Here is a 576716-nt window from a genome sequence, read left to right as displayed (position 1 = left end):
TTTTTCTTTCTAAACTAGAAGCTCTTTGCCGTTGTTATTTCTGTATAAGTATAGCCCAGGTACTTTAATTACATCCTATTTAAAATTCCAAAGGATTTGGCTGGGCATCTGGGGCAGTGTAACCTCTTGCCAGTGACAACCCTCAGTTGTTCCAATACACTCATCAAGTTATTGGGGACTCCACATGTTCCAGGACAGGAACCTTTCAGAGGTCCAAGAGAGAGCCAGCAAAGAGGGATGAACCTCACAGCCCTGAAAGATCTAATTTACCAAATGTGGATGGGTCTCTGTTCACAACAGGCCAGGAAACTTCTGCCAAAGGGCAATATTTCCTGTTTCCAGATGTGCATCCGATCTGTTTCCCTCTGGACTCACAGCTGCCTCCATTACTGCTGCTACAGGACACTGTACCAATAAATTAGTATTTTGGAGCTCGGATGAATTCTTCCACTTATTATTATGTGCAGAGTTAATGCTTCACTGGTTTTGACTGGCTGCTAATAAATAATTTTGTTCCTGATCAGAATAGTTTCCAGCAATACAATTACCTGTGAGAGCCAATAAAGGCCATCACTACAGGGCAAAAATGAATTTGTAAATTAAAGTTTGCTTTGCCCTTGAGTCAGAGCAATTAGCATCACACAACCCTCTCACAGAGCAGCAATGTGAGCTTTCTCAGAAGCTGCTTATTGTTGCTGCAGTCAATAGCTTGCTCTGGGGAGTGCACTGTGCACCACAAACAGCAGTTCAGATAAACTCCAGCCAGGCTCAGTAGAAGAAGCCTCAGGTTAACTTGGTTGCCAGTTCTGACAGAAGCATCAATTCACACCTTCCAGGACCCAGGAGCAAGGACAGGATGGGAAGTGCTGTAGGGCAGAGCTGTGAGCAAGGACAGTCGGCAGGGGCAGGGCAGAGCAGCCCCAGTTCAGCACCCCTGCACACTCCAGGCTCCTCTTCCCACATCTATCTCAGCCAAACTGGCCCAAGTGCCACCGTCACCTCCAGCTCTGAATGTGCACATACTTCACCATTAGCACTAGAAGTGACAAGACGAGTTATACCCAGGCATCCTAATTCATGGGTTTATAGAGAGATCTGACAACATCCTCCTCCTGTGCTCATCAACAGCTGGCAACAACGGCGCCCTAATCGACTCCCACCCAATCTGTTTCCTTTCATTTCTTTCACAGTTTATTTATTTTTTTTTTAATGTCACAAACACAGGACCTTGTTCTGGGAAATTTATTGTGCTGTGATACATCCAGTTTTCCTGGGCAAACTGAGGACAAACACATATTCTCTTAACCCAAAGAGGACTTACTGCATCAATAAAAAATAGCAAACAACAGAAAACGTTACAGGTATAGATGTACTGCACCCTGCCTGAGGCCATAGAGACAGATCTGGGAATAGAGAAGATAAAGCCTCAGCTGAACAAAGAAGGAAGAAGTTGTAATGAAATCAAGTGCTTTAAGGCTAGAAATACAATTCCTCCTTATTTTTTCTTTGCTGATAAACTTCATTAGGTTGTTTTGACACATTGTTTGGTAAGACCACCACCCTAAAAACCAGGAAGAAAAGATTAGTTGTTTCAGATTTGATGTGAAAGAAAGCCTCAAAGTCAAAACCTTCCCATTGCAACACGATCCAGAACACACCTCCAACATCCACCATAATTTCCCAGTCTCAGCATGACAAAAACAATTAATGTAATGGCTCCACTGATGCTCACAAGCTTCACACAGTTATTTTACAGTGAAAAGGGACTGCAGTGAGAATATTTTACCTCTTAAGGTCAGCAGGACACGTGAACAGGGACTTTTCCTGCAAGACCATATTGTGGGGACACACAAGCTTCGAGGACTTGCTGGAGTCTGTCCAAGGTGAAAATTGTACAGTCCTGAAAATGAGTAAACTCTGGGAGATGAACAAAGAAGGAAAGAAGGAGAAGAAAATACAACTCCTGAGAGTGGAGTGGAGGGTCATTGGAGCATTGAAGCTTTAATTAATGGTCTTTTCCTGGCAGAGCTGCAGAGAGAAAACAAATTGGTGCAGCACAGCAGTGGCACAGTCGTTTGCAAGTCTGCACTTCTGATTACCATACAATAGCCAGGAATAATGACAAAGTTCCCACCTTTATTATAACCTTGGGACACACTCACCTTACTGTGCTACTTTAAAGCACACTGCTTAGAGTACTCTCCTTTGTCAGCACTACCAGCAGGCTTTAAAAGCTAATTTTATCTTTTGAGTTTGGCCTTCTTCTTCATGGTTAAACATGATTTGATGTCATGGTAAGAGGCAAGAGCTCCCCTGAAATTCTAGAAAAATCAGCACTGTTGGAGAATTCATAACTGGTGATGACAAAGCACAGCTTTGAGTGTGGGGGTTTTCTCTTGAATGGACAATGGCCACAGTACACATGGACAGCATGGACTCAGCAGGCAGCACATGGGGGAAAAAGCTCCCAGAATCATTTCCAGGCCTTTTATTGGACAGGTGGTGCCTGATTGAAGTTGATGCAGACTAGGACTCAGCAACCTTTCAAGCCTCAGCATGAAATAGTCACCAAGAAATGTATTTATAATGACACCCAGCAGCTGCAATCTATGTCCAAAAGGATCCTTATCTCCCTTTGAATTTGAAATGACAACAATGAGAACTATGGTAGAATAGTAATTGGTTTAGAGCTTACTCTATTTGATTCTCCTTCATCTCACACCCAAATTATTATAAAAACTCATCAGGATGTCCCCAAAGGGTATCAGATCAAGTGATAGTTCAAATAGGAGTCACCTGTGCAAGAGTCCTAAGGCTGTAGGAATAAAGCTAAGCTGAAAAGGGAGATATGAATTAAATAAAAAAATTCTCCCCTCAGCTTGCATCAGCTTTATTCTATCTAAGACCAGGACACAGCATAGATGTGAAAAGACTTATTAAATCACCTCATGGTCCCTGCAGGTTAATGAAATATTTCTACAACATAGAGAATCTCTAACAAGTTTTTTAAATATTATCTTTTATTTTGGTTTGCTTTCGCCCTTTCCAAGCAATAAGTGCCACTCAGGGTTTATGAATAATTAATGCAACTATCCCATTTGATCCTTTGGAGCAAAGCATTTCCTGAAATCTACCTGTCAAAAATTTTGCCCATCAGATATGTTTTGTAACATCAGAAACCAGAAGGAAAAAAAAAACAAAACAAAAAGCAAGCAAACAAAAACACAAAAAAACAAACAAACAAAGCAAAAAAAAAAACCCACAGAAATGTTTTGACTGCTTTGCTTTGACTTTTGAAATAAGGACATTAGCTGAGTTTTCAAAATGTCCATGTTTTTGCCATCGCAGCAGCCTTTATGAGGAAGCTTCTTTTGTCTCTCCATGGCACTAGCTCTTTTTCAATCTCTTCTAGTCTAAACCAAAAGAAACCAGCTTTCATCTGCTTTTTTATGCTTTTGATTGCTGATAAATGTGGGCTACAACACTTAGAGATGATTTCACAACCTGTGTTACAAAAACAGAGCACTCAAAGAAAGTCTATCAAATATGTTCAGGGAAAGAAAAAACAAAACACAAAAAAAAACTCTGAGCAAGTTTTCCCACTGAGTAATTGGGAACCATTTCCAACCTCTTGAAATCAAACTGAAATGCTCTATTTTTAAGAAGGGATGCTTTTGAGCAGGAGACTTGTGAAAACTTCCCTACAACAGAGACAACAGGAACCCCAAGGAGCTGGAACTCCATTTTTAGGGTGAGAGTAACACACCACAGACTTTGAATTGTTTTAATTCTGATGGAGTCAGAGGAGAAGGAAGAAGAAAGGTACATTTAAAGAAATTTTCTAAGGTCATTTGAGGTCGGTCATCAGTGGAATGATGTTTGCTCACTAAGCACCCAAGAAAACTTCCAAAACTAATAAAGCCAGAGCTATGTGAGAACATCCACAGAATGAGGATGTTTGTGCTCCCAAATCCAGCTCCATTTCAGCTGGGCTTTTCAGGACAGCTGAAGGAATCCCAGAGCCTAAATCCCACAGGAGACAACATTCATTAGCTTGTGCTCTTAGAAATGGTCTGTGCTTCTCACATGGCTCCATTCTAGGCTCATGTGTTTCCAAGGAAAATTCAATCTTTGTGCCCCCATTCAGAAAGATTCTTGAAACGCTGAACAGGGAGATCAGTTCTACTTTTTCAGAATAAAACCAAGCACCAAACCAGGCTCTGTTTGGCCTGAGTGTGGCATGGCAGGAGGACCTTGTGATGTTCAGTGATCTCAGAGCTGAAAGCAGATTCCTCTCTCTAAAACCCAAGTTTAGCAACAAGTGTATAAATATATATATATATATTCAGGTACCAGGGGCTTTTTCCTCACACCACTTTTCACCTACACAAGAATCCCCACGTAAGCTGTGTAATTGCTGCCCAAAATGGCAACACATGCTCTGCAATTATCATTAGAGTTAATTAAAGCCTCTGAGCAATAGGCAACTTGAACTGCTGTTTACTCTCAAGTCTCTGAAAATGCTGCAGGTAATTGAAAGAGAAGCATCAATCCAATATTGTTGATTTTCTTATTGGCAAGGCTCCAATAATTTGATTTTGGTCATCGCATAGTTCTAAAAATAAAAAATTAATTTTCTCTGAAGGCCTGAATCTCCCCTGCAGCACACTCCACTAAGGTATTTTCACACTTCTGGGGTCTTTGCTGTACTGAATCTTGGAAGTTCTAGGAGAATCATGTAGAAAAGGAGATTATATAGAAAAAAAAATCTCATGTGTACAGGAAGGAAAAGTTTCTTCTGCATTTCAGAGCACTAGGCCAGGCATATGTACCCCAGGATGTCAGCCAGAACGGGAGGGAGGCACAGGGTTTAAAAAGTCACTTTGGATAATCAACTGGAGGCAATCAATTTTTACAAGACCTGCATATCCTCAGTATCCATTTGAGTAGAGAAGAAAAAACAAGTGCTCATCAACTCTATCCACCAGGGCAAAATATTTATTAAATGAACACTTAAAGAAGCAAGGCGTGCCTAGCAGTAGAATCTCCATCCCACAACAAGGATGATGGCTCTGGTTTCTGGTCCAGACCCACATCTCCACTCTGCTTCCCAGGCCCCTGCTCAGGACTCTGCTCCATGAAAATTTGGGCTCTGAGCATAGAGCAACCCAGGCTGGAGGAAGAAGACCCAAGTAATTTAGATTCTGCTCCACTCTGTGAATTAACCCTTCCCCTAAGTCATGCTGGTAACTCTACACAGATGCCACCCTGCCCAGATTAGATATTTTATGCCTCCCTTTCTCCAGGAAATGCTATCCTCTTTCTTGTCTCCTGGTAAAGCAGCAGAAAGGTTGTGATTACACCAATATTTTGTTACCAGGGCTGGAAACATGAGCAGGTTCTACAAAACTACCCAAGGTCAGCTGCTGGCAATGAACCTCTGTTGGCTCCTGTATGTTTTAAAACACTTTGAAGGCTGCTGATGCCAATGTGCTACTGAGCATGGAGCTATTTTTGGGCTGAAAGGGGCTCTGCCAAAGGAGAACAGTGGTCACTTAAACACAGACTCCCTCCCCCATCTCCATTAAAACTCATCTCTTCGTGACCTAACCTCCTCAAAATTCAAGCAGAGAAGTTCACACAAAATTCACCCAGCTTTTTAAACTTGAGATAAAAGGGGGGGAAATTCTGCCTTAACGCTGCCTCAGCCATTACGAAAAAATGTTCTCTGTGTCTCTATTAATTTACTCCTCAGCCACAAAGCTGATTTTCCAACAAGAAGGTACAAGGAGTGACATAAAAATAAATTGGTTTATAAAAAGCACAGATGAAACATTACCTGGACACAGGAAAGCACTCCTCCAGGAAGATCAAACCCCAAATGCTGCTGAAAAAATGGGTTTTAATGAATGGCAGATCTTAGGTCAGCAATAGACAGAAAGATTAGTGGAAACCTGATTAGATCAAAGTCTCTGAACATGACTTAGAGACCACCACATCTGGTCACTGAAACTTGAAGGCTGAATTCTGTGTTAAGAGGAATCTTTTTTGTGTGTGCCTTTAATCAGAGGAAGAAGAAAAGCTGTTTGAAAAGTGCTTTGACAGGTGTGAGGAAGATAAGCTGGAAGCAGATCAGAAAGACAACAGTGTTTGATGAAGAGAAGGCTGGGGATTATCACCACAAATATGCATAAGAGCATGGAGCATAAGCTCCATTCCGTATGGTAAAGCATGTCATTATTAATAATACTACTTATCCCCCTTAAAGCATTTTAAGCTTTCAAGTGCTATACAAACACTAATCACTAAGGAAAGGTGCCAAAGAATCCTTCCCATATCCTGCTGATTGCACAGACTGAAAGCACAATAAGTACAACGTGTACAATGGCAAACGCAGGCCTGAACAATCACCGTAGTTCATAATATCACAGAAGAGATTGTGCTCCAAAGGGAAAGACAATAGTGTGCATCCATTAGGAAACTGCTCCTACCTGCTGCTGGGGGGTGGGAACAGCAGATTTGCTGCTGATGCACACAGGGGAAATGGAAACCTTCCATCTACATCATCTATAGATGAGGACAAAACCCTCCTCAGAGGAGGAAACCTGGGAAAACTTTGCAGCTGTACTGGACAGCAAAAGGCAAAGCTGGGGAAAAGATTCAAGAGCAAAAGTAAAGTCATTAAATCAGCCAAGAAGGAAGGTGCTGGACCTTGGCAGTTTCACTTGATCAGGAAGGGAGGGAAATCAAATAAGGGATTGGCAATCAGAAGGGGTGATCAATCCATTCCCTGGCAATGGGAACGAGGAACAAATTATATTAATTTTAGGTAATGATGGGAAACTGTTGCCAATTTTGGTGAATACTGGTTAGAAAGCTCACATGAATGAATCCTCTCTAGTCCTTGAGTCCTCAGGCTGCCCAGCAGCACATTCTGCAGGAGTGCTCAAACAGAATGCACAAAAAGCCAGAGTCTGTCATCAGAGTCATCCTTCTCACAGCAACACAGAATAACCAGAATTCCCACTGCTCAAATGTTAATCACTGCAGCTGCTGACCCTCCCAGGAAGGGCTGCAGGATCCCAGGGGCACAATGTGGTTTTTGGTGGTCTGCACCAAGGTGGGCTCTGTCCTAAGCACCCATCTGCAACCACTGCTAGTAAAAACGCTTTTTTTGACTCAAACCATCTCTCCTACTAAGTGGGCACCATAAACCTGAGCTTTTTGGCCTCAGCTTTTAGTCAAACACGAACAGAAAACTCAGTTATTGGCAAACATGTCCTTATTTATGATGTGGGAAGAACATAGAGAGCCCCTGCTCTGTTCCTAAAGCAGAAGCTGCACGAGCTGCTGGAAAGGTGCAGAACAAACTCAAGTACACTTTTCAGGCAAATCCCATTCACATCCCTCCAGAAAAGGGCTGTGTTGTCTCCAAGGCAACAGAGAGACAGACCTCAGGCCTGGATTAAATGAAATTATCTCATTAACATTTGTTCCCTTATCCGGTGTTTTATCATTTAGTACAGAAGGTGTTACAGGTACCACAAAAAGACCCTGCCATGCAGAATGGGGAAACACACAAGCAGTGGAGAGTTCCCTGAAGTTCTGGCAAAGCATCTTGGCCTTCAAGGAGAAAAGATTAATGCTTTCTGCATTAAAAATTATACAGAACAATTAATGATAAGGCATCGAGCCTTTTTGTACCTATTTAGTGATTCCCAGTGCTTTTACTTGTAAATATTCACTTGGTTGATTTAATTAGTTTGACTTGTAAAAACACCCTGGGGTTAAGGGTCTTCAATGTTTCCCATCTCAGGCACACCCAAGTCAGTAAAGCATAATGACATTTGTACCTATGGCTCCTTCTGAAAATTTTGACTCTTTGCCCCCCCCCCCCCCCATTTTGCTGAACAAATTAAGGATCTTAACAAGAGGGAGAAGAAAAGAACTGGTGGATGACAGAGCAACAACTCTTGGGAGATGCTGAAGCTTCACCCCTTGTTTTCTGCCTGCTGTCAGGAATTTAGCCCCATCCCATGAATGCACAGGGTTAAAACACCGATATCTCCAAAATACCACATTTGAATTTGGGTTGTCAAAAAATCAAGCTTCATTTAGTGCATCTCCATCTGACAAGTTCCTCATTCATGTTGCTGTTTTGATGTTAAAGATTTGCTCAGGGGTCTAAGTCCAGCAGGCATCAATGTCACTGGGAACAGCTGTGTGATCACCCACAGGGTCTGGTTATACTTCAGCTCCTTTTCCCACATCACACTGGAAATGGCCAGTGCATGGCAGGACCAGCTCATCCTGTGAAGGAAAGTCAAAGTATCCTTATTTTTCTGTTTTATCTCCTCTGCTCCTAGCTGTTCTTTCTGGTAATTCACTGCTTGTAGTTTTCATTCTTAAATCTGATAATATTTCCCAAATCTGATAATATTTCCCAAATCCCTTCTCATCAGAGAGCTGCTATCTATGTGCTAGGGAATGTCTTCCCTGGGATTGCAGAAATCCTTTCCCCTTCCAAAAATGCTCAACACTTCTCAGCAACAGACAGCAATACCACTGAATTCCTCCAGTGCCCTTGGATGTGTTTTGGATGTTTAAAATTCAAGGGAACAGCTGTCAAGTGAGATGATAATTGTGCTGTCAGCATACCGAAGGAGAATTAGTGAAATTACCCTCCAATGAATGTACACTACATAATCTTGTAAGCAAAAAAAATAGGTTTCCTTATCACATAGAAAGGGAGAGGCCTGAAATAAGAAACACTTCTCTGAAATCGATGCTATCTGAAAGATGAAGTGAACCATATGCATTGCTGGAAGCTATGATAAAAGAGACACAGGAGAGGCCAGCTGAGGCCACCAGGGACCATGGCAGCACAGGAACATCACTGCCAGGCTCCAGGGCATTTGAGGAAGACTCAAGGCAGTAACTGCATTGTTGTGACCCTTGGAAGAGCTTGTGGCACTGAAAATCCCTACATGTCACATTAATGCCCCTTACTTCAGTAAGTCATTGCAGAAACATCTAAAGAACCTCCACATCTGCTAAGCTGAGAACTGAGTGCTGTTAGGCTCTCATTCCCTTATTTTCTGGTCCAAAAGACTTGGTACAAAGTCATCCCAGCCCGAAGAGGTGATAGCAAGCTCGGGAGAGACCATAACACAAAAGGAATTAAGACCCCCTCTGTTACCATTGAAAGTTCCAGGACTGATCTCTCCAGCAACATTTCAAAGGAGGCTCCCACCTTTAGGAAAATCCCAAAGAGCTGTAGCAGATACAGAGAGGGAATTCCTAAATTCCCACAAGGTGGATAATGCACTGAGCCAGGGTTGTTTAAGTAAGATAAGGATCACAGCAACTCATTAAAAGACAATCTGTTCAAATAGACAAGCAAGACAGTCCAGCTTCAAATAAGTGATCTACCATCTCCAGCTGGAAAAATCAACAGCAATTTTCACATTTTGGAAAAAAACTTAATCAGGCAGAAATGAGAAAAATATGAAAATTGGGTAATGACTTGTGAAATAGCTCCATTTGTCCTGTGGGTTTTCCAACAGCGTTTGTACAGAGCCAAATGTTCCCATTGCCCCCCTAGGACCAAAGACTCCCAGGCTCCAAGGCAGTTTTCATATTGAAATATTGCTCAGTATTTCTCATAATGCAGAGGCAGAAATCAAGCCCTCCCTTTCTGTTATTAAAGAATCATTAATTGTGATTTCTGCTGCATTTGTATTGCTCCTACTCCTATTGAAACCACTGACATGAAGAGAGGTTTTGTGTCTCCATCACATCTCCTCTGTGATGGGACAAGATCCAGAGAGGCTTCACATGCTCAAAGGTTTCCACAGTTCCCCAAGATTCACAAGGATTCTGGAATGAATATAAAAAAGGTCTCATGCATGCTAGACATAGGGACTTGAAAGTGGAGAGAAACATAACTTTCCATGGATAGGCACAGCCTGGCCTTTGGGACAAGTGCACATATTGAAAAATGAGAAAACAGAGCCAGGATGAGAAGCAGCAGAACTAGACAGAATTGTTCATTCTGGTTAAAGCTACCTATGAACAAAACGCACCTAAATCAGTGACAAAGTGAGAGGTGGCAGCTGTCTTCATTTTCGGGGGAGAAAAAGGAAATTCTTCATCTGAAAGATTCCAGCAGGTGACAGACAATGTCAGAGCACGCTTTGAAAAGCAGAGTCAGAGCAAGGAGCCTCACAGAGCCCACATGTCACTGTCCTTGCTCAGTCAAAATTTCCATCACATTCAGAGATCTTTGTCCAGAATTAGATACCAGGCTTTAGCTCAACATAAGAGCCTTCATTTCTCACTATGAATATAAAGTTATTCCCATTTTTCAGCAAAACTACCTTCTGTGAGGAAGCTGGACTTCAATCTGCTCCATTTTTCTCTCCGCACAAAAAATGTTGCACTTGGTTGAAAAAACTGTGGTTTCTGCTTGTGATTTCTGGAAGTCAATACTTTATGCTGGAAAAGGCTGAGGAGGAGAGAAGGATGTAAGAAATGATGCCTTTCTAACCTGAAGTTTCTAGTTAGGTCAGAGTCTGCATTCAAGGAGCACAGGAAAAAAGGGGCAGACACCAGAGAATCATCCCTGGAGACAGCTCTACCAAAAACTTCTCCAGCTTCTTCTCTGCTTTATCTCCCTTTGGAGATGGAACTTGCTTCACCTCACCCCCCTGCACACAGTGTGATGCTCCACCATAAATGAGTTCTTATATCAGCTCTGTTGTCTGTTGCCAGTATCTTCTGCTGCCTTATGATTTTTTTTTTTCCCCAACAGGGCTTTTCATTCAGTAGAGATCTTTTTGCAAGAGTTTCACAGTAATACTTTGCACTTTCAGATTTTGAAGAATGGACATTACTTCACCTTTGCAAGACTTATCTCTTACCAAAAAGCATCTTGCAGACAAAAGACAGAAAACAGACAGACAGATGAATAAAATACAAAGGACAAGGAAAATGTGCATGCTGGTGTACCCTGTCCTAAAGTAAAAAATCCTTTACAACTCAGCCAGGTTAATTATCCATTGTATTCATCAATGTCTTTCCATTCATTTTTACAAGCTTCGTGTAGAAGACAGCTCTTATAAAAACCTGTGGAAAAAAAAAAAAAAACACCCACAGTTATAAGCTTCCCCTTTTATTGCCATTTCCATGGAAGAGGAGAAAGGAGAACAGAGAGGTCAGGCACAGACCACAAGAATGCTGTGGTAAAGCAGTTGCTGAAAAGCCATTCCAGGAAGCCAAATAACCAAATGAGCTGACATATTCAGGCAAATGGGAGCCCAGAAGATTTGTTGGAATGCCTACACAGACTGAACATTTCTAACCTCCAAAAGGGTTTTTCTCTCCACCTTTGGTGGTGCCTCACACCCCCCATCTCCATCAGAGCCAGGTGCTGGGAAAAGGCTGCACAGCAGCACAAGGCATCATCCGGACCCTCAGCAGAAAAGGAATAATAAAACCAAATCAGTTTCCAAATGTGTTTGGAGCAGCAGGTGCTGATGGGTCCACACCAGCAAGGGGAAACCAGTCTCTGGGTCTGGATTCTCTCTCAGCCAGAGTTATGTAGCTTGTGAAACTCATACTACTAAAAGGAACATGTTGCTCTAATTTAGCTGACTCCCTCTGCAGAATCATCATTCAGCTCCAGTTTTCCTCTTCCTTATTGAAGCTCACTCTTCTCAGCCAGCGGCATTACAGATCAAGCTTTCAGCCTCTCACCTACACGACTTCCTGTGCAGGGAAAAGCAATCTTGGAGGGATTTATTATTCCTGTCCCTTATCAGTGGAAAGCAGGTGCAAGGGAAGAATCCATAATCTCAGAGGGACTTTCCACTTGGTAAACCTCCCCTGATCTCACAGCATAATTGACAACCTTTTTGTCTTAGTTTTGGTTTCTGAAACTACTCAAATGCATTTAGGGCATTTCAGCCCCACAAAAACAGGAAATGTGTATGTGTGTGTCCATATGCACATCTGTGGATGGTCATATGATATACACATTTCCTCTGGAAATTTCTAGGCTGAGATCCGTGCATATAATTGAGATTTTCATTTGCTGTAATCAGCCCATAATGTCAATAAATGTATTTATGACTGTCCAAAGTACATGTGGAAGACAACAAGCCCTGCAATAGCTGCTGGAACTGTTGAACTACTTTTACCAGGAAAAGCCCCCCCTTAAAGCCATCAGAGACCTCCCACCCCAAAACTTGCTGAGAAGAGGCAGGATGAAATATCAGAGGGAGATAAGAAAGCTGGCTCTCACAGGGACCTTTTCCCAGTGCCTGAAACACCTCAGACAGTCCTGTAGTTTTTACAAGATGCTGCCATAGGGTTCTTCCCAACCTCAAAGCCACACACATTTTCTTCCCAATGTCTTTTTTTTAAATTATTCCCATTTGCAACTGTTCTTTGCCATTTCATCCAGTAGGAAATACTGACAGCAAAAAGTTCCCTATTATGCAGGAGAAGCTGTTGATATTAAAAACTACATTGCAGTCTTAAACCGTCACAAGCCCTCACTATCAGAGGAATCTTGGTTTCCTATACATAAATGTAAAGCAGTGCCTCGTCAAATCAATCTTTTTCCTCACTTTCTCTCCTTCCCTATGCAAATTTGGAGAGGAAACCACAGGCTGCATCTGGCACCAGTCCTTAGCAAGGAAAAGAGATACTTCTGTAAAGTAAACAAAACATTATCAACGTCTTTCTCAATATGTCCTGAAGGTCCTCACTCTGCCAGACACCCTCAAAAACACACCCAGTCCTTCCCCAGGAGCTGGAGTCCCAATTTAATTGAACACAGCTCCACAATCAGAATAATCTTTCATCATCCTCTCATGCCCAATTCTTTTTCTGTGTGATTTGCATTTTCTGTGTTTTGCCCCATTAGCATTTTATCACTGAGCACAGAGAGCTGTGTTTGGGCAGCTGAAGCCAGACAAAAAAAAACCAAAAAACCCTGGTGCATTCCAGCCAGAGGAGATGGATTACACTTCAGCACAAGGAACTGTGTAACCACAATATGATTACATTTAAATACCCATCACATTATTTGAAATGGTCTTTGATTGGCCAACAGAGGTTCTCCAGCTCTGGCTGGGAGCACATCACAGGCAGGAGCAGAGGAACCACCTGGCACCTGAAACAGCTGCTCTTGTAGAGCTGCAGAACAAAGGGGGGAAGAAACACCCACCACCTTTGTTGTTATTCCCTGGTAGCCATACTATAACCCTCTTCTCTAATGAGTAGAAAATTCAACCTCAGTAAAGCTCAACCTAACTCTTCAAATAGCTGCCTCTTGTTCTCCCAGCAGGGAGTCTCCAGGAATTGTGCATTAAAGACATATTTGAAGATAAAGGGAGGAAAATTATGTAGAAGATACAGAAAACTGAAGGAAGAGAGACTAAAGACATAACTTGACAGAAAAAAAAAATATATGGCAGGGATAAGGAAGAGGTTTGAAAAGGAAAGTGAAGTGTTTAGATGGCAGAGGAGTTTAGAAAATAGATATTCCTTTTAGGAACATGAGCTTTACCCTGATAGATAACACACCTTATCTGCAGCTCCATTAAAACCAGAACTGAGCCTTAAAGGAATAAAGGAAATCAAAATATTTGGCAGGAAAGCAACAAACTACAATAAAATCTTATTTGTTTTTCAGTCCCTGCTGAATTTCTTTCCAGAGCATCTCCAAAGGAAACTCCACATCCCATTTGAGTCAACCAGACAATTTCAATACACATCACAAAGGCCCTCTGGGTACTCAGCTTTGGTGACCCAGGTAATCTCCAAGATAAAGGCCACAGCCACTTGATGTATCTATAAATTGCTGTCATTAGGGAAATAAGGACATTTGGTTCCAGGAGTAAGCAGGATCAATTTTGCAGTGGTGAACCCCAGCTGGAAGAAAGTAGTAGAGGGTTGTTTTTTTCTAATGAAATCTGCAGAAGAGAGTCACTCTACAGAACATTATCACAGGAATGAAAAGTGAAAACAAAAAGTTTCCTCCACACCCTAGTGTTAATTTAATGGTGAAAGGTTTAGGAAAATATTACAATATATATGGAAGAAAGGACTCTGTATAAAACTCCACTGCAGATTAAGCACCAATGCACAAGAAGAAATACACTGACAGTGCTAGAAATGCAGTATTATCCAGTGTGGTAAAAACTCTGCCAGGATTAACGAGCTATTCCATTCTTGGAAGACCCCAAATTCAAAGCAGTTTGCAGACCACATGAAATCCAAGCAACACAAAGTCACCTGAAGTCACCCCCAGAGCTCCTTTTCAGTATGTTCAGATGGCTCCCATCCCATTCCAACATCTGGTAGCAGATGAAGTATTGTAGAAGAATATTTCTGTGCCACTAGAAATACATATTTATTAAACAAATTTATGACAGAGTGACTTAATCAGCATCATATTATAAACCTCATAGGAAATATCACCCAAATTCCACAGATTTACCATTCTCCCTGCAGAATATGGCAAAAATAGGAACTTCTAAGCCTATCTTGAATACTGACACCCCAGAATTGATATAGACCACAGCCAAAGACACAATTTACAGCCCCTATCCTCACTGTGACCTTCACAGTATATTTTGTTGCCCAAGGATTGAAACCACAGACTCAGAAAGAGGAGCAGTGCCTGGGAGAGGCTTCCAGAGGACCTGAAGGACCAGTGAAGGGAGGAGCAGAGCCCTGGGATAAATAACAGCTGTATCAATTGAGTTGAGCTTTTCCTTCTTCATCCTCCCCCTTAAAATCAGTCAGGTGAGGGGATCCAGCCCCTGCCCATCTGTGGGGCACAGGGAGGTGGTGGTGCTTGCTGGCAAAAGTAACAACTCTATTTTTATTCCAGATCCTCTTACCAGTGAGGGATGTGTGTCATCCTGGTAGTCTCAACGCCGTGCTGTTCAGGTTATTTACTGCACGAAATTGCTCCCAGGATTTGGGCTTCATTGTTCTGTTCATTATTGCTGGGCTCCTCAGAAACACCAGGCTGCTGGCAGCACTTTGTTTTGTTGTTAAGAGAAAGAACCACATCATTTATTTTGGAAGAACAAAACATTGCCACAGAGACTTTTTTTTTTTTATTTTGGCAACAATAGCTGCCCAGAAAGCTGTCAGAAGAAACCTTTTGTCTCCTAGTTAATCTGCACCGGGAAATGATGAAGTGATAAACTTGCTGCTAATAAATAGATGAGCATCTGCCTCTCTGCAGCTGAGAAATCCTTCCCACCACCATGTGCAGCCCAGGGCAGCGTGCTGGGCCTGATTAACACCATCCCAGTGCTGCAGGTGCCTCACACTGGGATTAATCAGGCAAACACAGGCTGAACTTCTGGTGTACAGTGGAGAGGGCATTAGCTGACATCAGCTGTGATGCTCTCAGTTGGGTCCCTGTCTCCTAATAGAGCCTTTTCTCCTCTTAGCAGCCCAGCTATTAGCAATCAGAAGATGCAGTAATTGTTTAGGGTCCAATCAGCAGGAAATTTCATTAGCTGCATAGATGCAGCCTGTGCTTTTTACAGAGGCCAAAAGGGGAAAAAAAAAAATACCCAGCTTTATTTAAGGAATATCTAAATGTTCCTCAGACACCTCTCTGAGTGTCCTTTCTAACCATGCTCTGTGATTCACAGACATTAAGATCATTAATTCCTTCCCAAAAAGGCTTCCCATAAATAGATACCGCAGGAACTTTACGTCATTAATTAAAGTTTGTTCCTAAGAAGCTGCAAGAGGAGCCTTTGGGCTCCTGACTGCTTCTGCACAGGAGCAGGGGGGAGGAAAAGAAGGGTTTTAGGTGATGAATGCCTCCCCAGGGACATGGCCAGTGGGTAAAGCCACGAGCTGCTTGCAGGTGAGCAGAGATGCAGCCACAAGACCTCGAGTCCTGCAGCTCCCAGGACCTTGGGTGCAGAGCCTCAGGTTGAAGTTTCTGTGCCTCAGTTCCCTTAATTTCTAAAACAGAACTAAATATAGTTTCCTGCATTCAGAAATTTTGCTGATGCTCATAAGAGGTTTTAAACTTAAGAGGATATACCCTCTCCTGAAGTTTTTGTCTTGTATTTTTGGTAGAGTATTTGGAAATATTTCCATCTCCTACAAAAACTGACTCTCTTTAATTTGGTAAGACACCTTCTAACAAGGGACTAACAAACTCTTCTGCTCTGCCACATCTGTTATTTTTCTATGCATTAAAATAAGATTCTCTGTGTTTCATCTGCCTATTCCTGCTCCCTGACCAAGGAAAAGGACTTCAGCAATTCTTTTGGATTTATTGGTTTCATTTAGCTCTCCTACTCTGCTTAAAGGTTGGTGGGGTCACTTGGAGCTTTTAACCTCTCCTTCCTTGCTCTAACCTGGCATTGACAGGTGCCATTCCCAAACTTGCCTTTTCTTCTCCTCAGACTCACCCAGCAGCTCCATTAAACTGCTTTTACTGCAGTTATAAGTGAGAGGTCCACAAGTTTATTTGCTCTGTGCCCAAAAGCTGCAGCTGGATCCATTTTTTACATGGAGATGCTCAGCATGGAGTGAGACCCCTCGTGGGAGCTCCAGCTGCTTCAAAGCTGCACAGCGAAACACTGCTGGGAGGGAGCAGCCCAAATTTGGAAGATTTCTTGCCCTTTACCATTCTAACTGCTTGTCACTGGTAGGTTCATTAGAAGAATTTCGCAAAGCTTTTTAAAAGTACAAGGCACTTTATGAGGAGATATGTCATTTTGGACTCTTAAGCTTTTAAGAGTTTTATTGCCTATAAGCTGCTGAAGTAATGAAGTCACACTAGTACCTTAAAGCAGTTTAAATCATGAAAATTTAACAAGAGAAAAAAGCAAGCCAACTTAAATTATTAGAATTTCTTTTTCCTTTTGCTTTGTTATTCACAGACCAGTTGGAGGCCCCAGCATGTGAAGTCATGCTCAGACTGATTTCAGACCTGGAATTCAGCACAACTAACCAACGAGACTGTCTGGAGGCATCCAGACCTCGGGAGTGGATTGTATTTCCAAAAAAAATTTAAATAGTAACAAATTAAGTATGGCAAGGCAAATTCTCTGTGCAGAACAGCTCATTTGAAGGCAAAGTCAATTTATAGGAAACAAAAATATGGCTCATTGTGTTCTCCAATTCATGCTTTCATCCTTTACTCTCCCCATACTTAGACTAATTATTCTTTCCAAGAGGTTGTCAAAACCCTTCCCATTTCCTGTAGCAGTTACTGTTGTATGCTTTAATACCTATTCCTCTTGTATGTTTTAATAATTCTCTCTCTGGGAAAATTGGAGGCCCCGGGCTACTTGTGCCCTGCCACTTCACAAGTCCCACCTGGGAACAGGATCTCTAACTCAAAGTCCTCACACCAAAGTTTGGGATTGTACAAGCACGTCCCTCAATTTGTGTGGCAGGGCAATTGTAAATGTCTCCTGGGAAATGAATTTAACTCTCCTCTGATGGTACAGAGAAGCCACGTGGGCCAAGGCCTCTGGTCCCACTGTGATTTCATGTCAGGACAGGTGTCATTAACAACATCCATCAGCAGCTCAGCTCCTCAAGGACAGGTTGAACCAACAGGATGAATTCCCTCCCAAAGCACCAGCAGCTTTCCAGCAAACACTGGGTTTGGGCCATGCAAAAATTGCCTCTCCATGCCCTGTGGGCTTTACAGTTCTGCACCGGAGAAGTTGTGACTAAGGAAGGGGACTGCTGAGAAGAATTCCTCTTTTCAGCAGGTTATTAAGTTACTCAGGCACTCAGCATGATTGCAGCACACTGGAATTTTTAGCTCTCCTGCAAAGTTCAGCCCTGGCTGGGTTTTGTGTTACTCTTGAGTTCAAGAGCAGAGTCTTGCTCAGAGGAAGGGTCTGACTTACTCAAAAACTCCCCAGCTGATCAGAGGCAAAGGGGAGACTACAGGACAGCTCAAAGTCATGATGGTGAAAGCCCTTCGGTGGAAAGGACAAATAGTCAGACAATTACAAAAAACCCAAATGCCACTACATCACAGTCTTCTTCAACTTCTCTTCATTTTTGCTCATTAAAGAAACTCCCTCTGCCAACGGGAAGTCCTCACAGTTCCTGCAGTGGCTGAGCCAGAGGGACATGAGCATCCCTGTCCCAAGCTTGGCTGGAACATCCCTCTCGAACAGCATGGGACATCCCACACAAGCCCTTCAATTAACAGCCTGCTTCCTTGTCACCACAGCTCACAAAAAAGTTTCACCAGCAGAGGATCTTTGAGTAAAAACAGGGAGTGCTTGAGCTCTGCATTAGAACTAAAGATGCTTTTAACTCACAAAAAAATAAGCAATTTGACTACAGTATAAGCACAGATGGCAGGGCTGGGAACTGCCAGCACAGACAAATATTTTTTCCCCAAGTTGTTTCACCTGCTCCAAAATTAAGACAGGAAAGCAGCCAGTGGACCTGGTGTATCCATTCCCTTCTCTGCCTTTCCCACAGTAACTGTGGGTGACTCTCTGATTGCATAGTTTGCCTATTTTGGGTCTGCTGCAGCCCCAGCCAGAGCAGTGTGTGCTGGTGTAAAGCTGATGAGCATAACTGGAACCAAGGAATAAGCAAGGGAGAGCACCCTGCACCCTCCAAAACACCTCAGCACCCAGATATCCTGGAGGTTCCAGTGGGATAAAGGGAGCTGCAGCCTTCAGTCCTGTCCTGCTAAATAAAACAAGGTCAAGAATCAAACCCTAACACCAAATTAGCACCTCCTGCCTGGGACTATCCCCTCCTAAGGGAGATTTGTTTCAGAGAGACCCACATGAAAATTCCCAAACCAGCTGGGAAATAAGAAGTGATCTGCAGCCAGATGTTTGTGCAAAAATGAACACACAGAAGAGAGTGTGAGCTCACCAGTGGCTGCTGGAGATGGGCGATGCTCCAGGGGAAAAGCAGGGGCCAGGAACACAGACATGATTTTGGGGACAGAGACGTGGTTTTGGGGACACAGACATGGTTTTGGGGACAGAGATGTGGTTTTGGTACCTGCAGCAGTGACACCTGCTCAGGCTTTGGCCAAATCACTTCAGCACTTTGCTCTCCAAAGGTAAAATTGAGAAAAAACAAAACACTTCCTTCTCATGCAGGGAAGCCATCAGGAAAAATGCAACTATTATTATGAAGCTGAATACTACCAAGTTTGAAAGCATGTCATTATTTTAAAGACTAATTTCTTGAAGCTAAAATGGATTTCAGAAATATTGGTCTGTAAAGGAGAAGAGCCTCTGTTATGCCATTATTTTTGTGCATTTCCCAGATTGGGGTGATGCCAACTGGACCTCCCAAAAGCAGTTCCATGTCACCACAAACTCTGCAGCACTCAGGGAGCTCACCCCATCAGCTGCTGCTCGCTGCAGACATCCACACAAATTGAAATTTTGGCTTGCAAAAGCTGTAAATAAATGCAAATAGGCATTGCCATGTGGAACTTCATGGAAGTGTGAACCCCTCTTAGGGTTTTAGAAACCAGCAGAGAAAAATCAGGAGGTGCAGTCCAAGGGAACACAATGCTCAGGTGGGTCACTCACAGCCCACAAATCATCATCAGCACAGTCCAAGGAGAGCAGGCTCCAAAAGCAGCTTCTCCTCAGGTCTCTGGTGGAATTCTGGGCAAAAAGTTTGGCAGAATAGATCCTTGCCTTGCCAGGCCTCAGCCTCTGCTGTGAGCCCCCTTCATCCTCAGGAATACAAAGGTCACCCAAACACTATTTTATAAAGAAAGAACCAAGTGCCAAGTCCTAAACTGTGACATGTTTCATTTCATTAGGTGGAATGGATTTACTTCAGTGTTTTGTGGGTTTTCTTGTGAGCCGTGATGGAAATTCATCCAAATAAAAATAGACAAAATACAACAAGCGCTGTTTTAAAGTTAATTGACTAATGTGTTCACCTCAAAATGTTATACATCGACTTAAAAGAGGACCTTCCTATAGAATGAGTCATTTTAATTAAGGATATTCATTCCAGTACTCTCATTGAATGATTTTTTTTTCTTTTTTACCACCAAGAAATGCACTTGTTTTAGCAGTAACAGCTGGATGACAGCCTTTGTCCAACATTTCCCATCCAGGACATTGGAGACTATTGGTGAACAGCAGCTGCTCAGGAGGCCCATGAGGAAATGGCAAATTTGGTCTTATCCACCACAAATCACTTTTTACATCTGGCCCACAAACACCTTTCCTAGAGTTAAACAAGGCTGATTTCAGTGGCTGCAAAAATAATCCCTGATTTTTTTATTGTTTCTATTATGAGTCTGGTCCTGCCCATAAACATCTGATAAAGAATGAAAGATTCCGTGGAAAACTTCCCTGATCATTCCTGGGGCAGGGAGTAAAGCAGTGGACCAAGCAGTTGTCCCTGAAAACCAGATAAAGCAATATCTTTGGAGCATTTGGGGAAGAAAATGAGAAAAGGTAAAGATTAGGGACAGGTCACAAGTAGGAATGATCCAACAGTGAATGACAAGGAAGCCTTTTAAGAGTAAACAAAACCATCATCCTCATCACCACCTCCAAAATTCAGGGAGAGCACAAAGGACCAAAGAACATTTGATTCTTTGAAAGCACTCCACTACCCAGTTGCTGTAGGACAAGGATATTGTTTTCCAAACCAGGAATTTCTAGGAAAGATGAACATCAAATGACATTTTAGAATTGTTTTAATAGAAAACAAGATATTCAGAGTTAGGAGTGATGATGATTTGGGTTTGGGTGATGTACTTTTATGCCACTTAAGAGTGGTCTTTCCAAATAGCTCTATTTAATTTCCTTTTAATTTTTTTTCTGAGAGCAAGTCAGCTCTCAGGTCAGCAGGCACAAGCAGCATGGCATCAAGAGCTGGTGTTGACAGGGACAAAGGGAGCAATTAAAGACTTTAATTTGTTATGAATAAAAATTAAAACAAATACATTGTTTTAAATATTTTTTTCAGTGCTATCTTCCTTTCCTGTGCTAATGCCCGTGGCACTCAGCCTCCATGTGGGCTTTCTCAGGCTCTGTCATCCTGGTGTGATGCTAATGCTGCCCCTTGCCTGGAAAAGGGAAAGGTCTCTCTGCAGCTTGTATTGATTGAATCTTCTCAAGAGACTGGAGTGAAGCAGTTCTCAACCCAGTGGGCAGGGAACCATTCCCAGAGTGGAGCAATAATATGCCTGAACTCCCAGAGAGCTCTGAGTAGTCACAAATCAAAGCAAGGCTGAATTACATCTTCAGCCACAGCAGATAGGAGATTTTGAGCTAAAGCAAAACAAACAACCCCCCACACCTATAGCAAAACCATTTGGGCAGAAAATTTGTTCCTCTAGCACTTGAGAGCACTTAAAATTCTGCCCGAACACACCAGAGAACCCAGAAATCCCTCTCCAGCCTGAGCTGCCCAGTTGAAGTAGGTTTGAGGCCAAAAAGGTGGTGTTTTCATGGCAACATAACTACTGGGCAATAGCAATCTTGCTGTTAAATCCTAGTGGAGGGAAGGCAGCTGGAGAAGGTTTTCTCTCCTGCTTTGTCAGTAGAACACCAGTATGGTATTTCAAATAATAGGGGGGTTTAAGACAGATTTTGCCATTCTGCAAAGAAAGAATCTGGTTTTATCAGAGTTGAAGGCAACCCTGCAGAGCAGCTGCTTGTTAAGGTGTAGCACAAAGATGGAAGAATAAGATGATTTTAAGAAGAATTAAAGTAACACTGCTCACTTAGAAAGTTGAGCACCAAATACCTTCTTACCTGTGAGTTTCCTTCTCCCAGCCCAATTCCCATTCCTCCTTTGTTTTTGTTATCATTGAAGGCAATATTATTATTAATGTGAAGGCAGGATGCAGTTTGGGCAAAAATTCCAAAAAAGAGTCCCAGAACTGGTAAGGATGACAAAGGTGAGTTTAGCCTACACAGTCCATAGTAGGGACTATTAGAAAATTAGAATTAATTTAGAAAATTAGGAATAAAAATTTCAAGGCTTCAACTCTTTGGACAATATAGGAAATGTATTAATTTGTAAGTTAACATACAAGGAAATTGCACTCTGCTCACGTAACACTCATGGCCACAAAGGAAAGTGGCAATACTTACAGGTAATAAAACTCACTATTTGAAAACAGCAGCACAAAGCACTATTTGAACTATTTCTCTCAAAGTATTTTTTTCCTTCTATGGAAATAATTTTGCCTCAGATGGCAATGACTTCTACCAGACAATTGCATTTTAAGGTTTTGGGAGCTGAGAGAGGCACCAGCCCTTCTCCCACACCCAGTGCACCAGCCAGGGCAGGCAGGGCTCTGAGAGCAGGGTGGAAAAGGGCTGGGTTTCACCCCACAGGACACAGCATGGGGGCACGAGCCCCAAGAAGAAGGCCCAGAGAAACATCAGAAGTGCCATCAGGTTTGGGGAGGACTCAGAGGAGTCCTGGGCTGGGTGGGAGACGAGCAGAGACAACACAGAGCAACCTCGGACACCCAGCTGAGAGGGTCCCAGGAATTCACAGCATCAATCCCAAGGCAGCCAAGGGATCCCTGTTCCCACAGAAACATGGCAGCACATTTTGTCTGTGCCATTCCCAGCCTCCAGCATGCTGGTGAGCACACAGCACTTCTGATGGAAAATAACCTTGACATTCAGCAAACCATTTCAGAGATGACAATGCCCTCCCAGACTCCCCACACAGATCCATCTCCCCATCTTCCCCAGATAAAAATTTTTTTCTCATCACCCCATTTCTCCTGAGTTAACAATGACACTCAGTGGTCAGGAGGATTCCCTGCAGTCTACACATACGTTCCAGCATCCAACAGTTAATATTCACTATATATTGTCCACAGCAAATGGCTTCTGTGAGCTTCAGGATCCTAAGACAGGGTGAAAGTGATACAGAAAGATCATGGAAGGAAAGGCTTAAGAAAAAGGTGGAACCCAACCATAATCTCTTTTCCAATTTGTGCATTGACCTGGGAAAAATTTTCCATCAATCCACATCCAGGCTATTAAAAAAAGCAGACCAGAGGAGGCAAAGGCAGCTCTAGATCAAATTATTAAACAGAGAACATGCAGGCAGAGTGAGTCCCACTGCTACCACAGAGATCCAAACCACAAGTGAAGTTAGTTACTTATAATGTCAAACTTGTGCCTTGTGCTCCTCTTCCACCCCCAAGGATGGATGAAAAACAACTGCACAGCTCCAGGCTCTGCCTCTGGAGCTTGGTTCTGTTGCTTTCTTGCCACAACAGAATTTCTACCTGTGCTCACCATGCAGTAAAATCACAGTGTGATGTAAAACCAGAGGAGGATTAAAAGAAAATTCTGTTGTTTCTGGGCAAATACATGGTGAATAATTCACATCCATTTGCAAACAGCATTTAATAAGCAGCTGGAAGGATTTCTCCATGTCTCCAGCAGTACAAATCACACTGAGATGATGCCTTGCATTTTTGACCTAGACACAACAGAGCTTTGCAATGAATTAAGAGTTTGATTTACAATGTTCCTGTGCTAAAAGGAAAAACAAGCAATTAAATATCACACTTCAGCGCTGGAAATTATGTATATCCCAGATTCTGTTTCTCAAAATAATTCTCCACCTCTCTAAAGTGCTGGGCTTATTATTTTTCAGGAAACAGTTTGACACCTTTTTCTTTTTTTTCCCCCCAGTATAGCTGGGCTATATCTTAGGAAAATGGCAAATGCACAAAAAGCAGGAATTATTATTTTAAATTATTTTGCAATGTACAGCCCACAGAATTTTAACTGTATTCATACATTGACAGAATATTAAACCATGTATTTTACTTCTTCTAACAATAATAATTCTGATTGTTTCCCTTTGGACTAGAATAGTAACATGCCAGAAAGAAAAAGAGTTTCCAACCTATTTATTTGCAAAGAGAATTCATTACAATCTTACCCAGGGTTCTGTTTTCTCTCTTACCATTGTGGCATAACTGTGTTTTCTATCAATCCAGTGAGAGCATCACTAAGATACACCTTATTGTTAAATATTATCACAGCTGCCAAGTCGAGCATTTAAAAGACAGGAAATGCAAGAATTCACATTTGGCTCCCATCATGTTCACATGCAGTAGGAATTAATTTTATCATAAGATCTGCCCCCTAGTTCTCAATATTTTATGCTCAGAACTGCACCCACTGAGCACAGTTTAAGCTCCCTGAAGGTACCCTGGCAATGCCCACACCTCTCCAGTGCCCACAGGTGTGTTCAGGGTCTCACCCAGCTGCAGGGAGTATTTGGGAATGTCCACCATGGACTATGGCTGCAGGAACATCAGCTAATAGACACCAGAATATCAAACAGAGAGAGTATTTAAAATAAGGAACTGAAAACCATTTGAGAGCCATCATTTAAGCAGCTTTCCAGCATCAGCTCAGAAGTGAGTACAATTTGGAGGGGAACTGGACTGGCACAGGAGTGCCAGTGATGGAGCACCCTCAGGTCACCAGGCAGGGACAGCCCCTGGGCCATCCAGCTCTGGTAAGAGCTGCAGGACACTCAAATACACTTAAAAACAGAATTTTTGGAGCATTCAAGGTTGAGGTTGAAGAAGTCTCCTGTGGGTTGCACATACCCAGAATAAATGAACACAGTTCAGCACTGATGAGCAAATTGCACTGGGCCTTTCTAGTGCTAAAAGGCATTTCATAATTAACTCCATCTCTTTAAGATGAGTAGCAGCCTAGAAAATAACATCCTTAAGCCATGCCCTTCCTCCTTGTTTACATTCCAATGATGGAAGGGTAAATTAAAATGCTCCAGCATAAAGAAGCATGAGAGAGACTGAAGATTCTATCTCCCATAAAACTTTCATCAGATTCACTAGTTAAAAAAAAAAAAATACTGATTATTAAACTGATATTTAAATTACAGTTCAGAAGGACTCCAGCTACCAAAAAGAAGAGAGGTCTGTCTTGCAAAGCCCTGACATATTAACATAAATCCCTGCCAGATTAATCAGCTTGGAAAACAAGCAAAGCAACCCAAAATGTGACTTTTGCCCAGAGAACTCAGCTCCCCTTGTAAGACTCCTGCAGGATTGACACCAGTCAGGAACTGAGCTTATGCCAAAGATTCCGGGTTGGAATGCACTGCACATGAGCCCCCTGCCCCAGAGACACACGAAACATCAGCCAGGAAGGTCACTTTATTTACAGAGCAAGTGCTGAGCATTTAATTTCACACCAAGAGCACCCTAAGCAGGTAATTACAGGCCACCTGCCAACTCATTATTTCTTCCTTTCCCCATTCTCAAGCCTGCAGCTGCTGCATAACAGTGATCACACTCTGACTTTATTCAAACCTTCAATAAACATGCAGTTAACCAAGAAGTCTATTTAGTAAATAATAGCTGTTGTTAATATTAATGGCAACTCCATTTGCATGTTGCTGGGGAAATTATTTACTTACTAAGGCCTGGGGGGGCTGTTGGAAAGCAAGTGAAGGTCAGTCAGAGATTGAACTTGCTCCAGGACCTGCTTAGCTTATGTAACCCAACAAATGCCTGGCTCTAGTGCAGGTATTCTCCAATGAGCCTGCACCTCAGCCAGGTGGTTACAACCAAAAAAAACTTGCAGAACAAGAGAAGCAGCAATTCTCCTGAATGTACTGATCTCCTTCCCCACCAATCCTGATGCATGACAGAGCTTTTATCCATAGTCCAGGCACTCCATGGAGATATAAACCAGGGTGTGGGGGGAAATCCTCTCCTTTCCAGAAGCATCTTTCAAAGACCACATTCATGCTCTGTATCAATGTAATCCTCTCCTTACTGAATTCTTTTTGAAAAGTGGACCTTGGGATTTTGCATAACATCTGCATGAAAATAAAGGAGAAGTAGAAAATAGAGATCGTCAAAATAGGATCTCCAGGTGCTGCAGAGGTAAGGAAGGCAAATTGTGTAGCAGGATAATAAAAAGAATTTATTCCTGGCTTTTTAACTGCAGAAAGCATTTCACAATGGTGATAAACATAATCCATGAAAATCTGTTTACAGCAGAGGCACAGCAAAGAATTTATTCAAAACCCCACAAACAAATAACAGCATCAAGAATTGCACCAAGATCTCAGCAGCAGCTTCAGTGCTCCATGTCCAGCCCTGCACCATCCAAGGACATCAAAGAGCTGCCAGGTGACTGGGAAGTGTGAAACACAGCAACGAGGAGCCACAAAAGGGAGATTCATATTGTTCAGTTACTCTGTATGACTTTCACTTCTACAGGATTTAAATAACTGCAGAACACATGTCTTCATCAGACTTACTCAGAACGGCATGAATCAAGTTCCAAAAGTGGCTTTTTTCCTGCCCTCATTTTCAGTGCAAGCTACCTGAGCACCCACACTGATGCAGACTCTGACACTGCAAGTGTTGGAACTTCTCTGGCAGAGTTCGGTGCCAAAACTCTGTGGTTTTCTCTCTGTAATGATTACACCCACACAACGACTACACCTCTATTGAGACAGAGAACTGGGCAGCTGTTTGTCCAAACTTTAACTCTTAGATCCAACATGCATCTTTTTCACGTGAGATTTCATCCCTATAGAAGGAAAAAAAAGAAATCTAATTTTTCTGCTTCCTATCAACCAAGGTCACTTTTTAAAAATAAAGCATTGAAAAAAGACACTTTTCAGCCAAACCTCACAAAAATTCATACACAGCTGAGAACACCCTGTCTGTTTGCTGACAAGTTAAAGGGGTTTGGGGATAATAGATTGCTTTTAAAAATAAAAACATCAACAGCCCAAATTCAGGTGAGTCTGTACCACGTGCAATGTACTGGAAGGAGAGAGGGACAAAGATGGGCTGGAGGAGTCCCTTGCTGCAGGTCACCACAGGTAGGACATCAGGAGGCCAGAGAACATCCTCAGCTGCAAAGAAACTTCCCCAGCTCCTTCTCCATAGGCAACAATCTGCCCTTCAGTCTCTCTTTTCAGTACAGCAACAGGGATATTTAAACAACAAAACAAAAAAAAACCTCAAAAAATATATTCACGAGGCCCTCTAACGATTAAAGTCTCTTTGTTTCGTCGTGCAAACACGGAGTTCTGTGGAGCACTGCAGGATTCCACCTCCCCATAGTCCCAGTCACCCTGGGGCAGGTCGGGGGTGTCGTGCCAGCCCGTGTCACCAGGAGCCAGGGACAATGCCACCCTCACAAACACACATCTCCTGGGCATCGCTGAGCTTCAGCTGCTCCAGCAGCAGCACAGAGCGTGCCAGAACATGTGAACTGGCTTGGTGCAAAGATGATTTCGAGACATTTCTGAACTGACCAAGGCTGCTTGCACCCCTAGGAACACAGAGGGAGCTCCATAAAGAATCACTTCACTTTTTCCTGGGGATCTGTTGATTAGGCTGTTTAAGGCCACTGAAGGGAAAAGCTGTTCACACACATGGCTGCAGCTGTAGCAACTGCCCGGGTGATTGTTTCACTGGGGCAGGGAGGCCATGTGGAGCCAGGCTGACCCAAATTCAGCAGCACAGCCAGCTGCCACAAACCTTTCCCAGCTCAGCTTCCTCAAGACACTGGCAGCACCCCCATGATTTAGCCAGGGTCAGATCTCTGCTGAGCATTCCAGGACACCCTTTCCCCATCCCTTTATGCCAAATTTCTTTACGGTTTGCAGAAAAATCCTTAGTGGAATTGCAGGAATTCGAGTCTACAAATATAATTTGAGTTAAAGTTCAATGGGAAGCTAACCTGGATTCAGCTTTATGGCCAAAACAGAAACTTTTGCTGTGGAGCAACCACTGAGCCCAGAAAGACTTAAATACAGCTAAGCTTCCTCACTCCTCCAAACCTGTAAAGTAAATAAATAACAGATTTTCTAGGCTGAGGCATCTCCTGTTATCAGCCTGGGGGGATTTTATATCCAGGAGTTAAGCCATAAGAAGACATGCTTGTGTAACAGAACAGTTTACAGGTCACCAAAGAGCTCCAGGCACTGCTTTAATGCCTCATAAACTTCCAGGCTTTGGGGCATCAGTATTTACACTCCCCCCTTCGTTACCTCCAAGATTTCCTGGGATTTTAACATAACACCATTGCATTTTATTTTTTAAAAAATCAGAATCTAATTTCCTGCTATGTTGGCAAGTGACTTCATTGCCCTATCCAAATTAAAAAGAAATCAAGTGTCATGCTCCTGTTCACTGCCTCTGCCATCTCTATGAAGCTTCTTTTGTTAAATAAAGGCTGAAAACAACAGCAACCCAGCACCTGCTACAGGGCGAGCCAGGGGATGTGCCCTCACCAGCCTGTGCTGTTCTATCATGTCGTTGATGCAGACAAGCAGAAAGCACAAGGCAGAGCTGGTGCAGCACCTCGGGCAGGCAGAACCTGCAGCTCCTCCTGGGCAAACTGCTCCTGGCTCCCAGGGCATCTCCCAAAACATCTCACAAAGCCTTTTTGTTCTTAGGATGGGCTGAATTTGGAAGCAATGTGCTTTCAAATGAGGTTTTGGTTATGAAACGTACCCTGGTAAAACTAAATTATGTAATAAGGGCTTCTGTAGCTGCATAACTGGCCAGGAACCACAGTTGAATTGAACCTTTAGGGTGTTTGGTCTCTGCAAGGTTCATTCTTTGACCTCTCCCCAGCCACTTTTCTCTTTACATCCCCCAGCTCTCATGCTCTACAGAGATTACACCAAAATAATGAGTTTTAACTCAGAGATCCAGAGCCTTTTTTTGACCATCATCCATCCAGGGATGAGCCAGGGGTGCCTGCTGTGCCTCTCACGTCCCCCTGCCCTCTGCTGTCCAGGGACCAGACTCAGCAGTGTCCCGTGGCACCAAGCCCAGCCCAGCTCTGGGTTTGCAAACCCACATCACTCATTTGGGGAAGGATCTCCAAGGGCTAAATGTCACCATGAAAAATGATTTGGTATTCATTCAAAACCAAAACAAATCAGTCTCGCTCCAGCCAGGACACCTCATCCTTAAATTCCCTCCAGGCAAGATCAGCAGCAGATAAAACAGTGTCAGGCTTTATAAATGTCACAGAGCAGGCCCAGAGCTGCTTCTGCCTTCAGAGATTAGAGGGTAGGAAAGGCTGCTGTGCTCATCTGCCTTGGCCTCCCATGTTACACAAGCCCAGCGAGCTCACCGGGATTTATTCCAGGTAGAAACTGTCAGGAATCAATCCTTTGTGACTCCAAAAGGCACATTTTTCTAAGCTGCTTTCCTTTGGAAAAGATTGTTTTATTCATACCAGTTCAGCATTCTTTTTGTATCTCCCTGGAGAGTTTCAAGATCCAGCATTTAACACTGATGGGAGAGAGGAGAAAAAGTCAGGATTTCTAATCATGTCTTGGCTAAAGAGCACAAAAGGTGAGCCACTGAAACACCTGTGGCTTTGGGATATTCCCTGCAGCTGGATGTTAGAGGGTTGTAATTGCAGTGATACAGCTGATAAGGAGACCTGCAGTATGTCTGGGAAAGCAGAAATAGATCTGGAACAAGTCAGGGTGAATCTCCATGATCAGATGGGATAACCCACAGCCAGACACTGGAGAAGAACCCAGGAAGGAAAAAAAACCAAACAAGAGAACAAAACAAATGAAAAAAAAAACAAAAAACCCAAACCCCAAACAGGTTCTTCTCCTTAGTGCTGAGCAAAGAGGGATGGGCAGGAACTGATGCCCAGGGAGTTGCACCTGGGCATGAGGCAGAACTTTCCTGTGCAGGGACCAAGCCCTGAACAGATTGTGCAGAGAGGGCGTGGGGAGGTGGTACCAGATGACCTCAGTGGTCCCTTCCACCCTTGCCCACCCTGTGAAACCCTTCCAGCTGCTCTTCAGGTTTTCTCTGCTGACCTTCAACTCCTCTCCAGGTTTCTCTTGCTGTCACTGGCATCAAACTAGTAGGAGTGGGATGGATTAAGGTTCCCCTTCCCCAGAATCTTTAGAGTAAAGCCCTCTCATTAAGTTAAAAATAAAAGTATTTGTGTGTTTTTAAATTAAAACCACAACGAAATTGTGCAGGGTATTTTTTTTTTTTAGAGTCAGAAACCAACCAAAATTACCTTTCTTATAAATGAACATGACTCATCCAGGCATCTTTGTTGGAGTGGCGGATTTCTTTCCAGTAATTTAATAGCTGAAAGAGTTTATCATCAAAACAACAAGCCACCATCATTAATATGCACACAGAGAAACCAGAGAGGTTTTACAAAATCTTCTCGCATTTGACATTTCTCCCGGCTCCAAACAGCGAGTACACATTCCATGGGACTGTTTGTTCCTGGAAAATGCAGCCCCAGCTCAACTCCATATATCAGTTTGTCTAGAACAAACATTCTGTACTTACAAACAGTGTCTTAATTGACTAAATGAAAAAAGCAGAACATTTGCTCTCCACATAACTAATGGGGACATATTTCCTTTGTCTCCTGCCACATTGCTAAGCATATACATTAGGATAAGAAAAAATACTTGAGGATATCAGTAAATCCCATGTACCAGAACTCGTGGTTACAGTTTTCATGCCTGGATCTCTGTGCAGGTCCCGATGAAAATTGAAATTTTTCTGGGGTGAAGAGCAGAATCCATGTCCAGACAGACACATCCTGGGAAGGAGAACTCTGTCACCTGGCTCGTGGGACCCTCCAAACTGAGGGATGATTTTATGCATATCTTTGGCTTTCTGCATATTCCTTAACCCCTTAACATGTTTGTCATGCAAACCACAGCGTGAAGCTTATTTCTGTATTAATGCTCCAAATCTCTTTAATGCCCTAGGCGAGTCTATGAAAATTTGCTTTAATTCAAAAATTTTCAAAGACTGTGAATGAGTTCGAATGATGAGGGAGAAATAATTTCTTTTCTCACCATACCAGAATCCATAAGTAGCTGCTCTTTACTCGCATCTCCCAGCAGAAGTCAAGGATGTTTGAATTAGGTTTTTTGAGGAATTAACAGAAGATATGAAGCATCGTTACTGAGCAGCAAAATTTAATTAAAGTTCAACAGCCTGGAAATTAATTTTAGATTTCCCAAACAAATATGTTCTTTGCTAAAGATGCCATCCTCAGGCCTGACCTAGCTTCTTTACACCAAAATGATCAAGGGTGGAAGCATTTACACTGGGCACTTTAAAAGTGAAAACCAGTGCTGAAGGGAAGTCCCAGGCAGTCAGAAACATGAACCAAATGGTCCTGCTCCAAACAGGTCTGACAATGGGAGACACCTCATCCTGCAGGATAACCACACAGCTGAGCCCCACAGGAACAACTCCTGCGACAGAGAGTCCCTCCATTTTCGTTTAAAAGTATTCAGTGGAAAAACAAAGAGCTTTCCCACGGTCCAAGTTACATAATTGTTTTGTTCTCAAAAAAAAAAAAAAAAGAACTACACTAAAATTGGGTTCCCCTGCATGGGCATGTGTCTGTCCTTTGCCTGGCATTTCCAGACCCTGAGAGGCTCCAGTGGACAAGGACTGCTCAAGAAGAGTTCCCCAGCACAGCCCTGCAGGTTTTCTCCATGCCCCCCTGAGCTATGCAGGACACCAGCTGAGACAGGAAGATATTCCCAGAGCTCTCGGTGCCCAGGACCAGCACCACTGAGGGAAGTGTCCTCAGGACACCCTCTGACAGAGCAACTGGAGATGGTTTAACAGAACCAGACAGGGACCAGGCTGGACAGAAGCTTTTCTCTTCTTCCTGACACCTTGCACCTTGTTTTTGTCCCTGCCACACCTCCAGTTCCCAGATTAATTGTGTCAGACTGACACAGAACTCTCTTTTTCTGGACCCTCTCATCTCACTTTTTTATACATGTACATGAAGCGCTCTCCAGCCACTTTCTCCCCCTCTCTGCTATGTCAAACGTTCACATAATTTATTAATCCATTCAAAGTACATCCTCTGAGAGCCTATTCCTGTGTTTATGTTGAAGCACCAGAGCTGCCAAATCCACAGAGGACCACAGTGTCCAAACTAGCAGTTCTTTTGGCAGTGATGTATCCAGCACCACAGCAAAAGCTCCAGCAGCTTTTTCTGATCTTTTTGGAGTGGAACAGGAGGTGTTTTTCTTAAGTGCAAAGCATTTAATGTTGCAGCAGCCGCTAAACTCATTAAGCCAGCCCAGACAATGATCACATCATTACCATAATTCCATTTAAAGCACTTGCCTCTTTTAAGAGGACCCACACAACACAATCATTACAATGTTTTTCTGGCAGTTAGCATCCTTGTTTGTTGAGGGAGTGAGAAGTGAATTGAAACATCCTCATTTTTCTTTGATTAAGAGCTCAATTAGGAAATAAAGATGTATTGATGTCACCAAAATATTCCAATTTCCCGATTTTTCCACTGAAGACCACAGAAACACTACTGGACTTCAAAAGATGAGCAAATGGAGCTCCTTGCTTGTGTGCCAGCACCAATATGAGCTTTTTTAATCACTTCCGTCCTGTTTAGAATAAAATTCGCATTTCTTAGGACCAAAGGGTGTTTTGCAAAGGCAATAAGAGAATACTCAAATGGTTTTTATAGGAGCAGCACCTGGTTTTTAAGCAGCACCTGAGAATTCCTCGGCATATCTCACAAGCCTGCATGCCTGCAGGAAGGCACAATGTTGCCACAGGAGCAGCATAGAGAGGAAATGAATTGTGAAAATCCCATTATAGAGCCCTGAACAGAAGGGGCAGGAAGCCACCCCTGACTGCTGCTGCCCACCCAGCACCTGCAAGGAAGAAACTGCTGTGCAGGTGATGAGAGACAGATCTTTGTGACAGTCTGACAGCAGGGTAAAGCCACCCAGATGGGAAAATGTCCTCAGAGAACAAGCTGCTGCTCAGATATCCAGCATCAGCTGGAATGAACCTCACATTCATTTGTGAACTAAAAAGACACTAAGAAGCTCTTTTTTTCCAGGAAGAACTGTGTGCTCTCACATTTCAAAGCTGCCAGATGAAGGATATAGATGGATAACTCCATGTCAGGAGGAAAAGTGGGTTTCCACAAAACCCTACCTTGCCCAGCCATTCCCTATAGCTCATCAAGTGAAACCACCAGGCAGCAGGTTTTAAACAAAGAAAGTGGAAATATTTTCTGCCCACACTTGTGGAATTAAACTGGGGAAGGGTCTGCCCTGTTGTGAGGAGCCAGCACTGCCTAAGCCCATGTTTGCCCCTCTCTGAGCTTCAAGAGCAAGCTGACACAGGAGATCCAAAAAATGGCACAGGAAGAAATGCCATTACTGTGCTGGGCAGGCAGTGGGAGCAGCACGAGTGAAGGGCTAAGGAAGAAATGCAGTGTCCTAAATTCGAGAGAAAGCAAAACATTTAAAACTATCTTTACTGTTCAAATGTTGTCAAAAGTTACAAACCATGGAATCACAGAATGGTTGGGTTGGAAGGGACACCTTTCACTAGACCAGCTTGTTCCAAGCCCCATCCAAAAACTGTACTTGAGCACTTCCAGGGATGGGGTTTTTCTTTTGCACTGGACCTGCAGCTCCTGGGTCAGAGTTCTCCTTACTCCACACCAGAGCATGCCAAGGTGAAAGAGTCTCAACCTTTTGTGCCTTCTGCTGCACTGAACTCCTCCTGAAGTTTTCCTACAGCTGGGGAAACTCATAACACCCCCAGCCTTTGTAGATACCTGCAAGACTTCTGGAATCCTGGACTCACAGCCTTTTCCTCTCCACAGATCCTATAATTGGGTTTTCCTCAACTGCTCTTTGTATTCACAGACCTCGAATTTCTGAAATCTTTGTTTGCTTTAGCTGAATTTGGCCAAGGCAATCAAAATTAACCACGGGAACTGTCAGAAAGACTGATATGCGCAGAGCAAATGACCATAAGGAGTTAATTTTCTTATGAAAAAAGACTAAGATGTACCATTTTTCTGGCCATTGTGAGAACCTTCTTATTTCAAGAAGGAGATTCACAATTCACAGTCAGAACACTTTGATATTGTACATTCTGGTTCTTTTTCTTCTGGGCTGCAAGCCTGGATAGTTTCAGACAGAGAAAGTGAAAATTGTGGCAACAAGTCATCTGTCCTGGGTGTGCTGCTTCCTGCCTGTGCCAGCAGCTGGGAGCATCTGCTGCCAGAGGAAATTCTTCTATAATTTCTTATTTATTTATTTTAAATTTTTAAATGAATCAGAATCTCTGAGCTCCTTCCAGAGCACACAAATTTCTATTTCGCAACGCCTCTCACTGGAAAGTCTTTCCCCCTCCTCCTCCCCCATCCCTCCATTCCAGCTGTAAATTTAAGTTTGTATTTAGTCATAGTGGGACTGTCAGCAACAGTAAAACACAGCCTGTGCTGGATCATCTTCAAACCTAAAAGAACCAAAAAAATAAAAAATAAAAATTGTTGATTCCTCTCCATAACTCTCCTCTAGTAAGGTATTTTTATACTAAAACATCACAAGTACAAAAATTACACTGAAAGCAGCTCAGGCACCAGGGAAACGTGGGAATTTGCTGCCTCATTATGATTAAATGAACATTTATACAGCAACCATGATATGCATCAGTGTCAGTAGCAGCAGGAGAGAGGAGAGTTAAGAGGAATCACGACTTGCTTAAAAAAAAGTAAAAAATGTTGTGTTGGATGAGGAATTAGCAAAGGGAATTCAGGGCACTTTGCAGGTGCATGCCCACACCTCAGTGCTCCTGCTTGGGTCTGTCCTACCCTAAACCCGGCTCCTTGGTCTTCATCCCCAGCCTGAACTGAAGTTTTCCAGGAGAAAAGCACCACAACAGCACACAGAGAATCGAGGGTCTGTGCACAGAGGGATGGAGAGTTTCTCCTCCAGTTCTGGGGTGAATTTTAATACAGGAGCAAAGTGCTGAGCCAGGTAACTCCTGCAAGATCCTGCCAGGATGGATTAATTTTTAAGAGATGTTTTGCTCCCTGAACAGTTGTCCAAAACCAGAAGAGGAGAGAAAAGCAGCTGAATTTAAAGCAAAAGAACTCGGTCTCTGCAGGAACAAAAGGAGGAGGGAGCAGAGCTCTGCAGTGAGTGAAGGCCACCACGGTGTCCTCAGGGTGAAAAGCAAAATTCCCAATGGCAAATTCCATGGGCTCTGCACACAGACCTCAAAGCACTCAGAAAAGCAGAATTTCAGCTAAAAATGTGCTTATTTCCTTTGGTATTTATAATTCCTTTCTCTGGCCAGACAGAGGATCTTGTCTTGATGGTATCTCGTGAAAACACAGCACAGACATTCACTAATATTTGATGTATATTAATATTGACTACAATGTAAAGATGCAGCAAAGGCAAACATTAGATATTAGATATTGCTGTCAATCCTCAGGATTTGCCTTCAATTTCTGATGACTAATCTGAAATGACTGTTTTAAAAAGGAAATTGTAAATGTCACTGCTGCACATTTTTCTGGTGAAATTTCCACTTTAAATTTGGACTGACCAAAAATACAGACTTTCAGACTTAGTCAACATCTGCTGGTTCTCCTGGATGGGCAGCAGATTAAAATATCAGATTTTTTCTTTAATTTTTCCTAAGGAAAGTCTGCTTTTGAAATATTGGTCTCAATATCATTGCTCTTTGATAGTGATAAAGAAATTTCACCAGATGAAAATAATGTTGTCCTAATTAATTCCTCAGAAGAATTCCCATTGAAAGCTCAGGTAGAAATCTATGTCCCTGCAAAAATACTTTTAATTTCCTGAGGAAATGTTTCTCCACAGAAAACAGACTTGGTGAATTTTTAAAGTGATTTTCAGAAGCTTTCAAATTTGCCATCGAGAAACAAGAAGGCAAAAATCTCCAGACAGCTTTTTGTTTTGTTTTTTTTTTTTACTTTTGGGCATTGATGCACACAGGCAAGCTGTGGCATATACCAAATTTCCTTCCCTTATTGATCCTGTCACTGTGATAAAAGCTGCTACACAGCAAAAAGGCCAATCCAGGCAAGTCTGAAGTGTGAATTGAAAATAAACTAAATAAGATTTCTCATGAGAACCAAACTGTTAAATCTGCTCTTCCACTTAATAAAAATCTGATTAAAAACAACGTCGTTGCAGTATAAGTTCTGTTTTCAGTCACACTTTTTCTGATCAGTACAGAGACAATTTATCCCATTTCCCAGGAATTTCACTGCTTGGCACAATAACACAAGGAGTCATTTTGACTCTTTCAGCTTTCAAAAAAGAACATGTTCATAAAAAATACTCCATGAGGTCAGAGAGAGAATGGGATTTAAGAGATTATCAGAGAGCTGTGTATTATGCTTGTTATGCTTGTAGTATTCCCACTACAAGCAGCAAGGATTCCATGTGTCACCTCAGTTATTCCTACAGGGAATCCCCTTGCTGCAGCACATCCAAATAAAACCCCTCAGGCTCACAAAATTACTTTTGCCCCTTCAGGCACGGGCACAAGGGAGAGTTTTTCACTTTTGGCTGGTCCTGACACCCTCTGCTCTTGCAGCTCCCAGACAAACTCACACCCACACACTTCACTCCTGGCACAGCCTGTGAGCTCCTGGCACGACTTCTTTATCCCCCTGGAGGGTTCCTGCTGGGAAAGATGAAACAGGAAAACGTTACAAATATGATTGCTTGGCAAAAGATTTTGGGAATATGGAAACTATAAGTGAGATTGAAGTGAAAGCCATTTTTGAGATACTAAACTTTAGTTACTGAACAATTAGAAAACAATAGTATGGCCAGCTGAAAGTAATCCCTTCTTGACTGAACAATTCCCTCTGCTTGCAGAGAGCTCCAAGGGTCAAAGAAGACCTTACTAGCTTAGCAGAAGGGGTGCAAAGAGTAGTTTTTAGGGCTTAAAATGTAACACACTATGGTAATGTAATGATTTTTATAGGCTGTATGTAAATGCTGTAGGATCAGTATTTTGTATTGGATTGGTTAGTAAAAATTAGAATATTTAACATAGAAGAAGATTTATTGTATTGTAATGGGAGCTTTGCTCTCTTACTTCTTACCCTCTTACCTTTCCTTTTACTCTTAACTTTTAGTTTTTACACTTCCTTTTATTTTTGCTCTTACTTTTTACCTTTACTTTCTTACTTTCTTATCCTTCTTTTTACTATTGCCCTTACTCTTACTTTTGCTTTTTTGCTTTTTCAGGCCTGCTCCAAGCTGCAGCTGGCAGCTCCAAGCAGAGCCCTCGTATCCACGCCCTTTACAATAAACCACAAGTTCCAAGACCTGGCTTCAAAAATCTCTTATCTCTGTCCATCCCAACCATCCTACCCCGCTGTCACTCCTACAGGTTTCCCAGCACAGCAACCCCTCTAAACCTCAGCACATCCATCCTGCACCCCACTCTCTCTGTCATGTGCTGGTGATGGGGACTTGGCTCTGATTCTCTCATTACATCAATGATAAAAGATGGGAAAATGAGAAATTGAGCAAATCTTTGTTGTTTTCACTGATTCCTGTGATAGCTCCTTGAGGTGAAAGATTAAAAATAAACATTCCTGTTCCATCACAACACAGCCTCCTCCCTTTAAAAAACTCCACTTTGATGGTCATGTAATATTTCTTGACCCTGTTGCCCAGAAACATAACACCAACCATCCAGTTCCAAAACACCTGTTCAAATTTCCAGCACAGCAAACACACAGTTGCACACAGATGGAAAGATCATGGAATTAAAAAAAAAAAAAATACATTTAAGCAAATTTAAGATCATGACACTGTCAGCTGCATCAGTGGTGGTAATCAGGTAGGGTGGTACCAGCTCTTCTGTCCGTGTGCAACAACAGTGGAGAGCTCTCTGCAGACCTTCAAAATAATTAGCATGGGCTTCTATCCACAAAAATTGCATTGTGTTTCTCAAAAAAAAAAAAAAAAATCCTAAGAACCTATAACTTTAATGGATCACATTTCTCAGCAACTGCCACACTCTTTTGCTGACAGGGGAAATCATAACCAGTGCTAATATTTTGTTTCTGAAGCACAGCTTCAATTGTCATCACAGTTTGAGTCACCAGCACAGAGTATCAGCATGTAGTTGGCAATTTTAATTTCCTGCTGGTGCAAACACATGGCCCTGTTCCAAGCCCACAACTTGTCTACCAATATGTGAAGTGGCATAAACTTACATTTCAATTAAATAAATTGTTCAGATTCTCTGCTTTCAAGAGCAATGTGATAACCCTGAGTGAAGTTCTTTGTTTTGAAAGGTAAAGTCCCAAATGGTGATGTTACAAATTGCATTTTATTGCTCTTTTTTACACTATATGAAAAATAGAGCATCTGGCTTGAGATCTACCTTCAGTTTTGGCAGAATCCTCATGGGCTGCAACTACAAATGGGTTTGCATGAAGCTTTTTGCACCACCCAGAAGTTTGTAGCCAGCCCCTCAGGAAAGCTGTATCTAAAGGAGATATTTCCCTGATGGTGCTGCTGGAAGGCTTTCCTTGCTTTTACATTTCAGGATGGAAACAAGATGTGTACAAAAGAGGCTCTTAGGTCCTGGTTCTGTGCATCACACAACACCTGGCAGTCCTTCATTGTGGTAACAAAAATTGCACAGTAAGGCAGGAACAGCAAGGTAAAGACAGGCTCCAGTCTGGTCTTTGGTGACATGGCCCCAGAGAAAAACCTGTTTTCTCTAAGTATTGGTTTCTGCAAAATGGAGGAGAATGAAGGGAAAGGGGAAAAGGGGGAAAAGGGGGAAAAGGGGGAAAAGGGGGAAAAGGGGGAAAAGGGGGAAAAGGGGGAAAAGGGGGAAAAGGGGGAAAAGGGGGAAAAGGGGGAAAAGGGGGAAAAGGGGGAAAAGGGGGAAAAGGGGGAAAAGGGGGAAAAGGGGGAAAAGGGGAAAAGGGGACTCGTGCTCATGTATCACAAGGCAGCACACTGAGATGAGGCTCTTCTCACACTGCCATGAATCCTTCTATGCCTACAGCTGCTTGCAAATATCACTCCAGCAACCCATGAAGTATTAAAAAAGCATCAGTTAATGTTCTTTCTAATGATCTGTACAAATCTGGAAAGATCTGGAAGGCTGAGCTTTTTAATCAGAATATACTCTGGAGAGCCAAGAGCAAAGGAGGTAGAATAGGAATAACCTTCAAACACCAAGAAAATGAAGCTGTTCATCCCCCTTTCTGCTGTCCCCTGGAGGTCTCTCCTTAAGAGTTTGAGTAGTTCAAGAGGTAAATATTTTGTCCTCAAAGGAGGTTCAAGTGATATTTAATCAGTAAAAGACTACTGTAGATTGATTCTACCAATTGATTTTCAAAAGTTTAAATCCATTTCACTGAAGACCTGTCTGCAGACTAATTAGAACGACTTTCTCCCTCAGTTAAGGCTGCCAGACACCAGCAGTCGTGCCTGAGGAGCACCAGGGGCAATGCTTTTTTAGCTGTATTGAACAATGCAGTTGTTCTGTAATCTGCTGCACTGGGGTGGTTTATTCACCTGTTCTGCTGATTGAAAATGCAACAGACACAGCATTTGGCAAATGGCATTTCGTGTAATGCCACCACATCAGCTTCAGAACCGTCTCCCATCTTCTGGAAGATCCCACCAGCTCTGCCACCATGGCCATGGTGGGGTTGGACACAGATCAGAGCACTACTGCACTGCTGTAGGGACACCCTGGAGCCCAAACCCTGTGTCACAAAAAATACAAACCCTGGGAAGGTTCCCCTCCACTGGCAAGAGCAGCCAGGAGGAAACAGGACAGCAAAGGGCTGAGACAAAAAGGGGTTGTGTTAGTCCAGGACAGCTCCACATCAAAACCTGTAACCACAGACTGTCTCAATGGCCTCACACACATCCCCCAGCTGTAAGCACCCCTCACCCGTGCAAGCTGGGAGAATAATTGCAAGGTGGTTTCAAACCCCAAAATGAAAAGTCAGGGGACTTTTGCACTGGCACCACCTCTGGTTTACATGGACTCCCCAGTGCTCAGAGGGAGCAGTACACTCAATATTCATGCTTGGGCTGCAATTTCTCCTTCCCAGTTCTCTGAGGGCTCATTTATGCTGGATGTCCCTTGGTTAACGAGGAGCCAAGGCTGTGGCTCCACTCTGGGCTGCATTGCTGAGATTGTTGAAGGGAGCAGTTTGCTTCCAGCTATAAGGTACCTTGAAAAGCACCAGAACACACAACATCTCCACGAGCTGCTGCTGTTCATCACCTCTCGTGGGCTCCAGAATGTGCTGGCTCAGTCAGCCAGAGAGGCTGGTACAAGAACAACCTTTCCCTTTCAGCTCTGATACCTTTGTGGCATCTGCAGCCCAAGCTCAGCCCTCCCTCATTCCTAGAGCAAGACTGTAAGAAGGACAAGACAGATATGTTCTTAAATACACCCTAAATAATATTAAAATTCAACCATGTGAGGCCAGAATTACTCCCAGTGATTCTGGGAGAGAAAATCAGTGAGAGAAAATCAGCCATAGTTCCTTAATTTGCCAGCCAGGCAATCAAGCACAGTTCTTGTTTGTGCACAGCAAATCAATAGATGCAGTTGAGCACAACCATTGAGCTATGGTCACTCTTTCCAAGGCAACACCACACCACTTTCTACATTATGATAATTCTGCCATTCACTTATCCCACCTAGCAGTGCTGAGAGCAGCTGTAACTCTTGATAACTCTCCCAGAAATGGCTACACTCACAAAAGTGTATGCTGAAGGGAAAGGCTATCGTATTTTTCCTCTTTTTTTCAGGTTTGCTTTCTGGCTTATCCCTTCCAGGACCAAGTTTCAACAAATCCAAGAATTTCTGATGATGCAAGAGCTCATTTTCTAACCCTGATCTCGGGTTCTTGATGAAGGTTTCATTACAGGCTCTGTCCTCCTGGTTTTCTCAACTTCAAAGAATTTGAATGGAGGTGTTTGAATGCCCAGCTTTTGGAAGGGAGTGGAGGGGAAGAAAACAAAACAAAGAGCTATCTGCTCTACCAATTCATTTCATTCAGAGATTCTTTGCAGCGGATAATGGATTTTGAGTATCAGTAACACTGCATAATCCAGCCACCCACCATCAGGCTGCTTAGCACAAATTTGGCTATAATTTTTTCCCCTTGCCAAATTGTTCCTGCAGCAGGCCCCTCAGTTGGCAGAAAGGCTGCTGCTATCCTGGCTGTAGAACACATTTCTGGGGAACACTTTGTTCCACTGCATCAAATTTATTCTGGGCAAACTCATCCTCCCTTACTGCAGAAAAAGCCAGCGACCCCAGAGCAGCCCCAGCCTTGCTCCTGGCCCACCCATCACCCAACTCCACAGCTCCAGCACCACCTTTTTTGGGAGACTTGAAAGAGCATCAGAGTCCTGCTGGTGGAACCAGCTCTCCTGAAATAACTCATCCCAAAGGGCAGCATGAGACATGCTCAGCACAGGACTCGTGTCACATGGAGTGACAAGAGCCACATTTGGAGGCTGATCTTCAGCTCAGGCCTGGCTTTGTTTACAGCTGAGTCTTTCTTCCCTCAATGCAAACTGTACATGATAAAAATCCCTATGAGTGAGGCTGCTGGGCAGAATTAATGCAGAGTTTTCTCTAATTTTCTTCTTCCCTCAGCTCATCAGGCGTGGAGGCTGCTGTAACAATCTTGTCTCCTTATCACAGGATCACAGAATTGTCTACATTAGAAGGAACCTTAAAGTCCATCTCATTTCACCCCCTGCCATGGCAGGGACACCTTCCACTGCCCCAGGCTGCTCCAGCCCCAGTGTTCAACCTGGCCTTGGGCACTGCCAGGGATCCAGGGGCAGCCACAGCTGCTCTGGGCACCCTGTGTCAAGGAAGAATTTCTTCCTTATATCTGATATTAGGAGTAGGTTTGCTTCTTATCCAAGTTGTCATCATCTTCATTGAGACACAGCAACTTAAAAAGCAGTGGGAGGTGTTTTGAACCCAGACTTCTGCAAAGAGCAGAATCAGGATTGTTTGGGGTTTTTTTAAATGTTTGAGAAGTACCCATTAACTCAATTGATGCTCATTATTCCTTAAGGCTGGGAGGTAAATCCTAAATGCCTCAGTCTGAGTACCAGGCTGCAGGTCTTTGAAATGCCCAGCACAAAAGCAGAGTCAAGTGCCCTGCTCCCAGACTCAGAGCTCTTCTATGAGACCAAAACCTGCACTGAAATGAAAGAAACAGATGTGCCCTGCCACAGAAAAATGGAATAACACAAGTTGTAACATTATCACTGCTTATATGTAATTTTGGCTTAAAATCATTAACCTTTTTATAGCTTGCTGAGCACTTTCTATTCCACATAATTTTCTTCTGAATACAAAAGCACTCCTGAGTGAGTTTAGCCTAATGAGAGAAGCCTGTGATGACACTTAACATCATCCATTTACCTTTCAAAAAGAAACAGCATAATTACAGTCCCCATATTCAGAAATTTGCTTCAGCATTGTTTTCTGTTTCTCTATCCCAGGCCAGCTCCATTGGCTTTGACTTTGATGTTTTAGACTGGGCTCTGCTGTTCTTTGGGGCTGGTTTGACATTCAATGCCCTGCTGGGACAGGAATTAGCTTAGGGTTAAGGTCACCTGGGCTCCCAAACCAGCAAGGGATTCAAAGGATAAAGGCTCCACATCAATTCTCCCAAAGCACCCACACAGAGGCTGCCCTAAAGTGACCAGCAGGGATTGATTTGTGTCAGCAGCTGGCACATGCCAGGTTTGTCCCTGCCTCACCCACTGCTGCTGTCAGGGACACACCTGCCTGCTGGACACCTGTAAATATCTACTGCAGATAGAAAGAGATATTTACAAAGAAATATCTATGTTTAAATAAATATCTATATCTATTTTCATCACCACCCCTTTTCTGCCTGGCAGAGTGCAAACAGACAAAGCTCTTTAAAACAAAATCCTACTGGGGATGCAGAATTATGTTTGGCACCTACTGCAGTCAGTGATTTTAACACCCCCATCATTTTTACACGTGTATTACTTAGGTGAAGAGCACACCTGTTTCTGCTCCTGATTCTACCACCCAGACTGAGTTTTGTCCAGAGCTATCTAAATTGAGCCATTAGTAAAATGGCATTTTTTCTTGTCAATATACAGGAAACAAAACCTTGCTCTTAGGTATAGCAAATTTGTATTTCTCTGTTGAGAAACAACATGATCAAGAGAGCAAATGACATCAAACAATATCTGCCCTTCCCATATGTAGTTATTAAGAAAAAAAGAAAAGAAAAAAGAGAGATACAGTGACTTTAAAGAAGCACTGAGCCATTCTGCCAAACATTGAAAAATTAGAATAATTACTAGTGCTCTCTTACCTTGCTGATGAAGTCTCAAGTAAGCTTCAGACCTAAATTGTCCTGCAAATGCAGCACAGCTTGAGCTCACAGAAGCGCCTCAGGAAAACACTTCGAGAGAAGTGCTTGAACTTAGTTTCATTACATAGCACTGAAGATAATTTGGGCTGGTTGGTTTCTAAATGAAACCCAATGAGCTGATAAAATCCATTTAAGGTGTCACCAGCTCCAGAAGTTAAAGGTAAAGAACCTAAAAATCAATGAGCTCAATTCTTAAAATTGAGGAGGAACAAACTAAGAAGAAGAGCAGGAAGGAAAAATCCAACTATCTTGATGCTGGAACCCCTAAGTGATGCAATAAGTAACCGAAAGAAGTAACAGGTACTTTTAAAATGTAGCAAATAACAATAAAAAAATGTATTCTTCATGAATTCAGCTCAGTTCTGGGCTGTATGGAGTCAGGAGACATTTCTAGCGACAGCAAATACATCAGAGCTTAGAAATTACTTGAACTACACAAAAGCAGTACTGAAGAAATGTTCATCCACATAACAGAGGCTGCACAAAAAGCCCTAATTTTTTCACTGCCAAACTTTTGACCTGGAAACCCATAGAATTTGAGTAAAACAGCTTTTCACTACTGGAGGTGAGCTTGCCTCGGGAGCCACAGACTTTTTTTGGGATTTGTTGGGGTAGGCATTAATGCTACCCCAGACTTTGGTACCCCACTCCTAACTGCACAGCATTCCAGCTCTTAAATATCTCCTCAGCCCTGCTGCTCTTCCTCCTTGTGCCCTGGTCCCTTAGCTGGCTTTGCCCCCCTTTCCCTGGGGACACCAGAGCAGCACCCAGAGGCAGCACTGCAGATGCTCCTGGACAGTGGGGTGGGGTCAAATGGGGAAATTCCCGGGTGGGTGCCCAGCCCTAGTCCTGGCCTGGCCCCAGTGCAGGGCAAAGCCTCCCTGGAGGGTGTGACAGAGGTGACTGATGTGCTGGAGCCCAGCAGGAGTGGGGAGAGTGCAGGAACAGGGATGCACCTCCCACACCACCAGGTATCCTGCCCAGATTCTGCCTGGCCACAGCAACTCTTTAATCACCCTGGGGTTTTTCTTCCATGAAGGAAATGTCTTCCAAGGCAAAACATAATCAAAAAGTCAAGCACCCAGCATAGTGAAAGTCTGGGAAACACCCCTGCAAGCCAAAACCCTCAGGTCTCAGGGAAGTGTTGAGTGTCCTCAGTCCTCAGCTGCACAGCCAGGGTGCCCAGGGACTCTTTGCTTTCAGTGCCCTGCTTGGCTGCACCCTGCCAGCCTTTCCCTTGGCTCATTCCCAGGTTACAGCAGGAAGCAGACATCACGTTCAGCTAATTTAACTTGGGCTTATCCCCCCAGGGTCTATAACGCAACTCTAAACTTGCAGCAGAAACTTATACCAGAGACTGAGTTCACAAAAGCCTGCTTCCCTCTGGCAGCAGAATCTCTCAATGTTTCTTACATCAGAAGCATCTCAGCTTGGTGGGGACTTCAATTCTCTTCCACAGAGTTTCTGAAGCCTGCAGATAAAGAGATGGAAGATATCCTGCCAGAGCCAAACAGCCTCAAACTATACAAAGACAGACAATTTTTTTCATCAGCCTACCTGGATTGCCTAGCTGGATTAAGGATGAGGAAACCTCTCTACCTTGCAGGGTAGAACTTATTAAATTTGGGCAGTTTTTTATGGTTGGAACACAGCTCATCCCAATGTGAACAGCTGGAAGCATTAATGTGTACTAAAATAGAAGTAGTCAAACACATTACAGTGACTGTCACTCAGTCAGCAGTAGCTGTGCTATATTAATAAAAAGCACATTCAATATGTTCCAAATAATTGGCACAATGTGTTTATATAGGACTAGGGCTGCATATTAAAACACATCTGATTAGTTCTTCATAAGCAGTGAGTATTTACTACATCTGTGATAGCTGTATAGATTCAGATCTCATTTTTTAAAATGATTAATTGGTATTTAATTAACATGTATTACCATACTAGTTATACACAGCCTAGTTGGGAATGCAAATATAATTCTAATAATTACATAACTAGCTATGCTTTCAAGAGCCTACTACATAATGCAGTGCAGCCAGCTTCCCTTGGAAGAGAAAACAGCCCATAACACAGACATAGCAACATTTTAAAAATTCCTAAATCCTCTTTTCAAAGTGGACTTTGATCCAAAACAAGAATTCTGAGGTTTTCTAGTGTTCCAATGCAGAATTTATATGCTGCTGCCATTCTCCAGCCCTGTTACATGAAGCAGCTCGGACAGACCTTTGGCATCTTTCTAGGAGTAATGGAACTGCCTCTCTGAGCACTGTCACAGGACTTGGAAGAGGGTTTTTTTCCTTCACCATGAAATGCCTCTGTCACACTACTTGCTTCTTTCAAATGCAGAATTGATATGTGAGGTTCTGGAGGTGTGTTTGGATCTCAGCTGAGCAGCAGAGGTGTGATACCTCAAGGACTGAACAGATGTGACACCTTCAACTCAAGTGCCACCCCAACTGCCAGACGTGAGTAAACATCTCTGGGAGACAAATATTCCTGCAGTCTCCTTCCCTGCAGTGCTGAGTTAATTCAAAGTGTCAGTGCAGAGAACAACCCCAGAGCCACTGGAACATGAAGATTGGGAGAATCAAGTGGTAACAGTAAGTGCTAATGTTTTACCGATATCTAAGAAAAGTCCTGGAAGCCCACTCTGAATCCCAGCAGGTCTTTCAGATACTCTCCCACGTTTTTCAACTCCGTGCTCCCAATGGGGAGATGTTTCTGAGCAGGTTAGGAAGGGGTGGGGAGAAGACAGAGCTCTTTGGAAAGTGAAAAACAACATACTTTCTGCTATTTCTCCCATGTAGGAAAGATGCTTCATCCTACAGCTCACTGGCCTGAGCCCTGGAAGAGAAAAGCTGATTACAACCTGCAGCAGAGAACCTCTCTTTTAGCTGTCTCCCATCCACACTCTTTGGGGTACAATGTAGGGCCCTTTCTCAGCAGTCAAATCCCCATGAGGCTGACAGGTACAACTGCTAGTTGGAAGTTGTGTCTCCACACATCCACCCTCTCTGCTCTGAAGAAGGCACAGGAATCCCAGCCTCTTTTCTGCACTCCAGCAGAAAAATCCACCCCCTATTTGGTGGCTGTGATGAAAACCTGTCAGGTTTCCATCTCTTTACTCCAACGCCACCTCCCATCTTTTCTTTCCAAGGTCCTACACCTCACAGTGTAAGACCCTCTCCTGGTCCTGTTTTTTGCAAACTTAGAGCTATTTCTCTTTCTAACTGTAGCTCAAGGTATGGGAACTCTCCAGCATCACTTGACAGGACTAAGCAACAGTTCTGCTAGGTGTATCTCTCACAAAGATGAACGCACTCACTGTGTCACTGCCCAGAAGCTACAAACACAGATTTCTGTACCTCAAGCCAAAGATGCACAACCTGCTCTCACCTCCCCACTGTGGGGTGGGAGTTTGCAGCTCACTGGTAGGAGGAGGGTACAGGAGCCACTGGCCTCAGCCCTGCCGAGAGCCTCCTGCAGCTGCAGTCAATGGGGGCAAAGAGTCATTAGTCAGCCTGACAGAAACAGCCCTGAGATGTGGCATTTTCTTGTTTTCAATGAATCCCCACGCAGAGTTTCCTCTCTCCAAGCCCTGCATCCAGATCCCTCTGCTCCCCTCCAACAGGGACAAAAAGCCTGCAGCTCTTCAGCTGCACTGACCAGACTCCCCTCCCTGGACTCTGCCTGGCAGAGTGATGTTTCTCTTTCATTTCTCCTCTTGAGTCCAGTGCAGGAAAATCCTGCTGAATATAAATCCCCTCTTTTAATAATGTTGAGTCTTGATGGAAGCAGTTTTTAGTCGAAGATTTGCTCATCGCTCCCGGCAAATAATAAAACCTTTGGTTTATAAACAACTGCGTATCATCTGGCCCCTCTTTTTGTCATGCCTTGCTCTTGATCTTGTGGAGGTGACTGAAGTGGCTGGTGCCAGTTATTGCTCCAAAGAACCATTTGATTGTATCTGCACCCCCCGTGTCACCAGAGCCAGAGTGGCACTGACAGTCATTACTGACTCAATGCTGACCAGCACAGGCAGCAGCAAATCTGCTGATGGGAGGATGAGAGAAACTTGGACAGCTCTTTACAGAACCCACACCGGCACCGTACCCCTCACCCAAATGGGAAAAAGGGATTCACATCTTTTGGCATAGCTGTGTTCAGTGCTCACTGGACTCTGCAAATCCCACCTCACCCTCAGGGTTGTGTTCCTTACACCAAACCCGCCTCCTGGAGAAGGGTGCATCAGCCAAGTGCTCTCCTGGACCTGTCTCAACAACAGCAGTGCCCAGCACCACCAACCCCCTCTTCCCAATCCCAGATATATTTCAGATTTAAATGAAGCATTAACATTGCATGCTTTGGGAGGAAATACTTGTGACTTACTGCAGACAGTTAAAGCAAAGGCACAAATTCCCATCAGGAAGCAGGGAATAGTGCAATGGTTGTGAAGCTTTGTGGAGCCAGGAACATGCCCACTGCAATGTGAGCTGATCATATGGCACAGCAGATTTTGGCGTTCTCTTTGTCGTATGTCACATACTTCAGAGCTTTTGTGCCGACTGCCAGGAGACAAGAAAAACATACAATTAGTGGGGAAGGATCAAATATTCCATTTTCTAGGCAAACTGTAGGGGCCTAAGCTCTGAGCTGTCTTCAGTAATAGAAGTATTAGTGGTTTTACATATATATGCTGATCTAGTCCAAGCTTATTAACAAAGAATTGCAAATGTACCTGGCTCTCTGCAGCCTGCAGGGAAAAAGCTGCACTCCTAATGCTTAGTTCTCAAGGCTTCAAGTTTATGAACAGTGATTTTCTGATTGTCTACAAGTAGCCATGAACTTTAAAAATTAGTCCAAAACCCCCTCCAATAAACAAACAAATCTCCGTGTTTCCTTTATCACTGCTCCTCTTCAGTGCTTCTGTTTATCTTCATCATTCATGGAGAGGATATGGGACGGTGACCTGCAGGAGGGAAACCCTGGGGACAGCTGGCAGCAGGTGACACAGAGCTATGGCACCGTCTGGCTTCTCCAGACAAAGAAAATGTCCCAGCAAACCCTTGTGCCCAGGGAGCCTGGCCAGCAGTTCAGCACAGCCCTGCAGAGAGCCCTGGGTGAGAAAGGAATTGGGACAAAGCTCTTCTGAAGGAAATTCCAGGGCTGGAAGTCGAGCACATGGAGCAAACCCTCTGCTCCATCTCAAGGCTTTTATAACCAAGTTTAATACAGATCTGGAGAGGCAAAGTCTGATCCAAAGGCAATGGAAAACCACCGAGAGGACTTCACTGCTCTCACTAAAGCTGTCATAGGTACCCACACAGCTGGAGTTCCACTGCCTGAAATCCCCTTTCAGCAGCAACATCTGACACTGATGGACTCTGACACATACCCTCACATAATTAAGCCAGAGAAACATTAAAATGAAAATATAAGAAATGGTTCTCAGCTTCCTGGAGGCACTATAATGTGGAGACAAGAGTCAGCTTACAGATAAAAGTGGGAGCAGTGAGATCCCCTGCCCTGTGCTGCTGGCTTGCAGCACAATCTCCTTTTCTGCCCAGCACACACACCTGTACCAGGAGCCTCTCTGAGGTGTTCAGGAGCAAGAAACCTGTAAGAGAATGGAGATTTGAGAAGTGACTAAGCAGAGGCTTTGAGGCACACACAGAGCTATTACCCTCAGCCCAAGAGCTGTGCCAGGAGTCAAAGCAATCCTGGGGAGCTCCCAGCCCTGCTTTGCAATGCCCTGAGCATGGCTGCTGCTGGAGGAGTTTAAATAATCTGCCTTTAACAGGATGTTGTCTTGCCAGTCTCCAAGTCAGAACCACCACTCAGATCAAACATCCCCAAAGCCAGACCCAGCTCTGCTCCAGCTTTGCTTTTAATCAACAGCTTTCTCCAAAGCCTACTGAAATCCAGGAAAAATCTCACACTGACTCAAGTGAGTTCTGACCCAGACACCAAGCATGAGGCTTAACCAGGAATTGTTTCTTTGGCAAAAGGAGATTCCTTGGGTTTCCTTCCATCTCTCACATCTGTCAAGAGATTTTCTATAATTCTTATAAACCAATATGAAAAAACATCCATTCTATTAACTGCTCCTCCAAAACAGTGCAGGAGTTTCCCTCTCCACCATGCTGGACGCACTATCCTTGCAGATCTCTCATCAGTCCTTCTCACAGGTCCTGTGAAATACAGACTGCTCACCTGCAAGCAATTGCTCAGTGTGGACTAAGAAATATCACAGAAGTCAGGGAATAAGAGACAGTTTTCATCATCTGAAGCTCTTTACTAACAACAGGCTGAGTTTTGGGGATGAGAGCCTGCCATAGCTTTTGCACACTCCAAGTGCAGTTCAGCCTGTGGGAAGAGCCAAACCCTCTCTGAGGGAGAAATCTGCACATAAAAAGTCTATTTTTTCCATTAGTAGAAAAGGCCATCTAATAGGAATAAAAGCCTTCCCATCTTGAACAAAAACAAATCAAGCACCAAAAGCAACACTGCACTGAGCATGCAACTCCCGGAGCTCCTTCAGCAAGACAAAAGGTAATTCAGGTTGCCAAATCAAACCTGCTGCTCCCCCAGCCCTACCCTGTGCTCTCCAGGCCAGATCTCTGCCAGCTGTTTGACACCATCACTGCAATGCCCAGCCTTTACAGATGCTGTACTGTGTAACAGTAAAAACCTCCCTGGAGCCAAGACAGTCTCCTTTGCTCTCACATGCATGGTAAAGGAAGAGGATTTTCTTTTTTTTTTTTTTTTTCCAGTGTACAACTCTGTCTTACAGAGGAGGAGAAAGAATTCACATCTAAGTGTAATGGTAGCGGTTTGAGTTTCCTCAGGAAATGACTTGGGGTTATTAATATGTATTTTTTTCCATTGTAAAATGATCTCAAATGCTTTAACACAAGGAGAAGATCCTAAAAATCCAGAGCAGCTGAAAGTCACTGTAATAGCACACAATTTACACCCTTTATCTTCTGCAAAAAGCAAGGACAAAACCTTGGATCTCCTCACCTTTTCCTGTGGCCACTTTGTTCTCTGCCAGGTGTAATCTCCAGTACTGAAGGTCTCGGGCTTATTGCAGCACCCCAAAGGTGTTTGATGGTTTTGGACACACAAGAGGTGAGGAGCAGATTTTCTGGGCTCGTATCTGTCACACAGGTGCTTGAAATTACATAAAATTGGACCCAGTGACCCTGGGAGTGCCTTCTTATACCTGGGCTGAAGCTGCCTCCAAAGGGAGCAGCCACCACCAGTCAGATCCCCTGCAAGAACAAATCCATGTGGCACCTCAGACCTCACCCTGCCAGGGACTCTGCTGTCCTCACAGGGCATCAGGAGCTGCAGAGCACTTGCTCAGGAGTGCTGTCATTGAAAATACCAGAAAACGCCCTTCTTCTGTTCTTTTTATCTGGGAGCGTTTTTAAAACCCTTTCAACTACATGCCTGAAATAATGCTGACTGAAACCTGTTACGTGGTCCTCTTTAGAGGTCTTACAGAGGGTTCTCCCCAGTGGCTCCTCCAGAGCTAGGTCACTTCCACCTCAAACCTCTGAGTGAGGGGAGAAAGCTCTAACTTTGAAATAAAGTATACCTGTAAATTTAAATTTAAGGGCATATTCAACTTTATAGAACAGATGTAAACATAGAAGTTAACAACACATCCAGAAGTTTGGGATCAGATTTGCTTTTCCTTATATCTGTGCAGCTGAGGAGTGACCCTGCTGCAACCAGTGTGCACATTCCATGCTTTCAGATAATCCCCTGCCCCTGAGTGATGACTGGCTCAGAAACAATTTCACAGAGCGACAAAGCTCTGTGCATATTGCAGAGCACAAACATTGCTGGGTGAGATTCGATGGCCAGGCTGCAGGGACTACACACCCCTGGTGGTAACCTTAGAAAAGGATCTGCTGTTCAGTCAGCAATGCAGCCAAATCAGTGTCTGGCTGTCTGGTGGGACACTGAGCTGCAGTTGCTTTCAGTACCTCTTTGTCATCCACTTCCCCTGCAACGTTACATTCCACTGAAGGCTCTGCACTAACAGATGATAACTGAGCCTCTGAGTTTAGGATTAAGAAATGAATGTATGGATCTCATCTGACAGCACAGGCTTGGGATCTAACAAACCTCACCCCTGGGCTGCTCCAGAGATATCCCACTCTCTGTCCTCCTCACTCGGATACTCTGTCAAAACCCCTCCGAACCTGCCCAAAGCAAAATATTTTCCTGATACTTTGGCAAGTGATCAGTTAAGTCTTTTCACTTCCTGCACTTCTAATGGGAAGAGGATGACCCATGTGGTGACTGGGCACAGGAGTATCACGAGAAACATCAGTGCCCACCTGACCAGGCAGAACTTGTACAACAAAAAACAAACTCGGCCAAAGGCTGGACCCGTCCTCCACAGCACCTCTACCCAAAGCTCACATCAAGGACACATCATTTCACATGCTCCCTACCCTGAAGTCAGAATTTACGCTCAACAATAAAACTCCACCCAGAAGGCACTTCAGGAGGACAACATGTACAAAGATGGTGCCTAACAGAGAGCCTCTGCTCCCAAACACTCATTTGCTCAGATAACGCTTAGTTTGGATCCTGTCACAGCTGAATGGGGCAATCAGAGCTGCCTTTCAGTTTGCCAAGGCAACAGCCTTCAGCTGCCCACCATATATACTGTGACCTTCACAGTCAAAGGAGCACCAGTTATTCGCAGAGAAAATCAAGAGCTTTGTAAGAAAAAAATTGGACATGGCTGCTCAAACAGCCCTCATCACATAGACTGCTACTGTCCGCTTCCTAACAAGGAGAAAAATTTGTTAGGAAGTTCTAAAAATAGGTGCTGAGCACCTGAAAAACGTTCTGTGCAAAGCAGAGCATGAAGTGCCACACAGAGCTATTTTTTAATATGGCTGGGTATGCTCAGCATGAGCCACAGGTGGCTCCTGAGGGGAAGTTTTGCACCTGAAGTACATGTGCAAGGTATTGTCCAGAGCAGCTGTGGCTGCCCCTGGGTCCCTGGAAGCATCCACGGCCAGGTTGGATGGGACTTGGAGCAACCTGGGACAGTGGAAGGTGTCCCTGCCCATGGCAGGGGGTGGGACTGGATGAGCTTTGAGGTCTCTTCCAACCTGAACCATTCTGTGATTCCATGAGTCTATGATTCTATGTTATTTATCACTTTTATACCAATACTTTTTAGAATATTACAAGAAAACCACATAGGGAATAACAGATCTTGAGGTTCATAAGACAATTTGATCCTTGATGACTTGTCTTTTGTGTGCAAGTCCCTGAGGATTTACTCTGACAGAAATTATACACTGAGCTCCCTATTCCCATTTGATTAAAATTCATCTTCCAAAAAAGCACTTGCAGTCCTTACTTAGACAGCTGGAGAAATGGAAAATTCACAACTTCTTCTGGTAACTTGTCACCCACACTGCTGAAAGATGTGTTCCTTGTGTACACAGACAAATGGGAAACATCAGTATTCCAGACTCCTGCATCATCCCCCTTTTAATTCTGATTGATCACTGTTCTCACACACTCCAGGCCCAATTCCACCCGGTATGAAATGCTCTCTTAATGCCTGTGGGTGTGCAGAAGAGGCTCAGTGCATGGTGAGAGCAGAAGTGCCTTTTGTTCAGAGAACAGCTTTTGCTGTTCTGAAGAACAATTTCAGGCAACAAACTATTTTTGAAGAGTTTAACAGGACTAAGTTTCCATGGATATATTTGTGGATCCTACATGTTCAAGAAAACAAGTGTCTCTCAGGCTCACTGATGCCTAGTGTTGCTTAATTAAACATTCTTGTGCTGGAAGGAAAGCCCGGAAGTTGAAATTAGGCATTTGCTAAACTGATGAAATAATTCTCTGTTTAGAAGAACACATTACTCTGCTTACCTCTAACATCTTGTGTGACCACCCAAAGCAAATCAAGTAACACAGCAGAAAACAAAATATCTGTTCTCTCTCTTTCCCCTCTGTCCTGGCCACTAGATGAAGACAGATAAAAATAAAAAAAAAAACAGAGAAAGAACAAGTTCAAAAACGAAAGGCAAAAGGACTGCAAAAGTTGCACGCAACTTAATTCTCAGAGATGATCTGTTTGTGCCAAATCTGGATATCACTTGAAGTCTGTGGCAGTCAATCCCCTTGACTGCCATGCAGGCAGGCTTTGGCCCCGGTGAAGCATCCGCCTGCATTCCCAGCTGCTCTGTCCAGCTGCCGCACAGGAATGCGGGGCTGCCGAGGGCGCTGGCACGGGGAGGAGCCCAAACTCCAGCGGAAAAGCAAATTCCACCTCAGGATCTGATCTGAACTTTGTCGGTGCGATGGCTGAATCTGATAAAGTAACCCCCTGCCTGGAAATAATTCAATTTAGTTTCTTCTCCCTCACCAGCATGCAAACCGTGTTTGAGCCAGCCCTTTATTGAATATAGCTTTGAGCGTTTGGAGCGTGTTGGAGAGGGACACGAACGCTGATGAGCAGGACCAGGAAGGAAAGCAGGGTTGTACTTGTGCGTGTACTCACCTCACAGCAGATTACAATCAAGTACTCAAGGCAATATTTTTATAGCGCTGAATCCTGCTCCTACAAGCCAACAAGACTTTCACCGCTTCATAGCCTGGCACGGAGAATAGTTGACAGTTTGCACAAAAGCACTTTCAGGAGGGATTAAAACAAGCAGACGAACATACATCAGTCGTTTTAGCGCTCTGGTTTAAACAGAAATGTTTGAAGGCACAAAACCCAGTTAATTGCTATTGGAAATCAATGGTAGCTGAGGGAATACAGCATTCTGGGTACCCTTGGAAAGTTGTCCTTTGACTCTGGACTGCCCTATCTCTGCTTTCTCTAAAATAAGGTGGAAATGTAAAGAGCTTATTGATTTTGCAGCTGTCCCCAGACTTCTTGCCTGAGGGGAAAAGTTGTCTCTGTGAACCTCATACTCATCCCACTCTGTGCCTCCCCCTCTTCAGAAGAACCAGCCACCACTAAAGCTCGAATATTAAATCTTATGACAGCATTGTCGTGTTTTTCAGGGTAAAATTCAAAATACGAGCTATTTCCAGGCAGAAGAGAGGCTGTTTCAGCCCGGGTTCGCCATCTACCTCCACCTCAGCCTCTCCGAGCGCTCCTGGAGCGCTTGGCTCGGAGCACCTGCGGAGCGCGGCTGCCTCTGGCTCTCCCTGTCGGCCACTGGCACAGCTTTGCCTGATGACCTGAAGCACAGCGCCGAGCCCCATCGCCAGCGGTGCCACCGCGGGAGGGAAGCGCCAAATTCCAGCGGAGTGGCCAGGAAAACTTTTCAGGCAGCTCCCGCGGGCTGTCGCTGCCCGGCGGGGCTCGTTCCGCAGGGGGCGCGGGGCGCTCCGGACGCGCTCCTGGCTGGGGGAACCACGGTCCCAGGGAGGAGAGCCCCGTTCCCGGCGGGGAGAGCCCCATCCTTGGGAGGGAGAGCCCCGTTCCCGGCTCGGGGAGCCCCGTTCTCAGTTCGGGGAGCCTCATTCACGGCTCGGGGAGCCCCGTTCCCGGAGGGCAGAGCCCCGTTCCCGGCTCGGGGAGCCGCTCCCCGCAGGGTCCCCGCCCGGGCGGAGCGCTGCCGGCGGCTCCCGGCCCCGGACGGCACCGCCGGGCCCGCACGGGCAGGGCTCGGGGGGGGGGGTCCCCGCGGTCGCTGCGGGTGCGGAGCGGGGCAGCCCCGGCGGGGCGGGGGCGGCTCTTCCTTCCCCCGAGGGCAGCCCCGGTACCGCCCTGCCTCCCGCGGGGGGCGGAGCGGCCGCCGCCGGGGCCGGGAGCTCCGGGGCCGGTGCGACCGCGTCGGGGCCGCCGCCGCCGCCCATGGAGCCCAACGGGACGGCGGCGGCGGGGGACAACGGGACGGCGGCGGCGAGCGGCGGGGGTGCCCCCGGGGGCGGCCCACTGCTCATCCCCTCGGCCTTCGGGACGGTGCTGTCGGTGATGTACGTGGCCGGGGTGGCCGGCAATATCTACACGCTGGTGGTGATGTGCCACTCGGCGCGCTGCGCCGCCCCCATGTACAGCTCCATCGTCAGCCTGGCCCTGGCCGACCTGCTCTACCTCTCCACCATCCCCTTCATCGTCTGCACCTACCTGGCTCAGGACTGGTACTTCGGGGACCTGGGGTGCCGCATCCTGCTCAGCCTGGACCTGCTCACCATGCACGCCAGCATCTTCACCCTCACCCTCATGTGCACCGAGCGCTACCTGGCCGTCACCCGGCCCCTGGACACCCTGAAGCGCTCGCGGGGCTATAGGAAGGTCACTGCGGGGGCTGTCTGGTCGGTGTCGCTGCTGCTCACGCTGCCCATGATGCTGATGGTCACGCTGACCGAGGGGGGAAAGGCGGAGGGCAAGGTGAAGAGGATGTGTGCGCCCACCTGGAGCGTGGATGCCTACCGGACCTACCTGACCGTGCTCTTCAGCACCAGCATCATGGCCCCGGGCATCATCATCGGCTTCCTCTACACGCGCCTGGCCAGGACCTACCTGGAGTCGCAGAGGAACCCCCCCCACAAGGAGAAGGGCAAGAGATCCCCCCGGCAGAAGGTCCTCATCATGATTTTCAGCATCGTGCTGGTCTTCTGGGCCTGTTTCTTGCCCTTTTGGATCTGGCAGCTGGTGCGCCTCTACAGCAGCTCCCTGCAGCTCACCACCCAAACCCAGAAGTGCATTAACTACCTGGTGACCTGCCTGACCTACAGCAACAGCTGCATCAACCCCTTCCTCTACACCCTGCTCACCAAAAACTACCGGGAGTACCTGCGCAACAGGCACCGCAACTTCTACAGGTTCACGTCGTCCTTCCGCAAGAGGGGCTCCAACCTGCAGTGCTCCTGGGGCCGCTCCATGTCCTCCAGCAACCAGTACGACTACAGCTCAGAGGCACTGGGCATGGCCACGCTGAAGGACAAGTGAGGAAGAGGAGGCGCTCCCCTCACACAGGACCAGCAGAGCGTCCGGCCAAGGTAGGGCTTTGGGACCCCCTAGCCCTGAAGGGTTCCAAAAACTCATTTCTGGTGCTCTCTCTAGAGAGGTGCAAGAAGCCGTGTGAACCCAAATGCTGCGAGACGAGTCTGAATTTCCATCTGGCTGAGGGCTGTTGGGAGGGTCCTGCCAGGAGCCAGCAGCTGTTCAGGACAACTCCTGCAGGGTTTGGGGTGCGGAAGATGAGGTGGATGCTCTGTTCAGTTCTGCCACAAACTGGTTTCATGCTTGGCTGAGTTTCGGCTCCAGCTCCGCACACCGTTTCTGTCGTGTGGTTTCTCAGTGCTGCCTTGGGGCTGCAGCTGGGTCAGAGCTGCAGAAATCTGAAATTGGCCCGGTATCCATTAAGTGAGCTGCCAGCCTTGGGTTTGCCCTGTGTCTTACCGTTGTCTGTTTCTGGAGTGTGTAAAGAGACTTTTAAGCCCCTTCTCCTATTTCCTGTTACATTACGGTGCACTACTGTTCTATCAAGCTTAAAGTCTCTACTTTAAAATTCATTGCAGCAGCACTTTGAACTCCAAGCATTCAAAAACCACCAGGTAAGCTGTCAGAAACCACAGGATTACCAAAAAAAAAAAACCAACCAAAACCTTATAATTTTTTAAGGTTTCTACCTGAGGTGGTTTGAATTTGCCACTGATTTTTTTTTTAAAGTTGGTCCTTTTCTTAAAAGTCAACAGAGCTTGACAGACCTGAAAATTTACTTTGGAAGAAATGAAAAATTATTTATAATGTTATCACTCAAAGACCTGAGGCTCTAAGAAAAATGACTGAATCCTGTATCATGAAACTCATTATAAAAGACACAGTTTTTTTCATGGCATTTGATCAAAAACATTTTGCCTCAATGTATTCTGCTCATTTGCTCCCTGCTTGGCATCTCACAGTAAACCTTCAGCACAGATCCTGGAGATGCCTGTAAGCACTTAAACAATTGTACAGTGTCAGTTTATAAATAAATGCTTATTGAAAATGGACCCTCCTCAGGTTTCCCCTCGCCTGGTCTCTTCACCCAGCTCGGGGGGGGTGGGGGTGGATTTATCAGGGCAGATCCTACAGTTTCTAGCTCTGGGGATGAAGTCGGGGTCAATATTATTTTTTCTTGTTCTGGGACAGACTCTGGGGATAAGAAAAGCTCAGCTGGAGTTTCACAAACTCTCGTCAGCAGCTGGTGATGCCCAGGAGTTCAGAAGCAGCAGCAGCAGTGTAAGGAACTGTCACTTCCACTTTTTTATTACTTATTCCAGTCCCCATCTGCCTGAGCAGAGTCCCACTCCAGCCCAGCCCTGCTGCATTCCCGTGTCCTTGGGTGATCCTCTGGTGTCCCACACCAAACTTCAAGGTGTGCTTGTGCTCCAGCAGAGACACCAAGTGCCACCACCACAGGCTGGGGTTGAGAGCAGAGAGCGGGCACAGAGACACGCTGGGTTTTGTGCACTCAGCTGACTGAAGAATTCATGAGTTGGACGAAGGTGTTTCTGTGCTGGAGCCAGCATTCTCTTGGGATGATTTCTGGGGAACAGGGGAATGATTAACTCACCTTGCCCATATTACTTTTAACCATAGGACAGTCTTTGAAACACCAGTGATCACTTTGTCACATTCCAGTGTTGCCAGACTCCAAGCTGGGCATCATAAATAGTTCTAATGTTGTCCATTCCTTCTGGAATAAGGGGACTAACACACAATTCATGTTGAAAATTGGCAGGGAGAGCAGGATTCAGCAGATTTTCACAACAATTTTTCAGAAATCAATTTATTTTTAACTTATTAATTCTAAACTTGTTACTTTTCCTTTCATTCCCATTTCCAAGGCTGGAAGCCACTGCCATATCAGAATTAAAAAGATAATACTGAACTCAGAAGGCATTTTGGGAAGGACAGAGTATGAATGTCATGTGCAAAGTGTGTCTGGACAGAAGTCCTGGTAGAGCCAGGCATGGCTGCATCCCATGAGCTGGACAGGGATCAAAAAGAGTTTTAGGGGCTTTGCTTTGTATTTCAAAAAAGAAAACAATTAAAAAGCTGAACAGCCTAAAGCCACGGTTATTAATAAGAGGAGGAAGCTGGAAAGGAGCTCTGCATAGAAGAAAAAGGGTGAAAATGCAGAGCAGATGGGCTCTTCAGTTGTAAGCTAATGTGGGGATAAGCAAACGGAAGGGTCTCATTTGGGAAACACTTCCCATGACACCTCTCAGCCCCATGAAGGATTCTGTTACTCTGCTCAGTGTCAGGAGCAGTGTGTAGTGCCTGTGCCTGCTGTGCCACATGGTGGGAACATTCAGCATCAAAGGGGCATGGAGGGGCATCCAGATGAAAGGCAAAAAAAAGGATATTTCAAAAACATTGTGCCCAGCTGGTCAAGGAAGGTGATTCTCTCCCTCTGTCCACTCTGATGAACCCAGCCTGAAGTGCTGCTTCCAAATGTGGGGTCTCCAACATCAGAGGGATGTGGAGCTGCTGGAGAGTCCGGAGGAGGCCATGGAGATGCTCCAAGGGCTGGAGCCCCTCTGCTCTGGAGCCAGGCTGGCAGAGCTGGGGGTGCTCACCTGGAGAGGAGAAGGCTCCAGGGAGAGCTCAGAGCCCTTCCAGAGCCTAAAGGGGCTCCAGGAGAGCTGGAGAGGGACTGGGGACAAGGGATGGGGGGACAGGACGAGGGGGAATGGCTTCCCACTGCCAGAGGGCAGGGATGGATGGGTTATGGGGATTAAATTGTTCCCTGTGAGGTTACTGAGGCACTGGCACCAGGTGCCTGGAGCAGCTGTGGCTGCCCCATCTCTGGACATGTTCCAGACCAGGTTGGAGACTGGGGCTTGGAGCACCCTTGGGGTAGTGGAAGGTGTCCCTGCCCATGGCAGGGGTGGCACTGGATGAACTTCAAGGCCCCTTCCAACCCAACCCTTTCTGTGACTCTGCTCCTTTTGGCACTGCTGAAGTTTTTCAGCCAGGCTGGGCTCCATCCCAGCCCCATGCCAGCACTGCTCCTCTCTCCCCAGGCTCTGGTAATCCCATCCAAGGTTACTCCAAGCAGAGGTCCTGTGAACTGGATGGTGCCCACACAGCAGGTCCCTGGGCCCAGGAGAGGCTGTTTCACAGCCAGAAGAGCCCAGCAGGCAGAAGCTGCTGCTGTGTGTGATCGGTGGCAGCCTTCACAGCTTTGTGCAAACCTGCACAAGCACCGCTCCCAGGGGCAGAGCTCCATTTAAAAGATGCATTACATAAACAGCATCCCTCTTGCTGTTCCCTCAGACCAGCTAAACTGCCAAAAGTCAGTAGGTTTGAACCACTTCATAAATATCCTGCTGGAACAGAGGTTTTAGCTGAGTTCCTGCTGTCTGAACTGGGCAAGCCTTGACTCCTCTTGAGGTGCTCGTGGTTTGGGAATGAGGGGACCGTCCTCAGGGGTTTTCCTTCCACAACAAAACCAGATTACTCTGGTAGCTCACCTGGGATGGGAATTGCTGCTGCCTGTCTAGAGCACAGAGCTCTGGCTGGGGCTGGCATAACCTTTGGGTTACCTGTGAGGGGTGGCTTTACCTGCTGCTCACCCAGAGGATTTTAGGGAGGTTGTTGGTTTGGGATCTCAGCATTCCCAAGAACACCTCCCTGTGTGCAGGCTGTGCACACCTGCTGAAAGGCAGCTCAGGCTATTTCCTACATGAGGGACAGTTGTAACCTGTCCTCAGCACTGAAAAGGAAGATTTGGGATTCCCAAAGGCATGAGATTAAAAACATCTCGTGTCCCCAGACACAGAGGTTACAGAAGTGTGTGAAAATTGACATAACCAGAATCTGGATGATGGGACTTTGCAAATTCTGTGATTGGTGTCACTTCAGGTAAATCTGAAGCATCTCAGGCCAGGGCTGAGTAACAACAGGGAAGCCGGTGGGGCTGTTACTGAAAAACAACATGTGGAGAGTTCCTTAAAAACTATTTTACTTATGGCTATTTTGCATTCCAGGAAATAAAGTTCTGTGTACCCTGGGGTCACTTGTCATACATAAATCATTGTAATCCTGTGGTTCTTAATGCTTTGGGTGTTTTTTACTGCAAATGAAATGCCGCTGCAGATCCAGTTACACAGTTATTTCTTCAGAAACATGGAAAATGGGAATTTTAGGAAAGGCAGCATCCTTTTCCTTGTTAGGCCAGAGGCTGTCACTGCAAAACTCCATATATGCTGTACAAGAAAGAAAATAATTAAATCACTAGATATTATTTTCTTCGTTAGGATTTAGGGGTTTATGTCAAAAAACCCAACCCATACTGGGAAAGAAAAGCAGTTTCATCCCGAGTGCTCTCTCCTTCCTTTATGGTGGGATCTCCTCAGACAGGAGCTGCTGCAGCAATGGCAATTTTTCCACTTTTACTTGAAAAGACAAAGACCTCTCTTTGTCACTCTTTTTACCCTTTGTGAGGCAAATGAGAGTTGTTTTTATCAGACACAGGAGAATCCATCTGAACCTTACAGAATTTTTGCAGCCTTTACCTTCTGTCACTTTTTTTTTTAATCATCTTTCTCTCCACTTTCTAAAAACAAATTTGCAATAAATGCTCAAAATCCCCACATTACAATTCCCTCATGAGTGCAAGCAAATTGTTTTAACTCCTATTTCAGCAGTCAGGTTTGGTGCTTGGTGAGTGACTGAACACCAGGGGAGCCACCAAAAGAGAGGGAAATTTATAAGAATTTTGCACCTTGAGCTGCAAGATGCACAGTGGGATTAACTGTGGGGTACAGGTGAGATGACAGAGCTCATAATCTATTATAATCTATTATAATCTATTAATAAATCTACTCACAATCTATTCAGAATCTATTCAGAATCTATTCAGAATCACCAGGATGAGAGAAGAAAACACATAAAGCTCATATCAGAGCCCAGCCCTCAAGCCCTGGGCATAGAAAATGCAGAGAAATCCTCAGAGCAGCCCCAGAAAGTCAGGAAGTTTTGCCAGAAGTTTGTCTGGTTTGAGGACACTCAGCTTTTCTGTCGCATTTCAGAGTCCCTCTGGTGGCAGCAGCAAGCTCCCGTCCCCAGGTCTCAGGAAGAAAATTTGCATTTTTATTTCTAGGCTTTAAACAGGGAGGTTTCCCCAAATCATAGCACCATGTAACTACATAAAAGCATTTTATCCCTTTAAAGTAGAACATTATTCCGGAGAGGAGAGGAGAGGAGAGGAGAGGAGAGGAGAGGAGAGGAGAGGAGAGGAGAGGAGAGGAGAGGAGAGGAGAGGAGAGGAGAGGAGAGGAGAGGAGAGGAGAGGAGAGGAGAGGAGAGGAGAGGAGAGGAGAGGAGAGGAGAGGAGAGGAGAGGAGAGGAGAGGAGAGGAGAGGAGAGGAGAGGAGAGGAGAGGAGAGGAGAGGAGAGGAGAGGAGAGGAGAGGAGAGGAGAAGAGAAGAGAAGAGAAGAGAAGAGAAGAGAAGAGAAGAGAAGAGAAGAGAAGAGAAGAGAAGAGAAGAGAAGAGGAGAAGCCACTTCCAAGAGTTTACTTTCCTCTCCCGTGTTCCTTCCTATGCCAAACCCAGACTAACTTCATTCCTGTCATATTGGGGTTTGCTGTTACTTTCTAGTTTTTCTGGGGAATAGAGAGACACTGAGTTAATTACTGTGGTTTACGAGTAATAAATTGCTTAGTTTTCCAAACAGTAGCCACAGCTTCTCAGGGTGAAAGCAGCCTGTAAAATTATTGTTATTACCATTTACAAGGTTTCTGCCCTTGTTTGGGAATGTGTCTAAAGCACAGCAGGGAGAAAGGATGTGTCAGTTGGTGGCAAAGTGTTGGGAGGGGTTGGATGGCTCAGGCTGAGCTTTGTGAAGGCAGATGGAGGAACTCCTCCCAGCCAAATCTCTGGGATGCAACAAGCTTCTGCCAGACACTCAACACTGAAAAAAAAAAAAAAGATATATTAATATTATATTATGTATAGGTATATTAAAATCTTAAATGGGACATATATCAAAATGGGTTTTTTTAATCATAAATATTTCTGCCCACCCTCAGTTTCTGGTGTGGTATGTATCACCTTTGGGGGAGAAGTAATTTCAGTTTAACAAATATGAATGGTCCAAATTGAGCTCTGTGATCTGTGGTCACAACTGGAGCCATCTCACCCCTAAAGAAAATGCTCCCAATGGAATTTACCAAAGAAAACTGCTGCATCGTTTTACTTTGGTCACCCACCCAAGAAAGGGAGAATTAAAAGATGAAAGGGAGAAATTAATCCTGTAGAAGTTTTCTGGCATTTGTGCTCTGCTTTTCTGGTTCTCTCCATTTATAATACAAATTTTAATTTAAATGAAACATTTTGGTGAGCACTAGAAATGCTTCTACAGTGAGAGACGGGGTGAAGAGTTTAAAAGCATTCATTAAAGCATTTCTTTAAACAGGCTGAACTTCAGTACTGTGCAAGATCCTACCCAGACTCCACCATCAAGATATCTGGAAGGAAAGTAGTAAATAAGTTTGTGCACAATCAAACCACCAGCAGTATCAGCCATGCTTGGCAGAGGGAACAATTCTAAAACCAAAGCCATGCTAGTGCTGGAGAAGTAAAATCTGCCAAGTTTGTTCCAGCTTGTTTTGGCCAATCTCTCTCTGAGATGCTGTTAGTCTTTCTTGAGCATTCCTGTTAGGATCCTGAATTCAGCTTCTGACTTCTTAACTAGAACCAAACATGATTCCGTCCAAACAAAGCAAGGGAGATTCCTGAAGCTAAATGTGGTGTGTCCATAAACACAGCCTGTTAGAAACAGTTCATCTGTGTGCTCCTGCAAGCCAGGAACGTCCATCAAACTCACAGCCTTCTACCTCTGTTATTCTTTTAAATATCAGCTTGACATTTGAGAAGCACACGGCTGCCTCTTGCAAGGAGCCTCTCAGGGAAAGGCACTACAGAGCAATTATTCTTGGGTACATTGAGCCTATCTTTCAAAAATCTGCAAGAAGGGAGCAGGTAAATTAACGTAGTGATGCTAAAAGGGGAGAGTCAGCAGCACCCCAACATGTGCAGAGAGAACACCTCAACCTCCTGGGAGATGCAGGTCCCAGCAGGCAAGCTGGGCATGGCAGGAGGCAGCACCAGCTCCTGTGCCAGGCTCGCCCAGCCTCGTCCCTTTGGGGAGCACAGGCTGGCAGCCAGCCCCCAGCATTGCACTGCTCAAAATCCCACTCACCCCACACGTTTCAATCGAGCTGCTCCTTTTTCTTTGTAACAGACTTTTTTTCCCCTTCGTTTAACACTGTAGAAGGCAATATTTTACAGAAATGGCAGTATTGTAAAATCAGCTGGAGCCCCACATTTTGAAAGCAGCTCCTTGCCCCTGGGCAGTGTCCAGGTTAAGGGTTGGTAGCAGGAATACTCGAGGGGTCTGCAGCCCCTGCCTGCCCCGTGCCCTGCATCCAAGTGCACTTATCTTCCTTCATTTATCTTATCTTCCTTCCTTCCTTCCTTCCTTCCTTCCTTCCTTCCTTCCTTCCTTCCTTCCTTCCTTCCTTCCTTCCTTCCTTCCTTCCTTCCTTCCTTCCTTCCTTCCTTCCTTCCTTCCTTCCTTCCTTCCTTCCTTCCTTCCTTCCTTCCTTCCTTCCTTCCTTCCTTCCTCCCTCTTCCCCTCCTCTGCTGCTGGGGACTCAGAAGCTTGTTCCCCAAAAGCAGGTGTGGTGTTGGTAACTCAGAACAAGACAGTGAATGAAAGCCAGGAGAGATTTTCCAGGGTTGCATTTCCAGTTGGAGCTGCCTGTGAAGGCAGCACTCCACAGTGCTGGAGCTGAGCAGAGGGATTCACTGGAACAGGGCAGCTCAGAAGTCCTGGATCCTCCTAGAAATTACCTCGGGGGGGGTCACTTGGTCTTGTGCTGCTGTTCGTTTCCTAGAAAAGAGCAATGCAATTTCCAGTGTCTGTGCAGGAGTTTTAAAGTGTCACTGTTGTGTGTGATGGGTTTGGGGTCGCTGCATGAGAGATGCTCTGTATGAAGGGGAAAAGGGGTAGGGGTAACTTAGGGTTCAGGGTAGTTATTCATGGTCAGACAGAGGAAATGTGTGTGGATCAGAACCTCTCTGCTTTTGATTTACGGCAGCTGGGCAGTGAGGATGCTCCTTCACCCCCAGCCTTGGCAGCCGTGCCTGGCTGGGATCACGACTGAAATGAGCCTCCTGAAAAAACACTTCAGTGCATCAGTACCCTCTCTAAAGCCCTTCCTCGGTGAGAAACAATAGGAGGAGGTGGGTAGGAAAGCAAAATCTCTTCTTTACCTCCTGGGAGCCTCGTGCCCACCTTATGGGCTGGGATCAGTGGAGGTAAGGGCAGAGCCTGTGCTTCAGCCTGCTTGAAGAGCACCTTACCCATGCAGAGGAGGCTGGGCAGCAAGAATTACCCCAACACTCATTACTGACTGCTAAACACAACAGAACCTCCCTGTCATTTTGCTGTTGGCATCCTTTTAGAATGATTAAATCTGTCGAGGAACTTCTGCCTGCCTGAGGCACAGCACAATTAATTCCCAACAACAGAAGCAGAGGAAATAACAACCAGCTAACTTTGCTTGGCTACTTCCATGTGTTGGGTTTTCTAATACAAAGGGGAGTTTATGATGGAAAACAGCCCTCAAACTTTAAAGCATTGCTTCAATCCCTGCAGAAGCTGCCAGATGAGAAAGTGAAGCCTCACATCCTATGGTGCTCACTGTTAAAGCTCCTTGTAGATCTCGTTTAAGTGGGGAGGGACCACAATGGAGGGATGGGGACAGGGCTGGAGCATCACTTGGGCTTTTCCCTCCATCCATATAAGAGAATATTTTCTCTCCTGAGCACTGTGTGCTCTGAGGTATTTGGTATCTATCTCTGTTATTCAGGAAAAGGAAACAAAACAAGTTTGGGGTTTAGTCCAGTGAAAGACAAGAAAAATCTTTAAATCTATAATTTCATGGTGTGGGGAAGATGTTTGTGTCCCCTGATTCCATTTCTTGTGTTCCCAGTCCCAGAGGAGCCCATGGAAGCAGCACGAAAAGGACCTCAGGTGTGGGGAGAAGGGCTTTGACAGCCACACTCCCTGCAAAACACAGGTGTGGAATCCTTGATTGTCACCCTGAATTACTCATTAATGAGAGCACAGAGAAATGGCTTTAGGCTGACAGGAGCCTGAGGAAGGCAATGCTGCATCATCTGCAGGCTGCCTCTGGAAATCAGGCTTTACCCCTGGTGTGGGAATGCAGGGGGAGGAGATGGGCACCCGAGGGGCTGCAGGCACATCTCCCCTCCTGCCAGCACCTCTGTGCAGAACCAGCCCTTGCTCTGACAGCCACGTCCCAGCCACAGCTCCCGCAAGCCCTCCTCCCTTCCTGCCCTGTTTGCTGTGCTCACAAGCAAACCTGCTCTCCAAAGGAGCCTCCAACTCCACTCCAAACCCTCACAGAGCAGGGTGAGGAGTCACTGAAGGGGATGTCCCTGCCCCTCTGGGGTGTCAAGGCACAGAAAGAAACAGAGAAGCTCGCTGGCACGAGCACGTTAGCTTGGAGCTCAAAAAAAGGCAGCATCTCAATAGACATTTTTGCCTTCTGTCTCATTCTTTAGTAAATGTTTCTGTTGGGAGAGCTCCGAGGTGTGTGTGTGAGACTCAGCCTGTGTATAATTACAGACCCCATCTCAGGGCCTGCCTTTGCCATGGGCATCCCCAGTGCTCTCCAAAGGTGGAATCCCCTGCCTGTGTTGAGAAGAGCCTGAGAAGGAAGATCACGCATCAAACGTGATCTTTAGGCTACATGTTCAATGGAAACACGTTTGGTTTTACCATGTTGCTGTCTTTGCTGTTCTTATTTAACCTTATGGGGCCTGTTTTTCTGTTTGGTCCCTTTCTTTGTGTCACATTTCCTCCTCAGCAATAAGGAGAGACTCTGCTTCCCCCCTGCTTGGCTCCACAGCTAAAACCACCACATTCTGTGATACCCCAGTGGGAGTTTCAAGGCTTTGGGGGTATTTCTCACCTCTTGAATTTCAGAGCTGTTTCAGGTTGCCCACAGAGAAGGCAGAAGCCTCTACTGATTTCCACAACCTAACCAGAAAGAGGGTGTGTTCCTGCAAGTGTGACTCTCTAAGGAAATCCTTCAGCTCCATTTCAGAAGTTATGTCTGCACAGACAGGAGGATGATTTAAGCAGCTTTTCCTTTGCTGGTGTTTCACCTTCCACCTCCTCTGTCCCCTTACTGAGGCTGGTACATCCATATTTGCAGTTTTGTAATTTTAAAAGATTAAGGCATTTTACTTCATAGGGTTGAGGATTGTTTTGTTTTTTTTTTTCCCAGTCAAGACAAAAGTAATTATTTCTTGTCCTGATCAAGTTGCCCACCCACCCTCAGGTAGCTGAACTGATAAACCTGATGGGCCTGGAAAGGAGTGCATGTGAAGCATCTTAAAATCTTTTTTAAAAACCATTTAACAATTATTCGGTGCACTTGAGCTTGTTCTTGTTTAACATCTCAGTTAAACTCAGGCCAGTAAATGACAAATCCACAATCCCAGCAACTTTTACTCTGCTGAAACTGGGAAAAATCTTGTGTTCTCAGAGGATTTGGGCTTTACTTCTGCCTTCTCCTTTCTGGTCAGTGAGTCAGGCAGTGGCTTCTCCCTCTAGAGATGCCCATTAGCCCCCAGGGAGGCTCTGTAAAGCCTTATGAGGCAGAATAACCACGAGGAACATTTCTATCCTGCCAGAGCACCCAGGAAAACAGAGCACTGCAGCTCCAACCCATGCTCATCATCTTCCTGATGGATCTTCATGGAAGGGACACTCAGGGACTCAGCACAGGGTGACAGCTTTCCTGACAGTGCCTGGGAACCTGTGGGGGCTTTTTCCTGATCCCTTTTCAATTACTTGACTCACACTTGATGGACTTCATTTCCCAGCACATTAACAGCTGGTGGGTTCCAAGGCTGCAGTTGGGAGCAATGGAGAGTAATTACTTGCTGAGCTCGTTGTCATTGTTCAGTTATTGAATAACTTGGGAAGGCAAGCAGGAGGAATATTTGGTTAATTAAGAGCTCGTTTAATCACTGCTAAATTTAGCCTTCCAAAACAGTGCTCACCTTCCCCAAATTTGGAAACCTTTGCCATAGTTTTGGTCCTTGCTCCCTCCCAGCTCAGACCCTCCCCACATTTGGCTCCACTTGAATTAAGATCTCTCTGAAGCTTCTGTCATTCTTCAGCAAGATATTTAATTAAAAATAACTCACCTGTAACTGCTCAGGTACTTTTGAGACCGAAGTCTCATCCAGTGTTAAGAACAGACATTACAGACAGAACAGCAAAGACTGAGTGCTTCACAGAGCCTGGGCAGGGTGAGCAGCAGAAAAATCTGTTGAGCCCTTGATGATTTTTCAGTTGCTGCTGGTTCAACACATTTGCTGGGTATGTGCTTCTTCTTTTTGAGGGGTTTGATAATTTAAGGTTTAGAAAGTAGGTTTAGCATCCAGAGGATCCTTTCTGGAGCCTGGACTGACTTCCAGAAGCTGTGGGAAGTTTTCAAGGCAGTGCTTGAGACAAAAAGGTGTTTCCAGCTTATTTTCACGTCTTCACTGTTTTCCAAAGAATGTCAAGTATCTGTGTGTGAATTCGGGCAGGCTTGTAACCAAAAAGTTGTGTTTGAGGACTTTTGGGAAGAGTTTTGAAGGATGGACTTAAATAGGAAGCAGCATTTCACCCACAATGAGTACAACTTCATTTTAAACAACAAGTTAGTAGATTTTAAATAATTATTTTGCTCTTGGTTTGTTCTTTAAGTGTTTCCATAGCTTGTTCTAGATTATTTTAATACATTGTATTCTTAATGCACAGTCGGTTGGATGTAACTACTGCTGCCCATGGGATGTGGCACATCCTAATGAAAAGGGGACCTTCCTCCCAGCATGGAAGTCAGTGGCAGATGTTCATAAAGGCGAGAAAAGAAAAAGCAAAGCCCTGAAACCCTTGCAGACCACGGGCCACTTCCAAAGTGACAAAGGTTCAAAGCCTCTGAGAGGTTGCAGCTCCTCTGATCCTGTAGGAAGGAAGGAAGAGTCTGCTCTGAACCTCATCCTTCCCAACACACCTCAGAATGAAATAAATTTATTTCTTCTGCAAGGGAGAAGACATTAGAACAAGCTAGATCTTGTATCTCTGGCAACACACCAGTCTTTTGCAATGGCATCCTTGAACTTCTTCTGTCTTGCTTTCAGTTCAACTGCTGCTGCTGCAAAAAAAAAGGAAAATAAATTTTTAAATGGATTTTTTTCAGGGCAACCTCCGTAAGATAAATGATGCAGAACAGAAGAGTCATCAAAGCAGGTTGATTTTAAAACCTGACAACCTTGACAGCCTCCTTGCAGCAGTGCAGAGCCACGTCAGTTCTGCTGTTACCCATGGTTACAAAATTGGTGAATGAAATGAAATGAAATGGAATCCAAACCTGTTGAGAGTTGTAACTCTCACACAGGCAGGACAAATGACCTGAATGATAACTCCTGGAGTACTCCACTGGGTCCTCAACTGAATATTTTGTCTAAGTGCTCTAAATTAACAAAGCCTGCCCAATTCTGAGTATGGGCTGCTGAGAAGATGAAACTCCTGGGGGCTTCTAGGTGATTTTAAGTATCTTCTCTTTTTTTTTTTTAACAAGAGGACAAGGCATAAGGCAGATCTCCAAGAGATCCTGTGATTTCAAGTAGAGAAGTGTTAGGGGATAGTCTCTCATTGCCCCAAAGGAAAAAGAATCAATGTAAAGTACAAGCTAGAATTAGTCTTTTCTCTTCAGTCAGTAATGTCTTCTAAATTAATAAGGCAGAGGCAGCTGCTTTAGCAAAATAATTAAACAGCACCTCAATAAAGCAGCTGCTACCTTACACCAGGCAGTGACTTCCCACTGGGCATCTCCCAGGTTTCTGTGGATGGAGGCCATGGAGGCAGCCACACACTGCCTCTGGCCCCCTAGGTTTTCTGCTGGATTTTGGAGGTCCTGTGCTGGGTAGAGGATGACAGCAGTGCTATCAGGATCCTTTCTTCCTGCCAAAGCATCTTTCCATAGCACACCAGGGCACTGCTTTCCCACCAACCTCCTTTCTTTACCCAAGGAGCTACAAAAGGTCAGCAGCTCCAGAGTCCTGGCAGCAGAGGATGGCTGGAGAAGTGCTGCAGACTGATCTCAACCCTCAGTACCAGGTGAAATGTCTCAAACAGCCATTTCAGTCTCTGCTTGCAAAGGAATCCCCCCTCTGCTGAAGCTCCTGGGACAGCAATGCCTTTTGCCTTTCTCCATCCTGTGTGTCCATGTGATTTCAATCCCCACCATTTGGGATGTCAGCCCTTGCCATCCAGCACTCGGTGTCACCCAGATTTAGCATTTGCTCCTTCCCAGCACCTCTTCAGCAGCAGGAAGTTTCCTTCCCAGCTGCTATGTGTTGCTCAGTCCCACAAGGAGCCCAAATATCATCTCCCAATCCCCCCACGGGCACTTTTCTTCTACCACCACCTCCTTGGAGTGTCCAGATGTATCCTCCCCATCCCAGCTGCTCACTGCCTTTTGGACTGAGAGCCAGAGCAAACCCTCCAGCCCCCCCCCCCCCCCCACAAACCCCAAACCTCCTCCTGGGGTGGTCCCCACCACCCACCTTGTGCAGGGCTGGGGGACACCAGGGGCTCCTTGTCTGGAGCGGGTGCAGTCACAATTCTTGTAAGCACCAGTTTTACTGTCTCTTCCCAACATAAACTGGACAAATTGATGGAGCCCTGGCCCCGAGGATAAACACCATCCCCAGTGTTTAGAGTAGCTGTCTCCAGAGAGGAGACAGGGCTGACACCCTGGGAGCTGCTGTGGGACACGGGGGAGTCTGGTGGCATCTCCCTGGCAGGAACCTTCCCCTGCTCTCAGATGTGCACAGGCACAGTCCACAGGGAGGAGAAACACCAGAAAAACCTCAAGGATCATAATAACAATCCAAAAGTTATTCTGCAGAAATACAGAGGATTTGTGGCACCTGAGGCTTTTGCACAAATTCTTGCCAAGGACTGGCTCCAGCCTGTGCTCAGCCCAGAGGGAGCTCCCAGTTCCAACGCACCAATGTTGCAAAATATTCAGCTCTATGGAGTTTTCATATTTCTGATTAATTTCAGCTTTTTAGCTATTTAGGAATGGTAAATCCTCCTGTGGTTAGGAAGCATTCTTAGCTATTATCTCTGAAAAGAACTTCAGTATTTACAGTCAGGCTAGTGCTTATGAAGGAGACTGAGATTAGATAAACTCATTAAGCCAAGCATTCCTTCCACACCTGTGTTCTTCCCAACAAAATAACATTTTTTTCAGTTTCAAGGCTGTTAATTTAGAGACAGATTTTACTTGTCACACTGATGATGCAAACCTGAACCCCTGGCATGTTCCATGACTAAAGCTGGCTCAGATGTGCACAGGGCTGTCCTCCCCTTCCAGGGCCATGGACACTACTGGAAAATCCATGTCTCCTAAGTGATACAGTCTGGTGCAGCTGGACTACTCAGAATGCATTCAGCAAGCAGGTGTTGCTATTAGACAACTAAAATCCTATTAATAGAAAAGATCTGGAACATCCTTTGTCTCCTCTGTAGCACAAACAAGCCCTCAGCAGCTCGTAGGAGGAAGCTGTGGATGTCTAGAGCAGGCAGTGACTGAACCTTCTCCCAGCTCCACATCCATCCACAGCCAGAGGAAATCAAAGCAAGGGTCACTAACCCTGTTCAGGGGACAGGCAGGGGACAGGCAGACACTGATATCTGATTCTCAGGTTGATTGATCCACTGACTCATTTACTCAGTTTCATTCATTATAAACAAGGCTTTAAGGTTCCAAGATTTCTGGTTTTTCCTTCTGCTATGCAGTCTAACAAGAGGCCGTGCCTGTTCCTAATGACCCTGTCATGTTTGTCAATTTAACATAAAAACCCTTATCAGTGAACCACAATTACAGAATTATTACACCTCCCACTCCAGGGGAGCAGGGCCATCAAACACCTTCACTTCTGCCTTGCCCAGATCCTGCAAATCACAAACCTGGCCTGACCACAGGACAGAATCATTAATTTAGATCTGAACATCTCAGAAATATCCTATCCCCCTGTACAACTCAACTATGGAAAGGTTTTTGATTACGGCCCTTTTGTGCATGCTTTATGGCTGAAGTATTTCATTTAAGGACAATGATTAGGAAGAGGACAAGTTTCAGCAGTCTGCTCCAAAGCCTGAAGTAAAAAATTAGCAATAGTGTCAAAACGTGTTAAACTTGTAGTGAACATGATAATTTTTGCAGCACGCTGGAATTCACTGACTCATGGCCATCTGGAGGTGCTAAAGACATTTAGAAAACAAAGTCAAGAGGTCTCAAGCTGCAGTTGTGAGAGAAAAAGGCTCAGAGGCAGCAGGGAGGCAGGTGAGAGGAGAAGGCTTCAAGGCACTGCTGAATGTGACCTGAGCACTGCAGAGCTGTGCTGGCAGCTGCAGCTGGGACCAGCCCTGACAGACCCACAGGGACTCACCTTGTGCAGCTGCTGGGACAAGGAATAGATTTGTCCTGGTCTGAAGGGATCAAGATCTCCATCAGAATGGGTACCTAGAAAGGGAAAATGGGCAGGATTTCCAGATACTGTGTGAAAGCAAAGCACAGCCTCAGTGGGGACTACTGAGGAGCAGGTTCCCTACAGCCCCAATAAAGGATTAATAATTTTTTTCCCTGTTTCTTCTTACAGTTACAAAACCCAGAAATATTTCAAACCCTCCCCCCCCTTTTTTTTTCCCCCAAGGGAAAACTTTCTGTACACTTTTATATATTTACTAATTCAGTTTTAATTTCTTCTTGGATTATTTCTCATTTACAGGTCTAAATTCTATCCAGTTCCAGAAAAGGTGCAACAGACACAAGTTATGTGTGGAGGATACCATCACTTTAAGAATGCCCATTTGATACACAAGATAAATGCACAGGAAAGTGTAATTAATGATTCTGGATGCAGCATCACTTGACTTATTTTAGCATATTCACTGTTCATTATTAATTCAAACAGAGGATGGACAGGATAAATAGCTGAAGCAAATGGTTGTCAAGAAGTCCTGTTGAAATTTTTATAAAAGATTTGAACAGGAAGAACTTTGCTGCCTGAAAGCTCTCAGTTTCCAGTTGTCTGATCTAATGAAACAATAAAGCAGAGTGAGGAGGAGGAGAAAATGTCAGTTCAAACTGACATGGACACGTCAGTGTGGGAGAAATCTGTAGCTGCTCTCTGCCTAACACCATCTTAAATTTCACTTCCCCCTCTGCTTGGCTGACTTCTGTAGTATTGCTTTTTTCCTGCTAGGCAAGGTTTATTTTGATCATATTCATCCCTGTGGAAAGGAATGACTCTCCAATTAATCCCTGTTTTCCTTTAAAATAAAGAAACCAAGAAAACACTCATTTATGGCCTGTAGCAAAGTAGAAATAATCCAAGTGCAAGATCACTTCTCTAATTTCTTTTGTGTTGAGAAGTGCAGGGACTAAATGGGCTCTGAGCTTGCCTTATTTTACAGCAGCCTTTTAAGTTTTGAATCACCTGGTAAAACGTGGCCTTCTTTTTATGAGGTTATTCAGTGAACCACAATTAAAGCCCCATTATACAGGGAGGACACCCAGAACACATCTGCTTTTCAGTGACATAAATCAGAAATAAACACAATTCCCTGCTAGAAGGAATGGAAGAAACCACCACCCAGAGCCAAGACATGCAGAATGACTCCATTAGGACGTGCCTTTGTTTATTCCCAGGAGATTTAATGGTCTGGCTGGCAAGTTAATATGCTGAGGAGGTCACCTCCAAGGTAGGAAACCACCCAAACACCTTCCCCTGGCAGGGAAAAGCTCTCTCAAAGGAAAAACAGCAAGATTTTTTTTTTTCTGTGGAGTTAGCAGCAAAGTGTCCAGGCATCTACATAAACAGCTTAAAATAATTGTATAAACCCAGGAACAAGAAAGAGACAAATCCTTAAGGTGTCTGAACAGAAAAATCGTGGCTCAGGAACCTAGCTGGTGCTTTTTTGGGGGGGGTGGAGGGTGTGCTCTGGTTTGTTAATAAAAGAATAGGAAGGGTATCCATGTCTAAAATGAGCTTTTTTTGGACACTGGAGGACTATTCCAAGAAATTGCCAGAAACATGGAACATGAACACTCCTGAAATCTCAGCTTCTCCCTATAAACCAAATATTTCCTTCAAGAAGGGGCAGGTTTTAGTGCAGTTAATTATGCAATTTAGTGCAATCAATCTGACCTGGCAGCTCGTGGATTCACCCAGACCAGGTTCCTTGGACAGCCTCAGGATTCTCCAGCAGTAAACCAAGATGTTTTTATTTAGATGCATTTAAATGCTACAAAAATAAAGGAGATGGTACTTCCAGGCTGTTTGATTGATTTTAGAGTAAGAACTATTCAAACCAGGAATTTCTTGTTGTGTTTCCAAGGTCTGTATCAGTTTCAAAATTCCCTACTCCTTGTTCTGGAGGTATCAGGAAAGACAAGAATGTCAATAGCATACCTTGTCATTATCTCAGCTTTACAGGAAAACAGGCAAGATGGAAATAAATATTTCTGAAATAATTGGTCTAAACATGGGCAATGCCTCTGCTAGAAGAAAAATAAGATGATTTTTTTTTGGGGGGTGGGGGGGGAAGAATGCCAAGGAATCAAAAATATCAAAAATTGAGCTAGAAATCCTTCCTAGAGATGAATATCCCATGTGGGCTAAAAGGATCAGAGTAAAAAAAAGCCAGCTGCTCTGCAGTGCTAGCAAGCCAGACAATGAATAAATAAAGCACTGAGCTCTGTCCCTGGTCAGCACTTGCTACAGGTCAAGGCTGAGGTGTGCTGGGACAGAAGTGAGAGGTGAAATGAGTGATTTGAGGGGAGATGATGGACACACTCAAAGATGTGTACTTGGGAAACTGGGCAGTTATTTATTGCCTTTGCACAGTCCACCCTGAAAAACTTTAGTCCAAAGCCACCAAGACTCACAAAAGATAAAAAACGGGCACACAGAGACTTTGGACATAAATTAACAATCAGGAAGACAGAGCTGAAAGCAGAGCTCAGGCCAGGATGTAAAAGGAGCTTTCAGCTTCCTAAGAGTGCTCCCAAGACCCAGAGCAAGGCAGAGCTCCAGCTCTTCAGGGTGTTGCACAGGCAGCAGTGCAGGATTCCCACCCCTCCAGGACTCTGCCTTAGGTGGATTTTCCCAGGCTCAGACAATCCATGTGTGCCAGAGCCACCTGCGGTTCACAAAGGAAATAACTCCTCTGCTGCTCCTGGAATGTCTGCTTGGGTTTCCACAAGAGACTCAAAAAAGGAAAGACAGGAGTTGGCTTTTTTTTTTCCCCCACTTTTTTTTTTTGTGCTTGGAGAAGGTAGATCAGTTGTATTTATTTATTTATTTATTTATTCTTCCCCACTCAAAGAGCCCTAAACTCCAGCAGAATTTCCTGGGTTTACCCCTAGAATTTAGACGAGACAAAAATATTGCAAAGACCTCCCCATGAGCAGGTTACAGAGAACCAAATCTCCTGCAAACACTCTGTAAGGATATCTGGATGGAGAAAGAACACCAGGAAGTCTTACATTAAAAACAGTATCATCTTCATTTACTGGGGAAAGGAAAGCTGTGAAGGAGCAATTCAATACTAAGAAATGCAACTGAAGAAACAAAACCAGATTTTCTTGGCAGCACAGTCATCGTTAATGCCTTTTCAGCTACATTTATTTTAATGTGCACTTTATAAGGTGCTACAGCCTCCTAAAGCTCTCTCCTGTTTACCTTAAAAATAAGTAAGACACAAAGCTGAATTTCTGCTATAAATCCAAATTTAAATCATTGTGTAAATAGAGTATCCTTGTAAATGTTTCTGGGTTTGAAATTCAATAGGATAGACCACAGAACATTTCAGGTGGAAGATACGTATTCAGGAAAACCTCAACATAAATGTACCTTCCTAAATCTTCAGTTGACTTGTAAGGAATCAAAAGCCATGATTATTCCACAGCTGCTTTCACAATGAAAATGTTATACATGACAAGTGCCAAGAAGTCCACCCAGAGTTCCTAGAACCACAGGTGTTAAAAAAATTAAAATTTAATGTATGCTACAGGACTGAAAGGTAGGTGTACATTAAAAACCTAATCTGACCACAGAACCTGTCAATTTTTCAGAAGTTCCTGATATTCCACAAAACATTTGAACAGAAATATAGTTTTTAAAGTAGCACAACTTCACAGAAATCCTTGGGAGGCTTCACTCAATCTCATGGTAGGGAGTCAAATCTGGCTTGCTCTCCTGCTGCATTTTCTTTTTTACTCTGGGACTTTTCACACCAGCAGCCTTTCCCTTTCCTTACCAGTGATTTCCTTTCAAAACACAATCGAGCATTCCCAGATACTTGTAACAAGTCTGCTTTCAGGTGCAAAGCTGTAATTTTAACATCAGGACTCAACCCCAATTCATGCTGCACAAGCTCTGACATTTCTTTACTTTGTTCTAAGTACAAGGGCTCTTTACAAAGGTCCCCACACAACTGGGACATGTCCAGCCATGTTCTGTCCTCACCTCTGCTCAATTAAGAGCACTTCTCTGCAGCAGCTTGGCATCACAGTCCTGCTACTTAAAGAAATCCTGCCCTTGGAGTAGTCAAGAGTTCTAGGAATCAGAGCCCTGCAGTTCCCAGCAGCAAGAGGCAGCTGAGCCTCAAAAAGGACAGAAATTAATGTATTTCAAAATCAGAGTTATATGTCATTATCTGAGAGACCCTTAATAAAAAGTTATTCAGGCAATTTAGGTGGCCTAAAATAAATTAAACCAAGTTTGTTCTTAATAAGCAGTGAATTCAACTCCCACTGTGCCCCAGGAGCATTCTGCAATTACTGCTTCCTGCTGGAGGCTACTTTCAGAAACTTAGATTGCACTTTACTTCCTCATTTGCCATTTAAATTCTCCCCAGATCTAGGCATGGCTTTTAATAGTCTGGATATTGAAATTCTAAATAGAAGAATCTCAGTGGCACTAGAATATACAAAACATTTGTCTTTTTTCCAAAGAGCTCTCCTACCATGTACAGTGCACAATTTCCCAACAACTGAAATACAGGTGACAGGTTTGGTCATTCTATTGACCAGATTATTGAGGATTAAAGACTCCAAAAGACAAACAGCAGCTTGGTTTTATTTCTGAATCTCAATCAGTTCCCAGCAGAAGATGCACCATGGGCAGCAAACACAGGTCCATTCATGTTCAGATTCCTATCAGGCATTTTGGGGGAAAAAGCCCTACATTTAAATCTCAGGGTAATGGCAGGAATCAAGTTCCATCCAGTAAAGCTGCTGGTGATCTTGGTCTGCCTTCACGTGGACTTAAAACATGGTGTAATGCAAATTCCTGGAATAAACAGGCTTTGAGACAAGTATTTCAATATGGGACCCAATATGGACTTTATTTATTATTTCCTTGCATCCAGCCATTTTAACAATTCTCCCTTGTTAGTACAGACAAGGGAGACTTTTTCAGGTTTCAGAAGAAAGAAATGAAATTACAGAGAACTAATCTTCCTGGTGTGCGCAGTGAGAGCCCTCAGAAGTCCAAGTGTCCTCTTATCATTCCTCTTTATATTGATCTTCAGTGTAATTCCCCCCAGCACTTATTATTTCCATAAAAGGGAACATTATAAAGTCCAAATTGTACGCATAAAATTAAAAAAAAAAAAAAAAAGAAAATCAAAGCACATTCCCAGATTTTCACTTTCACAGAAATTATACGTCCAGGTAATAAACCAGATCAACATGGCTACTTCAGAATTTGATTGAGAAAAAAAAGAAAGGTTTTCCTTCTGTTTATTTATCAACCTCCTGACCCACAGAAATCTTTGACTGCAGTAAAAAACCCAAAGTATTTGGCGAGATTATGCTTGTGGTTTTACAGTGCACACAGCTCCTCTTGGAAGTCCCTGCAATTTAATGTTCAGGGAACACCAGTGGTCCTCATTAACAGAAAGTCTCATACTAAACTGGAAAAGAGAAGTCCAAAAAAAGCTATTAAGAGACTTCCTGAATATTGAATCAGTAGTAATTAAATTTTAAAGAAGTTCAAGTCCCAATAGCCAAACCCAGGTATATTCCCCACAGGTCCCACACTCAGGAAAATCCATCCCTCTCAGCAGCTGCTCTGGAGAATAACACTCACCTGGCCCAATTAACTTAGGTCAGACTTTGTACATCCCATTTACTAACTGAAAAACTGAACAGGTAATAGCAACCTGGGGAGTCACATCAAGGCATGGCCCAGAAGACTGTATCTTTCAAACTGAAGAATTTTTTAAAAAATATTTTAAAAATGAAGAGCTCACTTGCTCTTCTTTGTGGAGCCCATTCTCTTTTCTTTGTAGCTTGTCTCCTCGGCATATGAGGACAAACCATTTTCAAAATGCATCAAATTTAAGATGGTCCTTAAGCAACCATTTTTGCAATGGAAAAGGAGATGTGAAAACAAAGCATGTGACAGTGTCCCCACAGCTGGGCAGTTCTAATTACATGTGAGGTTACAAGAGATGGTATCTCCCTTTCTGCTCTCCTCTTGCAGGGCTCCTCTCCTCCCACCTGAGCCCCCATCCCATCGAACCCATCCCATCCCATCAATCCTATCCCACTGATCCCAACCCATCCCATCTGATCCCATCCCATCCCAGCTGATCCAATCCCATTGATCCCATCTGATCCCATCCCATCTGATCTCATCTGATCCCATTATCCCATCCCATTATCCCATCCCATCCCATTATCCCATCCCATCATCCCATCCCATCATCCCATCATCCCATCATCCCATCCCAGCAGTCAGCCCAGGAGCGGGTCCCCGATGCCGTGCTCGGGGTCGCAGCTGAAGGAGATGGTGATGGCAAAGCGAGTGCCCCACTGAACCTTCTCCACCCGGTGCAGGTTCTCTGATCCAGAGGTGAAAAACGACACCCGGCCTGTGAAGACAAAGGTTTGAAGCCGTGGATGGATCAGCACTCAGGTGCAGCTCTCCCTGCACAGCTCAGCTGGTGTCTTGCTCCAGCTGCTCCTGGTGACCTGGAGCCCACAGGTGATCACAGACAAACTGCTACGAGCTTACACTGCACTCTGACAGCTTTTAACTGGTTAAAACATACAGTAATCCTTTGTGCCACGAAGCTGGAGATGGAATTCCACCAAAGCTAGTTTATAAAAAGGCAGGAGGAAGCCAAGAACATAGAAGCCAGTTCTTAGTTGCCTCAATTAAAAACACAAAAGCCCAACTCTAGTGACTGTCAGCAAAGTGTATTGATTTCCTCCCTGCTCCCCTTCTAGTCCTGGCTCTGAATTTAGACCAAAGAAGAAGGAAGCCTCACAGAGACTGCAAAAAGCCTTCAGTGACAAAACCTCAGCAGGTTTACAAGCAGCCATGGCAGCTTCTCAGCATTACACCAAGTGTTTGCTATTGCTTTCTGTGCCTGGTCTGATCACTCACTGCTCAGGCAGTCACAGAGTCACATATCAGCCATGTACAAATTCACCTTCCCTAGAAAGAGCCACTCTGTCCATGCACTGGCTTGGCAGTTGTTTTACAGATGCAAGTGCTCACTGCTGTGCTTGCTCCTGCCCAAGCCTTGACCATCACTGTCCTGCCTGGGGACACTCTGGGTCTCAGGTGAAATGGAGATGCAGTGACTGATGCTGACAGCAGAGGTACACTGCCATCCCCTCGGTGGGACATCAGAATGGAGCCCTCTGCACTCCCATGTTATTAAGCTGTTCTGAGAATGCACAAGTTGGATGTCCAGCAGGTAACTCCAAACTGATGCAGCTCTCTCCTCCAGTTCTCCCAAGGAAACCAAGACTTCTCACCTGCAGAGCTCCCTCACCCCAACAGCATGTGGTTTTCCTACTGAGGCTTTTCCCCCACTTTTCAAATTAGAATTTGTTTAAAAGCTGATGCCTACCTAATGTCTGTACAACAACTTGACCTATTCCAACCCTTACCCATTCCTCCAAAATGGGCACTAGGCACATCACTGGGTTTCTCTTCTAAAGGGGAACCCAAAGATCCAGAAGCTCCTTTGCTTGCATCCCCCTAAGCAGCACACATGGGGGATTTGGACAAAACTAGACTGGCTTTATGGGGCTGGGTTTACCCACTAATCCCTGAGTCCCTTTCATGCTCAGTTGCAGCTCATATGTAATCCTCAGACTGCAGTTCAGAGTCTTTCATAACAATTTCATCCCCTTCTGCTGCACCTCAGTAATGGCTGAAGTTACACACATGTAAAGAAGAGATCCATTTGTATGCACAGCTCATTCCCACCTCGCTGTCCTGCTTTTCTGGATTAAAGGCTGAATGAAGGCAACATGCTCCTGTCCTACCAGTGTTGCAATGAACAGTGCTGCCCTCAAGGATTCCACACAAAATCCCTGTGTCATGACTTTTTTCCCTTTTAAACCATATTTCAACTTCATTAAAGTACATTATTATGGGTCCCTCACCTGCTCACACAAAGCTTTGCCTTAAAGTGACTTTCAAGCTGCTTTGTTTGATCTCTGACTAGGAATAATAGTAATTCAGAGCTAGACAAGGTCCATTGTGTTGTTTAAGCCAGTTAAATTGATTTTTTTGGCTATACTGAATGTCTTTTAAATTCTTTCTTTAATAAATATGTCTATATATATACATATATATGTATATATGTGGTATCAATCTGCTCTCACATGCGTCAGCTGGGGTCTCTGGGTAACTGAACAAGGCTATAGTCAGTTTTCAAAGATGCTTTTTCCTCACTTGGGAAGAATTTCTTTTAAACTTATTTCCTTTACAAAAGTTTTGAAGCAAAAGCACACTCTTTCCATGGTACATTATTTTTATCAGTATAAATGTTCAAAAAGAGGGTAGAGAATGTTAATTCCCATCCCATCTGACAAAACCCTCAAGGGATACATGGCAATATCCTTACTCAGATGATGGTCACTGGCAGTGACCAAAGCCAGGGAACTCCTAACAACCTCTTACAGGAAGCAAGATCTTATTTGTATTAGAGGTAACCACTTCTTCTCCTGACTTTTTGAGAATCTATTTCTGCACTGATCCACAGGAATCATTATTTAAAAAGACATGCAGGTGCCAGTCACAAGATCCACTGCTATAAAATTTATGTGAATCCAATTTAGATGAAGCACCACTGCCATTTTAAGGAATAATATTTAACAAGCAGCAAAAGCAGAAGACATTTCACTATGCAGCAATTATGTAGCATTTAATTACTCAAAGACACTGGAGGAGTAAATGTATTAAATACAATCCTTTGCTTTTCCCTACTTTTGCTTTCCCAGGTTTAATTCAGAACCACCCCTTAGCAGTGAATTCTTTTTAGATGTACTCAGAGCTATGTCACAGAAAAAGTCACTATTCCCAAAAGGCTTGCTTTCAGGAAATGTTATCCCTGCTGCATCTTCAGCTGCACTTCCATAAACAAGCTGCCTTTAATTTACTACCTAACCTCTGGCCTGAGAGGCAATACAGATTAGAGGGAAATACAAAGGAAACAATTTTCAGTGACATCCACACCCCTGACATGGAACTGTGACCTCAACAAAACCACTTTCTCTATAACTGTTTTCCTTGTCTAAAGGAAATGGAAGTAGTACTGACCTATTCTAATAAGGTTTCTGTGAAAATAAATTAGCAAGCATAATTATAATACTCTGCAGTTCACACATGCTCTGATTTACAAGTATTATAAAATATGTACCTTCTCTTGCTCTGACTCTGGCAAGAGGAAAATCAGTAGGGCACACCAGATAAAATTATAACAAGATGTAGGGAATATATAACATGATTTTGAGAACTATAATAAAATTAACAAACCACAGTGTTCATAAGAAAAAATATTACATGATGATTATATCTCTAGTATTACACATTAATTGCGAAACGGGTTGGAGGAGCCCTTGAGACATTATCTGGTCCAATTCCCTTTCTCAAATCAAGGCAAACTCCTAAACTACATCCAACTCCTGAGTCCTACCAGGCTCTCAGGGCCACACCTCAGGCACACACTCTGTCCCACCAGGATCACACCTCAGGCACACACTCTGTCCCACCAGGATCACACCTCAGGTACACACTCTGTCCCACCAGGATCACACCACAGGCACACACTCTGTCCCACCAGGATCACACCACAGGCACACACTCTGTCCCACCAGGGCCACACCACAGGCACACACTCTGTCCCACCAGGATCACACCACAGGCACACACTCTGTCCCACCAGGATCACACCTCAGGTACACACTCTGTCCCACCAGGATCACACCACAGGCACACACTCTGTCCCACCAGGATCACACCACAGGCACACACTCTGTCCCACCAGGGCCACACCACAGGCACACACTCTGTCCCACCAGGATCACACCACAGGCACACACTCTGTCCCACCAGGATCACACCTCAGGCACACACTCTGTCCCACCAGGATCACACCACAGGCACACACTCTGTCCCACCAGGATCACACCTCAGGTACACACTCTGTCCCACCAGGATCACACCTCAGGTACACACTCTGTCCCACCAGGACCACACCACAGGCACACACTCTGTCCCACCAGGATCACACCTCAGGCACACACTCTGTCCCACCAGGATCACACCACAGGCACACACTCTGTCCCACCAGGATCACACCTCAGGTACACACTCTGTCCCACCAGGATCACACCACAGGCACAAACTCTGTCCCACCAGGATCACACCACAGGCACACACTCTATCCCACCAGGACCACACCACAGGCACACACTCTGTCCCACCAGGGCCATACCACAGGCACACACTCTATCCCACCAGGGCCATACCACAGGCACAAATGAATGCAGAACTCAGATGTTTCCCAGGGATGTCTCAGACATGATTTTTCTACCCCTGTGTCTCCTGTGCTTGATTTTTGAACAAGGGGGCATGGAGAAGATGATGTCCAGAGGTCCTTTCCAACCCCAGTTTTTCTGATTACACATGAAACTGGCCACCCACATCAATATCAGCTTCAGCAATCACTTGTATTTGCAGTTTGCCTGTTTTGCCACTGGACTCTAAGCCCCTTCATGCTCCCATCCTTCACATGGTATTTCCCTTTCTGCTTTCTTTGCAGCTTCCTTCTGGCTCTTCTAGTTTAATTCACTGACAAATTTCCTTGTGAACTCCTTGGGTCATGAGAACTTCAAGGAGAAAAAGTAAATTATGTGTTAGATTGTCTCAACCATCTCTCAACCAAGTGAGGGAATGGTACCTGTGCCCTCCCTGGACACCAGGGAAGGGATGCAAAGCAGGGCTGGGGGAATGGAAAGGGCCTCACCACCATCCACTGTCCATGGCAACTGGCTGGGAGCACTGGGAAGACTGAGCTGCTGCTCAGAAGGAAAGGAAGGAACTCCTCTGTCTGGTTAAAGGGAAGCAGGAACAGTTTATTTGGCACCACAGATATATTCAGCATCTTTTATCTCATGCACTGACAGCTTCCACTGTCTGCCTAACATTTATCAGCTCTAAATGTTCCTCAGGAAAGAAGGAAAAACTGCATCTCCTCTGCTGAATGACAGCCAGACAGAAGCACTGCCAGGGAAAATGCACAACAGTTGTGTTCTCATCTTCATCATCTGTTTAGGATTAATCACTAATTCATTCTCAAGTACAGTGTCCAAGAAAATCCATCATACCATTAGGCAAATAAATTGGCAATAATGTTTTCTACAAGCACACAATAAAACTTATTTAACTAATTCAATTATTTATTTAAAAATGTTGAATTGGGAGAATTTAAACAAGTGCTTTGAGTAAATCCCACAAAAGGAATCTGGACTGACAATGTCTGCTAGTGCCCTGATTTAGGGTGAAGAGAGCACCCCAGAAGAGAGGGCACAAGCTCCTCTGAACCATTTTGCTACATTTATGTCAAGCACAGAAGAATGAAAAATGGCCCAAAAATAAAACCCCAAACAAAAAACTATCTGCAAGGGGTATCAATCCTAGTTACAAACTTGTCCCATATTTAGTTGCTAGACAGAAATTTCCTGCTGTTATAAATAAAATCTCTGGTTCACATAGTGAAGTCTCCCACAGACAGTTTGTAATTTGTGGTATTAACAATACTCTCAAAAAACTAATTGCTTCTACTTTAAATTCAGAAGGGCCTGGAAATCTTCCATATTACAGTTTTAAAAGAAAATTAATTATTTCCTGCTAAAATACATGAACATTTTTAGATCTCAACTGCTAGGTTTTCACAATCCCTGCCTGCCTCTCTCCTACCAGCACAGCTGGTTGCTCAAAATCACAGCAGCTTCCACTCTGTCTGAAGGTGTGACAACCCTGGGGAATATTAAGTGAAAAATGCTTATTTGTTCTATCCAAACCAATTATGAGTCTCCCCAAAGCCTTTTGGCTCCATCTCTTCTCCCTAGAGCCAAGAGAAGGATGGGGACAGCACAGTGGAAATCACCCCTGCCCTGCTTTGCAGTTCTGCCCTTCAGGGCTGAGCCTCACCCAGCCACTGAGCCAGCTCTGCTCAGGCTCAGAATCTGACTCCTACAAAAAGTTCTCACTGAGAACCAAGTGTTGCAACTCCAGCCACATTCAACAGCATCAGGATCACCTATTTGACTTTTCCTGACCTTGCCAAACATGGTACATCCAGTAGAGCTGTGGTCAAATTACATGGATGCCCAAGTTCTGGGTTTCAGACTTCTCGTAAGGAATTCATCCTTACATTTAGTAAACCACTGCACAAAGGTAATCTCTCCTGCTCAGTTATTCCAAAAATGGCCCTTAAAGAGGCTTCATCAGAGCATCTGTGGCTGTGACATTTACACACAGCTTAGCAACCAAGAAATGAACTCTCCCTACTGAACCACACAGTCTAACACAGCTGAACCTGCAGTTACTTTGGTATTTTGTTTTATTTCACCTGTTACACTACCTGAATTTCATGGAGTAACTCTTTGAAGCTGATTTTCCACTGCTTTCTGCCTTCATCTTTGCTGCATATTTTCTTGACCGGTATCAACTCAAATTCATGGAATATTGGTCTGCACATGCATTACATAGAGGCAAAAACAGGACATGCTACATGAGGTCATTTATAACCAAGTTTTCATGGCAGGGGAAAAGCCTCAGAGGCCAATTCTGAATGCTGGCAGTGCTTCACAATGCTCTGTGCAACACCAACACAGCACAACTCTTCCCCCAGCACTCCTCCAATCCTTCCAGTGCCCCAGGCAGTGTGGGGTGACCACTGCTACCCCCAGTAACTGCTGCCTCAAAAGGCAGTGGATTTATCAGAAGTCACTCTCTGAAACACCACGTTAGGGGCAGGTCTGACCTGCACTCCCAGGTACCTGTTGCTTTATGGGGCCAGTTAAAATGGTGTTTCATTTAATGCCATCATTAACCTGGCATCAAAGACCATCAGAATGCAAAACCTGCCTGGAACACAGTTGTTCTTCCACAGATAACAAAACCAAAACCAAGTTCTACTGAGAAATAAGGAGCTATTTTCTGTTTTTTTGACATGACTGCAACAGATCCTCCTTTTCCTGCCACTCCTCTTTGCAATGACCTCACCAGTCCCTGGCACAATTTGTGATGAGTTTTGCAAATCAGTAAGAATTGCTGTCCTTTGCATGGCTGCTGCTTACTGCAGCTGCTAATGGTGGCTCCATTTGTTCCTCACCACAACTGACAAGTTACTTCTGTGGATCCTTTAATAAAAATTATTCTCAGTTTTCAGCCGATACTGATTTAACTTCAAGATGTGCTCCAGTTTTTCACTGATTTGAGTAAAAGTAAAGCTAGGATTGGCAGGAGATTATCATAATCTAGACTGAATCTGGATGATGTGGGTTGCATACAGAGGCAGATGAGACTGTATGGGGGGAAGCTCCCAAAGACCTCATACCTTCAAATAAAATATTTTACACTTCCAGAAACACACGCTTCTGACAGCTGTGACAATACACTAAGTTTGATATTAAAGAGTTACATTTCACTCTCCAATGTACAGAATTCATTTTGTCCCACAGAGTAGTTTCTTCCAGAAACACACAGAAGTGACTGCAAACTTTTATTCTGCCTTTGTATAATAATACATTACTTCTATGAAAAACAAATTCCCTTGTAAGTTGAAAGCAAATGCAGCAAAGCTGACCTTCAAACCAAGAAATGCACACACAAGGAACACAGAACCCTTACTGGGACTTCATTCCAACAGCAGTTTCATCTACACTTTATGATCAAGTGAAGTCTGTGACCTAACATTGCCAGATCCCAAATTCATGTAAGATTCTGCAATATTATGAAATTTTAAAATACAAAACCTTATACACTGACAAGTTTAGCAGCAGCAGGAAGTATATCAATTTTGTGACTGAAAAAGGAAAGCCTTGATGTTTGCCATTTATTCTTATTCCTCCTGTGTGTGTTGTAGACTACTAAAACATGTCTCAGACCAGCAAAAAGAGTTAATATTGAAAAGGATTAGTTTTGAAGGACCTTACTCAAAATGTTGTTCTGCTTCTTACAATCTTTCCAACAGAGCAAACCCTGGCATAAAGGGTGGAAAAAAAATCCCATTATGACAATTTTTGAAACAGGATTTCCATATATATTTAAAACAAACAGATACTACTTTAGGTCTGTTTCTTTGTCACCAAAAATAATGTTTTCTTTTCAAAGTCTTATTTCCCTTAGCACTAAGAATTTTCTTCCTCATGGTACAGTGAGTTTCTTGTGGCAGAGAGAGGTCCTGACTGAAGTCAAAAGACACATATTCACTTCTGAAGCCCATCAGAGCACAAGAAAGATGTGTTCCTTCATGCCACGTCTGGTTATGAATTAGCCAAAGGTCTGTACACTTGAACTGGTGCTGACTTCCTCATTTCTGTTTAAAAAAAAAAAAAATCTCAACAGCCTCCACGTTAATAAATCATAACTCCTTCTTAAAGCTAATGTTTGCTAACAACCAAACCAGGGGATGTTAAAGATCATCCTACAAATTAGAGTCATTCAGTCAACTATGTGAGAGTCAGGACACAGAGAATTCTTAGGTAATCTGCAAGTGATATACACTGAGAGAAGTGAAAAGCATTTTAATTTAGGCTGCACTCCTAGCAGAACAGTTGTCCCTGTCCCCAGCTGCCTGGCTGACACTGATCCTCACCAATAAAGTGCTGTAAATGCCTCTGCAGCAGCAGTGGGACTTGTCCAGGCAGCACTTTCAAACACAGGACATCCCACAATGGTTTAATTGCTTTTTCTTGTATTTCCAATTACTGCTTTTCTGCTCTGCTGCATCACTAACAATGCCTTTCTGCTCCCCACTGACACTTCAACAAATTGCTGCTCACAGGAAAAGAAACCTGCTCATTTTAGCACACAGAATCAGGTTCCCAAAAGTGCAGGCTAAGTGTGAGACAAGTACCAGGTTTTAGGAACTGCAGTGGCATTAGCAATACTGGTTGTCAAGCATGAAAACTGAACCAGTGGTTATGAGAGTCATCTCTAAAAAAGCCTGGAGCTCCTAAATGAGAAACATGAAAGCTCATCAACATGTGGTTTTAGAAGTTGAGTTGGAGTGACAAGAGAAGCACAAAGGATCAAAAGAAGCGTAAAACAAAGCAAACAAACAAAAGCCAAGAAGACAGGAGGAGAGAAAAAAACATTGCAGAGGAACATTAGGAACATGAAAAATACATCAACTGGTACCAGCAACAGAAAACAGCCCAGGGTCATTTCTTCACAAAACATTTTATCAGCAAGAGGAAAAATAAGTGCAAATGCCTTCATATTGTGTTTCACCTCTAAAGCTTTTCTCCTTTGCTCACAGGATGCCCGTGGTGATTGTGCACCAGAGGTTGTGACACAATCACAGGGTCCCTGACAACTGTGGTAACACAAAGATGTGTTAGAAAAGTGCAATTAATTCTCTCCTGTGTCCATGAAGGACATTTGTGCTACTCCACAGGAGCTGTGCATTGCTTTGTTTCAGAAGGGGTGTCCTGGGGCACACACTACCCATACAATCCCCTGGCAATGGGAACAGCCAAAAAGAAAAGCCTGTATTTCATCAGCTTCCCCTTCTTCCCCCAAAAAGGCATCAAGAGCAGAAACCCTTCAGCAGAAAACCTGAAAATGAATAGTTGGGGCTGAATGGAAGCAATTTCACAGTTACAGAATTTTGGAAATTAAGTCAGGGGCACGTTGCACACTTCAGCCAGGCAGAGTGCCCCTGCACTGAGGAGACAGCTCTCCCCACATATCTGGAATTAAATAAACAGCTGCTAATCTTAAGAGTTGCATCTAGAAACTAAATAGTTTAATGTGTCTCCTTTCAAAATATTGGAAGCAGCATTTTGCAAAATATGAAGCTTTCAGTTTAGGGTTTACTTCCAATCTTAAAAGACAAAATAATCAAACATACAATTCTTGACAGCAAACCCAAAATGCAGATAATCTCAGTTATCTAAACCAGCATCACTGCAGGTGAGTGGATCACTGTGATCCATAAGTCAAAAAACACCCATCCCAATTTTCAAGCAGCAATAGTCTGAAGTCAGTTCTGCCTGGGGTAACAACTGTCAGTAGACAATTACTGAGGCTCTTTAAATGAGTAAATTTCCATCTTTTCTGTCTTGGAAAAAAAGTACAGAACACAGCAAGAATATAAAGTTGTGATTTTTTTTTTCCCCTGCAGCAGTGTGGCTGATCCTGCACTGTGAAAGGTAACACTGCTGGCAGCTCAGCACTCACCTGCAGACAGATGAGTTGAGGCTGAGCTCCTCTCTAGGAAGCCCCAGAGTAACTCTACTTTCAAATTATCCCCATATTAGAAAAAACTGAAACCAGCCCTAAAGGTTTTTTATTTATTTATAACTGACAGCCATCAGAAGGTTCATCCCTGTCAGACCTCCTGGAAGCAGGGATGGATTTATACCCAAGCAATCATGGTTCATCATGCTCCAGCAGCTCAGCAGAGCCATGGCAATCAATCACCTTCACACCCAGCCCTCAGCCTTTACAGGGTATTAGGCCCCACCTTAAGCAGCAAAGGAATTTCAGGCAAGTCTAAAATAAATTGCTTTAATTTGGATTTGCTGCAATGACAAGCAGCTCTGCTCTTGCTGCACAGTGACCTGCTAAGCTGTCAGGACTGGCCACCTCTGAGTCCTACAGCTTTCAAGGAAGTCACTTATTGTGACTTAACACCAGATATTACAAATTTCAACCTGTTTTAATCTTTACTTTGGATGTCATCAATCTGAACACAGAATGCTACATTACCCACATTATTCCTGCTGACACAAAGCACAGTCCCACACCACCTGCCAGCCCAGCAAGTCAGTAAATGGCACACCCTGCAGCCAAGCTGGGCTCATACCTGCTCGAGGCTCCACTGTCTTGTTGGAATCTGCATCCATGAACACGAACCGTCCACCCCCGAAGTCTTTGGAGTAGTCAGAGAGATAGAGCAGAGAAGTGTAGTCAAAAGAGCCATAAGTCACCTGTGGGAGAAGCCAAAATTACCAAATTCTTTATCTTATCTCTGCAGAGCACAGCTAATTGAGCAGATGGATCTGGTGGTTTTTTTCAATTTTAAAGTTTTCATGTATTTCATACAGGGGTCTTTGAAAACCAATGTAATTTTCAAGAAATTATTCATGTTCATTAGTCTACTCTCGTGTGTTTACACACACACTACAAGACTAGCATGTCATGTTTATTATTTTTGTTACGGTTTCCATAATTACAGAAGTGCTGCTATAGATTGCTATTATCCAAGAGCAAAGAACAACTTATTGTCAGAAGAGCACTGTATCAAAAAGACAGGATTTATACTATCCCAAGATAAAATTTCACCAGGAGGTTAATAAGCAAAACAGCCTTTGAGTAATGATTTCCACACATTATCTCATCTTGGTTATAAGTTTTATGGATACCTTACATCTATTTTTCACCAGCTACAACACAGGAGGTTCATGGTAACAGTAAATCAGAATTTCCAAGTAAATACACATTTGTTGGAGGAGCTTCTACTCTTTCCCACAGAGGTTTTGTTTAAAGCCCTTCAAACTGAACTTTGGAAATCTCTGCTTCTTCTCAGCCTACAGACCAAACACCCTACTTTTAAGTATAACAATGCATATCCTTCCTTTTAAAGCATTATTTTTGGTCAATATTTACTGAAGTTGGAGAAAATAAATACTACATACTAATGCTCAGAGTGAAGCCATCTAAATATTTTACACTGAGTTTAACTGTTTCTGGAAATATTTCCTTTCATATCTGCATGTCACCAGCAATTAAAAAAATACCTGAAATCAATGTCTGTGTTCTCCAATTTCTTTGTGTATCACAACTCAAAAGTTCAGCATTACACTGTCAAACAGTGAAATGTGCAGCACAGTAGTACTGTATAAATACACAGAATTTGCAGTGTTTTTACTGACCTGGTGACTGTTAGACAGAGGTGCTACTTCCAAACTTAGAAGTTTTCTAAATATTTTCAGTCATGTTTCAAGTTATACTCATTACTGCCAGTTAAATTTTGGCTCAGGAGCAGTTGTACACATTTTCTGTAAGGGCAGGACCAGAGAGAATTCCATCTAACAGCAGATGGAATAGGAAGACATTTCCATTCATATTCATGTTGTTATTATTCTGACCATGAGGTATTAAAGGAAAAAAAGCCAAATTTGGTGATATACTGCCCTACACGGTGTGAATCACAAAAAGTAAGAGAAAAATCACAGTGATCCCCTTCTCCCCATATTTTCCCTAGCCTTGGTAAGAACACAAGGCAATAAATGAGAATGAGCAAGAGTTGGTGCAGGACCTCAAACCAGCCACTCTACAGCCCTTCTCATGCAAATCAGCTTTGCAAAGCTATTTTCCACTTCACTGACTTGGTGATAAAAACTTCCAGTCAATTTAAGGAAGTCTCCAGCCAGTGGAGAAGCTCATCCAACTCATACTTGCACATTTAATGCATTGGAATTGTTTTTATCAACTCTTTAGTGGAGCAGCAATCTTTGCTCCCTCAGTGCACTCCCAAGGTTGCTTTACCAATTCTAAACTTCTAAGAGCTGACTACCAACCATTTTAACCTAACCAAACATCCCTAATCTCTGGAGATTACTAGTTTGGGGAATGAAATGTGCAAGGGAAAATGGCTTTTCTCGTCCTGTCCTTATTCATTACTCACTCTCAGAAGCAGCCAGGCCTGAGAAATGCAACACTATGGAAAGTAGGCACTAAATTACACTCAGTTATTTAAAATGCTAGAAGTCCCCCTATGTATATCAAATATATTTGTTACCCAGGTAATGATTTCCAGTACCAGACAGATTAATAATTGAACCAAAAGATCAAACTACCTGAGAAAAGCTGTCATGAAAATCCAGAGCTGCAAATCAAATTTCTACAGCTCCTTGCAAACAACTCAAGAGAAAAAATGCGCAGATATTTCAATTCAGCCTGCTCTGTCATATTGTTAGTGTGCTCTTTTTAAACACCCCTTATCCAAAAAGTCAAATACAAATAATACTTAATGGCAGATGCTCATAATGACATTTATATGACACTTCTTTAAAGGCCATTATTATAAATAGAACAAATTGCCAGAATTAGCTAGCCCCATTTTGCAGTGGGCTTTTTTGAGGGATACATTTCTATACAACTAAACAGTTGTAGGACCATGCAAGAGGACTGCAGTTACTAAGGATATTTAGGACATCCTCTGCTTTCCAGTGCGGAAGAAAATTCATTGTGCAATCAGCATTGATCTACCAGGCAGAAAAAGAGTCAAAACTTCTCTTTTCCTGTAAGCCTTCATCTAATTCTGTGTAGATAACCACCAGAATAGCCTTGATATTTACTTCCAGTGTCCTGCTTATTGCAGTGTCTATTTGGCAGACAATGCAAGAGCAAAGAGCACATCTCTGTATTACAAGGGACTGTAAGTGAGCTGAGGCGATGGCTTTGAGCAGAAATGAGAATCAACCTCCTCAATTTTCAGATGATGCTGTAGGGGAAGAAAAGAAGAATGAGAATTCTGCTAGAAGAGACAGCAGCTGCTCTCAGTGACAGACTCAGCAGCCAGAGAGGGCTGCAGGTACAGGGAAGGGCTGGAGAGATGGAGAGCACATTGCAGTGAGGAGACTTCAAGGTGTGCCTTGTTCTGCTCAAGGAAATAAAGGCTGGAGAGGGATATGATTCCTACCTATAAATACATGGGGGTGGGAGGATGTAGAACTGGGAGGAAGAACACAAAGAGCTATAAACTGATCATGGACATGTTTAGGCTAAAAAAAAAAATCCAGCCAATTTTGGGCAAATGTGCACTGAAGTGCTGGAGTAGCTCTGACAGAAGAAATTCAAGGAAAACAAACCCAAAACCATCTTATGGCAGAGCCTGACAAATGTGTGAAGGATGATAGGATCTGTGCCCAGGCACTGCACAAATCTACAAGTCCAACACTGCTTCTACCAGAGAATATTGTAAGACTGCAGTGCTGACAGTGTGAAGTGTGCAACACCAAATCCATTATAAATCAGATATTTGACATCTGGAAGCCTCAGTTCCAAACAAATTTCATCCAAGATGAAACTCCAGATCTTAAAACAATGCTTGCTTCATTTGATTTAAATGCTTATAAATTGAACAAGATTAAATGAGTCATTTGGGTGATTTCAGGGTTTCCATTCCTATGTAATTACAAACCAAATAAATTTTAGGGGAAAAAACAAAGCCTCAGATAGACACAATAAATCTGTACTACTCCATTATGCTGTTAAGTCTTCAGGGAGATTTAGATTGAGAAATATAATTGCAGTAGACTCAGTAACTTCAGGAAAAAGGCAAGAGGGGTTTTCATAAATTCCAAGAAGCCAGATCTTTTTAACAACAATGTCACTCTGAAACAGAAAATGTAGTGAACTGCTTTTGCTAAGGCTTCATTTTATCTTTCTTCTGAAGAGAAATGGAAAAAATCATGATGTCTTCTAGGAGTAACCTTCACTGCTAAATTATGCAGAAATACCTGAAGTGACTTTCTCTGTTCCAAAGGGGAAAGCATAAATAATTATCCACCACAAAAGCATCCAACAAACTGGCAAGTTTTATTGATCTTTCTTCAACTTCCCAGTATTCACACTTGCTTTGGAGGCCACGTAAGAACTCTACTGCTCTTTTCTGGGAAGATCTTCTTGCCTCAGATCAACAGAAATGTTTTGTCTTTTTTTTCCTTGTTTTCAACTGCAGTCTGGAAGTGGAAAAGTTTGCTGGAGAAAGTGAAATATAAGCCAGGCTGACTGCACTGGAGGCAACCTGGGAAGCTGCACATCTTCATCCTATTTAGCTCTGCTCAGGCTATTCATGATTCTGAACAAGGTGTTTGGTAACTGCCCCAACTGGGATAATTCTCTTCACAGTCTCAGAATTATTTAGGTTGCCTGAAAGATCTCCAAGATCACTGACTCCAACCACTGTAATAAATCAGACAACCCAGTTACTCAGTATAGACACTACTAAGGTCTAGATTGTGCATTCCCTAAGAGAGCACTTTTCCTGCTTGTTTTGGGCTTTTTTGAAGCTGGAGATAGGTCAGAAAAAGCCTGGGCAAATGAAGTGATGTATCTTTTCCCTGAAGAGACATCCCACAAGATAAATAAAACATGGACAAAAGAGAAGGATAAAAACAGGGAAACATTCACAGCCTGCTGTCCATCACATTTAGGCACTCTCAGAATGACAGGATAGAAAAGTAGCTTCCACAAATTCTCTTCATGTAAACTTATTTGCATGTAAATGACAAAATAACTTGTACATTATAGGAGATATTTAGGTGGAAACACTTAATTGAGAGGTTATCCAGCCACCTTATTCATTTCCCAATGCAAAACACATGCAGAGAAGAATAAAGAGAATACTGGCAAGCAGGGCTTGTGCAGACACAAATCTCATTATAGTAATAAATCAGAGTCTGAAATTCTAAAATAGGCTTTATTTGGGCTGAAATAAAAATGGAGAAAGTAGGAATCAGCTGTTGAAATACAATGCTTTTCCCATCCTTGTGGCAGTCAAATCTGATTCTCTGAAACTGTGGAAAAACTGTAAGGAACTGATGAATTCACTGCACTTCACACAGAATCATCAGTTTCTTTCTTCCCAAGGGTCTCTTGGAATTGAGCATAACATGATGGAATTTCTGGAAACCAATATGATCTGCTCCCTACAGCTATTTCCTACCAACACAAAACAAAACATTCTGGACCTCAAAACCATCCCTACCACCTCATTCCTATTCACTGGTTACATCACAGCTTTTCAAACCAGAGGAATCCAAAACCTCACAGATTCCACCCTACAGGACTTTCTGCTTCCAAACATAAGCTGTGACATCCACCACATTTTCTAAATTCAAGATGCTTCTGCCCACATGAAAAAAGGACACAGGAACTCACACCAATGTTGTGACCAACAGAAGACACTTCCCTCAGACAGGCTTTTTCCAGGAAATACTTCAAGGCAAGAATATTTCTGTTTGATTTTTTTCATGTCTCAGGTCACAGACTTCAAGGTACACTGCCCACTTACAGACTTGAGCCCTGAGGAATAACTTGGATTTTGCTGGGATTATTTTATTTGGTTCCATCGTGGGTAATCCACGACTCCAGAGTGACTCACTTGTAAGTTCTGAAGGCATGAAAGGTGGGTATTGTGGAGTGGAGGGGTTTTTTTGCTTGTTTAGGTTGGGGTTTTTTGTGTTGTGGGTTCTTTTCTCTTTGATTCTTCCACTGTTTGTACTCTGCTGTTCTGCACAGAATGCTTGAACTCAGTGAAATTCAGAAATAAACTCAATACCAAATCATTTAAGTCCACTGAGAAATGCCAAGTATTAAGATATAAGACTAGAGATAAAACTGTGCAGTTAAAAGGATCAAAACACCAAAGTTCTTGAAAGAGGGTACCAGGTACCACATCCCCACTGAAACACAAAAAAAGCTTCAATTCACTTACAGCTGAAATACAAATATTAAGCCTTTTTCAAGAGCCTTAGGTCAGTAACAACAGTGACCAACTGACCACTGTGAAATTGCTCCTGCTAGATCTGGCTAAAAGAGCAACTCAGGTAATTCTAATGATTCCTGAGTAGTCATTCTCACCGTTTACGAATTCTAGCAAAACTAAATTAGAGAAAATAAAATTGAATGGAATGTAACAGCCCATGTTTCTAAAACTCATTGATCTCCCATTAGGTTCATTCCCTGAAGCACCAGTTTTCAAACCTGCCTGATGGACTGTTTAATGCAAAATTATTTTAAGGTGATGTAATAATAATAACAGGAGATCTTTGCATCCCATCTCAGCCTCCTCCTCACCTTGTCCACGTGTGGGTGCCAGTACTCATCGTGTGTTGTCTTGGCTCCTGTGCTGTTCATCCTGGAGAAGAACGTTGGCTTGGTAAGGTACATGGCAGAAGAGCTGATACCAAACACCTGAGCAATCCTTTGCTGAATCCTCTGCCTCACATCCCTGCAAAGATGACACAGAGCACACAGTGTTCAGTCAGTGACACCTCTCTCCTGCTGCTTGTGTTCTTCAGGCAGTTACTGCTTTTTCCTCATCTGAGAAACCATGGGGAACATACCCATATCTTATTTTGCCTTGAGAAGTAAAGAGAGGGAGAGAAAGGAAAGGCTTCCAGAAAGCATTAAATGCCATTACTCATTTTGTGAATTGAGAGTTTTGAACAAGCCAGCTCAAGAATTCATAGCCACAAACACCACAGCAGCTGATTCCCTGGCCCCTGCACCAGCCAGGAATAAATCCACTCCCAAGCAGTCAGGCCACAGTCTTGACATAACTAAATCTCCAGCAGTTGTCCTGCTCTGCAAGGAGTCCTCCCTCTTCTTTCATTTCCCTGAATGAAAGGGGTTCATTTCCCACTTTTAAAAGCTTTCTATTAAGGTTTGCTGTCTGCTGTTTTTAAGGCTCTGTTAAAGCTTCACTCCTCTTGGAGACTGATGTACTTTGGGCAGAATGTGTGTTTTACAAACCAAACAAGATGCAAAGCCACACTCAATATGCCAAATACAGCACGCAGCTGGTTTGAAAAGTAGAATAAGGTCACTTTTTAACCTAGAAAAAAATCTCTTCTGTACAGTCTGTTTTCTGCTGGCCAGGCCATTTCAGCATTTATCAATATCATGACTGCAGGTTTTTCATTCCATTCCCTGCTGTTCCAAACACAGTCTACTGGCAAAATACTTAAGGACAAAAACACTGTCCTTCATGTGTAAACCAAGCAACAAGAGAAGCCCATTCTCAGCTCAGAAGGTGCAATCAAGAAAGGAATGAAGGAGCCCAAAACTAGGAGAGCTACACTGTTCCCTCAGCCTCTGTCACCCAGAAGCAGCAGGAGCCTCCCTTCCCTCACTGCTCCTGGACCACTGGCTCTTCAAAACTGTTGGGAGAGTACTGATGGACTGTGGCTACAAGGAAATTACTTCTTCATGCTTGGAGAATACAAGCATTTGCTTCCATAAGCATAGCAACTCTTGTCTCATTCAGACTGCTGAGGCATAGCCTGGGTCTGAGCAGATGCAGTAACAGAGCTCTGCAGGGGCAATACATGCCCAGGAACAGCATCAGTACCAAATTAGTGCTCTCCCCACATCTGTCAGCAGCAGGCCTTGTCCATTTGCACTGAGTCACTGGAAAATATTAAAATGCTCACACCAGACTCAGGGAAAGGCAGATCAGAACTCCCTGAAAGAAGCACATTCTGCAAACACATCAGATTCTGTAAAAACAGTTACTGTTTTGGAGTTAGGGTGATGAGGAAGAAATTTTTAAAAAGTCAATTAAGTAGCTGGAAATCCAAGTAACACACAACTTGAGAGAAAGGAAGTTCACTAGCTTGCAAAGCTGCCAGCTTAATGTAGCAGCAGCAGCACAGAGAGCTAAAAGTGCCACTGAGAAGTTTCTGTGAGACAGGCTCTGCCAGACCAACACCAAAAACTGCAGTTAGGAGCCACTGCAAAGTGTGATTCAGTCATGGTGACAGGAACACTCAAAGCTCAGTCCCACACTACTTCCTGATTATCCCACTTGTCAGCACTGTCTCAGGGAGCTGAAAAAGCAAAGGCCAGCTGCAGCCAGGGAGCTTTAACACCAATCACACACAGAACAGACACAGGCAGAAAGCAAACCCACAGCTCCTCCTCTGCTCCTCCTCTGTCCCTGCCTTCAGCAGCTCTAAGGTTTAGGGAATAAATCTTTGATTGTGCTTTTTTCTGCTCAACTCACCCCTTCCACCAAGCATCCTGATTAAAGGTCTCCCTTCTGAAGACACATTTCATTTATTATGTGGAACAAGAGGGATTGCTGTAATGTGCTTGGCAGATGGTGGTTAAAGTATCAGCCTAGAAACCATAATGGAGTCAGAAGCAACATAATTTTGACAGAGACAGTTTAGAAATCAGCCCCCTGGCTCAGGATGCCTTCTCAGATTCATTACTGTTGCATTCAGTAATACTTAGACATGAATTACATTCAGTTATTTCTCTCAAAAGAGTATTTTTAAAGTGACGTTGGTACATAAAGGAAAGTAACGAAGATAGATGCTCCCAAAAATAGCATAAAATCATTAATTAAGGCCATAAAGTACTACAGTACACATTAAAGCACTGCCATTAATAGGAACAGAAGCATTTAATAATATATTTTGCATTAGCTTTATATCCAGCAGACTGAAACATCCCCTATACTGGCATGAAATCCCAATAAAATATTGATATTCCCTAGCAGCTGTCTCATCTCACAGCATAAAATTATAAAATTATTGAAGAATTGAATGCTTCTGTTCACATGAAACAGAAATTATAGATTTTCTTTATGCAAATTTCAATAATAATCAAGGAATCATCCAATTTTGCAATATTGGGATCAGAAGTAAAAATATTTTTAAGTTCATCTATAAAGACAATGACAACTAAAACCAGCCAACAAATAGAATTAAGCCTAAAATGATTAATATTTTAGGATTATATTAATTAATTACTATTTTAATAAAACTAATAAACCCATCTGGCTACTTAACATCCCTTCCACCACTAGAGGGAGGTCAGATTCCTTCACACAGGCAAGGAAAAAAAGACCAAAAAAAAAAAGAGTTAAAATGTCCAAATCAGGAACATTTTGAATTATGAGAAACCAACTGAAATGCCAAAAGAATTACTGTGTCTAGTCAACAAAGAATGCTTGTTCCTAAACTTTGGCCACACACCTTCCCAGCCACATGGAACTCGTTAGGTTTGTTGTGTTTGTTAAGTGAATGAGCAGGGCTGCAGAAAAGCTGAGAGCATCAATGCCAGAGCTGCTCCATTATAGAGTTATTTCATCCTCTGGCTGCTTCTCCAGCCACAACATGAGTCATCTGAAGTCCTTCCATTTCCTGCTTGACCATTTTTAATGTTTTGCTACACTCTGCCTCAAAAAAACCCAAGTTCCTGATGTAAGAATAGCCCAGGATTGTGTCCATCATCTCACACAACCCCCTGGATAACGTGTGAAAGAGAAGGCAATGAGGAAGGATTTTCCCTCCCAGCTCTCATGTTCCAGCAGATCCCCAGAGAGCTCAGAGGAGCAGCTCTCCTTGCTAGGAGGGAGGGAAATGTGTGGTGCTGCCATAAATGCCACCCTAAATACATTCACACCATAAAACTGTACTGATGTGGCTGATGCAGCTCAAATGTTGTTTATCAGTCACCAAAAAGTCCTTTTACTTCTCTTCCTCAAGCCATCTTAATTCCTAGATATTACTATTTTGAGCTGCAAAATCCAGTGCATGAATGTAAAGGGCAATGCCCTCCCAGCCTGCACACTATAAAATACTCAAAACAAAGTTCTGCTTTGTGGCTCATTCAGCAGTTACTGAAAATCTTTACCGGTATAATGCAAAATCCTCTTCTGTGAAGATGTCCTGAATTTTGTCCCCAAAGTACCTGAAAAATTGAACAACAGTCTAAAAGAGGAGTTGCTGAATCAGACTGAGCAATAACAAGACACCTTCTCACCCCCACCTGTGCTTTACCCACAATCAAAAAGTGAGAACACAGCACAAAAAAAAATCTTACAAATTATTTGAGCATGATGTCCAAAAGCAATGCCAAAAGATCAAATGTTAAAAGACTAAAGGATTGAAATGCTGCAACTGGTAATGGCACTCCTCAGGCATTAAAAAAGATCCCTCTCACATCATGAAATAAGCACATGGATTCACGTTTTTAAGGGTCCAGGCTATTTGATTTCTTCCACTGCTGAAAAAATAAACTATAACTGTGAAAAAATACTATTATTAACTGGTGCAAGAACATAAAAATAAAGATAATGGCAGCTTTCAAAGTGCCCAGTTCAACAAAAGATCCATTTTCATGCCAGGAAAGCTCTTTAATTGGTCATGGAAACTGTGGTGAATCCAGCCAAGTTCCATAATTTCCCATCACTGATCCTGGGGGTTTGAGACACTGGAAGAGGCAGTGGGCAGGGAAGGGGTGGGATGACAGGAGGCAGAAAGCCACAGCCCCATATTACCTGTACAGATTAACAAAATGCTTCCCCAGGGAAAGAGCTCCGGAGTGCAAGTCCAAAATTGATGCCTGGAAAAGGAAACAAAGAAGGAAAAATGAGCACCAAAAGGTTTTAGCATTATTTAACTATGACCTTTAATAACTGTCCCAAGTTGCCTCTCACTTTCCACAGCCTCCCAAGTTTAAGTAGTTTCCAGCCTTTAGGTTCACAATATAAGACTTATTTTACAACTGCAAACCTCCCTCAGATGCCTGCAGAGATTATTAAGGTACTATAAAAAAAAAAACCATAGGACTGCTATTTCTGAGTCAGTCCTGACAGGGAATTGCCAGAGTCTCCCCCCATGGGCTGGGGGAGTGTGCTCCAGCATCCCTTCTTGAAGACATTTCCCTTCCACACAAAGATGACTCATTTTCCAGTATTTGTGAAGTGCTCAAGTAACAGCACTAATATTTATCTTGCCCTGCATTTGTTATTAAAATTTCTCCTTCATCATGAGATCCTGTATACTTCTCATATTTAACACAGACATTAAAAAGTCTGTTTAAAAACACAGTTAGAATTCCAAGGGTTACTAGGGCCAAATTTTCTTTTCCTCAGTTTCTAAGCTGCTATAAAAGAAAACCACAAAGCAAAAAGTTTTTTCACATAGGAAAATTCAATCTATTTCTTCATCCAATTCAAGCCAAACTCTTCTGCTGAGCTCCCTGCAAAGATTAGTATTCAGATTTGCCAGAAGAGAGAGCTACCTCTCAGGATTCTAAAATGTTTCTCTAAATTAAATAAAGTACATCTTTGTATGTCCCTTGCTGTCCACAAAATACAAGTTTGTTCTGCATCAGTTCAAAAGTATTTAAAAATATAACTGTCTAATAAAAGTCTTTTTGTCCTTCACATTGGAAATGTCAAAGAGCAATAGCTAGTTAATCTGACTGGCACTGAAGTAATGGCTTCTCTGATGTACAATATCTGGGCACTCATCTTGGAATTTGGCATTGTCTTGCTGTACCACAGATCATTCACATTATTCTAACAAAATCCCAGCAGTAATAACACTGGTGACAGAGGAACACACTCATAAAAAAGAAAATCTCTGCAGCCTCAATTGCTCTGAGCTCCAGAGCTGAATCAGGGGAACCCCACTAACAACTCTTATTACAAGAGATAGTAACAACTTTTTTTTTTTTTAATAAACCTATACAAATAACCTTATTTACACCTTGAAAAAGACATAAAGTAACAAGTAACTGGAGTGAACACAGCATGAGCTTTTCAGATCCGCCCTTCCTACTGTTCTCCAAAAGCTTCAGAGGACTGTTAAGGAAGAAGTAAATCTCACACTCATTCAAAAGCAGCTCTTGTATCAAGCTTTACTCAAGCTTCAGAAAGAAAATACTTTCATCTATTGCTTTCTGGTTCTGTACAAAAATCTAAGCCACAGCTGAAAGAACTAAAACTGCTCCTGTGTTGCTTCAAAAATACGTTTGTGACCATATTAAAGTAGATTATAAGAAGTAGCAAACACAGCTGAGAAGATTAATTTAACTTAAAAACAAATTTTCTAACTCTTTTCACATGCTTTTCAAACTTACACATTTCTTCTCACTCCCCAAGCTCCAGATGATTACAGTTAGGAAGATTCAAAATAACAGAATTAATGTAAGACACCCCTAAGAACTGCAGCTGTTCACAGCTGAGAAGGCAATAGCTACAACATAAAGCATAGAAAAGCCAGATAAAGGCTGAAGAGGGAACCTGATGAAGAAAGAATATTCTTCAGGGTTGTTTCAGACAGGGAGAAACAACTGAATGTCAAGAAAGGGACTTTCTTACACATGAGCACAGAGCTCTTTGCTTAATAGCTACCTAGAAAAGAAACAGGAACACATTTATTTTGGCCTCTGTCATTTCAGCATATGAACCATTTTCAGCATCATTTCTGACAATGAGAATAAAATCTTGATTACTTCAAGTCCTGCTCTCTGATCAAGGACAAGCCTGCAGTTCAGGACAAGGTTCCCAGGCGGAAAAGCCTACAAAGTCTGTCTAAAAATGGCAAACACAGCCCCACACCCCTATTTGTGAGAGACTGTTTGACAGAGCTACCCCCATATCCTGGTTTACAGAACTCTCTATAGAAGTGAAACAGAGCTGTCCTTAAAAAATTAAAAGTACAAACATGTTCTTCTGAACCTTCACTACTGTAGTCCCATATTCTCCACCCTCTTACTGGTAAAAGAATATTCAAGTACCCAGCACTTCTCATCTTATGGCAAAAAGGATCAATATTCCCATCCTGGAAAGCCTGACAGGCCCCGCCTTTGATCCTCACTAAAAGGGACTGATTGCCAACCATTAAATACCTCTTCACATCCACACCAGCTCCTCCAGCCTTTGAAAGGTTTTAGGTGACACTTTGAAAGCAAGCAGCAGCCACACAACCCAAAGGAGGAAGATGAGAAAACCTTAATGCTCCTCATCTTCGGAGGAGCTGACGGCTTCCAAGCCCTCCCCAGTGCTCTTGTGGGAATGCTCCCCCTCTCCAGCTGAGAGGGACGAGAATGGGGCTCCTACCGAACGTGTCACTGCAGGCAGCCCTGCACACACCCTTCAGAACGATCCCACCCTCCAACAGCCTTCCCTCCTCGAAGCACACAGACAAGGGCTCTGATCTAGAGCAGTGCCCCTTCCAATGACACCGATCACACACGAGGGTGACCAGCCCGAGTTCCAGCTCAGCCAGCCTGGGGCAGCTTCAGGTTACTGCTGGGGAGGTTAAATGCAGCATTTACACACAGTCCAGCACAAATTTACACCAGTCACAGACTGGACACAACCAGCTCCTCTCCTGCTTCCTGGAGCTCAGCCAAGATAATCTCCCCAACCCAGAGCTGGGAGGAAGGTGGAAGATGCTGCCGAGTTCATCTTTCACTCCTGAGGATGTGATTCCCATGCACTACCAGGAGGTTCATCAGGAAGGAAGGAAGAGAACTCTGCAGCCTGCAGCAGAGATTTGATAGGACAAGAATTCCGCACACACAAAGGCAGAGCTGGCAGCATTTTGAGGACTTCAGATTTTGGCTGGGAAGGCTGAAAGCAGAACAAGGGGTAAGTCTGCAGAACCACTGGGCTGGAGGGCCCACAGCAGAACCCCTTGTTCTGCATCACATGGTTTGTTTGCTTCTCCCAGTAACCAAACAATTTCATTTTCCCCTGCACAGGGAGGTCTGGGTGCCTACTCTTGCCAGCTCTGCTGGAAGGCAGAACACAGAGTGCAGCTGACTGGCTCACCAAGGGATTTCTCTCCTGGAGCTTTGAAATAAATACAGATAGGTGTGATAATGAATGAGTTGTCTCATTTACACCAGAGGGTTGCACCTACAAGACCTGAGTGAATGAGTCAGGACTGAAGTGTTCACACAAGCAGTGGTGATGTGCAGAAAAATATCAGGGAGGGAAGAATTACAAAATAATAGAAGATTGAAAAGGGAAATATCATTATCTATACGAAGAAGAAAAAAGCTGAGGCAAACATCAAGACAACAAATGTAATTCCCATTCTGTGAATAAGGAAGAGAGTATAAAACAACTTTACAGAGACAGCTGTACAAGAGAAAGCGGCTTGCTGGTGGAGAAAATATTCCTATTTGGATACTGCTGGAAGTCAGACCTTAAGATTATCATGGCCCCTTGTGCTTGTTGTGCATTGAAGACACCTGAGGGGAGAATATACACTGAAGTTTTTCCTCCTGGGAACTTCTTCTCTAAGTTGATGGGACCAACTAAAGGCTGGTTTGGTTGCTGACAGCTTGAGAAACTAATTGGAGAAGTTTGTTTGCTTTTGTGAATTCACATTTTGAAGCAGGAAAAGCCCTGGGAAAGCTTCTTTTCATTTTTGGTCTCTCACAAGGTAACACTGACCAGCCCAGGGTCCCTCCCATGCAGGCTGGGCTGGGCAGGGGTGGGCTCAGGAGGCTGCTGGCCAGTTTTCAACCAGGGCAAGGAGAGGTCCCTTGCTAAGATCCCAGCCCTGCCTCCTCCCTTGGCAGAACCCTGCCCTGTCACCACTGGGAGCAGCTGGAGCCCACCCAGTCTAGGGAGCAGAGACAGCTGAGCCCATTCTGGCAGAGCCCTTCCACACTCCTGCTTGCTGGGCAAGGTGAAGACAAACACCAAGGACAGCCCTCACCCAGCTCCTCAGCATCCTGAGATCCCAACAGAGCTGCAGCATGGCCTGGCTCAGCCCTGCATCCTCCATGGGAGATTTGAACGCTTCCAGTGCTCAGGTAAGACTTGCAGAGCTTCAATCCTCCCTTGAGTGAGAGGAGAAGGACACACCGAAGGCAGTAAAGCAGAAGTCAGGTTCTAGATGGAAGGAGAACGAGGAGACGTCATGAATTTAGGCTAAAAAATCCTTTTATAAGCTATAGGGACAAACTGTACTACACTGAAAATTCCTATAAACAGTGGAAGAAGACACAAGGGTCGAAGTGTTCAGAAGATCCTTTGGCCCAAGAGAAAAAAGGGGATCTGTCTTCCTGGGAATTAAGTATGAGCAGAGAGATGAAGAGAACTTTTGCTTTTGAACAGTTCATTCTTACAAGTGAACACCCCATGAGTTGAACATAGCCCATAAACACATTTTGGGAGAGCTGTGAACATAGAGGAGATAATAGAAAATAAAGCCACGAGAGAACTGGCTTTTTTTCCTTCTTGTGGAAAAAATCCCTATAGCCGAACAAGAAGAAACTCCTCTCCCAAAAGTAAACTGAAAAAGATTATTTAAGTTAGCAAATGACTAAAGTGTTTCTGTATGTTGTTGTTAAAAAGGAAAAGAAGGTGTGGGAGGGGGGAGGAGGGGGTGGTCTGAAGGTTTTAGTCTGAATTTATTTTCTTGGTGCTGTTCATAAAGTTTTTCTTTACACTCTTTTAAGTTTTAGGCCTTCCTTGCTTTTGCTCCTAATTCTGTCTCACAACAAAAAAATGAGTATATTAAAATTAGCAAATCTTAAACTACCACATTTTATTAGTGCACTAGCCAAGAAACAAACTAAAACCAAGACACCCCTCTAGCTTCACTCTGTGTGTGTCTGCATAAATAAATATAAACCCAGGAAAAGTTACAAAGGAAGACAAGAAAGCTCAGCATGACAACTGGGGCATGACCCCTGGGAGGCTTCAATAATTCAGATGCTTATCAAGACTTTCTCAACATAAAAAGATGGAATGGGAAATAAGTTGTGGTGCTATGCTGCAGTACTCCAGGGAAGGTCAGCAAACTAAGGGAGGAGAGAACTGACAAAGTCACAACCTACAAGTTTAGTCCTTTAAATTAATAAATTATATCTGGACACATAGACACAAATCCACTTCTGAGAATTCAAAATATAACAATATGACAGGCAAAAAAACCCAAAAACCCAGACATGTTGCTTACAAAGGGATTAAGAGGAAACCCCAGGCAATGAAAATGCACTCTGAATCCCAACAGAAATCTATAGAAGTTTGAATTTGAAGATCAAAGAGAACAAAGTGGCTAAAGTCAGAATTAAAAATAATTTAACATGGTAATTTTCAGGTATTTTAAAGGGAAAAATCAGTTTAACAGTACACATAATTGTATTATCAAAATACTCTAAAGCCAAAGAAATTTAAAGCAACAAGCCAGACCTACTCCAAGTGGCTGGAAGCTTGGGAGCACACAGACATAGCTGGATGGAGTAAGGCTTGAAATATTCCTTATGCTCTGTGGGTAAGAGACTGGAAAAGATGAAAGGCTCAAAGGAAGACACACAGTTTCATCTAAAGCCCATCAGAATCCAATGGTATCTGAGAGATCCAGGATAGCACTGCCAGGAAAAGATTTGCACCATGACACTGGGAATATGGGCTGGCACATGGGAAAAGTAAGAGGAAAAAGGCAGGATAGGAGAATGAGCTGTAAAAGAAACTGGGTAAGGAGAGTGCATTTAAAGGGTTCTCCTGAACACGATTCTTCCCTGTGAGAGCAGTGAGGCCCTGGCACAGGGTGCCCAGAGGGAGCTGGGGCTGCCCCTGGATCCCTGGAAGTGCCCAAGGCCAGGCTGGAGCATCCTGGGACAGTGGAAGGGGTCCCTGCCCATGGCAGGGGCTGGAACCCAAACATTCTGTGACTCTTACAATTTCCCAGAAACACTGCTCAGCTCTTGTTTCTAACATCTTTCAGTTTTTATCCATTATTTTGGTTAAGTGCTCAATACAACATTACACTTTCTTCTTGAACTTCCTCACGTTTGCAGATGATGAGACCTGAGAAGGCTTGGCTCAGAGCCCAGACCTCTCCACAGGCATCAGATTTTTAACAGGTTTATTTTACTGCAGTGAGAGAGCAATTTTGCACCTCCCTCTCATTTTCTCATTTGAGAATGAGAAATGAGAGTACCTCCCTCTCATTTTCTCATTTACCTCCCCTTAAAATAAATAAATAAATACATAAATAAAATTACACTTCCAAAATAACAGAGATGATGGATTTATATTTGTCTGTCACTCTGGCTTGTTGTCCAACTAAGCCAGCTCAACACCCCTGCCCAGCTCTGGACTTTGGGCAGCAAGTTTACCTCCCCCTCTCGTCTCTTCCCAGCTTTCTCTGCCTCAGTTTCCCCAGTTCCTGACCCCCAGCTGGACAACAGCTTTCTGTGGATCTCCAGATGCAAGCTCTGTGTGTTCCACCTTGCTATTCTAATCCCTCTCTGCAGGAGTGTAATGAAAAATCCCATGGAGGTCCCAAAAGCAGAAGGGAGCAAACCCCTCCAGGTGACAGCCCCAGAAGCCACACAGGGGGCCCTACAGGCAGAGAAATCCAGGGAAAGTGGCAAATTATACAACCACAAAACTGAAAACAAATCCAGGGGATCCCAACAGAACTGAACACAGAATGTTAAATCTTTTAAACACATTACCTGAGGTGGGCAGCACTGCTTATATTTCTCGGTTAATTTTTTTTTGCAGATCTTTCTCAGCAATCACAAGGACAATAAATTCTTTTTCTTCCCACTGAAACCCTTCTTTTTTGCTAATATATGCCCTAATTCAGCAGAGGCCTAAAGATAAGGCTGTGTTTACAAATACTCAAGAAACAACTCCTGTTTACACACAAAAACATTCTGAGAACAAAGATGGGGAAAAGAAATTAAAATAAATGTGCTAGTTAAAGAGAAGTGGAAGAATTCAAAGAATATTACTCCACGGGCTACTTAAGACATCACATGGTTTTTTTTGTCACTACACAAACCTAATCCTTACTACTATGAACCACTGTAATTTACTTTCAGAAGACAAACTTTGACAATTCTGCTATAGCAACTGTTTCCAGATGAAGTCAAAATCAGTTCAAGAAAGGTGCTAGAAACAATTAAACACAAGGGAATGGCAACTGTATTGCAGAAGTCAGGAGTTATACTGCTAGCAGAAGTATTAATGTGAAAGACCTTTCCAAATATTTTTTTTTTCCAAGTCTGAACGGAAGGAAAAAAATCTCCATCTTCTCACCTCAGCCCCCAAAAAATGTATTTATAATCTTGCCTTGGCAGTAAAAGAATGTAGAAAATAACAGGACACTGCTCACCCCTCCATCAGATCCTCCCAAGGACAGTCCCCTCTCTGCTATTCTGCAGGCAAAACAATAATCTCAGATGAGAACTGAAGTCTGATTACTTTGTCCTTTAATATCCATGTAACTCCTCAGAGAGTGGTATTTGATGCATCAGGTATAACCCAACTGAGTTAACAGCAGCTCCCAGTTCAGCTTTATTTGAAGCTGAACCTTCCAGCTTTTATTTATGAAAATAAAGTATTTGTGTTGCAGAACATTTCTAAGTTTGCAGCTCCCATCCACAAATCCCAAAAAGATCCTAAAGACAGTCCCTTCACAGAAGACTACAGGGTCAGCAGCAGCTGCTGATTACCAGACAGAGACACAGCTACAATCAGGTTTACATTGTTTTGTTCTGCTTTTAAAGGCCAAATGGAGGCCAAGTGAAAATCCATTAAAACTTAATTTAATTCATTCTCCTTCCTTTCTGTGAAGGGCTCATGCCCCTCAAAGCCAGGCAGATTCTGCGTGAAAGAACTGCCCTCACTGCAGTAAAAATGGAAAATGGCTTTAATAACAAAAATTTCGTGTCTTAATCAGTCTAACCCATCCTGCTCACCCATCCTACACCTCAGGTTGGCACAATGTCATTAAAGTCAGTGCTTATAAAAGTCACAGATAAAAGAAAAATTACCTACGAATTCTTTCAGCTTCTTCCCTTGTGATTATAGCATCTGTCACACCTCTTCCACACTTCCTAGGAGTGCAACCTGCAACACAAAGAGGAAAAGAACCCAATGAAACCACTTCAACCAACCAAAGGGCAGGTTTTTAAATGCAACTTTGCAAAAAAAGTCTCTCTTGAAGTACACATCTTGGATATGTAAGATTAAAAAACTCTGCTAAAATTCATTGCTAAGAAATCTAACATTAAATTTTAAAAGCTTCTGGGAATAACAAGTCAGCAGCAAGAGTTCCAGGTGAAGAATATATGAAAGCTCTTAGAAGTGTGGTTGACAACAATCATCAGGCAAGAAGAAATAAAATCAGTTCTGAGCCACCAGAGACCTTGGGATGTTACATTTGGCACTTTTCTGAGGAAGATCCATTCACAGATGTAAAGCCCCAGGAGAGATGGGCTGAGTGTGTTTTCTGACACCTGCCAACACACTCAGTGCTCCTGAACTGAGTGTCATTTTATGTATTCATCAGAACACAGAATTCCTGGAAAGAAATCAATCAATTCACCCATGGAGGACAGAAGCATCACTCTGCTCTGATCAAAAGCAACTCACAACAATGACCAGGCTGACAGGAGAAGTTTTGCCAGGAATTCTGTACAAATTTCCATTTCCTATTACTGGATATATCCCAGCTTTGTCTCAGGTGGGCTGCAAGGGAAAGCTGGTGTTCAAGTAGAGAGCTAGGAAGGAGTAAACTGAAGGGAGAAATTTAATACTCCAGGACAAACCTGGCTATTGAACATTCTGCAAAGATTTCTGATTTCAGATGAGATTTGTTCCTTTTCCAGTTGCAAATATCAGCATAGCTCTTACCCTTTTAGAAAGGCCAGTGCTGGAGAGGCCAAGCTTGGCAGAACTACAGGGTTACCTCAGACAATTGTCACACGTCTGGGGTCTCTGACAGAGAACTGGCAAAGAGTACTGGAAGCAGGAGGTGCTCTGAAAGCAATAGCATAAGCTTTCCCAAATGGAGAAAAAACTCCAACTAACAGAAAAATGTAGTCCAGCATACAGTCAGTGAGGTACCAACAGTATAGCACAAACACTGGGTGAATGCTAAGGAAAAATCAAAACAGTCTGTTTTAAAATTATTTCAGCACTAAGAAAAGTGTCTTCTCTGTCTTAGGGACTGTGGCATATGTGAGCAAGGAAGTGCCAAAAGCATACCTGGAGAATCTCAGGAGAAATTCAGATTAGTACTGCAAGTACCTGGTAGCTTCCACAAATTTGTACCCAGCAGACACAAAACCATCCCTTTACCTGATTAAGGCACTATCAGATTTGGCCATCAGGTAAATCAAGGTAAAGGAGGAACATACCAAAACATGTAAAAACACAAGCACTGCCACTGGCCCCTGCTCCATTCAGCACAAAACCCATAATGTAACACAAAGGACCAAGTGCCCAAACTGCAGCTGTGTCTTCTACTTGGTGATATTTAGCCAAGAACCACTCACTACTGAGACACAGAATTCACAGGGAAAAAAAAAGAAGGCTCTGTTAAGATTCTCCCCTGAGGCACAGGATCATAGAACACTTTGGTTGGAAGGGACATTGGAGATATCTCATTCCACCCCCTGACCTGGAGAGGGGAATCTTCTCCAAGCCAGACAAGAGCAAAGATTTACAGCTGCCACCCCCAGAGCAGTCTGAGTCAGACCTTTCCAGGCATCTCTGCTTTCCACATCCCCTGACCTTGTCTCTGGAAAAGCACCTTAACTGTCTCCTGGGCAGTGACCACAGATCCTTTGTGCACTGACACAAACTGTCAACACACAGCAGTAATAAGATTTCATCACTCACAGTGGGCACAGCAGGTTTAAGTAGTTAACAGGTTTTCAGGAGAGCAGAAATGGCCAAGATCTGCTCATAGAGTTTAGAATGCAGGTGAGACTGTGCTCACATAACACCCTACCTTCTGCAAATAAAAGTTAAGCACTTGGCCTCTGAAAAAGAGCAAATTTTATTTGGTATGAAGCATGTTTACAGGCAGGAAGTGTTATGGAAATAAATCCTGCTCTGACACCAGCTACCAAATCACTTGAAGCGAACTGGAAGCTCAGTTGCACGAAGTTCAGCTGGAAGCAGGAACAGGTGCATAAGTAAAAAGCTCATTTTAGCTGTGGAAACTTCACAGCTGAGCATCAGACACTGAGTGGTGACAGGAATGTACCTCCTTCTGACACAGCCTGCAGCTGTGGGTGCCAAACCGGGCTAAAGACTGAGAATGAAGAGCTACTGAGTGACAGAAACCTATTTCCAAAGTGCCTAAAGCTGCCCAGCTGATCCATAATCCACATTTTCTGCCTCACTGGGCCATGGGGAATAGGACACGCACAAAACTCCTCCACCACAGCTCATCACCACCCTCACTTGGGGAAAAGCCTAGGCAGAGCTCCTTATCACAGCTCGGCTTTAATCAACCAGTTAACAGCTGCTCACCCACTGGGTCACAACATCTGCTAAAATCCCAAATCAATCACAGAACTTAAGCAGCAGCACAAAGCAAACACCTAATTAGGAAGGTGAATTAATCATCCCCATCCAAGCCAAGAGGTTAGATTTCACCCTGCAGTCAGCACTTGCTGCTGCTCCCCATGACACCCCCAAAAATAAAGAACACATTCATTCCTGGAGAGATGTGCTTCAACTTCCTGCCTTCCTTGAGGTTCCAACCTTCCTTACAGTGAAAAGAACAAAATGAAAAATAAGGAATAGAAAGAAAGCAATGAAAAGAATAACTGGTGGGATGACCCAGACCACAAGGCCACAGCTGAAAAAGTTGTTCTTGCAAACCAGGGAAAGGGAAAAGTAAGGTTTTGTTGGTTTGGGGGGTTTCTTTTGGTAAACAAACAGTGCAGTAACAAAATCCAGAGACTCTTAGCCCCAGTTCAATAATAACCAAATCACCAGCTGCAGTTTTCTCTGGCCTTGCACTATGCAAATGCAGCCAGCAGCAGTTTCCCCTTACAGTAACTACAAAAAGTTAACACAGAACATGTGTTCTCATGTGTTCTGTGGAAAAAAAAAAAATTACCTTACCAAGACAGTTTTTCTGTTGGTAGCTTCCTGACATCAGTTTTCTTGGCCTAAATAACATTTGGGGCAGATCCTCAAAAGAGGAGATGCTGCAGCAGCAGCACTGAGGAAAAACTATGTGACCCCAGACTCCACATAAACTTCTATTTTATGTTACAAATCCTTTTGACCAACAACACCAGGACCAGACACCTGAAGAACACAGGGGGCTGCAACTTGTCAAACACTATCAGAACTGGCACAGGAGAAAGTTAACATTTGCAGAATCACAAAAGAGCCCAGGAGGGAAAAGACCTCTGAAGATCATCTGGTTCAGCTTTTGGTGATCCAGAGAGCCTGGATAAGATTATCTAGCACAGTGCTGAGTCACACCTGGGAAGCCCTCAGTCACAGGGTCTGCACAGCATCCCTGGGCAGGTTGTTCCAGTAACTGAGTGTTCTCTCTGCACAATTTTTTTTATATCAAGATGAAAACTTGCCAAATGCAACCTGTAGCCACTGTGCCTTGTCTTCTCTGTGCAGCTCCTTGCAAAGGCAGAGTTTCTGTCCTCTGTAGCTTCCCTTTAAGCACTGGAATACTGGGATGTGATCTCCCTGAGCCTTCTCCAGGGAGAGGAGAGCCAGCTCCCTGAGGTTTTCCTTATAGGACAGGTTCTCCAGCCCTTTGATCACCTTTGCTCTTCCTCAGCTCACAGCAGCTTCCTCCAGCCTCCAGCTTTGTGTCAGTGTTTTTTCAGCCGTACCACGAAGCAGATACAACCACCAATTTGGCTAAAAACCAATTCAGAAGTATTTTTATTTTAGATTAAACAGCTTACCAGTCAACACACAGCCAGAGATACTGACAAAAACTGAGAGCAGAGCTGCTCTCTGGCAGCTGTACCAACTAAAAATGTTCATCACAACACACTTTGCAAACCTGAAAGAGAACATCAACACTGCTCATCCGTGGAAGCTGCAAGTCAGACTCTCACTACTTGTTATCAGAGAAGATTAAAATCTTCCATGTCACTTGAAGAACCAAACTCAACACTTCAAAGAAATAAGTGCCAGGGGGGACAGATACCAATTTGACAGAATTCAGCTGAAAGACACAAAGACAGAAAAGTGCTTTGCAGGCACTCCCCAAAGCTACTGGCACACACACATCTCAGAACAAGAGTGTCAAAAGCGGCACCTGTGCAGTCACCACACGCTGGTGGCACAGACAATATCCTGAATCAGTTCCACTCCGTGCCCTGTATGGTACTGACCAAACTCACTCACAAACCTACTACAGGAATCAACAGAGTATCAAAAGAAACTAGGAACAGACTCAGCAAAAGGTTTATCTCATAGAACCCTTGTAAAGCAGTGTCAGAAGGGAAAACCTCTAAAAATCAATTTCTGGGCTGGCCCGAGGGGCACGAACGTTTGGGGCTTTAGGCAAGAGTCAATGACCAGGAGTTTGCTGGCAACACGGGAGTTCTGCAGCCCACGCTTGGTGCCCCGGCAGCAGCCAGGCTGGTCCTGCCCACTGAGCATCCATCCGCTCAGCCCTGTCCAGTTACCTGCAAATCGCTTGTGGCCGTCGTAGTCCTCCGAGCAGGGGATCTCCACGAACTTGTCCCGCAGATTATCGCTGCGATGTGCCAGCACTTCACTGACCCCATCTTCAGGGACTGCACCCTCGGGGACCTCATCCTGCGTGCGGAGGCGGCTCCAGACCACGAGGCCGCCGCCGGCCGCAGCGGAGAGGAGGAAGAGGAGGATTGCTGCCTTCAGCCACCTTCCCTGCGGATCCTGCTGGACTCTGCCCTTCCTGGCGCTGCGGAGGGAGCACAGAACGGGCCCTGTGAGCGAGGGACGGTGCGAGCGGGGAGGGACCGCCCTGGCCGACACCGGGGAGCCCCGGGCCCACGGGCCCCTGGTTTGGACAAGCACAACACACGCGATACAAACACAGGCGGTTCCCTGCAGGAGCCCTGGTTTGGACAAGCACAATACACGCGATACAAACACACGCGGTACAAACACAGGAGGTTCCCTGCAGGAGCCCTGGTTTGGACAAGCACAATACACGCGATACAAACACACGCGGTTCCCTCCCGGGCCCGGCGCTGCGCGACCGCCTCCCCACCGGGGCTCCCCCGGGAGCCGCAGCGCCGCCGGGCCCGAGCACCGCGGCCCCAAGGGCAGCGGGCAGGAGGTGACGGTCAGGGCCCCTGGTACCTGCTGTGCCGGCGGCCCCCCCGACCCAGCCCCGGCCCGGCGCTGTCGGGGCCGCGGGGCAGCGCCCGCCGCTGCGGAGCCATCGCGCCTCCTCCGCCTCGAGCGATGCGCTCGGCGCGCCTCGCCCTGGCCTGCCGGCCTGCCTGCTTGGGAAACGGGCTCGGCTGCCGAGAGGGAGCGGGAGGATCCAGCGCAGAGCCGGGAGCGGCGGAGAGACGGCACCGGGACACCGGGACAGCAGGACAGCGGGGCGTGGGCAGGCAGTGCCGGAACAGCGGGACAGGGACAGGGACAGAGGGCGCGGCCGGCCGGGGTGTGCAGGGACGCCGCGGAGCCAGGCCAAAGCAATCGAGGCCGGAGCATGCGGCGGCGCCTGGTGCACCTCGACCTGAAGGGCGCCGCGCCGCGCGCGCAGTACCTGGAGCAGGTGAGGGGTGAACCTGGGGCAGGTGAGGGGTGAACCTGGGGCAGGTGAGGGGTGAACCTGAGGCAGGTGAGGGGTGAACCTGGGGCAGGTGAGGGATGTGTCTGGCACAAGTAAGGGATGTGTTTGGCTCAGGTGAGGGATGTCCCTGATGTCGTTGTTAGGGGCACAGGGTGATGGCACTGATCACAGCCCAGCTGCGTCCCCGGTGTCCTCTCCGTCCCTCCCGCAGGTGCTGCCGCTGCTCCATGCCCTGGGTGCCACCGGGCTGCTGCTGGAGTATGAGGACACCTTCCCGTACACGGGGCCGCTGGAGCTGCTGCAGGCCCCCCACGCCTACAGGTAGCGCCGTGAACCCCGCGGGAGCCGTGGGTGGCCGCAGGTGCCCCGGGGCCGTGCCCGGCGGGCACTGACTGTGGCTGTCCCGCAGCCCCGCGGAGCTCCGGGCGCTGCTGAGCCGGGCGCGGGCACAGGGCCTGGACGTGGTGCCGCTGGTGCAGAGCTTCGGGCACATGGAGGTGAGCTGGAGGGGCTGGGCTGGGCTGGGCGAGGGCGGTGTGCTGAGCCAGCAGTGCCGCGGGGATCTAGGGGTGCAGTAGGAAGAGCGTTGTCAGCAGGGCGGGGAGTGATCCTGCCCTCTGCTCAGCCCTGGGGACATCTGGAGCACTGTGTCCGGTTCTGGGAGAAACTGATAGCCAGGAAGTTCCACCTGAACATGAAAAACTTCTTTCCTGTACAGTGACCAAGCCCTGAACAGGTTGTCCAGAGAGGCTGTGGAGTCTCCCACCCTGGGGATATTCCAGAGTACTCTGGACACAACCCTGTGCCCTGGGACAGCCCTGCTGGAGCTGGGAGGTGGGACCAGATGAGCCACTGTCCCAGCCTGATCCATTCTGTTATTGCCTGCTGGAAAATTTCCAATCCAAGTCCCTGTGCTCTGGTTATGCAGCTCTTCCAGCTGCAGGATTTGACATCAGGGGCACACAGCTGTGACCTCCCCATTTCCTTTACCCACCCTTTGAGATGCTTCGTGATCAGAGACCCTCCAGCATCGTGGAGTGGCAGCTGTGCCTCCCCCCACCTCCAGCCTGTCCCTGGGGACCAGTCAGGCCAAACCCAGGTTTAGCAGGACACCTGCCCTCAGAACCCTGGGGACAGGAGGATGCTGCTGTCCCCTGGTGTGGTGGCTGTCCCCGAGCTCCCCTTTCCCTTGCAGTTTGTGCTGAAGCACAGGGAGTTTGCCCATCTGCGGGAGGTGAAGGCGCTGCCCAACGCCCTGAACCCACACAAGGAGGAGTCACTGGCACTGGTCAAAGCCATGATTGACCAGGTCATGGCCCTGCATGAGGACTTACAGTGGTTTCACATTGGATGTGATGAGGTGGGACTTCTCTTGAGCTGGGAATGTTTGTTTTCTGTTAAGGAATGATAGCTAGGACTGAGGCTTCTGCATTTCAGTGGTGCCCAGGCCATGCTTTGGGGACAGAAAACACCACTTGAGCCAGCATAGAAAAATCTTTTTGACAATAAATGATTCTAGTAGCACATGTCGTCATTTTCATAGATATAAGTGTAATATCAAAGTATTGAAAGCAGCTTCTTAAAGCTAACAGCATTTGGGTTAAAGTCAAGCGAGTATTTGAAGTGAGATATCAATTAGAACTGTTCATTAGGAATCCTGTAAGTTTGGTGTAAGATATTGGCTCATTATTCTAGTCAAGTTACTCAAACAAACCCTTCTGTGGTTGGAAGTGTTGGGGTTCTTACCTTGGTAGTTTGTCTCCTTGAGAAGGAGAAAACTCAAGCTTCTCTTTCTCATATTTTCTTAAAACTATCCTGATAGCACACAGATCCCTGGGATTCATTATGACCACTTAACTGTACTGGTACTAGTTCAGCATTTTGTTGTTGTTTAGTATCCTGTTGTGTTGAAACTAGTGGGAAGGTTAGACAGGGAGCTGTAGGCTTTTGTAAAGCAACATACTATTTATGTAGAATAAATAAAACCCACTGTAAACCAGCAAATTTTAATTCACTCTCTGCATGGGACCAAGTATGCTGGGCCACCCTTGAATGTGGCCCCAGGTTGCTTCTAGACTTGCATTTGGATGATGTTCCCCAAGATAGGAACCTCATTTTATCTACCTCAGGTCCTGATGGGTTACTGGATTTGAAGTGAATAAATGGTGAGAGCTACTTCCAAGGATAAAGGCAAATATGGTATATAGATATTTTAGGAAATATATCTATAAGGATATAGATAGGAAAATTCCCTCAAGTGATGGATGTAATCATGGCCACAGTCTCCTGCAGACTGATAGAAATGCTTGCAGTGTCTTCAGCACTTGAGAGGTGCTTTTGAATGTGTCCCACTCGTTGGGTCACATCTGGACGAAGTTTTGAATATTGTCTACCTCGCTTTCTCTATTTCTGTACAAGAAGTCAGGATTATTTGCTTGCTTTTTCAGGTCTACTACCTTGGCGAAGGAGAGGAGTCAAAGCAGTGGCTGCAGCAGCAAGACAACACCCCAGAGAAGCTGTGCTTATCCCACATAAAAGCAGTTGCCACTTGTTTGGCCTCGTCTTACCCCATGGTGACACCCATCGTGTGGGACGACATGCTCAGGGGCATGAGTGAGGAAACACTGGCAGGTGACCAGCCGTGGGGTGAGGCAGGTGTACACAGGCACATAAAACAGATTGGTTGGCAGCTGAATGTAATGAACAGACCTGGCAAGAGCTGAGGTGTGGTCTGTTTGACTAGAGAATAGAAAGCACTCAGTCAGAGTCCCTGTGTGAGTGTGGACCAGTCTGAACATTTCAGTTTTCCATGTGGTCCAAGTCTAAATCTCTGTGCTTCTCACCACCTTCTAATGTTTGTTGCTGCTCTTTGCAGCACCTGATCCCAAGTGGTGCAAACTCACACAGAAAAGCTGCAGCCCTGTGAGCATCTTTATGATCACAGTGCACATGGGGAGGACTTTGATACTGAATTGTGGGGTAGCTCCAAGAGCTTGATGTCTCAAGTCTTGTTGGTAGAAAAATACCCAATCACTGCTAAAATTTGAGTAGTCTGAGCACAGATGGAGTACCAGCAGTTTCAGAGCCATCTTACATGGCTGCTGTAAACAGCTTTAGATGGTACAAGGAAGAGCTGTGCAGCTCATCCAGTAGTGACTGACCTATTCAAGGCTTTGATAGTGAGAAATCGTCCCCAAAAATGCAGGTGAGACCAATGGAGTTTCCATAAGAACAGTATTTAGTGCACTCTATTGCCACAATAACAGAATAAACAAAATGTAATGGAGCTAAAATACTGACTTTCTGCACAGTTTACTGCAGTTTCTCTAGGAGTCAGTTAGACATGTTTAAAACTAGCCGAGGAGTTGATTATAACAGGAGTTAAAGCTAAATTTTTTACTTGTACTCAAAAAGCTAGGTTTTGTGCAAACACAGCCCAGACACTCTGTAAGTGAAAGGGTACGTTTGAATTTAGCTAAATCTTGTGCGTAGAGCTTGCAGTTCTGCCAGTGGAATCCAGCTGGTGCACAGAGAGATGCAAGGAGCTAAGAATGAGGTGGGGTGGGGTGAGTGGGATCTCTGGTAAGTTGTCACTGCTCCTCCATGTTAATGGGTTCAGGATGCCTGAGGACAGTGGCCCTGGGCACCTGCCAAGTCCTGGCCAGGCTGAAAATGCCCAGGGGCATGTGAGCTGCAAGTGACAAGGCGTGGTTGTCACATGCTACTGCAGCAGTAACCTGTACTGAGGTCTCATTTAACCAGCTGCTTTCCGTGGTTTAGAAGAGCTCTGTTCCTTTCAGAGTCCGGGGTCCCACAGCTGGTGCAGCCGATGATCTGGGACTATGCAACAGACATCGATGTGGAGGGCAAAGGTTTGTATTTCTCTGCTGAGCTGTGTAGAAACAAAATAGCCAAAGCAAAATTCTGTCATTAAAACCTACCTTAGCTGGACACCAAAACATTCTGGTTTTGTTGAATGGTTTTTTATTGCTTTGGTGGCATAAAGACAGCGCTTGTTTGATTTCACATCACAGTTGCTATTACTTATTTTCTTCTTCTATTGATGTTTCCCCTATGAATGACTTGCATTCTAGACTGCTTAATTCTTTTCAGCAGAGCTGTGGAATCACTGATAGGTTTTCCACAAGCAACTGTTACATTAATTCTCCTTGCAGTAACACCACTAGGAGCACATAACTCTATATTGAACAGCTCCGCAAAAGAAGCTTCAGTGCTTCATACATCTATAGAATTCAGAGGGAAGCTCCTAAAGGCTCCAGTCAGGCATCTAATATTCATGCAAATATTTCTTTGTTGCAGGAACAATCAAGTGTCAGATGTGGTGCATGCTTCTTTCAGTCTCACAGCTCTTTAGTATGGTAACAATACAAGGGAGTGGAATACAGTAGCACACATGGAAATAGGAGGACAGCCACTCAAAAGGCTACTCAGAGAGGGTGTCAAATCTCCCATCCTTGCTGATGCTCCAAGCCTGACAGGAAAAGGCTCAGCAGCCTGTTGGGATCTGGAGCTGTGTTCCCCTTCACTGCAGCATTGCAGTCTGGGCTGAAACTGGAGGAAGCTCATCCTGTGCATGTCCCTTTGTGTCTCACCGCAGTGCAGCTCATAGAGAAGTACCACAGGTGTGGCTTCTCCAAGGTGTGGTTTGCAAGTGCCTTCAAGGGAGCCACAGGAGTGAATCAGTCTCTGACACTGATTGGGCACCACCTCAGGAACCAGCTGGAGTGGCTGCAGGTGGCCAGCAGGAGCCCCGTGGATGTCCTTGAAGGTATCGCGCTGACCGGCTGGCAGAGGTGAGGAACAGCCTCTTGTGTGGTTCCAAGGGTCACAGATAAGCAAACTTACCCCAGAAACCCCCTAAGAGGTACAGGGAAGCTGGGGATTTAGGAGGCAATTCTGCAACCCTGCAATTTTTCCTGTTTGTCACAGCTGGGCCTCAGCCCCAGACTATGAAGGGTGGATTTCAGAGTTGCAGTTAGCTGTACAGCACTAACCAGCAGGAACAATGAGTTTGGGGACACCACAAGCAGCAGATTGGGTTGGAAGGCTTGAATGGATTTTGTGCCACCTTGAACTCCTCTTAGACACTAGTTCATGCATGGTGTGTCTATCTGAATGTCTGATGTGAACTCAGAAACAATGAAATCACAGATGAGAATTTGTTAATGCAGTGAAGGAGTAAAACATTTTTATGCAGTCAGGAGGTCTTAGGGAATACCAGAGAGCTGATGTCCAATTTCTGACCCTAATTGGCCTTGAGAATTTGGTTTTTATCTGTTCTTACTAGTAAAGCAGGAATACTTCATGTTCCAGAGATAAGTGATCTCTTCTCTGAGACAGAAACTGATGTTTCTAAAACTCTTTGAATTTTAGTGATTGAAATGTTAAAACTTCCCACTTGTTTAGTATGCTCTAACAGTAAAATGTGTAATTAAGGGATATTTTCTTACATAGGTATGATCACTTCTCTGTTTTGTGTGAGCTTCTCCCTGTGGCAATTCCATCACTGGCCGTGTGTCTGCAGGCACTAAAGAATGGTACAATGACAACTTTATTCTCTCTCAGATAATGCCTCGCACAGGAGTGAAGTGACCTTCCCCTAAGATTGGCACAGGCTTGTTAATTTTGAGGTAGTTTGCTGAATTGATCATGGCCTGACTTATGAACAGTAAATTATAATTTGCAGTATGGGAGCAGAGAAGCCTCTTGGCCCAAGTATTTAAAAATGGCCATTGTATCCTCTTCATTTATCAGATTTAGAATGTGCTCATGTGTAAAAGTTGTTTTAACTAATTATTTTTCTTAAAATGGATCTAGGGAGGACATTGTCTGGTAAAATACCTCCTGTACTTTCTGCTTTCTTTACAGGCAGTTGCCAACAGAATTTTTCTTATTTTCTTATCTTCATAAGAATAAACCCCCACAACCCACTGATTTGTAATTAAGGCACTAGAAATATTCAGCACCCTGAACAGAAAGCTCAGAGCAAGGAAGTGCTCACCTTGCACAAGACAACTGTGTGAAAGACAATGAGCTCCTCCTCCCACCCACAAGTGTTTTATCCTTCTTTTATTTCCATTTTACCTTTCAAAAAATTCTATGCCAAAAGGGAACTACTAAGCCAAGAAAACCCCTTTTGTATGAACATTTTGGTTCCTTAGGCTCTTTTACTCATTTCCACTGTCTTCTGCCAGGTGGCTATTCTGAAAAGGTTAAAGAAACTGTGGAAAATCTCCTGGGAATGTCTAACCTGGAAGTTGATACTTTCATGAGGTAAAATCCCAGCTGCAGAATTCAGGTGCTTCTCCTTGTGTGGTAAATTCAGAAACTAACAGATCCTCTTTGAACAGCACAAGTCTGGGCACCTTTCCTGGGAGCAATATCCTCACACTTGTGACACAAGTTAGTTTCTACCTCAAGTCATCAGTGGATGAACTTCTGGAAAGGAACAGGTAATGAAGTTTCTGTTGATTCTCTGCCTGGCTGCAGGAGTGTTGGAGCTGTATTATCTCAAAGTAGGGCACAACTCCAGGAAAAGTGATTTAAATATAAAGCTCTGCATTTCAGGTGTCACTGACACCTCAGTAAAACATAATACTTAGATCAAAATTTAAAATATTTTAGCAAAGTTCCTAAATACTGTATACTGCCTTATTTGAAGCATCTAGTTCTTTCCTTATTTACATTTTACTGCTATTTAAAGTTAAAATGAAAATTTTGAATATTGCAATTACAGAAGAAAGGAGCTTGAAATGAAACTTAAACTGCAGCAGATGCTCAGGTGATCATCTGCCAGGAACACTTTCTCAAGCTATTTCCAAAGATGTGTAGACTGAAATAAACTTACTCCTTAAGCATCATCTCTGTGCAGGAGTTCAGCTAAAGCCTTCCCCAGCTCCCTGGCAGTCACAAACAGATGTTGCTGCTGTTTCATCACTGCTCCCACTGACATCCATTTTCAGGTATGTCACAGGCTGGTTCAGCCCCTACCACAGGAAAAGGAAGATTATTCATCCTATCATAATCCAGCACTTCCAGCCAGATGCAGTCAGGTAACACCAGTTGTTTTGCATTACAGGGGAAATAAAATCTGATATATTTTGGGCACTCAGGTACAGAGAGTTGTGAGCCTTTACCTCTTTCTATACTTATCTCAGAAACATCAGCGGGAAGCAAAGTATCCATAATTTTTTATACAATAATTTTGGGTTGGAACTAGATGATCTTCAAATTTCCTTTCCAAACCAAACCATTCTATTATTCTAATTTTATCTTTGCCTTCTGTTGAAGGAAATCTTTGAGAACAAGTATAAAATTGGTCTCCAAAAGCCTCTCCCTTGTTACTCCTGGTACAGCGCCTGAGCAGTGGTGGGCCTTGGTGTAGGAGCTCACTCTAGGCCAGATTCCAGGCAGGGCTTGGAATAAAGCCAGGCCCTTCCTTGCTCCCTGTCACCACGGGCTTCTCGGAACTTGTCCTAGACATTTTGCCAATTCATGCTAAAAGGTTCATTCATACCTTTTTTTTTTTTTTTTTTTTTTTTTTTTTTGCTGTGATAAGGTGAATATCCAACCTCATCTACTCTTTCTGATAAAACCCAGAATTAAATTCCCAACAGGTCTCACAGCAGGTTTCAGTTACATTTAAAATGTGTATAGTGTTTTTCTGAGCTCTCATTTTGGTACTTTAAGAATCTTTGCATGAGAAAAGTGCCAGGACTAATGGAACTTGAATAGAAATAGCATCAAGGTTTTGCCCTCTGAACAAAAATCAAGTCCTTTGGGCTCTTGTAATAGATGCTTCTTTTCCTGTAAAGTAGTTTTAAAGACAGTACTCCCTTCCAAAGGCCAGTAAGCCAACCCTCCCGTGAGGCAGAGCTCACCTGCAAATGTCACTGTTTCTTCCTTCTCCTTTCTGCTCAGTCTCCTCTCCAAGTGGAATGCTGTGCTGCAAGACCTCCAAGCAGCCATGGAGCAAGTTTTCCACAGGTGTGCTGTAGAGGAATGGATGGAGGAAAATGTCCACCCCAGCCTAGAGAAGCTGCAGCAAGTGGTGGATGATTTAGATGAAGCAATAAAAGCACAAAATTAGGGGCATTTCAATTAGTCTGACTCATTCCCTGGTTAAACATGGCTAGTGAAAATGAGCAACTAGTCCTTGTGCTGGAGTTTGTCATCTTGAGTGTTGAACTATATACTGTGGTTAAACAAAAGTGACCTGAAGGCATGAAGGAATTTATTAGCATAAAACACTTCAACTCAATTTTCCTGTCTTAACACATGCTGAGCTTTAATTCACCTGCCTGTAAGTCAGGTTTGCTCCCCTTGCATAACAGAATGCAGGAGTGAGTCACAACTTCACCTCCTTCAAGGCAGGAAAAATAAACCCCAGTTTCTTCCAAATTCAGAATTTGAAGCAGCAGACTCTTGCATAACAATTACCTGGGACAATTCTACCCTAATACTTAGGATACTTTAAAAATGTTTGGGTCATTGTGTTCTGCACTGTAGCTCCTTTACCTGTCAGCTGTGCTCTGAGTTGTGTTCCTACCATTCCATTATGGGCAAGAGGGAGCTCATGAAGCAGTGACACCTGGGCTTGGAGGGAAAGCTGCCTCAGCACATTGGGCTGCTTCACTTTGTGCCAGAGCACCACCTAAGCTCAGCATAGTCTCATCCCCCCAGAAAAGCACCACTCCACTCACTGAGGCATCTGTTTAGCTGTGTTAGACCTGAAACTACAACCTGCACTTTTCAGGTTTGTCCCAGTTTGAGCCATGACTAAAGCTATTAAATAGGAGGAAAAAAATGCTGGTTTATTCTGCTTTAATGTGAAACTTGTCATAATGTATAGAAATATGTTTTGGGGACTTGAGTGGAGAATTGAGATAATCACCAAAATGGAAATAATTCAGAAGTATGGAAAAGTGTGTTACTCCACAATGAATATTCAAAATATTTACTTCTGTTCTTCATTTCTTCCTTTAAATTTTTTTGGAAGCACCAGTATTGATTTTTTTTTTTAACAAATCTTGAAAAGTAAAGAAAGTAAAACTTAAGCATAAGACAAGCTTCAACTGACACAATGAGAGCCTCAGTAACTATGTCCACATGCAGATCTTCATCTAAAAAGAACCAATTGCAATGTATACCTGTCACACAGCTTGAACTAAATAAGATCTTAATTTATTTTACTTGAATAAAACCTTTGATACTGAAAGTGTTTGTAGAAGGGTGCTGTTCTTTTTGCCTGTGTATCATGTTGGTTTGGTTTAAAGGAGGGAAAATGGAAATATTCACCAGTAGAGAGTTGCATCTATCAGCTTATATGGAATTGAAAGCTGGACTGCTGACTGCTGCAAGAGGGCCAGCAGGGTCACTTCTAAGAGGTATTTGGGCTTCTTCTATTCTGTCCTCCCCCTCATTAACTCCTCCAGTAGATCTGTTCCCAGTAATAATTTTAGACAGCAAGTAATATTTTAATAATTTTAATTAAAAACAATACAAAATACTACAGCAATGCAAAACAAGTTATCCAAGTTGATTTTATCAATGAAAGTTTTTTAAAAAAAGACAATACAACAAGGCCTTGCTGAAATTCTACTTGCAATTGTAAAGTAAAAACAAAAAGGCAATTTCTAAACATTTTCCAGAAGCATTTTTGCCTCCCAGCCATCTATGACACTGTCAGAAGTAGCACTCTTTATTTATTATATGAGCCAGCTGAGCTTTTGGTATCTGTTTAACTTCATAAATGCAGCCCAAGAGTCAGATCTCAACTATAAATATTTGGATTTTCTTTGAGATTTGCACCATTGATGCCAGCTAGGGATTGTTTCATTGTGAAGTACTGGAATATGAGGTTCCACTTTACACAAAGCAGTGCTCTCCCTCTGCACAGATCCACTCTGGCTTTTGCTCACTGTAGCAGCCACAGCCTCAGTCCCACCCCACCACAGCCATGCAAGGAACTGTCCTTGTGCTGCTCAAGCATGAGCTGAAGCATCTGCTAAGTGACACCTACCATACAGTTATAGGACATGACAAAAGGGCTTGGTTTTAGGGGTCAGGGTGTTAGATCTAACCTAAGGTCTGCTGTGCAGGTTTTTAAATCATTTTATAAGTCGTGCAAACTAAAACTGTCCAGGCACAAGTCTCTAGCTGGCCTGAGATGCAAAAGTTAATGACTATATCTGTAATAGTCTTCTAGGAGTACCTAATTTCCTAAGCAAAATTAAGTCTTTCACATCATTCCTTTGAGTCCCAGTCACTTTACACCAGGCACACGTAAGGCTCTGTTTACTGGACCTGTGACTTTGCTGGGCCCAAGAGAAGTGAGGGAAATCATCCAGGAAAGCCTTCAGCAGAATGGTGAGGAGAATGAGAAAAGGAGGATGAGAGAGGACTCATCCAAAGAGGGAAGAGTGGACCCTGTCCTGAGCTGCACCTGCTTTCCACAGCTGATCCCATTGCTGAGTGCACAGACACTGCCATTACCAAATCCATGTGAACAGGAATTGCAAGTTAATTGTACGTGTACACAGTTACTGCATTGCATCTGGCCAAGGCTTGCAACTCCTAACAAGTTTTTGAGGGTAAGAAGCTCCACATGTGCATCAAGAGAAACATAAAAGAAAACCCCACCAGCCTGTGCTAACATCAGTGCAGTGTCCCATTGCCAAGCTCACTGAGAAGATAGATCAGTGCCACAGGAAGCTCCTGGGTAGATCAGCCAGCAGTGCCTGACATCCCCACAGGCAGCACCCAGAGCCTGGCAGAATGTCCTCAGGGCCCCATCCTGTAAGCTCAGCTATAGAACACAGGTTCCCACTGAAACTGTACTTGTTAGTACAGTGCCAGCAGCCAAATGCAAAATGGAAATGGCACGAGAGAGGATGGCACCAGCTGCTCCAAGGGAAAGGCTGAGGAGTCAAAATACTCCTTGACACAGTGCATGGCAGCAGTCATCCCTCTCCTATCTAACACAGCAGGATAATCAATGAGGAGGATACTGGAAAACACCTCTGAAGAGGTGATCACTGACATCAACCTAACATGCAATTTACTGCACAGGATGCATTTCAAGTTACATTGTATCTTACTATAGGTCATTCCCCTTCCTCTGGATTCTGAATTTTCCCTACGTTGTTTAGTCTTTGTGTAAGATAATGCATAGTCTGTAAGTACAGACATGACTAACATCATGAATGCACAGCAAGCTGGATGCACTACAGCTCAGCAGAAGCAGGACACAGGATGCAGTGCAGGGTCAGACAACAGACATACCTCTCAAAAAGCTGATTTTTAACTGGAGAATTACAGCATGGTTTACAGCTTCCACAGAATGTCAGCTCTCATAGGAATACAAATGAAAGCCAGCAGAGCTAGGACTGAAGGCAGGTGGTTTTGTCTGTTTTATCCATGGTCCACACCACAGGCTCAGAGTAAGTGCAATGCACACCATGAATGCCCTCTGAATATCCATGATACAAAGCAGCAGCTACCACAGGCTGAGCCCTTGTGCTTACACTGTACCACTACATACTCTAGGAAGTACTTCCTACTGCAAACTCCTTAGAACACTCACCATTCTCATTTTACACTGTGGGGAAAAAAAAGAAAAATGTTCTCCAAATCTCCAATCTCGTTCTCCTCTCTCTAAAATGAGCATCACCTGGGGTATACATTACAGTGGATTTAAATGAGGAGCTCTACAAAGTGTTACACCCTGCAGTATTTTTTAAACAGGTTTGATGATTATACTTAGCTTACAGCCATGCTTCAGAATAAAGGCAAATTTAGCTAATTGCCTGCAACCTAATTTTCCCACATTCCTACACAGCAGCTTCCTAGTTCCAGTGGTATGGGGTAGGCACTGAAAGCCCCATGATTATCCCAATAACTCAGAGGACTTTCAGGAACATGTATTGGCAGAGGTCTGTACTGATACCTGATGTGATTACAAGTTTTTTATCTTATTTAAAGAAAACAGACCTAGCTCTGTGCTGCAGGCAAGCTACATCAACAGCCATGTCCCTGCTGCAGTGTGAGTACCTTCACTGTCAGCACCAGCCTCTGCCTCTCAGCTCACACCCCAGGTCTGAATGCTGGAAGGGAAATCTGTTCTTTGATGAGCAGGTGCTCAGTTTCAGACCAAACTGGAACACAAACAGTATGGGGCTTCTACCAAGAACTTTTCAGAGCCTTCTCTCTGTGGAGGTAGAGTGATTGGAAACAAGAACACAGGATCTTTTAAATCCTGAAGAAACTGCTGCCAGGAGACATTTGCTGCTGGCCAACCATGAAAACAGACAACACAGTTACCTTGTACCCTGTTCAGATCTCCTAGATGTAACTGTGGAAATATTTTCTAAATCAGATCCAAAGACCATAAGATTCCTAAATAAAACCTACTGAACTTAAGTACAAGCAGCTACAGCATGCTGAAGGAACTTGCAGCTTTTTACAATTTTTTCTTGTACTGACACGTTAACGTAAGCATGATGGAGTTCTAGTCCTAGACAGAATATGTTGACTAACAGAGGTAGCTTTTACTTTAGAAATACCTTGAAAAAAATTTTGCTTTAAATATTTGTGAAACCATTGGTCAGAAGAGAGGACACCACACACCTGAGTAAAACACAGGTACGAGTCAAACATTTAATCTATGCCAGCTACCTTAAAAAAGTTATTATTTAGCACTTCCTTATCATTTCAAGTGAGGAAATACTCCTGCCACCTTGTTTGACAACAGTCTTTTCCCACCTAAAGTTACACATGTCCCTCCTTCCTTTCTAAATATACAGTTTAAATAGTAAACACTGAGGTCTAGAAAAAGATTGTTCTGTCCTGCCCAGCAGTTAAGCAGAACAGGATTAAGGTAGAACATCCCAAAGATATTTCATCATGATCATTTTTTCTTTGCTATTTATGGCTCCTTGGTGAGTCTGAGATAAGTTAAGACACTATTATAGGCTGATTAACCTGATGTTTAGAATTCCAAAAGAAGCAATCAGACTTTATAATCTCCACAGATATCCAATGGCAAGTCAGTAGTAGAGAACATAAAAGTGCCACTACCCTGCATCTTCCAATTGCATATTTTAAAAGAGAAACCTCAAAATATTGTGTTATGAGTTACAAATTCATCTCTTCTACATTGCATATACTGTACCTGCAGCAAATGTTTGCAGTAAGCAGAAGTTCACATATGTATCTTCATTAATGGAAAAGCGATTATTTCAAACCAATTCATTAATAAATAACTATTCCTAGACAAGTTTGATGAGCTGACGAAGTTCAAAAGCCAGCAGTGTCCACATGCAGGGTCTTGAAGCACTTTAGCACTAAACAATGTGCCCTAAGACAGATTCCACCCATTGTAAATGCACACGTTGAGAAATGCCCAGGTCAAGGTTGTGGGGGATTTCTTTTCCTGAAGAGCAATCAGAATATTCTCCCGATGAGTGAACACCTCTGCTTGCTTCAGCTCACAACGACTCTCAGTATTTAACCTGTGGTTCATCTGCATCACTTGCCTCTGTTTCACTGCTCTGGGAGAAATCTTGTGGGGTCTCTACTCTGTCCAGTTCCAGAAAACTCGTTATGAGTCTGGCAACTGCTTCCACATCACTGTGGAAAAGAAGAAACAAGGGAAGAGTTAGTGGAACTGTGGTGCCGACAAGAAAAGAGCAGGCATGCTAATTCCTGAGAATAACTGCCTAGAGCATGCCACAACAAGCCATTCCCTCTACATCAGTCCTCTCCCCGGTCCCTGCTTAAGATAAATTTTGTGCTAACTAATACACCAAATGTTTGCAAAGTAGAATTAATCCCCTCTGCCACTGCATAGCTCAGGAGGGCAACTCCAGCAGACACGCAGCACTAAAGGGATCCTAGATATCAAAACGTGATCCTGATAGATGGCGTTACCCAAAGGTCTGTAAACAAAAACACGGGGTTTAAAAGTTTCAACACAAGCTCATACCATCTGAAAACCGAGCTTGGTTATGACAGTTGGAAATTACCGACCCCCACGACTGGCAGTTCCCAGGTTACACACTGTCATTTGAACAAGCCCACACGGCACCTTCTGCAGCCCAGCACGGCGCTCTGGGTGAGCGGGTGTGAGAATCCAGTGACGAAGCGCAGCACGACCAGGTAACCCTTCCCGAAATAGCGCACGGCCTCCTCCTCCACGTTCACATCGCGGATCTCGCTCAGCACAGCCACCACTGCGGACACGGGCGACACAAGGCAGCTGTCAGCACGACTGCACACCCTCTGCACCGCCGCGCTCGCAGGGTGACAGGGACCCTGCTCTTGGCCACCGCTGCTCTGATCCCAGCCAGGGCAAGTCCTGCATGAGCTGCTCAGGAAGAAGAAACGTGCACAGGGTGTGACTGCAGCACCTTATAGCTGGGAGAGGCCCCGAGGAAAAAGACACAGCCAGCCGGGCACTTAACCCGTTATCACTTGTGTTTCCCACCTGCTTTAATGGCAGTTTTAACTGTGTTTCTATATCGAGTAGGCAACAGGTGTTCACCTTACTGAGACTGAACAAATACTGAAATAATCAACTGCTCAGAGCATCAGCTGATCTCTGCATCCTCACATGAATGGAACCTAAACCGATATTATCAAAGAGGAAGAGGTATCTTCAGCTCTCCTTTGTAAACATGTATCCCAAAGGAAAGTTATGAAACATTAAACATCCTTCTCTCCACATCTTTATCTTCCATCTCAAAAATGAACTCTTTAAAAACCAGTTCAGCTTAAGGTCATTCCAAATTTGGCCACTCTTCTGAGCTTATTGAGAGCTAGTTCTATTGAGAGCTAGTTCTATTTACATCAGGAAGTAAAACAAAAACTCTGACATGGAAGAAGATCCTACTTCTGCAACAGAATAAAAGATCCCAGTTTGCAATAGAGCAAACTCACCAACTCACTGTGACTCAACCAACTCACAGACTATACTGCAACTTCAGTTAATCCAACAGGAAGCCCATAGGACATCAGATGCTGCATTAAAGTGAGCCTCCTGAACAGGCTGCTTTAAATGCATACTCTATATCTGCAGGATGTAACATGCCTGCTTGCATACGGCATCTAAACCTTTGCCTGCTCCCCAAAGCAGATGAGATTACAGGAATCTCAACTGCTGGATCCAAAATTGAAGTTTTTCCATCAGTCCCAGCTGCCAAGCAGGTTAGCCAAGAGCAAGGTAAACACATTAACATCCCAAAGGAACGGCTAAGATTATTATGGAAAGCAATGTGTAGGCCTACTTACCTTGGATCAAAATAATTAACAAGATGCATTCAGCACACTGAGAAAAAGCATTTGGGCCCGGAGAGGCAGATTGTTACATCTGCTGCTTGGGAACAAAGCAGATGTGACTTAATTTGAGTACAGAACTCCAGAGAAGCTAATAAATGGGCACATATCCATCTCTTCTGCTGCTCAGCACATTTTCTACCACAGATGCTGCTTTCTCACCTTGATCATTCCCTCCTTTTGACAAGGTCAGTATTTTTTTGTAGAGATTGAATGTTTTTAGGCAGATTGTTCCCTTGTTCTTATCAAATACAGCTTCCTGTAAAATTGAAAAATAAAAACTAAGATTATTTTTTTGGAAACACCATCACTAGCTGTGCTTCAAAGTAAAATAAAAAGAGTTATTTGGGAAAATAATTTTGGTAACAGAAAAATACACAGCTAGTTTAAAGACATCATCTCTTACTAGACTGTGAAAATCACAGTCTTGTTCTGGGTTTTAACAGACACTTTACCATATCTCTTGTGTGACTTCTAGAAGGGAGTTAAAAGTGGGTTCATTGTCCCTCTTGCTACATTCCTCACATAATAAACACTTTGCCTGGAGTCAAATTTGAACACTAACTTGTAACTCCTATAATTTTCACTTCTGGTGAATTTGACATTCCAGTGCTGTGCTCTATGGGCCAAGCCTACACAGACCTCAATTATCTCTGACAGTCAATGAAAAAAGAGGATCTCGTTCTCTTTAGGTGAGTTGCTCATTCTAACACAACTCAGGTCAGCAGGGTGACAAGCTGGCTTATTGCTCTCAAATCAACATCCACACAGTTCTAAACAAGCTTGTCCCAGAGGAAAAAAACTGATCAGCCTGGAAGGTTAGAACTCCCTTATTTAGTGGTTCATTTGTCACTAGCTTGAAGGCTAAGTTCAAAACCATGTTGTGCAGGTGAATGCCCTGGTCATCCTCCCTCTTTTATATAAGAGAGAACATTCTGGGCCAAGTCTTCCCTCAAAAATAGCCACATGTTTAGCTTCACATTTTCATGCATGAATAGTCAAAGAATTACTGTCCTAATTCTAGTCCCAGTATAGCAACCCAGAGGGTTTCCTCAAAACCAAAAGCATAACTTGTCTGTTTGGACTGAGCAAGTGCGTGGGGCTGCTGGAATCAGCATCTGCCAACTGCTTCCTACTCACAGATCCTCATTTCCTGAGTGCAGCATCTTACCTCCCACTGCTCCAGATTCTGGGCTGCCACAAAGAAACACCCAGCCATGTAGAAGAGCTTCCATGCCAAGCTATCTGAACAATGCAAAAAATGCACAAATTCAGCTTTTTTCCCCCATTTTTTTTTGGTATTCAAACAATCCTGAAAGCAACATGCTCTCTTTAACATCAACAAAAGAAGAAAAGGTTTCTCTGATGGAACATTTTTGCCTTTAGTTGCACTAAAAGCTATTTTACAGCTCTTTTCCAGGATGAAAATACAGAAGATCTTCACGCTTTTCAGAGACTTCTTTCATGCTGGGTTTCAAACCATGCAGAATTATAAACATATGTATTAATGGCAAGGTTGTAACACCACATCTTTCTCTTCTTTACCAGCAAAGACATCTTAAAAGGCATCCACAAGACTGTCAACCCACTGTCAAACACTAAATATTTGTGCTGCAAAGGACAAGGATAAGGACAATGAAAATTCAATAAAAAAATATGTTTCTGCATAAAAAGAAGCAGTTGGTCCTCTTGACAAACAAACATTTGCATTTAATGTCCTGGAAACGTTTACATGTCACAGCCTGAACAATTTGCTCGCTCAGGCTTTTAACTGAAGGCACAGTAGAGCTGTGCTGAGGTTTCAGAAAACTTTATTGCAACATCTTGAGCAAAAGAAGGCTGATTTAACTGGTGGCTCAAGCAGCTTTCACTGCATTTTGCTCTTTAAATAAAAATACGTGGGTTATATTGGTAGCACATTCCTACACACTATTACAATCTAACATTTGATGTGAACAGGACGCAGCACAAGGGCAGCTTCCCAGGATAAATCCCATGGATGGAAAGACAGCTGGCATTTGGTACAGTCTGCTGTACTGCAGAGGGAGGAAGCAGCAGTAGCTGTCTGATCTCTAAAGGTGCTTGGATGAGTAATCTCTGCTAGTGATGATTTGACAGTTTCCAGAGAAACAGAGAACTTCCGTCAAAGGCAAAGTAATAATTTCATTATGATGTCAAATAATGATTACATGTCTTCCCAGGAGAGCTGTGAGGACCAGCTAATCACATTTATAAAACACTGAAAGTACAAAATGCCACAGAGTACCAATACCATTATTAAAAATACTTGCAAATGGAAAAGGAGGCTGAGTAAGAAACAGAGCATTAAAGCACAGTAAGCCATAGAGGCAACAGTTATTATTGGTTTTAATATTCATACCACCACCTGGGAGAGGAACTTCCACTGCCTTTGAAGGGTCAGACAGAAGCTGCAGATGAATCACCAGCATGAAACACAGATCAACAGGAAAGAAACGACTCTCCCAAAAAAGTGATAAGCCATTACCTGCACTATAATAAGCAGCAGCCAAACCTATGGAGGCTATTCCTAGGAGGAAAGAGGAGAGAATTAGGACAAATAAGCAGCTATAAAAGCATCTAAAATTCCCTGATGAAAAACATAACTTTTCAAAAAAAAGACATGATTGCAACATAGATCACAATATAAAAGTCGAGTTATTTTTTTCTCTCAGTACTAAAAAAACTTCCATTCTGCAGAGACATTAAAAACACTGGGGCTGGGGTCAGGAATAAAAATCTTGTGACAACTGGGAACAGAACTTCAGAGGGTCCCAATCTAACCATGACACCATACTTTCTCTCAGCACAACACAACTTGGAGTGCTCACATAAACCTTGCAATGGTTATTTTTCCCTTTAAGGGCTCTGTGGAGCCAAAAGATTTTGCAGCAAAGTTGTGTCAGAAACTGCCAGCTCCTTTCTCTCAGAGAGGAGGAAGCAGCTGAAGAGTGCCCTGCACCCCAGAGGCTGCTGCAACTGCAAAGATCTTCTCAACAACATCCCTGAAAGCAATGACAACATGGTGTTACTGCAGTGGGACCTGCTCAGCTGGAAAGCAGGATATGCCAGATTTTCCCCAGCAGCTCTCTCAGTACAATCCTAACAAGTTTGTTTTTCCTGCAGATTCAGTAGTGTTTATAAGGATGCCTTTCAGAACATCCTGTGTGACTTCCATTTCATACAGGCTCCTTAGGAGCTCACCACCAAACACATGAACAATCCAACCCCAGCATGGCCACACTGCAGTTTTCCACTCCTGAAAATCAATATGTTTTTCAACCTAACTATACAGCCCCTTCAGAAGCTTCACATTTCTATTGCTGCATGGTACATAATAAAGTTTCTGCTCTTGATCTTTCAGGACTCCCTTAAAATTCCATACATGAGCTTCTGAGGTTCTCCAGATGAGACTCAAAGTCTCACAGTGAAACTGCCACGCTGAGGCTTCAAACTCATTTAGTGCCTATGAGAAAGGAAGAGTTCAAAGCACAGTCATTCCTCTTCTGGAAAGGAAAAGGCCTGGAAGGCAAGCATTTCACTAGGGGCTCTTTCAGGAGTTTATTCAGTGACCCTCTTCCCTTAAAGCAAGCTCTGAAATAAGCTGAGGAATGCTGTGGTCTTACCAACACAGAGAGACCAGGATCGGATGCCAGGTGACCTCTTTAGATGAAGATGGGAATTTGTGCGTTTTTCAACCAACATGTACATCTTCAAAAGAAACTCTCAACAGCCTAGTGTGACTCATGAAACCTCACTGGACAAAAAAAAAACCCAAAAAACAACAACAACAAAAAAAATTAAATCATTGACAATTCCATCAATTCCCCTTCCTAGCATTTTTCAGGACTTACCAAGTCTTAGTCTAGACTATAAAAGATACTCCAGGGTAAGAACACAATCTTTTTGGACAGGAAGAGCAATATGTACACTGAAAACAACCACAAAGTACAACTGTCATGTGGAGAGTTGCGTAACAACAACAGGAATCTCAACTCTTGAAAGAAAGTTCTCATTTTAGGGGTGTCTCTTTCTACTGTAATCAGATTCCCGAAGAAAAATGTGAAAAACAAGAACCTGGAACAATGTTGTTGCTAATTCATGCAGCCCTTCAAAGAGATATAACAGCAAGGGGAATGGAAATCTCTTTGACAGCATTTTTCTGTGAGCTCAGAGGGTTGTGTGAAGGGCTGGTCTGGGAGCTGGGGCAGGACAGTACAGCCTCCTGCACCTCTGACACGGAGCCTCATTCCTGCTGACACACCAGGAAGGGCCACAGCCAAGCACTGCCAGCATCCCATAATGCCACAGACGGCATTCCCATCTTCCAAGCCACCTCAATAATACAACCAGGAGCTTCCAACAAGTGTGTTTGTCTGTCCTCAAGCAGACCATGCCTTCAGTCTAGGCAGAAACAGCAGAGGCTAAAAAGACAGGCACCAATTAAAACCAGTAAGAGCAGGGTAATCCCATGCAGCATTTTCATTACATTTTTTACTGTTTTACAGCATAGGATCAGAGTTATTTAGGGTGAGAAAGACCTTTAAGATCATGAAGCCCAACCACTAACCCAGCACTGCCCAGTCTGCCACTAAACCATGTCCTCAAGCACCTCACCTACATGTTTTTTGAACATTTCCAGGGATGGTGAGTCCACCCCTTCCCTGGGCAGCCTGTCCCACAGAACCCGTTCAGGGAGGCTGGCATTAAGCTGCCCGTGATAACAGGTTTCCAGAAAATGCCAACATTCATCAGGTTTTGAATAACCATGAAAAACATGGGAAGAGCAGGTCTGAGCACATCCAAGTTCTCACAAAAGACAAATATGTGATTTTCAATGCTTTAGTTATCCGGCTGCTCTTGCATACAAGAAGACTCTCCTGCAATTCTGGTAGTTTGCATACAAAGCTCCAGGGGAGCAGATTTAGCCGGGTTTTTTCAGTTAAACAAAAAGCACCCATGACTTTGATTTTAATCTCTCAGCAACACATTTGAGAGCATCTGAAACCGAAAGAGCTAAAAACACTTATGTATAAGACACGCTCCATCTCCTCCGGACGTCAAGCATCAAATTTTAATTTTCAAATGACTCCTGTGAGTTCCTCTCAAATATACCGGAAAATACTTCCGCATGTACAACGCCTTCTCCTGCCTATTATCAAATACAAGTTATAAAATACATCGATATCACTGCAGAAATCTCGCTGTATTTAACAATTACACCGTACTCAGAACATAATTCTCATACATATCAGTCAAGTCCATTAATGCAAACTTTGATATCTCTCCCCATAACAATGTAGTGAAATTCAAGCAGGCATATGCCAGTTTTGGATTAATGCTGGACACTCAGCATCAGGGCATTGTCTCTCACAGGCAGTTGCTTGCAAGACGTGGCCCTTGGAATAAGAAGCACCAAAGCAACTTCTAAAGTCACATTTAATAAATAAATCATAAAGGCGCCCTAAAGTAAACACAAAAGTTTTACTACAACGTTATGATTACAAGGAAAGAGGTATTTTCGTGCTGCCCTTTTATTACAAATTCCAAAACTCAACTTTGCTGGAATTTGTCTGGTTTGACACTGAACTGATCTCCATCATCAAAATAACATTCTCACGCTTCCTCCAAGCTCTCGGTCGAGAGCGAGCCAGCAAAAGCCATCGGAAGGCACACCTTGAAATCCCCACCACCAACAGCCATCGAGTCAGGACCACGCATTAGGTGAATCTGCTTTACAGACCTCGTTTTTCTTTACCTCCCCAGCCTGCACCTGCTCCCCCCCACAGCCTGGTGTGCCCCTCAGGGAGTCGAACACCCTCCCTAGCCAGGGTCCGGCCCTTCCAAAACCCACCCGAGCCGCGCCTTCCGCTCCCCCGCGCGTGGGGAGCCCGAGGCCCCCTTCACCCTCCCCCGGCGCCGAGCCCGCGCTACCTGCCCGGCCTCCAGCCGCGTTCCAAAGGGATCCGCGGCCGCCTCCGCGCCGGTCCCGCCTCAGGGATGGATGGACGCGCCCGCGGCCATTTTGGGTGAGGGCAGAGGATGGAACATGAACCTCCCTTCCCCTCCCCTGAGGGCGGTGCCGCGCAAGATGGCGGCGCGCTGCCCGTACTCAGTATGGCGCCTGAGCCCGGGGACGCCGCTGAAGTAAGAGTGTCGATGTTCCCTTGGTTGTTTTACTTTAGCGGTGCTTTGTAAGGGCAGAAACCTCGCGTGGCGACAGGAGGGAACTGCTGTAGGCTGAGGCTGGCTGTGTGGGAGAGCCTTAGTGGACGGACCCGCGATGGATGAGGTGGATATGGCCCCTTGTGTGAGGGGGTCGGGGAGGGCAGGGGAGCCCCTCGCTGGAACGGGGCTCCACTGGGGCTGTCCCTAGACTCGGGCAGCCCCTGTGGAGGCCAGGAAACCTCTGGGTTCTCGGTGGCAGCACTGCCCTAAAGCGCTGGTGCTGCGGCTGGGGTTGGAAGGCCCCTCGGGAGATCGCTCACTGCAGGCCCTGCTCACACACCTCGGGCAGCTGACACTGAAACGCGGCCGGGTGGGTTTGGAATGTCTGCAGACGAGTGTTGCCGATTTTAGGAGCTCTCTAAACACAGACACGGAGTCTAGTTTAGGAAGGAGACGCTGTTTATTTTGCACGGGGTGCAAGGTGGAGGTTTCCACAGATCAATCACACCAAAGCTTTTAACTACTTACACATTTTAGCAAACAAATACATTAGTGTTCACCGGCTACAAGTTGCACGGTTCTCTTATTAACTAGTGTCGTGTTGGTTAATGACTGACTTCTCATGCTAATATGTCTGCATGCTCAGTCTTTCCTTATTACAGGTGGGTTTCTTGTGTCAGTGGTTGCAGATTTCCCCTTGCCAGAATTACATTATACCCAGTTGGAGCTGATTTCAGCACAGTTGCTGAGTTGGCTTTACTTGTTTCCTCCTTACCTTGGGAGTTCTTGCCAGATGGCCCCTAAATTCTTCATTCTTTGTGTCCACTGCTGGTGGGCATTTCTTTTTTCTCTTTGTTAACCTCTGCTAGGTCTGAGATCATTAAAGCATGTCAAGCCCTAGACTTTAACAAGGTAATTCCACCAACAAGTAACTTGTTTTTTCAAACACCTGGACATCACTTATATTTGAAAAGCAGAAATATCAATGACAATCTTACAGGTCCAACCTTGCTGTCATGAGTTTTGTGAATTGTACGTCTGCTGAAGGCTTGGGTTTGAAAATCTGTTATTTGGGGAGGAAAGTTTCTAATTCACTTGAAATACAGAGTAGTTTTGTTGTTGTGGACAAATAGGCTGCATTTGGAAGATCTGTTTCAATCAAACATCATTCACATGGGAAAGCTTCCTGTTCAATCCATTAGAGCAACTGCTTATGTCAGGCAGGATGGGTGAAGTGCAGACATCTGTAGTTTAGCTTAACTTCTTAAATTCCCTTTATGTAAATCAGTGTGTAACTTCATCTATATATTCTGGAGTGTTTGCTCATGGTCGTGATGTGATAGAAGTTTGTTTAGCTGTTCTCAGCACTGTTCTGGTGAACAGAGATTTTGATCAGTGTTTTTCATAACAATCCAGAGTGAAGATAGTGGGGAAAAAATCCCCAGAGTCCATGGTACGGACATTTCAGTGTAAGTAGTGGAAAATACCAACTGATGTGCAGTTTGTGTAAGTGTGTTAATGGGAAAAGGCAGTGAGGAACTGCAAGAATGAATTGGCCTGCTTGTGAGTCACAAGGTACCAGCTGCTGGATTTGGATGAAAAATAGGAAGTAATAAGTATCACGTGTGCTCAACCCAAACAAGCAGCTGACTGAATCTTCTGGGAAGAAATTTATGTCTAATTAGCTGTCAATCAGTTTTTATGAACAACTGGTTTCTCTGGAAACCAAATGTTAAGCCTTTTTGATTGATACACGACAGAAGATTTTTTGTGTCTAAGAGTGAAATAAGACCTTCATCTGTCCCCTCCACTCAGCACAAACCACATAGCATGCGTTTTATTATTGTGTTTCTAACTGCAGAAATATCAGCAACTCCGCCTCTCCAGTTTTTCAGAGGTCACACTAGGATAACTAGGACTTAATTTAATTATGAAGTTACAGAGAAATTTTTTCAGCCATGGGAAATACCACATACGTACACAAACTATCAAAACAAATATGGCAAGGATCCTTGTAAGCTTCTGCTTTCCATTAATGATTCTTAGAGCATTTTTTTCTAACATCTGCAGACCTTACACCAGCTCTTTGGAGTAGGTATGTGCTGTTATGCCTACCAATAGAAAAAGGAAGAAAGAATGTTTTGAAAGCCTGATCCTGGACTTAAAGAACAACATGAGTTCCAAACCACGTGGCTGCAGAAACAAAACCTATTTTCCAAAGTAAACAATTCTGGAATATGTGATTGACTATTTGTAGACTTCTTCCTCAACAATGTAAAAATAGATTCTGTGGAAGTGTTTATGTTCTATTTGTGTAGTAAACTCACTTGTAGCTTTTAAGGTAAATCCACATCTAAACCCAAGAACATGCAGAAAGAACAGAACTGGCCTTTATTTTGAATTAATTTGACGTGTCTGTAATTCTGGTGCTTTTTCCTATTTCACACCATTTTCCTAAATACTCCTTTCTAACTCCTTATATATTTTTTTTTTCCACCCTAAGGTCTTAAGGTCTTAAACTTAGGAATTAAGCTATGTAATAAGCATGTGATCTTACTAACACACCAGGATAAATTCCCAGAGTGCTTGGTTGGAAGCAGCTACCAAATGCTTTGGCTGGACAGAATTGGCTGCGGGTCCTGTTAGAAATGAGCTCATCCCACAGAACGAGCTCTCCATGGTGACCTCGATGGGAGCAGTGTGTGTGCAGCCTGCAGAGCACAGATTTCATGGAATACATGTTTGCCAGCTGTTGCCAAGATTTATTGCCCAATTCTGACAGCTCTGGAGTGGCATGTGCCGTCACTATGGCAATTACATTTACAGCTCACACTGCCCTGCAGGACTGATGCAAAGCCTGTAACACTTTGCAGTTGTTTGCAGCACACTGTTTTCACAGGGAAATTCTTATTTCTCCATTTCATTCAGGGTGTAAATGCTTCAGGTGCAGGGATAAATGTTACATGGAGCCACAGAGGCCAAATTCAACAGTGGCCATAAAAGCAAGTGATGCCTTTAAGTGCTACCTACTGCTGGCATAACAAAGCTTTTAAAGAGTGAGGTTTTTGGGAAGCAGCCCTGCAAAGGGGGTAACTGTTACCTCCCCAGGGCAGGTTAAAGCAGGATGGTGCTTTCTTGTCTCAGGTTGTCAGGCCTGGTGTCATGGTTGATCAGAGAGCCACTGTTGTGTGGGAAAATGGCATCCATAGTTAGTGGAAAGCAGAGAGTGCTCTTGGCAATAGAATAAACGAGACCTCTTATTATCTAATGATTTCACAAATATACTGTGCACTGAAACAGAGATACCTTGCACAGTCTTCAGTGTTGTATATTATATATTGTATATATATATTGTATATATAATATTGTATATTCAGTATCTGTATAAGTTTTAGCTCTTTTTGTTTGAATTTTTAAATTGATGTTTATTCAGTCCAAGTATTCCTAAGATGAAGGATGAAATAGGGATACTTAATGTATGTACCTAAGATGTCCTCAATATTTCTGCAAAATGTTTCAATTTCTATGCAGTTCTCAGGTGTTTTCATTGTGAATACAAGAAATATGGGGGGAAATTTAGTCTTCTGCTCATTGACAATGTGCAGAAAAATGTGTTTAACCCTGTCCTGTAACAGATGACTAGCTTAGCTGGCCAGAGATTCTCATCCCTGGAAACACTGGAGGCCAGGCTGGATGGGGCTTGGAGCAGTGTGGTCTAGTGGAAGGGGGTTTGGACTAGATGACCTTCAAAGGTGTATTCCAACCCAAACTACTCTGATTCTGTGAAATAAAAAATATTTTTAAATATGATCTGTGCAGTTACAGAAATATCCAAAACAGACATGTCTTTTGAAGAATCATTATACCAGTTTTGGATAATAAATGTGAGTATAATCAGTGTGAAACAAGAAGATTTTAGCTGTGCCTTTAAGTGCAAATCTCAACACATTTCTAATTTCGAACTTTTCATCTATCTTATCACCTTATGGGTCAATGCAACTATAGCTGTTGTATCCTGGTGGAGTAAGGTGGGAGGTTGGCACAGTTTTTCTTGTATGAAAATACTCATCCACAAGAACAAGAAAGATGTCAGATAATGCTGCATTCCAGCAAGTCTGTAGGAAATGCAAATTCTTAGGTCACATAGGAATTGCTCAGGAGTGGTTGTGGTGCTTTTAAAAAGCTTGGGCTAATGTGCTAATATGAAATGTGAGAGCATTTTGAATGATGAGAACAGAGCCACAGAAAATTATTACCAAAGCTATTACAATTTTTTACCTCAAGCCAATATTAGTGATATTTTTCCCGGGTATATGTAAAGCAGCATCAGCTTACTTTTGTTAAAGCACTCAGTATGAAAACGTTTGTTTGCTTTCATCATGGTTAAGCTAAGGAATTCTTGATATCTCTGACCTCAGTGATAACTCACCTATAGTCTTCAAAGAAAAAAAAGGGAAAAAGGGCACTACATTCTTCTCTGGGGTTATCTTTAGTATTCTTAAAATGGAACAGGTGTTTAAAGTTGTGTGCTTGGATAACAAACCTCTCTGCCTGTCTCCTGCCCTTGTGCTCAAAAACCATCTGTGGCGTAAAGCGTTAGAGGTTACTGTAAAAGGAGGGGATTTACCCAGTGTTTTAGAAAAGCTGCGGTTTCGGCAGGAAGTTGCTTTTTTTTTTTTTTTTTGTAAGTTCTGTGGTTTAATTTATAAAATGTCATTTTACACTTGAAAAACTCTGTATAGCCCTAGGTGTTTGCTTGTACATGTGTGTTCATGTGGCTGCGGGTCTAAAAAAGGAGCAAAGTGTTGCTTGAACCTTTCTGTCTAAATCCTACAACCTGAGGTTCAGAAAGACAAGAAATCATAATCATCTTGAATAATACTCAGGGGCCTTTGAGACTGTGTAAGGCTGATGTCTGTTTAATAATCCTGCTCATGAGGATTTGCGATTCCGGCCTGGGAACAGCATCGCTGGTACTTGCGTTTTGTGACAGAAAGGGGAAATCGCAGCATACTGGTTAAATAAAATGGTGATGATGCTGTATTTAGTAACTCGCAGAGTATCATTTCACTTTAAAGCCATCGGAAAAAAAAATCGGGGGGGGTGGGGGGAAGCCTTTTGTACGATATAACAGAGGAGCACGTTGTAAAAAATACGCAGGGACGCTCCAGAGAAGCAGCGAAGCCTCGGGCACAGCCCCGCCGCAGAGCCGGGAGCGGGGACAGCTGCCGGGAGGATCGCTGCGGCCCGGGGGTCCCGTGGGGACGGGGATTGGGACGGGGACCGGCACGGGGCAGTCCCTCCGCGTACGTGCGGCGGAGCAGGTCCGCAATGAGCCCGGCGGGCGCGGCCGGGGACGTGCCGGGGGAGGCGGTGTTGGAGGCGGGGCCGCTCCGCCCGCTCTGCGGCCACAGGCACAGCCCCGGCGGCAGGTACGGGAACGGCCCTGCGCCCCGGTGCCCCCTTCCCAGGCTGCCTTGGGGCTTTCGGGGAATTGCGGTGGTCGTGGGCTTTTTTTTTTTTTTTTTTTTTTTTCTCTCCCCCTGCGGAGCTGATGAGCCGCGGCTCGTGGCCGGCCGCTCTCCCGTCACCTCGGCGCGGGGAGCTCTGAAGAGCCGGGCGTGCGGCGGGGGCTGCGCTCCCCGTGCGGGGCCGGGGCCGCGCTGCGGGGGCACCTTCCCCGCGGGGCTCGGCCAGCGCTGTCCTCCCCGCGTCTCCTCCGAGGCCGCTCGGTGCCGCCCGCAGCGCCGGCGTTTGCGGGGTAATTCCGGGCAAGGGAATTGCGGGACACGTGAGCGCGGCGGGGCCGCCCCCGCCCCGGGACCGCCCGGCGGGGCGGGCGCGGCAACAAAGGGCGGTGGGGACGGGCGCACGGCCGGGAAGGGAGGGCAGCGGGGTCCGGGCTGGTGACGGGCGCTGCTCGTGCGGGTCTCACCTCCCGCCCCGCTCTCTCCTGTCACGCAGCCCCGGCGGCCAGGACCGCGCCGCAAATGAAGTGCGAGAACTGCACCAAAAAGGTGAGTGCGGCGGCCGGGTCCTGCCCGGCCCCTCGGCTTGCGGGGAGCACCGCCTCGGGGATGGGGGGGCGTGGGGACGGCCTCGTCCGGCGGCCCGGGAGCCCCGGCAGGGGGAGCGGCGCTGGCCGCCGGCCCCAAGGTCACCGAGCTCCGCGTCCTCACCCGCGGCCCGGCCGTGACACCTCCCGAGGGAGCCCTGAGCGCGTTATCGCCGTGATGTGCCCGTGCCCGGGCTGCACGGAGCGCCCTGGGCTCGTACTGTACCTGCGCGGGCAGTCCCTCGGGTTAAACCGCCCGGAACTCTCCATACAGCAGGGGAATCCCTAGGAGATTATTTCCATCGTTGCAATTGCGCTTTGAACACAGAGTCTTGCATGTGTTCCTAAACACCGTCGATAACTCTAATAGGGGTTAATGACGTGAACGCTTCGTTACAGAACTGTGAATAGGCTTTGCATAATCCATGCGTTTTGTGTTTTGTTTCAGGAATGCAGTAAAAAACAGAAAAATGATGATACGCAAAGTACGTCTGTTGATGCATTGAGTTCAAATGATGGCTTTGAAGAGGTAATGTATTGGACTCTATATTCTTTTGTGTACCCCAAAGGAGGTTATAAGGAGTCAGCTGTCAACTACTAAGTAAACAACAAGCAGTTGAAAACAGTTATGAGCTCTTGAAGATATCCCTTAATATGTGAATCAAAATTCTGGTAAAAAGGTGAAATAAAAGCCCTTCCTGTGCAAACACAAAACAGAGATTTTAGGTTCTTAAAATTTGGAGTGCTAAAGCTCTTATATCAAGTCTTCAGAACAGAGCTTATATGAAGAGGAGCTTTGATAGTACAAGTGGATAAAATATCTACTTCTTCTTTATATGCAAGTATTCCTTCTTAAGTGAGCTGCATATAGTGTCACAGCCAGGAGTGTGAAACTCTGATGTCACAGAATATGTTCAGTGCAATTGTAGGACTGCGTTCTGTTTGTTTTACCTCATGATACAAAGCCTAAGCCACCTTGCTGTGAGAGGGACATCTGTTTAAAGAGCTTTAATAGTTCAGGGGAGAGTTTTCTCAGTTGCTTGCTGAGTTGATAGGGACTGTCAGCTCTGAAGTACAGTGCAAATTAAGTTACTAGCATATGGACTAAGGGCTAAATTTAGATCTTTGTTTACACTTGAACATTTTGCAGTTTCGCAGTAATAGGAGGAGCAGAGCTATGATTGGGATGGAACATATTATTGTGTTTACCTGTAAATAATCTTGGATATGCAAGTGTCCTGGACTGTTCTTTAAACCAAACAGTGATACATGTGTTTGCTTTTCATCTGGCTCATTGCAGAGATCTTGAAAAATCATTTGATCATTATTAAATACTTGTTTACTTTTTTTTTTTGCCACCAGAAAAATGAGTTTGATACATTGGCTAATGCTAAAGTACTCCTTAGCGACTGCCTAGCTTGTGACAGTTGCATGACATTGGAAGAAGGAGCCAGAGTTTTCCAACAGAATCAGAAGGAGTTCTTTCGTATTCTCAACCTTAATAAGGTAAAGTGACCCAAACAATGACCCACTGTTTTCTGTGAAGAAGAGGCACTTACAGAATGACTAAGCAGCTTGGTTTCCCAAGGCAGATAACGTGAAGATTTGTCAGGATATGATTTTTCCAAAGAGGAAGTGAAAACTTCAGGCAACACAAACATTAAAGTACTGAAAATAATTTTGTACTGGAGTTGCAAGGTCACAGCACTTAACGTAAACACCAGAGGAAAGTTACTGCACCTGCAGAAGGGAAATTTATTGGCAGTGTGATTTCATTATTGCACTAACAAATTATGCTGTAGTTCAGTGTTTATAGATATTCATACCTTCATTGCTAGGACTGTTCTGGGTGGTTTTTGGTGCTAATGTACCCACATTATATAAACCTATTAAGAGATATTTTTGAAATTAGAATTCTCTTAAATATATATTCAACCTGACTACATTTTGTTTTTATTCTTAGCAAACCTTGTAAGTGTTCTATTGCTGTCTTTTTTTCTGCTGAGTTCTGTTTTTTTCTGGAAATTAGTTGCTATGTGTACTGCTCAGATCTTTAGAATCTGATGTTAAATTATTTTAGTTCTGCTCCAGACTTCTGTGCAAAAGCTACTAGAATTGAAACTTCTTGATCTGTACATGTGTGTCATAAATATGGATTAATTACACAGTACTTACATTTTCTTAGAAGTAGTTTAATTCTTCATATGGAATGATGTTGTCATATATGAGAAAATTAGAAGAGAAGGGAGGAAATAATCTTTTGGGTCCCATGGGTCCTGTTAAGAGGGCCTGAATCCTACAACAGCAAGGCAGTCAGATAGCTTCATCACAACTCCAGGGGTCCAAATGCAGACAGTGAGCAAAGGGCAGTCAGGAGCTCTCCCTGCCAGCATGTGGATCAGTTCAGACTGTGGGCTCTGACCTTTGCAGGGTGACACTTGTCTGTAGCACACTCCTGCTTTGTCTTCCAAGGGTTCCACTGGTGTGGAAAATGTCCCAGCTAAAACACAAGATTAATCTTCAGCTAAATACCACAGTCATTAGAGCTTCACATTTCCACACCATGCACTGGGTATTTTCACAGGATTCCTCAGAGCCTACAAATGCTGATTTGTTGAGAGTCCCATCTTGCCACTTTCCCTTAACAGCTGCAGTGATAAAGACACAGGAGCCTTGACAAGAATGCAGATGTGTAATTTGCTGGGTTATATTTATAGCTTCAAATGCCCCTGCTTCTGTAAACATTATTTCTTAATGTTTAAACATACAGCTCTTTTCATATTTGCTAGGATATTTCATCCTACATCAGAGGTGCCGAGTGTCCCTTAACTTTCCTTATACTGTGTGGAAACCAACCACAAAATTGTCCTAGAAGGGGTGGATTTCCCCTGAGTTATATAAAAGAAACATCTACAGATGACTGGAGATGAACACTGTCAGGATCAGAGGAACATCCTGTCCTGCTGCACCTTGAGGGTTGTTTCATGGGGTTTTTAATGATATGGCCCACTGAAGCATAAGACTCTAAGGAATAACTCCAGGAATGGCAAAGGAGGGGAAAGCAAGGAGCCTTACGCTGTTGTAATGACACATCTTTTTTTTTCCCTTTGTTTCATTTGCAGAAATGTGATACCTCAAAACACAAAGTGTTGGCAGTGTCTCTATGCCCTCAGTCATTGCCTTATTTTGCTGCTAAATTCAATCTCTCTGTGAATGAAGCAGCCAAGAGACTCTGTGGGTTCCTCAAAAGTCTTGGTAAGTTTGTGTTTTTTATGGTGGTGAAGCAGAAAGGGAAGGAACGCTTTGGTTGGTTTTGCTTTCTCAGCAGCCTTCCAGTACCTGAAGGAGCTGTAGGAGAGCTGGAGAGAGCTTTTGACAAGGGCACAGAGTGAAACAGGGCAAGGTTAGATTAGATAATAGGAAGAAATGAGGCTGGTGAGGCCCTGGCACAGGTTCCCAGAGAAGCCGAGGCTGTCTCATCCCTGGAACTGTCCAAGGCCAGGCTGGACAGGGCTTGGAGCAACCTGGGATAGTGGAAGGTGTCCCTGCCCATGGCAGGGGGTGGAACTGGATGAACTTTAAGGTTCCTCCCAAAAAAAGCAGTGGTGGGATTCCATTCCATGATATTTTGTTATGCAGTCCTATCCTGTTGCCATTGCACAACCATGTTGAGAGTTTGAACTGCTCACTCTGTGAAGTTACAGCCAGGCACCAGTGCCACACACCCCAGTGTGACAAACAGACTGGAGACATTCCCTGCTCACAGTGAAGGTCACAGAACAGAAGGACGTTGTAGAGCTGGCACCAAAACTTGTGCTACCAAGAAATCAGGGAGGGCTTAGTCACAAGTTTCCCATTATTTTATAACTTGAGGGAGAAGGTAATTCTTATTCTAAGTTCCTTTCTGTCCTTTTGACACATTGTTTCTCTAGAAAACGCTCAGTGTTCTGCTTTTTTTTTCCTGTAATTTGAAATTACAAGAGCTGTTGTATCTGCCTGTTTCATGTTAAAGCTATATTTCCTATGGTCGTTATATACATAGTTTTAAATAAAAAGCAAAAGCCACTTTCCTTGTAAATTTGGGATTTTTAAATACCTACTCGAAGGAAGAAGAAGGACAGTAATAAACCTATAAACTGTTTCCTCCCATCTCTATCTCTATATTAATTTTTCATGCTTTTTTTGATGCATCTCTGTATATTCTTCATCTCAAAGCATTCCTAAGTTCTGGTGGGCCCCAGTTTTCCTGGAATGCATTCATTATCTACACTCACTTCTGTGGGGATGTGCTCAGTGTTACGTAGGCTTATAGGGAGTGTGTTGCTAAATGAGCAGCCAGAAGGTCTCTGCTGTGTTGGTGATATGCTCCTGTACCTCTGCAAACAACTTGACCAATGGTAGATATGGCTCTTGGCTGGATATCATTTTTTGTGACTTCAGTATGTGCTTAAAAGAACATTGCTTTGCAAGAGTCACTGCATGTCACCCAGGAGTTGTGACATCCTGTTCAATTGAACTAAAAGTGATGCATGGCAAGTGCTCAGAAGGAAGCAGAGAATGTTTGCAGTGCTGCTTGCAGCAGTAGCCACTTGGTGGTCCTTTTAAACTCAGTATGTCGAAGATGTTTTTCCAGTGTATGGCTTTTATTTATGACTCTGCTGTTTGTGAAAATTCGCAGAGGGGAAGGAATATACCTGTTGATCCTTCAAGATTTTTCATAGGCCTGGAACTTTGAAAGGGGTTTGTGAGGTGGAAAACATTGTAGTGATTCCCTGTTCCTTTCTGCTTGCTTCCCTAGGGGTGCATTATGTATTTGACACCACTATAGCTGCAGATTTCAGTATCCTGGAGAGCCAGAGGGAATTTGTGCAGCGGTACCAACGGAGGAACCAGGAGGAACATGCCTTACCAATGTTTGCCTCTGCTTGCCCTGGTGAGAGCTGATTTATCCATCCTACTGCCCTTCAAACTGGTCTCACTGGAACCACCAAGGAGCAGAGGAGAGGGTGGCTTCCTTTGGGAGCCTTACATAACTTTGAGCATTTTTGATTTGCTTTTGAGGGACACCAAGCACGCAGTATTTGTTCCCAGTATCACTGGTCATCCTCAGTGCATTTCATTGCTTGGAACTGAAAGTCAGAACTGGATTGGAGGAGTTTAGTGGGTGCTGCTTGTGTGTTCAGACCACAAAGTGTCACGGGGTGTTTCCTCATTGAAAACAATCTTAAAGGAACTTTGATATAATGAAACCACAACCTCCTTTACCTTAAGCAAAGTTTAGAACTTGCCACTTAAGCTTAGGGGAAAGTAGCAAGTGACATTGCTTGTGATGGGTAGGTCTGGAGAATAATTACTGGAGAAATTACTTGGAGAGTAATTCTCACATGAAATGTCACAGATCTGACTCGCTAAACGTCTCACTTCTGAGAACCTTGCACCTGAGAACGTGTTCTATTATGAGCCTGCACTGTAACAGCTGAAAAGATGCAAGACATGCAGTCACTGCTTACTTTTTCCATTGCTAGCACAGCACCATTTCAATTAGAGTAAAAAGTCACATTCCTAAAAAAGGAGCATCAAAAAAGAGGTAAAAGTAACTCCTTTGCGGAGCACCCTCCTCAGCTCCACCTTAAAGTTCATAGTGTTGCTTTTCAAAAGACTGATAAAAATACCAAAATATTTCTTGCTAGCTCTGAAGTAACTCAAGTGCATTGCATTCATGAAAGAAACATTGGAGTGATGATGAGATGCAGTTGGTGATCCCCAGAATCTGCTGTTGTCATTGATTTGAAGTTTAAATACTGCTGTTTGAATTATACTTGTATTTTTGCTCGTCCTGTGTATTTTGTAGTGGAAGTATCTGGGTTATGCTTTAAGTACTACATATATGTATTAAAAACATGTTTTTTTCTGTTTCCGTTATCTTAGTGTAACCTCTTATCTTCAGGAGCAGACATATCATATAGTGCTCTTTTTCATGTAAAAACTGTGTAGTTCAAACACCCTGTAATTTAGTTTTGTTGTCTTATATGTGCTTTAGGTAAAATTCAAAACCTGAGGACTTCTTCTAGAAATTCTGAGATAATTTTAATTTTCTTCATCTGGAAACAGAGCTGAGATTATCTGCTACTCTCAGTGGAAATACTTTAAAATAGTTATTGGAGGCCTTTTCTTGTCCTTGTGTAGTCTGTAAAAGGTAGTTTCTGGTGTCAGTGCTGGTTTTGGTGTCAGCTCTCTATTGTGATAAAGGTGGTAACAGAAGCATGGGTCTTTCCATTTCTGGGAAGCTAACCCAGAGTATCACTGTAAATCCATTTTGAAAACATGGTTTGTTTCTTTGTCAGCAATTAGAGAAAGCAGAAATCCTGATTAATCATCTTTAAAGTGAGATTGTGCACTGTGTTTCCTGATCTTATTTGTCAGAGTGCATTTTCTGTTCCTTTTTGTCCTTCTTCTTTCTACCCCCAGATTACATAAATTTGTCCCAGAGATGTTATTTACTGGGTGTATTTAGCACAAAATGGTTTTAATATAGATCTGTAGATGCAAGGTCAATGTGAACTCAAGTATAAATGCTTTACTTTTTTATCGTGGTGTGTGACTGCACAGATCTATCACCCTCTGCAGCAGTCTGGGCTGTAACATCTACCATGAGCAAAGAGCAGAGCCTGGACAGTCCAGAACCTGAGAAAAGCTATTCTCTTGCCTTGTCCCTGTCTTAATTGTTCACCTCTTGCTGCTCTCTGGGGGAAAGTGAGCTCATTTTTGGTTTGTTTGTGTTGCAAGAACAATAGTTACTACTGATAGTACATGTAATATCTCCAAAGAGTCAGTTCCCTTCCTTAATACCAAGCTGGTGAGCAGCATTGAAGCACTTGCTTTGGAAAATCCAGTGTTTTTAAACCTGCTCAACCTCTGTGTGCTCCCAAAAAAGCCAGTGGGGCAGACTTCAGCAGCAGTAGGAAGATCTTAAGTATTCAGGATTCTAATGCTTTTGTCCCAGTCAATCAATTTTCTTTTCCAGGAATGGGGTTTTACAGTAGCAAAAGTTTGCTTAGCTTTTTTGCACTTCCTACAGACACATACATGGATCTTCATGATCTCACAATAAACCAACCAAAACCAACATGTTCTGAGCTACATCTCAAGAGTTTATATGGTGACTTGTAGTGCCTTCTGCTCTTTGATGCCATCACAAGCCAGCAAATGGCCAGGAATCCAAATGAATTTATGAAGGGTGTAGGTCTGGATGAATGCAGGTGTACCCTGATATAAGAATGGGGTATCTGAGGTTTTCTCTAACTGTGGCTCTGCAGTTCAGCCCTGTGATGTGTGGGCAGAAGCAGCAGTGTGTGTGGAGTGCAGATAAATGCTCACTCACCCAAGCTGCCTGTACAATTAACCACTGACTAATGAGACTAATGATCTTGGGGAGCTGCTGCTATGAGACACTTGTTCCATCCACTACAAGGACAGAAAAAATTTAAGGAATTGCTTCAGACAATGCATCTCAGAAATCTCTTGGGTTTTAGTGAAATTTCCTTGTAGGTCATGACTACAATATCAAAAACGTTCCAATTATAAGAACCAGCCTCATAGCAGGAGTGCTGGGGTGATTAATGGTGAGTACAAGTGTTTTTAAAAACTGTCCTTGTTTTGTTTGAAGCAGTTTTTGTTCTCTTTGGACAGCACTTGAGACTAAAGCCATTTAAGCAATAGGATGTACCTATCGTGCAGAATATGCTAATACAGCTTTTTACCAGCACCAGTAAATTCACTGCTTTGTTGGAGGTAATGTCTTGGACTTAAAGTCCCAGTTGAAGGTGGACATTAGGCTAATTTCTAATTCAGAGTCTCAAAATTCAATACAGTCCTGATGGGTAAATCCATGGTCTTCAGTTTTTCTTATGGCAGAAGTGAATGCTTGTTGAAGGTGATGTGTGCCTTCAAGGTTTTTTATGGAAACCAGCTTGAAGTCTGTACATTAGCAAGATTTGGGAATATTTAAACAGCTGGAGGATCCTGGGGTTTTCCTAATACTTAGCACCTTCTCATTTTCTTCAGTAAAATTTTATTACACTGGGAAAATGACTTCTCTGCTACAGAGAGACATTGTCTGAACACTGCTTTGCATCCCAGTTTTGTGCTGCTGTTGGCATTTGTGCTATTGTTCTGACTTCAACAGTACCAGGTGGTTTTACATAATTTCAAGCTTAAAAATTAACTTCCATGTTTTCCCCTTCCTGGGAAGCATGCACTGCACAACAGTTTCTCTCTTTTATGTAATCACTAATGTGCTTGAAGACAAAGTATGATTTTTTTTTTCACCATTTCTTAGCACAAGAAGCAACACACCTGCCTTGAAGGCTGGGCCTAACTCTCCTGTACAGTGTAGGCGTTATGTAGATGAAAAAAGCTCCAAAGCCTTGCTGTGAAAGATTCTGGGCTTTTCAGTAAGAGCTACAGAGCCCAAGAAAGAATTGCACACCTTAAACACCTTGATTTGTTCGTTTACTGGGGGAATAATACAACAGCTCTGGATGTTGAGGTGCTGTGGGTATCCACAGCTTGGCCCAGCTGGAATACAGAAGGGATCTGGTGAAAGAGAGGGGGATTCCTGAGAAACTAAGTGTTGCATACGGGAGATTTCAGGTGGTTTCTGTGAGTGTGGGGGGTGATTCTGAAGGTGTGGCTACTCTAACAATAGTAAAATAAGCCATTTTTTCCTAGGCTTAATCCATGTGCACCTTGTAGTAATGCTTTCATGTGACTCTTCTGTTCCAGGGGAGGCAGGCTGGGTGCAGGGATATTAAATCTCAGGAAACACCAGGTTACACTTAAGCAGCCAAACAGCATTTGCTGTAGTATGTGGTGATCTAAGGGCTGAAGTCTAGAAGGTCAAATTCTGTTAGCTGGGGTCTTGTTCTTTCTGCTTTGTTAAATCTGTGCATGAGGAAGGAGTAACAAGTTCACAGTGGACCTTGGTCTAGAATTAATGACACAGTGAATTATTGATTAAAGCATTATTAACAGAACCTTGAGGTTTCCTACGGTTCCCAAGGGCTTCCAGCCTGCACAGAAATGTCCTACCTGTTGTGAAGGTGTCATCATTTTCAAGATCTGTTGTGTGACTGTTGCCACTTGCTGTGTTTATGGGTCACTTCCCTGTACCTGTATTTTTTTGTGGTTCCAGGTTGGATCCGATATGCTGAAAGGGTCCTCACCAACTTGGTCACCTCTCACATTTGCACTGCCAAGTCTCCACAGCAGATCATGGGCTCCCTAGTGAAGGGCTACTTTGCCAGGCAGCAGGTAAGTAATTCTGATTAATTTTTACCATTATATTCTTCTAAACAGAGAAGATGGGCTTTATTACTGAGCTACAGATCTTAGTGTATTTTATTTGTCCTTTACTTGAAGAAGAAATGGTGCTCCGCTGCTGTACAAGTGGCCAAGATGAGAAGAATGTACAAAGAACTTAATTTCATAGTGCAGTGTGAGCTGGCAGCAATCCTTGCACCCCCAGTGCAACATGGATTTAGATATTTATGGGTAAAGTTAAATCCATAGCAATTAAAGGGTTTTTTTGTGAAATAATGCCTGTGTAGTTCTACAGCACAGCCAAAACAGGAGTGGAGGAGAATAATGTGGAAATTGCCCTGTTATCTGAGATCAATAAAAACATTGTATCCTAGGAACTAACCTTTTTATCTCCTCAATTTTGTATGTTGAAAAAATTGCTGTTCTTTATATATCATACCTAAATGGAACTACAGGCACATTCTGTAGGGAAGAGCTGTTGTCTGCACATGGATAGACAAATCCTGAAGGGCTCGCTGTGGGTGAAAGCAAGTAACAGCCAGAAACCAGAACTCTGAACTCCTGACTTGTATTCACTTTCCAAGGCAATCAAAAAGCTGCAGAAAGTGTGGTCTGAGGGAATATGGTCCAACCAGGAGACTGACTTTGGAAGTTTGTTGCTGATGCTTTGTGATTTCTGGCAAATCATTATCTGTGTGCAACATTTCATAACTTTAATGGGTAGGGACTTATTCCTGTTATTGTCTGCATGGGGTTTATGTCACTACTTTTGTCCCTGTCATCCTTCAAGCTGTCTTTTGCTCTTCATGGAGTTCACATGTGCTCCCTTCTGTGTTCCACAGAACTTGTCTCCTGATAAAATCTTCCATATAGTCGTGGCACCTTGCTATGACAAAAAGCTGGAAGCCTTGAGGGAAGATTTCTACACTGCCTTGTATAATTCACCAGAAGTTGATTGTGTCCTGACATCAGGTTAATTTTTTTAAACTTATCATCTATATATATATATGTGAATCACCATTTTTAGAATAGCCTTTATGCCAGAGTTTGCTTTTTTCAAATCTGCTTTAGTCATAAGGTTGTTTTTTTTCTGCTTTAAAGATTAGTACATATTTTTGTGCTCCTGGTAGTACAGGTACTGCACAGGGTAGGCAGTGACACATCCTTTCCTTTTGCAAGTCCTCTAAAAACTCAGCTATTTTGTCAGCTTTTAAAGCCAGTAAAAGTTATGCAAATCCATATTTAAAATGATTGTCTGGCTTGTCTGTGGTCAATATTTTTTTAGAAATTATTCCTAATTCATGGCACCATTTGCCTTTTGGTGAGGATATTGTCTTTAGCCTTAGTGTCCAAACATCCTGCAGTGTAGTTTGGATATTTCCAAACTTGGCCTAACAGAAAGGCTGAGGATTTAAGCAGAGTTTAAAAGGGGCAAGCTAAAGGCCCCTTTTCTTTGGGGATGGAAGTGTCAGGCTTCTCAGTCAGTGGAGGGAAGTGACTGTAGGAAGAGCTGGAGAACGTGACATAAAGCACATGCAGGTGTTGGGATGTTGATATCTGAAACAGAGGCACAGTGTGTGATGTGCTTCATGTTGAAAGTAAAATGTCATGTGTTTTCCCACAGGTGAAATTGTCCAAATAATGGAACAGAAAAATGTGTCTATGAAAGATGTGACTGAAGTAGCTGTAGATAGTTTGTAAGTAGTTTTGTTGTGGATTGCCTCCTTACTTTGTTGACAAATGACATGTTGGAACACATTCAACATAAATGTAAAACTGCTTAGAAGAATGTTTTTTTTCTTTTTAGAGAAAAAAAACATGCATCAAAGCCTGAGTACTAAAGTATTCAGCTTCACTCTTAATATAGTGGAAAATATTGTCTTATATGTTCATAGCTATATATAAAAGTAATATGAAACAGATACTATAAACCTGCATGTACTGTCTAAATACAAATCAGATAATTTGAGGTAATGACCCTTATACAGTAACTCATATAAAATTTATGACTAGAAGATTTGTGTTGCTCCTGATTTATATTTTAATGCAGTCATAATAGATTTGACTGTATGAAGGTCAAGTCTTGCTAGTAAGTGTGGCTGGCTGGGGGTGCTGACCCTGTTCAGAGCTCTGGTGTGCTCCTTGTCTAGAGCCCAGCAGTCTGATCTGCCTCCCAGAAAGCTGCAGGGACACAGTCCTGGGGCTCACCATCTGCTCTGGGCTCCCCTCTCTCACAGCAGCATCCTGACAGTAAATTTCCACTTCCCCAATCTGTTCATGTGGATTGCTAGAAGCAGCACCCTTTCAGGAAATGGTAATTAATTGGTTTTTATACTGAGGACAGCAGTCAGTTTTTCAAGACTAAATCAAACTGAACTGTGCTTTAGATAAGAAGCACACAAAGCATTGGAGAGGTTTTGTTTCCATCCCTTTTGCTTGGCTCAGGGAGCAGCATGTGTGGTGTTTAATTCTCAGACTTGGTTACAGAGGCTGCTCTCCCTGATCTTTGTTCAGCTGTGACAGATGTTCCTTGGTATCTTTCCAAAGGATTGCTAGTGGAGCAATAAATGTGCTGGTCTTGCACAAAACAGAAAGCTCTGGAAGTTTTGAAAAATCCTTTTCAGTTCCAGCTAGTATCATGCTTGGATTTCTCCCTAGAGGGGAGAAATTTGAGTGGGTCCATGGGAACATGTTCAGAGCTCCTGTGATTGCTTCTACCTGAGATTGTCACACAGAATGAATAAAGTCCTAGCAGGAATAATCACAGAGACAGTCATGTAATTCTGTATCAGAATCCCATAGAGAGTCTTTTAATTCTGTATCAGCCTGTCAAGTGAAAGGACAAGCTGGTACTCAGAATGTGCCTTGTTCATTAGCTCAGTTTATAGAATCATAGCATATCCTGAGCTGGAAGGGACCCACAAGTATCATCCAACCCAGTCCCTGCCCAGACCCCCAACAGTCCCACCCTGACATTCCCTGGGGAGCCTGGGCAGTGCCAGCACCCTCTGAAGATGAACCTTTCCTGACACCCAACCCAAACCTCCCCTGGCACAGCTGCATCCCTCCCATGGGTTCTGTCACAGAGCAGAGATCAGAGCTGTCCCTCAGGAGGAGCTGCAGAACCTGGTAATGTCTGACCTTGGTCTCCTCCAGGCTGAACAAGCCAGGTGCCCTCAATATATGTTGGAAAGTAATGTTAATTTTTAAAAGGACTAATCTGATAATACTGTGAGACCTAATGACATAAATTTTTGCTCTTCTGGGATCTTTAAAGTAGATCTTCCAGAGAAATTTAAACAACTTGAAATCATCCTCTAAAAACAAGTCCCAGCACAGCAGTAATTTGTGATAAAGTGCTAGGCATTAAAACAGTTGTATGAATGTGGGCTCTTCAGAGCTGCATTTAACTGGGAGAGGGGTGAACCTCCAGGATATGCCCTTGGGATATGATCTCCCATTTTCTCTCCTGAACCATAGTGGAGCACTTATTTTCAGTGTACACCATTCTGCCCTGGTTGCAGCTGTACTGATTTGTTGTGGTTTTAATGGCACTGTGTTACTGTCTGTGACAGACAGTTCCTAAAGCAGGGGAATGGTCAGCAAAGACTTGCAATTTCTGAAGTAATTTTGTATTCTCACAGGCAAAACAACGATCTTTTATTTAAATAATTTTATTTAAATAATTTTTCCCTAAATTGGCTCTTGAGCAGCAAATGGCTGTTAAAAAAATCTTCAGGTTGTGATGAAGATGCATTCTTATCAATTACTGTTGCTTGACATTTCTCAACATGGAAAGCCCTGCATCTTTTTTATTAACTAATTTTTTTCATCATCTCACTGCTGTCCTGAATAATTTACATTTTTAAAGCAGTAATAAATAAGAATGTAATGTGCTTTCATTGCTACAAAACACTTTTTGGTGGGGGAGACATAGAAGGGAGAAACACTATTGAATTGAAAGAATATTTTTGGAGTTGATCTTCCATTTTGTTGTTTCCTAAGGTTTGATGACCTAAAGGAGGGAGATGTAGTACGGCATGATGGGAAGAGATCTGATGGTTACCTGGAGCACATTTTTAAACATGCTGCAAAGGAGCTTTTTGGCATGGATGTCAAGGAGATAACCTACAAAGCATTAAAGTAAGTTAGAGTTTTGTATCCTTGTTATGTACAATGGGTGAGCTAGAAGAGAAAAGGGTGTTCTCAGCTGGAAGGACCCACAGCAGTCACTTAGTCCATCTGCCTGAGCACTTCGGGCTGACCAAAAGTTAAAGTATGTTATTGAGGGCTTTGTCCAAACACACCTGAGACACTGAGAACCTTGGGGCATTGGCCACCTCCCTGGGGGAGGCCTGTGCTAGGGCTTGGCCACCCTCTTGCAAGGAACTGGTTCCTGAAGCCCAGAACTTCCCCTGCTTTGGTTGGTGCTGCACTGAAAGCAGTTACTGGCTATAAAACTGCTCTAAACCTGGAAGTCTCTCTGTGTAAAGCAGCTCCTGCTGGTACTCATTTTATTAAAATCTTACCTGCACTTAAAAATTAAGTAGAATTCTATTATGAAGATTCCACCCTAACTTGTCCTTAACTCAGTTTAGAAAGTGGAAGAGTTCACCTTGGTCTCACTGTTACACTTGTTCTGTTCCTTTTGGAGCATCTGAATACAAACTGGCATGTTGGATTGTTCCTCTGGGAATGCAGGGGGTTAAAATGTTCTCTCTGTGTCTTGACAGGAACAAGGACTTTCAAGAAGTTACCCTTGAAAAGGATGGGGAGACAGTGCTGCGTTTTGCAGCAGCTTATGGCTTTCGAAATATCCAAAACATGGTCCTGAAGTTGAAAAAAGGAAAGTTTTTATACCATTTTGTAGAAGTCCTTGCCTGCCCAGGAGGTAAGAAAAATTGTGGATCTGCAGTTGTTCTGCACATATATCTTGAATCTCAGAGGAAAACTGCCTTACAGGCAGGCACTTCATTTCCTCTTAATTCTCTTCTTAATAATCTAAAATCTCACTATTTCTTGAAGGGTCCAAAACACCAATTGCAGTTGCAGTGTTGGCTCAAAAAAAATGAGTTTTCTAAAATAAGTCACAATGTTATTTGTTCTCTTCTGACCTATAAATAAGTGCCAAACCTCAGAGGATACTCTGAAATGGTGGTTGTCAAGGGCAAGAAAAGACAAGGAACATAATTAGGATCATAAACCCATGGAGAATGCAGGGGAAGATTTGTGATATGGAAACCTCATTTCCATTAAGATGAAGTTGATACCGGAGTCACTTTAGGTAAATAAAAATTGTATCGGTGTGGGGGGAAGTTTAAAAGAAAACTTCCTTTAGAGAAGTGTGAAAAACGAATTCTGAGTTAACAGAAACTTTCTTTTCATATCAAATCTCCATTGCCTTCCATCTTTTTAATTGATTTTTTTCCTAAGGGTGCCTCAATGGAAAGGGCCAGGCCCAGACTGAGGATGGCAAACCAGACAGAGCCCTGCTTGCCCAGATGGAAGAGGTGTATGCCACGATTCCCGTCAGGCTGCCAGAAACCAACCTGCACGTCCAGAGGATGTACCAGGACTGGCTGGAGGGCATGGACTCCAAGAAGGTCCAGGACACTTTGCACACCACGTACAGTGCAGCAAATCAAAGCACGAGCAGTTTGGATATCAAGTGGTAAAGGCTGCAGGTGCTGAGGCTGCAGGGCAGCACTGCAGCCCTCCATGCAGCCCTCCATGCACTGCCAGGGTGAGAGTGAGGCTCTGCCCAGCTCGGGATTGTTCTTGGGAAGAACCTTTGCTTGGCAAAACCAGAGAAGTCTCCAAAAGCCCTGGTTCCTGCCACTGTCATTTAACTTCTACTTAACTTTTACATTTCCTGCATTTCCATACAATGGATTTCTTCATTCTAAAGCCTGATCTTGCAAGGTACATAAGACCTTTCTGCCAGGGACAGGGAGTGTAATTCCTGATCCAGTTACTCCCTGGAGTGAAGGGTTCACTGCACAAAATGGGCTCCTCCAAGAGGGTGAGATTGATTTTACTTCTAGGTCTGCAGTCCCTGTCATCACAGGAGAACAGTCAACAGGAATTTCAGTATTGATACAGTTGGTGTAAAGTAACTTGGGCTTTACTTACCTTGTTAAGGAAAAGGCCCTTTTAAAGGACAAGTGAGTATATGGAGAGATGTAATGAATTTCTATAATCTTTGTATCCATAAAACAGTAAAAAAAATACTCAGTTCCAAACTAGCCACCATTTCTTACTGATGGTAGTGTCACAGAAACTGAATCTGGGAAGTCGGTGCTAAGTGGTTCATTTAAAATAGTTCCAAATAGGTTGGTTGGTACAAAAAGAGAACTTTCTTTCCATGTAAGTTCTCTGCCAGGAGGAGTGGGGCTCCTTGCTTTGGTTTCTCTCTGAGAATGGAACATGCCCAAATTGTTCTTTCATTTGTCTCCATGTTGAAAGACTTCTGCAAAAAATAACTTCCTGGGGTGCCTCTGAGAAAAAATACTGAGCAATGCTTGTGAGCTCATCAGAGTTAAAATACATTGGCATTGTGAATTTTGATGCACTTATTTTTATAAATATGCTCTAGAGGTTCATTTCACAGACATTGTGAAGTGGTACTGCCATGCAGCTTGTCTGCAACTTCCCAGTTGTCAGAGTTCTTCAAGAATGTGATGGACAAAAGAAATTAAGATTCCTGCCAGATTTCTTCAGATTTTCCTGGTAGCATCAGATCTGTTTAAGATTAATGGCTGTTTGAAGCTAGCAAAGCTCTAGTTTTCCTTAAGCAGCCTGAAAGTGTGGATGGGCTTTTTTAACCATTTCATGCAGTTTGAATGAATCTTCTTGCAAATTTCTTCAATATTACAGCTGCTTGTGTGAGTAAGAAATCCTGCAAAAACCTGTGAGTGTTTAAAATGCACATTTAAGCTGGACACAGTGGAATGGGGTGGAGCATCAGGGAAGGCAGGGCAAGACCTGGCATTGGCTAGACCAGGGAGGCTGAAAAGGAGAGAGACAGTGAAGCATCACCTGCTGACAAGAAATAGCTCTCTTAATGTGAAGTTGTTAAAAATTGCAGCTTTCCATTGGACCTCCACCTAAATAACAAACCATTGCACTTGGAGGGAGGTTTTCTTTGAAGTGCAAACAAATTTGATTTACTGCACTACCTGAATGCCCACAGTGAGATTATGCCCATGAATTATATAAATTAGCCTTTGCAAGTTGTTCCTTGTGATAAGAACAATACTTAATGTGGTGCAATATTAGAACATGGACAGAAATCTACCTCTATACAGGAAGGGAGTCCAGGAGTCGTGGGAAGAGCTGTGTGTAGCTGAACTCTAATAGATGTCTGCTAAAGAAAGGTGGGGGTGCTGTGTGACATTTCAGAACAGATTACTTTCAGAAGCAACATGCACCTCCTTGGGTCTGATTATCTGCCATAATTTCCTCCAAAAACTCCACCAGAGTTCTGATGTAATGAAGTGGTCCTGTTCTGTTTGTATAGGTCTGTTTCTCTGTATATATGGTTTGTAGCTGGATGCATGTTTAAATTATATCACTGCTGCTCTTTGTACAGTGTGCTTATGTTTTTTTTTTATGTGTGTATACTGGGTGAAATGGTACAAAACCAGTTTGCTTTTCTGAGGAAATCTTCAGTAAACTTACACAAGAGCTGCCTTGCTGCTCTGAAAGCAGAGCTCTGAACAGCTTGTACAGTGTGCTGGATCCTCCCCAGGGCTGGGTGGCACTTTGGCCAGTGCTTGCCTGCTGCACTGAGGGGTCTCACTCCCTGTGCTGCTGGGGGAGCCCAGGAATGGGCTGGGCAGTGGGGCAAGCCAATCTGCTCTGCTCCCACTGCAAGGGAAATTGGAGGCTCAGTGTCTAAAATAACCTCTTTCAGCTGGATCCACCATTTCTTCCATTTGCTCAAGGGTTTTAACCTATTGAGGCAGTCACAGTGCAGAGCTGTTGATGATTTGTCTGCTGCAGAATTTTTTCAAAGACAAGGAAGGCAGCTAACTGAGCCTGTAGTGGCTATACTACAGAATGTATTATCATTAGTGACCTAAGTAACTGAGGGTTGTCTTTTTTTTTTTTTGTCAGCTTTTGTTTTCAAAGACTTTTTGGAATAAAATGTTTTCATTTTTTAAAGGCCTTTTCATTAAAGTGCCAGTTTAAAAGGAAAGAAAAGTTCTATCCTGTAAATCTTTCCCCCTTCACCTGCTTTCATTGAAATTTCAACATATATCAGAAAATCTTGTTCATATATAGTGAAATACTTGCCTAAGGTTTCATTCTGGCTTTTAAATCTGCAGTTGGAAAGCCTATTAATGTTGACAATACATGTTTATAGTCACACTTCTGAAATTACAGCACTATTTAATTCTTTGACTGGATTCCCTGATTCCCTAATAGATTTTACTGTTACTGCCTTTTCAGCAGCAGGGAAAGCTCCTGACAGGGCCACAGCCATAGTGCTTTACCTCTCCTTTGAATGTTGTGCTGAGACAAGGGGATTTTTAGAAAATTACAAATTGGAGGGATTGTGGGAAAGGAATTGGACATAGTAAGTGAATTAATAAAATTGTATTGGGATAGTTCTTGACTTGAGCATGTCAGGTGCTGGATACTTGGGGTTATGGTACTTTGCTCTGAGACTGCTCCAGCATGTTGTGAAGTCCCTTTGCCTGGTGCAGGAGGTTTCCCTCAGCCACAGCACTGTGTGTGTCCCCTGTGGCCAAGGACCTGGCAGCCCTGGGCTGTGCTGTCCCCCAGAGCAATGCAGATATCCAAATGCAGCAGTCTCAGCTGGATTATACCTGGATGATGTTCAGTTACCCAAATTTTGGTGCTTTGTTTTCAATTGCAGCATGACCATGAGTTGTGAATAAATCTCAGTACTCAATTCTGTGCTGATTCTGTCTCGTTCCATGTAAAAGTTTTAACTCTTTAAGTACATCTGTTTTCACCCAGGGAAGGGTTTGTCTGGGGCACATCTGTGGCACCAGTGCTGCATCAGCACATTATGGGACTTTTGGATTACAGCTCTGCACCTCAAACTCTGCTAAATGGAAGGAGGAAGTTGCCAGATTGCTGTAGGAAATGGTAATTTGCTCTCTAAAATTATCCATGAATGTATTGATTCCTTGCAAGGCACACGAGGCCCCGTGGCTTTTTAAAGCTCTTGTGCTGGGGAGAATGATGTTGGTGCCTGGAGCCAGCCTGGGGAGTGGCTGGTTGTGCTGAGGTGACTGCATAGAGTAACCTGAAACACTGGTGCACAGGAAGAGATCTTTGTGTGTGACCTGATCCAACAGCTGAGGAAAGGATGAAAATCAGCCCTGACATAGATAAGGGGTTTTTTTCATCAGTAGGTTGTGTGAAAATTTAATGAATTGAGCAAGCATTTCCATATGTTCTCTTGAGCAGTTGGGACCTGGATTTCTATTAAACAATAAATCGATTTGAAAGGGTTCTGAGTTTGTTTTTGTTTTGTTTTTTATTTTTTTTTCAAACCAGCAAGGCAGGATTACCTGGCCAGAGGAGGAGAGAGATCTGTTGAACAGAGCAGCCCTGTTCCTTTGTAAACGAGTTGTAGGACAGGTTTGGAGGAGGGGAGCCAAGGCATTAAAATGTCCTTAGCTGCTCTGGAAATGAAAAATAACTACTGAGGGTTTGTGTCAATGAAGCAGAGGAAATATCCATTTAAATTGTGCAGAGTTTATCCAAAACCCCTGTGTTTCTGCCCGTATTTTCCAAGTGAGTAGTTGCATGCACCTGAAAAAAGTTGTCCAAATTCTTCACATCTGCCTGATGAATATTTCCACAGTGTAAATGCCATTTTTTTTCCCTTCCCCCAAAAGTACTTAACGTAAACCAGCAGTAAAATACAACGAAACACCCAATTTAAAAGTAGTAAGAATTGTATGAAGTGTTTTGTCGAATTCATTGCACTGAAGAGAAGTGGGAAGAGAGGGGCAGAGCTGAGGTCCAGGACAAGTTGTGGGCTGGGAGGCACGAAAAGAGAAACCTGGGGCAGGTTCTACCGAGATTTGAACTCGGATCGCTGGATTCAAAGTCCAGAGTGCTGACCATTACACCATAGAACCGGGCGGTGCCTCTGCCCTCCGCCGGCCCCCACAATTAATCCACAAAGAAAAAAAAACAAAAAACCCAAATCCCGGTGGGGAATCGCTGCCCGCTCTGCCCTTGCACCTGGGATGACTGATGGGAATTTAACACGAGCTAAATATTCGTGTTTATTCCGAGTTCCTGCGATGTTCGTTGTCTTCACAGAATCGTGGAATGGTTTGGGTTGGAAGGGACCTTAAAGATCAGCCAGTGCAAGGACACCTTCCACTAGCCCAGCGTGCTCCGAGCCCGGTCCAACCTGGCCTTGAATGCTGGCAGTGATGGAGCACGGACCGAGTTTCTGGGCACCCTGTACCAGGGCCTCACCACCCTCGCAGGCAAGAATTTATTCCCAACACCCCATCTAACCCTCCTTTCTGCAGAGTGAAGCCATTCCCCCCCCTTGGTCCTGCCACTCCAGTCCCCTCTCCAAAGTCCCTCCCCAGCTCTCCTGGAACCCCTTGGGGCACCCAAAGGCCACATTAAGGTCACCCCAGTATAATGAGGGCAGAAAGCAAACATGAACACTGGAGAACATCTGCTGTCAGAAACACCCCAAAACCTCATCCCTGCAGAGCTCAGCAGCTGCCACCAGCTTTGCCGATACAGAATTTAGAACTGTGTTTCCACACAGGCTTTTCAAAGCACAGAAAAAAAAAGTAAACAATATGCTGTGACATGTCTGAGACATTATAGATAATTTGTCAGAAAGTATTAACCTGGCTGCAATAAATAATAGATGGGGGGGGGAAACCGCAGGAACACTCTGTGACTGGTTACTCTTACTTGAGATACGTTTTTCACGAGGCTCTGGATGTTTATGGCATTCTAACAGCCCATGAGAAACGCCTTAAAGTCATTTTCCATGGCTCAGAGCAGTAAAGAAATGTGTTTGCGGCAAGAAAACGCTCAGGTTCCACCGAGATTTGAACTCGGATCGCTGGATTCAGAGTCCAGAGTGCTAACCATTACACCATGGAACCACACAGCTCAGCCCCCCGAGCCGCACCTACTGAGCCAAATGCAGGGAAAGAGGAATTCCACCACTACAATGGTTCTGTAAATGAAATTCTTGCCTTGCTGCTCTTTCACGTATTCCGCGCGTACTCATCCCGGGCAGGAATTCCACTGTTTCCCTCTCACATCCTGCAGCCCTGAAAACAACACCCACTGAGAAACACTGTTGCATTAAGTAAGTTCACGGAACCCTTTTCCTCAGATCATGCGATCCAGAGGCCGAATACACACTTCCAATACCATGTGTATTGACTTTTACGTTTTCAAGGTTTTTTTTTTTGTTTTTTTTTTTAATTTTACTCTCCTGCATTTTGTGCCGAGAGTCTGCTTGCTGTTTGGCATTGTTTGGCATTTATTCCAGCAAGACAGGGAAAAACTACAAATGTGTGCAACGAGCTTTTGATGCCTAATTAAAGACATGAACCTCCTGGAGTGTGTCCAGATAAAGGCGTGAAGATACTCAGAGGAGCACTTCTTCTATGAGGAAAAGCTGAGAGAGCTGGCGCTGTTCAGCCTGGAGCAGAGAAGGCTCCCGGGGGACTTTGTGACCTTTCAGTATATAAGGGAGCTTTCTTATGAAAGATAAAGAAGAAACTTTTCATCACAAGGATGCTGCAGCACCGGCACAGGGTGCCCAGAGAGGTGGCAGATGCCCCATCCTTGGAAACATTCAAAGCCAGGTCTGAGCAACTTGTGTGTTCCTAACCATGGCAGGCAGCGGGACCAAATGATGTTAAAGGGTTCCTTCCCATCCAAACCATCCCGTGACTCTACGAGACCTTCAAATGGCACTAGGAGGGCTATAGGCATCCCACTGCCAGCGCTCTGTCCGTCCTTTGCTCGCACCAACTGCACTGCGTGTCACCAAGATTTTAGGAAAAAGTGTCCTCGCACCAGCCACACCGCCCCTCACAGCCAAAAAAAACCGGCAGAGAGGACGGGGACACGAGAGACGAGTTAAAAAAAAATTGCTGCTAGCAGAGGATGGTTTCGATCCATCGACCTCTGGGTTATGGGCCCAGCACGCTTCCGCTGCGCCACTCTGCTGCTCACGGTAACGAGTGCTCCCATCCCCGTGTAGAACCAGCAGCACCGCGCACTCCGCACTGCCCCTCCACAGACACGTTCCCTGCCCGTCCCCGCAGCCACAGTGCCGCGCAGCTGCCTGTTCCCGAGATACACTCCAAATATAAAAGGAGTAAAGGTCATAACCTAAAACACCAGAAGTTTCGACTCAGCAAGAGGAAGAACCTCCTGTCAGTGAGGGGGGCACAGCATTGGAACGGCTGCCCGGGGAGCGGGGCAGTCTCCCTCTCTGCGGACATTCAAACCCACCTGGACGCGTCCTTGCGCCACCTGCTCCAGGTGACCCTGCCTTGGCCGGGGGCTTTGATCTCCAGACGGGCCTTCCATCCCCAACGATTCTGTGAGTCTGTGAAAACACAAACGGCTTCGGGCAGCCGCATATGACCACAGGGCAGCAATACGAACTAATTACGGTCCAAATCACCGATGTGTCACCCCAGAAAAGTGCCGCATTCCCAGCTGCGCACAGCCCGACGTGAGCCGGAGCGCTCCGAGCGCTATTGACAGAGAACAACCGCGAGGAGCCCCGCCCCAGAGTGCTTTGCGCAGATTTGCATACTGCTGGGCTATTTGCATACCCCGCCTTAGGCCGCATTTGGGGCCCCTTTCCCCCCTCTCCGTCGTCTTTCGGCCGCAGGACCCTCGGTGTGGCCGGGTTGCCGTGCACAGCTGCTACTGCTGCTCCCACCGGCACCGCCGAGCTGTCCCAGCTGGGTCACCCTGACCTTGAGGAATCCGTCTCCTGAGAGTACAAATAGCGGCGGGAATACGCTCGAATTCGTGCTCGCTTCGGCAGCACATATACTAAAATTGGAACGATACAGAGAAGATTAGCATGGCCCCTGCGCAAGGATGACACGCAAATTCGTGAAGCGTTCCATATTTTTTTCTCCCTGCCCTCCAAGCCTGGGAGAGGAAGCTTAGAGGTGGCCACGTTCTCCCTGACAGGCGAGGATCAGGCTTGTGACAGGAGAGGACACGGCCCGGAGCGGCACCAGGGGAGGTGGAGGTTGCACATCAGAAAGATTTTCTTCGTGAAAAGGGTGATTGAGCATCAGAATGGGCTGCCCAGGGTGGGGTCACCTTAGTCCACGCACTGCCTGCAGTAACAAATTCACTACAGCTGCTGCAGAGAATTGACTCGCAAATGGGAGTGTTTGTCCTGACCTTTCTGGCCCTGCAGGGACTCACAGCCAGACTCAGATTCTGGTGCTCCCACAGGTTAATGCCTTTCTGTATTTCACCTTCTCTTCATTACCCTTTGCTTCCTCCGCACGCAGCACAGTGCAGGCTCTGGCACTGCCAGGCTCTCCTGACCACTGCATGGCACACATGTCAAAGATGGGCGTTCTCCATTTCTCACAATTCCCTTCTGAGGATTGCCTTCCCAGAATGGTTTTATTTTCATGCAGGATGCCTTAAGCAAAGCAGTGGGACTCTGCTCCACAGAACAGCAAACCCCCCTGGGCATTGCTGAGGTGCTTCCATGATGGAAGGAGTAGTTCTTGCTCAAGAACTTCACGTTCTGTGATTCACCTGCTCTCTCCGGGAGTCTCACTCTCGTGGGATTCAGTGCTGGCTCCCGAAAGAACAGGGGAAGATCTGGCAAAAAGAGCAACACTGAAGGCACAGGTACAAACAACCCAGAGTTACCAGGGGCCAAAAAGTCGAGTTCCTTTGCCTAGAGGGTGTGTAGCAAAGCACTGAATCAAGATGGACTTCTTCTCTTCAACATCTACAGCTACTGCAAGGAAAAGGAGAGTTATTTTTGGAAGGTCTTTTATGAGGAGATAGTGCTTTTCTGGCTTTGGCATTAGGGATTTTGTTTCAAATCAGCCTGAATCCTGTGATGAGGTGAGTGAAGCTAAATAAGGTGGATGCTTTTTTGAAAGAAAAAAGCAGAACAGAGGCAGATGGTGAGGGGGAGAAAGTAAAAATAGGAAACGTGAAACAAATATATTGTTAGAGATGCCATTTTTCTGTAGTAAAAATGCCTTAGCTTCTTGCTTTGATTGACTGTTCCTTTTTTTTTTTTCATTTCATATTTTCTGCATGTTTTATTGAAAGTTAGGTACCACGCAGCATAATTCAGTTTCTCTTTCAGATAAAAAAAAATTATTAATTCTTTTCAGATATTATGATAACAGATAAAAGAGGAAGTTAGGAACCTCATTCAAAATAATTTAAATGTGATGAATCATCCAACCTCAGCAGTGAACAATAAATGTGAGGAATTCTACTTTGGATTTTACTTGGATTTTCATTTGGATTACACTGCTCAAGGTGCAGTTAGAGTGCAGGTCTTGACTTCACTTTCCTTAAAATGTCTTAGAATAAAGTAGCTCCTGTGGTGTATCATGAAGGCCAAAATGACCAGGAGCTCAGTTTAGAAATGAATGTGCTCACCTCTAACTGAATGTCAATTTATATTTTATATTCTGATCTTCATAATTTGAGGTGTTCTGAAAGCACTAAGAACAAGCAAAGTCTCCTGCTGGAATGAATTGTGTGGTGATAAACCCTGTAGTTTTCAGTTTTCAGCTTTATTGTTATTTCAATTTATTAAATAGTTGCTTTGGTTCTACTTTGGGTTAGAAGCAGCCTGGTTACAAGATGAGAGATGGTCTTTGGGGGGCTGATTCATGATACTGCTGTGCTGTGTCCTTTAATGAGATGTCAGTATTGTACTGGAATGTGGAAATAGATGGCTTTGTGCCAGTGCCATATCTCCCTTTCTGTCTAGAAATAACAATTATGTAACAAATGCAAAAAGCAAAGTAAAGACTCCCTAAAGTAGGACATTATGAAGTCCCAAATATTAAGAGGGGTCTAAAAGGCATTCTGTTCCTGAGGTGTAGGTCTTTCCACACCTGTTTAATGAAATGGTTTGGAGTCACCCTCATCTTCCAAGTCTTTAAATCATGGATAATTGGAACCTGGGAGAAAATCCAGTGAAAGGGCTGAGCTTCCCATACTTTCTGGAAACAGGATATTTGGCTAGATCAACTTGGTCTCTGCGAGGGTTTTATCCCATTACACAGTTACATTAATTACTGTATGAAGATTGCATTGGCATTTCCAGGGAGAAGTTTCTCAATCCCATCTCAATCACAAATACTCATAAAACACAAGATCAGTGGGGTACTTAGACATGTTCCAGGATTAACTGATGGCTCTTGTAGCAACACAGGGCATTTTGAAATGAAAACTACACTTCAGGAGGCAGAAGGCTTCTGGGGTTTGTAAGGTGCATTATTGCCACGCTTACAGCTGGGAGCTAAACAAGATGTTTGCTCTGGAAACTACTGAGCACAGTAAAATATTCATCAGCAGAAAAGTGATAGTACAGCCAGGATTTTCAGTTGATGGAAGGGGAGAGAGTGAGTTGATGTAGCTGTGAGACGACCATACAAAGCTCTATAAATACATATGTAAATATATATAAATATATAAATATATATAAAAATATATTTATTTATTTATATATATATATAAACTTCTGAAATTCCTTCCTGCGTGGCTGCAGTTTGGGGTTGGGAGGAGGCAGCTTCTGCACCTGGTGCCCTCAGTTGCATGCCTGTGCACTGCTGCGAAGAACGACCACTAACCTTTGGGGCCTGGGAAAATGGCTTTGGAATTTCATTCCTGAGTAGCAGCTGCTGCTCTGTAAGACATAATTCCATGTACCAGGAATGCTGCTCATTTCAGGACCTGACACAGCCAGGATCAGCTCAAGCAACTGAAATAAACACTGGCTAGCAGATCCTAATGAGATGGCGGGGGGAAGCCCTCAAAAAAAGGTAGATATACATTAACTTAAAGGCTTTGAAATTTTTTCTTACGTAGCAATTAATTTTTGAGGACACTGACACGGTCCTGTGTTTTTACATGCTATTTTTAACTTTATTAGCATGCATAACAGCAGTAGCTTAACTTAGTAGGCAAAAAAGCTGCATAACTGCTTTTGTTTCCAAATTACTTGGTAGAACTAAAAGTTGTTTGTACCCTCTTGCTTCTCCCAGCAGCTTTGTGATATCAAAATAGACAGGAACCTTAAGCACACAACAGGTTTTGGTGTTAAAACAATTCTGTTCTTTGGAATGTGGATCTAGTTATACAAACAATAACTATATTTGTGAAGGCAGTCAGAAAAACTAAATATGAAAAGCCTCTAAAACAATCCTATTTACTTGGAAACAGTATCACCAAGTAGATATTTTACAGAAATAATGGTGAATTATGAGAAATTATATCTAAATTAAATGGGCAAAGTGCAAGGGATTATCTTTATATACATGTATCTGTATCATTGAGAATTTGGGCTATTTTGAGCAAATATATAATTAAGCTACAATAATTATTGTAAATTTTACTTCTCTGCTAACTCACATAGTAAAATGTACTATGAAAATCTGCTCACAGGCTGAAGATATAAATAATAAAAGACAAAGATATATTTCAGGAATTGATGTCTCTTTTCTCCAGTTCTTTATTTTCAAGTTATGTAAATGTTAGACAACAAACAAAAAAAATTGTTTTGGTTATTCAGCTGATTCAGAAAATGTAAATAAATATTTTTAAAGCCTTCAGTCACCTACTAGTTCTTGAGCCAACCCAAGTTGTTGCTGTGACTCTGCCAAAGCTGACAGTAGGAATGATAAATATAAATTGGCAGGTACGATTGTCCCTCTCTTGTTTAGATAAAATGGTCCAAATGCTGCTGGCTAAGTTGGTCTGAGTTTTCAGTTATTTATTTTAAAACACAGGCTGTGTCAGCAGGAGTGTGTGGAGGTGCCAAGGACCTGGTGGAATGCAGGGTTCCTCCTTGTCACTCTTAGCACACACTGTGACAACAGGGATTGCAAATTCTCACTGCGTTTTCTTTCTCTTGGTGTCACTGATGTAGCATTTTAACAGGTAAGTTGCATTTCAAACATTTTTTTGCTCTTCAGAGCAAATTTTCAGTTTTGTCTTTAAATCTGGCCTTTCAGAAGATAAAATAACCACACAGTATTTTGGATATTCTTCCTGGCAACTGCTGCTTGGGAAAACAGTAGGTTTTTATTTTATTTTATTTTATTGCGCGTAACACACGTAATTGAAATTTGTTATTAATTAAACATTTTTAAAGAAAAACAAAACATGCTGAGTTAATTCTTCCTCTGGGCTTCAGCGAAGGGCTGAGAGCAGTTTTTAGGTGAGCGCCACCGGTGCTCTCTCAGGACACGTTCGGAGCCATCGCCGCTCTTTAACACCCAAAACTCATCTTTTCATCTTTTCATCTTTTTATCTTTTTATCTTTTTATCTTTTTCCTCAAAACCGAGCCCCTCCCGCCCTCACGTGATCCCCGCGCCATCAGCGCGCGCCGCAGGCCTCGCGTCCCCTTGTGTGCCTGGGGCGCTGTGGCGGCTGAGGGGGCGACAGAGAGACCGCGACAGAGAGACCGCGACAGAGAGACCGCGACAGAGAGACCGCGACAGAGAGACCGCGACAGAGAGACCGCGACAGAGACAGTGAGAGACCGCGACAGAGAGACCGCGACAGAGAGACCGCGACAGAGAGACCGCGACAGAGACAGTGAGAGACCCCGACAGAGAGACAGCGACAGAGAGACCCCGACAGAGAGACAGCGACAGAGAGACCGCGACAGAGACAGTGAGAGACCGCGACAGAGAGACCGCGACAGAGAGACCGCGACAGAGACAGTGAGAGACCGCGACAGAGAGACCGCGACAGAGAGACCGCGACAGAGAGACCGCGACAGAGACAGTGAGAGACCGCGACAGAGAGACCGCGACAGAGAGACCGCGACAGAGAGACCGCGACAGAGACAGTGAGAGACCCCGACAGAGAGACAGCGACAGAGAGACCCCGACAGAGAGACAGCGACAGAGAGACCGCGACAGAGACAGTGAGAGACCGCGACAGAGAGACCCCGACAGAGAGACCCCGACAGAGAGACCCCGACAGAGAGACCGCGACAGAGACAGTGAGAGACCCCGACAGAGAGACCCCGACAGAGAGACCCCGACAGAGACAGTGAGAGACCGCCACAGAGAGACCGCCACAGAGAGACCGCGACAGAGAGACCGCGACAGAGACAGTGAGAGACCGCGACAGAGAGACCCCGACAGAGAGACCGCGACAGAGACAGTGAGAGACCCCGACAGAGAGACAGCGACAGAGAGACCCCGACAGAGAGACAGCGACAGAGAGACCGCGACAGAGAGACGCCGACAGAGAGACCCCGACAGAGACAGTGAGAGACCGCGACAGTGAGAGACCGCGACAGAGAGACCGCGACAGAGAGACCGCGACAGAGAGACCCCGACAGAGAGACCGCGACAGAGACAGTGAGAGACCCCGACAGAGAGACCCCGACAGAGAGACCCCGACAGAGACAGCGAGAGACCCCGACAGAGAGACCGACAGAGCCGCCCGGGGCAGCGTGGGGGGAAAGGGCGTAGCCCGCAGGGCGCTGTGAGGGCTTGTCCCTTCTCAGGCGGTGTGAGGTGCGCTTGTCCTCCCTCAGGAGCGGGGAGAGGGGCTGGTGTTCCCTAAGAAGTGGCATGAGGCGGGAATGTGGGAATCTGTGTCTGTGTGTCTGTCCCAGCAGCGGTGTGAGGCGGGCATGGCCCCTCCTGCCCCCTCGGGAGCCGTGTGAGGCGGGCATGGTCCCTGCCCTCCTTTCAGGCGCTGCTTCAGGAGCGGCGAGAGGGGCTAGTGTCCCCTCAGGAGTGGCATGAGGTGGAAATGTATGTTTGTGTCCCAGGAGCGGCGTGAGGCGGGCATGGCCCCCTCTCTCCCCTCGGGAGCCGTGTGAGGAGCTGTCCCGCAGCCCTTCACCGAGTTCCGACTGGAAGCGGCCCCCTTCTCAGCCGGTGCTGCCTGGGAGAGACGCCAAGAGGGGGAAGACCCGAGCGGGTGGGCACGGGTCGGGAGCCGTCGGTGCGGGGCTGCAGTGGAGGAGCCAGAGGTGTTCGGCCATCAGTCCTCGCTGTGCTTGCTCAGGGCTTTGAGGTCCCACCTGTTCCGAGCTGCCTCTCAATAAAGCCTCTCCTTTAATTCCAGGCTCGCCATGTCCCTGCCAGCAAAGAGGTGTGGAAGGCCCCCCAGTGTTGTCTTTTCTGGAAAAGAAAAAGAGAAAGCAACGTCTTGATAGAAGAAGGGGGGAAACAAATATTTATGTGGGAAATAACATTGACCAGCGGCTGACACTTAAGGAGAAGTTGGATTTGAGAAACGGCACAGAAGTCACAGAGCTTTTACTGGACATGTGAGTAGATTGTCATGATACTCCTCTGTTTGCTAATACCAAGTGAATCATTCTGAATGTTGATACTGGTTGTGTCTTTTTAATTCTAGATATGGTAGCTATGACCTGTTAAGAGGTCTGCTCTATCCCCTCTCTGAGGATGTGAGAAGGATCACTGCAAAGGAAGAAAGAGCATTATCAGCCAGCGCTCCTTTAACAGCAGCAGAACGTTAGTACTGTCTTCTTGTTACTTGGCAAGGGTGGATGAAATATTTTTCTTGGTATCACTGAGTGTAGACTGTAGCTGATGTTTAAAAATAATGAAATAAAAGTTACATACAGAAAGGAAATTATGCAGTTAATGTTAGTTAAATTGAAGATTTTGAATCTTTCATAGAAGCTTTTCTGTCTTTGTTTTCTTGTTTGTATAGCTGACACATGACGCTATTGCAAATGAAACAGAGGTAAAAATTTTTTGCAGAAGTGTTTCAGTTAACAGCTTGGGTTGTATTTGCAGGTATGATGTTGATGACCAGCTGCCTAAAGAATCTGCTTGTTCTGGATTCAGAGATGTGAGAATTGTAACTGTGAAAGAGGAGCAAGAGATGCCAGGGGACTGCATGTTCACAAGAACAGATGACATGTTAGTGATGCTGTGGCTTTTTGCATGTTTCTCATTTGAAAGTATATTGAGTTGATTTTATTATCACGTTAATTTAATTTATTAGGAACTCTTTCATGCTCTGCTTCATTATCTAAAAGCATCTTGCTACATAATCGAGGGTCCAGTCCTTCTGAGGCAAGAATCTGAAAGAGATACTGGAAAATCTGTAAAATACCTAAGAGTACAAGCAGTGAACCCAGTGACTGCCTTCCTTAATTGTGAGCAGGGCTCATGGTGAACAGGAAGATAGCCAGTGCTTTACTTGTGTCCCCATCAGCAGTTAGGCTTTTACAGTACTGCAGTGTCCAGGCAAGGGCAACTGCATGTACTTTAACCTTTCTCAAAAGAAAGGTGTTTCATTGTTGACCAAATGATGTTGCACACCAAGTGATGTGTTGAACTATCTAAAAACAGCACCGTGCTCAGCAAGGCCACCCCACCAAGGACTGCTGGTGTCTGTTACTGCAGTGTCTTCAGTAACTGGGGTGTTCCCAGTTGAGATCAGAGGAGCCTCCAATAGGTATGCTTGTCCATTACTTTTTTAGGTTTTGATTATCCACAACAGTCCTACTGAATAATTTGTCCATGTCTTAGTTTTCTGACCTTTAAAAAGCTGTATATTTTACTGTGTCCAGGGAGACACAGAGACCATAGCATTGGCATTGCATGATGTGTCCAAATCCCTCACCAGTGTGGTGAGGTATGTCAAGTACCATGTTTGTCTGGTTCTCATCATCCACTGTAGTTTTCCTTGTGACTTTCCTAATTGTTCTTACTTCTGATTTTGGTAGGTGAACAAGTTGGGGTTCAGAAAGCATTTCTATGGCAGAGAAGAATCCTTGGAAGCTAGGTCAAGAGCAAATAAATACCAGTGCTGATGAAGCTGGAAAATTCAAGTACTTTCTTCAAAATAGCATTTTTCTCTGGCATTATAATTTTAGTTTGGAGTGCAGCAGTTACTGAATTCCTGGGACTGATTTGATACAGGTGAGACAGAGGGTTTGTGTTTAACCGATTGCTTACTTCAGCCTTCTGAGATGCGAGAAATATTGTGAAAAATTGTTTGGTATGAAGACAACTTTGTTGTCCTAAAAGGTAAAGCATTGAGGCTTTGGAATAGTGTCATGATATCAGTATGATGGTTCTAAATCCCACCAAGTATGTCAAATGCTGGACAAATGATCAGATACGTACACAGTGCTAATTGTACAGGGCTAAGGAGCAACAGCTGCCTGAGGATAAAGAGAGTAAAAAATAAGTTTATTGAGACAGGCATCCTAGGGCATGCTGTGTTATTCCAGGGAATATTTACCTACCAGGAGTAGTTGTGTAACTTCACTGTGAGGAAAATGATTTGTGTTTCAGTGTCTGAACACCACATCAGTGGGTTTGTCTTTTGTTCCCAGAGCAGTGAGGTAGAGTGCTGATGTCTCTGAGGTTCTTACTGCCTGTGGGGTGTCCATACAGGGGTCAGGTCACTTGCCCTAAGTCCTCTTGGTAGCTGAACTTGCATCTTAAAAGTAAGACCAAACTCAATTGCTAATTCAATGTTTCTAGAAATCTGGGCAAATAGAAAACAGTGAGTTTTCTTCAGAAAGGAACAGTGCTTATGTTAATGTATACTTCTTTCTTGTTTTCAAAGGTGTGGTACTGCACTTCCTATTGAAGGGAGGTGATGCAGGTGGGTATTTCTTGCTTTGCACACTCTTGGCTGTCATATTTTCCTGTTGTTGTTTCAGGCTTTACCAAGTATGTCTCTTCATTCTGTGCTTGTAAGGATCAGGAGGAGAGCAAGGTCTTATTGTAGATGCTTTATTAGCACATTCAGAATTAATAATCATAAAGCAGCTCTTGTATTCTAGGCTTTTTACCCTTGAGTCTAGTTTTAGGTTGGCTAGACACTAGCTATTGAGGAACTGCACACATCAAAGACAGTGGAGGAAGAACACTTAAATTCAGCTTCATTGGTAGCTTAATGTTTGGTTTCTGGCTTGGTTTTGGAGCCTGATTGACATTGGCTTTCAGCAGTTGTAGATAATTAAGTTGATAGAAAAACAATCAACATGAGATGTCGAGTGACTTCAAGATTCTTGCCAGGTGAAATAGAATGGCTTTCTGAGTTGTGGCTATTGTGAGGAGTTGGCAGGTTGATATAACAGGAAGGAAAGAAGGTACAGAAATTCTGATTTAAAGGGGCATTAGCAGGGCAAAGCCAAATGGAAGGGTTACCAACCCACATCCAGTAAGGTTTCTGAAGATAATCAGTCCTTCTCCAATGCTGCTTCTGTTATTAGCATCCAACTTTAACGTTTGGAAATTAACCAAGGTAATTGGAAATTCTTTTTCTGGCTTACATATAACAATTGCTAAGCTGTCAAAGCAAATAATAAACAGTACTTTAAAAATATATGTTATTTGCTGTAACATCAAAAAGTGATGAGTCAGAAAAGTTGAACAGGGTTTTTTGAGGAAGCTTTGGGGAATTTGAGATTCAGTGTTGTGGTAGTTGAACAATAGGAATTCAAAAATTCCTTTACCTGTTTTAATAGGACAGATTCTCATGATAGAGCCATTCCAAAGGGTTGGAACAAGATCATCTTTAAGGTCCCTTCAAACCCAAACCATTCTGTGATTCTGTGAACTGACTTTGTTGGGATTTCATTATGGACTGTATCTTTTCTCCCCCCCCTCAATTCAGTAAAAATGCAACAGAATACAAATACAAAACAGGTACTCAGAAGTGTCACAGCAGTTCAGAGAGAAGACTGAAGCTTGCAGTAGGATGAGTTGGTGTCAGTCAGTAACAAATGTTGAGCTGGGAAGTCCCAACTTTGTGGAGGCTTCAGCTTGTCCCTGTCTCTCCTAAAATGGCACTTGACAGCACCTTTTGTAATGATTTTTGCTACACAGCTTTCCTCATCTGTGGGAATTTGCAAGACTCTATATTGCTGAACTTCTCTTCCTCTTGAGTAATGTGTTCTCTGAAAAGCCATGTGATTACTGCCAGGCAAGGCAGTTGTAAAGTGCAGTTCCCTTGGAAAGCAAATAAATAATCTCAAGAGAAGGTCCAGCAAGCTGTCAATACTGAACACTTACCATGACAAAGGTGAACAGCTGAGAAGTTTCTTAGCAAGCAGGAAAGTAGAAGTTAAATTCAAAAGAAAAAGAGGGGAAAAAAGCCTGATAGATACAACCTACTTGGTAGGACAGCTTCCTGTGCTCTCCAGACAAATCAGTTTTCAGTGCCTTGTTTTGACTAGTTGCAGTTTTTAATTGGCCTGAAAGATTCTGTATGTACTGTATTTCATGTTTAGTGTTTGTAGTTTGTTTTTAATTAAAGAAAAAAGAAAAAAAAAACAAAAACAACCACCCCCCCCACCCCTGAAAAACCACAGTCTGTGGTTGTTTCACTAATGGGACTTCAAAGGGACTGTAACACAGCTTTTCCTCACAGACAATTGAGTGGTTAGTTTCAGACAAATATTATATTGTAATGCTGAACGTTGGTCTGTATTTCACAGTAGTGAAACCTCTGTTTATGTATCATAAAACGTAAAATGTTGGTCTCTTGTGTATTGCACACAGAAAAGCACAAATGCACTTTTTGTGATATTTCCTCTTATTTCCAAGCTAGAAGATTGTATTAAGGGAATGCACTTCCCTAGATATAGTGAAACAATACAAACTTATTTCATGTTTAGGTATTTGAATGTAATATTGTAACTGTTATTATTGTGTTATTTTTCAGGTAAGCAGCAAGAAGAAAATCAAGCTCTTGCATAACAATTCAGGGGCAGTTTTTTCTCCATTTTGATTTTGCTATGAGATTATTGTGAGCTGTAAAGAATTACTGTAAGTTGTGTGAAATTCCATGTTGTGTTGAACAGCACATTAAACTTAATTACCCGAAGTTTTACTGTGTTATGTTAATAAAGTGTGTGGAGTGGATTATTTCCCTGGGAGAGTATGAACAGAGTTCTTTGAGGTGCAGCAAAAAAGGACAAGCCAAAGTGCTCTTGGTATTGCTAAACTTAGTCAGAATTTAGTAACTTTTTGCAGGTTTTCTTAATGACTGAGTTCCTTACATTTTATTTAAACCTCAAAAGGGTTATGACAGAAACAGTATTCTAGTGTCAGTTGCAGCATCATTTGTGCTTCCATCTGAATGTGTTTCTTGGAATGCTTTTCTTTAGGGAACAAATCTGACATATCCTATATATTGGAAGGCATTTGTGCAGTTGATTGGTGCCCTGAAAAATGATAGGTAAAAATGCTGGACTGTAGATTGCATTGTGTTGGTGCCTTTGAAAAAATGAGTAATTGAGATCAGCTCCTTCAGTGCTTATCTAAAATCTTTTGTGCTTGAAGCATTTGATATCTTGCTTTGGCTTTTGATAGTACAAAAGCTGATCCATGAGCTGATATGTGATGCATCTTAATTATTTTCTTCTGTAACAGAGATGAAGTAAGTGGAGATCTTTAACTGAAGTTCTGCAGAACGGTGTTGGCGGTTCTGAATCTGTTTTGTAGTTACCAGGTGTGAGTAATCCTGGAAAGGTTTTGAACCGAGAAGCTGAGGTTAGTACAGCATTCAGGTTATTCAGTGTACAGTTGTCAGAAGCACAGAAACTTCAGTTTTGTGCTTTTAACTGTTTTTTTCTTTAACCACACACTTGCATAAACTTTCGGGTCTTGGTCTTACAGTATTCAAGCTGGCTGGGCTTTCCCACCAACTTACACTAGAACAGCCTCTCTGTGGGGAGAAATTCCCCTAATTAGATCATTATACTCTGCGTTCAGTTTTTTTAAATGAGCTGTTTCACTGGCTGTAAGAAAATGCTGTTGCTCTGAAGTTTTATCTTGATGAAGTATCCAAAGTCAATGTTGCTTTATGAACAGTAGATTTTTTTCCTAAATGTTGCACAGATAGATCTTTAAAAAAAAAAAAAGTTGAGAGAGCAGTTTTTTGAGACTTCATCAAAATGAAAATGCCACTTCCTCTGTATTTGTGTTCTCTCTTTGCTCTGCACCTTTGAAATTTTTCTTTGACTACCAAACATTGACTCATGTAAATAACTCAATTTGGCTCACGGAAGAAGTGTGACTGGTGACACTTACTGTCAATGAAGTGTCTTCCAGTGCTCTTAGATTTTTGATTGTTGGTGTCATTACAGTGAGAAGGGAAGAAGACTTAGCCTTCCGTTACATTTCCCTCCAAAATCTTCAAGATCAGAGGAACCCACAACTATGCCACATTCTCAGCCACTTCAAACTCGTTCTTGTGCTTTTTTAAATGCACACTGCAAATATTTATATTATTTAATGACTTACTCTTATTCAGGTAGAATAATACTGCCAGTACCTGGTATGTTGAGTTGCACTCACTATGTAAATTAGTGGGACAATGATTATTCTTTTTCGTAGTACTGGAATATAGTACCATTCATCCCAAACCTCCCATTACACTGGCACTTCATGCTGAAGAAAAATCAAGAGAAAGTAAACTTCTTAACATTTTCTTTTGTAATGTCCTCGTGTGACAGATAATGTATTTGGGTTGCTACATGGGCATATGCTTTTGAATATCTGACTTGTTTAGAGCAGAATATTATCATTGTTATTTTCCAGTAAAGTTAGCAGAACGGTGAATGGAAATGATTCTGAAACAAGATTCTTTCTTCTGATGAATGTGATGAGCAGTGGCTCTGCTTTAGTCAAAATGGCCAAGATAGGCTTTCTGCTCCTGTGGGGCTGTGGGAATTGTGGATTTTGACTATGTTCAGATGTCAGAACTAAACCCATAAGAATTACTTACCCTCTAATTCCCATGGTACATTAAAATGTACATTTAGGAGAAATCCTTTAAACAGCACCATAAGTTGTGCTGTTTGCAGTACTGAATACGTAGGGCATAAACCTGTAATGTTAAATGAGAAAATTTTCTGTAGAGATTTATAGTGGAAGACAAATAGTAGCTATAAAAAACACTGACTTTTGGTTTTGTTTTGTGTTTGTAAAGTGGACTTACTGTGCCAGTTGGTTTCCTTAGAACTGTGGATCTGTCAAATCTTTTGAAATGTGAGTATTTACATACATAAAACAGGAAACTTCATTCCAATAAGGGCTCTTCTGTATTGAAGTTAAATTTCAAACCATTAGTTAAAGAATTGGAGTTACTGTGCACTGGTTTTCATAGTGCCAACTTAATCTTCCATTACTTTGCCTTCACAAGAAGCTGTTTTCTAAAATCACAATAATACCAACTGTGCTTTTAGCTCACATAATGTAGTGTCACCTGAAAACTTCGTGTGTCTTGCTGGGGAAAGGTAGTCTGGCCTATATTGTGATTTACTTTTGTAGTAAAAAACACCTACAAAAGAGGAGGGAAAATTGAAATAGCTCTTGCAGATTTCTTGGTGATATAAGGAGTTTTGCAGATCATCACAGACTCACTGGAGAGGGGAGTAGAACTGAGGTGAGGTACTGGAACAGGGTACTTAAAGAAACAGTGTTTCAGTGCCCTGTTTTCTTGCCATTTCAAATTGCTGTTTAATTCTCTGGCTCTTTCCTTACTCTGAATGGTTACAAGTCTTGATCAGACAGTCAAGAGGAATGCTGCACTGAGTCACATTATTTAAGAATATATCAGAGATGCAGGAACCTGGTTTATTCTGAATTCTTCAGGCTTAGTAGATCATCAAGGGTTTTATCTTGTGCTGAAATTGAAATAAATCTGAAATAATAAGCCATGATCATTTTTCTGATTTGATAGTATGAAATACTATCATCGGTGTGATGATGCTTGTTGCTACTTTTGCAAGAGGCTTTCATGTCCTGTCTCTGCTAGTGAGGAGTTGTTTGGGCTTCTAAATCAAAGACACCCCAAGCAAGTTTCAGCTGTGTGTCGTGTTAAGCATGTTCTCATGAGTCACTGCTGGAAATACTGATCAGTGGATAGCAGGAAGGAGAATGCATCAAAGGAGGAACTCCAGAGGTAGGAGAAGTGGGGTTTCAGTTTGAGATGTGTAAATGAAATGTGGGTCAAAGAGCAATGGTGAACCTGAGCACTGTTTGTGGTTTGAGTGTCCTGTGCCAGGACAAGCCTGCTTCCTCTCTTTTCCCCTGCCTCAGCAGAAGGGATTAATTTCATTTATAATTCCAGAGAGATTCCTCACCACTGGAGCACTCAGAGCCCTGGCAGTGAGGATTGTGGTTTCACAATGCTGAGGATTCAACAGATAAATTGAACATTTCTAAGGTCAAGTAGGCCTGATAAGTGAGAGAAGTTACATCTTCAGCAGACCACTTAGAGCAATAGAGCAATACTTCTTTCTGTAGTTCTTGTGCATAAATGTAAAGCTGGTGTGTATTTAAGATGCCAAAATCAGTCTGCTCTACTCAGTGCTGTGTGTAATCATGCTCTGTATGCAGTGTTCAGTGGAGCTGTATCCAGAGACTGCCCAGGGTATCTAGAAACAAAGAGGGCAAGTGTTTGTGTGTGTACACACACAGACCCGCTCTCCAGTTGATTTCATGAAATCTTAAACTAACATGGATTGAAAGGGACCTCTGAAGGTCATCTCATCCACCCTGCTCCAAGCAGGGCTGACTTCAGGTTTGGATCAGGTTACTCTAGAGTCTTGGCCTTCTGAGAACCTGGGTGTCTTACAGAATTTTGAAATGTTGTTTCATAAAACATAGGATCAAGAATGGTTTCATCTTGCATTGCTGTTTTCTGGGGTTTTTTGGGGTTTTTTTTCACTCTTATTGTAGTAGTCAAAGTCCTGATCCATGGCTTTTAAGATCTGTGACCTGACAGTATGGGAACCCTTGAAATACATTAAGGGGGCAACTTAATATAGCTACAGACAATTTCTGATTTGAATAGCTGTGTCTGTGCTAGGTTAACAGTGTGTGCACATGGAGATGTTTTAAGATGTATCTCAAAGACCTTTCTTTCTCTGGCTTTAAGAGAGGATATGGTCTGAAGTGAGCTGACCACAGACTCTGTATTAAGTAAAATTTTTATGTGGTTACTGTTGTATGTTGGTAAACATCTCCTGTCTATAGTAACAAAAATACTTCACTAAGTGTGCATGCAGTAAGCAGAGACAGTTAAAAATCAGGGTCACTTGTACAGACATGTGTTGCTATTTAACTTAATTACATTGGTTCTTTGGCTTCTGTCAGGTTAAGTGACAAACTGCATATGCTTTCCTAAAAAAATGTTTGGGTTCGATATTTTAAATCTAACTAAAGAAGTAATGGTTTTTTCAAGATAGGCTATTCTTTTCTGAAGTTAGTGTGTATACCCGTTCTTCATCTCCACATCCTTGGAATATCTGTTAAATCTCATCCTTGCTCTTCCTGGTTCTCTGCACAAATATCTTTCCCCTTCTGTATGCTCCTTCTTGTTTGGTCAACCTTGGTGCAGACATCAGAAGACATTTCAGCAGGAGAATTCCATCAGTGTTTGTAAGCTTTGTCTAAATAATCATTTCAAAGCAGTCTTTGACATGACCTGTTTTTCAAATGAACACAGTTACACTTAAGAAGTGCTGTCTTCAGAGGTAAAAAATAAAATCCTATTGTAGTAGGATTTTTTTTAATTTAAAAATTCCATCATAGGATAAACTCAACCTGGCTTTAAGTATGGTAAGTGTTTAAGTGTTTAGCTTGTAATTCAGCTGTTGATCTGGGATGACTTAAAGTGAGTCTCTACAGAACAGCTCTGATAATTCTTGTGCTGGTTTAAATTCCAAATTAGATAAAAGTACTTGGAGATAATAGAGTGCAACATATTTAATGTATCCCGGTGACTTGTCTTTCTTTTTCTTTTCCAGAAGGGCAAATGAAAATATAGATTGCAGTAGATAATTCTCATAGGTGAAAATTATAATTGTCTGTAGCATCCTGATTCAGTGTTTCGTGTGGGCTTGCAGATATGATAAGATTTGAGCAAAAATACCTCACTGGGTTGTGCTTTCATTGTGAACTTTGCTATATATTAAGACAGGTGCAGGTGTGTTTTTTGAACATGTATAAAAAAATAACTGTTCCTGTAATTCATAGAGCTGCTGTCTCCCTCTGTCTAAAATAGTCCTAAATCATCTTTTTTTTTAAAAGTCTGGTCATAGGATTAAGACTTGCATAACTTTATTTCAAGATTGATGAATTATAAATAAATACAGGAAATGTAGGAATAAGGTAGTTTTTCTTCTTTTTTAGGACAGCTTCCAAAAGCCATAGCCAGAAGAGGAGCTCTGACAGAAGTCTAGAAATGCTCTAGTGGATGTGCACATGTTCCTGTCAGACCCCATTCCCAGGCTGTGCAGGGCTGCCAGGCTGTTCAGGGGAACGGTGGCTCTGGGGTGGAACGGGGCCTGGGCTCGTGTTGCAGCTCCCACAGCTGCTGCTGCTGCTCTCCCCTTTCCCAGTGTCCTCACGGCCTCTAAGACACGTTGTGAGTCCATGTGATAACCTGGAGACAGGGACTCACCTGAATACACCCTCAGAAGGGTGATACCTTTGATTGGGTGTTTTTATTCTTGTCATTTCTTTCATGTGGTTTGTTCTCAGTCACACCAGGGAGGTGCTGTGGGGCTGGCAGCCAGTGGCAAGCCCAGGAAATGACACTAGCACTGCAAGCTTGGGATTGAACTGTGGGCTAAACACTGATCTGTGACATGAAACACCTTTTCACCTTGGAGGCGTGCATAAAAGCACTGAGGAAAAAGCTGATCCAGCTATTCAGATGATTATGTCAAGTTATTCTGGGATCTTAGGCAAATAATACTTTTGGTGACAAATTTAAAGCCTAATGAGCATTAGAAACAGGATATTAGGGGTTTAACTTAAAATTATGAGCTTCCAGAATGCTGATTTTGAGAACTTTTTTTTTTCATTTGCCTATTCTGCCTCATGCCTTCCTAATTAAAAAAAAACAAAAAACAAAACTAAGAGGAAAAAAAGTTTGTGAGGATACTTAGTAGGTGTTTTAAATTCACTTGTTTAAAATTTTGATTACTGTTTGACATCAGATCATTGTGGTGTAAAATGGCAAAAGTGAGTTCCAAACTGCAGGACAATATTGATGTATTTAATGGTGAGGTGACTCCAGGTGTTCTCAAAGAGGATGAGTTTTGTGTTTACAATTCTGTATTGGGAATTGGAAGAAAAAATATTAATAGATACAAAATTATGTCTTTTGCCTGTCCAGTGATCATCTTTCCTTTGCTGCTTCCATCCATCCTAATCTTGGTTTATTCAGTTACAGCTGTGAGTGATGTTTTTCTTCCCCTCTTGTATACTAAAACCCTGCCTCTGCAATTACTGCAGTTCTTTTATTGGGGGAAAATAGCCTTTCAGTCTTTTCTTACAAAGGAAGAAAATTCATAATGGAGTGAGATTTTCAGCTGCATTTACATGTCTGGGTTTGTGTAAAGACTGAACAGAATCACAGGTGTCTGATTTTCAAAAAAAAGTTGATAAACGGAATGAAAAATGTTATCTGTGGAAGAAATTGAAGACTGTTACTGGTGTTAGTTATAGACAGCATCTTTTTACCCGTATTTGCTTTGTTCTTTAATCAAAATGGAGCAGAAATCAAAGAATGAGAATGCATAAATCATGTGACATTACAGAACACATTTTGTTCTACAAGGGCTATTAGAATAAAAGCCTCTGAGGTTGTGGGCTACTGGTTTCTGTACTTGGGGTGTTGTCATACTGACACAAACTCAATTCATGATGCTGCCTTCAAAGCTTGGCCAACCTGAGAGGGATCCAAAGCTCCCTGCTTTGAAATTCAGAAAGTTACCTTTATATTGAGCAACGTTTCTCTTAAAAGCTGCAGAAAATAAAACACACACAAAAAGCTCAAGCCCAAAGGTCATGCAGGAAGACCATCACTGGCCCCAAACTTGCAAATAAAATAATTTCTGGAGAGGTCTATATCAGTATGTGACAAGAAATGCATTGAATGATGTGTCACAGGTCAGTTTGCAGAATTGTGCTTCCATCAATAATCAATTTGATTCCTGCAAATAATTCCTTACTAAGTGTTTTCTGGGGAGGAAAACACATCCTTATTAAGTAAAATAAAGGCAATTTGAGTGAAAATTGCTATTAGGGATGTGACGAGGAAAATACAAATAGTCCCTTGAAACTGATTAGTAGAAAGTTAAAAATTCATTAGAATGCTGGAGCCTGCCAACAACATTAATTAATTAAGTTGTTGAGTTGCTGAGCTTCTCAAGTCATCCTTAGCACTGACCAGCCCTAGGGCAGTGACTGTAGTCTGTAGGGTAGGGCTTGTGTAGCTGCTCTATTTACAGATAGGTTCTAAATTTAATAGTGTTTTACAAACTTATTTTGGGATAGCAATTTTAATAGTGATGTGAGAAAGTTGACTGATTTAGTGTCCTCGGGAGAAAGGGCAATGTATATGTGAGCTGCAGCCTACTAATATTTCAACTCTATTTTAAACTTTTAGTTTCTGGTTTTATTTATATCTAAGAATCCTGTTAGAAAGTGGCTGGATTTTATCTGCAAAGCTTTTGCACTCGGCAAGTTTCAGGTGGCATAAACTGCTTATAAGTCAAAGAAGTCCTGCAGTCCCAGAGCTGATGCTGTGTGTTCTGCTATGGAGTTGATGCATGTTGCTGCTTTTCCCTAGTACTGCAGTCCACCCTGAGAAAAGCTTTAAGTGCATTTTAAAATTATTATTTATATTGGTCTATATATTTACTACACATATATAAATGCTTTTCTTCATGCTAGCTTTCCATGATTTCTACTTAGCAAACTTTGCTCTTCTGTTGTTTGGGTTTGGTTTTTTTCTGAGCCACATGTTAAGGGGAGTTTTAGGTTGGACATTAGAAAAAGATTCTTCCCACAGAGGTTGGGAGGCTGTCGGGCACTGCTCAGGCTCCCCAAGGAATGGGCATGGCCCCAAGGCTGCCAGAGCTCCAGGAGAGTTGGGAAACACTCTCAGGGATGCACAGGGTGGGATTGTTGGGGTGTCCTGGGCAGGGCCAGGAGTTAGGCTGTATGATCTCTGTGGGTCTCTTCCAACTCAGGATATTCTGTGATTCCTTGTCCCAGTTTCACACCTCACCCAGTGATTTAAGAACAGGCAATGAAGAATTGTGTGTTGCTGACTGTAGTAACTGTAAAAATTACAGGCAAATTGTTCCACGTTCCTCTTGTGTTCAGTTCTGTCACTATCCAAACAGGCAGTTCCCATTGCAGCAGGGATGCCCCACAGAATGCACTGGTGTGTATATATATACATATATATATATATATATATGTATATAATGCACTGGAATATGGGGCACTTGAGAGCACTGGTGAGAAACTCTGGGTATTCATCAGGAGGTTGTTTATTTGGTGGTTGGAATACAGTCTGCTGCATCATTCCTTTTCTGAGACTGAAACGAAAATAGAATATCATCTTAAATTAACCACTAGCTAATTCAATTAGCAAAATAAACTGAGGTGGAGGAGATGGGCTTTGAAGAACCCAGGTCCTCAGCAGAGATTTGTTCCTCTGTTGAACATCTGTCAGTAATTACTGTCTCTGAGCATCAGTAGCTTCTGGTCACAGACTCTGCTGGCTGTTCCCAAAACAGCCCCTTTGACTGCTGAGACTCAGCTTTATTTTTCTGCTCCTGGTTGAGGTATGGTAGTGCCTGTGTGTTGGTATTCTGAATGTCTGCTGAAGGAACTGTTTTCTTCATGTGTGGTTCTGTTTTCCCCAAGGGACTCACCTTTACAGTGCTTATTATGCATCACCTGGGTGAACATGTAGAAGTAAGTGACATCTTTCTGCCTCAGTAGTCTATATTTGCAGTAGATGTAAATTGGTTTTTCATTGATTTTTTTTTCTTTTCTCCCTGTGTCAAAAAGACTTTGGTATTGATATTTGGGCAATCCTTTTTAAAACCTAATCTCAGACCTGTCTGTGCTGTCCATTTTGTATTGCAAGGAATATTAACATGAGTCTGAATCTTGAAAAGATTCCTGTCTCTCCTGTCAGAAATGTTTCTATTCTCCTCTCGCCCTTCAGGAGGTTGCTTGAACACCTTGTGATTTGTGCAGTACTCAAACAGAATCTGTCCAGCACAGCATCTGTTTGGGATTTTTTTCCTAAATAATTTTAAACAGCTATTTGTTGTTCAAGTGTTCCCCTCCTAGAAACAAGTCAATAGTGTGACTTCGTCTCTCTCTTTTATCAGAACTTTAAGTGGTTTATGTTTTAAAGATTAGGTGTAAACTTAAGGAAGTTTCATAGTAAAAACAATTAAATATAACAGCCATTCTGAATATGTTGAGATTTTTCAGGAAAATGAGAAAATTTACTGGGCCAAACCTGAGACTGAATGTACTTCAGTATCTTGTTTTGTCTTCAGTAAGGACATTCTCAAGCTCCATCTTCTGTCAGTGTTACAAATGCAGTTGTGCAAGACTGGTTCTTGGTAGAGTTTGGTATAAACAGAGAAAAGAGGTTCTTGTGTTGGAGGATTCTTAACAGGGATGGAAAATGTCCTATTTTAAGTTGTTCAGGCTTTGGCTACACATTAAAAATACCAATGCTAAATACTTTATATGGATGTGAACAGCAGTGCTGCTGTCATCATATTCCTTATAGGATCTTTCTTTGTGTGCTTTGAATTCAGCCAGTTTCCTTATAGGCATCTTACAATACTGTTTATGGAACGTGAGGTTGTCCTCACAGTGCTTTTTCCTTATTACATTATTGCAATAACATTTGTCTCTAGTGAAAACAATTGCAAGTTCTTAACCTTTGTGTAGTAGTTTTTCATACCTCAATATTTCAGTATCTCTCTTCTGAAGTTTGCTTTGTTCTGCAGTTATCCTGTAGGACAGAGTAAGAAATATTTCAAAGACAGGCATAAAGAAAAATATGTCTTTACTTTTCATCCTTCCTTTACTTTTCACTGTTCCTTAGCTTTCTGTTGGCTGAGGAAGAGGCATTGATTTTTAAACAAATAAACCCAAACCAAAGTGACTTTGATAAAACCTTCATTTCTCTCACCCTGAAATGACAAATTTCAATTAGAAGGCTCTGTCATTAAAAGAATATTTTAAAGCCTGTTTTTCTTATTGACTCTTGTTAGTTTGCACTTGGTACTGGTTTTGATTTACCTTTGGTTATATTTCATGTAGTTAATTCACATTTCTATTATTCCTCTCTGGTTTTGATTAATGTAAATCATTTATTCATTGTCCTACCTTGTCTTACAGTCTCCACTTCTTCTGACCTGCCTTTTTCTGCCAACCAAACTACAACTCCTATTCCTATTCCTGTTTTTGGTTTTGCTTTTTTTTTTTTTTTTTTTTTTTTTTTGTAGACCCACCCTGTATCTGCCACGTGTCAGCTGCAGTCATCTCCTTCAGATGCCTGGAACATCTCTGCTAGATAAGCTGGACCTTTGCAACTCAGTCTGTTGCTTTTCTTTTCATATTTTTGCAACTCTAATTTGTTTATGATGCCATATCATGAAGGTATGTGATGTCATGGTGCTAAAAAGAGGCTGACAAAAAAAATTAGCTCAAAATTAAGGAAGAGTGAAAATTTAATCATGGTGAATAAATTTGATGACTCCTAGGGGGGAGTCAAAGTGCCAGCCATTCTTAGTTTTTGTGGGAAATTACAACATTTTATCAAAATACATGCACCTGGGTACATATAGAAAAGATTCTGTACAGTCTGAGCTCTCAAGGAATTAAGGAGCCACAAAGATGCTTTTCAGGTCAATGTCACAGGACTCACCTATTCTGACAGCAGAAATAGGAAAGGTGTCAGTTTGGTCTCGGGTGTGTTTTGACAGGGGCTACTAAGTGTTTACTTCAAACGGATTTGCTGTGCATTTCTTGATCCAGCAAAGAGATAGGATGAACATTTTGTGACAGAAAATAGGCAAAATAACTTGGAGAAAATTCTTACCGAATAATTGTGGCTCTGGTAACTGATAGCAGTTTCTAATGATCAACATTAAATCCAATGAGTGCTGCATTGATGAGATCTGGTCCTGATTATGCTTCAGGACTTCATTGTGTAGAACTCTTGGTTAAAAGTGGGTAACAAAACGTCAATGCTTTTGAATGATCATGTTCAATTTTAAACATAAAATAGAAGCCTGAACAATAATTAACTATTTCTTTGGCAAAGGTCTGGGTCGTGCAAGGCTGATTGCAAAGCAAGGGGGGGTTTGCATTTCCAGTTAACCAACACTGCTGCTGCAGCTTCTAGAACTGGTTTTGTGGTGTTGGGATGTAGAGTTCCTTTCTGAGTGATTACCTGGGAGAGTGGAACGGATGCTCTCTGTTCACAGCATTTGGGTTTTCATTGTCTCACAACACATGGAGGATTTGGGGCTGTGGCTTTATCCTTTTGGTCACTGTGAAGTTACTCCGTTCCAGCATGGCTGAGTTGACTACTTGCCTCCTCGAACTGCTTGAGGTCAGTTATGTAATTGCTCTTTGCAGATAAGAATTAATTAGCCTGATTATTTTTCATAGCTTTTGGATGGATTCCCCACCTGGAGAGGAGCAATTCCTCTGTGCCAGTGATTGATTGCTGAGCCAGAAGCTTTCTGCCTTGCACTTTTAGAAATGCTGACTGGTTCTTTGGGTTGTGTTAGGAAGCAGGCAGTCTGTGGTTAGAATGCAAAGGATAATAAAGCAGTTCTACAAACGAGCTGGCCAGCCCAGCGAGCTGCAGGGTGGCTTTGGCTTGTACAGTGCTCATTCCCCTTCTCTCTGAGGTCAACAGCACGTTAACAAGTGGCAGGTCAGGTAGCTTAGTTTGCCCTCCTCCCTGTTCCTCCTACAAAAAAATGCCTTCTTCTGGATGTCTTGTGTTTTCTAAGTGTATTGCACTTTACAGCCTAATTACTTAAAGAGGTGTGAAAGTCATCTATAAAGGAAAAAGTGCTAGCATTTGAGGTATAACTGTTTATCTTCTCCTGTTATTAGTAAAGTCACTTCAGGAACTGGCTGGGTATGTTAGGGGAGCTTCCCACCATCCTGACCATTTGCTGTTTTCAATATTTTGCAGTAATTACACAGTGCTTTTTTAACACTTCCCCTTGACCAAATGCATTTGTGAAAAAAATGACTAAATCACAGCACGAATCCTGCTAAATTTTACACACATTGTTAAATTTAAGCATTAAATGAAGAGCTCCAGGACAGTTATTGGGTTTACTCAAAAATGTGGCTATGGGTTTGAGGCTGTGTTGGAGGAAGCTGTTTCTGCTTACAAGGGGCTTCTCACCTAGAGAAAGGAAAAACTGTGCTTGTTGGGTGCAGGGTTATTAATGTGGGAAATCTTCCTTCAGTTGCACAGAGTCTGATATTTGAAGGACTTTGTTACATCACACGTGAATGTTACTGAGATGCTTCTGACAGTTATCTTTGTAGGATTTTGTTTAATAAAAATCAAATCTCACTGGAAGCCTGGGATGCTTGCTGTAATAAAAATGTTATGGATAGCTCCTGATATCTTTTAAAAGCTGTTAAATTGCTGGTTGTGTCAAAGTAAGCAACTAAGGTCACTTAATCTACTTGATTATTCATCATATTCCTCTAGTAGTACTCTGTGCTTTGGATCTGTGAAAATGTGCATCTTGAGAAGCTGCTGCACTCATTTATAGCCCTCAGTAGAGGGCACATATAAAACCCAAGAAAGAAATATTCATTCTATGACAGTGCTAGCCTCAACACAAGCAGCTGTAAATGAATGCCCTTGTGCTGCTACAGTGTGAGCTTCGAGGAAAAAATGAAAAAGTCTAAAAATGTGTAGTCATTTAAAGTCAGGTTGGTCAAGTAAAACTGTATTAATGGGTTAATCTTGGATGGGACTTAGACATTTCTGTCAAACTCAGCCTAGATTGTTCTAAGATTAGATGATGCAGGTTCTTCATTTCTGTGGTGCAGTCAGATGCTTCTGATGGGGACTGGATAACATTGGGTTACTTGGCATGAAGTAGAAAAATGTCAGAAGTGCTTTGAGAGCTTGTTTAGTGACAGTGGCCATTGCAGAAGTTCGTTGGGATGGTTAAATTTTGGTCAGTAGCTTCATTCTGTCCTGAATAGTTACGGTTGATGTAAGGCAGACAGAGAAAAAGACCTTTTGCTTTCAGTAAGCTGGCAGGAAAAAAAGTGTGAAGGAGAATTATCTACAGTGCAGCTCTGACATCAGGACCAGGTTTTGTTTAATGAGTGGATTTTTGGGGAACCCAGACACCCAGAACAGCACTGGAGAATGATCTGTAAGTGTGAGCTGTTCCCCACATGTACCTGCTCTGATTGCTGCTCTGTGCAGCACGGACCAGACCTGCACATGGGCAGGTCGGGGTGACCTGTACCTGTTCTGTTGTGATCAAAACGTGTCTAAATCTGCTCCAATTTAGAAAAACATGGGCAGAAAGATCTCAGCTGTCTTCTTGAAACTAATGGAACTTCTGACAATGGGGTCTGGTGTTTGCTCTGCAGTGCTGGTCAGGCAAAAGCAAACAGCCCTTCTACTGGTGTTCAGTTCCTTTTCACACAGCAGCTTAGTGACGATGGGACCCTTGAAAATAAATGTCAGGGCAGACAGATGGCAAAACTTCAGCATTCCATGTCAATGGCTCTGTTCTCTGTGCTGTTCTCTATGAACAGGACAGGATTTATATCAGCTTTGTGACTTCAGTACTGCTTGTTAGTAATGAATTAATACAAATTAGGAAAGCTGTGATTCACATAATGGAAAATGGTGAGGTAGCAGCAGTGCCTTTAACTACTGCAAACTGAGCAACCATCACTTGCTGCTGGCCTAATGGAAATTCACCTGGCTGCTCTCCCATTCTGCCAGTTTTCTCCCTCTGCAGGTGGTGGGGTGTGTTAGGAGATGGCAATCCACGGGTTATTCTAGCCAGCAGGGCCCTCAGGATCCCAAACCAATTGTTAGCAAAGCAGGCACAACATTTCTGTAGCCAGCAGAGCCAAGGGATAAAAACAAGCTGAGAATCAGGGAGTCATAACTGCCTCTCTGATGCTCCACATTTCCTGTGCCAAACATATGTTGGTATAGAAGAAAGTCTGATTCTAAATACCAAAGTGTGGGCAAGATTTAACTAAAGTTTTCTGTAAAAGAAACCAAAGCTCTAAACTGTTGCTATATTTTACTGCATCTGCTGTGCATATGAGATTGTGTAAAGGGACTGAACCAATATGGAATTATGTTGTAGCTGCCTATAAGAAGTGCTGATACAATCCTAAGGGTAAAACTAAGGTTTGCCATCACTTTGCAGGTAGCAGGCACCGTGTTCTGTTCCTAAGCATTCACAAAGTAATTCTACAGTTGAAGATCTGTTGATTAAAACGTGCAAACCCAAAAGTTTCAATTTCAACTTTACTGCTGGATGTTTGTTAGCAGGCTGGTTTTTTGTCTGAAGAGTAAAAATGTTTAATGTCCTCTGAATTCACAGAATGGTTTGGGTTAGGAGAGACCTGAAGTGCATCCCATTCCCACCCCCTGCCATGGGTAGGAACACCTTCCACCAGAGCAGGCTGCTCCCAGCCTCATCCAACCTGGCCTTGAACACATCTGGGAATGGGGCAGCCACAGCTTCTCTGGGCAGTAATTTTTATTAATAAATAATAGTGAGCTTCAGTACTGTAAAAAACCCAAACAACACAACCCTCTTCTCAACAAACCGTGGTGAGGTTATGGAACTGTTACAGTGACATGTTTGCAGTAGCTGTGTTGGTAAATAGGCACGTCTGCTTTTTAGCACTCTCTTCGCAGTTTATAGCCAAAAGCGCTAAGTTGTTTACTTTTCCTTTTGACAGCGCCTGGTCCTGTAACTATGACTATTTGGATCAGGTAAAACATTTTCATTGCAGATACAATTAATGCCATCTTTTTTTGGTAGCCTGTGACATTTTCAAGTCAAACCCACGGCTGTGGATTCTCACTTAGTGTTTCCATGCTGTTACCAGTGCCCTTCCCTCCTGTTGCCGTGCCCTTGGAGCAGTGGCACTCAGCACTCGGTGCCTGGGTGCTCGTGTCAGGTCACTCGCTAACTCCTTGTGCCCTAGTTCCTCTGAGAAATCTAGGACTGAGCCGAGGTGTGTGCACAACTGCAGCCTGGCTTACCTGGAACTTGGACATTTGAAGCACTCTCCTGATTTTCCATGGATGTTACAAAACTCTGACAATGCCGAGTTACCTTTAGGTTTACCGTGACCCTCAAAAAGCTGTCAGACGTGTATGAGGGATCAAACTTAGATTTATTTTTTTTTTAATTTGCTAATACGGTATCATTTATTAATACAGTATTTTGAGACTAAATTTGAATAGTTATCCAGCACTCTTCTAGTGGTTCTTGCTCACCCTCTAGCACTATTTATCTGCTTATATTCGTTCCATTCTCCTCCTCTCCCCTGGCGCCCGGTGCGTTCCTGAGGGCGCTGCTGGCGGACGGCAGGTGCGGAGCCCGGGTCCCCGCCGCAGGCTGCAGGTGGCCGATGGCCGGCGGGGGCCGATAGCCGGCAGGGGCGGCCGTCCCAGAGCCGGCTCCGTCCTTTCCTTCTCCTCCCTTCCCCTCCGCCTCCCTTCCCTCGCTGCCGGCGGGCGGGAGGTGTTGCCCGGGCAGCTCCGCCCCGCTCCCGCGCGCGGCTCCGCTCCGCGTTTTCCGGGCCGCGCCCCTGCGCTCGTGCGCCGACGCTCGGACGTGCGGGGCCGGCGCCGCTCGCCATTGGCCGCGCCGCCGTAGCCCCATGGGCGTGCGGGCCGCGCATTGGCCCCGCGCGCTGTCACTCAGCGCGTGGCTGCGTCAGGGCCGGGTGCGCGGCCCCGTTCCCTGCTGTGTGCGGGGCCGGCGCGGGGCCGGTGCGGGCGGGGCCGCGCCTCGCTCGTCCCTCGCTAAGATGGCGGCGGCGGCGGCGGCGGCGGCCGTGGCGCGGCTCGAGGGCCGGGAGTTCGAGTACCTCATGAAGAAGCGCTCGGTGACCATCGGCCGCAACTCGTCGCAGGGCTCGGTGGACGTGAGCATGGGCCACTCCAGCTTCATCTCCCGCCGCCACCTCGAGATCTTCACCGCCGCGCCTCCGCCGCCGCCGGCCGGCGCGGACGGGCCGCCGCCCCCGCCTCAGGGAGACCCCGCGGGCGGAGCGGGGGGCGACTTCTACCTGCGCTGCCTCGGCAAGAACGGCGTGTTCGTGGACGGCGTGTTCCAGCGGCGCGGGGCGCCGCCGCTGCAGCTGCCGCGAGTGTGAGTACGCGGGGCCGGCGCTCCGGGGCCCGCCGGAGGCCGCGGGTGCACATGGCGTGTGACAGGCGAGAGCTGCCCCGTCCTGCCGGCACCGCCGCCGTGCCCTCCGCCGTGTCCTTCCCCCGCACGCCCGCCCCGCCGCAGCCCCGCACGGAGCGCCCGGTGCGCGCCGGAGCGGCCCCGGCGCTGGCGAACAGAACCGGGTACACCCCGAGTCCTGTTCGGGGGTGTCGGGGGAAGCCAGCCGGGCGGTTCTGCACGGGGCTGGGCTGTCTGGGATGAGGATCAGCGCTGGGGAAATCCTGTAGCCCCCTCGGTGCTTTGGCAGAACTGGGGGGTTGTTCTCGGTGCTCTGGGGCTTGCTCTGGTTTTAGTGGTAGTTTCTGCTGCTTTGCCTAATTTTAGCGTTTATTCTTATGTGTAAACTGGATCATCCACGTGAAATGCTTATGCTGGCCTTAGCGTTTTGAAATGTTTTCCTTACGTGACAACAAATGTATTAAGAGGTTTTAAACGGCAATACATTCCTTTGCCATTACCAAACATTAACTGTCTGTGCAAAATGATTTTCTAGGGCAGTACGTGGGGCCTGCCCACGACATTTAAAGATGTGTTGAACTGTAAATAAGTGATCTGTGCTCTGAGGAGTCACATGTAGGAAAAGTGAAAGTGTTTTGGTTTAGTGTATTTTAGCTGCCTTGACTAAGAAATACCTAAAACGTTACGAGTGCAGTACCTTTATAAAATACATGCCATACTGACACAGCCTTAATGCCCTACGAGTCTTTGAACTGTGTTTAGGACATTGATGGTGTGTATTTTCTGCTGTGTCGACCTAATGTTAGTTTACTCACCTGGTTTCTCTGTGAAAATCAAATTGTCTTACCTTGCTGCTTTCTAGGAAATGCTCATTCTGAAGGGCTTTAACAGTGCCAGTGTGTAATCCTGAGTATAGTTGGAGGATTTGTTTGACCTTTAACTGTCACTTCTATTTTTGCTTTCTGCTTTTAATATTAATAATTATTCGTCATGTGATTTATCTGTATTTTAATCTAACATATCTATGAAATGTAGATCAAATACTTTCTTCTTTGCAAGCTCTGTGGTATAATATACTAATTGTAAGCACAATTGTGCATGGTCTGTGCTGATTTCAAACAGTCTAGAATGAGATGGAGTAACTGAGTCACTAACATTCTGTTAAATGCTTAAGACCTGAGGAAAAAATAAGTGCTTCTTCTTCATGCTGTCCACTGATTTGTAACTTATTCTAGTTCTTTCCACCAGTGTCGCTTTTCAAGTGGAAAGAAGATTCAAAAGGATTTTTTGTCTCGCCTTTTTTATTGGACAACATTGAAAATTTGCGTGTAGTTAGAATTTCTTCACCAGTGAACATGGGTGGTGGTGCAGGAACTGGCATTTGCTGTGCTCAGGTGACACCATTCCTTGGGCTGTGCACACACAGCCCTCAGTTTCCAGAGCCCTGAGTTGGTGGAAATGGTTATCTCCTGGTTACAAATTGTAGGTGTGGGCTAGTAAATAAAAGGTGCCCCTGCCGGGAGCTGGAGCTACCCTGCTGGGGGGTGAGCGTCACCTTGAAGGGCAGGAAGATTTAGATCAAGTGCTACTTTGTTGCTCTTTAAAAAATAAACCTGTTTCTAAAACACAAGTCTTAGTGGGGTTAATGGGGAAATAGTAGTTTCATTATTTGCAAAGCTTTTTTTTTGTTTTTAACAGTAGTCTTCAGGCAAATTCCAAGTGCTGTCTGCTTCTAGGAAGTCCTTACTGTGACTTGCTGATGACTAAATATTGTTTGTAGTCCTGTTCTTGAGTTTTGTTGTAGATTTAAATGGTCACACTGAAGGTGGTCTGGATTTTAAGAGTCAATCTTACTTACTTCAATATAATGTAAACATTAATTAACAGTTGAAGTGTGATGGGAAGGAAAGTAGTTTTGGTGTGAGCTCAAGATTGATGATTGCCAGCCTCCAGCTCAAGTAATCACCAGATCTATTTTTGTTGTTGTTTAATCCTACTCTGTTGCCAGTAATAAATATGCTTTGCCTGTAACTACACAATCATCGGAAATTTTAATGGCAGGTGAAGTTTGAAAAATTCAGGGTGGCCTGTTCCTTCTGTTTGTTTTTAAGTGATCTTGGAAACCAAGAATGGAGGGTTGATCTCTGTATTGTCTGATTAATAGTGACTTACAAAGGTGCCAAGTACAATACTCTTACAGACTTGAAATGTCTTATTTGCTTTTCACTAGTAATTGTATGGAGTTCAGTGTCCTTGGCCTTTTTTTATTTCAGCACAATGTTTCAATTTGACTGCATTAATAATGTTGCTGAACCCCCTGTTTTTGTAAGGAAACAACAGAAATACACCTTAGTAGTCCCCTGTAAAACACACATTTTAAACATCTGGGCAAATTAAGTTATTAATGTTGGAGTATACACTTACCTGTAATAAAGGCATCTTTTTTCTACAGATAGAAATGTCATGAAACATGGAATTACTGTGCATTAAGATAAGTGTTCTGGTTGCTATTTTTAATGCTTCCCTGGAAGCCTCACTGGCAATTCAAATGTTGAAGTTATCAAGCAGGAGGCAATAGCAGTGGGAGGTGTGTTTTTGTTTTTGCAGTTCTTGACAGACTCCCATCCCTACTTGTGTATGTACAAACCAGCTGTTGTCTTGTGAGATGAATCGAGTGGGGGTGGGGAGAAAAGAGCCATTTTTGAGCGTGTCCAGCAAGGAGCTCTCCTGTCAATGTCATGGCAGATGTGGGATGAGAGAGGTTTCAGAGGCTCCTGCTCAAGGCACCCAGATTAAAGCACTTCTCAATAGTTTCTCAATTATTCTTCTACAACTACCTTTGAGATGCACAGACTGTCCCTCTCTGGTTCGAAAAGTTCATGTTTTCTAATTGGTTTCATCTACTGCTTGTGGAATTTTCCCTGCCTTCAGTGAAAGCATTGATTGGATATATTGCTAGGTAAATCGTAACATCAGTATTTGCTTTTGAGGTACTTGGCTGGAAAAATACCTTTTGTGCTGGGCAGAGCAGTGGTTGTTGCTGGAGCTGTTGTATACAGCTTTTGGAGAGGCAAGATTCCAGGCAGATGAAACTGATACAGCTGGAAAAACAGACAGACTTCTGGGTACAACTGTGCTCTGAAGGAGTGCTTTTGTTTTGTTTTCATTTTTGGGTTTCTTGGATGTGCTTTGTGTATTGGCCTTTCAGTTCACAGAACTCTAGGCATTTTGGACTTCACTGTTCCTAGGCAGTCTTACTCATTTTGACAAACCCATAGGTTTTGTAATTTAGTCATTACTTTTGGTTTTGCTTTTGTGGAAGTAATTTGTGATTCATAAACAAGATACCGTGAACATAAGAACAGCATTTGAAAGTCAGATCAGAGCTGGACTTAGTTCATGACCTGCCTTCAAGGAGTAGCAGATGCCCAGGAAGAAGCATAAAAATAGATTGGTACAAATGACTGCGTTTCCCCTGGTTTGTCTTTTGGATCCAAAGTCAGAGTTCAATTCTTTTTGAGTTAAAATAATTTACTGTTTGCACTTTTTCTCTCTCTTTTTTTAGTAGTTGCGTTTGGGTAAACCTCTTCTATCTGCAGTGTCTTGGGGTAGTGAAATCTGCAATGTAATTGGAGCCTATGTTGGGAGAAATACCTCTTTTTGCTGAGTTTTTGGAACTTGATGCCTGGTAATTTCATTTGATCCAACTGAAGTTCTTTTATAGTAAGAGACAGTAAATAAGTCTCCCATTCTGTCATTCATTCTGCAGACTTCTTTGCATTACTAAGTGTGGGTGCTCTTACAGTAAATGACATCAAGTACATTTTACTTTAGCTTAACGTTTACTGACAAATTCTAAATTAAGCCGATGTAACTGAAAACTAAAATTTAATTTGTTTGTGTTCTTCTGCTTTTCCTCCTGGTAATGCTGAGGGCTGAACCAATAGTTTTAGCTTGCTCTTGTAGTCTGGAGTTATTGCTGCCTTTAAGCAGCAGAAGTTCTGCTGCTGCTGAAAGCTGGTTGGTTCTGAACAAGGATCAAGCATATCTGTTGCCTGGGCCAATTCTTTGTAAAAGTTTATTATGTTCAGTGTTACCTGCTCAGGAAACAGATTGTAAATATATCAGTGCACTTTCTTCTGTCATGTAATTGCAGTTACTTAAATGATGTGCAAAGTTGTGATGTCTGTGTGGTTGGAGCTGCGACTGTACATTTGCTCCATGGAAACATCTGTGGTTTGGCTTAACAGTGGAGGTGAAAGGATCATAACATTTCCTTGGGTAATGTTCAGTAGTAGCTAAGGAAGAACTTGCATTGCTTGAGTTTGGGTTATGTATGGCTTATGTTCAAAAAGTTTTCTTATGAATATAACTGTTGGATACATGGAGCAATCAAACAAAACACATGCTTCATGGAATTTGTGCTGATATATTCTTGCAGTCTATACTTACAGTGTGCTGGAAGTCCCTCAGGTCATGTGGGCACCTGCTTTCTCCCTTCCTTGACACCAGTTTTGACAGAGAGTGGCTCGTCAGGGCAGCAGCTGCCTGAAAGTTCAGGAGACCTTGTGATTGATTTGTGTTCAGAGGTGTGTTTTGGAGCTCCATACCAGCTGTGTTAAAATTATCATTTACAAATTACCTCAGAGCATCAAACTAAGGAACATTGGACTTGGCTGTGATTTGACAGAATCAGACTCCAGAAACTTTTATTTACTGTCTCTGGCAGATGCTGGTCCTGTGCCATAGTGACTAATAAGGTCAATGGGGCTGTGTTTATAGGTGGGTTTTCAGCTACTTTAAAGTAGGATTTGCAAATGTCAAGCTCGGTAGAAATAGTGTTCTCACTTAAGCAGATCTGATTGGAAAGGAGCGTAGGAGGAAGAAGGTAGAGCACATATGATTTGAAATGAAAATCGAGACGAGCGGGAAGTTTCTATTGTAATAATTTGTGTTACAGTTGTTTCTGTCATCTCTTTTTTCATATTTGCCTCTCAATTACACATACCTTCTGAGTGATTTTTTTTTTTTTTGGTGTTAATAAAGCAGTGTTGCAAATTGTCAGACACCAATCAGGTGATTGAGGTAAAGCTTAAACAGTTTATATTTGGATTAATTCACACTTGATATGCTTTTTCTGTTGCTATGATTGATATGTATATGAAACTTCCTTACCCAGTTCTACAATTCTACTGATCCTATGAATGTTCTTACATCTGTAGTTAGGTGTAGGAGTAAATAGATTCTTTGTGTAGTTATATGAAATACTACAAACTGGAAAATCATCTTTATAGTTCTTTATGGTCTGTAAAGTTCCAGTTCTATGGCAGAAGCAAGATTAGTGTCATTTTGGTTTAAAGGTGTAAGGTCAGTATTGAAACTGTCTGTTCCAAGAATTTGCAGTTTAAAGAGAGTTTTGAGATTCTTATTTCAGTTATAATAATGAGGTAGGAGATATGCAAGTTAAATCATTCTTTGCATTGATTAAATCAAAATACCAAGGTGCCATGTTTGAGTGGGATGATACACTTAATCAATAGCAAAAGTAGTAAGTTAAATGAGCTGATAAAGAAAATAAGTTAATCTTTCACCCTGGCTTTTCAAAATAAATGTGTATTATTAATTTGCTTATAGTTAGCTAAGGGCACTGTCTTACAAATATTATTCCTTCATGAAGGGAGATGTGCTTTAGAGAATAATTCTGCTGTGGAGGAGTTCTGCTGTTGGATTTTTCTTTTCATTTTTTTGAGCATGTGCAATTGTAGTGGACAAAGTGAAAGGTTTTTTTTTTGCAGTCATGCCTGAGCCATTCAAAGTAAGGTTATGCTTCTCAATTGCTGTATGTTTCAGTAAATGCAGCAACTCCTCAAGACATCTCAAGTCCCATTAACTTATATAAAATCATGTAAAATACAAGAAAAAATCATTTCAAAGAAAACCATGTATTTGTCACGTGGTGTGAGGCCATGGCTTTTGCAGTTATAAGGAGTTTTCACAGCAGTTCACTAATAAGCTGCTGTCTGTGCTGAAATCCTGGGAAGGTGGTGGGTTTATCTGCTGCCTTGCTTGTTTTCATGGTAAAAAGTTGATGTGTAGTGACATTTGTTTCCTGCGACTTCCTGCCTTTAAGGAGTTTTTTGACCTAGATAAAGCAGTTGGAGAGGAGGAACCATATTTATTCTGCAGCTATTCCACACTGGATGGTGTAGGAATAAATGCTCCATTCTCCAGTTAAGATTCCCTCGCTGCTGTTCTATCACTGAAGGGAGCTGAGGCTTCAGTGAGTTCCACTCAGCGAGCACTTGCAGAGCTGGTGCAAAATTTGTGACACATTATTTTTTATAGGGCAAGACAAGGTCTGTTCATGGCTGGTGTCTGATTCTTCACATTTGTGTGTGTGATTCTGCTGCAGCCCCTGCACGTGCTGCTCTCTCTTCCTAGGTATTGCCAAGCAGAAGATTGGACAAAGCATGGTCTCTGTGTGTGCTCGAGTGCTGGTGGGAGGAAAATTTTCAGTATTCCAAATTTCAGGATGTCTTAATGAATATCAACATGAACACACCACCTTTGTGTTTGTCCATGTGCACCGAATGAAATGAGAACCGTGAGGAGATGGGAAAGCAGTTCTGTCCATGCTGACCCAAATGTTCCTGTTGACCTCAGCAAGGAAGCTCCTGTGGATAAGGATGCTCTTGGAATTGGGAGTTTGGAGAGCCAGAGCAGTAAAGTAAAAAAGCCAGAGTCCTGTCATTATCAGAGTGTTATGAAATGGAACAAAATTAGTATAAAGTTGACTAGAATTAATTTTAATTGAGTGCTGGTTTAAGGCTTAACTTTAAGAATTACAGAAGGAAGCTCCAGCCAAAGCCTTGCTGAAATCAGAAGTGGCTTCAGTGTTGGATCAGACTGCTCAGCACCTTGTTCATTTGGATTCTCTGGGGATGGGGATAGCTGTAACTATATAAAGTGCTTCATGTAGCTACAATCCCATATTGAAAAGTCTGTATTCCCAACAGCAGAACTTATGGAATGCACAGGCTGGTTAGAATAATGTGCAGTGTAGTGCTAAATCATGATAAGAAATACCTGATCACTACTGGATTTTGTGTGATGATTTGGAGTATACGCAATTGCTGATAAATATTTGCAGCGTTGTGAACGTTGTCCTCACAAATAATGAGGACAAAAAAATAGAGTTAATAAATTTTTTAAACCCCAAAACTGTGTCATCTGGAAAAACACACAGGGCAGAACTATAAGGTGGAAAACTGTTCTGCAAAGTAGCAGGAGAGTGCAAGCCATGACTGCGGAGATCATGAGATGCTTGTTCTGAGATGATGTGTCAAGGCACTGATGGGATGCCTGTGTGGAAACTGGGGGTTAGCAACTGGTGCTGGAGCTTCACATCATTCTGGAATCAAATCTGTGTTAAAGAATCGTGCAAAATTGCAACGATTTTAAGTGGAGGATTGCTAAAAAGAATTGAAGGTTGGAAGAAGTCCAGAAGAGTGGGGAGCATAAGGAGTTCACTATGTTTGTTTTATTCTGTTTTTTTCAAAAGGAGTGTGAGGTGGCTGGGTTGGTATAGGTTCGTTTTTATGGGGCTGAATGAGAGTTCTAATGGATCACACACAGGTGTGAAACCAGAAGCTGTAAACTAAATTGTTAAGGTTTGAATTAAGCTGAGTTGCAATAGTTTACTTTCAAGAGTGGTGGGGTATCTGTCTCGCCATCTTCCACTGATAAACAAAAAAAAATCCCTTGCTGTAGTCAGCCCTAGTGAGGAGGTGCAGAGCAGGTATGTCTGGGTGACATATCATGGCATAGGGTTACAAGAGGTAAAGTTGAACCTTCTTCACTTCCTCTGAAAGTCTTTTTTAATTACCTGTCATGGGGTTACAGCAAGAGACCATTTTATTATGTGTTTTAACAAAAGAGTCAATATTTGTCTTGGTTTTAAATTAAAATGACTTCTAAAGCATTAAACATCCAGTTGAGTATTTGTTTATTTGCACTTGTCAGTAGTGTTCTCACACTGATGTTGATGCTTTTGTTCACTATATCATACTCTTTGTATTGGAGGACATTGTACTGTTTCAGAGTAATTTTTGTGTAATATAAAGTGATTTTGTGAAAACTTTTGTTCTTCAAGTAAGTCTTAGATACACCTCATGAGGTATAGGCCATTTAATTCTTGTGATGATAAGAAATCAGGCTAGTGTATAACTAAAAAGGTCTTTACACCTTGTAGTGAACTTAAATTCAAGTTTTACATCACTTAAATGAAGATTAAATGTATGGTTCTGCTTCAGAAATGGTGTGGATGAATTAATCTATTGATAGGCGTTACTTTTAAAATCTGATTTTCTCTGATGTGTTCCAGTATGGGAGCAGGTATTTTGCCTACCCTTTTCCTTCTTTGCTTCCTTTTTTCCCTGTCACAGCTGGGAAAAAGTAGTATAACTTCCTTTGAAGCATCAGTTTCCTCAAAAAGCTGTACCTGAAATGTTGGTGTCTTAGCACAGTGTACAATACGTGTTTTACTACTTGTAAGGTAAAAGTCTGATTGTTTATGAAGATAGAAATACAATTATTTAGCTTTTGTTATTTGTTTTGATGTTTTCTTTGTTGTCTTTTAAGACTGAGAATACAGGAAAAAATAATTTATCACTTTGCATTGTCTTCTGGACGTATATGAGTGTTCTAGGCAGACTATAACTTGAGCAGACAAGACCTAGATGTAGTTTATACACTCCTGTAGTTGCCAAGCTTTTTGGTTACAATCAGTGCAGTAAATACACAAGGGAATTAATTGGGAGGGATCAGCAATGGAACTAGCTCTTACAGAAAATAATTTCCCTCTTTGGGTGATTCTGCAGTCTTCTGGCCTTTCTAGGCGGGTGAAGAAGGCCTGCAGAGCAATGAAGGAGACAGAGAAATAAGATTTTTAAATGAGTAGGGCTTAGAGAAGAGAAGGGTGAATTTACTCACATGAAGTTCTCTGTGGGAATAAGCTGAAATTTGAATCAGAGCAAACTGATTATTTAAGTAAGGAAAAATAATGGTAAAGAGGATAAATGTTCTCAGGCACACGAGGGGATTCTTGGGGTTGCCACATGCAGGGCCAGGAGCTGGGCTGTGCTCTGTGTGGGTCCCTTCCAATTCAGGATGTTCTGTGATTGATTTTAGCATCATACCCCATAGAGATTAGAAACATGGAAGAGGAGAATTCAGTTAATACATGGGAAAGATGAGGACATGGGCCCAAGGTGTTTTGCTTTAGAATATGGGCAGGAGTATTCTGAGGTTTTTAGTTATGTGAAGAGAAATGAAAGGGTGTGCTGGGAGGCTTGAAGAAAGGTGGAAGATTAAGATCATCTCAAGTTTAAGGGCTGGGCTATAATTGTTAGCTTTATAGAGTGTAAGGAGTCTCTGATTTGGATATTTTAACTGGGGAGATGTGATTCAGAAGGATCTGGGGTCTCACTTTTTGGGGACATGGGCTGTGCTTTGGTGAACATCTGAGCTAATCCAAGGTTTCAGTGTTCCCGTGATGGAGCACGGGAGGGAAGGTCCTGCTTTCTGCTCCTGACTGCAGGTTGGGCTGGACTTGGAGCTCATCAGATGTTCATATGGTGCTCCTCTCTGCTTTTTTTTTGCTAATTTTGGGTGCTTTGCTGTTGCATTGAAGTGGCTCCGAGAGAGGTCTGGCAGGCAGTGGAGTACATGGTGGGCCTGCACAGGCTTTGGGCAGCAGTCAGCTGGCTGGAACTTGTGGAATTGTACATTAAGGAATTGTAGTTATAAGAGCTCTTTATGCTATATGAAATAAAAATGGAAAGGAAAAGAAAGATTCTAAACAGTTTAAGACCAAAACGAATTTTGGTGTACTAAAAAAGCACTTACAATGTAATGTAAAAGTGTTTTAATCCTAAAAGTTCTTGTGGCAGCATGCTTTTTGGTAAAGAGGTATGTTAAATTAAAAAAAAAAAAAAACAATTAGAAAGGTGAACCCTGAGTAGACAGGATGCTGACATGACTTGATGGTCTCATACCTTTGGTTGATCTGTGCTTTCTGGCTCTCTGTTTTTATCTGTGAGTAAATGTGAATACACAGAGAAAACATGAGAGAAAAAGGGGTATGAGTTCCTTGGCTGTGCAAGATATTCCTCCATCCCCTAGTGGAGGACAGAGTTCATGTATGGTCTGCATTCCATAGACTAAATCAGCCTGACTCCTGCCTAAGTCCAGCCTTTGCCCCACCAGTTGGTGGTATATTGTGTAGTAGTGGAGTTACAAGCTATAGGGAGAATTGAACAGTAAGGGTATAGTGGAGGTAAATGGTATTGTTAAAAATTTTGTGTTTTTCATTTGTAGTGTGTCCCAGTAAAAAGCCCTTTTATCTCAGAAAGACTTCTCTATCTGTAAGACAGGCAGGTGACTGATTAGAGTTTGTGGAGCATTGTATGAACTGCCTGAAAGGAAAGCATTATTTTTAAGATATTTGTAAAAGCTTCACTGATTTTTACACGTCTTTCATTGCAGGGGCTACATATATGGATAGTGCTTTTTCAGGAAATACACAAATCTGCTGAAGTTGACAATGCAAGTAGGTAACACGAATTTGGATTTCCTGAGGTGTCTTTTGAGGGCCTCAGCTTGATAGGTTATAGAAACATCTGCAACAAAGTGTGGTTTTTGCTTCTTTATGCAGGAAAGCTAATACAGAGTGCCAGCAAAGGGAACCATGCTCGTAGTAATTCAGTCAGTGAGTTGTTGCAGCCTTGCAAAACTACTTGGGTAGCATGTAAATAAATAAAACTTGTAAATATCTGTGCATGAGCTTCCTGCTCTGATGGAACTGAGTGCTCACCTTCACTCTGAGCCTTCTTCCAGGGGGGATGAGGTGCAGCATTTCAGGAAAACCACCCCTTGCAGGAGGAGCAGATGATAACAGATTGTCACCCTTCCTTTCTGTGCAGTGTTTGGTGGACTTGGATGCTGACAGAAGTTAGTAAGAGGGAGTTACTTAAATGATCATCAATCAAAATTCTGTTTATCACTTCCACAGATGAAAGCAGTAAATAATGCATTAAGCAAAGAGGCGTTCAAGGAAGTGAGTTGTTTTCTTTCCTTAGGTGTGTGAATGTCCTGGGTGTGGCTGGGTTAGGCTCACATAAGGTTCTTGAGGTGTTTCTGTGTGGTCTGCCTGACATGGTCATCACTTTTGACACACTTACTTTGGAGAAATAGCCAAAGCACTTGTGTGGGCTGACCCAGGAGAGTTTTTTTTTTTATCAGGTAGAAGGGTGTTTTGGTCTTCTCCACACTTTCATATTACTGAACATTTTGCTTTTAGTAGCATCAGGGGCTGCGAGGCAAACACTGACTTTGTGTTAAATGCTGTGACAATCCCACTTTGAAGAGCGTGCAGTACATTCTGAAGTAACTTTATTAAAATTACTGGATTGGTGGTAAGATTCTCATAGAAGGCTGAAATGCATCCTCATGCAGCCTTGCTCTCAGTGATACTATCAAGATCCTGGCACCACTTGTGCAGCTGTATTGCTGAGTGGAAGAGCTAATGCAGAGTTTGAGGTGGTTCCCCTCTGCTGGGAATGCAGGTTCTGAAATGAATGCAGGGCTGAAGTCTTAAGTATAGGGTGGGCTCTACAGTTTGTGGTTGGGTGCAGTATTATTCATTCAGCTTTCTAGATATTGATAATTGACACAGAAATTTTGGACATGGAAACCACAGTGTTTCAGTTAAAATGTTCACGTGACAGGCACATGTAGCAACACCGGAAAGAGATGAAATAGGTAAAAACCACAGGAGAAGTTCAGTTGTTTGTTTATCCTCTTAAATTGAAATTCAGGCCTTTTTAAAACCTTTTCTTGGTATTGGTCTGCATGTAAAGCTGAGAAATGCAACTAGTCTGTGAATATTCACCCTTTCTGTAACAAAACTTCATTAGAATTGAGATTCTGCCAGAGCTGCTAGAACTTTAGAAAATATACAGTTTTCTTTATTTCTTCCCCTGTTTTCTTTCTTGAGACTTTTTGGTGGCCTAAGATGCTATTTTCATGTATAGTAATTTTTCCTTAACTGCATCATAGGATATAGGGAATATTACCTCAGATGGAAAAAATTGGCACTAACTGTTAAACCATCACACAATAAAATTTAAAACCTCATTCACAGTTGGGAGGAGAGCTTAGATCCTTCCACCTTTCTGTGTTTAAACATACAAGTTAAATTCAAAGCAACTCCTGATGAAGATTTTAAATTTCCTTCATAAATTTTGGCCTGCTATGAATGGCTTTTGCTGTCTCCTGCAGTGCAGGCAGCCAGAGCACTCATCTACCAGCACACCCTTGCACACAGATGTTGACTTTCCTGTCAGAGTGAAATAGCCCTGCTTGTTTTATGGGGTGGTTATTCTGAGGTTGGAAGATTGTTGAGCCTGGAAGAGATCACTAACCCCAGCTTGCTACTTAACTATAAATAAGTTTGCTCTGCTGTGGACTAGTAAGTACTCAAGATTCTTACGTGAGGTTATTCACTCTTATCTAGGGCTACCAGCAAACTGGGTGTTTTGAAGCCTTTAAAGAAAAGGAGCATGCAAGCCTTGCAAAAGAGTCAAAGAAACATCTGAATATAAATAATTCAGTCCTCAGCCAGAAGGATAAAATGAAAATCTGTAAAAGTTTTAAGTTTGGGGGTAGTGTTTTAAAATTGTTTTGGCTTAATAGTAGCTGAAGGAAAGATTATTTGTGTTAGTCTATGTGCATTCTTTGAGTTAGCTGCAGTATTGCTGAAAAGTGCGCCATAAAATAATTGAACTTTATCTGAAGAGCTGGAAAGCATGGTTACATAGAATACAAAATAACCCTAGTGTGGGAGAGTGTGATTTTGACTATGGAGAAACTGAGTAAGGTGGTTTAATCAAAAATGTTTGTAAAAATCTGGCTTTTCCACAGTTTTTGAAATGAAAAAAAAAAAAGAAAAATCCTGGTGGTGTGGAAATGAACCTGGGAGATGGCAATGTGGGAATATATGGTCTGGGTTTATTTGTTTGGGAGGCTCAAGGAGGCAGGATGTGTTTTTGGTAATTCTCATAATGCTCAGACTCTGATTCCATTCTTCTACTGAAAGGTGTTGATGTGCCTCATCCCCAAGGAAACTCTTGGTTTTTGCAACTTGTTCTTTTTGCAACAACATTTTATATTACAGCACTTGGTGGTTTTCTTGTTCTTCCAGTAAAATTCCTTATCTGGAAGGTCAGAGTAGTTCAGGGTTATTAATTACTTGGAGATAGATGTAGGTAAGGCCCAGGTGGGTTGGGAGCCTGTTGCAGTGACATTGCACTTCAGCTGGGACATCCCTGGGCTCCCGTTAGGGAAGCACTGGTTACTGGGTGTGGTACACCAGCACAGTTCTGTCCTCCTTGTGCTGTTTTGTTCTTATGGGAGCTGCTTGTTCCAACTTTCCCCAGGAGATGTAAAGAAGAGAATTTATACAACTGGCCTATGTTTTTATAGGGATGTTTTGTGGTAAATGAATTGCTGACTGAGAGCATACTGACAGTATCTGACACAGCAAGGAGCTGGACTTAGTAAGTTCTTCACTGAATGAAGGAGACTTTTATTTTTAAATCCAAAAGGTCCTTGGATACTTGTGATGGTTCACACCATCTTTAAGTCATTAGAATAACCCTCTTAAAGATGTTCTAAATGGAGACAGGATTTGACTTGTGCAGGTAATGATTTAATACGAAAATACAAAGGAAAGAGCAATCTTTCTGAGGGATTTGAAAGGAAAATACTACATGGTAGGTATTAAAAAGGAAGTAAATAGATCTAACAGTAGCTACTGGTTTGGGTGCAGAAGAGGGGGTGATCCTTCCCCAAAGCACCTGTGTGTCAGCAGCAGAAGCAGCATTCTTGTACAGCTTTGACAGGAGTGGAAATGGCTGGAGTGGGGAGGCAGAGCTGGCTGCTGCAGACAGCATGTGTTTGAAGTTGAATATTTGAGCTCCATCTGAATCTGGGTTTTCCCTCCCCGAGTTCTGGAGTCTTTAAACATCACCATTGCATTTCACTGTCATCTGGGCCACGGGTGACATGGTGTTGTGTATTACTGTGTTTGTGCACAGAGGAGTTGTGCACAGCTTCAGAGGCTGCTGAGCAGTTGAAATGTGTGCCTGCATCCAGGCACAGAGTGGCCTCGAGGAGCCCCAGACACTACAGTAGTCATTTTATGTAATCTTGGATAAACTGAGTCTGCTGCTTTTAAAGGTTGCTTCACACTACCACTGGTTATATTTAATATAAGCTCTTGAAGTGAGCTAGTGCCAAGCAAAGCATTGTTTGGAGTATGGAGAAATAACCTGGGAGCCAAAATTAGCCTGTGTTCGTGTGGAGTGGTGTGTGTTTCGTCAGGGCTGCCCAGATCATGTCGTCCCTGAAGGCAGCACATTTCAGCTCGAAATGTTTCAGCTATTACCACATGGAACATGCTGGGGCGTGGTGCCAGTAACATACGCTGAACATGTGACCAGCACATGCCCCCACTTCAGCCTAGGCCATGAATTATTTACTTTTTGTTACAAGCTGTTTATTTTTGAGAGGTTTTCTCCCTTCTGTCACTGCCAAGCACTGAGCCTTTTGTTTCCCTTTTAGTTTGTTTCTATTTCTTTTTTTATCTTCTTTTCTACTCTTGCTGTTAATTCTGTATTTCTGAAATTCTCTGTTGTGTTTACCACCACTTCTATTTTGTTTGTACTCATTCTCTTAGGATGTCATCCCAGGTAATTCCTGTGGTAATGTCATTGAAACTGTGGAGACAAGTCTGATTATTTTCAACTTGTAATTGAGAGATAAAATGACCTTACACTTAATCTTTTGGGACTTTGTCTATATTCATTAGTTAGCTGTGATAGCTCTTCTCTGTGTCAATTTTTCACTGTTATGTTTCACTTCTGTGAAATGGCAGGGTTTCTCCCTCATCCCTTGTCATCTTTAGATGTTAGATAAATGATGTGAAGCAGACACTCTATAGGCCTTTTCTGATTTTAAACTGATTTTTGATGACAGCTCAAGTTCCCAGACTTCTTGTGACTCTTCATTTGCAGTACCTCTGTGCTGTGGATTCTGATACAAAATGAGCGAGCACCAACCCAGACTGATGGGCTGGGGAGGTCTGGAGAGCAACAGTAGATAAAACTTTAATGTAAATACAAATATAATGCACCTTTGCTGTGTGTTTCATAACAATTTAGGGAGTGTTTCCTCTTGGATGGGATCAGGCTTGACACAAAATTAATTGGACTTGGTGAGCTTTTCAGAATGAATCATCTCGTAGTTATTTGTGTGCACTGTAGGTAACAGGCTTAGCATTGCATGCTTCTTTATATAGATTATTCTTTTAAATTCAGTTTTCTCCTGGAAGCACACTGATTTAAAGGATACACTGCTACAGAAGACTTTTGCTTCTCATTTTAAGTATGTTGTTAAACTTGATTTTTCAAGCATTTGCAATAATTAAAAGTATTTTTCTCATGGTTCCTGTTTTTAGAAGCCTTTTTTTAACATTGACATTAGATCTCTACAGTAGTACAAGTTCATTAAAACAGCACTTCCTCCTTGTTTTAACCATACCTTTCAGTAAAATTCAAGCCCTGAAGATAAACCGTAACTAACCCTTTGGTATCTAGGTTAGTTAAAACAAACTCATTGGAAGTTAGAGCTGAAAGAACCATCCTGCCCTGCCCTGTGTGAGAGCTCTGGTGTTCACGTTGTGTTCTCAAGTCAGATTAGTTTACTGGTGGACCTGAAAAACAATCCCTGTGAAGAGAAGGGGAGAGGCTTGAATCGATTTAGTTTTCTGTCAAGTCAGAAGTGCAACTTTTTCCATTGCCAGATGGGAAGATATTAATATAAGAAGGATAATGTGGTTTTATTAGCATTTCGTAGAATCATAGAATTTTTTAGTTGGAAATGATCTTCAAGGTCATTGAGTCCAGCCATTGACACAGCACTGCCAAGGCCACCACTAACCCACGTCCCCAGGTGCCACAACCACATGTCATTTAAATCCCTCTAGGGATGGTGACTCTTCCACTGCCCTCAGCAGCCTGTGCTGGGGGTTGACCACCCTTTCTCTGAAGAAATTTTTCCTCACATCCAGCTTAAACCTCCCATGGCACAGCTTGAGGCCATTTCCTTTTGTCCTGTCCCTCGTTCCCTGGGGGCAGAGCCTGATCCCACCTGGCTGCATGTCCCCCCTGAGCCTCCCAGCTCCCTCAGCTGCTCTTGGTGCTCCAGCCCCCTCCACAGCTCCATTCCCTTCCCTGGACATGTGTCAGCCCCTCAGCGTCTTTCTTGTAATGAGGGGCCCAAAACTGGTCACAAGATTTGAGGTGTGCCCAGTACAGGGGACAGGCACTGCCCTGCTCCTGTTGTCACACCATGGCTGGTACAGGCCAAGTGCCATTGGCCTTCTTGGCTACTTGGGCTGATGTTCAGTACCCCCGGGCCCTTTTCCAGCCACTCTGCCCCAGCCTGGATCACTGCATGGGCTGTTGTGACCCAAGTGCAGGACCCAGCACCTGGCCTGGTTAAACCTCACAACCATTGGTTTCAGCCCATGGATCCAGCCTGTGCAGATCCCTCTGCAAAACCTTCCTCCTCTCCAGTAGAGCAGCATTCCCAGCTTGGCATCATCTGCAAAACAGCTGAGGGTGCCCTCAGTCCCCCTGACCATGGGTAAAGATGTTAAATATGGGCCCGTGTGAAGGTTGTCTCTTCTTGTCTTATTCTTTGTGATTCCTGATTCTGTCTTCAGGGTCTACCACTGCCCTGGGCAGCCTGTGCCAGGGACTACCACCCTTTCTGTGAAGAAATTTTTCCTCATATCCAGCCTAAACCTCCCTGGCACAACTTGAGGCCATTTCCTCTTGTCCTGTCTGTCATTCCCTGGGAGCAGAGCCTGACTTTCACCTGGCTGCACCCTTCTGTCAGAAGGTCCCCCCCCGAGCCTCCTTTTCTCCAGGCTGAGCCTGGAGCACTCCTTATGCTGGCTCTGGCACCTCTACATCCCTTGTGGGCAGGCAGGTTCTCACACTAACCCCAAAGTACTTTTTTTTTTCTTGTGAAACATTGTTTTGCTGGGTCAGTTGGTGCTGCTTTGGTTGGTTGTATCACTGAGGGGTTTAACAGGCAGAGGTGTCCTGGTCACCTCCTCCCCAGGCAGGGGCAATCCTTAGTGCTTCTGGTCGTGGGTTCACAGTCACAGATGTGAGCCACAAACCCTGGAGTAAGAAAAAAAAAAAAGGAGATCACTGTGGACAATTAAGTTGGACTGGAAAAACAACAAAGTTGTGCTGGTGCTATTTTTAGTAGGTCCAGAGTGTTTGTGTGGTTGATGGTTCTCGTTTTGCTCTTCACCACAGGCATATCTTCAAATAAAGATATTTGATAAGAAGTTTCTGTAGTCTCTGTTAAAGTTTGTGTTTTGTTTTCTGAGCGGTGATGAAGAATTCAAGGCTCTTGATGTCTTTCAAGCTCTCTCTGTATGAGGTAAAGGTGTCGTGTCTTGTTACCTTTGCAGTTCTTGGAGAAAAGTCACTAATTCTCCTGGCACTTTCATATAAACTGGTGTTTTCTCAGGAGAGTGAGCAAAACTGAGTGAAAGATAAAATTTATAAATTAACTAATTAATCCTCATAAGGTCTTCCTGATGTGATTCCTGGTGATGATTAAAGGAGTGGTAATTTAAAAATACCTCATGCATCTTTTTCACTCTAAAAAACATAACAAACAAAATTGTGCATTAAAGTTAACCTAATGAGCAGCTTATAAAAAAATTCTGATGATTTCTTATTTTGAGAAAGAATGTTGAAAAAATGCAGGATTATACAGACTGGTTTTAATCATCTAAGGTGTCTGCTGTCTTAGTTTTTAGCTTTTCTGACTTAAATCCTGCATGTTGTTGTTGTGTACTGGGAAGGTGTACATATTATGAAAGTGCTGGGTAAGGCCATGGTCATGCCCTCCAGAATTGTTAACTGAAATATGAATCTAAGAGACATTTTATCATCTCCGTTTTTGCCTTGCTTTTCCTTAATAGGATTTAGAATATTAGTCTTTTCCAAATGGGTATTTCTAAGTGTCTTGGTCACCCTAGTACACAAAGATTAAAATAATTAGATGTATGAGTTAAAAACAAGGAAAATGGACTCTACATCTTTAGTAGTATTTGTTGCTACTTCAGTATTTATGGTAAATTTAACTTTGGGGTCGCCTTGGTTATTATGGGAAATGACACTTTTTTTTTTTTTTTTTTTTGGTGGTGCTTCTTATACTGACTTAGGGATTGAAAAAAAGCATATATTCTCAGGATAAAAGTTTTTTTGTTGTTACTGACAGAAATGTAGTATAATGCTGTACACATATAGGAAAATAGGAAACATTATCTGTAACTAGGGATTAACATTTCATTTCACCACAGCACATCTTTCTGAAAATCAAAATCTTTCAAATATCAGTTGGTTCTTAAGTGTAAATGGAAGCATGTTAATTTAAGTACTGTGAAAATTAGTGTTTGCAGTTCTCTTTGTGCAGCAGCATATGCATTGAACTCATTTGCATCTTTTCAGCTTTGCCAGACAAGGTACATTCTGCAGTGGAATTTTGAAGTAATCCTATGACTGCTGAAATTGTTAAATGTGCAATCCTAGGTTGTAATTTCACTACAAAAAATTATGAATTTGTAGCAATCAATATTTGTGCATGACAGAAATGTAATTTTAACAGCAAATGGTGTTCTGCTAGAGGAAAGATCCACCTTACAGATGTGTGGGGAATTTATAATAATAAATGATAATTTGGAGGATTTTTGTTATATGACTGTTTTGACAGTTCCGTTGAGGGAAGATGCTCAGTTGATAAACTGAGGAAGCCTGACTTAGACAAATGTCACTTGCTTTTCCAGGGAGGGTGGATATAAGGCACCTTGCTTTATCTCTGTGTAGGAAAGCTTTGCAAGTTTCTGCTCATCCAGGGAAGTTTAATTGTTTGAGCAGTTTGGCAGGATTATCCTCTGCTTAAGAATCTTTCTGGAATTGATTGCAGCTCACTGTTTTCAGCATTTCAATCATTTTATAAACTTAACTTCATTAATTTGCATGCTCCAAGGGAGAGTAAGCTCAATATTAATTTTTATTCTGGAAGTCTTTGACTGATACTGTGTCAGTTACTGCCTACAAAGTTGCTTTGGCGTGTCTTGCAGAATGACCAGAGGTTAAAGCAGAATGGAACAATGTATTATGTACCAGGAACATTTTTTTTGCTTTTAGTTACTCTGTTTCTAGAAAATTCAATGGTGTGCAAGAGCTAAATCACAAAATAATATCATTTTTTAATTTTTTTTGAAACTAAATCGAAAGAAGCTGCTTTCAGGACGTGGTTGGTTTATTCTCAGAAACTGTCAGATTGGGTTTGGGTCACACAACCTAAGGAGGTGCTTTTGCCATCACCCTCCATCCCACGTTCTTTGTTGTGTGGGATTGATCTGGTCTTTGTGGATTCTGACACTGCAAGAATGCAGTTAGAGTAAACCCAGGCTGAAAAGTGTACACTGGTGTCCTTGGTTTACATAGGACAAGAAATCAAAAGTGGAAATAGTGCTTCCATCACTAAAGCAGTTCGGTTATTGGGGGAAAAAAAAATAAAAAAAAGGAAATTTAAAAATCTGCCTGTTTCTGGCCAGTGAAAGATTTTTCAATTTCATTCTGTTGGTATAGGACAGGGTAGGAATCTGATTAATTAAGAACAACAGATATAACACAGATAAACAAAATGAAAGGGAGTCCTTCAGTATCACCATGGGCAGGATGTGCCCTGGTTATTGAGCACCTCCAGGTGTGCACTGTGGGGATGTTTTCAGGTGCCTCTGCACAGAACAAGTTACAGCAGTGAGTAACACCTGTAGTAACCTGACAGCTGTTTGTCACCTGGAGCGAGCAACTCCTTGGTACTCAAGGAAAGCAAATGAAGATTCTTTTCTCTCCCCATACTTTTCAGTATTAAGATAGAAGTCTTAGCTTTTTCTTCTTTATTTTTAATTGAAATATTGCTTTAATTTTCTTCTGTTCGATAAGAGGGGAAAAAAGTCCTGCTTCTCACAGATTCACAGGAAATGAGGTTTGTGGTGTTTAGCATCCTCAAACCCTTCAGTATTTAACTGTATAGATTTTAATTAGAATGTATGCATTTAATAAACAGTTTTCATGGTGTAATAGTAAAGTACTGATGAAATGAAAGTTTCTTTAGCTCTCTTCGGGAAAATGTGATGGGTCTTAAGATGTGTGTGTGTATGTGTTACTTTTTACCATGTAGGTTTCACAGCCACTACTCCTGTGCTCCTTAAACAGCTCCTCTTGTGTAACAAACTCTGATTGAGCTACTTAAGTCTAATTTAATGAACTAATCTCCCTTTTCCTGGAGACATGTCTCTCACTTGATGTTTTGCCTCAAAGTGGTCGTAGAAAAAGGAAGAACTGGGGGATGATCCAATGGTTTGAACAAAGATTGGGTGTTGGGAAAAATATGTTCTGTTCCCAACTCCATTGCACACTTGCCAAAACGGCTTGGCCAAGTCACAAATCCATTTAATCTGTTTTTGAAAATGGGAATAATACTTCATGGGCAGGCAGATGATGAAATTTCAGTGCTCTTTTCCAGCAGTTTTTATCAGGGAAGAGCTTTGCCTTGTCTTTTAAAACCAATCCCTTGGGTTTTGAAGGGGATTACTTGGTGTGCAGGGTGAACTCTCTAACTCCCTCCCTGCTCCCTGGTTTAAAGATTGTTGGTGCTGTTTTTCCTTGTCCTTGAGGCTTTCTTACATACACTGTTCCCATGTGAATGCTGCTATCCCTAAACTTTGGTGTCCCTCAGAGTTCAAAACCCACTGGATCTACCAAGCTGACCTGTGTGCAGTATGTCAGTGTTTTCTAATGAAACACTAAGCAGTGGCTTAGTTATAGTTAAGACCTTGAAAGCAGTGCAGAAATTAGTTTTGGAAGCTTATCTTTCCATATTAGTTTAAATCTCAAGCTTTCAAAGAGAATGGCTAGAACAGCTGCCTATTGGGAGTGTTGTCTTGTGTAATATAGTACAGAATAGCTTTTAAATTCATGTCTTATGATGTCTTCTTGAATCAAAATTAGACTGTGAGGTGGCTTAAACTTACTAAAGCATCCGCAGAATTCTACATTTCAACTTGAATAGTTTTCTGCTGAATCAGTATATATCACTGGAGATACCAGTGGCTCCTGGCAGCAGGGAACTGGGAGAGCTTGTCCTGTTTGGAGCACAGAGCTGTCACATCCCTGTATCCCATGAAACATCCCCAAGGTCAGGCTTTTATTGCAGAGAGGCTGGTAAGAACCTGTGCTTCAGGAATCTTGTTTTGTGTTGTTCATTACTTTAGTAGGTGTTGTTTGGTGTGGGTTCCATTTTGCTTAATGTTGAAGAGGTGTGAGTAGGGGTGCATGTGTCTGCACCTAAACTCCCTTTAAACCAGGGCAGCACAGCCATCCCTAGCCCTGATTCAAACCACTTTCAGCTTTTCCCTGCTGTGTCAAAGCCATCACCAAGTGTCTGCCCATTTTTACTCACTCCAGAGACAGATGACAAGCATGGTCCCAAGCTTACACTTGGAGACATTGATCCCTTGCCTCTGAGGCCGTGCTGTACCCTGTCCTCTGTGCTGGTGCTCCCTCAGTACATGACAATGATTGGCCTGTGTTCTCATGAAAACTTTTATTGAGTCTATGTTTTTTTTTATTCCTGGACAGATTCCTACTTGCGTGACTCTCTGACTGGTTAAATCGTGTCTGTTGTTTTTATTTGCTTTTATCCTTCTGTGCTTTGCTGCTGCCCCTTACACAGCCCACGATTTGAGAACTTGGCGTGGTCTCAGAACATCTCAGGAGGAGGAGGAGTGATTCTTGAAGGATATTTTCCAATAACAACGTGCTTGTTGTAGATTAGTTTCTTTACTTTGTTGCTTTTCAGTCTTTTTGGCTTCTTGATTGGTTCTTGAGTGTCTACACAAGTGACAAAGGACCCTAAATTTTTGTCACATTGTGGAGCAGTCCTGCATAGAACATTTCTAGAGGGTCTGCATGCTCAGGAGAAAAGTTTTAGGAATTTGCAAATAGAAGGAAAATCGAAACGTTGTTCGAACAAGAATTCTGGGAAAGCATGCTTGGTTTAAAAAAAAAAAAAATCTCAGAATATAATACAAAATCTTGATTTCTGTTAAGATTCCCAGCCCAGCAGTATCACCGCAGTGAAGCAAGTATGGAATGGCTCTTGACCATCAGACATCTTTAGGTAGGCAGCTGTGAAATTTAATTAATGCCCATAGCTGTGTGAGAGGAGGCTGAAAAAAGCCTGTTCTTTGACCAGACAGGCAGATTTAGGGGGGAAATTAAACACTGCTGTCTACTCAAAGTTCAAGTTGATAGGAAGCAGTTTTTGTCATTCTTCAATGGCCTGAGTTAGTCATGGATTTCTGTGTCAAATAAAGGGTTGTGCTGCTCTTGGAAGCAGAGTTCTGCCTTGAAAAGCCCATCTGAAATAAACTTTGCTTCCTTGAATTGGGAATGATCGTTGTACAGCCCTGTCTCAGTGGGTAGCTGCTCTCTTGGTAACGATTAGGAAGTTTGGGCATAATTTTGCAGTGGAATGCAGGTCTCTGATGAGGTAATAAATGAATGAAAGCTTTTGTTACTAAAGTAATGTATGAGTCACAAGTGCTTTTTTTATGATTATGCTTGCGTCAAAACACATCATGACAGCACTTGTTCACTGTACTCCTCCTACTGCTTTAGTTGTAAGGAATGTGAGATGCCAGGAGCTGTCTGTTTGGCTCCCAGCAGTTTGGTTTGCTTTGCTGATAGCTTTTGTTTAACACTGATTGATATTATTAGAACCTCAATGTTTCTGTATGAACTTCTGCACCCCCACGAGCACCCTGTGACTGAGACTGAGGTGCCAGGCACTTCTAAGCAGCCAACTTGGTGGTAAAGGATGGAGTGGGTTTGGTTTGTCAGCTTTGGCTCAGCTGTGGTTGTAAATCCTGTGCTTTATGGGAAGTTGTGGAATGTCATGTACAGTCACAGAGAAAGTTGGAGCTTGCATTTATGGTTAAATGCATCTGGAAGGAAGAAAAAAATTATCATTGATTTCTGTTTTCCTGTTGCAAGTGTTTTGTTTGTGTCTTTTAAGCAGGAAGCTGTTGTGTTATAGAGGGATGTATGTAGGCTTTGTTGGGACTGTTTGCAATTTGGCAAAGGTAGAGGCACTCAAGCTTTTGGACAAATGTTAAATTGTTTTTATAGTTTAGTAGGAAATGTAGAGATTGAGACCACACAACCTGGCTCTGCATACGGCTTTTGTGTACAGAGATGCTAAACACCCGAAAATGCAGTGTTTCCATAGGGGGAGTTTCTTTTGTATTCACAGGCTGGGGAGCCTCAAATTCCAGAGGCATTACATGAGCAGTTTTAATGAATTAGTGTCTGGTTTTCCTGCAGCAGATGTGACAAGCAGCTTTATAAGCTGCTTCCCATCGATCGCTGTTTTCCAGCTCTTTTGTGTCTTTCTTTTGCTCAGAGAAAAGCAGGGAAGAGCTCGGTTTCTACAGTAACTGCTGCCTACACTCCTGCCTGCAGGCCAAGTGCTTTCTCAGTCCTGCAGCCTGTGCAGGGCTACTGCATTGAAATTCTGTAGGTTTTGTTTGGATTTCTGTTCTTTTTTTCTTCTTGCTGGTTTAAATATTTTGCCCTTTAAGAAAAGAGGAGAATGCAGTAGAAATCTGCGATTTTGAGATATGTAGTTTTAATTAACCACGGCACGTTGCCATGATTGTAAGATAACCTAAATGTTTTTGCTGCTGGTCGGTACCAGTGTTGTGTGGTTGGTATGGAAAGAAAAGAGATCCTGGCTGCTGAAACAAGAACCTTTGAAAATCTGTGATACGCTGTGAACGTGCATTTCTGTAGCGTAATAATGCAGGGGAGGAGTGAGATCAGCTTCAATATAGAATCCTTTACGTTTGCAGCAAAATTTGCTGTAGTGGAACAACTTCAGCACATTTCAGTCTAAGCTCTCAAACAGCCTTAGAGAAACTGCTGTTGAACACAGGGTTAAAAATGCCCAGTTTCTCATGACGTCAGCTCTGTGAGTGGGAACAGGCTGAACACCGTTTCAGATGGGGTCATGTGTTTAGTTTGTATTTGCTGCTGGTGGTTCAGGAATCTTCCTGTTGTCGTCATCAGTATTCTGCTGTCATAGGATCATTTCTTGATGCAGGCAGGCTTGTTCCAGACCCTTCTGAGGCAGGTCAGCACTGTTCCTGTAAGGAATATCAACCAACAGCTTTACATACTCCTTATGCACTTGCTAAAACATGAGCAGGGAAGTCTGTAACCAAGGTTTCCCATGAGGGAGCCAGTAATTTACAGCTAGATTGTATTTCCAGCCTTTGCTTACAATTTGCTGCAAGTGTTTTATTGGCCAACTTGAATTAACATGAGGTTACAGCAATATTTCATCATTTCTAGTGCTGCATAGATCTTTGCTTTTGAATTTTAAGAGATCAGAAAATAGAGATAGATGGGTCCCTGATCTTGTTCTTTAGGGTGTTTCCCATCCTGTTAGATGGCACTGTGTAGACATTGATGGCACATTTGAAAAAATCCCCAAATACTTGTGAAGAGAATGCCCAGTGCTCAGAATAAAAATTCCAGTTGCTGGTTTAAAAATCTGCCAGTGTTTTGTTCCTTATGGCGTTAGAGGTTGAGCGTGCCTTGAGCCCTCCTGGTCTCTGTGTAGAGGACATGCTGTGCAAAGATTGATCTTTGGGCCACAGAAATCAATGGCAAAGGATGCAGGGAATTAAGGGGAACACGCGTGAGGTTGGGATTCAGTCCCCAGAGGAGAAAGCTGCCACTCTTTAAAGCGCAGTTGGTTTTTGGGTAACCTCTAGAAATGTCCTGACTAGTAATGGCCAAGCATAATTGAATGTAAATTTTTGGTAAATTAGCCACATCAGGACTTAGTTTCAAAGCTGGGAGGAGGAGGAGGAGGAATCCCTCTCACCACAAGGGATGTGGACATGGCCCTGTAGGAAGTGATGCTGAGTTCTGGCTGGGGTGGTTTCTCACAGGCTGTGGTCAGCTGCAAGCAGGAGGGCATCAAAAATGGCCTTTCTAAAAATCTCCTAGAGGAGCTGGGCTTTGTATTACATTAATATAAATAGTTTTTTTTTATCACCAGTCCCCCATCAATAGAGAAAACCAGATACTCCTATTGCCTACAATGGAGAAAGGTTTACAAATGCCAGGTTAAAGCTGAAATCTCTGACAGGAGCACAAGGAGGCACCCCATGCAGGTGAACAAGCACCTACATGAACAAATTACCCACTGAGAAAATTATCCCTGCTTAGGATTATAAGAAAATAATTATAATCTTACTAGTTTTATATTGGATCACCTTTTTTCAGAGTATTCATGATAACTTTTCCTGTACTCTTAGTGATGGCAAAGTATTGCAACACTTTTTTAATGTACTCCTAGAAAAGATTTTGTAAAACAAATATCTGAACAGTTAATTCTATTGAAAGAATCAGGACAGTGCCTACTGTAAAAATTGTGTGGTATTTTCTTAATAGCCTTTGTTAATAATCATGTAGTGCTGGGGGTTTTCAGGTGGCTACTCAATATATGACTATTTGGATGGATTTATATATCACTTTTGTTCCTAGCTTGGAAGCCCAGACTTTGAACTGTTGGGTACTTTTAAATTATCTTGAAATAAAAACAGCAGTTCAGTTCAATTTGTCTTCTTAATAAGTTTTCGGTTTGTTGATTCTTTTAGCTCTAAAGGTGATGACTCTATTCCAGAAATGGACTGTGGTATTGACTTCCAGTTCAATTAAACACAGCCCAAAGTCTTAAAAATAAATTCTAGATGTGAATAATTCAGTATGTCTGCTCTTCGTGTTGAGCAGTCAGAAACCTTTTGGTAGAAAATTCAGGCACTGAAATATGTAGTCATACTTCAACTTGTTGAGATTTTTTTTCACTTCCATGTATTTCTAGTTGTATTTATTAAGACTCATCTTTTAAGTCTTGTTTATTTTAAAACCAGTTAAAAACCACAGCCACATATTGTTTAATCTATAATTAATATCCTATTAATCCATTGTGATGGAATCAATAATAAATGAAGCAGCAAATGGAGAAAAGATGAACTTGGGGTCCTTGTGCTTTCAAACTGAAATTTCCCCATTAGCAGGAAGTCAATCAAATTGTAATTTCCAAGCAGCACGTTCCAGTGGGCCCTTGCTTGAATGGACTCGGTGCTGGAGTGCTCGAGGCAGAGGGAGAGGCTAAAGGATCTTGATTTAATTTATTTTTTTTCCTGGAGAAGCCTCAAGGGTGGATCTAGGTGCAGCCTTCCCCTGCCTGAGGAGTGGTTGTAGGAAGCCTGGGGCCAGGCTGTGCCAGCAGGTTCAAAGTTTGGGCACAAGCAGCTGTAGAAGTTGAAGTGAAGGATTTGTATCTGTACAAATGAGAACTGTTCACTGCTTTACAGTGTAATGGGAGGAAATGAGTTGTCCAACTCCATGTTTGGAAGGCTTCCAAATTTGGAGAGGCAAGGCCCTGAGCAACCTAGTATAACCTTAGAAGTTTCCCTGCTTTGAGCAGGAGATTGGGCTGGACACTTTCAGAGGTCCCTTCCAAACTCAATTTCTCTCTAGTTGTGTCTGAAAGATGTAAAAACTCAATTTTTGTTTGCCTTTCAAAATAAAGGTGTTTCAAAAGTGGGCCTGGGAGTGTGCACTGTAGTGATTGTCAGTGTGCACGTCTTCTACCAGAAGTATCAATAAATGAATTGGCTGTGAGATCCGTTTTTATTGGAGCAAGGGGAAAGTTTGGGAAGTAAATCACAAGTAGGTAGGAAAGAGGAATTAGAAAATGGATTAGTTTTAAATCTCCTTTCCACGGAAAGGAGACCATAGCTAGAAGTGTGGTGATTTCCATGGTTTTTTGTTATTTCACTGATCACATTAGCAGAAGAAAGTACAAATAGTATTCACTACCATTGCAGGCTGCTGTACAGGCAGAGAAAACTGAAGTGGCAAAGTTGTGTTTGGTGGTGCAGATGTTGATAATGACCTCTGCTTCTCTTTGGGGAGACTTGTGCTGCCTGTGTTCACCTTGAAAGTATTTGAAGTCAAAAATCGACGCAAGCAATCTCCCAGATGCTGACTGGGTTCTTTTTTGAGTCTTGGCTTTTTGATGTGAAAAGTTGAAGCTGTCCTTGGCTCTCAATAAATCAACAAGAGTTCAGAACCAGGCATCTTGTTGTTCTTTCAGATCTGTTTAAATCTCAGGGAATCTTTAAGTTAACAGGGGTTCAGTATCACAGTCAGTGTGAGGGAATTGAGCTGTGCAGTTGTAACTACTGTGACTTCAGGGGTTATCACTGCTGAACCCTTATAATCTATTTGAATGTAAAATCTGGAGGTGCTGATAAAAGAACCTGCTGATCAAAGTGTCACAGCAGCTTCTGTCTGATTTTGGTCCTGCTTCTTAGAAGGCAATTAAACTGGAATAATTCAAAGGGTACTAAGGCACTGGGTGTCACAGCAGGGTTTATGTACAGGGAAGAAATTGAATTCTGCTGTGTTTTGGTTTCCCAGATAAAGACAGGATGAAATTCTTCCTTCCCAGTCAGATGGATTTTCACACAGGCAGAACTACAAGTGTATCATCAGCTTTTCCCTGCAGTATGGACAGAACTGCTGTGGGGAAGTGAGAAAATACTGGGAATACAGATGTGACAAAGCTAGACTTTTTACATTTTTACTCTGAGACACTTCTCTGGAACCCTGCAAAGTTTCTAAACTCTGTAGAGGTCCTGCCTGGATCAGCATCACTGTGTTTGGCTGGGAGCTGCAGATGGAGAGGAATTGTCTATGGAATAGTTTGAAATTATGTGATGCTTGTCTGTTTTCCAGTAATCAACCCACAATGAGTTTTGTTTTGTTTTGTTTGTTTTTTTTTAATTAAAAGAATAATTGAGGTAATGAGTTGCATTTTAGTTGTGACACCTCCTCTGTGGTTCCCTGGGTCATGCAGTGGCTCCATTGTATTACTCACCTGGACTTGTCATCAATAAATGTACAAAGCAGCTTAAAAAACTGCTTTATTTCTTTGGGATTTTATGTAAGTGGGTTGTCTAGATGAGTTTCTCCTTCAGCAGCTATCCTGTGGTAGCGTATTATGAAACTGTTGTAAGCTTTTGAACAGTGAGTAAAACCCTGTTCACCTTGTTGGGGACTAAATGTTTGATGAGGTCTCTCCCTGTGGGTGTTTCTCTGGTTTTTGTTTAGTTCATTGTTTAACTAAAGAATATGCCAAAACCAACTTGATTCTGATCAAATTAGAACATGTTCTGTACTTTGATTTTGAATGTAAATATAATATATTTGCATAACTGCAATTTATTCAGGAATTCTGTTGGTTAGTATACACCCTTTATTCTGCTTTTTGGCTGAATTCCAGGTATAAAAATATCCTTCTATTAAAAAAGCTGTTTGCAAATATGAATCAATTGACAGATGTGGTCTTTTGATAATATTCAGGTGTTTATTGCTCTAACCAATCTGTAAGTATGTTGTGTCTTCCTTCCTTACACCAGCCTTTCGGGTTGCCTTGTTTGCCAGTGATGCCCACAGGGAGGTGATGCATTCAGGGCTGCAGTGGGGTAAGAGGGGACATCTTGTAATATGTGTATGCCTACATGGAATATCCAAGGAACTGCTGAGTATTCTTCTTCTGCCTTTCCATGTTGCTGGTACTTGTGTCTGAAGTTGTGGGATCGATCTCTTCCCCATCTGCCTGCCCATCCTCACCCTGCAGTGGCATGGAAGGACTCTGGTTCCTCACTGCTGTGCACTGGGGTGGTTTTTTACCAGGCAAAATGGACTCTAACCTGGGAATTAACACCTAAAACCATGTCCAATTCTTGCCATATTTTTCTTGAGTTGAAATAAATTTGGTCTCATAAAACATTTAAGGTAAATTTGCAGGTATGGAATAGCCTCATGAAATGCATAGGAAAGGTGACTAAAATTTAAATCTGTGTCTGTGTCAAACAGATGTTGTTGTTCACTTTCTCACAGGGATTTTTACTTAATCTTTGGCTGTCTTTGCATACACTTAAGAGTTGTTTTTAGTGCTTTAAAGAAATGCTTGGAAAATATATTTATTAGCAAAACAACCAAGACCTCTTTCCATTGTCACTAAAATGATGCAAGCACGAAATACTTTCTACTGGAAAAAGGGAAGAAATGAGTTGTTACTGAATATATTAAAAAACTCCAACCCAGAAATTGGTCCATTTAACTTCCTTGCTGAAATGTGTGTGCAGTTTTTTGGCATAGATTCTGTTCCTAATTTAGTACATTGAGCATGTTTCAGAAATAGGTCGTCTGTTAAATGCGGACACGGTCCGTACTCAGAAGTAAGACAGAGAGAAAAGGAAGGTCACTGTCAATTCTTTCTCTTTTTCCTGATCCTTGAATGTGGATTGTAGGGAAAAAGAACCACTGTGGTGCATGTGGCAAGGGACATAGTGAAAATCAAACGCTGCCTTTGTTCTATAAACATCCTTAGATTCATTTTAAGATATGAAAGCCAAAACACATGAGAGTTCATTTCTAAGGCTACTCTGCAGCTGAGTGTTCCTGCCAATTCTTACATCACTTTTATGTTTAATATAGTTTTCCAGAGAAATGATCACTTTTATTTACAGTCTGTATTTTGCATTCATAGCTCATTTCTTACCCCTTGTTCCAGCATGTGCTTGTTTCTTTTCTGTATAAAACCAGATCTGCCTAGAAACACTTAAAAGCAAAACAAACCCAAAGCCCAGCATTTAGTGAGGTTTGTTTCTGAGTATAGTGTTGTTGGAAAGTCCTTTTCATCATGTGGGAGATGTGTAAATGTCATTGTGGGTTTAGTGCTCAGTGTAGTCTAACAGCTTAAGGATGAGGAGGTAGTAAAGTTATTTGAACTGTGTTTTTATAGATGCTTTTGTTGAGACAAAATTAAGTTTCTTATTTGCTCAAGATTGAGCAGATTTATTCACTGAGAAGTTAGAAAAAAGTGTGTCCTGTTTAACTGGGTTCAATTCTAAGTGCTGTGCACAGGGATGCAGAAAGTGGATTATCCTAAGGTACATTCACTGTATTTTATTTTTCAAATTTTTAAACAGCTGCACATTGTTAATTCATTGTTTGTCATTAAATTTAGGCATGTAATCCTTGGTAATACATTAAAATAGGCAGTTTACTGAAATTTGGTCTTATATTCAGCTCTGAAAAAAAGGTATTTGAATGTAGTACTGAAGCAGCAGTATACTCTGTAAATGGGCAGAATTAGAATTGATATATGCTTGATTTAATAGGTTTTTTTAAGGGAAAAGAACCCAAATCTCTTAGACCAGTCTATGGAACTGGTTAGACCTCAAATTGCCCAGTGTTCATGCTTCTGATTAATTCTGCTATCATGGACCAACTTGTTAATTTGTTGAAGCCATTCCTTGGCATCATAAAATAATGAGTTTTTGTTTTTTAAAATGGCTCTGCTTTGGGGCTAAATGCAGGATGAACCTCAAGAAATTAGAGACAATGCATTACTGTCCTTGTTAGAAAGATTTGCATTTGCTTGTATTCCTTTACAAATGTCAGTTGCTTACCTGGGGATCTTTTTCTGGTCACGTTGGTCTGTAAAATGAGGATAGTCGTGGGTAATTACATAAATCCTGTAGCTTATAAATTCTAAATGAGCTTAGGTGACAATGTGCAAGTTATTGAGAAAGTCTTACAGTCTGTAAACAAGTGGCTCATATACTTGTTTTTGTTTGTTTGTTTGTTTATTTTTCAGCTGTACTTTCAGGTTTCCCAGCACAAACATCAAGATAACATTCACAGCTCTGTCCAATGAAAAGAGAGAAAAACAGGAGGCCCCGGAGTCCCCAGTGAAGCCTGTGCAACCCCAGATCTCTCCCTTAACAATAAACATTCCAGACAACATGGCTCACCTGATCAGCCCCCTCCCTTCTCCCACAGGAACTATCAGGTATTTAAACCCTGCAGGTGGGAGCAGGGCCACGTACAGTCAGGCTCAGCACAACTTTCTCATTCAGTATTTTGATTTTGAGGTCAAAATCCAGCTGAAACTCAGCCTTACCTGCTGAGAAGCTCCCTTTCTGCTGACATAGTTGCATGAGCAGTCTGTGATACTCTGGTTTAACATGTTCAGTGTGTAACAGTCTACTCAGGAACCTGGCATTTTTCTTGCATTCCAACCATTTAAAATGTTTTTTGCCCTTGCATGCTTACTGCAGCTCTTCAAATGAGACAATTATAAATTACACCACTTTAAAACATCCTCATTTGCCACTGTCCTCCTGAAGTTCAGCATCAGGAAAAATGGTGGTTTGGGTATTATTGGTGTGGAAAATGGACTGATCTCTTACTCCAGATTTCCAAACTTCCACTCCCTGCTGGAAGGGAGCAGACCTTTTACATAAAGCACAGGCTGAGGTGCAGAGCTCAGTGTCAGGATGGCTGATCCCAGGGAGGGTGATCTGGGCTTTTCCTTGCTCTGCTGCTCCTTTGCTAATTGCAGCCCTTGTCCCACCTGTTTCTTGGGGCCAAACTCAATTAAACATAAGCAACCCATCCTCACAAACGGGTAAAATTACCTTAGATGGAATTTTTCAAAGTCTTGGAAAGATCAGGAGCAAAACTTTCCATGTCAAGGCACTGAAAGTTGTTTCACTCATGTATGTGGTTTTGAAAGATTTTTTTTGTCCCCTCTCACTTCCTGCATCTTCACTTGAGCGAAGAACTGTCCGTGCCTGCTTTTTAAAAAGGTACAACTTGTTAATGAGATTTGAATGGAAGGGTAATTGCCTTCTTGCATGCTTGCCAAGCTCTTGGTCTCTGTCTGGGAGTGTTTAATGACACCTGCCTAAATGATGGAAGCAGAGAGAAAAGATATCTAGACTTGTCTGTCTAACAGGTTTGCTTTCTTTAAGAAGTCAAGGAAAACGTATCTTGCCAATGACAGAGCAGCTTACAAATATTTCAGATAATATCCCATCTATCAGCACTGTCTTTGCCTCACTATGAATTTTGTAATTCTCTCAGGGCTTTCATGCACCTGTTGAGTAGTTTATTACAGAAATATAAAAAAAAAAAAAAGACAGTTTTGAGTCTATTTTGAGAGCAAAGCCTGACAGTTTCTCTGCAAATCATCCTGTTTTGTGGAAGACTTGTAAACTTGCTTTGATTATACCATATGTGTCGCTTTGTCAATATATGCTGAAGTGAGCAGAGCAGAGGGATCTTGTCAGCTGATATGTGAAAACACAGAGCAGGAGTGACCTATATCTAAAAAAAATTAGCTACACATTTTGGCTCTAACCAAGGATTCTTCTGTACAACACTTTAAAAATGCCATCTCTCTCTTATTACTAGTGATATACTTACTATAAATCATGGGTGGATTTCTTGGGAAGTAAAGCTTTGATACTTTCAGTATAAGTATATATTATTCAATCTGTAGTGTTTGCCTCCTTCTGAACATGAAAAAGGGGGTAGCAAAAAACTTGAGGGACCAGGCAGACAGGCAAACCGTGACAGATGAAAACTGTTAAAGCTTTAGTGTATAGATCTAAATAAGATTGTCTAGATTTATTTGTTGTTGAAGTTTTGAACCATAGATTTAAAGATTATCTTTGGGGATAAGGCTGGTTCTGCGGGCACAGCACAGGCAGCTATTGAGATTTTTAGTTTTTTGGAATTTCTGAGGGCTGCCTTGAAATAAGCTGCAGCATGAATTGCAGAGAGTGTGTGTCCTTGCAAGAGAGCTGCCAAAATTATTTTGGGGAAGGGGATAAACCTCACCTGCTGACTTTCTCTTGGCTAAAAGGAAATCGTAGAAGAAAATTGGCATTGTGCAGCTGCAGTTCTTGTGGACTCTGCAAGGCAGGGGATCACTGGTAGAAAGATGTTCCAGTAGAATTATATACAGTTTTACCTGTTTTTCTATGATGGATGGCAAAATGTTAAGTGTTAGGAGAATCTCTTTTAGTGTTTGGCATCATCTCTTGCTTTCTAACAATCTATCTGCTCTGTTGGCTTAATACTGCATTAAATCAGCTGAGTCACTGCTGATGCATCCCATTTGCAGATAAGTTTATGATTTTTATGCACATATCTAGGTCTAAGTATGTGCATACACCTGTAAACACTTAAAATAATACTGGTTTCAATTTAAATAAGAATCAAACCTTTTTTTACTTCACTGCTTGCTATATTTTCTCAAACGTGCAGGAGAGATGAGTTTTTTGGGGACAGACTGAGCACAAGCATATGGCAAAAATTCCATGCAAGATGCGTGTCTCATTTCCAATGAGTGTCTGAAAATTTGTGGTTGCTGATTCAGTTAAGATGGACTTAAGGTGGCAAATCTTACACAAATGCATTACAGCCTGATCAATCAGCTGGTCCTTGTTGTCTTGAGGAGGAAAGCCTGAGTGAGGTTTCTTCCTGCAGTGGTTCTGACTCCATGGCTGGGTTAGCCAGGCGTGGAAGGTGGTTTGGAATGGAAGCCCTGACAGCCCTTTAGCTGCAGCCTCACAGCTCTGGTAGTGGCTTTGCTGCAGTAAGAGCTTTTTGATGAGACATAATGTGGTGATATACTGTATAACAAAATAGTAGGATCTTCTTTTTATGCTCTACAGTGCTGCAAATTCCTGCCCATCGAGCCCCCGCGGCGCAGGCTCTTCAGGGTACAAAATGAGTCGTGGAATAGCATCTGACCTACATTTGATGGCTGACAATTCACAGTCAGAAAACGACAAGGAAGCTTCAGGGGGAGACAGCCCAAAGGTAAACACAGCCTGAAACCAATCCCAGAAAATACACCTGATCTGAATGGAAGATTTGGGATGTTTTGTTTGCTGAGGTGTATGAGCTGATAATTTAACATGCTTTAAAAATAACGTGTAGGGTTTTGTGATCAGATGTGAGATTGATGGATTGATTAATCCCTGTCCCCTTTAGGAGCGGGTCTCTGTTTGGAGGCTTTTGAAAATTCTTTGCTCTTATACATATCTGCAAAACTTATGTTATTCTAAAATTGCTAATCAGAAAAACAAAGCTTTCTTAGTTTCCTTTCTGCCTCAAGATTTTGGTCGTCCAAAAGTGCCCTAAGTCAAGTTAATGATGTTTTATGACTTTTGATCTAGTAAGCAGTGTGTATCTCTTCAAAGTTTGTTGATGCAGACTTTTCTTGTTTTTGTCCAGGATGACTCTAAGCCACCCTACTCCTATGCACAGTTAATAGTCCAAGCAATTACAATGGCCCCGGATAAGCAGCTTACACTAAATGGAATTTATACGCACATAACTAAAAATTATCCCTACTACAGGACAGCAGACAAGGGCTGGCAGGTAATTTTAATTTCTGGAATTTTATTTCTTTTTAAACATGTGTGCAGTACTGGCAGCTGTAAATGGTCATGAGCAGGCAGTTGGTAAGCCTCATAAACCTTCAGAAATAGAATTTGTCAAATGAGTGTGTTGTCTTTCTTCTGAATATATGTTTTCCAACAAAGTGGGCAATTTACATTAGTCTGTGTTTGCAGTTCTGTTTTGATGATGGAATGGTGTTTTCTAAACCTCTAGTAGGGATGCAGACAGACTTTGGGGAATGCAAAGTGCATTTGGCACTGGATTTGAATCCTGTATGCTATCTAGGAATGGTGTCATGTTCTGTAACTTACATTTGTGTAAACATCCATGTTGCTATCTTGAGATTAAATTGAGATATTAAATGCTCGAAGTTCAGTTCTGTTTGAAAACAGTGATCTTGCCCATGCAGCAGGTGAAAGAACAAGTGTGTTATCTGTCATTATCTCACCCTGGTTCATGCACTGTTTGATTTGTGAACTTGCCCATTCCTGCACTGAGTTGGACCAAACCTTTCCAGTCTGCAGAATTAATTTCTGCTTTCTTTTCATTTTCACAAGACTAGCCTCAGCTTTTGCCAGGATGACTAACCAAGTACAAATCAGTCTGGCAGAGCCTTCCAGACACACGTGAAGGCTCTGGTGCTGCTCTGGGTGTGTCAGAGGCCAAGGAACACAGTTTGCAGGGCCTGGAACACCTGGAGCACACAGTGCATCGTGGGCTGTCTGCTCATTCTGCAGCTAATGTCAGGGAGGTAAAACTTGGAAAGATTGGGTGGGGGGGAAAGTGAGGAAGTGCTGACATTGGCTGCACAATGGAAGACTGAAGAATACAAGCTTTCCCTGTAGAGGAAGAGATTTTTAAGTATTAATCACATACTTATTTGTCATACAGCCTAAGTGAAAGCTGGATCATTCTCACAAGGTTAGTGGGGAATGAATGTAGCTGTTCCTGGCTGTTTGCTAAGGGTTTGGTTAGTCAAGGACTTGGCTGTTGTGGCTGGAAGTCTCTTTTGTTTCCCTTTCCCACATAACAGTGCAGTATCCTGGCTGCAGTCATGTTGTTTTAGCAACAAGACTCTGTTTATAAAATGTTGATGTGTGTTTTGCTTCCTATTTTGCAGTACCTTGAGTATCTGTGTAGATGATGTTGCTTTGTGAGCATCATAAACCCGACACACAAACACACACACCGAGTTGTGCTGAGGTAGAGAGCTCTGCCATAGAACAGGGTGTGGATTTGGGGGTGTAATGCTTCCTAAAGCCAAGGTGATAGGCACAGCAGACAGTGTGTTCTGGAGTCATTAATCAGCAGCTATTCATAGAAACAATTGGAAAAGCTGAAAATCAGATGCTGTTCTGTCATTGCTCTGCCAGCTTCTACACATTAGGAGTTGGATTGGAGCTCGGGTGACTTAGGATAGATGCTTCAAATCATATTTGAGGCTATTTATGCACATATTATTCAAAACACAGAGTACAAACACATGTAGAGTGTCCCAGTCCCATACTTTAAGAAATAGAGATATTTATATCCTTTAGCATACAATGGTCTCATTTTGATGAGCATTTGAAGGCTCCTCTCTGTGAACTTATTTTAGCAGGTACTTTTGGATCTACTCCTTTATTTTAGCATATGGAGAAATAAATACAATTTATAAATATGTTCTTGGCATCTTTCCAGTTGTGTCTCCATTTCTGGCAGGGAAAAAGCCATCTCTGGTTTCATCAGTTTGCATTCAAGAGATCGTATATGGTTATCACTGCTTTCAGTTTTCCAAACTTACCATCAGTGTCATGAACTCAGATATTTGAGCAAGTTTTACATTTGCTTTGCAAATTTTTGAGAGCTTTTGTGAACATAAAGCTTTTTTTCCCATTTACCTCTGTTCCCCCACAAGTGTTTCAGGGTGAATACCAAGCATCAGTCTCTTCTTGTTCAGTGATAATACTGAGAGAGATTTTGGGGTTTATCTATGTTAAAAAAAAAAATGAACAAAATAAAAAGCAATTCTGTGTGCAAAGCCAAGCACAGATAGAGCCACTTGAGAGTGTCAGCAGTTCTGTTCATTGCTCTGATGGAGGAGTGGGGGGATGTTGCAGTAAATTGAGGATGTGGGAATGTGCAAAGGACTGTGGTGACAAAGATCTGGAGGAGCTAGTTCAGGACCTGCTGCCATTTGGTGTTTTAATTGACACATTAAATTCTTGGCTCTGTTATTGAGACAAGCTGGACTGTGGGTGAATTCACAACAATCCAGCTGCCCTTGGAACTTGTGCTATTTAGCCTTTTCTTTCTGAACTGTGGAACGGTAACAGAATTACCACATAGGATCAGAATCAGTACATGCTGTGTTCTGCTGGCCCTCCTGGAAGGAGCTGGGACACCTGGGGAAGGGTGGTGTACAAGCACTGATGATTTTTATTTTTGTTTTTAACTCTGCATTCTGCACAAGTATTTGTAGTGTTCTAAACATTGGCTTCAATCACCGTGTTTCTCATGAGAGAATGAAATAAATGGGATTCCTGTTGTTTCCAATTAGCATATTGGGTTTTTAATATTTGGGAAAGATTTGACAAATGCAAGAGTCCTTTCAGGTTTACAGCACTGCTTGGTAGTGCTCTGAGTTCTGTTAAATTAAGGAATTAAAGAGCTGCACCCCGAGTCTCCTGTAGTACGAACTGCTGCAGTAGGCCACATTCTGACTTGGAAAAGTTATATGAATTCTACATATTTTTTTATGTTCCATAGAATTCAATACGTCACAATCTCTCTCTGAATCGTTATTTCATCAAAGTACCACGTTCCCAGGAAGAACCAGGCAAAGGCTCATTCTGGAGGATAGACCCTGCCTCTGAAAGCAAATTAATAGAGCAGGCTTTTAGGAAAAGGCGGCCTAGGGGAGTACCTTGCTTTAGAACCCCTCTGGGACCACTCTCTTCTAGGTAAGGAAAACCAGATGAACAAAAAAGACTATGGCTGTTGTTTAATCTTCAGGCTCCTACAGACTTGATAGCTTCGGATACAGTCACAAGTTTAGTAATTTAATTTCATCCAGACTCAGTGTTTGAATTCTGTGTGTTTCATTAGGTGGCTGCCCCATATACCAGGCTTGTGTTAATCGCTTGTTTTTAGCGTTAAAGAACTCCGTTTGCATAACTAGCTATCAGATTTTTAACATATGCAAGCCTTGCTGTACCTTTGATGGGTTTTGCAGAATTATAATTTTAATTTCTAACTGCCATCTACTGGATTTTAAAACTGTTTACAATGAAAATTCTCAGATACTGGCTACAGTTTTATTGACCTTAGAGATGACAATTGTGTATTCAGTTTGATAATGTTCGAGCAGAATTTTTGATGGGGAAATACCTGGGTTTAAATTATTCCCTCTCTAAAGTTATGGCCTTTCTGCTGGTGCAGATCTTTTTCTACTTGCCCTGTAGCCTCAGATTTGCTCGTTGTTCTTCTCCACCAGAAGAAATGTTCATGTTTCACAGATTTAGAGTCTCCCTAAGAAGGCATCCAGCCACTTCTTCTCCGTTAACTGTACCTGGAGTTTGCTTTTAAATTCTGTCCCTGTTTAACAGAAGCTTTTTAAAAGATCCTGAGCTCTGGGTTGTAGCTGTGCCCTCCCCTGCTGTGGGCAGTGTTACGGTCTCGTTAGAGGAAGGTCATGGGCTTTCACAGTTCAGAAGTTAAAACACATCAGCTGCTGCTTTCGTTTCTAACTACAGAAGTGCCCCAGCTTCTCCTAATCACTCTGGAGTGTTGTCTGCGCACTCCAGTGGCGTCCAGACCCCCGAGAGCCTGTCCAGGGAAGGATCTCCTGTCCCGATGGAACCTGAGCCCAGCGCCATCCAGCCAAAACTCGCCGTCATCCAGGAAGCGCGATTTGCACAGAGTGCCCCAGGTGAGGAGCCCTGAGCTCAGCGCTGGGGCTGGGGGCAGAGGGCTGACAGCAAAACACTGCCAAGGCTTAAGATGCACACCAAAAATGAGTGAATATTTCACCTCTTCACTTTCAGAGCAGATCTGTGAGAAGCTCAGAAGCAGCCAGGGAGGGTCTGTTTGAGCACAAGGGGCTGTTGTTACCTGGGGCTGCTCCAGAACCTTGGGTCACGTTACTGAGGAGAGGCTGTGCCTCTGTCCTGTGTTGGACTGTGCTGTCTTGTAACTCTTCTCTTGAAAATAACCCGAAATGTAAGGTTGTGTGTGTTAGAGAAATAAGGAAATGCCTTTCACACCTCTGTGGTCATGTAATCCTTCCAGAGTGGGGGGATAAAAGAATTGAAGGGATAAAGAGAGATAAGAAATTTCCTATTTAAAACAAAAAGAGCATAAGGCATGATGGGATAAGGATGTGTTTGTTTCATTACCTTCTGTGATACACATTTGCCATCCAGTTTCCAGGTGCTGCTGTGGCACTACAGAGGGCCGATGTGGTCCTGAGCATTGCTCAGGATTCCCAGTGCAGCACACGGAGCATTCCCAGTGCAGGCATGATGCAAACAACACCTGCAGCACACACGTGTTCCCATCTGTGGAAAGGGATTTACTTAAATAAGTGCTAACCACAGATTTGTCTGGGGGCAGATCTGGGGTGCCCAAGTGGTGTGTGGGTCTTATTGAGCCAGTACAGCCCTTACCTTGAGCCTGGAGCTGGGAATAACCACTTGTCCTAAACTTCATTGACCAGTATTACCTTACGGCTCATTCAGGCATTAGGGAAGGAGCTTGTTATTCCTCTGAGGCTTTCATGAGAAGTTTTTTAAAAGAATAACTGGCTTAAAAGAAATAATGAAAATTGTCAGTCTAATTTTGACCTCTTTGTTGGTAGGATCACCTCTCTCTAGCCAGCCAGTTTTAATTACTGTACAACGGCAGCTACCACAAGCTATCAAACCCGTCACCTACACTGTTGCAACTCCCGTGACCACATCGACCTCCCAGCAGCCTGTAGTTCAGACAGTTCATGTTGTGCACCAGATCCCAGCTGTGTCAGTCACCAACGTGACTGGATTAGCACCAGCAAACACTTACACTGTCGCGGGACAGGCGGTCGTCACACAAGCTGCTATGGTCACTCAGCCCAAGGTAGAACCTCAAGAGAATGGAGACCACAAGGAAGTCAAAGGTGAGAGCCTGTGGGGTTGTTTTGGCAACCTCTTGATACAGAGGGATCAGTATTTGATCAGAAGAATTGTAGAACCATAGAACAGTTTGGTTTGGAAGGACCGTAAAGCCCATCTCGTTCCACCCCTTGCCATGGGCAGAGATTCCTTCCACTCTTCCAGGTTGCTCCAAGCCTCGTTCAGGGAGGGCAGGGGTGGGACATCAATACTTGCAGAGCAGTGCTTGAAGTGTTTGGCTAAAACTGAAGATTTTGAATCGTAATTTCTCAGATATGTTGGAGCAAGTAATAAAACAGCACACTTCCACTGAGGGCTGAGTGAGTGAAACCAAGTGGTTCCCGAGTGCTTTGTTAATTTTAAGCTGATTTTCTGTCCTGTTTTCCAGTGAAAGTGGAGCCTCTCCCTGCCATTAGCCATGCTGCAATAGGAGCTGCTGGTCGCATCATCCAGACATCGCAGCCCACGCCCTTACAGACAGTTACCATCGTGCAACAGGCGCCGCTGGGGCAGCACCAGCTGCCCATCAAGGCTGTCACACAGAACGGAACGCACATCGTGCCCCTGAGCGCCGCTGTGGCCGGGCAGGGCAGCGCAGGTACAGCTTCACTGCCCCCTCTCCTCCAGTTCCTCTTCACTTCTTCTGTTTGCCTGCACATCTCTCTATTTGTGGTTGTTATGGGGATGTACTTAGCGGTGACAACCTGTCCTCTCTCCTCATTAAACTGGGATAGAAACAAGTTTTAAAAGAAGTTCCTGTAAATCAGAGCTCTTAAAATGGTGCCTGTTCCCAGGTGGTTTGTTGGAAGCCACCAACAGGAAAACCAGAACTTGCTTGTGGGTTGACTCTTTGAACGGTTACTTTTTATGATTTCATTGAACCTGTACTGAAAAGAACAAAATTCTGAAAGGTTTTGAGGTGGTTCGTGTCTGAATCCATCATTCCCCTCTGGGCCTTGGCAGGCTGAGTGGGCAGCCATGCTTTGTTATCATTCCACACATTGCCTCTTACTCCCAGCACGGGCAGGTTTGCTCTGCTGGCAGGTCCTCACAGCTTGTGCTAAGTTTTGCTTTGTGTATTATCTGATACTGAAGTGGAGTCTTTTTGTCATATGTTTACAGAAATGCTTTTAGGGCTGTCTTACTTCAATTTATTACCTGCATTTCTGCTCGAAAGTCTTTCTAATGGAGTGAATTATCTGCTTCATTTCCTTTTTACTCCTTTGCCATCACTGACATTTATAGGTCAGTGTTCTGGCTGCTGCCACTTCACTTCCAGCCTAAGAGCAGCAAAAGCATCAGTCAGACTTGAGGTGCACTTTCTGTGTCAGAAGGGATGTGTGAATAGAGCTGAGAGCCATGTGAAATATACTGAAAAGCTATTTTTAAAAGTACAGAATAATTCTTATTCTCTTTTTCCTGGATTCTGAGAACTCAGCTGATTTCAGCATGGTCCCTGACATGGCAGCCAAGGGCTGCAGCGTGTGCAGGGAATGTGGCTGCACACAGCAGCAGAGCTGTGATGCTTCCCACTCTTGTCTCTGTGTGTGGTGGGTGTGGGATGAGGTGTGTTCCAGGTCTCTTGTTGCAGTAACTCCTAAACCAGCAAGAAACCAGATAATTCTGAGGCAAAGCATCTGAAGGAAGAGCTGGGAAACAGGGGTTTGTTTGTTTGCCTGTGTGTCTGTGTAACACAGATGGCTGTGTGTTTGTAACACATTTGTATGTTTGCTTTTGGTGAAGGAAGGTTTGTGCTGTCTGAGAAGAAGGAAATGAAGAGCAAATCCTGCACATTTTCCATGTGCAGTAAAGCAGGTGCTTTCAGATCTTGCTCTCAGCAGAACAGCTTGGCAGCATTGCTTGGTCCCTGTGAGTCAGCTGAGAGCTCTGGGGTCCCTAAGAAACTCACATTTCTTATTGTACAATACAATTTCCTAACTCAGTATTCTGTATCTCAGCTTTCAGTGTAGATTTCAAACATCATCATTCTTCTGTGTGTTTCTTGCTCCCACATACCAGCCAGAGGGTCTCTGGGTACCTGGAGTGAAAAATCACAGAAGGGTTTGAGTCAGGAGGGACAGGAAAGCTCATCTCATTCCATCCCCCTGCCATGGCAGGCATTCTTCCCCTTCCACTGGCAGTGATTGTCTTGATGTGTGTTTGAAGGTGAGGGGTAAACTTCTTGGTTTTTATTTAAGCACCACAAAATTTGCAGGAAGGCAAATTTTATTCAGAAGTTCCATCTCCATGGCTCCTATTCAGAAATGGTACAAGGAGTATCTTTTCTAATGGCAGCTGAATTCCAGAACAAATCCATTTACAGCTTGGTTCGTGCAGAGGTAATGCTCTCTAGGACAGCTTATTAATAACAAACCACAAGTTTTAGCAAGTAATAATTTCTCATGGACTTGATGTTTCATCTGCAGTAGCAGAGAATGCCATGGTAATGCCAGTGAAGTGGTGCTGAGGGAAGGGAGCAGGAAAAAAACAGGTGGCTTGATAATATCTAGATGAAGTTTCATGAAATGCAATGAACAAGGAAATCTGTAATCAGCATTCTTTGCAAAGACATTTGAATAGTGTATTTAATGAGGATTAGTGTTGAGGAAGGGGCTGCTCATGGGCAGAGGGAAGAAACTCAGGGGTCTCAAGGTTTGTGCTCACCCATGAGCGACTTGTGCTGCCTCATCTGTGGAAGGAGAAAGATTAAAATCTTGTATGGGATGTTTGCACTGTACCCCTCTACCTCTCCTGCTGTGATCCACTTGTGCACTTGCATTTTGTCAACTGGGTCATTGCTGACCACTGGGACTTGTTCCAGCCCTGCCTTCTCCTTAGCTTTGGCAAATACCTCGTTAGGCGCTGCGGGGGAATTGCTGCTCCTGGCTCTGGGAGTCCCAGAACTTCACTGCAGTAACCAACAGCCCCAGGTGGCTCTGGCATGGTCCTGCTCTCCTTCCAGGCCACATCACACATCTGCAGGATCAGAGACCTGGCCAGAACCTACCAAAGGAGATTGTGAATCCACTTCTGTCACAAGTTATGATGTGAATTTGCTAAATCTTCAGTCATGGAGTCCTTCCCTGTCTTCAGCTTCTCAGTGGCTAAATGGAGCTGCTTCCCTGTTATCCCATCTGTGTGAATGTTGAGTGATTTGAGAAAATGTCCTCAATCTGCACAACAGGTTTAGATTAAACAATCTAAATGCAGATTAAACAAAAAAAAAAAAAATCACACCAGAATCTCACCTGGGCCTGCCAGTACCCCACATGGTAGCAATAAAGGAATTGATCACTCAGTGATGGAGCAGGTTTGCTCCCTGTGTCTAATTTGACAATGATCAGGGTGCTGAAGTTTGTATTTTCTGTTTTGCAGCTGCTGCAAGTCCTTTGCATATGTTAGCAACCCACGCGTCCGCATCGGCATCGCTTCCCACCAAGCGCCAGAACGGAGACCAGTCAGAACAGCAGGAACTCAAACGTATCAAAACAGAGGATGGAGAGAGCATAGTCATAGCTGTGAACGTGGACACCCCACCCGTGGCAGTGAGTGACAAAGGCAGCCAGAACTAGAAACTTAGGGGAGTTTTCTTTTTTTTTTTTTAAAAAAAAAAAAAACAAACACAAAAAAACCAACAAAAACAAACTCCGTGGTGCCAAAAGGAGACACTTAAATCTAACACCTAAAATGTTGGAACATGTTCTCACGCAGTGGGGAAAGGGGCCCTGTGAATCAGACTTCAACTTTCAGCACTGAAACAAAACCCAACACAGGTGGCCTTAAAACTTGGTAATTTAAAGTGAAACTGCAGAACCATGTTGTTGTAGAGGCTGTGCCCCTGCCCCTCCTGCCCCACGGACTGTGTGTGCTGGGAGGGCTGCAGCTTTAACAGGATCTGTCAGATTATTCCCAGGACTGAGGATCTCAGTGTAACGGCAGCATGATAGCGCTTAGTGTGACTGGTTTCAAACGATTGTAAATTCCTAAAGGGAACAGAGGCAGGAGCCATTCCGACACCGTGGCAGCTAAGCCTTTCCGAACCACCCACCCATGCAGTTGTTGATAGATATGCAGTATTTTGTTGTTCACATGTGGAATTAGAAATTTTTGAGGTGTATTTTCATTTCTTTGCAAAACAATGGGGTCTTTGACATTTCAAATCACTCCATTTCTACTCCGGAAACTTTGGAATCACACAACTACTTTTCATGTGAAATTTTGTTTGGTAAAAAACTGAATGTAGGCTTTTTTTAACCAACGGAATGATTTACTTTTGTCTGTCCTGTTCAAGTTCAGATAAAGCTACTTTATTACATCTGCAAATTTTCATATTTTAGCAGTTGCCTGATAAATTTAATCAAATTTTATTACCATGTGTAGTGATCAAACGCTTCTTTGGGCTTGCATGTAACTGATTAGAAACTCTGATGTAAATGAGCCGTTAACTGACGTAAAGAACTGCTATGGATTTGACCAGAGCTGCACTTACCTGTTTCTCTCTCTGCTACCTTTTGCTGTTTGTTACTTTGTGTTGACTTTGACTGTCCCTGGCATATTTTTCCAGTCTAAAGTAAAACAAGAGTCTCGCTTAATATTGTGTATGTTTAAGATAACAGACTGTTCTTCATTTAGAAAGATAAAATTCTCTATCACGAGTCCTTTTAAAAAGAGTAAAATTATCTTGTCAGAGGTATATTCGATATTTTTAAGCTTAAGCACCCTTCAGTAGAAATTAATCTGCCCCGTTTCTCTGTAACACTTTGATGTCAGACACTGACCTCGGGGTCTCCATGACCAGTAGCTGTTGTGGTTTTCTAACAGTGGCTACCAGATTATGGTAATAATTTTTTTTTTTTTTTAAGTGTGTGTTCTGCAGTTGAACATTTTAAAATGTATTGGTAATTTCTCACTTTAATGTGGTAATAGATTCCACTTTACATTTCAAAATTCAATTGAAACAAGGCTGCTGTTCAGTCTTCAACTCACACAACGTCTTAGTTCCTCCTGCAGCCAGGTGAGTGGGAGCTGGAGTTGGCTCCATTGGAATCTGGTTTTTGTCCTGTTCTGTAATAAAGATGCATTATTTATATTTCCTTTCCTGCTACGAAAGGAAAAACTGTATTTTCATGATGGACTGAACAGTTTGGAGTGGTTATTTTAGGCAGCTTTTGGAAACTATTTACTTAAAGACCAAATATGAGAAATCTGTACAAGTTTTGTGTTCATCCACACAATGGAACTGTTACAATGTCTCTGCAGATAATACATTAAAAAACTATGAAAAAAAACTCTACACAAGCTGGATTTATAACAGGCATTTAAAAAAAAGAGCATAACCTGAAAAGAAGCATTTCTGTACAATTGCAACGTTTTCTTTAGAGGTTTTAAAAATAAAAAGTAAAGTTTTAACATACTTTTTTTAAGAAAGAAAATCCAGTACTAGTAATTTAATTTGGTGTTGAATGAATTGACTAGAATGTGGTTTATTTTCAGAAGTGAGAATCTGTTCACAACTAGGGCTAGGTGAATAATAGTGTATAAGATTTTTTTAAATAAAATTAAATTTTATTCAGCAAATTAACCAAGTTGAAATTACTCAACAATGTGTTTGGAATATCGATGTATGTTTGGGATCACTGCAGCTTCTGTGTCAGCCCCAGCAAGGCAGGGTGCTCCTTCCAGCCAGGCTGTGTCCCAGGAGCCATGGGCAGGGAGGGCTGGACCCTGCCAGTGCTTGGCACTGTTTGGGGCACAGGAGGGCACGGGGACGTGTCTGCCCTAGATGGATCATTATTTCTCTAAGTAAGTTTTAGGAAATGTCACTTTCTGGAATCGCTGTCGTGAATGTGGGTTTGGTGTCTGATCCCCTCTTCCTGCATTGGTTACAGTCTCTGTTTCTCAGTTGGGGAAATGCTTTCAAGGACCAGGACACCTTTCCTGGAAGCTGGGTCATGTTCTCATGGCAATGCTTTCAAGAGCTGGGGAGAAACCCAACTCCACAAGCCTTGGGTGGCTGTGGAACTGCTGGGAAGGGCCACGGTGTTCAGAGCTGAACGGGCAGAACCTGTTCCTTGAACAGAAAGCATGGTCTGAATGGTCTGAACAACCACAATCCTGGGAGAAGAAGAAAACAGCTGAACATGGAGGCAGTGAGTGGTGTAATTGTTACTCTGCCCCAGAGGCAGGCAGAGCAGTGTGACCCAGCCCCAGCCCAGTGGCTGCTGTGTCCAGCACAGCCCTTCTGCCCTGCGTCTGTAAGAACTGGTCGTGTCCACTCATTGATCTGTATTTTCTCCTTTTCTGTGACTACCTAAAGGTTCTGAAAGCAATCCTTGTATTCCACAGTTTCTGCTGGCAGATACCTGGAATTACGGTAGAATTTAGTGCACCGACTCATTATTTCCTGTCAGGATTCTGAACTGTGACACAGGTACTGTGGAGAGAGATGGCAAAATGAGGAGAGAAGGCGTTGAGTTACTTTTTAATACAGAAGAAACTGCTAATCCCTGTACTTTAAGAGCAGCTGCTGCTGGGAATAGGTTGTGTTCCAGGAGCAGTTGTGGTTTAGACTTGCTGTGCAAGCTCTGCTTCCCTGGTGCTGGGGGTGATCCTGTGGCCGTGTGCTACCACCAGTTCATCGGTGCCAGGTACGGGGCCCACAGTCCTCAAAGCACCATTCCTTTTCCCAAAAAGTGACTGACTGAGCACTGTTCCATTTGATTGTAGAGCTGTGCAAACGCTGGATAAATTCATCCACGGAGGCACTGCCGCAGCGAGCGACGCGGTGAAGCACTGGCAGAGCAACCTGGAGCCAGAGCCAGCTGGGAAGATTCAATCCTGTGTTGGATTTGATCACTGTACCTAATCACATCCATTTGCAGGTAGCACAAGAAATCTGAGGTGTGTTAGGGCATTCCTTAGTGCAGCACTACTGGCTAACTGCACAGGTGTTATTTTCATTCCTGCTGCCATATTGGGACCAGAGGTTTAGGGAGAATTTTGCACATTTAGAAGAGATTAACTCTTCCCCAAAAAATGTGTGTGTAGTCTCTTGTCAGCTCTGGGATAACTGGGAGAGGAGGGCACGGGGTTGGTGCAGCAGCAGCAGCTGAGGCCCAGCAGAGCTGTTGGAGCAGGTACAGGGGCTGGATGGAGAGTTGAGTTTCCTGGTGCTGGGATCATGACCCAGTGAGGGGATTTACATCATCCCTGGGGAGCAGGCTCCAGCGCTTCCCCGTCGTGTCCTCCTCTGGGAAGTGACACTTCCAGGTCCTTCTGCTGTTCCAAGCTGAGGAGCCTCAGCACAGCAGTGGTGAGAATGGTGAGGTAAGTGGACAAGAACTGGTTTGCACTGGGAAGGTGGACTTGTTTTGGGACAGACAACAAGGTGCATGTCCCAGGCAGTGACTCACATGCTCCTGTCCCCTCTTCACGCAGCAGGTTCAGCTCCTGTCCTTCACCAGCCACCACTATTGACTCACATGTTTATTCCCCCAGCCTGGAGCAATGGAAACCATGGCTGTGACCATCAGTGAATACAGCAAAGTTAGTCACTTTTATTTAAAAGAAATAACATATTACAAATAAGTGTGCAAAATAATTCCTGTGGTTAAATATGCATAAAAGCAACATGCAACCTTGACATCAACATGGTTAGTCCTTAGTAGGTTACATGACACTAAAAGGGACTTGTCAAAGTTAGAGAGTTTGCAACTGAAGTCACAGAGGGTCAGGGCTGAAGCATCTGTGAAATTAGCTTTCAGAAGAGCAACACCTCCCTGCCCCAGTGTTTAGTGCCACAGATGCCAAACTTGGGGCTATCTCAGGTTCTGGGTTAGGAGCTTGTGCCTTAGGTCAGCAGGAAATAGGGTAACAATTTTTAGGGAAGAGTGTACAAGTCAGTGGGTTCAGTCTAACCTACCTGTCCCTGGGCCAGCAGCAATAATATGCGACAGCTCAAAGGAAAAAAAAAAAGACAAGTTTGCAAGTTTAAAGCCATTGCAGACATGGAACTTCCTGCCACCTTGTTCAGTTCTTGTGCTGGACGTGGACATGGCCTCTCCAGCCTCCCAGCTGCAGCAGTTTGGAAGTAGCTTGGCAGCAGTTTCACAGCTGTCACACCAGTACCAACTGTTGGATTACGGAAGGAATCAGCTCTACAAATACAGGAACCCTGGGTGCTTGCTGTGCTCACACAGGAGAGGGGAGTTGGGTCAGCCCTTGCCCAGTGTGCCTCCAGCTGCTTCACAGTTTGGCACCTTGGACAGGTAATGCTGATCCCTCACCTGAAGCAGCACTGGCAGGGCCACATGACCCTCACCACCCAGCCCCAGGCATCAGGTCAGAGGACAAGCAGGATTTGATCTACAAGTGTCTCCTGCTCCACACTTGTCACCTTCTCTGTTCCCTCAGGTGTGCCAGGGGAGGGGGGAGGCAGGACTCCTGGTGGAGAAAGCATGACCCAGAGTGTTCCCCCACTCCCAGCCATGCAGTGGAAGTAAAGCAATGCATAAAAAGCTTCTGCTTTCACATCCCTTTTCCTAAGGCCAGCCGAAGGTGTGGACAGCCCCCGCAGAGCTTTCCCTGTGGCAGGCACTCTTGTTGGAGCTACAGTCATGTCACAGTCTAGACTAAAGAGAAACCCAATAGGCACAAGCTTGTTGAAAGCCACATCTTGAAAACTTGAGTTGGTGACAGTAACCCAAAGAGATTTTAATGATGAATACTTGCAGAAATGAGAACAAACATATGTAGTTCACTACTTCAGAGCTGCTTGTGATCATGTTGAGCCAGGCTTCTCCATGAGCTCTGCTGAACTTCTGGATCAGTACTGGACACTCAGCTCTGTCCCTCAAAGGTGCGGGGGGGCCGAGGCAGTGCTTTGAGCCATGCACTCCCCTCCCCTCAGTCAAAGCTTGTCGTCTGTCATTTCTAGGAACTGAGCATACACATCCCTTGAGCATTCCCCTTTTTGGTTGAATAAGAACTTGTAGTAGCTGCCATCTGCACATATTGCTGCAACACAAACAAGCAGAGTCAGTGGGGCTGTGCCAGAGGTGCCCTCCTTTTCTCCAGTTCCAGGGTAAGCTGCCCTTCAGCCTCACAGAGGTGTCTGGAGGGACCCCGAGCCACCAGCCCTGTGCTGTGCCAGCCCCGTGGGCAGTGGGAGCAGCCAGAGCTCTGCGATGACAGGGACACAGCCCTGTCTCTGAAGAGCATTCCCTCCCTCCAAGCCAGCACAGTTCAAAGCCTGGTTCTCCAGCCAGAACCTGGGGACTCACCTATGACAGCATTTGGCTCTGTTCCAAAGGCACAAATGCACGGAGAGCCTGAGGGAACCTGGAATTTGGAAAAACTCCATTTGGAACTGAAGTATTTGGGGAGAAAGGTGGCAGAGGCCAAACTGAAAGAGAAAACAAGAAGACATTAAGAGGTTAGTAAGGCAGGGGTAGATTCAGAGCTGCTGGAGTGATTGAACAAGGTGCAGGGTTCACATGATTTTTTACTGGCTTTTTATTATCTTTAAGTATCACACAACCTGAGTAATTCCCCTTCTCAGGAAGAGAGACACTACAACTACCTTGCTGGCGTTAAGTGACTGCAAAAACTGCCAAAAGGATTGATTTTTAGTAAAGTGTCCACAATATATGTTCATCCTAAAGCACACTAAAACCTACACTGACCTTCTACAGAGATGCTGTGCCCTGCAAAGGACAGCAGGAACTTGGCAATTGCCAGAGAGTCCTAACCCTGCAGCTTCATGCCAGCCCAGCAGATACATTTTTCCACCTTCAGCAGCTACTGAGTGACAGGGTCAGTGTTCTAAATGAAATTCAAAGCTCAAGGACCCCTCCCCTGCAGGGCTTCACAACAGCTCCATCCCTACCTTGACTGTTTATTTCTTTTTGGGTCTTCTGCAGCAAAAATGTGGACTGTGCCGTGGTCACTGGAGACGCAGATGAGGGAAGCATCCTGGTTGAAGTTAATACTGCAGAGAACACAGACAGCTGCAGGATTTCTCCTGGGACAGACCCGCAGCCCTGGCACAGACAGTTCTGCTGCTGCAGGTGTGCCAGCCCTGCAGGCGGGGTGATAAGAGCTGCTCAGGAGGAGCTGGGGCTGCCCCAGCCAGGGCTTTGTGAACAGGCAGCACTCAGAACAGGCCTGCAGGGACACTACTGGTGTGGGTCATTCTGACACGGCTGCAAGGAAATGCGCGAGCTCCGCTCTGAGGAGCGGGCAGAACGTGCAGCTGCTACCCCAGTGGGGCTTGGCACAGGAATGGCAGTTTTCATGGGGAATGGCCAGAGGGCTTCCCTGCTCCTGGGACAGTCACACCTCTGCCCCGGCTGCTCCCCTGCACAGCAGGATGTGGGGCTGAAGCTCCCCTTGCCCCTGAGCAGTGTTCAAGTGCAGCAGGGCACTCCCTGGGAGTCAGTGGGAAATTCAGCATCCCCCAGCTCCCACCTGGACTGAGCAGAGTCAGAGCCTGGCAACAGCCACAGCTCTGTCCCTGGTCCTGTAGCCTGTGCCAGGCATCACACAGCTCCCAGCTCCTGCCTTCCCCTCCCAGCAGCGAGCCCAGAGGGAGAAGCAGAGGCCTAAGGCAGGAGGGGCACCACAGCCATCCTGTGCTGGCTGAGGGGCTCAGCACAGCCAGACCCCCAGGTGACACAGAAGCAGCTGAACATACCAGTATATATTGGCTGCTTGTGATCCTCGACGTAGCTCCTGGATTAAATGCCCTGATGAAGTATCAAATATTCTTATGAGGGTCCCCTTGAAAAGGAATCAAGCACTGCATTAGGAAAGGCAGAAGACTGTCTTTACATCTTGTGAATGCATCCTAAAATTTTGTCTGACCACCGTACCCCTGCACACACTGCTTCTTTGGGGTTTTCTTCTTGGTAGATTTGCAAACCTCTCTTAATTTTGGGGAAGAACACTGGTTTCCCCACATACCATCACCACAATGTTACAATGCCTTAAGGTACAATCTTGTCACCTAGTGATTCAGGAAGGCTCTTTTAGTTCCCTTCTAAGGCACTGCTGCAGCCCTGGCCCTGATTTGCAGAGACTGGCTGGTGTAGAGCCTGCCCAGGATCTGTGGGTCACTTCTGCCATGCTCCCCTCAGTACTACTGCATTTTTCATTGCTCCTGAGCAATTCTTTCCCACTAAGTATAATCAAGCTGTGGCTGGTCTTGTCTTAAAATTGGTTCAGTTGACATAACCTAGAAGAATCAGTTACCACACACTCATGGTCTGTACTGATCCAAACCTGAGGCACCACCCAGTCAGGAGAACACTGCACTGGGCAACTGTTTTTCAGCTAGAGTAAACCCAGCCTGACAGTAGAGCTGCACAACGAGCCAGTCATAAGTAACAAGGTGATCAACAAATCAGTGGTACTTTCCTCTGATGAAGACTGGGTGTTCACTGAGCTGTGCATCACCACCTGCAGCTCCTGTTACACACCTGGTTAACAGAGGCAGCTCTCCAGTCACACAGCAAGTGACAACCCAGAAGAAAAAGACTTGATGAACTCAGTTTAGTTTTGATTTAAGAGACAGGCTTGAGATGTTTGCTGACTGTGCTCAGACTCCTAGTTCAGCTGGAAAATAAAATCTGCTTGAACTTCTTCTCTATGCTAAACAAGGAATGTTTAATACAAACACAGCAGATAATGGCTCTATTTAGCAATGGAGTTGGCAGCTTTTAGAACACCGTTTAGAGGACATGCAGTCATTAAGCTTAAGAGAGACTCAGGATACATTTTCTTTTTTTAAACTGTTTGAGTGACAGGCTGGGCAGTGAAACCTATGTGAAACAGAGACTCCTTGGATTAATTTGGCTTGTCCTTAAGAAACTGATTTCAGCTGAGTGGAAAAAGGCAGCAAGAGCTGTGCTTGCCTCAGGGAGACAAGTCCATCTGCCTGACATTCCCTGGGGAGATGAATGCCCTGGCAGCTCTCTCTGTGCTTCCCAGGAAGAAGGCAGCTCTGTCACATTTGCCTCTCTCTGCCTCAGCCCAGCACAGGGATCTGCACTGCACCCTAACTTCATGTTCTCCTCAATGTCTTGTCTCTTCAGCCCCATGTAGCACGTGGCCATGCTCTCTCTTTCTGTGTGAGGTGGGCAGCCCACGCTGTCCTGCTCTGTAACAGGGGCTAAGCCAGAGCAGAAAAAAGCCTGCCAGTATGACTGAACTATTTGCAAGTATTTCTTTAGCCTATGGGTTTGGAGTGAATTTAAGTAGAAGATAATAAAGGTGAAAGAACGCAAATATGCTTTCCCCCACCACTTCTTCTTTAAACTAACAGTATCTGTTGAAGAAAACATCAAAGACGTGAACTACTTGGGCCAAGTTGTGTTCAAATGTCACTGAAGAATCACTGCTACAGCCAGCTAAAACAAATAGTACCCCAGGCACAGCCCTTGGCTATCAGCTGTTTGGGCATCCCGGAGGAGCAGGGAAGATAAGACTGAGAGTGCACAGCTCAGTGGCAGATTTTCCCAGTAGGTATTTCTCTGTCTTTCTTCCAAAGGATATGATTTGCTGTTTTATCTCACTACACTAGAACACACAGTATATCAGAGGCAGGGGACATCATTCTTACTTTTTCTGATGCTGTTGCAATTCTTGTTCCCTGCAGGTTTAAAGCGATACAGCTCAAGACTCCTTCGTGAGCTGGGATGTCCACAGGAGGCTTCTCCGTGTTAGCCAGATCCACGATCTGCACGTGCCCAGTGTGTGTTCCAGGAAATGCAAGAAGAGACTTATTACTATTTGGACAAAGGACACAGAGACCTGAAAGACAAAAAAAAAAACAAAAAAAAACCAATTGGATCATTTCCATAACCTAATCAACTTTTCAAATGTAAGTTTCTAAAATACTGATAATTTCAGGATAAGCCAACACCCATGGAGTAAATCAGAATCTAATTCTAATGACTAGTGCCATTACATTAATTGCTAGTCCCAAAACATCATCTGTCCATGAGTGCAGAGCACAGTTAAGCAGAGGAATAGCATAATTTAAACTTGCTCTCATCACTTTATTCCAGTGTAATCCAGCTGTGGTTATCCAGAATCTGGGTGGTTTTGCAGATCAGCCCAGTCAGTCCATTACATCAAAGCTATTTTAAGAAGAAGTTAAAAGGTCTCCTTCACTTCTCCATCAGTGAAACTGTTACTAATTTGTGTTTGAACTTGGTTCTTACAGCACCGGCACGTCTTTCTTTGTAATGTTTTGTGGCCCATTTAAGGTAAATCACACCAATCCCAGGTGTTCTGCTGATGCCAAGAGAATTCCGGAAACCTCGGTGCAAGAAAAAACCTCCTCCTCCTCCCCCTGCATCCCCTTCCTGTCAGTCAGTCAGTCAGGCTGCTGGAGCTGCATCCAGACTGATATTCCATGACAGCAATTCCACATTTGCTCCGGGCAGGCATGAAAACCCTCAGCGATGGGGATTCCAATCCTGTATAATCTAGTGGAGAAAACCCTCCTGACATCCCATCTGACATTCCATCAGATCCTCTCCACCAATCAAGCACTGCCTGCACCCCTTGTTTCAGGTGCAGCATTATCAACAGCGTTTGCTTTACCCTTCCTGACACTCCTCCAAGGCACTGCCAGCCCTGCAGAGAGCCATTCACCAGCTCCTTCTGCCCCTGCTGCCATCACTGGATGAGCCCGAGCCACTCCCCTTGGTTCAACAACAGCCACAGCCAGGCCTTGCTATTTAAAAGTATCAGTTTGCTCTTTTTAACAGGAGAGAAGAGTTTGCTCAACACCTCCAGCTCTATTAGGAAAGAGAAATTATGCACTTTATACTAGAGTTTGTGTTTATAATTAACCTTCCAGCAAAAATACAGGTTCTTTACAGAAGAAAGTGTACAGCTCTTAACAGAAATCACATCTATAAGATGAGCACAGGAAGCAGCTTTTCTGGGCCAAGTATTTATAAATTCTAATAATGATTCTATAAACACAAAAGCATCTCCAAAGGACATGACTGCAGTGCAGTAAGTGTTTAATGACTCCTAAAGAACTGACTGAGGCAGCTGCAGATAAATGGCATGTCAAGAACACAATAAACTTGCTTCCATTCCCCAGCCCACAAGTACAACTAACCTTTAGGGTTGTAGCAGGTTTCAAAGACATGCAGCTGGTGGGGATTGTGTGTGAATGTGAAAACTTTAATCATCGAGTCCAAGACGACCACAATTCTGAAACAGACCAGAAGTTCCTGTGACTCGGGGAGGGTAAAACAGGGACACAAACATTCATTCAGACCTGCAAAGGCTTTCAACTGATTTAACAGCCACGTTCCTCCTGCCCTCCCTCACAGGAGACTCCCAGCCTTGCAGCAGCCATGCAATGATAAGCCTGCAAAGCACTTTCATCCAGCCTCTCCACCCACACACACACAGACTCCAGCTGATCACAGCTGCTCTTGCTCCAGGGATCTGCTGGAATTTTCTTCACACTCCTCCATAACTAGAAAACCAGCAGGAGCCACAGGAGAGTATTTCCCTACATGGGGGGGGGGGGGGGGGGGGGGGGCAGGAAACCTTTCACAGGCCTTTCACCAAGGCTTCACATAGCAGTATACTTAAACTTTGGTCTGTTTACACCTAATACTCTGGCCCCAGAAGCCTGCTTCACCTGCAATTACTGGTGTTACAGCTGGATCTTTTTCTTTTTACAAGCAGCTGGAAACAAGTAGGAGCACAAAGCCAAGCTGGGTGTCTGGACCCCTCTGCTGTACCTACCTGTCTCTTCGCAGCTTCACTGCTTTGACTTCTGTGGAAAACTCTATCTCAATGACAGTCTTCTTCTTCAGGTCATCCCAGATCATGACTAGAACAGTGCAGAGATTGCATCAGACCATCAAGGCATATTCAAAGATCCACAGCTCTCTTGTAACACCTAGCAGTTCCCCAGCAGTCTGATCAAGAGGTTCATCCAGTGGTTAAGCAGCTGCAGACAGGCATCCTGCTAACCAGATGGCATTGAGCCACCACATATCAACCCCCTAATTCCCACTATAACTTGTGCACGCAGAAACTGGTCAACTCCAACCACAAAAAATGACAATAAAGATATATTTTTCTGAAGAAAAGCAGCTTTTTTTGTTTACTCTGAGGGTTATGGAAGAACTAATGCAGCAGTTGAAAAAAGTGGTACATTTTCCCACAAAGTAGTACATTTTCCTACAAAGCTTGCCAGGCAGGGAGCTTCCTGCTCCTTGCAGAGTTCACTGTGAGAAGGTCAGCAGGCCTTGGAGAGCAGTCCCTGCAGGTACCAGCCTGTCAGCACTGCACCAGCAGTGATGCAACTCTGCACCAGGGTGACTTCAACCTGCTGCAGCATGCCCTTCACCCGACCTTCAGGACATGAGCTCACAGCCCTGGCTGTGGGAGCTCTCTGGGCACTGTCACACAGGGGCATTTGCAGGCTCCACCCCTCAAGCTCACCTTTGTTGGGTGGGTACTTCGGCTTTTTCCCTCCACCTACTAGTGCTAAATAGTTGCAACGAAACAACATTTCGACATGGCCAACACCACCTTCTAGAAACTCTGCAAGACAAATATTTTATTTACAAGTGTCAGAACCCGTTAAATTGCCATCTAATTTTTACCACTGTTATAAGAAAAGCTCGTGTTATACAGCACATTTCTCAGGTACCTCAGAAGAAGAGCATCTTCCTACCCTGGCTGCCCTTAAAAACCAAAGAATGTGGATTCCTTGAAAGTTCTTCATACTGGAGCAGTAAAGCCCTGGGTTTCACACAAGCCCTTGTGGTTTCTTCAACAGCACTTCTGAGTGCTGTGTTTCCTTCCTGAACAGTTGTACTTGAACACTTTCTGCACCAGATCCTCCTCTTGACTCCATTAAAGCATTTAAGGCAGGACAGAACATTCTGCTATGAAGAGGTGTTATCACTGTGACAAAAAGGTCTATAAGATTTACAAGGGATAGCCTGAAACAATTTAAGAATGTGTAATGTGTTCTGAATCTGTGTTAGAGCACTGAATCATTGCTAGGATGGGTATTTCTTGGAACTCCTGGATGTAAGACAGACAAGCTGGGGGTGCAGCAGGATTTGGCTTCATACTGGGTTACAGAAAAAATCAAATGGACAAGCTCCAGCTGGGAGTGTCCTGGGCAGGTTTAAACCTACAGGAACAATGAACAAGATCTCTGTGTGCCTACGCAGCCAGTTCAGAGAGAGCTCTCAGAATCCACAGGGAAAAGGCAATCTGACTCATAAGAAACTTTTCACCACAGGAGTCCTGGAAGCATCTCCATCCAGAGCTACTGGCAGGGAGAGTTTTGACAAGGAACTCCACAGGACTTCAGGCTGAATCCTGACTCTTTGAGCACATTGTCACAGGTGACAGTCCCAAGGCATGTTGCTTACAGAAGAATTTACCATTAAAAGCAGAAAATAGTTTGTCAGCTTTGGCCATGTGAACAGTGACTAAAATCCTTACAGTGGTAGCAAGTAAAAGTGTGCTTGATTTTGCAGGAATTGCTAGTTTAAGTGCATTTTTCCTCTTATTAAATCCCTTTTCTCACCACAGGCTGAAAGTGCTGGGAAACCTGTTTAGCAGCTCACTTCCTATATTTAGAGTTAGAATGACACGGCTCAGTTTCAGTTTCCCGTAATTTGACTCAGTTTTGTTTGCTTTCTGATAAAATGCTCCACTGTTAACACAGCTCATCTACTGACTTCTGTTAAGACACAGGAGTAGCTTTACCACATTAAGATCCTCCCCAATTTATAAAGCATACATAGAAGGTAGCATTAGAAGTCTGAGCTCTCAGTGCTCTTGAAGACAATACTCTTGGGTATGAGAAATGTTACATTGAGATCTCCAGGAAAAAGCCTGGAGTCTTACTCCCACACTGGATCATCCAGATCAGCACACAAGAACAGAACAACTTCTGATGGCTGCAGGGAGCAAGCAACTCCTGCTGCTCGCAAAAAAAGCAGGAAACACCTCTCCTACTCAGGCTACAAACAGCAAAAGCAAACACAACTCTGCCAGGAGCTGAGACAAATTCCTCATCAGCCAACTGTGCAAATTAACAGCATGGAGACTTTTGACCAGGCAATGGCACGAGTGAGTCCCCATGGGGACCAGCAGGAGCTGCCTTTCCTGAGGCTTTATTCAAAGCCTTCCAGGGATGGCAAAGTGAAAGCTGAGCAAGAATCAGTCAGGAAAAAATGAGAAGGCTGAGGTTTCAACACAGACCAGCATCGTGTAATAAGTAAGTGTTTTACCTTGTTTCTCTTTTTCTTTGAGTGGATCTGCATTATAAACTCGGAATCCATTTTCCATTCCACATGCAAAGCATCCTGTGGTAAAAAGCACATAGACATACACATATATAGTAATTGCCAGATACACTCAAGGAGGAAGCAAGAGCCAGAGGGTTAGGAAAGCATTGCTCAATGACTGCATGGTTACACTGAAGCTGAAGAGCACCCACAGGCTCTGCTGGTGATGGCAAGTGAAATCTTCTAGAGAAGTTGTCCTCTTCACTGGCCTGGTGGAAATGCCCTGGTTTTAGGTAGGTAAGAAAACAGTAGAAGGAAAGGAAAACAATTCCCAACCCACCTGGATCCTGTGCCATGCACTAGAGTGCAGGAAACCAGCATTTTAATGTTTATGGTCCAACAGTTATGAAGCCAGCTCCCTCCTTTCTTAATAGATCCAAATTCACCTCATGATTACGACTCTGCTGTGGATGTTTCCAGAGCAGAATGCTCATCAAACAGCTTTTCCAACTGTGCTAACAAGAGCTGACTGCTGTACCATGCCAGTAATTATATGCCAATAGTTGAAGTCTAACTCAGGACATAAGCAGCAGCTAGATTAAAACTCTCTGGAAAGTAACAGTAGTTACTTTTTCATATAGAAGTATACATGTGCTTCTTTAGTGGAAGCCATTAAACTGCCAGTCCCTTGTCCTGCTCCTTGCTCTGCTCACAGGTGAACACAGGCAACGGTACAAAGAAATGCCACTGTGAAGTCAGACCCATGTAAAGTCATCAAGAAGCTGCTGTCACTGGCAGCAGCCTGATGGCAGGCTGGTGGCTCACAATCTGTGTGTACTGTACCAAAAATCCAGTTAAAGATCTCTGAGGTACTGGAACATAAGTTCCAGTCACTCTGGTTCTGTTCTTATGTACTGCAATGATTTGAAACCCTCAAATAAAAGCTGAGGAGCTCTGTCTAAACACAGCCCTTCCCCAGCTTGATACTCCAACAATCACAGGGTGTGTGGGGTAAGAAAGCAAAACACAAAAACCTATGCCCTTAACCCAAAAGACTCCCAGGTACGTCACCCTGTCCAAGATACTGTAATAATTAAGTGCACTAAGTTCTTGTTTACATACATAAACACACACACAAAGTGGCTAATGTGAATGTAGTAATTGCAGCAGGACTAACAACCATATTGCAGTAAGCTTTGATATGAACCCTGTTCACTTTCTCTCCTCCCCTCTCAGCATTGGTTTGCTCTGGCAGCCAGGTCAAACTGCAATGGAAACCTCCCCCTCTACATAAAGCACTGCTGTACAGGATGAGAACTGATCTGTTCCTCACAGCTGATCCATATAATTATTTTCCAGTAACAGTTTTCTAATCCCATCTTGTATTTCCAGGAAAGTCGAAGGGAAGGGATGCTGAAGCTGTTCCATAGCAAGAAAGCGCTGTAAGGTCTGAGTAGTGCTGATCCCAGCAGCTCCTAACAACCCAAATGGGGCATTCCTGATGCAATCACACACACACTTTACACTTCCTGCAGCACCACTACAGCTTTCTGCAGGACCAACCTCATGAGTAAGACGTGGGCTGCTTTAATGCCTTGGGAATATCCACATTTTTAACTGAAGAGAACACACCAGAATGTGGGGATGTGAGTAATGGTGGAATTCCTCACGTGGTCCATCACTACCCACAGAGAGATGAAGTTCTCAGGCACAGCAACCCCTGAGTCAAACAAGAGAAGAAAATCCTACGGGAAGATTCCTGCCCCTGCTTCAAGTCCAGGTTACAGGAGCAGCTTTGAAGCTTGGTGATTCCTATCTGACTGATTTCTGTTCCACTGGAACCACAAATGTGATGGCTACAGCTTGTAAGCCCTTCCATGTGAGATCTGGAAAGGGCTGACAGAGGAAGGAACACTTCCTTAGGTTCACTTCCTTCCACAAGAAGTGCACCTCTCTTTCCAAGAAGGACAGATGGGCTGAAAAGCCACTGACAAAAGATTACTCAGATACTTTTTTAAAAAATGTAATGATTACAGAGTTATTGCCCTGACCCACAGTTGTGCTTGCTCCTACAGTAAAAGTGCAATCTGCTAGCAGTACCAATGAGGCCAGAGTGAGCTTTGTTCCTCCAGCTCTGCAGAAAAAGAGGGGTTAAATTAATGACCAGCCTAGAAGATGCCACAGACTGAAGGGGACACACTGGCATAGAGAAACCTGCAGGCTCTAGGGCCTGAGGTCCTGCAGTGGCAGTAGTGGAATCCAGGACAGTGACGATGTCCAGTGTGGTTTCTGCACTGTGGTTTTCCTTGGCACTATAAATGCTGTGTAAAGCCAACAGCACAGGACCCTCCCAACACTGCGGGGCCCTACAAACCATTCCAGCCCACTGAAGAAGAGTAAATACATAGATCAAGTGTTTCCACACCAAAACAAACCCACACCTCAATTTTCAAACCAGCTTTATGCTGCAACAGTGACAAAAGAGAAATCCATCAGCAATTTACAGGTATGGCCATTATTATAATGTTTTGTCTCTTCATTTCTGAAAAGTATTTTTCTGAAAAGTCCTTCTCAAAGCATTACAAAAGGATCTGAAATCAGGAGCTCACAGTCTCCAAATTAAGAAGATAAAATCAGAATATTCTAACTTCAAACAACTGACAACTTCCATTTCCTTGTGTTACATTAGGGGTTTGTTTGTTTGTTTGCTTTGGGATTTTTTTTTTTTTTAATTTAAAGCCCAAAAGTAGCAAGGGAGGCTCATGGCAGAACAACCACAACTACTTTATGACTTGCCAGTCAGGGAGATCAGCTCCAGAGAGACTTCTTCGATGATCACTCTTGTTCTCCCATCCTTGTGGGATTGGCCAGTCTTAAATTCCTAAGAAATTAGGTTATTGTGACAGTACATGCAGACACCCATACTTGTGAGCTTCAGCACTCCAGTGACTCACGTTCTATTCCTGGCAGAATAACAAGGCAGGGAGCTTTCCCTCCTCTCTCTCTGCTCTCCTTCAGGTGACCAAACATCACCTGCCCTTCAGCATTCTACAAGAGCCATAAACTCATAAAAGGTCTCTGTGTTACCTGCAGTGCAGCGTCATCATTCCTAACAGGAACAGCTCCAGGAGCTGCCAAACAGAAGCCAATTTGTTTTTTCTCCATGTTTTTTGTCATCGCCCAATTGCCTGGCCAGGTGAGGTCAGATGGGACATGAATACTGCCAGCTCACAGATTCCCAAGACAAATTCCTTAAGGTGCTTTGGATGCAACATTATTGGAAAAAGGGGGATGTTTTGCATTTATTGCTACAGAACTTAAGGAATCCTTTGCAACAAACAAATTTTACACAAAAATGATGATCTGAAGGCATTTTGCACTAAAAGAGAAACTTTCCTTCTTACATAGCTCTACAGGCTCAGCATCAAATATCGCTGCTCCATTACAGACCCTGCAGATCTGAAATTAAGCTCATCCTCAAAAATCTTTTTCTGTCTCCCTTGGAGAGGCAAGATGAAGTAAGTGCAGAGTTACTGAGAAACAGACTATTCTATTATTTTCAAGTCTGCGGAATAGCATGAAGAGAGCTGCCAAGATGCTCACACCTCATTACCTGCTTGATGTGCCATTGCCAAGATATCATCAGAGGTATTCTTGACTAAAATCAAGAGAATAATTCGTGCTTACACATGACTTCAATAGCATCAGCAACAGGTACGTGAGCTGCAGTCTACAATGACAGAGGCTGCAAGAGCGTCTTAAGCAAGAATATTATTTGTTAAGGCAAAAGGATGTTACAAAATGATGAGCCTCCACTCCTTACACAAAAAATGACACTTACTCATAAGACTGGTGCTATTTTTGTCTTGCCAAAGCAGGATGAGGCACACGTACCCCCTTTCTAGAGCAGGCCTTCCCCTCTAACAAAGGGAAAAGATAAACCAAGGATGCACGGGATGGTGGTGGGGGGCGGCTGTTGTATCAGTGCTTTCCTGCCAGTGTGATTAGTAACGTTAACCACCATTTTTAAAACACATACCAGGTTAAAAGAAAGAAAGAAAAAAAAAGCAGTTACACCACTCATTTTGAATGTGGAGTACTTACACTGAGAAAGAGCTGAACTGTGGGCAGCTCCCAAAGAAACCCCTGAAGCACAGGCTCTGAGAAAGCCACACGCAGTGAACAGCCCAAGCCCCAGCAAGCCTGGTCCTGTTCCTTCTCCTCTCCCCCCACCCACTCAATTCAACTCTTCGAAGCGCTGGGCGCACACACGACCGCACCAGTGCTAAAACAACGGGAAAAGCACTAAACCCTCCCGCTGCCAGCGGCCTTCCCGGCTCCTTCCAGCAGCTGCAGCCGCCACACCTCGGGCATCCCCTAAGGCAGCGGCAGCAGCCTCGGGACGCAAGCGGGACCCCGCAGTGACGGGTCGGGAGCCTCGGCAGCCCCAGGCCCAGCCCGGCCCGGGCTCTGCACCGCCGCCCCTCCGCGGCACCACCCGGCACCACCCGGGCCCGCAGCCTCACCGTGGTCCTGGTTGAAGCCGGCGTAGAGCAGCCCGTTGCCGTGCGGGTTGGCCGGGAGCAGGTTCATGGCTCCGGCTCGGCCCCTTCGCCCCCGCCCCTCACACCATGGCGGCGCCCGCCCGCTTCAGTCCCGCCGCGGGAGCCCGAACCGAGCCGGGCCGGGCCGAGCCGAGCCCGCCCGAGTCGGGCCCCGCCCAGCGAGCCCGCCGGAGCCGAGCCGGGCCGAGCGGAGCCGAGTCCGCCCGAGTCCCGCCGGGCCGAGGCGGACAGGCCGGCGGCTGCTTCCGGCTCTGCCAGGCACCGCTGCCGAGCGCAGAGCTGACCCAGCCGCCGGCGGGAGGAGCGCCGAGTCGTCGAGCACCGCGGGAATGGCGGCGGGAGCGCCGGCGATTGTCCGGGACTGACTGCCGAGATGGACCGGGACTGACCGCCCGGACTGGCCGGGACGAACCGGGACTGACCGCCAGGCCGGAGGGGAGGATGGGTCCCTCCGGGTCCAAAGGACTAGTTGGTAAAAGCTTTCACATCAAACTAATAAAAACACAGGAGTTGCGGTTGGAAAATACGCAAAATACACGCTAAAATAGGGATTCCCTGACTTGACAAAACTCCAAACCAACCCCCAAACCCAACCACCGACACTACAAATACGTCTTGAAAATTTTGGAAGTTCTCGGGGCCCAAGGCCCCGAGCACCCTAACTGGACTTGAATAGTAATTTTACTTCAAGCAAGATTATAGACTCGACACCCTGGTGAGACCCCTTCCAACCCGGATTATTCCATGGCTGTATGATGCGCTGGAGCCCAGACTCTGTGTGCTCACACTGACACCAGCGATTCCCCATCCCTCCTGTGCGTTCAGCTCCTTTTCCATTCTCGCTCTGTGCCTTCTGCTGATGTTGCATCTCGGATTTGTGTCCAGGTCTGCTGGGAGGTGACCTCAGCTTTTCAGTGCACAATAGCTGAGTGCAGCCCCGGGGCTCTGCACAGACCAGCTGCTATAGTATTCTTTGGGTACTTACATATATTTATATAATAAATCATCATATTGCATCTTTATGAAATTTTGTTTCCCCAGGCAGCCAAGAGACTGGGTAATGTGAAATAACAAACCCTTGTTTGCCTCTTTTAAAGCTTCTCCTGCCCAACTAGGGCCCCAGGCTTTACTTAATCCATGTGGGATTGCTTCAGGTGTTACCAGGAGAGAGGAATTCTGCTCCATCCTCTCCTTACGTTGTGTTTATCGTGGCTGGCAGGAGGAACAGAGCCTCCGTGCCTTGGGGATGGACACACAACTGCAGAAATGCTCCCTCCAGCCAGGCATTCCTCCTGCATATCACAGAGAGGGACCAGACTGGTGATTGAGGAGGCCAAGGGTATAATTTGGAAGAAATAAACCAATGTAACCGTGTGCACGGGACAGAACTGCTCATCCTGCACCCGGACACTGGGCAGGCATATGCGGAGCACTGCCAAAGTCTGGGTGTCTGCGATTCACGTTTAACCCCTCGGAGCTGCGGGCAGCCGTGTCCGTGTCCGTGTCCGTGTCCGTGTCCGTGTCCGTGTCCGTGTCCGTGTCCGGCTGCAGAGGAGATGCAGTTTGAACATCCCAGCAGCTCCATGCCGCAGCGTTTCCCGGAGCTCCCCCAGCACACGCAGCCCAGCAGGCGGAGCCTGCTCATCCCCCGCGTACAGGGCCCGCAGGAATTCCTTCAGACCAACGGGGTTTGCCGGCTGAGTTTTCACTGTGAGAAGACTTGTTCTGATGGCACTTTTCTTTAAGCTGATGCACTGATTGCTCCAGGTCCCGGCACCACTCTCGCATTTTCCTGGTCGGAATTTTCGCACTCACAGGGTATATCAGTGCTGATCCAGGAGGAGCACCACAGACTCTTGGTGGTATGTCACACCAGTGGAGACCCTGATAGGAAACTGGGATGAAGCTGCACCATAGGAATGTTATAACTGAGGAGGAGGAGTCACAAAATCCCTTCACACATGAAAGACTTGGCTTGAGTTATTCTTCCACATTTCATGTAACAATTTTGTAGATATGTTATATAGAAGCCTTATATGATACTTAAAGGCTGAGGTCACATTCCTGGTATCTATTGTTCTTCAAATTCTTCTAAAGGTAGATAAAGCCAACCCTCCCCAGTTAAAGAAACAATTTCTAAAGAATCTGAAGAAAGGATTTATTTTCCAGAAATATAATTTATTTATTCTTTGAAATAGTGTTCTTCAAGTCGTGTTTCTTTTACCACAGTCTCTGTGGCATTTTTCTGATAGAGTGATATGAAATGTAATTTATTCTTACAGAAAAGTATTTAACCTATTAATTAATCCCCCAAAGTATTAAAAAACATACAAAAACATTTATCAAATTAATTACATACACTAATGAGACAAAACCTTGTTGTGCATATGCATAATAATTATAGATCCATTTTTAGCTTAGTGAAGTTTGTCACTAAAAGTTACTGAGGGAATTTCACAAGGAATCCAAATGCACAATTGTAGCACTACAGTATTTGTCAGACTATTGGTAGTAGAACTTAAGAATGATAAATGCTTTGTTAAGTATATTAAATACATTTTATTGTCTTGAAAACATTTTAATTCTGTTTAATATATATTCATTGTGTTTAATGCATTTTAAGTACCCATGTCTGAATATGCAGACCCATTACCCATTTTTATATTTTTCATCATTTGCAAAAACGACACCATTTTCTTTTATTTTTATTGGCAATTCACTTTTCAGATTTCATGGAATTAAGAATTTAATCTAATGGCATTTATCCCTTCTTAAAAACACACAAAGTAGTGAACCCAATGCTGTGCACATCACAAACAAAACCACGGTACGAAAATCCATCAGCAAAACATCACGTCCTTTCGGTGGCATTGGATGTGTCATTCATCCCAAAGCACCATTTCTGTGGTGAGCAAGCTCTAAAATAAGACCTCATGTTCTAATTTTTGTCAATGTGATACGTACAAGGAATGTGTGCTGCCTTTAAACAGGAATCTGTGTGTTTGAGTGCAGAGGGCCCCGGGACACTTGTGTGGAGTGGGGAACAGTGTCAGACTGCCGTCACACCAGGACCTGTCCCTTATTACACCGAGGACAGCCCCACATTACACCGGGAACTGTCCCTCATTACACCGAGAACTGTGCCTCATTACACCGAGAACAGCCCTTCATAACACCGGGAACAGCCCCTCATAACACGGGGTACTGCCCCTCATAACACCGGGACCTGTCCCTCATTACACCGAGAACTGCCCCTCATTACACCGGGAACAGCCCCTCATAACACGGGGTACTGCCCCTCGTAACACCGGGACCTGTCCCTCATAACACCGAGAACTGCCCCTCATTACACTGGGAACAGCCCCTCATAACACGGGGTACTGCCCCTCGTAACACCGGGACCTGTCCCTCATAACACCGAGAACTGCCCCTCATTACACTGGGAACAGCCCCTCATAACACGGGGTACTGCCCCTCGTAACACCGGGACCTGTCCCTCATAACACCGAGAACTGCCCCTCATAACACGGGGTACTGCCCCTCATAACACCGGGACCTGTCCCTCATAACACCGAGAACTGCCCCTCATAACACCGGGACCTGTCCCTCATAACACCGAGAACTGCCCCTCATAACACCGGGAACAGCCCCTCATAACACCGGGACCTGTCCCTCACAACACGGGGCACTGCATCCCCTCACAGCGGGAGCTGTTCCCTCACACCGGGACCCGGCGGTGCCGCTCACCCTCTCCGTGCCCGCAGGTCCCGTCCCGCAGCCCGGCCGGGATCTCCCCCATCCCCACGGCGCTGTCCCGCACCGGCAGGAATTCCCGCAAGGAATCGTGGGCTCCAGCCGGGCTCCTCGCCTGGCCCGTCCTGGCCCGGCCGATTAGCGGCTTTAATCGCGTCTTTTTGGGCTGCAGCCTGGGATTTCACACCAAATGCTCCCGATACAAAGCCTGCGCCCATTCCTGGGGCTGCCTTCAGCTTCCCTCTAGTGGACTGGCCTGAAACCACCTTTCCGCAGGCGATCCCGGAGCTGTGGAGCACTCCAAACTACAAATACCAGCAGCTCCAGCCCCGCTGAGAGGCCCCAGCGCCCACCTCTCCTAGAATTAATCTCTCCAGTTTATTCTAGCAAATATTTATGAATAATTTTATTCTTCATGTATAAAAACCCACGGCAAGCACAGCATTTTGAAACATTCTCTCTGTCTGAGCTATTTTTTAGCTGCTTTTTTTTTTTTTCTCTGGTGGGTGGCCCTTCCTACCTCATCGCAGAGTGACAGTGGCAGAAGGACCCAGACCTTTAATCCTATTTCGCAGCAGGTTTGGCAGAGCAGCTGCAGCAGCCTGGGAATAACCATGGAGAAGATCCTGAAGGCAGAGCTGAACACCAACATTCTGAAGGCACTGGGGAGCTCTGGGGGAGGATGCATCAGCCAAGGCCAAACGTATGAGACAGACAGAGGACGGGTGTTTGTGAAAATCAACCACAAACCTCAGGTCAATGCCAGCAGATCTTATGATTGCATAGAGATAGCCTTTTTATTTTAAAAGCAGCTTAATAATCCTTAATAATACATTATTATTCCAGTTCTCAGTATTGTTTTTTAACCTGTATCTATTTTATATCCAGAATGAATGTAGCAGGTTTGGTTAGTGTGAAATGCAGTATAATGCAATGTGATAACCCTCAACAGCAGGAATGAGCTGTAATTCCTGTGAAAAGGAGGCCAAGCACAAAGCTGTTATTGTGGTACTTGGAGCTTGGAAAAGCCCAGAGCTGACTTTGCATTCACTGCATTCCTTTTCATGTTCCAGTTGGGAGGATCGATAATGGGAGGGCACAAACAGGGGCCAGGGCTGAAATTCATGTATTATCTTTAAAGCTACAGAAGTTTCAAACATCCCCCGTTGCTTTTTGCATTTCTAAAAGTAAAACTCCTGCAGCTTCTCAAGCCAAACTTTAGACTTTTCTATTACTAAATGAATAGTCAATTGCTTTTTCTAACACCGCAGTGCATCAGAAATTTGCTTTATCAATATCAAACCCATCCTAAACTGCCATGAAGAACAATGCCTTTGCTTCAAAAATGCAGAGCACATGCTGAATATTTGTGCTGTCTCCATCCAGTGGCCTGTGGGGAAAGAGGATCCAGTTTAAGGGCTCAATGTTTCCTCATTTAGCAGTGGCCACATTATCCATCCTCAGAGGTGCTGTTGCATCCAGGTAGTTTAGTGTCTTCTTAAGCAGCTGGAAATCAGGGTGAAATGTGACATATCCTACAACCCTGGAATGAATTTAGGAAAAAAAGAAGTTAGGGTTAAGGCCCTCAAGTCTTTCTGTGTGGACTGAAGCTTTGCTGCAACCCTCTCCTTTATCAAGAGGAATGAACTCCTTGACACTTTGTCAAAAGTGGTTTTTTTCCAAAGTACTCCTTGTAGACATCCATAGTTTAGCCCAAGGATATTCTTATTCCTTGACAGGCAAGAAAAATGTTTGAAGGGGAAATGGCAAGTTTGGAAGCGATTCAGAAAACCAATATTGTGAGAGTGCCTCAGCCCATCAAAGTGATTGACCTGCCTGGAGGAGGAGCCATGTTTGCCATGGAGTACCTAAAGATGAAGCACCTTAACAAGTATGTACATGCATCTCTTTTTACTATGTTTGGGGCTCATTTTTGAAAATGTTTTACAGTCAGCCAGGAAACTTCATGGGCAGAGTCACTTTATTCTCTCAGAGGGAGGGATTCTCTTTGTTGAGATCTGTGCTTCTCTGTTTACATATTAAATATCTATCTATCTATCTATCTATCTATATATATATATATAGCTATGTATGTATATATGTGTGTACACACTCCTTGTCCATGTTTAGCTTTTCCTGCACTAGAAATGGCTGTCACTACTCATTGGTGTGCTGCTCCATGTGTGCTGAGATGCTGCTGCAGTGAAGGTAATCACAGCTGAGATTGGCTCATCATTCTCTCCTTGAGATTTTTCATTGCAGTTTCTTTTCCCAGCCCAACGGGTTTCTTTAACCTTACAGGCTGCTTAGGTCTTTGAAACCTCTGCTTCTCTAAGTAGAATCTTCCAGTATGATTTAAGCCAATGATTAAGTTAAGATGACATGAATTTGCATTTCATCTGTCAGCCAACCTGAATATGGAATTCAGGAGTCGTGTGTTGCTGAAAACAGATTTTCAGGAATGCTGCTGTGTTCCAGGCCTCCATGTGGGAACAGTGTCATGCCTATGGCTCTTCTGGCAGCTGCTTGTCCAACCAATCTATTTTATTTGGGACAATAATAGCAATTCCACAGTTTATTCTAATCTACCCCACTGCTCCTAGAAAGGATTTTCCAATGTCTAACCTTAGTCCTTCTGGCTGCAATTTTAAATCCATCATTTTCCCACCATTCTGGGCATGGAGAAGAAATTAATTTTCATCCTTGAAACTTGCTGTTAAGATACCTGTGGAATATTTAAGTGGTTTTTAGTTGTTGCCTTCAGCATTAGGCAGCCTCAATTCAATCTCTGCCTATGGCTTCTTTTCAGACTTACCCTTTCAACTGCTGAAGGGTAAAGCCCAACAGGAGATATGTTCTGTTCTCTGCTGATAAGGAAGAGCACACGATCCTCCTGCCCTTTCTGCTCCTGTTTATACCACCTTGTGTTCTCTTCACCTTTCTTGCAAGAGCTTTTAGAGTGTTTGTTGTATTACCTGTGTCTTCAGAGCTGTTATCAAGTCATTTGCTCCCTCAAGCAAGTCATTAGGTGCTTGTGAAATTGATTACTTCTGTGTTTGCCAAAAATAGCCTTGGTCATATTTAATTGAGGGGTTTTTCCCTGTGTAATACTTGTTCACTTGTTTCAGTTTTATTTTGGTTTATTTGATCCTACAGATATTCTTCAAAGCTGGGAGAGCAGATAGCAGAGCTTCATCTTTATAATCAGAAGCTTGGAGAGAAGCTGAGGACTGAGGGAAGCACAATTGGTAAAGCATTGTTGTAATGTACTAAATCAAAAAGGAAGCAATTCCTTTGGCTGTGGTGCAGCATTGCTTTCAACTTTCCTAAGTCAAACTGACAATTTGGACTCTTCTTCAGTGTCAGTGAAACCTTTCAGCCTCATGCACTCTCTTAAAATGTTCTTGAGCTTACAGAAATCCAAATTTTTTGCCTGCTGTTAGTTTAGATAATTAACTGATTACAGAATATCGTCCCTTAGTAAATGCATAATTAAGTTCCCCTTTAAAGATGTTTGGGATGACATTTTTCAACTCAAACAAATAGCAAAATATTCAAATATTGCTGCTCCTCAAAGTGAATTAAAGCATACATTTAAAAATCAGCTATATAAAGAATTTTTTTTTGAGTTGTTGCTATTAAAATATCAAGTCCCAGCCTGTATCTGTCTTGTTCCCATGACTTCAGAGATGGACTGGGTCTGACTCTTAGTGGTGGGCAAATTATAATCCATTATTTTTGAGTAAAGGCCAAATTACTGGCAGGTCCCAACAATCTATGAATCAAGGCACATTTAGTGGCAGCACATCCAAGTGCCAGAACAGCAGACTGTGACTGTGTTTGGGCTCCTTTCCTGAATGTCCAACTCCTTCATCCAAAGCAAACTCACTGACTGTGACTGGCTGTGCCTTCATTTCCATTCAGCATCTTCAAGTCCAAAAGATTTCTTTCCAGCTTTAGAAAGGATTATGACCATGAAATAAGTGTAACTTATTGCTTAAAGTTATTTTTTCTGCCTTAAGTTCTGTGTTTTCAAATTTTACCATGTAAAAATCTCAAATCCCCTAATATTATTTTTTTGTTCTATAGGAAAAGGAGCTGGTCACTCCGAGGCCCAATTTGTGGATCAGTTTGGATTCCACACAGCCACTTGCTGTGGTTACATCCCACAGGTATGGTCTGTTCCACAGCTGGGAAAGCCAACAGGTACTTGTAGAGGTCTGTGAACTCCTCATGTCTGAGTTTGCTCCATTTGTCTGCAGCTTTCTGACCACAGCTTTGCTTTCCTTGTTCCATCCCTGTTCCCTGGTACTGTGCATGCCAGGAGGCACAGTGGATTGAGTGAGAATTTGGAATGATGGTAGTGGTTCTTTAGCTTGATGATGCTTTAAAAAATCAGTGTCCCTTCACATACCATGTGTTGGTTTTATTAACCCCTACTATATGGATCTCTCCACTGCTTTTGGAGAGCCTCATCTTGTAATGTCTCATGAGACACTGGAAAGGGCTCTTGGAGATAATTCCACCATTTTCTGGCTCTGCATGTGTCAGGATTTCATTCTACAACTTAACTGAATGAACCTCCAGTATCTCAAACTCTTTGCTAAGTACAACTTTTCACCAAATCAGAAACGTGTTACCCAGTAAAAATGAATGAATACTTCTGCATTTCCAGAAAGATTTGAAACATGGCATTGAATAACTGAAACGATCTCACCAGAAACTCTCCCTGTAAAATACATTAAAAAATGGGAATGAATGAAAATAGCCAGAACCTCAACTTCTGTTAAAGAGAGCCCCACCAAAGTGTGGTGGAGAGCATCACGCCCAAAACAAAACATCTGATGTTGCTGTGCTTTGGTCACATTGACATTGTCCAGGCCATTGTGTCAGCACTGAATGTTTTAACTGGATCTCTGTTATTAACACTGAGTGCACATATGTTAAAACTGTGGGTGTGACAAACTTTTGCTGTATTTTCCAGGTGAATGAGTGGCAGAGTGACTGGCCATCCTTCTTTATCCGTCACCGACTCCAGGCTCAGCTGGATTTGATTGAAAAAGACTATGGAGATAGAGAAGCCAGAGAACTCTGGTCACAGCTGAAAGTATGAACCATGTTTTAAATCCATTTTATAGAATTTCAGGAAATGTGTATCAGTGGGATTGTAAAGGTGTTTTATAAGGGATTTACCCAGCTTGGAATGAAGAACATGGTCTGGATAAGGTTAAAAGTGAGTCCAGCAACACTATCAGCTGAACAGAATTCCTTTTACTCCTTTTACTGGAAAAAAACCCCAATAATTCAGCATTAGCATTTATTTCTGAGAATACAGCTAATAATAATATTAATATGGTAAATTTGAAGGTCTTGGTGTTATGAAGTAGGTGAAATTCTGCTGCCTGGACAGATTTGTATTTTACCTGGCCCAGGCTTACAGCTGAGGCTGGTTCAGGCCATGTTCCATGCAGCACTCAGGGAACACCAGGGATGCTTTCCTCTCTTCTGTTTATTGGTCCAGATGCTTACTGCAATCCTTTTTACCATTGAAACTTTTTAGTTGAAATGAAATTATTTTATATTTCTCATGACAGCAAGAGTATCCGTAAGTATCCAAGATTATCAAGAGTATCCATGTCTAGAAACAATACATCAGTACCAGGTGTTGATTCACTAGACTGTAAATTAAATGCTTTGCTAAGATTTGTTAAGAACAATCCAGAACATTTATCACTGGCTTGTTCTTGTTGCCCTCAATATCCAAAGCACACCATGAGGGCTGAACACAGGCAGCATTTGGCCAGCTCAGGCTCTAACATGCTACAGTGCTTTATTTTATTTAGTATTTTCCTCAAACACTCTATAATTGTTGCATGTCTTTTTATGCTTTTTCAGCCAAAGATTCCTGAAATGTTCTGTGATGTAGAAATTGTTCCTGCTCTCCTGCACGGGGACCTGTGGGCAGGGAATGTGGCTGAGGACGACTCAGGGCCGATTATATTTGACCCCGCCTCCTTCTATGGCCATTCAGAATTTGAACTGGCCATTGCTGGAATGTTTGGAGGGTTCAGCAGCTCTTTTTTCTCTGCCTATCACAGTAAAATACCCAAAGCTCCAGGATTTGAGAAACGGAACAAGTTGTATCAGCTCTTTAATTACATAAACCACTGGAACCATTTTGGGACAGGGTACAGGGGCTCTACTCTAAACATGATGAGGAAACTTCTGAAGTAACCAGGTACATTTGAGAAATTCTGACACAGTCCCTTAGGAATGAGCAGCCCCTGCTCATCCCTAGTACCACAAACTTGGAATTGATGGTAAAACACCTGATATGGAGAAGGCTTAGTGCACTTTTGAGTCTCACTAACTAAGAGCAATTGTGTAATCTTTAACCTGGGCACTAGTTTCCCTGCACAGATTCCTCCCCTGCTGAAGGAAAGGGCTGCACTGTTTGTCAAGGCTCCACTGGCTTGGGAAGCAGCCTGACAGTCAGCCTGCCCTTGCTCTCACACCTCGTAGCTGCTGTGTTCCACAGCAGCATCTTCCCAGTCCTGCTACTGCTCCATCAGCAGTTTGTTATGGAGAGCTGCAGTTGTGGGACAGTGGTGCTGGAAGTAATAGCAAGTTCTGTCTGCCCTTGTTAGTTCTGGTTTAGTTTTCTGTCTGTTCGCAGCCCCTTTCCCATGCATATTTCCATGGTCTTCTGTTTCTCTTTCCTTTCCTTTTGTATGTCAAATATCTTAATCCAAAATTTCAGTCAGATTCTGTGAATCTGAAAACATTTTAATTTTAATTTAATGAGCAGACAAGGCCCTTTGGCTGCATTTGACAAACATATGTAATTAATAATATTTCTAATATTTATTTTAATTGAATGCCATTTACTCACATTCATTTTTCTCTTGCTATAAGAACTGAAATTCCAGTGGTATTTTCTGGAAGGATGTCTAGTTCCTTGGTAATTAACTGTACAGTCATAAGTAGGTTGTTACCACTCAAAGTTGACAATAGCATTTCATCATTTTAGTGTGATATTTCAGTGTGTTGTACAATAGTAACATATTTAAATAACTTTGTAAAAAGACAGCAAAATGTCTCTGTGGTTGGGTGAGAAGAAGCACCTCTGGCTGCTGGGTTGGTTGGTGCTGATGTATTTTCAGTTTTAGAAAATGAGTGCAGTGGGCACAGCTGGTCTGTTGTGTCACCACTGGGTTATGGAAGGAACAGTGCCAAATCTGATGAATTTGTAAGGGGTTCTATTGTTCCTTACTGCTTTATTTTTACAGAAAACACAGGCAGTGGGAATTTGAGAAGAAAAGTGTTCAGCAAAGATACTGGTGTACAACCTGAGCTAGAGTAAATTAGTGACTCTGGGGGGTTTTAATGGAAGAAAGTGGCAAGGAGAGTAAAAGTGCAGTCCCACAAATACGAATTATGGCCTGAGTATTCAGGTTCAGATGGCTGGCATGACTAATACTAAAATATTATATTCAAAATTGCTTAAATATGTTTAGACTTTTCTCACCTTTAAATGGTCGTGCTATAAAGATTTAATAAAGTTTAAAATTTGATGTTGTAATTGGTTTAAAACCATGCACTTTGCTCTGTGTAAATATGATACAAAAAGTGAAAAATTTTTTTTTCCCTCGAATCAGGGAAATCTGTCACTGTTGGTTATAAAACTTAACAGAACTAAAACAGTGGAAAAGTGGAACAGTAGAGTTAGAACACAGCTGGGATCATAGCTGATGGCTGGAAGATCTAGGTCTGAGGAAAGAACAAAGTGCGCTGGTGTTTATGGATGTGAACAAACCAACCTGTATCACATTGGGAAATACTTGTGAACTCAAACTTCTCAAATAAAACACTTGTCTTGCAGAAACCCACCACTCAGTGTACATGTGTTTTGTGACTGTGGTTTGATTGAAAGAATTTGAGCCTGAAGATAAACTATTTGGGTGTGGATGGAGCTGCTGGGTAGGAGGAAAGAGCAACCTGTTCTGATATCCTGGCCAGGCTGAAGTGCCTCCTTGAATTTCCTGTATAATCAGTGGAGCTGTAGTTGTAGCTTTCAGGGTTCGAATGTTGTTTTCAGTATTGGATGAGGTTTAGATAATGTTTTGCATTTCGATAATGTAATGCAGTGTTTTGGTGTGGGTCGGGTAAGGAATGGAGGTCATGGATATTGCCATCATCCAGCTGTCTCCCACCTACCGAGGTTGTCCCCATCCTTGTCCTTTTTCCCTGGGGTCCCCATCGCTGTTCCCTTCCCTGGGAGTCCCTATCTCCATCCTCACCCAGTGCTTGGGTGCCCATGCCTGTGTCCCCATCCTTCTCCCATCCCCAGGACACCATGGTTGGGTGCCCCCAGCGTGGATGTCCCCATCTCCAGCCTAGATGTCCCCATCCCTGGTGCGTGTCCCCGGGGTGGATGTCCCCATCCCCGCTGTGTGTCCCAGGCCGTGTCCGTCCCCCGGCACCGGCTCGAAGGCGGTGCCGCTGTCTTTTGTCCCTGCAGGCGGCCCGTAGCAGGGCGGGAGCGGCGGCGGCGGCGCGGGCCGGGCCCGGGGCGGTGCCGGGCGCTTGTCGGGGGTGGTCGCTCGTCCCGGGTATTGCCTCGTCCCGGGTATTGCCCTGTCCCGGGTATTGCCCTGTCCCGGGTGGTCGCACCGCGCCGGGCCTGAGGGGCGAGGGCGGCGGCTCCGGGAGCCCCGCGGCGGAGGCCGGTAGGGCCGGGCGGGGCCGCGGGAGAGGCGCGGTGGCCGCATGGCGGGGCCGGGCGGGGTGTGAGGGGCGGCGTGAACTGACCCTTCCTTCCTTCCTTCTGTCACTGCCAGCGCCGGGCCCGCCGGGATGGACGGAGCGGGGCGGGAGCCGGAGGAGGGCGAGGAGCGGGAGCCGGGTGCCATCAGCGACAGGAACATCCTGGACAGCTTCAGCGAGAGCCGAGAGGTCGCGGAGCTCATCGGGAACCTGAGGGAAGTCTTCGGGGAGCTGGTGACGAGGGAAATGGCCGTGGAACGGTTCATAGGTAAGCACGGCAGCCAAAATGAGTGGTTCTGCTGTTGCTTGTTGCAAACATTTTATTGTGTGTTATTCATCTTATTATTGCTGATTACCAGAAAGGGACCAAACCGTTAATTTTTGGGTCAGTGATAATGCTGGAACCTTATCAGTAGGTAGTTAAGATTTGGTTGGTTGCTCATTTTGTTTTCCATATAGATATTCCTTTATTACCTGGTATTTAACTACTGCAAATGAAAACTTAGGTCTTAGATTCCAGAAATCTGTATTCTGGCTCATGTTGGGCCTATTAGTTTCCTATTCAAATTCAGGCTATAATTTAGTTAAAAGTTTGTCATATAAAGCATCTTTTTTACCTAATCAAAACACACCTATGCGCATTTGTGCTTCAAAGTGTCAAATTTCCTATTTTTACTTTTTCATTTCATAAGAAATGTGAGGAGTGGCTGAATCCATACAAATCATGTATGTTTTCCCAAGTGGAGGTAACTTGGTTTGGCTTTTGTGCTACCTAAGGAAAGCTGTCCTGTCCCTGGGCCTCAGCTGAATGTGGAAGGACCATTGTGAGGTGCATGTAGCTGTGGCCTGAGTGACCAGCCCGTTTCAAGGCACATTTGTGTGTTAGCTCAGTGTTGTGATGAGGTGATTTGAAAAAGTTCATTCAGTGCTTCATGTATTTGCAAACTGAATTTAGCAGACTGGCATTCTGCAAGCATATTTGCAAACGATGGCGGAATTGCAAAAACTTACAGTCAAAATATTGACAGCAGCTTTGTTCTTGACAACAAGAAATGAAGTGGGCAAACCATCAAGCAGACCCCCCCCCCCCAAATTTGGAGATCTGACCCTGCAGGAGTTTCTCAGAAACATTATTGTGGTTAACTGAACTGACTGTTCTGTCTGGGAGATGAACATGTAACTGCTCAGACAGAAGTTCCAGGAACTCACACTGGTGAGGTTGTTCAACATCACAGAGGAAATGTCAGATTTCAGTGGGACAGGAAAAACTATTGCTGGAAAAATCACCTTGCTGTGCCTGTCTGTCTGTCACATCATGTGGAGTGTTAATACAATTTAAATTGTACTTGTGAGCTTTCTGCCTGTATGCTGTTGCCCAGTAAACACAGGCTCCATATACTTAAAAAAGATACTGTGTATGTGCTTCAGTATTGGGTTATAATATTTAGTGTACTCAGGTGTCATTGATCCTTCTTGGACACAATGTCCCAAATGTGCCAAGAGGCTCAATGTGTGGGTTAGAGCACTGAAACTTCGGGAATACCTTTTATCTGGGAACAGAGAACACAGTAATCACCTGTTTCAGAGGATTTTAATGGAAGTTTCCAAAGAGTTCAGAAAAACTCATGATGCTCATTTTTTGATGAACTGTTAGAAACAGAAGTTTGGGAGACAGTTTAATCTGCAACTAAAATTTTGTAGGAAAATATAGAAAGATCTTTTTTGAAATCATAGTTTTAGAGGATCTGGTTTAGGTTCATTCTCTTCTGCTTTTATTATTTGGGGTTTCATTTTATCTTTGCCAGGCTGTGACCTGGGAAAAAATTTGCTCTTCAGTTCTGCTTCTGCTGGAAAGCTTTGGTGTTGGAATTTGTGTTCACTGCTTCTACTGTTTGTGTGCAGCTTAAGGCATCATTAATTAAGGTGGGAAATCAGTGATGATTAGGAGCTCAAGTTTCCCTCTTGATGGCATTCTGGCATCCCAGTGGAATTGCACAAGGATACTGTTGGATGGTCTGGTGTCTGAAAGTAGTTGTGCAGTGTCATCCACTGGTCAGCTGCAGCACTGTTGACTTTGAGTCGTGTCTTAAATGTAAGTGTTGATGTGTCAAGCACAGAAAAAGAGCAGAGAGCAAAGTCGGTTGTGGGAGAAACAAATACAGAAAAGGGGAGATTAAGGAGGTTTTAGTTTTCTGATTCAAAAGCTGTTTTCTGACCAAATAGCTAAAATGAGCCAGGCAATGTCCAATGCCACACCGGATCACTTAATTATCTCCTTGGGAGTCCAGCTTTCATTTCTGTAGCTGCTTTTTGTTGATTCTGGATTTAAATCGAAAAGCTTTTGTGTCTGAAAGCTCTGGCAAGTTGCTCTTATTTTACTTTTTTTTCAATATTCATTTTCAATTTTTCCTTTCTCGAGTCAGTATGCAAAAGGCAGAGACCATGTTACTGGCAGCAAAATAGAGTGAGGGATGTGAACAGTTTTGAGGAGAACAGTGGTAACAGCTGCAGTTTGTATTTGTTGAGGTTAAAATTTGTTAAGGATTCTTTGTTTTTTGCTGAATAATTCCCTGTATTCTATTTAAAAATAAGAAACTAGCTCTGAGGATTGTGAGGAGCACTCTCATTGCAGAGTGTTATTGTGGGAGGTCTGTCTAAGGAGATTGGAGAGACTCCTGGGAGTGGGTTGATGGTTCAGTGTAGGTAAATGAGTGCAGTCTGAGGGGGACAGACTGCTTGTACTGTTACTTGGAATTATAGACTGCTGTGGGTTGAAGGGAGCTTAAAGATCATCCCATTCCACCCTCCCTGCCATGAGCAGGGACACCTTGCACTAGACCAGATTGATCCAAGCTCTATCCAAGCTGTGGTTTTCTAATCTTCTGACCTCCCTTACAGGTGGTGAAAGGTCAGGGATGCAGGAATCTTAAACTAAAACTGTTCAGAACCAGAGGGTATCTCACAGCTAAGGCTCTTTGAGTAGTTTATTACAGATATCTTTTCATTTGCAGGTATAATGGACAAGTACCAGGAGCAGCCTCACCTTTTGGATCGCCACTTAGGTAAGAATGTCATCCTTAAATCATTTTTGTGTCTATATTAAAAGATCTGTTACTCTGGAAGATTTGGGTTTGCATTACAAGATTGCTGTGGCTGATAGTACTTCCATTATATAATTGCTGTCTCCCTCTGTTCTGTCAGAAGTACAAGAAACTCTGTGAACTGCATGTAGTCTCACTGGTTTTCCTCTCCTTTCACTAGAGGGGATGATGAATTCCTTGTTGGAGATAGTACGGGACAGTGGATCTCCTGCCCCACTAGTTCACCTGGCTTTTAAATTTCTCTACATCATTACAAAGGTAAAAAAATCCTAAATTTAATGTTCTGTAACTGAAGTTTGTAAGTAACGAATATTTTCTTCATTGTTTTCAAAAATATTAACATAAACACATGTTTATTTTACATGGTTAACATGTGTTTAACATGGTTAAATATTTTAAACTGTACTGTGGAAGATTAGTTCTCTTGTTTCCCATTTTCATGATAGCTTATTTTATTAAATGATCCAGATTAGTAAAAATCGAGGTCTGAATGCAAAAGAAATTGCAGACTTGGATATACTGAGTGATAAAACATGAGTTATAACATTGAAAAGTAAAGTGTGATGAACAATTAGATGGATGTGGAATTTACCTTTGAGCACAATATTTTTGGGCTCTAAGGGCTGAGCCCTGGCATAGGTGGTTCAGAGAGGTGGTGGGATGTCCATCCCTGGGATACTGGACACCCCATGGATGTGGTCCTGGGCACCTTGCTGTGCTGACCCTGCTTTACCAGGAGGGTTGGCCAGACAATCTCCAAATGTCCCTTGTTTTAAAGTTAATTATAATTTCATGAATTCTTAATAACTTTGTAAAAACACAAATATCACAAGGTATTTATGACTTTAATTTGCATGCTTACTCTCCTTGTGACGTGAGGATTCTAGTCAAGACATTGCTCCAAGGGTCTTTCCTTTCTCCTCAGTATGTGCTGGTGCTGGGTGGGGACTGAATTCTCAAACTCTCTGCTTTAGGTGAGAGGGTACAAACGTTTCCTGCCACTGTTCCCTCATGAGGTCCGGGACCTGCAGCCTGTTCTGGATATGCTTGCAAAGCAGAACCCAAGAGATCCTGAGGTGAGGACTTACTGTACTTTTTGTTTAACTTTGATGTCGCCAGTAGAAAAAGCTGAAGGAAGAAATTTAGGAAAAAGTATAAAAAGCAGTGACAGGCCTTGTCTGGTGTTAATACCTGGATTTGGTGTGAAAATCATCATCTCGTCACAGGAGAAATGCCCTCCCCAAGGTCTTGGTTTTCTTTCGTGGAATTTATTCCAAGGATTTAGTAGCAGTGGCAGCAGAGGTGCAAGCAGAACCTTTAAACCACTCATGTAAGGAACAAATTGATTGTAACAAGAATAAAAGGAAGGGCAGTGAAAGGCACTGAACCTCTAAAAGGAATAACTGAAAAATCATCCAGTATGACTCCAGGATACTGTAGTTTACATCCTTCTATTTTTAAATAAGGAAAAAAAAAGAACTCCAGAGAGCTGAATAGATGAATTTTAAGAGAGATCATTATCAGTTATAAGTTACAAAAATCATGGATTTGAAGACAGTAATTGTATTGCAGCTCTGAATTAAAGCTTTTTTAAAACTAAACCTCAATTCTGACACTTTGCTGCTGTATAGCTTTAAAGCTTGAAAAACTTCCTTCTTTCTTCTGAAGTACTTTCAGTATATCCATGAAAGCAATACATAAGAAAATAAGGAGAAAAATGTTCTTCTGTTATATTTGTGAGTGGAGGCACAGATAGGCCAAGGGAAGGAAAAAACCAGGAAATGTGAAGGTGCAGTTTTCCTTTGGGAAGGAACCAAGGATGTTGTCTAGATTTCTGATGGGGGTAAGGTCCATTAATTTTATTACAGTTTTGCTGTTTGGGATCATTTGTAGTTCTGTCTCCTCTGGAGTTTCAGGGCACTCACCTTGGGAGTTTTCTCTTGATCATCTTTGAAAGTTCCTTGGAGCCAGGGGCTTTTTTGTGCTTTCAGCACTTCACATTGCAGAAAATGAAGTAAAAAACCTCTGTTTTACCATTCCTTTCCAGACTTGGGAAAGTCGCTACATGCTCTTGTTGTGGCTGTCCATGATCTGCCTGATTCCTTTTGATCTGGCCCGTTTTGATGGAAACCTCGTTTCCCTGGAAGGGCAGGCTCGGCAGCCAACCATGGATCGCATCCTGGAAATAGCAAAGGTGAGGAAAACACCTCCTGTAATGCTTTCAGACCTAGGATACTTGGCTCAATCATTCAGTATGATAAATATTAACATATTCTGTACATTCCACAATGTACAGATATTCTTTTCTGCATATTGTTTAAGCCCATATTTTTGTGTCTAATAAGTAAAGAATTTTTTTTGTACTTCTGGATCTTCAGTCTGTTGTTTGCTGCTTTAGAGTCAGGCAAGACTGGAGCTTGTTTCCCCTGATGCAATAAACTATTTTATCTGAATATCCCCTGCCTTTGAATATGATAGAGGCTTTCAACACTTGCAAGTGCCAGAGAGCTGCTTCTGAAGGCCAAATCTGAGGATTTCTAGAGGAATTCAGCTTTTGATCAGAGTGAGCATCTTGGGAAGCTGTGACTGTGCGAAGATTTTTAAACAAATACATCAAGTTCCAGTGGGTGTCAGCCCAGGTGGCTGACTTGTCATGCCATTGAGATAAAAATAAACCACTCCCCTTCCCCACAGCTACCCCAACAGCTCAGGCTTTTGACACCTGCAGCACTGAGGGACTTACTGCTGATAGGCCAATGTGTCTGTGAGTTAAGGCTTCAGCAAATAAACCTTCAGTAATAAATGTGCTTTGAAAGGCACACTTAGGGAAATCCTGCATCAAATGCAGTTTGTTAAATGGGAAGATGAACCTTCTGCTGTCTTTAAGCTCAGTTTGTAATCACAATAATTACATAATGTGTGTAATCATAATAATATTTGTCATGTTAGTATTCAGTAGTGTATTATGGGCAGAGTTACATAGTTGGTTTTCTACCTCCGTGTATGAATTCTTTTAGAGTGAGTTTTCTTTTCCCTTTAGTGTTACCTGGTTGTCAGTGACAAGGCTCGGGATGCAGCTGCTGTGCTGGTGTCCAAGTAAGTCTCTTTTGTGCATCTTGGCAGAAAGGCTCCCATTCCTCCTGCTGTTTCTTAATCTGACATGACAGTTTTGGGAGGGCTGGAAGTTGCCAACCGTCTGTGGGATGTTAGTGTTGCTTGAATTGAATGCAGTAGTGCTTGTTGGAATACTGCTTCCTCTGCACATGAAAATAAATTACAAAGACCATAAACAGAGATAGTATACACGTCTCTTGTTTCAGTATCTATTCCAGTCCACATTCCTGCATATTCTAGTGGACAACGCCATTAGTCAGCTCAGGTTGTGACTGATTGGGGTTTTTTTCCCTTTTTTTTTAAAGCAGTAAAAGCCTCGACTCTGCACTTCAGCTTGTGCTCAGCAGGGGGCGCTGCCCGCGCAGCTTTGGCGCTGTCCATGGGCAGCGGATTCAGGGGGGCAGAGGGACATGGGGACAGGGGGGCAGAGGGACAGGGGGGCAGAGGGACAGGGGGGCAGGGGGGCAGAGGGACAGGGGGGCAGAGGGACAGGGGGACAGGGGGGCAGAGGGACAGGGGGACAGCGCGGCAGAGGGACAGAGGGGCAGAGGGACAGAGGGACGGGGGGCAGAGGGACAGGGGGACATGGGGACAGAGGGACAGGGGGGCAGAGGGACAGGGGGGCAGAGGGACAGGGGGACACGGGAACATGGGGGCAGAGGGACGGGGACAGAGGGACACGGGAACATGGGGGAAGAGGGACATGGGGACAGAGGGACACGGGGACAGAAGGACATGGGCTCATGGGGACAGTGGCACACAGGGTCAGCAGGACTGGGGAACGCAGGGACATGGGGATGGAGACAGAGGGACGTGGGGATGAGGGGACACAGTGGGACATGGGGACAATGGGACATGGGGACAGTGGGACACAGGGACACTGGGAGATGGGGGCAGTGGGTGTGGGAGAATCACAGCCATAACACCTACATTCATATTCTCTGGGTTAAGATGCATTAAATTTATGGGATTAAGCAAAATAGTTTTTAAAATCAGCATTTAATAGAGCAGACCTTGTCTTGTCTTTTTAGCAGGTAATCATCTGTGTACTTACTTTAAATTTATTCTGAGCTTCAGTCACAGGATTCAAGGCTTTAGAAGTTTATATTTAGTGAGTATAATGCTACAGGTCTGAATCTAATGGCAAATCAAACACTTTTTTGGTTTAGAATGTACAATGTCATGCAGAAAATTCGTGAAGACTCACAGTTCTCTGGTGACTCATCCTGTGCTTTTCTGGTTTATTCTGAAATGTATCAGAGCAAAATTCAAGAGACTTCATTAATTAATTGTGCATTCTTGAAGGAGTCTTGCCTGTTACATACTTATTTTGACAAGGTTTGTCTCCTTATCCTTCCCTGTGAGAGCGGGGAGGCCCTGGCACAGGGTGCCCAGAGAAGCTGTGGCTGCCCCATCCCTGGAAGTGTTTTCAAAGCCAGGCTGGATGGGGCTTGGAGCAACCTGGGGTAGTGGAAGATGTCCCTGCCCATGGCAGGGGGTGAAACTGGATGAGCTTTAAGGTCCTTCTCAACCCAAACTGTTCTATGATTATATAATTCTGTGATCCTAATTAGTTTTTTTAGTCATTTTGGAATCAATAATTAGAAATTGCTGTTTATGGATTTGTATGGATAATCTGCCTTGTCACAGGCTGACAGACCCAGAGGATTTGAGATGACAGTGTGACACAAAGTGAATTATTCTTGAACATTCTTTACTTCCTAAAATCCCAGAAAGTATCCAAATTAACTAAGAGTAATATATTGTTGAAAGTACACCCAGTATTTGGAAGTTTTCTCAAGTAAGGAGGACAGTAATTTTAAAAGATTCTTTCATCACATTATGCCTAATTGAATTTGTGCTTCAATTGTACTCCAGAGTGTCTGTAAAACTAAATTTTGAGTGGGAGCTTACATACAGCAACTTTATTGTTTGCAGCCTGGTGTTCAGCAGAGCTTTGTGCTCATGCAGTGCTCAGCCCTTGGAGGTGAGGGGGGGACTTCAGGGGGATTTCACCACTTGGTCCTATGCAGGCACCTTGTTATTAATTGTCTTATCTTCTCATCTCTGTTTATTAGCTGAATTAATTTTAATTAGGAGTATATGTTCAGAACAAGTATGGTGATAGAGTAAGCTGATGCTAGTACCAAGTGTGCAAGGCAGTAATGGTACTGTATAGTGGACTTACAATTATTTAGTTTATTACGAAAACACCATTTTCAAAGCAGCCTGGTGATTAAAACATTTCACCAGAAATTAGAAGGCTGGCTCCAAGGCCTTTCACTGTTCTCACATCCCCAAAGCCAGTTCTGAGCATGATCATTCTGACATGAGGTCTCTGTGCCATCTCCCTGGAGCTGGACTGTTACTTGAGTGGGCAGGAGCACAAGGGTCCTGGGACAGATGGACAGAGAAGGTACAGGAGTCTGACTCTGTAGCATGGGAGTCATTTGCTCTGGGAAAGTCCCTGGGGAGGAAGAGGAAATCTGGGCCCTGGTTTGTGCTCCAAGGAGTTTATGAATTTCCGGTGAAGTTTAGAAACATAGGATTCAAGACCTCCTGTTTTCCAAAGTGAGCTGCTTCTCACAGGGCAAAGGAGCTGGAGTATATTAATGACTTCTCCTTTCTGCCTGCTCACTGAATGGTTGCAGTAGGAGGAGATGAGGCTGATCCTTATCCTGCTCCTAGTCTGGAGGTTAGCACACTCCTTTGGGAAAGAAGGATTTAAACTCCTTGGGGCTGAGGAAGGGTCTAGGAACCAGCTCAGCCACTTCACAGGTCACTTCTCTCATGTGTGCCCTTGGGCCAAAGGCAGCTTCATCCTTCAACCCAAAACAACCCTCCTGCAGCTCACCCCAAGTCCTCATTGTTCTGCTGCTGAGCACCACAGGGCTGGCTGGGAAGCCAGTCCATCCCATCTGTTGAGGTGTTTTCAGTATTTAATATATTTAAAACCCCCATCAGTCAGCTCTTGATGCTGTTCCCCTGTTACCTGTAGGTGTAGGAAGGATCCAGGTCCTGTCTCCAGGGCACATCCTCTTTGAATTCTGTGAGTTGTGCTGGGTGGGCTTCCCCATGAGCCTTGTTTCTACTGGGTGAGTTGAGAACAAATGTAGCCTGAATCCCTGCTGGAACAGGACCTGGTTTGTAGGTGCCAGGACACTGAAGTGATGTTCTGACTGCAGCTTGGCTGTTCAGGAGAGGGCTGAGAGTAGGTTTACTGTAGTTTAACCATGATAAACCTCTTTTGCCTTTTCTAAGATGGCTAAAAACACAACTCTTGACCCATCTAGTGTGTTAAATAGCAGGTGCTTGACCTTTTCAAATATCTGAAACCCCAAATGTAGCCCTGCTGGTTGCTTGTTCTGGGCCTGGCTGCTGACAGACAGTGCAAAAGGGATCTTCTGCTGATTTCCACTGATTTTCAGATTTGCAGAATGGCTGTTTTCGGTGAGAGAGGTGAAGCATCCTCCTATTTGTTTCAGCTTTTCCCTAGTTCTAATAGCTTTCTAATTTCTTAAAGTCTCTGGAAGTTTTGTTGCTTTACAATGAAGATATTTCTAGAACCCAAGTTTTTAGCTGGGTTTGAAGTGAAAGCGAAATTCCAGATCAGAGCCTCAGAAACAGCTGGGCTAAACATAGGATGGTTTGGAGTGTTCCACCCTGTGTAATTTGGGGTAACACACACTGGAGAATTGTTTCCAGGAGCAAAGATCAATTTGGATAGGAGGAAAAATCGTTTCTCAATGGGTGTCATAAAGACAGTGGCTGCAATGTTTTCTTTTTTTCTGTGACAGGTTTATTGTCCGCCCTGATGTCAGGCAAAGCAGGATGGCAGATTTCCTGGACTGGGTGCTCTCCATGTTAACCAAATCCTCCTCGCAGACCATGGAGGGCACTGTCATTGTGAACGGCATGCTCCAGGCCCTGGTAAATACTGGTTTTCCCTTAAAAGATAGACAGTTGGGTTTATGGCCATCCCATACTGCTACAGGAGGCCTTTGATAACAAATGCACACAGGAGTTCCTGATCATGAAAAAAGGAGGATTTCCTCCACAGCTGTTTAGACAGTATAACTTCCTATGCATGTATATTTTGTTTTTTTGTCATCCCCAAATGAAATTGAAGTTACCGATGCAGATACTCATCAAGTAGCAGTCATTTCAGTAGGTTTGGGTTTATTTGCTAATCTGAGTTAATTTTTTGTTTAATGCCCTTTCCTTGTGAATTGATAATGGTGTGTGACTTGAAAGAGCTGAATTCTTAGTTTGGATTTTAAAATGGGCATCCTGTGCATGGGAAAAAAATCTGCAGTACCTAAACTGCTGTTGTTCCAAGGCAGTGCTGCTCTTGTACATCCTAAGAAGGGCTATTTATAAAAGGTTTGTTGTAGTTTTACACCCTTAAAATTGCTGGGGTGTGTTTTGAAATCCTGGGGTAACACTTCTGGTGTCTGTGCCACTTTTGATGTCCGAATGTATTTGGGCAGAATGGAGGCATTTGTGTGGGTGGAAGAGTTGTTGTTCCCTCTTGGTTTGGTTGTTGACCAAGGCAGTGCAGGTGAAGACAGATCATGAGCCCTTGTGCAGTCTTTGCAGTTGCACAGGTTTGAGGATTTGCTGGTGTTTGTACAAGTTTTGATAATTTGCATAAATTTGCTATTCTTTTTAACCAGTCACTAAGAGGACTTGTGTGCAGTGTACTACTAAACATCAAAGGAAAGGTCTGGAACAAGTGTGTGGGGTGTGGGTTTTTTTTTTTTTTTTTTGGTTGTTTCTTTTCCCTCTCGAGCTCTTCCAAATCAGAAGGGAGAGAAATGATCTATATTTAGAATAACTGAGGACCTGCTACTTAAGCAGGAGGAAGAGTTATTTGTGTGCATTGCTGCGTTTCAAAAGACAGAATGATGTTTCATCATTTTATTGTCAGATCTGGAAAGGGAGGCTGACTGTTTGCCATTCCCGGGGCATGATGAGACCTGCAGGATGTATAATGCATTAGTGTTTTGTCATAATTCCTTTGAGTTTGGCTTTGGCTCCATCCACCTGTTCATTAGTGCGCACTAAGCGAAACAGGTGAATACTCAACAAGTAGAATCGAAACCAGAATGTGATACAATAGACCTGGGAGCAGAGCCTGCTGCTTTGCTTTTCTGTGATTTTTTTTTTTTTCTTTCTCCACAGCTTATAACTCCTGTTTCACTTGGGAGATATGAGCAGATTTGTAAAGTCTTTTCTTGCATTTAGTCTTCATTTTCTCCTTTCAGTCACTACAGTGAATTGTATCATTAGGGAGTAAAGGTTTTCAGGATGGTATGTGTGCATGTAGGTGCTTAAGGGGAGCAGGAGATACTTATTTCAAGAGTTAAATTTTATAAATGTTATATTTATATATAATTACATATATTCCTGATATTTTAATATTAAGAATTTTCTCTCACTTTTGTAGCAACACTGTTGTCAAAAATACCAGCTGAAAATAAGTGTTCAAAATAAGTAAACACTTCTAACATTCATTTAGCATTTATTCTATAAATAAATACAATATATTTTAACATAACAAGTAATCACTAAATATGTAAAGCATCCTTGTGAAAGGCAACTAAAAGTTGTGGCACCAAACTTCAGAATTCTTTACGCTTGAATTTGTTACTTTAAGAGTCAAACTGCAGCTGCTTGGCCATCTCTCTGAACAAGCAGGAGAAAAAAGACCATTTTTCAGTTTCTGGTCAGTACAGCAAGGTGGGCTTTGGGATTGTGGTATGTTTTGGGAATAATGTGACCCACCAGAGTGGGGATAAAAAGTCTCTCCACATCAGAGCAGAGTGGGGCTGCCCTGAGCAGGGTGGGTTTTGGTCGGGTTACGATTTTGTGCCATTCACAGTCTGCATTTACTGAGCAGCTCCGAGCGAGGCTGGCATGGAAAAATTGCTCAGAAAAGACACGAAACTCCTGCATTTCAATGAACTGAAACTGCAAGTCAGGGACGCAGTGAGTAGTTGGCCGTGGCTGCACTTTGATCTGCCTCTTCGTGGCCGTGAGCCTGGCTGATCAGGTGTGTGCTGCTGTTTCATCTCGCTCAGCGTTCTGTGCAGAACGAGTCCGGCTGTTCCGCGGCTCCTGTCGGAACACGCACCCGGCCTTGCATATTGTAATTGCACTAAGGCCTTTGGCTCTCTGCTCCCTTCCACCTGTCCTCTGTAACTCTCCATTTCCCAATGGGGGGCACCAGCAGGCACCTCTGCTGACGCTAGTTCCAATTCAGTGTTTCAAACTGCCCTCTTTTGTTAAAACCTGTGTTGCGCTACGGCATTTAATTTGATGTTGTGCTCCTGTTCTTTGGTGTTTGAAGGACTGAAAATGTTGGATTATTAAGAAATTGCTACCTTTTTGTAACATCTGTTTACTTGAAGGAAACTTCTAGCCTGTTTCAAGAATCTGCATTTTAAATTCTCTTGGTCTGGAGGTTTGCTTTTAAACCTGCCATTATATCAAACAGCTTTTTAGTTATCGCTGCAGGGCGCAGCACTCCCAGTTCTTGCGTGACAGAGATGTCATCACGTTGAGGTAGCCTTGGGCATTGAAACTTATTAAACCTTATTTGTTTTATAAGTGATTCAGTATACAAGTGTGAGTAATAATTAAAAAAAATAAAACGCCCTACACAGTGATCTGATGAAACTCGAGAGTCTTAAGAACGAGGCATTTCCCTGAGCTGTCTCTAATGCAAAGGTTATTTAGCAATAGCTACATGCTTATGTAAATTTGGCTCCAGGGAAGAAAGAACTCTCTAACTCCATTCTTTCAGACCCAGAGGCACAAAAATAGAGTATTTCCAAATAGAATGTTTCCCAAGTCTCTGTATTTTTTGCATTCTCAAAGAATTGGCTGTATTAGGATTGTCTATTGGCATTATTTTTTTAAAGAAGGAGTTGTTGCTTAGTGGTTTGGTGATAAAGATGTAGAAAAAGCAGTGTTGGTGAGAGGTACAAAGGTTCTTATGTCTGTGGGTACCCAGGGCACTGACTGTTTCTCCTCATGCCATTTCTCTCCTGACTGTCACAGTGTCTTTCTTTTAATGTCTGGTACTGCTGGGTTTTTCTTTTCTCACCAGAAGTTTTGTGGTTCATTCAAGCTTCTGAAGTTCTGCTATCATAAAGCTGTTTCTTTTTCTTGTTAGGATGTAGTACTATCTCAAGCTGTTAATTTTTTTTTTCCTTCTGAGTATTTAAAATCCGTGGGTTTTGGTAATCTCAAGGTGGAAAGGAGATACTCTGTCAGTTCTCCATGTGTTAGTCTAAACATTTCAGATGTTCAGCTGATAAATAACTGGGTTCACATGAAAGTTGCCATCACTGTGTTGGTGTCTGTCAGTGTTCATGTCATGTTGATGCTCAACACCCAAACACGTGCAGCCCACAGCAGGAATGCTGCTTGTGTGGAGGCACAGTAAGAGCAAGGCTTTTAACTAACCCATTTTACCATCAGCTGCACGTAGAATGCATTAAATATTCCCTTCTTCCAAATGAACTTCAGTTCTGCCAGCATATTCTTCCTCCCTGCACCTGGCTGGGAGGCAGGGATGGCTGGTGGCATTCCCTGGGTGTTGTGTGGCTACCAGGGGGTGCTCCAGAGCAGTGCAAGGGATCATTTCCTGCTCTTCCCAGCGACTGGAATTATCCTCCCGGTCCTCCTCTTGGTTACAACCAGAGGGTAGACTCAGACTTGTGTCTCCTGCTCGGCAGGAAGATCCACTCACTCCCCACCAGCCAGGCCACCCCTCGTGGTGATTTGTGTAGCTTGGGGAACAAGTCCCGGAGATGATCCCGACTGATGGATCTGCTGCAGGTCGGGCCCAAAGTGGGTTATGCAGACAATTGGCAGGTGTGGTGTCTCTGCTGGGATTATTAAGAAACCGGGCTTTGTTTGCCTTGCCCTGTGCTGTTTCTAAAGCAGAACCAGACTTGACAGTCGTCATTGCTTGCACACCGCTGATTTTCTCTAATTTGTAGGTGGCTTAATTATTTATAAGAGAGGGAGTCACATACTTTTCAACAGTTCAGCAGGTTGGGTAGGTCGGTGTGTGCTCTGTGTCCTCGTTAGAGAGGAGCCCGTGGCGTAACTGCGACAGCCGGGCTGCTCTGACAGCCGGGCTGCTGCTGCTCAGCACTGCTCACACCAAAATGCCCGTGCAGGTGGCAAACCAAGCTCATTAATTGCTTTGTTTGTATCAGATTTTTTGGAAATGGCGTGCCTTGGATATTTTTCTTCCTTCAAGGCGGGAAGTTTAAACTGGGTACTGTAATGGTGATTTGCCCTTTTTGCTGCCATTTTTTTTTTTCCTCACGATCATCATTTATGCATCACAAACGCTTCTTTTTTAGTGTGACCCCTATTAGCTCCAGGTTTACAGTATTTTTGTGAAGCAGTAACTTTGCTTTACATGTCTGACTGTTCGTAGCATATGTTGGAAGAAAACATTTTTTCTGCTTTGTTTAAGGTGCTTTTTTATTTCCTTTGTGAAAAAATATATCTTATTACACTCAAAAGTTTTAGAGATTTGGACTTGGGGGTGCTTTTGCATGCTTTGACTCATAAATAATTGACACTTCTCTTCTGTCTTCTCTACATTCAGAAAAAAACCCCAGACCCTGGATTTCTTGCTGTGTTGAATATCTGAAGAATAATTCTCCCCAGTTTGGCTGTTACCTATTTACTGCTGTAAAATTTGTTTTGAAAACGGCTGTTAAACTTCTCCAACACAGAGAAATACCCAATATATCACTTGTAGAAATGCCAGCAGGAACCTGCTCCAAGGTTGTGTCTGACCCCCTGTGCACCTCAATGAGTGCAGAAAGAACCTTCTTCCCTTTCAGACATTTGGCATTTTCAGCTCTGTTTATTCCTAAACCATTGGGCAACACATTTTATTGATTGAGAGCCATGTAAATATTACTGACCTTTTAAAAAAAGCATAGTTATTAATTAAAATTAATAATTAGCTGTGATGTCCTTTGGGCAATTTGTACTTCTCCTAAAAACTCTTATTGATAAAATAAAATCCCTTAATGCACATCTCAATTGATTTATAGCTGTTGCCATAATGATTTTATTACAAAATGTATATTATAAATCCCCAGTAGGAGTAGATGTTTTGTGTTTAAAATAGTTTGTTATTTAAGTTTTAGTGAAACTGCTGTTGGGAGACAATGTGTGTTTCACATTTTTGTTCAGGAAATAATAGAAATGGTTATGAAATGGAATCTGCCAAGGTTGCTGTTCTAAACTGCTTCATAGGTGTGTGAGGAAAAGCATTAAAAAAAAAATACTGTGCAATATTTGAGTTTTTCTCATTTCCTGCTTGTGTGTTGGTTGATTCCTTCCCACATCTCTCTCAGAGGTGGCACCTTCCAGTTGCATTGTTCCTGAAGAGTCAGGACTTAATTCAGACTTGGACTCAAAGGTGTGAAAACATGTGGAGAAGCTTGGAGAAAGGTGCCAGAATTTAAGAACTGCAGATTGAAAATGGATTGGTATTTTAAGTGTTCTGTTCCACCTCCCCAGCAATGTGCTGAGAGCACAAATCCAAAGGTGTTTGTCCAGGACCATTCCCAAGGATCTGTTAAAAAGATGTTTCTCTACATTATCACTGCTTGAGGAATTACACTGTGCTTTGTTAGAATATGCTTGAATATAATCATAATAATAATAATAATTTGGAGGCAGCCTGTGTGTGCCTTAAAAACAGTGTTTGCTGTTAAGTTAGGCAGGAAGGAGAAGGAATTGTGAGGATGCAGGGAAGGAATTGTGAGGATGCAGGGATGCTGCTGTGTCTTAGCATCCACAGTAAATTGTATGGAGTAACCACTGATGGGGTTTTAAAGCAGCACACAGGAACAAAGTGATGAAATGAGTTTCTGGATGTATCAAAAAAGATAGAGAAGTTTTAGAGGAGCTCTAGATTTGTTGTACCAAATATTTGCAGGTCCTCTAGCCTATTTTTAGGCTCTTTAGTATAAGCAGAGTTTTGTTGTATGTATGTGGTGAAAAATATTTGTATTGTTTTTATCACTGACTTTGTATATTGCTGAAAGCTGTGCCAATTTATACATTTAAAATGACACATTTCTGTTGGCTGGGCCCATTCTACTGCATTACTGCTTTGTAAATGTCATTTTTAAGGGAGCCCTTACACTTGCCTGCATTAAAAATCTCCAATAGTTTGATATATAATATCAAATTCTCATATGTAGCTTGTAGTGGAGCTGATCAGCAGTGCTGATGTGGGATCCTGAAATGCAATTTAGTAACAAACCAAAACAGGCTGGGTACACAGCCCCAAGGTGTTTTTCTTGCCTCTGTTGCTCGCAGCCACGCCTGCAGCGCGGGAGGCACGTGTATGTGTTTGGTATGTGTGAGAAAATACCTCTTTTTAGGGGAACTCTGTTCTTGTTTAACTCCCAGGCATATTTATTGAGGAAGATTTTGCTTCTGGTGAGTGCCAGAGCAAGGGCAAACAAGTGCCTGGCCAGAGTTTTGATGCAAGGAGAGCTGAGGAAGCTTTTAATGTGTAACATGTTCTGTCAGGTGTTAATAGTCCCTTTGTCTCACTGCAGTGCTGGGGCTTAATCTCACTGGGGTATTTAGCTGCAGATAAAAAAATTCCCTGGGCACAGGAATTGCAGTTGGCCTGCTGGAGGTTTATTTGCAGGTGTCTGTAGGTGGTTTAGTCTCTCACAAACTCTGGTTGTACCAGTCTGAGCTTATGTGACCCAGCACTGAGCCTGATGATCAGGGGCCTGAGCTAGCCCCAAACTGGTGGTCTTTTTATTTTTAATTTTTTTTTTTTTTGCTTTGTTTTGTTTTTCTCCTGAGTGATTTTTGGCCACCTCAGTCCCTTGAGCATTTACCAAGAGCTGCACACGTCGAGACACTTCCTTTTATGCTATTTAAATCAGCAAATGCTACACTTTATTGTAAGAACATTAAAATGTTTTAGAGCTAAATGTTTGATAAATTGCATTAAAGAATCTCTGTATTCTCATGTCTGTGTTCCCTATTTTAATTGTAGGCACAGCTGTTTAAGCATGGCAAGAGAGAAGACTGTTTACCTTACGGTAAGTTTGTTCAGTTTTTCAAGCCATTGCAGTAGAAAAGGGAAAGGAAGATTAACCTGGTGACAAGTGGTACTGTAGGGAGTGAAATCCACAGGGCATGATAAAGCAGGGAAAATGAGGGAGCAAAAGCAGAAATGACTGAGGGAGGAGCAGATGCCAGTAGGAATGCTGTGTTGGAACAGCACATCAGAGGATTTGGCAGGTGATCACACTGACCATTGCTGTAATACAGGAGCTGAACACAGAACATACAGACTGTTAGATGTGGAAAATACTTGTTTGAAATTCACTTGAGCATAAACTGATTTTGTACATATTACCACTGGAAGTTTTACAGAGTCTCTTCAAGTTTTAATAGAGGCACAGGATTTCAGAAGACTGAAGTTTTAAGAACCAGCTGTGTACAGGACACAGCTGGAATCATGTTGGGATACTGGTGGAATAAGAGAAGTATTTTAGTGAAAAGAGATTATACTGGATGCAATTAGGGATAGACAGGAAGCCAAAAAGAGAAAAAGAGAATATGGAGGTTTCTGAATCGTGTAGCTGCATTTTGGAATTATGTTTGTCTTGGGGTGAATCTTGAGATATGATCAGAACTGACTGCAGTGTGATCTTGGGCCTTATTGATAGCAATAAAGGGAGGCAGGGAAAGATGGTGGCTAATTCCTAAACACTACAAAAGACCTCTTAGTTTTGTGGAGCTTATCCAAGTACCAGAAATGGGGCTTGTGCTGTTGACAGGAACCAAGCACGAATATAAATTCACTTTAGAGTGTTTGTGATTTCACTAATTAGATTATTTTGGCCCTGAGAATAAGCTTTTTTTAGTTCTGGTGCTGGAAAATCTAATTTTCCCAGTTCCTAAGGCTGAGAAGCAGACACTTCCTTAGAAAATGCCTGAGAGATGGGTAATGATGGAGATAAGATAGTGAAGACAAACAGCATGGAATGACACAGGTGCAAATACTGGGAATGCCTCTGCACAGGAATAGCAGAATCCACTGGGGAAGCTGCCAGAGAAGCAGAAAAATAAACAGGCTGGGAAAATTGCAGTGTAAAAGAAAATGACAGAATTTAGAAAATACCACTGAATAACACAATAATCTTAATCACTATGGGAGGAGCATATTGAGTTCACAGCATTAACCCTACTGGTAAAATCAGAAGCTTTTGCTCATGGCATAGAAGAAATAATAAGTAATTACGAGTCTGGTAATAAGAGAAAAATCAGGAACATATAAATGAGTGAACTTACCCTAGAAAATCTAGAATGCTCACAGCTGAGAAGCAGGTATTCAGATGGGAACTGTTCAGGATAAGAAAATGTGGGAGACAAAAAATAGCTAAGATTTTTAATTATAACAGATCTGAGGATGAAATAAGGAAAAAAATAGGCAAATGTCAAAGCAAGATCCTGTTTGAAGTCACTTGTGACATAGAAGTTGAATTAAAAACAAACACTAGCCCTGCAGTAATTTACATGGGTCTGTAGATATTTTAGTGATTCAAGAGCTGGCAGGACTTGGAAGAGGCCTTTATTTATGTATTCTTAATTTATTTTCTGTCTGTGAATGATGATGTTTCTGCAGCCTCTTCCTCCTAAACTATCAGTCTCTTGGGCTTTTATAACTGCAAGTAATCCAGGTTACTGGAAGGTACTGAAGTACTGAAGTAATAATAATCATCACTGGCTTGTTGTCTGCATGGATTGTTTCATTTGTGTTTTAGTACATCAAGTACATCACCAGTCTTTTTAAAGACTTGAAATTTGTAAGTCATGTCTTACAGTGTCTCAGACGTTGAAATAATTGCGTTTTCTTTGATCTCTTTGTGTTTTGAAACCCTTGATAGGAGACTGGGGAAGGAGGTTGCAGTTTTTGGCTGCTGTGGTTCCATCTGTGCAGTGCTGTTGGAAGCACAGTGGCTCTTTCAGAGCCTGAGTCATTAGTCTCTATTAGCTAATGGTCAACTTCTGAAGAATTATTTTCACCCTAAAGAAACTGCAAAAGGGCTTTTTTATTTGTAACAGCCATGGCTTCCTTGTGAAAATTTTGAATCCTGGAACTTTATCCTCATTAACCCAAGATTCTTCTTTCTCTGTGTTTTTTTTACTTGCTGGACAAATAACTTTGTTACCTTTGATGTGCCCAAATGAGAGGTTTTGTGGATGATTGTTTACACGTCCACAGTGTTTCTCATGTCCAAATGTTTCTGGACATCCATCATCATAAAAATTTCAGTGTCAGGATTTGGTCGTGCCTGAAAATACTAAGTGAGGAAAGGGAAAGCTTCCTCAGTGTGCAGGAACTTTCCTGAGTAAATGAATTACATATTTAGCTCCTGGTTCTGTTAGATCACTGAAAATTCTTAGGCCCTGAAAGACACTTGGATGTGTTGCTTCCAGTGAGAATCAGAGGCATAAACATGCTGAGGATGTAGATTATAATTTTCATAATCAAAAGTGATCCTTAAAACCAGCTCCCCTGTTTGGGCAGTGAAGGATGTTGCCAGTTTTTTATCTGCTACAAAGTAGGTAACTAGGCATTTGTACTTCAGTAATGCCTTTAAAAATATAAACCTCTTAAAAAACGTTCAGAACTTTGAAATTTTCATACCAAGCTGTTGTTAAAAGCAGTTTTTCTGGTGTGTTTGTTTTCTTTTGCAGCTGCTACTGTTCTTGAGTGTCTTGATAACTGCAAGCTGTCAGAAAGCAATCAGATGGTTCTGCGCAAGCTGGGCATGAAGCTGGTGCAGCGACTTGGCCTGACATTTGTGAAACCAAAGGTAGCAAAGTGGAGGTCAGTTTGAAGATGAAAAGTTAAAAAAAAAAAAAAAAAAAAGGAAAATCCAAAAGCTCTAAATTCACTACAAATACATAAATCTGTACATTTGCTTTCTGCTCCTCTTAACCTTCCCTTAAAGAAAAATAAATTTTTGTGGGAATGAGCATATTCTTTATTTGCATTATTTGGAAAAAGGAGGATTCTTCCACTGTATTTAGTTTCCTGTATTTTTTTCAGTTTTGGTACATAAGTGAGTGCTGGGATAAGCCAAATCTGACTTTGCACGTTGCACAAGCAGAAGCCTGTTCCAATATAATGCATAATTCACTAAATATGGGAAGACAGCAACCTTTGTTCCTGAAGCTGATTTAGTACAATTTTGTAAGAGTGAACATAACTTTTTCCATTACCTGGTCCTACCCTGATTCGATAGAAAGTTCACAGGGGAAAAGTGGTTTGCAATCCTGCTCTGGTTTTGCATATTAGTCAGGTTTTGGTGTCTGGTTTTACGTACTGCCAGAGGGCAAACTCTTTTTTAGATTTCTCGCACTGATATTTTAAAATTGCAGGCTCCCTTGGTGACTATTTTTATTGTATTTATTTTACCAGCTTTTGAGAACATCCTTAGGCATAGAAAATTCTTTTTAGGTGGAGAATGTACCTTGCCCAATGGCAAAAGTCAGTTTAGCATGTAAAGTCTATCTTTTGTAAGAATGCATCTACACCACGGGCTAAATATTCGAGTACAGCTTGGTCAGAAAGTACTAAGCTGGCTTTGAGATTTAAAAAGCAATTTTTAATAAGCTGTTTTTATTAATTTTTTTCTTTTTTCTTTTTTTTTTCCTTTTTTAGTTTTTGGAGAGGCTTTTGGGGCATGGGAATTTTGTCTCTCTTTGTTGTTAGCAGTGGAAAATAAGTTATAGTGAAACAGGAAAGGGAGGGATAATGAAAAGGAACTATTTGAATAGTCTGGCTCTTCTCACCTTGGAAAACAGACAACTGGGTCAGGAGCAAGGAGAATGGGATATTTCTCCCTTTCCTTTAAAGCAGCCACTAGATAACTGTGCCCTGGGAGTGTAGGAAGGTGGTTTGTGGCAGCGTGTCCCTGTTGCAGCTGGAAGTTAAACCAGAGAAATCACTGAGGTGTGTGTTTGCTGTGCAGGTACCAGCGTGGCTGTCGGTCTCTGGCTGCCAACCTGCAGGCTCAGGGTGCTGCTGTGCAGAACCAGAAGAAAGAAGTTGCTGCTGCTGAAGCTGATGATGATGAGGAGTATGACATTCCAGGAGAGATTGAAAATGTTGTAGGTGTGTTAAAGCTGGAGAGAAATGGTTGCAATGCTGCAAGTTCAACATATGTTGGAAAACAATCTGCTTGGGGCTAGAAAAGTAATGTGCTAAAAAAATCTGTGCTAGTGTAACAGCTGGAAAGACTCTGAAACTTTGGTCTGTGCAGCTGATTGAAATAGATGGTGTTTTGTCAAATGGTTTGGATTTCAGCCTCTCAGTGAGAAACTCAGTACTGGAGGATTTGTTGTGGAGTTGGCCATGGAGGTGTAAACATACTGAAATATATTTTCCCAGTTTTATCCAGTCATATAAAAGACATGCCCTGAACCTTTCACAAATGGAGGGGTGAATTAAAATGTATGATGAAATACACAACAAAAATATGTCACGTGAAAGCTGAAGAACTATGGTTTAATTTTTAGACCATGGTGGTATCCAAGGAACAACATTTGTTTCTTAATATGCAGTTGTACAGCATGTCCTATGCTAGCTGGCTGGTGGATATTCTGTAAATAAATAGGCAAAAATTGCATGAGAAGACTTTTATAACTGAATAATGTAATGAACCTCCACAAAAAGCACCATGACTTCCATTTTGAATCTTTTACAGCACTTCAAATTGCAATCTCTTTCCATAAACAATTGTGACATATTTCTTGTTTTTTAATGTCAATTTGTACTTGTGTGACAATTAGAATAAATCTAGATACAAAGATTTTTATACAAAGAGGCAAATTAATTTTGAACGTCTTAAGAATTTTTTTCTGTTGTTAAATAAGAATAATCTGTTTTTTTTTTTAATAAAATTACTTGCAGAACAATTGTTGGTTGGCCTGAAAGACAAAGACACCATCGTCAGGTGGTCTGCAGCCAAAGGGTAGGTGTGTTGTGGTGACTCTGCTGAGCTGTAAACAATATAGAAATACACTGTAATCCATGATTGATAATTTGGGTGTATTACCAATATTTGCTGCAAATGGTTTTAGCATAGCCAGTGGTGGGTGGTGCACAGACACATTTGTCTCTTTTCCTAATGAAAACTTGGGTGGGTTTTCAGGGAGTTTCAGGTGGGTTTGGAAATGGATGTTCTGGGCAAGACAAGATTTGAAGGGTGCAAAGAAAGAAACATTTCTTCAAAATGCTTTTTTTCTCTTTTTCTTTTAAAATGCATTTCTGTGGGGGGTTCACTGCTGTGTGAACTTTTTTTAAGTTTGAGATTGTTGTTTAAGGGCATCAGTTTTAGGGCAGTGGAGTGGCATCTTGAAGTCAGGAAGATTCCAGTAACTAGTTTTGGGGTTTTTTTTATCTAAGTTACCAATCAACTGTAGTACTAATAATCCATTGTATGCTTTTTTTTCCCCCTTCTTCTGTAGAATTGGTAGAATAACTGGAAGACTTCCAAAAGAATTAGCAGATGATGTGATTGGCTCTCTGTTGGACTGTTTTAGGTAAAAAATCTTATTTCACACTTTACGCATGTCTAAAACATGTCTGCTTGTGGAACAGGGGGACAACAGTTAGGAAGAAAGGTCTAAACATCTGTAAATTTTCTTGCTCTCCTTCTCCCAAATTTCAAAGTCTTTGAAGGCACAGATGGGCTAAGGGTATTCAATAAAGAAATTATTTCTTATCTGTCCTCTTGACCCCATACTAAGGTAATGTGCAAGTTGAGCTTAGGAAAGATAAAAAAATTGCTCATTGACTTGCTACTTTAGAGGTTCCTGGTGTGCTCAGGACTCATGTATTGAGTTTAGTGGCCATCCTTAGAAACCCAGTAGAATTGGAAATTATGTTCTGGGGTTTACCAGAGGTGAGAAACAATCTCTGTGTGAAGGGAGGCTGAAACATGTAGGGAGAGTGAGGAATAAATAGGGTATAATAGAGATTTAGGCACTTGGGAATGGTGTGGATGTGGTTGCTCTCTAGGTTTTGTGTTTCTAGAAGCAAACTCAAGCATCAGATGGGAAGTTTAGAATAAAGACAGAGTGGTTTTATTCACACAGTTAGACTGTAAAAGCTTCTTGCCATAGGACCTTGTGGATACTGAGAATATTTACCTGAACAAGACATGTGCTTCTTGTCTGCAAACTTTTCCATGATCTGCCAGAGCTGGGAGGTGTTTTGGATTGTGTTGCAGTATGCTGGTTCTTACACTCTGGCTAAGGGATCTGCTGTTGGCTGTGTCAGAGGGGGTTTGGGGCTGGTGGAAACTCCATTTGGGGCACACAGGGCTGTGGGATGTTCTTTTGGTGCACTTTAGCATTGGATGTAATGGCTGTGCATTCATGTAGAGCAGGGAAAGGACAAAATCATTAAACAAGTAGCACATGGTTTTGTTTAATACCAAATTGCTCATTATGCCTGCATTGAGTACCTGAAATCTAATAAACAAGTGGTTTAGAGCAAGCCAATAACAAAAAGAGTTTCTTTATTGGCAAGAAATGCTGGTCATGTGCACATCTGTGTCACTCAGGTGTCCCTAGTTTTAAAAAGTATTTTCATATGGGTTGTGAGTACAAATGGAGGATGCCGGCTAAAAGGATAATACGTTAGAAAAAAAAGAAGGTATAAAGTCTGAAAGACTTGCAAGGAAAGTATCCACTTAGATGATCCTTCCACTGTGTTGCTGTGATTAATTTAAGAGGTGCTGCTGATCTCAATTACCCCGGAGCTTCAAAGACCTGTACTCACTGTGTTTTCTTTCCTTGTTTTTCAAGTCATAGGGATGAGTAATTCAAGTAGTAATTGAGTGACCTGCTTTCTTCAGAAACACCTGGGAACAAATGTAGGCAAGGACAAGAGAGAATCTCTGTTGGATTCTTTGCACTAAATATCTAGTGACCAAAATAGGAATAAATCAGTTGCTCATCAGAGGCACTCTGTTATACCTCTTGAGATAAGAGGAAGGGTAGACATATCAAAAGACAAGAGTCAGGGAAGAAATAAGTGATGATTTTTCACAGTGTAGGGAGATTGTCAGCACAGTTCCACTGAGGCATGAGCCTTGTGTTGTTCAACATACACATAAAGAATCCTGGAAAAAAGGTGAATGAAGGGCTTAGGAAACCAGCGGATACTTAAAGTTTATTTAATGTAGTGAGAGCTAAGAGTGATAGAAAGAAAAGTGTTAGAGGAGCCCAAGTGAAGTACTACAACAGTAAATGTCATATAAAATATGATGTCTAATGCATGCAAATGATGTACTTGGGGCAAAATGCTGCTCACTGTCAAACCCCTGGAAGCCACTGATCTGTCAGAGTGCATCAGGGGAGTGCTCAGCAGCTGGCAGGGAAAAAAAAGACAAATGTAGTGTTGGAAATTGTTAAGAAAGGAAGAGATAAAATGAAATCACTGAAAAGTGGTTTAAGTGATGGGAAGGAGAAGTGGAGGGATGTGATTTGCTGTGTCTCCATTGTAAATAGGCCAGAAGGAGGGAGAGCAGGAGGCTGTTTGCAGTTCACTCTCTCCCTGGTGCCAGAGCAGGGAAGCAGCAGGAAGTGCATTTCCACGCAATTATAATTAACCAGTGGAAGTCATTGCCACGGGATGTTATGGGAGCCAAAAGTGTAAAGGGAGTTCAAAAAGGGATTATACAAATTAATGGAAGAGAGTCCCTTCAGAGGTTATTAAACAATGAATCTGGCTCCAACCTCTGGTTGTGAGCTGTCTGCATGCTGCTGATTGCCAAAGCCAGGGGGGCAAGAAGGGGATGGTCCTTCCTGCTTCTCTTTGGCCGAGCACCTGTCTCAGGCCATGTCAGAGATGGTGTTGGGAGAGATGAAGCTTTGAGACAACCTAGCCTGGCTGCCCAGTGTTTTATTCTCAGATTCCTACTCCTAGAGTAATACAAAATGAATCTCTGTTCAGATTTAATCCTGCAGCATGCCACCTTTCCTCTTTTCACTCCATTATCTGCCAGCCCACTAAAAATTATTTGCCATTTGGGGATTTTTTTCTGTTTTCACTGCAAGTTTCCCTGGTTGATGTTTTCCAAAGGTAGATAAAAACCACTATTTGCTTACTTCATAAACTCTTGTAATGGGTTTGCTGGGAACTGCCATTTGAACCTCTTTTGCAGGTTAAGGGCTGCATTTGGCACTAAACTCATTAGTTATTTTGGGTATGTTCTGTAAATCTGCATCTTTTGCCCGTGTACTAGGAAGTTATTTTCCTTTTCTGTATGAGTTTCAGGTGTAGAATCTTCTGTATTGAGTTACATTTATTGTCATCACTGAGCTTTTTGCTTTTTTGATCATATTTATAGCAGTATTTGTGTTGCATAATTGGGAAGGAAAACATATTCAACTTGTCATTCCTCTGTTTTACAAGTCCAGTGGCATCAATTACACAACAAGAAAATGCTAGTTTGGATTAGGGGTCTTCTAAAATGTTAGGAATTCACCATAAGACATGAAATCCTGAGAAGAAGGGCAGTTTTAACCAACTTTTTGTTGTGGCATTAGTTTCCAGGAAACAGACAACGCATGGCACGGTGGGTGCCTGGCCCTGGCTGAGCTGGGCAGGAGAGGATTGCTGCTCCCTTCCCGAATTTCAGATGGTGAGTTGTGCTTGCTGAATGTAAGTTCATGAAATAACAATTTCTATTGTAAGGCACCAAATGTGTGGCAAGAGACTGGGATTTGCTGATGTGTGTGTGCTGGGTGATGACTGAAGTACTGAGTTCTGCAGTAAAACATTTGCCCATGGGGGTATTTAAGTACTTCTGTCTAAAGCACTGGCTTGGGTGTGCCTTTTTTATGCTTAATAAATATATTTCTTTCCAAAATGGAATTATTATCTTGGGGTTTTCTTCTTTCTTCTTCCCTCCCATGTTTCTTTGTACAGTTGTATAAAACAATTCAGCATGGCTCCATGTTGTGTCAGTGTCATTATTTAAGCAGAGTATATTAAATAATTGATGACTAACTTGCCCTTTAAAGCCATTAGCTTCTGCTGTTTGTTTATAGTTAAATTTCAAAGGCCAGTTTCATGTAATTTATACATGAATTGTTTATATTTTAAATGGGTTTTTGAAATAGAAGGATGGAAAGAAGAAGAACAGGGCAGAGGAATTGTTTCTTTGTGTGTTCTGTAGTTATCAGCATACATTGAATTACAGAGATACTAATGTAATTTTGGTCAATGCCATATATATAGTGGGAATGATAAAAGCACAGTGTAGCAGTTGACATCCTCCCTTGGGTGCTTTTATAACAGTGTCTTGTTCTAGATGGTTCTTTGGATCCCATCTGGTGCTCCTGGGTTGAACAAAGCAGTTGAACCCTAAATTTAAAAGGTGTTTCAAAGCTGGTGTTTCCTACTAGTAAGTCAGGGTGCTAAATCTTTTCTAGTTTGAAGATGTGCCCTGAAAAGTGACATTGAATACAATTTGTTACTCTGTCTCTGTGGAAAGAGTTCATGTCCATTATAGCATGTGCTGCCTGTGAAAAAGTTTGTGCAGTGATCCTTTGGTTGGTTTCCCTTTTTTCATTACTTTTGCCCTTCCATGACAAAGGTGAAACAGTTAAAAACCTTCCAGCTTACAGCTGGGGAATCATGAAAGGGAAATCCTCCAAAGGTAAATCTGTACTTCAGTTCTGAAAAAACCAAAACTGTACACCTCTGTCAGGGAATCTGGATAACCTCATGTCGTGGATTTTTATTTAATTTGAAGAAGGCAGATCAGATAGACTTCACCATTGGAGCTGTCTTTTATAAATAATATTTGTATGGAGATGGAGGAGAATATATTTTTGAATTCTATGGAAGAAACACCAAGTTTTTTGTTGTTCACTTGAAAGAAATTCAAATTACCAAGTAAAGAGATACACGAGATTTTTTTAAAATTGTGGATAATAGTAGGTGAAGCTCTCTGCTTTTAGAGATGACTGAGGCAGATAGCTTAAGGTAGTGTGAAGAGTGGCAGTGGTGACAACATGACTCTGTAATTTCATGTTTATAAATTAGGGATCTAGCAGCATCTGACCCTAAGATTGAAGCTTTAATGTTGGACTGGAAAGCAACTCTTTCTCTTTGTTCTATCACGTGCTGATGTACAGCTCAGTCCCTCACACTGACTGGCTGTCCTGCTCTTGTCATTCAGTCAATTGGACTTTTTCTGTTAGTGAATTGCCTTTTTTCAAACTCACATGGATATTCTTGCCTTTTGATAATGTGAGAGAAGCTTTTCTCTGTGGAAAATTAAAGATCAATCTATCTCTTTTTTTTTTCTTTGCTCAGAAACTAAAGGTCTGTCATTTACTATTTAATTACTAAACTTGTTACAATGCTCTGAGCTGTTGACTCAAAGCAGCACAGCACAAAACACGAGTTAAAAAAAAATCTGGGAATTCTGCATTGTGTTGAATACAGCTCCACTTCCCTAAGCAGGTTTACACCTATTAGTGATGTTCAAGCAAGTGAGGATGTCCCTCACCTGGGTAATGATCAATGAGAAATGTATACCTGTGATTGTATGTGAATAATGCTTGTTCTGGATTTGTTCTCCTTACACTGTGTAAATTTACACAGGGATCAGCCTTATTTTAGTTGAACTTCTGTAGCAGTTTGGACAAGCTGGACAGCAGCTTTAAGGCAGAGGGAATTCTGAGCTTCTTTATTTGGAATTAAAGTATGATGAATTAATCCACGTAATTAATTTCCATCACTTAAGAAACCTTCTTTTCTTTTGGAACTTTTTGGAATTGATTTGGTCTCAAAATTCTGCTTGCCAGCTGAAAATTTAGCTAGTAATTTCTTGCTAAGTTGTTCTTCAGTATCGATAGTGTAGTAAATGTATTTGTGTTCATTAATGACTTTCCATGTATTTTAAGTACAGATCCCAAGATTTATTTGAAAAATTGCCAGTTTATATACACAGATATAGAAGTAGGAAATAGTTTATGGCTGTAGAAGGACACAGAAGCTGATAGTGAGTGATACACACGTACTGAAACAAGACCTTCACCAGGAGAGTTTGCCTCAGATGAAATAAATTATATAAATAACTTTTTAGGCCTGGAGTTTGAAGGCTGCCCAGTTTCTGTCTAACCTCAGCAAAGCAGGCACCTGGATTGCTTAGTTCTTCATATTTTCAGTGTTGTTTTCATAGTGATTTACTTCAAGTTGAACATAAACTGCATTTATTAAACCTGTGCAGGCTTTCTTTGGTTTGACTTGAGTCTTGTTCGGATCACTGCGAGAAGAGGTCACTTACACAGGGTTTGGGGCAGTTCATTTAAAGTGGCATCTGCCTCTGAGTAACTAAATTTGGTCTGTTGTTCTGTCTTAGGGCAGAATGGCAAAGTGCATCCATACACAGAGCAGTTTTTACAGTACATTCTAAAAAGCCAGTTTTAATCTTAAGCTTATTTAAACTACTGCACAGTGACATATAAAGGTTTTCAAAGGAAAAATAAAAGAACAGAAAAAAACCCTATTAGATGAAATTAAGGCTGAAAAAAGACTATGACAGTATGTTATTGAGCAATATTGTTTCTAGAGCTTAAACATCTTTCAAGAAAAGAAGTTGTAAAAGTTATTTTACATCATACAATTGCAAAAAACCCTTGAAGATTCATCTGATTTACTTTGGCTTTAGTAATGAATGCAAAAATTCACTCATCAAAACCTGAGCTTGTACAAGACGAAGTTCAATTACTTAAAAATATTAATATAAAATTATGAACATTATTTACAATGGAGAGATCGACTGTATCTTGTCACGGGCCAAGCCCAATGAGTGAGCGTTTGTAGAAATTTCATGGTGATGCTGATAACCAGAAACTCAGTGGAAGGAGGAGGATTAGGACACTCTTGTTCTCTTCCTTAAAGTGAAGACTCTGCTGCAGTCATTGGGCCTGACCCTCTTAGCACCTTGCTGGGATTTTGCCGATTCTTTTTGGTTTGTCCTTTTTTGTGCTTTCCCCTTTGGATTGCACGGCGCGTCCCGCGCCTCGGGAGCGGCACGGGCGGGCTCTGCGGGCGCTCCGCGCCCGTCCTGCGCGCCGTGCCCGTCGCCGTCCAGCCGGGCCGTGCTGGGGCTGTAGGCAGCCAGCTGGCACAGAGCCACGGCCGCCGTCTGCTTCTGCTCGTCACAGCTCTCCATGAGCCCCAAGTCCGCCGCCTCGCCGCGCTGCGCCGCGAAGCCTTTGTCACAGGCGCTGCTGCTGGGGTTCTTGGGGACGCGCGGCTCCGCCGCGGAGCTCTCCTTGGCCGCGCTCGGAGAAGAGGCAGCAGCGCTGTTCTCGTGGGATGGGCTGTGGAAGGACGTTTTCGGGCTGGCTGTATTACAGGAATCCTTTACCGAGAGGTTCAGGGGCATGTCCTGCATTTCCAGGAAGCTCTGCCTGTCTGTTTTGGATGGGGTTTTGTACACGTGCTCGTGAGTGGGTCCTGTGCTCGTGTCGGCCTTTTTTGAAAGATTGAGGGGAACTATCCCTGCGTCTTCTTCTGTGTTGGACAGTGAGCCCGCGTTGTTCTGGCTGTCGGTCTGTGTGTGTGAGTCTTCATCAGTGACGTTGATGCTGAAAGAAATGAGAAGAGAATTCACTCTCAGTTGCTCTTTTAAAGTGGGGCTGAGGAAGTGGGCAGGAAGAGGAAAAAATCTAGACTTCTAGGTTAGAAGCTTGACAATTCTGTTGTTTCTCCTCTAAATCCCCCAGGTCCCTTTCACTGTACCATCACCGTAATAGAAGTAATTCCCTGAAGTACGCAAACACATTGGAAATACACAAACACGGTGGAAATTCCTAGTACATTTAAGGAGAATGAATGGTCTGCTCACTGTAGCACCTGTGTGCTTTGCACAGTTGGTAAAGAGCATATTCACTTACTGCTGTAAATCTAAATATATCTAACAGGCATTGCATGAAATGTGCCCATCTGTCTTTGCACGTCCCCGGCAAACCCGATGAGAATTTGCAAAGTGTTATTTTACCTGTTGGGTGAATCCCCTCTCTCTTGCTGTGCCTGCACGCCTTGAAGAGAAGGCTGTTGGTCAGTGCTTTTTCTCACAGGTCTGAAGGCTGTGAAGCTTTCTTCTGACTGGTCGTACTTGCCCAGGGACGTGGAAGATGACTTGCTGGAGAGGTCAAACAAACCCTCACACGTGTGGCTTGTCTGGGTGAAGTTGGTGGGGCTGGGTCTGCCAGGGGAGCCTGTTGCTGCGCTTCCTGCGAGAGGGCTCATTTTGGCATTCTCTCTTTCATTTTGGTCATCCTTAGGGTTACCTTTGGCATGCAATAATGTTATTTCTTTTTCATAATCTGCTTGTTTTTTATGTGAACTTAGAGGGTATTGTTGAGAAGGGCTTAAAGAAGCTGGGTACAGCAAGGTAGTTTCTTCCATCAGATGAGAGTTTTGATCCCTGTTAATACCAGCTACATGTGAAAATCTGTAAAATGGAGGATCTGTTGGCCTACAAAATCCATATGGTATTGGTGGAGTGGAGTGGTATTGTTGGAACAATCGATAGTGTTCATATGCTGATGGATTTAGGGGTTTTGGAAGTGGCCCAGGGTGGGGAAGAAAGTGTCTTTGATCTTGTGTTCCATAGACAGAGAGAGCAGAGCTTTCACACTCTGAGTTACCTGGCAGCAGGTAAGGTGTGTAGATAGCAAGCCGGTGCTCATAGAAGTGGGGTGAGTACTCGGGAATCATTGGTTGCATGTAAGGTGAAATGGAACCAAAGCCCTTTGTGGGAGCAACTTTATGTGGGAATTCTGGGAGGAAAGAACCTGCCTTCCATGGGTGAGCTGGTGCGTGAAAGGCAGACTTGGTGTGAAAAGGAGAGCTTTTGTTAGAGAGGGAGAGGATTTCAGATGCCTCTGTGATTTCTGGGCCTTTGCTGTCTCGGTGTTCTCCGACAGGAACGAAGGCTGAGGGCCTCACCATGCCCTCCATCAGGGGCTGCATGCTGATGGCACCTTCTGCTGCAGAGCTGGCAGGGCTTAATTCCTTCGGAATCGCAGGTTTTTGTCCTTGAATTGCTGCGTTTGTCGCCTGGGTTTGTAACTCAACGTTTTCCTTGGCATCTTCTTTAGTAAAAGGATATTGAGGCTTTGAATCGAGGCTTGTCAGTCCGTTTGTGACAGATTTAGAAGAAGTTGGTTTGACGGTAGATTCGAGCTGATTGATCTGTTTGGGCTCCAGGGAGCTGCTCTTTGGGCACTTGATGACACGATCCTGCTCTGACACCAAAGTGATGGAGTTTTTGCAGAGGCCGTACTTCATGTGGTTAAAGAGATGGGATTTCTCATTGCAAGTGAAGGGGCACTGGAAGCACTTGTACTTGAATGGCTTTCCTGGTGGTCTTGGGATGTAATGAGGCTTCTTGGGCTTACGTTCTTTGAGGAGACTCATTTCTTTTTCTGCTTTAAACAATTAAATGTAATGGTTCTTTATAAAAACTTTCTTGTGGTTTGCTTCCCTCAGTTTTAGCCTCGTGATGTTTCCGGTTTTTCAGGTTTCTAGAATCCTCCTTCCCAGGTGAGGAGAAGCAGCCAGCTCCTATGGTGTCTCGGGAAAGAGTGCCGGAAAACAAGGCTTTTGCCACTGGTAGTGCAGCAACTGAAACACAAAGTTTAAAATGAGCTCTAGTGGAACATTGGAACTAAACACAAAGGAGTGCCTTCTCTTAAGAGCATTCCCCCTCATACTGCATGCGTTGTGTTGTTTGGGTTTTTTAAAACACAGTAAAAAAGCTGGTTGTCAGACCCAAGTTAGATGGGCATTGACCTTTGGCATCCTCCCGCACCCACACGCGGTCACACAGGTGGCCTAATTTCCAGCAGCAGCACTTGTCACCTGCCTGTGCTGCCAGCTCGGGCACACAGGGAGTTCTCTTTGAAAGCTGGAGGAACATTCATTCAGAAGATGAAAGTAGAAATCCAGGCGGAGCTGTTGAGAGAGGAGTGGAGTGGGTGGGATGGGAAGAGGCAGGTCCTGGCAGGGGCTGGATGTGGGGTGAGCCTGTCGGGCCGGTCCGAGAGAGCAAGGAGGGAATTTCCTGCTGTGGTGACACAAGGGTGGGGTGGACAGGTCGCTCTTGGGCGGCTGACTGGGCTCTTTCTGAGACTGACCAACCCCTCTCTTCACTGGCGTGGCGTTTCCCAACAGCCCAATCTCAATGGATACCTCAAAAGTGCCCAATCTCTCGAAGGATAAAACCACACCGATTTTCTTCCTCTTCCTAATTCAATTAAGAGAAATGAGCATTGCAGTGTCTGACTAATGGAATCCTCTGCCTGATAAACACGTCGCCCATCCTCCTGCTGCGTCGCTCCTCACAGATTGCACACAGTTAACACAGGCACCCGAGTGTATTAACTCGGGGGGAAAAAGTGTCTGACAGTAATTGATTTATAGGGGGAGGATCTATCTGCCTTTCTTTGGGAAAAACGAAGGTTGTGGATACTTTATCCAGCCCTGTGATTTGCTGGGTAGATAAGTCGGGAGGGCTTGTACCGGCTTGTTCCATTATGTTCACTGATTCTGAAGGCGTGAGAAACTCTCAGAGTCAAGTTCTCATGATTTTATAGGATGTGTTATGGCAGAGATCTAAAAACTGATGATTTCATCATGAACTACAAGCATCATTATCAAAACGATGACTGTTGCAAAACCACGTACTGTATCTATTGTGTTACCCGAAACTACAGGAATACTAATTGGAAGGGTGACGAGATAGCTCCATTTTTTTTTTAAAAAAAAGCTTATTACATAGAAGTTTGAATTAGTAGTATTAAAATACTAAGTTTATGAAAAGAATTGCTGGTAATTATGTGCTGTGGGATTTTTAGTTCAAGTAGAGATGTTTTGCATTTCTTAAATCAGAGATTATTTAACAGAAAATGACAGGCAACACATGATGAAAACTGAAGGGAAAGCTACAGAATTGCTGCTTGGCTCATCAGGTATAGTAACTCTAGCAAATTGTATTAAATGTTGTTTCTGATGTCATAGAAGTACTAACTTTGTTAAACTAGTTAATGTGAAAGCACCCTTAAAAATGCAAAGCTGCTCTGCAAGTAGGAAAAAATAATCAAGCTTTTTCCTAAAATTAGCAAGTGATTAAATGTGCTTCAGATTAATGAAAAAGAAGTTTCTAGAGAAGCAGCTTTTTGTTTTTCAGGTTTTAATGAGGTTGTTTGAGTTGGATGCTGATACTGTAAGAGCAACAAGGAAAAATGCATCAGCATGTTTTAAGTCTCATCATTGGAGTATGGTTGAAATGGTAGTCCAATAAGTTTAAAAAAAAAAATGGTATTTAAAAATATTTTAAATAACAATAGCTAGAAATCCTTTGAAATATTAAAAATAATATTTTTACATTAAAAATAAGTAAATGAAATATTGAGACATAGGAGGAGAGGTTGAGATAGGGAACTGGGCTTTTTCTTCTGCCTTAAAGGAGCTTGTTGCACTTATTTTAACTAGTGATGTGTAACTACATGGAAAGTCTGTAATGGACTCAGTCAAGTCAGTTTGTACCTGTTATTCTTTATATCTTCTTGGAAGTGCTTGGTACTAATTATTCTTGAGAAAAAGATATTGTTGTCAAAACTCCATCTCTTTTTTAGGTGAAGCATTTATGACAACGTCCAAATCTGCATTCAGGTGCAGCATTTATAATAAAGGGATGGTAATTAGATTTCCTTGTTCTTCCAGCTTTCCTTTGCTTCATAATGAAAATTCCTGTGTGTCCTGTCCTCCCCCCTCTGACTTTGTACTTGGTATTTAACTTTGATTCAAGTTATTCCTGTTGGACAGAGTATTAACTATCATTTCTTAACAAGATAAAATGCGTTGTTGCAGTTTTAATGTTAGAAATTTCAAGCCTTGGAGCTCCACTGCTCTGGGTACAGCAGAACATTCCAACAGCTTTTTATTTCTTTCTATTTAATTTGTTTTGATGGCTCCAGAGCTTGTGAGGCAGAGAGCAGCTCATTTTAAAGGGTGTTTACCTTTCCTAAACTTAGGTCAGTGCCAGCCAGGTGAATGTTTTCTTTCTCGCTTTTACTATTTAATCCTTTTTTTCCTCATGGTTTAAAAATGCCAGTATAAAAATATTTCTAAAGTTAGACAAATAGGATAATTCCTCCTCTGGTCTCTAAAACACAGGAGTATCTGGCAGAGGGACATACTTTATTATTAAAAACCATTAAAACTATTTGATCACACAGTCAAAAAGGACATTAATGGTTTAAAATAGGTGTAACCAATTAAAACTGTCCCTATGTAAATAATGTTGCAGATGTACAGTGTATGTTTTGTGCTGCCAAAATTAGAATTTAATATTGGAAAGAAAATACCAAAATAAGTAGTTGTTTTTTCCTTTAAATTAATTGCCATCACTTCTGGTACCCTTTTAAAAGGGGGAAAAAAAAATCTTCGGTAGCAGGATAATTTTTGCATAATTTTGTTTTTTTAGATTGAGAATTTATTTCCTGTAGACCCGGCTGTAGAAATGCAGATGGTTATATATTACTGTAATTTTCTAGTTTTGAAATGCAGTAGTATTATTTATTTATATTTTTACTGAAAACAGGTTATTCAGATAACCTCAAGTTTAATCAAGATTATCTTAGTTGTTTGTTTTTGTCACTAGTAACCTCCTCATGGCTTTCGAACCTGTCGCCCTTTCCAGCCTGAGACTGACTGCTCCAAGTTTCCTTCTTTCTATTTTTAAAAGCAGGTTGTTGCTCCCTCCTCGCCTTTAACCTGTTGGCAGGTTCAGAAAACAGGAATGTAGTTGAACATTGTGTGTAAATATATAAACAAAAACCGTCCGTGGGGATAAGTGTATACACACATATGCACATGTGTATTCATACACACACGTAGATATGTGCATATATATCTGTCCAGGTTGTTTTTTTTTTTTTTAGGGTTTTAAGTAGTTTAAATTGTTTAAGATGCCCAGTTGATCAAAGAGGAAATTTCAGAATGTCTTTTATTACAAGCAGGGACAGTAATTACATTTCTTTTTAGGACACTGCTTCAGCAAAGTACATAACAGCTGCTCATGCCCACCCCATTATTATTGCAGGCTCCTTCTGGTGATGTGGATCTCTCTGACCAGGAGGACTCACTGGGGTGGAACATTTTGAAGGACATGCTATAATTAAAATATTGTGATGTGGCATTATTGCATAACCCAAGGACATGCCATTGTCACCTACCCAGGGTGTTGCAAGAACAAGATTTGTGAGTTTTATTCTAGCTGAGATTTTTTTCAGCGATAAACCACCCCTCCCTTCTAAACTTCCAGGTCCTTGAAACTGAAAGATAAATTTTAACACAGCTGTTTGTTAATTAGGAGGAAGCAGGGGTGACAGGAGTGGGCTGGGAGGGCAGTGTGTGTGTGAGGTCCAGACCCACGGGCACTGCTGTGTGTGTGTCCGTGTGTGCGAGAGGAGGCTCAGAAGCACGGATTAAATGACTTGCTTAGGCGGCGTGGATAAGAAATAAAAATCTTTCTATGTACCAACTTAATAAATCAATGTCTTACTACACTTCATTTGACTAGGAAATAGAAAACCATCCCATTTTCTGCTAAATTTCCAGCAGATGGAAAAATTAATAAATCAAAACTGGAGCACATTATTTTCATACAAGCTTTTCAGATGAACCTGACGTGACTCCTAAGAAGCAGAGCTGGCATAGCAAACACAGCAATTCTAAGCAATACAGCTTTTTCTCATACTTCAATATATTAACTCCCTGAATTAAAATTAAAAAAAAAAGTGCTGAAAACCCTTTGCACCAACAAGAATTAATTACTGTAAAAACTTGATTTTCTCTCAGACTGAAATATTCCCCTCTCCTGTTGAAACTTTCCGATGAAAGCTGAGGCTGGTGCCGTGAGTGCACCTGCTGGAGTAACCCAGGCTGCTGGGACAGCTGGGAACTGAGCACCTCACGTTTACTCCTTAACATGAGCAGGTTTTATTGAGAGAAATGCTCTAAAGCAGTGTACTCACCGGGCACTGGGGTGTCCGAGAGCTGCCGGGCGGGCGCTGAGCTGGAGCTGTCACTGCTGGGAGAGCAGTACCTGTTCTCTGCCTGAGCCCTGAGTGAAACTGCAGGAGGCTGTTCCAGGGGAGGGACCTGAGCGTGTAGGAGTAGGAGTTGAGCCCTCGGGGTGTAGAGATGCACCTGATATTACTCCAGCCTGCAGCTACGATTCATTTGTTTGCGTCCACCGCTCTCATTGAGCATTACCTCAGCATCTCGGCTATCGAACGCAGCTCCCGTCGCTCCGTGCCCTCCAACAACCAAGTTCTGCTCTCAGCTCTGCTGGCTGCTCCTCTGGCAGGCAGTTTGCAGTGTGGGGTCAGAAATGGCTCAGTTAACACTGAGGATATTGAAGTTTTGTACAAGTGACTTGTGGGCAACAGAATTGGCTGTATGCAAGGGGTGGCAAAGCTTAAAAATAATTCTGCTCATTTATTAGAGACTTTTTTATTGAATGCCTTTGTAGCTTTAATATTTTTGCTTTTTTTTCTCCCCTTCTTAGTTTTTATTTAAATTTTTGTCCTTCATGAGTCTCCTTTCTGAAGGCGGGACTGAACTAACTCCAAACTTGCTCGCCACAGGAACCTGCCAAAGCTTGTCTATAATCGACAGCCAAATGTACAGGTCCTGGAAAGTGAAAAGAGTCACTGCAGAAAGGATTGATTGTCATGGCTCTGTGTTTGCTCAGGACCTGTGAAATCCAACAGTGAAATGGGAAAGTCAACTGCTCACCCAGTGATAAGTGTAAGATAAGGGACTGGCTTTTAGTTGTATTTTTTGTTAGAGTTTGTAAATGACGAACTTCTTGGTGCATGTGGCAGTCACCTGGTGACACAGCTGAGCTGTTCAGTGAAATGATTTCCTCTCATACAAACTAGAAGAAGGAAAATATTTTGATATTTGTAGCTCTGCATAAAAAGCACTCCTGTTAATGCATAAGCAAAGGAGCTTTTTGCTACTAATCCCAGTGTTACAGGGATGTTAAAACTTCTGTTCAAAACTGAACGTGAGAGCCCTCTTGTTTCATCCACTGCTGTGTAGATAAGACACCTGCAGATTACTGGAACTTTCAAATGTATGATGAATTTTGTAGTTGGCAAAAGTAAGATTTTTTGGAATGAAAATTGTTAAGGAAATTGCCACTACAAAACGTGTTTAGAAAGTGGATAAAAGTTGTATGAAAATCAGTCTTTAAAGCAGTGTCTTAAAAATAATTCTAAAGGTGTTGCCTTTGGTTTGGTGTTATTACTTACAGACATCTGCTTCCCTATGTGGGTATGCAGGTCACCATGCTTCCTCTTGCTGGGCTGGTGTAACTTTTTGGGAAAAAATATCAAATTATAAACAATAACTAATTTTAAGCTCGAAGAGTGGCTCTTGTGGTATGCTTTATTTTTCCCTTAATTATTTTTTAATTATTATGTTTCTGTAATGCAGTGTAGCAGTATGAAAGGTGTAATGTTACTGTCACATTACTCTCAAGTTATTTGTAAATCCTTCGGATTAAGATGGGATAAATTCTTCCATTTAGCTGTAAAACATTTTGAATACAATTTTGTGTATTAGAAATTTCTGAGGGAAAAAGGGAGAAAGACCTTTCAAAGTCTGTATTCAGAAATGTCTCTTGTCAATTTGAGGCATCTAGAGGAAGCTGCTGGACTCCCTCAATAGAGCTGACTGAACTGGGATAACAGGTAGTCAGAACTGGAACTTTGATTCTATTTCCCCCCCTCGTCCCCATTGCCTGACCTTGTGTTTGGAGGGGAGTTGTGATGTCCAGTTGCTGCATTGACCTACAGAAAATGATTTAAACCCAGCTGTTTCCTGGAAGCTGCTGTTGTCAGTCGGGTCAGTGAAATCAGCTGCGAGTGAAGTGGAACTGGAAGAAAAAGAGCAGCTCATGTAAATTCTTTCTTTGCTTGGGGCTTGGATGATACTAAAAATCCAGATGTGGGGGAGAAGATTCATTGGTGGACCCCAGAACAGGTCCATGAGAACTCCTGTTTGTGCAGACTTGCAGAAATACTAAATAGTGATTGCAGTGATGTTGTTTCCACACTTATTTTTAGCTCACTTGATTGCATCCTGAGTGTCCTGTCAGTGACCCCAGTCCCCTATTGGTAGCCCCTTTTTCATTTACCTGAACACAGGTCAGATTAATTGAGAGAACTGACATAATAAAATTTGGATTTATTGGTATGTTTCTGCCCAGTTGCCTTTTTTTTTTTAAATGTGATTATTTTTGTATCTCTGTGGGGCTGAAGCTTTGGGTTAAGTTCTTTGGTGTAGAATATACTTTATTCTAGGTTCTTTTTAAAATTCAGTGATAAGTAACTGTTGTTTAGCTGTAGCTGAACTTCATGGATGTAATTACTGTAGCATAATTCTGTCCTTCTCTAAATGTTACAAACTTCCTTTTATGTGCTCTTATATGAATTTTTGACTCAGCTTTAGCACTAAACAGAAACCAAAATGTCAGTTGCTGAAACTCTGTATCCAAGTGGGGTAAACTTACCCTGATCTGGATACACCTCTCATCTCATTTCTATGTTCCCCTTCAGAATTCCATTCCCTGGATGTGTCATTGTGTGCCGGGTGTTGCTGCAGTTACCACCTCCCCTTCAGAGTTCTTGCCCTTCTGCTCTGATGCCAGGGCTGGCCCTGCTGGTTGCACTCAGGACTCCAGTGCTGCTTGCAGGGGATGGCCACTGGTTTTCCATCACCAGTAATTTTTCCAGGTCTTTGCAGAGATGCTTTACCAATCTGTGAGCTCACTGGTGATTCCAGGAAAGCAGCATGATCACAGGTAAATGTGGATACTGGTGGACATTGAGCTGGTGGAGCATACAGGAATGTCTTGGGAAGTGCAGTGTTCACCTGTGTCACCCTAGTTGTGTTTGGATATGTGACTTTGAGCTAAGAAAGTCCTTTTTTCTTTCTGGGATCACTTGAAATGAAGTTATTGAAGGGTTTGGCTCTCAGCATCAACATGTTTGGGCTGGGTTGTTCCACACCATTCCCAGAAGGGGGCAAATGAATGTGAATATAATTGCTGTAACTCACACCATGCCCCAAAACATGACGTGATTCTCGTACAATATTCTCATAATGATTTTTTTCTATCCCATATGAATAGTTATTAATCTTAATGCTTTTTGAATAACACCTTTGAAATGTGCCTTTGTTTTTTGTAACCATTGAGTCCCTGACTCTGGAGATAGGTCTGGGCAGATTGCTGTGCTGGTGTTTGGGAGCCACTTGTTCAGGATTACTGGAGCAAATTACTTGTATGGGAAAAGAATAAAAGCTCAGCAGTTAATAGCAACTGCAGATCCCATTTTTAGATATTGTGGCCTGTGCTGTTTGGTCTGGAGCTAGGATGATCTTTCTTTGGGTTCCCATCCTTGCCCTTGGGCAGTGAAACATCTTGGGGGAAGTGGGAAACAGCAGGAATTGGGACTGTAGGCAGAGGGATGAACTGTTTATAAGGAAGGGTTTTTAATGGTGACTCTTTTACCTGTCAGTCATTCTCACAGGGATGCAAAATGCACTTTCAGCTTCTGCTCGATGCCCTGGTTACAATTCTCTTTCCCCATGTATTCTTTTAAAAGTGATTTCTGTGCTGAATTTTCCTTTTCTGCTTTGATTTCAAAACTTACACCAAAGATTTGGAGCCAGTTTTCTTGCCTCCATTATAGTTTTTCTGTTAGAATCCAGTAGCAGGACTTGAGTTGTGCCATGTGCAGTTCCAGGGTATATAAACTCACTTTTCTTTGAGCCATACCTGGCGTGGGGCTGCTGTGATGCTGCTCTCACCAGAGGGCAGGGAGGCACAAATACTCTCAGACTCAACATATTTATAGCTTTGAGTTATTTTCTGAAACAGGTCAGATTTTATAAATATTGATATGATTAATATATGTTGTTTACTATTCCAATGCATTTTTAAGTGGGGAATATAAACCAGTAAATACAACCCAATGTTTTATTTTATTTCATTGAAAAATACTGATGCTGCAGTTCATGAGCTGCAGTTTGGCTGCTACAGTTTTGCATTCAAATTTACATGTCACTATTTAGCTGTAAAATTTCAGTTGTTATTAGAAGGGATCATACAGTTTAATTTACATGTGGGGGAAACTTTTTTAGCAAAATAGTTAAAGTTAACTAAAATCTCATGATCTGATGATGGACTTGTGTGCGATTCTACATTTGGAATTGCAGGACCCAAAACGAAATATTTCTTACTCTACAGTGCATGCTAGAACCAAAAATTTACATTTCAGTGTGGTTTCAGTATGATTTCACAGCTTTTGTTTTGTGCTGTATTTGTGGTTTTGTAGGCTTCAGACTATTATTTATAGGGTTTTTTTATTTAATTGGGTGGGGATAAATACTAAACAAACAAGAGAATCCTAGTTTACTTGAATTTCTGGTTTGCTTGTGAAAGGACGTTATTAAAATTTCTCTTGATGACAGCACAGTATAAACTTTCTAGCTAATAAGGTGTGTCATGTAGAGGAACATAAACCTTCCTGGGCATTCTTAACGTCTTGGTGGTGAGCTGAAGAATGTTCTGGTGTCACTCTCAAGGACTGCCTGAGCACTGAGTAGTCCCAGCTGTCTGTGCTGAAAGCCAGGGACAATCTCTCAAATATAATCTGTATTATTGTTTCACCAGGAAATAATGCTCACTGTGCATTATGTGATCCTGTTCCTGCTATAAAATCTTGTATGTGTAAAGTTAAGGTTGAAAATATTTGCATCACTGAAGAATAAGAAAAGGAAGCCAGGGAAAGCAGATTGGGAGAGCCCTGTGGTTACACTTTCAGTGAAGTTGTGCTTATTTTGGGAGGATTCCAGCCAGGAAGACGTTATTTTTAATCTTCCTGCTTTCTTAAGTACCCTTACCCATTAATGGGGAGTAGACTGGGATAGTCCAACAATCCCATGCTCCTTTTTAAACTGTGGCAACAATGAAAGCAGTATTTGAACAGAAGGAAATAATGCTGATAGGATCCAGGGATAATGGGAAACTGGGGAGTGTGGTATTGGTGGGTTGGTACAACCGATCTGAATCTGGAATTTGTTTTTTTAAAATGTCAGAATAAATGAAAAGTAGTAATAAAGAGTGAAAAATGCATAGAATCAGCCTTAACTTCTGTTCATAGGTTGCCTTCAGAGTAAAAGGAGCATCAAAAAACTATAAGAAGGAAAAAGGGAGTGTTGAAGGTCTGTTAGTGAGAGACCCAGGGCACACTTGAGAGGGGACTTGGCAGGTTATGATATCATGGGAGTCCATGACAAAATCATGATGTTTTTTACATTTTCAGAGAGGTCACACACAACTCTCCCAGTGTCCAAAAAGAGCCTGGCTTAGGGACATATTTGTGAACTGTTTCTGCTGAATGGTAAGCTCTTGGTTTAAATAGGAAACAGTGATTCGGTTGATGTTTGCTCTCTGTTTTAAAGATGTGCCAGGTGTATTGTCAAGTGTATTTTTGGTGAAAAGTTTGTATGAAATGAAGTCTCTGGTGCTGTCAGAGGTTTTCAAATGGACTTGGCCGGTCTCAACAGCAGATGCTACAACTTGGAAGGGATATCTGTGTGCATGTGACTGCTGTGTTTGTGATTTTAAAATTCCCTCAGCTTCTGGTGCAAATACCTTGTTGATTTTGTGTTGTTAATTTTTTCTTGTTAATTTGGTTAGAATGGATATGTGCTCTGGGGTAGTACCCAATTGCCTGTTTCTGGTACAGAGAAGGCTTGATCATGTGCTGTTATGGAGAAAAGATTGGATTCCTTTGTATTTTATCTTTTTTATCTGAGAGTAGAGGGAGTGGTGCTTACTGATAATGATATATAACTTGATATACTTTAAAAAAACCCAGTCTCCTTTTTTAGAAGAACTCTACATACAGTGGACAAAAGGGGCATTTTTGCTTGTCCAATCTGTGACATTTATGAAGGAAAAAAAAAAAAAGTGAACCCAGTGCTGCTTTCCAGTGCATTTTAGAAGGAGGTTTAACTGAGACCAGAATGTGAACAGTCCTATGAAAATGTATTATGTAGCTTCCTAAAGTTGTTTACATTCTCTGTTTTTAAGGATTACCTTCTGTGTTTTCATATGTGTTTTCATGTTTTCAGTAAGTTGTTTGTTATGGATTTGCAGCAGCTGAGGGCTGGAGGGGAGGGATGATGCATCAAGAAGTTCTGCACTGTGTTGGTCTGTTCTGTAGTGGTGGTAAATTGTGAGGCTTTTGGCAAAATTCCAGGTGCTTTTCATCAGAGATACAGGAAGAAGTGAAAAAAAAAAAAAAAGAAAAAAGAAAGGATCTACCTGTCTTAGGTGGACTCTTTAGAAAAATCAAGAACACCCAAACCTGAAAGGCTGGTTATGGAGGAATTCCCTCTCTCTAACACGCAAGTGAACTTTAAAAGTGATGCATGGTCTTGAAAAGAGCCTTTTAAAAAGTTATAATGCCTATGTCACCGTAATAGTTTTCAAATTAGCAAGGAAGCATTATAAATAGTGCAGATTTATTTTTTTTTTTCTCTAGCCAGCAGGTATGAGTAGGAAGAAATGCAGTGTCTGGAGCCACAGCAGGAAAGGTCCCTCCCCCAGCGCCACTGGGAGATGGGGTAAACACTGAGCAGGGAATAAATGACAGTGAATTGCTTCTGGCTTTTTCACCATGGGGTTTATCTCGGTATTGCACAACTTTAGCCTTAAGGCTGGGCTTTCTTGGGTGATACTTCTTTTCTGACATGCAGTGTTATGAGTTTATAGAATTTTTATAGTCCTTTGGAGTAAGTAATTCATTTGCTCAGTAGGATTTCTCCACGAGCCTGTTCCTTCATGTCTTTGACTGCAGTTTGCTGCTGGTTCAGTCAGAGGCAGAGCTGTGTGAGCTGTACACCTGTGTGAAGGTCTCTGGTCTGGCCTTGGGTGGGAGTGGGTGGGAGTGTCCCCAGAAGTGCTCTGTGTTTCAGAACTGTCCTGGGTCAGCTGCTGCTCTGAGTGTAAGCCAGGCAGGGGGCTGTGAGCTTTTAGGGCTGTGTTACGTAGGGATGTTGGGATGGACTGGCTGGAATCCAGATCTGTCTGCTTCCTGCTTGGCCCCTGGCCACACTCCAGAGGAGACACTCATGTCAGCACCAGGGCACTGGTGCAAGGCTGCCTTTAGCCCATGGCAGAGGGGCCTGGCAGCCAGAGCCAGTGTGCAGCTCCTAAACACTGCATTAAAGACCCATGACTGGTATCAAACAGTCTTTGAGGCAGCATCCAGCTTAACCAGCACCCCCTTGGTTCAGTCTGACGGGCAGCCTTTGCATTCCATGCTTTCCACCCTCAGCAGTCAGGCAGACAACAACCTCCTCTGCTGCCCTGCCGTGATTCATCGCTGGAGCAGGTCTGTCCTGTGGGCTGCCTGAGAGAGCTCCATGGAAAAACCACCACGTGACCATATAATTAAAGACTCTCTTAATTCATTACGTAGCGAGACTGGAGGGAGATTGCAGGCAGACAGACACAGCCCTTCATGGTCCTGGGGCACAGCGCTGCTCGCTTTGTGCAGGTGCCTCTGCCCTGAGTGCTGGGGGCCACCAGGAGCTCACAGCAGCTTCAGGGGCTTCAGCAGCTTCAGAGACTTCAGCTCCCACTCCTCACATCCCTTCTGGGCCTGCAGGAGCTGTGTTGCTCTTCCTCCTTCCCTGGCAGACTCCTAATGAGGTCAGCCCCGGGGGCAGGAATGGCAGAGGAGAGGTCACCTGTGGGTGGTTTTTAGGCATTGCCCTTGGGGATGTGATGTGGGAGCATCTCACAGGAACACAGAGAACTTTCCACAGCCAAAACAGCAATGCGTTTTCTGATCCCCACTGCAGGCTCTATCCTCTCCATGAAAGAGCCCTTTAAGAGCAGATTCTGGAGTCAACAACTTATATAGAAAATGAGAACAATTCAGAGACGTTTGGCAGAATTTTAAACAAGTGTTTATTTCTGGTAGTGGGCCTAACCTGAACTTTCTGGTGTTTGCATGTGAGTTGATCCAGTAAATATTGGTACAGGAGCCCTAACAAAGTTCCAGTTGGGAGCTGCCTCTTTCCAGAGGCTGGGGTGCCACATAGGAGTGAGTGGTCTGAAACCTGATTTTCTGTACTTGGGGGAGCCAGAGTTGTGTTTTTAGGAAACAACATGCTGCAGATGTCTGCACCAGTGTTTGTCATCCTGAGGCTCACAAAGAGGCCGAACCTTCAGTTCTGCACTGAGCTGGTCTTCATTGAAGAAAAATTTGAAGAACAAAATTGCTATTCCTTGTGTTGAATATATAACTAAGTTTAAGCTTCATCATTCATTAATTGTAGTGTTTGTAGCTGTTCCTGCTGTGACATTGTGCACAATGCACCCTTCAGGAATAGCAAATGTCCACTTTGTAGTACTTTTTCTTATATAATTTTAAAATAGAAGGATTTGCCTTAAAATTTTTTTTTTTATGGATTGCAACAGCTTCTCTGCCTAAACAGTCCCTATAAAAACATAATGCTTGTCTAAGATATCATTGACTTAATTTGTTTTAAGTTGCATATTTTAGTTTGAAACTAAATTTAGACAATTCTTATTTAACCCCAGATCCAATGAAAACCTGTTTCAAGTTAAATAAGGTCGACTTGACTTTTTGCAGTTTTCTTGTGGAGACAAGGCCTAGGGCTGAGGAACAGGTTTTTGTTGTTTGTTTGACTACTGTATTTGTATGTTTTGTATGATAAACATTGCACTAAATAAAAAAAAGAAATATACTATATGGAGTTAAAGTGACAAAGGGCTCTGGACAGCACAGGCTATAGTCGAGGCTGGTGTAAAGTATGTTTTTAAAGGACTAATGTAAGGGATCCTTCATTTAAATACATTGAACCTTTCAGTATCCAATGTCGTCCACAAGCTCCTTCACCAGATTTTATTATCTCTCACCTGCACTGAGCACCTGACTGTGTAAAAGAATATCTCTGCAACCTGTCTCCAGTATAAGGAAAAAAACCAACCCAACCCTGTTGTTTGTAATGCCAGAAGTTGTTTCTTTATTTTCCAAGGCTTGAGCTGCAACTGCAGTGACGCTCTTGGGCATGGCAGGGTGGGGTGAAGCAGGTGCTTATTGATACCTGCAGGCTACAGCTAAAGGTGACTGTGTTTTCTTGAGCATTCACAGACATGCACAGGTGGATTTTGTTTTTAGAATCAGCTTGAGAGTGGGCACTATTTATCCTCTGGTTTTGGTGGACATTTAAAAAAAAATGTAGATCTTGTGAAGGAAATGGGAACTTGTAAAATTAAAACTAAACTTATAAAGTTAAACCTATGAAGTTAAGGAACAGTTCAGATCTCCTTGCTGCTTCTTCCAACCTCCTACTTTTCAATAAAAAGACATGTTCAGAATTTCAAAAATCAAAGAATTTTGTTCCCACCCTACCAAACTAAAATAAGTTTCTTCTGGAAGATTTTTTCCTAAGGTTTTTGGATTTTTAAATCTGTGATTTTTTTGGTTTAAGTGATTTTAGGTTAAGATTTGACATGGTGTTTGAGGAACTCGAGAGCAAGAAATGAAGTTAAACCTGGACTTTTGGGTAGTGTTTCTTTTGGTTTTTTATCACTTTTAAAAACCAACAAGACATGTAATGCTGGCTTTTTTGAACTCACACACACTTGTGTCAGGAGCAGCTTTTATTCAGCATTTCCCATTATGGTTCACCAGTAAATACTCAACCAGTGATAGCACAAAACCAGATGCCCCCTAGATCAGTATTTCCTGTTTTGTTCTTGTGTTTCCATCTACCAGTGCTGCACACTTCACCTTCTTTCCCCTGGTAGTCCCACCTCCCCAGTGTTGTTTCCTTCCTTTTCTGTGTCTGCAGTCACACAGAGCAGTGCTGTGAGTGCCACATGTAGGAGAAGGACACGAAGGCTGTGAGACTCGAGCTGCCCTGGCCAGCAGCCCCTGGAGCATCACCACCATCCCTGACCCTGACAAACCATTCGTGGCTGTGCCCAGCATTTGGGACGTTCAACTGCAAAATACAGTTTTTCTTTCACAGAGACAATCCAAATGTGAGCAGCTGCTGCAGGGGCCTCCTTCCCCCTTTTTCCTTCCCTGCACAGAGGTGGGAGTGTGCTCCCAGCTGTCTGAAGGAGCTGGAGGGGTCACTTGCACTGAGGGAAACGTGCTGCACCTTTGCAAAATTGCCTTTGGCGCCTGCTTGAGTGTTCCTGTAGAACCAGCAAATTCCATTTTTTCTCATCAGTTGATGCAGCAATTTTCAAAACAAGCTAGGCAACATTTTTAAATACTTTCATTGCAGTTTCTTTGGAACTGGGAAATGTCCAGCAATCCATCCATCTCTGCTGTATTGTTGTTCCAGAATGGGAATTGCACTTTCTCACCTGTAGTGTTTATGCTCCTATTAGACAAATCTCACCTATCTCTATATCTACTGCTTGATTTTCTTCAGCAGCTTAAAATGAATTTAAACAGCCTTTTAACACTTCACTTCTCCAGTCATGGTATCTATCTTTTTGTTTAAAGCAGCAGTACACAGTGTTGAACAGCACATGGAAGTTTTAATTATTTTGTGATTATATCCACTCAAGGATATCCAGGCACAGATTGCTAATGAAATACAGCTCAGTGATCCCATTTCTTGTTAATGGGAGCACCTTGTGCCAAGTATTTTCTAAAGAAGAAAGATGCATTTGATAAATTTGATACAAGAAAGAAAATGGAGAGAGAAATTGTTTATTTTTGTTTAGAGGCTGTTGTTTCTGCAGACAGTAGTCATTTAATAAAGTTGTGCCATTTAGAGAGAGATGTATTCAGATTTGCTATCTGAGTGTGCAGATACCAAATGAAGGCCCTCTGGGGAGCCCTGCATTCACCAGTGTAAAAGAATTATCCTTACAGGTTCTGGAAGCTCTTTTATCTGTAGAAAAATGTTACTGATTCCTGCACGTAGTGACTGGACAAGGTATTACTCTACTAAAGGTATTATTCTAAGTAATACCCCCTGTAAATGGGGTATCTAATCCCAGTTTGGGCCCTGGCTTTCGTGGATTTCAATTGATCGTTGTTCTAAGATCTTTTTTGAAGGTGGTGGCCTTATGAGCATCTTTGGCTTGTGACAGCTCAGTTGCTTTTTAATCTTAGCTACTTGGATGACATGTGACCACACTTTACGCCGTTGGGAAAGTTAATTTGGGTCTCCTGTATGACCGCGGTGGCTGGCACAGGATTTACCGACCCTAAGAATATTGCTATGTCTAAGTCGAGTTTACACTCATTGCTTAATATCAACTACTGCTGAGGACCCGTGGGGGCGTGGCAAGTGCTAGATGTCTTGGGCTACAGTTAAGGTGTGCCTGATGTCCGCTCCTATCTACCTAGTGGTTTAGGTTTCCAGGGAATTTTCACTGGAGCGCGGATACTCGCATGTATAAAACTAGCAACAACTAACAGTAAGGTTAGGACTAAGTCTTTTGTTCTTGGGTGTGGTGGCCATCCATCTTGGCGTCTTCAGCGCCATGCTTTTTTTAAGCTACAAGAACAGGGATTGTGATGTGGTGGTTTGTGTTTTTGTTGGGTTTTTTTGGTTAATGGAATTTACTGGTTTGGCATATTTGGTGTTGGTTGTGTTTTGTGTTGGGTGATGGTTTAGTTGTTTGGGGGGAAAGCAGAGGATAGTTGGCTGTGGTTTTGATGATGGTGAATATTCTGTTTTTTGGTAGGGAGATATAGCTGATTTTTTGACTAATTATGATGAAAAAATCAAGAAAAAAGAAACGAACGATCGAAAATATAAAATTGACGCGTGAAAATTGAAGTTTGAGTGTAAATTCCTAGAAAGGGGTGAAAATATAAGTATGTCCGGCAACCATTACACTATCTGCTACTTAAGAGGTAAAGGACAAGGTATTACTCTACTAAAATAGAGTAGGTTTAGGCCAGATATCAGGAAGAAATCTTCCCTGTGAGGGTGGGCAGGCCCTGGCACAGGGTGCCCAGAGCAGCTGTGGCTGCCCCTGGATCCCTGGCAGTGCCCAAGGCCAGGTTGGACATTGGGGCTGGAGCACCTGGGACAGCGGAAGGTGTCCCTGCCACAGCAGGGGGGTGGAACAAGACCTTGAAGGCCCTAATTGTTGCTTTCTATGGACGTTTTTTGCCATGCCAGTGGTTCCTGTGATGCTGAGGGCGCTGACGTACGACGAGAAGCGGGGCGCGTGCAGCGTGGGCTCCAACGTCAGGGACGCGGCGTGTTACGTGTGCTGGGCCTTCGCTCGCGCCTACGAGCCCGCCGAGCTCCTGCCCTTCATCAGCCACATCGCCAGGTAAGCCTGGGCCTGGGAAACCCACACGGGTCCTTTTGGTACCTCTTCTAACCTAGGGTGTCAGGTAAGCCTGGGCCTGGGAAACCCACACGGGTCCTTTTGGTACCTCTTCTAACCTAGGGTGTCAGGTAAGCCTGGGCCTGGGGAGCCCACAGGGGTCCTTTTGGTATCTGTTCTAACCTAGAGTGTCAGGTAAGTTTGGGCCTGGGGAGCCCACAGGGGTCCTTTTGGTACCTCTTCTAACCTAGGGTGTCTGCTGACGTTTGTGCTGAGTAGCTCAGAAGTAAAGAATTGTGCAGGGGTGCGATGGTGAACATGTCGAAGTATTTCCTTGTCTTGTGGTGACTTCACTTCCCTCTGTTCACCTGGTTTTCAAAGGAAATTCACTGTCAGAATAAGAGAAATTGGTGCAGGCTTTGGCAGGGTGTCATGTTGTGTGTGCTTGATCCACCTTCTCTGTGGGGAGATCAGTGACATCAACTCAGGGAGTTTAAGAAAAGGTTTAAGAGAGAAGATTCGGAACCTTAGTTCAGTAGAGGTAGAAAAAAAAAAACAATTCTAAAATGGAGGAATTGCTTTATGGAGTAAGAAAGGGCTGGAAATCTTAGCAGAAAACTTAAGGAAGAGGTTATTTCTTATTTTTCAGGTTTATCTTGTTCCTAACAATCCAAGATTCCTGGGACTTCATCAGATGGGTGTTGTGCAAAGAATAAAACATTTTTATTGACCGTCTTACACCTTGCAAATTCAGCAGGTTAAGCCTAAAAAAATAAAGTACACCTCAGCTCTACTTCAGTGCAAATTATAGTTTTCCTTTCGAAGTGTTCCAATTCAAAGATTATTTTGAATAAAAAATAAAACCACTTCCAGTTTCTGAAAGGGGTAAGAAGCTTATGTGGTAATACCGAATTCTTAGTAACACAGCACTTTTGAATAGTGGGGGTTTTATTATTGCTAAGAAAATGTTTCAGGTAAAAAATACACAAGACATTTTTTCCTCTTTTGATACTTTGTGGTTTTATAGAGTAGAGCAGAGTCCAGGATCTCACTTAGCAGTGAATGGAAATGCCTGTGTAGTTATTTTTCAGTCTGTGGTTTCTGTTTCAAAAAACTTTCAAAAGTAAAATCTTTAAGAGATTTCCAAATCTGTTCTACTGCAATGGTGGACTAGAAGTTGCTGCAACTTTTCACTTAATACTGTTGATATTTTTTCAGATACAAACTGGTTTTACCTTTTCTTTTCCTTTGGTCTTGTGTTCTCCCTCTTCCTTGGCTGTGGGATTCTCTCTTTATCGTTTGGTCTTTTTGTTGGCCACACACACTGGCTGACATTTTGAGGTTTCTTAACGGGTGACTTGCACTGCAAACACACAGGTGGCTTCTAACAGTTTCTTGGCACACTTTTAGTGCAACCATTGATAGCAACTCAGGCATCTTTGTCTCCATCAGAAGGGTTTTATCAGTGGTCATTTAGTATTTTCTTTTTCAAAACAATACAAAGAAGTTTGGACTGTACACTGATCTGTGGTTCCGGATATCTGCTTTAATTTTTTAGTGACTTCCTTTGCTTCTAGATTAATGACAGAACTATTTCAGTCTCATCCAAAAAGCCCACTTTGCCAACACAGAGCTACTTACTGAGCTCAGCAAATTCCCAAAGAGTATATGACTGTTTCTTTCCCTTTTTTTTATTTTTTTTTAATTTTTAAAGTTATTTGAGACAATCTGTAAATTAATCCATTTTTATTCTTTGCCCCAGTGTCCTGGCTGGTCTCTGCTGTTTTTCACCCCTGTACCTTCACCCTTCAGTGCTGGTCCTTCAATGCAGGCTCCCCCAGCAGCTCTCTGACCTATGGTACTTGCTCCTGGTGTTTTTTGAGGCCTTGATAAAACCTTCCTGTCTAAGAACCTGCTGTCCAGCTTCCTAAGACCAAGCACCATTTTTCTTCCATCTTTTCCATGGTGAGCAGACAAGAAATGCTGAGACATTTTAGCCTTGTTACTCTCATAGAGAGTTTCATGGTGTTTTAATGCTCTTTCATGTATACTGGCATACACTGTAAAGGAGAGGAGCCTGGTAACTGTAAACTGTTGTGGATGTGATGCCATCCACTGTTTTGGGATAACTTTTGGAAAGAGAACATGGAGCTCCAGGATAGCCCTGCTTCACTTTGGCATGCTAGCAACAGTGACATGTGCCACAGTAAGTTATTAATGAGATATTTTATTTTGAAGGATCATATTAAATTTACTTCTAGCTGAGTTCAAGGTAAGTTATATGTAGTGTGAAATTCTTAGCTGAGGGTACCTGAAGATGTGTTTGCACAGTGAAATAATCCCGTGAGTACAGTCTTGTATTCTTGTTTTTAATCTAACCAGCACTAATGGTAGCAGTGAAGGCATGCTGTCACCTGTGACCAGAGTGGTAACAAACGGCTCTGGCAGGGTGGTAACAGCTCTGCAGAGTTACATCTATGTTCTCACTGTCAGCACATCTTTAGTCTCAGCACAGCCAGGTCTGAAGTCCTGAAGTCTGGTTCAAATCTGGTAATTTTTCTAGATTTGATCAACTGCATGATGAAAGTCAAACCTGTGCTAACATCCTCCTAGCTGAAACACTTTAAAGGTTTCTTTTAAGGTCGGGCAAGCTTGTTGCTTGTAGAAATTTAAGAAAGCCCAGTTGTGAGTGTTCAAGCCTTCCCTTTATCAGTGTTCTGACCTGTTTATCATCAGAACTTTTCTTCTGCTCATGATGCTTTGAGCAATATATTTCGTATTTCATTTACTCTTTTCCCCCTGCCATACTGTGGTGTTGATTTCCATAGGCTTGATGCAGGTTTACCTCTGTGATTTTTCAGGGTTTGTGGTATTTAGTTTTATGGTCACAAAGCTGTTGGTGGGACTTCTGGAACAGATGTTTATACCAGGAGATTGTGTTTCTGAAGAAGCTCGTGTCCTTCAGCTTCCAGCCTCTTCTGGAAACAAATGATTTTCTTTTCAGGAAACTGTCAAATGACAATACTTGAGATCCTTCTGCCTGTGGTGGGAAAACCAGTGAGCACTGTGGCTGTGCCACCTATGGCAACTTCAGTTGTTGGGAATAAATGGAGAGAAACACGTGATGGAAGCTGAAAATTGCTAATGAAGAGCTGTAAGGTGTTGTGGTTTGTAATATCTTAGTTTTCCAACAAAGCTGCAAGGTATTTTAGCAAGTATTAATGCTATACAAGGCTTTACTTAAAAATCTTTGTCGTTATAGTGGCCATTCCTTTTCTAAATCAGCTCTTGAAGGTAGAATTGCCACTCCAAAGAGAAATGGTGAAAAAAGAATTCAAATAAAGTATGACACACAGTTTCACCTATTGTGTCAGCAAGCCAATAATTACATACGGCTTTTTTTTAAATCTAGCCTTAGGTGTGTCACTATTTTACTTAAAGAAGAGTCATACTTCTAGCCACAAGCAAATTGTTGCTACCCTTGAAAAATGCAGCACTCAGCATCTTGAAACAAACTGCACAATATCCATTGTGAGCTGAATTACGCAGCAAAAACATCTGCCTGGATAAGAATACACACTATGAGAGAAAAATAGTGAATATCTTCCAAAACTGTGATGAGTGATTGCAGTCCTGAACTGCTGGCTTTGCTTAGTGCTGGGAATTGCACAAGGTTTATCCTGCACTCAGTATGGTTCAGCTGCTGGAAGCACATGGGACCCACTTAGGTACCAAAATACATAAACTGGTCCTGCCCTATGTCCCCTTAAAAGCAGTTAGAAATTAAAGCAGAGAGTGATTTGCAGGGGATTCTCTTTTCCATTTCTTGTACCATTATGTAATTGAAAGACATTGTGTTTTCAGCAGTCAAGGAACATAAATATTTCACTTTGGACCAGTTAAATTCACTTTGAACTGCATGACGTCAGATTTTTTTAAAGTAAAATTTTTGACAGTGCTTTAAAATAAATCCGTCTCTCCATATTCAATGTCAGCTGATTCTTCCCTGTTATTTTAGGAATGTTCTCTTCAGTGATGAAATTGGTAGAATACTGAAGTTACAAACTTAGATTGCTGTAGATCATAGATCAGTCCTCCTCCTTCCTGACCTTGCTACTCTTTTAAGAAAAAATAAAAAGCAAGAAAAAAGATAGAGAAGACTTATTGGAAATGCCCAAGAGTACTTGTAATAGCACTTGCTTGTATTTTTCCATGTCATTTTTTTCCCCAATCCATATTTCAACGAGGTACACTTGCTCACATCTGCTTAATGGTTTGTTAAAGTCTAGTTAAACTGGTTTCTAAAACCTTGCCTCATCTATTCAAACTACAGGACCACAAAAAGAAAATTCTTGGCAGTGTAGATGAAACTTCACTTCTTTTGCAGGACAACATTGCTCTTTTTCGAGATGCACACACTGAAGTTGCTGTTCAAGCATATCATTATAAAAGCACTACTTGACTGAGCTTTGTTTCTCTCCCAGTCTCTACATGCAGCCTCTCTTTTTAAGCTTACCTATGGGGAAAGTGAAACAGAATTTAATGACTTGGAAATGCAGGTAATTTGATTCCTGCCCCCTTGGGTGTGGAAGTTGCTGTCTGTGAAGTGGCAGGTGCACAGTAAGGAGCTGAACTGTTTTGTTTAAAACCTAAACAAAAAATAAAAAGGAAAACATACCTGCACTCTGTAGTGCAATTAGAGTGATTAAATGGTTGCTGGCTATCTGAACTGTGTGGAGCTGTGCAGGTTGCAGGTTCCTTTGCCTGTCATGGCTGGTGTGGGGGGCTCAGGAGCTGGGATCTGTTGGGATCTGGGATCTGTTGTGAGCTGAGATCACGTGGGATCTGGGATCTCTTGGGTGCTGGGCTCTGGTGGGATCTGAGATCACTTGGGATCTGGGAGCTCTTGGGTGCTGGGCTCTGTCTCTGTGCAGCAGAGCACAGGCACAGCTGTGGGTGCAGGGCAGCCTTGGCTTCCCTGGGGTGCTGCCTGGCTTTGGGAGGGGGGAGCAGGCAGGTGTGGCTCAGGATGGATGATGGAGCTTGCTTCAGGGCAGGATTGTCCTGCAGAACTGGGGAAATCTGAAGGATTGCTTTGAGCTATGTCTTGTTCCGTGATGAAATACAGAGAACGGCTTTCTGCTGTTATGTGCCTGCAGAGGAGAGCTGGGTGTGAAGGCACTCGAGTACAGTGACCTCCTGCAGGGGTATTACAGACCCTTTTTCCTTTTTACTACTTTTTTCCCACAGGATTTATAACTCCTGTTCTAAGCATTTTTCTCACTGCTCTTTTCCACATGTGTATTTCTTACACTGTCACCATTTTACTTCAAACTTTTGGATTGGAATAACCCACTGAGCAGCACAGGAGGATGGGTGGCCAGTGGGATGCGTGAGAACTCTGTGTGAGCTGACTTAGAGGGACTGCAAAAGCAGGCAGGGTGGAAATGGGGATGGTCACAGCATTTCTCCTTCAATCTTCTCCTAGATAAACAGGAGGAATTAAATCTGAGTCAACTGCAGTGTGGCTGGAGCAGGCCCTTGTGCTTGGTCCTTCTCCTGTGTGGCTCCTCCAGTGGTGTCACACAGCTCTATGGGATAAAGTGAACAGGGGAACTGCTCTGGTCTCAAAATTAAAAAGAACCCGAAGTCTAGATGTGTTTTCATCACCCAGCTTGCTGTGTAGCCCTCTCAGGTGGGCACTGGAATGACTGGGGAGGTGCAGGAGGGGCTATTGGCAGCAGCAGTGCTCAGCAGAGTCCTGCTCTGGGCTCACCTCCTTTTTTTAACTTGCTTGGATTGTTCAAACCCACTTTGCTTGTGCCTTTCCCTTTCCTAATGTACAGCAAGGAAGAGAGTTCGCTGTCCTATTACCTCACCCTTTTTAGGGCCCAGGAAGGAAATTTTGGTTTTGTACCAAACAGGCAAGAGGTTTGAGAGTTTATTTTTCTCCTCCCACAGCTTCAGGGTGGCATGCTGGAATTGATGGTAGCAGATTCCCAGGGGATAGCAGTAGGATCAGCTTCTTGCTGCTTGTGGCTAGTGGAGACTGGAAGTGCCTGCTACAGGTGGTAAAGGGAATTCAGGTTTATTGCCTGGTACATCTGGTGCTTGTAAGTTGAGGGCAGCTAGTGTTTGTGCTTATTTCTGTGTTCTGATGTCTCTCACCTGGCCCTCCTGTGCTCCCTGGTCCTTTCCACCTTGTCAGGGAAGGGATTGAGATCCACGTGGGCTGGGGAGTGCCCACTGACATACTTCGAGTCCTTCTGGCTTTCCCTGAAGCCAGTTAGGAGAGTTACTGGGGGATTGAGGAAAGGGTAATGAGGAAAGGGAGAATTTTTAATTCACTGGTAAAATTGCAACTTCTTTTTTAAAGTTGGTTTGTGTTCATTGTGCACTTAACTGCTGTTGTGCATGCAGGCTCCATATCCCTCAAGGAGCCAGGAAGGGTGTTCCATAGGGACTGGAGATGCAAAGCCATTCTCTGCTCTGCCAGGCGGTGGGCAGGTGTGGTGCACTTGAGGCAAGTCAAGACATGATCCTTTGAGTAGCTTAAAAAAATATCCCTCTTGGTTTGATATAAACAGTTTCTTTATGTTAGGAAATCCTGGTGCAGTATCACATAAACTCCCACAACAGAGCAGACAGGTGAAGACACCTTAGTTCCACCCTCTGCACTAAGCCTGGCCTTGTGGAGGATGGGTTTCCAAGTGGGAATTAGCCTGAAAAGAGTATTTGTGGAGTTTGATAAGTTAGAATACTTCATTAAAAGGATTAACATGAAACAGTGACTGCAGTATGATTTAGGAATATAATGGGGCAATGATAGAATTCGTGGGGGTTTTGTTTTGCTTAACAGAGGGTTTGGTTGCAGCTCTGAGTGACTCAGGTGGCAGCACAGACAATGTGTTGCTCTGCTGGCTTTACTTACACAGCTTTGTCTTCAGGTAACAGAAGAGTTAGAAAAAATGGAAAAGTACAATGTGATTATAAGGTGTTTGATGCGGTGAGGGCAGCACTCAGGATTCTGAGCTTCTTGGTGTAATGAGGGGGTTTTTGTGGTTGAGGGTTTTTTTCCTCTCTTTAGAAAAGACCAATATTGAAAGACTGCATAACTGAAAAATTAGTCTTCTAGCTTCTAGTCTGTATGACCAGAAATGTCAGGTAGAAATTTGCTTCTTTTTGGTTCCAATGATAATTTTCCTCCAATTCCTTTGGTCTTGAAAGTTCTCTAATTAAAACATTTATGGGAGCTAGTCATACCATTAAAGCTATATACTTAAGTGTCCTTTTAAAATAATTTTTAAGTCTCTGTGTGTGCCAGAGAATTAGCAAGTATGGTATGAAGAGTGTGTATCTGACCCAGCAGTTTTTCAAGTGAGCCACGTGTGCTGCTTCCTGATGGAATGCTTCCTGAACATTTGCTCTTCCAGGCTCTGTTGTTTGGTTGACCTCCTCTTTCTTCTTGTCTTCGTGGCAGAGAGAAGTATTGCTCCTGCAGGTAGCAATAAGGAAGCATTTACTGTCTTCAGAACACTTTATTGGGATTTGTTTTCATTTCATTCAGGCTTTCTGTCTCTTGTTTTCCCTAATGGAGATAAACTGAAATTACAGAGGCCAAGCTGACTGTGCATTTCAGAGAATTGGAACAACACAGTATTCATCACTGTAGGGAACTGATAGCCACTACCCAGGGAAGTTTGATATTATCAGTGTAATTAATATCCTTATGCTGAAGCAAAGCTATCTTGAATTTGCTTTTCAGCCAGTATTTATTTCCGGTTTTGCCTGGAGTCAATAAATCATGTAATGAAGAGTTTCAGGGTTTGAAAGGAATAATTTTCTGCTTAAATGATTCTCCTGAAGTGATGTTTATTTGTTGCTGAAGTTAATTGAATGCTGGAGGTGGATTTCTAAAGCTGCAGACTGCATGTCCTGGGATATATTCTTTCTCCTGTGTTGTGTAGCACATCTTTAACAGCAGTTCTTTTGAGGCAGAAGAATTACCCCATGCAGGGTCACCAGACTTCATGCATGAAGAAGTTGATTTGTATAATCATCCTTCTGTCTCTACAGGTCACCCTAAAACAACTGCTTTGCAGTTCATCTTGCAGATTACTTCTTAACAGGATTTGTGTATTGCTTTATTTTTGTGCCTTAAAGGATGTGACTGTTCTTGTGGAGATAACTGCAGGTTTCCATTGCTTCACTTTGTGTTGTGTTTGAGCCTTACACAAGACTTGCTGTACATTTGGCTATTGAGAAACTGTATTTCCAAGTTTTAATTTAAAATTGCACTGAGTCTCACATTAGACATGATTATGTCCAGGTTTAAAACCTCTGCTCTGTCTAAAACAGAAAACCTTTCTGTGCAGTAAAACATGTTTGTGTATTCCATAAATTCCTTTGATGCAGTGGGGTGGCTGTTGTGCTGTGGGAAATCCACAGCAAACTAGAGAAACAAAGTACAAGGTGACTTCAACACAGATTTTAGTTCAGGCTTGTATTTCTAAATAATAAGCTCCTTAGAGCACATGCTGCCTGTTCTGCTTAGAAGGCTGAATGTTGAAATGATGGCATTGCACATTTCTTTTCATATATTTGGTACTAATGCTCCATGTTTTATTTCCTCAGTGCACTGGTTATTGCTGCAGTATTTGATCGTGATGTTAATTGCAGAAGAGCTGCTTCTGTAAGTTACCATGTTCCAGCTTCCATGCCTCAGTTATTTTTTGTTTGTTTTCTTTTAATAATTGGTAGACTTAACTATGTAGAACTATAGTAGAGAAGCAAAATATTGTGTTGGGAACAAAAAAAGTGTTGTTTTTTTTTAAATCCTTAGAAGTATCATGTGAATTTAGATGCTGAATTATATAATCCACAGATGCACATCTTGATTTATGGCCCCAGTTAACAGTCTGCTGTATTGTTGTCATGATGATCATGATAAAGTATCTTAAAAAGAATTATTTAGCATTTTTTAGTCACAAGATCACAGACAAAAGGGTCCTACATAATACACAGCTATTGGCTCTTTTGCAAGTCTCTAAGATGGAGAGTTTTGTGAGGTTACACTTTCCTGATTGTACATCAGCTGTTACTCTTTAATCGTGGTAAGTTGAAAATTTAAATAATCTCTCTCCTTCAAACATATTTTTAGTTGTTACATAAAACTCTTTCCACAGAACTGGGAATTTTTAAAAGAGTGACACATCCATTAGTCAGATACTGTTAGGTAGTGAATAGAGCTGACAATAAAGTATATTCTGTGGAAACTTTTTGTAGAAAATATTTATGCTGTTGAGAGTTGAGTGGAGTGTTCTTAAGAGAAATGATGGAGAGTTACAGATTTCTGTAGTTACAGAATTTGAGAAGAAAAAATAGACATCTATGAGAATTTAAGTCCATATGTTGTAGATATTGAACTTGCTTACTTAAAAAAAAAAAGTGTGAATTGTATCTTTTAATAGATAAACCAAATTATCTTATGCAGAAGTAAAAAACTCCACTCTGTAACTGTGTGAACTCAAACCAGGACCAAAGAGTGTCTGCCAAAGAACAGGCTGCCTCTGTTCCTGGCAAGAAGTATCACTGTGAATGTGTTAAAATAAAAAAGACAGTCTTTGCAATATGCACATTACTAGATCTGACTTTTTGACTGAAAGTTTGAAAGCTGATGTGTTTCACATCAGGAGGGTTTCTCAGGGATACCTGGATAGCATCCTTTCTTTGTGTAGCCACACCTGTGCTGCTGTTGAAGCTGCTGAATGAAGCTGCAGCCTAATTGCTGGGGAAATGAGTCAGTGCTTGAGCAACCCCAGCATGGCTCCTGGGTCTGAAGGTGCTCAGACCTGAGCAAGCCAAGATGCTGCAGGTTGCTGAGTAGTGCTAGAACTCTTCCCATGCTGTACAACTAACTGCTACATTTTAGAAACTGTAGAATTTGCTATTCTTGGCTAATTTAAGTCCCTTTATTCAAATCAATTCCTTAGGGGAATTTCTTTTCCTGAGAGCTGCACAAAACGTTAGGGAGCACAGGTGGTGGAAAGTGAATTATTTGTGTGATCCCTAGGGGTTGTTCTTGGAATCAGGGTTTATATAGACACCAAGGAGAAATCTTTATAACACAATTGCTGCTACAAGTGTGCTGCTTACCTCTGGTGGCTTGATTTAATTTCCTGTGTGATCATCAGTGTGTTTCTACACTTAAACATGAACTGGTTGTTTGACCATGAGCTGTGTGCTGAACCAGCCAGATGACAGCTGAGAGCTCAGTGCAGTCCCAATATTTGTATTTCTAATTACAAAACCCAGCACATTTCTCCTCACTTTCCTCTTCTGCTGTAGCCCAGGCTCCTGAGCTGTCTACAAGTCAGCCACCTCTAGTCTCAATTGTTTCACTAGTACTTTCTAATTTGGAACTAGTCAGATTTTGGAATAGCTATTTGATAGACATTTATAAAATTACTAAAGCCTTTTCTCTTATTTGAGAAAGGCAAAGAAACATCTTGTGTTTACTAGCCATTATTACAATTTTGAAGAAAAATACCTGGGAGTGCTAAATATTTCCAATCATTACTACAGTTAAACACATATTTAAATAAACAACAGGTTTTACTAGATTTTCCATCTCTTTCAATATGCAATATATTATAATGCAGAGCACAAATAAAATAAAATGGTGAATAGAGACATTTTGAACCCTGAGGTTAGAGAGAATAGAACATGACTCTGCTTTTGAAGCTCCACAAGCATTCTGGGGTGGCTTGTGCAATTCTTTCATGAATAATCAGTGTAAGGAATAATCAGATGAATAAGTGATGTTGAGTTGGACTCTACTCAGCTCTGACATCTCAAAGAGAGGCTTCCCCCCCCCCCCCCCCCGCCTTGTTTGGCTGATAGTGTTTAAAGTACCTAGTTTAAATATTGTTGGAGAATGTTGTAATATTTTTTTTCAGTTTCTGTGGGAAAGAAGAGTGTTCAGGTTGCCAGACTAGTTGGTCACCTTGGTTCTGATCTTACAGAATCTTTAAATTAGTAGATTTTATCCAGTTTTTCCATCTCCAGAAGGGGATTGTATGAAAACTGAAAAATTATTCTCACAAAACACTTGATGTATTTGGCATCTCTTAGGAATTTGGCATCTTTTAGGAATTTCAGGGCTTTATACAGGTTTTGTATAATTTAGGCACTTGTCTGAGCAGCACATTTTTAAATGGCATGGTAATGCAGTGGTTAAACTATTAAATCCCTTGGAAATGGTAATGTCATTCTCACTGAACTGTGCCTGTTCTGAGTAAAAAAGGGTATCAGTAGCATAAAATATAGAGTCATCTAAGTGGGAAAAGACCTTTAAGATCATCAAGTCCAACTGGTAACCCAGTGTGCCACTAACCCTGTTAGCCTGGGATTCTGGATACACCAGAGTTACCAGAAGATATGTTCTGCATCCCAAACGTACCATTTTTTATGGAATGGGCTAAAAGATGATCACCTAATTACCTTCTTTTCATCAAGGGGGAGGAGCTCAGAGCTGCACAAATGACTGGCTACAGGTTAATGAGATCTGAGGGATCTCTGTAGCATCAAATACACCTATGCCTGCAGTAATATATTGAGGGGAGCATAAAACAGGACATAAAGCTGGAGGTAGAAAGAAATGAATGCTGCAGAGTGACAGGCACGGCTGTCCTGGCCTGGAATGGGGAGAGGAGGGGAGAAGTCCTGTGTGAGCAGCTGGGCTGCAGCGTCCAGCAAGGAGCAGCTCCAGGGCAGCGCAGCAGCTCCAGGGCACTGCTGCAGCTCCAGGGCAGTGCAGCAGCTCCAGGGCACCGCTGCAGCTCCAGGGCAGTGCAGCAGCTCCAGGGCACTGCTGCAGCTCCAGGGCAGTGCAGCAGCTCCAGGGCAGCACTGCAGCTCCAGGGCAGCACTGCAGCTCCAGGGCAGTGCAGCAGCTCCAGGGCAGCACTGCAGCTCCAGGGCAGCACTGCAGCTCCAGGGCAGTGCAGCAGCTCCAGGGCAGTGCAGCAGCTCCAGGGCAGCACTGCAGCTCCAGGGCACTGCTGCAGCTCCAGGGCAGTGCAGCAGCTCCAGGGCAGTGCAGCAGCTCCAGGGCAGCACTGCAGCTCCAGGGCACTGCTGCAGCTCCAGGGCACCGCTGCAGCTCCAGGGCAGCACTGCAGCTCCAGGGCAGTGCAGCAGCTCCAGGGCACCGCTGCAGCTCCAGGGCAGCACTGCAGCTCCAGGGCACCGCTGCAGCTCCAGGGCACTGCTGCAGCTCCAGGGCACTGCTGCAGCTCCAGGGCACTGCTGCAGCTCCAGGGCACCGCTGCAGCTCCAGGGCAGCACTGCAGCTCCAGGGCACTGCTGCAGCTCCAGGGCACCGCTGCAGCTCCAGGGCACCGCTGCAGCTCCAGGGCAGCACTGCAGCTCCAGGGCACCGCTGCAGCTCCAGGGCACTGCTGCAGCTCCAGGGCACCGCAGCAGCTCCAGGGCAGCACTGCAGCTCCAGGGCACCGCTGCAGCTCCAGGGCAGCACTGCAGCTCCAGGGCATCACTGCAGCCCCAGCTCCTGCTCCATCCCGAGGGGATGTGCTGCCCGGGGGCACTGCTGGCAGCGAGGGGCTCCCAGGCTGTGCTCCGTGCCCTCCTCTGCCCGGGCAGGGCTGCAGGAGGAGCCTGAGCAGGCAGCAGCAGCCGGGAGCGCTCCGGGCGGCTCCGGCTCCGTCCCGGCTGGCGCTGCCCTTGCTCCACCCGCACGGTGTGATCCTCGGGGAGCCAGCTGAACCTGTTGTTGTCACAGGTGGATTACTGCAGGGTGCTGGGCTTGTGGAGGAAATACAGAGGCTCTGGCTGTCAGAATTCCTGTGGAATTTCAGTAAACATTAGGAACTTCTCCCCTGTCCGTGAAATATCAGTTAACAAGTGTTGTCCGTTGCTGGAAAGCTGTGTGTGCAGAGACAGTGGCAATTCCATGGAGAAGTGTCCAGATAATGATGATGTCCCCTCTCTTAAAATTTACAGCAGCTTCTATTAGTCCTTAGGATTTTTTGGCCTTTAATGGGATAAAAAAATGTGCTTTTTTATGTGAGAGAGAAAATTCAAGTAGGGAATTAAGTAGGTTGTATGCCACACAAGTAGACAGATTAACTGTATGGTTGTTTTCATTGCATTTTTGCAAGATTTTGAGTTTATTTAGTGCAAAGTACAAGAGTTATACATTAATTTTGTCTTGAAATTGTACAAGCCCAGTGTTTCAGCATGCTTTCAGACACATACCCTCCAGATAAATATTGCAGTCTCAATGGCTTTTGCCCAAAGTTTTCATTGACAAAGAATTAAAGTTTCCCCACTCTTAGCAAACGATGTTGAAGTCAGACAAGAGTGAGTTGCCTCAGTTGCTGTTGTCTACAGGCACTGACTTTCCATCCCAGGGCCGAGCCTCATGTCACTACTCTCAAGCTCTTGTGTGGGTGTGACGAGTTTAATAAACTGCATTCTCAAACTGCTGCTGGGCAACACAGGGCTCCAGGAACAGCACAACGTGGAGATGCAGAAACAGAAAAGCCCTGCGGGCTTGTTCTACTGACAAAGTTTACTTTATTTAAAACAGAAAAGCCATGGGTCATTTATATTGTTGTGTGTTTTGAATTCATCATCTGGTGTTTATCAAAAAGCAAACCTGACTCGTTTTGGTGTGTTTGTTCTGTGTTCCTCAGGCTGCCTTCCAGGAGAATGTTGGGAGACAGGTATGGTGACTTCCCTGCATCTTCATTCATTTGTGCCTTGGAGGTTACTGTGAGTGTGGAGTGCCTAAAATCAAAATTAGACACCGTGGCTTTGGAAAAATTGAGTGAAAGAATGTCACAAAATAATTGTTTTCATTATGAGCAGCAAGTTCTTGTGGTGGAATATTTTTCTGAGGTGTGAGTTTTATTTTAGTATTCCAGTTTGGGAAGAAAATGAGTTTACCAGTAATTTTCAGTCCTTCAGAAAAGCAAAACCAGCATTTGACCTGGTCATTGTATGCCCTGGAAGTTACAGTGCTTTTAAAGCAGGAAAATTGCAGTTTTTTTGGGATTTTTTTGTTGTTGTTGTTGTTGTTTTTTTTGTTTCATTCATTTTCTAGTTTTCAGTAGAAGCAGAGCAACTGAAGTGGGCTGTGCAATCATTGCTGTAGTTGGTGGTTCCATAGTAAACAAGGCCCAAGAGTCTTCAGCTCATTTTTTGGGCTTGTCTCTTATACTATCTAGATGTTTTGAGAAATCTGGTGCTTTTGGAGGTACCCAAATCCTTTGATAAAAGGTATTGTGCTAGGTTCCTATGGAACTTAGCAACATTTAAGTAGTTTCTTAATCAGAGGAGTACAGTCCATGTTAGTTTGCAGCCAGATAGGTTCCTTAAGACTCTGCTTTGACCCGCAACTCAAATGTGTCACCACACGATGATGATTTCAGCCTCTGTGTTGGCACATCAGCAGTGGAACAGTGAGTTTTCATGGCATGGAGGAACTGTCAGGCTCCAGTTGGTTCCTGCAGAAGGTCAGATGTTTTACTTGCTGAACCATTCCTTGGTGCCTAGGAAAATGGTTACTTAATGAGTAGATCCACCCTCTGGAGTTCACAGTGTGTTGAAGGAGACACCCTTTCTCTGAATTGGAAGGAGCTAAAACATATTCTCCACCTGAGGTAATGATGCTGATACTAAATAGGTGGAGAAAAAGGTAGCCCTTGTTTGTTCCCTGCTTCCTGCCTCCTTCAGCTTTGTAATTCTGCATGTCCCAAATCCAGAGCTTGCTGATGGCCATAGAAGAAGCCATTGTAAGAATGCCACTTACACTGTGTATAAATGGAAGCTTTGAAAAATCTGAAGAATTTTTTGGAGCATAAATCATGAGAAATGCTCGTACTTCTAATAACTTGTGTACTGGACAAGTTTGAAGTGTTCTGAGAGGCCAGGAGCTGTTGGCTATGCCTGTAAAGCCTGACTCCCACTGGCTGTGGTCCCTGTGTTCCTGAAGTCAGGAATGATGCAGGCTCACTGACAGCCTTGGCACCATGCCCTTTGTGAGATGGCATCAAACTGGCACACTCACAGCTGGGAAACAAATAGCAAGGTCCAGCTGGCAGCTAGGATTCAAATTGTTTGGCTGAGATTTTCCTTACGTAGTGTGCATCTTTTTATATTCCATTGTATGTCTTGCTCTTTGCCTTACATCATGTTGAGGTGTTTCTCATGTCCTTCTTTGCCTCTAATCAGGGTTTCATGAGGCTTTTGGACAGAGCATTCATTTTACCTTTGAGTCACTAAGACTTGCAGGCTTGGATAAGCCATAAATACTTTCTGCCTCTCCTTGGTCCAGTCGGATTTCAGGCCTTGCTATTTTGGAGCACTGGAATTCTGCTTCCCAGAGCAAGACCTTGGCAGCAGCTGACAGCTCCCACTGCTTCCAGAGTAAACTGCTTCAGTGATTCAGGCTCAGGTGGAGAGATACTTCCCACTAGTTTTGCATGGCTGGATCCTGATGTGGAAGGGATGAGAGAGCTGTAAACAAACCTGCATCACATCCCAAACCTGTACTTCAGGGAGCCTCGTTGTTTTAATACCCTCTGAGTGTCCCTTTTGGAAATGAGTGGAGCCAGTGTCAGCTGGCTCTTTTCCATTTGTTCTTCATCGTGGTTCATGGGTGCTGTGCTGCCTCTGCTGATGCTCTGTTAAACCAGCCAGAAACAAGAAAATTCTGAATACCTGAATTGTATTGTATTCTAAGTGGAAATCTCATTGTTAGAAAGATAATTTATCTTCTAGAAACAGACTGGTTTGAGAAGGGGTGCAGAAGTGGGATCCTGCAGTAGGATTCAGGCTTTGCTGGGAACCAGTGTTCATTTTTAAAACAAACCAACCCCATTTTTTAGTTCATTAATGAGTTGTAAAACACAAGTGTAGATAGAAACTCCTGTGTATTCTACACGTGATGCACCTCTTGGTGCCTAAATCTCTAATTTTATATTTCATTAAACTCACCTTGTGCCTTCACATAAACTGGAAACATGTTTATGTTTATCTAAATCCTTCTAGAGGAACCATCTTTTGGGTATATACATAGTCATGCATTAACCAAATACATATTTTGGTATGACTGGAAGGTGTGAAGGGAGTTGTTGCATAGGTTACTGCCTGCTGCCATTTGCTTGGGCTGTTTATCATTGACTCACAAGCAGAGTGAGGTATTTTGCTGTTTATATATTCAATATCCTTTATGTCTCTAGTACAAGTGATTTTACTATAAATTAAATTGTATTTTTTCAGTGCTTGGGAGAGTAGCAGAAGTTTTGTTTTCCATCATGTTCCCTATTTGGAATATATTATATATTTTAAAATAATCTTTTCTTTGTAGGGCACTTTCCCCCATGGCATTGACATTCTCACTGCAGCTGATTATTTTGCTGTTGGTAACAGAGTTAACTGTTACTTGACTATAAGGTAAGTTTCCAATCATTAGTTTTCCTAAATATGAGGGACCTCTTGTACCTGATGAAATACTTGTCTGATTGCCTCACCTTACTGAGCCTTGTTTAATACGATGGTTTTAAGTAAATCAAAGTGGTGTATTTATTTTTGCACCAAACTGATTATCGTGTGTGAGGCAGAGTGAAAAGGTGGCTGTGATTTCCTTGGCTACGAGGAGGAAGCAGCCAAGAGGTGTCACAAAACTGTCTAAGCTGCTCAGGCTGCACAAGACGAGGAGGTTTGGAGAGTTGTAGTCAAAGGAGAGGCTGTTTTGATGGCAGCTAGACTCTGATGTGGGTTAAAAAATCAAGTAATACTCATTTTATAAAAACATTTTGCCCAAGTTGTTGAATTTGTGGTCTGTGCATAGACGTTTTACTAGAGTGCTTGTGTTAGCTCAGTGGAAAGCTGGCCAAAGGGTGCAGTAATGTTTGAAAAACCAAACTGATCTCTTCAGTGCAGTCAGCAAAGAGCAGGTGGGAAATAACCAAACTGGGGTGGTGTGGTTATAAACCAGGGGCTTGACCTGGAATAGAGTCAGCTCTGGAAACACAGAGGTGCTGAAATCAGGGCAGTTGGGAGCCAAACTGGATGGCCAGAAGGAACAGAATATTGCATTTCCTCGTGAGGAAATGCCGATGAGCAAGGGCTGCTTCTGGCTGGAGCTGTCTCAGACAGTCTGGCCTCGAGTCCAGCCTGTGTCCAGAGCAGGGTGGGGAGACCAGCACAGCAGCACCCACGGAGGCTGATTCAGCCCTGTTTGAGACAGGGCAGGAAATTGGCCCGTGGGGCTGCTCAGGAGCCCAGCAGGTCAGAAAGGCTTGAGCAGGTGATGTCCTTGGGGAGCACAAACAGCAGACAGGTACATGATGCTTCATGCTCCACTGCCTTCGTGACTGCCACTGAGAGTTTTTGAAGAGAATTCATGCTGGAATACTCTGCCTTCACCTCGACTGTTTTTTAATTGATCTGTCCACCTCTGTATTGTCCCTTCTGTGCAGAATCATTTCAGTCTGTTCATACCTTCACCTTTTACCTGCTGTCAGCCCTTCTGGGGTCCCCACCCTCCTCCCACAGCCTCCCCAGAGCTCCCACCCACAGGAGATGGGGAAATGCAGGAGCTTGGTGTTTCCATGTGTATGGCATCCCTGTGATTTCTGGAACTCTGGGGCTTTGTACCAACAGAAAATTGAAAACATTCCAAAGTGATAAAGCAGGTTTTATTAATTCTGGCTTGGAGACTGATTACATTCTTCTGACTTTTCTAGAGCTGGATTGGTAATTGAATTTTTTTTTTTTTTTTTACTACTTTTGCTGTGATTTCCAGGGTTTTTGTACAAGTGCCATTTACCTAAGTGAAAATATTTTTGCTGTTGATTTCTTTCTTTAAACTGTTCAGAAGGAGGAATTAATTTGTAAATCTTTTTATAAATAGCCTTATAAACTTGATTCTCTGAAACCATGTTCAGTGCCATTAATCAAACTATTTTTTGTAAAATATTTGCCATCTCATTCGTTCTATTACTTTGAAAAAATGACACTGCTCTTTAAGCAGGCTGTCATTATTCTGCTCAATACTTAAGTTACTTGGCTATTTCCTTATTTTTCCGTGTGCAATATTAAAGGAAAAAGCACCCAGGTGTATATTTGGCTACTGAGAAAACATGGAACGTGATAAAGTTGAGCAATAAAAGCTCAAAAAAAAGTGTTAATGTCTACAGCTGAATTTGGTTCATAAATGATGATAATGTTCCAGTACAGGGGCAGTATCATGTGTATTTATAAATATTTGTGTGTGTGTGTGTAAATAGTTGTTTAGGGCCTTTTAAATGTAAATATTTTAATACAGGTTGTTCACACTGGGTGCCCTTTTTGCTGATGGTATTTGGAGGATTCAACTCAAATATCAAAATACATTTCTGAGGATGGAAGGTCGAGGAAACCTGTTTTATATGAACTGGCAGTAAAGAGATTATGTGATTCCAGGAGTTCTTAGCTTGGTACAAGCAGAGTTAAGGAAAAAGCTTCTTAACCTGAGTGGGGTACAAAAATAGAAGCAGCACCATCATCAGGAAGTACAGGCTTGTGTGCAAGGCTTCTTGCATTAAATTCTCAATAGGGCACAGAAGATGAGGACTGGAGTTAAAGACAGTTACAAACTAAAGCTAGAGGTGGGATTTAGCTACACCTGTGACCCAAGAGATTGATTTTTAGCTGGGCAAGAAGGTTCAGTTAAGGTGGTTGGTAAGAATGGTGGGTGCTAACACTAGGACTGAAAAAAGAAGCTGCAAAGAAGAGAGGAGAGCTCAGACATGGCAGGGGAAATGTATCTGTTGTTGTGTGTTCCTGCAGAACAGGGAAAGGACTTAGAGAGATGAATTTTATCCTTTCTCTGCTGGCATCAAGAACAGTTTGAACCAACTGTCAAATCCTTCTCTAGGGTTCAGTAGAGGGTGCTTCTGTGTCCAGTGTTGGTTCAAGTGACTGAGGTGTGGGCTGTGGATTTCAGGATTCCCTCTCTGATGAATTCCAGAGATATCAGCATGGGACCATGTGGCAGTATTTGGTTTTTCTCTTTGTTTGTTTCTGATTGCACACAGGCATATTTTAATGGAACATCGTCATAGCTGCAAAGTTAATCACTCAAAAGATATGAAAAGGTGAAATTAAGGTAATCCATGGGTCCCTTTGTGCCCTTCTGACACAAACATGTCCTGCTGATTGTTGGGCTTCCCAAGGTGATTTAACACTCATCAGATGTACTGCAGAAACATTTCACTTCACTTGTGTTGACCTTGGCTTTTGATAGTTGATGCTTCTGAAGATTGGAAGTGTGGCTGTGAGTTAGGTAATGCAGGCTCCTTAGGTGATTAGTGCTGCTGTTCCCTTCCATCTCACACCAGAACTTTGCAGCTTTCACAGCTTTTGTCACAGTGAACTTTCTGCATATGTTTGATTTTTAAAAAGGACAAATTGAAAACCCCTTTTCCATTTTGGACCATTGTAGTTAGGATGATTTAACACGGTTTTGTAACTTATTTTTCCTCTGTCTTGTACTTGATATCAGTGATGTGTTTCTCCAATCTGAAATAGTTATTCAAGTTAATATACACATCTGGATTTTCTGGAATGTAACAATGGGATTGAATGTCAAGCTTGTCATATGTCGAACCTGTTTTATAAACAATTTGCAAGTTTTGCAGAAGTGATTTTAAGTTGTTTTCAAGAATTCAGAATATTTCGCATTCTGTCATTCAGCTGCATCTCATTAAGGAGAAGGGACATTTAAGTAATTTTTTGTTTGGCTTAAAACCAGGGGATTTAAACCTTTGGAACAGGCTGTGCTAGAACACACACAGGTATTGGTTCTGTAATCTGTGTGTCTGGACTATATTTCTAACCTATATCTGGGATTTTTTCTTCTTCAGTGTGTATATTGCTGGCTTTCCTGAATATACACAGCCAATGATTGATCATTTAGTTAATATGAAGATCAACCACTGGGATAGGTAAGTTCATAAAATCTAATTATTAATATCCAGGAATTGACTGTTCTGCATATTGCACTTTGGTAGATTATTTTTGTGAATTTTACTCACACCTGGGTTCACAGCAGCATTTGACTGAAGGAAACTGAGCAAGTAGTAGGTGATATCATCTGTACCTTCCAAGCAGATTGTCACTTGAACAGGTTTATGAATTTTGTCTTTTGGCCATGACCTCAATCTGTTAATAGATTAATAAAACCCATTTATATGGTGTATAGTGTATGTGAGGGGTAAACACTGTCACCATGCAATTATCCTAATTAAAGCAGATTTCATGCACAGAGATGGTGCTTACTCACATTCAGTATTCACGAAGATTGAAATGTGTACATATCACACGAGTGAGATTCTATCAGTGCTGATCATGGTTTGCATCATGAGAAATAATCACAGTTTACTGCTCTGTCCCTGCCAGTGCACAGAACAAGCCCTCAGGTTCCACCAGCCCCACTGGTGTTTTTCCTTGTCTCCTTGGGCTCTTTTCACTTCACTGAAAGCTGGCTGCAGGCTGGCTGCATGGTTGCCCTTTGGTTTTGTTGGCTTTTTATACAAGGTGGCAGCATAGGATGGACAGAGAGTACTATAATTTTGAATATTTGCCCGGGGTTGGGTTGGGGGCAGGAGTCCCTTCCTCACATGATTTTTTTAACACATTGCTTCTACTGAATTGCTAACCCTCAGAAATGCTTTCCTACATCTGCAGTGTTATTCGAGAACTTGCAACCAAAGCTCTGCATAACATCACTCCCCAGGCCCCCGAGTACATGGCAAACATGGGTAGGTACCAGCTGAGCTCTGCTCAGCCAGGCTCAGCTTAGGCAGGACAAGCTTACAAAGACATCATAAATCTACTTTATAAAAATTAAGATTTCCCCTTGCCACTTAATACAGTGTAGTTACTGATGGCTTTACCTGGTTTCAGGTTTTATGTAAGAATTACAAATTACTGTCAGGTTGGTTTTTATCTGGGGTGCAGCCTTTACCTGGCTGCACTGGACTCTGCTGGTTCTGAGGTGAATAAATGGGTGCAGCTGTGTGGGAACAGCTCCAGCAGCTACCCCTCAAATTCCCAGCCTTTGCTGAGGAGCCTTTCATGTTGTAAAGAGTGGGGGATCTGTTTTGTCTTGTCCAGCCTGATATCTGCAGAAGAACTAATTTCTGACTGTGTGTGTAATCACATGTTTTTTAACATGAGCCCAGGGTCCTTTGTTGAGCCCATTGCAGATGCTGGGGCTGTGCTGGCAGATTTTTCATGTGGCTGAAGGCAGTGCTCACCCCCTGAGAACCTGCAGTGGTGCAGTGGCACACCTTGCCTGGGCTCCTGTTGTGGTCCAGCAAGGTGGCATTTAACATGGAAATAAAATTCCATGGCAGTACAAGCCCCACTTCCCTGACTGCTCATCCAGCTCAATGCCCAATAGTAATGTTATTTTATTTGCTTCAGCCAGGGAGGTGGTTGGGACTATAAAATAGCTCAGTGTGCTTTTTTAGAATTTGCTTCATTGAAACTTGTTTTTCACAAAGTCACCATACGTGACTTTACATTAATGCTTTTCCAGTGTTATTTCTAGGCAGGCAGAATTACATTTAGAATTATGATCTGTTGTACTGCTTTGTTTAAAAAAATAATTATTTAATCTCTTTCAGTTTTGCCAAGACTTCTGCCTTTATCAGTGGGCTCAGATCTGCACACACGCCATGGGGCAATCCTTGCCTGTGCTGAGATCACCCATGCTCTCTGTAAACTGGCACAAGAGAATAATAGGTATTAATGCAAGATTATGTAGGCTATAAATTTTCCTTTCATGTCTGGTCTATTAAAAGCTTCCTGAGTATAATTATGGAAATCTTCATCTCACTGAACTGCATTTCCATTGAATTTTTATTTGTTTTTATGAGTGATTCTGAGCTTTCACATTTTATTCAGTGATTTAAGACTTCAGTCTTAAATTCATAATCAGTAAAAAAGATAATTTGCTGCCTTACTTGGAGAGTTGAATGGGATCAGTTAAATACAGATTAATTCATCTTTCCCTATAAGTGTGCTGTCTTCCTGGGTAGGGATAATCTTTTGTCTTCAGGGTTGGAGAGAAACCTCTTCAAGCAGCTCATTGTGTTAAAATGATTTAATGCTGATGAGTGCTGGTCCAGGTATATATAAAGTATATAAATATATCTGTATATTTACACACACATTTGCCAGCAGTGTCCATCAGAAGAATTTGTGTTCAAGTTAAGAAAAAACAGATCATTTTTAATAGTAGGAAGTACTTGAAGTAGATGGAAAAATCACAGAAGTGTTGGAGTCTAAAATACAACCGAGCTGAGAAAGGTCATCAATGTATTGGCTATTATAATGTTATTAGGAAGTGATGCTATTTTTTTATTAGCCTTTTGGAATAATTTTCTGTATGATAAGGAAAGAATTTCTGGTTTTATATTTGCTGAACTATTTAAAAATAAATATTGCATATTTCTGTGGAGCATAATTTGAAAATCAAATTATTGGTTTTCTGTTTGAAAGTACAATGACTTTATGGAAAAATATGATGTACGGCTTGATGAGGAAACCTGTATTAAAAATGTTGTATACTTTTACAGATCTGTAACACACTATTTCAGTGAAAAATCATTGGAGGGACTCAAGCAAATTCACCAAGAGGTTTGTAGCCAGCATAAATCTATTTTTAACCTGGAATGTTGCATGATTTTAAACAAAGATTCACAATTAAGGCAGCTGTTCTTCACCTTCCTCACCCCTGTGCCAGGAGTGAACCTTGTCACAGAGAGTGGTTTGGACAGCCCCAGAGTCTGTGGCAGCTGGGTGTCCTGGACTGTGTCTTACACAGTGACACTGGGGGCTCTTCTGCCTCTTGCTGAGCCCCCAGCTCTCATGCTGGGAATTGCATTCCAAAGGGTTGCTTTGGCTCCTTTCCCCTCTGTCTTTGCTCCCCCTTCATCCTCCTGACTGGCCTTGGGATAACTGTGCTCAGGGGACATCTAGTGAGCCCATTGCTTGTCCCTGCATCCATAGTTTCCTGTTTATAGACCTCAGAAGTCATATTGTGCATTGCAGTTGATGCATTGTCTGTATCTCTGCTTATGTTAAATGAATCCTTGCCCTGCTCAGAGCACTCCAAAATATTTCTGTGGAGATAATTTTGCTTAATTTGTCCCTTTCATTTTCAGTCATCCCATGTGGCTGGATTTTTTTATCCCAGCATGGAGCAGACAATACTCCAGCATTGAGGCTCCTGCTGGTTCCTGCAGGATCTGTAGGACCTTTAGTGCCAGCTCTGATGTGCTGTCACACTTCACCCTTCACCCACCAAAGTCCACAGGTGCCTGTTTAATTCTGGGCACAGCTCAGAGCTGCTGCCACAGGTTGAAAAAGTACCTTTGTCCTCCTTTAACTTTCTCATGTTGAAATGCCTGAAAGCTTGGTCAGCACATCTCTGCACTTACAGTGGCCTTAAATTGTTAGGATGCAGTTGCATAAACTCTCAATTGTAAATAATCTGGGTTTTTTGGCTTTTGCTACATAGAAATGTGATAATCTCTGATTTTTTATGAGGGTTTGCTGTAGCATTAAGAATGAAGTGAAAATTTTCAGCCACATTTAAGCCTTTGTTTAAGTTTTTTCTGTTCAATCTGTAGCTTCCAAAGTTATTTTCAGTGATCAGATAATGCAATCTATCATTATTCTAAAAAGGCCAATGGTGGAAAGCAAATCTGCTTTAAAAAGCCAAACTGGCTTCCAGGGTACTTACAGGAACACCTTGACTTTGGAATTCAGGAAATTAGTGCTTTATGAATGTGTTAAATTGTTCTGTTTTGAAAATAAAGTTCAAATGGGTATAGAGAAGTTGTTTTCAATAGGTTTTCCCTTTGAATTTTATTTTTAAAATTAACTAATGTTTTGCACAGCTCACAGTATATGGCATTGCATGTGAAGGGTAAAAATGAAAACACTTGGATCAAACAAACTCAATTAATATTAATATATGTTGCTTTTTTCCCTCCAGCTTTGCAGTCGTCAGTTGTACAGGTAAGAAAAAAAAGATGGAAAATCATAATTTATCATCTTGGAAAATCTTAGTTAAAAGAAGTGAAACCAGGATTGGAGGGCAGGTGTTTGTACAATTAGGGACACAGGTGCTTTGTCTGCAGAGGGTTCATAAGGGGCTGCAGAACTGACCTTGAACTAAGGAGCCCTAAATCCCCTTCCCTTCCCTTCCCTTCCCTTCCCTTCCCTTCCCTTCCCTTCCCTTCCCTTCCCTTCCCTTCCCTTCCCTTCCCTTCCCTTCCCTTCCCTTCCCTTCCCTTCCCTTCCCTTCCCTTCCCTTCCCTTCCCTTCCCTTCCCTTCCCTTCCCTTCCCTTCCCTTCCCTTCCCTTCCCTTCCCTTCCCTTCCCTTCCCTTCCCTTCCCTTCCCTTCCCTTCCCTTCCCTTCCCTTCCCTTCCCTTCCCTTCCCTTCCCTTCCCTTCCCTTCCCTCTCTGAGTTCCAGAATTCCTTTCTTCATCCTGTGTGACAAGCAGGACAGGAGCATTGCAAAAGGTTCAGGGCAATTTTTCAACTCTTGCGACAAAGAAAATGTAAATGAGTTTTCACTAAGTTGTTTTTCATTTCCTATTTGTTGAAGCTTCCAGGAAATTATGGGATATTGCTTAACGAATTGTTAAGTACATGTGAATTAAAACTGGTGTGTGACTTCAGAGTTTGCTTCTAAATTGAAGGAAATCACATCATAATGACTTGTATTCCCTAATAACTGTATATGCAAGTGAGGGGTTTTCCTCCTTTAACTGACAACATTTTTTTGGTCATTTTTAGCTCACTTCTTCACACATGCCTTCCCCGAAAGCAGTAAACCTGAACTAGTTTTTTATGTAATTCTTAGTTACAGGTTAAAAAATTTTTATGTTAGAGTTTTTAAGCATGAAACTTTATGAAAAAATGATAAAATTTACTTCTTGAGGAGTCATCCAGAGAAATGTGACACTTCCAGCCCCAAGTGAGTTTGAGCTGGCAGATGGGCTTAATGCTGATACTGTATATTCATGTCTTTGTGGGTGGCTCTCTTGGCTTCCATAAATTCTTTAATGTCAGGGTGGAGCTTGGGTGTAATTTGTTTTTGTCATAATGTGCACTTCTTGCACTTAATGGTATTTATAAGATGCCTACAGAAATGTTTTTGTTCTAGATAAGAGTTCTAATTCCACTTCAAGCAAGATTGATTCACTGCTGTTTGTTCTCATACTTAGCTGAGACAGAGATGTCTACCCTAATCCATATTGTAAAATATCAGTATGCATAAAATATTTTAAAATGGGACAAGAAAAATAAACTAGGTTATAAAAACAAACCAACAATTTGAGTGTTGCTGGGCAAGCATTTAGTGAAACAAGCCAAACTCGTTTCATGATGAGTAATTATTGCACATAATATTCCAAAGATTTCCATTTGAGAAACTGCTACCGGGAATTTTCAGTGTTCACAACATCTTGGAGGAATGTTGAAGACCTGTGTTTTTTATTTGTGCTTCAAGTTTTTAAACTGTATTAAGAAAGAGCATCTGGCCACATGTCTACTGTTTATCAGATATTTTGCTTTCACTTCTGGCCACTAAACAGCCTTGTCAGGGACTGAAGGGATTTTCATGCTTTGATCAAGCTGTTCTAGGGAATTCTTTGCCCTCTGAGAAAGGGAAAAGGAAGTAATGTGTAGAAATGCAGGATTTTTTTTTTCCTTTTAAAGTATTTTTTTACAAAGTTGCAATTTAGAAATGTTAAGCTGGAAAATGGGTCATGGGTTTCTTGATTGTCTGATTCTGTTGAATCCATAAGGACCTCAAGTCAAACAGGAGAAAGCCAAAGTGCTGTAATGAAGACATTCATAGAGCTGCTCTGCCATCTTACTTTGTTTAGCAGTTCTTGCACCATCTTTAACCTGATTTTGAAAAATGGCCGTAAATTTTCCTTTACACAGTCCTGTTTTGAGTTATACTGCAGTCTCAGTTTTGAATATACTTGAAGCATTCAAATTTTTTATGCTAGTTATAGAAAATCCCATCTTCTACCCTATTACTATATTTTTTTTAAATTCAAGTATTTTTCTGTCATCCTGCAGAAGTCCTTTCTGGGTTTACCATAGTACAAAGGAGCCTGCAAGTCCAGGCACATCAGTGTGTACTTCCTGCCATTAGCCTTGATCCTGACACATCTGATGCACTGGTTTGTCTGGAGGAGCTGGTTGGTTTGAGCATTTGCATGTGCACTTCCAGCTGTGGGTTGTGCAGGAGTTTCTGGGTTTCTGTGTGGGGGTTACACTAAGGCATATGCAAACCATGCCCTGTAGAGCATCTGCCTCCTGTGCCTGTTTAGGGCTGTCCAGGTTATCGAGTTACAAAAATTGTGCTTTTATTTGTTTTAAATGGCACTTTTATATATAAAAACCTAAGATGAAAACTTGTGGCATCTGTTGCCTTCAGCTGTGTCACCTGGGTTAGGAAATCACTCTGCTGGTTTAAACACAGTCAGTAGTCAGCCTGCTTCCATCCTGCTTCCCCTGCACCAGCATGGCTGGTAGCTTGGTTTTTTTTTTTGCAGCAGATCTGTTCCTGTTTTGCATCTGAGACCTTGGACTCATTCTCAATACTCCATCTCCCAAATAACAAGTGATAGGAAAGAAGAAATGGCCTTAAGTTTCACCAAGGAAGGTTTAAATTGATGTTGGAAAAATTACTTCACTCAGAGGTTTGTGAAGCCCTTGCATAAGCTACCCAGGGCAGTGGTGCAGTCACCATCACTGGTTTTTACCATCTATGAAAACCTAGATTTTAAAGATGTGTTAAAAAGGGTTTTGTTTAAAAGGTTTTAACACCTTTAAAAGTGTTAGGTTGGTCTTGGCAGTGGTTGGACTTAATGATCTTAAAGGTCTTTTCTGACCTAAATAATTCTGTGATTCAGTAATGTGAAAAATCTTCAAGAAAACAATATTTTAATAGTAGTTATGTTAAGATTCTCTGAGACTGCCTCATCTGGTCTGAGGTTCTTGAGTGACTATTCAGCTGAACAGATGTTCAGAATATTTTTTTATCTTCTTTGCAGCCAGTTCTGAGTCTGGTACCACAGAAGATGAGGAATGGATATGGAGCTGCTGGGCTGCCTGAAGGTGCTTGCAGTGCACTCTGTATCTCAGCAGATGTTGTGTTTATTGGCCCTCGAGGGTTCCATCCGAGCTGCAAGTGTCGGGACGTTCGTCAGCGACTCCCACGCCGGGCACCGCGGTGCCTGCGACGTGCTGCACGCCCAGCCTTGCTCTGAGCTCATCCCTGCAGCCTCTGGAGAGGCTGGCTGGGTGTGCAGCACGTCGGCTGTGGCAGCCCAGCAGATTTAGGAGCTTGGAGGAGCAGCCAGTGTCAGTTGAAGCAGCACCTTCAGAGTTTCGGCTTTTCCAGCAGAGTAAGGGAGCCCGCAGGTGTTGACAGGTGCTGGGCAAAAGAGAAACTCATCTCATTTCAAAGACCTTTAAGGTTGTAACTAATCTTGATGGTTTCAGGGCAAATGTGTTTCTTGGCATTCATCTGCCTAAAGGAGTTTTTTAGGCATATGAGCTTAATCAGCAAAGAATTCCAGCTTTGCAACAGTTCTTCCAAGTTCAAATGGTTTTATGCATCCAGGACCTGGATGGCTCTGTGAGATCGTGCTGCTCTGTCCTTTGAAGAGTTGTAAGGTGGAATTCTTCTACAAACTGAAGTCACTGGGAAAGCTTTGACATCCATAGAGCCAGGATTTCACCCGTATCATTCTGATGTTAGAATACAACGTGGCATATGTGTTTACAGTAGCCTAACACTTGGTGTTTCTCATGTTAGTGTGGTTTGTTCTGTGCATCTTGGAGGGTTGGCCATGAAAGCTCTGTTCAGCTGTGCTCAGGGGTTTCTCTTTCCCCCTTGTGTACCCTCTGACAAAGCCATTCTGTAGCTGCAAAACCCAGGGAATGTGCAACCTGGACCTTTAAAGAATCCTCAGTTCTATTTAGGACAAAGAGTTCCCAAGGAAAATGCTTGCTTGCTGTTCATATGGAGGTGAAATACATGTTCTCAGCTTTCCCAAAATCCAGTATTTACAACTGAATCTCTTTAGCTATTCCAGCACTTTTAGCTTCAGATTTGAATATCTGTGAAAACATAGATGCTTTTTAATTCTAAACAGCTTCAGTTACTGTTATTTTTATTATCTTAAAGAGAAATTCTACCCTTCTCACAAAAAGCAGCAGGCTTAAAATAATTTAAAAAAATAAATTCACAAAAGTACTTTGAACTTTTTTATGCCCTGAGAACAGCACTGTCACTGGTTCTGATTCAAGCCAATGTAATTATAAAATAGATATTGTCATTCTTAGGTCAGTAATGTTAATTCGTCAGTTCTGCAAGGGATAATATATTTTATTTTACACACATAAATTGTGACTCATCTCAGGATGTTTCTAGGAGAAAAGCATTGCTGTGGAACTGCACACACAAAAGAATGCTTAGGAGCTTGTGGAACCTGGGCACTGCATCAGTCAATTTGCAAATTGAATTAATAATTAAAGCTTGAAACAGGTACATCTAATAATGTGATGCAACTCATGAATGTGTCTTTGGAATAAAAAAGAAAGAATACTGACTGTACAGCAAAATTCAGAATCTCTGAATTAGGTAGATCCGTATCTTTTTAATTTAGTGAAATACTGTGGAGTGAGATAAAGTTAATAGAAGATGTGCATCATGTTTGACAAATCAAGCACTGGCTGAGGAAAGATCTTGGATTACGATAGAATTCTTGGTTCTTAAAAGTGAAATATGCATGAGCTGTGGAGAGAAGGAAACAATTTGCTATTTTGGGGGACATACAGAGTGTCTGGTCAAGAACCATCTGGGGAAGCTTTGCAGAGGAGCACACATAGGTCATGGTGCCACCCAAGAGGGATTGGATTGGAGTTTGTTCCTCGTGGAAGAGTTGCTATGTAAATCCCTGTCACCTTTCTGCATTCTTGCATGGGGACAACAATCCTCAGAGAGGCTCTGAACTCTGGAATTAAATGCAGTTGGTGAAATGCCAGAGGAAGGGGTAGCACTCAAATTATTACCATCAGCACAGCTTGAAGTGGCCTGACTTCCTTCTTGGCAGTGCAAGGAAATGGAGAAGAGCAGCCTTTGTGAGTCAGTTCTTGCTTTGTAGTTGGAACAGAGCAGTCCATATCTGAATCCCTGCATCAGCAGACTCTGCTGCACACCAAACACATTTGCAGGGTGATTGTTTTATACTCATTTGCAGTAAGGCTACAGACAAAAGGCAAAGAATGGGTGAAGGCAAAATAAAGAGGAAAAGAAGTGTGGAAGAGGAAGCGAGGCTTGCCACATCAGTCACCTCTTTTTGTAGCTGTCTCAACTCCTTGCATCGCCTTTTTTGTTTTTTAATTTAAATTTTTAAGAAGCTGGAGAGCAGACAGCATGGCAGGAAGGTGGGGTAGACAATACACAGACCTTATCAGCCTGAGGATGTAGAATCTGTGCTTGCTTCCTGCAATGATAAACTGAGCTGGTGATTATTAAATTAAGCCTAGTATATATTGATTGCAGAAAGCAAAAGTTTCTCAATTAAAGGAAGTGCTGACCTATGGCAGATGAGGATATGGTGGAGTTGGCATTTCTGCATTACCTGAAACACCAATGAAATTGTTGAGCAGTCAGAAACCCAGAGCATGTTCCAGAAGGGACCTCCTTGTGTAGAATGGAAAAACGTGTTTAAAAAATGTTCAGGTTTTTGACGCACGTGCAAAGGGATAAATTGGAAACGAAGTTGTGAGAGTTGTTAGGATTTCTAAGCTGGCCTTCTGAGCACAGCTACTAATTGTGGAGAGGGAGGAGGAGAGGAGGGAAGAAAATGTTTAAAATAAAACAAGAAGCAAATAAACAAATCTTTGTTGTTGCTCCCCTTGCTGGGAGTTTTCTGTCAGAGCATGGATATGCAAACAGGTGATTAAGGGTTTGGCACACCTCGGGGAGGAAATATTCTAGCAGAAGTGAAGGGAGACAATAAGGAGTCAAGGAAGGAAATATCCAAAGGAAGGGGAGGTCAAAGGTTCACAAAATGGAACAATGAAGCCACAGAGGGTAACACTGAGTGACACTGAGTGAAACACCTCAGGCACTGCCTTGGGGATGGATATCCAGACAGCAGCAGACAGTGCTCAGTGGGGTGAGGAGAAGTCTCTGCCCACAGCCAGGAGAAGCCAAAGAATGGAAACAAGTCCTGCCATTTCCAGGATGCTTTTCCCTCTCCCCACTTTTTGTCCAGTTCAGATTTTCTTCTCCCAGTGCTCTTACTGGCCAGGCTGACGTTCAGGCAGAGGAACTGGGCTGAGGTCTGAGCTGCTGAAACCATCCTTGAGGAACACACCTTTACCTCGGGAGGGTCTGAAGTAGCTTGAGCCATTTCTTTCCCTTTTCTGATGTGTTTCTTGTGGTGATAAACACAAAATCACCTGGGAGAGGGCTTGAGCAGGAAAGGAGAAAGGTGATAAATCTCACTAGGAGAGGAAAGCAGTTAAAATATGTGAAAATGGGAACTGGGAAGGGGAATTTCTATTTAGTTTTACAGAGATGATTTTATTAAAAAATTGGATATAGTTCCTTTTCACTTGTAGAAATCAGAAGCTGGTAGAGGCTGACTGGAAAGTCCTTTGGCCAGTCTCATGGGTTTGGAATGTTTCTAAAGCATGTGAAAAGAAAAGCAAAATTAACTTGATGGTCTTCTTATTATTCACATTAAAGATTAGGAAGACTGAGAGTGCACTTTTGCAAGAAGAAACCTTAATATTCAGGAGAGTTTTGTATTAATCACTCTGAAGTCAAGAAAAGTTGATTTTAAAGGAAGCAGAGTTGATCAAATACAAAACCATGGGTATTTTGTGCTCTGCTTTCATTCTGAAATGGTTTTGAGGTGCTTTTTGCCTCTCTATGGGCAATGCGCACTGAGGTTACTGAAGGCTGTTTCTGTTTTGCAGGGGTTTAGGTGGAGAACTGATGAGACCTGCTGGTGAGTACCACAGCTGGGGTGGGCCAGCACGAGAGGTGCCCCGGGGAATTTGGCTGTTTACATGTTTCCAGTTCATTTTGCATATGCTGTGTTGAATGTATAGGTAAAGTCTGCACAGTAATTAAAAAAATATGAACTTTGGAGGCCAATCAGCAGATGGGTGCACCTGGACATGGGGTGCCAATACACTTGGAATAACTATGTAACAGCTGGAGATGGTTCTGGGCTGTGTCCTTCTGTTGTTGCACACGCTGAAGTTTTTTCAGGTTTGAGCTGTCTTCCTTCAGTGATTTACTCAGATTCCTCTCCAGAAGAGATATAATCTGCACTTTGAGACAGAAGTCATGGTGGAAATAATGATTTTATCATTACACGTATGTGCACAGAAGTGAAGCATAAAGACCATATAAACAACAGTCTGTGGGGAGTGTGGCATCACAGAAAAGATGGATTTTGAAGATTGTTATGTGCTGTAAAAAGGAAGGGTGTTGCAGGAAGAAGTAGGCTGGGTGGATGAGGAAATGATGCTGACTTGGTTTCCTGCTTGTGAGTTAAATGAAGGAAGTGCTGCAGAGCAGATTCCAGCTTGGAAGATCTGAAGCCATCCACACCTCATGGGTAAAAGAGCTTCAGTACTGAAGTGGAAGAGCAAGGGGATTTGAGTGAGATTACAGCTGTGGGACATGAAAATGCAAGCTGAAGGAATAGGGGTTTTGTGATATGTTTTAGCTTTTAAGCAGCTGAACATTTCATGGATTTAGAGTAGTACAAATGGCAGTATTTTGGCATGATACAACTGTGTAGGTGGAAAAAGACAAGAATTGGAAATGTTCCACAAATTGCCTGCATGTCTAATGAAGATGATGGTCTCAACCACAATAGAGCACAAAGAATGGCATAGAACTAAGGAGGAACCCCAAGAGACTTGGGCTTAGTCACATTGCACTTAACCTTGTCTGTGAATAAATATTAGCACAGAGAAGCTGACACAAAGTATTGAGAGGATTTTGTGTGACATTGCCGTGGTGAAGAGTGAATTCAAGAGTAGATTTGGAGCTCAGTAAGTTGATTATAAATGAAGATGCTGAGCTGTGTACAGAGCCCAGAGGAAGAGGCAAAAATCAAGTTGTGGGAGGAGAGGAAAACAAAATGGTGGCATTACTTTATATAGCACCTTCTTCTGTCCTTTTCCTCCTCCCCACCAACTCTGAAGCAGCTACACCAATCTCATTTATTTGAACTGAACTCCAAGAGGTGAAAGATAATGGTATTCCCCAAGTGCTGACATTTTATCTAAGCAGTACACTCAGTCTGTTGGACACAAAATTTGCAGTGTTTACTGTGTTAATCTTCATTCCCCAAAAAAGCCTCAAAATGTTTAAAATAAATGCAGTTCTCAAAGTGGGTTTGTAAGCACAGAACTCTTACAAATTTATAGATTAAAAATAATAAGGCCTTTATTATTAAAAGGATGTCCTCATGCATTCCAAATATCAAAGGAAGTAAAGCTGCATCCAGTTTCATGGCTCCCAGCTCTTTGCAGTGAACAAATGCCACTCTTTGGAGGTTCAAAAACAATGTGAATAAGAAGTAGGAAAACCTGTCATATATATTTAAATGGTTTTCAGTGGCTGTAGTATTATCCTTGTCTCAGTTGACTTAGTATCACTGATGCTACACTGCCATTTCCAGACTGTATAGCAAAAAAAAAGTGTCTGATATGTATGTGCACACCTTGAATGGCAGAGGGGGAAAACATCCCACCAACAGTGGATTTGCATGAATGATGGGACAAACTCATGCTGGAGAACAGTTACTGCCTCGTAGTGATTTTTGTACACGTGTAATTTCCTTTCAGTGTTTAATTTCCCTTATTTTGAACATCTATTTCAAAATATTTTTCGATTTTAAATTAATGCTAATGTAACTTCCTTTGGTTGTCTCTTCTACAATTTCTCCTGTCTGTGGGGGTATTTATCTTGTCATCAAACTTATTTTTTTACAGTCTGCGCTTTAATTGAAAAGTTGTCGCTATCAAAAATGCCATTTAGAGGAGATCCAATAATTGGTACGTCCTATTTTAAATAACCTTCCTTGACTGTAGTAACTATTCATTAAACTAGAATATTAACAAATCATGCTTTTCAGAGAAACAAAATTAATGGGCTTGGGTGGCCTAACACATTTGAAAATACCAGCAAGATAGACAAATACTGCAGCTGAAGCTGATGCATTTTGAAGATTTGGTTTTTAGCTGTTAACTTGACAATAAATAGAATGTGCAGTACTCAGCATCACCAGGCATGGAGTGTTCACTGTGGACATGGCAATCCAGTCTGGAGTGGCTGGACTGGGAGTCACAGCCTTGCTTAGTTTGGAAAACCAAGGACACAGATTGATCTGTATAGTTGCTGGTCTGTGGAAAAAGTAAATGGAGAATGTTGAAGTTCAGAAAGTAAGAAAAGTTAAATCTGTTTATGTTCCTTGCTGTTCCAGGTGGCTGGCAGTGGTTAATAAATGACAGTCTAAGACATCTCACTTTTGTTTCCAGTGCTGCACGACAGCATATAAAGGTACAATAATTTCTCCTCCTTCATGTGGTCACATTAAATACAGAAATAAAAATACTTTTGCTTTCCTTTAATGGATTATCCTTGAGATCTTACTGGTTCTTGAATGCTTGTTTCTTAGATGTGTGAGAAGGGGTATTTAAAAAGTATATTTTGATTTCCTCGAGATTCCAGTGGACCTTTCTGATGAAGACTTGAGCAGTTGTCCCAAAGGTTGCTCTTGTCTGTACCTCTGGACAGGGTGAGGCATCACTGATGGTGCTGGAAGCTCTTCCCTGCTGCCTCTGGTTACATTTACAGGGTGTTTTTCTTCTGTTCTGATGTACCTGCAATAGGTGTGGTTTCAGAGAACTCTTGTGAGAATTAAAAATGCTCTGGATGATGTCCACAGGTACTGAGGGCATTTGGTAACTCTGCAAACACTGGTGTGAGTTACCAGAGTTATTCAGGACAAGGAGCTTAAATTTTCCAGTAAACTCTGCTGCAAATCCTTTTTCTGTGCTCTCAGACTGCTCTGATTCTGAATATTAAATCTATTGATGGATATGTCTCATGCTGTTTTATTTGCATCATCTTAACACCTCCAGTTATTCACTTTAATTTTCCCAAGAAATTCCATGGCAGTTTGATCTTGTGCTCTTAAATGCTCTGCTGTATTACAAAGGCAATTTCTGTCTGCCCTGCTAGAGCTTACAGACAAACTGAATTTAACATACTGTGTTCATTGTGCTAGGTTTTAGTAATAAGATAAAAAGACACTTCAGGTACCTTGCTGCTCATCTTTTAAAGTTGACCTTGGGAGACAGAGAAGACTGGAGTGTATCCAAATCACTGAAGGAAATTTTAAAAAAAGAAGTTTGAATTCTTACGATATTATTTTGGCATTAACAATTTATTTAAAGTGCTGGCATGTCTTATAACTGCAACTTCTAAACCAAAAGCTTAGAAGAATTAATTACAGGCTGTAGAGAATTTTGGCTTGTTTGGTAAACATCAGTTAAAGCCAAGCAAAGTGTATTTAGTAAATGGAAATTCTCACTTATTTCTGTTTCTGTTTTAGAGAGAAATAATTTTAAGGGCAATGCTTAAGATGTTGAAAAGTAGAGGGTTTTTTCTGACATAGAGTATTCTTTTCCAGTTTAACTTCATACATTTAAGGTGAAAAACATTTAATTTAGAAAATTAAATATCTTATCAATCTGGTCTGGTCCCAGGTGTTCCTGCCCATAGCAGAGGTTGGATAATTAAGCCTTTAAAGGTCCCTGATCTACAGCAGTTAGATAATTCTGCATATTTTACTACTATAATGCCTGTGGTAGTTAGAATATTATTTAGGTGAGTGCTGGTTTTCTTTCAAGTCTTTGATTTAATGTAGAATATTTGTCTGAGGTATCTTTGAGGGCAGAATGAATCAGCTGGGCAGGATTTGTGTGTTGCATTTGAGATTTCTTGTACCTGGAGAGCATGAGTGTTAATAAGTATTATTGCTATTAACATGAAGTGAACAATGCATAGCTTTTGTGTGCTTTCAAATTTATTATAATTTTGGGTAACATTATATTATCAGTTGGAAAGTATAATTCAGCCATACATTCTATGAGAAAAAACTATTATGTGCTGAAATAGCAGCTGAGTTATTTTGTGTTCTGTATCAATAACTGAAATCACTTTATAAATGAGGAGGCTCAGGTATAATACACAACCATTGAGCATTTTCTAAACCAGTTAAGATCAGGACACAAGGCCTGTGATCCTGGATGTTTGGGCTTTTTTGTTTATAACCTTCAGTCCATGTTCTTTTCTGTGTTTCCTTCTGTTGCTCCCTGGGGAAATAGGGTTTATTTCTTGTCAGTCTGGCATCAGTATATGGAAGATGAAATAATGACTTGTATGTTTTGTAATGCTGTGTCATCCTGGAGGCCTTTCATCTGAACTGAAAATACATTTCATACATTACTGTTATTGTCTTAAATGCTAATTTAGGTTACTGGTCCTATTGAAGGAATAAGATAAAAATCTGTTTTTTCCTTACATAAGTTTCCTTACTAAATGAGTGTTGGGAAGAAAGAATAAGAAAGGAAGTGCCAGTATCTGAAAGGAGTTTTTTTCTTGTGTTTTTGTGTTGTTTTTTTTTAATCCACTTTATTTTTTCTTAAAAATTTTAAGAACACATGAGGTGAGTGAATGTGTTTGTGTGCCTCTGTTGCAGGAGTCTGCAGTGTCTGCACTGGCTGCACTGTGCAATGAATTTTACATCAACGAGAGGGGAGAAGCTGATCCAGCTCTGCAGGGTAATGATTCATGTTTAACATAGAGGCACAGAGTACTGGGCTGGACCAAACTTGCACTTTGGAGGTATTGCACAGAATGGGGAAGGGCATCACTGGTTTTAAAGGAACTTTAAATTCTTCAGGAAAAAATAATTGACAGCTGAAAGTTGTCTGAAAAATGACAGCTGGAAGTGTAGGAAATGTGTCAGGGGTTTTGCTGGCTTTAGACTGGAGGTGAATAGAAGGTACCACCATAATAATACGAGGCAAATTTATGTTGATTTTCTATTCCACACTGTAAAGCAAAGAAACAAAGATTATGTGTTTCTAAAATCCTAAATTTTAGCGAAGTAAATCTTTTTCACATCCTGTTTTGATAAACTGTGCCAGAGATCATGGCTGACTTACAGAAGAAATGCTAAGGGATTAAGAAAATGATAGAAAAGGACACACAGAATTCTGGTAAATGTGCATGTGAAAGTTCATGTGTTTGTATTTTGGTCAGCAGTACAGAAAGAGGCTTAAACTTCTCTTAGGGGCATATTAATCAGCATCTTTTTGTATACTGCTTTTCTTGTACCTGTCTTTGTTTCAAGAATCAGATTGTATCATGTCCATCAGAGATAAATTACTGGATTGTACAGATAAATATTTTAAGAATAACTACATTTCAGATTTAACTGTGAATTTACATATACTTAATAAATTTTTTTATTTTTTTTATTTTTTTGCCATTATTAAATCAGGTAACAAAATACCTTATTATTTATTTGTCTTAGAGTTGTTCCTAAAATGAACTTGATGTCAATCACATATGGATTTACATGCAGTCCATACCCCAGAGGCATTAGGGCTGAACTATAAAAGCAACCTATCCTAATTTTAAAATACTTCATATAGTGCTAAATCTCTATGTTTTTGTAAAAGAAACCCCAAACAAACCCAAACCCCCAACTTTCCTCCTGGATTTTGGCCCTGCCTGCCAGATTCTTTGTGGGCAGCTTGGGAAGATGTGATATGGTACCAAGGCAGATAAAATCCCCATAACCTCAGGAAAGGGTCATGTGTAAAACCAGAACATGCTGGGAAGGAGGAGGCAATGCTGAGTCAAAGCAAACAAGCTAAAAACGAGTCGAAAAGTTGATAGGTCAAATTTTATGTAAGGATGACGTTTCAAATTTCTGTAAAAGTGGACTGGAAAACTCAGGCAGGTGTCCAAGTCAGGAAGGAGAAGGGATCTGCTGGAAGTACAGGGTGCAGCTGTTGTTGCTGTACTCATTTAGGCCCCTCTCAAACCTTATTGTTTTCTCCTGGATTTTAGGTTGATTTTTCATCTGAAAAAAGCTTGAACGGACCATGGCAATGTGGCTGTGAGGGTCTAGGAACACAATTAGGTCAAATTTGTAGATACAGACAAAATTTCTCATTGAACTTTCTGAAGTGGAATTGTGAATTGACAATTTTTATGTTCTAGTAAACTCTCTGGTCAGCTCCATCTTGAGTACCCTTTTATTTGGCCTTGACTGCACTGGACACTGCTCCACACATGATAACAGAAGTACCATTACATGTGCAAACATCTTTTAAAAACAACCCCTCCCAAAAAGTGTATTTTATTTCTGTACCGATAAAACTTAAACATTTCATGCCTGTCTGTTGTGGGATTGAAATCCAGTGGTAAAAGTCCTCCCCACAGTGTGTGATGGAAGTGGGTATGTGTGGAAGCTGCAGTGCAGGAGATACTCAGCACAGTGCAGGTGCCTTAGATAAGTCAGTTAAAGCAGGTCAGGACATGATCAATGGGATTAGGGAAAAAAAAAAAAAGCTCTTGGTAAAATTCACCCAGCGTTTCACTGTTGCTTGATGATCAAAATGAAGACACCAATCAAAGGTGCTTTAGCAGTTTGGCATTCTGAATCTATCCTTATAAAGCTGCAATTTTATTGAATCACTACTTTTGCCTCTGTTTTGACCTTTTCTTTGTTTTTTCTTTTCCTGTCTTCAAGTGTTCTGGTTTGGTTTTGCTGACTTTCTCTTTAATATTCTTTCAGGATGGGTTGTGTGGAATTAATATTGTAGACACTTCATAGGCCCTGTTGGTTTATGAAGCTGAAGGCTCTTAGAAGAATATTAACATTTGCATTATGCTTTCCACCATAATTACTGAGTGGTTATAAGTAAAGAGCTGCTTGTTTGCTCGTTGCCGTGTCATTTGGCTAAAATGTCAAACTTAAATTTACATCACTCAAAGTGGAGACTGTCACAGCCTCGCTGTTTAAGCTCTTCTTGCTGTCACAGCAAACACTGCACCTTCCTATGGCCTCGGGACTCCTAACCCCTGTGGTTTAGGAAATTTAAATAACAGATGTGCTTATCTGAAGGTGTTGCTCACCTCTGGCCAGGGAGCTGGGCCCTGATGGGAGGGATGAGCTGGGACCTGTCCATTGCGTTGGGGTTTGAAAGAAACAGTCATGAATTATGATGAATGGGGAGTTTCTTATGGCAACTCTTCTTTCTTCCTCTAGCAAATATTGCTCAACCATTTCAACCTTAGATTACAGTAAGCAGTGGCACAATTATGTAATCTTCCCAGGATCTCTGGTTCTTTTTCTTTGAGGATTAAAAAGTATCTCTCCAGTAAAGGGATCGATAAGACCACCTTGCTCCTGCCTGAATCAGAGCTGTGTTTATTGCAGCTGTCCTGGGGAAGCTTTTCTGGAGTGCTTTGTTTTTCTCTGCATTTTACAGGAGAGTTGAATGTGAAAAATTGGGTAAAGGAAATATTGTCTGTAAGTCTGAGTTAAAAGCTGCAGCAGAAATGTGAACCTGTTCGTGACTTTGCTTTTTATTTTTCCATACACCCTCATTCTCTCTTTGCTATCACTTTACATGTTTGGTGAGGCTCTTCCTTCCGTGCCCAGCTGAGTTTGTTCTTGTGCTTTTTGACTCTGCTGCTGTTTGTGGGGCCACTGTCCCTGCTGGGTCCTGTGCCAGCACACAGAACCAAAAGGGGCATTTCTTCTTGAGCTTTCTCCTCCAAAACACCCAACTTCATTTATGTCTCTCTGTGAAAAATCATCTGAAATTATCTCACTGTTTAGGTATGATCTGTGTGTGTGCCTTAACAGGACTCCAATCAGGAATTTTCTGAGGGAAAACTGGTGAAATAACTGACTTTCACAAACCTGGGGATCTCCTGCCTAACACAGAACACTTAACCAATGATAGAAAATGGTGGCCTATAAATATAAAAAGAACTTGGTCTTGATCCCCTGTGCTTACCCAGAAATTTGTGCTTATACTTATTATTTGGATGTCTAAAATTTGATAACCATTTGAAACCAAGAAGTTTGTCTTTTCTCTCTCTGAAATAGTAGGCTTAGTCTAAATACAGAGTCACATTTTTAGACAGAAAATATGAATTTATTCATGTAAAAATGAGCATCTTAAAATTTGTATCTTTTTCATATAAAAAATTAAGGTATTCTGCATTTTAGTATAACAAATTACAAAATTTTCCAACTACTTTGTTTAGGGGATCTTTTCCCTTTTTTTTTTTTCCTTTGGCAAATATGAAATTATAACGATGTGGTGGTTCCTTTTCACTCTGCAATTGTATTTTTCCCAGATGAGCTGGTGACACAGTACGTTTCAGAACTACAAAACACAGAGGAAATGATTCGTTGTGGCTTTTCACGAGCTCTTGGTGCCCTTCCAAGATTTCTGCTGAAAGGCAGGCTCCAGCAGGTGAGAAAATAGGATCATTGTAATGAGAAGAGGGTACAAGGCATTTTGAGTGAAACCTGTGACAGTAATCAAATAAATAATAATGATCATAATTAAAGGTCTTTGTCAAAGGGGTTTGAATGCTAATGTACAGAAAATCATCATGAGTTGAGCTTGCCATAGTTTCTGATAATTAATGTTTAGTCCTGCTTTAGTAGTGTTAATGGAAAAGCCAGAGCTCAATTATCCCTTTGCTATGGGACATTGGTCCAAGGGAGGAGAGAGGTGTGCAGGGCAGTCCTGGTGAGGATCCAAGCTCTGCTGCTTGCTTGGTTCTTTCAGACAGGACTGAAATCATTTTGCTCTGATATCTAAATTTAACATAGTAAACTTGGTTTGGATTTATGTATCTCAATCTATGTATTTTTTCAGGTTTTGGAAGGTCTAAAAAAAGTTACAGTAATTTCCCCTGAAGATGTGAGCTTTGCTGAATCCAGGAGAGATGCCTTAATAGCAATTGCAAAGTATGTTTCTCATCCCTGCTTTTGTCTAATTTTTAAATCTCTCTGTAGAAGCTTTCTCCTGTTCATTGTGCTAGGAGCTGGGAGCATGTTAAACTGTTACATGCACACACACACACATCTTTACTGCTTATCCATTACTCAATTTATTTTTGATTACCACACACCTGACTGTGGACTACAGCTCTGATGGTGCTGTCAGTTTTTGATCAGTTAACTGTCTACCTAGAGAATATTTTAATGTTTGCCTTTCTCATGGACTGCAATTTAATGAGCTTTACTGAGGAGGGAAAACATGTTTTTTCCACCATCTTAAAAAACTGAATTGTTTTGAAGAAATCGTGCCTTTTATTTAAAGGAATATTTTCAATGTTGCATGTCACAGTGCAGTTAATAGTATACATCAATATTTTATGCTCTTACACTGCTAAAAAGCCCTGTCTTCAGGGTAAAGAAGTTCAGTATCAGGTTCCGTGCACATTGTGTTGGCCCTTTGCTCTTCTTCCTGACTTCATTTTAAGAAGAGTTCAGAGACTGACAGGTACTGAAGCATGTTCCTTTTTGTAGTGTTATAGATGTGAAAGCAACCTACATCCCTGCTGAGATCTTAGCTTTGCCTGTGTTCTTTTGAACCCAAACACTGCTCAGAAATCCTCAGGTCAAATACAGCACAGAAATCCTTCTCATTCCATCTGTAGCAGATGTTACAGGTGTTGGGAGTTTTATTAAGCAATGTAACAAAGCTTGATCTTAATTGCCTCCTATCCCTTCTTTTGCTCTTTTTTCGAAGGGTTTGCCAGACAGTGGGTGTGAAGGGAGATGGATCCCAGCAGGAATATGTCTGCAAGGATAACGTTGATCAGATTTATGCCACACTGCTCACCGGTGTCACCGACTACACCACTGACAGCAGGGGTGATGTTGGAGGATGGTAAGGAGGGGCTGAAATCCAGGGCCAGGGTTAGGGTCTAATGAAAAGCTGATGTGTTTTCAAAACCTCTTAGAAACAAGAGCTCCAAGCCTGTGGAGATTTGAGCCCAGGTAGGAATTAGGAATGCACAGCAGGAAGAGAAGTGGAAAGTGAGAGGTGGGGCTGGCAGGTTTTATTGTCCTTCCTCAGAATTTGGGAATACGGGGAATGATGTGTTCAAAATCGAAGTTAAGCCTTTTTCTGGTTCTTTGGGTGACGTTAGTTCCTCTTAGTGAATACCAGGAATGTATACAGTTGCCAAACAGGAATTGAAAACAGTACTTCTCTTTATCTGAAACAACACATTTGGTCCTGCCTGATCTCTCCTGCTGCACGTTCCTGTTGTGGGGATCTTTTGCCAGGAGAGGGAGCAGCTGCATAACATGTTGAGAGGGATAAAAACTCTCAGTTGTGCTGCAGCGTCACCAAACCTTTTGTACGTTGAGGGTTTCCATGATTTCAGATATGAGACTGCAAGAATCAGTCATAATTCTATAGGAATATGTCTGCTGATGTGAAATCTGTAGCATAGGTAGATTAATAAATTTAGTAAACTTAATAAGATCTTAGTAATATTAAGTCTGTTAGCAGTCTTACTTTCATGGCATTCCTCAGTCAAGGTCCCCCTAATAGACACAGAAGTTTCAGTGTGTAAGACTGCATTCCTCTGAATGCTCTGTATTCCTTCAGTAACAGTGATCCGGAAAGGCAGTTTCAGAATTCATGACTTTAAAGGCTCGTGTCCTCCTTTGGCTTTGTGTTTTATTTCCAAAGAAGCTCTAACTGGGGATGAATCAGCACTTACTGATTGGAAGTTCCTGCCAGCTTTGAATGGGAGGGATCATGAAGAGTTCATGTTGTTCATGCCATCCTGTAGAATTACAAGGACAGAAATATGGATCTTACAAACCAAACATACTCCTCTCAGGGTACTTTTCTGCATTTATGAGCAAAATATGCCCAGCCTGATGTAGTACTTGTTAATAAAAAGCATTAAATTATCCTAATTCAGGAACAAGTCCAGTATCTGCAGATTTAAAACACTTTTGATGCTGTGTAGAAGCCTCAGCACAGTCACACTCAGTATAGAGAAGCCATGAACTCTGTAAATGAATGTAATAGAGAAATTTCAGTTGTCTTTTATTTGTTGGCAGTTGATTTTGAGTAAAATGCTGGTTTTGAAAAGGCTGCTTAATTTCATTGTCCAAATCCATAATTTTAATTTGAAAGAGTGCAGATACATGTTGCTTTTAGGTATGAAGAATCAGCCTTGTTTAACCTGTGGGTGATACTGTTTGTGTGGTATGGTAATGAAGTGGTAAAATACATGCATTTGACCTGTCTGGCAGCTGCATGAAGTATCTCAGGGTACAGAGATGTGTGTTCAGGATTTTAAATTAACAACCCATTGATATTCCAGATCTAGTATTTGGCTCTGCTTTTGTTACATTCCAGGCAGGAAGGGGCAAGTGCCTGAGAAGTACTGGTTAGAAATAATGCTTCTGTTGAAAACACTTAGTTATTTTCCCAGTTTATTGAGGAAGTTCTTGTCCCACAGCACTGAGTCACATGGAGTGTTTGAGTGGATTGTGTCAGTCATATCTGTGCAGAGTGTTTTTTTTTAAATAAATGCTTTAGACAGTCACTACCTTCCTCCTTGAAGGGTGTTTTCAGCAGTGCTGTATGAAGAGGAAAGTGGCTGTGCCCATCCCTGGCCAAGCCCAGCGTTGTGACATGTGCTGCCCAACTGGCAACTTTTGGTTAGGCTCAGATTTGTTCTGTCCTGTTCAGAGCTCTGTCCTACTCAGTCTTAACTTCAGTGCCATTATTTCATTTTGTAGCCTCAGGTTTGCTTTAAAACAGGAAAAAAAAAAATGGTTAATGGCAGTGTCATTCTCCTTTCCAGGATTTCTCCTTAGGAATGGGGCAGATGCTGGGAAGTACATTTGCAATGACCATATGGGATGGGAGCTGCTGCAGCACAGCCTGTAACCACCTCTTGTCTTGTGTGAAAAGCTGTGATTGTGCTTTTTTTGGAAGTGCCCCATGCTGGATTGTTCCTTGCCAGTGATCGTGGGCAAGGAGCAGTCAAACCCCAGTCAGACCTGGCTGGTTGTGCTCTGCAAGTCACTGGCAGTGTCAGATCTCACCAGTTCCAGCATGGGCTGCAATAATTAGAAATAGCTTCTGTCTTTACATGGGAAGGGAAGTGTCAGCTCTGCAGCACAAAGCAGAAGAAAGGTACTTTATGCCATGTTATCACTGGGCACTTCTGCAACTGGTGAGCCTTGTCCCTTTAGCACTTCACTGCAGTATTTACAAATTGTGTTGGAAAAGTTCATGGCACAAATAATCCAGACTGCTCTCAGCCTTAGCTGAGGTTTGTGTGCTTGGATTTCCCCTGTTTTCTGTAGTGGTGTCCAGCTTCTCAGCTGGTGAAATTCTTGTACAGCAGGGAGATAGTAACACGGCATGAAATCAGAGATTAGGAGGTGTTTGACATTTCCTTAGAAGAGGAAACAAGGATGCAAACTAGTGAGGATCAGGAGCAGGTCATTCCAGCTTGCACAAGGATAGAGCTTGGCTTTCCCTGCTGTCAGAGGAGCACGAGGGTGGTGAATGTGTCTCTAACACAAGGCAGAGCCAGGTGCAGCTGACAGAAAATGCAAAAGCAATAATACAGGGTGGGGAGGCAGAGAAGAGGAAGAGATACTGAGCTTTGTGTTTTCAAAGCCAGGTGAGATACTGAAGGAGATGAGGACCTGGCTAAGTGTAATTAGGTATTCAACTTCCACATCTGAGAGCTCCCACTGCAGTTCCCCACAGCTATTGTTTATCCTTCATCTGTGTCTTCATTACAAAACAAAACATAGTGGAACTTTCAAAGAAATCCTGAGGAAATTAAGTTCCCAACATCCATTAAAATACAAATGTGCTTTGAGCACCAGATACTTTTTTTTTTTTAGCTACTTTGGGCAATTCCAGCCAAAATTAAGTCAAGAAACATGTAAATCAGAGGAGGAAGGGGGATCCTTTCTCATGGCAAACTTGGCTGCTGAAGGCTTTTGTGGGCTCTCGGGTATCACTGCTTTCTCATTCTATTTCTTCTAAACCAGTGAATAAGATGGAAAGATGTGGAGAGAAATGCCATTTTTCTGGAGAGACCTTGTCTTTTTTGTGTAATTTTTTGTCTTTCTTTAATAGAGTCGTGGGAAAGTTTCACCAGCTTTGCTCTGCATATGCAAACTTTACCTTTTTTTTGACAGATTGTTTGCTGGGACATGTCTGATCTGTCTACAGGTGTTAGACATAAATATCTAAGTCAGATATGATACAAAAATCTAGTAAAACATAACCTTGATGAAAGACTGCCAGACTTGTTTTAAGCTGCTTTGGAAAAAATGATGTAATTTACCTTTTTTACCATTATAACAAATGTCCCGCCCAGTTTTAGATTGCACCTGCAACTATTTTCAAGTTATTTTTGGAAATCAGCAAGAGGAATATTTCTTTTCACAGAGGACTGCTGGGCCTTTAAAAAAAATTGTTTTCCTTTTCTAAAAAAATTATTACTGAGAAAGGATGACATTACTCTGAGTTACAAATGTACTGAACATGCTGGGCCTGATCTTGTGCAGGGTCATGTAACCCACTGAGATACTGCCCTTGTCTTAAGAAAGGAAGCACTTCTAAAAACTCATGAATTGACAAGACATGGTGTAAAATAAGCATACTGATTATTTTTTAACTGAAATTACACTTTTAAAAAAATTGTATTTAGACATTTTGAAGGGAGAGATAAGACTCACTTCAAGCACAGCTTAGCGTTGCTTTGGTCAAACTTTTTGTGCAATTAATCATTGTTTAGTATAGAGATTTAAGCTACTCTGAGTCACAACTTGTTTTTAATGATGGAAATACTAAGCTTGAAAATTTACAGGAATGTGACAGTCTTAACAGTGTTCAATATCTGACTGTCAAAATGTGAGTTGGCCTTTTCAGAAAATAATTTGAAGCAAACAGAGCACTTCTAAATATATCTACTTGCACGCAAAATATTACTAATCATTATCAGTTTTAACCCTCTTAAAATAAAGAACAAGCCTGATGACATCTGGCTGGAATAAAAACCAGGCTGGTGAGGCAGGGGGACTGTTGGACCCTCAGTGCAGTGTGAGCTTTGTTTCACAGAATGGGACTGGAGGGACACTCCTTGTCCTCCCACAATATGGGAACTGCTCTCAGTGGGCATTGCTTTTGTTATTGAATATTTGCTGGTGTCTTCACCTAGGTGATGTATTTATTGACATAAATGCAGCTGTAGCTCCTGTGATCTGTCTGTGTCTCCACAGGGTGCGTGAAGCTGCCATGAGCAGCCTGATGGAAGTGACACTGCTGCTGGTGCAGAAGGAGGCAGAGCTCATTAATGCCAACATGTATGTAATTGTTCTTCTTGTGTGTCAGCTCCTAGAGCTGCATCCAGGCCCTGCAGGAATGCAGTGCTTGGGCACTCTGTGCTCACTCTTTTATTGGTTGTGACAGAACTTTGACAGAAGTGCATCAAACCCATGCAGATGTGGAGGATGTTGCATCTGGTTTTCAGAGGGAAAACCTTATTGGGAGAACCTGGGTGGCAATCCCACCTTGGAAATGTAGCACAGCTGTGGGATTTGGGCTAAACCTGCCACCTCTGTGGTGCTTCCCAGTAGTGTTCACTGAAACAGTAGTGAAAGCAAACCTGCCTGCTTATCCAGAGCATCACATCATTAATTTGGAATGTGATCAAATGTGAGCATGAGTTTGGATTTGTTTCTTTGCAGAATTATTAGTACGGAAATAAAGTAATTTACACTGAGCTCCTGATTTTTAATTTGATGATATGGTACTCCTTATAATAAAAGCATTAATAAGTACCATTTTTAAAACATAGCTTGAGCTGCAGCAAAACTTTCCTAACAGTGGTATTGGACAGAGTGGGCCAATGCTCAGGTGAACATATACATGGTTTGGGTTTTAATTTAAAAAACCCCCAAATGTTGAAGGACACCTAGAAGGAAGGTACTGAATTCTCTGAGAGTACACTGCTCAGTAGTGCCCATTTTCAGGAGCTTCCTCCTGTTCATCTGTTTATACACAGAATATCCACATGGAGCTGAGAAAAGCATTCCTGCCAGCTGGATCCCATTATCTAAATATTCTGGGCCTTGGTGTAACTGAAGGAATTCTAGCTGGTTTTGCTATCATTAGTGGCCCTTTCTGAAAGCTAAAGGGCCTTGTGGGACACAGTATTGTAGCTGAAAATTTAGTTGTGAACATAAACAAAATAGGATATTATTAAAAACTAGCCACAATTGAAGAACTTGGGATATATGGGATATAGGAGAGACCTTGTCCTCTGCTACATGTGCAGTTTTTCTACTTCAAAAAGTGCTTTTCTCAAAATTTTGCTATGTATCTGTCTGAAATGTAGCAGTTCAGCCAAGCCATAAAGCACTTTCTCATTTTGGGTGAAAGGAGGGACAATATGTGTAAAAGGTGGATAAAATACTCTTAACTAACATTAATGTAAAGTAGCATTAAAGTAACATTAATGTCATGCTGATTTTTGATAGATTGATCTGAATCTGAAGATAAAGCCTCAAGATTCTGTCACCATGTGGATGTCTTAAATCACTTGTATGTTCATTCTGAAGAGTTACCAGAATACTTTCCTAGCAGGATCATTCTTATTCATTGAATTGAAACAATTTAAATCTAAATACATATTCTCTTGCTTAAATTTTTTGATTAGTTGTTTTCTTCTTTATAGCTGCAAGCAGATTATGTGCTGGCTGGCTCAACAGTCAGCTGAAAAAATAGATAAATTCCGAGCTCATGCAGGATCTGTGTTCCTTACTCTTTTGCACTTTGACCATCCTCCAGTTCCACACATCCCTCATCGAGAAGAGCTAGAGAGGATTTTTCCAAGGTAAGGTATTGAAAAATATCCTAAACCAATGAAAGTAAAAGATAAATGCACACAAGCAACCTCATGTAATTTTGTGCTTAAATGCCCAATATATGTATGGAGGAATATTTGGTGGTGTTTGTCAGCATTTCATTGACTTGCCCTATGAATATGCATGAACATATTTTTTTGCTCAACTGGCAAACGTTGATCACAGCAATAGTTTTTAATGAATTGTATTGTTTTAACCAAGCTCTAGTTGCAGTAGTTTTCCAAGATGGACTTTCTAGTTAAAGCAAGATTGAGAGCAGCTCATTCCTGAGTGGTGATTATGATACCTGATGGGAGTGAGGAACATGCAGCTCTGTGTCTGGGGGAACCTCAGCCTACTGTGGCTCCAAGTGCTCTGTCTGTGAGGCTGCTGATCATCAGTATCATCAGTGCTGGGAGGCTGTGTTGGCCTTTCCTGGGATAGGTCTGTCCTCGGGTCAGCTGTTGAATAACAGTGAAACTACAGAAACTTGTTTTCTGAATGTAGGTAAAAGTGTCTGGGGAAAGGAAGCTGCAGTTCAGTCTTACCTGAATCAGAACAAAGATTCGAAGATTCCTTCATTTTACTGGCAGTGGCTGAAGCTTTGATTTGTATTTTCCCCGTATGTTCGAAGACCAATGTTTGATTTGGTATTTGGGTAGTTCAGAGACGTTCTTCCCTGGTGTGGAGGAGCAATGTGGGGAAAGAAAAGCAGTGCACCCCCACAGGATGATTGTTTTCCTTCCCCTTTCAGGTCGGAGAAGGAGACGCTGAACTGGAACGCGGCGTCGGAAGCTTTCCCCAGGATCACTCAGCTCCTGGGGCTGCCAGCCTACCAGTACTACGTGCTGCTGGGGCTCTCTGTGTCTGTGGGGGGACTCACAGAGACCACGGTGAGATGAAAGCACCATGCTGCTTTTTCAGCCCCGTGGCCTTCTTGCCTTGCATTTTCAAAGTGTCATCATCTTGACTTGCTGAGCGCGCAGGGAACGAGGAGTCAGGGTGCTTTGTTTCTCCTCTTGGCCTGGCAGGACCTGAGAGTTCCAGCCCCACAAATCCCTGCCCTGTGCTGACTCTCCCAGCTGGGATCAGAAGCAGAGACTTCAGCTCAGTGCAAGGGGATTGCTCTTCTCCATTGAGGTGAAAGCCAGGTCTTTTGTTACCTGCTGCAAGGTGTTAACAGTATGCACAGGATTCTTTTTTAATTATTTTTGATACATTTTGTACTAAAATACCAGTGAGATGTCAGAAGTTCCATTGTGAAGAAATATCATTCAAATGTTTGTCAATCCTCTGATCTTAGCAATCCTTATTTCATTCTTCTGGCATGAGCAATCTCGTTAGCACTGGCTTTGGCAGTCTGCTATGCTGCCAAATTTTTCTCTACTTTCTTATAATTTTAGCATATCCTTCTGTCCTTATATTGCAACTTGCATTGGTAGTTTCAGAATTCTTGTTTTCCAGATATTTGGCTTATAACATTTTTTGATTTGTTGTAGCCAAAGATGTAAAATATAAGACAATTTTGGGGGTAAGTGTTCAATATAACACCACAGAGAAATATCAGACCAGTAACAGAATATTTTGGACTGTCAGGTTAAGTCTTTAAATCCCAGTGGTCCTGTAACAGGAGGAGGGCGCTGTGAGTCAGCACCCCCACAGTGGTTAAGAGTGTTTCTAATTAAGATTTCCATCTCAAATTAAGAAAACTGGTAGAAAAGTGAAAAGTGCTGGGAAGCAGAGTTTATGTGGATGGGGGACAGCTCCTGCTGGGTCACAGAAAGGAGGAGTTAAAATCACCTGGAACGTGTCTCCCATGGCTCCCCCTTATCAGTCACAACTTGCCCAGGTGATGTTTTCTTACCTGGTGCTGTGGGATCAGGAGATGTATGTGAGCCCTTGGGTCTGATGGAGCAGAGTATGTGGTGTCTGTGTCTGAAATGTCTGTCATTTGTATTTAAACCAATTCTGAGCATTTTAATATTTCTAAAAAGGCAACTAATTATATGGCGACGTTTATTTCAAACCTTTGAAAATGTGTGTGTGTGTGTGTGTGTGTTGGTTTGTGTCAGTAATTATCAGATAGACAATGTAACTCTTAACAGATTTCTTTAATAGCAAACATGCAGATGAAATTCAGCTTTCAGTCAAACACAGTTAATTTTAGTAGACTCCACCAAGACCAAAGTTATTTGTCTAAGTATAAAAAGGAGGAAAGTTTGGGAGCAACAGACATTCTGGCTGCTAGCTGGGGTCAGAGGAAAATTCTTATTCAGTATTTTAGTTGTTTTTTTTTTTTTTTAAGTCCTGGTTGCATTTAGTTGTGAAAAGTTGGAACAGTTCAGTTACATGCAGCTCCCTTCCCTTGTCACCATCTGCCAGTGTGTTAAGGGAAACCTTCTGCAGTGTTTTCAAACAGTGATTGTGAAATGTTAACTTTTCTGTGACCCTCCAGTTTTCTTTAACACTAAAGGCTTGTTCTGGCTGAAATATTCTCCAGGGCTTTAGAAAGAAGATGACCTAATTCTCTCTTGAGTCAGCTAGAAAGGCAAGGGAGGGCATTTACACTTGGGAGTGTATGTGTGTGGTGAATTACTTTTAATATCTAAAATGTGATATGGAAATTAGAATTGATGTGTTTTACAATGACTGGAATTCAAACTATTCTGTCAAAGCCTGTAGCATTCTTTGCTTATTATCCAGAGACTGATTTAAAACATTAATAGAAAATTTTAAGAACAGTCCTATTAAATCCATATGAAAGGACCAGCTTTTTAAAATCTTGGATGGAGGAAAAGGATTATTGGAATATGTGTTCTTGCAGTAATGTGTGTGTTCTTGTGACTCTCTTCCCTCTCTCACTTCAAAAGTATCTGGGCACATACACACATGGACGTGGAAGTTAGAAAGAAGATTCTTGTATATCCTGGAGATAATCTGAGTTCAGGTGTCAGTTTGGCTTTAGTCATCTCAGGGAATTAACAGGAGAAAGGCTCTGTTGCAATTCCATGGTCACTGGCAGTTTGGCTGCAGCTAAAATTGCTCTGCAGTATATTTAGCAACAGTAGCTCTTTGTTTGGCTTTTTAAAAAGATTTTCTGGAATGAGCCGTGTGGGGTCTCTGAAGTGTTTTGGTGGCAGTGGGGCTGCTGCAAGAATTGTAGCTCAAGCATTGGAAGTAATCTGGAAAAACAGAATATGTCATTCCCTGTGGGATTTGGCACTCTGCTCCATCACCATGGTTCAAAGGGCACTTTCTCTGTGTAAAAGAATCTTCTAATTATACATCTGGCCCACAGTGATGCATATTTCTTATGGCTGCATAAAACCCCTCAGTCTGTGGAGATCACATGTACAATGCTGGTCTTTCTCCAGTGCACAAACGCTGCAGTTGCAGGGGTCAGGATATAATTTTGATGTAATTTCATTATTGTTGAACTACATTGCATTCAGAATTTTATTGAAGCACAGAATGTTCCATGATTCCCCTTTCCCACTAAAGAGTGAAAATTGTGTTTTATAATGGTACAGAAATTGTAAGTAAAGCCTTAAAAAAAAAAAAAAGGAACAACATATTCTGCACTCTTAAGGTTCCTCCCAGGCAGAACCAGAGCTGTGTTACTGTGTTAGATCTCACAAACAAAAATATTGGGATGTTAGTAGATGATATTCTAAAACATCTGGTTACTGGGACACATTGTATGTGAATCAATGCATATTTGGTGGAAGAAACAGGCCCAAAATCCTCTTGTCTTGGTTGAGAGTTCTTGAGCAAAATACAATTGAGAATAATTCCAGGCATTCTTTTCTTACAGAAAAAGATAGTGTGAATTATGATATTCCTACTTCATGTAGGGCATCACTGCTGCAAAGTACAAACCAGAGCCTGAGGATGTGGATCAGATGTCTTAATCACTGATGGGTGGCTGAGATTTTGGATGAAACAGATGCTCTGTTACAGACTGGATGCCTAAGCTAATTCTTTTTGACCATATCAGTCCCACCTGTTGCCTCAGAGCTGGTTTTAGAAATGCTTTTCCTCTGTTTTGCAAAGCTGACTGGGCACAGTTTCATGAAGGTTTGTGTAGAAACCACACCAGACACCTGCCCAGAGCTGCAAGTACCTCTCTGCTTGCTGGAGCTGCACTTCTTACTTGTGCCCTGGTGCAGGAGGTAAAATCTTCAGGGCTTGAATTCTGTCCCCAGGTGAGCAGTGCCTCTGGGCAGTGTTCTCTGCATGGAGCATCTCCTGTCACTGCAGGATCTGCTCCTGGCTCCAGTGTTGGGGCAGTCACGCCTTGGCAAAGCCTGGTTTTGCTGTTCCACAAGAACAAGGTCATTCTCAGGCCTCCTCTTAAATTTGTATCCAAAGTTGTCCCAGTTCCAGCCCATTAACCTCCTAATTTCCTTTCCCAGTCCTTGTGGAACCCCAGGGAAAGGTAAATGTCACACATTTGATGTAGTGTGAATTTGTGTTCTCCAAAGATGAGGAAGACATTTGGAAGTATTCTCTGCAAATACTCAGGAGCAGTTAAGATTACAGCTCAGATACTGAGGCTGGGACAAAAGGAGTTCACCTGAGGAGAAAATTAGGATTTAACCAGTTCGTGTCATGTTATGCTGGAGTTTCTGACGGTATTGGGAAAATACCCCATTTTTCAATCTCTCAAGCAGTTACATGATGGATTATCCATACCTGTACTTCTGTATTGTTTAATTACTTGTGCTGTCCTCATTCTCCAGTGTTTCTGATATCCTGCTCCTCTGCCTTGGTTTGGCACAGCTCTGGAGCACCCCACCTGGAGCTGTGCTTGTTGCCTTTTACTTTCATGCCCTTTTTTGCCTTTTCAAGTCATTTGGATCTGCAGAGAAAGCACTGAGTCATTCAGCTTCCTTTCAAAAAAATGCTGTGAGATCTCTGAGGGAGTTCAAGAGGCAAAAGAAACAGGAGAGAAAATGACACCACCTGAGATTTTTTTCTGAAATGGGATTTCTTCTGCTTGTTGTTGGGTCTCTGTTTTTGGAAGGTGTTAAGATAAAATATTTCTTCTTCATTTATAACAGTCTTAAATGCACAGATTGTTTTCAAGGGTAGTATATAATAATTAAGTTGTTCTTGAATTTTCAGGAAATCTCTCTTACAATTGTATATGCTGTGAAGATCATTCAGTGTCACGACCCAGTTTGTACTGGGCACACTGGGACACACACCAGTGTTTCTTTTGGAGTATGAAACAGCTACACTGGGTTCAGTTCAGTGTAGCTGCCTTGTACAGATTTTAATGAGATTTGGCTGTTGTTTTGAACCTCAGAATAACTGAATAATTTATCCAAATTGCTTGACCTTTTTCAAGAAATATTTCTGCTCCCGTGTTGCCCAGGATGTTTCAGTACAGAACAAAGTGTTAATGTTGCAGAGTGTTCTGTTTGCAGGCCAGAGCTTTGGGAAAATAGCTCAGAGTTTTGAGCCAAGGCTGAAATGTTTCTTGTTCTTGGGTACTGATGCACCCATAAATGCCACTGATATGAACTTTGTTAGATATAATGTTTAAATAGAAATTCTTCTCATTTGCTTTTGGGAAGACACTTGCGATGTTTCTTATTCTCATCCAGTATTTTGTTTTCTTTCCTTGATAAAATGGTCAGGCCTCTGAGGAAAAGGGGATTCCACAGAGGCTGTGCCTGCTCCCAGCACAGCAGGTCAGACAAGCACAGTGGCTCCTGGAGATCATGGGATCAGAGGGTGGTTTGGGCTGATAGGGACCTTAAAACTCATCCCATTCCAGTCCCTGACACCTTCCACTGTCCCAGGCTGCTCCAAACCCCATCCAACCTGGCCTGGGACATTCCAGGGATCCAGGGGCAGGCACAGCTTCTCTGGGTACCCTGTGCCAGGGCCTGCCCACCCTCCCAGGGAACAATTCCTTCCCAATATCCCATCTAAACTGTGGGGAGCTGTTGAGTGATGCTGCAGCCTGTGATGGCTCATGGCCAGTGTGAGCCCATGGGCTGTGTCCAGCTGAGCCTTGAGCAGCAGCACTGAGCCCTCTCTGTCATCTTGCTAAGCTGGCTGATTAGCTTAATACAGTTAAACCAACAGTCAGCATTTCTTTATGACTTGTGTGCCATTTTTAACTGGATTTTGCTGGTGGTTTGTGTAGCTCAAGAGTTTGTCTGCATGGTTCAGTTCCATCACCTGTTTAATAAATACTACTTGGTGAAGTCCTGGTGTGCTCCTTCACCTCCAGAGTCATAACAGAATTATTATCTGAAGTGAAGCAGCATAATCATAGTGGTTTGAGGATGTTTCATTTTGAGATAAAGAAAACAATGAGCCTTTAATGTGGTATTTTGTCCTGCAGTGGCAAACTTAAAAAGGAAAAAACCCCAAATTTCCTTGAAAATGGGTTAGTGCAGGTAAAACAGGCATGGTGCTGTTGGGTATTGTAACTGATTTGTGCACTTGGCTGCTGGAGGAGTGTTCCCAGTGCAGCTGTGCTCAGCTGGAGGGACAGGGCAGTCCTCTAGCCCCTGTCTGTGTGTGGCTTTTCCCTGTCCTTCACTAGAGGTTCCTTCTGTTGCAGCTCAGATACTCTGCCCAGAGCCTGTTTGACTACATGAAGAAAATCCAGAGTGACCCCAGTGCTTTGGAGAGTTTCTGTGGGACACTGCTGCAGGTCTTTGAGGACAACCTGCGGAATGACCGGTAATGGCTTTCCTTGGCTTTTTTCCTTTTGCAGCTTTTGCCAGTCAGGTGTGTGGCACACCTAGTGAATGCCCAAGGCATTTGCATTTGCTGTAGTGGAGCTGTTTGGTACAGCAGGACCTGTGGTAAAATACATAACTGAGGAGTGATGGCAAAATATTTTGTGTATTCAAGTTGTTGAATCATAGAATGGTTTGGATTGGAGGGGACTCAAAGCTCATCCCATTCCACCCCCTGACATGGACAGGGACACCTTCCACTATCCTAGGTTGCTCCAAGCCCCATCCAGTGTGGCCATGGACACTTCCAGGCGTGGGACAGCCTCAGCTGCTCTGGGCACCTGTGCCAGGGCCTCCCCACCCCTCCAGGAAAGAATTCCTTCCCAATATCCCATCTAAACCTACACTTTTCAGTTTGAAGCCATTCCTCCTTGTTCTGTCAGTATCGTATTTTAATTTTGTTTCTTGTCTCAAGTGTTGAAAACATGGCCATGGTTATTCCAACTGACATGTGTTGGTTCATTTGATGCTGTAACTTGTGATACAGTCTGTGCAATACATTGTTTATATTCTAGAAAACAGATTTATATTTCTTAATGCTGTCAATTGTGTGCAAATCTAAAGCAGGTGTGTTGTTAATTAGTTTTTTTTTCCTTTTGGCTGGGATGGAATGTCCCTGTTCAGCCAACACACATAAGGTACTGAGTAACCCTCCTCTGTGTAAATCAGAGTTCTAATTTACCTATGTGTAGGTACACAGGAAGTTCCTTTCATTGCTTCTGAATAATAATAGTATATATCTATATGCTAAGAAGTGTATTTACCTTGTTGAATCATTTTCTTTCCTCAGGGTGTCTGTGCCTCTCCTGACAATGCTGGACCAGATGCTGGCAAATGGCTGTTTTGATATGTTCACTGAGCAAGAGAAGTAAGTTGCTGGAAGTCTCCTTGGTTTATTTCCCACTGTGCAACAGAGCTCTTCAGTCCTGCCTGGCTGCTGCTGGGTGTTGCTCTGGAGGGTGCACAGGGCTCCAAGTGTGAGTCTGTATTGCAGTGCTTTAACTTTCCTCAAATGGGACAAACAGCCTTGAAAGGGTCTTGATAAAATCCTCGACTCTCACGTCTGTGTAGAACTTTGTTACTTGTTCATTGTTTGACAGCCAGGGCATTAATCAAATGCAATTTCCATGTTTCACCTGGCATTCTTGGACCTGTATCAGATCTGCTCTTTTGTTTTCCAGCTTCCTAAATCCCTGCTGGTTGGAGCACATTCCTCCTGTACTGGGAGCCTTGAGCACTGGCAGTGTCTCTGTGGTGCTGCAGAAACCTCTGTGCCTACAAGCTATGGCTCCCTCAGTCCCACTGCTTTGGTCAATGTGAATATCTCCAAAGATGTTAATTAAGATTCTAATAAGAATAATAAAAAAGGCATGTCCCAGCTCTTCCTCCCTGAGCTTGGTCTTGTGTTTAGCTTAGGAGCAGAGAAACGTGAGTGAGATACTCCAGTGTGAGATCATGGGGTTCTGCAGATGTTTCAGAAAAGAATTATTTTAATTTCAGTAATATTAAAATCTATTCCACAAGCTCTCCCAGGCAGTATCTTGGCACATCTGCAGGTTTTTACAGAATTGTGCAATGTAGATTCTGCAAGCACAGATACTGGATTGGGAACTTGTTGATTCAAGAATTACTCACAGCAGATAGATTGAAAAGCTTTCATCATTCTGAAAGTTTTGATTGAGCCCACTCTTGTCTTGGAGTGTGGTTTTAGATAATATTTCTTAAATTGCATTTGGCAGTCCCTGTTTGAATGGGAATTTAAAGAGAGTCAAAGTCAGATGGAGTGAATATTACTTGTTCAGTTTGGTAATCATACCAGTGATCTGGAGCTTCCACACAGGTTCCAGTCATCCCTGCTGGGCAGGGTAAGAGATTATGGGTGGAAATTCCAGTCAAAGTCTTGTCTCCCAGGGCTCTGATCAGAAACCAAGTGGTAGCAGCAATGCCTTTGTTGTGTGAGTGACTCAGACTCAACCCTGTGGTGCCATTGTGATGCTTTGTGTAAAAGACCTGAAATAAAATCCAGGGCTATTATGGGGGGAAGGATTTTGAAGCTGTTCCAGATGTATTTGATGATGAAACCAAAAATGAAAATGAATAATGAAGCAGCCAAGTGGATCATGCTCATGTCAAAGGATTGAAATGCTGGCCTGGAGTTCAGAACTTGTTACCATAGAGAGCCCAGGAAGGGCAGAGCCATGGGGAGGAGGAAGACAGTTAAAAGGTGGAGAGTTTTGTTCTTGCATGTGTCAGATTTGGAATGTGGGTGCACAGGGATGAGTTACTGTGGGCACTTCACAGGGAGCCAGGTGAATACCCAGGGCTCTGCCCTGCTCTGTGTGTGGATCAAACACATGGTGGGTGAGCCCAAAATTCCATTTCATGCAGTGTTTGCATTTTGTTACTCTGGTAATTCCTTTGTGTGTAGTTCGGGATGGATCCACTGATCCTGGCTCCAAGGCCTGCCTGCCTGCCCCTCCTGTTGGATGCCACCTACTCCTTTTTGAACAGAAAAGCCTGACCTTGGGTCTGGTCTCTGGAATGGAGCCCTTTACTCCCCTTCCAGAGCAGCCTCCATAAAAATGTATAAGACCATCACAGGGTGGTGGGAAGATGGAGGCACTGCTTGGTGCCATGGAAAGGCCACATTTGCCTGCAGTGTCAGGTGGTTTTATGTAGAGTGTGCCTGAAATACAAACTTAGATACATGCGTTACATTCTTGTATTTTTCCTTGGGATGTTCAGCTCCTGTTTCATTTCCTCATCTCATTATTTTATTACCATGTTGTGCTGAATGGAGCTTTAGCAAAGGAATTGGCATGTAGGGTGTCTGGCATCAGGATTATACCTAAAACAGCCACCAAACAGGCAACTGTTGCATTGTCCAGAAATGTTCCCAAGTGCATTTTGGAGTTTGAAATGGAAACTCTGCATTCTCCCACATATTTATTTTCTAATAAAACATTCACAGTCCAGCATGGGTAATATCCAACAGTGCTTAATTTAACCAGGATTAGGAGCGGGATCAGTTTGACCCTTGTGAGTGCTCCAGTTAAAGCCATTTGCCACAGGGTGTCACTCCTGCCTTGCACAGGTGGAACCCACCAGGCATTTTCCTGCCTTTTCACACCCTACAGCTCATACAGAATATAAAGCTCAACATTTGTGGTGTGGTTCTGCAGCTGAATCTCAATGTTCAAGAAGCTCTGTGTGGTTGGTGTGTGATCTCTGTGCAAAAGTGAGCCCTTGGTGTTCCTGCTCCACTGTTGTGGATTGGATGCTCGTGCTCAAGGGAGGTGGATTTATCATTCATGGAACTGGCCAGGAGGGATGGGAAGAGTGGGGTTGGAAATGAATCAGCTTCAGTGTCACCAGGACCATCAAAAGGCTTTCAGAGCTGGCTACTCTGTTGTGCTTGGCTTAGGGAAAAGAACAGCTCTTAGGCATATTCCAGGCTGTTATTTCCTACCTGTCCTAAGTGACATAAACCTGCTTGTCCAGCACGAGAGGTTCCCCCTCCCCTGTGCTGACAGGGATGGTTTGTATCACTGCACAGTGAGTGGCACTGGAGAGCTGCTGTGGGTTAAAAGTGCCCTTCTGTCTCTCAGCTTGAGGGGTTTCCTCGGTCTCCCAGGTTGTGCCAAACTAGGAAGGGAAGGGAGGGAAATGGGTTTCTCCTGGCAGCAGGGTAGGTGGGTGCTGGGCTGGAATCTTGGTGGTGCTGCTGCAGCATCACTGACCTGCTGCTCCCCCCAGACAGGGCAGCAGAGCCCTCAGCTCTGTGGTCACACAACCCAAACCCTCCTGATTCCATCCCAGAGCAGAGTTGGTGGAGCTGCTCTTGCAGCAATGCAGGGAGTGCTTGTGGGGTGGGGACTGCTGGAGGCAGTGGGCACAGCTCAGAGTGCAGCTCTCAGAAACGCAGCAGCACAGACTGGGCTGCTGTGAGCTCTCCAGTGGCTGCTCCTCAAGCACAGAGGTACCTGGCAGCTCCCTGCTGGTGGTGGGACCCTTAAGGACAGGCAGGACAAAGGAGAGTGAACCGAGGCCACTGACGGAGCTGGCATTGGAGTGTCACTGGTCACAGCTCCTGTGGCGGCAGGTTCCTGCTGCTCCAGCGGGTGAAGGATCCCCAGCACTGCTGGGGCTGTCCAGAGCCCTGTGGGTTGTCCTTACAAGTGTGCTAAGATGGGTCTAATACTCAGTGCCATGTAAACAGAACAGCCTTGGAATGACAATTCAGGATCTAGTGCTCTCTGGGGTAGTAAGTGGCATTTCTCTCTCTGACGTGTATGTAGTTTACACATTCAGCAGAAGCACCCATGTATTCTCTCTGTTTTTTTTTTCTGGTGATCTTGCAGTGCATTAAGAAAGTCTGTGTCCCCATTGATCTCCAGCTGGTCATTTCTATGTGTCCATGCGCCCGTGGATTGTTTTTTAGCAACTGTTGGATTGTGTTTTTTTACTGCTCTTGCATAACCAGCCATGCAGCAGAAAGCTGGAGGGGGCTGGTGGCAGTTCCACCCTGCCTCTGCTGAGACCCAGCTCACCTGGGGAGGAACACCAGCACCTCTGCAGTGCCCAGTTCACAGAATGCAAAGAGAACTTCAGACTGATCCCTTTTCCCCAGTGCTGATGCTGTTCCTGCTGGCACAGTGCCCACACAGGAGAAGGAATTTTCTCAATTTCCTTTACAGAGGCCAAGCTATTTGAGTCATTTGAGATCACACATAGGTTAGCTTTGGTTATTGCAAATATAGAATTGGCAACCAACAGAAAGGAAAGTGCATCTGTTTTAAACACAAAGTGCTGCTCATGAGGTCCATGATTTAGATTTATTCCAGATGCTCTTGTTCCAGTTGGTCTCTTTGTTGCTCCCCTTCTCAGCGATGTCCCTGTTGTTCAACCAGTTTAAATCTCACCTAATTCACTGTCTGGCCTGGCCTGTGCTGAGAGCCAGGCATGCACTGCAGGGGTTGTAATTAGCTTTCTACACAGGGTCTTGGTGTAATAGGGGTGGGAGGAGGAGGAATCCCACCAAGGTAAGACAAAACGTACCTCAGCATTCAGAGAGCTCTTCCCTCACCCACCCAGACAAATCCCTGCCTGTAGACCCACACAGACTCATTCATGTCTGTTGTTCCCACCGTGTGTAGAATTCTTTAGCTCAGTTTACCGTGGTTTGTTGTTCAGTTTTTTTAAAGAGGTCACTCTTTGCCAGTACGTGCCAGGATTTTGTTACAAATTTTTAAAAGTCATTAAAAACCACTAACTCTTGACTAGAAAACTCTACAGAACAAGGCACGTTACCTTAACAAAACATCCTGGCACTCCTATAAACATCTTATTTTAAATGTTCTGCCCTTCTACAGATGACAATACCCAGCTTTCTTCAGTAGTTTTTATCCACAGCTTTGAACTGTGGTAGAAGAAAATGAATGTTACTATTTTTGCTTTCTGCTTTTCATACACAATGCAGTGAGGTTTCCAAAATACACAGCCTAGAAGTTATTTTGCTCACTAGGCAAATATGAAATAGTTTCTTTTGCATCTATGGCACTTCAGACTTGAGTGTGGCAAGTAAAAGATTAAATAATTTGAACTGAAATAAAAGCATTAGTCCCCCTTTCCTTCTTTTTAATAGATCCTTGGAATAACTAGCAGTACTTGTGTTTGTACGAGTGTCTGGGAAAGAGCTGTGAGAATCACGTTTCCCAGACTGTGTGGAAAAAGAAAAGAATTTGCTAAATATATTTAAAGATGGCTTCATGGCCTGTACACGTAATAGAACTGTGAGCCCTGTGTTTAATTACGTTGTCTGGAATCACTGAAGGAATTCGGGCTGTGAAATGGTGGAGTAGTTAAGAACAACATTCATCCTCTTTTGTGTAAAGTTTGGTTGGAGACCTTAGGGAATGACCATGATGGTACACAGACTAAGTAACTGCTATTTGACTACAGGATAATGTAACTCCTGACATAGTATTTCTGATCACTCCACACTCTTTAAACACAAGCCATGGCAAGCCAGTTACCCTCTGTGGACAGAACCTGTTTGGCTAAAAGGAGTTCATACCTCAGCACATAGATAATAGCAATGTAAATAATTGATAATTTCTTCCCTCTCTTGTTAAAAAATGAAAGCTCTAGGAACGTGGTGGCCAAACTCTCCTGAGCTGGGGGGAAGCACAACCCACCCTGCAGTGTGTCTTGCCTTGCCTTGGAATGGTAGTTTGGCATCCTGACCATCATGAAATGTCTTTGAAATTCTGCTGAAACCTACTGCTCATCTTTTCTCCTTTCCCATTTTCAGCCATCCCTTCCCAGTGAAGTTGTTCACCCTCTGTAAAGAAGAGATCAAAAGGTCCAAAGACATCCGGAAGCTTCGTTCCAGCATAGGAGTGTGAGTTAAAGAAATCAGTCTTTTCTCCTAGAAAGTGAAGAATATTTACCTTGCCAGAGGTAGCAGTTAGGTGTGGTTCATATGGAATTGAAATGGAAAATACACACATATGTGTGAGTGAAGCTTGTGAGTCTCACACTTCTGGGTGGTTGAAGTGAAACATATGATTTGATAAAGCTGAATGTTCAAGTTTTAAAATTTTTGTAGGCCTAAAGGTACTTAAAGGGAATAATTTGCTTTTTCTATGTAGGGAAAGCTTCCCCTCCCTGCCTTTTTCCCAATGTCCATCTTCATCCTAGTCCTCAAAATGTGCTTGTACAGTTATAACACAAGATCTGTTTTTTTCTGATATTTTCTAGATTTTGTGGTCTGATTCAGTTTCAAGGAGACATGAGAGAGAAAGTTTTCTTCCAGTTGTTTCTCCTCCTTTGTCATCCCTTTCCTATAGTAAGTACTGAAGACTTGGCACATTATCAACTCTATCCTTTACAATACTTTACAAATGAAAAATAATACAAAATATATTAAGGCAGCATTCTCTTTAGCAGGTATGAGTGTATAGAACAGGCTTTATTTCTCAAGGATCTGCTCTCTGCAGTGGTGCCCCCTGACCCAGGCTGCTGGCTGCCTGCCATGTACCTGGCTGTGCCCTTCCACCTCCTGGCCTTACTGGTTAAATTGGGAGCAATGCAGGTGCCTCAGCCATTTGTTTCTGGGAAGACCTGTTCACCATTTAGTGCTGAAAGCTCCAACCAGATCAGTTACTCAGTTCTGTGACATTTCTGAGAGTAGCAACACTGGAGTAGGGCTGGTTCAAGAAAAAGAAACATTTTTTGTAAGGTGTGACAGAAGCTGGTGCAGTACAGGAAGGTTTAGAAAGCTTTTTACCTTTTTCCTGTAACTAACAGGACACAAAAATCTGAGTATGTACAAGAGATCAAATGTGTGATGATACTATTTTAGTCCTTTAAAATCTATTTTGACTTAGGAAAGCTTGGTGTTAGATTTTTTTTTTACTGCACAAACCTGGGAGCTCTGATTCTGCAAAGTTTGGTACTTAAGGTTTCTATTCCATTTCCATGTTGTGTGTATTTGCTCCACGAGGAATCCTTTGCAGAAGGGTCACAGTGTGAAAAATAGAGAGAGATAATTTCAATTCTGTGGCTTATTGGATTTTTACATCACAAATGTGACCCATTTTTGATGGGTCAGTTTGATTTGGGTCCAGAACTAGCCCTGTAATATCTTCGGCAAAGCTGGGCCCTTTCCAGTGGGGCCAGGCTCACATGTTTGAATTCCTTCCCTGTGAGGGACAGAGGTATGGCCTTCCAAATGGGAAATACTGCACTGAGTGTAGGAGCAGGAGTTCCCCAAGATGCTGAGATGAAATTCCCTGAGGTGCAGACATGAGGTCCCTTCCTGCAGGAAATCCCTGTCAGAGGCAGGAGTGGACTTGGTGTCCTCCTGACCATGACAGCAGCCAGTGTGAGGGAGCAGCACCAGGAACAGCACTGGGCTCTTCCCTAGGGATCAGAGCATCCAAAGGAGGCCATGAGGATGGTGAAGGGCCTTGAGGGGAAGCTGTGTGAGGAGCAGCTGAGGGCACTTGAGGTGTTCAGCTGGAGGAGACTGAGGGCAGACCTCACTGGAGCTACAACTTCCTCATAAGAGGAAGAGGAGGAGCAAAGGATGGGCAGACACTGATCTCTGCTCTGTGGTGACCAGAGATAGGGTTTGGGGAATGGCCTGAAGGTGTGCCAGGAGAGGTTTGGTTTGAATTTCAGGAAAAGGTTCTTCCCCCAGAGGATGGTGGGCACTGCCCAGGCTCCCCAGGGAATGAGCACAGGCTAAGGCTGCTGGGGATGCACAGGATGTGACTGCTGGGGATGGTCCTGTGCAGGGCCAGAAGCTGGGCCGGGTGATCCCTGAGGGTCCTATGCAGTTCAGCAGCCAGTGTGGCCCTGGCTCTGTGGCTCTGGCTCTGGCTCTGTAGCTCTGGCTCTGGCTCTGTGGCTCTGGCTCTGTAGCTGTGGTTCTGGCTGTGGCTCTGGCTCTGTGGCTCTGGCTCTGGCTCTGTGGCTCTGGCTCTGTGGCTGTGGCTCTGGCTCTGTAGCTCTGGCTCTGGCTCTGTAGCTCTGGCTGTGGCTCTGGCTCTGTGGCTCTGTGGCTCTGGCTCTGTAGCTCTGGCTCTGTAGCTCTGGCTCTGGCTCTGGCTCTGTGGCTCTGTGGCTCTGGCTCTGTAGCTCTGGCTCTGTAGCTCTGGCTGTGGCTCTGGCTCTGTGGCTCTGGCTCTGTAGCTCTAGCTCTGGCTCTGTGGCTCTGGCTCTGTGGCTCTGGCTGTGGCTCTGGCTCTGTAGCTCTGGCTCTGTAGCTCTGGCTGTGGCTCTGTGGCTCTGGCTCTGTAGCTCTGGCTCTGTGGCTGTGGCTCTGTAGCTGTAGCTCTGGCTCTGTAGCTCTGGCTCTGTGGCTCTGGCTCTGGCTCTGGCTCTGTGGCTCTGGCTCTGTAGCTCTGGCTCTGTAGCTCTGGCTCTGTGGCTCTGGCTCTGGCTCTGGCTCTGTGGCTCTGGCTCTGTAGCTCTGGCTCTGTAGCTCTGGCTGTGGCTCTGGCTCTGTAGCTCTGGCTCTGTGGCTCTGGCTCTGGCTCTGTGGCTCTGGCTCTGTAGCTCTGGCTCTGTAGCTCTGGCTCTGGCTCTGTGGCTCTGGCTCTGTAGCTCTGGCTGTGGCTCTGGCTCTGTAGCTCTGGCTCTGTGGCTGTGGCTCTGTAGCTGTAGCTCTGGCTCTGTGGCTCTGGCTCTGGCTCTGTAGCTCTGGCTCTGTGGCTCTGGCTCTGTAGCTCTGGCTCTGGCTCTGTGGCTCTGGCTCTGTGGCTCTGGCTCTGTAGCTGTGGTTCTGGCTGTGGCTCTGGCTCTGTGGCTCTGGCTCTGGCTCTGTGGCTCTGGCTCTGTGGCTCTGGCTCTGTGGCTGTGGCTCTGGCTCTGTAGCTCTGGCTCTGTAGCTCTGGCTCTGGCTCTGTGGCTCTGGCTCTGTAGCTCTGGCTCTGTAGCTCTGGCTGTGGCTCTGGCTCTGGCTCTGTGGCTCTGGCTCTGTAGCTCTAGCTCTGGCTCTGTGGCTCTGGCTCTGTGGCTGTGGCTCTGTAGCTGTAGCTCTGGCTCTGTAGCTCTGGCTCTGTAGCTCTGGCTGTGGCTCTGGCTCTGTAGCTCTGGCTCTGTAGCTCTGGCTCTGTGGCTCTGGCTCTGTAGCTCTGGCTGTGGCTCTGGCTCTGTAGCTCTGGCTCTGTGGCTCTGGCTCTGTGGCTCTGTGGCTCTGGCTCTGTGGCTCTGGCTCTGTAGCTCTGGCTCTGGCTCTGTAGCTCTGGCTCTGTGGCTGTGGCTCTGTAGCTGTAGCTCTGGCTCTGTAGCTCTGGCTCTGGCTCTGGCTCTGTGGCTCTGGCTCTGGCTCTGGCTCTGGCTCTGTGGCTCTGGCTCTGTGGCTCTGGCTCTGTAGCTCTGGCTCTGGCTCTGTAGCTCTGGCTCTGTGGCTGTGGCTCTGTAGCTGTAGCTCTGGCTCTGTAGCTCTGGCTCTGTGGCTCTGTGGCTCTGGCTCTGTGGCTCTGTGGCTCTGGCTCTGTAGCTCTGGCTCTGTGGCTCTGTGGCTCTGTAGCTGTAGCTCTGGCTCTGTAGCTCTGGCTCTGGCTCTGTGGCTCTGGCTCTGGCTCTGGCTCTGTGGCTCTGGCTCTGCTGACTGTGCCCCTCTCTCTCTCCCTGCAGATCAGGAAGACCACGGCCAGCCAGGTGTACGAGATGCTGCTCACCTACAGCGACGTGGTGGACCCGGCCATCGTGGAGCAGGCCATGGCCATCCTCAGTGACACCAACTGGTGTGTGCAGGGCTGCCCCAGAATAACCCCTGTGCCCTGGAGTTAACAACATTCAGTGCCTTTGAAAGCTGGAGGGAGGAAGCTGTAAGAAGTGATAGCCTAGGTTCAGCTCTTTATTGCTTCCAGCCATGAAAGCACTGCTGCAAGGAATTCCTCTGTTCTAAAGAACTCTCCAGGATACTGGCCCACTGGCAGGAGGGGGATGTATAAAATCACCATTAGATTAAGTAAAATACCCATATTTTTCGAACAGCATAAGAAGGGAGGAAATCTTGGAAGTTTTCCATGAACCAGAGACTGGGCTGTGCAAACAGTCAAACTTTAACTGTACAGACAGTTTCTTGGCATTTATGAACACTGGCAGGATTTGGGGAAAGGAAGGATCTCTGCAAGCTGGAAAACAACAGAATTAGCAGAACAGCTCAAATCTCCCATGAAATGTAATTACTCAACATGCTACAAGTGTTGTATTCAGGCAAAGATTTGGAATTGGAGCAGTTTCGATGTTTCCCAGGCATAGGATGGCATGAATTAAACAACCATGTCACAGAATGTAATTCGTTTTTTTACCTACTCTTACCTGTGCTGTTACCTTCTTCCAGGGGCAGGGGAAGAGGGTCCTGTTCTGCATGAGCATGATCCAGTGTCTTTCAGAGCAAAGGAATCATTCCATGAGCACCTCTGCAGTGACAGGAACAGGGAACCAGCATTTTAACACTGGATTTTCCCCTTTTTGCAAATTCTAGCATTGGGCATTATCATCACATGGGCAGGCTTGATAAAAGGCTGCATGCCTGGGAGATTCAAGAAAATGCAGAATTTCAATAAATAATTAGTTTATTAGTTTTGCTGCCTTCTTAAACATTTTTCCTTGTCACAGACCAGGGCCATGGGGCTGCTGCCCCAAACAGCAGTCACAGAGAACAGACAAATATAGAAAAATATATAATTTATTTTGTCATTACATTAAATGGCTTTTTGTCTTCATTGACATTTCATGGAAGTAAATTCATCCGAGACAAGCTCAAAGAACAAATACCCCTTAAGGGTAGGTGACAGAGTTGCAGACTGCTTGTTACACTGTTTGACTTTTGTGTTGTTTCCAGTTCATTTCTGTGCTTGAGCTTAAAGAACTTTTTTGTGAAAAGAATGCTGAGTTTATCATTAGGAGGGGTGGCTGCTGCTCTCTTTCTGAATTTTCCAGTGCAAAATCAGAACAAGAGTCTCAGGTTTGAAGGAGTGATTGCCAGCAGTTCTGCCTGTGGTTACAATTCCTTGTTTAACTGCACGTGGAAGTTTAGGATTGTGTTGGGTGTGACTCAGAGCTCCATTAGGAAATCTGCATTTAAGAGCAGCCTTGCTCAGGAATTGCATAAGGAATTTTTTAACTGTCACTGCAGCAGGATGAGCTGAGTGCTGTCACCAAGGGGTGGTTCCAGGGCAAGCACTCACAGTGGTACAGGAAAAGCAGTGGCAGTTCAGCTCTGCTCATAAACAACTGGGTTCCTAAATCAAAGCAAAACACTTCCCCAGAAAAACGCTCCAGAAAAATGAATATTCTGTTTTCACCCTGTCATTTTTAGGGTGTGCCTGGCTTATTCTGGCTTGGAGCAAGCCCTGAGTACCCTGCTGCACTGTGGCCATTGCTCTGAGATGAAAGCCAAAGAGCTTGTTTACTTAAAACTTAATTGTTTTATCTTGGTAGATTTGAGCTGTTTACAGAAAAAGAGATTTGAAGTTGTTGCTGAGTGTCACAGTGAGCTGCTTGTTTTCCTCAAGCTCTCCCAGTGCAAAAATAATCAGTCTAAATTCTGAATTACCCAAAGTATTAGCAGCAGGAAGCCAAATGAGAAGGAATAGGGTAATTACTGCAATACACATATTTTCTTGTTGGGACTCCAAAGACTTTATCATACAATTGTGTCATGCAGAGTTTAAGCAAATTACTTTATAAATAATACATTTTGTTTAGCCACAGGAAAGTTTCCAGTAGTAAATAAGACAAATTGTCCAAGGTGTGAAAAACAAAAAGGTTGAAGTTACTTCTGACTCCCCTTTTTTTGCTTTTCTCTATGGAGGGAATGGGAGAGTCTTCTCCAAATCCAGTAACTTTGAAGAATAAATTCAATGAACTTTTAATCAAATAAGTGGGGTTTTTAAATACAAAACTCTGTCAATTAGTCTTGGACATTTTATTGGCCACTGGTTACCTGTGGCAGATCTGGTGTGTAGTGGCACAAAAATAGTCCATTAGTCTTCACATGTGACACAACAAAAACTGCTGCAAATTGAAATGTGCATGAAAGGACACACCCATTGTGATGCAGGGGTGGCATGGATCACTTAGGGACTTGTATGGATGTGTCTGAATTAACTGGAAACAACTTTTGCTGTCCCAGGGAAGCAGAGCTGCCCGTGGTGAGGGAGAGACGAAACTGCCTCTGTGACCTGATGAAAGTGCCCAGACCCCAGCTGGTGCCCAAGGTGAGGTGGGAATATGCTCCACGGGGTGCTTTGTTCTTGGAGGTGTCCCTGAGGATGTTCCCAGCCAGCTGCACAACACGTGGGATGGCTGGAGCTGGTGCCTGGGGCCCTTCCAGCCTCATTCCAGAGAGCATTCCAGGCTGGCAGCGCCACATTCCAGACACAGATGTGCAGCCACTGCTCCTCTGCCCTTCCTGGGGAAAGGGAAAAGACAGGAACTTCTCAATTTCAACAGCAGGATGATGACATGAGGTGGTGTGCAAACCACAGGACTGCAGCACTGCCTCTGTGGATGAATAGCATACAAAACCATGTGTATATAGATGTGTGTATACATATATGTATATATATAATGTATATAATGTATATTTGTAGATAGTTTGGACATGCCCACCCAGCTCAGTATTTCTGAAGTACAGAACTTTCTGCTTTGGTAGGGGTTCTAGAAGAGGTTTTTAGTGTTTTAAAGAATATGTGTTACTGTGTATATATAAATATTTATCTTTCTTTAAAGACTCATACTTAAGACACTATGAATACCCTTCGAAGACCTCCTGCTGCCTTATAGCAGTTTCTTCACTCATTTTCTGGTTTTTACCATCTGCTTTTTGTACAATTTTAAGAAACCTCAGTTAACATTTCTATAATTCTGGAAAACAAGAGTCTGAACCTCCTGCCCAGGCAAGGAGTTGTTTTTAGAACAAAAACTGACCTGAATGTTGCTTTTAAAGGTTTTCTAATCAAGTAGTAGAAAAGTTATGCTCAAAATAAGAGCTCTTACAAGGTCAACTCTCTGGTCTCAAAAAACTCCTTATCTTAATATTTAATTATTGAAGGCTGATACTTTAGGAGAACACTGTCTCTAGGATAAACAAAATAATAAGAAATATCCAAATACACATCCAGGTATCTCTGATGGAGCTGGTACAGGGGGGATCTGGATGTTTTGTGCTCCGTTTGGAACTTGACCTCTTGCTCCCCTGAACATAAGCAAACAGTGAGTGTAGCTTTGAGCACAGAGCTGAGCCTGCAGCTCATGGTGCCACTGCTGGGGAGGGGCTCTCCCAGCTGTCCCTGTGTCCCCAGTGCTGCTCCCAGCAGTGCCCAGCACTCTGCTTGGTACAAGTGGGAGAAGCCAGAGAAGAGGCCAAGCATGGCAGGATAAAAAGGTGAATTAAGTTGGCTTCAGCTGAAATCAACATTTTCCACTCCTTTAAATTTTGTACAAGTAAAACTTGTTGGAGGGTAGTTCAAACCATGGTGTTAAAAGGACTAAATACGACAGGTTTGTATTTTCTTTAATTTAGTTAATCACAGGGCTGGGACAGTGCCAGGACAGCAATGCCTGCTCCATGTGACCTGTCCTTTTCCTTTCTGTCTGGCAGAGTTCAGCATGAGGAAGAGCAGGCCCTGGCTGCTGGGCTGTCCTGCAGCTCCTGAGTCCTGTGCTGCCAGGATGGAGGAGGCTGAGCCATGGCATCCCCCCATGCTGCTTCTCAGCAGAGCTGAGGACTGCACTGCTGGACAGGAGAGTCTGCAGAGCCTGTCTGAAAGCACTGATGTGCCACAGGAAGACAACCAAAATTCCTTATTGTCAGTTTTTAATGTTGCTGTCTGGCAGGTTCTTGTCATGCTTTGTCACACTGACCTGTCTGGTTTGGTGTCACTGGTTTGTACTTCCCTGGCTGAACAGAGTGTACACACACCAAGAATTAAACCTGACCTTCTGCACTGGTCTCTTCAAGATTTATTTTTCAGAGGTGAGAATGGCAACACTCAGTGATACTGAAATCATCCCAAGCACCAAGGGTCCCTGTGGAAAAGTCTGTCATTCCTATGTCATAGTCAAACAAAAACCCCCAGGTTTCACTTCAGCTGATGTCACTGCCTCTCATAACAGCTCTTTATGTAAGTAATTCAGACAAACTGTTTTTGTGGTAAACTCGGTTTTGAAGAAGGTGAGTCAATTCTTCAAGCAGCTACCAGGAATCCAGCTCATTTCTCACCCCCTACAAAATGAAATAGCTTCAAAATTGTCTTTAGTGAGATCAGTGTGATGGGGAGGCTCATTCATACTGTAATTACACTGTTACTTTATGGCTGTAATTAAATCCCACCATCCCAACACTTGAACAGTGGCTGTGTGTTTATATAGACACATCTCTACAAATTTGAAAGGAGGGAAAAATTCAGGCAGAGAAGCTAAAACCAAGCCAGTTTCTCTGTGAAGTTAATGCTGCAAACTGCAGGTGTTCACTTCCAGTGCTCCAACCTGGCTGGCTCAGATTCTGTTTGGTTTTGAAGAAAGTAACTATAAATGAGATTATTCGATACGTCTTAAGGATTTTTGCAAGCTGGACTGGCAGCTGGAATTAGTGGAATTAGTGGTTCTTCACTGTTGATCAAGTGGTTCTGAACTCTCACAGAGCAGAGCTGATATTGGCCACGAGCTGCACACACCCCAGGAGGAAATGCTCCTTCACCCACAGCCCCTGTGCTGCTCCACTGCCACTCAAAGGGAACTTTATAGCACATTCTTGAGAGATTTTGGGTTGTAAAGTTACACCCTGCTGCAAGAACAGCACAAGCTGTGCTGGCACAGCCTGAGTATTCCAGCAGGGCAAGGTGCAGTGGAAAGGGTGAGGAGCTGCACCTGAGCTCACCTGGCTGCCAGGTGCTGCCACAGACACAGCCGTGCTTCTCACACAGCCCCAAAGCTGAGGATGCTCCCTTTGAACCAGCCCTGGCCCTCTGCAGAGCCCTGGGAAACACCAGCAGCTCTCTGGGAGCAGGGAAGGGCTGAGGGCTCCAAGCAGTGTGTGACAGAAAACTCTGCACTTGCAGTGCTTCAGGCTTTGCCTGAGGCTTCCCTGTGGTAACAGGGCTCTGGTGACCCAGAGCTGTGCTTGGTGGGTGTTTAAATCAGAAACACAATTTACCAGAGTGACTGATGTGCAACAGTAGAACTGAGCACACAGCATTACCCTGGTGTAACCATGACCTGCCTGACAAAGGGATTACTCAGCTCAAAGATTAAATTCACAAAGCACAAATGACTGAGAAGTTCTAAACTCCTGAAGAATTTCTTCTTCCTGCACCCAGGTACACAGAGAGCAGCACACTTCAGTAGCACTGCCTCACCTTGGTTTAGTTGAAGTGATAATAATCCATCCCTTCCTTCAGGTTCAGCGTGTCCAGGTTTGTTTCAAAGGCTCCACCTGTCAAGTCCTGCGAGGGAAGAACAAGAAAATGAGATCAAGCTCATTTCAGGTTGTAACAGGCTTGGGTTACTGATTCTTTAGGCCACAGAGAAAGTCCCATTTGCAGAACTAAACAAACAAGCCAAGGCTCAGGAATGTTTCCACTAAAAAAGTTCAGGATATGGTGAAAAGTTAGTGTTCATATTAGTGTGGGGGGTTCTCAGACAACTCCTCAGCTCTGCTGTGCTGCACTGGAGCACACAAAGGCTTCTGAGCCCAGCTCTGCTCTTGAGTTTGCTAACTCAGACATTGGCAGAAAATGGACCAAGGGAGTGAGTTGGACAGAAGAAGAGGTTTGGGTGAGCACTGATTAAGTTGTCTGTTAAAACAAGCCCTTCATCAAGCAGATGAAGTACTCTGCAGAGTTAAAGGTGTTTCCTTTTGAGCCCCAGTCAAGTTACCAGGACAGGAACTGGGTGCATTTGCTCCATGAGCAACCTCAGTGATGTCATTAAGTAAACAAGGCAACTTCAGCATTCCTGAGCACTGGGGTCTTCCTGGAATCTTTAAATACTAATCCTGAGGACTGTCACCAAATAACCCCCCCAAAATTAATGCTGACAACGCTACAGGTGGGGGATAAAGCAGTTGCTCATGTTTGTGTGGTTGGCCCAGAACAGCAGAGTGAAGTTTTAATTGTGAATGTTTAGGATGGGAAGTTACAGAAATGGAGTCCCACTGAAACTGGAATTGAAGGAGTTGGAGAAAAGAACCTGCTTTGTAGAGGGGTTAAAAAAATACATAAGAGACCAGATGCTAAATTTAGTGGGAGAGTTAAAGACAGATCTTTCATTCCCAGAGCACAGGAAAAGCCAGGCAGGGCTGTACAATAAGAGATCTAACCCCGAATTTTCTGAAAACTTTGGACAATCAAACTAGTTTAATTGCTGTGACAGAAAAATAAAAATCCCTTTCATTTCCAGCCATTGGAATCCAAGCCTAGCCAGGGCACAATGCAGAATTTCTAAGCATTTTGCTTTTACCTCCAAGTGAGAGCAAACATGGAGCACAAGCCCTTGGGTGAAGTGGCCCTGCAGGGCCACACTGCTCTGACCAGCTAAAGCCACACTTGCATTCTCTTCAGCAGAACTCACACACAGAGCAGAATCCCATCTCCAGCTCTCTGTGAAGCCATTGTAAAATGCAAACTGAGCAAAGATCAGAGGATGCCTGCTTCTTCCAGAAGGATTTGCTCTGGTACCAAAGCCATGTCAGTGCTCACAAGGGAGGAACTGCCTGAAAAAATAAACGTGCCAATGCTGCTCCAAGTACAAGGCCAACAGTCACTTCTTGTAAACAACCCACTTAATAAACACATCTAATCTTCAAAATCACCCTCTCAGAGCTGCACACAAACATGCAGGTTTTGTCTGTATCAAAAGGAAAAAATAATCCCCTACCATGAACAGCAAAATAAAAGCCAATAAAGCCCCTAAAAGCATGCTTCAGAAAATGGTGATGAACTTAGGCTGGTAAAGAATAAGCAAGGAGAAAATGCTTAGTGGCCACAAGGGGAAAAATAGACTGAAATCCCAACTGAAGTCAGACACCAGAGTTTGCAGACAAGATGTTGTATAATAGTCTCATTGTAAGGGCTTCACAGATTAAATGTGCTTTAGAACAGGTTGCACAGATGTTTTGTCTGGGGACTTCCACCCACTGTTATATGCAGTATGAAAAATTAAATTAGTTGTCATAGTACTTGCTGATCCAAGAGTTTATCAACCAACAGTACACAATAATGCCCTGAGGCACTCTCAGTCTGGCTTTACAACACAGAATTAGGAGCTCAGAGTTGATCATGAGGTTGGGAATGCCAAGTTAAAAGCAGGAGGAGAGGAGATTCAGCTGATCCATCTCTGAAGAGATCCAGCACAGTGTTACAATGTCAGTGCTGTGTGGAGCAGCAGGTTTTAGTTCTGTCAGAGGGGTTTTTATTTGTGTTCACCACTGCAATCTATTTGCTATTTTAAAGCTGCTGTGTTATAGCAACAGAAGAACTGCTGGTTATCATCTTTTAATTGCATTATCAGGGCAGTTAAATCAGTTGAAAAAAGTTACCACAGTCAGATACAGAAGATGCTTCAGAACTGGCAGGGCCAAACAAAATGGCTTTTAAGGTCTGATTTATAAACAAAGCCTTTGCCATACATGGGGCTGCAAAATACTTGACCCAAAGGAAGCTGAGTGCATGAGGTCATTGGGGTGCATTTGGTATTGGGCAAGGAAGTATAACAGATCCAGCTCCTTCACAGGAGCTGTCCCTTTTCTTATTTTTACCCAATACTGCTGATTTAAATCCCAAAATACCCTGCACAATCAGTTTGATTAAAAAAGCCATTCTACTGTACAGCAAAAGCTTCTGGGGAAAGCCACTTAGCATAAATAGAAACTCTTTTTGCTAAGGAGCAAATGCTGCTCCTGCAGATGGAGCCGAAGGTGGAACTCACCAACTTCACACAGATCACGAAGGGTGGAGTCGCATCCCTGAAGTGGCACACAGGAATTTTTGGTTTTGGTCTCTCCTGCAGGAAGAAGGGAAGAAGTACAGGAGCACTCAGGTTACTTGCTAGCATGGTTTTAGGAGCTGCTAAAGTCTAAAAGGGGAAAAAAATATGTTGAGCCATGATGCTAGAGACCTTTCTCATTCTCTGCCCGTTGTTTCAGCCCCCATCAGATTTTAGTGCAATTGTGTGAAGTTACACCAAAGCTGAATTTGGAGCTCTCTGCTGCTGAGAGGAACAGGTCTCACTGCTCCACTGCTTCCTCCTCACCTCCAAGTTCTGCTTCCAACCCTTTCCCAACCAATTCCCTCTTTGATCTGATGGCAAGGTATGCAGCTTCAATAGCATGTCCCATAAAAAACTATGTTCCTTCCCTTTTGCTGGTTGTTTTCCATTTTAGTGAGCTGCATGAGTTCCTGTGCCCTCAGACAGCATCAGAGCAGGCACAAGAGCAGAGACAGGGAAGGATCTTTCCCTCCTGGGAGCTGTTAAAGGGCTTATGCTCAGCTGGGACTTCACCATGGATCCAAAGCTGCAGGATTTTCTAAAGATTCACAACAGTTGAAGTACAATCTTCTTTACAACTGATCTGAGAAAATGGGTTTGTTTTAGGAAGACCAATGCCCAGGATCTGTGTCATTCATATTGACAGCATTACTGAACTGCTAGGCAGTGAGTCCTCAGTACTCCAGGCTGAAATGCTGACTCCCAACTATTTTCATGCAGCTCAAAGCACTCAGTGTTCTCCCAGTGTAGAACTGCACAGCCACTCCAGGCTAAGCACAGGCTGTACCTGAGGAGGGGCCCTCCTGTCTCTCCTTCCCTCAGTCCCATTCCCATCAGATACAAGGATCTGGCAAACTCAGGGTAATTTGATTCACAAAATAACTTGCTTAAATAAACTTTTAATTTTGAGGGTTCCTTCCCATTATCCACCATAAACCAAATTCTACTCCCATTTAGAAGACAAACCTATCAGCCAAGACTGTTTTACCCCATCATCAGAATCCTTTCAGTATAAGTATTTTTGTCTTTCTAAACTGACTTTGCTGAGTGTGAGGCTGACAGTCCTGGCTCCAGTTTGCATTCCAGTGTCCATTCCCAGCCCTCCAATCTTCTGTCACGGCCTCTTTACCAAAATGAGCTGCTACACAACATACAAGATCAGTGACAAATTCCTTCATCACATTCCCCAAGACACTTCTAGATCACAATAAAGAATGCAAGAGTGGTTGTAACTCACCTCAGATTCCTCATAAGTGTAGAATCCTTTTGTTATTTTCTTTTCATCGACATCACAAAATGCAGTTACCTGGAAAACAGAAGCAGAATGTTTCAATAGCAGTAATGTAATGTATCTGTGAGCAAAGCTGCAGGCATGGGAATGGACACGGGAGTAGGGCAGAGCACCCTGGGCCTCCTTTGGAGCTTAGACCCTTATTAAATCCTTTCTGGGTGGGTGTGTTTTCCAGAGTTGAGGAAATTCTGCAGTTGTCTATGAGCACACTCTGATCTAAGTCACTGACTGCATAGGGAAACACCTCCAACCCTGTCCTCAGGGAGTAAACTCAGCCCAGAGACCAGTCTCATTTTGGCACTTCCACTAAAACCCAAGATGAGATGGAATAAAAGCCTCTCTCTTCCTGTCCACCCCAAGTAGGGAATGTACCCCCAGACACCTCAGGACTGTGGTGCTGCACCACTGCTTTGGGTGCTCTGCAATTCCAGCCTCAATTCCAGGGCACAGCACACCAAATTTGGGAATTCCTATGGTTATGGACTCGAATTTTTCAACTGAAAAGTTCAGCAGATCTGATGTTTAAACACAAATAATTACTGCTTTGCTTTGCTTATTAGAGTTATGAAAGCATTATTTGCAGCCCTAGGTGCCAGATATTTCAGATGGGTTTTTATTTGCATTCCTCATAAATATGCAGGCAGAATAAATGCATGCCATCTAAAATACACAGTGGCCTTATTTTTGAGCCACTAGGTTGCCAGGAACATTTTGGAAGACTTTTTAAAATAAACATGGCTATGTTTTCCTCTGACTTCCGTTGGATCTATTCATATTTATCTACATGGAGCTCTTATGCTGAAGCAGAACAGTTGAGATAGTTAAGGTCGTACAGAAATCAATTATTCTGGTGAAAGCTGGATAGCAGCTTTCATATCTTTTTAATTGCTCCATTAAAAATTGATTAACAACACTTACTGCTGAGAAAATCTGAAAAGCCAAACAGCTGTTTATTAATTTATTAAGTTAGAGAATGCTGAAAAGGCTGGCTGGCTTTCCGTGTCTAAAATCTCTCTCACACATTTTCTTCCTGTGATTAAGATGGTTTTCTTTTACCTAAAATGACCTCATTCTGTTTGTGCAGAGGGAAACACTGTTTTTCTAATACCATAATATCACTTTCTTCATTAAACATCAAATGGCAAGAGAATGCAAACAAAAGTATCAAGGGATTGCAAATAAGGTTGCAAAGCACCACTGTCCAAAGCAATGAGGGAAATGAGCTGATAAACTGGAGGGAAGGGGCAGGGACAATCCTTGGAATCCCTTAGAGGGACACACTGAGACCTGGAGAAGAGGTTGCCTGAAACCAGGCACCAAAGGAAGAACAGAATGTTAAAGAAACATGGAATTTCCACGGTGGGGCTGTGTGAGTGAGGAGTCACTTCCTGGGCACATCCAGAATTTGCTCTGGGTGATTCTGATGCAGGGATTGCACCAAGGACATTAACCCTGTGTCAGCACTGGGAGGGAAACAGAAAGGAAGGAGGGAATTCAGGAAGGTCCTGGACATTGTACAGGGTGTCTGTGGCTGGTGCAGCTGGGTTAGATTAGCACACACACCAAGCAGCTCCTTCACAGATTAATACACTTTGCACCTTATTTCCATGCCCACTGCAATGCTTTGTTGTAGCTGGAAAATCAGATGGTGTGGATGTGTACATACACACACAGATACATAAATATGTGTGTGTGTATATGAAGGGAACCAGTAGAAGTCACTGTGGAAAGAGAAGTTCCCTGGCTGTATTCTCTTCATTGTGTGCTAACCACCTTTAAATTTTCCAGTATTCAGCAAATCTCAGTTCTATCACTTGTGATTTACTGTCCTGGAAGCTGTGATCATAATAAACAATATTTAGCAGTATATGCCTTCAATGTCAACCCAACAGAGTTCTAGGAACAAATACAGTCCAATATGCTGACTTACTTTCCAACAAATGAAGGTATTTTTGGAGCTGCTTAGGCTCTTAGAGATAATAAAAACCAAAACAAGTTATCAAAACTTATGACACAAGGTAAAGTGAAATTCTATTTACACCTCTCTGTCAGTAACTGAGAATTCAGCCGCAAGATCTGTCCTGGAAAGTCTCAGTGGTCACCCTCAGTGTGTTGTAACCCAGTTAACAGAAACCCCTGACTGGTGCCTGGACCTCTCAGCATGAATCCATTTCTCCCTCATTAATATCCCATCTCAATCTCTGTCAGTTTAAAACCATTTCTCCTTGTCCTGTCACTACATTCCCTTGTAAACAGTCCCTCTCCAAATGCACTTCTTGTATCACTGAATTGCCATTAATTCTAATCCTCCCTCTCAACCTGGGCCATCACCCAAATTTCTGGGTGTAGAAAACTCTGCCCTTTTCCACAGTGACTCCCCAGCCCCCAGAACACCCTCACACAAAACCCCTCAGTGAAAAAAATAACACAGGTGAGTCTGTGACAAATTTCCCTTGGAAGATGGAAAGAGCTCAAACCCTTTTTTGTTATCACTGAGGTATTTCCCTGTGTAATTCTCAGTGGATTCAGGCATCTTAGATCTGGTATTTACAGTAGTATAAAACAGGTCAGACTTGAATGGGTGATTTTTCTGCAGGCTGCACACCATGTGGGTGGCCAAAATGTAAGTCAACTATTTTTCTGACACACACTATTTATTTTCCAATTAAAGCAAAGCTATGTTTGGAGTCTAAATACAAGACTTAGGCATAGTTGTTTATCCTATAAGGAGAAGTCAGGGCATCAGGCTTATGGGAGTTATTTACTTTATACACTATCAGGATAAACCCAGAGACACCTATTTATTTTCCTGCATTAATGGGCTTCTTTCTTGTAGCTGTTATGAAGAACATCTATCCACACATGAACTCCTGTCTCCCTGTGAGAAAGCATGAATTACAAAGCCATAAAGGAGTTTCAATTTGCTTTTTTTCCATTCCCTCTCCTTTTAGCAAAATCACTGTTTGGCAATACCTCTGACAGTATGACACCATTGAGTCCTCAGATCACACTTTGTTATTAATAAAATATATTAATTTTTACATGTTTTTGTTTTGAACATCACTTGTATAAAAATCTGCACAAATACAAAATTTCCAAAGGAAAGAACACTGCCAATTCTCTCAGCTCAAAATTGGAGGAGACAGCTGGTTATCTGCTAGAGGCAAGCTATGGAACCACTGTAAGTCATTTTTATAAACATGGATTGCAACTTCCATTAACACTGGTGTAAGGGGAAAAGGAGAAATTGCCTTCTCCCTTGTAAGAGAAAGTTTACATAGCTCAAAAGATAAGAGATTTACTAGAAACAACCTCTGCTGGGGAAGACACATCTGAGGAAGATAAAAGCCCTTCTCTGGCTGGCTCTTCCTAATAAACACAGGGGCTCTGCAGGGCCAGGCTGGGCTATCAGACCTCCCTGGGGAAAAGGAGATTAAGGGGCAGTAGATCCTCCCCTGGGCACAACCTGGGAAGTCACTGAAGGACCAGGAATGACAGAAAAGTGCCTTGGGTGCAGCTGGGACTACCTGCCTGTTTGAGCTCTGCTGTGATTACACAACAATTTAATTATTTGTTTCCTGTGTAACTGGTTGGCTACTGCAGAGAATGTTTCCTCACACTTCCCATTCCACTCAGATTTCATAATGGAAAACCTGAATGATTTCATCAGCTCAATGATGTCCTTTTATGGTGAATGATCTTCGCAGGATTTTATTCCCCCATCTTATTTTCACCTGTGGTTTAGTTTGGGTCTGTAACAACCTGTAATCAGCACATTCTCAAGGTCTGTTTGAGCTGCAAGGACATGAGAGGCAAGTTTCACAAGGGAGAGTGAATAACTGAGTAGACCTTGACAGAAAACTGAAAACCCTTTCAATAAATGGTCCCCTGCACACTGTGACTTCTCCCTCCTCATAACATCAGTTGGTGTCCTCAGAGTCACCTTCAAAGAGACAACCTGCAAACCCTACCAAATCCTACTGAGCAGATCTTCCCTGCTGCATTCCCTCCACATCTCATGGAATCCCTCATCTGTCTTAAACTTCTAGTGAACCCTGTTAATTCTTCTATTTATAATTCTTTCAATGAAGCTTGTAGAAAGCCTCGGGAGCACGTTAATATACATCTCTGCAATAGCAAAATCAATTTTGGTCATTCATGTCAAAACAAAGTAACTGAAAGCATTAGAATGCAAGTTTAAAGAGATACAGCTAATGGCAAACAGGACAAGAGACACGAAGAGGCATAAACAGCTTCTGCCATGCCATGGAACCAGCAAGCACCAGTCACAATCTGAGTGATTTGCTGTATCAGGACCTGCTTTCATTTCACCTCTTTAGCACTACAGCCAGGACAGAAGCTGTGGATATCTTTAAATTTCAGGAATGCTTCTCATTATTCCATTTATACACCATTCCACCGAAACTAGCAGCAGCTTTCCCCCTCTTGCAGATATCCACAACAAAGTTACTGGAGAATTTTAACACCAGAATCCAATGTGCACAATAAGCTGCTGAACACTGGACATAAAACCTTTCCCTTAGTATGTACAACATACACCTGCCTTCATAGGTGTGGGACCTCACTGCCAGAGACTCATCCCTACAGAGTGAATCTGAGTGATGCCAGGCATGTTTTGGGTGTGCACAGCTCTGTGCTGACAAAACAGAGCTTGCAAAAAACCACATGGAAAGAGCAGGGAGATTTCCCGGCCAAAAAGTATTCACTACAGTCCAAAATGAAGCCTTGATTTACCCCACATCATTTTAGGGTGTTTTATTCCTAGATTTAACTGAAACTTTCAAATTTCATCTCTCTCCTTGTTCTGGAGGCTTTTAACTTGCTGTCACATTGTAATTCCACTGACAAGGTGGGTGCAATATTCTCCCCTTTATTCATGTTTCTTTGCTTTCCATGTCCCCACTCCAGGCTCTGATAATGCCACTCACACTTTTAGAATGGTTAAAAATGCTACAAAACTTGAACATCCCTTGGCTGTGGGAATGAGCTGAAGGACCAGAAGGTTTGGTGATGCTGCTCTTGGAAAAAAGGCAAAGGGAAACCAATGGATGATTTTGGAAATGGAAAAAGGGCCTTCAAAATACTTTTCCTGTTTGCCACCAGCAGACAGGGTTGTCACAGAGGAATGGCATGGCCTGGTGTGCACAAGCACTGTTTCCAGCCCATTTAATGAGCTGATGCTTATTTGGTCCTTTCCCTGCTTTTCCATGAGCCACTGGAATGCTATTTGCAGCCATCGGAAATGACACAAAATGCTAATGCTTAAATTCTCCTTTTAGCTGAAGTTTGATGGAAAATAAAAGAGCAGACAAGACAGCTCAGAAACCCTCCAGGCACATGGAGCATCCCAAAAACATTTGGTTTCCATCTTCAGCTGCAAATTATAGACACAACGGATGTGTTTTAAACAAAAAAAGGTCTGTTTGACTTCATTCTTGCAGAAATGCTAATACTGAACCACTGTCAGCAATGTGAATCAAGAAGGGGACAGCCAGGAAGCAGAATTTCCCTAAGAATACTGAGATCATGATAATTAATTCATAAAAAAAACCTACCAGTGGAATAATTTTTTTCGTGTGTGGCTGTTTAGCAAAAATACTGAGCCTTGGATTTTTGCCTGATTCCTTTGGAGACAAAGCATCATTTCAATATTCACCATACAGATGGCTGAGGGAAGAGGGAGAATTGCTGAGGTGTCCTTTTCTCTTTTAACATAACCATAGTTCACATTCACACTGTTTTCCAAACAAACTAAAGTAATAATTTGTTAGTGAGTATGAACATAGACAGACTGCTGCTTCCTGGAATTGCCTGAATTTTGTTTTCTAAGAAACAATGCTCTTTGGCACAGGGCAGAGCTGGGCTTTTCAAACATCCCACAAAGACCCTGTCAGCATAACAAATGCAATTGCTTTGTTTACCAGGTTCTAAAGATACTAGAAACATTCCTTTATTTGAAAAATATGTTTTCTTACACACCCTAAGCCTGACAGCTCAATTTATTTATCTTCCTGAGGATTTAGTATAGTCTAGGTTTGTTTCAAAATTACAAAATAACACAAGCTGTATGTTGTAGATGATTTTTGGGGGAGGTGTTATTATTTACCCCAGGAGTATGTGTCCCAAATTTTCTACAGGTACTTGGTGCCAGTTGAGAAAACAACCCTGCAGTGACTCCACAGTCCAGCCAAAGTCAGTCAGAACATCTGATGAAATTCTGCATCTCAATAGAAGTATGCAGTCAAACAGCATAGGTGAAATTTTCAGGAGCCTAAACTGACTTAAATTATAAAACCAACTAAAATTAAGTTTAGACAGCTATACTCTGTCTAAATTTAGTTTTAGTTGGTTTTACAGGTTAATACATTTTTATGCATATAATTTATAATTGCCATTATGATTATATATAATAATTAAATAATATATAGATTATAATTGTCATAATAAATTAATAAAGAATACATATATTTAATTAAATCTTAGTTAAATTATACAGCTGATTTTGGCAATGTTACCTGCATTTCAAGGGTATTGGACCTTTTAAGATCACACTGTTTTACACAACTGGACCTTTAAGAGGAGAAAATGGTAATTATATAGAGGTAACACATAATCTTTTGCCCTAAGGGGCTTTTGGAATTGTATTTTAAAGGCGTCTAATCTGCATAATTGATGAATTCATATCTCAGGGTCTCCATTTATTTACAAGACAACATGAAATTCCATTTGCAGATTCAAATTGATACTAAATCTGGTGTTCTCATAATTAACAGAATATATGAAAGCTTAAATCTTGTTAAGTTGGTTGTAAAGGGTGAGACAGGAAAAGCATTTTATTGTTTTCAGGACTGGAAAGAATGAAACAACAACTATTTACAACCTTTGTTCATATGGGATTTTAGAGTCTTTGGCAAGAGTTGCAGATTAGTCACAAAATACCTGAAGGATTTTTGAGGAAAAGTAGAATATGGAGTTTCTCTACTGGTCTTTTACTGTTATTCATTTGGAATAAAATGAAAGCTGCCATGAATTACCCACTGCAAATTATATTAATTCACTTTCTGAAACTCCAGCAGCATAATCCTTTGAATAGCTCTTGGAGAAGTGAGGTATTTCCCTATTTCTGGAGCCTTTTGCCAGTGACTGATATGAAACACAAGGATATCATTTAAGTTTCAGTTCTGGCTGAGATGGATAGACTTGGGATCTCACTTTTGGAAAAGCTAGGAAGTTACAGTGCCAATCATAATGAGTCTGAACAGATACATACAATTAGTGCTTTAATCACTACAGAGAACACTGACTTAACCAGAAATCAACCACCCAAAAGCCTCTATCTCACCTAGGATGAGACAAGTCCTTTTCTGAAGCAATTTATCTTTGTTTGTTACTGAGAAGGCCCTGAATACTTCAGATAACACATCAGACTGAGGGGATGGTTGGATTGCTCTGTGCAGGGTGTTAAGGATCACTGTGCCTGCACTGTACAGCACTTTTCTGCAGTACGTGTGCAAATTGAGCCACACTTGGCTCCTGCAATTGCATCTGGCACGTGGGTTTGCTGAACCCACAAACTCGGGGGTTAATGCTCGGTGCAGAATTTCAACGTCCACCCAAACCAGGCTGGAATGTGTGCAACTGTAACCTTGACAGAAGCAGAGCAGTGTCCCAGGCTGAGCAGTGCCAAAGCAAACGTTCTGGGAAGGTCAGCAGGGCACAGAGCTCATTTCCCAGGAAAGCAGCTGGGCTTGGGGTCTTGGGCAGGAAAGTGGCAGAACCCCAACAATATTGTTTTTCTCTTGCCTTTTTTATCCCCTCTGCTGTGACAGCTTTAAGTCACTCTGTGTTGAATGGGACATGAAGTCCTGGAGGTGGCAGCTGTACCCCAAAGCCAGGGAAAGGCTCTGTCATATCACCAATTTCCATTTTGGCTTGGTACAAAAAAAAGCTAGAAAACTAAACCAAACAAAAATCCCAACATCTGAGATGGTGAGACACCACTACAAAACCAACATAGTCTATTTTTTCTGCAACATCTCAAAAATCTACCAGACAAGATGCCATCCCTTCCCCTGGAATCTATTTTCTAATTTTCCTAATTTCCAAGAGAGAGAGGTACAGTAGCTGCTGAGTGTCAGATCAGTGGCCATAGTCAGTTGGTGAAATTCCAAAGGTGCTCAGCAAACAGTAATAGAAGAGAATATTTTCATAACCCCCCCCAAAATCTTGTACACATTGCACTGCATGACCAAGATAAAATCCTATTTAATGGACAGGTCAGTCCTCTCTGATTAAAGCAACTGATTTATAGTATTTAATATATTTTCATACAGCTCACCCACAGCCAAATGGTGGCAATGACTGAGGAATGGCACTGGAATGGCACTGGAATATCAAGCAGGAAATTCAGTTCAGTTTTTGCTTTGTACATTTACTGTCTGAGAGTCTCCCATGCCTATTCAGTAATTTTAACTATGTGTATACAAATGTCTTCTATTTTTTTACATGTGTGTGGTCTGAGGGGCACAACATTAATCAGGTTTTTATATGTATTTGTCATTTTGTCTTCCCATCCATATTCTTAAGAAAAGAAAAACACATGCAGCAATAAAATGAATGTTCTGTGGCTCTTTGTAAGAAACAGCCATTTGACATTAGCCCTAAAGCCTTTATCTAACACAAAGTTATTGCACACAAGAAAATGCTATAAAAATGAGGTATTTAGATTCTTGGACAAATCTATCCTGAGAAATATCTGCCACTGCCAAATATAAGAATTTTCAGCTGACTGTGAGGGGGAAAGTCACGTCCAGCAGTTTCTACTCACCCATTCAGCCAACCCCAACTCCTTTTTTTTTGGCAATCAAGCTTTTCAAAGGGAGTCACAGTGACCAAGGATGTGACCAGTATCCACTTTGGAACTGGGCAAATACTATATAGGTATGGATGACCCTTGACAAGGCAGTTCAGTAGCATACAACACAAAAGAGTTGCTCTGCTCACCCTGAGTACCTGCCTACTACAGCTGTGCTTAGCAGGAACATGGTGCATTTCTTGCTCTCCATGCCCACCATAAGATCTAAATGAAATATCATGGCATTCTAAAAGAAGAAATACATCACACAGAATATTGAGAATTGCCCCAGCTTATATTAATCATCAACAAGTACTTTGGGGAAAAATATCTTGTGAGAATTTTGCTGTGTTAGATGAGAAGCATCACGAGGGCATATGAAGAAGTGGGTTGGTATAAATGTTACTTTCCAGCTCACCTTTTTCTGATTAGCTGGTGACAAGCTTCTGTAGAGCTTCTTGCCTTGCTTGCCAGCATTCCAAATGGTGAATGATGTCCAGGAGCTCAGGACTCTGTCCTCAAGAAACCTGACTCGGTGGCTCCAGATGGTTTCCCTGGAGAGTTGGAAAAAGGGCAGATTTTAACCCCTAAAACTTTTAGCATTATTATAGACCTATATGCATATGTACACACTCACCTATGTGTAAGCCTGACTAAAGTGATTCATATAATACAAAAAAAAAAATCACATCAAAACATTAGACTGGAAATTTCTGAGGGAAACGTAGAAAAGAAATTCTGCGGAAGCTCTCAGACAAAAAACATTCGGATAGATAGGAAGTAGTAGCTCAACAATTGTATTTTCAAGAACCCTCCCAGATCACCAGAATATGAAAAGCTGCAGCTGTGATAATGAAATTCAACCCTTCCCACACCTGTACTCACCTATGAACTGCTCTAGAACCCTGCAGTGACACAGGCAAAGCATCTCCTAAACCAAAGCTGAGTTCCTCCTGTTCCATCTGCCCATGGGATCATTCTCCTTGGCTGATGTGAAGTTGGAATCTTACAGGTTTAGAAGCCTAGCTTTCCCCCAGCACCACAGCATAAATGCATTTGCAGTGTGGTATTTGGCTCAAGCCTCCAGCACGCCGGGTGTCAAAGTTCTGAATCATCCTCCAGAACAATCACTGAGCTGCACAGTCCCACACAAATCACCTTGTTACCCCATTCACACTGACCAACCTGCACACACACATTTCACACCAGATAAGAGAGATTTAACTGTAAAAATTCCCAAGTATTATTTGGCAATGACACAAACGTGTCTCTCCCTTTGTTTGAAGGCAACTTTCATAAGAAACTGCCTTTCTAGGAAAAAAAAGCAGTGGGATTATTTTTTCCTTCCAAAAAGCAGTATGCCTCATAGAACTTTTAAAAACATGCTTTAGGAAAAAAAGCAAACTGGCAGATGTCTATGTGCATTACACCCTTAAGTCTTCATCTTTGGGATAATTTCCACAACATAATTAAGCCAAGTGGTTGAGGTAAACAAGGGTGACACTAATACCAAATGACAAATCCCACGGCTCTGGAACCATCCACAGCAAGGGAGCAGTCAACAGCCCGAGATACTGAAGATCTGTTGACATCTTCAACAAGTTCAAGACAGGTTCTTAGAAAGAGAAAACAATGTCAAGGAAAGCAGTTTGTTCATGGTCCATTTCTCCCAACTGGCAAATCCACTTGGGCAACTACAGCTTTTTTTCATGTTTGAGTGTGTGTGTTCTACACTACAATGTAAAAGTCAAGACTACAACCTTTATCACAGATTAAAGAAAACTGCCTGCTGTTAAAAACATCTGCTTTATTTCCAGCATTCACTTAATATTCATTAACTAGGAACCCACCTCAGACTTATTAAACAGTTTCCTAGAGAGATTAAATTGATTTCCTCAATTTGACAAATGAATCTTCCTAAACTACATCTCTTGAGCAAGGCACCTTGAGCTGTAATTTTCTTTCCCAGGAAATTCTGATGTACCCCTAGTGGTGTCTCCTTATTTAAGGCAATCTTCAAATGGGGTTTTCTATTTCCTTATTTGCATCATTCCTTCACAGCCCTGAGTTATATTTTGAAGACCCTCATAGGATCCAGTGACCCCACTTCACTTCAGCACAGCCAGATCCTGCTCAGCACTTCATCACTGATCCTGGTGTGATAACTTGGAAAAGACCTCGTGCACAAATAAAATGTCCCCACAGTTTCAAGGATGATGGCTCTCCACCAGCATTTTGACTAATGGAGCAAAAGAAATTCTTGGATTTGATCAAAAATCTCTTCTAATGCAACCACAAGATGCATTCCTGCTGCAAAGCTTTAACTGCTGCTGGCATCCTTTGACACTTGCCTTTTTCCATGTTCATGAGAGCATACTGTATTCCCAGAAGGAAAGTTTAAGGAACAAAATATGAAGGCCAAATATTTTTCCATGATCACTTTGCTAGGCATTACAGAGCTTCTGAGTGCTTCTGAAAAGCAAGATTATTGCTTTGCACATAAATGGAAAGGTTTAAAAAGTGATTTTCCTTTGAAAGGTGACTTCAGAAGGACAACACCATATTACATTCCAAAACGACTTCAGAATCTGTTCTGTTGGCTTGAGTGACACTGGCAAGTTTCTTTTCCACTTGAGTTTGCAACATTAAGAAAGCTAAAGTAAAAAACCAGGCAGCCTTACAAGGCACAAAAAGAACTTCTAACCAATTTCTAGGTGCAGTGCAAACACCGCAATCTACCTCCAGGCTTCTAAAAGATGTTTTTATTTTCATGGAGATGGATGTCCTTGCACAGCAGGATTGGTTCTTCCAGACAGTTTGTGGTTGCTGTCTAGGCCATGAGAGCCTCTGTGCCAGAGGAATTCCTACAGAGGTAAAATTCAATCAGACCAAATCTCAGTGTTGTTAGTCATCTGTGACGATTTTAGACTGAAGCAGATTTACTGACTCATCTCACCTATCAATGTTATCCTGGAAAAGCAAGTGGGGAAAGCCTGTAAAAGAATTTCACTCTGAAATAGAAGGGTATGAAAGGTATAAAACTCAAAATTAATTGGGTTGTTCAACCACAAGGATATTGTCAAACAGCTTCATTTAACACCAATACAAGACGTTCTTAAATACGTACTGTGGGTTGTAAAAACAAAGCCAATATACCCAGCAGTTGGGACTTTTTGTTTGCATCACCATGAGGCATTCTTACAACAACGCCCACAGAAAAGCATTGGAAGCTCACACCTCCATACAGTGTGTTTTCAATAAAAAAATTGAGTTGGATCAAACACTTTGAAGTCTTGAATTAACCCTGAAATACTTTTAATAGTGCAAGCTGAGATATCAGATAAACACAGAACTAAGGGGAGAATTTGTGACAGCTTTAGAGTGACACTCACAGGCTTCATCTCTGTGAGAACTCACTCTGCACAAACAATCCCACACGCTGAGGCAAAAGGAAGCTTACAGGTGTCAAAGGAGAGAGTTTCGGTTATTCCCTTCAGGTTTCCTGTTCACCCAATTTGCCACATTTTTTTGATGTTTCCAGGATAGATAACTGGGATTCCTGCCTCGAGGGATAAGGGAATGCCATTTTCCCATCCTTCACGAGCCAGTGCAGGTGTACCAGACAGGAGCTGTAGCAACGTGCAAAGGGTAATTAGAAGAAAATGCCTGAAACGATCCAGAGGTTGCACAAACCACTTCTCAGAGCTGATTCTCACAGCTATTTTCAGATTATGCATTATTACATATTCACAGCCAACAGCAAAACCTAGGAGGTATTATTACTGTGCATCACCCCAAATCAAGGTGGCTTTTCCTACCCATCTCAGAAAATATTAGAGTAAGCAACTTGCAGCAGCCTTTAGTACCGTGTCCAAGCCTGTATTCAGTTCAGAAGATTTTTCTCAGCCAGAAGGTGGGACAAAACTCTTCTCACTATACAACTTTGGTCTCATATCCTAATGCTCTTTCTTGACCCAAAGTCTTGAAATATATTATTTTCCCCATTCCTTTTGTTCTGTTGTCACAGCTTTGTAAAAGAAATGTTAGAATTTCCACTTGAAATGTCATTCTTGAGGCTTACATAATTTTCCTAAGATCTCACTTGCCATGGCCCCTCAATGCTCATCAGTTATGGAGCCTGGGAGGAAGAAGAGGAGCCAAAATTCTGCAGGAGTGAAACAAGGGTATTCATGCAGAGGGTGAGAATGACTACGCCGTGTGTTCCTCAGCCCCAAGTAGTTATTACCAGACCATCCACCCAAGTAATGCAACAATGGAGCTCTGTTAAAAATGTGTGGTGACCTACTGACTGAATACAGGAGTCAAGGAACATCTGCTCTACTCCTATTTTGAAATGAAAGATAATGTGACAATAAAAGCAACATGATTTAATGTCTGAGCTCAGTCAAACCTCACCATATTGCTGCACTGCCTTTCCCCTCCTTCCCCCAGTGAGGCCACATAAGTGAATCCACAGAGCAAAGACAGATGTACAAGTACTTGAGCAATGCAGAAATACAAGCCCAATATCCTGAGCAGTACTGGAATTTTAGGCATCGACTGCCATCCACAGAAATACTAGAGATCCATAAATCTGACCTTTTCTCCCTGTGCTGGCCCAGCACAGTGCTCAGGTAACACCAGGCAGGAAGAGGAGCTGCCCAAGTGAATGGCCTCTTCCAGGGCCTTTTTATTGATGGCAGGCTAAGAGAGTTCTGTATGATAGGTGCACCTCACCTGATCGATAAACCAGAGATGGATGAACAGAGAACTTCATAACCACAGTGAGAGCTGAAAAAACAGATCCCTTACAGCCAGTGCTGCATGCAGAATTCAAGGCCCTTACCATCCACAGGAAATTCAGAAATAAATGGTGTTTGAACCTTGGCCATACTGGTGGATAAACTGGTTTGTTTTTTTTTGGCGTTGTTCTGTTGAACTTCATGTGAACTTATTAATTGCTGGACTATATCGTCCCACTGAGTTATTACATTTACACTGTTAATAGGTTCTATTAATGTCTGAGTTCATCTTCAGGTCACGGGTCATTAGCTGAGGCATGGTTTGCATTGTGGCCTATTTTTCATGAAAGGCTTATTAAGAGAGCCAGAGACTATCAATGTTAATGGCATTTACTTTTCAAGAATCTAATGAGGTCATTAGTTTCCATGTTTAATTGAAGTGCCAAATGCAAGCGTAGAAGATAAAAATGCAGTTGACCTCATCTTAATTTCAGCTCTACAGGAATATGTTAGGGTATTCCTCTCTCCTGCCTATTTTTGGCCGTGTATGTTTGTGCAGGAAATGAAGGAGGCATTCCTGTGCTCACCACTGATCCGAGACCCGGCCTCAGAGCACCTCTGAACCAGCCAAATGTGTGTTTCACACTAAGGCCTGCTCCTCTTCGCTCACGTGACACTGGAAGCTTGCAGTGCCTGAAACCAGATGTTTCCAATAGATTATGTAATTCTGCTTATTTCTGCAGAGCAATATCATACTCGTTCTGAGCACAGGGGATCTGAAATTACTGAAGGTGCCCTTCACCATTTCTGTGTAAAAGATCTTAGAACACACAAACCTTCTTTTCCACATGTATTAAATTTGTCTTGACTTAAAACTTGTAAACTGCTCCAAGGATTAGCTGCATGCCCCAACCACCTGTCTTCAAGAGCAGCACTACCTAAAGACAAGTGCAATGTTTTATTGCTCACCTCACTCCAAGCTCACTTTCATCTCACAGTGAGGTATTGTTGTATATACAGTTCCTTTCTCTCCCTTTTGGCAAGATAAAAATCTATGAATTTTAAAATGTTTTTATTATACATTAAACTTTCTTACTCCAGTATTCCTCACTCTAAAGGCAGCTCTGATATGGTCTCACATCAATTTAATGTGGCCGTGCAGCACTGAGTACACACAGCCCTAGGGTACAACACCAAATAAAGTTATTTAGATCCAAGAGATATGATATGTAGGATTTTGTGTTGTGAATTCCTAGCTGAAGAGAAGTTTCTCAAAATCCAGCAGGTATCCATCACTGACTTTGGATGAAATGACAATGAGAACATTCATATTTCTGCATGCACCTAATGAAATCTAAATACAGACACTGAACTTCATGCAGATTCTGTCATGCACCCAAAACATTTAATAATGCAGACTGATGCCTCCAGGGTAAGGGAGAATAAGATTTAGTTTCCTGCTTCACAAATATTCTCAACTCCAGATATTTGTTCCGGAAGGATACTAATCATAAGAAATGACCTAAAGCACATGAGTGTTTACAATTATACATACTAACTAGGAAAAAATAAAAAAGAACTAAATGTCATTTGCTAAGCAGTTTTACATATATTTTAGGAAGCCTGAAAGTGCAGTGAGGCTTCTTTCCCCCTGGAAGACTCTGAAAGACACCCACATAAACTGAAACTATCACAGGCTACGAGTGACTGTTGTCTTTGCTGAAAAGAATGAATGATACACCTTTGTATAAAAATGTCCTGCTGTGGTTTTTAAGACAGAAACTAGGCCTACAGTGTTTAAAAAAAGATCAACTTTCCTACAGACATAATTTTGATCTCAGACAAAATATTAATTTGGCTGGTGAGTTACTACTTCCAAATCCAGGTCTAGGCTAACTCAAAATTAAAAGATGACTTGGGCCAATGGCAAAAAAGCAGAACACCCCAGAAAACTGCTCAACAAAACACACCATATAAAGGAAAGGGCTTCTAGAAAAGCCAGAACATGCATTAAATAAAGTGGAACGACCAAGAGGCAAATTAGGCAAGACCCAACTTAAATTATAAACTGAAACCTTTGTGATGAGTCCATTAATCTCTTTTTGTTCAACGCACACTTTGGACTCCAGACACAAACTCCAACCCTTCACAACTTGGGCAACAAACAAGGGAATGAGACAAAGAGTTGCACAACCTCATGTTTGGAAAGTCACACCAAATCTCATCCCCAGTAGTACCACCAGGAAGCCAAGAGCACCAGCAGCTCGTCAAATTTCTTAGAATGAGACAAGAAAGGCGCCAATTTGGCCACGCACCCTGCACATCTGAAACAGCTCACAGCATTTCCACATTCCCCCAGAATGCTGTAATTCAGGGTGCTTGTGCCACACAACCTTGGAGATCTCAATAAGCAACAGCTTGCAGTAAATTCAAAACAAATTAATTTCCAAGAATTAGATGCTTTCCCACAGATAGAAGCAAAAGGCTTCCAAGAGTTCTTAGCATCCCATAATGTGGGGCTGAAGAGTTGGTCACTAGCTGCCAAAAGGATCACACAGTAAAAGAGGGAAAAGAAAAAAATCCTCACATTTCAACATGAATGAAAAGCAAAATAATTTATCACATGCTTGTTCGCAAAATCAAAATCATATGCACTGTTTGCTTGAATGACCTTTTCATGATTAAATGATTTTATCTGGATATGCACATTTCTATGTATTTATAAAGATCTGTAGTGACATGAGACTTATTTAACCATGAGACTTATTACTTTTACACTATGTACAGCAACACAACAATACAGGGATGGACAACAAAAATGTACACAGGAAGTTTTACTGGTTAGTTCTACAAAGCCATAAAAACAGGACTGCCTGAAAAGCATGCTTATAACATTAATCAGTAAGAAAGCAGTTTACTTAATTATCACTGTGATTCTGACATGGGCTTCCTAAAGGACAGTACAACTCATGTAATTTTTTATTGATGTCAATGCATGAGAGAAAGGAATAGCTTTGGCTCAACTTGTAGAGGAATCAGCAATTTAACACCTTCTTTAGGGGCTGAGCAGCCCAGGAAAGGCAGTGGGCAACAAAAGCAGCTTATAAGGAAGCACCTGAGATAATTACTCCTAAACATCCTCAGGGATTTTTCAAACCTCATTATCTGATTTAGGTGGTTTAGATCCTTTAAAACAAGAAAATAATATATGTAAATGCAGCACATTATCAGATTAAAGGTTTGGTTTTGGTCTGGTTATTTTTTTTTTTTCAAAAGACCATTTTTGTTGATCTTACAAGTTTCTGTTTACTTCTTTAATATTAAGGCAGTTGATTTTGAAATGAAGCCTAACATTTCAAAAATATTTTCTAACTTATGGTTCATACGGCAAAAAACAGGAGAATGAAACCCTTGTATATTACATATTAAAACTCTTAATTAAAAACCCCAATGCAATTTCAGCATCTTTGCTGCCTATGATCCAAGAGAAGGGCTTTACATCCTCCTAGAAAGCACAGCTTACTCTAGGACAGAGTGGGTTGCAGCCTGGGGATGGTACCGGTAGAGCAGGAGGCAACGGTTCACTCGAAACACTCCACCACCCTTCTGGAGATGTTCATAAAAAAACAACAAATCCTCTGGGACACCCTGCAACAGAAAACAGTTATTATTTCAGTATTCAGTTACATCTGAGGATACTTTATTTTTCTGCCAAATGAATATGGTTCAACGGGATTGTTATCCATAAATATAACTTTGCTGTTGCCCAGGGAGGGTGTGGACTCTCCATCCCTGGAAGTGTCCCAGGCCAGGCTGGATGGGGCTTGGAGCAACCTGGTTTAGTAGAAGGTGTCCTGGAGGTGAAACAAGAAGATCTTTAAGTTTCCTTCCAACCCAAGCCCATCTCTGATTCTATAATATTATTTGTGTATGTCCCAATGAACTTCTCTAATGGGTCATGAAATAAATGCAGCTAATGCTGGTGAATGATCAGTGCTATTTATAAATGAAGTGCACCTGACTGCAAGGAAGGAGGTGGCAAAATCAACATCATCTCATTTTGACAGGGATCTCAAGCTTGGTGCAGGTGAGTCCAAAAGAAAAAGAAACCCAGCTGCTAAACAGTTTGTGCAGCCTAAAGTCCCATGTAACCAAATAGTTTATACTGAAAAGGATCAGTACTTGAGAAGGGGTTTTTCCTCATTTTACTGGAATTCTCCTTTCTCTGGCTGTCATGCAAATACTGCTTTCTACTTAGGAAAGGTGACTCAGGCCCCATAATGACAACTGCAATAAAGGCAAGCTCAGAATGAGGCAACATCTGAACTTTTTTTTCTTGAAACTTCCTTACATGGTACATTCACCCTCATGGGATTGCACCCACTGCTGCTGAAAACACTACAGGATAAAAGCTCCTGCAATTGTGGATCTAGCAGGCTCTAGGAAAAAGAAGGGATTTCAAAATAATTTCAACATTTTCCACTTAAAAATCATAGAATCTTCATGCAAGTGGTGCAGTGTCAGAAGGGCAATTATATGGCTCATAGCATTCAATTTCATTTTGTGGCATATGAAAGCATAAACCCATCTTTAAAGTCCTACACAGAAGGTAAAAAAGGTAGCATTAATTTATATTTTGCAAAGCTACAATTTCTTGAAATACTAGAACATTTTATTTTTTCAATGTTTAAATACAGATATTTCTTCCCTGCCATTCCATGTTTAAGAGGTCACACAATTTTTACCAGACTAAAAAGCTCCAGTGTCTTTATAAAACCAGGCTTTATAAAACCTTTACAAAACCAGGTGGGTCAAATAAATAACTAAGTGTAGCAACAAAAAAAAGCTGAAAGATAACATGACAAAATTGAGAAGGAAAAGAAGGTGAAGGGATTGAGATACATTTCTTTCTGCAGACAATATCACACACATGAATAACCAGGTCATAAACCTCAACATCAATTTTAACCATTCCATTTCAACACAGAAAAATAATAAGAGCACAAATGGAAAAAAAAAATAAAATTTCCCCCTATTACTACAGGTTCTGAGTTTCTTCCATAATTAAGAAAATGAGATTCTGTAATTAAAGTGTAGGACTGGCCCTCTAGTTATGAGAGCAGTTCAGTGACTATTTCTCATACCCAGCAGGCTGAGTATGCAGAGGGGTGTGGGAGTGGAAGAGAAATGAGACCAAAAGATCTCTGAACCCTGGAAAACAACTCCAAAGCCCTCAGCTGAACGTGTGTACCTGGGAGAAATGAGAATCCAGTCAAGCTCTGGACTCTGCAGCTCCAGCCCTCACTCTGATTCATGTGTCACACTGATTTGGGGCACACTCCCACATTCAGAATTAAATGGATTCTGCTCTGGCTGCTCATCTGCAGCTATTGGTTGTATTTGTAGATGTTGTTCTGATTTCTGGTTTAAGAGCTGCAATGTAGAATAAAACTTTTAGACAACCTCCTACAATTTATGCTTTATGTGAACCTACTTTAAAGCCACAAAAGATATCTGGGAGACCTGGAGTGGCAGCCAGCAACCACAGTCACCAAGAATACATGAAAAACACAAAACCAATTTATTTCCATTTATCTTGTAGCCCTTTGTATATTTTCCTTATTGTGGACTTTAAGGGAAATACTGAGCAAGCAGAAAAGTATAAACCTTTTTCTCTTTTCCAGTTACACACTAGACCATGTCTCAGGGTACAAGTGCAGCAGATATCAGCTTGCTGCAGAAGTCATATTTTGATTCAGACCTATGATTATGTCACATACCTCTCAGCAATTCCTTCTCTTTTGGATGAGCTTTTACATTATTCAAGACTACCGTTAATATGTATATTTAAGAAGAGTTACTGCAGAAGTAAAAGGATATTTCAAAATGCTGTTTGGTTCCAAGGGCTCTTTTGCTTTCCTTTAACTGGCAGAAATTCTCTGGAATAAAGTGCACTCAGCCCTAGGAAGGAGCAGGTGCCTTGTACTGCTCAGCAGTGGCCTCTCACATTACAAAGGAGCAGCACTGCCACACATTTTTCAGAGGAAAGATGTTGACTGTGTTATGGATCCTGCAGGGATGGGACTTCCTATGGCTCTTGAGCGTGTTAAGTTTGCTGCAGTACAAGAGTTCCTTCCCAGTTGAGATCTATTATTGGATCCAGATGGCATTTTAAACACCAGGAATCTTTGTGAAACAGCACAGCTTTGAAAGAAGAAGCTGTTTAACCACTAAAGGGATATTTTAATGCATTTTTTGAAAATTAATATCCATAGCTAAAAGTATCAATTACTAACCCAGCATTTCAGCAATAGGCTACCACATCAATAGCTTTCAGCAATAATAAATACAATTAAATTGCACAGTTTACATGTTACTGGACTACATGCAGAATTTTCCACATTACAGGCAAAACCCAACCCCACATCCTCTGCTGCAAAAAGGGATAAACTAATTACAGCTCCCAGAAAAAAAGCACAGCCTGCCCCTGCTCTGCTCTAACCAGCCAAAAGAAAACCATAGTTCACTTTATCACATTCCCACTGAACAGGGGAAGGGTTTCTGTTGGCCCAGTATTTTGGGCAGCTACTGCTTGCTGTGCTGATGGTTGTGATTCCCCCCCCCTTGTATGAAGGGGGGAAATGATGCCTTGGGTTTTAGCTTTTGTATTTTTTCCAGAATCTCCACTGCTCAGTGAGTAACTCTGAAACTTCATATTAGGTGTTAGTAAGTTCTCTTCACAGGGCAGTGACAGAACAATTCCTTCCCAGCTGGAGAATCAAGGACAACTGATACCCAAAAAGCAGAAACAAGGGTGAGGGGCAAGCCAATGGGGCTGAGACTTCATAGCCTGGGGCTGTGGTCGGATAATTGACTCCAATGTGTAAATGAACCAAAATTTGTAAAAGTGTAAAACTCATGACCAGGATCCATCTTGGATTTGATTTGAGTGTAACCCCAGCTGGGCTCTTGCACTGCCCAAGGTGGATCCTTTCAACAAATACCTATTTTATCCTTTCAATAAATACCTATTTTATCCCTTTTGCTCTGTCTAGTCTCTGTTCCAGGTCAGCCTTTCCAGGTATTAGTAGTACAGATGAGGGGACTATCTTTTACACACCATGGGGTATCAAGCAGAACCTTAACTTGAGTTAAAGTAACTCCTTGTTCAGGGACCAAAGTAAATTATCTATGATCCTTCTCTTGCCATCTTCTCATTGCTGGCAGCTCCAACTGCAACGAACGACCTCAACATTTTTCAAAGAGGTTCAAGCATCTCCCAACAAGCAATTCTGGCTACAACCCTTGCACCTTCACCATCAATAATGATGAGGAGCATCAGTAGGGACGATCAGCAATTTTTGGAGGAGTTTTAATGCAAGTGATGCCCTGTGCAATGCTGTAACCATTAACAGCTGGTGAGGTCATGCTGTAGCCCTGGGATGACCAACAGCAGCACTTCAGGCTGGCAGCAGTCCTTTCATTTGGTCACTTGGACAGAAACCACCACGGGGCTGTAGAGGCATATACACAATACAAAATATATCTGCCTTTTACTGCAAATCAAATAGATGAAAGTGATTCTGCCACAATCTGTCCCAGCTTCCTCATCCACCTCCATTGAACCTTGCCTCAGTCACATTTGACTCCCTGCCCTCTCCCAGCTCAAGGCACCCTGGCAGAGATGGCAGACCTTTGTGAGCCCAACCAGTGGAGATTTAGCCTCTGCAGAGAAGTCTGACTGGTGAAATGGGAGATCTGCCATTATTTCATAAATACACACACTTACAATAAACAGCAATGGCAAACAAGACAGAAGTACATCAATCCACATGGGAAAAAAGCCTTCAGGTTTGGAAAAGCTTGGTCCTCCTTCTTGACCAGGGGCATCAAGGAAAAATGGGCTGTAACTTGGTACACATTTTGTAAACCAGTCAGCACCATCAGGGTAGCTGTTGGACAGAAAAAAAAAACTCTTTAATTTTTCAGAGGAGCCTAAAATATGTGAATGGAAAGAATTAATAGCTTTTCTACAGGATTACCCAAGATATTCTTAAGTCTCCTTTTCTGTAGATGTCACTTCATTTCTTGGCTCTCATCCAAATCATGCCTTTCCATCATTTTGCCTTGATTATAGGACACAGAGCCCACTAGCATTTACTTCATTGTTTGGGAAATAATAGGTTAAAGGAAACTCCAAAAGATTGCTTTCATCCAAATATCTTGGCACAGAGAAATGCAGTTAACAAAGATGATGGGGAAGTTAAATGGAAGGGAGGAGGTAAATTGTAAATTATATTTAATAACAGACCAGCAGAAAATATAATTAGACATGGGGTATGGGGTGAATTTTCAAATAGCTTATAAAGTGCAATTAATCACTGGCTCCACCACTTTCTCTCTGCTCTTTAGGTCAAATATTGATCTCTGTTCAGCCTAAACTATATCAAGCCAAAAACAAACAAACAAAAAAAAACCCAATAGTGCCTGTATTTTATCCTGATTTCCCCCGAAGTATCTTGATAGGTTATTTGACAGACTGACTGTATTTTAATTCATGTTCCTAAAAACCAAATTCCCACTTAGTCTTTTACCTCTCAGGCATTCTTTTAACCACTTGCCTTCTGAAGAGAATGACATTTGTGTGCTCTGGCAGAGAAACTTGGAAAATTGCATCACTGAGTGCCTAACAGCTACATTTACCTCAGAGCTTTACACCATGGCCTACAGTCTCCTGTGCTCAAAAGGATATTTTGACACCTCCTCAGTTCGTGTTTTTTTGTGACCTTTTATCACAAAAATAGAGTGAAACTGAGCCCCAGACACTTTGTTCAGAGGCACAGTTTGTATTCAGAAAGGCTGGTGGTTTACAATGCATGATTCCATCTGGGGCTCATTAAGAATAATTTCCCCCTGTTTACACTTTGAGATTAGCTCAGAACTTTAAGGCTGTCACTCCATTTTCAGTTTTCATACACTTAAAAAAGAAGGATAAACACAGGGGTGACAAAAAATTTGGAACCAAGTTGTGGTAAAATTCTAGAGAAAGAGACAAGCTTGGCACGCAACAGTTGTGATGTCAAAGTAATTCTGCCTGGAGAGAGCCAAGACTGCAATTTTCCACCCTTGCATGGAGTGGAGCCTGCAGGGCAGCAATGTTCATTTATTCAGCTCTCCTTGTACTCAGCATTTCTGTCAGACACATGGAAAAATAACTTTGCTTCACTAGTAACAGGCACCTCATCTCCCACTGCACACAACTGGGGAGTTCCCCCCTCTAACAGATGATACAGCTTCAAAATCTGCTTTTCACATTAGACCAGAACACAGGCATTTTTTTCCTCAGCACAATGTTTTGTGATGCTTTTGGACATGGTTATTACTTTTTAACAATGGTGCTACTTATTAGGGGACACCAAAAACTCCAGCAGCAAAGCTACCCATAGTAATGTCACACACTAAGTGTCAAATAGGAGTTCTGAAGGGTTTAGTGAAGTGCTGCTACTTCTTCCAATAAGGAACTACTGCACTCTTTATCCAAAATTGCTTAAAATGTTATTTTCTTTTAGTTTCCTAAAAAAAGTAAATAAAAAATATGGTTCATTGTGTGACTCTTTTTTCAGCAGGGGATACCATTTGAGCTACTTCCTAAGTTTGTGACAACTTCCATTATATTATCTAAGTCTCAGAACACCATCAGAGCTTGCTGAGATCTCTTCAGTACTCCTAGTTTAATTATCATTTATCAGAGATTGCATAGATAAAACCTCCACCATTTTAGTTGATTAATATATAAAACAAACCTATCAGGTTCTTAGAGAACATTTATGAAGAATTTTGTTTGGACCTAAAAGGAATACACTTCCAACAGCTGCAGTTCTTGATCAGAAAGAACTTAATTAAAAAACAAAGTTGAAAAAAATCCTATTTCACCTAAAACCTGAATGGCTGCAGAGAGGCATACATATCTACCTGGAATTAAAAAAAGGATTACACCATAGCACATCTATTTGTATTTTATCAGTCCACCCAGCCTGTTGCCATAAACACCAAATCACAATTTCTCCCATGGAAGAATTATCCTCCATTTTTTCCTAAGCACTGAAATATGAAGAACAGGTGTTTGGATTTAATTACAGATGAGAAATGCAGCTTTTTGGCAAGAAACAGTTTAGCAAATGGAGAAGGCCAAAACATGGAGATTTGTTGGCCTGTTTCTGTGTTTACTTCCAGCAATATGACACTGGCAAGTCTGATTAATAAACACCAACTCAAAAATGGAGATGGAAGTGATCAGATTAACACAGATCCTGGCTCAGGTCAGAACACACACACAGGGATGAGACCCTTCAGAGTATTCTCAGCTCTACTGATACACAGAGAAAGACTTTCTTTGCCTGAAAGGGATTCTTTTCAAATGAAAATGAACGGGTTAGAGCAAGGCTAAATACTTTGTAACACTAAATTCTCAAGATTTAACAACTTGATTTTGTGTCCTCTTAACTCACAGAAGACAAAAGTTTGGCTTCACTGCCTGTGTCCATTGCTTTGTTCAGATCTGTCCTGTTCATAGGGTATTTTTCTGAAGGTCCTCTGCATCAGCCAGAGCCTTGGACATGTTGGACACTTCACAACAGGGACAAAAAATATGTTCAATTTACCACTAGTAATTGTTAAAACTAGAAGGACATATCATGCATTGTGGCTGAAAAATCATCAGGATTAAGATTGTCAGTGTACTACAGCTGAATAACCAGTGGCATAGTTCCTTCACAATTACACAGAGAGAGCAAAACAGAAACAAAAACAACTCATAAAAACTAAACAAGGAGAAAAAAAAACAAAATGAAAAGCAAAAAGCACAGAACAATAGTCTATTTAACCTAACCTCTTGAACTTTATCATTAGGCTTGCTGTTCTATTGTTGCTGCTGCTTTAACTTGCTTGCTTTCTTTCTGGAGCTTACTAACAACACTCAAGAAGTCAAACATCCTTCAGAGAGTGAAAATACAATGGTAAGAAATAATAATAATAAAAAAGAAATAAAGAGCATGGGTCAGCAAATGTAGAGTGTATTGGGAGCCAGGCACCATTCCCAGCTCTTCCACTCACCCACCATGTAATTAAGGGCAAATCCTTTCACTGGCATAAACAATTCAGTTCTCTGTCTGCTGTCTCCTTATAATTATAATTTTTTGGCAGCCCAAAGAATAATATTTGTATATCCTCAAACATACATACACATGTATATATATATATACGCACACAGCTTGGCACTGAAGGGCTTCATTTAAAAGCTATAAAAATAATAATAATAATAATAATCATCATCATCATATGTTGTAGTTTAAATAACAAAATAGGAACTAGCCTTAGCAGATTTTTTTTTAGAGTGCTAATAAACAAAAGCTTTCAAAAAAAGAAAAAAAATCAGAACCATCCATTTTAGCCCTAAAATCTCACCAAAACCACTGGAAGCAAAACCTCTCAGAACCAAACCACACAAAATGGATCCAAATGTGTTTAAATTAGATCTCTTTGTCAACATATTTCAACTACCACAATAAATACTGCTAACAGACACCCATGGATTTTATTCCACAAACACGCGGATCAGCTTAAAGCAATCAAAGGGAACTCATACAGGAAATTCATAAAGAAAAAGAACACCCAACTGCCAGGGAAGGAACACTTCTGAGACCACAGGTATTTAATTTGTACCCTCTCAGCCCTGATCTTTGAGGAGAAGCTACTTTAAATCTTCCAAGGACAAGCACAAGAACTAAGATTGACAAGAGCACATGAGGCAGGAGGATAAATGAGTTTCAGTGGTAGTAGTTTTATGACCCTTCTTTCTTTCTCTCAGGGATTTAAATCTTCCCCCTTAGGTGAATGTACTTTTAGCTCTCTGCCATTCTGCACCTTTCTTCCCTCCCAACCTCTTTCAACAACCTACCTCACCTTGCAGGGGTAGTTCATAACAAAACTATGAGCTCACTTGTTTTTAGCATCTATTCCAGGGACCAAACAGGAGCTTGTATGTCTGAAACCTTTAACTTCTCCACATCTGACAGATGTGCTACAATGTCAATCTCAGGTAGGTCCTTCCATCACCAGGGTTATTCCCAAACAACTTTAGTTGGTTGAAGACTGTTTTTTTTAAAAAAAATCATGTCCCAGGTTTTTTTAGAGCTCAGTTTTCATCTACACCCCTTCCCTGTTGCTCCTTAATAACAGGTAGAGGGCTTTCAGAGGCTGTTACACAAAGGCATGGCTCCTGGACTACAGGTCACCTGCACCACTCACCTTTCCACCCTCATCAAATCTTCCCACATGAAAAAACCACTCCCGAGAGCAGAACCAGGTTGGCATGATCACAGTAGGCCCATGGGAGGTGAACACCTAGGAAAGAGGGAAAAAAAGCCAGTCAGTTAACAAAATGTCAAACCCAGCAGCTGCTGAGGAACAAAGTACACCTTATACATCCACCTGAAGTTATGCATAACCTTCAGCAATTTCAAGCACTGAGAAGAGCAAGTGCTGGAAATGTAGCAGCTGCTCAGTGTTGGAAGTGCAGTGTGTACCAGAATCTTCCAGGTGCCACAGCCCAAATGCTGAGTCTGGTTCCTGCTCCATATTCCATGACCTCTTCTCTCCCAAGCTGCAACACGTGCAGGGCACTTAAAGCATTTTTCCAAATTTAGAGTATTATACTGGAGTTGGCACTTTATCACTAAGGGTGATGTTGATATGGAATTGAAGTAATTGAGAAGAATCACAGGAAGTTCAAGTTCTTAAACTGAGCCCCACAACTGCTGAACGTTGATTTTTTTTTTTCCATTTTATATTCCTTATACATATATTAAGCAAGAATTTTCACTGATCTCTTATTTCTGCCAAAGACTTAAATCCTAATCAATCTTGGACAAGTAAAATGCAATTTGTTTTAAATATTACCTGAGTACTATGGATTTGCTACCCAGTGGTACCTGCAATAAAAGGATGTTGGAAAGGGAGAGCTTTAAGTAGAGAAAAGGGAGTCACTATTAAGCTCATCTCTTCATTTGTGACAGCCAAGACCTATACAAATGGGTCTTTGAAGCTTTAAACAAACTTGTTGCAAATTCAAATGTGAAATAAGCCAAAATGTCGATTATAGGAGGAAAACTGGCTCCTTCTTTTAGCACAATTTGAAGTGTCCAGGCAAAGAGGAGACTGAACTTGTCAAACACAATGTGCAAAGTGCAGGCAGGAGCAGCAACACAGAAACTACAGAGCACACCCTGGGTCATGAAGGCAGAAGAAACCAACTTCACAACTCCAGTCAGTCAATGACAATGCTGATCTTGTAAGCTGACAATTTCATAGCATGTTACAGTGGTAATATTAATATTCCTGTACATCTGAAGTTCTTAAACTGAGAGCATGAGTGTACATTTGTCACATGCATCTCAGCATCTACATTTTAAAGGTGTTCCTCTTGATGTCAACCTGAGGAAGCTCCACAAACTCTTTTCTGGCAACTTCCATTTTCACAGATAAACTTGGACTTAAAACCAAATAAAGACATTTAAATCAATTGTCCAAATTAATTAAATTAGAAATTGAATCAAAATTTGACAGATGACCTATTCCCATGTTTCTCATGGGCATCTGCCCACACACAGGTGTACACTTCAGGCTGAAGCACTCAGCATGCCAGCTCCAGGAGCACAATGACAGAACTTCACTGTCCCTAAAGGGATCCTAGGGTCACTCATTTTCATCAAGACACTTCAATTCCAGGCACTCATTTTTAGTCAGAACAATCCTATCACCTAATGTGTCTTAACACATCAGCAGGTTGCCTAGAGCTGAAATTCAGCTGAAGTTCTAATTCAGAGGTGTTAAATGCAAAAATCTCCCCCCAAGAGTCAGTGGGATCCAAGAAAGTCAAAATAATCCCAGAAAAGCAGAGCAGCCAGTGATTACTCAGTCCATGGTTATTAACCCCACATTAATTACAAGGGCAATTGAGTATGGCCTGAACCAAACAATGACCAAACAGCAATCCCAAAAGAAAACAGCAGCAGGGAGAAAAGCCAGGCCAGAGGGCATTGCATTAAATCTCATTTCTGAAGGAAACAAAAACTTCAAAAGAAAGTCTTGAGCCCATTAGTACTTGTGAAATGTATCTGGAGAGGCCAGAATGCCATTTCCTCTGAGAACAGAAATGCACTTCACCTTAGGGATGGAGCTCCATGCAAAGAGCTGTGCCCACGTGCCAAGAGCATCCATCCCAAACATCTGAGACAATGTGTGTTCCACTGACAGAGATACTTCAGTGAAACCACATAGAGCAGATTTGAAAAATCTGAGAGAAAACATCCACAGCCACTTATGTTAACACAGATGGTGAGATGATGATTTCACAGCAGACCATCACACACTGCAATACACCCCTGCCTCTCCTAAATCCAGCATTGTTCTATGGTTCAGTGTCCATCCCAGGAGAGATACCTGATGAACATCACAAGGGCAAAACAGAGACTGATGATGCCACGCATGATTTCAGGATCTTATCCTTCAAGAAAGTCTTTAAACCTGCACAGCACAGCAGCTGAGAGTCAATGAATTGGCAAATAAACTTTTTCTATATGGATACTTACAGCACAGCATCAAAACTAACTTTTGGAAATTTATTTGTGCTGCTGTCACAAAGGACAAATTCTTGCCCCTTGCTATGTTAGAATAACTTCTGTGAAGCTGAAATTCTCTTTGTTGTTGTTAGCCTGGTCTTCAGCTGAATCTCCTGATCCAACAAACCACAAAGGAGGGTGTAGGAAAACAAGACAGAGAGAACAAAACTCTTCAGCAGCAGTAGAGATAATCCAGAAATAATCTTTAACCTGATAAAACTGCTAGAAATCTACATTTATACCACATGTACATTAAGTGAAGAGCTCTCCCACTCATCCTGCCTCTGGCTACACACCCCAGTCACAGCACTGGCACTTGCCTGACCCCAGGATGGATCAGAGCACTACATCAGTAAAAAGCCATTATTTTCCTTGTTTTTAGTGTTTGTTTTCTACAGCCTTAGTTCTCTGAATCAGTTCACTGTGGGGTCAGAGTAGCAATACCACTGACACATTGGAGAGGGAAGGAAAAGCTGTGGAGAGGAAAACAAGCCCTCCCTTTTTGTCACTGCTCACAGTTAATGAGTCCAGCTGTAACATAAAACTGCATCTTCTCAATACCCACTCTGATGTGAGGAGAACAGGCCAGGAAAAACACTAACTCCTGTTCTGAAACACTGAGGCATCTGCCAAACTTCTGAAAACCACCTTCCAGAGCTTTTGAAATTTTATCTTCAAGAGAAAAAAAAAATTACCTCAACTCTCCGCACTTTGGAAATTCTGTATTTCACCTTGGTTTAGGTTGATGGGAAAGTTTCTTCAGTATTTCTTTTTTGTCTATTCTTGTCATAAACTCCTGCCAAGGTGTTAAAAAATTGTCAAATTGCCTTATTCTGTGATAAAAAACTGCAACTTCTCACTTTGTGACACTGACACTCCAGATTTTATCCATAAATCTTTTAGATTGCATGGACCGGAACAAGAGGAAAAAAAAGGACATGCTAATCTTAACTTGAAAATCAATCAAAAGCAGAATTTGAATGATGTTGCCATGAACTATGCTTAGTTTTCTTGGAAATATCCTTCCACTGTGCACAAATGTCTTGTGTCACCTTGGAACATCAGTGGGTTTCCAGAGCTCCTTGAGGAATTAATTCAGTATTCTGAGAGCAGGTTGGACCTGTGAACCTTTCACACACAGCTGGATTGAAAGATTAATCCTTATTAATAATACTTGTTGTTAATTACAGTACACTGTATGCTGTAAAAACATACCTAAATATATGAATATTTCATGTTAAAAACCAGAAGATGAAGGTATAAATCTGTTCAGGTTTAGAACTCTCCTGAGGAACAATGTTGTCATAACCTAACTGCAATCCATCTCGAGATGATGGGCACAAATTCCTATTTCAGCATCTTATTTACTAAATTATTTAGAACTTTGTAACTATCTGGGTTTATTCCAAGCATCAAGTAGCAAGTAATTGAAAGTGGTTTGTTCTTGTTCACTGTTTGGCTATCAAATTACATCCAACTGTTACACAGATTCTCTGAAAAGAAATCTAAAGAATACAAAGAGTTGATAAAGTGACTTTCATTGTTGTGTTTTAAAGCTGTCAACAGCACATGGAACTCTGGTTCCCACTGATGCTCACTGCAGATCATGTCAGCATTCAGTACAAAATTTCAGTTCCAATACAGGGAAAGGCATTTGTGTGTTTACAGTAACTTCTCAAGGAAAGTTCTATTCCTGAGACAGCAAATCAAAACCCAACAGCAGTGTGACAAAAGCAGATATGCAGATGGTGAGACAACCTTATCACATCACATATCATCATGCCATGCAGGACACACAGGGGAAGCCAGGCAGCTGACACAAGCAACAGATTTAATCACAAGCCCAGACTGCTTTCCAAAGAAAGGAGGAAATTCCCAAAATGCATCACACATTTAGTTCTACTTATGCTACAGCATTGTTCAAAATTACAGCCACACAAATCAAGGGTTAGACACAATCTCCTCTGTTGAGATAAATGAAGCTTTCTAATATCCAGGGGCATGCATTGACACGTTAGAAGGAGAAAAAGAAAACAAATGCCATGGGGAAGGCCCCAGTGATTCTGTAAGCTGTGGGCAGACCATAGACTGAATGGCATCATTCCTCACTTGAAGCAATGATGTGTTAAGATACCTGGGCATTAATTCAGCAATGAATATACCAGGACCCTGTTACTGAAGTGTACCAGCTTTACATCCAGAATCAGGTCTCTGTGTGTGTTAGTGTGAGAGAAGAGGTATAGTGGGCAGGGAAGAGAGAAAAAGACTCTTCCTATTCCAAAAATGTGCTAGGCAAAGAAGATTTTTCAAAGAAAATAACTACAACAAGCTTTACCAAGCTTTTAGGAACCTAAACAGCCAGTGTGGTATAGATTCCATGCAGTTAGTTTATACTGTACTGAACTGCTCTACCCTTTCCTAGGGCTGTACAAATAAATGCCTGTGTCACCTCATCACTGCAAGCTCTGGGAGCAGCTGAAAATCCTTCTCTAAAGAAGCTGGAATCTAGCACAGCAAAGAGTAGATTATTGAAATAAACCATACCTTGCCTCTCTGTGCACAAAAGCTGCTGTATACACAGTAATTCTGGTGCAGGCCTGACTGAAAAGCAGTGATATTTAGCCTTCACAATCCCAAACTCTACTAAGCAACAAAACTAATCAAAAAGAGTAAGAAAGTCCTGAGAACTGCTAATGCCAGGGAAAGCAGAGAGCATTCAGCACCTCTGAGAAAGTATTCCTGCTCCTGTAAAATTTATGACTTGCAGCTCCCTGTGATTTCCTCTGGATCTGAAGCCTGAGTGAAGGCTGGAATGTCTCACAGTTTGCAGGAGACACAGAGCAGAGCCAGTGAGAGGAGCTGTGAGATGATGCTTTCTCTTAATGCAAAGGGCACAGCAATGGGAGGAAAGCTAGGGGAGAAAAGCTGAATTTGGCTGAACTGCTGTAACAACCTCTCTGGTTCCTCACAGATTATTGCACTTCTAGTGTTTTTCACCATGCCATTCACTTTCAGAAAAATACAACAGTCCTCTTTACAGCTATGTGACCATTATATGAAAATATCAAATTTTTACAAATAGTATTCCCTATGTTAAGTAAAATTTTCATACCAAGTCTCTGCAGTGAAACCATCACCTGGAATGAAAACCCGGGTGTGCATCAGCAGGGCATCACCTCCTCCAGACATCTCTGGCTACAGCAAAGCCTCACAAAGAATGAAATGCTGGGTAAAGGCTGCATATAGCAGGCTACTCTGCACCTATGTTATTAGATTTTCTTAAAATTTGCTGAAAGCAAAACTGTTTACAAACTTGCTGCAGGTAAATATATTAACTTTCGGTTTCTAGTCCAATTCCTATGGATTGAATTGGCTTTGGTTTGCTTTTTAAGAGCCAGCTCCTGCGAGCCCCATTGTGTGGGATAATTGAGGGTGACCATACTGCTGAATGTCTCTGTTTTGTTGCTGAATGCCTAAGAGCAAGCACCATTCTTCTAGACATTTTTAGAGTTTTTCCCTACTAATGACGATGAATTAGCCTACTGCTGAAGCCAAAACAATAGCTGCATGCAAAGGAAACAGCCTGTATGATTTCAGCATTTTGTTAGGCTTTTTTTTGTAGGCTACTAAAAGTGGTCTTTGCAAAAGGTTTCTCTAATTCTTGGAGATCTTCCAGTATTTAAGGAGTGGAGTATTTACAATGGAAGAATGACTCCATCCAATAAAAAAAAAAGCATTTTGCACCAAGAGGCTGTCGGCTTGATGTTTGTGCTGAGGTTTTATTACAAAAGAAAGAAAACAATCTGCTTAAAGTCATATTAGCATAGGCAGGTTCTAAATTATGATTAGAGCAAACAAGGAATCTGCTAAGAAACAACAGTGACCAATGCTGATGTAAAGTAAGATTAAAAAATTACCTTTCTATTTGACTTGTGGACATGCCATTTAAAATTTTCACAAGATACAAACTGAATTGGTCTTTCATATTTGTGACTTATTAGAGAGCATTTAACAGATGACAATATAGACAACAAAAGTATCTCCCTACATGGTGTGTAGCTAGAAACTAAAACTATTCTGCTCTTAAAGTGCATGATTCTATGCCCACAATTAACAAACTTCCCTTAAATGTGCCAGCAAAGAGGAAAACAAATTCCCATAAAATGCAGCACATTAAACTTTCCTACTTACCAGCTCCCAGAATTAATATTCAGCTGAAATGTGAGTAAACCTCCTGGCAAATCTCAGCTTCAGCAAATTTTAAAATGCAGGTATTTGGAGAGAGAAACATTAGATACTTCTGAGTGTTCAGGATTATCTGAGAGTGTAACATATCCTTCATACTAATGCTCACTGATTCTCTTTCTCAAATAAAAGCTCGTGCTATAAAAGTTTTATGCAATTTGGAAGTGGGGGACACATGACCTGCTGTTAAATGAAAGAAATACAAGCACCTTATAAACAAGCATCAAACTGTAGAGAAGGAGATCACTTTTGAATTTGAGAAGTTCAGCTGTGTGCTAATGTACATGCAAAAGGCTCACAGGAGAAATATTAAATATTCATGCAAACTCGCTGTATTTATTCCAATAAAAATTATATTTCTTTTGTGATCCCCCCCCGCCCCCGATAGACTTTTACCCTTTAGAGAAGGCAAAAAGAGAAAACTTAGATCAGATCTTAAACTACAGATTCTGATTATCTGATTAACAGCTGCAATAGCAGAATGTTTTCTTTAGGAAATCAAAGCAAACTTTACCCTAAATCTCTCCCTCATGTCTTCCATCATATCGCAAGTCTTTGGGGAGTATCAAAGCACCAAATGCATTCCAGTGCCTTGAGAGTGTTTGATTTGAGTTCTGTAACCCTTCAAAACTGTGAATGGGAGAACAAGGAAAAGGCAGAAAATAAAAATGTATTTTAGAAAAATAGATATCACTGCTAGTGCAGAAACAGTGAGAGAAGATTTTACAGGGGGAAAATTTAAGATCTCAGGGTCTTAGCCTTTTGCTCACTGTCTCTGATCTTCTATCCCACAATCACTTTCTCACAGTGACTTAGATACACACTGAGATTAAAAACACTCCCCTCACCTCAGCAAGTTTTTACACACATATATACAGTTTTGATAATGAAAGGGACCCAATACTTGTCCAGAACCCAGTGGTCTCTTACAAGAGTTTGTTTTTCAACAGAGCAGAAGACACATTTGGAAAGATCTCAACCAACCCTGAGCATCTGCAGAGATAGAAATTAAGTGCCTATCAACCTGTAAAAGTCTGAGACAAACCAGAGCTGAGAGCACTACAAAGCTTTCCCCTCCTCTCTGCATTCTCCTGTTTCAGCCTCCCTAATAATTTGTTGACGGCTTTATACGTGGGATTTGATTTTGTAGGCTTTTCCCTGCTTCCCAGCCAGAAGCATGGCCAACATTTCATTAATTTGTGACTGACTGTAACCTCCAAACTCTCACAGCATGGGCAGCTTGAAGTCACCCTGCACCTCTGAGTCTGGGCCCGGGCTGTGCATCACTCCTGACATTGATTTCTATGGTAAATTCTGCTTGAACTTGGCATTTCCCATCCCTGCTTTGGAGTAGTTACTGCTCAGACTGTCATTCAACCTACCCAGCACACTAAAATACTTTTAAAGAATTCAGGGATAAGAAAGAAGGTAACTAATAGCTTCAGATCTTTCAAGTGGAGGCTGGTGTGAGTTACCAAGGCACCCACACTGCACTGGGACAACATAAAATCAACAATAACAAGGATTGGAGCCCAGGTTCACCCCAAGCTGGAGATAAAAAGCAAGCAGCCCTCTCCACAAGGGAGAATTTCTGCCATGGGGCAGCTGAACCCCTGCAAGGTCTCAGGCAGCATGTCTAATGAACACAGAGGAGCTCCAGAGGGCTTCTAAATTCACTAGTTCAGGAAGGCACCTTTGAAGGGCCTGCCTGACCCTCATATAGCTGTACATTCCTATAATCAGACTATTATAATTATCCTCAAACCGATGGAATTATTTTTTCCACTAAGATTAAATTAAATTTTTTGGAAATCATCTCTAAAAAGTGGTTTCAGCACACAATATAAATCTGATAATAAGCAAAGTGCAGCTAAAATGTTCAAAGAATTAAGAGGAATCCAATTGTGCTACAAATATGAAAAAGATTTCTTTTACGTTCTATTTTAATATCATCTTCTTATCCTGTCCTGCAGAAAAAACACAGTAGATACTATATGGCCCTCAGCATCTACCATCAGTAAATAGTAAGGGCATCTGCATTAAGGGGTCTTGCTATAATACCAAAGAAAAACTGTTAATAACTATCTAAAAGAAACCAACTGAATTAGAAAAGAAAATGTTGATTTTTTTTATTTGCCAAGAAGCTGAAAATCAGTGGAGGGAGCAGATTCTATAACTGTACTTAATGTAATTTAAAATTTGAAAACACAACAGCAGTTTTGGCTATACTGAAACATGGTTGTAGCACCAGCTGGGAAGGATCTGCTAAGCAGCTCTTGTGATTTATATCTTTGAGAGCTCCATGGGTCACTCAACATAAACACCCTTGTTTGTCTCACACATCCTGCTAAAAATGATTAAGATTTAAGTGAGGTTTCAGGTCTCTGAACTACAAATTCTGAGAAAAGGTAGCGTAACACAAAAAAGCACAATAACAACGTATCTTAGAGATAATGTGGTTTAAAATATTTAGTAATAATCATTTCCCTGTCTTTCTTCACAGCATTTAGATGAAAGCTTAGATAATTTCCCCCAAATTCCCCAAAATTAGAAACAAGAACTTTGTGTGTGCTACTTGTTTATCATGGTGGCAAACAACTACAGTTTTGAAACTCAAATACAATGTCAGCACAACAAAAGTTCAAAAAGAGTGAAATCAGATTTCCCCTTAGGGCTTTATCCAATTTAACTTTGTATTAAGCAAAATCAGTGTATCAACAATACTTACTCCTATTTCTTATAAAATAATTACTATAACCTCTTTTTGGAAATGGGGATCTCTGCCCTTTTAAAACTTCACCACTTCACAAGCTGATCCTACATAAAAACAAATGACAGAACCAGAAGGATCCATGTATGGCAGTAATGAAGTTCCATTTCCAAAATCAGCAAAATCTCAGAAATAATCTTTTGACCTGATTCAGGAAACCATTCCATCAGTAGCATGTATGCAGGCAAGCTGCAAATGTTTAAATATTTAGCCAGGTTGAGACATTTATGAACAGCAATTTTTCACACATGCACATGTGTTATTCTGCACCAGAAAAATTGCTTTTAGATTGGAAGGAGAAAAAAAAGCAGCTTTTTTTAAAAAGGAAAAAATGGATGAAAAATTATGAGCCTCTTGAAAAACAGGCTAATTCATCTATAAAAGATAGATATTTATATTGTGATCGTTACTCACATCATATCCACTAGCATCAAGTTACCTTTTCTAATCTGAATTCAGAAGAAGAGCAGCAAGCTGTGATCTCCCAAAACTGGCTGAAGCACTTTAGCCACACAGCCAATTTCATTATAATAAGTCATCTTTCCCTTCAAAACAAAACAAAAAAAAAAAAAAAAAAAAAAAAAAACCAAAAAAACCCCAAAAAAAACAAAAAAAACCAAAACAAAATAAAAACCACAAAACCTACAAAAAACAAAACAAAACAAAAAGCCACACACACACACAAAAACAACAAACAACCCCCCCCACCCCACCAAATTAAAACCAACTTCAAATAATGCCAAATACTGCCAAAAGATGATAAAACTATAGAGGTATAATACGTTCAGGACTTGTAAATTCAACTAACACTGTGAAAAATGACACCCACTGGGCCTTTGAATGCCTGTCTGTGTCAGTGTAGGAATGGTCATTGAGGAATCAGCCACAGAAGAGGAATTCCAACAGCAGATTTCTGGTCTCAAACCTCCAAACTCAGCAACACCATTCCTAAACAGAAAAAATACTGACTGGCAAGTCATTCTTGATAATGCAAATGAAGACATCACCACTTTAAAGCCCATGGAACAAAAAAGTTGTCCTGCTCAGCCCAAAATTTGAATTTGCTTTCCTACTTTATCGAAACACGAGAAAACTTAATTCTAGGAAGACGTAGAGAATATGGTGCTCTCTGTTATTGCTGCTATTTGTACTGTACCACTGCCATGGGGGTGAGAAGAGAAAATACTCTGCAGGCTGAGAAAAGGCTCTCTTTGATAGCAGCCATCCCAGCACCAGGGGAAGGGAGGGAAGAACACTTCCATAACCATACACACGCTCTGGGTGCTTCCCTGCACCCAGGTGTGCTGAGATTGCAGCACTGCAGCAAGTGTGACACTTCAAGCACTTTAATGTGAATTGGGCTCTTTATAATAAGCTTTTCCCTTCACTTCCAGGGGGAACTTCTCACATGTTTCATACTGTACCATGATGCTGTGTTTATACCAACTGCCACTCTGGAGAGACATAAACCAGGTTTGCATACAGTATCTGCAAAATGTAAAGTTAAGAAGTGTTACCAAGCAGCTGGACAGTGTTTTAATTCAATGGAGGATGTTTCTGTTTCCACTTGTATCAGTGAAAATCTGGGCTACCTTTGCTGACATCACTGGAATTGCTGTATCCAGTGCATAACTGGATGGGATATTTGTACTTCTGATCCATCCTAGACCTCTGATGTGCCTCCAAGATTGCCTGCAGGCAGGCAGAGGGGCTCTGAGAGGGGAGGAAGTGCATTAGCTCAGGTTTGGTGTCCCCCCAAGGCACATCAGGGAGTCAACAACACTAGTTCATCACTGGGTCAAAACTCATCGTCATCAAACATGCCAACATACCCAGAACAGAAACATTTCTGCTGCAATGGCCTGTCCAAACCCCAAGTCATTTGGACATCAAGACCATACCTGATCATTTTTAAGGAAGTATAAGTATTTTAAAGCACAGCTGAATTTAAAAATTCCCATTTTTATACACAGTGAGAAAAACAGAATAAATACACTGCTTCAGCTGGAACAGACCAGCAGTGATCATCCATTGCCTGAGCACTTCAGGGCTGACTAAGTCAAAACACAGTTTTAGGAGCACTGGCCAGATGTCTCTTCAACACTGACAGACTCATAGGATCAACCACCACTTTGGGAAGCCTGATCAAAAAAAAAAAAAAAACAGACACTAATTTTATCACCAACAAAAGATGATTGGACAAGTTTTACTCAACCTCATCATATTACTTTGGATATTTCTGTGACAGGCTAGGCTTATTCTCAATTTCCAAATTGTAAAGCTTCCAACTTCCAAGCTTTCAGCCCGGATACATTTCTGCACATCCTTTCCCTTGGCTCTTGCCCTGTTAATTCCACTGGGCCCCACTGGACATCCCAGCCCAGCCCCTGATCTTCCCTGAGTGCCTGCTCCCACAGCAGTGGGACCATGGATGAGTTGGCACTGGGCAGCAATTTGCCTCTCATGTCACTCACAGTCAAATGCCTGAGACTTTCCTAACACAAAGCAAACCAGATGCCCTTTAAAGAAAAAGGAAAGGAATATAACAAGATCTTCAAGAAAACAAAAAGAATAAAAGAAAAAAAAAATGGAGAAGACTCAAAACGTCCTCTGCTGTCACAGCTGTTCTGGGCTTTGAATTCTGTTTAAATATTGTTCACTGTAAGAGTCAAACATTCAGAAGAACATACAGCTGGACAACAACCACCACCCCTGGACTCTCTCATTTCTGCTCCACTGTGAGACCTCTCACCTCTTCACACAAATTGAAGTAAATAAACGAAAGGAAATTTTTAAGATCAGTGTCATGATCTAAGTATTTCTTTCTGGCAAAAATACACTAATGCAAGCTGTAATACTACGGAATTAGTTAAGAAAATTCTAGTTAAAATAAAAATATTTGTACCTTAAGGTGTTAGTTTATCTTTGGAGCTACACAGAGTATTATCAGGAGAGCTATGAGTGACTTAAACCAGCTTATTCAAGTTAAAACCCACCATGCTTTCTTACCCAAACCCATGCTTTTGCTAATCACGGCACTTTACAGAAATTGCAAATTACTCCAGCTTTAGTAGTAGTTTACAAAAAAATGAATCTCAATATTTACTGCATTAAACTCTGATCTATAAATCAGAAGTGCTATGAAAGCAGAATGGGTATGTAGACACAAGTTTCTTTTACACTGCAGTGTTTTAGCACATGTTACTTTTAGAGAGAACCGACTTTTAAATCTCAAATGAAGTTTTTCAGTGATAAACACTGATACAAAAATTTGCTTTTCAAGCATATTTCATTCCTTTCATTTTTGGAAAAAAATGTCTGGGTCAATGTTCTTTCTGAATGAATCAAACAATGCATATTTTTGATGAAGTTGGTGTTTCACTCATTTTTGCAGTTTTATCACCTGTTGTCACAAAAGCCTTGTCATTCTATATTGTTCTAGACATAATTTATTTTCTTACTAAGACAGACTTAACTATTGCTAAGACTAATAAGGTCAGTAATTGGTATTGTCCAATTCAACATCATTTCTCATTAGCCAGCTGCAAACTCAGGATACCCTCAGCACTGCAGCTGTTTCACAAATCCAACCATGATTCTAAACATCAACATTTAAAACAGCAAAAGAATTTAAAACCCAAATCCATTTCATATTAAAAAACATAATCTTGTCAGGAATGTCCTTCATGTTCTAAATATTTCCATTTAGCCAGAATAAACCATTCCCTGGACAAAACTAGGAAAACAAGGCTTTCTAAAGCAGGAGAGAATTAAAACCTTTATGCTCTACTTTTGAAGATATTCCTGAGCATGCTGTTTCAAAACCAGTCTCAACCAATCCCGATAATGCTTCCCAGCTCCTGGATGAGCCTTCAGACCCCAGAGCTTTGCAGTAATTGTGGAAATGTAGAAATGCATCCTCTGCTACTGTGTGGGCCTGAGCTGTAATTCATTTTCAACAGCTGGAGCAAAGCATTACTTTACCAGTTTTGCTGCTTTTCATAAACAGGAGGATTTGTCCTGAAAGACAAGTGGAGACTGCAGCCCTCGTGCAAAACTGACCCTGGTGCCCACCAAGCCACTCTCACCTCCCTCCTCAACAGGATGGGGGACAAACAAGATGGAAAGCTCAAGATAAAGGCAGTTTAATTAAAAAAAAAAAAAAACAGCAAAGGCTGAGCATGGAAGCAAAATTAAAACATAGAAAAAAGATGATTTATTCTCCATTTCCCTACAGCAGGCAATGTTTGGCTGCTTCCTGGGGCCTCAGTACACACAGAGGCTGCTGTGGAGAACAAATGCCTTAATAATGTCCAATGTCCCCCTTTCCTTCCTCTGGCTTTTATCACTGAAGGTGACACACACTGGAGGAACATCCCTGGGCTCAGCCAAGGTTGGGTGTCCTGGCCATGTCCCCTCCCAGCCCTGGTGGGCTGCAGGAGTGTGGGATCCCTGCTGAGCCCTGGCCGAACCACTGCTGTGGTACCCAAACCAGCCCAGGCACCAGAGAACAGCATTCTGTGAGGAAAGGTAACTGCAGCCCAGGCAGACCAGCATCCCTTGATTTGTACTTGAAAAAACTTCTGAACCAAAGGGCAGTACTCCGAGGCTGCTCCGGTTCTGAGTGTTTGAAATATTTGAAGCCATTTTGTTAGCAGCTAATGTCAGTGAAGAAAAGCTTGACTACAAATTCTGTCCTCTGTTAAGAGGAGTAAATAGCTTCCCCCTAAATTCTGCAAAAGACACAACGTAGTACTAACAAAATCAAATAACTTGCATTCTGATGACAGATCACGAGTTTAAATACTGTAGGGAGAAAATTCTTTACTTAAAAGAAAGGCTCTTGGAACTCATGGATGATTTATGTCACCCTTGGGCATTTCTCTCAAAATTAAGAGAAATTGTTAACACAGTCTTCTGATCAAAGAGCATCGCTGGGTACCAGAACATAAATTTTGCTTTTCGTGTTTGAAAAGGTAAAACATTGGTGTCCTCTGGGAAGAAAAGAAAAATAATCACAAGTAGGATTACAAAAGAAAAAGTCAAAGTTAAAAGAAGACTAAAATTCAGCTCTGCTAGATATGCCCTCAGCCTCCCCTGCAGATGCCCCATAGCAAAAATACCCAGACACTGCTCAGGTGCAGATGGCCAAAATCTCCTCAAGATGACAATTGTACTCATTGACCTGTATCCAGCAAAACCAAATTAAATTAAAGTTTCAGTATGGAACAGATAACTGAAGCAAAATGAGGAGAGATAAGGAGAGAAATAGAGTAGGGGGGAAGGTGATGGAAATTAAAGTACCCTGTGAAAAGCCTTTGGGCAGGACCCAAAAACTGTAGATAAGATTGAAAAATCTACAAGGCTGGGAACAGCAAGAAGAGCAATTGCTTAGCTTTGCTCCCTTTTATGCTTTAAGTAGGAAAAACCCTGGATTTGGTGTGGTAAAGAAACTATGACAAGAAATATTTGTTGCCTTCATCAGCTTGTCCCATCACAGCAACAACTCAGAACAGCCCAAATTCTGCCTATCTACACAACCCAAAGGAGGTGATGTTGTGTGTATGCCTAATACCTTTCAACATGTTCTAACACATAACCTCACACTCAAGTCTAATTCACATGAAGTCATTTTAAAGAAAACAAAAGTAACATGATATACCAATTTATTTTATAAATGTCTGCACTTACAAACTCAAACACGTGGATTAGCTTTAAATTTCACCCATGCTGTTTTACTGATGAGTTGCCTAAATCCATCCTAAATTAGGCTACATCAAATAGAAACCTGTAAATACATTTTCTCACTCTTTGCCCAGCTGTAGAGGCTATTAGAATATATAAAAAATCTCTTTTACAGACTTCATACAGTACATGGAAGATGAAGAGAATAATTTCAATCATTAATTAAAAATTACTTCTTGCCATTAACATTTGCTTTTTTTTTCTCTGAAAGTTTACGTGTCACAGAAAGCAGAAGGTTCAGATGAGTAAGGTTTCTATTTGTCTTCCCATAAACAATTTCCCCACAATGGAATCTGCTCCAAGGTTAAGGTCCAGCCTGGAATCCCTCACTCCCCCTGGCTGGAGAAACTGGGATACTGGTCTGATATAAGGGTCACAGTAGCAGTTTAGGAGAGATCCCAGGGGATGCACTTGCACAGAATATAGGTTTGGCATATACCAAAATAAATCCAACCAAACAGAAAGCTTGTTCACAGTTCCGCCTCATTTCATATTTGAATATAGACCACATGTTTGGGGATTAAGCTGGTGAACCCAATCTGTCTCTTCCAGGAAACAGCAGTGAAACAACTGGGCTATAGAACTGTCACTTATTTCATACAGACCAGCTGTGCACCAAGCTGAGCTCCAAACACAGGCCCTACAGGAAGAACATCTTCTGTAACAAGAGCCTTAAACACAGAACACATTCACGTGTAACTGAACCAGTGATGTGTCCACAGCAACAAAAATCCTACACATTAATATTGCAGAGAGGACACCCACAACAATATCCCTTCAAATATCCCTTTTTCCATTTAATACTTTATTTATTGGGAGTGTCCCTTTATCATTTCAGATAGGAAAGAATCTGAGATGAGGAAATTCCACTTGTCCTTGCTACATTGACTTTCTTGCTGCCCAAATGATGTTTCACCAGACAGCAAGCAGACGTCTATGGAGAAAATAGCCTGCCAAATGCTAGAGTTACAGGTTAAAAACCAGACACAAGCAGTACAGGATCCATAAATCTCAGACAACACTAAATTGAACTGAAGTTTATTTTTCCTTTTGATCTCACTCAGCAGATTAACCAGACTTTCCCAGTGATCAGTACCTAATACTTTGAAGAAAGACATACAGAAAAGCTGACAGTTTTTATAATTAATTTCCAGTACTGATGCCTTTTCCCAAGTCTTTTCAAGAGCTGATACTTGCACATGACTGCAGAGGTACACAGAAAAGATGGATAGTAAATCCTGATGGGGGAAGAGGCCCCCATCACTTCTTGTCTTGCACTTCTTAGAAAGTAAATGTTAATGTTATGAGTTACATTAATGACTTTTGTTAGTCATGTTTAATCATACATGTTTTGTAAAAAGTTTCCAGGCAGTAACAGCTGGAGTAGGAGCCACAGTCTTGTTTATGAGTGACAAACTTGTTAAACGAACTAAACAAAGAAGCCAATGAAGTCTCAGCCAGGAATCAGAACAGAGTGGGGGAAATAACCACCTGTACAATTCAGACAGTTCCAACAGCCTGAAAGCAAAATACACCCACAAAGCTACTGAAATGTGTCTTTTTACACAATCAAAAGCTGATTTCTGGATGTGCTCTCACTTCATTATTTGAAGAGTTTCCCTGTAAAACTTGCCCTGTTACAGTACTACAGGAGCAGGGCTCAGTTTCTCCAATCTAACTTGGACAAGAAAAGACTCTTGCAGTGGAGAAACCATTTGGTCCTTCAGATCACTTGACTGACCTCCTGAAGCAAACATGCATGAGGTCACATCATCTTGTGCTTAACTTATTGTGCACACATACCCTAATTGTGATTATCTAAATCACATCCCACAGCCAAATGGACACATTTCAGAAATGTCAGGCTGGCCAGGAGACATCTGTGTTTCTGGATAGGAAAAGACCTGCAGAGAACCAATTGTTGAAGTTCTGTTTCACACTGACACTGTAAGATTTGAATCTAAACATCCAGTGGCCATAAGTGTTTTCACTTACTAGCAGTATTGCTACCAATCAGACAGGTGCTTTTTTTAAATCATAATAAATGCTTCTGGAATACTGAAGCTGCTGACAGAAAAAGTCAACAATAAAAGTGCACATCTCATGTTCCAAAATCTCACTTTTTTTTTGCACTGTTTGCATTCATTGCAAAATGACATGACAAAAAGTTTGTGATACAAGAATAGGACCTAAAAAGAGAATACGTTAATAGAGTATCACTTCAAGAGATGAGGTAAATATTTGATTTCTCTTCAGAAGCACTGCCACAAGCGGTTGCAGTGCAATTCCAGCAGGTCAGAAGTCTGTCTGCTCTCAGCAATCAATACAGATTTCTCCCTGTGGGCTTTGGCAGCTTCCCCACGTCCCACTGTGGCAAGCATGATCTGAAAACTCTGAACATTATTCAGTATTGAGACAGGAAAAGAGATTAGAAATGAAAATCTTGTTCAAAGTTGATACTTATGCCAGACCCACCAAGTTGCTTAGAGAAAGCTTTATACAGAGAGTTAAAGCTGCTTTGTTAGGCAGCTTTAGAAATATTTTGAGCTGTGGGAATTTCTCCCCCAGTTTGCCCTTCTTCCCTCCTGTTTTTTAAGTAAGAACTTGTATGAACCAGTATTCAAGGCCAAGCTTCAGAAATCATACAGGGCCACTGGGTCATCTGCATTACAATGCCTGATTCAGCATGTATTTATATCATAAATTATGTTTCATTATAAAAAGGTTATTTCCTGTCAAAATGGAAGTACACCATTTTGACAGTTAATTTATATGCCTGACCAAAAAATAGACCCCAGCAAAAAACTAATTAACTTAATTTTATTTAATGCATACCCATGTGGAGGCAGAGAGTACAATCAGAGATTCATAATTTTATTATCTGGAGCAGAAGATTATTTTTTACTAGACAAAGAATGGTCCTACATAGCTATAAACATATAAATGGTAAAGATCCTGGACTAGTAACCATATCTGTATTGGTTACATTTGTATTTTAGCAATAGTTTATTTTTTCCTTATGAAATCTATAGTATTTCCCTTAACGGTTATTAGCTGAAAGTAATCACAATTTTTCACTGAGAAAATTGCTGCTTGGAAAAGAAATATTGTATACTACAAGTTATATTTTGCATTGTTCCCTTCCAAAGTAATAGATGATTTCTAGGGCCCTGCACTGCTCTTGCCAAAGCAAATAAATGTAATGTGTGAATAAAACAAGTTCAATTGGTAACATATCTGTGACTACAAATACATCAGTGCTGTCCAGTTTCATTTATGAAAATAACTCTAATAGTTCACAGTGATAGGACTTACAACACGCCTTCTTCAAAACACAAATTATTTCACAGCAAACTAGTTTCTGCATTTCTGCAGTCTAATCATACTACAAAGTATCTAAATTTGAGATATTAGTATTCAGGTTTGTTTTGGTTTTTTAGGAATATTTCCTGATTTCTACAGGTCTTAACTTTGGTCTTAGATGCAAACAATAATGCTTCAGAATACCAGCACTTCCAAATAGCTTGAAAATATAAGCAACACTGATAGATTTCATTCAATGAAAATGACATTAACTGTCAACAAACCAAGTAGTATGAATGAATTAGAATTCCCCTTCTTTATTAAACTCTCCTAATCACACAATTACTGCTTGTTAGGACAAGTTCCCTACACAGTCCTTCTGTCAACAACAAATAATCAGCTTCACCCACCTGAAAATTCAGATAAACTATTGGAACTAATAATGGGAAACCTGCATAAGTCCACTCTTTGTCTCCATTGAAAGTATTCTCAAGCAGATGAAAAGCCCCAGGTGGACCCAACAAGACTAAACGGTGCTCTCATCTGCTCACTTATCTCTGTAAGACACACACATTTTGGGTAAGCAGCCACACAAAAAATTCCCAGCTGAAAACATGATCCATGTTCATCTGACAACCTTTTAAACTTGTCACAGGAACATCAATGTCCTTACATCCACTTAACCAGCAGGCAGAGCCAGGACTCCCAGTCATGAGCCTGTACCAGTCTTGGAGACACAGAAATCTCCAGCACTAACAACACATCAGGGCCAGAGCAGCTGTGGCTGCCCCATCCCTGGATGTGTCCAAGGCCAGGCTGGATGGGGCTCTGAGCAATCTGGTCTAGTGGAAGGTGTCCATGCCCTGGCAGGGGTTGGAACTGGATGAGCTTTAAGGCCCCTTACAACCAAAACCATCCCAGGATTCGCTGATTCTATGGAAGTTGTTCTCTACCCTTGACAACCACAACAGTTTTGCACATTTTCTCCAGTTTCTCACATTTTCTCACAGGTGATTGACCTGGGATTCACATACAGAGAATCTTCAAGTTCCTCACCTGGAGCTATGTGTCTTGCCTTAATCCACCCTTAATTTTTGCTGCAGTTGTGAACCCTGCTAACAGAGGCATTATCCTCATCAATCTTCCCGCCACAGTTTAGTGATGGAAATCAGATCAGGCTCCATCACCTTTCCCAGTACAAAACTGAAGTCAGCTCAAATTAAAAATGTCATGCACAGAAATGCACTTTCAAGAGGCTAGCAGTGCTTTTTACAGAGGATTATGGAAAAAGGCACCACAAACTGTGATGATATTAAAATAACTGCACACATCTGTAGGGGAAGATCTTTGCTGAAAATCTAACATAAGGGCAAATTCACAAGATCAAAGGATTTAAACAATGAGCTGCCAAACAAGGCTTCTAAGGGTATTTACAAGATGAATTACTATTTTAAAATCCATACAGAACTTTCCTGTACTGCCCAATGAAAGCCAATATGGCCATCACTCACTCTAACAGCCCAGTCAAGCCATGTCCCACGAACAACTCCAATATTTAACAGACCACAAATGCAGAGGTGTCTCCTTCCTGTGGGAATAAGACATAAGAAGGGCATTAGAAGTACAACTGCCAGATCCTCAAGGCCTGGCTTTGGATTCTACACAGCTACAATCACAGAAATGGCAGTTGGAATATGTGAAACAGAGGAGAAAATAAATTTACTGAAACAACCCAAAGTTTCTGTAGCAGAATAAACATATCCAGTAATTCTGATGTTTGCTGCCTGCACAACACAATCAGAAGAATTTAGAGAGCTGTTAGAAAGAAAGTAAACAAGAACCACATATCCACATAAGTGCTTCTGCTCTAAACACGCAGCATTTAAGAGGAAAAAGCATTATTTTGTATAATGCCAAAAATGTGACAAGAGCTGATTATTGGTTACCAGTAATCAGTGAGGTGACACACAGTGTCAATGTCTAAAGTTTCTATAATAGTAGTTCCTAACTGAAATTATTCTCTCCTGTCAGATTTAATATCTCCAAATCATCACCAATATTGCATAACTTCCAGCTAGTTCTTTTCTAATTTTCATCCTATTCCATCCGAATGAAAACATTGTAAACACTTATTTCCCCAGTATTTACTGGGAATTTTTCCCAATTTCCCAGTAAGTATTTTCCATAGCTTTGCTGTGTACCTGAAATGACATATATATATATATGTGTAGATATGTACACACAAACATCTGAAAAACACCCAGTGCTTGCAAGTGCAGAGTTGCATCTGCTGCAACCAGTTGTTTGGATTTTTTATCTCGACACTGGGCTCACTACTACCCTGGATACAAGTAGAAACATCATTTGCTTTTGATTTTTGAAGAGCTCTAAGAAAGTTAGAAAAGCTCTAAGAAACTTCAGTGTGCACCTCTAACTTTTGTTAGAGCCTTTGAAGCTCTCAGCAACGTTTAATTGATACATTTCCATCCAGTTCAGTAATTCAGAGGTTAAAGGGGAGAGACCAGAGGGAGGAGAGAGACTTCAGCAACTTCTGGTCAGTATTGAATTGTAAATAAAGGTTTAAGCCACTCAAAATTGTATCTTTTGTGCAGATTTCATAAAGTCTTCACAGATATCAATTAGTATTATTCAAGGACTACAGGTGTCTCAAATTCCTTAGATACCCTGGTGATTTTAAAGTGCTTTTAAATGAATGTTTCTATAACCACTGTTATGCTTTCTAAACAAGTAAATTAAAATTCCATAGATCAGGAAGGCAGGGATTGGTTCAATTCATTAGAGTTTGATCCCCTCCATTTTCTGAAAATCCATTTTGTTAGGTAAGACTGAGCTTCTATTGCATGAAATACTTCAGTTCCTATTTTTCTTCCCCAAATACCTACCTCAGATTAGCTCTACAATTTCCCCAAGAAGCTTCTCAAAAGTACGTACACATTTAATTTAATCCAGGGATATTGGTCTAATGGAGGGCACACTGAGCACACACATCTTCTACACTCCCTAATAAAACTAAAGCCAAATTACAATTTATTTTCTAAAGGGAGAAATCATAGTAATCACTCAAAGTTCCAGATATAAGTACTGATTTCCTAACAGGCAGCAGTTAAATTCTCCTATGTCAAATAAGCATAAGGTAGGAATAGGTAGGAAATAAACAGAATGGATTAAAACTAATGTTAACAGAATGTATTTGGATTATCTGTGAATAAATCAATTAAACACCTAGAGGTATTTCAGTAACATGGAGGCAATCAATTTATTTGCAAGATAAATTAATAGTATGTATTTTATTCCTCTGCATCAGCAGCAATCTCTGCTAGCAGTTAATAAAGGTATGTGCCCTTTCAGTGGTGTTTTCTTCATACTTGCTCGTTCAAGAACTGAACCAGAACCAAAACTCATGGGAAAATGCCTGACTTACAGCTAACATCAAGCTAGGATCAGCTCAGACTGCAGGAGGAAAAGAAAAGGAAAAACACTTGTGTGTGTGATGCCTTTGAAGTTTTTCACTAGACAAATGGTCATGTAGGTTTCACTCACAGTGCAGGAATACTGTAAATTCAGACACATGCCCACACAGCAGAGGAAAAGGGCTGAAAATGCTCTGTTAAATCACTGCCTGCCTCATGTCACTTGTGAAAACACCTCACATTCTCCTGTGCCTGAAACTCAAGGTAGACATTTGCCCCCAGCTCTGGGCTCTGCCTTGTGCTGTTTGTCTTTCTCTGTGAAAGGGATGCTTGTGTCTTGCTGGAAGCCTTTAGAGAAATGAGATTGTGAAAGTGAAGCCTGACAAACAGCTGGCATTCAGAGAAATCTGTTCTCTAAGCAGAGGCCCAGCAAAGGAACACAAATGCTCTGTCCACCTACAAAATACCTATGATGTTTAGAAAAGACATCAAAACCCATTATCAGTTACTATGAAAGACTGGCTATACAGGAACTGCTGCCCTGTGTTCTCCTGAAACATATACACAATTCCCAGTCATTTTTTTTCTGGTACTTTACTGTATAAACAACCTGTTAGAAAAGTCACCAGCACCAGCAATCCTCCCCCCAGCTACATCTCTCTATTGGCTTTGCCAGACCGTCCTTTTAAACAGGAAGTTGAAACACATAGGTTATCTTTTTTATCTTTTTTTTTCTTTTTAAACGTGGATACTAGCTTTCTTTAAACTTTTTTTTTAAATATGACTTTTAAATCTTCCTCTGAACATACTGCAAACATCAAGATTACCCTTCACCTAACTGCTCCGCCTCACATCACTAATACAATGCTAAAACAAAAGCAGAACTTTATATTCATATGTCTGTGAATCAAGACTGAATTTTCTTCATTTTTGCTTTGAAATAATGTGCATAGACAATACACCAAATAAGCCGCAGTGGTCAAGTGCAATTTTAAGAATAAACTTGCTTTATTCTGATTCTTGATGTACCTCTAGGGCAAGTGTAAGAACTGAAAACCACTGTGTTAGAGGGTGAGAGTGACAGGACCTGGTGACATTAGACAGGGAGACAACATACTAACGCAAGGAAGAGGTGCTGATCACTTTGACTATCCACCAAGACAAAGCAGAGTGAATTTAGATAAATAATGAACTTCTGTTAGGCTGGTTTGATTGAAAGTGCTGCACCATGAGTTGGACAGCACTGACCCACAGACAAGAGGGGAAGAGCTAGCCCCATGTTCCCCATACCCACCACCCCTTCCTGGCCTCAAATGTCCAGCCCCTCCCTGGCACTGGTTTTGGTCCTCCTTCAGTTCCAAGATGGACTGACTCAGCTCGCTAAGCTGGCAAAAAAGGAGAGAGAAAAAAGGAAGTGAGAGGAAGAGGGAGGGAGGATCTTGGCTGGACTGTTGGGTGGCAGCGGGCCATGAGATCAGCTCTGCTTCATTCTGTGGCTGCTCCACAATGTGAAGCTCTGCAAGGCTGCCTGAGCTGCTGGAGCTGCACCTGTGGCTCTGAGAAGGATTTGCAGCTCTTCCCCTCCTGGCCACACATTTCCCTCAGCTTCCCTTCTTACAGCCTCTTGTTTGAACCTTCAGCAGTTCAGTTCAGATTGCTAGCCAAGCAAAAAAAAACAATATTTCTTTTACTCTCTTTATCTCCTACCAGTCCAGGAAGATCAACCAGCTCCTGCAGGAGAAGACAAGCAAGAGAAATAGCTCAAGGGAGAGTACTGGGCTCCTGCTGAAAGTCAAGTTTTTGGATGAGAGCGAGTCCTTAAACAAGCTCAGCAGCTCTTCAGGAACCTTTGGCTGCAACCCTACAACAATCTCATTAACACCTGCCTGGTTTCTGCCCCCTTCCACCTCTGTGTTGCACAGGTGCTCCTCCACACCTTGCCATTAAACAAACAGGAAAACCTTTATCTCTTTTCTTTGTAGAGAGCTGAACTGGCTCATCAAGAAGTCAGCTAAACCCTTGCAGCAGCAAGGAAATGGGTGGGATTGTGAAGAAAGGAGAAAGAGATGGTAGAACCTCTGTAAACTAAAATATCAAAAGAGTCACAGCTTAAAAGTGCAGTTGAGTGCATTTAAATACAGGAGCAAAGACCTTACAGAGTTCAACCTGAAATAAGTATTTACTCTAAGACAAACTTCATGATGAATGATGCTTCATTACAAAATAAAAACATCACCCCTGCCTTGTTTAGACCAACAAAGAACAAAAATGAACACACACAAATTAGCTGTACAATTGTATGAAAATAAAAAATAGTTTGCAATGTTTTCTGTCTACTACTTCCAGTATCACTATTAACTAGAAATCTCCTATGCATTAAGCTTTCTTATTTTCACAGTTTTTCTAGGTAATGCAACATGTATTTTGTAGGTAATGCAAAGTATGTGCAACACAGCCTTAAAGGTTGTAATGGAAAACAACTTGTGGCCATGGTGTGTCCTGTTTTCTGCAGCACACACAGAGGTAACAGCTCCTAAATGTTCTGAAAACATTAGGTATCACCTACTGTCAGCCATGAGTCCAGAGAAGGTGCCTTCCAGAGCAAGGACAGGTCTCAGAAGTTCTCTACAAACTAATACATAATAACATGAATAAATTCTGGATGTCAAAGCTGCACTTGGTTCATCTGTAAACAGCAAATGACTTACTGATCACAGGGCTTTTACTGCAGATTTCCAAGTACAGCTGGATGCTGGTGCTCTAAGTCAAGTCAGGCTAATCTGGAAACTATATATTACCTCAGCCCAGATCAGACTGATCCTACTTTACTTTTAATCCCACATATAAAATATAGCAAGTGAGTAAAGTGGAGGTTATCATTCTAATCCAAATTTTGCTTTTGCTGCAGATCTCATCATAGTCTTCATTTCCCCTGAAATCAAGGAGACAGGACTGCTCTGCTTTGTGAGAACCAGCAATTTGGAAATGCTGCAATCCTGAATGCTGGTTGGATGCCAGAAATAAATTCTTAATCTGTTTCATAATTATTACCATGGCCAAAAGGTGGCCAATATTTACCACTGATAATCACCTTCATATCTTGGGCTTTCTTCTTTTTTTTTTTTTTTGAGACACAAAACAATAAGGCTGACCACTTGCTTTACCAGAAAAAGGAACCCTAAAAATACCCCACTTCCTTCTGGTGTTCAAATTCACCACATCCATAGATTTGTTTTAAGTTTATGCAGCTGACCAAATTCAGGACAAACACTATTACACAAAAAATGCTGACACATGGACTAAACCATAGAGCAGCTGATCTTATGTGCATAATAATGCACTCCCTGATGGAGTTTTCTACTTGGAAGACCTGATGTGTCTTCTACTTTAGATTCCTTTCAACAACTAGGACCTCATTCATGAGGTAAATTTATCTTGGGAAATGCCCTGGAAGCACACACTGTACTTTTCCTATATACAGTGGCTTACTATTTTCCAAAGATTTATCACATACATTTGTCAGGAAGAGATTACATTTCATTATTTCCAAAACTGGTTGTACTATACATATAATGAAACACTTTTACTAAAAAATAGATTATGTTTTTCACAATCCTTCTCTTCTGAATAGTATTACCTATTTATATCAACTTTGTTATTAAGGGATTTAGGCTCCATCATTTTATCCTTGTTTTTATTGTCCTGTATTTATTTATTGTTACAACAGCAGCTGAGGGAAACATTTGGAAAGATCTCACAAGGAAAAGTTCTTTTTGACTTTTCAGAATGTAAGTGTCCAGCCAGCTCCTGTATAATCACACAATAGTGAGTGAATTAGGAGTGGGGGTTTTAATTTATTGCAAGATTTCTTTTTTAGTTGGTTTGTTGGGGTGTTTTCTTTGGTTTCTTTGTTTTGGCAATGCAGACCTACAATCCAAAAACCATATCCAAAGTGTAGATGGCACAAGATTTTGGTTTCAGTTCATTCTTTACTTTGGCCACGATGTAAAACATAAATCAACCCCCCAGCAGAATGTAGCTGAGCTTTGCTAACAATTCTGTGAAACTGCCACACAGGGATCTGCATGAGAAAGCAAAGGAACAATGATACAGAGACACAGGGTGAATACTTATATAACTATTACACTTGTTGACAAATTGATCACACATTACTCCCTCCTCTTCATGCCATATACAAAAAACAAAGAAAAATAAAACCAAAAGCTAAAAACAGAGAAAGAATTTGCAGGGCATTGCAGGGGGAAAGAACAGAGGAAGAACCCTACAGATGTCTCAAGATACTGTGACAACTGCTCTCATCAAGTATCTGCTTCAATAAAGACACCTAGAAATGGCACATTTTAACCCAATCTTCAAAGAGCAGACACAATACACACAGAACAAGCTGGAATTCATCCATAATTCCACACCATGAAGACAGAGAAATATATAAATCTCATGTCATTTTGCTGTTACTGCTCCAAGATACCAGACATAACAGAATAGCCTAGTGACAAAAAGACAAGCCCATCTGCCTGTGGTTACCTCATCTTCTTGCCCCTCTGCCTCTCACTCAGTTCTTCTGGAAATACACATTGTGGGGTTCTATAAACATAATTTTCATTTCCTTTTCAGGGAGTTGTCTATGATCAGTCCTAATTAGTGTGCCTAACTATGTCAACTCCACAGAAAAGTTCCAGCCTTCACTCCAAACATCCCTCAGCTTCTTTCTCAAAGGCTTAGGAGGAAATAGAAGCAAACACAATATAAAAGCACTGGAGCGTATGTCTATACACTTTCCACCATCCAAATAGAAAAATCACTGACCCAGAAATACCCTGAAGTGTGTAAGGTTCTCTAAAGACCCCAAGCAATCAACAGAATGTATCTTGGCTCTACAGAAATCAGAATAATATTTTTCTTTATCTTTTTTTCTTCCTTAGACAAGTGCAATGGTAACTTCTCATGGCATGTGATGAGGTCTGTGGTGAGAAGGCTGGAAGGAAGATCAGAGTGCCCCGAGACTGTGAAAAAACAGACACTGACTTACATGAAACTAGGACTCTAAGCTGTAAGCAAAAAGATTGGCTTTAGTATGTGCCTGGATGAAAAACCTTCTAAAACCTCTGTCAAGTGTGGTATCCAACTGAGCAAAGTGGAACAGGATTTTTCTCCAAAGCACAGGCTGGTGTGTTCTCATAGCAGGTGGAAAGGAACAACAGGGGCATTCTGCCACAGCAGTAGGTAATGGGGCTACTTTGCTTTTCTAGTAAGAAAAAGTACTTTCTAATGTTCCCTGTTCTGTGCTGAATTTTTTGGACTCCTATTTATGAAGCATATAGCTCTTTGCAGCACAACCTCAAGGATTTTGTTTTTCTCCATCTACTTTGACAACACTGATGGGATGTTTTGTAGGGTTTTAATACTTCATCTCATTAAATAACTCAAAAAGTAATGCTATGATTATTTCATAACACAACACCAGGAAAATAAGCACTTCCAGCTGCTGTCATGTAATGACCACCTTGAAGTGAAGCATGGCTTCTCTAAAATTCTCTCAAACAAATGTTTAAATTGTTGCTTCTGAGTGGCATTATGCATTTCCTTTGATTCTGATGTACAAAAAGAATTGCTTGTGACACAATCCTCTCGTGAATCAAGGAAATGCAAACAAAGCAAGTCCATCTCTCTTTAAATGAATCAGAGAATATCCTGAGCTGGAAGAGACACATGAGGATCATCAAGTCCAAATCCTTACCTTACAGTACAGTCTGTTTAAATTAAGAATAAATCAGCATCCAGTAAGACAACATTTTTTAAAATCTCTAGCATACAAAATACTTGTTAATATTGCTACAACTATCTTCCCAGAAAAAAAGTCAAATAAACACTGATTCTACTGGCTTCTAATAATAATCTTACGTGTCCTGTGTAAATATACTAGCTACTAAAATGTATGCCTTAAAATACAAAAAAACTCCAGTTCTTCCATAATACTAGTCAGACTGATTCTGCAATAAGGACAGAGCCAACATTAATTTGGACTTTAAGTGAAGCTGAAAAAGCAGGCAAAGCACTGAATAATCTTATTTTAATACATTTGCATAAATGAAAAATACCACTGAAACTCAGAAAACTTTGATTTATATTTTTTAAAAAGTCGAAAAAATATTCCTTTGTTTAGTGTCAATAATAACTTCATAACAACACTTCATACACAGAATTCCAGGCTGCCTTTGGAGTGCCAGTAAGTCAGTGAGGCTTTCAGAGCCAGTCCCTTTGATCCACACATGAGGAGCTCTGGCCCCAGCTCGCTCACTCACTTTTCATGCCTCAGCTCCCAAGGGACACAACAGCAGTCTGAGTGTCAGACTGGCTAAGCAAGAGCAGGAGAATAATCCTGAAACACACAGTTTGTTAGTTCCAACCTTAACTTGCATTTTTCACCAACGGTGTTTGACCATTACAATCAATGTCTGAGTGCTAATATTACCCTTTTAATGGCTCACCAAGTTCATGAATAAGCCACGAAAAGCAAACTCTGAGAGAATGGAAAAGATTTGGCAATTCCCATTTCCAAGGTAGACAAACCAGCATTGTCAATTTTGCCTTCTCCCCTCGGCCTCAGGTATATCAATCACCTTTCTTGAACTCCTTTTGTTGCAGACTCTTCCCTCCTGTATCTCTCAGGATGACTTCTAAAACTCCAGTAAGCTTTCCAATCCTTTTCTTTCTGTGGATTCTCTGACAACCACCCCACATGCACCACATTTCTTATGCCATTCCTGGCCCCTGGCAGCCTCCCTCTCCGCTGGACAGAGCAAACCCCTCCATTAAATGGGGACATGCTCCAAAGGTTCACAGCAAGCACCCAGGAATGCTGTGTGTGTGTGGAGAGCACTTGTGCAGCAGGGCTCAGAAATTACATGCTGAGCTCACCAAAAAGACTGCTGGACCTCGCAACAGCATAAAGAAGCTGTCAGGATGAGAGAGGGAAAGCCATTCACGCTTGGTGAAGTATTTAGGTTTAAAATTATTCATTTCTGATGGAAAACAATCACAGGCCAAGGAAAAAGAGGCATTCTGTTGTCTAACTGTATTCCAAAATATGCCTTTATTGATGGAATGGAGAATTCTGGCTGGGACTGTGGCGGATGTGGATGAACGCAGGGGATACAAAAAAAATCATCTGCCAAAGGAGGAAACATGGACCAGATGGACTGGGAATGGCAAAGAGGCAGCAGCAGAGGCCAGCAAAACGTGAAAATGATGGGACTGAACAGCAGCTGGACTCCCCTGGGTGTCAAAGGCCCGAAAGCTCCATGGCACTGGGCAGGCACAAGCAGGGTGTTACTGGAGATGTTTATGTTCTGGGTGTGAAGGTCAGCTACTTACAGGCACTTAATGTCAAGGGACATTAACAAGGACAAAACAGGATCTGACTTCTAAACTGACACTTTGTTTTTATTGACTTCTAATGAGATATAATTTGAAGGCCTTTAAGAGGGACAGGCAGCCAGAAGAATTCTTTATTAATCTAAGGGTAAGTAGATAACTGCAATTAGCAGTGGAGAGAAAGGGTTAAACCAGTCAGTTTTGTACTAAGACAAACAAACAAACAAACAAACAAACCTACCTTTCTTCAACTCAGGCTTAAAGGTTCTCATTTCTTCCCTCAGAGAGTACAGATGATTCACAGCTGTTTGGCATCTGCTGCACTTCTACCTAGAGGATGTGTTCTCTTTGTCATCAGATATCTCCCAACACATGCATGGGAGGACTCTCATCCCCCCCCACTGCAGCTTGTGTGTTATTCAATGTGCCTTACACATTTCTGATGGTGAAGATCAAGAGCTAGGCAGCTACAGGCATGGAAATATGAAAGCAGGATCTCCTTATGTACACCCAAGAAATGACTTTTTCACTTAGTACAAGTATTTAATTTGTGTCAGAATCTAAAAGCATCACCCTTCAATTTTAAACAAGATTTTTATTATGCTCATTGGTAGTGAAAAAATTTTAAAACCTCAACCTGGCAGTTAGGAAGGGCAAGATGTGTCTGTTCCTCCTACTTATGATCAGGAAAGTCTCATGTTTACTGCATGATTCAGAAAACAGAGCTGTTACTGAACTGCAGCATTTTACAAGTGCAAGATGAGCTAAGCTTTTGGTTATTTTGTTCCAAAATGCAGAAGTTTTTGACCACATGAAACTACTTTTATATATGCCACTGATTCTAAACAAATGAAAAAAAATTTATGTGTTACTTTTGGCATCAAATTATTCTATAGAATCACATGGATGAAATAACTCTGTTAAAACAGCTGTGCAAAGTACTCAAACTAGCTTGCTTTCTTCCTTTCCAATAAACCTCTAGCCTGCTTGGAAAGTCCTATTTTTTCCAGACTTCAGTTTGGGAGGCTTATTTGGTAATCAGTCATTTTTCACAGGCACATGCTCTCTTATTTTCTAGCAGCTGTGTACATACAAATTTCCATAAAAACCTACACATATCCACTTAAAAGATCAAATTCAGAGGCTTGAAACCTGGTAAAGGAGGAAAGAATAACAGCAGAGCTCAAGTAGGAGTTGTCCACATAAGTTACAAATAGAAGGTATGAAAGCAACATTTACCTATTATCTCTTCAAAAACAAAACCAAAAAATGCATTAAATTTTCATGCTAATACAAGCACATCTACCAGGAGTGTATTTGAAATGAATCTGTGCCAGCCCTGTAACACTGCCCAAAAACATTAAGAAGCACTTTTCCTAAATGCATTATTTAAAAACTCATTAACAGCAACAAATGTAAAGTTGTGGTCAAAAGTAAAACAAGCTGGTGTGTAAACCACTATAAATGGCACAAGATTTGCATACACAGCCTATATGGAGACACATAAAATCCAGAGCCCTCACTATTAGTAAATTCCTGACAATGAGAACCCTGAAATAACAGCAAATATCTAACAGCACTTAATGCCAGTACAAACACACATCTGCCCAACAGAGCATGGTAAGACAATTCCTTGGCAAAGCATCTCAAATTCAGACAGGCAGAACTAAAACACATTTTAGAAGGTAATTATGAAAACTGTGCCTGAATAAGGCTCTGGTTTTTGTAAAAGGTAGAAAAGTTACTTCTCCTTGCCAGTTGCTCACACATGATTGTGGATAGTCACAGATCTTGAGTCCAAATAACATACATTTGCTTTAAAAAAGGGTTTGACAGAAGTTAAAAAAGTCAAATCCTGTTATTTATATTATCATTAAGACAGACAGTAAAAAATTTGGTTTGCTGATGGTGGTAACATTTCGACATTCTACAATCATCAAAGTTGCCAGGAAAAAAATTAACCAAATATATCAGATCCCAAATGGAAATTCAAACAACTTTCAGAATATGTGAAGCAATAGCTTCACAGCTTGGTTTTAGAAAGAAGTTTATTTCCTTGTAAAATTTATTGGTTGTGTTTGTGAAGCTCTCTGGTAAGAGGTCAGAGCTGAGAAGAGATTCCACTTCAGGCTATTCATCCAAACTTCTACAGACAGAAACAGAGGGGGACAATAACATCAGGCTGCTTTACTGCAAAACAACTCTTCACCTTTGAATTCTACTTGCAATTTTGGAAAGATTCTGACTTGGCTAGCAAATATTTGATTATCAGTAAAGGATCAGAGTGAAACAATGGACAGTTTTCAGGTAATTTGCAGGTAAATACTTTGGCAGGAGACATTCTGAGTATGTGGTCTGACACAGGTAGCTTGACACAGCAACTGTTAATTACCAATCCTTAATTGTCCTGTCTTTAGAGGGCTCAGGGTGTCAGTGCCTGGCAGGGGCTGCTCCAAGAGCTCTCCTTCACCAGGACTTCTACCGGCATCTTTCAGATTGTAAGTTTATATCTATGAGCACTGCTTCTATATGAATCCTACCAAATTAGCACAAGCCCTGCCACAGCAGTGGCAGTTTACTATCAGGACTGGAAGCTGTGTTATAATTTTCACTGGAGAGAAAGTTGAGTTGAGTTCTATGTCTCGCTGCTTGCACCTGGTATCCTGCTATAAAAGGCGATTTTGGACTTCACCTCTCCTCAATACAGAACTTGAAACTAAAGTATGAGAGAACACATGCTTGCTACTGAGGCATGTAATTTCTTCCTTCCTCTTTATTCTAAAATTATTCACGTTACCTTCTTGATGAAAAAAAAAAAAAAAGAAAAAAAAAAGCCCAAGCAACCCAAGCTTTGAGCCACAGATTCTTATCACAGGGACCCAGTTCTCAGGCAGCAGCAAAATGCATGCTATCCTGTCAGACAGAAAATAATTTCTTGTTCCTGAATAACAAAACATGTATTTACTACAGATACTGTTTCAGTCATTTAAGAAATATTTTTATGCTTTGCTTTTGTCATTTTATCAATGCTCTATTTGTGTTCAATAGCATCCTCCATTGTACAGAGCAGCAGGATGACAGACCCAATCACTGGAACTTGACATTAACGTGCTCACATTCCATGGCTACAGCTTGCTTATAAAAGAGTGAAAGAGTGAATTTAATATATGGCAGAACACCAGAAATTTTTGTGTTGTTTGTTTCAAGTTTTACAACTTGATCCTGAATAACAACCAGGTCCACAAAGTTTCCTCTCCTTCCACTAAGCTGGATTTGTTCATTCTCCTCTGACCATGGCTTCCCAAAGAACCAGGGATGATTTCTCCAGCACTGAAGATCAGAAGCACATCTTTGCAGACAAAAACATTTCTAATTTTCCATCCCTAATATATGATTATTTATACAGCTCTACCAGAAAAGAGGAAAATGGAAATTCATTGAATATGGCATCAACACCATCATTATTTCAGCAAACCCACTGAGTTATGAGACAAAATGAGCTACAGTAACAATTCCTTTAACTGCTGGCAAATTGCTATTTACACAAGTATGCCAAGCAGTGCTGTCCACAGCAGAAGTGGCCTAGGTCACCTGCAACCATCACAATTTTACAGAAAACAGCTCTGAAGGCAAAAGGCTAACACTTCACCATTTTAAATTTGCAGGAAATTGCTCCCATTTAAGTTACTGTGTAAAAATACATTCAAATTTGGGAGGGACTGTGCTTTAAATACAGTTCAAGCTAAAAGAATTGAAATGTGACATGACACAGTGGCAATTACTGCAGTAAATGAAAGGGTCAGCTGTTCTGTGCCTTCTAAAAGGAGGAGGCAAACATCTAGGGAAGAAACGCAAAATCCATAAAAAGTTTTCAACTCGTAATTTTGTATCAATGGACATAGATCTCTCAGACCAGAACACTGAGCCTTCTAGCACCATTATTCAGCCCAGGGACAGAACCAAGGCCACACAAAAGTGACTTTGTACACTTGGACTGGGCTGCAGCCCCCAGGACCTGCTCTCGCTGACAGGAAATAGCCGCTGCCTTGAGCCTTCATCTACCCACGTGAAACAGCGACCACAGACCAGCCTCTGTTCTCTCCTAATTGTCAACATCTGCTCTGCACAGCTATGAATAATTCTGACACACAAAAAATTTCTCTCCTACTGACTCCAAAGGCTGTTGGGTTTGTGTTTTTCTTTTTGAACGTGAAATATGACACTGAAGTTTGGCTTCGAGTTAAGATTTGCATTCTTCTGAAAGATGCCATTAAAATAGAATTCAGGGTAGGTAGGAAAAGCTGATGGTGCTGGTTATTCCTTTCTAAAGTCAGGTGGCCAAATATATACTGGCAGTTGAGATAATACAATATTTTCAAATTCTGGAGAGAAATTAAGCACCAGCCCACTAGTGGAGGTAGCAACCTCCATGAGAGGCAGCTGTGATCCCTCTGACTGCTTGATTCATGCCAAGTACAACAAACCTCAACTCAAACATCTCAGCCCTAAAAAAGTCAGGATGTGGATGTACCATTGAACACATCAGCACCACCTGAGTTTCAGTTTAGAGAAGAAATGCATTTGAGGACAACTTAGCTGCACTGCCACTTGAAACCTCCACTTCCCTGCTCTTTCAAGTGAGGCATCAGGGGTTCTAAGACTATCAAATATCTGAATGTAGCAGTTTCCAATTTATTTTCATTTCACAGTCACAGACTTATTTATTTATAGAAGAGTGCCTCTGTGAAAGGTATGGCTAATCCTCCAGGGACATGGCCACAAATTTAGATGGTGACTAGACCTGGCTAAAAAAGGAGAGGAGAAAGGAAAAAGGGAGATTCACATCAGCCTGTTTGCACCCTCATTAGCAATGGGGTTCTTCATGAGCAGGAGAAGCAGAAGAATGGAAGGAGAAATAATTAAAGAACAAATCACAGGGGCAGTCAGTCTTTGCCAGTGTAATTCCCAGACACATTTCCAGGTGAAATATCCAGATGTGATAAGGCTTGCTCAACTGAATCCTGCACAAAGCAGAGGTTGACTGCTGGCTACATATAGGACAACACTAGGGGGGGGAGGGGGGAAATCTTTTCTCCTTCAGCTGAAATACTCAGGAAATGCACAGAAGGAACAGAACACCCAGAACATAAGGCTAAGCATGACTCTTTTAGTGTCTACACTGTAGCCAGCACCACAGCAATGACTTCTTTATCTCTCCTGACTTCTTTGATAACAGAGCTGAGATTTCCCTGCAGTTTCCCAGCTGTAAATGCTGTGACAATTAATTTGCTTCTTCCTAGCTTGGCTTCAGCATCACCTGGCAGTGCTCCAAGAGAAGTGTGTAAAAGCGTGTGAGCACTTGGACAGTCTGGTTTCTCTCAGAAACATAAAAAATCCTTTTAAATGCAATTGCAAACCTGGTGACCAATTTACCTCCTTCCTCTGAGGCTTGACTCAGAGAAGATTTCATGAACACAGAACTGTTTTCTCCTGAATATTAAGATTACTATTCCTCTGCTACTTTCTTATGGGTGGTTACTTTTTCAATTTCTTCATTAAAAACTGCTAAGCAATCTGCTCCTTGCAAAATGAATGGGCATTTAAGGATGTGGTGAACCTATGGCTCTTTTGTGAGGCATCAGGGATTATATGGGGGAAGAGATGAAACCAAGAATTAAGTGAGAAAGTGAAAGCTGTTGAGTGCTATCACAGGCAGAACAACCCATTCCAAAAGTTGCAGTGGAAGAACATGGCAAAAATGAAACATAACAACAAAACACACGAAAGAAAATGCAGAGTATTAAGAGTGTAAGACCTGCCCATACAGTCCCAAAGTCCCCAAAATTACACAGTGTCAAACCAATGGGTTTCAGAAAAATAAAAGTCTGGAATGCATGCTCAAAATAAATTTCAATTGTCAGTGAAACTATTAGGTGATATTAAGCACAAACTTGGACCCTGTTTTATTAGCTTTTAAAACACAACATGGCAAAGGGGCTAGAAAATATGTACACTAGATAAGACAAATTCAAACCAGAATTATTTGTATTATTTGTATAATACATGCAGTCTGATGTAAAAAAATTAAAAATGCCCAAAAACCAAGAAAAAAAAGTAAAAAGTAAAAAAGCAAGCTTAACAAGCTACGTTATTGACAGCACACTTATTTTGTCTTTTGTGGCTAGATAAATCCACCAAAGTTATAAAAATTAAAACATTCTTTTAAGTTCAATTTGACCCATTCACTAGACAGCAAGCAGTTTCCACGATTTGCCTTTTCTACCTCATAAAATAACCATAACCCTGAGATTCACATGTTCATGATCATATTTTTTTCATTCTGACATTATTACAAGTATAGGTATGCAAAGAATTATCCAAAATAAATGTAGACCTCTTGGCATTCTCTAGAATTATACACTTGAAAATAATAATTCCTTTTACTATACAAACTTTCTGAACATCTATCTTTTATGTTGACAGGCATGATTCAGATCCACTCCAGTAAACTCCATAACATAAATGAATGGTACCAAATTAGTCTAATAAAACAAAGTCTAGTAACATCTGCTTTTTCTGTTTCAGTAGCTCTGAAGAAACCAAAGAAATTGGCAGCAGCTCCTAAGTCCTCCTACTCTGCTTGTGAGCAGCATTTGCTTTTATATATTCTCTATATGCTTTGCATAAATATATGTAGCTCTCTGGCCTATTATTGTATTTGTAGCTAGCTCCAGCAGTTCTCCCTACCCTAACAGGCAGAAAGACAAAATCCATTCCAGAGGCTCCAAGCTGGGGGTCCAAAGCCCCTTTCCTATCTTGGCTCTCTGGGAGCCAAGGTTGAAACCAGCTCTTGGAGACACATTTTCATAAACAGAGTTTAGTTCCTTTCTAAACAGGGAAGGATTCAAAAAAAGGTTTAATTGAGGAGGAATTGCCTCACCACATACGTCTCTAATTGGGAATTTCTGTCAGTTATGCTAATTTGCTAAACTTACCAAACTCTATTCACCCCATGCAGGGGAGGGCATTTTCCACATCTGCCCCTTGGAGGCCTCCAAAAAAGACCAGCCTTTATTCTGCCTCCTATACTGATATTGTCTCCAAAGTGTGTTGTTTCATTTCAAGGCTTTGTAAGGCATCAGTGGAACTGGATGTGCCACTCACCTTTAGGATGATGAAACTGCCAGAAGTGCACAGACAAATACTCATTCTTTATGAAAAAGGACATGCTGTTCACAGCTACATTTATCCAAGCTAATGCACTGAAAAGCTCACTAATTTATTAATTGCAATTTATTTGTACAATTTCATCTCATGCACTTCTAATCACAGTCCATTTGGCCAAGATCATAAAAACAGAATAAAAATCCCATGTCCCAGTTTGGCACACTAGTACTAAGGGAAAAAAATAATATATGAAAACTGAATTGCTCATTAAATCTGGATTCTTATAATCCTAAACTGTCAGATTGGACAATGAAGCTGGCTTTTCTACAACACAGAAAGGAAAAATATAAATTAAAATGTAACAGTATAACATATATTGTTAATACTTGTGAGAGGATATGGTGAATGTAAATATTTTAAAACTCAGTTTCCTTAAGTAGTTAAAAATCAGAAAAGTAACAAGTACCATGGAGACAAATGTCAAACATGGCAGGGTGAAGTCAGTATAAAAAAAATATTAAGGAACAAAATCTTGAGTGTGACAGATCAAATAGAATGTGCTTAACTCATGCTCATATACAATTTTTAAAACAGTGAAAAACAGTTCAGTGCACAGTTGCAAGAGACAAAGAAATGGTTTTTTCCTATGTATAAGGCTACAAGAGGGAGCTGCATTGGAGATAAAATATATTTGAAATCCATAATTTTTATTACAGTAGAAGCCACAGTAAAAATATTTCCTTTTTTTTTTTTTTTTGGAATCAAATTTCAAATTCAAAGGAAGGAAATTACAGAAGCAAAGGGTGCATGAGCTCTGTGCTCTCACATATGGACAACCAACTGAAAAATAAACATCACTGAGTTGGAAATAACTATTTAGAGTGGAATTTTTGTTTTGAAAAGAAGAAAAAGTTAGGGCTACTTCAATATCTTATCCATTACTTTAAAATAAAGACTGGATTTTATCCCTCAAAAAGAGGCAAAAGTATAATTCCTTCAGCTATAAAAGGCAATGATATTGAAGCTCAAAGTGAAGCTTAAGGGCTGTTTATTTGGAAGTCAGCACAAGCACATCAACTGGATAAATATGGCAGATCAAACAAGAGCTAAGTGGAGCACTCAGAAACTGGAAATCATTAGTTAGTTCCATCCATGCCCTTAACTGCAGCTTTAAATTAACAAATGGGTCTTCAATTTATTTTAACATCTTGCCCTATTTTTCAAAGTAAGTTTCAATTGTATTCAGAAGACATAAATGGCAATAATAACTTGAAAAGCCAATTAAACATTTCTGAAAATTCAATCCTGAACAATTGTCCTTTACACTTGGCATTACCTGTCCAACTCCTACATCAAAAGTCTATAAAAATGGCATTTAGGATGCAAATCTGTTGTATTCTTATTGGTGTCATTAATTACTAAAAATACAAGAAAATATGATCAGCTGGAACAAATTATAGCTCACACAGAAATAGCTGTTTTCTACCAGTTTTATTTCTATGTCCATCAAAGTCATATCAGGCCTTTTCTGCCATACAAGAATCCGTCATGCTGTAATGCTGCATTCATCAAGAACATTTTGGATTAAAGTCAAACTTATTATAATCACAAACCCTTTTATATTATATTACAATATTTCTGTTCCATTTTAACATTACTATGCATTATGAGCCTCATTGCAGCCTTGTTTAATCATGCAAATTATCAGGCAAGATAGAAAGAGTAAAAATACAAGTTATTTAACACTCCTTCCCCTATGGGACACTTTTAAACTCATGCAAAACTGCACACACACAAAGCACAAGCTGTATACATTTCTGAATTCCAGCAAACCTGTTTCCAAGTTCAAAATACATGACCCTGAGCTGCCTTTTCATAAAGCCTCACTGGGAAGTTCTAATTGTGCTTTGAGTTCACAGATGTGGCTAAGCCACTTCTCATTAAACTTTCTAGAATTCCATGAACCCTTTGACATGTATTTTCACATGTAAATATAAACACTGTCAAGCTTGTGAAACTTTGGTTCATTCTCCTCCAGAAGAGAACAAGGATCAACCAACCACAAAAGGAAGCAGCCAGTTGGGTTTTTTTATATGGTACAGCCTCAATCCCATACAAACTGCTGGAATCTGCTGTAACAACCAGTCACTTTGGCTGTTTCACTCAGCAGAAAAACATCAGGACTTCAGTATTAATGCCACATTTTTAGATAATATGGGTGAAGGAAGAAGAAACAATGATCAAAAAAATCCCAAGGAAGGGTTGAGTATCTTTTTATTGAAAGACAACAAACACAAGTGAGCCATTAATAGTGGCAAAGCTGGGGGGGAGGGAGGGAGGGAGGGAGGAGGAGGGTAGAGGGGATTTCAATCAGCCTTTTCATGTTTCATTCATTCTTAAGTAAGAAAGCTTTTCCCTCTGGCCAGTTTTTGCCTTTACTAACATAACCAGACAACAGGCATTGCATACATCCACTGTCAGATTGCTGCCTTGATTATTATTTCAGTTGTGACACATGGACAGCCAACACATGAAGTAATAAAGTGGAATTTTCTGCTGCAGGTAGACAAAACAGCTGCTGTAAGCCAGAGATATTCAATCCTTGGCCCACCTGGAAAATTCATCCTACTTGCAATCTACTCCTACCAGCTTTTGACCACTAAAAAGTTCCCTGTTGAGCCACATGATGATAATGGAATATTGAGTCCACTGAATTTATGGAAAAGGTCCAGCCATGCAGTCAGGTCCTCCTTGCCTTAAAAAGAAACTACATGCTCTGACTCCACCACAATGCTGGAACTATTTCCAAATTGAGCATCTGTAGTAAATGCTGATTTGTAGCATGAATCATTATAAAATATTAATTAAACTCTAATATAGGAATTCTTAGTAAGTAGAAAGGCACAGCTTTTCAAGCTGTCATTGAAATGTAACAGGCATCTTTTAGAGCACAGAGAGGTGTAAGCTATGAAATGTTAATTATTGCTGTTCTGTCAGATGGTTGGCAGAGATTATTGCTAAGAACTACAAACCACCTGTGACAATTTCCAGATTTATCCAACACCAAGAGCTCCAAGATAACCTGCAAAGTCCAGCATGTGTCAGGAAGTCATCCAGACAGAGCTGTCCAGAATCACTGTGGCTTTTTCAGACAGTTATTTCTCTACATCAGGACCATCCAGCCTTATCATCCCACAGGCCCTTCCTTTTGGCAGGAGTCTCCTCATGAGCCACTCGAAGTTTTCTGCCTGCTTCCTAAGTGAACAACCCACGTGAAGGGGTGGAAATGTCTTGTCTTTGAGAAGGAAAAGATGGGATTGTGCTTCAGGCTGAACAGAACACTTCACAGGCTGAGAGACTAAACTAACCCAAAGCAGTGATTTAACAGATGTGGACATGAACTCAGCTCTCTTACAGTCAGCAACAGTCCTTAAAAATGACTTGCATAAATATTTGTGCAATGAATCCAATCTTAAAACCATTCAGAACTTTTTACTTACACAGCCTAGTAAACATTTCCAGTGCAAAAGAAGGGCTGCACGATCAAACCTCAGTCACATTTACAAGCACAATTTGGACTCAGATACCCTGTTGGATCAGTTTTAATCTACATTTTTTTCCACTTACTTCAACATCAAAACAACCAGTTCTCTTAATTTGTTTGCTCATTTTCTTCCTGTACCTGTCACTTACTGAACAGTTACAATTATCCTTTTTTTTTGTTTTTTTTTTACTCTTGGCCTGAAAGAGCAAGTCTTTCAGAACACATGTATTTAAGGTTTATAACAGTATACCCATAGAAGGGTGGTTTGACCTGCCATTTTTGCAGAAGATAACACTGAAGTAGCAAATACTGATCTTTTAAAAAGTAGTTTTTTTCATTGTTCTTCTCTCTTTGTACTCTCTCACTCCCACCACACTCTCTGGGGTATATAGTCTGAAATTTCACGCATACCATAAAGTATCTTTGGAATGTTACAGTATAATTGTTTAGAGAAACATTTAATGGATGAGTAAGCATCAAGAGGCCAGGGCTGAGGGGAAAGTTAAAATGCTGGCAGCATTTTGTATTGAAAGATCTTCTCAGCATGAGGACTGGGGATGGACATTTGATCCAGAAATCTGGTATTGACTCAAGCAGTTTAAATGCAGCATTCAGCACAGAAGGCACCTCTGAAGACACATCCCAAAAATATTTGCTACCAACCACAGCTCCCAAACCTGGCTTTGGGCACTGCCCAGCAGAGCAATCCAGTGCCACAGGATATTATTTGATCAATAACATGAATGTTATGATAGGGGTTAACATGACCTTGACAATTGGCTTTTTTCCCTTTTTGAATTGGTTCCTTGGTTTCCCAATTTCCAGAACAAATAATCTGCATGTGCATGGTGTGGAAATGCAGCAGAAATAACTGGAAAGAGCTGGGCACTGAGTATAGAGACAGCTACAAAAAGCTAAATGTGCTTTCACTACAGGAATCTGCTGCAGACAACATGCTGCAAATTAAAGCAAATTTTCCTGAATTCCCTCAAGGACTGCTCCTCTCAGAGATTCTACAAATCCATTAGCACAGGCCCATCATTACAGTTTTTTGGGGTTTATGTACTAAAGAGAGTTTAAAAAAAAAAACACACCAAAATAAAGCATAAGATATATTAGGGTAGATGAGTGGAACTTAGATAATTGATTCATACCCTGATTATTAGAGTACAGCTGAGATGCCTTTACTCCCAATTTCTCCTCTGCCCCATACTGTTTTCAGTAAGAAAAAGCAAAATATTTTTTTTTATTACTCTACCTGGATTTCTAATCAGAAGATTACAAAAGCAGAAGTGCCACATGCTCACAGAAACCAAGCAGCTCTTTTGGCTCTAAAGCTGAAAAAGCCAAACTGCCCCAGTCTTGTGTCACAGCTGAGGCTTGTCTGATAACTGGGCACCCAAAATCTCCCTCCAAGGGGAATCTGTGGTGCTTAACAAGATATGAGTTGTGGCTGGTACAGCACAATTTCTCCAGTCACAGAATTCTCAGAAATCTACTGTCTTTGAGGAACTTCTGTTTCTGCATTAAACTTAGTGGAGAACAGGTAGCATGTTCAAAAATAATGAGGAACACATAACTACTGTGAATCTATAAAGCTCATTTTCTTAAACTCAGGGGTAAGTACCACAAGTTCTGCTAGTTCCAAATCCAATGTATGATCCAAAATTGCTAATCTACCTGTAAAGGTTGTGACTCTAAATTATATGTAAAAATAATGTATTTATTAAGGCTTTGAGAGGAATTTGTAGCATGTAACATTGCAAGGGACTGCCCAGGTTATCATATTTGCATCCTACTGTTGGAAACACAATATTAAATAATCTCTTCCAGAACACATTGATTCCATCTTATTTAAAATGAGGGGGTTTTTCTTTGCATAACCTCAAAATCAGGATATTTGTTTTTTTAATTTTCCACTTAATTCATCAAAGTTCCAGCGGCTATTTAGATGAAAGACTTCAGATTGTGAAGGCCAAGCTTTTACACCCTCAAGCTTTTCTTTCTCTTCACCAGCACAGTGATCCAGATCTGTTGTCAGATAAATACACTGGTTTAAATCTGTATTTTTTCTAATGCCACATTCACAGGCAAATCCAAATATTTCTTGGGCAACTTTTTCTGTAGTTACTTTCCCTTGGTGAATTACAGGGAGCTGTAATACCACTGGTGGTTTTAAAACAAGGTCTGTAGATTACTCCTTGTGTTACAGTGACCATTGCAGGGCCTGTTAGGGTTTTTTTGGAGTTAGGGGAAAACAGCACAGTTCATAATGAAGTCTAATAAATAAGGATATGTTAATCTTTTCAACCACTTAAATCCAGGGAAATCAAAACCAAATGTCTTTCTAACACAGCATCCCAAAACCCAAGCCCAAATACTTGGATCTTAAAACCTGCTGGGATGTTTTCTGCAAACCATCCATTAGATTTCTTATATTCTGTACAGCATTCCTCCACAAACTGGATTGATTTCTTCCACAGTTTAACTTGTTTTTGCCAAAGTCTCTTTTAGTCTCTATTTTAGTTCAGCATTGGCCTCCTGCCTAAAGAAACAACCATTCTTTATGCCAAAGCTGTCATCTTCAGTTGCACAAGATGCATCTCACTTACAAACAATGTATAATGAGCCCAATGTTTAATGCCTGAAGAACTGCTGGTTTAAAATGATCCTAAGCAAAACTTAAACAGATACAGGAGTGGTCAGTACCTTGGGTGGGAGCAGAATCATTCTCAAGAAAGATTTTTTTTTCCTTGTTATATTAAAATCCACTTTTTGAAAAGAAAACCATAATTTTAGAACATGAAAGCACATGTAGTTAACACAGGCAGCAGTGAGACATGTAGGGCTCACTCCAAACCTGAAAACTTCATTCTCACTCAGTGTGAGGTCATTGTTCTGTAATGATCACAGGCACCATAACCTTGGCTTCTCTTGAACAAACTATGTTTAAATATGAGAATCTTATAATCTTAATAAACTATGAAGTGTTGCTTATGACTGAAAAGAATCCATCCAAATAAACCTCTTACTCTATCTTTGTGCTGTAATTTCAGACAGCTGAAATGAAGGTACCTGTGTAAGAAGTTGTTCCTGGGTTAGGTTATTGATCCAGCGAGTGTATCGTTCAGTAGAGTCCAGTGGCTCTCTTCTGACTTGGCAACCAATAATCTGAAGCAAAATGACATAAATCCCCTAGGTTAAACTGCTGTACACCCACATGGCAACAAAAAGTATTACAAAATAAACATTCAAAACATGGCAAGTCCAAGAATTATCTATACAGTCCTTACTAGCCCCCTTCTATGTTCATAACACAATATGATACAGTAGCTCTGTTCAAATGTTAAATAGTTACAGACTTTAAAACTCTCCAGAAAACACTGAGGGGTATCTTTCCAATTACCTCATTCTTGAGAATATTTGAACCATTTTGGTTGAAATATTCAAAGGAAATGTTCCATAGGCAAACAACCAGAATTCAAAATTTCAAACAAAGGTTACTCCAGCAAATGAAAATTGGAACTTGAGTAACACCAGACATTAAGTAAGCCCTCATTAGCCTTCTCTTTCATATCGTAGGTTTTTCTAACTTACAAAGACACTTTACAAAACTCTGCATAAAAGGTAAAAGAGAAAAAATACCTTTATTTTATATCTCAATCTATTCTATAACAGCACAAGATGGAAACTTAGTTTCTTTAAATAAAGAGTCACAGTGAAGCTGAACAGAAACAGAATACAAAGAGCTTGCAAAAGGTGAGAGAATAAAAAGGAGAATTTAAAATTTGTTTTTCTGAAAACCTGGTTTTCAATTACAGCCAAGTAGGAAGTACAGTCATCTCCTTCCTGGCAGCTTGAAATTTAAATTAGAAGCAGAGGACAGACTTTCACATTTTTATATTAATTTCTGAGCAGACTGATAATTTCATAAATGCTGTTGGTAACTGAAGAAAACTAAAGTAAATGTTGAATCCAGGTGCTCAGCTAAATGACTAATTCCCTGAAGTCCAAAGAACAACTGGTTCAAATCACAACTCCTCACACTTAAAGAGAAAACTGAACAGGTTTGATCAATTATCTGTACACACACAAGGAGAGGTGAAGGCAGACAGAAGAAGTGCTATTAAATTGGATCCTGACAGCTCTTTTCTGGATTATACATCACTGTTTGTAATTTTTAGAGTTTGACTTCAAGTCTTAGCCAAAATTCCCTCCTTCTCCCATCCAGCCACACAGATAATTCCATTGCATGCTCCAATTTACTTCTCTGAATTTTGGCTCATACCACTGTTTCTAAACTTACTGTCTTGTAGATCTTAAAATGCTTTGAGCCTTTTGGAATTGAAAAAAAAAGGGAAAAAAAAAAAAACCTCAGGAAAAAAATCCTCCTCAAATAAAGTAGCTATTTTTGACTTGTGGTTGCAAGATAAACACCACCAAGCTGAGCCTTTGATTCAGCATCTGCAAAGCCCAGCTCATGTAACCAGCTTCTTTGATACACTGAAAATCTGATTACTTAGAGTACAAACAGCTTCCTCCAGCTCCCCTGTGTAAGGTGTGGCAGCACAAGCAACTGCACAAGCAACTGCACACTGGCTCCATTTCCTCCAAGTCTCACAGAAGTTTTACATTCACTTCACTGAATATTTCCTTAGAGCTTTCAAACTGAAGTGAAAAGTTTTTCCACTGTTGCTTCTCTCATAACATTTAAAATACTTTGATAAAAATCTTTCTGGCCTATATTACACCCATTCAGACCTTCCAGAAAGTACAAGAAACTCTGCATTAAAATATTCTTTTCAGTATTTTGAGTATCCGTTTCTATGCAAAAATAGAGTTCATCCAAGTGTCAACTTTTTGACCTAATTAGACAAGTGGTTTTATTATTATTATTATTATTATTATTATTATTACTATTATTACTATTATTACTATTACTATTATTATTATTATTATTACAAATGCTGTAGAGTGGAATATACGTGTACCTAGATTAAACCATGCAATATATACAATAAATGCAATAGGCTTCTTATTCCAACTGGAAACTTGCTGAAATGCAATATTAATATTACTTGTACAGGAAGCAGTAACATGAACAATGAATAAAAATATTCTGGCTCATAGCAAAGGACTATGGCAGTTTAGGAAAAAGTAAAACTCTCATCAGGAGAGAAAACCATGACAATCCTTTCTGCTACAACAGCAATAAAGAAATTTGCTTTCTAGACAATTACTCTCTTAATGTATTAAAGGTAACTTACAAGTCATTTAGCTTTTTATTTAATTGCCATCAGCATTGGTGTCCCTGGAAAAAATACAAAATAATATATGCTTTATGGCATCTAGGAACAGTAATAAAAAGAACAGTAAGAACACAAAATAAGGGGTTAATCTTAAGTACCAACAAATACCTACACTAAAAGGCAACACAAGTCAATTTAAAAAACAAAAATGGCTTAAAATGAGCTCTGTGGTCAAATATAGGATCAGTATGTGGCCCTACAGTCCTGCCTGGCTTCCTCTACTGCTTCACCAAAAGCCTCCAGTATCAGCCAGTCCTGTCTAGATGGTCTCAGACAGGAGTCAAAATAGCATTATAGGTCTGTATTTATGAACCTGAATTTCTCCTCTCCAATAACTCTACCACTCCATACAATTAGGAGTGGTGTTAATGAATTGTATCTAAATAACATTATCAGAATGAGTATCACAAGCATGTTCTTTATGCCACTGCATTGAAATTATCTTCAGGAGTTAGAGAACTATAAAGTCAATACAATAGAACAACTAAAAGAGTACAGATAACAATAGTAAACATAACTATGAGGTTCTGCAGGTCACAGTACCCTGGAAATAAAAATCCAACGAGCACACTGAGTAAATTCAGAGTTATGCTCAGGAGCTGGGCAGGATTACTACACACATAACCAAATCCTGCTTAGAGTCACCCATAGTCCCTGTCCTGTGAAGTACAAAACTGCTCCACTGAAAAATGAGCATTTCAGTCCTGCATGTGCCATGTGCAAACCCCAGCACTCTACACCCACTCACTGACACGTCACGGCTTGTTCCAGCTTTCACTAGTGGTTTTGAAATGCAATATTCAGGTAGAGATGTTTCTTATTTTCATCATTTCAGAGTTTTATGTTTTCCCTTGCACATTTAAATGGAAAAGGAAGCGGGTGAGAGGAAACAAAGTTTGAATGAGTCGGCAATAATTAAAACTAACGCGTTTTCTGCAGATGTGGTGTTTTTGAGTTTTTTAATCACTACAACTTCCTTTACCACAAACAATCTTCCTTATTCAAGAGGCAGCCTATGGGTCAGAACCCACCCGTTGTACTAAAGAGGAAATGAGGATGAAAAAATAATTGGTCTTCAATTTTATCCCAGTATTTTCCACCCTTGTTATAAAAAAAGAGGAAATGAACAAAGACAGGCAAAAGCATAAACTCTCCACAAGGCAGTAGGCACTGGATGTACAAAAACACACAGGAATTCTTCATATAATGTATCTTCTCTTAAGGAACTTTATTAGTGAAACAGGTATTGGAAAAATTTACATTTTAGCATGAAAAAAATCCAGTTTTTTGTACAGTTTTGTACAGTTTTTCTGTACAAAATAAATGCAACTTTCAAAGGTTATACAAAGTACAAAACTTCATTCTACACTCTGAGGAAGAATGTGCTGTGTTGTGTTTCATTTCAGAAATATGACAGAATGATGTAAACCTCCTTGAAGATAATGTAATTAAGTACTTACTGATGCTTTAATTAGAAAAATCATAACATCTGATCCTAGATAATGTTCTGTGAAAAGAAAGATTATCCAAATAACAAGTAAAATAGGGAGGATTATCTCTAGGGCACGACACCTTTTTCCCCAACATGCCTCTTTATGAGAGCCCACAGATGGAAAAATCCTAAAATAAAAAGCTAATAAGAGTTATTTACCTTATCTTGAATGTTTAAGGGCAGCTTTAGTTAAACAAGCCCACATCTTTTGTGTTAAGGAAAGGTAGCTGTTGCTTCTGCTGCCTCCAAATCCTACTTCAATTATTTTTGTTGTAGTAATTTCATGCAGTAATTTCCTTTAAGAAAGATTTTGTGATCACCATGTAATGCAATTAAATAGGAAAAATAAACAAAAGAAATATTTTTATGTGGTTAAAATCTTTCCAAAATTATATACTGCAGGAAGAAGGTAGTAAAATGTGTTTCCTCTCCCAATCATTTCCAAGGGAGGAAACTGTTCTTCAAAATGTGACACCTGTGAGGTAATTTGCATTAAGTGTAAATATATAAAACACACCCTGGTGTATTTAAAGCATGTTTTAAAAATTATAAAATATGTTGATAGTGCTGTCTCCCCAGAGAAGCCTTTAGGTCAGACGAAAATCCATTTCCACAGGTGCTATCTTGGAGCAACCCGTATTTAAGACCACCAACTAAACATTTTACTTGACACTAGTTCAAATCCAAAGTCCCCAAAAGGATGATACATGTTTATTTTCAGCACATAAGAGGAGAGTAATCAAAACCCAAGGAAGTCTGAATTTTCTTTAGTGAATTTATATGAAAAACAAGAAGTCATGGTGGTGTGATCAGAATGAGCTCAGCTGAGTATCACAACACAGGAAGATTTAAAAAGATGTTGTCACATGTATGAATTCATTAAGTTTGAACATGACATTTTGGGGAAAACTTCAAGTAAATATAATTGAAGAGATACCAATTTCTTTTGTCTTTAGCTTCATGAAGTCTGATTTAGTTACCACCTCAGCAAAATGTCTGAACACCAGGAAAAGGGAATCTTGATTTTCAAACATTTTATGCTTCAGACATAGTTTTAAAAATGAAGTACGTTTATATGAATGAAATACATTCGAGTCAGATGCTGATGAGTATCAAACTCGAGTAATCACAATCATTTGGTGGGGTTATTGGCATGTGGAGGCCATTTTAAACACAAATTTAATTACAAAGTCCTGTCAGTTGGGCTGTTTCCCATTTGGGCTATTTGATTAAATGTAGAACAGACCTAGATTGACATTGTGACTTTGAAAATGCTCTGTGTTTTTTTCTCAGAAATACCAGATTAGAAAAATTCTTTAAGGGAGCTGCCTAATAAAAAGCAAAGACACAGCTGAATTCCAGCAGATCTGGAAGATACACATGGAAAGGCCCAATTACCAAAAATGTAAGAATAATACTGTCACACTGTCAAAGAAAGAATTTTCATATTCTTCAGTGTAAAAGAAGAAATAATACTTTTTCCTCTAAACATACTCCAATGTCACCACTTCTGAACAAAACCTTCACACAACTGCTGCTTTAATTTCTACCCTCCATACCAAGAGAAGATTATTGAAATATTATAAATTACTTTTAAATGCCTCTAATGGCAATCTCCTGAAGCGAAATCTAAAAATGTTTTTATAAATATCTATATTGGATAGCCTTAATTCAGAGTTACATTTTCCACATGTTGGAGAAGAATGTAAAAGACTTGGTAGTTTGATAATAGTGTGCAGTAAAAGGGAATTGAATACAAAAAACTTCTGCTGACCAAAATAATTAAGACTAGTTCATGAAAATATTCCTCTGGATATGTTTTTCTCCCACATTAAAAAATCAGCTGATGTTGGACAATCAACAACTGCATGCAATCACCTCAGGAATATAATCTCATTTTCCCTTCTGCCCATAGCAAAGATAGACCAGAGCCTCCTCAGGTCTACTCAGCCCTTTTAGTGGAGCAAATTCCTGCTAACAGGTTTATGCAAACAAATTGGATTTGTCATTCAAGACATGACAGTACTCAACTAATGGCTCTTCAATAGCTGCTGTATGAATTAATTCTTGTATTAAAATTAGCCTCTACAGGCAGTGCTTGCTGGGACAGGCCCGGGCAGCACACACTGATCTGTCTCAAACATGCTGAGTAAGGGAGGCACAAGGAGAGCTCTGCAAATTAACTAAGGTGAAAAAAAGAATATTTAAGTTCGATGCTAAGAAGATTTTAATCAAATTCATGTCCAAAATAAAAGCACTTATCAAAGGAAAATCTGCTAAACTATATGCCACAACTGGAGGACAATGCATTTAAGGGGAGATGGTAAAACATGGACTTCAGAATTAAAGACACAGAATGAGAGAAGATTACCAACAACCTTGCTGAACACAGGAAAGATGAAAATTAAATAGAGAGTTGAATTTACATGGAGGACAAAGAGGCAACATTCAGCATTACATAGTTATGCTTTATGGCAGTTCAGTAAAACCTCACATACACTCATTGTCCTTTCACCCTGCAAAACTACAGAATCAAGTGGATCTGATCATTTTAGCCACAAGAAAAGAATGATATGGCTCAAACTAGTGCTCTCTGTAAGCACAGCACTCTCTAAGGGAGGGAGGAACAAACAGCTTTGCTACTTTCTCACACATGGCAGAAAGATGTGACAGGTCCTGACAAGCAGAACAGCACAGTGACATGGAAAAGTCTATTAAACGATGACTTTCAGAATTTCAAAATGTTTGTTTCCAGACCAAAAGAAAAAAAAATCCTCTTAACTTCTAAATGCAGTTAATTTGTGAAGTTCAGAAGGGGTGGGAGGGAAACATCCCATGCCTTTGGCCTAGAGCTGTGCCTTAAAGACAGGAGCAGGTCAGCTCTCATTCATCTACTGATTTCTCCAATTCATTGGCTGATTGTGCAGTATTTGTTTCAGCTCTCCCAGGGCAGGTGAACAGGTTTGTGAGCCACTAGCAGCCAGATATTGTTCAAGTTCACTCAATCCCAGCAGCTATTTTAGAGTCACATTAACCATCAAAGATATGCAGAATTCAGGCTGTTGGTTAACACAAGCAGATAATGCAACAGATAAAAATGGCTTCAGGCACTGCTGCTCTTGATCTAAAGCCAAGCTACAGAATATGCCAAAAATCTGCTTTAGAGATGCTAAATAGTGAGAATTGCTCATTGAAGAAATGCAAATGGTATATTCGTGTTCTCTCACATGCCCAGGTATCCTACCTGTTGGAGACAGGGGATTGTAATTTCACAACAAACAGAGAGGTGTTCCTTGTGACACTGCTACTGGTCCACCTCCTATTGAGCCAGAGAAAACAAAATGAAATAATGTTCTTTATTTCTACTGCCCACACTCTCACTCCAGCTGTTGTTTCCTCACTGAGGTCAGAGACAGTGAGGAAAAGTTTAGCTATTTTACAAACTCTTTAATGCTACTCAGTGTCTCCAAGATCATTCCCAGATCCAGTGATTTTCCTTCAGCATGCCCAGAGCAGGGCCTGCTGGAAGCATCCAGCAACAAGACAACCAGGGAGTAGACACAACTGACATCCCCCTCTCTCCTTGAAACAAAAAGCTTTGGGACTTCTCAGAGAGTAACACGTTGTTGAAATTAAACAACAGAATATGTGAGGCAGAGTGAAGGACTGCGCAGTGTGGTTTGGGAAATAATTTCCTGGGCTACTGCAAACTTACAAAGCTGTTCTATAGAACATGTACATACATGAGGTTGGAGCTCCTCTAGAAGAACACAAGATAAGATATGAAGGCATGATTTTTTCAGAATTAAGGGAAATAGAATCTTGAATCTTCCTATTAATTAGCTGCCAACAAAGCATACATGTTTTGTGTGTGGTAAATAAGCAACACCTGGCTTTTCCTGGATAAAAGGGATAGATGCAGCTTCCACTGATCAACAAAAGGAGTATGATGTCCCTGAGCTTTACAACTGCTAAAAGTAGGGATTTGCACTGAGCCTGATATTTCTTAAACAGAACTTAAGAATTTGTAGTATAAATACACAGTCTCAAAAACTTGTGTCTTCTGAGAGTGTCTGTTTATAGAAGTCGTGTCAGGGAGACTTAGAGATGACGTAAAATGGTCACCAGAGGACAAGGTGACAGCAGTTGTGCTTTAACAAAAAGCACAATGTATTAGTGATTTGTATTTTGTGATCCAAAATCTTCCACTCTGAACATTTCCAAGGACAGAACAGTTCCACCCTACAAACCTCACTTTTAAAAAGTGTTCCAGATAAGAGCAGCTTAACAGAATAGAAATTAACTTGCTCTTTAAAGCACAATTAAGGAGCCTATGATCCAGGAAATGAGACACAAAGACTGCTGCTATTACCTCAGCTGTGCTCCAGTACCTGGACCTGGGGCAAGCTTCTCACTTTTTCAGAGATGGAAACACAGGTTTCTTTAAGGAATAACTTGTTGGGAAGATCCCAGAGGCATCTGATATCTTTGGTTCTGCTGTTTAGTAACCAGGCTTCAAGTCAGAGTAAGGCAATTTGCATTTAAGAGTAACACAAAAGAGGAAGAACCTCAGGGATTAATTAGGACCTGGGAGATATCTCTCGGTGGGCAAAGCTGGGGACTTTTCCTACCTGTAGACCTATAATAACAAAGTAACAACAATCAGCAGGCTGCAGCCTACAACATCAGGGCCCACTGGGAACACTGGTCTTCAAAGCTGACTCCCAGTAACAATCAGAAGCATTAGGAATAAAATTTCTGAAAAGTATATTGAGACTGCATAAAGTTAAAAATCCAGGTCAGGAGAAGTTGCAAAACAGTGGAAAGTGCAAGTCTGCAAATTAGAATTTCAGGAACAAACCAAAAAAGCTCACTGCTTCACAGGCATTTCCCAACCTTCTGCTTTTTTTTTTTTTTCGGATTTTTTTTTTTTTTCCCCTCCACCTACTCTGATTTATCAGACTGATTGAAGCCAGGCCAGAACTTCACATACAGAACAAAACTTCATTCAAACACCCCCAAACATCTTCCAAGGCCAGAAAATTGAATGGCGTGATTATTCTGAGGACAGCAGAGATCATCCTTTTAAGAACAGAAGTCCACCCTGACAGGGGTCAGTATATTTGTGACCAGGTCAACTTTTCTCAAAGTTGTGTCAGAACTATTGAGGAGCTCCAGACCAAGTCATCTATTTGTCCACCAGAAACAGCTGGATGTGTTCCCTTTTCTCCTTCAGGCCTTTGAATTAGAGTTCTGTAAGAACCAACACTAACCCAGAAGTTTACACCTCACACAGGCATCCCACACATCATCTATACCTGTAACATGGAAAACGTGCTGGTTCTGGTGGAAATAATTTTAAGTTAATTTAAAGTTAAGTTAATTTAATTTAAGTTAATTTAAAGTTAATTTTGTCCACGCCAGCCCTCTCAGTGCTGTGTGCTGGTAACACACCAGTGGTCTGGGCCCTGCTCCCACAGCACCAAGGTTGTCTCCCCAACATTGCCCATCTCCAGTAGGCTGGGGGTGGGCAAGGTCCTGGAGTGGCAGTCAGGGCAGCTGATCCAAACTGACCAAAGGACTGTTCCTTGCTTTTTAATAAAGCAAAGAACCTTGATCTTGATCCACAGGTTTTTTTCCACCTTCTCTTTCTCCCACCACCCCATACTTCTACAGATTGACAGAACCCAGCCAAAGCCAGGCTACCACAAGTACCAGACTGAAACAGGACCATAAATTCACATAAATTTAGAACATGGCAGTAACAGGTTTGTGTTGCTTAGAACAGATCATAAAGACCCTTCAGTCTACTCAGGTCCTCTTTATGACTTGTTTGATTGTCATTTACAAGTTCATACTAATGGCTGTTGGGCACTAAAGTATAACAGAATATAAACAAAACCGTTGAAATGCTTTCTAAAAGGACTACAAACTGTTTAGTTCAATTCAGTCTAATTTTAAAAAGTCTTAATTTACATCTTAGAAGCCATATAAGCAAGAAATACGATAGCTTTTAGCACTAATTTCCATAAAACAAGGATACTGGATCAACTTGCATTTCTGGTTTTATGGCATCTGCCTGCAGAATTACATTGACTGATTGATATCAGAACAAAAACAACTTTTAATTGTCATTTTATTGTGTTTATAATTCGAGTTAGGTTAACTGCTACTCAGGTACTATTAAAGCTGTAATTTAATAAATTCCACTGTAAGAAATTATCAGATTTCAGAAGAGCCCTAACACAGGTGGTGTGATGAGCAGGTACACATCCCACCACTAAGCAGCAGGTTGTTTGACAGACATTCCTCAGCTAAAAAGACTGCAATGGTCTCTGCTTTGAAGCAAGCATGTTTTGGAGTTCAAAAAGTTCAAAAGGTGTTTAGTTGACAAAGAGCAATAATCCTAAAACTGTGTTTTGTTCAGATACCTGCAGGAAACACCTTCATGACAGACCAAGTCAATTGACCTTTCCCTTCCAGAAACCTCTTGCACATTGAAATAAATATCACAAGAGAAAATGTCAGATATGTCAGGAAACAATAAGGCTGATTTTGCTGAATATTACTGACAGGAATACAAACTCAGTTTTCAAATTTATAAAGGAATATCTTTGTCAATTCTATTGACAGATCAACTAACTGCCATAACAAGTTATTAATGTATATATATTTGGATCAGTAGAACATGTGCACAAACTCCCTCTAAAGAACACTGACCCTAATCACAGAAAAATCATATAATACCAAATTCACATAGATCAGAGAAAAACTATCTCACAGAATATTCTTGACAGTTTATTTCACAGGAATAAAGAATAGAAATCTAATAATGCTTCATTTTACAGGCAGACATAGAGAGAAACATCAGCTGAACTGTAGGCCAGTTCATCAGTGGTAAACAACCCAAGCATTCCCTATGGTTTACAGTTTCTTAATTATTAAAAGCAGATAAGCCATAGCTGTAGCCAATCCTTTGCAGCTTTTCACATGACTTAGGCTACATAAAAACAGGCATTCTCCTTTAGATTACAGACATTAACCAAACCTATGTACTTATTTGCTAAAGAGTATCACTGTTGTAATGAGATCTGGTTTTCTGAACAGAGAAAATAAAAGGAAGAAGTTCAATCAAAGCTCCCATTCAGTGCAAGGATGAAAAATAAAGGAAAAGAATACACTGGTTATTGCTTTGCCTCTCCCAGCCCCACTGTGAAATTTTCATATCCTTTTAAAGATGTATCCGGAATTCTGTCAAAGAAAAACCCAGAAATACACACAAGAAAAAAGTACTCACACTGTTTGGGTGTTGAATGGCAACTTCGTGCTGCAGCCTAACCCGCTGTGGCATCATCACATCATCCTGGAATAAATAGCACACTGTTACTGAACAGAAAAAGGGTCACAGTACAGCACTGACACACATTAGAATATGTTGCTAAATTAACATCATTTTACTGGCTTGCAGTCAGAAATGCAAATGGAACAGATATTAAGAGACTTCACACTTTTTGTGGATAAAACTCAGTGCTGTTTGAGCTGGAAGTGATCAAAACTACTACTTGACAATGGTGCTGTGATCTCAACACATATCCACAGGCACCCACACATATAATATTTATTTCTCAAGAAACTCTCCTACTCTTTCACAACTCCCAGAGCAGCACTGGCAGTATGAGGACAAGGAACCACCCTCACTTAAAGCCATAAGATCTGAGGCATAGCAATATGAGGAAATGTTCTCTGTCATCTAGCACTACCTTGTTGCACAGAAAATGAAAAGCCTTTGGTCTCTAATCTAAAAACATGTCATATTTCATGGGCACAAAACCTAGTACTTGTAAAATGAGAAAATTCTAAGAAAAAGGAAAAATGGGAAATGCACACTCATAAATGCATTAGCATTGACACTGGCTTTAAAACACACCACCTAGTTTTAAATTTTGTGTTAATACTTCTTCCACTTGTAGCATAAAGATCTGGTTTATTTACATACAAAAAGCTCATTTTGTGAGAAGTCAGTAACTTTGCTATTCTGCCTTCAACTGTTAGGAGAGATTCTTTGCAAAATAGTATTATTTCCTGTTCAAAATTAAATCCTTTCTAGACAGTGATTTCTCAGTCTGTAGAAACTGTAGCACAATTTTTTTCCCCTAAATTTAGGCCCCTGAATAAATGTACCTTTATTCTTTTCCATGTTGGTGACATATTTCCCCCCCTTTAAAGAATAAATCTTTTTTAGATGCTGGTTAAAGCTAACACATAAGCCTATTTCTTCTCAGAGTATTTCCAAATAAACTTAATCAAGCAAACATAATTCAAAGGAGCCCTGAATTCCTGTTCTACAGACACTCTTTTAAGAGTTTCTCACACTGAAATCATTCTGAGATCCCTATTAAATCACAAATCCTCAATATTGAATTTCCAGCCACTTTCATATTAAAACTTCCCATCAAGTCAACAGCAACAAAAAATATATTAAAACATAAAACATCTACAGCTTGAAGACTTGAATGACCTTGCTATAAAGGTGCCACTATGGTTTTATCAAAACAATGCCTGATAAAAAAAGTTTCAGAAGTAGGTCCAGCTATTTAATACAATCCAAGGTTAAAGATAAAACAAAATAATAATAAAACTGACTCTTATCAAGTTTATAAAAGATGGGAGGACTATGTACAGTAAAAGCACTTTTCTGTATTTTGCATTTAGGATATGTTTAGTAATAAGCATGGCAGCTGTTCCTGACTTTCAAAGCCAACAGAGCAAAAAAACCCTTCTGATTGCTCCTGACTCCAAAACTACAATGATACCATTTAGCACCTAATCCACTTTATCAATAGAGCACCAGAATTCCAGTATCAAGCAAGTTTCCAATAAAACCTTTACCTTATTTCCCACAAGAAGAACCATAAACTGATTTCTTTATGCCAAATACAGAGCTGATTTTTGTAAATTAAAACCTGGTTTTCATACAAGCAATAGCAGATATATTTTAACTGAACTCTGTTTGCTCCTTTACAAGTTGCTAAGGATCCTTAGATGTTTACTTGTTAAATAAAAATAAAAAAAAATCCACCAAAAGCCAGGAATTTCAATGCTCAGAACAGAGTTAGCCTCATCTTTTACAAAATACAACATATGCTCTTGTCCTAAAAGATCTCACTGTTCATGATCCCACACAACAGAGAGAACTCTTACATTCACAGAGATGAAAAATAATATACTTGATTTCAAAAGGTTAAGTCAGCATGGAAAGTATTCAAACCAAATTAAAATAACCCATGCACCAAGGAGGTCGATGTCATGTTTTCACAACCACCCAATTTGACAGGAATGGCCCAGTTCTCCTAAGAAAACACTGTGTCAGTTTGATGCTACTGGCAAAACTCACACATTTACAGATCTGGGGCTTAGGCTATCAGAGAGCATCAGTATTCTGTAAACTCCAGCTAAAGAGGGGGCACTATAACCACAAAAACTTCTAAATGCCTCTTTTTGTTAATACAGCTTTGTCCTCTAATGCTGGAAAACTATGAGCTCTTACACTGGATGACCTTTATTTCTTTTAATAACTCTGTCTCATGTTTTTATTAGCAGTTTTACACACACACTGCACTGCTGTATCATTTCGTGATACCTTCTGAGTTCATGAAAGGAGAAAGGAAGATGGGGAAAAATAATAATATAAAAAAGTTAAGACATAATCCCAAATACTATAATAAAATAATTGGATGATGAGGAATAACAACACAAAATATAAAACACACCCCTGAGAGAAGTGAGGTACAACCATCATTCAAGCTTGCTTGGATTCAGGTTGGTACCCGAAAAGTAACTGCAAAATCCAGCTTGGACAGATTCTTCACTATGGATGACTGGAAAGGTAACCATGGGGTGAAAACCAGAATGGATTTACAGTGAAATAGTCTTAGGGAACTCGCATGGATTTAAGGCCAGTAGTTAAAAAACAATATAAATTATAATGAGTAAAACCAAAATGATTGTACCTCAAATTAAGAGCATCTTTTAAAAAATTATGGATTTTTAACAACTATATCATTAAACAACTATGGTGGTAAAATATTTTATCCAAATGTACATGATACAGTCACAAATTTTCTATCAAAGCTGCTTCACTTATGATACTGAATTCAGCAAATGTGTTGCCATATTTCAGTTTCTACAGGCAGTGTTTGGTCATCCTTTTTTTTTGTTTGTTTTGTTTAAAATGGAGAACAAAACCTCAGTCATCAAGCAAGCACTTTCCAAATTATTTTTTACTCATTTCAGACAAAAAATAAAAAATGGGCCTATACAAAAAAGGGAAGTATATTCAGTTTGTTTCTGTTTCCTAGGTAAGAGTAAGGAAGATAACAATAACAGCAGCAACTTACATTGAAAAATAATTTTAACAAAACAGAAGTTTACAATGAAATCAGATTTTCTGCGTTCACATGGAAGTCTCTAATGACTGTCCCCTAGCAGATATACAGCTGACAGCATGAAGAGAAATTTCCCCCATGGAAAGAATGGATAAGAAAAGAAATTTAAAATAATTACTAAATAAATGCATGCCTTCCCTGATCATTTACTTGGAATACAAAAGCTGGCCTCTTCAGCCAGGCCTGTGTGGACCACATTGGGCTCTACAGTGGTAACTTTATCATTTTCCCTTAAAATTTGGTGCTTCTGCACTTCAGAAAGTAAAACAAAATACACAATTCAACGCACAATACACATCTGCTTTTTGCAACCAAGGGCAAGTTCCCAGAAAACAAAACACTACTTAGAGCTCAGTATAGAGGTGCTTTCTCAAGCTCACATTACAGACTCAGCATCTCGTGCTTTTCCAAAGTCCTTCATATTTGGCTGCTCAAAATGGAAAAAAGGGTTGAGAGCTGATACACTCCACTCCCATAACAACAGCACCTCCTTTCCAGTACAGCTATTAAATGCAAAATACAACCAGCAGCAACAGCGGGAGGAATGTTTCACTCACTGAGCAACAATATGGCATCTCCAAAATCTTTCAATTCATCAAATGGTCCATTCATTTATCCTGCACCTGCTCAGACTAGAGGGAAAAATCTTTCTTTGCTATTGTTCAGTTCAACTCCTTGAAGCAGGGAAGTGAAATGCCTGGGACCTCCAAAACCTGGCCTGTCAACAGCTCTAGTGAAGCAAATACCCTGATCCCAGGCCATTCTCCAGGGGCTGGTTTTTGAACAGCCCCACACTATCAAACTCATTAGAACCAGGCACTCAAATGGCACCTACAAATCACCTGAGACCAATGATCTGTCAGTACTTGCAAGATCATAAGAAAAAAATGCTACTTTTCTGTTTCTACTCCCAAATTAAACTGAGAAAGAAGGGGACAACAAAGAAAACACTTCACATTTAAGAAGCTGACTGCACTGAGCACCTTTCTTTTTTTTCAAGCATAGCAACAAACAGCTCTACATGGAAAGATCTGTGTGGTGTTCTTATGAGCCTGACAATCCTTTTACAAAATCTTTTAATTAAGCACCACTATTAGTTTTCTCAGAAAATTTTTGCTGTAGAAATGGCTCCCACCTCAGTGCATCCATTCAATAAATGCAGACATATACCTTTTCATATCTTGCTTTTGTGTGGTCACTGGAGATCACCTTTGATGTTTTCTCATAGTTAGACCACTGAAAAAAATGATGTGTTTCCAGTCAAGTGAGGCAGATAACTCACAAGGTGTTCAGTAGGACAGCCAGTAAACCCAGACAAGAATAAAAGCTTCACTAGCAATTCCAGATGCTCTCTTTAACTACTGAATAGTTGAAGACACATGCAGGGAGAGGTTATGGCAACCAGATTCTGAAGGTTTGCTTCTTCATTCAACATATCATACCAGACAGAGGATTTAATCTAGTTTTAATACAAGCACATCTTTACAAAATGATAGGAATGATGCCTTCAAGCACTTGCATTTTGACTTTTTGGGGCTCATTAGTGATTAGGAAACATGGATAACTCTTCTGGTAATGGAGGTCACCACTATATCTGCAAACCTACTATTTGGGTAACAGCTTATTTCAGTTTTTAAATCAGAAGATAAGTTCTCAAGGAACAGTATGTTAAATAACAACAGAAAGGAAATACATGAACTCTGATCACGTCTTCATTTCCTAAGAAATACAGACTAATTTGAAAGAAAGGAGAAATATTTCAGAAGTTTATTAGTGCCTCTAACGTAAAATGGCAACTAAAAGGAAATCCATGCTTCCAGACCCAGGAAGTTACAAAGGCTGGAAAAACAAAGCTGTTTACAACTGAATGTGCCTGACACATAGAGAAGGTCCAGCCACCTTCCTCCAAGGCCTTTAGCAATATCCCCTCAACGAGGTGGGCTTGAACTTGAACCTCAACGAGCACATGCAATTTGAAATTAAGCAATTATGCACACAGAAATTAAGAATTAGCATTCCCAAATTAAATCATACAAACAAATCTCCCAAACCAAAAGGCACCGGTCAGCAGCTGCTAATTCCATCACAGGAATGACAAATCTGATGTGACTCACCCTCATTTTTTGGGGAATAAAACTTATCTATGTCCCTGTGACATTTTTGACTATCAGCAAGCAGTGACACTGGGGCAACATGGTTTCAAGTCATATCTTTGAATTGCCTGAGAATCTCTGAAACTGTGATACATTGCCAACAGAGCTTTTCAAAAGATTAAAACAAGCACGTTAAATTCTCAAGTGATTATGACTGGGTTTGAAACACTGCAGGTCAAAAAAGGACACATTTTTATGTTTCTTCTTTAACAGTCAGGAACCCTCCAACAACACACTGAATAAACCTGAAATAATTGGAAATTACAGAGAGTATTAGGATGAAACAAAAGCATGATCCTTTTTAAAGAAATAGGGTTTCAGACAAGTAGAGGCATGTTTATGTGCATATCAATGAAAACAGCAGTTCAAAGCAGAATTTTTAGTGTAAGAGCTCTGCTATGCTACAAGTGGGTAAATGCTTCTAGCAAAAATAGCACCACCCCAGAGAATGACAAAGTACAGCTACAGTACAATGAAACTGGCAGATAAAGTCACAACTGTAGACAAACTGAAGGAGAAAATCAAACAGTGAAATATATTTGCAAAATTAGGTCTCATTTTCCCATACTATAAATGTTATATATGAAAAAATTGTTAAGTAGCTTCAATTTTTCTACTTGTTTTCCCACAGGGGAAAAAATGCCTCAGTAGCTTGGAGGTGAAATCTGTAACAACAGCCACAGTAAAAAAACTCCACAATAGCTATTAGTTAAACAGCTGCCACTTCATACTAGAAAAGGCTGATCAAATTCTGACAGTTCTGAGATCTGTAACCTTTTTTTTTTCCTAATTTCTTCCCAGTTTGTTGTCCTCAGAAATCTGTGTTGAGAGACATAACACAAGCAGCTTGACTCCAGCTGGAATGGCAAGCAAAAACAATATTGCTGAAGGCAGCACTTCCAAAGATGCTCCCAAATATGCTCATCCACCCATCTCACTTCACAGACAAAACAAAGGAATGCACAAAAAGCCATGGATGTATTTCCCACCTCTTTGCAATGTGCACAAATTACAGCCCCAGCCCCATTGCTCTCCACATCCACCTGTAGCAAACCTGAAATTGTGGCTGCACTTCTGAAGGTCAATTCCTTGGCATTACTGCAGCACATTCCAAAAAGCTGATATCAACATTCCTTCCTAGAGAGCTGGATACTGGGCTGGTGACTGAAATGAGGAAGGTAGGTGGTGTGTGGAAGTAGAGCTGTTAAACAGCTGGCAACATCTGTGTCCTAGCTATTATCACACAACATTTACTAACTGCAGCCAGAACACTGAGCAATTTTTGGACTTGCAGCAGTTTCCACATCCATTTTATTTGCTCTGATCTGTTTTCAGCAAAAAATGGTAGTCACAAGGAGAGACAGTAGAAGATACATTTAAGTAATGCCAGGCATTTAATATTTCTTTTGTAGTAAGATTAGGCTTCTGGTAGTCCAGAATGCATCTGTTTTAAAGAAGCAATAGAAATGCATAGAACAGAAAATCTTGGTAACTTCTTCTAAACTTATCCACACTGTAAACCATAAAATCCTCAACTGACTTCAAGTAATTATTGATAATATTAAATATAAAATTCTGCTAATTATAATATTGCAGAAATACAGCATCATTACCAGTTATATTCCTTAAGAATTTTAATTTGCTTCCCTGATGTTTTGTTTTCCTGCAATAGCCAGTCAACAGAAACAACACAGCAGCAGAAAGATTACAGTATATGGTAAACAAAAAATGGAGAATTCTGAAAAATCACTATGAAAATATGAATTAACGTCATTTAGAGAATTTGATTTTCTGGTTTACTGCTATTGATTTTCAAGCAGCTAGATCTGTCTGGATTGAAAAGAAAGACTAACCTATAATTTAATTCAGTTCTTCATGCTATACATATTTGAGACAGAAGATATGAAGCTCCACGGGACAGGAGTAGATTAATTTCTCATCCATGTACTTGTGGACTCAGGTAACTTCAGCCAGCTCAAATACACACATTCCTCATCCTACAGACTCCCTAAAATGCCCTATGCAATGTGGTATCTGTCCAAGCCTGGAATACCCAAACTTTGGAAAGCACATGTAAGTTCCCTTTTTTCTCCCATCTTATATATGTAAACAGCCTCACTATCACAAAAATCACAAAATTTTAACATATGAACAAAAATAAATTTCTTCCATCTAGTTGATAACATATGTGGAGTTTTCAAACGGAAGGATTTCCCTAACTAAAACCTGAAATGGCTGTAGACTTCACATACCTGCTCTCATAACACTTTTTAACAAGCACAGACAACCATAATATTCAGTTGAATTGTATCTGAAAACCTACTCTGTCAGTAGCCAGCTCATCCTGTACTACTCTAACCCACAGTTTAGTTGCAATTCAGAGGGAAAAAAAAATCAGTCTTCAGGTGAAATTACAGGAGTTCAGTGAGCCTTGAAGGTCCTGCTCTTCTTGCCTGCTCCCAGCACATGGCCCCACTCCTCTGCTCAGCTGGGCACCTTTGTGAAAACCATTCCTGCATATTCAGCTGCATGAAGTGAGATTCTTATCTGGGGGTTAGTGAGCTGAATGGCTTCACAGAAGATATCCAACAAAGGACAGGAAAAAAACCCCTCAAGTTGGAAGGTGAGACCGCTCCTATTTTACATCAAAAAGCCAGTAGATTAGCTCTTAGTTTCTCCATCAATACAATTTTCTGAAGAATGTGGGAAAGAAAAATCCTCAAAACACCTGAATACCAACCTAGCCCAGCCCTGCTCACAACAGCTTGTGAAATCTGATATAATCAAATAATGATGTAAGACTTTCCACAGGTTGGAATACAACTTCACAGTCATAAATAGTAACCAGCACATTTAACAACCAAAAACCTTGAAGCAGCTTGTCTTTCATCAAATCAACAACTCCATTAAAAAGGAAAGGATTATATTGACAAAACCAAGTTAGACAAAAAGCATTAACTTACTGAATCCAGAAAGCAGAGATAGGTTCCTGAGCTCTGAATTACTGCTTGATTTTTAGCAAATCCAACTGTTGAGAAAGCAAAGATAAAAATATGGAGGAGATTTTACTGTTGCATCTTTTAAAATCTTAATAAAGTGAGGAACAAATGCAAGAAAACACAAAAATCAGTATCACATAAAGTACCAAATTTTTCTGTATTTAAAGCATGGTGATTTGTGAATATTCAAATAGGATGCCTATGTCAGTCACCTTCTCTGAGTGAGGACCAGAATTCTACAATCAAGTAGAATAAGACTACTTTTGCCAGCCCTCCCCAAGACATAACGTGTAATGTGTATCTTGAAGAGGGCAGGTTTTATATCCAGAACCTCAGCTTGTAGAATCATAGAATGCTTTGCGCTGGAAGGGACCAAACCCTTGGCTGTACATGCATTCATGTTTTAAGTCCAAAAAACTACCAGCAAATCATAAAAGAGGCAAAGAAGGACCAGAAATTGCTGTTCTTTCCACCAGGGTTCTCTGAAGTACTCAAAAACTCTGTTCCTTGGTGCTTGTTAAGTATAAGGTTTGCAAATACAAAAACTTCATGTGCCATTTATGTAAAGGCACGTGAAATGCAGAGGGGAGCCAAAGCAGGTTTATTTATTAGACACATACACAGAGCACAAAGGTGGCTTATTTATACCATAACATGTTGTACCATCAATGAAGACCACACTGAAATGTCACTTCAGACAACTGCCAACAATGGCACCTAGGGTCTCTTAGTTTCTGATCTCCTGACACTTGGTGAATCTTTTTACCAACCCATTCATTTCAGGAAGCTGAACCAAAGAAGAATATTTTTTTTGTCAGCTTAATTTCTGAAGCAGATGACTGTTCTGGAGGATCAAACAATTGGCAGAACCAGAAAAATAGAAAGGAGCAGAAATCCACAGCTGAAGGTAAGGATGGGACTGCAGCAACCACTGAAATACACCCACAAGGAGAGAATGTTTACCTGGGATCATTTTTGCAGGTAGACAAGGTGTACCTAAGAACATTGTGATCTCTGAGTTCTTGCCCTGGGCAGCTTTCTGAGAAAAGCCCACACCATGTCCAGTGTTAGTCTGAAAAATCCTGTATGGATTCCACTTGGTCACATATGTAACACTTAAGCTTTGTTTGGAGTATTTATGGAACTGAGTCAGGGAATCCAGCAAGATCACCCTGACCTGCAAAATAAACATTGTGAAGACATGGTATACTGTAAGGTTTTCACTCTTTAGGGAGAAAACTGGAAATGTAAAGCCAAAAAATCTCACCATGAAGTGGAGCACAATAATTTTAAATAATATCATCCATAAAGTTTCTGATTTTGCATTTGAAAAAAAAGCAGAGTTCTGTAATTCTCTTATCTTTTTATGTGTTACAATTTTAAGTTTGCTCAGGAAACAGATTTAACTGGGCTCAAAGGTTCCCTTAGTTGTGGTGCACGTGCTCCTTGGCTATTTTGCTGAGCTGTCCAAGTACAGAAAAAGACTTACGACTGCATTTCTTACTGCCTCCAAGGAACATTATGTCAACTACCAGCAGAACATGACTAATAAAGGCTCTTCCTTATAGCTGTGTTATTTTTTCTCATGTAATTTAATCCTCACCTTAACTTGTCTTCATTATGGGTTTTTTGGATTTATTATTTTACAGGATGTTTACACACTACCTTTTACAGACCTATGAATATCTAATCTCATCTATACAGTAACTCTCATTCTCTTTCCTACTGGCAGTAAAAAAGCAGCTGGCAAAGACAGGAGCTGCCACAGCAGCAGAGCTGGATCCTGGCATGAGCAGTTTTAGTGGGAAACAACTGATGCAAGTCAGCAGGTCTGGAAATGCCAAAGCAGCAAACCCCCAGTTCTGTGGAGGTCCCTAGGGAAAGCAAGAGATAGAAGAACAGCACAAAAATGAGGAGAGAATTAAATTTGCCCAACATCAAACACATCAGTGCTAACAGAAGCCATAGCAGCTGTAAAGCAGCCTGGACTTACATTTCAGTGCTGTCATTAACATAGCCAAATATTTCAACTGCCTTCAGTGGATAAAAATTAATTACGAGAAATCAAAAATGTAAGAAGAGAATGAAGGAGTCTTCAAGGCAACTACAAGATGGCAATTATATTACTCCATGAACTTTTTGAAGTATTTCAGATCTCATTTTCAAATAAACCACTTTAAATAAAATCACTAAACATCTAGTATTTGTTACGAGAAAAAGTTGGAAAATACTTCTTGCTATGTTTAAGACCGAAACATCCTGAAGCTTTTCATACACCAGGTATCTTTTAGAGGAGAGAGAAGAAAATACACATATTTTTTAAATTATTAAGAAGATAAATATAACTCCTCATAGAAGAAACCAGGTATTAAAAATTCGTTCACCACAACAAATTCTGTGTTTGGCATCAGTATAAAAATTTCTTTAATATTACTCCACGGAGCAAAGTGAAATGTTTGTGCCAGGTCTCTGAGTTTTGTAAGGCCTGCTTACTTGGTGAAAAGCGCCTGTTACCATGGTTACAGCTGTAAAAACTTAAGCCTCAGTGAGATATTAACATTCCTCACTCTTGGAAAGAAAAAGGTTTCCTTTTTTTAGGCAAGTGACCCTTTCTTTTTGCCTAGGTTCTCCCCTTTTCTTTTACATGTTGGAAAAGAATCAGAAATAAATCCTAATCTTGTGTAAATAGTTGAAGATGTGAAGCCTGACTAGTACATTGTTTCTGTACCAAAGCATCTTCTTTTAAAGGCAAGACTCCTTCTAGTTGTACCTAGTCCTTAACAAAATGAAAGTAAATCACCAAAAGCAAACAAATACTATGGATTTCAAGTAACCTGCTTCTAAAATTTAACAACCATGAAGTAAAGATGTCCTTGTTTTAATGGTGACCTGAGAATGTCTTCCACATGGATAAGCCTGGGTTTGTTTTTTAGCAGCACTATGCATTTCATACTATTATTTAAATAGTGCACAGCTGCCCCTCCCACCCCCAATTTATTAAAGAACTGTTCAGTCTCCAGCTACCCCAACAATGACAAATTCACGTTAAACCAAAAAATAATCTGACATAACCCTAATGGCACGATGGAATTCACAACTGGAACTCAGTTTTAGGTTCTGTTTCCTAAAGTGCAGGGGTGAACAGACATCAGAATGCTAAAAAACAAAAAAAAAAAAACCAAAAACATCCTGCTTGTGTGTTCTGCCTAACTAAAACCTAGTTTATACACAATTGATACAACACTCTAGTAGGAACAAGACTTTAGACATAGAAAATGTTTATAAAAATGGAAAATATGTTACACAACACGATGGTATTAGCAAAAACATTACTAACTATCTTAAGTATCAGAATCAACAACCTCTGGGATTATTCTCTGCCTTAAGAAATTGTAACCTACTTAGTTTCTTGATCATCAACTACTAAAAGAAGTCAGTTTTGAAAGGAGACTGATCACCCTATAGTAGGGAGGTGAGAAAAAGAAGACAAAGTTACAGGATTGTGAGTAATTCTTGACATTGCTCAACTCCAGCTGTATCAGTTGCCCAAAACAAAAAAATTCCCTCTAAAAATTTTGTCTGCCTTTCATCATTACCAGCCCAATAGTTCTAATATTACAAGCTGCACTGTCAAAACACCACCAGTTCATGCTAGAGGTATTAAAATACTAAAAATATTTATAGTAAGGGTTATGCTGTGTTACTTCAGGATTGCTATGTCTGACAACTATTTAAAAACAGATGTAAAGCCTACAGTCAGGAGAAATGACAGTAAATAAAGCCAGGGGGCCTCTACCAGGTTGCAGATGAATTCAGGGCACAAACTCCCAATTTATTTGCATGTTTCAACAGAGGATGAAAATCAAACTTTCTGAAACAGAACTGGACTTTTGCATAAAATAATTTTGAGGAGATTGTAGTAAGCCTGAGTTCTTTACACTTCAGACAGGATGTGTAGTGAAAAAACAGAAACTGTCCACATTTTGTGTTATAGTGTTTCCAAAGTGTGACTTTTAAGAGATAACTTCAAAGACACAAACTTGGAACAAAGGTTTTAACAATTCCTATCTGTCTACTCATTAAGACAAAGTGCAGAATGACAGAAATATTGGTTACACTGCTCCAGTACAAAATGTGAGCACAATGCTCTTCCTTCGTCCTGCTGTTCTTCCTCAGAACACAGACATGATCTTCCAACTTTACTGTCACTCAACAACAGCTTCTCCAAAAAACAACTGACTTTTATTTCTATTTTACATTTTAGGAAGAGTTTGGGCTAAAACCCCCTAGACATAAACAAACCAAAAGAAGCAAGAGAAAATCTGTTTAGAGAGATTTGTCTGCAACCTCCTGCAGTGGGTGTGATTCATATTAGCATGTAAATGAACAGGGACACTTCATACACCTGTCTGACAGCTCACTAAACATACTGGTTTAGCCCTTTGAGAGAATGCTTGGGACTTCAGTGAGAGTTTTTAGCTCACATCAAAACTTCTGAAACCTCTGTTTTGATTTGATCATTGAAGCAATATCAAAAATGTATTTATTTTCTATTTCAGTGAATACTTTACTGGACTGAAAGATATGCATTTACTTCTCAAATCTTTATGCAAGAATTTTTTTAATTTATTTTTTTTTCTCAAAACCTATCTTCTGAAGATAAATCAGATATCAGAAAGCCAGAGTAAAACTGTAAGCATTAATAACATTGTGTATACTACAATTAAACAAAATTCTTTTGCTTTTGAAGAGTAGAGCACACAAGTGCTAAGCCAAGTTCTTCTTTCCTTGAACATATAAACAAATTCTACAGAGCCCAAAGCAACAGGGCCAAATTCAAATTGGAAAAAGTTTTCAAACAGAGCTTTAGAAAACAATGTGGGAAGACACTTTTTAAACTAAAAACCAGGAGGTGCCTTCAGTAAGAACCAAACTGTCACAAAATCACTATCAAGCTACATACCACCTCGAGGCTGAGAGGAATCATTGGTCCCAATGATTACTGAAACTCCAACTTCTTCCAGTTTGATCTTCCATTTTTCAATTATTTCAGCTGAACCATCCTAGAAAAAAATAGTTACATAGACACAGCTATTTCAATTTGTGTGTTGAAGTGAACCAAAAATTCTTGTCACAGACAGTATTTACTTGGACAGTATTTCACAGGTTTGAAACGCACCTTACTGGCATCATTAAAAATTGACAGTTCCATGGTTCCTTTAAAATCTTGTTCCCAAACTGACTTTAGGCATTCATCCAACCAGCATTCACTGTTGTGAACAGGCACAATGATAGACTACAAAAAAAAAAACAAACAAAGATCCACATACATGTCAGGAAGCCTGTTTTTGTTTACTTACAGTGTATTTATTAAAAAGGAGAAGTAGTAGATCCTTCTGAAAGTAACTTTCACCAAAAAATTGCATCTTAAAAATATAAAAGTAGGCAAAGAACCTTTATTTTCATTACATATATATGATTTGCTTTCTTCTCTACCAAGCTTCTTTTTAAATTAAGTTCCACAAGATGGTTTTTGGTAGAAGTCTGAGGAAATGAGAGACTGAAGCAAACCCACAAATGAAACATCTGTAACACCACCCTAACCTGTTTGTAGTGTTTCTGCTTTTCTTAAGACACTTCTCACTTTTGTCTTCCATTAATACATCTTACTCATCAATTTCTCTTCAAGCCTAATTGGAGATGCTCCTATATGCAGCTGGGCCCTCAGCCTGCAGACAAGTTTTTTAAAATTATTCCACCTACAACTGCTCTAAAGCACAATGGAAGTTGATCTGCAATGTAGTTCCATACTCTGCCATTCCAGCTGCAGCTTTCCTCCTACAGCCCCTTGGTTCAGAGGGGCACACACAGCAGGAAAACATATCTGAAAAATCTTTAAATTGGTTAGAAACAAGAGAGGAGGGCTTTATCTGTTCAGCTACCACTGTTTTAACCCCTAAAAAGCCAACAATTCCCAAAATTCTTTCAGTGTCTCAAAACAGAACACATTTCCTTCACAGCATGCAAAGGCCTGAGAAATCAGCCCAGTGATACACTGGCTGTGTTTGCAAAGGGACAGTCCAAGTCTGTTAAAATTACATATAGATAGGGAATCTGTTAAAACTACTTACACATGGCGAACTTAAGGGCCTAAGGAACTCAGAAAGAGTCTCATGGGACATTTCAAGAAGTCCCTAGAAACACAACTAAACTCCTCATTATGTGGGGTAAACACAAATGCATGGTTGGAAGAAAGAGAGGATTTGTTCCTATTGTGAGCAGGAGAGAATCCTAAGAAACAAAACACAGAGATACAGAAATTGAATTGTTCACGATTGAGTGCCATGTGAACACATTGTGAGTACATTGTGCAAGTACACACAGGTGCACACTTCAGAAGGCAGGTTTTTGGACACTGAAGGATGTACACACAGCTATGATGCAGTCCTGTGTAGGGTACAATGGTTAATAACATTTCACAGCCAAATAAAATGGTAAACATCTAAAATGAATGAACCTCTTGATTTTTGGCAGGATGATGGAACAGTTCTTAAAAGAAGTATGACAAAAGCTCTCTAAAATTTTAAGCAAAGTAGGCCTTTGACTTGTGTTTTAGAGAGAGAAACAAAATAGGGAGAAACAAACAAAAAAAAAAAAAGGGAAACTGATTACCCAATAATTACAACATACAGACAAAAAAGATTATTCCAGAACTGTCTCAGACTAGTACTTTGAGACTAAAAAAAAAGCAAAAATCTGAGATTCTGAAGTACTATATTCAATTTACTCAAGATTTTAATATTCTTTATGTGGACAGAGCAATTAAAATATGACCCTACCCATTAATACCAACCAATCTAACATATTCATTCAGGAAAAAAAAGTTCCACAATTCTCCCAATGACAATATAAACTTGTGCAGTTTTGCACATCCAGAAAAATCAGTTACTTTTCAATTTGTTTTCTGATTCACTTAGTAAAAATTTGACTAAGCCATCACCAACGAGCTTGCCATTGGTTTGAAAACTGGAACTTCTTAGCTGTTTTTCTGTGGTGTACTCCTGTTTTAAGTCAGGGCAGCAGTGCAAAATAGCAAGATGATGTTTGACCTCCCTGTTTAGTTTGAACTGAAAGCAGAAAAAAGTACTTTAAGGGCAGCACATATAAAACAACACATAAATACCTGATGGAACTGAGGTGCCCTGAACTGCTCATGATGTATCAACATGCTTCTAAACACATTACTGTGAACAAATTCTACTTCCACAGAACCACGACCACCACACAGAACTGGACAACTGCCAAACTAAGGCCCAGAGCTGAACTGCTGATGATAATTCCATGTAAAACCTGAAAAATTAACAAATCCACAAATAACTGTACTTAACAATAGGATTAATACCTCGGAGTATTGCTGATGTTGTATACTAGATTTTTCTTGCTCAGCCCACTGGTTTTCTTTTTGTGGTTTTCTTTTTGTGGAGTTTTACTGTGAGGATAAATCAAAAATCTAGACATTAATTTCTCCCTTGTTCATTACTAGATTTGTACCCTAGCTTAAAATTTGCAATTGGACAGCCATAAATTGGGTTTTAATGTCATGGGACTGTATCAGAATAATTCAACCTTGGACCATTTAAAGAGGGGAAAACCATGAACCAGGGCACTATTTCATTTACAGGTGCAGTCTCATAGGAAAAATGCCAGCTGGTAGTAACCTCCAGAAACTGTGTCTATTTTTTTTTTTTGTCCCAAAACAAGATCAACTGCAGCTCTGCCATTGCTGACAAACCCTTTCTCCAGGGTCAAACACCAGCCTTGCTAAGGCACTCACTAAAAGCAGACATAAGGAGACCTAGAATGGTTTTCCCAGTGTCCTTTTGCTACAGTTTATGCCAATTCCTACTTCCCAATCCCAGCAGAGATGATTATTCTAGTTCTCCTTGCAGCAGCCCTTCCTGTGTTTGAAGACTGTTACCAAACCAGTGAACTACAGAGAACATGAAGCTCTCTCAAATTTTGAGTATTAGGGACATAAACTGCAAACAACTAATGTGCTTTTGGCATTACAAATTAACTGAGTGACAGTGTGAGTGATGTGAGTCAGAACTGCCATTTCATTAGCCGAAGCTGATTTGCAGCAGCATTCAACAGAGAAGAGTTGCATGGCCTATGAGCCAAATATGACTCTTAAAACAGAGCTCTGAATCAAACCTGGATTTGAGCATTGTGACACTACCTGGTTTTCCTTGAACTCCACACATTCTAGACAAGTATGATATACATTCCTGTATTTTTATATCTCTATTTATATAGTTATACAGTCACGGATGGAGAGAGATGTTGTATATTTAACTTTATTTATATGTTTGATTTATACACAAGTACGCATATATATTTAAAAAATTTTATATATAATATATGCACATACACATCATACATATATATATGTGTATACACACACACTATATATATACATAGACACACTATATGTATAGTTACGAGAAGTAGCAAAAGCAGGAAGTGTTGTATGAAGATTTTACGACTTTCACTGCCAACCCCGTGTACCCGAGCGCGCCGAGGCTGCCGCGCTGCAGGAGCCGCCGACACCGAGCCCTCCGGGAGAGCCCTCCCGGGCCAGCCCCGGTCCCGCCCGAGCTGCCGTGTCCGCACCGGGAGCACCCGGCCCGGGACAGCCCGGCCCGGCCCCGCCTGTCACGTACCACCTGCACGGGGGCCTCGGGGCTCCCGCCGGCTCTCCACGGCTCCGCCATCGCCGCCGCCCATCAGGGAGGAGCGGGAGGAACAACCACAGAGACGGAGGCAGGAGCGGCCGGAAGAGGCGCTGCTGGCGGCGGCAGGCGAGCCGCGAGACCAGGCATTGGCCCCAGCTTCTGGCTCTGCCCCTGCCCCGATCCGTGAAAGGACCCCCGGTCCGTGAGGGAACCCCCGGTCCGTGAGGGAACCCCCGGTCCGTGAGGCGATCCCCGGTCCGTGAGGGGATCCCCCGGTCCGTGAGGCGATCCCCGGTCCGTGAGGCGATCCCCGGTCCGTGAGGGGATCCCCCGGTCCGTGAGGCGATCCCCCGGTCCGTGAGGCGATCCCCGGTCCGTGAGGGGATCCCCCGGTCCGTGAGGGGATCCCCCGGTCCGTGAGGCGATCCCCGGTCCGTGAGGGGATCCCCCGGTCCGTGAGGGGATCCCCCGGTCCGTGAGGTGATCCCCGGTCCGTGAGGCGATCCCCGGTCCGTGAGGGGATCCCCCGGTCCGTGAGGGGATCCCCCGGTCCGTGAGGCGATCCCCGGTCCGTGAGGGGATCCCCCGGTCCGTGAGGGGATCCCCCGGTCCGTGAGGCGATCCCCGGTCCGTGAGGCGATCCCCGGTCCGTGAGGTGATCCCCGGTCCGTGAGGGACCCCCCGGTCCGTGAGGGGACCCCCGGTCCCGGTTCCGGTCTCTGCCCCGGCCCCAGCCCGTGAGGGAGGCCCTGGCCCCGGCCGTGAGGAGGGTACAGAAGGTACAGCCTTCCCCAGTCGCTTACAACATATTCCATCCCTTAAACATGTCATTTCCCCCCAAAGCTCAGAAGTTCAGGCTTGTGCCGACCCATTTGTCTGTTTCAGGAATCAAGCTGTCTGCTCCCTGTCGCAAACCTGCTGCCTGAAGTTGATATTGAGACATTAAGACCTATTTCAAAGACATTAGCACCCATACCTTCACTCATTGAATTTTTTGTTAAGACATTAGCACACATCTTCCCTCACACTGATTCCTCAATATCCCCACCAGTTCTCTAAGCTCAATCCTGTAAATTTTCAGCAGTGTTACAATGCTTTTTCAAAGTTATTTCCCACACTGAGGTATGACAGCAGCCTGCTTGAACTGAAATTTGTGCAAACTGAAACAAATTTTTCGTTTTAGAGTTGTTCATTGTACATATTCCTGCAGAATGATAATGGCAATGCCAGTGTTCTCTAATCTCTCCAGTCTCGTCTTTTCTTGGTCTGGGCTACTGTATTCAGTGCTTTTTTAATACGTTTCTAATAACCTTTGAAAAGGGAAAATTTCTGATGGTAACAATACCATTACCATAGAATCATGGAATGTTAAAGGACTGGAATGGAAGGGTCCTCAAAGCTCATCCCATTCCACCCCTACCATGGCAGGGACACCTTCCACTGACTGTCCCAGGCTGCTCCAGCCCCAGTATCCAACCTGGCCTTGGGCACTCCCAGGGATCCAGGGGCAGCCACAGCTGCTCTGGGCTCCCTGTGCCCGGGCCTGCCCACCCTCATGGTAAAAAATTTGTTCCTGATATCAAACCTGAATTTCCCTCTTTCAACTTGTACCCATTACTCCTTATCCTGTCACTGCATTTCCTGGCAGGGTCCCTCTCCAGCTTCCTGGTAGGCCCCTTCAGATACTGGAAGGCATTTCAAAATATACTAGAAAGTATTATTGATCATTTATTAACTGAAATTATGGTTGTGCAACCAGTTACTCCCTTGAAAGTATTCACAGTTAAAAGGCATTGCAGCACTAGGCCATGTACAACCTATTCAGAATTTTTAAAATTTGCACAAAGCAACCATTGTTAAGCAAAATCCTGAGATTATCCCTTGTTTATTTGAAGAGCCTGTTAAACAGCCAGACAATTCAAGGAGCAAACAGAGCAGAGTTATCTTAAAATGTTGGTTGGCACACAAATCAGAGAACTGAGGAGGTGAGGAGGACAGCCAAGCAGTAATTCACCCTCGGAATCTATTTCAAATTATCTGCACAGCTTCTCACCGTGCAGCCTGAGTTTAATGTCTCCATGAACAGAACTGTTAAATATGATCATTCCTGCTTCTGGCGACAAAGGCTGCTGGCACTGTTATGTTGCCTGCGTGCCTTGCTTTATCTGAGAAAGTGTAGCAGAGTATTGCTTTACTCACCCTAAACCAAACAAAAGTCCTAGTCAGGGACAGCGTCTCATTAAGTGAAGCAAAATGCAGAGCAAAGCCTTTGCTGCCTTCCCTGAGGAAAACAGAGAACCAGTCAAACCCACCAGAAATGTTTTCTAAGTTATATTATGTAGTTGACCACAGAGAGCAATTAAATACAAACTTCTGCTTAGAATGTGATTTTTGTTTGGAATGGGTTTGGAAAGACATTTAAAGGCCCACAAGCATGTGGAACCTAAGCAATGGGATTGTCAGGGTAACCTAGGCAGCTAACATCCATTGTGAGAGTTCTTACCTGCTGGCTTTTGAAATTCCAGCAGGCATTTCTGTGTCCTTGGGCAACTTGGGAAATTAAATAGTTTCCAAAATATGGTCAACTGTTTCACTGCCCATTCTGCTTTCATGTGGGTCAGAATGGAAAGAGATCTCCCAATACTGTTGCAACAAACTCATCAAGAAGCAAGCAAAGATGGTTTGGTCCTCGTTCTACTTTCAATTGCTTTACATTAAATATTTTTCACAGTGGTGGGGGGCAGCTCACAAAGCAGTCCTCATAGCTAAAAGCATTGCAAACTCAGACATTTCTTAACAAATTAATGTTTAGTTTTTATTTCTGACAAAAACAATCTTTTGAGGAGTATTACTGTGAACCTAAGTCTTGCAATTTCTGGAGGCTTTAGCTATCAAACAGACATTTTCCTTATTTTAACAGAGGAACATATTTAGAAAGTTAGTTTTGGGTTTTTTACATTTAACTGTCATTTCTAAAATGACACAGATTCAGAGTATGAACAACATGGGCCTATTGACTTTTGAGGGCAGATCTCAGCTGATTTGACTGGAGTTTAAAAGAAGATAAAGCAACACTGCTTGTGTAGGCTATCAGTGGGGTAATTGAGGCCAAATAGGCTTGGGTTTAGTTTCTTTTTGAAAAGCTCAAACAGTAACTGGGGTGGTAAAAATGCATCTGTACAAACAAATCTGTTGTGTTGTGGAGCATGTGGGCAGCTTAATTTGGTTGTATCTTTATTGGACAGACAGAATGAGTGAGTATAGAGTGTTCTTTTAACACATTTGTCACTGAAGTTACAAGCTCTAGTACTGAAGTGTTTCCAGAACACACTGTTGAAAGGATCATTCAACAGAGTAGGTAAAAAATTCAGCTCAGAGCAAGTTTTGAAACTGTTTCTATTCAAAGAATGCTTTAAGCTTCCAAAAATGTTCTGTTATTTTCATAAAACATCACAGTTGAGTGACAAAAGAAGAGGTAGGCAATATTTCTATTTACAGTACAAAGCAGTGCAAGGGGACTTGAGAATCTCACGTAATCCTGGCATCCTGAGAGAGAATCAACTCACAAACACCTACTGGTCTATGAGGCCTCATGGCATCCTCAGTCATTGGATTGCAGTCCTTGCTATCTTTGCCTATAGAAAGATTTTCTTAATATCCAGCTTAGATATTGCAGCATTTTCCAAACCCCCTAAAATTTGGCCGGCTGAGATCTTTTCCCTCTGGCTAAAAGATGCAGACTTCTGTGATATCCCCAGTTTTAGAGCTATAGCCTAAGCCTGAGCCTATGGCCCTTCTATACAGATGATTTCTGCTCTCTCTCTCTCCCTCCATAGTGTTCAGCTCCTCAATTCGAATTCTCTGTTAGTAGCAGCATCTTAATATTTTACTTTAGGCAAGAATTATCCTCCTTTGCTGCTACCTTAGTAGATTTGGCACATTTTAGATCAGGTGCAGAAAGTTTTCCTGGACTACTAAAAATACAACAAGACACTTACCACCCTACTCTGCTCTTTTGTAGGCCTGAAAAAAGATTTTATAATCAAACACCCTGACTAAATATTACCAAGGAGGCCAGTAACTTGCCCAGAGATAAGACTAGAATCTCTTAGAAAGGACACAGCCCCCAGTCCTTTCAGCCACTATCTCCACCCTAAGAGGCTGCTCAGCCCCCTCCTTCAGGGGTCCCCCGATAGCCCTCTCCCAGTGGCTTTATCCCCTGCAGCTGTGTGCCTTCTCAGCTGCTTTCTTGCTAATGCCTATGTTAACCCTTTCCTTGCCTGAGAAGGCTGGCAAATTCCATCACAAATCCTTTAGTCCTTCCCCAGCCTGCACACATAAAATACCTTCATGAATTTATGATTTTCTGAATTTGAAAATTGCTGTTGAGTTTCCCTCTCATCCCATGCCCTTGTTTAGGTTATGGACATCTGATTTGTTCAGTGATGTTTTAGACCTTTGTTTATTCTCCTGGCTCTGTTCTGGATGATCTCTGGGCACTTTGCATCTCTGCTGGAGAATAAGCCCCAGCACCAGTCCTGGTGCTCCTGCTGGGGCTGGACCAGAGCAGGATTACTTCCCATGTCTTGCAAGCCATACTCCTGTTTGCACAGCTTAGTGCAGTGTTTGCCTTTTTCACAATGGCTTGACACTGTTAACTCCTAATCAGCTTGTGATCTATTATATCCCCTAGATCTTTTTCTGCATGAGGGAAACAGTATTTTAGCAGTTTTATTCCAGTCAGCCACATGAGAAGAAAATGACTGAAGTAGTGTGAGTGAGATTATCTGCTTTGTGCTTCAATACCAGGATTGTTTACTGGTTTCCAATTAGTTACATGTGTACACCCTAAGGGAATTGCACAATGCCTTCCTTTGGCCTTCAGAGCATTTATTACTAGCAGGGACTAATACCTAATAGTTATTTGGGCCAATTTCCCTGTGTACTCAAGACTTCAAATGCTCAGCTGAAATCACAGGCTTAACTGCTCTTACAATTTAGACTATTGAGTTTGGGTAACTTCACTGAAAAATGTTGCTGCTCCTTAGAGAAGAAACGCTGTGTGATACATTTCTTTTTCTGAAACATTAGCTGTCCTTAGAAAGGATGTTACTTGTTTCTTCTTTTCAAATGAGTCAACCTGAAGAAGCCGATGGTTGTTTTCATGAGGTGCCAAGTACCGTAAATACTGTGTTAGCTGGAGTACTGGACTTTGTGGGTGAGCTAGAAAGATCCCATTCATTTCAGTACCAGCCCACACCTCTAAACATACACTCTCCTTGGCCACCAGTCATCCCACCCTCTGTGTGCTTCCACATCCTCCCCTCAGACTGCTGGGCAGCCGCAGTGTGATGTTGTTCCCTGTCCTGCAAGTTCCCTGCTCTGCTCAGACCATTTTCCTCATTGCTCCAGCACAGGCTTTAGAGTGTACCTTTATATTTAGTATGATTTTGTGGCACTGAGACTGCAGGAGATGAGGCAGTGACAGGTGAGAGGCACAGTTCTTCCAGAGAACTGAAGCAGGTTAGTGCAGATTTTTCTTAGCCAAGGGCTTTAATATTTGAGTAATATTATGCAAATATTATGCAAATAATATGCAAATATTATGCAGACTTTAATTTGGTAATCTTTTCCTAAAGGAATGTTTCTAAATAATGCAGTATTTTTAAAATAGAGTAAAGGAACAAAATTATTTTTTAGCTCGTGAAATCTCCTGGAGGATCCAGTGAGAGGCCTGTGATTATGGTCTTAGCACCTCAGTTAATACAGTTTGGGTTTGCTATTAATAACCCAATCTGAAACTCAGTAAAGTAATACCTTACATACCCAAAAAAGCTTTATAAGTAAGTTATTTGGAGGGGAAAGGTTCTTATTTACAAAAGATAGCAAGATCCAGATAGTGGAAAGAGATAAAGGGTAGCCTTGAATTCCCATTTTCCTATATGCCACCAGTGATAACCCTTGGGAATCAATGCTTCTACTTGAAGAGGAGTAAACCTTTCCAGCATTCAGTTTAGGTCCTTTGTTTCTCAAAACCACTCCTCTGTTTGATCTTCTTGATGATTGAAGTATTAAACACTTGCAAAATCAAGTTATTCTGAAGAGCTGAGGAAAGTAGGTGGAATTGTATATTTCCCAAAGATTCACTGGTAGGTTCATACTATCCACAGATGGAATTTTGTTGAACTTCAGTACCTTTGGGAGCTTAAACTTCTTTGTATATAAGTACAGGAAGCATCTGACATTTTAAGATGGGAAAGTGCTTAAAGAAATAAATCATATCCCTCCAAAAGAATGTATGCATAACAGGAACTGGGATGTGTATAATATAAAAGATCCACAGACAATGTATTGGATGCAGATCTTTATATGACACGCAGAAAGAGAAATGAGTAACATTTTGATTTATGAATTAGCCAAAGTCATCTGAAGAAAAGATACAAGAATGGTATAGCTCTAGAGAATACAGAAGCATTTACTTAATATGTCTTCATTGAAAACAGAATTCAATAGGTTCTTTAAATCTTTATACTGCCACATAAAAATTTTTATTATGTCTTATTATACCTTTTAATATCATCCTTAAAATGCTAACCTACTTTGAAAAGCGTGTCTTAAGGTACAGTTTATTGTGACTAATTCAGTTTCTGTTTTGTTTAATTTTCAAGCCAAGACTGTTCTGCATTTTCCTGTAAATGCCAGTTCATCATACTCAACCTGGGTTATGAAATTATAAGTTTTTATGTTCATGAATCTTCAGTAAAACAGATTTAACAGCTTTATTATTGCTAATAATAGTGCTGATAATACAAAGGGCAGTAGAGAAAGCAGTTCACTCCCTTACAGCTGTAATGACTGTATGTTGTAAAAGAGTAGCAAAGATGTAATTCTTGTCAGAAAATTGACCAGATGTGAGCAGATCAGAGACAGGAAACTCCTCCTTTTCAGTGAAAAACTGTTTCTCCATCTTTATATTCTTTCTTTGCTGAATGTAGCTCTTCTCAAGGCCAGGAGGGCCTTTGAACAGCCTGAGAAATGTGGTGCTAACTTGACTACCTGCATCTCTCTGAGGAGGGGAGCCAATGAGCTGTGCAAATGGTATCTGTGGTGGTTTGTTATTATCTTATCCGGAGTGCCCACAGCTCCGGGGCAGCAGGGAGGGCAGGGACACAGCCCCAGTGGGGATCATCTGTCACTCGGTGGGGACATGCTGCTTTTGGACCACTGAGCCCAGCTGGGGGAAGGGGGGCTGCTGTGGGCAACAGGAGGCAGAGGTTTCACCAGGTCTTGGAACTGCTCAGCTCTGCTCCTCCCTGGCTTCAGGGGAGCTGAGGAGGAGCCGGAGCTCTGTGCAACACTGGGGACTGATGGGGCTGGTTCAGCTTTGGGGACTGATGGGGCTGGTGTAGCTTTAGGGACTGATGGGGCTGGTACAGCTTCAGGGACGGATGGGGGCTGGTACAACTTTAGGGACTGATGGGGCTGGTTCAGCTTTAGGGACTGATGGGGCTGGTACAGCTTTAGGGACTGATGGGGCTGGTTCAGCTTTAGGGACTGATGGGGGCTGGTGCAGCTTTAGGGACTGATGGGGCTGGTACAGCTTTAGGGACTGATGGAGCTGGTTCAGCTTTAGGGACTGATGGAGCTGGTGCAGCTTTAGGGACTGATGGAGCTGGTGCACTTTTAGGGACTGATGGGGCTGCTAGGTGAGGCCAGGAATGAAAGTAAAGGACTTCAGCAAATCTTTCTGTACAATGATCTTTTCAAAGGACATTATTGGGTCACAATAATTTTGTGTGAGTGAACTGACAATTGTGTCAAGTTTAGAGTTTTTTAGGTGAGGTTATGACATCTGTGACATTAGAGATAGAATTTGGCTATCAAAATTGTTTTAGGAGCAGGTCTATAGAGAACACATTGCTGTGCTAGCAGGATGTAAGAGATGACAGTAAATTATTTCGTTGTGTAGAGGCTCCCTGGTAACATCATTCTGATGCCATTAAAGCCTGCAATAACCACCATGCACAAAAGACTCTGTATCTCCCTCCCTGTGACAAAATCCTTACTCATCTACTTCTTATTCTTCCCATTATAAACCCAGATACTTAACTTTCATCTGAACTTTCCTTTCCCAGATAAAGTACTAATCTTAATTTTTTTTTTTTAACCACAAGAGAAAGAAATTTAATTTCACCAGCTGGGAAGTCAAGATCTTCATTTTGACTTCAAGTGAAAACAACTAAAAATACCTTTTTGCTAACATTGCTGCTTGTTCTCTGCCCAGTACTGTGCCTGCTAAGACAGAGTTCCAAGATAACCAAGTGTCCATCTCTACTGATAGGACTGGCCTAAAAGCAAACCTTTCAGGTATTTAAATACTGGGATATCTCTATATGCAAATGAGTAGTTTAATTTCGCTTTAAAACCTCCAACTGTAGGAAGTTGTGTTTGTCAGTGTTCTCATCTTGGATTTTCAGATTATTTATGCAGCTGACATCCCATGTGAGCGTTGTGGTTGTTATGCACGTAAACTTGAACTTTGACATTTCATCCTGTTGCAGAGCCTTGCTATGTGCATTCCTTTATCTTCCCACCATCCCTGCAGTTGCTGTTCATTATTGTCAGTGCTTATTAGTTAGAAAAGTCCATTCCATTTTGTTTGGGCCAATTAACTGGTAGAGAGAGCAGCTCTTCGAGCTTTGTATCACCAGATAACATCCACTATTTTATTAAATAAACCATAGCTCTGCTGCACTTTTCAAAGAAGGAAATTCTTGTTTCTGAGTTGACCAACTTAGATAAACTCTTCATACTTTTGAATATTTCACTCTTTTATGACAAAGGGAAAAACAGACATTGTGTAGCAAATTAAATGAAAGCTGTTGTAGCTAATATTTATTGTCATAATTAATTTATATTCTTTTTCATGTGTTTAGGATAGTGTCTTCCTATAAAACAGGGAAGAAGAATAGCAGGAGAGGAAACAGTTCTTGTGCTGCTTCAATATTGTGACCTGCAGCCTGTCTGAAAGCATAACAAAGCCTTGATTGTGCAAGTGCCCAGCTGATCCAACAAGCAATGAATGAGTGAGCAATGGTCAACAAGGAAGAGTGGATATCACAGAGGGCAATTCAAAGAGGTTGTAGTGCTGTGAAGTGAGAGAGGCATGAAATGAAATAGAACTAGAGATAAATAGATTGTCAACCACTTGGGTTGGTTCTACTTTTATTTTTCTTTTTTTTTTACCTTGAAATTGTCCAGCACAGAAAAAAATGTGACTATAAATGGGAAAGAGATATGTCTTCCAGTATGGAAGAAAATAATCTCATTCCTTCAGTCTGAATGTGTGATAATTTAAAACCAGGATCTTATCTAAATATGAATGAGATCTCCAGGAATCTGCTTGGGTCATATGTTAGGTAGTGCAAGACAAGTTGTGTTAGGGAAGTACAGACTGTTAGATTTTCATGTCCATTCAAGCATTTGGGTCCATATAAGACCCAACTTGTCAGCATGAGAGAGGATGAGAAAATCTGACATGTTACAAGAGACCTCCTCCAGTTCTTTTTGGGGCCACAAGATTCAACAGTAGGGAGGATTTCCTTTCCTTCAAAGTCTTACATTGGTCGTTTTACTCTTGAATGGATTCAACTGGATTTTCAGTCAGAATTCAGCATGAGAAAACAGAAGATACATAGACAAATATATGACCAAGGTGGCAGAATCCAGATTTAATCCTTAGGTACTCTTCAAGGACTTCCTTAAAAAGCATTTAAAAAAAAGGGTTTGGGTGACCATGGCATCTTCTAAAAATAAAATCTATTCTGGCTTGATGATGTTTCTGAGTAAAAGCACTTCCTCATTTGCTAGTCATTCCTGTTAGTTTTGTTAGATCATTTTAGCTCTCAGGGCTTGTCACTGTCCTTGCGACTTTTCAAGTTAAGATTTTTTAGCCTCAACAAGGCCTCTTACCACACCTTCAGGCTTTCATGTTGTTTTGTTTTTGTCACTGATCTCACAACAATAAATTGGCAGAATACCATGAATTTTCAGAGTTCCTCATCAGCTAAATTCAGCATCATAATATAGACAAATTATTTTCAGAAGATTATGCAAGGAACTGAGAGAGGACTTTGACAGAGAACCTAACCTTCCTTTTCCTCAGTCCATTACTTAGTCAGGGGAGCATCTCTGGTCAGATTTGTTGGCACCTAAATGAGAGTGTAATGTGACCTAATAAAGCCATGAAAATCAACACATGCTTTGAACCAAAGGAAAAGGAAATAAAATAGAGTCTCTTTCAGCAGAGTTTGCAAAATTGCAAGTGTCTCATTTGAACTTTGGGTTTCTTTTGAGAAGTTTTCTTGCTTCTGGTGCTAAAAGGGAGGGGTGAAGCAGGGTCCTTTATCCCCTGCAGATACATCTGCCCTGCAAATATTGCCACAAAGCAGCACAAAGGACCCTGCTTTGTGGAGCAGCACAGATCTCATTTCATCTTCGGATCCATTGTTTTTCCTTAAGCAAATATGTAATAATGTCAGAATTTATGGATTAGTTATACAATCTCTGATCTGCTTGAATCAGAGTTAGTGCTGTTCCTCCCAGAATGCTGCTGACAGGATCACTGTGCAGACAGACAGACAGACAGGGTATCTACACAGAGCTCTTTGCATTTTTTCTCTGTTAATGCTGCAATATTTGGTAAGACATCACTCATTCAGTGAGTGATTGAATTTAAGAAGGAATGAAAATGCTTGTGCTGTTAGTAACAACTGGACAAACCTCACTGCCTTTTCCTACAAAAACTGTCATTGAATTTAGGGGTGAAACTGGGCTTGTGAAAACTACTCCATGGACCAAATCTGCCTCATGGGAGCTTGTCAGCTCTAAAAATTCCCTGTCATCAGATCTGATCTCTGAAAAGACCTGCTGTTGAAAATCAAGTGTGAAATTTGAAAATTATTAAGTTGAATTATTTACCTTGTTACTTCATCATGTCTGCAAAAATATTCTCTCTCCTTCTGGTAACCTAGCAATGAATACACAGTGCACAGTTATTTTTTCACAATTTGTAGGAGAATTGCATTAAAATGCATGTCAGTGTCTGTTTCTTGACAGGCATGTAGCAAGTAACACTACAAATGTTTGTTTATCCTGGCAGGGGCTGGATTTGTTTAGTGTAACTTGCACCAGTTTTGTCCAAATTCTGAAGCAGAAAGGAAAATATATTCTTGTTTTCAGATCAGAGTTACAAATATTCTCTTTAGCTTTGTTTTTATTAAGACAAGTGACTGCTAATGACTTCGGACCTGTGTCCTCTGCTGTCATATTCTCCTTCCATGTACTGGAAATTGCTGAATACTTTTGAAGGACTGATTGCAAGGCTGAGCCTACAGGTTGCGGGAGCTGAAGGAGACAGGCTGGAGGAGCTGAAGAAAATGAAAATTTAAGCCAGCCAAGATATACGCATCATGATTAATATCAGCTTCACCAGTGGCATAAATGATGTTTCCTAAAACAGGAAATTAATGCTCATTAAGTGGTAGAAATAAACAACTGGTCCTCTTGAGGAGTCCTCAGACTAAATGCTGTTTTCTGAGTACTTCTTGGCAGACATCTTAAATACCTAGGTTATTGTGAAATGAAAAGAAAACACTAATTCTTGTGGATGAAATGCACAGGACTATCCCCAAAACAACAATATGCTGAGGCCTCTTCAGAGGTTTTTAGTTTTGACTTCAGCTTTTTCCGTTCTCAGGCATGCGAGTAGGAGTTACTGCCTGCACCCCAGAGGGGTCTCTGGGCTTAGGCACTAAATCCTCTGCCTGGGTCCCCAGTCCTGGGACAGCCTTGCTGTGTGGGATGGGAATGAGCTGTTTCTTGGACATCTTTTGTTCTTTGCGTTACCTTTTTGATCCTCTCAATAGGCTGCTTGGGTCCAAACATCCTTCCCTTCATGGCTTTTGAGTTTGATGTGCAAAGAGTAAAATGCAAATTCCTGTCTGCACAGACTGGGTTGCTTAACAGTTCAAGGTGTTGGGAGTGGGGAAATGGTGAGAGAAAAGCACCAAAACCATTGCTACCATGATGCTGTGGCCCGTGGCTTGATCCAAACCAAGCTGTGTGGTTTGGGAGGCTGGTCCTTAATATTGCAAAACCATGGGTTTAGCACTATCACAAAGTGTAGGTTTAATCTTTACTCTGCCTTAGACCTCTTGGCCAAGAATATGGCTTGCTCAGCCTCTCCAGCTGATGTATTTTACCTGGCTGAGGTATTTAAATCAGGAGTAGTATAGCCAGGAGTGCAGTGTTGCTCTGAAGCCAGCGTGGAGAGGCAGGGATGGCCTGGGCTGGGCTGAGTTACCCTATCCTGCAGAGGGGCTTTGCCCTGGGGACAGGGCAGGACAGCACACCTGACTTCCCTTTTCAAAGGCTGGGTTAGTCCTGTGTCCCATCCTGCTTTGTACCTGGGACATCAAAATAAATACCTTGAAGAGAAAGGGAAATTTATTATTTCATTAAAAAATAGAAGTTCCATATTGGCCGCACTACTTGTTTGCCTCAAATGTTGAAGTGCTTTTGGGAAGTGAACCTCTGCCTGCAGTGGTTCATCCTGTTTGCACAGTGCTGTGCAGAGAGAGCCAATAGGTGTAACTCTAGGTACACCTGCTGGTTTGGCCACATCACAAGTCTGGGCATCTCTGCCTTCTTTTTTTATTTTTTTTTTATTTTTTTAAATTATTATTATTTATTTTGCTGTTGCATCTTATAAGTAGCCTGTCCAAATAATGATTTTTTTATTCCCAAAGTCTTTCTGTTTATCTGACAATTAAGTGCCTAAAACTAATTAAGTAGGTATCTGACAATAAAGTCCTTCAGTCTCTCTTTCATGCCTATGGTGAAATCCATTGATTTGGGTGGGAGCTGGTTGGGATCCCAATGCAAACATCCAGAGTCGGAAGCTGGATTGTGTGTGCAGCAGGAGCTGCCAGTTCAGTGGGAGCTGCTTGTGTCAGAGCTGCTTGTGTGTGTCCAAGGCAGAGGGGCAGCTCTGCTCCCCGCCCCCTCTTCCAACTCTTCTTTAATGCTGCCTCACTCTTAAAAATGCAATCTTTAAATTAACGGTTTATCAGAAATACTGCTGTCCTGCAGCTGGATTTCAGGTATGCTCTAACACCAGCTTCTTTTAGGAAAGACTTACTTATTTATCTTTAAATGCCTGTTGTTTTCGGTTGCATTCCAAAGGCCAAAACTTTACCCTTCAAAACAAAACAAGAAAAGCAAGATGTGAGCAGTAGTGGTTTAGGCATAGTAGGAATTGTGCTCGGATATTAGTGCTAAAGAAGTTCACAGGAATGAGCAGGAGGGTGCAATTTTGGATGAGTGTATTTTCTTTATCGATTTTAATTTCATGAGAGCAAGTAACACGGTTCCCCCTCACCACACACAAAGGTTTCCCACTGTCCATTCAGCTGCTGAACCTCTCCCTGTTTTGTTACTCTGCTCAGTCCTGTCTGTCCACTGGATTTACCTTACAAATTCTATTTATTTCCTATTGCTCCTGTATTCATTGTCTATTGTCCTCTCTGTGGCTTGTTTGAATTCTTAGACCACTCTTTTTCCCTCCTGCTTTGCCATGCATGCTATTTAACTATGGCTTTGCCTTTCCAGAAAATACCCTGCTTCTCCTCCTTCCCCCTCCTCCTTGAAAGTTTCAGATTTCCCTTGCTGGCAGCCAGCGAGGGGCTGCACACCAGGCACCAGCCCTTGGGTCTGCTCTGTAACCACAGGACCTGATTCCCCTCCTGCAAACCGAGTAGCATGACAATAAATCAGCTGAGAGGGGGCTGCTTGGAAATTGCAAAACAGGGACACGTAGTGAAACCAACACATGGCTGGGCGGTGGGAAGTGCAGCTCTCGAGGAGTTCACAGCTCTCCCCTATATATTCCCTTGGGGACAGCAAGGCTGAGTGAGACCTTTCAACAGATTAGCTCTGCCACACTGTTTAGAGCAGCTCTGAATGCTCAGCTGAGATGTGCTTAACCCCAAATCCAGCATCTGAAAGCACCCTTCCTGTGCCTTCCGGCTGGGTCCCAACTCGGTGTGTGTGGGGGGTGTTTACATTATTACCCTAATAATGTAAACACAGTCATGCTTTGAAGAAAATTTGAATCCAGACCTAAGCTTGAGCCCGTCTGTAATCACTACTTGATTTTGCTTTCCTCAAATCTGCACTTTTGAGTACTGAGGAAAATGAGTCATCTCTACTTCAATAGCTTCTCCTCCTGTAGCCGCCTGCTCTTTAAAATCCTTAAAAGTCCTTTAAAATCGCTGCTGTTTGTGCCTGGGTTGCTAGCCGTGACAAGCAAATATTTAAAGTGAACTTAGAAGGAAGTGTCTGAAGTGACTGTGTAGAGTCTCATCTTTGAGTTGCTCCTTGAGGAAGGCAGTGGAGCTTTATTGGGGTTCAAGTGTTTGAATGTAGGGAGCTCTTTCCAGAACCTGTATCTCCAGTCCTGCCACGTTAGGTCAGAGTAGTTACTCAGTGACTTCTGTTTTCAGAGAAGCCTTTGCTGCAGATTTGTGTTTCCATTCGACATTATACAATATTTTCCTCACAAGATTTCAGTGAAGTTCTGCTCTTTCTGAATTGTAATTGAAAAAAAAAATTACTCTGTTCAGAATGTTCTCTCTTGAAAAGATGTTTGCTTTTCACAGCTCAAACAGAAAACAGCTCAGTGCATCCAAAAGCTGCCTCACCCTTTGAGCGTGTTCCCAGATCTCAGCCAAGAGCACTACTATGGAATAGCTGTGAGTAGCCGGAAGAGCATTGTAGGGATTGAGATGCAAATGAGCAAAGCAAGCAGCCCCCTTGCTGCAGAGGTTCCCTATCTCCTGCTGCCCCTCACTTTTGAACTGGGGGAGGCTTAACCTGGGCTTTGCTCCGCAGCCACGATCCCTGGCTCTGCACCCACAGTCCTTGGCTCTGCAGCCACCAGCCCGGCCTTTGCTCACTTATAAGGCTCAGCAGCTTGGGTAGGATGAAAACTGTCAGCATCAGGAAGGAGTGGAGGACAGGAGGGGCTTTCAAAATCCCCGTGTTGCCATTACTTTTCTGAGTTAAAGGCGGGGGGGGGGGGGGGGGGGGGGAATGTGTTTGGACTAAAATCCAGAGGTAGTAGCCACTGCAAAACAGCACACTCTGTTCTCCGTCTTAAAAGTTCACAGTTTTCAGGCAGTTTCAAAAGTTCTACAGTGTGATGTGAGTTGCCTGGGTGCTTGTTTGTTTTATCAAATGCAGGGAGTCCGAGTATTGCAAAGGAAATCAGATACAGTAGGTTGGGGGGCATGCAGAGGGTTGCACATATAAACACTGAGGAATAAAGCAATACGGTCTTTTCTCTGTATGCTTTTCTTTCCAGTGTGAGGGAAGGAAGCAAAACATTCTAACAAAACCTCCTTCGAAAGAAACAATCAAGACTGAGCTCTAAAGCCTGTATCACTGCACATGACTGGGAGAAAAAGGCATTTTGCATTATTGCATGTTGTCATCACTTTGCTCAGTGTTGTATCTCCGTGCTAATTATATGTTTACATGCATTGCATCACTGGGCAGAATTACTGTAATTATGTTAATACTTCATAATCAACAGAACACAGTACCTGTAATTTACCAAACAAAAAGGACATGAAAAGCTAAACCCACAAATGGAAAGGGATATACTGCAAGGGATTTTATCCTCGGTGCAGCAGCAGGCAGAGGAAGCTTTCAGAGCTGGAATATCCTGCTTCAGCCATCGGATGTTCTCAGACAGCACCAGGGCACTTTGCAAGGTGTTTTAACAGGTGCTAAGGAGGCTAACACACCAAACTGTGAACAGGGTGTAAATGTTTAATGCTCATTCATGAACTCTCACCTAGAAAAATCTGAGCAGTGCCCTTAATAAAACTGCATGGCAGACTATTGAAAGAACAACAGGAGACTAAGAAACTCGCTGATCTGGAAATATTTTTTAACCCCTCTCCTATCTGTGGATGTAAAATATCAATCTCAACCCCGTTGCTGCTTCTTTGAAAGAAATTATATGTCACCTGGAATATCAGAACACAGTCTGTGTGCAGCTGGATCATTTTCCTCCTACCCCCATCCGTGGTTTTTTTTCCCCCATTTATCTTGGCCGGGGTAGTTTTAGGCTTTAGGCTGATTCACTCCCTGCACTTCCCTCACGTCCTGGAAGGCTTCTAAGGATCTCTGTCACTAAGGGTTAAGTATCCGAAGTCAACAGCGGAATAACACAGGACATTAAACAACACAAGGAGTTATCCCGAGTGGTCATTAAGTGGTGAAGAGTAATACAAATAACATCGAGTCCCAAGTGCTTCCTGGTAAGTGGAGACACAAGAAAGTTGCAGCAAAATCATCAGTCTTCATCTACCAGGAACCGCGTCTTGGCGGAGGTCCTGCTGCAAGCTGAGTCACCTGCTGCAGCGAGACGCAGTGCGGGCACCCGGGGCTGCATCTCTGGGCACAGGCTGAGGGTCACTGCGGGCACCCGGGGCTGCATCTCTGGGCACAGGCTGAGGGTCACTGCGGGCACCCGGGGCTGCATCTCTGGGCACAGGCTGAGGGTCACTGCGGGCACCCGGGGCTGCATCTCTGGGCACAGGCTGAGGGTCACTGCGGGCACCCGGGGCTGCATCTCTGGGCACAGGCTGAGGGTCACTGTGGGCACTCCCGAGGACGGGCTGCGGGTCACTGCGGCCGCCCCAGCGCAGAGGCTGCATCTCAGTAGGTTTCCCAGCCAAACGGAACCCTTCGGTCCTGCCCGTTCATCGCCTTTTTCCTGACAGGGTAGCGTGGGGGGAGCCCAAGCAGGGCGGGGCAGGAGCAGAGCGGGCTCTCACCCCGGGCCTCTGCCAAGGGGACTTGGCGCAGCCCAGGACGGGCCGTAGCCGCGGGCGGCCGCTGCTCCCGATCCGGCGCCGCGTTTTGCCGGCGCGGCAAGTGCCGGCCTTGCCGGAGGAGGAGCGGCGGGAGGGGGAAGGCGGAGGAAGAGCCAGCCCTCGGCCGAGCCGCTCCCGCCCCTCAGCTGGGAGCCAGCAGCCAGCGGGTGCGAGCCGCAGAGCCGAGCGGCGCCGCGCCGAGCCGGGATGCGGGAGCCGGGGATGGGGTAGCCGCGCCGCCCTGCCGCGCTCCCCACCATGTAGGCGAGCCCCGGGCGCCTCGCGCATCGCTCCCCGCCGCCTGCACCGCGTTCGCACCGGCCCGGGGGACCATGCGGAGCGCCCCGGTCTCCGGGCTCCTGCCGCTGCTCCTGGGGCTGCGGCTGCTGCTGGGCGGCGGCGCCGCGGCTCAGTACTCCAGCGACCTGTGCAACTGGAAGGGGAGGTGAGGCGGCATCCTGCCCGGGCGGGGGGGAGCGGGGACTGCCACGTCCATCGCCGTCCCACCGGGGGAAGAAGTTGATGCCGAGCACAAAAGGGAGAGCCTCCCGCTCCGGTGCCCAGCCGGGGCTCGGGGAGCGGGGCGGCGGAGAGCCGGAGGCGGATCTGCCTCCCTCCATCCCGGAGGGCTCGCCGCGAGAGGCGCGGGGCAGCGAGGGATGGAGGGGCCGGGGCAAGCTGGGCTCCTCTCGGCAGGCTTGAGGGGCTGGGGCGGGCTGCGCTCCCCTCGGCGCTGTTCGGGGGGCTGGGAGAGGGAGGGCGGTGCCAAGTCCGCCGCGGAGAAGTTTCTCCCCGCGACCATCTTCGCCGTGGCCGGCCCCAGCTCTCGGCGGAGGCGGCGGCGGCGCCCGCGGAGCAGCGAGGCAGCCCCGGCTCGGGCCGGCCCTGGGATGCGCTGCACCTGCGGAGCGCTCCCGCCGCAGCCAGCGCGTCCCTCCCGGGGCTCCTGCTGGCTCCCGGCCCTCCCCTCCCCTCCCCTCCGTGCGCGTCCCGCACTTGGCGCTCAGCCGCGCCGCAGCCCCGCGGTCGCTCCTCGTCCCACGGAGATGATGATGATGGTGGTGGTGGTGGTGATGAGCTCCGGGAGCAGGGCTTGGCACAGCGGCCGGGCTCCTGATTTATTCTAATTGCACCGGTTGAGAAACCTCTCCAGTTCTCAAGTGTTTATCTCCCAAATTATCTTTCCTTTAATTGCTTGTAATATGTTTAACGCGTGTGGTTGGGTCTGTGACCTTCTCCTCTCTTTATAGGTTTAAAAAAGCAACTCTGCTCAACTAGCAAGTGTTGCTGGGTCAGACGTACTTGAAGACTAAAATGGTTCAACTCTAGTACACTCTTCAGAATGACTTTCTGACTTTCTCTAACATAAAATAAAAGTTCGGCTGGCTTGTATCAATGGAGTGTTTTGGAGCAGAGAGAATTCAAAGTGGGGAAACAATTGGATTTACTTCAACATCATGATTTCTTATCTCTTACTGTCTGCAACGTGGTGCTTTGTATTTGCCTTTTTTATTTTTGAGCTTTCTTGATAATTATTGCATCGTTAATAGCAGGGAATCCACTTGAAGATGTATCTGCTTGATAGGGATCAAACCTCTGGCAAACTCCTAATTTGTCATTTTTCTTTACCAAAGCAAACAAAAAAAAATCCAACAAAAAACAAAACCCCAAACAAACAAAACCACCAAACCCACCCCAACCCCCCCCCCCCCCCAAATAAACAAAAAGCCCTCCTGAAAATGCCGTACTAAAGTATCCTAGCTGTGGTACTTACCTAGACCTTACCACCTGGTATTGCAGCAAGTATTTTAAAAGAATGGTGACAAACACCTGCAATTCTCTCCTGTTTTGCTCTTATTTTCATCCTGTTTTCTTAGAGCAAGCAGTGACCCCTCATGTCACCTGAGCAGGGTTGGAATAAACAATGCCTTGAGTATCAGCTAAGGGGGTGATGCTTGGATAGGGGGGAGTGAAATCTGGTAAGGAGTTTGGGATGAACCTGACAATGCCAGTTGGATTTACTCACCTGTTTTCTGGTGAGCTGAAGTGGTGACAGCTTTGTGATGAAGCTGTTGAATGAGCATGGAAAGAAGAGCAAAGTTTAGTTTGGGTGGTTTCACTTGTGGGAGAGTTTTGGAGTTCAGGTGGGCTGGAGTTTAGGGAGAGGATAAAGTAACCCAGGCTGACTTAGGCCTTACTGGTGGCAAACAGGTATTGTCAGAAATGCTGGCAGTTTTAAGACCATTCAATATAATCTGATTTGTCCTAAAAACACAGCAGTTATGAAGGAAAGTAATTTGATCTACCAGTAAATAGAATTAATTAAATATTTCAGTGTGGATGCTAAGAGTTATATGTGTTGGAAAAAAATGTTTTTCTTTTTTGTGCAGAAGATAGTATTTTAAAGTTGTGTGATGATTTTTACCTTGACTGTTAGGAAAAGTTATGAACTGGATTGCCAGACATAGTCTTCCCCACAGTCAAGTCATGGGTTGGCTTGTGATGGTGGATTTGAGAGTCATGTCATGTTTTGTAGTAAACCTGAAGGTGTTTTGTAGTAAACCTGAAGGTATTTTCTCACCTTTATATACATGTCTGTGTTAAAAGCAAGTCTCAAAACCAAAACATTCTGGATATGTTTTTTTTTCCCCTATTAGCTGGTGGAGAAGTGATGAGCTTGCACCCCTGAGTAGGATGAAGAGCTTCATTAGGATTCCTCTGGATATCCCTCATGCTTCCAGGGAAATCTGATGCAATGCACAGCTTGACACCTGCAATTTAAGTACAAGCCATAATAGCATCTTAATAAATAGCTTGTCAGAGAGCTTCCAGGAAAGCTTGGTGCAGGAGAAAGCAGAAACTTCACTATGATGTGTCCAGTTATTACTTTTGCTGTAACTTTAGGTTTTTGTGCTGCAATGACCTCTTGATGCTTTGGGCAGAACTGCTTCAGTGATAGGCTGAGAGAATATGCTGGCCTGGCATGTTTGACTCTAGGCTGTAGTGTGGAGAATTCTGCTCTTATGTGGCTGCTTTTGTCCATCACTCTTGCCCTCGGTATGGTGGATGTTCTCTAGACTGTCATCTCTTATTCAATTTTCCAGTTTAGGAGCAAAAGTTCCCTGTGTTCATTGCAGGGTGCAGGGATGACATGGGTATTTGTAGGGCTCTTCAGGGCATCTTTAATAATAGAATAAATAAATAACTGAAGTAGATAGTGTGAATTTTCTTCTCGTTCCCTCTTTCTTTAAATAACACCTGTTCCACATTGCAGCATAACAACTCACTGTAATGGTACTGCTGCAGGTTTTTCAGGGCAAACATAAGGGGATGGCTGAAGCCAGAGAGGGAGAAGAGCAAGGAGACATGCAGTGATTCAGGATGTCCTCATGGATTAGTATGAGGAAGTAGCCTGTAGAAGTAAGTCCCAATAAACTGCACACATTTAAAATGGATGATGTGTGGCTCATCCATCTCTGCAACCAGGAAACACCTGCCCTATGTCCTTACCACAAAATCAAAGAACCAAAACTCAGATGAGTTTGGAGAATTAACAAGGTTCCCAGGTCTCCATTACTGTGGACATGGTGTATGTGATGAGTGGCTTGTGAGAGCTAAACCTGGTATTAAACAGTTTCTCAGTGTGAGGACAAGTCATTCTGACTGCAAGCAAAGTGACAGGTTTTACTGCATGATGATGGTTGCTGTTAAATGATGTGAACGTGTATTTTGAAATCTGCTTAACTTTTGAGTCATCCTTTTTTATAAGGCTTAATGTGTGCAGGTACATGTGCTTGATGTATCTGTCTAATGGCATCACTCTTGCCTGTGGGATATAATTGGCTTTCAGAAGATAATTTCAGAGTCCACCCTGTTTTTCGTTTGAACAGTGTCAACGTTTGAACAAAATTAACCTAGCTGGTTTTTTTTTTTTTTTTTTGGGTTTGTTTTTTTTTTTTTTTTTCCTTCTCTCTGGCAGAAGTTCACTGCCTCAGTGTTATTGGGATCACTTGCAACAGAAGTTTCACTGCATGAGTTCAGAGTTTTGCCCCTGGTGTCTTCCTTCTGTTTAAGCACTCAGGCTGGAATGTTTTGCAGTATAAGTCCTGCAAAACCTCTGCAGCTTGTTTTGATGTCTTGAAGAAAGGACAAGTGATGTGTGAGGATAACTTTCTGCCCCTTTGCTGAGGGATAACCTTTACACTGTTTAATTTTGTTTATTCACAGCTTGCACATAAACAGACTTCTGTGTTTTCTGTTGAGTGGCATCATATGTGTGCTGTGGTGAAAACTGATTTTGTGGACCAGATGTGAATTTACAGTCAAGTTGAAATATCCCTTTGCAAGTAAAGTTTCCTGAATGTGTTAAGTACTACTGAATTTGAGGGCAGGAGACTAAAGGTTAAAAGCTTGTCCCTCTTTCCTCCTCATCTGTGTTCATGTGGCTTTCAAGATTCTTCAAAAGCACGTTTGGAGGCTCTATTGTTATTAAATATGACTTTTTTCTTTCTGAGCTTCCTCATGTAACCTCTATCAAGTGGGTCACACCGACACTCACAATAATGAGTCACGTCAACAGTAAATGCAAACCATATGGTTTGGGTTTTTTCCCTTTTACACTTTGCTTGCAGTTACTTTCTAAGTGCTGACTTGAATTTAGACCCTGTTCAGTACCTGAATATGTCTTTGGGTTGGAGAACTGTGTATTTGGAGGTTTCTGTTGAGGAACCAGGTCTTGATGTCATCACTTGCGCTACACTAAAATATGTTTTTGCCACAGATTTCCTGTGTAACCTCAGACTTAATAATTTTTAAATTGTTTTTCCCCGTCTTGATTCATCTGCCTACAAGTGGGAATGCTGTGAGGCTTCCCTAAAGTCCTGCAAAGGAGACCCATGAGGTAACAAAGTCTGTTTTTGGGTGGTCCTCTACAGGCACAGAATAAAAGATGCTTATGTTTGGGAACAAGGTGCTCGAAGCATAGGTGGTGATCTGCTCATACTCACTTAATAGGTTTGTGACAGGACAGAAACTGGGACCAAAGGATTTTTCCTTTTTTATTTTTTTTTTTTTATTTTGGGTAGCCCAAATCCTGCAGCCAATAACTCAGGCTTCCCACAGCTTGTTCTTCCAGCTGCAGTGCCTGCACTGTGCAGTGTTGTAGTGTTGTCTTAGGGCTTTGAGTCACTCTGGGTAAAGAGCTGGTGGGGTTGATCCAGCATCAGTGATAGGCAGCAGGGGTTGTTTGGAGCTGCCCTCAGCTTAGGCTGTGGGCAAACAAGCCATGGGGATTTACTGCTCATTCTGCTTAGCAGCTGGCCCTGCCACCCTTTGTTGCTTTCCTGTCCCATCTCTGTGAAATGGTTGTTGGGGTGTTCATTTTTTCCATAGTAAATGGCCACATATTCTCTTTCTTGCTAAACACAGCTTTGTGTCTGCTTGTAGCCCAGCAGTGAAAATGATAAACTGAGCTTAAACCTCATATTGGGTATTAGTGGAGAAACAAGTTCCTACCAAAAAAAGCAGCACAGTTCAGTGTTTCCCCAGCTATGGCAAGGGAATGAGGTGTCTTCTCTTTCCTCTCCCAGTGTGGAGACTGGGGCTGCCCAGCTGGGATGGAGGCTATCAGTAGCACGTAGAGCATTGCTTTTGCTGCAGTTTACAGGGTGAGCTTGGCATCCCTCCCAGTTTCAGATCCATTGGGAATATAGACTTGGAAGGGGAACAAAGTACTTGGGAAAAGGTGGAGTCTGATCTGTGAAGCTGGAGAACATGCTGGATTGAAGGGAGGGAGTTTGAGTACGTGTTTTACTCAGTATGCACAGCTCAGCTGAGGGGCAGTAACTGAGCCTGTAGCAATTTAATTGCTTTTGATCATGTGCTTATATCCTATTTAATTTTGAAGCCTATTGCTAGTGGTTTGACATTTTCTTCTGGGGGATGATTTAAAATTGTCCCATAATATTAAGGCTGAAGTGTTGCAAGAGACCTGCGCTGCTGAACTGGATGGGCCAACACCCAGTGATGTCCTGGGCTTCCTGCATTTCTTGCTGTGTATTTTGGAAGGTTTGAGGTTGACATTCATATTGTTAGCTCTGTCATTTCTCTAACCTTCTCTTTCTTTCTTCCTCCAGTGGCTTAACCCACGAGTCTCACAGGAAGGATGTTGAACAGGTCTACCTCCGCTGTTCTGAAGGGTCCATAGAGTGGATGTACCCCACGGGAGCACTCATAGTCAACCTGAGACCCAATATTTCACCTGCCTCTTACAAACACTTGACTGTTTGCATAAAGCCCTTCAAAGACTCTGCAGGAGCAAATATTTATTTGGAAAAAACTGGAGAACTGAAACTCTTGGTCCGAGATGGAGACCGCAGCCCCAGCAGAGTGTATTGCTTCAGCTACGACCAGGGGGGCCTATTTGTGGAGGCCACTCCCCAGCAGGACATTAGCAGGAAGATTACAGGCTTCCAGTACGAATTGATGAGCAAGGGGATAGCAGCTGATTTGCACACAGCTTCTGGTGAGTTCTGGGGTATTGTCACACTTCCACGTCCAGTATGGGCTGTGTAACAGATGGGTGAGTGAGTGAGTGGGAAAGTGGCTGGATGTGAGTTTCGTGTGGGTTTAAGGACATGTTTTATAAACAGAGCTATTGTAGAAGAATTGATTTGGGTTTTGGTTTGTTGTTGTATTTTGGAAGCTGGTAGCATAGGCTGAACTCCAGTGATTAGTTGAGGGCCACAGTGTGAAGGATTCTCTCTCCCCTGGCAGGGGCAGGGTGTATTACAGGAGCTAGCTTTACCATACCCTGAACTCCAGTGTGAACTGAGCTTCCCAGCCTTGCTGTAACACTTTTCTAATTACTTTTTACTCAGTTTTTAAGACCCTGCTGCATGTTTTGAATAATAAACATTTGAACAAGGAGGCACTACTTTTCCTCAGTGATTTTTTTCCTCTTTGCAAGTAGTGCTACTTGCTGACCTAATTATTACTTTTTCTTTCTTTTTTTAAAAATTATTTTATTTCTTTTTAATTCAAACAAGAAAAATGATGTGTTCCTTCCTCAGCTCTCCTTATTGCACTCTCCTGAGTGTTATTGTACCATGGCAGAGCTCTTCAACATTGTGATAATACTGTAACAGGAGAGTGTTCTCTTTTCTCTCAGCCATTATGAAAAGCAGGTTTTGTAGGGAGGAGTTTTACTCCAATGAAAAGCTTATAGGAGAGGAGAGTGGACAAACTGAGAGGTCTTACAAGCCTGTAAAGTCTGGTACTAAATAGCATTTGGAACAGTGGCTGTAGGTGTGACCTAAGTGTGCTGAGCAATTAGACAGTTTGAGAAGAAAAACTGGAATTTGTGGAGGATGACAGGGTGAAAGGGGAATTCCCTTTAGATAGGTGAGATCTGGTTCATGCATCTTACCTATTCAGGATTGCCTCTAGCTTTTGTCCCCAAAACCAAGGAGGGGAGATTTCAAGAATAGCCCAAGGAATTGCAGATTTAGGGTAGTTTGTCTCAAAGGACTAAAAGGGTGTCAAGGTTAGCTACTTTAAGTAGGGAACCAGATTTGTTTCAACCAGATTTCTCTTTTGAAATGTGGGCTGCCTTTGCTCTGTTGGGTGAAGGCAAGGAGAAGAGTCCTCAGAGCACACTGGGGATGACTCAGCCCAGGGCAAACCCGATGTTTAGTGAGGCTGTGTGGCCCAAGATCCCAGTGGAGGCTGGCCAGACTCTGCCCTGCTGATGCCACATGCTCTGCCTGAGATGCTGCTTGATAAGCAGTGGTGTGACTAATTAAACTGCAGCTGTATCTTCCAGGGATATCTTCTCTGGGATAAGTGATTGCAGAACTTGTTCCATCTTCTCCCCTCCCCTGGCTCCTTTCCACATCAGCCTCTGGATTGTCTGTCTGTGTATTTGTGCAGCCCTGCCAGTGTTAAATGTTGTCATGCCAGCTCGGATGGGGCTTTATTTTGTGCAGCTCTGAGCTGGACTCAGCTCAGCTGAGCAGAGCTGGGCTCAGGGCTGATGCAGTAACCCTGGGAACTGACAGGTGGCAGCTTTGCCATTAAAACAAAAAAATATAAACACAAATATTCTAAATTTGAAGTCACTGCCTTTACTTTTGCCATGCTCACAAGTGGTAGCTTATTATTGGGCATTTTGCATTTTAAGCAGACTGCTCTGCTACAGCCAAAAAGCGCTGCAAATAAAGTGGGGGATCTCTGCAGAGCTGCTTTCCCAGTAAGATCATTTGTGCAAAGATGAATATGCTGTGCAGAATGTCAGCTATGTAGTAAAATTCCACTGCAGAAGACATTAAATACATTGTTCAATCACTTATTTGGAGAATGTTCCCAGATTCGGTGCTGATTTCTCTGTCAGGCTGTGAGGATGGAGACACAGAAAAGCTAATGAGCTTACTAAGAAAAGTCCTGTGGTCTTTTTTTTCCCCCCCAAAAAATTGAAATTGCTTTTGCATACAGTAAAATAATACGACAGAAGCACTGCTTATCAGTGCTGGGTTTAGCCTGCATTTAGGGTTTCTCATGAGCTTTGCTAGCATTGAGGACTTGCTGCTGACATCCTTTACCACCACAAGCCAGCACAAACTGCTGTGTTTTCAGAACTAAATGCTCTTCTTTACACATAAAATCTTGGAGATTTTTAAAGCTAATGGGAATGTTTTTTTCAGGGACGTTCAGAAATCAAGCTGAGGACTGAATCCAATTACAGCCTTCCTCTTTAATAGGCACATTAAATCACTTTTTCAATGACTGCTGTATTTTCAGCTGTAACGGACACTGGTTGAGTTTCAGTGCTGTCTTATGAAACAATGCGGTGGGGAATCTGCTCCATTCTCCAAGTGTCTTGTTTGGCTAGAAGAAGCTTTTTGATAGTTCATCAGCAGAGCCTTCAGGGCAAACTGGGGATCTCTATTGTATTTTAAATTATTTCTCTTGCCTTTTTTTTTTTTTGGATCCCCAGACTCTGGGGAGGGGCTGTGCAGGGTGAAAACACGATGAAAATGCCATACATGACTCTTTCCACTACTCACTTAGATGAGCACTTTTATTTTCCTATAAATATCTGTATGTCTGGGGGAACTGCCAAATAGCTGCCTTGTGAGGCTTCCACAGAGCAATATATTTGAGGCTCTTTGCAGTTTGTGGACCTCCTTTCTTCTGGAGCTGCTTCTAGTTTTTCTGTGAAACCTCAGATAAAATGTCCTTTACTGAGCTGTTCATTTGGAGGGGGAGTTTGTAATCACTGAAACCACTGAAGATTTCTTCACTGGAGAAGAGGCTCAAGTCAGAGGCAAGTGCTGACCTTAAAGGAGCTGAAAGCTGGGTTTAAGGGTTTGCATTTCCCACCACCCATACTTCTGTCCCTTGTTCACAAACGAGGCTGATGTTTTTGGCTGCTGCACTCTGGAAAAAGGAGGCTGCTCGCATCCCAGTTGCAGTTTGACAGAGTTTAGCAGAGCTGACAGTAGGTGTGAAGAGGTGACAAGGATGTGAGATGCTGTTGTAGATGGGCTCTGAGACGTGCTGGGCAGAGGAAGCTGCAGTGCTTCTTCTGATGACAAAGAGCTGAAAATCACAAATATTGCATAATTTTCTTGCTGCTTCAGAGTGGGGAGATGACTATCATAAAAGACCCAGGTGTGGGCTCAGTAATCCAGCCCTTTCCTTGTGCAATAACTACTTGCTAACAACTTCTCCCCACTTTCCCTAAACGCTGTTTGTTTCCTGGTGATAATTGTTGTACTCTGCCCTTGAATTACTCTCTCTTCCTAACCTGGCATCCCAGCGCTGATTAAAGGGTGTAAGTCATCTGTTTAATACTTTAATGACCTGTTGTGTCCTTAGAGCCCTGACATTGCAGGGTGCATCAACAAATCAACAATGCTTGGCACGGTGCCTGTGGTTTAATTAGAAATCCTCAAGTTTTATTAGTTTACAGCCAGTCTTTCCCACTTAATCAGAGTCTAGCAAATAATTCAGTAAAGACATATGCAGGTTCTGCATTGGCCTTTCCCTTTTTTGGAAGGTTTAATGACAGAGGGCAGTCTTTAAAATTTTCCAGATTTTGGGGACTTAACCCTTTTCTTGGCTCTGACTGCATTAGCACATTCTCAAGATTTTCCTAACTGTAGGAAGAATTTGTACTATACTGGTAGATTTTGATTCAGGTTGCTGACATCTAGTATGAAAAGTTTTTTACTGTGATAGTAACAGTCAAAAAAGTGCATTTCTGTGGGGTTGTAGTTTCTTAGGATGGGAAGAGGAGTGAAGGCAAACATGCCCCAGTGCTTGACATAAATTAATGGGAGTAGTCCCTAAGAAGGGTCACCTTGACAATTCAGGCATCTTGATGGGTGTGTTCTCTCTTCATATCCAAAAATGATGGTTGACTGAAAGTGCTTCTGATTTCAGATTAGGCTTTGGGTTGCACCCCTCTGTCATTCCCATCCACACTGATGCTCCATTAACTCCAGCTCATGCTCTGCAGCCTCAATGTTTGCCCAAATGAAGAACTGAGGCGCTGTGACATTTTGGCCTGAGGCCATTGGAGAATCAGCAGAACCTGTTTAAGTTGTTGAATTCTTTGATTCTAATCTTTTAGGTTTGTGCTGGAAGAAAATACTCTGAGTATCAGCTATGCTGCCTATTCTGGCAAGTAGATGGAGGGTTTGGCAAAATGCTGTTTGGCCATATTCTTTCTACAAGTTTTCTGAAGGTGCTGATCCACATGAGCTTCTCAGCTGTGCCTGGTTTAAGTCTGCCTTGCACCACAGCAGACTGCTTGCATTAAATTTCTATGAAAACTGTGGAGGTCCCTGGAGAGTAATTTACTTTTTGAGCACTTCAGCTTCTGCTCAACTAATCTGAAATGAGAATCTGTAGGTTTGACCACAAGTTCTGGAGAGGAAGGGGAATCCTCCTCCCTGTCCCACCAAAGGTGCTTTATTTTGTTAAAGTCTGTGTTTCAAGATGTCTCATTAAGCTCTGGGTCCAGCTTTGTTCAAGCTGTGTAGTTTGCTTTTCCCATTGCACACCCATGGGGATGTCTGTAATTTAATGGTCAGAGCTCAGAGGGTAAAGCCCTTTCATTACCCACCTGCTTTGTGTAGTAAAGAAGTCAAACTTTAACAAAAATGCTCCTTTATCTTGATGGCATCTACAGACTTAGTAGAGATTCTGTTAACTGTTTTATATGTTTTCTTTATTAATGCTGGGTACCTGGCTGAGAGTATTATTACATAGGAGGTACAACACTTGTGTGGTTATCTGAAAAACAAGGCAAAACCGAATAAATCCAGTTAAGTAATTAACAGTATTCAGCTATTTCCTGTATGCTGTTAATTTACTGGCCTGAGAAAACAGATCAGAAGTTCAGAAAGCTTAGAAGTATTTGAGCTATACCAGTGTTTCTGGTAACAAATGGCTTTTAAAAGCACCCTTCTTAACTTCTGGTCTTCAGTGCAGTGTGTGTTTGGCAGAAGTGGGGCACCAATCTGCCCTGTCTCTGCAGGTATCCTCCCAGGGCTCTATTGTCATTCCACCCTGTAGGCTCCTAGTCTCACCTTTGCTCTGGTTCCTCACAAATATCCAATCTTTAGGGTTTTTTTTCTTTCTCTGGGGCTGGATGTGCTGCTTAGCTTTGTAACCTGAAGCAGCAGATCTTGGACTCACAGAATGGTTTATATGAGAAGAGACTTTTAAATTCCATCCAGTCCCTGTGCAGCATGCAGGGACACCTTCCATTGCTCAGAGCCCCATCCATGCTGGCTTTGAATGTTTCCTTAGGGCATCTACCACTACTCTGTGCATCCTATTCCACTATTTCACCATCCTCACATTGGTGTATTCTTCACTTCTTCTCAGAGTGGAAACTTTCTGGTGTTTTGTGCCAAGGCTGGTGAGCAGGAGGCTGAGCCTGCTGTGCCCACTCTTTGCCAGGGTAACCATGACTGAGCTCCTCTCTGCTGTGGGCAGAAGAGGTGATGGAAACTTGGGACACTTAAACTGAAAGTCCCCATGACCTTTATGCCTAGCACACACTCAGGGCTCAGGTTCTACCTGAGTAATTGTGGCCATCTGAGGTGTTGGCTCTGTGCTGTGAGGCACAGTGGGAGCACCACTGGGTGCTGCATGGGGTCTGTTCAATACACCCCATCAGATGAGAAAAATGCCCTGCTTTGTACTTCTCCTCTCCCTGCTTTCTGTGCAGGTTAAAACTCTCCTACCTCTTGGGTTTGAGGGGTTAGAGCTGATGGTTTTTAAGGTCCCTTCCAACCCAAACCATCCTGTGACTCTACAAAGTGTGTAGAACAGGTTCATACTGCATTCCTCCCATTTGGGGTCTGCTGGGGAAATGAATAATAAACAGCAAAGTTGAGGGGTCTGCCCTATAAGCCTGAGCACACTTTGTTGGCTGCCTCACCTGTGCACCTAAAGCTTTGTGATGGTTTGTTTGGCTTTTCTCTAAAAAGTCATAAACAACTTTTAAGAGAAAAACATCAGAAAAAAGCCTTTATTGCAGTTTCTCAAAATACACTGCAGCTGGCAGCTGTGTAAGGGATCCTTCTGACACTCCTGCTCTAGGATACAATATTTCAAATGGGATTTTTTTTTTTTTTAATATGTGCACTTCCCCTCCCGGCAGGAATCTGTCCACACTAACTTTGTCTTTCCCATACTAATGGCTGATCCAAAACTTGGTACAAAGTACCCATGAAAATAGAAACATTAGCATTCCCCAACCCTAATGTGCAAAAAGCCCATTTAAAGCTGGTTTTTGAGGGCCTGTCACCGAACCAGGTGTCACGGAGCAGCACCTAGCTGGATCAGGCTGGCTGAGGTAACACTGCCTGCAGTGAGATTAATTCTGAGGAGCTGGAAACCTGCTCCAGTTATTCATGTGCCTGAAGTGGTCAGGTTTGCAGTGAATGATTGACTGGGTGGGAGAGTTCGAGAAAAAAGTTTTTGGTGATATTTTTTTTTCCTGTGTGGAATGGGTTCAAAGTGCTGTTCTGATGCTCAGGGAACGCTCACACATCATCTTGAACCAAGCCAGGGTGATGTTTTAGGGACCTGAGTCTGAAAAATATTGGACTAAGAAGCCTTCACTTAAAAGAAAGACCCCACCAAAATTGGATGGATTCCCTAATTTCATTTCTCCTTCTCCCAAGGAAATGGTTTTGCCAGCATCTTCTCTGGCCCTGCTTGTCCTTTGATGTTGTTGGACAGGAGTTGGTTTTGCAGTGGGCAGAGGAGGTGACAATGGGGCTGTGGTGATAAATACACAGCTGCAGGGGAGAGGGGGATAGAAAATAGCTTATTTTTGCTAGACTGGCCACGAATGCCGTTAGCTTATTTCCCAACTCAGTGGGCAGTCAAAAGCAATAAGCAGTCAGGTGTATTGTGCAGGCAGCTGGGTCTCCCTCTGCTCTGACCTTTGTGTACCACCAAAGATGGTCCCACAAACAGAGCTGCAATCCAGCCCAGTTGCTTGGCAGTCTTTAATAATGCTCTGTGCTTGCTCTGCAAAACTGTTTAGTTTGCTAATTCCTGAGGCTGTAGCTAAAGAAGGGATGAGAGGGTGGGGAAGCTGCATTCCTCTTCCCACTGACTGAAACATGGGCCAAATCTTTCCTGTGTTGGAGCCTTGATTTGCAGGACACAAAATCTCTTTCACCTCAGTCTTTGCTAGAAGCCAGAAAATATTCACTGAAATATTGCACAGATACTTGGAAGATATCCTGGATCTAAAGCTGTGATATGTTATGTCTCACCTTGGGAGATTCAATACTGGCTCAGAAAAGCTGCTGACCTGTGACAGCCTTGGTCCAGTTAACCTTTGGTGCTGGTTCAGATTTATGGAAGGATTTTTTTGGTGTGGGTTGTACAGGCACGTCCTGATTCCTTTATGGGATTGGAGCATTAACTCCTGTAAGGGGCATCACCTCTGGTGTCTGCCCATGTGCTTTCTGTAGTGAAGCCCTGGGAGAGCTGTAGTGACCAGAGGTGCTGGGGAATGCACACGGAGCTTGTCTGCCATTCCATTGCCCTGTCTGCCCCCCAGGATCATTCCTGTTTGCACAGGATGCACCTCTGCCCCACTACAACTGGTGGTAACTTTACATCAATTTCTTCTAGCTGCAAGTGGACGTCAGAAATTTGAGAGAAAAAAATATTCTTATGTAGAACTGGCAAATGAGCTTAATATGACCAAGCACTATGTGATTTTAAGTAAGAAAATGTGAGGTATGTCAAAGCTTTTACTGTTACAAATGAAAAGTTTTAAGTAGATTTTTTAAAGGTTAACTGAACAATGTTATAGCATCGAGGATCTCTCTCTGTGTAGATGTAGCCCCTCCACAGCCTTTCTCAAGAACAGGCTGATTAAATAAACATGGTTTCACAATGAAAACTGGCCTTGTTCCTTCAGAGCTCTCCCACCTACCAAAAAAAATTTGATTTCTAGAAACAGGAAGGAGAAGGGCCTGTGTGGAGCTGAGTGCACAGATGCTTCTAAAATTTTTTTTCTTTTTTTTTTTTTTTTTTTTTTTTTTGTCTTTTAAAGACTCACTTAATCTTTGATCTGTCATTACTCTGCTCTAGGTTTAACTTTAACCAGCCACTCATTTCTTAATTCTATTCCTCTGCTCCATCAGAGGCATTAATGGAGCGGACCAAAGAGGAGGAGGGAGAGAAAGCTTTTGTGTTCCTGGCAGGTTTCCAGCCTGGTAGTAGGTGCTGGCTCCAGCCTCTCCTACAGCCCTGGCAGGGGCATGGAGAAGTGCTTGGCTGCACAATTTCCCCAGGGCATGGGAGTGAAAAACACCTTACTTGTTCATTTTCTGCTGTGCAAGCACTGCATGACAGCTGAGTGCTGCCTTAGCCTAACAAGACATCAAAAACTTTCTAACCTCACCTTTTCCCAGATCTGACCCGTGCGAGCTTTTACAAGGCTTTGGCATGACGTCTTCTGTAGAAGAAAGAAGAAATGTTTTCACAGTGAATTTTGGGAGGGGATGAGCCAAGCCGTACGTCTCTGTGGGTTTTGAGTCAGGGAAGTCCTTTGGTCCTGTGTGGCAGGTGGGCAGTGCAGGGGTGCAGTGCTGCAGCTGTGCTCTGCTGGCACCTTCTCGTGGGCTGGCAGCGAGGGACACTGCCCCAGCCCTTCTGCTGCAGGTCAGGGGGCATCAGAACAGCCCCTCAACCATCCAGAGGCACCTCTGACTTCCAGCAGCTCCTTTCTCCTCATGCTTCTCACTCCTAATCCCCCTTGGGCAGTAGTGGTTGGTTTGAGGAAGGAGAGAGGTATTTTCTGTGAGACAGTCAAATAGAGCTGCTTTTTTAGGGCTTTATAGTGGTGTCTTGTGCACATAGAGCAGGAGAAATTACCAGCAGTTATCTTACTGCCATCTTTTCCCTTTAATTGAAGTAAGGGAGAAGAAGAGCAAAGTGAAAAAGACCAAAACAAACAAAAAAAACACCAAAAAAAAAAAAGAAAAAATTAAAAACAGGAATGGGTAATGCAATGCAATCAGTAAATGTAGGAGATAGGAGCTGGGTTGGGATCTGGCACTGGTCTAGTCACCATTCTGTCACTGCCCACCCCAGTGCTGGGGTTTGCCACAGAGGGAAAAGAGGAGGGACAGAAAGAAGTGTCTTGAAGCTATGACACTTCTCATCCTTTCTCCTGAGTTGATGCAACTCATGCATGGAGGTAGAGTTTAATAATGCTTAATGCTGCTTAAATAAAAACTGCTCTGTGGGTTTTTCATTCCTTTTGTTTTGTTTTCTTTTAAATTTTAAACAAATGGCTGTGTTTCTAGCTGACCTTTCAGCTCATTTGTTAGAATGGCTGCTGCATCTTGGAACAGCAAAAAGGCATCAATCCCAAAGGATCCTTACGTGCTCTGTATCTGCTGAGCCAAGTTTCAATTTGAAAGCTCTTGCAAATGGAGCTTGCCTAGTACCAAATCTCTTCCTCACATTGTTTACATAAATAGTTAATCTTTGGTGCTTAGGGACTTTAATACCCTCTTGGAAGACAGTTCTGTGAAAAGATAAATTTCTGGTTTATGATCTCTTGTCCTAACGTTTCTCAGAACACAAAGGTCATCATATCTCTAATGATGAGGTTTTACAATATGCTTTTTTTATTCTTTATTTGCAGGAAGGAAGTGGTATTAACTCAATTCTCTTGTCACAGTCCATGTCACAGCCTGCAAAAGTCTGCATTTCATTAAATTTATTTGCAGGTTTAATTGTTCTTGGCCACTGTCTGTATTTTCCAAGTTAATTCTGGAAACTTGTACGTATGTGCAAGTTGAACTGAGTGTTAGAAACAACCTAAGGCAAGGAATGGGAGTTGACTGTTCCTTTTCTGGAGGGGTAAAATCACTGGTATCCTTTCTACACAGAGAGGTCAGGGAAGGATGTCCATTGCAGCATCGTGGTGTTGTTTCAGCTGCTCCATCACTGCCTTGCCCTGTACCAAATCTTGGCTGTGTTGTGGCTGTTAGAAGAAGGGAATCTGAGTTTTGTACCTGTGCTCGTGATCCTTGCCCTAGTTGCCTCTTCTGCTCAGCACAGGGGCTCAGATTAATTTTCTAGCAAGCACAGGGATGAGCATTTCTACCTTCAGAAGAGCCCTGGACTCTTTCATTATGTTACTCATGACATTAACCTTGTATTCATCAAAGCACAGCCTCGTTGTGGCCTTTCAGTGCTTAAAGAGGGCTAACAAAAAAAGGAAGAGTGTCTTTTTATATGGGCAGATAACGATAAGATTAGGGGTAACAGTTCTAAATGAAAGGAGGAGAGATTTAGATTAGATGTTAGGGAGAAATACTTTGCTCTGAGGATAGTGAGGTTACTGGCATGGTGAAGCTGTGGCTCTCCCATCCCTGGAAGTGTTTTAAGGCCACATTGGATGGGGCTTGGAGCAACCTGGGATAGTGGAAGGTGTCCCTGCACATGCCAGGGGGTGGGAATGGGATGATCCTTAAGGTTTCTGCTGTCCCAAGCTGTTCTGTGATTCTGTGGTCCCATGTCTGAGGCTTATTGATCCAGAGGGCTGGCAGCAGGGCAAGCCCAACTCTCCTGTTTGTTCCCTGAATTGGTGTTTTCTACTGACATGCTGGAAGAAGTGCAGTGCTTGCAGAAAGCCCCGTAATCCTATCCCATCCAAAGACAGGAAGACCTTGTAAAACAAAGGAGTGATGAGAGAGCTCCTCTGTGTGTTGTGACAGGGTGTCAGTAATTTCCAGCCCAGCTGTGGAGAGGCTCTGTGTCTTCTGGCCCTGTTTTCCCTGGCTGTGTGGCTGCAGGTAGGATGTGAAATGCAGGTGTGCTGCATGCAGCTCTGCTGGCCTCAGCTCCAGCCAGCACGTTCCTTTTAAATACGAGATGCCCTGACAGTGCAGATGCATTGATGGAGTTTTAGGCGGTGTTTCGGTGTGGGGGTTGTGAGGGTTTTGAGGTTGAATGTTGTTTTGGCTTGCTCAGGAAGAGTTTTCTGAGGTGGTGAGGAAAGTTGAGGTGTATCAAGAAAGGAAAGGACTAGTCACAGCCTGGTAAACCAGAGTGGTTATCAAATTCTTGTCCACCTGCACAGCAAAGCAGATCTTTGTGTTTGGGATATGAGCTGTGAGAGGTTTGCTTCATGGAAGAAATGCTCCTTCAGAGAGGAAGCACAGGCATACTTCAGAAGAAATAATTACAAGGATTTTTTTTTCACTTTATAATTAGTTAAAGTAGGATTGGGGCAAGATTTTTTTTTCCTTCGTATGATGTTTGTCCCTAAACCTTGGTCTCCCAGCTAAATCACTGATCCAGTAAGCAGTTGAGACATAATCATTTTTGCTTAGGACTCAGAAAAATAACAGAGAAACACACCATTTTTGGAGAAACCACATCTCTATTTTTATAATCTGCTCTGGGAAGTCTGCACTCTGTGTTTCCAGGAAGGAGACTCATCCTATGATGCTCTTTCCAGTCTGGGTGCTGCCAGCAAGAGCTGCCAGTTACAGAGCTGGCAGCAAGAATTTGAAAGGTGTGGGTGGGATTCTTTGTTTCATATGAACTGATGCTGATGTCAGGCTGAGGGAGATGGGTCTGTGGCCCCACACGGGTGTGGCTGGAGGTGCTGCAGTACAGGCACTGCAGCAAAACCCGCCTGAATGTCTTGAGGAGAAAAGACTGCTTGTTTTAATCAGAAGATTTAAACCTAAAACTAACAGAAAATAATGCTACAACCCCGCCTTAACCTCCTTGGTAGCTTTTGATGCTTAAAAAGGTCTGATTGCTCATCAGAGGGCTATTCAGAAGTATTGAGGTGTGGGTGAAGTGTGCCATGGAAGCTCAGATAAAGAGCTCTGTGTTTTCCTCCCCCACCATCCACAGCCTCACCACACGGCACGCGTGCACCCGCTTCTTCACAAAACCAAAGGGTATTCCTCGGTGAAGTGGTTTTCTGCAATTACTTTGTGTTCAACATTTTCACTTCTGCTTAAAATGTCTCTTCCTGTGTGTGCTGCCGGCGGGGGGTGGATGTTCAGCACAGCCTGTCTGGGGACACGGCGGGGAGAAAGTCTTCTGGGCTCACTGAGTGCAGTTTTGGGATGGTGTTTGGGGACCTGCAGCATGGCTCATCGGGTGTTCTGGTAGCTGTGGAGTGTGTTGAGAAAAATCTGGACAGGCAGAGGAAACTTCTCTCTTGTGGGCTGGAAGCTGGTTTTGGGGTAAGGTCAGGTCAGTCAGACCCATGGGTGGCTGTTGAAACTCAAATGTTTCAAAAGAGGAGCAGGCCCCTTCATGTGGTTTCTGTGACGCCTGCAGCCAGAGCCAGCACGTCGTGGTTGCATGTGTCCTGCTGTCATCCTCCACCACGGCCCCTCCATAACTCCCACCTCCTCTTTTCCAAGGAAAGAAGGGTGTGTGCACACAAACCAAAGGAGGAAGGACTGGGGCCGTGTGTGTGAGCTGAGACTGACCAGTGACATCTCCCACCACTCTTCAGACAGAGTGCTAAACTGCAGCACTAAAGAAGCACTCAAATCCATCCACAATATTGGGGAAAATCCTCTCTAGACAGCCCAGCTCCCTGGTGCTGTCAGAGCTGGGGACCACCTGAGGCTCGTGGCATCTCCTCAGGGCACATCCCTCTCTCTTGTCAAGCGGTTCTGCCTCCCTGTGGAGAGGTCCAGGAGAGGACCAGCAATGTGTTTGACAAAACTGTTGGCCAACAAGTGCGGTCTATTGTTAGCATGCCCCTGTCCTCCTCAGTAACACCAGGTTCAGAGGGCAAATCGCTCAAAGCAGCTGGGACACGACTGCTGGCTTGTGAGGAATGATGTAATTACATCTCCCTCTGCACGGAGGTGAATGGAGAGGCCTCTGGGGGCACTGGGCTGGGGTGTTGGAGGGAGAGGGCTGCCTCAGGTTACTTCAGGTCAGGATACTGTCAAAATCCATCAAAGGCACTCCCAGGAGGGTCGGCAGCCGACGTGCACAATGCAGGCTTTATGCTGCCACTGGTGGAGTTGAGTTATAGGTGTCTGGGCTTTGGAGAACTTCAATAAAATGTTGCTTTTCTGTGTTCCCCCCCCCCCCCCCCCCCCCCACCTTTCTCCTGCTGCTGTATGAATTAAGGCTCTCTGGCTCATTGAGTTTAAAAGAATTGGAGCAGCTGATGTTTATAATGTTGTTGCAAGTTCATAGGCTCACTTTTGGATGTGAGAACCTGGGCAGCCCTCGAGACATCCCCAGGGAGTCAGGATCTGGCAAACACAGCTGCCTTGTTTAGTAACCAGGCCCAGAAAATGAACATCTTCACCTGCTGTGCATCAGTGGAGTGCTTTCTTGGGGGTTGTTTTTTTTTTTCTTTTAAATTTTTTTAAATAGTTATAAGGATGCTTCCTGTTCTAGGCTGAGGTGTGTGTGTTATTTTGACCTAAGGACGAAGCAGAGCACCTGCTCCCCAATCCAAAGGGAATGAGTGCTGCACTGCAGCTAAAGCCACGAACTTTTGTGTTAAATACACAGATTCCTTCATGGCTATGATTCAAAAGAAAGTGTAGGCATTGCCACCTCCTAAGGATTTAGTTTCTTTTATGAGCCTTTATAGGAATGAGGCCTTGGTTGTAGACAGGGAATGTTATTTACTTTTTAATGGTTCATTTACCTCAGCAGTAATCCTTCACAACTTGCTTTCCATCTGTGCTTTCATACCTTGATTTTGCCACTTGCAAGATCTATTTGATACTCTGTGAATGCATATGTGGGAGTTGTCCCAGAGAAGAAGATTTTTGGTCTTCATCTGTCTGGAGTTGCAGAGATGGGTGGTGGACAATGGTTGTTAAAGCAGCTCACACTGCTGTGAGTCAGCTGGACCTGAAGCAGGTTTTAAGTAATGATCTAGTATGAGCAATGCTGAGCATTTTTAATTTCCTTTTGTATTAAAAAAGGCTGCAGGATTTTGCCTAGGGTCCACAATTAAAATGATTCGATTCTGTGTACACATGGAGATTTGTTCATTTGATTTATTGCTGTGTCAGTCTATTTAAATGGAAGGAACCACTTTTGAAGCATTTTGTTTTTCATCTTTAATGCTGTTGCTTGTGTGGCGCTCCTTTGGAGAAGAGAAATGCCTTAGTCATTTCGGTGTTTCCAATTTTCTGATGGGTTTGGATGAACTACAGACATGTCTGGTCTAAACCAAGGCTTAAAAAGGCTGAGATGCCTTTTTATTACAAGGTCTTTCCAGAAGGAAATAGCTGAAATCCAGCTGCGGGTTTAGAGGATGTCCTTCAGCTGTACTTTGTTTTGGAGCTTGTGTCCATGTGAAAATACTGTGAGATTTGTGCAAGTTCCCTCTGTTTGGCTGATCTAAGTCAGGTCCTCATTTGGGCAGAGGGAGCCTGGGGAAGAGAGACTTTTGCTCTGGATGGATTTGGGAGGTGCCATGAATGAAACAACTCCATAGTAGGATATTTAGTGACTAACACACTGAGATTTGCCCAGGAAAGTGGTGGAATCACCATTCCTAGAGTGGTCAAAACGTGTGTGGATGTGGCATTTGGGGACAGGGGTTAGTGGTGGGCATGGCAGTGCTGGTTAATGGTTGGACTCTATGGTCTTAGGAGTCTTTTCCAACCTGAATGATTCCGTGATTCTGTTACAATTTTCTTTGCTAGATGAAGCTTGTATGTTTGGTCTAGCCACTGATCAAAATCTCTTGAGTCTAAAACTTGAAATATCTTCAACCTGATTTATTCTAGTACTCCAGTTATGTCCAGGCTTCATTTGGTTCTTGTTCTCTCATGATATTAAACAGTTTTCTACTTTTTCCAAAAAAAGGGAGCTGAAATAGTATGTGGGGAAAGAAGGGCAGGGAAAGATGGCTTGTTTCTGAAAGCTTTGGAGGTATTCAAACTAAACAGAAATGTGATTGATCCAGATGCTATATTGCCTATTTCTTGTCTCTTCTTTTGGAGCTTTTTAAGCTCCTTGAATTATTCCTTCAAATATCCTTGCCCAGAAATGTGCATTTTACATTTCCTTTAATCCTATTAAACAGCATGTTACACTGTGTATGAATCATCTGACTGGAGCAAATCTGGTAGATTTGGTTCAATAATCCTTCTTTCTGGATCACTGCCTTTCTGGGTCCCTGGAAGAAAGAAGAAATTTGCCATGTCCTGTGTCAGAGAATGGCTTGTGCTCTCTGACAGGAGGGTGACAGAGCATCAGAGGCACCAGCTGCAAGTCGTGTGGACAAGCTTAAATCTACTTTCATGTGCAATGGCTAAACTTCGGGAAGCAGGTGGGGAGAGAGGAAGGCTGTGACTATTTGGCAATCTGAACTAAGTGTTTTCAAATGTTGGGGTTCAAAAATCAATTTTTTGGGGTGTTGGGGAACGTGGGGTGGCTCCAGTTGGCAGTTTGGTGGTGACTGTGTGATGGAATCTCATTGTCCAGTCACCCCCAGCAGGAGCCTTGCTTTGCTGGAGTCTGTGCCTGTGCTGATCCAGGGTTTCCATTTTTCTGGATGATGTGTTGAGGTGACACCAGGTGACAGACAGGGTTCTGATCCTTGAGCCACGGTGGACAGACTCACTGAGCATGGCCAGGCAGGACAGCTCCTGATAATAAGCAAATTCCTGAACTCAACAGGGTGTTATAGAAACATCTGTATTGCAGCTACAGCACCTTCTCCTCAGAAATATCTGGCTGAGTACAAAAAGGAGCCACATTCTTGCATTGATTAGATTAGTGCAGATATCCAAATGTTTCCAGCAGTACAGGAAATGGTCTTTGTGCTGCTTGAGCTCAAACAGATACAGGTTCGAGTTTCCGCTTTGCCTCAACGCCCTCCAGCACATGCATTGGGGTTTTTTCCTCCCCTCCTTGCCTCCCCCACTCTGTAACCTCCTGGATCTTTGATGTGGTGATGACTAAATGGCCAACAGCACTTGACAGAAATGGTAAGAGAGAAGCTTTGCCATCAGAGAATAAAAGACACATGATCTGAAAGCTTTTGAGTGAATTTACAGCAGAGCACTGCAAATGCACCCAGTACCAAAATGTATTTTGGATAAATGCAGTGAGTGTGTGCCATGTTTGCTAGACAATGTATCCCAGCAGGATTGCTCAAGAGATCTGTATTCCTGCTTGGGTACAAAAATCTCATGGAGGCTCTAGGGTTAACTGGGGTTAGCCCCCTCTTCTTGTAGAGGCAGAGATGCCAGACAAATCTTTGGATTGTGCCCAGGTTGTGTGTATTTGTCAGTCATGTTTTTGTTTAGTTTAAATGGTTTATTTTATAAATTTATTTGCTTGCTGCTGTCTAGTCCTTTGCTAATTGTGACCCTTGCTGTGCAGCTCCCTGCCGACCCTGCAGTGACACCGAGGTCCTCCTGGCTGTCTGCACTAGTGATTTCGGTGAGTTGCTGTCTCCCCAGTCCCTTCTCCTCCCACAAACACCAACAGACACCTCCTCACACCTCAACCTCCACCAGCAGTAAATGTGGTCTAAGGGTGGGCTCTGAGGACCTCACAAGTGTCTGCACCTCCCCAGGGTGGACAGAGTGACACAGCAACCAGGGTAGAAGGTCAAGGATTTGGGTGCATCTAGGAGAGGCCATTACTTGTTGCCCTACAGTGTTGGTCGACTTGACAAAAGACCAGAAGTTTCACTAATTGCCCATGCTTCCCTTTTTAAAAGGGAAATTAGCATTAGGTGTATCTGTAATGGCTGAAGAACAGAAAGTATGTGGTCAGGGAGCATTTAGCACATATCTTCTTGTTAGAATCCTTCATGATTACTGCTATTTTTCTGATGTAATTATTTTTCTGTTTAAATTTAATATGTGGGTGCCCTTTGCTGGACAGATTACAAACACAAACTATAAAAAATGCAAATATTTGCTGGAGGTTGCTGGATAATCTTAACTCTCAGAATAGCAAAGGACCAAAACTTGAGCTGCTGTAGTGAAGTCCCAGGTTGCACAGGCCAGGGTCTTCCAAAGCATTTTTGAGTAATTAATCCTTAAAACCTTTTTTCTGTTTCCAGTCATCAGAGGCTCCATTCAAAACGTAACGAACGAGGCAGAAGAGCAAGAATCCATAATTCATGTTGGCGTCAACAAACTGTACAGGCAGAAGAGCAAAGTCTTTCAGCTGACAGGGGAGAATGGGAACTGGAGAGGACAAATAAAGACCTTGCTTGAGTGTGGGGTGAAGCCAGGAGATGGAGACTTCCTTTTCACGGGACGTATGCACTTTGGGGAGGCCAGGTTAGGCTGTGCCCCTCGTTTTAAAGACTTCCAAAGGATGTACAAAGAGGCAAAAGACAAAGGGCTAAACCCATGTGAGATTGGCCCCGATTGAAACCCCCTGTTTGGCCGAAGTTCACTTTTAGCATTTGGCCAGGAATGTTTCCTGGCTGCAGTGGAAACTCTGAACAAACCTGGTAACTGAGGCTGGACAGACCTGGAGGCTGAGACCCCACAGCCTGCTGTGCTCACAGGCTCATGGAAGCAACAGAGGTACGAGCTCAGAGGGCTGCCAAGCAACAAAGGATGGATTTTTAACCAATCTTGTCCTTATGAATTAAGTTATTATATTTTTTTAGTGACTTCTTTAGGAAAACAAACAAAGAAAACTCCCATGTCTTAATAAAAGAAAAACCCAAATGAAAGCCAAGATGCCTTTGTATCTTTTTAATACTAATTTTTTAAAATGTCTTAAGCTGATGTAGCATTTGGTATGGCATATTCTGTATAAATGGCCAAGAATGTGATAGAGCACGGTAAAACATCTTAACATTGATGCTTTGTAAAAAGCTTGGTGTACAATTCAAAGTTGTTTCTTATGACAGAAATCTATGGAGCCAAACTCTTATGTGTGTGTGTTGTGGTTTTTTTTTTCTTTTTTTTTTTTTTTAATTTGAAAGAATGTACAATTGCTGCCTGCAATTTTTTGTCCAGGCTGGCAAATTCTTTCCATTCCAGAGAAATAAAGGTCCCTGGATTTGACACATGCTGTTTAAAATCTTTATTTTTTTTCTTTCTTCATAAGGCTGATTTCAGCTAGTCCAGATGTGCTCATGGATCAATTCTGGGCTGCTCACTTATTTTGTGGCTTCTCTGAGCAGAACCAGAGTTCCTGTGAGCCATTGGGAACCACAGTGTTTTTCAAAGGGGAAGCAGGAGCTATTTTTGGAGATTTTTAGACATGTGTGCAGGCAAGGCTTTAAGTGTTCCTCTCTCTGATGCCAGCAGTGTTATTTTGGGACCTGCTCTGAAGGCAGGCTGCCCCTTCATATTTAGCTTGAAGTTTTTGAGTGTGCTGGCTGGTAGCTTGGCATGAGGTGACTGCTCATGCCTGTGAGTCCTGGGGGACAGGACCAGGCCACCTTGTGAAGAATAAACTCTTGAATCAGGAATCAAGTGCCACCTCTGCAGGCGCTGTCCTGGAGGGGGTACAGAAGCTCTCCCCTCTGTTCTGCTGCTTCTCATAGCCTGCACTGCATCACTGATAGTGCCTTCACAAAGATTTTAATCTCTTGCTCATGTTCACTCTTCAGCATTCTCTACTGCTCCAACTTTTATTTTAGGCCATCAGGTTCTTAAATAAAATGTTTCTACTCTGTAACTTTCTACTTTCTTTTTCTGATAGTCACCTCTCCTTCATGTGACTTGGTTCTGAGCTTGGGCAAGGCAGCTCAGGGGATGGTCTTGGGTGAAGTTCTGAGATGGAGAGTAAGGAAATGTCCCATGACCCTTATCAGGGGTAAAAGCCTGGGGGTTGTACCAAAATACTGGCCTGAAGTGAAACCAAAATCCTTCTGCAAGTGTTTCTATGGACTCCTCTCAGCAGGATTCATTCTGTGGGCCAGGGGGAGAAGAAGAGGTTTTTTTAGTTGTGTTAAGATCCTCCTAAGAGGCTCCAGGGCATTGTGACTACTGCTGTAAAGACCTCTAAACCCCATCTAGCACCCAGCTATTTGCTGCTTTGACAACAGCTGCTTCCCAGCCTCCTGTAAGCCAAAACCCAAACCCAGCATCCCCTTCTGGGGGTCCAAGGTTCCCTACAGCCTACTTGGAATTTTAAAAGAAATGGGCCAGGACCAATAGAGGGGTAAAATGGTTCAGTCCAACCCCTCTCTCTGGCCTTGCTTCCACTTTGGGGATCTCAACCCAGCCTTTTTCAGACTTTTAAAAAAGTGATTTAGCACTGAGATAACTCCCAAGCACAGCTGAGTGGGTGTTTCAGAAGCCCTGTACCTCACCTCTCCTGTTGTGTTTCATGAGCTTTTTCCAGAACAGAGTAACTGCTGGCAGGATGAGAAGAGAAGAACAATATGTTCCTGGAATTGTCTCCAACCTGCCCACTCTCATCTTCCTCTGCAAGGCTGAGGCTTTTCTGCAAGGTTGTGGGAGCAAGGGGAAGAGCTGAATTAAGTGTTCAGCCAGTATTTTATGAGGACAGTGCAAGCAAAATACAAACAGTTGGGGAAGCTTTGGCCCTGGGGCTCCGCCTTTGGCTGCAGTTCAATTTTTTATGGCAGTTTAAGTTGTTTGTAGATTAAAAAAAAAATACCCTTTGCACCCTGTGCTTTTTCCAACGAAGGTTAACACAGGGATTTCACTGACTGCCCTAAAATCCAGTACCCAAATGCTCACCCTTAGGTCTTTGAAACATGATTATAGCTTGACTTGTCTGGTGGCAGGGTCAGGAATGGAAAGGATGGATTGAAAATGACTGTCTTTGCTCACATGTGCTGACTCCACTGTGTAATGAGAAGCAAATGACATATTGATGCAATGCCATGTGAAGACGTGCTCGTTGCCACCTAATGAAAGACCTTGGCTGAAGGTGGCTCAGGACAGAGGTGGAGCAGGTGCCTGCAAAGCATGGCTCTTCCTACCACTGCAGCTCTCTGAAGATGAAGGGCTTCCTCTTGATACCCAATTAGCATAATTGAGTTCCTCTTAAAAGCAACAGGCTGACTTATCTGTTCCTTAGGAAGCAGAACTAATGAACTTGAATTGCCTCTCTGAGAGCCCCCTCCAGTTGGGCAACAGTGCCCATAAATAGGCACAAGGCATGTGCTGTGTTCTTGTGTCTGAACTCGGGCAAGTGTGTGGTTTGTGTTGGTGAAAACAATTTCCATGGTAACCCTCAATTCCTCTGACTTGCCATGAGCCCACTGGTGAGCTAAGTCACCTCCCAGGTATGAGCCATGCAGAGCTTGCTGTGGTGACAAATGGGTGGGTTGGGAAACTCCTGTGGATGTCTGCAGGGTCTTTTGAGGTTTATCAGGTGCTGCTTGACTGGGGGAAATCTTGTCCTTCACCCTGTGGGGAGACAGGGTCATCTCTCCTCCAAACACCACGGCTTCAGTGCCTACATGGAGGGAAGCAGGGTCACTGTGCTTGGTTTGCTGACAGCCAGGCCAGAGGAGCATGATTAAATCATCTGTTTGCTTCCCATTCAGGAGGAGCAGCCATTTCCCCCCCATTATGCTGATGCTCTCTGCTTCTTGCATGTGGGGCACAGCCGGGCTGCAGGGAGGTGTGAGTGTCACAGTTTGTCCCCAGTGATGTCCCAGCCCACCCTCAGGCCAGCTGGCTCTAAGATCAGAGCCGCTTGTAGACACGTTTTCATCAAACTCTGCTGGTGTTACCACCTTCTCCCACCTCTGCTGTCTCACTCACAGTTTTCCTTCTGGGCAGCATCAGGCATTGCTTCAGCTCCAGCCCACTGCTGGTCTCTTCTCCTGATACAAGTACTTGCCACCAGCATGGCTCAACCTTTTCTGGAGGAGGGGACTGTCCTGATTTGTCCCTGTGCTGGGGCATGCTGTGGCCTGTGGAACTGAGGACCTCATCCAAGGACACATATGGGTTCTGGAGGGGGATGCTTTGGCCACATTCAAGCTAAATAATAGCCAAGCTGTTTGCACCTTGAACACCAGCACAGACCTTGGTGCTGTGCTGCTTGAGAGGGGAAAGGCTGTGATTTGAAGTGAGTCACCCTGGCAGGAGGCAGGAGATGTGATCTGGCTCTTGCATCAAGCTCCTCTGAGCGTCCAGGAGTGTTCATGCCCGGGGAGGAGGCTGGGCAGCCAGGGACGTGGTGCAATGCAGCAGGTGTTTCCTGCAAACCTGCCCTTTGAAGTGTGATAGGGCTTGCATGAGCTCCAAGCCTGACCAGCTGATGTGGTGCAACACCTCCGAGGCAGATTGGAGTTCTGCTCATCGTTAACTTAATTAGATGACACTTATTTCTGGAACTGGAAAAGTCTCTTGGTGATGTGTGTCAGAGATGCTGGTTAAGTGGTAAATAAGGTTAGCAATATTGGGACCAGCTGTTCTGGGAGACAGCAAATTGAAAACCAAATTGGTTGAGAATTAAACCAGAAAAACATCAGGAGGAAGCTATGTGTAATTTTCTGAGAGTGGTTAGAAGTAATACAGAGCCAAAGCAAAGAAATATCTTGACAGCAGCAAGATTCAGGCCTGGAGGAGTGGGGCTGCTGGGGAGGGAGAAGAATCAAGTTTCTCCTTTCCAGCTTGACAGAAATGATTCCCCTCTCTGCTGTAGGGGCAGCCCCCCTTCAGCTGACTTTGAACATCCTTTTAGTGAGGACCAGCTGCCCTTACTCTGGAATGCTCCGCAAAGAAGGAGCCTTTTTCCAGATAATCCTTTATCCTTCACCATCCATTTTGACCTCAGAGACTCACCAAGAGACATTGAGAGGACCCCATGAATAACTGTGAGCACTCACTTCCTCCTCCTCTACAGAAAAAAAGATGCCTGGTGACAGTGAAAAACCCCAGCCCTGTGAAGTTCATTTTGGAGTGTCACACCCACCTACCTCAAAATCACTCCAATGCCTTGATTTTGTCCAGTCAGCATTTGGAAATCTCTAACCAAGGCTGAACAGAGAACACGGATTTCTGCCTTGTGTCCTTTCTCAGTGGTTTTCCTGGGTTTTGTGCTGGAGCTGAGCAAAGGTGTGGGGCTGCCCACGGCAGGCTGGAAACACACCAGCCACCAGCACCCAGTGGCACCAGTATGTGTGGTTGCTGTGGCCAGCACCTAGCTGCTCACTCATGCTGGGGCAGGAGCATCCAGGGAGAACCTCAGCTAGGGCTCTGAGTGTTGGGGGAAGACAAAAGAAAGGGCAATTTTCAGTAGTTATTTCAATACCATGTTGTTTAAAGAAATTTGCCTCATCTATTATTCCTTTCCATCTGCCCAGCAGAGGAGGTGTAGAACTTCCAGACACAGTGAGGAAGCTGTGGCAGGCAGTCTTTGCGGGCATGGAGATCTGCAGAGCCCCAGGTGCAGTTCAGAGGGTTCTGAAGAGGCAGGCAGCCCATTCCTGGGATGCTGAGTACCTGTCCATGGCCCTGAGCCCCAGCAGTGACTGCTGCTGGTGGAGCTTCAGCTGGGACCCCCACTTGCCTCCTTTCCCCACCTGAAGGGTGTTGAGCTGAACTGCTGCAGGACACGGGTGCTCTATAGCCCATCCCACAGCTCTCCTCGTGGCTTTGCTCTGGGCTGTGAGGTTTTCCAGAAGGTTTTGGTGACTCCTTGGTCCTTGCACAGGATTAATTGGCCCTGAGCAGTAGCTGCTCCTGTGTTTGAGGTCCCCAGCCTGCAGAGCCTCACTCATGTGCTTTGTGTGAGCAGCTGATGTGGGGCTGCCAGGGCATGGATGGGGCTGCCAGCAGTGCTGAGAGGGGAGAGGAGAGGAGCAAGGAGGAGTGTCCACTTGTGCTGGAAGCAGAGCTGACTCAGCACATTCCCCCCCCCCCCCCCCCCCCCCCCAGGGCTGGGTGCTGACTCAGCTGTTTTTCCTTTTCCTGGCTTCTCTGGAAACCAGAGGCATCTCCTGGGGCTCAGAGGCCATAGCAGTGCAGCAGGAGTCAGCATTACTTGGTTTTGGGAGAGTCAACGCCTCGACTGTTTTGGGGGAAGAGCCAAGAAGTTCAGGATTGCTTCTGGGTGCGTTTTGCACTCCTGCTGGGGAGCACGTGCTGCTCAGCCTGGGCTAATTCCTGGGGTGAATGTGTGCTGCTTCTGCTGCTGTGTCCCCCCACTGCAGGGCTGGACTGGGGCAGGGAGGTTCTTCCTTCAGCCTCACCGGGGTGTTATTTCATGGTATTACTCATGCTTGTGTCAGAACATGCTCCCTGCTCTGGTGGGGGCTGGGTGGGGCTGAGCTTCTGCGGTAGAAAACACACCATGGAGGTTGTCCCAGCACCTGGGACACCAGGGACATGGCTCTGCCCTCTGCAGCCAGTGGCCACTTTTAAGTGTTGAGGAACATCTCGTGCAAGTAATGAGGATTGACCTGGAGCCTGGGGTGGTGGGACCCTGCTGCAGCCAAAGGGATGCTGAGCCCAGCAGCTTTGCTGTCAATTCTGTGTTGTCCTGAAAGGGGGGTGGCTCTTTCCTGATGCTTACAGCAGCCAGGTAGGCTCCTCTCCATATGGGAAAGTGGAGCCATGAGGCTGAATCCTGCTTGGTCCTGACTGCTCCTGTGATGAACATATTTATCCCACTTGAAATGAGCTGAGGGAAAAGGGCTTTGGGCCAAGCTGGAAGGAGAGCTCTGCTGCCACATACACAGGTGAGGGCATTGTTGACTGCATGGAAACCTGATGGAATTCCTTATAAAAACAGCCGAGATGATGAAGGTGGATGGGGTATGGCTGTCACTGCCATCTCTGTGGGTGGGGGGCTGGGACAGGTGCCCATCCAGGCACCATGGTGGCTGTGGAGGGGTTGCCCCATCACCAACCGGTTCCTCCAGTTCCTTTGGGAAGCGCCAGATTGAGTTGGAGTCAGACTGGTTTGTGCAGAGCCTATATTTGCCTGGAGAGGAAAAAATAATAATAATAATTAAAAAAAAAAAAATCAGTCACCTCAGCCCAGAGTTGTGTTTCTAAAGGGAGTGGCATGGGGAAGGACTTGGGCATCCCCCACCCTGCCCTGGTGCTGCCGCCGGGCTGGAGCCTGCCCTGGGGCTGAATTACTCCGTGGCTTTTAGAGAGGACAAATGGGGACTTGGGCGAGACACAAACAAGTACATCTCTCTCTGTGATGTGGATGGTGGCTGTTCTTGGAGAGCTGGAGGGGCTGGACAGAGTGCTGCTAACACAGATGGCCTGTGCATCGTTGGCTGAAGGGAGGAGGAAATTCAGGCATGGCCCAATCTCAGCAGCAGATTTCAGCATGGACACAGAATCATTGCACTGCTGATAAGCAGCAGTGGCTGCAGCTCAGGACCCGGGTTAGTTGTCTGGGACGGCTGAGCCAAGCTTGCCTTGCCCTTGGGCTTTTTCCTTCTGACTGTGCAGCGTTACCACCCTTCATTGGGTTGTTAATCTGCTTATTCCAGAGAAATCCTATCTGCCTCTTATTGTGCCCAAAAATGCAAAAAGATTTTCGGTCTTTCCCAGGGTGGAAAAAAAAATGTTTTCCAAATCCCCCATAAATGTTATTGCCCTGTGACAATGCTCTTCAATCCCACAGAGGATGTTTTAATCCGAATTTTCACCAGTGCTTCAGGGTGTCACAGGAACATCCCAGCCTGAATGTTGGTGGATACTGGAAAGCTGGGGATGAATGGTGGAAAGCTGGGGATGAATGGTGGATTTTGGGCAAGGAAGACTGGAGCTGATTTCAGCCAGTGGGTGCCAGGACCTGTGGAAATATGCCCCTGTCTGGACTTGTCCATTCATGTACCTGTTGCTGACCCATGGAAATGCCTCCTTATGCCATGGATGTAAACCCTGCAGGACTGGCTCAGAGGGGTCAGAGGATCTAAATCTATTGATCATGCTTTAGAAAACCTTTAGATGTAGCCAAAGCTTAGCTAAACCTTGGCCTTTATTTCACTTAGCTCTTTCCCCCCATTTCTGAAGCCCTGAGTCAGGCCAGCTGTGTCTGCCCACCTTTGCAGAGTTGTTTTTGCTCCCTGCCTTATCTCCCTTGTGACACCACATGCCCTTTCCTTCCTCCTTCACGCTGCAGGGCCCTCTCAGAGCAGGAATGGGTGATGATGTTAAGCAAGCCCTGGGTAAGCAGCCTGGCTATGGGGAACTGCTGCAGAGGCAGCAGAAGTGAAGCTGGGTGGAAAAACCCCTCTGCTTGTTGTTCGGCTTCCAAAGCCCACTTAGTCTTGGCTTGGCACTCGAGATTAAATTATCATTTCCTTCAAAGGCAAGGGTACCAGAATGTCTGACACTTGGAGTACCAGGGGCAAATGTTATCTGCTGTGACACTGGCGAGTGGCTGCAGAGATGGTCAGTGACTGCCACAACATGCAGAGCTGATGGGTGCTCTGGTTGTGGCAGCACTTGCTGTTGTTGCTTCTTTTGCCTCAGTGTTTCCTTCTTTCCACATCTGCAGGCTGGGATCACTGGTGTGAACAGACACACCTGGGCTGATGTGCCCTGCCTGGGCTCCCTGTGGCTGCTCACCCAGGGCTTTTTGGGACTCTCTTTGGCCACGTGTCCCTTCTTGGCAGGCAAGGCTGGGCTGTAGGTGAGCAAAACTCAGGTATTTCCTTTTTGCTTATCAGACTCCTTTGGGCCAGATAACATGATTCCAAAGCAGTGTGAGGCTGGTTCAGAGGGTCTGTGCTGTGCATCCCGTGGCCTTCACACTGTGCACACACTTAATGGTGGGCTGAGTATATCCTTGGAAGGTGAAGCTGCTCTTAATATGCCCTGGCTGGATCCTTCTGGGTATGCTGGAGAACTCTCCTGTTTCCATGTGCTGTGGAAAGAAAAAAAGTCAGAAAAATCCAGGCTGTTCGAGTCTCATTCAGAAATAAGCAGTAGCACAAGTGGAACATGGACAGGCAAAGGCACAGCACTGACCCCAGGGCATTGCTCTCTGCACCCAGTGCAGCTTCTTGCTTCTCTTGGGGACACCAAGGACAAGCACAGGGGTGCTGATGGCCCCTGCTCTGGGTCTCTTTAAACACTGGGGATTTAAGCACATGGTCTGTCCATACAATGTGCTGATGTTTTAAGTTGTGAATGATGCCTTAAGATTTTAGCCTCTATATTTTTCAAATTCTGTGCTGCATTAGGGCATCACTCTAAACTCCATATGAAGTGTTAGTTACTGTCTACACATTTTGGTCAGACAACACAATCCCTCTGGGCCTGAAACTCAAGGACACCCTACAGCCTTAGGCCCCAGAAAGTATAAATAAAAGTGATTTGGGGAGGAGCAAACTGGGAAATATGACTTCATTACCTGAAGCTGTAATTGGACATTTAACTCCTGATATGTAAATGGATCAAACTTACATCTGTCTGAAAAACTCTTGACTGCTGTCCATTTTGGGTGTAGCCTCTGGGAGGCTTCTGACTGCCCAAGGTGTATATGTTAAAGGCCTTTAATAAATTCCCACTTCATTCTCTGCACCCTGTCTAGGCTCTGTTCTAGGGAGCCCCTTGAAGGCATCATGAAGAGCTGCAGAGGACTGGGCTGCTGGGGAGCAGAACCTGCAGCTTCTTAATGTGGGATGACTGAAAATCACTTCCTGGGGGTGTTTGATGGCAATAAATTGCTGATATGACCACGTGCCAAAATTCTGCTTATCCACCAGACAGAGCCTGGGCTGCCCCCAGTTGGCCCCTGGAAGTGGGGAACATTTGCTGCTGACATCCAGTGGAAAATCTTCTGGAGTAAATCCTGCAGGTTGCAAACTCACTGTTTAGATGGATGTGAGATAGTTCAGCCTGGAGCCAAGTTCAGCCCTGGGCTCTGCAAGTCTAAGGCATACAAACGCTGCTGAAGAGTTAATGGGAAACAGTGTGGAGCAAAACGAAGAAAGACCTTTTGAGGTCTCAGCTGCTCAGGGTAATATTTAGGTTTGGTGACTCTCTGTATCTTAGAGAAGGGAATGCAGCAAAGCTCTTTCAGCCCAGAGTATACATGAAGCCCAACAAGTCTGTGGGCTAATATCAACAAACCTTTTGGAAAAGCAGATCCTGTCTGCTTTAGCAAAGCCGCAGTGTTATTTTTCTTTCAACAAATGTATTGAGACAATAATAATGCTGTGCAGATTGGTTGTCCCTGGCCTACATGATTTATTAGGAAGCAGAAACAATTGGAGCTGCTGAGAAAAAACAAGCTTTGGACATGGATATTTTTCCCCTCTTTTTATTTTCATTTTTTCCCCTTAATTCAGTATGAACTAAAAAAGGGCCACCTAGTCTGGTCCCAGGAGAGAGGTTGCCTCCTTCCTTGCATTTCTTACTGGACCACCAACCCTGGGCTTGCTACTTAGATGCTTCAGTGCTTCAGGGGGGAGTGAAGCAGTGCTGGAAGGGAGGCTGAGAGAATGTGATACAGCCACAGAACAACATTCCCAGGCAGGAAAGCAGAGCAGGTCTGGAGGAGGAGACCTGCAATCTGTTTCTAGCTGTTGGTGACTCAGGGACAAATTGTTTCCTCTCTCTGAGCCTCCCTTTCCCCCGTTTATTCTATTTATTTACTGCTAAAGCCATTGAGAGCGGTGGTGCTGGTTGTGCCCCGTGAGCTCAGCCCAGCTCAGACCTCCAGGAGCAAAGGAAGCACGGGAGCTGGTTGTGGTGGCACGTCCCACTCTGGTGGCCTCGAGCTGGTTGTGGTGGCACGTCCCACTCTGGTGGCCTCGAGCTGGTTGTGGTGGCACGTCCCACTCTGGTGGCCTCGAGCTGGTTGTGGTGGCACGTCCCGCTCTGGTGGCCTTGAGCTGGTTGTGGTGGCACGTCCCGCTCTGGTGGCCTCGAGCTGGTTGTGGTGGCACATCCCACTCTGGTGGCCTCAGATCCTGCTCTTTGGCTTGAGCAGAGAACATCTTTGCTTTAGAGTGGTTTGTTTGCTATCCTCAGTCAGTAACACCCTGGGGAAGGTGTGCAGCCCCCTCGGCCAGCACTTGTCCCCTCGCTGCTCAGGTGGCCTTGCTGGTTACAGAGTGAGCATCACACTGTCTCTGGCAGGTGCTGGCTCTGGTCCCCTCTGTGCTGTTCCACACCTTTCCCCCCGCCTTTGCATGTGATGAGGTACAAGAGGGTTCTGCTGGTTCTCCTTGGGACCGTGGGGTTGGATGCTTCTCCACCCAGGGGTGCTGGGATGCAACCTTTGTGTAGTGTGAGGTTTCCTGAGCTCCTTGACCTGCTGGCCTTTCCTGGCTCCTTGAACATCCAGAGCTCCTCGGGGCTCCTGGGGTTCATGTCCTCCCTCCTCACCCAACTGCTGAGCATGGTCATTGCTCCAGCTGCCCAGAGAGGGAGTGACCAGCCATGGTCAGGGAGCTGGGGGCAGCTCTCCAGCCTTGATGAGAGGCAGCTGGAAGACAAGGATGTTCCTCCATCACAGAAACCCCGATGAGTGGGAGATTCTCCTTGGGATGGGTGGGAGCATCTCCCTGAACACCCCATGAGGATGAAGGAGGGCTGAGCCTCACCACGCTGGGGCTGAGCTGTATCAGGTGGTCCTGCTTGCACCCACAGCCCTGCTCATCATCTTCTCTGTGTTTTCTAGAAAGAAACCTGTGAGTTTGGTTAATAAAGTGCAAGGGGCTCCCTCACAGCCTTTTGAGACAGCAGGACCAGGTGCTCTGGCAGCAAATGCCGACTGAGCGTCTGCACGAGTAAGTGATAGCATCGGGGTTTGCTCTGCCTTCAGAAATGACTAAACAGATTTTCTCTGGTTTCCAGTTGACCCCGTGGCTCCCTGTTGATGATGGGAGCAGGCTGTTTAGGTTTGAGTTAATGGTGCCATGGCCAGCCCCAAATCAGCCTCAAAAGCTGGAGATGGATTCAGCAGGTAGAGGGAGGGGGAAAAGCTGCACCCACTGCACCCAGCCCTTGCTGCTATTAAATCAGGGATTGCTGAGAATCATCTCTGATTCATGCTTCAGCTGAAACACAAGTATTTCACATTTGTCTGAAGGGATTAAGTCTTTAAAGCTCCTGCCCTTCTGGCTGTGTGTTTTCCTCCTACGGGTTAGTTAGTCCCAGCTCCCAATTTTTGAGAAAGACTGGAGGATTTGGGCTAATTTTCCTTTGTGATCTTTTTCTTCCATGCCTGGAGTCAGCACAAAAAGGAGTCAGTGCAAATTAGCTATATTTGATTATTGCAGGGGGCTGGAGGAGCCCTGGGTAATTGCTACATTTGGTTCCTTTTCTCTTGGCTTTCACTGACATTTCAGATAGTAAATGAGTGATTCCTTCTCCCTACAGATGTTTTCTGTTGGTTATAGCTGGGAATAGACCATAGATGATAAATCCATGTCCTTCTTTTGTGTTTTTTTCTAGGCTTGCTGAAATCAGAGGGGGGCACAGGGCTTGCTCAGCTCTGGATGCTCCTGCCATCGGGGTGAGCAACAGCAGGACCTCCCTCCCTTTCTCTCAACCCTGTTTGCACAAGAGAGGAGGAAGAGAAAAAGTGAATTATGATAGCCTGACACTTTCAATATTTTTTTGCTTCACCCCTGGATCAGTGTTAAACACCAGCCAAACCTGTGTTCTAGACTGAAGGAAGGGAAATTGAGTTCTTTTTATTGCCCCTGGGCAATTCCTCTCTTAATCCAGGCACAGGCACATGTTTGGGTACATCACAGGGCATTTCTGGGCTCCTGGTTTTTTTCCTGAGATTGTGCCAGCTGCCACCATGAAGCATCCATGCTTAAGGACATGGACAAAGTGGGAGGGAGCATTCCTGGCATTTTTGGGGAAAGGTTATGTCAAAATTGCCTACAGGTTTGTCTTGGCTCCACTGAGAAGGGAATCAAGACACTCTGCCACCTTTACTGATGCTCTCTGGAGACAGAGGACCAATCAAAAGCACATAAATCATAAATGCTCTCTAAGTAAGGTCTGGCTTCCTCTGCACCGGAATACAAAGGAAGAGGAGAATCCACAAGATCTTAAAAATCTTTAAACAGTGAAGTTTTATAGCAAATAAAGCCAAGATTTTATGGAACAATCTCAAAGTGATAAAGCCTTATTTTGCCTCTGACAATATGATTGGAAGGAAGAGTAGCTGTTGCAGCAATTTGATGGTTTGCCCAAAGCCAGGAGCCTCCCCAGGCTGCAGCCATGCTCAGCCCCACTCTCACACACATTTTTCATGAGAAGGCAGCAGCCTGCAGAGGCTCCATGACCCAGGGCTGGGGGTGCTGTACAGCTTTGAGACCCTCAGCCAGGCTGGAGGGGCCTTAAACCCCAAAACAACCCAGTGGGGAGACAAGGAGTCTTTGAAGCTCCTCCAATCTGCCCAAGCTGCAGAGTGGGGTTGTGAACCTTGTCTGTCTTTCTCTATGAGAATGTTGCTTTTACAATTAAAACCCACGCAAACCCCCAGCCCTTGCTACTGCTTGTTACCCCAGTGAAATATCTGACATTTGAGACATAATGGGAAGTCAAAGAATGCGAGGAATTTGGTGACTCAACATAGAGTTTATTATACCAGCCCCACCGTTTAAGCCCATGTAATGTAAAATTGTTTTACAGCATGTGGCACAGTTCTGTGGGTTAATTTATAAGCAAACAATTACTATTCAAATAAAGACTTTTGTTTTTTGTGCCTACATAAACTTGTTATCTGTTTGGCATTGGGGGATGCTGTGAAGAAATGCACATTTACATTTTTTGCTTTGATGAGATTTGCTTTTCCTGGAGCAGCTCAATGGTGCATTGACAACCAGGGCTCACTGCTGAACTTGACCTGGGAGTGGCGTGGAGATAAGCCAAATGTTAAGAGAAAAGGAGCCCTTTGTGTGAAGATGCCAGGATATTAGGTCTCACTTTTAGGTCACACACTTGTTAGGGGTTCCTTCAAAGTGATGGATTCTTCTGCTAAAATTTAATGATGTCCATTAAATCACAGGGTCATGAACTAATGCGTGTGCTGAAAATGGTTTGCCAAGGGACCATGAAGACAAGGCCTTGTGTCAGGAGACTTCCAAAGCAAATTGGATTTTCCACCCAGCAATGGCTACGTTTGAAGGTCTGTCAGTGGCCTGTAAAATTCTCCACCAGTGATAACAAGAATTGCCAGCACTGAAGCAGTGCCATGAGCATTATAGAACAAATCACTGCCCTCCCAGGACATAATAGCTTCTTGATCATCAGTCAAAGAAAGAATTATCACAACCAGCAAATGGACTGGAGGAAGCTGCTCCTGCTCTTCCAGGAGATTATCCCAGAGCTCCTGGGTTAAATCTGCTGCAGAGAGCCTGGGGGTTCATGAGAACATCAGTCAGGAGCTGAGCAGTTGGGTAGGTGGATTTTAGGCTGGGTGCACAGAAAAGGATGGAACAACTAGATGCTGACTCTTATGGGGCCACCAGCTGACCCTGCTGGTGTCCAGCCTGAGGACAAGCCCTGCCCAGATGTGTCTGTGCTGAAGGAACCAGTTGGGAGATGCTGTGTTTCTCTCCCTGCCTGCACATTGTAGGGCAGTTCATTTTTGTCCCATTTCACATTCGATTGATTTGAATTGATTTTACAGGTAATCAAGCTAAGGCAAGCTGTTGGGAAAGCAGCCTGAATCACTCCTGCTGAATCCACAGAATTCAGTAGGTGCATTGTTACTGCTGGTCTCAAGGCTGGTTTCTATGCAGTCTCTCACTGGTTTGGCTGAACTGGCTTAAAAAGCAGTTTGGAGTTAAACTGCCCATGCTGACAGTGCTCTGCACATGCCCTCCCTGGAAGCAGAGGGAAGTTAAACCCCATGGTCTGGCCCTGGTCTTTCAGCTGAGATCACTGTGGAGAGGGGCAGTTCCTAATTTCTCACCAAGGGGAGCTGCAGGCAGACAAATACCAGAGAACTGAGACAAATAAATGGCAGCTTTCTCATTCCAATGTTAGGGTTAGGAAAGCCAAGAGCTCCCTCCTGGGCCATCCGCATGGGCAGTGCTGCTCTTGGACCAACACTGGGCCAGGGAATGCATTGGTCAGGACATGCTGACCACTGGCTTCTCCAGCCTGAGGCTGGACTGAGCAATGGAGCAGGCAGTTCTGGTTCCACCCAGTCTCTGAAGGATTTGATATATTGTACTGCCAAAAGAAAACAGCACAGTTCATCCTGGGGAGCAGAGCTATCTGGCGCCCTTGGAAGGAAAGGGCAGTGAGGGTGGAGCAAGAGCACACGAGGGTGAATGCTGCCTTAGACTGGAGTGGCACAAAAATCCCCCCCAAGCTGCCTTCAGAGCCTGAGAGGTGGGTGGCTCTGTCATGGCCACACCAAGTGATTTTTTTGGAAGAGAGGGTGCCTGGGGAGAGCTGCTGGGGAGTGATGCTGCATAGAGCCCAGGATGGCCCAGGGGTTCATCCTGCTTCCAGTGAGATGTGTGTGTATTTATGAAATCTAACTCCCTGGGTGATGTCATGACATGATGAGAAACTGGGTTATAAATTAGAGGAAGAAAAAAAAGTAGACCCCACTGTGGGTCAGATGATGGCAATAAATTCAGATAACAGCTCATCAGTGCCTTTTCCCTTGTTCTTGTATGTGTTTGCAGTTTTTTTTTTTCCATTTGGGAGAAGATCTGGTGAGAAACAGCTGTTTTTTATTTTCTCCATCCACATCTGATTAGATAGTCCTTCTGCCCACTGAGACGTGCTCGGGAACTCTCTCAGCCCCTCTGCTCACTCACTTTCTGGGGCACCAAGGAGTTTGGGACTGTTGGAACTTTGTTTCACAAGCTCACAGCATTTCAGAGGTACAAAGGGCTCCTTGATGATCATGGGGCTCAGGTCCCACTGGGCCAAAGGGCATGGCCAGATCCTGCAGTGGGGATGTTTATGAGGTGCTGTGGGTTTGGGCCTGGGAAGGCAGAGGTGGAGATGTTTTTCTCTCCCTGACATTAAGATATTAATTTGGTTTTAGGCAGTCCTGGGGCTCTGTAGCCCAAGAGGAGAAACATATCTCTGCAGTCTGTGAATGTGTTCATTATGGGCTGATGGGGAGGGAGCTGTGCTGCAAGGAAGAAAGTGGGCTGTGGTCTTGGACCAGTGGGAGAGGACAACCTAATGGTGAGGTACTGTGGGAGCAGGGAGAGACCAAGGTGAAGGTGAGGGCATGCATCCCCCTGAATGGAGGGATGGCTTCCTGAAGGCTAAACAAGAACATGGTGAGCTTCTGGCTTGTTGAGGCTAGTAGAGAAACTCCCTGTAATGTTTCCTCACACCATGCTACTGGAGGGCTCCCATCAAAGCACTTTGCAGGCAGTTGTCTTCTTTAAGGAGACAGATGTGTTTCAGTCAGGGCAAGGAGATTGTCCTTCCCTTCCCTTCCCTTCCCTTCCCTTCCCTTCCCTTCCCTTCCCTTCCCTTCCCTTCCCTTCCCTTCCCTTCCCTTCCCTTCCCTTCCCTTCCCTTCCCTTCCCTTCCCTTCCCTTCCCTTCCCTTCCCTTCCCTTCCCTTCCCTTCCCTTCCCTTCCCTTCCCTTCCCTTCCCTTCCCCTGACTGATGTTTCTCACTTCCCCCTCTTGTGTGCAGACCCTCAGTGCAGACACAAACCATTAGCAAGGTTGGCCATGGGATGGGTGAGCTCTTCACCAGAACACAACAAAACCAGAGCTTCCCTGGCCAGCAGCCCCTCCCGAGCACAAGGGAGCCTCGGAACCTTTCCTCCTCCTTTGCTAGGTGGGAAGGGGATCTCCCATGGAAGTGATGTTGAGTTCCCAGGGCTGTGCCCGGGCAAGTCCTGGCCAGGCTCTCATCATGTGCTGAGCAGTGAACTGCAGCTCACAGAACCTCACCTGATCACCCAGGGAGGTGCTGGGCTCTGCCACTTTTTCAGGTTCCCAAGTGAATTTCTGGGAGCCCCAGGTGAGCTGGGGAAGACAGATGAGTGGGGATTACAGAGCCCCCAAAGCTGAGATTCCTGGAGAAGAGGATGTGCCCCTCCTGGATGTCAAAGACAAACACAGAAATAATAGGGTGGGAAATGTTCTTGAACTCATCTCAGAAATTGGTTTTCTGTGGGTCAGCTTAAATTTCTGGCAAAAATTCACAGCTGATTTTATTCCAGACTAGTTTCCCCGTTCCCTTTAATCCACGTGCTAAAAGCCAGGGAGACAGCTTGAGCCCGTGGAAGGGACCAGCAGCGTGCTGTGCCCCTCGGGGTGTGCTGAGCCCCGGGGGCTCCCAGCGATGGGAGGGCAGGGGGCAGTCACCGTGCTGGGGATGACACAGAACTCGGCCACGTTGCTGCTGCTCTGGCCTGCGGTGGCCAGGCTGATGCAAAACCTCCATCTGACACCGTATCAACAAGTTCAGTTTCAAAAAAGAAGGAGGACTCGTTTTATTTTACCTAAGCTTTGTGAGATAGGGAGGTTTCCGGATAGGATCTGCAGTGCTCAGGCTCAGGTATCAGTTGCATAATTTCCTGTGTTGTTTCAACACTCTTGTCTTTTTCCTTTTCTTTACTTTTTTTTAATTTTTTTTTTCTTTTTTCTTCTTTGCATACTGGAGAAGTCTTATATAAGCATATGTTAGGCTGGAAATTTTTTTTTCTGAGTATTTTTTTTGGCAGGGAGCTCCTGGCACATGATACAGAACTCAGAGCCATCAACTGTAGCTGTGATACAGATGTTCATTGCCTGTATAATCTTTCTCATATCACGCAATTACCCTGAGCCAATTTCTTTATTTTAAGCACCTTGTTGTGGGAACAGAGCTGTAAATGCATGAATTGCTGAGTTCCCTTATACCTTTTTACAGTAGGCAAACAAAAAGATCAGTGCAGGGCCTCAGTGAAAATCAAACATGAAGGCTGTTCTAGATAAGAAAAGACAGACACTAACTGAGAGTTAAAAAAAAAAAATCCCTCTCAAAAGATACTCTGGAGAAGTGCCAATAGCACATAGCTGCATGGAGACTAAATAAAACCAGGTGAGTTTTCCTGCCATTGTGGAGTATCGAATGTGATTTCCATTTGTGATGGACGTGCTGTTTCTGCCAAGATCATCTGGAGATTTTCATTTTAGGACTTATTATTTTTGTTGGCCTAATATAAAGCTACAGCCCAGAGTGCTAAAAGGGAACATTGCAGCAATGACATTCACAGCAGATGAGGAAAAATGCCATTATAAGACTGAAAGGATCTTTCTGGAGAAGAGTTTTCTATCTCCAGTGTAGATTTTAGGATTGCTTTGAATGCAGAATAAATGGGAGAATATGATAAGGGGAAACATTAGCACTGATCCTCACTGCAGAGGCACCAGGTAACATCCTTTCCAATTAAGAATCTGGCTCATTCCAAAAATATCATTGAGAAACTAGGTGTGAACCAGAGATGTAGATCAGGCTGCTTTGCACTTCTGAAGGGATTACAGGGAGGCTGGCAACCTGCCCTACAACAACAACAACAACAACAGCACAAAAAACCCAGTCAGAGAGGGTTTCAGTCTCCCAGAGTGATGTGCAGGGTGGAGCAGGGCTGGGTGGGACACACATCCATGTGTCTACTCTGGGTCCAGAGGAGACAACAAGGCTGGTGAAGGGCCTGGAGCACAAACCCTGTGAAGAACAGCTGAGGGAGCTGGGGTTGTTTAGCCTGGAGGAAAGGAGGCTCAGGGGGGACCTCATGACTCCCTGAAAGGTGTTGTAGTCAGGTTGGGTCAGTGTCTTCTCCCAGGCAGCCACTGACAGAAGGAGAGGACACAGTCTTTAGCTGTACCAGGCAGAGTTTAGGTTGGACATGAGGAAAAGATTCTTCTCTGAAAGAGTGATTGGGGACTGGAATTGTCTGCCCGGGGTGGGGGTAGAGTCACTGTCCATGGAAGTGTTTAAGAAAAGCCTGGACGTGGCACTCAGGCCAAGGATTAGTTGATGAGGAGGTGTGAGGTTAGTTTGGACTTGATGATGTCAAAGGTTTTTTCCAGCCTGGTTCATTCTGTGATTCTGTGGGTCAGCAGAGCTGCCATGGCAGGTGTGTGTCCTCCTGGCCATGCTCAGTTCCTGTCTGCCAATGCCAGCACCTGCTTCATTCTCCAGCTCAGGAGCCCCAGGATCTCTGTGTGATGCCTTAACTTTCAGCTTTCATATTTCCAGACTCTGCACTGCACTGGTGTGGGACTCTGAACTTCACACCAAGTGTTCCAAGTTCTCCTCACAGCTCAGGCACACAAAACAATTCTTTTCCAGCCCCACAAACAAGGACAGTGCTGCAGCTTCAGCCCCAAAAAGTGCAAACAGCAGCGACTTGAGGAGAGCAGTGTGGGAGGATGGGACTGCAGAACCTGGAGCTGGGCTTGGACAATGAAGCCCAAGATGGGAATGGAGCAGAACTGATCCAAGTGGGAGAACTCGTGACTCAGAGTCCACCTTGGGTCCATCTTGGGTCCATCTTGGGTCCATCTTGGCTGGAGCCACGGCCGGGCTCTTGCACTGCCCAAGGTGAATCCTTTGAAGGCCTTTGAATAAATCCCTGCTTTATTCCTCTGTCACTGCCCAGTTTCTGTTCCAGGGAGCCTCTCCAGGCATCACTACAGCCACACTCCAAGGCTGTGTTCAGTGACTGTGAGTCTGTGTTTACTGACGCCACCCAGTCCAGCTGTGGAGCTCGTGCTAAGTGAGCATCACTTGCAGGAAGTTTGGGAATAGCCCTTTGCTGTGGCTTGGAGCACATCAAGTTCATTTGAGCAAATGCAGGGCTTGCTTGGAGCCCAGCCCAAAGGGGATCCACTTCCATGAATAACAGAAAATGCAGTAAAAATAGTTAATGCTAACGCTGTTCTGAAAGGGGTACCAGACTTCCTGCTTCAGGGCTCAGCAATCTGGCTCTAAGAGGCCAGAATTCAACATAACTTGCTGGAAAATGAGTGCAGATTTGCTACTGGGTCAGGTGGTGGGAGCCCTGAGACATAATATTCTCCTGGAATCATGGATTTGGCATTTTTCAGGCTTTTGCAGATGGACTGGAGCTGATTTCTAAGCAGCAGTTGTTTGCTTGTAAAAATGTCACATAACTGAATGACAACTTTCTTATAAGAGATGTCTTAGAACAGAGAGCTCAAAAGAAGGGCAGCCTCCTGCAAAATCCATACCCCTTTTTGGAAAATTTACAGGCATTTATGCTCTGTTCCTGCTGTTTGAGGTATGAATTTCTCCTCTTATAAAGTAATCCACTAAAATCTCATTTCAGTGCTCATGGAGTAGGGAAGAAAAACAGGGAAGGAAATGCAGACATGACAAAAAAGCCCATCATGGTTTTTCCAGCTGTCCAGGATATGTCCCTTTACTATCACAGAGTGGCCACAGCAAGCAGCTATTGCATCTCCTGGGGTAGTAGTTGTGGGCTGGAGGGAAAAAGCCATGGGAGAAACCACCTCTTCTTTTCAGGTAGCTGAATGCTGTTGTTATTTGATCCTGTGCTTCACAGTGTGTGTGAGGTACCTGAGCCAGACCCAGGCACATTCCCAGGTGTGACCTGAGATGCTGGGATGCAGTCTGTGCCTTGGGAGCATGGGCCCCAGGTGTGTGGTGTGCTGGGCTCAGCAGGAACTCCAGGGGCTTTGATTTGCCTCTGTTGGTGGAAAGGACCTGAACATTTCTGGGACATTCTTATCCTGTCACAGGGGTTTTTGCTGAGGCCAAGGTCATGTCACATACAAGTGGCACTGTCACTGACATCCTTCTGGGCAGCTCCTTTCCCCAGAAAGCCAAATTCCCATGCTGATTCATGTCCACATGCCAAAGCTTGACTCCAGCAGAAGCAGCTCTGACTGGCCCATCCCACCTGCTCACCATGTCTGCCTTCTGGGAGCCACTACCTTGAATCCATGATTTGCTCTATTTTTCCCTATCCCATTAGAAATAAGAAATTATTAAAGCACACTTTATATGTGGAGAAAGGGGTGATGACAGATAGAAGGAAAGATGAGTTAGCGGGGCAGTGATTTCTGGAAGAGGTTGAGGGGAGCACTCACACACCTGAAACCCCAAAAGTGTGTGTGTCTCTGGTCTGTGTCTCCAGGTGTTGTCCTAGTCCCACTGTTACGGCTCAAGAGGAGTGAAACCACTTTCTTCAGCAAAGCATGAGGCCATCTCAAGACTGCAGACCTGTTTGTGTCCCTGACCCAGAGCAGAAGCAGCTGCTGCAGGGGCAAGGACAGGAATGGTGACCGTGGCCACGAGGCCAGAGCAGAACTGGTGGGACACTGGTGCTGGGGTTGGCCAAGGGGAAAGGGATCATTCCAGGAGAGCCATGGTTGCAGCAGTGTGCTCTGTACCCAGCCCAGCACACCTGGGTCTCAACACCCAGATATTGCTGGGCTCAGGATCAAGAGGGATTATTTAGGCATTTGTTTGCTGTTCTGAAGTGGTTCAATTGTTTCTGGAATAGCTGAGTCTGAGCTGGGATTTTGTAGGGATTTTGCAAGTCCCTCTGTAATGGACAGAAATTCTCAAATGGTCCAGAGAAAGTTCTTCTGTCAACCATTGTTGATGGTGTTGGCTGGCACCATTTCTTCCCTTTGACAAGTTGTGCTACTCTCTTCCAGAACTTCCATTTACAGGAGATTCTGGCATCCTGCTGCTTCCTAGATAGAAAATCCAACAAGCAGTCTGTTCCAGCTCCTCACCAGATTCATAATGTCATTTCTTCAGAGGCAGGAACTCATTTGTTGCTCGATCTTGGAGTAAGTTTACAGATTTCTTTCTTCTTCACCAAAGCATTCTTTTCTGATCTTATTGTTCGGAGATGTGTAAAGATTGACAACACTTCTTTCCTAAAGAGATGGTAGGAAATAGATACCCTTGGAAACGTGGATCTGATGGGTCTGATTTTGATTTTGTTTTCTTTTCCCTGAAAGGAAAGAACTTCAAGTCAGGCTCAAAGAAAGCTGAGCCTGCTGGAAGCCAAAGGTAAAACATCCATAGCCCTCCATCAGAGGGAGAAAAATGTATTTAAGGAGAGAAATGAATGGACATAGAGCAAATATGAATTTGGCTTCTTGTTTCATAGGAATGCAAGAAATCACACAGCTTAAGAAAGCCAGACAATGCAAACCTCATATAAATCTGGGAAGAAATTTAACCCCAAATACTTGCTGACCTTCACTGATGCTGTCCTTCATCTCACCAGTATTTCATGCTTCTGAAACCCAGCCCCACCACTGGCAAATCTTCAGAGAAGTCAGTTCTTGCACAAACAGGAAAGCAGACTCCCTGCCCACTAATTTAGGTGGTGTTTCCAGTCCAAGCACACAGGGGCAGGGAGGTGTGTTTGCCTCCACGACCAGGCTTGAGGCTGGTCTGGAATAAATTAATTTCTCAGGTGGGTAGATCTAGCCCTTCCTGTGTGTGTGAAATTCAGAGCCAGAATAGGGGCAAATTCAGGAATTTTTTCTGTTTGTCCCATGGGGAACGGATTTCTTTACTCCATGTCACATCCAGTGTTCTTCATGCCACATCCCAAGGACTGGATCTTGCCACTGATCCTCCTGACTGTATTTCTCAGAGACTGTCTGGATGTAACTCAATCTCATATCAATTTAATGGGGGGAAATTAAAAACAATAAAAATTAAAAATGTTACCTGGGACCATCCACCCTCAACCTTCTCCTTCTCTTGTGACTGTCACAACTCCTGCAGCAGCGTCTGAGATGATCAAAGCTTGGGGATCACTGCTACCTTTGATTTTTTCCTGCCCAGCCAAGATGTAAACTGGTGGAGGCCACACCATGGGCAGGAGGAAAAGGTGAATTTATTTCACTTCTGCAAGTTGGACGAGCAGGACAAGAAGGTGATTTTAGGCGAATAAGTAACCTGTAGGGATGGGGTGAGGACAAGGGCTGGCAGCTGCTGACTGGGACTGAAGTGGGATGGTAATGGGGTGAGAGTGATCAGGGGAAACCATTTCCAGGAGCAGCCAAGGTGTCTGATGTGCTTCTACAGCACTTTGCCGATGGGTCAAAAAGGAGCCAAAGCAAAAAGGAGCATCTGCTGCCCTCACACAGTCATGCTGGCAAACTGGGCAAGCTGGTGTGGAAGTCACAGGGGTGTCTTGGAGGCCCATTTTTACCTAAAGCCCGCAAAATTAGACCGTGCAATCCCATTTCTGTGGAGAGGCAGAAAGAAGAGCTTAGGCCCAGGAAGTGGGCTGGAAAAGCTGAAAACAGGACCAGTAGAGCCAGTTTGTTAATCTGAGGTGAATGCTACAGAGTGATGGGGGGGTCTGGCACAGGAGCTGGGGCTGGGGTAGGGAGCTACACTGCAGACCAGGGCACAGCTTGCTCTGATAGGGGATGTGGGAAAGAGCCCTTTCCAGTATGGCTGATCTTGACCTGTGAGAATAAGCACTGGAATCACAGCAAAGAACTGTTCCTGATGGACCAGAAAAGCCTTTGGATATGTTTTTTTTTCATGGAAGGCCAGTTTGTTCCCATTATAACCCACAGTACTTTCGGCACAGGTCTTGCTGGTAATGTGCAGGTACATTATTCCTTTAATAAAGGCAGCTGAGCACAAGGAATGCATCTGTTTAATCTTCAGCTTGTATAACCTGCAAAGAGTGAAATGGAAAAATGCTCAGCTGATGTTCCAGGCATCAGGCAACAGATTTTCTCCACGTGGATCTGCTGCACACACCCAGCCCTGATATGCTTCCAAGAATCCCTGTCTGAATCCTGGAACAAAACCCCAACCACTGTGTGTTGGGAGAGGCCAATTGAAGACCCAGGGCATACAGCCTGTGCTGTTCACAGTTCCAGGTTCTGAATAACTTCCCCCACTCTCGGGGCCATCTCTCCCCATCTGGGTTTGGGTCTGTCCAGCTCTCTGATCCCTTCACTTCCTGAGCCATGCAGGCTTCCAGGGCTGCCCTGGCTGTGCTGCTGTGGCCAGAGATGAGTCCTTGGTGGCCTGCCAGAAGAAGCATCCTTGGGTTTGGGGGAAGCTGCCTGTCCTGGGTGGATCCCTTGGGGCAGGGCTGGTGGAAGGTCTCCAGAGGGTCATCATGCACAACCTCATTTGGGACAACAGAGAAGCCTCTCCTCCAGTGCCGGGTTTATCCCAAGGACCCTCCAACTGTGTGTAGAATCTCCCTGACCCTGGGGTACACCTGCCTGCAGCTCCTGAACCCATGAGACAGACACAGCTCTGGGTGCAGAGGTGGGACAAGGTGGTGAATCCCCCAACAAGGGTTGAGTGCTGGCCTGGCCCTGGAAACGGGGCTGTCCCCAGCCCTTGCATAGCTCCAAATGCTCCTGCTGATAGAATACAGGCTAGAAGTGACTGGGGCTGGGATTTATCTGCTTCCTACCAAGTCCTTTCCTCTGCTCACACCCTCGAGAGCTGTGAGGGCAGTGCATACACACATCCTGCAGCCCCAAAAATACTCTGGCTGATGCCTGGAGGAAGAACTATTTTTTACAATTGATCAGCTGCCAGAAATCCTCTTCAGCTTCTCTGGCCTCTCCCTCTGTTGTCCAACATACTGGATGCATTTTGGAGCATCTGGGTCTTCATTAGACATAAACAATCAGACCTTTGAGAACTGAGGTATCATAGGAGCCAACCTGTCCTTGGTTGAAAAGAAAATATTTGCACAAGGGGAAGTGAAAACAACGTGTAAAAAGGTGAGATCACAGCCTTTGGGGAAATATGTCATTAATATCTTTGGGCTGACTGGCAGTAATTAGCAAAGTAGCACAACCACTGGGGTGATACCTCTGCTGTGTTAGAGGTGGAAAACAGGCTGGTTGGGGGAAACTGAAAAGCACTCATTTCTTCAAAGCCTTGGGTGATGTGTGCAGCAGGAAATGCCCTCACCCACCTGGCAGGACCTGCCCTGCCAGGCTTATCACCCTGAGCAGCCACAGCACCACCAGTCCCTGGGCCAAGGGTGATTTTGGCTTGGCCAAAACAAATGGCAGCTTCCCCTCTCTTTGTGAGTTTTAAAACATAGGTTGTCATGCAAAGGAAATGGTGCACGAGGATGATGAATGGTTGTGAAATACCATTTGCCAGAAATATTTCTGGATTCTGCAATTTAGTTGCAAATTATAGAACAATGAGCGCAGCCTTATGGGGAGGGTAAAACCAAACCTTCCCCCTGCTGTGCTAGGAGAATATTTATGACTACACCCCTCTTTTCCTACTCCCACCTCACTCCACAAAGACATTTTTAGCTCTGAGGCATTTTCAGAAGACAGCATTCAGCCTCCAGCAGCACGGCCGGGTCCTTGCTGGGATGAGCTGTGGCAGAGGAGCTCTGACAGCTCACATCTGCCGGCGGTCTGGCCCCACACCCCTTCTGAGCTATTTCAAGATGAGCAAAATGGAGTGGTTGGAAATTGTGGGTTTGTTCAGCAGTCTTGGCTATCACGCTGGATGGTGCTGAAGTAGGCATAGCAACAAGAAAGGAATGTTCCCTGTAAAAAGATAACTGCGCTCTGCCGAGGACGTGGAACAGTAAAGTTTGTTAAAGCAATCAGTATGTGTCATAATGTTTATTTAACTGAGAGCAGGGACGATGGAAAAGCATTGCAGCTGTGGAGAAGCCCAAGAGTGCTGAGAGGAATGGGGAGCATAGATTTAGTAGCTGTCTCCCCTTGGAAAAAAGAAAACAAGCTGTGCTATCAGGCAATTGATGGGGCAGATAGGGGGAGAGCACACAAGGTAGTTCCTGACTGCTGGCTCTTCTGTAGGGGTGAGGCTAGAATTTTATTATCTGAAGTTCACTTTCAGGTTAACAGCTTTGAGGATGTGGTTGTAACTCTAAAGGGAACAAATTTTAATTCTTTTCTAAACATAAGCTATTTCTGTTTGAGGCAGATAACCTTCTTGGCTGTGTTATTTGCCAGTGGTAGATAGAAAGATTAGAGTAGCAGAGTGATGCTTGAATTCCTCCAGCAAATGAAAGGGGAGAACTTGACACCACAGAGTCAATGTGGGGCCAAATTCTGTTTTAGCCCATTTCCTGGGGAGCTCTTGTAGAGAGCAGCTCTGGTGTGAGTCCTTCTGCAGAAGGCCAGAGCAGAAGAGAAACAGGACACTTGGAAACTGGTACACCAATAGATGAAACCCAATACTAGGCCACTGCTCTGGCAGTGGGATCTGTTAAGCTGCAGAGCAGTGCCAGGGGATCTGGCAAACTCACTGGACTTGCTGCAAGAGATTGATTTCCCTTGTACCACCCCACTCCAAAAAAGAAGCAAAAAAAATTTTGCTCCTTTTTTTCTATAAATGTTAGAATTGCTTTTGGTCAAAATTGGAAATTACGTGAGTGTGGGGGTTTTGTTTTTCTTACAAAAATTCAAACCTGTTTTGGGAAACATGAACCTTTCTTACACTCCGAAAACTGAATTTTAATTGAAGGCAACATTTTCTATCAATGAGGGGAAAAACTGCCTCACTTGTTCTCAGGCCAGCTGAGCTTTAGTGAGCTGAATACTTGCAATATGCTGAGCAGAAATAAGTCTGCATTGGCTGCCCAAGCATGAGCCACCCTCTTCCCACCCAGCTCTCCACATCAGTGTATGAGAGGAGCCTTGCAGAGACCCCCATTCCAGAGCCAGGACAGCGGCTCCTTCCAAACCTTCTCCTCCTTCCTCAAAACACACAGCCCTGGGAGATCCACCACTCAGCTCTGCCTTCCTGGAGGAGCTGGCAAGGCTGTGTTTCCTCCAGGGATCTGCTGGAGCAGCTCTGTAACATTCAGTGCTTTCCTCCTGTTCCTCTCTGCTGGCTCAACCACTATCTCTGTAACAAACTCCAGGCTTCCCGGATCGCCCAGCAGAAAAAAACCATAGAATCCATTTCAGAGACCAAATTGCCCATAATTTACATGCCTCTCCTCACTTTGAAACACAAGACGGCTGATGATAACATTGGGAGTGACAGAAGTGGTATCTGTTGCTAATTACAAGCTGACATTATGGTCAAGCAGAGCCATGGGCCCCATCAAAAGCTTATTCAAAGTTGCTTTTTTCCCACTTCAAACACAGGCTGGACACAATGCCCGGCATTTTCCACCTTTGGAAAGGGCAGTCCCTCTGAATTGGCCTGGCAGCTCCTTCTTCAAGAGAAAAATTGCTCAGAGAAGGAGCAAAGGTTACAACAGCCATGGATGAAGCTGATCCTCTAATGGTGAAATTTGTTCATCTTTCATGGGGAAAAGCAGTGACCACTTTGATTTCTAAAGCACCTTCCCCCTCACAGGCCCTTTTAAGCTGTCCTGTGGGCTCACTTGGAAATGGTCACCATGTCCAGGTGGCCACCTGAGACAAGAAAGTCCAGTGGGGACATGAGAGTGCTCCATGCTGGAGCTGGACAGTGAGTCCTGCAGTGACAATGCAGAGTGATGGGCAGGGAGCTCCAGTTTTTGCTTTTTTTGGGTAAAAAGTGACAGAACGAGACAAAGTGGCCTTAAGCTGCACCAGAGGAGGTTTAGATTTGATGCTAGGAAAAATTCCTTCATGGAAAGAGCTGTCAAGCACTGGAAAAGGTTGCCCAGGAAAGTGGTGGAGTCATTATTCCTGGAGGGATTTAAAAGCAGAGTAGATGTGGCACTTGGGGACATGGTTTAGTTGTGGGCCTGGCAGTGCTGGGTCCATGGCTGGATTTGATCTTAAGGGTCTTTTCCAGCCCTAATGATTCTATGACTCTGCCCTGCAGGACCTGTAGCAAATCCCATTAAAAGTGGTGATTAAACTCTCATTAAATGTCCCCACTGTGGTTTCTGGGCTTTGCCACAGTCCAACCTGATTTCCTTCTTCCATCCTAAAGGCAAACCCACAAGTGCCCCACCAGTGTATCAGTGGCACTGGTACAACCTTCTGGTTTTTCCTGCAGCCACTGGTTATGGCTGGATGCTGCTGTGTAGGCAGCAAAAATTCATCCTGGCCATATTTTCACAGTGCCATTAATGGTGTTCCATGGAGCTCCCCTTTGGGACTTCTCTGTTACCTTCCATGGAAAGAGTGTCTTCACCCCCAGCCTATGAAATGTAGGTTCAAAAATAAGGTTTAGGAGACACAGCAGTTAATGAGCAAACAAATCCTGCACTGCAAATCTGGTTCTTGTAAAAACTAAAGGAATTTCCAACCAAAATGTTCCACTGCCCCAACTACACCGTGGGGAGAGGGGCAGCACAGAGAGCTCTCTGCACCTTGCCTGGTCAGGGTAAATAAAACTCCTTGTGTAAAGACTGATGAATTTTAACACATTCATCTGTTCCTTAGATTCCTTAAAAACAGAAGCTGATACAATTTGCAGAGGAGAGCTATTACAGCAGAGGTTCAGCTGGAGAAATTAAGTTTACTTGGCCGGAGAACAGCCATGCCTGGGCAGGAGCCCTGGGGCTGCCCTCTTAGAGGGTGCTGGTTTCAAAGATGCAATTTAATCCATGTGAAAGCTGACTCTGTGGGGAGGGCCAGAGTGATGCTGGGGGTGAAACTGGCACCGTGCAATAACTTTCCTTTGCCTGTAGGTTTGTTTCCCCTGAAGCTGTGGGATAAAAGGGGAGAATCCAGGCAGATAAGGACAAAGTAGCTCAGTGCTTTGTTTTGGTTTTTATGTTTTGCTTACTTGCTGCTTGTACTTGGGACTTGCCAAGTATTGAAAATGCTGAGATTTTTCTAGAATGTAGCCAGTGTGAAGCAATTCTTGCTGTCCTGACTTTCCCTCAGCCAGAGCCCTGCTGTGGGTAATGGGAAGAGGCAGGAGCAGCAAATGAAGGTTCATGGTTATCTCTTACCTGGTTTTGGGCTGAAGGCAGTCACCTTTGTGAGGGAGCAGCTGCCCTTTGCTGGCTTTGTCCTTGTCCCCAGGTACTGCAGACCCTCACAGGGTACAAAGCAAACAGGCTGGAGACCTACAGCCACCCCTGGGGACAGAGAGCAAAAGTGCTGAGTGTTTGCTCCCTTCTGATGCCACTCTTCTGGGTGATCTCTGGAAGAAAATCCCCTCTTTTTTCTGCCTCTAAAGCATTTTTAGCAAGCAGCAAACTTGCATTCCCTCTATTCCTTTTGGGAGACCAATGATGAACTTCAGCAGAGATTCTGGAGTGTCTGAAGAAGGGCAACGAAAATGGTGAAGGCTCTGGAGAACAAATCGTGTGAGGAGACTCTGAGGCAGCTGGGCTTGTTTATCTTGGAGAATGGGAGGCTATCTGGAGGGTTATAATGAGGTGGGACTGATGTCTTTTCTCAGGCAGCAAGCAATAGAACAAGAAGAAACAGTCTCAAGTTGCTCCAGGGAAGGTTTAGGTTGGTTATTAGGGAAAAAGGTCTTCAGAGAAAGGGCTGTCAGCATTAGCACAGGCTGCCCAGCAAGTGATGGAGCCACCATCCATGGAGGGATTTAAAAGACAGGTAGATGTGGCATTTTGGGACATGGCATTTAGGGACTTGGCTTAGTGGTAGCTTGGCAGTGCTGGGTTAATGCTTGGACTCCATCATCTTGAGGGTGTTTTCCAACCTAACCCATTCTGGGATTCTAAAGGGAAATAATAATGGTGTTTGCTGTCCTGGGCTTTGGGAGCTCCCACCACGAAGCACCTCACTGTCTGTGGAAGAACTAGGGGGTGTTTAATGTTTTATGTACAACACCTGGTGAGTGATCACTGTTGAGCCCCACAGTGGAGGTGGTCTGTACAGGTCTGATGGGTGCTTAGAAAAACCCACAGGCAGAGGGATGTGCTTGGCTGGAGCACTGGCTGCTCCCTGTGGCCACAGGGATGGTCATTCCATGGTGTGGGCAGAGCTGCCAGGGAGCCCCTGCTGCACCAGGTCCCTCTGGGCTGGTGTTGGCTTCATGGGAGTGCTCTGGTGCAGGTCTCTGCACGTCATTCCCTCCCCAGGGCAGCTCTCGGCTAGCCCTGGCCCCTGTGGCAGCTCACACATGTGTGAGCACATGCTGTACCCCAGAGCAGTGCTGGAAGCTCAGCAGGGGCTGCAGATCCTGTGATGGGCCACTGACCTGCTCGGGAGGGCTGGCTCAGCCTTGAGCAACTTCTGCAGCAGTGCAGAGATGCAACACCTTGGCAAGGAGAGAGGTGCAAACTGTAAAACCCAGTGACACCCTGACCAAGGGGAGAGGAGCTGCTCCCCTGCAGCAGGAGATGCTGCAGCCAGCTCAGGCAACTGGGAGCTGAGAAAAGCTCTTCTCAGCTCTGGTTTTGACTCAGTGGCTGAGCCAGAAGCAGGCTGGGCCTTGGTTTCTAGAATGGGGGAGATGCCACCCAGCAAAAGGAAGTGTCAGTCCCTTTCTTGCAGGCTGTGGAGCCTCTGCCTCTCATGCTTTGAGAAGTGTGGTGCACTTCACAGGCTGTGGAGTGGGGCTGCTGCCATGCAGGGAGGGCCCTTCCAGTCCAGGTGATTTGAATGGCTCTGCTCTATGTCCTGAAAGGTATCTCTGGCTGTGTTTTATCCTTTCCCTGCCCTAACCCCATCCAGCTTGTCAGGCTGGGAATTTTGCTCTGTGAACATCTCTCTGCTGGGTGTTCGAGAAAGCTGAAATGTCAGATTGACCTTTTGAGGTTTTTCTTTTCTCAGGGAAGAAGGTTTCTATACAATTCATGTCATGAATCAATCCAAAGGGATACATTTTTCTGCACCAGTTAAATAAAAGATCATTAAACCTAACAAATGTTTCCCAGCCTGCCTGCACTTTCGCGGAGTGTTCAGCTATAAATATGACCTGTTCTTATAACAACATAAACAACATTTTGCTCCTCAAAAGCAGGACAGACTATATACCTCTTCTTTTTATTTTTAAGCTGCCCAAGAAATATATACACACATTCCTAATATGCTTACTTAAGCAGGAAGCAGACGAATAGTTTAAGATAATGTTTCAGCCTATTGTGAGTTATATGTGCCCCAAAGATTGTTTCCTTTATGTGGTAATTTTTCAAACACACAGAGAAAAAGCTGAAAAATCTTGTCAATTCCTTAACTGTAGGCAAGATTTGCAGGAATTTCCACTGCATTTCCTCAAAGGGATATTTGAGACCATTGATAAGGCGAAAAGAAGATTAAATAGTCCTAATTCTTTTCATGTACTATGGAGACTAATTCCTCTTGCTCTCACCACCATGTCCAGCAGGCTGGCTAGCTGCTGATTTCCCCTGCTTGTGGGGAGATCTGAGGGGTGATATCAGTTTGAGGGCCTGGAGAAGGATGGGTTCAGTTTAAAGAAGGAAGATGCTTCATTTGTATGCAAAGTTTATTCTGGATCTGATCACACCACAAGCTTCTGCTGCGTTATTTCCCCCTCCTCTGCTGAAATATCTTTTGGCTGAAGTCACCAGCAGAACAGGACATCAGAGTGGGTTTAAAGTGCTGCAGAACTTGAGTGCTGGCAGCTGATGCAGCCTCATCCCTGGCAGGGTGATCAGTGGTGTGCAGGCACAGCCGAGGGATGCCAAGGGAACCTTCCTGTGGCATGTGGAGATGGGCTGGTTGAAGCTTCTGTACTTTTGGGAACCACCATAGACTGGAAAAATGACCCGTTCTGTTCAAGTCAGCCTGCAAAGGAGAGGGTGGCAGGAGCTGTCCCGTACGTGCTTGTCCCTGGCCAGAGGGATGAGTCTCCACCACCACGTCCTTCCCATAGTCTAGAGAAATCCTCTTCCCATGTCTCCTGAGAGCTCTTTTGTGTTCTGTGCTTCCCAGGGTTGGAGAAATTCCCCCATGGGTTTCTGCTTCATCCCAGCCCTGGGCACAAATCCTTGCTCTACCCCTGCCTGCAGCAAGGGCCAAGGTGAGGACTTCATGCCAAAAACTGCAAAACGAAAACCAGCCAACAAGCAGCTCATTGGAGCCAAATTCTGCCCTTGGCCATGCTTGAGCACCCGTGTTGAATTTTATTTTTGTCTCCAGGTCAGTCGGGACAATTACTTAGCCTTTTGTGCACTGTGAGTGCTGCCCTGGCGGGTGACAGAGCTCCCTGAGCTGGATGGGTGCTGGGAGCAGGGGGAAGAAAGAAGAACTGTTTAACTTGTGAGATGCTCAGATGGGCTACAAATAGCTTGGCTGGTGCGTATTCTCCCCTCTCATCAGCACTGCATGTCTGGCCTGGTGCCATGGGAACCCAGGGGGACAATGGTCTGCACCCATGGCAACGCTCCTCCGGTGTCACTCGCCCTCAGCCCCTGGTGCTGAGCTGCTGGGGTGGCTGGAGACCACAATGAAGGCAGAGAGGAGAACCTGGGACTCCTGGTGTCAGGAGTAAATTAAAGCAGAGTGAAGAATGAGAATCTGATGGTGGTTTCCACAGCCTGGGATCCTGTTCTGAGTCAATGGGGACACTCAAAGCCTGAGGAGAAGCTTTGTGGGGTGTCCTAAATCTGACAGACAGCTCTCTGATAGGCAGATAAAAGGCAAGGATATATAAGGGTATAATTGTGATGGAGCTGGAGGCTAATTAAAATGGTGGTTGCTGGTCAAAAGTGAAAAGAAAAATGCAGCCTTGAGAAAAGGCACATGTGAGCAAACAGACAGAAGGAACTCTGATCCTTCAGCCGAGAGGGAAAAAGGGATGATGGCCATCTCTGCCCCCTTCCAGGACCCTGGGGCTGGGGGGCTCCTGGAGGCAGGACCATGCAAGCTACAGCTCACACCTTTGGAGCAGGGTCTGCCTTGGGGTCAGCCTCCAGCAGCCTGTGGGGATGCCTGCTCACACCTGTCTTTGGGAAGCAGGGAAAGAGAGGCTTTGGGAAAGTGCTCCAGTGCCCAGCATGGTCCAGGGCATGCAGACACCATGACTGAGGTCAGTGGATTAGTGGTGCTCCAGATGACTGCAGGCTTGCTTGCCCAGCTCTGGGGATGGAATTCTTCTAGGCTGCTACTCTTACACCTTCCTTAGGACATGCTGGTCCCTCAGAGTAGGGACATCTGAAGTGTAGGGACATCTGAACCCAGCCTGAGGTACCTCATTAAATGTCCCAGGTTTGTCCCCCCATCCAAACACCACCTGAAGTTAGAAAACAGATTTCTCTGTGTCCCTGGCACCCCACCACTCTGGATGTGAAGTCAGGCAGCATCACTTCTCGACCCCTTGATGTGGTGTAAACACAGCAGAGGGTGCAGCGAGCCCAGCTCCACTGGAGTCTCAGCAGGTTTGGCACACGCACTGTCCCCCAGAGAGGAGGGTGTGCTGGGAGCTGCAGGGGATGTGGGACATGTCCTGCTCCCCATTTCCCTGGCACTGACCCTGCTAAGGATCTGAGGAGCTGACACAGGGAGCAGCAACTGCACAGCCACTCTCATTAGGGCTGTTTGCTTTCACAGTGAACTGTGTGTCACACTGAAAACTGATACTGCAGAGGGAAAACAGTTCCCCCTCTTCTTCTCTTCCCCCACCCCCTACGAAGGGACAGCTTATATTTACTTGTAAAGAGATACGGGTGATTTGGTGAAATAATAAAGGAGCTGTTAAAGAAGCAAAAACTCCCAAGGAGGAAAAGTAGAGGTTTTACTTTTTTCATGACATGTTTCACTTCGTTTTCACTAAGCACAAATATAAGCCAGTATGTATGTATATATATACATATATGTCCCCCAGCAGTAAGGGGATTGTCCCTGGGGTGCCTGAAGGGTCTTGTGACTGAGAGAGGAGGTGGCACAGGCAGCACAGAGCTGAGCCTGGCCATGCTGGTGTGTGGAAAAGTAACTCACACTGAGTAACCCCTCAGCTCTAATCCCGTTGGAACTGCCAGTGAGTGGACAGAGAAACCTTGAGATGTGGTTAGGATAAGCATCCAAACTTCCTGATTCTTACAGGGACATTAGAGATCGTAAAAAGAAGTTTAGCGGGGAATGGTCCAACTCTGAATGTTTCTGATGCCTCCTGCTACTCCTCTGACTGCTGCTAGGAAAGAGCAGGGGTTGTGACACTGGAAACCACTGGCAGCTCTGTTTGCATTTCATTCTTCACTTGGAAATGCACTCCACAGAGCTTTGTTTAGAATCCTCCTACATTCAAGCCAAATTTTGTACAACAGAGGTACGAGGACAAATTGCAATTGAGATATCTCAGGAGTGACCTACAGCAAGCTGAAATGACTTTGCTGAGCTGCACTTTTCCCCAAGGATAGGTGTGCCCAGCAGCCTGGCACAGTGAGACAGGGCCGTGAGTGTGTCTTTATACATCTGTCTTTTTTTGGCACTTATGTTATTCCAGTGCTTATCTTGTGCCAACATCCTTTGGGTTAAGTGCACTGCGTCTGCAGTCAGCAACAAAACTCAGTGGGAGCTCTAAGGCCTCTGTCCTTGTTTTGGTTCAGTCTAATTCACTCTAAAAGGCTGTTTTGGTTGAAACTCCCTCTCCATGCCCTGCCTACCCTCCCCTCTGCTGCTTCTGTCTGCTGTGCCGCCAGTGCTATCGCGGGAAGGAGCTGGAGCCAGTGCTCTGGTAAATTATCTCATGTTTGTTCAGTGTGAAGCACTGCACTGTTTCCAGCTGTATTGTTGTTCTTGGCTTGAAGGTTTCTTACTGTTTTCTAATTTGAACCCCAGCCCTGGTTCCCTGGGCTGGAGTGGTCTGTCTGTGCACAGCCCAGCATGTGCCAGCCCCATGGGGACCCTGCTCCTGGCCAGGGGCTGCAGAGGGGCTCTTTAGAGACTCTCCAAGTCTCTGCTTGGAGCCATCAGGGCACATGGACTTGGTCAGATGGCTGAGCTACAATGGCAAGGGACTGATGGATGAGATTTTGTTCATGTGGTCTTGGCTCTGCAATGGACATCCTGTATGTGTGTGCTGTGCTGCTGTGCCTGTGATGTAAGGCAGGATGAGGATAAGCTCATCTGTATGTAATAATTATGCAGTGATGAGGGATTTTCTCAGCAGTGCTAGAAGTTTTTCATTTTCCATTGACTTTTTGTTTTAATTTCCCCCCAAATCTTCTACACAGGTATAAAAGCACAGAGAACACATTTAAATATCAGGCTCTGCAGCTCTCTAAACAAACCATAAATCCACACCTCGATGTGGAATCAGTAAGTTAGTCATGTCAGATGGATTTTAAACATATTTTGAAACTTAGTAAAGGAAAAAAATTGTAGGAAAATTGTGCTGCCTTCAGTGGTGACACCTGCCATCCCATGGGATGGACACAGCAGTGTCCAGCAGAGCTCTGCATATGGAGGGGCTTAGGGAAGGAAAACTGCTTGGTTTCTCACATCCAGCACCCACATATAATGCACTTGGCAAGATTCTCCTACTGGGCTTTACAGGCACAGGAATGAGAGCCCAGATGAGAAAAACATCAGGCTGGGGAGGTGATGGGGAATAGTTGGCTTAGGTTTAGTGAGGGAGAAATCTGGAATAAGGAAGGACTGGGCCATTGCAGCAGTGATGCAGCCTGGTATCCAGCCTGGAAGAGGATTGTGGGTTGATTGCCGTACCTGGTTGTTAAAATGACAGATTTTTCCACGGAAACTGTGGCTCCTGACTGTTCCATTTACAGTTTATTTTACTCGGTCATCAGTTCCAGGTGAACACAGGTTTTTCCATAGTAGCTGGATGGAATGTATTTTCTGAAGACTGGTTGAGATGATTTGGCGTGAAGAAAACTGGATTTGACTCCAAATGAAAGGATGTGGTAGTATTATTATTATTATTATTATTAGTTTATGGAGAAAATCAGTAAAATTAAAGGTATCTACAGTCACAGACAGATTTGTTAAATGTTCTCAGCTTGGACGAACACACCAAACTATTGGGATTTCAGAGGTTCTTGAATTAATGTTGGATGCAAAGCAATGTTATCTCTGGAAGATAAATTCAGCTTTGACTGTGGAGTAGATTAATCATGGGGTGGAGGTTAGGTATGAGTGTTAATATTTAAAAAAATATTTCATGCTTTAGTAGCTCTTTGTTTCTGTTCTGGAAATGTGCTTGTCCTGTGCTGGCCACAGGATAGCCCTGGAGTGAACCTGCACCTCCTGACAGCTCTTTATCCTGGGTGATCTGCGTGTCAGAACCAACTCTAGGCCCTCCTACAGCTTCACAAAATTCACTCTGGATTTATGCCAGAGAGATGCATGTAATCCTTTGATTTCATTGGGGTTTCTAGTCAAGGCAGTGATGAATCCAGGCATGTAGAACTAATCTTTATGCACTGGGGTGTCAACCCTGTTTAAAAACTATGAAACTACAACAAAGGTGTATCTCATTTTATATGAAGTAAAAAGGTATTTTAAGTCTTACTGTTAAATGGCACAGGGGTGGGGGTGAAATTTATAAATTATTCTATATAAATCACTATTTGGCTTTCTCAGGCCTCTGCAACCAGTGCTTGTGAGCAGCCACTGCTCCCACAGCTACGCTGATGTCACTGGTGTTGCATATACAAGGACACAGGCAAAAGCCAATTGAGGATGAATTCCACCCGAGGACACAGCGAGAGCAGTGCCTGCCAACCAAAGGATGAGGTCATTGCAGGAATTCTTTACATTCTGCCTTCTGCACAGGGTGCCCGAGCAACGGGAGTAAAACTATAACAATAACCAACACATGGGAAGCTCTAAATGGTGCTGGGGCGGTTTTTACTCCCCCTGATCTGCTCCCCAGAAGAAAATGGAGAGAATAAACTGTTAAATTAGGTCCTGTCTTGATGGAGACTATATAAACCCTGCAGAAAGCTCTGTTGCTCATTAGGAGTGAGTACACAGGGGGCTGCAGGGGCTCTGGCCCCAGCCCATCCACACTCCCAGTGGTATCCACACCGCAGGCTGTGCGATGGAGGGGCTTGTGAACTGCTTTGAAGCTCTGCCATCCGTGCTGTGGCTTATTAACCATAAATAAAAGTAATTCTGTGAGTTCTGAAACTCCTAGAGCTCAGTTTACCGTTGATTGGTGTCTAGTGGCTCGTTCAAGTTTTATTAATTGTATTAAAGCTACAGCATGAGCTCCGTTGTCCTTAGAAGTCGGAAAATCCAGACCAGTAAGAAATGTTGCTGGAGTAGGTTCCTCAGGGTGTGACAATCCTGACCAGAGGTTTTCCCTCCCCAAGGTGGGGGGCCAAACCCCTTCCCATGCTCCAAGAGGTTTTTCCTGGTGTGCAGAGCACTGATTTTTATGCTACTGCCTTTCTTTCACTGGGGATATCAATTGAGCTCTCTTTCCTTCTACCCACTTACTTTCTTTTGCCAAAAGTGAAGTCAGTTAATATCCCAGACCTGTATGCCTTGTTGGATGTGGATGATGGGCCCAAACACTGGATAGGACGGAGTGAGTGTGAAGTGTGACTCCATAAATCCTGTTTCATTTGGAAAGTGGGATAAAAGACCTCAGCAAAGAATTTGAATCCTTGTGATTAATGAACAGAGCCAAAGAACCTTCATTTTGCTCATGGCTATTCTGTGGATGAAGGCTGTCTGTATTTGACAATTTTATTATATGCCGCTGTTCATTCTTTTATTTCTAGTGCAGGAGGCTTCGTAGCTCTTTCCATAGATTTTGGAACCAAAAGAGACCTTAAATCATCCAGGCTGTGACCTCCTGTATATCACAGGCCAGAGAATTTCAACCCTTTTTGAACCCAATAACTTGCATTTGACAAAAGCACATCTTCCAAAAACCCATCCAGCCTTGATTTAAATGCAAGACATGGTAGCAGCTTTGGGAATTGCCTGGAAAAATATGGCTTCTGCAGCTGCCTTGGTGTTTAATGTTATTCTCAGGAGAGGAGGGGAGTAGGGGAATAACAACCCTTGCTTGTTTTGATGCCTTGGCAGCTCTAGTTTATGACCTTGTGCTGCTGGTATTATTCTCCAGCTTTTAGCAGTGTTTTCCTGACCAGCCTTTGCTCTGGGTGGTTGTTATTCTGGGCACTGACATGGTTTTGGAGATGCCAGGACACTAAGAGTGTGTTGGGTCGAGACAGGTTCAGTGAAGGTCTGACTTTTCTTTTAGTCCAGAACAGGCACTGTGGGAGCTGTGTGAACACCTTCTCACTGGGACACTCAAACCTACAGAAACTCCACAGTTTCTCTTGTTCTCCAGGAAAAATTAAGGCATTGTCCTGCTCCCTGTCCTTGCAGGACTCTTATCTGCTTGGATCTGAGCTGAGGCCATGACTTCTTTCAGGGAGGTTCCTCCAACAGCTGCCAGATAAAAATTACTTCAGTTCCTCCAATCGGGCTGGTTTTGAACCACCGACAGCAAGGTAATAACTGCATATTCCTATTCTTCCACCCAGCCAGACCCTGAGCTGGGCTTTCTTCCTTCCTTGTCCAAATGTTTGAATAAGCGAAGCCAAGTTTTCTTTTTTCCTTTTTTTTTTTTTTCCCCATGAAATAATATTGCCTTGATTCATGTAGATGTTAAATAAACATGTAAAATAAACGGACTGAAGCGGGACTGGATGTAAAGCTGAATTCCCATGGTCCTTGGCTTCAAGGATCTGCTCTCCTGACCTTTATGGCAGGACAAGATGCCTTTGGTGCTCTGTGTATTTCAGATGGTCAGGCTGCTTTCTTTCTTTCTTTCTTTCCTTCTTCCGTGATTTTACTGGGAAGGGGTTCAGGACAAGCAAGACCAAAAAAGAATTCCTGGGACTGGATAGGTCCTGAAGACAAATGGTCCTGTGGCATTGATGTTTTTGGACCTTTGCTTTGCAATAGTGTGGAGGTAGAAATGGCTTTTCCAACATCCCTCTTCTGTCACCCCTGCAGCCTTTGTCCTTGTTGTTTGTCCCTTTTGGAATAAGTCCTTTGTCACTTGTAACAGCTTTCATGATTGAGCACTTCTACATTTCTCTGTTAAAACCAGGGAACCCAGGGAACAGTAATTTTTGGGGAAGTGCAGCTGATAAATACACAGAAGCTTGCAAAAACCTCTCTCACCTCTACCCCAGACCTGCCATGGTGACCCTGGGCAATGTTCTTCCATCTTGGTTTGGCTCTTTCATTTTTGTCCACTGATCTTTGGTCATGGTCTCTGTGATTCCTTCTCTGTGTGCTGGACTTTGCTTTCCAAGTATTCTAATACGTAATTTTATTTTCTTTTCACATTTTTTGGCACCACTCCCTTCTTCTCTCTGAACTCATAAACAAACCCTGCAAAGATAAAAGAGCCTGAACTGACAGTGAAATAAGGAGCTGCATCACTTTTCCATGCAGACCTGTTGTTCTCTCCTCCTTCCTGTACCTCTGCCCGCCCTCAGTTGGGATTTCATGGAGTGCTCTGCTCTCCTTCCTCTTTGGAGAAACATCCGTGTCTCCATGCGCTTCCCAAAGCCCCAGGCTGTGAGGGTGCTTTAAAAATAAATCATTCTATCACCCAATTGCTGTAGAGTTTAATTACCCCCTACTTGATGGGGATGTCTGGAAACATAAACAGAAGGGATTCCAGCAGCTCTCCCGGTGTCTGGATGTTGGAACCACATTGTTCCATTCTCAGTGCTCTGCCACCCCTCCAACATCTGCTTGTCTCACTTCCAGCACAGGATTGCTCTCTGCAGGCTCAGCTCTGCTGGAGGCTGGATCTGTCAAGGACCTCTAACCCAGGAAGGTGGCAAAGCACAAGGGCACTCTGTGCACTTGCTGGTCCCTGCACTGCTGAGGAAGGATGGGATTAGGAACCCCATCTAACCATGGGGGTCACCTCCAGGGGTAAGGGAGTTCCAAACTCTCAGGTATTTAGCTCTTCACACACTTACATTTATTAATATATTTTTTCCCTGATTAATGGGCTGCATGATACCTGAGTCTTTTCACCCTCACCTGTGCTGTGCAAGTGTTGTTCTCTCCTGCAGCTGCCTGTGCTTCAGGGGATGGGCAGGAGCAGGCATGCTTCATTTCATGACCTCACACAAACCAATTACCCCATTTACAAGCAGCATTATGATGTGCTGAGTCAAAAGCCAGTTTTACAGCATTTTAACACCAGGAGTTAATGTTTCTTTTCTTTCCCTTTTAAGAAAGGAGCTGTCATTCATCCTTTCCCATCTTTAAACCTGACAGATAAATCTGTTTTGACTTTTCTGGTGTGCCTTGGTGAACTCCCCTGCAGGTTTAGGCTGGTACATAATGAGAGAATTGGGGTTGCCTTTCTTTCCCATAAGTTTAGTAACAATGTGTGTGGGGGTTTCTTCTTTCTTTTTCTTTTTTTTTTTCTTTTCCAATTTCAATGAAAGTCATGGGTGTACAATGGTTATTGCACCTCTAATACTTGTGCTGATCCAGGAGCACTGAACTCTGAAGCACCTTTCCAAGTCCCAGATAGTATATTGGATTCTGTTTTCCTGAGACATTCAAGAGTTCAGAGGATTATCCCGAGTTTATCCAAACACATTGGAAGGTCTTGGTCCAGACTGAGATCTGGAAACTTCACAAAATTAGAAGCAACTTGTAAGAGGTTTCCACTGCTCCTTGGTTTTTCCAGAATGGAGCATGAAGAGATCAGCTTCTCTTCTTTGGGTACCTGCCAAAGCCAACAAAATGCAGAGATGTGCAAAAAATGCTGAAATAAAGCAAGACAAAAAAAAAAAAGATGTTGGCTTGATGTTTTCTAACCTCAGTAGAAGACTGGCTTGAGTCTGGCTGGTTCAGCTTTGGGCTGGTTGCTTCTTCTGTTGGATCCAAAAGCCAGGAACCCGACCCTGCTCGCTGTGTGTCTGCTGTGAGCAGTGGTGGGGTCTCACAAGCTGTGCTGAGGACATTCTTCTCCTCCTGTGAGGGAGGAACAGGAAACAGCTTTGCCCAATTCATAAGGTCAGACCCAAACTTGCAGTTTTGTTTCCTTTGGGTGTTTCTGCTTCCACCCTTCCATCAGAAGGAGGGAAGTGGGGCTGGGCTCCTCTTGCAGCACACGTACAGGGGTTGTGTTGGCTCTCTGGGGTACTTCAGCCCACCAGATCACCTTTGTGGCAGCAGTGAACCCCCACGCCAGCCCTTGCCTCAGCCAAATGGGAGGGCTCCCAGAGCAGCCTCAGAAAGCCCCAGCTGTTCCTGCAGCCCGAGGAATGTGTGCCAATGAGCACTGGATCAAATGATTGTCCTTTGGCCAGGGGCTGTCATTCCAGTGTTTCTGCTCCCTCCAGCCATCGCTCTTGGCGCGATGGTAGCGGAGGTTGGAGGAGGAAGGAAAGGGATGCAGCAGAGAATCTCCTGGGATGTGCGGCAGGCCAAGGAAAACTTTGCTTTTTTTCCATGTGTAATATTAAAGTGGATTGTTAACCCATTAGCCCTTGGCTGGCAGCTGTGGAGCTGTCACGTCCTTCCCTCCTCTTGCAGATGAGAAGTTCATGTGGAATGAGCATGCCGGGCTGAGAGGATTCCTCTGCTGGAGGTGGGAACTGGGCTCTCATCTTGGCCAACTGGCAAGTTATTTTTAACTCTGTCCCGCAATTTGATTTTCTTTTCCATTTGATTTGGGTTTATGCAGCCATTCTCATTTCATTGTATTTTGGGTGATGGCCAGATGGGAACAAACCAAGAATTTTCCTAAGCAAACAGAAAAAGGACCATCAGCTTGGACCTGCCACCTTCTACAGTGCACCCTGTTTTCCTCTTACTCTCCATCTGGAGATTCCAAAAGTATTTTCCCACCTACACAAGCTGTGTCTGAGGGGAGCTCAAAAAGGAGAATTAATGTGCATAAAAAGTTGAAGCTGCTTCAGATGCAAGGCCCAGTGTCCACACAGTGGAGAAGACAACCACACTCCACAGTGTGGAATGTCATGGTGGTAGGGGGGTTCTACCAAAAAGAAGGCAAAACACCTATTAAAGCCAGTAGAAAATTTCATGGGTGTGGGCTTGCTGACTTTGGCCCCATAAATATTTGTACTGTTGGCTTTGTGGTTTAATCCATGGGTCCTGTTTGAAAATTAGAACTTTCTTAAACAAGAGCTCCCTCTGTCCCTGCTCTGTTTGGTCTCTTCAGCTCCAGGGAATAACTCTTGGCTTGCCTGAGCCTTCCTCCCCACTGTGGCATGGCACAACTCCCCTGTCAGCAGCACACTGTTCTCATTGACTTTTATTATTCCATGGGCTAAATGACTGTGTGCTTTGATCTCCTGTCGGACTTGCTGCTTGGAAAAGGGGGGAAAGGTGGATTTTTAATTTTTTTTTTTTCAGTCATGCAGAAAGGTCAGGCTACTGAAAGGGATATAATGCCAGGGAGAGACTGTGTGGTTTTGGCAGTCTTTGGGTAGGGAAAATGCTATAGATACGTAAATCTCAGGCAGGGATTAACTACTAGATTTTGTCTGACCCCATGTCACAGTACCACCCATCCTTGTGAGCTGGATGTCATAGTGCTGACAAGGGGGCTGTTAGTGCTGAGCAGAGAGATAAATAAGTTTTGGAAAGAGTCAAGGTTGTTCACAGGTGGTAGTGACTACTGTGACTACTGTCACAGAATCCCAGAAGGGTTTAGAAGGGACTTTAAAGATCACCTTGTTCCACCCCTGCCATGGCAGGGACACCTTCCACTATCCCAGGTTGCTCCAAGCCTCAATGTCCAGCCCGGCCCTGGACACTTCCAGGGATCCAAGGGCAGCCACAGCTTCTCTGTGCCAGGGCCTCCCCACCCTCACATTAAATAATTATTTCCTGATATCTAACCTAAAGCTAGTCTCTGTCAGTTTGATCCCATTGCCCTTGTCCTGTCACTCCAGGCCCTTGTAAGGAGTCTCTCTCCATCTTTCCTGTAGGCTCCCTTCAGATGATGGAAGCCTTCCCTTCTCCAGGCTGCACAATCCCAGCTTTCCCAGCAGAACTGCTCCATCCCTCTGCTCATCCTGCTGCCTCCTCTGGACTCTCTCAGAAAGCTCCAGGTCCTTTCTGTGCTGGGGCTCCAGGGCTGGGGCAGCTCTGCAGGTGGGGTCTCACCTGAGTGGGGTACAGTCCCCAGGGTGAGATTCACCCTGCCCTTACACTGAAACTTGTCCTCTTGGGATGTGTCGAGTTGCTTGTGAGGATATTCTGGCAGAAAGTCTGGCAGAAGGTCTGGCAGAAGGTCTGGCTTTGCTCTGGCAGGTTCTTTTGAGCTCTGTCTTGTTTTTCTCCTACCCCTACACCTGAATATATTGGCTGCTCATAGCTTTTGCTTCCTGAGGTTCTCAACAGGCAGGTGCCACCCCTTCCCTCTGCCATGTCTGGTGGCACAGCTGCTATGGCTGTTGTGCCAGTGCAAGAATGTAGTTGGGAAAGGCTTCACTGAGTTGACCCTTGGCAAAAGCAATGCTGGGGATGCATACTGCTGTCTCCAGCACAGAGACCATCTCTAAGCATGGGAGCCTTTCCCTTGGCCAGCTGAGAGAATTTTTCTCTGGAGGGACTGGCCAGGGAATAATTGGTGCAGGAAGAGGGCTGGGAAAAGCACCTCACACTTCACCTGATGCTGGAGGTGTAACATCCATATTGCCCTTGGGTGTTAACTTTTGTGAAACAGCTGAGCTGCTGTAAAGCTGACAGTGCTTTTGGGGGACGTTTTCTGAGCATGTGAAAGGAGGTGGTGTGGGTATGACTAATGAGCTCTGCTCTTGGGACTGGTAAAATTCAACTGGTACACATTGCCAAGGGCTCTGCCAGGAGAGCTCCCCAAATGCAGTCCTTGCACTGCTACTGCGCTTCCAGAGCCCTCGTCATGGTGGGCAGTGCAGCTGGGGGGATGCTGCTCACGAGGTTGGAAAAATGGCTTTGGGCTTGGCCAAGAGCTGTAACATGTCTTGGAGAAAGGAGAGGAATGATAGACCCCAAAGGATGTGGTTTCTATGACCACAGCAACTTCCTCTGACCCCTGCCTGCTCATCAGCAGGCTAGGAAGGTTTGAACCAGTGAAAACCACTCCAGTACTGCACGTGATGTTAATGACCCCTCCAGAGGCTCAGCACTACTCAACACCCTTTTAATATCCTGGCATCAGTACAGGAACAGAAAAGCTTGAAGAAAGCTTGTACATTATCACATTTTAGAGCAGCTCCTCAAAAGCTGAGGTCCTAAAAACAGTTAAGCCTTCCCAGGCTGCTCCAAAGGAGACATTTTTAAGCCTCAAGTGAACTAACGGGTCAGCACAGTAAACCTATGGTGTCCTGATACTGCTCTTTTGGAAGGTGCAGCTGCTGCTCTTATTTCAGAGATCCCACCACCCTCATCAGTCACGTCAAGCTTGGCCTGACAGAGAAGTGGCGATAACATAAAAGGAGATGGCACCTCTTACCTGCTTTGGATTCCCTTATTTTAGGTTGAATTAAGAGACTACGACCAAACCTCGTGACAGAACTCCATGAAGTGTTTTGAAAACAAAGCAGTTCAAGAGTGGAAGCTAAACCAATCTCTGAACAGTGCAGGTGCTGTTGGCAGATCTGACTCCTGAAAGAACTAAATTTTCTTTATAAAACCTGGATTTGTGCACCAGGAAAATGCATTGTCCTGTTCATTCTACAGCCCGCCAAGCAGAACCTGGGGCCATATTCACCAGAGCTGTCTCCATGCAAAGTTCCACCTCACCAGCAAGGAGAGATCCTGCATGTAGAGACATGAGTTAATGTATGAGATCACTCCCAAGTAAGGCCAATTAGAGAATTGACTGAGATTGCCCTTTTCATCAATCTCTGAGGGAATGGACAAGTACTGGGGATGGGAGAGGGGTTCTTGCATCTGGAGAACCAAGAAGGCAATGCATACATGCCCATTGTGTGGAAAAATCCCTTTTCAGAGAATCCTTTAGTCTCATGACATTTCAACTATGAGCTGACATCTTGGATTTCTTTTCACATAGTTTGTTGTCTTTGTGCAGTTACTCAGCACATTTTACTTCTTCAAACTCCCGTGAGCAGTTTTCTACATGTTCAAGCACCTTTTTAATGTAAGAGAACTGATCACAGCCCCAAGCACGGGATTTACCCTTCCATGGTGCTTCCCACGCTCATGTCCTTGAAGAGGGTTTAGTGGAAAACTGTTCCTCTTCACTCTTGACTTTTTATGCTCTTATTCTCATCTTATGTTACTGTCTGGTTGTTGTTCTCAGTGCTGCACTGCTGAAGTGTCTGACAAAGGAAATGACACTGATGTTCATGTTAACTCTCTGACAGTGTAAAAATAGATGAGTTGAAATTATGCCCCTGAGAGCAACTCCTGTCCCAGTTTATTGCACCTTTATTCTGGGGAGAAAAAAGCAGATGATAATTACAAAGAGAAAGAAAATGTTTTTCTGGACATTGAAAGCTTTTGACCTTTGAGCAGAATGCTCTATTTATAACATCAGGACTGTGTATTTTTAAAAGCCTTGAGACACACGTGTGCTAAGGAGTCAGAGATGTTCTTTGGCTCCCACTTGTTTTTTGACTTCTGCTAGATTAGTGAAGATATAATCTCCAACGTGACCCCAAGAATCGAAAGTCTCTTTTTATTAAAAACTTCAGAAATAACCTCACTAGGGAGTTGGAACTGATGAATTAATAGATAAGAAACCCTCTTCTGAAGCTCCTTTTGAGAATTAATGCACAGAACAGATGAGGATGTGGATGTATTTGGGACAAAACTCATTCATTAGGCTGTACACTAGAGAACTAAAAAGAATTGAGTTATTACTCATTTGTAAAAGATGTTTAAATAGTGTCAGCCCTGTATCTGTCTAAATTAGAACTATTGAGCAAAGCATTTTAGCACATGTTTAAGTGAAAACCTGAGCATTTTCATAGTTTTGTGCAATTGTGGCCCAAAAGTACTTATTCCAGTCACCTAATTATAGTTGCTCCCAACGTTGGCCAAATAAATTTACCTCTTGGTTTTGGCATCTCCTACTGAAGTTTTAGTACATCTATTAAAAAGACCCAGCCTTGGCTGCTGAACATGGTGGTGTTGATAATTTTCCTGTTTTGGGCAGTTGGGGTTATACCACCTTAAAAAAATCATTACTAAGAATAATTTTTTTTTCTTTTTTTTCTTTTTCTCTTGCTTCCCACACTTGTTGCTCTGTGCTGGGAAATTGTTTGGTGGCAAAGGGAAGTTGCCGATTCATTGCTTTTACTCCTGCAGCTGTACCTGACTTAATTAAAGTTCTACTGCAGACAAGTAAGTGGACAACCCTCACAGTGGAGGAGGGACAATATTTTGCTTGCTCCCACAGTTACCACGGGTCTGCTAGCACTGATGGGTTTAGCTGGTCCCCCCTGAGCACGTGGCACTGTGGTTTGCTGCAGGAAACCTTCAGGTGCCAAAGCAAAAGGACACAGTGATGCTTGCAAGAATCCAGAGAGCACCTGCTAAACCTAACAAGTTTGTGACCATTTACTGGATTGATGAAAATAGTGAGTCACTGTGGTAAGTCAGCAAATGCTTATTTTAGAGTAGAGTGCTGTTCTTTGGAGCTTCTGAAGTTTTATAGGGAGCCAGGATTGAGACTTGCTGTACAAAGGACTCTACCATACTGTGCATGCCACATCTGTGGATGTGTTCCAGGCCAGCTTGGACATGCTTGGAGCAGCCCAGTCTAGTGGGAGGTGTGCCTGCCTATGGCTGGGGGATGGAACTGTATGATCTTTAAGGTTCCTTCCATCCCAAACCCTTCTATGAAAGAAAGGAAATGCAAAATTTAGAGCTCACCTGAGTAATTTATGAAGCTTTGGCCACCTTGTCTTCAGATGAACAAGAATATGCAGAAAAAACTTTGAATGGGTCATATTTTTACTTTTCTATTAAGCAACACTGTCAAATTAAGAGATCTTAGTGCCAGCCAGCACTTTGTACTGGAAACAGCCTTCCACTGGACCTCTAGGCCCTTTAAACAAGGCTGTGGGTTGGCCAAGACCCCATCCTAAATGAATAGTTTGCAGTGTTAGAGGCAGTGCATCACCTGATGGTGATGGCTCCTTGCTGAGCCCTTTTGCATGTCTGCCGTGCAGCTGTTTGCCTTAAAAAAAAAAAAAAAAGAGAAAGAAAAAAGAAAAAAACCTGGTGCTGGAATGATGCTATTCAATTGAGAACTTGGCAGCTGGGCATGCCACCCACTTGGAGCTCTGGATGTGCAGCACTCAGAGCCCTCGGAAGCTGTGAAGAGCTGGGGCTGAAGTGCTTCCCTGGCCCTGTGCTGATCCTCTCCTGGAGATGAGAGTTTCACCGAAACTGCAAGGGGAGAGAGAGCACGAGGAGCCTTGGCCACACCAGCTTTTCCTGGCGGGATGTGCTTTTAGACTAAACTACCGGAGGCACTATGGAACAGCGAGTAATCCTGGCGGGGAACCTGAGCTTCACAAACCCAGGGCACAGTGCAGAGCAGTTGCCAAGCGTGTAATCTCTCCTTATTATCTCCCTAATATGCATCATCTGATTCATTGCCAGCTCTTACTTCCGCCCCTCCGTCTCGCTGTGCCCCCCTTCCTGCTTGTGCAGAGATAAAATGTGTTGTTATAACTGTGAACGGGGCCCCTGGGACTGCTCCTGAAACCTTGGCAGTAAATCGCCCTTCATCTCTGCAGATTGCCTTTGACATCCTTGGAGTTTAAAATGTAAAATAAATAAATTATATTTATCTTATATATATTTATATATATATACACACACACACATGCACATAAAATGTATAAAAATAGTATAAATGTCACATTGCAAATCCAAACAAAAGTATTAAATGTTTTATGTTGACCATATGGCTAAGCGACACCACGTCAGGGTTTCCTGTGTGTGCATTTTACTATTTCCTCTCCACACTTTCTGTAATCTCTCCAAGACCTCTGGAAACTCACATAAATGGAGATTTATCTCCTGGGACAATGGCAGTTGGTCCCAATTTTTTGTTTCTGTTGTGGGTCACAGTGGCAGAAATACTGAGTGTAGTTTTTTTTTTTTTAATTTATCTATTTTTCTGCTTCCCTCTGCAGACAGGTCTACAAGGACGGGGCTGTGTGTGCACAGCCCTTCCCTACTTCCATAATCCTGGGGAAGTGCTTGAAGCTGTGACTTGGATCCAGGAGGGAGGTCCCAAAAGCAGAAGTGCTCATGAAATGCTGCAGGAATCCTGCCTGATCCCTGGACATTGGGGGTGTCCTGGGTGGAGCTGGAAATGAACCTTATTGCAGAATGTAAAACTGCTGTCATCCTTCTGAACCAAAGTGGGGAAAGCAATGCTGTGGTCCTGGACAAAGCTGAAATGCTCTGACCAGGGGAGAAATTCTATAACTCACACCCTGGTGAGAGGAGCAGCTTCACCTCTCCATGGGCACTCAGCATCACCACAGAAAGAGGCCAAACCACGAGACAACCAAGGGCACGACCAAGGTGTCCCTGCCCTTTCTTTGCTCCCTTCCTGCTGCTATGAGCCCCTAGAAACTGCAGAAAGTTGCAGAAACAGAAAATACAGAAGTATTGTTAAAATCTACGCCCCTGATCCTGGTAGGTGGTGGCTGCTCTGCATTTCTGCGTGGGGCAGAGCAGCTCTAAGTGGTCCCTTTTGGCTTTGGTTTAGAGCTCTGAGAACACCTCACAGCATGCACTGCAGGGCCTGTCTCTACTCGATAACGGGGCCCTGTGAAAGAGTCATAAATCAAACCTGAAATCTGGCAGGTTTAATAATAAATCCCAAACTTGTGCCAGGTCTCTGAACTTTTCAGTGTTACTGAGGTGCTCTGAGAGTGAACCTGAGAAGTCTGGTGGTTGCAAGAGGAAAACAGGCAGAACTTGTCAGTTTTGACCCCAAATCAAGGAAAATGTTGTGGTTTTGGCTAAGTGGGGCTTTGTGGTTTTTATTAACCTGAGGCTCAAAGCAAATGTGTGTTTGGTAGAGGGAGGGGGGGGGGGAAAGAGCATGAATTTAAATGGGAATGCTTTTTTGTCATGTTTCTCACTGCTCTCACTTGGAAGAGGGCAATGCAAGGAAGTGGTGGTTTATCTCTGCATCAGGAGTGTAAATAATGCTATGGAAAGCCTATTTTGTTACTGTGAAGTTCATGTACAGATTCCAAATCCCACACAGCCCAACAGCTGATCCTTTCTGATCGCCTTTGCTTCCCTCCCCAGAGTCCCTGTGCACCACATCTCTGCCAAAGAGAAACAACTGGTTCCATGGTGAGGCTTCAGACAGGGGCTAGTGAGGAGCAGGAGGGCACCTTGATAGCTCTGATTTGGGGAAAAAGGCCATGTTTCCTGCTTGGACAACACAAGTGCTTTTGGGTGCAAAGTTTCCAGGGAAAATGCTGTCCCTGTGCTTTTCCCCTACCTCCAACAGCACTGCTGAACAGGCAGACACCCCCAGACTCATCCTGTGGGCCTAGCAGGAGTCCCACAGGTTAAATGTTGAAGGAAAATTTGCTCCTGTGTTGTCTGATTTTTGATCTCTCAAAGCACAGCAACCCAGCCATGAAGCGGGATGTGGATTTTGCTGTCGTGTCCATGGTAAGAAAGGGGTTTAAGATAAAAAAACTTCTCCTATGGAGACCCCAATGTTTCTATTGATTTTCAGCAAAGAACTAGAGTTGTTTTTGTGACGTCTAGTTGTTCTGGTCCCTGAGTTTTGCAGTTCTTACCCACAGGTTCTAGCTGGGAAATCACATGGACATTGAATCTGACCGCTGTCTTGCTCCAGTGCTACCTTAGAGTTTCAAGGTCTGATTCTGCTTAAGTCTTACTGGGAGTCAACTTTTTTTTGAAGATGTGGGTTCCTGAGTGAGATTTCCTCTCAGGCAGGTGCTCAGTGGTAGTTTCAAAATGCCAGAATGCTTTCTTCAACACCCTGCTTGGAGGAAATCTCAGCAAGTTGCTTCTAATGAAAATCTCTCCGGGCATCTCTGTCTGTATCTATTAGATCTTGCATGACTTTAAGAGTTATTAACTTTATTGTTTATCAGCTTTTTTTATTGCTCTTGCTCACGGGACATGACTGCTTGTGCAAGTAAATGCAAAATACAGACATGAGCAAAATGTGCAGGGAAGTCCTTGGAATATGGGTCAGGGCAGAGGTGGCTAAAGGCTAAGGAGGAAACTTCCTGCTCCAGGGACAATAGCATGATTGATGCACCCAAAGAGCTGATTTAATCCAGTTGAATTATTTCATCATGAGGCATAGAGCTGCGATAAAGAGGCTTCCTCCTCTCTGGATTGATGCAGGGAGGCAGCAGATAACAGGATTAATGATCTGAGCCCATGGTTCAGGTTTCATTCCCAGTCACAGTATGAATCAGATGTGACCCTGCTGCCTCGGTTGCAGTTATTCCAGAAGGGCAGGGGTTTAATGAAATGTGGAATTGAGCCTCCTGATCTCAAGGAGACTGGCTTTCTGGGCATGATTAATTTTTCCAAGTCAAACAGATCTTTTGGGCCAGTGAGCAAGTCTTTGTTCCCCACTGGCAGGGACGTGTTAGGAGGAGGAGACTTCCCTGTTCCCAGCTAGACCCCTTGGGGCCTGCTGGTCCCAAATTAGGATGTTGTTTAGGTGATGAGAGGTTCATTTTGTCTGTGAGTAATATCCAATCTGCTGATGTTGGGCTGGGAGTATTTATCAGGGTTGGAGCTGCACAATCTGGGCTGCATCCTTCATATTTGGGGTTTTGTTTTTTGCTCCGCTCATTTTTCTTGTTTCAAACTTGCAAGCAACACATGAAGCAGATGAGAGAAGGAGGAGGAAAAATCTTCTATTTCAGTCTAATTAGTTTTCTGACCCAGTGGGCTGTAGGGCTGCATGAAGAGAGATCTGGAGCAGGGCTAGATGGAGCAGGGGTCTGGAGCAAGGACACGTGATGGTGCAGGACTGCTCCTTTTTGGCAGTGGATGTGTCAGTGCAGAACTGAAATATCTGCGTGACTGTATCCAGTGAAGTCCTGTTGTGCAGACGTGCTCCAGAGGGCTCCTGCAAACACACCTGGGTTCCCTTTGCCCTCATCTCTCAGAGGTTTCTCCATCAGGGAGGACCCAAGGGGTGCAAACTGGCTGTTCCCAGAGCCTGGAAGGGAGCCATGGCTGGCAGGCTCAAGCCCTGAAGTATTTATGTGAATGTAAATACTGAACACCTCTGTCATGCAGGGCTGTTTGCATCCACGGCTCTGGCCTTGGCCTCCCTTCATGACGATCAGAAAGTGGTAGAAAATATTTACACTAACAGATTGTGAGCAGCTGTTTTAATGAAGCATTTATGTACTAGGCAAACTTTAATTTTCCCCAAAATGGGACACATGTGTTTTATAAATACACTATTATGAAGAAGTGGGGAGTAAGAGATTCTGGAACCAGAAGGCCAATCCTCCTACACTTATTTATTTTGATAAAGAGTTTATATGCTGGAAAGAAATGGAGTAGAAAGTAAGAGTGGGGCTTTCCAGAATGCAATCATGCTTCAAAACTGCAGCAGAGGAGAGTTAACCTCTCCAGATCCAGCACATTGCCTCTAGATTCTGCACATGTATTTAAAATAGCCTATTTAAAAGTGATTCCACCCCACCTGAGCAAGAAAACACCAATCAGGTATGGATCCCTTTCTGTAGGAAAATGAAATTTAGAAGATGGATTTTCCTTTGGTTTTCCTTTGGATCCAAATCCAAGATTTGAAATACATCCAGTTCTCTTCTTTCCTAGCAGATGATTAAAATTGAGGAGCCTGACTGCTGAAGTCCTGTCATGTGTCAAATCCCAAAGTGCATTTCTTTGGAGGAATGATCAATTTTTTGATGCTGGTGCAAGTCCGCTAGAAAACAAACTGAAGGAAGGTTTTGGGGCTAATATCCTCTTTATTTGCACATCAGCTCTGTGGCAGGTAGGAATGCAAAATGCCACTTTGGAAAGATTTCCTTTTATCACTATCTTATCCACATCTTAGGAGTCTTTTGTTCATAAAAATGCTGGGGGGAGGCATGTGTGTGCAAAAGGGATGTGCTCACTCTGCCAATTAAAACTGGAGGTCCTGCCTAGAAAGTTGTTGAGAGTTAAACTTTCTCATTCAAATAGCATGTGGCCCTGCTGGTCTGGGGAGGTTGTCATGGTTATCCCACATCAGCTGATGTCATCTCCTTTTCTGTAGAAATAAGTGCTTTTCAGCTGACCAGTTCAGGGTAAAGCTGTTTAAAATGCTAAGGCAGCCAGAGCAGCTCGCTGGGGTCTCTGCTATCA

At 42.9% G+C, this 576716-nt stretch overlaps 12 protein-coding genes, 1 long non-coding RNA gene and 4 other non-coding genes across 24 annotated transcripts; 9 read left to right on the top strand and 8 right to left on the bottom strand.

Annotated features, from left to right (window-relative positions):
- Positions 1–55200: 55200 nt before the first annotated feature.
- LOC134052131 (urotensin-2 receptor-like) lies at positions 55201–56298 on the top strand. The gene has a single exon (XM_062506403.1). The coding sequence runs from the start codon at positions 55201–55203 to the stop codon at positions 56296–56298; it is 1098 nt and encodes a 365-aa protein (XP_062362387.1).
- A 21957-nt stretch (positions 56299–78255) lies between these two features.
- On the bottom strand, positions 78256–112768 carry OGFOD3 (2-oxoglutarate and iron dependent oxygenase domain containing 3). Of its 2 annotated transcripts, XM_062506285.1 has the most exons (9): positions 112648–112768; positions 111987–112243; positions 107349–107424; positions 106688–106730; positions 99085–99149; positions 98439–98495; positions 94869–95022; positions 88867–88990; positions 78256–78393 (listed from the first exon to the last, which is right to left on the bottom strand). In XM_062506285.1, exons 1-9 carry the CDS (start codon positions 112728–112730, stop codon positions 78257–78259), a joined length of 996 nt encoding a protein of 331 aa, XP_062362269.1. In that variant the 5' UTR covers positions 112731–112768; the 3' UTR covers position 78256. The 2 variants fall into 2 exon arrangements, with proteins under 2 accessions (XP_062362269.1, XP_062362270.1); XM_062506286.1 differs by lacking the exon at positions 98439–98495.
- A 240-nt stretch (positions 112769–113008) lies between these two features.
- On the top strand, positions 113009–122266 carry HEXD (hexosaminidase D). 2 transcript variants are annotated; one of them, XM_062506501.1, is made up of 12 exons: positions 113009–113074; positions 113304–113413; positions 113502–113589; positions 114288–114452; positions 115540–115723; positions 116893–116964; positions 117711–117906; positions 118568–118650; positions 119308–119386; positions 119464–119565; positions 120076–120165; positions 121034–122266. In XM_062506501.1, the coding sequence occupies exons 1-12, from the start codon at positions 113009–113011 to the stop codon at positions 121200–121202; spliced, it is 1404 nt and encodes a 467-aa protein (XP_062362485.1). In that variant the 3' UTR covers positions 121203–122266. The 2 variants fall into 2 exon arrangements, with proteins under 2 accessions (XP_062362485.1, XP_062362484.1); XM_062506500.1 differs by having other exon boundaries at positions 113009–113103; positions 113264–113413.
- Positions 122267–122588: 322 nt separating this feature from the next.
- Positions 122589–134756, bottom strand: LOC134052187 (cytochrome b-245 chaperone 1). 3 transcript variants are annotated; one of them, XM_062506502.1, is made up of 7 exons: positions 134399–134756; positions 132091–132221; positions 130953–130994; positions 129618–129691; positions 128609–128705; positions 127200–127344; positions 122589–126742 (listed from the first exon to the last, which is right to left on the bottom strand). In XM_062506502.1, the coding sequence occupies exons 2-7, from the start codon at positions 132173–132175 to the stop codon at positions 126613–126615; spliced, it is 573 nt and encodes a 190-aa protein (XP_062362486.1). In that variant the 5' UTR covers positions 132176–132221; positions 134399–134756; the 3' UTR covers positions 122589–126612. The 3 variants fall into 3 exon arrangements, with proteins under 3 accessions (XP_062362486.1, XP_062362487.1, XP_062362488.1); XM_062506503.1 differs by lacking the exon at positions 134399–134756 and having other exon boundaries at positions 130953–130988; positions 132091–132397; XM_062506504.1 differs by lacking the exons at positions 130953–130994; positions 134399–134756 and having other exon boundaries at positions 132091–132397.
- On the top strand, positions 134742–158928 carry NARF (nuclear prelamin A recognition factor). 3 transcript variants are annotated; one of them, XM_062506499.1, is made up of 12 exons: positions 134742–134756; positions 140597–140649; positions 141136–141216; positions 142050–142193; positions 143810–143942; positions 145486–145620; positions 149881–149999; positions 150851–150980; positions 151633–151705; positions 154014–154151; positions 154742–154899; positions 155442–158928. In XM_062506499.1, exons 2-12 carry the CDS (start codon positions 140623–140625, stop codon positions 155681–155683), a joined length of 1380 nt encoding a protein of 459 aa, XP_062362483.1. In that variant the 5' UTR covers positions 134742–134756; positions 140597–140622; the 3' UTR covers positions 155684–158928. The 3 variants fall into 3 exon arrangements, 2 of the variants coding, with proteins under 2 accessions (XP_062362483.1, XP_062362482.1); XR_009933857.1 differs by lacking the exon at positions 134742–134756 and adding an exon at positions 155134–155292 and having other exon boundaries at positions 155442–155578; XM_062506498.1 differs by lacking the exon at positions 134742–134756 and having other exon boundaries at positions 155134–155585.
- A 1132-nt stretch (positions 158929–160060) lies between these two features.
- Positions 160061–160132, bottom strand: TRNAQ-UUG (transfer RNA glutamine (anticodon UUG)). The gene has a single exon. It is a non-coding gene; the product is annotated as a tRNA-Gln (tRNA).
- A 933-nt stretch (positions 160133–161065) lies between these two features.
- On the bottom strand, positions 161066–161137 carry TRNAQ-CUG (transfer RNA glutamine (anticodon CUG)). Its single transcript has one exon. It is a non-coding gene; the product is annotated as a tRNA-Gln (tRNA).
- Positions 161138–162146: 1009 nt separating this feature from the next.
- TRNAM-CAU (transfer RNA methionine (anticodon CAU)) lies at positions 162147–162218 on the bottom strand. Its single transcript has one exon. It is a non-coding gene; the product is annotated as a tRNA-Met (tRNA).
- An 819-nt stretch (positions 162219–163037) lies between these two features.
- On the top strand, positions 163038–163144 carry LOC134052236 (U6 spliceosomal RNA). Its single transcript, XR_009933861.1, has one exon. It is a non-coding gene; the product is annotated as a U6 spliceosomal RNA (small nuclear RNA).
- Positions 163145–170959: 7815 nt separating this feature from the next.
- LOC134051947 (uncharacterized) lies at positions 170960–174078 on the top strand. Its single transcript, XR_009933829.1, has 3 exons — positions 170960–171164; positions 171820–171858; positions 173926–174078. It is a non-coding gene; the product is annotated as an uncharacterized LOC134051947 (long non-coding RNA).
- Positions 174079–189974: 15896 nt separating this feature from the next.
- Positions 189975–235855, top strand: FOXK2 (forkhead box K2). The gene is made up of 9 exons (XM_062506069.1): positions 189975–190468; positions 221540–221734; positions 224409–224556; positions 224974–225120; positions 227890–228083; positions 228876–229051; positions 229979–230275; positions 230659–230868; positions 233646–235855. The coding sequence occupies exons 1-9, from the start codon at positions 189975–189977 to the stop codon at positions 233840–233842; spliced, it is 2058 nt and encodes a 685-aa protein (XP_062362053.1). The 3' UTR covers positions 233843–235855.
- A 1951-nt stretch (positions 235856–237806) lies between these two features.
- Positions 237807–252326, bottom strand: WDR45B (WD repeat domain 45B). Its single transcript, XM_062506250.1, has 10 exons — positions 252091–252326; positions 247568–247642; positions 245754–245855; positions 245049–245136; positions 244408–244502; positions 242890–243080; positions 240964–241049; positions 240157–240258; positions 239552–239673; positions 237807–239285 (listed from the first exon to the last, which is right to left on the bottom strand). Exons 1-10 carry the CDS (start codon positions 252155–252157, stop codon positions 239179–239181), a joined length of 1035 nt encoding a protein of 344 aa, XP_062362234.1. The 5' UTR covers positions 252158–252326; the 3' UTR covers positions 237807–239178.
- Positions 252327–256496: 4170 nt separating this feature from the next.
- Positions 256497–262116, top strand: FN3K (fructosamine 3 kinase). The gene is made up of 6 exons (XM_062506297.1): positions 256497–256637; positions 257622–257773; positions 259039–259130; positions 259972–260054; positions 260867–260989; positions 261778–262116. The coding sequence occupies exons 1-6, from the start codon at positions 256497–256499 to the stop codon at positions 262114–262116; spliced, it is 930 nt and encodes a 309-aa protein (XP_062362281.1).
- Positions 262117–264738: 2622 nt separating this feature from the next.
- Positions 264739–381876, top strand: TBCD (tubulin folding cofactor D). Its single transcript, XM_062506578.1, has 39 exons — positions 264739–264916; positions 267660–267710; positions 267910–268007; positions 268724–268825; positions 269797–269943; positions 270790–270845; positions 274661–274793; positions 281935–281980; positions 284649–284781; positions 285929–286071; positions 286870–286930; positions 287427–287501; positions 290517–290611; positions 313285–313441; positions 322073–322130; positions 327157–327186; positions 329835–329920; positions 333376–333456; positions 334199–334272; positions 335143–335260; positions 336097–336157; positions 337521–337543; positions 344552–344583; positions 346589–346651; positions 347080–347156; positions 349363–349444; positions 353052–353170; positions 353582–353673; positions 354461–354601; positions 358993–359076; positions 360450–360608; positions 361373–361511; positions 367202–367323; positions 368173–368250; positions 373696–373785; positions 374145–374232; positions 377532–377641; positions 380041–380125; positions 381511–381876. The coding sequence occupies exons 1-39, from the start codon at positions 264739–264741 to the stop codon at positions 381520–381522; spliced, it is 3579 nt and encodes a 1192-aa protein (XP_062362562.1). The 3' UTR covers positions 381523–381876.
- ZNF750 (zinc finger protein 750) lies at positions 293858–296415 on the bottom strand. Its single transcript, XM_062506496.1, has 2 exons — positions 294992–296415; positions 293858–294578 (listed from the first exon to the last, which is right to left on the bottom strand). Exons 1-2 carry the CDS (start codon positions 296413–296415, stop codon positions 293858–293860), a joined length of 2145 nt encoding a protein of 714 aa, XP_062362480.1.
- A 1396-nt stretch (positions 381877–383272) lies between the features above and the next one.
- On the bottom strand, positions 383273–484253 carry B3GNTL1 (UDP-GlcNAc:betaGal beta-1,3-N-acetylglucosaminyltransferase like 1). 2 transcript variants are annotated; one of them, XM_062506296.1, is made up of 16 exons: positions 480659–480691; positions 480443–480542; positions 475444–475508; positions 467180–467245; positions 456157–456252; positions 446986–446995; positions 444369–444391; positions 435216–435233; positions 427099–427105; positions 417886–417899; positions 413110–413205; positions 404327–404451; positions 396480–396615; positions 387133–387201; positions 385836–385910; positions 383273–383353 (listed from the first exon to the last, which is right to left on the bottom strand). In XM_062506296.1, exons 1-16 carry the CDS (start codon positions 480689–480691, stop codon positions 383273–383275), a joined length of 1014 nt encoding a protein of 337 aa, XP_062362280.1. The 2 variants fall into 2 exon arrangements, with proteins under 2 accessions (XP_062362280.1, XP_062362279.1); XM_062506295.1 differs by lacking the exons at positions 417886–417899; positions 427099–427105; positions 435216–435233; positions 444369–444391; positions 446986–446995 and adding an exon at positions 484203–484253 and having other exon boundaries at positions 480659–480775.
- Positions 484254–501492: 17239 nt separating this feature from the next.
- METRNL (meteorin like, glial cell differentiation regulator) lies at positions 501493–525076 on the top strand. The gene is made up of 4 exons (XM_062506163.1): positions 501493–501605; positions 507295–507683; positions 524069–524128; positions 524760–525076. The coding sequence occupies exons 1-4, from the start codon at positions 501493–501495 to the stop codon at positions 525074–525076; spliced, it is 879 nt and encodes a 292-aa protein (XP_062362147.1).
- Positions 525077–576716: the final 51640 nt, after the last annotated feature.

This window comes from Cinclus cinclus, chromosome 20 (genome assembly GCF_963662255.1).
Source record: "Cinclus cinclus chromosome 20, bCinCin1.1, whole genome shotgun sequence".
Taxonomy (NCBI): Eukaryota; Metazoa; Chordata; class Aves; order Passeriformes; family Cinclidae; genus Cinclus; species Cinclus cinclus.
This window is presented reverse-complemented; position numbering and strand designations above follow the sequence as displayed.

Bases quoted from the DNA above. Each gene is read 5' to 3' on its own strand.
- ZNF750 (XM_062506496.1), bottom strand. From the start codon at position 296,415: ATGAGTCTCCTCAAAGAACGTAAGCCCAAGAAGCCTCATTACATCCCA. The intron at 294,579-294,991 runs GTAAAATAACAC...CATTTCTTTCAG, and splicing joins AGAGGGGATTCACCCAACAG to CATCAACGTCACTGATGAAG.
- METRNL (XM_062506163.1), top strand. From the start codon at position 501,493: ATGCGGAGCGCCCCGGTCTCCGGGCTCCTGCCGCTGCTCCTGGGGCTG. The intron at 501,606-507,294 runs GTGAGGCGGCAT...TTCTTCCTCCAG, and splicing joins CTGTGCAACTGGAAGGGGAG to TGGCTTAACCCACGAGTCTC. The intron at 524,129-524,759 runs GTGAGTTGCTGT...TTCTGTTTCCAG, and splicing joins TGTCTGCACTAGTGATTTCG to TCATCAGAGGCTCCATTCAA.
- NARF (XM_062506499.1), top strand. From the start codon at position 140,623: ATGAAGTGCGAGAACTGCACCAAAAAG. The intron at 140,650-141,135 runs GTGAGTGCGGCG...GTTTTGTTTCAG, and splicing joins GCGAGAACTGCACCAAAAAG to GAATGCAGTAAAAAACAGAA. The intron at 150,981-151,632 runs GTTAATTTTTTT...GTTTTCCCACAG, and splicing joins TGATTGTGTCCTGACATCAG to GTGAAATTGTCCAAATAATG.
- FN3K (XM_062506297.1), top strand. From the start codon at position 256,497: ATGGAGAAGATCCTGAAGGCAGAGCTGAACACCAACATTCTGAAGGCA. The intron at 257,774-259,038 runs GTATGTACATGC...TTGATCCTACAG, and splicing joins AAGATGAAGCACCTTAACAA to ATATTCTTCAAAGCTGGGAG. The intron at 259,131-259,971 runs GTAAAGCATTGT...TTTGTTCTATAG, and splicing joins GACTGAGGGAAGCACAATTG to GAAAAGGAGCTGGTCACTCC.
- WDR45B (XM_062506250.1), bottom strand. From the start codon at position 252,157: ATGAACCTGCTCCCGGCCAACCCGCACGGCAACGGGCTGCTCTACGCC. The intron at 243,081-244,407 runs GTTAGTTGTACT...TTTGTCTTTCAG, and splicing joins AACCTGCTACAACCCTAAAG to GTCTCTGTGTCCTTTGTCCA. The intron at 240,259-240,963 runs GTATGTTCAGCT...TGTTCTCTGCAG, and splicing joins CAAGCAGCCAATATATACTG to TATTAACTTCAACCAGGATG.
- B3GNTL1 (XM_062506295.1), bottom strand. From the start codon at position 484,253: ATGGCGGAGCCGTGGAGAGCCGGCGGGAGCCCCGAGGCCCCCGTGCAG. The intron at 467,246-475,443 runs GTAAGTTAATGC...TATTTATTCCAG, and splicing joins ATCTCTGCTTTCTGGATTCA to GATGATGTGATGATGCCACA. The intron at 396,616-404,326 runs GTAAGCTGTGCT...CCAACTCTCCAG, and splicing joins GCAACCCACTCTGTCCTAGA to GGAAACCATCTGGAGCCACC.
- TBCD (XM_062506578.1), top strand. From the start codon at position 264,739: ATGGACGGAGCGGGGCGGGAGCCGGAGGAGGGCGAGGAGCGGGAGCCG. The intron at 287,502-290,516 runs GTAAAAAATCTT...TTGTGGCATTAG, and splicing joins TCTCTGTTGGACTGTTTTAG to TTTCCAGGAAACAGACAACG. The intron at 367,324-368,172 runs GTAATGGCTTTC...TTCTTTCCTCAG, and splicing joins GACAACCTGCGGAATGACCG to GGTGTCTGTGCCTCTCCTGA.
- LOC134052131 (XM_062506403.1), top strand. From the start codon at position 55,201: ATGGAGCCCAACGGGACGGCGGCGGCGGGGGACAACGGGACGGCGGCG.
- FOXK2 (XM_062506069.1), top strand. From the start codon at position 189,975: ATGGGCGTGCGGGCCGCGCATTGGCCCCGCGCGCTGTCACTCAGCGCG. The intron at 221,735-224,408 runs GTATTTAAACCC...TATGCTCTACAG, and splicing joins TCTCCCACAGGAACTATCAG to TGCTGCAAATTCCTGCCCAT. The intron at 228,084-228,875 runs GTAAGGAAAACC...TTCTAACTACAG, and splicing joins CTGGGACCACTCTCTTCTAG to AAGTGCCCCAGCTTCTCCTA.
- OGFOD3 (XM_062506285.1), bottom strand. From the start codon at position 112,730: ATGGCTCCGCAGCGGCGGGCGCTGCCCCGCGGCCCCGACAGCGCCGGG. The intron at 99,150-106,687 runs GTGAGCAGTGTC...TTCCTTTTCCAG, and splicing joins TGGGAGGATCTGATGGAGGG to GCATCAATTTTGGACTTGCA. The intron at 88,991-94,868 runs GTGAGGAGGAGG...CTTCTCCCACAG, and splicing joins GGCACCCACACGTGGACAAG to GTGACTTATGGCTCTTTTGA.
- LOC134052187 (XM_062506502.1), bottom strand. From the start codon at position 132,175: ATGTACATGTTGGTTGAAAAACGCACAAATTCCCATCTTCATCTAAAG. The intron at 130,995-132,090 runs GTAAGACCACAG...CTTTCCTCCTAG, and splicing joins ATCCTGGTCTCTCTGTGTTG to GAATAGCCTCCATAGGTTTG. The intron at 127,345-128,608 runs GTGAGAAAGCAG...CCGTGTCCGCAG, and splicing joins AAAAGGAGGGAATGATCAAG to TGGTGGCTGTGCTGAGCGAG.
- HEXD (XM_062506500.1), top strand. From the start codon at position 113,009: ATGCGGCGGCGCCTGGTGCACCTCGACCTGAAGGGCGCCGCGCCGCGC. The intron at 119,387-119,463 runs GTAAAATCCCAG...CTCTTTGAACAG, and splicing joins GAAGTTGATACTTTCATGAG to CACAAGTCTGGGCACCTTTC. The intron at 120,166-121,033 runs GTAACACCAGTT...CTTTCTGCTCAG, and splicing joins TTCCAGCCAGATGCAGTCAG to TCTCCTCTCCAAGTGGAATG.